At 43.9% G+C, this 533,287-nt stretch overlaps 4 protein-coding genes and 2 long non-coding RNA genes across 19 annotated transcripts; 2 read left to right on the top strand and 4 right to left on the bottom strand.

The window, feature by feature from the left end:
- Positions 1–34,001: 34,001 nt before the first annotated feature.
- Zfh2 (Zn finger homeodomain 2) lies at positions 34,002–360,805 on the bottom strand. 9 transcript variants are annotated; one of them, XM_070668244.1, is made up of 14 exons: positions 360,080–360,797; positions 334,533–334,657; positions 334,380–334,418; positions 307,722–307,848; positions 290,824–290,879; positions 280,800–280,953; positions 243,461–243,512; positions 200,607–200,642; positions 120,750–124,060; positions 115,369–118,229; positions 112,247–114,991; positions 111,650–112,115; positions 59,324–59,394; positions 38,657–38,722 (listed from the first exon to the last, which is right to left on the bottom strand). In XM_070668244.1, the coding sequence occupies exons 9-14, from the start codon at positions 123,868–123,870 to the stop codon at positions 38,720–38,722; spliced, it is 9,267 nt and encodes a 3,088-aa protein (XP_070524345.1). In that variant the 5' UTR covers positions 123,871–124,060; positions 200,607–200,642; positions 243,461–243,512; positions 280,800–280,953; positions 290,824–290,879; positions 307,722–307,848; positions 334,380–334,418; positions 334,533–334,657; positions 360,080–360,797; the 3' UTR covers positions 38,657–38,719. The 9 variants fall into 9 exon arrangements, with proteins under 9 accessions (XP_070524336.1, XP_070524337.1, XP_070524340.1 ...); XM_070668235.1 differs by lacking the exon at positions 59,324–59,394 and having other exon boundaries at positions 34,002–38,722; positions 360,080–360,805; XM_070668243.1 differs by lacking the exon at positions 38,657–38,722 and having other exon boundaries at positions 59,246–59,394.
- LOC139109300 (uncharacterized) lies at positions 164,194–166,950 on the top strand. The gene is made up of 3 exons (XR_011546818.1): positions 164,194–164,752; positions 164,853–164,980; positions 165,106–166,950. It is a non-coding gene; the product is annotated as an uncharacterized lncRNA (long non-coding RNA).
- Positions 360,806–422,462: 61,657 nt separating the features above from the next.
- LOC139109356 (CYFIP-related Rac1 interactor B) lies at positions 422,463–437,400 on the bottom strand. 3 transcript variants are annotated; one of them, XM_070668350.1, is made up of 7 exons: positions 437,180–437,400; positions 426,751–426,887; positions 426,389–426,613; positions 425,670–426,004; positions 424,800–424,879; positions 424,577–424,703; positions 422,463–424,469 (listed from the first exon to the last, which is right to left on the bottom strand). In XM_070668350.1, exons 2-7 carry the CDS (start codon positions 426,833–426,835, stop codon positions 424,332–424,334), a joined length of 990 nt encoding a protein of 329 aa, XP_070524451.1. In that variant the 5' UTR covers positions 426,836–426,887; positions 437,180–437,400; the 3' UTR covers positions 422,463–424,331. The 3 variants fall into 3 exon arrangements, with proteins under 3 accessions (XP_070524451.1, XP_070524450.1, XP_070524452.1); XM_070668349.1 differs by lacking the exon at positions 437,180–437,400 and adding an exon at positions 435,533–436,166; XM_070668351.1 differs by lacking the exon at positions 437,180–437,400 and adding an exon at positions 428,396–430,816.
- Positions 437,401–439,150: 1,750 nt separating this feature from the next.
- LOC139109355 (tRNA dimethylallyltransferase) lies at positions 439,151–501,823 on the bottom strand. 3 transcript variants are annotated; one of them, XM_070668348.1, is made up of 9 exons: positions 501,492–501,823; positions 486,014–486,151; positions 484,894–485,237; positions 468,572–468,707; positions 450,626–450,741; positions 440,811–440,907; positions 440,208–440,321; positions 439,790–439,978; positions 439,151–439,506 (listed from the first exon to the last, which is right to left on the bottom strand). In XM_070668348.1, exons 2-9 carry the CDS (start codon positions 486,080–486,082, stop codon positions 439,369–439,371), a joined length of 1,203 nt encoding a protein of 400 aa, XP_070524449.1. In that variant the 5' UTR covers positions 486,083–486,151; positions 501,492–501,823; the 3' UTR covers positions 439,151–439,368. The 3 variants fall into 3 exon arrangements, with proteins under 3 accessions (XP_070524449.1, XP_070524447.1, XP_070524448.1); XM_070668346.1 differs by lacking the exon at positions 501,492–501,823 and adding an exon at positions 499,580–499,766; XM_070668347.1 differs by lacking the exon at positions 501,492–501,823 and adding an exon at positions 499,526–499,645.
- A 1,670-nt stretch (positions 501,824–503,493) lies between these two features.
- Positions 503,494–531,621, bottom strand: Myc. Of its 2 annotated transcripts, none has more exons than XM_070668353.1 (4): positions 530,570–531,621; positions 524,841–525,953; positions 509,202–509,944; positions 503,494–508,083 (listed from the first exon to the last, which is right to left on the bottom strand). In XM_070668353.1, exons 1-3 carry the CDS (start codon positions 530,844–530,846, stop codon positions 509,226–509,228), a joined length of 2,109 nt encoding a protein of 702 aa, XP_070524454.1. In that variant the 5' UTR covers positions 530,847–531,621; the 3' UTR covers positions 503,494–508,083; positions 509,202–509,225. The 2 variants fall into 2 exon arrangements, with proteins under 2 accessions (XP_070524454.1, XP_070524453.1); XM_070668352.1 differs by having other exon boundaries at positions 509,196–509,944; positions 530,570–531,620.
- On the top strand, positions 522,694–526,477 carry LOC139109359 (uncharacterized). Its single transcript, XR_011546822.1, has 2 exons — positions 522,694–522,849; positions 523,394–526,477. It is a non-coding gene; the product is annotated as an uncharacterized lncRNA (long non-coding RNA).
- Positions 531,622–533,287: the final 1,666 nt, after the last annotated feature.

The raw sequence follows: 533,287 nt of genomic DNA on the forward strand, positions 1-533,287 counted from the left end.
GGAAGAAGCAGAAAGAGAGAAGGAGAAGCACAACCGCGAGAGCGACGAATGAAGGCGAAGACAAGGATGTAAGGCTCTTGAACGAGAAAGGATACCAGGTAGGACGAGAACGAAAGAGAAAAAGAGAGGGAAAGCATGAGGAGAGACGAGAGAGGACAGCCGCGAGTAGGAACAAGACGAGGGAGGCAAAGAGGAGTCGAAAGGACAAAGCGGCGCAAAACGTGCCCCTCAGGCGTCTAAAGTCTTTCTTCAGCGTTGAAAATTTATCGTTCTGCAAGCGCCGGCGAGCAGAAAAATAGCGGGGGAGGAGAATAGGAGGCGAGAGGTCGTAGGGAGGTAGAAAGAAGAGGCAGCCGCGAAAATAAAAATGCGTTTCGTTCCATTTACCCGGGCAAATCCGAGATTTTATCCGAAAACCGGTGTTTAAGATAATGAGGACGCTTTTTCTTTATTTTCACAAGCGCGGACGTAATTAACGGTATGCACGTACGGAAAACGCTAATTAATCTCGACGCGAAGGTGCAAGCCGTTATTAAGAGGCGTGCATGTGTGTGTCCGCGCGTGTACACGTTCGTTGAATTATCTCGCCTGTAATTACGCGGCCGAGGCTGTCGCGTTCCGTGCGTGTGTGAGCGCGCACACGTTTACGTCGAGATGATACTTCGAAAGCGATAAAACGAGCTAAATTCTAGCCTTCGAAAAATAATTTAATTATGCAAGTATAACGATGGCGGAGTGACGACGATAATTCGACGTTTAATGCGCCGCGTATTTCAGCCGCGGACGTTTCTCCCGGGATTACATATCCAGACTGAATCTTTTGATGGAGACGCGGCGACTTATCTTGTACGCGCTTGTACGTGGTGGCCGTTGATAACTGGCCGTGTGTAATTCGTGATAACAATCGTGGAATTACTCGGAAAAAGTTTACATCGCGCTTCTTATCTTGAAACGTGCCCAGATGGATGAACCTCTCTCGTCTCCCTCACATGCTCTTGCTCTCACAATATTATTTAAGGTATTCTCATCCGTTTAGAGTTAATTCTTGTACATTAGCGATATAAGAATTGTTACGAACGTGATTGCGTCCCGCTATTTCCATCGTTTCGTATCTCGTCGGTGCAACCCGTCTCCCGGAATCAATTGAACTCGCGCAAGTACTTCAGATCGAAAGCGCTCCTCCGAAGAGGTACAGCCTCTTTGTCTCTCCCTTCGCGAGCGAGCCTGGCGGCCCTTCATCCTTCGAGTTCGACGAGTCCGCGGGAAATGATTACAGGGAAAGGGGCACCGAAAAGAGCTCCGCTCGATCCCCGTTTCTTCTCTCGCCGCGCTTCACCGTGACTCGTTCTTCTTATCCCTCGTAATAATAATTACTGACGCACGTGTGCACGCGAACGCAATGAAGAGCGAAAGAGTAAGAGAGAATTGACCGACTCGAATGGCTCGACGGCGGCGGAGACGCATGTGAAGTTCACGACGCGTGTGGAGTGATGTATGCGGCGGGATGCGTAAGACGGGTAGCTTATACGTCTTACATGCCCGGAGGCTACCAAAGCCGAGTTCCTCGCTCCGTGCCGCGGCCGTACGCGCGTGTACGTTCGTGCGTGTATGCGCGACGGCGACACGAGTGTCCGCGGCCGTGTCCAAAGGCGGGACGAGTCCTGCCACGTTCGACGTAGCTACACGCCACCCCGCTACGAGCTCTTTTTCCCTTTTCGCAACACTCGGCCCGCTCCCGGGAGAGTACGCGCGTTAATTACGCCGCGGGACGCGCGTGTCGCGACAGTGTAAAGTCGCAGAGGGACATTAACGAGTCCGCCACAGGTAGTTCGATCGGACCGCTCGTCCGCGCGATGGGACGTGTGCCCTACGCTGCAAACGACGTCCCCGTAATTCGTACGCAGGTTTCTCATGCTAATGCACCGTCCCGGAACAAGTTTGAGCGATGTAAAACCACCTCTATACCTCGTTTCCCGTTGTATCAAGAATTAGCACTGATTTTTATAATGAGTAAGTTAATTAAGAGATATGATAATTGATTATTTCATAACGGTTATTGATACGGAGAGTATACTGTTGACTCGCGGAGTTAAAATTCGAGGTGAACGAATATCGGTTGCCGGGAGGAAAAGGTTCCACGATCCTTTTCCTTTTTATTTTTGCGGATATATTATGTATACGTGTGCGTAATACTTGAATCTGTGGCGGATAAATTACCATAATAACTGACCGTACCGAGTTAAGACTAGACATTGAACGTCGTTATAGCTCATTAAATTTATACAGTTATTAACGCCGTTTCTTCGACAGGATCAAAACGACTTTGAATATGACGGAAGCTCCCGGGTATCTTATATAGATCGGTGAATTAAAAGGGAGATATCCGGGTGACGTAAGCGATTCTCTCGTAAATCTACTCAGCGAATACAACGGGGCTGCATCGCGGTGACGTGCCGCTTTGTCTCGGTTAAAAAAAAAAAAAACTAAAAAAAAGAAAAATCGAACGCAGATGCGACCGAATGTAAATAACTTTGCGAAGAAAGAGCGCGCGTTGGTCCCGATGGCAGGTAGCACCGTTCGCGGGAAATGATTCCGCGTGGTTGACGATAATCTCAATATTCGTTACGAATAATATACGGGGCCCGCGATAAAGGGCCGCCGAGGAGTCGCGGCGCGTAGAAAGCGTGGCGTGCCGGCGCAAGAACGAAGTACGTCTTCGACGGAGCGCAGAAATCAGGGTCGTTAACACTGGTCCGCGCGCGGCGGGTGCGCCGCGCCGCGCCGACGCGGATCGGCCGGGGGTTGGCACCTTCCTTTTTGGATTATATACGCGCATATACGTGCCCCCGTGTACGCGAACGGACGGATATACACATTGATTGCATTTTTGCGCTCGCGCGCGGGGTAATAATGCTAATTTGGTAAGTAGAAATGGGCATCAGCGGGCGGTCGGGCGGACCGTGGAACACACGGTAGCACGGGCAGCGCTAATGCCTCGTTTTTGTCCTCCTCCTTCCTCGCTTTTGCCCTTCTCTTCCTCCACCTACTTCTCTTCCATACGCGTTCTCCATCTTCCCTCCCGGTCCGCCACCACCGCCCCCTCCTCGTTCTGGTAGCTCCTTCCACCGGTTTCCTCTCGCTGTTGCACCGTCGTCCTCTCTTTCTCGCCTTCTTTCGCCTCCTCTTCGTTGCACAAGGGCCGCCAGCTACGGCGGCAGGCGACATAATGACGGCCAGACCTCAAACCTCAAACTCTTAACTGAATCATGAGTCCTCTCCGCTCGTCCGCGCCCGGGACTAACTTCTACAGGCGCGGCTTCTCGATTTACCGCGTTGCGGCTCCCTCCTGGGTAAGAAAGGAGGGGTGCGCTACGTGCCGAGGTCGTTTTGTCTTTTTCGTTTCGGCGACTCTCTCAGGGCCGACTTTTGTGTCGTATTGAATCGCAAACGACCGGACGTACGGGGGGTGCTGCCGCGAGGAACAAGGACGCGTGCGGATTGCATTTTTTTACAACTCACGCGCCGTGATTGCGAAATATAGTCACATCGAGTTGCTTTTAACTTTGCAAATTGCCGTTCGAGATGGTAGGCCGCACGATAACGTAGGACACGACTTGAGAAATAACAGCGTATTAATCTAAAAAGTTCAGCCACCAAACCATGAAAAAGTATCGCTGAGTATTAAAATTTACATCTGTTATTATATATAAAATTATTAAAAGACGAGGTTTTAAGTTTTACGTCTTGAAAGAAAGATCGTTTGTGAAAATAATTTAAAAAGGAAAGAAAAAAAAAAATAAAATATTGTTTTATGTTGAGTGTAGCCGAAATATTAGTGTCGACATTAGAAGCTTGGCCTGTAACGTATTTCGCGGATGAGGCAAGGGGCGCGGCTCTGAGAACTTTTGGGAAACCTTTATAATGGGTTCAATAAAAAGCGCCCCTGTGGGACGCATGTGCTACAATGATCTTTCTTTCAAACCACAAGTCCGGTCGATCCCTCGTTTGATTCCTGCGACAGGTAATCAATAACTAAGGGAATGGCGTGCAGGAAATTCTTGGTTTGAGTGGAAGCCTCTGGTATAACGTTGAATCGGCATCAAATCTGATTTGTTTATCGTTTCCGGGGTGATTTGCGCATATCGTTACCTCTGGTGGTATCGCGCCTTATTAGCCTCCACTCCGAGTCGCTTTAAGCACGTTAATTGATTTTGTCGTTAGCCACAGGTATCCGATCACTTTGGTTCCGCAATTTGTAAGATATAAAAAAAAGCTGACGTTACAAAAAAAAAAAAAAAAAAAAAGAAATAGCTCGATTAAATTTACGGACTTCGTTCGGCTGTGATTATCGTATGTATTCTACGAACGTTCGATTAGTGGTAAAAGACACTTCGAAACGAGTAGTTTTTTTTCGTCACATGCTCGTCACGTACGTTCCTCTTTCTCGCGAAAGTATAGAGGCCGATGAGGCAGCAGAAGAAAGCCTCTTACCCGGTAACTGTTACTTCTTAGGGGTTTTAAAAGGGGTTGAAAGGACATTACACCGACGAGCGGGGGAAGATCGAGGTTGACATTTTACTGAAGTCACTGGCACGAAGTCGTTGTTGCTGCGACGAAAAGGTTTTATGCTTTTAATGTTTCAGAGCGTACGAGTGCGCCATTAGAGAGAGAGACATCTTGTAAAATAAAAGGGAATTGCATTATTACTTTGTGAACAATGGCTTTAAAAGTACGGGGTTGCGCGCAACGTTGTTACGTGGTACTATGTACAATCTTGTCGAGTTATTTATTTATTTTTATAAATTTGCAGTTATTTACATTTCCTTTAAATTGTATAAGGCGATGCAAGTGTATAAAAAAAAATCATTTAAAATGAATGAGACGACTAGAGGTTTTAATAAGACAAATAACGTAAAAAATTACATAGTTTAATTATTAATTATATCTAATTAGATTAGATTTTTTATATTTTGGTTAGAAAATATTTTTGGATCGTCATTAGGAAAGGAATCTAAAACAAATCGTTGAAAAGCAATTATATTTAATATTTTGTGGATGTTTAAATACTTGTTGTTAGGCTTAATGTTTCTTTTTTCTTTTTTTTTTTATTATTCACGGTTGTTTTGCGAAATCCGAAGTCGCGCAAGAAAGTGCGCAATAATTTATGTAGCGCTCTTGACGCGTTCAATCGATGGATCGACTTTTTCTTGCCGATCTGTCGTCAGCTGGCCGGCATTTCGCGCCCCTTATGCGCGCTTGAAGAAGTCCTTTGCGCGGACCATGACGAGGCGCATATCTTACTAGATATAGCGTTTATGAGAAAAGACGGATCTGGAAATACTCGTGCTAGCCGCCGGCACCGCGAAATGTATGTTTAAAGGATATAGAATAGTTTTTCTCATTCTCAGTGAACGGCGATTAAATTTTATAAAATGGTAATGCAAAATTATTAATTTTTTTTTAGCGCACTATACTCTTGAAAATTTGCGTCGCTTTATCAATTTTCTCGACATTGATTTTTGCATTTACGTATTTCCGTTTGGCAAACCCTTATTTTGAAATGTACGATTGTAAAAATAAGAGCAAAAATTTTAAGTCTCTCGCTGGCGTGCAACATGAAACAATTTCTCACAAATTGCAATAACGAAAATGTTAGGAGCTGCAACAACGTCAAAGTGCAAATAAAAGCAATACGAAATTCAGTGATCATAACGACCGACTCCGCGTGAACTAGCGGAGAATAGCGCGAGAGAAGCGTGAAGAAAACTGAAGCGGCGAGATCTTCGGTCACGGGGAAGACGGGGGAGGGAAAGGTGGTGGAGGAGGTAAGAGGGAAAAATATAATGGTGGTTCGTGAGGTGGGGTGGTGTACCATCGATGGATATCGAGTAGGCGAGTTGGTACGTGAGATAATAAGGCGTGCTCGGGCATGCCGATGGAAACCGCACGCGGCATTATTCAAATTGAATCCGGTAAGAATTATTATTGGCGGGCAACTCGGCCCGAGCCGGCTCATTCCGCGGGATCGCATTTGCGAATACGAGGAGGAAAAGAGGAGGGCAGGGGACGCGGGAGAAAAAGAGAGAGACACTAGAGACCGAGAAAGAAAGAATCAAGGGTGGTAGAAAAGAGAGAGATAGAGAGAGAGAGAGAGAGTGAGAGAGAGGGGGGAGGGGGGGAGGGAGGCAATGAGGGCGCGGGAGGGCGGTGAGAGAAGAAACGACCGGAGAGTGAGGAGGTGAGATGATGATGGAGGTGGTTCCTCTGGTAGAGGGAACGACCTCGTCATCACGACCTCGGCGAATGATCCGCTGCAGTATCGCCCGATGACCCTGGTGTCATTACGCCTCACTCTCTGGACGTCATTACGCTAATGTCCATCTGCTTTTCTTCTTTCCTTCCCTCGCATTTCTTCTCCACGTATGCGTCGCGTCGCGTCGCGTCGCGTCGCCTCGAATCGCCGTTCAACGCTTCTTCCTCTTCTTCTTCTTCGCTCTTTCTTTCGTCGTTTCTTCTTTTGCTTCTTCTGATCACTACACCTTCGTTACGAAGTATACTTGACACGGTTCGCTCTTTGACGCGTTCGAAGTAGCTCGCTCTGTGCGCTTCCAGTCTTCGGGGAAGTTAAGGAGGTCATTCTGATTGGTACTTAACTTTCAGGATGCGATCTCTTTTTTTTTTTTTTTTTATTGCGGTTGCTGATTGCAAGTGTTTTTACTGTTATCTACATTTTGCACGGTGAATTTTCTTTCGGGGAACATTTGTGACCGAAAGCATTAAACTCATGCATGTCTATAATGACGCGAATGCACGAGAATCAGGAAGTTATTAATCCAATCTATAAATGTCAGTTTGGATGCCGTAACATCGTAATGATATTGTCTCTAAGACTCGATTACTTTATGGCTCTCTTTATATCAACGCGTGATTTAGTCGTACTATTCGTAATTTTAATTCAGACTATAGATAAATACCCGTTTAAAACATTAAGAAATTATTTAAATTAAAAACTGCCTTTCAACTTTATAACCATTTTTATCTGAATGACGATTACTAAAGAACGTGCTGTCGTGCGCCCGAAGAATTAACTTAATGACACTGAATTAATGAACTCACGGCAATCGAGCTGATTAGCGGCACGCAATTTTTTTATTTTTATTTTTTTTTTTCTTTCTTTTTTTTTTTCTTTTTCCTTGACGCAGCACATGGTAAGGAAAATGCGGGGAAGGCGCGATGAAACTTTTAGCGAGCGGTCTTGTTGCACGAAGGGTTCGACAAGCGCGCGTCGTACATATACACGCGCGTACAGATGCACATTCGCTCATTTTGCTCTGTGGACAGAGTTCGCGGGGGTTGTCTGAGAAACGGCAGGTGTCCTTCCCTGGCCACGAAGGCAGGTGGACCTCTCTGCCGGAAACAGCGAAGGAAGCACGTGGACAGGAGCGTCCTTTTGATGTAGCATGAACAACAATGCTCGTGACAACGCGCGACCGTTTTACTGCTTCGGTATCGATGAATAATATATGACTATTGTCCGTACTAATTAAAGGTTACCACGAATGGACATTATTACTCTTTTCACTCGTGCGCAATGAGCCTCTTGCTAGTTCTCGTAAGGAATGATCGAAGGCGGTAAATTAAATTGTATATTAAAATAAGGCGTTATTAAATATTAAAAGTTACGAAATAAGAAAGTATTATAGATACGAATTGTACGACTAACAAGACTAGGTAACAGAACGTGATTAATTTATTATTAATATAAGATTCTACATGCTAATTACGATATATTTTTAATTATTAAAATAATACAGATTTATCGGTGCACGAAATTAAAATTATTTTAGCTCGAGATAATACTGATATTTACGTACATGTGAAAGTCTCCCGGCGGAGTACTCTCTCGCGGCAGAGGCGAGGAGGTTGATTTTCGAAACGAGGTAAGGGCATTAACGAGACGAGACGTGCGGCCGTCGTTTGAATCCGCGTGTACGAAGAAGGCCCCCGTCGTCGTGTATCACCGGCGCGCCAGCCTCCACCTCATTCCTTTCGCCTTTCGTTCCTTTTTCGCTCTCGCGCGAGGATTTCGCTTCGCAGGCATTCCGGCCGCGGTCCATTCGGGACCGCAGACCACACCGAGCAGCGCCGGACTCGCGCGCACCGGTAATAACCCTCTGCGAGGGTGAATACGGTTACCGGGGCCCCCGGGTTAAAGCCCCGGCGAGAGAGTCCCGTCGTTCGCCGCCACCGCCGTCCGTGCTTTTACGGTTCATAATTCAGCCGAGTGTATTTCAAACGCCTGCCAATGCGGGATCGTAACGCCGATGTGCGCGCCGCGCGTTCGAACGCTGGCCCGCCCCGATGTTTGGACCCACGCGGATGCGGCCGGCCGGCCTGGCAAACCCCGGTATTACGAGGCGTCACTTCGGAGCGCGAAGAGATTTAAGGTCGTCGTATGCGACGCGAAAACTCGTCACCCACGATTGCCCGGTTATTTATGCACTCTCCATCGGCCGGATGGATAAGGCCCGCGCTGCTAGAGTGCTCGGAGCCGCGTACGCGGGCGGCGACGCGCAATATGTGCGGTCAGATGCCCGTAAGTACGATAGTGTTTTACGGTCGTCTTAAAAATACCGTCGGAGATATATTTTCGAAGGACAATGTTGCTCTCCCTCGACGGGTGCTCGACGGACGCGACTCCGAGTCGGTTTGAGTATCCGCGACGGGAATCCAGTGAATACGCGCCCGTTATTTCACAAGCCCTTCGGGAGAATGCCGTAACAGAGCCCCGCATCCGTTTAACTCAGTTTTCTTTTTCTTTTTTTTTTTTTTTATATCTGAATTAATTAAGTTGACCGAGTTGTACAGAAGTCGAGATACGTCAATGTACGAGCCACAATTAATTTTCTTAATTATGTACTACAAAGAATTCTGATTTATAACTGAAGTACATTTACAAGCGCTCCTTTAACCACTTGCTACGTTGAAATTTATTAATTAATTAATTCTAGTACCTTTTTCCGTAGTTTACTCGAGAGCTTTTATTTTATTTTATTTTATTTTTTTTTTAATTTAACGTTTGCAATTCGCGACAGATTTTAAGTAAATCATTTACGGTATAAACGTATCACAAATGCCGACGTCTCTATAATGATCTTTCACGAAGTTACGTGAGAAATGTCGAGTATACTGAAAAAGTATCGTGTCGTTTGTCAACGTTAGCGTGAGATGGTGTCTTTCCAGCACTTTGTACCTTAAGATTATCGTTCGTGACAATGCGTTTGTCAATTTTCCTCCCCTACCCTATTTTTTTTTTCTTTTTGAAAATTTTATTTTATACATTTCTCGTGGACATTCAAATGGCCGTTTATACTACAACAGGATGTCATATTTTCTAACGTGCCTCTCTTTTCCACCGCTTCGTATCCCCTTAACGTGGATAAATTCGCAATGCCGGCTCGCGAGGGTTGAGGAGAAAGGTTTCTCGTGTCTCGAAGAGAATGTACTTCGAACGGTAACTATTGAAATGATCGGCAAGTCCTTGCCCCTTTATCCACCCTTCTCTATTTCTTCGTTCCTTTCCTTCTGCTTTCGCCACTCGTCGCGAATTGCACCGCCGCGATATTGCGCTCATAAATGTATCACAACGTATACAAAATTTTATGTATGTTCACATCAATCGCGAAAGTGCTCTGGCGCTTCGATAGTACATTGTAAAGAATGCGTGAGTTTTCCTCGACTGCGTTATAGACGCACGTTCAATTACGGTAACTTTACCCTTTTTGCATTAAAGAATCTATTTTTATTTTATATATATAATTATTTCCAGCCTATCTCGACGCATTGAATATATTTCCTTTCTTTAAATGACAAAAATTACGGCGTGTCTATCAGTCGCGAGATCTTGATACATTTAATATTATATTTAAGCTGATATATGAACGCTGATGCGTATTAATATTTCTGCGGTCAATCTTTACGCGGAGAGTATATTTAGGATGCGAATACTTTGCACGTAGAACTTGTAGTTATAACGCAACAGTTTTAATTCTGTATATTTCACCTGAAAGACAGATAAGGCGTCTCTGCGAGGACGGCGACTAGCGTACGTGACTTTCCACTCTATCCCCTCTCCTCAGCCGCCGAGTATGAGTGTGGTAGTGGGGAGCGTTCTCTCTCAGTCCTCGGTGATCGGCGCTCCACGCGACACATGGTACGACGCTTCGTATGTGATTTGGCCCACACCACGGTCTCTAAGGTCACCTACGCTAGCCGCCGTCGCCAAAGCACATGCCATACCTGCCTTTCCGTGTACACTTCTCTAGTGTGCCGATGCTACGATATTATAATAAAGTACGAAGTAGTTTGCCTTTGTTGGTACGATAACCTTGCGACGAGTCGACTCGGTATTGTAAAATCTAACGGAGGAATTCATGCTCTGTTTAGATGATGCATCGAAGATGAGACTACTGTGTCGCCGTAGATATGATGTAACCGAACCGCTATCGGTTCGTTGGACTTTTCGTCGGGTTTCTCGTTGGACTTTTCGTCGGGCCTTTCGTCGCGAGTGCCGTACGGTATCGCGCGGTTCGCAAGAGTAATTAATTGTACGAACCGCAGCCGGTTCGTCGGGCGTACGTTTTCGGGAATGCTGCTTAAGTAATCGGCGGATTTATAAAGGTCACTTACGCTAGCCGCCGTCGCCAAAACACATGCCATACCTACCTTTCCGTATACACTTCTCTAGTGTGCCGATGCTATGATATTATAATAAATTACGAAGTAGCTTGCCTTTGTTGGTACGATGACCTTGCGACGAGTCGACTCGGTATTGTAAAATCTAACGGAGGAATTCATGCTCTGTTTAGGTGATGCATCGAAGATGAGACTACTGTGTCGCCGTAGATATGATGTAACCGAACCGCTATCGGTTCGTTGGACTTTTCGTCGGACTTTTCGTCGGGTTTCTCGTCGGGTTTCTCGTCGGGCTTTTCGTCGGGCTTTTCGTCGGGAGCGCCGTACCGTGTCGCGCGGATTTAATTATCCGCGCGGGTCGCAAAAGTAATTAATTGTACGAACCGTAGCCGGTTCGTCGGGCGTACGTTTTCGGGAGTGCCGCAAGTGATCGGCGTCTTTATAAACGGGAGTGTCGTATTCGCGCGATCTTAGCTTATCCGGAAGTGTTTGCGAGTGTCCTGTACGAGAGGAGGGTGCTGCCTGACGTCGCGGATGTTCTGAGAGGAGGAGGAGGTCTAGGACAGACATCGGGCACCTGACGAGCAACGATAACGTAATTATTATTTTATATATTACGTAAAATTTAAGGAGAATTATTATTTCAAAGGCAAAAAAAAATTATTTTTTTCTTTTTATCTTTTTAATCCGCTTAACGGTAATCTCCTTTTAACGTGCATGATAATTTATTTGAAACTTGAATTATTTGAAAGCTCTAACAATTTGTATGTTTGTGTGTTACAGATGTAAGTAATGCAGAATTAAAGGCACAGTCGGTGTCTGCGTTATCGCGAAATTTCCGGGACGAGAATGCAGAAGCGGCGGGCGATGGCGCACACGCACGTGCGCTTGTACGCTAGTTCGCGATGCGAGTTGAACGTTCGCCATGCCGGGCGCACACAATACACACGCTGCACAGCGTGGAGGATGCCTCCGAGGTGTTACGGCATAACTCCGTGATTATCCGCCGCGCGCGCGGCCGCGATCGTTCCGGGGAAAATGATATTCAGATGAGAAGAAAATCAATTCCACGATGGAATCGGCTAGGCTTCGATTAGAGAACCGACAGTGGCAGGAGGGGTACGGAGGGGGAGGGCGAGAAAGGGCGAGATGCGCAGCGCGAGGCGGAAAGTGGATTAAATTCCGCCGGATGTTTCCTTTTTGGACGCGACGCGGAATCGATATGGCTCGCCTTTGAAACGGCTCTTTCGCGGCACGTTTATTTATTTCAGTAGCTGCTGCCTCGAGGATGCTCCGGGATCGGGGCAAGTCGCGATCGCGTCGCGAAATGCTATGTAAAATAAAACTGCTCCTCGCCCTCTCCCTCCCTCCCCACCGGGTGCCCGTGCCATCCGACGTCGATATCTGCAGGCGTGCCCATTGAATTCATGTAATATTACCGCGTGGCATGCTGTAATGGAACCCGTGCCTCGTATATCCCGATACACTTCCGCGTGCGCGCTCCGCATTTTATGCGTCCGTTTTAATCGAAAATGTAATATCGCGAACTGAAATTACAGAAATCCGAGTGAGGGATTTTTTTTTATACGCTCAGAAATAAAATCCACACGTTATTTAAAACCATTGCCATATTAGGAAGGAAAGTAATTAGACTCGACTTTAATATTTCTATTCATTTATCTCTCTATTCACTCAGTCTCTCTTTTTTTTTTCCATAAACTAAATAAACTCCATCGTTATTTTAAGTAACGTTAATATGTCTGTAAAACCAAAAAGCCGAAATTAATTCAAGATGTGTAGGAACGTATATCCGGCGTAATTTTATTTTATAAAACACTGAATATTTTGTGGAATAACAATACCGTTGGCACGGCTTTGGTATCTATTATTTTAACGTGCTTTCGCAGCGCGTAACCATTCGTGCACCACACTTCAGCTAACAGACAGAGGCGAGCCGGTCCATACACGATGCATTACTCATCGAAACGCGGCCGCGACAAGTGCTAGGAGAAAGCGCGATAATTTCTTACGAGCATTTCACGGCTATCGACGCGATTCGGTCGACGTTAAATTCCTTCGATCTTTACATTTTATATAGATGAAATTGTGCATTTAATATTAAATTCCGGACTATAGCGATTACAAATAATTTCGCCGACACGATGTGTGCTCTGCTAGCTTGACGTAACGTAGGCCTGTAATTAGGTGGTCTCATTTAGAGTTAAATGCGTGGCGAAAATAGGCTCTAATAAGGCAACTGAAATTATCCGAAGCGCCGAGTTTACGAGGGTAGCGTTTCCGTGCGCGTGAGAGGATGCATCTGTCTGTCCCTCTCGTCGCTCCTTACGTTTCCGTTTTTTCACTCTCATTCCGATATAGTTCTGACTCGCGCGTACCTCTTTTCCACCCCTTCTTCTCGTCCACTCCGCCTTTCTCTGATCTTCTCCGTGGTATACTTAATTGGCGATAAAACGAAACCCGCGGCCTCGTAAAAAAATCTCGCCTACCCTTACATTGTATTAATTAGAGCCCTTATAATGCCTTAAATAAGGCGCAGCTTAGTTATGGGTTGGCCGAGCAAAGTTGTGCTCTGTGTTATCTCGCTAGTTGCCTCCCCTCCTCCTCTTTCTTCCCCTTCGCCGCTCTTGTTTCTTCCTCCGCCATCCAGTTCTCGAGAGATCCCTGAACGACCAATTATCAGCCATAATATCATCGGGGCCCGCTGGGCCCGGATTAATCGTATCCGGTTTCCTACCTTATGGAAAAGGTGCCGTAAAAGAATTTTCTGACTGGCAGGAAATTCCTCAAAGTGGTAATAAAATGTCCAGGCACGATGCCTCCGCATTATTCCGAGATGTTCATTGATTTCGTAATGCCTCGCGGTGCAACTGTTTCAATGTTTAATCCGCCAATCGTGCAGTAACATTTTATTTTACTCGGACATTTGTAAAGCTCTGATATTACAAAGCGTAATATTTCTTGATTGTATTATTATTTTTTTTTTTTTTTTAACCGAGTACTTTTTGCAAACGGTTAATATTTAATTTTCGTTTCATCCTCTTTCGACAATAAAATTAAAAGCCATTTCTTTATACCGCTGAGTTCTCGGAAGCTGCAAATCTACAATTTAGTTAGACGCGCGAATAAGATTTCGATAGTTCTTCGCTACTATATTGGCTCTCGTGTTTCCCTTTTAATGACAGGCCGCTTAGTTAGAAAGATCGTAGAGCAGATTGCAGACAAACTGTACATCTATTCCAGAAACAAAGTTAGAAAAATAAATGCCGGGCTGTGCAATGGCGCCTTAAGACTATACGACTATAATTTGATATTCGATGCGAAATTAGATGCGCTGGAAATTCGTCGCCCGCGGCGCGGAATCGGATCGCTAAAATTCGACTTTATAGCATATCGCTCTTTTAACGACTATGCGCGTCCCAGTTTTAATTCTTAGAAATGCAAATTAATATTATTTTGTCGCATCTGCCAAAAACGGGGCATTTCATAAAAACCTGATGGCCATTCATTTACCAAATTCAATAAATACAGGGAGTTTTTCTGAATAACGCCAGGTATTCTTTAAAAATTCTTTAAGATAATTCACGGTTGATATTTCCGCAGCGATGATTCGACCGAGTGGCTTATTTCTCGTTTACTCTTTTTAAAATCTTCGATTCCAAATTCTTTACGAGAACAATCAAAGGTTATTCGAGAGATACGTATCGTATAAAAGCGCGCAGGTTAATCTCCCATAAAAGTTGTCGCATTAACGCGCCGTAGTGGCCCGAACCGCCGAGGTATCTGGGCGTCAACGGCACGCGTTTGGGTGGGACTAATATCCAAGACCCATTGGGTCTCACTTTTAACTTCGATACTTATCGCGCGTACTGGACCGCATATAATTACAATTAAAAGAGATCGCTGCCGATAACGAAGGCGACCTTCGTATTCGCCTCCCTTCCGATCCACCCCCTTTGGGAGATTCTTCTTTCTCGCTTTTCTCCCTTTGTCTCCCTCAACCGCCCCCCCCCCTTTTTCCTCTATCGATTCTTATGGTGCAGTCGATGCATCTAGCTATATGGTTAAGGGGGCCAGATTACGGGGAGGGAAGAATGGTGGCATAATATCCGCTTGAACTTAAGTTATATTCCTCCTCGTGCAGCCGAGATATCGGTGCGGAGGTGGAGTTCGGTTCGAGGGTATGCTAATTCCGGCCTCGGGCCACCACGCAGCCCTTAATAGCCAGCTGAGCAGCTCTTATGCCGGCAACTAGCGCTCGTATATACAGAGGAGAGCGAGGGCCGCTGAGTGTATCTCGTAGTTATAGAGGCATCCTCCTCTCGGAGTCTCGTCGGTACCGTCGGCGAGAATCACCGGTTTTTCGGAATGTTAATGCTTTGGCGCGGGGGCGCCCCTATATGGGCTCGCAACGGCGATTAGTGCTCGTACGTGTAATTGGGATAATGTCTCTCCTCTCTTTCTTTCCCTCGCACTCGTTTCTTTTTTCGAGGTATGATAGGTCGTGCTCGACAACGTCCGCTACGTGCAGGATTTTTATTTTATTAATTTTTTTTTTAATAATTTATAATGACCCGTTGCGTAAATACGAAGACATAAAATTTGTTTTATTTTTTATTTTAATTTTTTTTAAATAGAAAGAACGAAAAAGTTTTATAGATAATCAAGAGAGTATCTCAGCCGTAAAGTCATTGACTTCTTGCCACGTTTGACTTGATCAAAAATTGCGTCCTTCCACGAATTTTGCTCACGAAACACGAAAGGCCCTTTCAGGTCCATTTAAGAAAAGGATTACCGCGAAAGATCATCCGACACCTGTCGGCTCGAAATTTCCGTTCAAAACCGCGTACTTTTACGGGGAGTGTCGGCTCTCCCCCGCGCGCGCTCTCGTTCTCGCGGCGTCGCGGCCACGATCGGCCGATCGTTATTTATCGGCTCTAATTCGTCTCCATTTAGAAAAAACATCTGCCTCGGTATCGAGCGCTTTTGCACCGCCGGCAATGACGAGGCCCAACGGCGAGCGATTCTTAGAGAGCGAGCGAACCGACGCCGACCGACGATTCCTACCTCATAGGCAGATAATCGCCTTTGATTTCTCTCTTCGATTCCTCCCTCTCTCCCCCTTCGCTCTCTCGCCGGTGCGGTCCCCTCACTCTCACCCCCTTCGTGCCTTTCCCCTTACCGCCCCGCCAACCCTCGTCTCCTTCTTCTCGAGAGTCCGCGCGATCGGAGATCACTCCCTTCTTATATAATTACCTTATTTCCGAATAATTGGCCAATTTATACTTGAGTCCCAGCTGAAAACAATCCGCCTCTCTCGCTCTCCGTCTCCCGCTATCTCGGTCTTGCTCGTGCCCTCGCCACCCCGTTGCACGGCCACGGTGTGTGCCCCATAGGGCCCCGTAGAGCGGTTATTTTATGTATATGGGAGTGTGATTAGATCAGGCCCCGCTCCTCGCTTCGCTATGCATGTACGTATGTGTGGGTATGATAATTCTGCCCGTAGGGCCTCGTGGGGCAGTCTCCACCCACGCCACGCACACACCACATAACGCGGCTGTACTCTTTCTCTCACTTCGTCCTTCCTCTTCCTCGAGTCTCGCCTCGTCCCTGTTTCGCGCTCACCTCTTTTCTCTTTACCCCGCCGTCTCGTGATTCTGCAATTCCACATTCTACCGCGCGGTAACATTGTAATCTTTTCCCCTCCTGCGCGCCCGTTGCACTTTTTTTTTTTTCTTCGCCGGCGCCGCGCGCCCGTTTCGGCTCATTTGGATTTGCGCCCCGCGCGACCTCGAAATTAGGGATCACGCAGGACACGCCGCGGCTCGGACGGATGCGCTCTCGAGGATTTAGGTCGCGCCGAGTCTCCAGAATGCGCTCGTCGCAATTACAACCGATCGCGATTTGGTCTTTGCCCGGGCTGGTAATCGTACGCTAATGCGTTTCCGAAGTTTCGTAACGCGTTTACGTAACGCGTTTTATGTACGGTGCAATTTGCGACTCACGTCGCTAAGAACGTTTTATCTCAGGAGAGAAGGAAGGGATGTGATTTATCTCGAAAGTAATTTTGCCTCGCGATATTAATTTCGTTTGTTTATAATAATGCCAAAGTCAATTTAAACGCAAATTTGATACGACGTAAAAGTACTTAGTATTGACAAAAAAGGAAACAAAGAAGAAAGATTTATGTGCAGGAGAATAAAAAATTAGCGCATAAAATGCAGTAACTTTTATTATCTGGCTTTATACGTAGAATGGATTTGATATTGTGTCTGCGCGCATATAAAGACATTTTCAGAGAAAATACGTTCGCTATCTATATTTCTGAATTTCGTAAACATGATATGCGTAGGAACTATGTTGGCACTGAGCCAAAATTCGATTCCTTCTCTGAAACCATGCTGCCGCATATTAAAAAAAAAAAAAAAAAAAGAACAGGAATTGGACAGAAAGTAACTAAAACCGTGTGAGCAAATTGTTTTCCTATCCTCGATATACATAATTACGACACAATAATGACAACTAGATATATCAGCGGTTAAAATTAAAGTTTGCAGATATTTAAACTCATATAATCCTTTCAACATATAAAAGTAGGATCGTATAAGACGTACGTAATAAAAAAAATAAAAAAAAATAAAAAAAAAAACAATCAAAATACTTTTCGCGAAGAAGGCAAACGTTGGTTCTCGCGCGCGACGAAGATCCCCGGCTTCTGTTAAAACGAAACACGTAGGTCCCACGTTACATTTCTATAGTTCGCGCGGCGAGAAATCGTTGGAGCGCCCGTGTACGCGATAGAGCAGCGGAAACGCGAGGAGAGAGAGAGAGACGGGAAAGGCGAGATGAGCAGAGGGTTGAAAAAGCGGGACCAATCGAACAACCGCCGGGCGAGAGCGAGTGTAGCAATTAACTCGATGCTTACGACGATAATTAGCGAAGGATCGAATGAGGCAGCTGGCCGGCGGAGGAATCGGGTTCCTCGTCTCCTTCCTCTCCACCTCGCTCCGTCCGCAGCCGCATTTACCTACGTAATTATCGTTATGATGATTATGACCGTGCTTCGGCCACGGTCAGTAAAATACTCGTCACCGGCCGTGGCAACGGGATCGTTTTCTACGTCCTCTGTCCTCGTTCGCGGTCCGTTCTCCTTTTGTGCGCCGCCACTTGGTAGTTTAATTGTTTAAAATTCGCCACAATCGCGATTAGCCGCGTTAATCCGCCTGCACGCGCGCCGTAATCCGATGTTCTTCCGTTGCGTCAAGCACGCAACAAGTACATTTATCAAGCGCATTTATCCGTTGAGGCGGAAGGCGAGCGAGAGCCATTTATGCTTCTCATCCTTTATCTGTTCGCCCGTGTAATGCTTATGCAATTTGTTTATAAAGGAGAGGAGGGGGAGGGAGAAAAAAAAAGCGTATCGCGCACGTTTTCAGTTCTATTTCGCGCGAAATTTTATCGCGAAAGAAAACCACTTTGAAGATTGATTAATCGCGAATTAACCGTTCGCCTCACGACTTCCTGATCACGTTAGCGAGCTCTCTCCAATTAGTCAACATTACTATTTGCCGCGCGTTAGACATTAGCCCATAACTTTTGTGGATGCGGCGCGCAACGGGCGCTTGCACAACCGTCATGACCCTAATGAATACATATCCTTCTCATTAGCGAGAACTTATTGCCTGCTCCGCGATGATCCGCTTTTACGCGCGATAAATAGACGCTGGGCTACATCGCTGAAGAAATGATCGCTTCGTGTCTCCGTCTACGCGCGGAACGGAGCGGAGATGGACGAGAACTCGCGCGGGACTTTGAAAAACGGTATATCCGACGAGGCGAAGAAGCGCGCAGAAAGTGCACGGGTTGCGTCGTAATTGCTAGGAACCTCAGCCGCTGGACGATCGAGAGGGAGGGAACGGGGGGAGGAGAGGAGGGGGAGGAGGCCGGGTGAAAGTTCAGTTAATTCGATTAGAATCGCCCTGGTGTATATCCGCGGTCAGGATTCGCCGCGAGCGACCTTCTATCGCGGATGCCGCTGCGCGGATATCTACCGCTCAGCGTGCGGATTATGAGAGGTGGAACTTGGGGGGAGGGATGGGGGGGAATCGATGGTATCCCTCTTCCTGAGGTTGCGCTAGGTAGACTTCCTGGTTTCAACTGTTGGATAGGTCCGCTTGATAGTTGTGTCTCGCGCGCGCGCTACGTCAGTTTTCTAGGTCAGGCGAAATTAATTTAAACACGGCAGGATTGCTCTTTTAAATTTTGTTGGTTATTTTACAAAATTGCATTTAATTATTAATTATTAGGAGAGATGTATAATTTAAAATTCTGGACGAGTTCAATCTTTATTTTCTTTTACTTTTTTCTTTTTGGTAGAATTGAGGAAATTAATATTATTCTTTAATATTTTCGTTCATTTACGTTGCCGTAATTTTAAGAGAAGGATCGAACGATAAATGGCCGCGGTTTAATAATTTCTCGTACGGTAATAAAAGAAACGGTGGATTTTTCAATGTTAAGAGAAGCTATCGTCGAAAAACTATACAACGTGGCGGTTGCGAGCGAAATAGAAGCATCCACCGCGGATCGTTTTCACGCTCTCACGGCGTGATTTATACATCTATTTTCGAGAGAGCAGCAAAAGCAATTCAATAAAGAAGAATTTCTTGCCCAGGGCTGCCCGGGCTCACATGATCGAAGACTGTCTTGGTGGGACTACAATTACCGATTGTAACTAGAATCCTTGCATAATGTTTGCGTTAAATAATGTATGGCTTCGGTACAATTGTTGAGATATGAGTGCAATCTATCTTTGTAGCAAAGTTATTACGAGTTCATACGATGCGGATTTATCACTCGGCAAATGAACTACTACGATCTCGAGATTCTTGTTAAGAATAAGGTCTCATCTTCTTCATTCGGCACTGTGTATCTTAATAAATGGGCCTCTTTAAGCACAATGCCAAATCAGGCATTGCTTTAAACGCGCGTGTTTGATGATTTTGCATGAATAATTGATTTTTATTGGTAATAATATACAGTCATATTTTATGCGCCGTAATTGAGTATGAAGGCTATATTTGTCAGCGAAAACTTTCAACGAACGCGATAATTTTTTTTTTTCATACATTATAACTAAACCACTCTTAATTAAACGTCTTAATAAAAATATTAATGACAATTAATTAGCAATACAATTTTTTTTTGTATTGTAAATATATCAGAAAACAATTTATTGAGCTTGTAAAATAGTAAAAAAAATTAATGGCTGTAATAAGAAGATAATTAATTAACGACGTTATTGTTCCTCCGCTCGAATGCGAATCAAATTCTCACCCGCGATATTAACACCGCGTTACAAGCACGATTCAAAAAGTTTTAACTCGATCCCGATAAAGCGCAGGTGGTCTTTGGGCGGGGATGCATTCGATGGTTTAATTTGCACTTAAGAAAGATAGGAAGCTTCTCTCCTCCGAGGTGCATCGAACTTTAGGAAAGCCGGTGGTTTTAACGCCAACGACGACATAAACACTCGGCACGGCATTGCAGGCACGCAGAAAGTTGCCCGTGAAAAAGGGGAGGGGGAGGAGGTAAGGGAACAGGGATAGAGGAGCCAGAGTAAGGTGGTGGACGGGTGGCAGTAGCTCTGAGAGATGACGAAGGAGCCCTGGGCGCGGGGTGGTTTCCCGGATCGATGTGTGTGCCCCCGCCTTCTCTACACTCAGCTATCCCCCCTGACCCCTCTTACCCACCCACCGCCTCTGGCCGCCCCTGGGGGTAGTTATACAAATTTCCAAGAGTGTCTGCTTCCACCCTCCGTTCCCTCGAACCTCCTTCTCCTCTTCGCTCTACGTTCGCCGCTTCGACCTCTTCTCCCTTCGCCGGGCACCTCTCGCACCAGCTCCCGAGTTTCCATGGCAACTGGAGGCGGGTCTTTGCATATTATACTCTGTGTGTGACAAGCCGACTCGTTAGGTATGCTCGTGTTAGTGTGGGTTACCCACCCCCTCCCCCGCGAACGAGCACGTGAGTATACGTATAAATGTATGTATGTGTGTGTGCGTGTATACGTGGGCGCTCGCTTAGAGGGGGTTGCAAAGGAATCAGCCGGAGGTGTGAGTGGAGGCAGATGAGGAATTGTCACCTCCGACGACGAGGAATGACGAGAAGGGGTAAGGAGAGCGTGGTTGAGCTCGTGTAAAAAGTGGGAGCGAGAAGAAACGAAGCGGAGGGCGCGCGAGAAGAAACTCTGGGATAGTCGGAAGAGCGGAGGGAGGATAGGGCGGCGGAGGGCAGGGGGGGAGCCGCCTATGCTGCCTCTTTGTACTTTACAGGGTTGCTGCAATCTCCCATACCTCGTCGGCGGCCTCCGGCCTCGCGAGTGAACTCACCCTATCGTCATCGCCGACGAGCCCTGCCACCCACTAGGCGACCCATGCCACCCTCTCGGTGGAAATTCTACGAATCCTGGAATCTCGTATGGAAAAACGAACGAGTCTGAGTTAGAAAAAGAGAAACAGAGAATGAAAGAGAGAGAGAAAGAGAGAATGAGAGAGAGAGAGAGAGAGAGAGAAAGAGGGGTGGGAGGGTTCGTGAGGCTTGGCGTGCTGTGATTTCCAGCGGTCTCCTCTACCCTCTGTGGGATGCTGTGCTCACGAGTTTTACGGGGATTCCTTTGATTTTTTTGAAGGGAATCGGAAGTGACTGTTACACGAGCAGATAGGGTGCGCGTGTGTCTCGAAATACTTCGCGATTTTAGCTTGAAACGATTTGCCACGCAATAGTAATTTTTTTGTTTTATTTAAAAAATAAGAAATAAATTATTTCACGTTTTGGAAAAAATTTAATTTTGTTTTTTTAATTGTATTAGCATATTAATAATTACTTTCTAATAAAATAATTTTAGTCAGCTATATTAAAGTTTAAAAAAGTAAAGAAAAAAGAAACTGGAAATATTAATAAAACATTGTAAATTATAATATATACATATATCAAATTAATGCTGAAACATATTTAATTTAAAAAGTCGGAAATCGTATAGATCGAGGAGCAAAACTATACGTCGCCGTGGGCTCCGTGGAGATGCCCGAGATTGCAATTTCAATTTAATCCAATATACAGCGGGCTTATCTTTTTACGAAATTATTTATATGTTGCGTGAAAAGGATTTGCAACGTGTCGCGTTATTGATCTCCGTATAGAAAATAAATTTATTTAGATTAACAGAAAAAAAAAAGAAAAAAATTATAAAAATGTTTTAAAAGCGTGCAGCTTGTAATTTCGATACAAATGTGATACGTATGTGAGCATTTCGGTTCGTATACGGGCACGCTTGTGGACCACACAAGGGTGTCGCGGTAAAGAGGCGAGGTTCCGTAGCGAAGGCGCTTTGTAGGGTGACGTGTTTTTCTGGCAGCCAAGTGGGGTGCGAGCCCCTAATTATAAAATAAAAAAATCAATATCTTACCCCAGTTGGGCTAAAAAAAATAGGGTGACTACCCCCGTCGTCTTCCACTACCGTCGTTTCAGTCGCTGCTCCCTGACTGCTCTGGTCGCGAGGCTGATTTTTCCACTCTTCCTATTCCCCCTAGCCTCCCGTTGCCCTTCGCATCATCCATTCTCTCTTTCTCTCTCTCTCTCTCTCTCTCTTTCTGTCTGTTTCTCGCTTTCTCTGTTTCTATTAAGGGTGCAGAGTCTTCCTGGCACACTGTCGAGTAAAGCGAGGATGGGGTGGTTCGCTCGGGAGTGCCGCAACAGCGGGGACAGCGGTAAGGCGACGTATAACGGATAACGGAAGAAACTGCGCGACTTTATTTCGTTGCGCTTATTGCGTTTCCTGAATTTTTATACGCTGCATGCAGCCCATACTTATGGACTTTTAATGCCCCGCTGGCACGTGCGACACGCCCATGCTTTAAGGATCTGTTGCTTGCAGCCAGCGGGTGCCGTTACGCTCGCGAAAATCGAGACAGATATCGCGATTTTGTTTTAAAACTCGTAGTTATAGTCGTTCTGTAATAACAATGTTTAAATGATATATCTATACGATACGAGAGACAGCGAAAAAGTACAGTCATTTTCTTTTATCTGAAAATTATTGGCAAGGCTAGTGGGGATACTTGAAATCGAATTATTGAATTTTATGTTAATATAATTACGCCTCTTTCTCGCTCGCTCGACATCTTCGAATCCCTGAAAATAGAAACGGCTCCAGATAGTGCACGGTGCTGGCGCTCAATCAATAGACACATAAATATCCTTTTCGAAGGTGTTTACCGCCTCCGTCTTTTTCGCCCGCGCACACATATTCATGAATCTCCCCCGCGTGAGCCACACACGTGTCAATTTCCTCGCGACTTCGCCGAGTGTCGATGACGGCGTCGACGTCGAGTTAACGGCGGCGCTACGCCACATCGATTTTAGGGATTCGCCGTCGTTTTTGTCTCGCGCGACGACACATTCAAATAAGTAAGGTTCACCCCCGCCGTTCCCCGCGTCCGCCACGACCGAGGACGATCGGCCCCGCCGCCCCTTAGGTCCTTCTTTCGCCTTCGTTCGCTTCCCCCTACGTCGGCACGAGGGATGGGTCGCGACGAGATTAAAAGAAGAATCAATAGCGCCTCTCACCCCATCCACCCTCCCGCCCCCGTAGCACCGCGGAGGTGGGTGCCCCTTCTCGTCCCGTTTCCCTCCGGAACCCCGCAACCTCAAAGGCCCTCGCTATATATTGAAATGCTCTAAGAGAGGACTGCCTCGGAGCCATCCCACCTCCGGCCTCTTCTGCAACACAGTCACCACCTACGTGGGTGGTCGTCGGGTGAGAGGGGTGACCACCCTTTCGTTCGCCTCCCCCTTTCCCTTACGAACACACTCGCTACTCTTTCGGTTCCTCCTGGACAAACACTGTACGGGTGCTTCTTCTTCTTCTTCTTCTTCGTCTTCTTCTTCCCGGGTCTATCTCTTCGTCTTTTGGCTTCCGTACACATTTTTCCTTTGCTCCGGTGTAGCTTTCGCGAGTTCTCGCTCCTCTTCTATCTGCGCTAGGACACTCGTATTTCTCTCTCACCTCCGCTCTTGCTCTCTCGCGCTTCTCATCTTTTCAGACCTTTACGAACTCACCGGAGAAGGAGAGGGAAGGGGGGGGGAGAGGGAAACGAGTCGTAGGTTGAGACCAGAGGAATTGTCAATTTCTATCCCCTTCCTTCTTTCTTCTTGCATAGTGAGATAAGGAGATCCTTCACGAATGATTTTCGCGGAAATAGCGCCGGCAAGTCTTTGAATCCCAACCCTTTTGGATCTGCGACCGGCCGCGAGACTCTGCGGCAAAATGCACGTCACGTGAAATCACCCCGGAGATTGCTCGGCCGTTGTAGCAACGGACGACAAAACGTTATATTGCAAATTGTCAGCCGTCCTGATATACCGATCAATCGAATGAAAAACTTATTTAAACAGACTAAATTAACTATATTTATTCAATATATAAGTTTACGGATACAATTCACTTTTTGCTTTTTCTTTTTCTTTTTTTTTTTTTTTAATAAACAAAAATAATGAGAGGTAGATAAATGCACTAGGTTTAAAACGCAATGAGCACGTTAAATTAGTATGCATACCATTTGATATCCCGTTGTACACACATACACATCTATTTAAAAACGGTAGGAGCTGAGGGGCTGATAAGCTCAAGTTCACTCTCTTAACCAGGAGGAGATAGCTCAACCAGGGAATATTTTCTTGTCTTAAATTGTTAGTCGTAATGCATATTAGAGCGAAGATGCTTCTTACGAAGTCAGGCAAAGAGGCGCGGGGTTTCTCGAGAGAGTTCGTCCCTCCTTCTCATTCTCATTTCCCGGCACTTTGAATTTGGCACCGCGGAAATTGCCAGCCACATTTTGTGGGCTAGCTCTGACAAGGTGAATATTTTAGTGGCACCCTGTAGGTTGTTGGCTTCACATACATATGCGCGCACACGCGGACGGGTTGGAGATACGCCTCGGTCAACATCGTCGAAAAATGTATTAAAGGCAAACACATGCATCCTAAGGAGGTTGGGCTATCCACCTCCCTCGAACTCCCCCCCCTTCTACCCTTCTTTCCTTTCCGCGGCACACGTCTACATATTCAGGCACTCAGGAGAAGATACTTTTGCCAAGCCTCGTCGTTCTATGTTTTATTTCCTCCTATAGATACATCCGTCAGTTATCTCTACACGTATGTACCCTCGATCGTGAGAATCTATTTCGAAATTACCGGGAACGCTAATGATGACGTTAATATCCTTAAAATGTAGTAATAGCGAACGGGTGGGATGGGAACGGAAAATGTTGGAAGGAAATACGCCGGCGTTATTTTCGTAGAACTTTGCCGCAAATGGAATTATATGTAATATTGGTAATGCATGCATGGCGCATATGATTGGACGTGGATCGCTGAGTAATTGACGCTTTTTACTCCGAAAAGGTTTCGTCGGCTGTTTAACGTGGATTTTTTTTGTAAGTCTTCGCAATTTGAATGCACTTAATGTTATAATGTTTATTAGAAATAATATAGTTAAATTAAATCCGCGAATGCGTTTTAAATATACGTTACGTGTTATATTTAAGCGAGGCGATAGAAAGTGCAAAAAAAAAAGATTAATTAACGCTGAGTAAACTGCATTTTCTCCAGAAACACATGATTTGTTTCTTCGCATTATCTTGCCGTATAATGTTCTTTAATGAGCTGTCAATCAGTACCTGTCAAATAGCAAAAAGATAAGATAGCAGGCGTGAAATTTCCAGCACCGCCGCATCTAAATAAGAAATCCAGAAAGCTATTTTCTAATGAGTTAATTAATTACGTAAAGTGTATATAATTTATTATGCAAAACGGTAAAATAGCAATTTCAAAAGCCAAGATTTTTATATCTCGATTTACGTTGCTAATTGCGAATTCACGGCGTACTTACGTACGAATGATTCGCGATTATCGCGAATCGAATTACGCGACTGCGTTATACGAGGTGTTGTTATCGCCCGGGAATTCGGTATTAATTACATATAAAACGAAGAATAGTCTCGGACGCGAAGGGGAAATTCCAACGATTTTCTCTGGGTAATAGAAGTTATGTGGCGGAACAAGTTATTATTTACTTATTAGACGTCCGACGAGCGCTCTGCGCGGCTCTCGCGCTCTGTGGGGGTGTGAAAATGAACTAAGACCGGCCGGGTAGAAATTAAAAACGTGACTCCACCGAGCGGGTAGCTCATCGCGCGGCTAACGAGAAGATACGACCTCCTGGTAAGCGTGTATATAGGTATAGCCATCTCATGTGCTGCAGCGCGTGAAGATGTACGTTTCTCATATACCGGGTGGTATGATTCCAAATCGACGTCGGTAAGCACGAATTTAGACGGGCAGCTCCGTATACCGTTTAAAATATACGTCATTTAACTTTATTTTTACGAGATAAAAATATCTGTTAAAAAAAAAAAAAAATAAAAATCAAGGGTTCTTATTAAAAACATATTACTATTCAAAACTTGTCTCAGTCTTTATTTTTGCTGAAAAGCTCACTTTGAACGGCAACCGTATTGTAGTTTTTTTCTTTTTTTTTTTTAATACGCTGTATTCCGATTTAAAAGAATTATTATAAATAACGCTCGCGATTGGAGAACGAATCCAAGGCGAATAAGCTTCTCGTAAATAATTCGGTGGGTAACGCGGTATCGTCATTCGTACGTACGTAAAGAATTAAAAAATATAAAAAATAGATAAATAAATAAGAGCTTGCTGGATGAAAAAGATAAATCGACTAAAGTTATGTATCGTGGTAGTTCCAGGTAACGCGTCGTAATATCGCGGTGTGACGTAAGCTTTAGACACATAACGTGCTTTATCCGGACCAGCAGCGTTAACAAGTTTAGAGCTATCTATCGATTTATGACAATGCCGGTGTCATATAGCAAATGAAATAGAACGAGGACAAGATAAAAAATGGCAATAAAAATATAATACGCCTCTGGCGTAAAAATGACTGCATTGCTATCGATAATGCAAATATATATTTTACAGGATTACATAACACATCCTATTTACTTACACAAAACATAAATCCACCCTGTACAACGTTGTATTACAAACAACAATATTGCATCTGTTTATATCCACAAGAACCGTTTCATTTCTTTTTATATATCTCGCCTTGTATTTCATTTACTACGTTACGTCGGCATTACGTTAAATCGATACATCTTATTTATTACACACGTGCGTAATTATTTTTCTACTTCTTGTATTAGCAAAGTTTTAATTTTATATATATATAGTTTTTTTCTGTGCTTTTTTAATTTTAAATCAATATTAAATTTCTTAACAAATTTAATATATTTTTCTTTTTTTTAAAAATGGGACTGTACTTTTGACTTGTCGCGTTGTGTACAGAGATGTGCAAGTCCCTTCAGGAGAAAAACTATATGGAATAGAAACTATATCGAGTTCGATACAAATTGTTTCGTAGATACATACGGGTGCACGGGTAACCAGATACTCCGGTACGTAATGGCGAGGGAGTATTCGCGATGCGATTGAGTAGAAATGGGTAGGATGCGAGGAAACTGTATAGGTGAATTTATTTCTGCATTTCCCTCCGTCAGGGAGACTCCTTACGGCTTCTCTGTAATTCTGGTATCTCGAGTTTAATGGCGATCGAAACGTAATGCGCGTTGTCGTCGCAACGCCTTACCTCTCGTTTTGAATCGAGATTTAATTTTGAAGAGTTCGGACGTTGTCTCTCGAGCTACAAATAAAAAATCTGTAAAAAAAAAAAAGAAAAATTAGGCTTTGCAGTGGGCACGTTTTTTCTCAGAGCTACTCTCCTTCGGTATTCGAAGTACGAATAATAACTCGGTACCGTTGAACGGTTCAATTATTCATCGGTAGTTACTCGGCATCGTTGTCTACTAGCCTCCACCGTTTCCTCAACCAGCCGCGTGTTAAGTGAGATATCGCGGAGGATGTCTTTTTACGTTCGCGCAAATTATGCAGGGTACCGCCGGCTGTATCTCTCTCTCAGAATGCATAATGCGACAATGGCGCGATAACGCGCGCGCGGAATGAGTCGTCTAGCGTCTTATGCAAATCTTCGAGAGGAGCACTTTGTAATAGGCAATAACGTTAACACCTGCTACCTCGTAGACCGTATCCCCGTGTAATGGAGAAATGTTTTTATGCGCGGCGTGTCGTTAAATCTATATAGAGATACTCGTCACTCCCGGCAGGCCGCCATTACGACGGATCGGTCGGGTTAAACGCAATGCAACGAGGGTTCGACGAAATGGAAAAGTAACGCTGCGTCAAAACGACATTAATACCTTGAGGTTTTCGAAATTAGCATAATGCTCGTTGAGTCATTTCTGGCCGCTTGTACGGCACGCCGCCTTTCATGAATAACTTATTGCTAATTACACACTTGATGCAGCGCCGTTTAGTATTTATCTCATTTATTACGAGGCACATATTCATATCTCTTCTATAAATATGAATTATTCGTAAAATTTATGCGAGAGGGACGGACTTGGCCGAGGTTAAAGTTAAAAATTTAGCCGGACGTTGACTTGAAAATTGTGCCGCGCGTGCATCTCGGGATTATTTAAATAATAATATTGGACTCTCGAGATGATTACTAGAATATTAAAACGCCCGCCCTTATTTTCTTCTACGTTCAAATACATCGTTCGTTGCGCGGGTGGTACCGGGCGATACCGCAACGACGATCTACAATTTCGAGAAAAGACAGACGTACGAGAACCCCACGGTTAGCATACGAAACGACATTGCGAGCGGAGGCGTTTCGCTGCTCTTAAAGGTAGAGAAGAACTTGACAGCGTCTACGAGTTTAGACGAGTGTAGGTCCCGCGGCATCTCCCTTTCCGTCCTTCTCCCACCCACGAAAGGTTACGGGCGGCGTGGTAGCTGGGTGACGTGTATTTTACGTGCCGCCTTTATTTCGATACGACGGGGGCTTCGATCCCCGTCCAAACCTAATTTGCGTTCCATCTCGCGAGCAAACACTTCAAGAACGGGAGACGGGGCGAGTCGACTCTCCTCCACTTTCCTCTTTCTCTTCCAACTTCCGCCGTAATCCTTCTCTGACACAGGGTATCCGCGACGCCGTCGTTATGTCATATGCATACACATCGCGCATCGCGTACGCTGGGCGTGCCCTTTGAACTGGCTCGAATTTCCTACGAGGTGCGATCCGGCCTCGAGAGAATGAAATCGCCTTCAGCTCCAGAAGCTCAATCTGACGCGTACATTTGTACCAGCGATAGGCGACATTTTGATCTTGTTTATTAAGAAAAATATCAGTATATTTATATCTTTGGATTTAACGTAACGTCTACTCGTTATAAATGTTTAATTATATATATATATATTTTTTTGTGATTTTTGAGAAAATTTAATTTTACTTTTAACGCGGTGATAAAAAATAGTAGTTTCAAAAAGTTAGAAAAAAAAATCGACACTTTGATTCAAATACTGTATGACGGCGACAAGTTTCAAGTATACAAAGTGTAAATTCATTAAAACCGTGAAAATCTATACTTACCGTAATAGCTTCTATCGGGGAACGAATCTTCCGTCTCGCTTGAATGAGAAAGGGAACGAGAGCTTCGGTACAACCATTTCGAAAGAACTTAGAGTCGAACGTTATTGAAAAAAAAAAAAAAGAATAAAGAAACGTATTGAAACCAGCGTCGTCATCCATGAGGAACCCAAAAGAGAAACAATGAACACGCAGGATATCGATTTTCTGATAAACTAGTGTTTAATAGAATACGTCGTGCTTTAGTACAGTCTACCTTTTCGTCGTTGAAATTTCCACAAATCAAATGAGCTCGATGCGTTTCGATGAAAAGAGATGAGAGGGATGGAAAATGTCATAGGAGAGATATATCCGAAGATTCGTAGCGACGATGATTATTTCGATTGCAATTCTCGTTGCGTTTTCACTTCTTTCCGTATACGAAATCTTGGTTAATAAATAAAAATTTTTTACGGCCGTCAAGGCATCGTTTACGTAACGCGCGTAGGAATGTAAAATTTTAAAAGAATATGTAAAATCTTTTACGCGCCGATTTGAAGAAATGCCGAAGCCACGCTTGATATTACACGAGAGAAAGCGATTGAAAGAGAAAGAGAGAGAAGGAGTCTTTGTTCTAAAAATAGGCACCACGTGCAGCACTCTATCCTGTTTACTTTTTGTGCGGTGTGGTTTTGTTCGTGAGCGTATAAGGTGCACGGTGAACAGTGCATGAATCGTACACGATGTTATGAATGGCGTGAAGGCTTTAAAAGTGGTCGGCTATCAATAGGTCGACGATCCGCGTTCAGGCCGACCGTCAACGATGACAGCCGCCATAAACCCGCTTTAACATTTCATAAATTTCGAAGAATAATTTCCCGAGCTTGAAACAAAATTTAATGTCCGTAGAAATTGATCGCTTGAAGAAAATAAAATAAAAAAGAGAAAGAAAAGAAAAAAAGAAGAAAAAAAATTAAGAAACCGCGAACTTAATCTTAAGTGCTGGCAAACAAAATCCACGTTGCGTAAGAAGTCGATGTGACAGAGCGCTTCACGTGGCACCACTCTTTAAATAGAAATATACAGACTTTTCTGTCACGTAATGCCACCGCGTGGGCTTAACAAGCTCTTAAATTAGTGCGTGAATAAAGAAGTTCGCTAACATTTTGAACAAGCCTCGTACGGCACAACCGGGAGGAATTATTTACGGGCGCGAACGCGGCCCGGTCACGCGTCGTGTCGGGCGACGCGATTGCGAGCTCGTGATTGAAAATACGGCCAGTCAAGTCGCCGCTCTGGCATTGCCGATAAGCGAGTTTATCACGCGACATTGGTTCTTCAAGCGAGCGTGTTTCGTGTCTCTATGCAAATTGCGGGTGAACTAATACTCGCCGTCCGGAAATGGGGTGCCTCGCAAGCCGGAAATAAAATGAAATCCGGCGTAATAGAATGGCAGTTGCCGCTTGACAGCTCGCGCGTCCGCGACAATGTTCGCGGTCGGACGCTGATGATATTTTCGGCGGCATTGTCATGTAATTCCGCGAACTTTTTAAAGATAATTTGACAGGTTATCGTGGGCACGAATTCGCGAGTACGCGGTTATTATTTCTCGTTCCGTATATTTTCCCCCGAGACACACGTCGGAAACTTCTGCGCGAGCTGTGCCTACGATTTTTATGTTAAAGAAAAATAAGAAAAAAATTTACGAGCGTAACAAAATCTTGGAATCAAATCCGAACACCGGGCCGGTGAAGTTAAACTGCCACGTCGACTTTGCACGACGCGTTAGAAACAAAGTGGAATTATTTTCGCAATCATTTCTTCTTCCTTTATCTCTTCCATCACGTTATCCCTCGATTTCACCGCGCTTTCCATTGACACGAGGATAATGCCTCCGAGAGGATGCGTATAGCTTGTATATCGATCGGATCGGCTAGAAACGAAAGATGAGGAGTTTCAAAATGGTTTTATGGTGGCTAATCGATGTCAATGCTGGTCAGAGGCGGGTAGAATAGACACCAGATAGGAACAGGAAAAAAAAAAGAAAAAGAAAACAGTTTAGCTCGCTCGTTGGAAAATTGCGCGCCATGAATCGTACTGTCTATGCATACGCATGCACGTGCCTTCGGGAATAGATACGTGTGTATAGAGATTACGCGCGCCGTTTTGTCTCCGGTTTTGAAAGGAGAGATTAAGGAGGAGGGGTCCGGGGTAATTCGCAGACTACGCTATGACGTATATATAATAATGTATATCATCGTGTCCTTCATCATCATCATTATATTTACTGGTATAATTAATTACTCGCTTAGATATGAAACCTAATAGGAACATGATTGCACCGTGCCCGTTTTTTCCGCACGATGTTGGCGCCTCCGATTGCGGCTCTACCGCCACCTTCGTCTTCTCGTTTTTCTCGCTTTTTTTTCTTTCTTCTTTGTTTTTTTTTTTTTTTTTCCTTTTTTTTATCCGTCAAGAATCCGCGCGCGTTTCACGGGTGCATTTTCGTGAACGCACCAGCGTTTGCTTTCGTCATCTCTCACGCGCGTAAACACCGGGCTGCGACGCGCAACGCGTGCACGTCTCATCTTCGCCGTCGCAACAAAATCCGGAGCAGTTCGCGCGTACGAATGAGTAATAATGAGTCTGTAGATGCGACAGAATGTGCGTAAGTCTCGAGGTGGCGACCAGGCGAGAAACGCGAGCACACCTCGCTATCCCTCGCCTCTCGCTCGATCATCGATCGCGTGAAATCGTTACCCTCGCGGGATACCCATTGTACGGGCGCGATGAGCCAAGTCTCAGACGAAGGTTCAATGAAACGAGTCCGCGTGGAATCTCACGACTGGCTAGAACCGGAGATGCGATATGCCGATGTACGTGCATTTAACGAGGGTAACGGTGAAACGCAGCGAAACGTATCTTGCCGCGGAAAATCACGCCGCGTATCTTTCCGTCGTCTGCCTTTCATCGCGAAATAAAACACGCGTGTAATTATCATTTTTTTTTTTTTTCTTTTTTTCTTCTTCGAGCTGAAAAAAACCCCGTGGTGTTCCGGCGGTTACTTTTAAATGCGTTTACACGTCTCCGCGTCAACACTCTTGCCGATCTGTTTGCGCCCCCGCGTTTTACAAAAAGGACCCGGCGAGAGGCGCAAAGAGAGGCGCTTGTCCCGTCTGTCGATGGCGTTATTAAGATGGACTTCCGGATTTTGTTCGATCACACGCTCGCTTAGCCGATCGCGGACCGAGCCGATGCGCGGCGCCAACATCATCGAGGTTGCCCGGGCCGGCGTTTCGGGTGCTCCGCGCCATCGGTAGGTGTGCGGACCTACACCCGGCTGACGGTGCCCCGTCAGTGAGTACATATAGATATACACATGCCAATCTCTCACAAGAATTAGTCGCTATCGTTATCAATTAGTATCCATTATTAATTAATAGTCAATCAAGTACCGCACGAACAAATTCGCAAGTTAATCGGCAATAATAATAATAATCGCACTAATAATAATAATAGGGTGATAACGTAATAATAATAATGATAATAATAATTATGACAATAATAATCGCAATAGTGATAATAATTGCAATAATAGTCACAATAGCAATCAATAGAGTTAATAAATAGACACAGTTCAACATATTTTGTAGAAACTCAACGAGATTAGAAAAATGAAAATACTTTGGACGATTACCGCAGCCTTTTCCGTCGCCGAGACGGTTCCTGCCGACGAGATATTCCGATTATTCGCTCGTTCGAGCGGCGGCATACCACGGTTATTGTTACATCAAGTGCATAGAAAGTGTAGCGGGAGGTTCGCGGGACTGTTCCAATCGGTCGGCCTCTCTCTTTCGCGAGAATTTCTCTGTAAAAATGTTGCATTCTCGGTGGATCCTCGCGTTCCCGCTTCGTGTCCGCGCGCGCCGAAGACTCGCGCCCATTCGCGCCTTGCGAGTTAGAGAGAGAGAGAGAGGTTACGCCGATTGTTGAACCACGCGAGGGCGGCCGCGTGTCGACGGAAAACGGCTTCGGTGACGTCGGCCGCGCTTAAATCCTTCCGCAACGCAGTAATATATATATGTATATAGCATTCGTTTCCTCATATCGTTCTCGTATCGTTTAGCTCATCACTCCATTACATAATCCGCGCACTCTTATCACTCACTCATTGTTGATTTTTAGGAACAGCTAGCGAGGTTCGGTTACTCTATCACGCAATCTCCGTACTCGAAACTCAAAACGCCAAAACCGACGCGCCGGTTTTGCGTACACGCGCACGTACGTAGCCGCGTTTTGAGAGTCACGCTCGTATGCGATGTGTAGCTCCGAGTTTCATACGCAAAAATTCGGTTTCAGTGTACGTGTGTCCTTATGTTCGTATGCTCGTGTTTCTGTCTGTGTGTGCGTGTGGGCGTGGGCGTGTGTTGCGTGTCTGCACGCGCGAATGCGTGCTATCGATCTGTCTGCTACGTGTGTCTGTGTTAATAAATGTTACGGTCCTTACAACGCGTCGCTCTCCTCTGTCTCTCGCGAGCAAATTCGAAAAAGAATTAAGATCGCGATGGATACCGGCTGAAGCGCATCGTCTTGTGCGTTCAAGTGCATTTATCGCCTCTCTATGACTTTACTATACGTATGTAGGAAACGCGGCGAAGGGAAATAAATTTCGCTTCTCTCTCTCACAGTCTTAGCGCCGCGGCTTTGAAGTCCCGGGCGCTTTTTTTTTTTTTTTTTTAATTATTTATTTATTTATTTAATTATTTTTTTTTTGGAACATCTTGCCTCGTGCTAGTGGTAGTGATAGAGTTATCGTTTGCAATGATCCTGAAGACAATACGGTCGCCAAACACGCGCACGGGATTTCGCGACGATCGCCTTAATTAATTCTAGAACTTGATCACACCCGTTAATTGTCTTATTTTGCGAGGTATCGGTTCATATGAAGAGAGATTCCGCTCTGGGCTCTTTTTTTTTTTTTTCCCCGGTACGTCCTGTAAAGGTGGATCGTGCCGGTCGGAAAGACGATCGGCTGAATTCGATATTAGCGATTCGATTAGGTGTTCTCGGTAGTACGTGTTGGTTGTGTGTTGTGTGTAGGGGTTACGTGTGTAAATGCATATGTATGCGGGTGTATTGTGCAAAATGTATCTCACGTGTCACGTTTTGGAATGTGTGGGTGTGTTTTAAATGTACGCTAGTTCAACGCTGTAACGTTTATATAGATAATAATCAATACATGACCACATATATGTAAATATAATATCGTAATCTATAATCATAATAATAATAATAATTCAAATATAATATTAATAATCGTCGTTACCAACGTTACGTTAGAAAAGCATCTTTTGCAGACAGGAACCTCGAGAGTTGCTTAGTACCTTAGGAATAGTTATTACTTCGCGTTTCGTTTGATCTTTTAACGACCACGTTTTTTTTTTTCTTTAACATTCTAAAATCTCAAAACCCCTCACCGTGCTTTCTTCGAGAGACCCCCTTTACTCCCAGAGACGAACGCGCTGATTCGTCGGTGTATTTCTCTGTCCGGCATCTTCCACATCGTCCTTCCACGCGACACCTTTTCTTTTTTCTCCGGTATACCCTTTTTTCTTTTCTTTTTTTTTTTTAACCTAATGATTCGCGTAAATTCAAGACTGCAGCACAAAACACGCCGCGATATTTTTTTTTCTCTGCTTACTTTTTTTTTTGCACTTCCGGTGGCACTTCCGGCATTCTGTAGCTTCGCATACGCGCCGTATTGTATGCGCAAACTTTCGTTTCTTCTAGAGTGAGCTCCTAGAGCGAGGAACACGACGTACGTACGCGTGTAGACACGTCACCGTTCCGGATAGTAATCCGCGAGGATTCTAGTACGTCACAACATCATATATATATATATTTATATATGTATATATATATATATTTTTTTTTATCTACTTAAATATATATTTTTTTTCTTATTCATTCACTTCATTTTTCATTTATATATATATACATATATACTTCTCTTCTGTATACATACCTATATGCGTGAGTGTGTGTCTGTGTGTTATGTATCGTTTCTATCGACGCGCATGTACCTCCCTTCCCTCCCCCCCCTTCATTCCTTTCCCCTTATATTCTATAATTTAATCGTAAATTATCCGTAACTTATGGCTAATAGTGAATTTTTTGTCGTTCTCGATTTTACACCCTCTTGTTGCTGTTCGAAGCGACGCAGATCTCTCTTTTCCCTCTTTCCCAATCTACAATCTGGGACGACATACGTCTCGACAAATATTTCTTAAACCATTTTGCCTAAACGTGCGCGAGATTATCTTCCGAGACTTCCGTCCTTAACTGCCGTATCTAAATTTAAAATTTACTTGGTTCTGTTAAAAAATTCCAGATTATATCACTGTTCGCGTTTTGAATTTATCCGGTATAAAACTTTTAATTGATTATACCTGTAATCGAAATAATTACGTTACGTTACACGCGAACACGATTTCAACTTGATTCCCAGACGTTTATAATACCGTTTGATTTTTACACGTGTCTTTCTTTCTTTCTTTCTTTCATTTTTTTTTTTTTTTTTATTATTTGCTCGCGTGAGACTTCGGAAAAGAGGGAGAGAAAGGTTGGAGGACATAGAGCTAAGATTCTATCCCTTCAATGGCCGAGCCACCTCCTCTATTATCCCTCCATTTCGAGCGTCGATGTGTGTCAATCGGTTGTTCGATTACCGAGCTTTGCTGAGCGATAATCGTTATAGCCTACCGACAGCTCTCTAATGCCTATCGTTATTACTATCATTATTATTACTAGTTTCATTATTATTATTTTATTACTCTTATTATTATTAATAGTATTATTATCGTTAACGTTGTTACTAATCATTTCTTTAGCGTTAATAAATATAATTTATTAAATATAGGAACCATGTTTCTGGGTCTTGCTTGCTCGTTCGTGCACGCGAATCGTGTCGGTGACGGGCATACCGGGGGTTCATTATGCCGCCTTTATATACCGTCGTTTCTTCTTTTCATCTGCCGTCTAATTACATCTTTCTTTTTTCTTTTATCAAATTGTGAAAAATAAAGAATGTAAAAAAACGTGCCAAGCCCGTGTATACACGTGTGTACAGTGCGCGTCTGTCGGGTGTGTGTGTATGTATGCATGTATGTATGGATGCGTATTTTTGTAAATGACGGGGAAAATGGCAGAGAAAGAGTAACGTGTGGCGTGTCGTATCTTATGTCTGCGTGTGTGTATGTGGTTCTTGAATTTTTTCTCCGTCCTTCTGTCGCTTTCCCGAAAAGCGTTCCTCTTTTTATTACTTTTGTCCACGATCGCCGTCGAAGTCGCTGAACGATTCGCGACACACATACATACGTACGCATGCATCGCACGCACACGGGTTTACATGCACACAAATTCGTGGTAAAGCCACGTGCACACGCGCGTCAAACGAGAAAGAGAGTGATAGAGACAGTCAGGTATCTATATGTATATATATATATACATATATGTATATATGTATGTATATGTACATATATATATGCATATATAGATGTATATATATATGTATATTTATATATATATGAATATGTACGTACGTATTCGTAACGATGGCGGCGTTTTCAGTTTCGCGCGCCGCGCACCATCTACCCTACTTACGCCGCGCCTAATAGCGTCCGCTTGTATCTTCTTTCATTTTCATTTTTTTTTTTTCTTGTTTTTTTTTCTTAGTAACTCTGCTTTAAATCTTTATTATTACTTTACATAGGAACGTTTAAGTTAGCCCACCTCGACGCGCGTCGTTCCGCGTCGCACGACGCACTTTCCCTCCGGAACTTCCCGTACTCTTCTTGCCTGGAAACGTGCCGCGCACATCGTTCCAAGACGTGCGCCTTAAGATCGGCTCGATCCGATCGAGCCGCTGACTGATCGACCGACCGACCGACCGACCATTCGACCGACCGCGACCGGTTGTTGGCTGACCAGCAAAGAGGATTTCTCGATCGTGTTCGTTCGATCGTTCCTCAGTCGATTTCACCAGATTAGCTCGTCTTCGTCGAGTCTCTCTCTCTATCCTTTTGCCACCTTTCTTTTCGTTTTCATTTTTTATTATTTTTTTTTTTTTTTTCTTTTAATTATTATTCTTTTTTTTCTTTTTCACTTTTTTTTTTTCGTGCTACGAGAGGAACTTTGGAGAGCGCGCATCATCACGGCGCGCGCTGCGCGGGATTCGCGTTACAAAAATAATAGGCGAATCGGAGCTGCGGGGTCAGGGGGCAGGGAAGCGGTGGAGGATGGTTGTGTGCTGGCGGTGCATAAACGACGAAATTAAGAGAGAAAACCAATGACCGTCCGCCGTTCGTGCCTGAGTAATGTGCCTCCCTTTCCTGCCCCCTCTCCTACCGCCATGGGGGCGAGTACCCCCTACGGGTACTCCATCGAGATGTACACCCGTGTCTTTGCCCGTTCATCGCCGGTTAGGAACATTGGCTCGTTCACTGCGACGTCCTCGAGCCCGATCTGCTCCAAGCGACGTCCATAGGTTTTCGTCTCTCTCTCTCTTTCTCTCTCTTTCTCTTTTTGTCTTTTTTTTGCCCGTCTTCTGTCAGACCTTGCTCTTGCAATCGGTTTCTATTGTTACTTGGTACCATTTTCGCGTGCCACTTTCCCGTACTTCGAGAGAGATAGTAGATCAATCCCCGTGTGGTGTTTAACGTGCACCTGCGAGGGCGGTGACCTCTTGCACCAGCTTCTGCCGTTTGGCGTCCGGTCCATTGTTGTTATCCTGGCTGCCGGCCCTATCGCTGGTTTGTGACTGACCAGTCGTGCTCTCGGCGGCCGCGCGTGCCGCCAAAAGGGTGATCTGATTGACGACGTCCTCCATCTCGTCGGTAAGCGGATTCGTTTCCTCGCCGGATTGCGCGCCGCTGTCATATTGCTGTTGCTGCTGCTGCTGCTGCTGGTGGTGTTGCTGCTGGCGGTCTTGAACAGATTCGTGGCGCGCTCGATGCTGTAGCGTCTCGGCATGGCGACGCCACTCACTCACCGTGGCGTAGGTGCGCGTCGACATGTTGGGCTCGCACAACGAGCAGGCGTAACGCGCTTGAACGAGGCGCAGAGCGCCTCGACGCTGTTGATTACCCAGGTAGCAGGACCGCTGGTGCGCCAGCAGCGACGATTCTTGCGGGTACGCGCGGCCACAACGGCGACATACGAGGCACAGCTCGGTTTCGATCTCGCGACAATGTTGAGGGGGCCCGTTCTCGTCGGCGGACGGCGGAGCCGGTAAGCGGACCGTTTCTAGACCCGGATGATTCGGATCCTGCTGCAGGAACGCTTGCATCAGGGCCCGTGGCACCTGCACCTGTGAGCTTCCCTCCACGTGCAGCGGCATCATAGCGTTCCCGAGTAGACCGCCGCTCAAGCCCGCAGCCGCTACTGAAACCAAATTACAATCGGCTCTCGTTAGAATAGACGGGCGGCACTTTGTCCTAATAATAAATTAATTTTTAATTATTGCGTCGCATGTATCTAAATTATATATGAAAAATTCTTTGCGATTGCACGATTATTTCCGACGCTTATCGCGAGATTATTATCCTATCAATATAATTTTAATATTTAATTAATATGTCCCGCGCCTCCCCTGCGACCGCCAGTGATCGTAATCGAGTTAATCGGCGTCGAGGATGACAGAGAGATGATGATCGAGAACATAAATTTATACGAGTGATCGTTCGTTGCGCTTCTTAATTTTAATCGTAAAAACTGCTATAGGTGCGGGAAGCGTGGGGAGAAGGGGGGGACGATGCGCGGTACGATAAATAATACGCGCTAAATAAGACATCGAATAAAACAGAATATTAATTTCATTCTTTCTGTTTCAGATAATACTCTGCCATCGAAGGAGACATCCCGCAGTAGTTCATGCAGAATTGGTAAGTTGTTTTAATATCAATAAATTCGTGCGTTCGACGTTCAACTTAAAAAGAATATGGTATTCCACAAGCTGTTAGAGTTTCGTTAGGAACAGATAGCGAAGCTGACACATTCGCGCGTAATTGATTTGTGCCAACTTAGTTGTCATAATAGCATCTCCGCTTTAAACGGAGGAGAATTTATGCGGAACCTGTTTTCGCCCGAGCGAGACAGGTAAATTGGTAGTTATTAGCAGGCCCGCGGGCCGATGCACATTGACGGGATAATTCTTGCGGCTATCTCGAGGGACCGGGCGGATAGTCCGATAGTCCGAGATCCGTGGTATCGAGAGGCTCCCGAGGTATACGACGGATGATTAATTCTAATATCAGGATCACGTGCCGCGGGATATTGCTCTCTTTCTTTCTCTTGCAATTCTTTTTTTTTTTCTTTTTTTTCCCTCTTTTTTCTCTCTTTTATTGTCTGAAAATGTTAGCCAAGGAAGCGGACGGGACAGCGTGAAATACGCCGTCAAACTAGTTCAGCTATTTAATCGGATGTGTGATGCAACGTGTGCGCGATCGCGAGGACCGAGGGAAGGACGCGGCGCGTCGACGTCGATTAGACGGGTTGACAGGTTTACGCAGTGACGCGCGCGGCTATATCGCGCGTATCGTGTATCAGATGAGGAGTCGTTACGAGGCAGGAAGTGTTAATGATACCCCTGTTCATTCGCTGGACGCTCGGTTGTAATTATCAGAGCTGGTGGGAGGAGGACAAGGAAGACGAGGAGAGCGACGGGGACGAGATCACTCTCTCTCTTTCTCTCTTTCTCTATCTCCCTTGCTCTCCTTTTCTCTCTTATTCCTCCGTTTCGTCTCTCAACGTCAGCGTGGAATTGATAGTTATTAAACTACGGGACTGGATTACCAGGGCCCGGTTCCGTTTTCTCTTTGTCGCCTAATGAGAATCCCTGGCACACGCACGGCAATCCACTGTTTGACTAACACTCCTCTTTCTATCTGTCCGCCTCTCCCGGTTACCTCGTTCCTTCGCTCTCGCGTATCTCGCGCTCACGTGGATTATGGTTCACCTCGATCGGCCGAGCAAATAATCCGCGTTTTTATGTTCCGCCATCGAAAGAGCCCTTCTCGGAAAAGAGGAGGCACGGCCGCGCGCAGTAAAGAAGGGAGAAAAGTGTTACGGATAAATAGGGGATTAGCGCAACAACATTGGACACGGCGTATAGTTCTGGCCGGCCCCGTCTGCTCCCTTTACGGCCCCGCAGCGTTCACGGGAATGTGGCAAATTCATTACCGCCGGCCCACGGACTCCGCTTGTCCGCGGTCTCGGAGGCAGCACGGCTCTTCTTGCTTGATATAATCGGCTGAATAATGGTCATCGAGCGCTCACATCGCAAATAACGCGTAGACGGCGAACGACGGGCATTATTGTGGAATTAGAATATCGTTATGCGCGGAACGCAAAAATCACAAGCCATTGCTCAAGTTCAACTTAAGCCGCGCGGATTCTTACGAAATTATCATCTCTTATTTATTTTGTACACTCCGCTGGACGAGCATTTCTTTTTTAAATAATACACCGTCCGGAATGATGGCCGGATGACTTAGCTGCGGTTTATTAAAATTATTTTTCGTTGATTCGTACGAGTGCTCGATATAAATATATATGTACGTATATAAAGATTTTTATATATCCGGAAAAAAAAAACATTCTCGTTATCGATTAAAAGTAATCAAACTGATAAATTTGCGCCATCGCGTGGCACTCGGGAATTCTAAAAATATCCCCGATAAATCATCTTTCCCGCGATCGGGCATCCAGGGTCGATGAACAATGACGTTTTTTTTTTGTCATTTTTTCTTTTTTTCCTTCTTTCGTCCCGCTGCATCCCGCGCGGCATAACTCAGCTGTAGGAAACGGCGGTCGCTAAACGACGTGATTTCTTTAGTCGTTAGACTTCCTCCTTCGCCGTCGGCCCTTGCGTTGCGCGAGGGCATCCGACGAAGGTACATAATAAGGAAGATTGTTTTAAATATATAACGCGCGGCGGCGGCCGGACGATCTTCGTGCGACACCCTTGAAACAATCGAAACGATCGAGGAGAGGGATTATTACTCTTAATGAGCTCTGGTTATTTCTTTGAGTGGCTTTGATTCGTCCTCCCTTTTCCGTCCTCCGTCACCTTCTCCTCTTCGGCGGGTCGGAGCCTTCGCACGCGCGCGCGCGCGCGGAGAAGATACGCACACGCCCGCGCGTCCCTTGCACGCGCATCGCTTTCGTCTCGTCTTCTCGGATGGGGCTCATTTGCGTACGGATTGAGATAGTAGTACCTCGGTACCATCGCGATGTGTGTTTTGTTTAAATGTGTGACCAGCGCGCCCGCGCGAGATTCTGATTGCCGGCCGCTCCCAAGTCCCCAGTGATCGTCATTGCGTCGGGCTCTCATTATTTAATTTCAGCATGCCACTCTATGCTTTAATCCTTTGCGCTGGGAATTATTCTGACCGTGATACTAATAGAGCCCGCACGGTGCTCAATACGCACAGAGAGTTTTGATTTGAAACAAATTTCACTGGAGAACGTAGTAAAGCATAAAGCTGTCTGTCTTTTTTTTTTCGTTTGTAAATGGTAATGATCAACATTTGGAATATATGTGATTTAAATTATTACATTAATTATTTGTATGATGATACAAATTTTTATTATTTATTTTCGGTTTTTTTTTTAAGCTCCGCGATTGATAATTACAATATAATTTTCTAAAATAATTGCTGTTACAAATTTCGTAATGCGTAGTCTTATTAATTAAATTGCTCTTTTAATTAAATTTGAGAAGCCGAGCCCTTTAATAATTTCTCACGTGTGAGAACCGCTGGGGCTGAAGATTGCTACGACATATGCTGGAAATTTGTTCGGCGGGAATTTACGAGCGAGTTTCCGTGTCAGAGCCAATACCTGAATTCTGTTGGTAGATATGAGTCTGTATATCCTGACGGTCATAAACTCGCATTTGAGGACCGTCGAACAAGAATAATCGAGAATGTCATTAGTTAGCGCGTTCAGGAATTTTAACGGCCGTTCGGGAGGTGCGTGCGGAAAAACGCAATCCGTCATGTGCGTCACTGTCACCGTTTCGAAGTGGCATGTCGAGTGACAGCTATTTTCGCAGATCGACGATTGCAAAGAGAATCAAATTGACGCGCAAATTGGTTGAATCTTAGAGGTAATATTTTTATTAACGGCATTGAATCATATTTATTTCGCTCTCTCTTTTTCCCAACGTCGTCTACGCGAATAATGGCCGATAAATATAATGACATCGGTGGAGAGTATATTCTTATTATCGTTATCTCCTTCACGTTAAAGGAATGTGACGCAATAGAAAATAAGAGAAAGAGCCCGCGGTCGGAATGCATCTCGGGTCTCGGTATGGTATATTGGAGATATTTCGCATCGCTTGAGGTAATAAACGCGATCGGTTTTCCCATACGGCGAATATGCAAATCTCGACGTTCGCCACTTTGCGCGAGAATCCGCCCGGCACCGTTTAATCGCCGGTTAAACGGTGATCCAGATTAACGTGGAATCTTAAACGGAGCGCGACGCGCGCGCCCGCTCCGATCCGTCAGAGTGCATCGCGGGTGAAATCACGACTTTGCGGAGAGTGATCTCGCCGAAGGGGGGAAGCCGGTGCCGTAGGGAAGATCGGCGGTGAGTCCATAACTGCCCGTTACGCGAAGTATGCACAACGGTGCATTCCACGTGTGCACGCTAGCGCGTTCTCACATGGTGACCACCGCACACGTACATAGGAAAACACGTCGTGAACGTGGGCGTGCATTCCTGCCTTCGCATTATCTCCTCCTCGCCCGTTCTCTCTCTTTCTCTCTCTCTTTTTCTCTCTTTCTCTCTCATTTCGCCCGTCGCTTCTCCCGCGCTTTCTCTGCCGTGCCTTTCGCTCTCTCTTTCTCTTTCTCTCGTCTCTTCAGTTCTCCAGGGACTTTTTCTTTCTCGCGTCCGCCGTATACCGACCGACCACGTACGAGAAGGAATCCTCTTCTTTTTTTTATTCCTCATCCAGACCCGTTATCGTGGATACCATGGCCCGGAACGACTGTTTCACACCTCCGCTCGCGCGGGAATTAGGAAATAAATTAGCGGCCGGGCTAATTTCGTTATCTCTCCCGATGGCCGCCTCACCCCACGCTTAAGACGTCAAGGTCCAATGTCGGGGGAAGGGGGAGGGGAGGGGGAGGCCCAGGGTCCAATGTGGGACCCGAGGACACGGTCGAAATCGTGTCCCGGCACACCACAGGATCAATGGCTTTGCAGGCGCGGAGTGCGGCGAGCGAGGCTTCGTTAAAAACAGGTCAATCCCGATTAAAACGACGGCGAGGAGGTAAGCTACGGCGATGATACTTCGCCTCGGCCGTATTCGGAGAATTCGCGATAGCCATTCTTGTAATTAACCCACGGCGTGGAGACATTTCTAAGAAGTGTCACGAGAGATGTCATATAACTCACTCGAACATTTGGCAATCGTTATAGCACTTCGCTTATCTTACACCTCTGCGACTAGAAATTCACTGTGGACTAATAATAATTAATTCACGAAGTAACTTTCCCGTCACTCTTTAACTTTAATTTAACGTTACATTTTGTGTTCGATTTGATAATAATACAATTACAAGAATTAAGTATTTAAATTAAAAATTAAAGTATAAATTAGCGAATAATTAAAAAAATACTTTTGCTTAATTATCGTTTGAAATTCGCTGTGCGAAATAAATTTTCTCGGAGCGTAAACAAAGTGATACGCTCGTATGCTCAAAGACTGGACGAGCGTCCCAAAGTCACCTGCTCGTCCGATCGACTTTAATACCTGGGCGATGCTCGATGTAAGCGGGTTCCCCTCAGAAAATGTTGGATGTCGGGAATCACAAGGAAGTCGTAATTTCCACGCGAACGAGGCAGGCCCAAGTGAATTGACGGCGGCTTATCTCGCGGTGCGGCCACGAAATCGCTTCGTACGCATATCGGACAAGATAACGGCGCCGGCGTATCGATAAATTCCGTTAATTAATTATTGACGTGTCTCGAGGCTATTTTTGCACTCGCTCAGGCCCTCCACACGCGAAAGCGGATGTCCCTTTTTTTTTCCTGAAGGATTTTTTTTTTCTTTTTTTTTCTTCTTTGTGTTATTCTGAATCTTCCTCTCGATAAGATTACAGAGTTCCAATATTTTATTTATTTTTCTTTGACAAACTTTGCTAAGTAATTTGTATAAAAAATAAATTACGCATAATATCTTTATATTAGCATAATCGGTGTTTAGTTACAGCATCAACTTTACTTCTTTACGTTTTTTTACGCTTATAATTAGTGATCAGTCGCATATCACTGTCGAATCAGACACGTTAAATGATTATAGCGACGTCAATGTTGCTGGATAGCACTTAATCTCAGAGACGTACGCGCGAGATACGAGATTCGTGTGTGGCCGGAGGCAGGTGTTCCTTCGGCATTTGTGTCTGTCATATAATATAGTAGCGTGAAGCGGATACTTTTTACGAATGGTGATACAAATGCCCATAGATTTGTACGTGGCCACTTTTTGATAACTTGACTTTCACATCAAATCGTACATTATTTCCTGTAGATTTGACCCGTCTCCTTTAATTGATCTCGTTACTTTTTACTTTCACGGCTGTCGCATTTCGATCAAGTGCGCATTGTAACTCTAACAGATATCTAGATCAAGCGCATCAACGAGCCTTTTAAATCTCGAACTCCGGGTACAAGTGACGAATCACTCGCAGCATCGCGCCTCCGGACGCGACGAGGATGCACCGGGAGCCAGAAGGTGGAGTTCGCTGTCAGGTACTTGATTTCTCGGCATCTGACGAAGAGGTGGAGAGGTCTTCGACCGGTAGCCTAAGTCGAGAAGCCGTCCCTAAAGAGGCACCGGGGTCATTAGCGAACGGAACATTTATCCTTGTCCTTCGGTCTCTCTCTCTCGCTCTTACTCTCTTTCTCTCTCTCTCTCTCTCTTTCTCTCGTTGATTCTCGCTCTTTCTCTCTTAGTCGGGTGTTCGCACTTGATTCGCCGTCGGTATCAACGGGTGCCAGGCAGGAAGACCCGTATTATCGAGTCAATTGTCTCACACCCCCCCTCCCCCAGACAGTTCAGCTGACTATAAAATCATTATCACCCGTCCACCACCATCACCACCACCACCGATCTCTTTCCCTCCTTTCCTCTCATGCAAGTCGTTGCTTCTCGGTCGACGTTGAACGCTCGATTATCCCATTAATACGACGAGTCCATGCGTCCATCCGTCCCGGCGGATCTTTAATTATTTAAATGTAGAGCCGCGGCGGGCCCGGCACGAAGGGTTACCAGAGCCCCCTAAAGAGACAGGGGCGCATTTGTGGAGATGCGAAACTTCGTCAACACTTAAATTTATTTGCATGAATCTTGGATCGATTCACTCGTTCCCATCACTTTTATTGTCGAAAGAAAAAGACAGGCTTCAATCTTAAAATCTTATATCTGCCGATTATTTCTGTTCTTTTTTTTTTCAATTATTTAATGAGGCCCTTATTATCAACAGAAACATTAACAAATATCGAGCAACCATTTCTGACAAGTTTTATAATAAATAAATGAATAAATTCCGCGTCTAAAAAATCTCGATTAATTTATTGTTCGCGAGATTGCGATCTAACGCACTGTTCGATTGCGCGCTGTGAGAATCTGCTCGCCATCAAAGTTTATTCCCTCTAATGCGCCCCTGCCCAAAGCGTCGCAGGCTAGGCTCAGTGGGAACACGAGTAATCCTTAGTGACAAGTGGACTTGAGGCAGCGGTGTATATCCGGTAGCACTTTGGTATTTAGCTCTATAAATACGCATCGGCGTTGAGCATCGTTGACCCTGGCGCGATAATGTAACCCGCGGGTAGGATCCGTTCCGTGTGCTCGAACTGCCCGGGCGCGATTCTCGTTAGGATTTCGTTTATCTCGACGAGCGGAGATGCGGCGGCATTCAACAAACGAATCGCGCAGCTCGGATCCACGCCATTGCGGCTTGAACGTCTTCATTTCGCGCGATGCCGCGGCCGCGAATGAATACGGGTACGCGACTAATGGCGCGTCATTGGATTTCGCTTAACGCGGAAGAGCAGAAACCCCCGGCTTCTTCGGCGATAAATAACGAAACGGGATCAACTAATGCGGCGCCGAGTGTTATGACTACGCATTTTGCCGTGGCCGTACCGGGCAGGGACTGACCGATCGCGACTATCATTAAGCGACGACTTAATGAGCCAGGCGCGCCGGACGTGGGAAGTAGCCTATCGTGTGGTAATTACCTCACTTCAATTATTAGACGATTACCGTACGGTAATGGGGATCGAAAATGGGAGTGGACGCTCTCACGTGATCGCTGCCGCGATCAGCTAATAGACTTCTCCTGCTGTTTGCGTTAAGTTCAGGGTAATATACGTTTCCAACGATTTTGAGTAATTACGCTCTTCTTATGGGAAGCACCTTGATTTTTAAATCCATAACAAATCAAGGTCTGAAAATAATAGTCAGCGATGGAATTTAATTGCAAAATTGAGCTGACGATGCGTCATGACGCAAGCAATTAATTTGTATTTTTGTGCGAAAATTGAACGCTACTTTTTGATGTTATTTTTTTTTTTTTTTTACATGTAAACGTAATGCAATTATTTAGGATTTATTCCGACACGAGATTTAGTAGTTTATTTTTAAACACGATCGTACTTGAACTCTCGCTTAGATATTGTAAATTACGGGAAGAAAAAAGAAAAAGAGAAAAAAATTCCGAGATTCTCTTCGGCGTTCAAATAAGAGAAAACGACAATAGTGAATCTCAATTCGCCACGAGGATTATTATTATTCGCCCCTTAATTGCACGGCGCGGATCCGTGTCGCCGTTACAAAGTCAGCCGTAAGAAGAGCGGGGTCCTTCGGAATCTTTCCGGAGGGTAGACCACCGTCAAGAATGTTACGGCAGAGTAATAAGAGATTTCAGCAAGGGATTAAAAAGGAGCGGTAAGGAGACACCCCTTATGGCGCGTCTTCTCCGATCCTCTCTCCCCTCGGCTTCTTTCTTTTTAACGGACGCCACGTCGGCGGATTAGGTCTCGTTAAGATATCGCGAAGTCGTTAAAAATAATTGTCAGTCGGATAATTAAGGGAGGGCGAGACTCCTTCTTTTCGAAGACGACGGGGGGGAGGAAAACCGTCTTCATGACCGGCTACTCTCAGCTTCGCTCCGTCGTGTTTCGTCGTGCCTCGCGTATTTGTCTTCTCCCCCTGTCGTCCCCCTCTCTCCTCCCCCCCGGCCTCTTTTCCCTTCGGTTCCGTTTCTTCGCCGAAGCACCCTACCTTTTTATTCCGTCTTCGCGTGTAACGCTCGTCAGCTTTGCCCTCGATCTGCTTACGTTCCTCGTCTCTTTATCCGCGTTTTGTTGGCACATCGTTAGGTTAGTACGAGGGGGTTCGTTTTCTCCACCAGGAATTGTAGACGGGGTTGAGTTCGCCTAACGGTGCAGCGACGCGCGGCTTGTTACAACCGTCAGACGCGGCTAGAATCATGCCTCTTCGGCGGGCGAACGCGCCGCCTCACTTATGCATGCGCGCACCTCGTGAACCTAACTTATACGCGGACGTCGCAACGTGATGCAACTTTAATGCAATAGCCCCGGGTATATACCGCTCATGGAAAAGCCACTCGGCGATTCTCTTTCTGTCGCGGAAGGAGATTGACCTTGCGCGAAGCAGTTTCTTAGCTATCGAGTGACAAGATATAAACGCTTTAATTGATTTTACGTCAGTTTCGTAGAAGTGACTTAGGGTTAACTGCGAGAAACATAAGAAGAAAAGAAATTAAAAGAGTCAGAAGCGAAACTTTAAATTCTTAAAATTTATCGATTATTAATAAAGGCATCGTTTCCTACGTTCGTTTTTAATTTGTATGACAATTTCAATGATTTTATAATTAACGTTTAAATCTCTCTCTCTCTCAAAATGTCTCTCAACGTTCTAGTATCTATTTTTATTAAAACATGAAGTTATTAAGATAGTCCGGAGAAAATTATTTTGCAAAGACCGTGAAATTACTTATTTTATATTATTTCTATCTTTATTTTATTGATTCAATGCAATAAAAAGACGCGTCAAAATATATTTCAAATGCGATATTTTTTAATAAATATATCAGTTTTGGGACGTGAGATAAAAAGAAAAAAAAGTGAAAACGTCTGCTTGAACCGCGAACTCTTTTCTCGATCAGCAGCCCCGGCTAGAGGGTTGGCCGACGGGAAGGCATTGTAAATATTAATGCGGCGGGCACGGGCAAAGGAAAATATTTGAATAATAATTACTAAGGCACCCTCGGCCCTTGTTACGCCCTCGTATAATAAAAAGGTTCACCGGAGAAAGAAGGCGCACACGACGAGATCGCGACGAGAATTTTCTAATTAGGAGGATTCGAGCCGGCCCAGCAAACAATACCAGAAGTACCACTTCCACCCGTTCCCGAGGAGATACTTGAGGACTTTTGAGGAGAGAGATTTTAATATCCAAGACCTCGGCGTTTATTATCGCCCCTTATTATCGTCGCAAAATAAAAAAAAAAAAAAAAGATAACGAAATATGTAAGATCTTTTAGACGCGGATAATTTTAAAATTAGTTATTATTAAAAAAAAAAAAAATAGAATTAATATTATCAACTATATCACAGTGAGAACATATTGCTATATAAAATCATTGGTCTTTAGAATGATTCTTCATAGATTCTCGTAGCGTTTAAGTTAAAGCTAAAGTTTCTAATTGATTTAAATCATTTAAAGAATAAAAGATGCATGAAACTTTATAAAGAGTGAACTGAAGAACGAACAAAGCTCCGCGAATATTCAATATCTTTAAATGCCAGTATATACGAATGTGTGCAGGTATATACGGTGATATTTAAGCTTTCCGTATAATCCACACGAGTGTATCTGGGTGCTATAGTAATGCATTAATATTCGATGTATTAACCATCGACTCGCGTCGCTGCGATAATGGCACGGGGTGAAAGTAATTGCGGGCAACTCGAGGGCGCGAAAGTAGGGCATTAACGTCTCTCGCACAATTAAGAAACCTTATTGCGGCGACGATTGAAATAAGAATAAATTAAGCCAGCCGACATCGATCGAGCGCAAACGACAATCGTATTCTCGCTTCAAATAACTTAGATTTATATCAATAACGATTTATTTCTAAATAATTAAATTAACATTAATTTTTTTTTTTATGATATTTTAGATTATATACAGATTGTTTTAATAATGTTTTTATTTAGGACACACAAATTGAAATAATTATTATAGTTTGTGAGAAAACTATAAAGCATGCAAAGTTTCACGCGTAGTTTAATGTACACGAGTTTTGTTATATGAATTAGTTAAAGATGAGAGGGTTAAAACTAGAGCGTTATACTCGTCAGATTAAATTAAGAAACCTTACTATGATTGCTACGTGTCGTTTGTACAATTATTAGATTCAACAGAACTCGTTAGGCTTAATCCGAAAAGGATTTTATTATTGTATCTTTATTACAACGTGATTCAGCCTCAGATATTATTTAAGAAAGAAAAGAAAAAGAGAAAAAAAAATTATTATAACGAGATTTTAATTACGCCTCGATCACAAGACACATTTTTAACGTTTAAATTGAAAGTATTCGAAAAATATTGCGTAACCGGAGTAATTAGCAGTATTATTAGACGAGCTAATTGAAGGGACAAACAAGCATGTGGCGGCCAAAAATATTCTCAAGTGCAATTTCTAACAGTTAATAACACATGCCAATATTATACGAAGATTACGCAGTTGCCTCATCGGTTTCCTAACGGATCCAAATTGTTACAGCCAATACCACGAGCTCGGCATAACCGGGCCTTGAAATTAATTAGATGTCGCGCCGTGTATAAAAGTGCAGCTCGCCGGCAATTAATCTCGCAAATCGGTCGCGCGTTTTCTTGACAAGTTCGCGCAAGTCACATCGCGGTTGCGTGGCAATTATACAGCGAATTAAACCGAAGGCCGGGCCGAGCGTAAGAACGGCTTATCGATGGGGAACAATGATGATCGAGTAAACGTAACGCGTAACGAGAAGCCCGCGGCACGTTCAAAGGCCCCTGCGCGGAATAAATCAAGACGAGGCTCATGGCGCGCGCGTAGGTTTTGCTTCCTTCCCGCTGACTCCCTGACAGTCATTAGGATAATCAACGAATTAGCGTTTCCGCGCTAAGGACTGGATAAGGCATAAAGAGTTAGGAGGACAAAGTGCGTCTCGACACGCGATCCCACCGTGCCGCGCAGGTACAAAACACACTCGCTCGCTGGATGGAGATACACCTTTCGATCAAATCCGTCTGGAATTTGCGAGCTCGCGCGCTATTTACTTCGAGCCCGCTCGTTTCCGATTTTTGTTTCGGTATTACTACCTGCGATTTGCATTTGAAGTAAAAAAATATTAAAAAGAAAAAAAAATAAAAAAAATAAAAAACGTTGATTATAAATGTCGAACATCTCGAAGTATTTTGCTCGAAGATGTTTATTCGTGCGATTACAAATAAATTTATATCCCGTGCTAAAAGTACGTAAGAAAATATAACTCGGCGATCGATGCAGGAGATCGGATGTTAGCTTTGTAGTTAATTTTCATAAACTATGCGTGCTGTAAAGCGGTACGATTGCTGACCGTAAAACTCTTCGGAATCGTCCGTTGCATATTCGAGGCTCTTAAAGCTTGTTTACGGTGCCCGGACACTTGAACGTTAACATAAAATGGCAGCGTTGCTTACGTTTATTTCGGTTTCCCCCGGGGGCATAAATTTCGCGATGCACGTTCCCGATTGTTCGCAGGTGTGTGCACGCATCGCCTGGCACGCATCGCGTAACCACCGGAGGTGGAATTTGTTCGGCGTGTGTCCTGAGATCCATTTCGCAGATAAGGCTTACCCACGTGGTCAAGGAGCTTGACTATCTCATCGCTTTTCACGCCTTGAGACCGAATCGTTTGCCCCGTGGGGTGCGTTGGTGTGTGAAATTGGGCTGAACGGGCGCCTTCAACTTGCTCTAATTAAACGCTCCTTAACTCCGGTCGGAAGAGTCCGTCATTTTGATCACCGTCGCATAACCGTGCCGGCACGCACGTCCAAGTGCGTGCAATCTTTTCGTGTTGAATCATTTCTCTCACACGGCGCGAACTTATCGAAGTCAAACTTAATAAATAAGAGTGTATTATATTCGTTCATTTTTTTTTTGTTTAATCCATCGCTGTAGAAAAAGAATTCAATATATATCGATGTTATTTGCGAGTGTTTCTCGCGTAAATTTCGTATATCCAGGTGATGAGCGTCATTTAAGAGTTCGTCGGCTTTAAGCCTTTAAGCACCTGACCATAAAGTCACTTGTAATTGTCCCGGCGAATCTCGGCGTTCACCCTCGCCGTCAGACATGCAAATAACTCGGGGTTAGTTAGCTAATGGGGTTGGCAGGGTCGGTGGCTCGGCTCGAGCGAGTTCATTCATTAAGGGTTGATGGCTTAATTGCCAGCTCGCAGCATCACAGCCGCCCCCGAGTCGACCGGCATCAAGGCATCCTATATCCGAACCTTTTCACCCTCTCCTCTCTTCTTCCTCCTCCTCCTCTCTCTCTCTCTCTTTCTCTCTCTCTCGTTCTCCTCTTGCGACTCTTCTTTCGTCTCTCGTACCACAGCAACAGGTTGCACCAAGAGCAAAGAACTACCGGTATGCCCGGTAAGCCGAGGATCCAACTCGTTTGCACCCCGAATTAAGCGAGCGAGCCGGCATTAATTAATTGTCCCAGCTCGCGCGCCGTGGCGCGCTGGAAAGTCCTCCGCCTTTCCGGCCGGGGTTAATTGTCGAGCACGTCGTTAACGCGATCTTTTCTACTCCTTCGGCCGAGGAGAGATCCCGCAGTCCCCTTTGCGATAACTTTTAAAGAACCTGTCCCGTGAATTTCAATTTGCACGCGGCGCCGCGCGATTCGTCCCATTTGCAGGTCAAAGCCTGCGCTTGCGGATTTATAAATCTCGGAAACGTCATGTGGATTAATTTATTAAATTAAAATTATTGCCTTACAAAAGACGCATTATTATATCGGATCGAACTGAAATATTGTTGAATTTAATTAATGCTCGTTAATGATAAAATTCTAAGGCAAAGATTAAAAATTTAATCACGTTCCAGGATATTCATTCGCAATGGTATTCATTGCACACAAAGTTACCTCGTTCACTCTCCTCGCCTCTTTTTTTTTTTTTCGTCCGCGAGTCTGTGCTCGGCGTTCTTTTTTTCGTTCGTTTTGCACCGAGGTAACGACCGTACGAATTTTCGCCATTTGTATGCGACACGGCTCAACCATCAACGTGGGTCGACGTGAATTATCGTGAGTGTCAGGCCCTACGACCCGCCCGTACGGACGGTTTAATTTAAGGTCGCCAGTTTAATTCCTGGTAGAAAGCGCATTTGCAACAGTAGCCGGCACGGATGGGACCAAGAAGACAGAGGGCCCGAAAAAAAGAAACAGCGAGAGAGAGAGAGAGAGAGAGAAAGAGAGAGAAAGAGAGAAAGGGTGACGAGGGGGAGGGATAGAAGAAAAGACTCTTTCGATTCAAATGCGCCGCTCCTTTTTTGCCGTTCGCATTGCTGCGGCACGTCCGTCCGTCATGACTTTTCGGTGTATCATTCGCGTAAGAAAGACTTGAGTCACGATCAGGCGGAATCCAAAATTCTTAAGCGCTACGTGCGCGGTTTGTCTTAACGGCGAGGAAAAGGTGCGTCTCGCGCTCAACATTTAATAAGATTATGTAGAAAAAAAAAAAAAAAAAAAAAGAGAGAGAAAGACGAAAGTTCTATTTTTGTATAACGTACGCGTCGTAATAAATATATAACTTGCGCGCAAATCTTTATCTGGAAATTAGCTTTGTAGTGTCAGCGTATCAGCAAGGATACCATAACGTACGACAATTCGTTGCGAAATCTCGCGAGGGACTTAAGCTGCAAGTTCACCTCTGTCATTGACCTTATCGGGGCGGTAGTATAAAAGAGAGATGTGCCGCGGATGAAAATGGTCGTACTTAGGACCATATCCAGAAATTGCCGTCTGGTCTATTTACACGTGCTCTGTATACGAGCGCGGCCGCGCGTTCTCGTGTAGGCGCCCAGCCCGCGTATGCGTGTGTGTATGCGCGCGAAGAGAGAAGAATCTCGTGTAGGGACGAGGATGATTTAGTAATGAAGATATTAACGGACCGAAAGCGCGCCACAGAATACCGAGATTCAACTATCTAACTGCTGACATAACTCACGTTTATGACTCCGCGGCGGCCGTTTCTTTCCGCAGCCCTCGACGAACGACGCCTATCCCTGTTCTTTTCTGCGCTCCAGTTACACGCGCGTAATTAATGCCGGCGTCGCTTGGGAGAAGCCGAGAGCAAAGATATCGCGCTAAAATTATTTGTCAAAATTGAAAAAAAAAAAGTTTTAATTCTCACGCACCCGTCTTCGATCCGATAATGCTCTCGGGTGTGGGGAAAAAATTTATTTCGAAGCAAAGTCAAAGTACGCAATTAAAATTAAATATTATTTCGGTGCCTCTGATAATTATTTATGTCCGCAATTTAATTGCAGTAAAATTAATGTCGCCGTTTTTCGAATAACGCTGCATTAACTTTATCAAGCAGAATCAGCCGCAACGCGAATATATCTTGCGCAGATCGTGGGCGTTTCACGCGCGAGATAGCTCGCTGCGATCTGCGGAAAGTTCACGGATATCGCGCATCTTGCGGCGCGTAGATCTTAATGCGCGGAACAGCCCTCTTCGCTGCGTTAACAGCGTGATGGTCTAAGGGTCGGTGACAGCATCGGGAAACGAAGAGGGCAGGGGCGAAAAGTGCGCAGCGAAGAATAGGTTTCATAGCGTACATTAGCGGAGTTATGCCCCCGGAGGCACGGCCGGCTCCGCTGTATATCTTGGTTATTTTTTATTACTGCCCCTAGCAACGTACGCGAGTACGGAAAGGGATTTTTCTTTTCCCATCTTGGGTCTCTTACTCGCGCCGTGCGAAGAATTAAACTACTAATATTTTCCGCCGTCATTTTACACTTACAGGTCGCTCACCGACTTATAATTGTTTATAATTCTATTATGAGAATATTACGTATACATTTTTATTTATTTTTATTACGGCGTTAATGTTACGAGCCCACGGATTGGGCGAACGACGACAAAGCGAGCGTGTATAAAGTGTACATATAAAAACCCTCCAAAATATCGGGAATATTCGAATCGATCTCTGCACTAAAACAAGGCGACTAAAATAAGACGACGTTGCGCGACATTAACTACCTCAAAATCAATTTTTTTTTTTATTTTTTTTTTTCTTCCAACGGAGATTCGTCAATGCCATTGACCCAAGGGGACTCCATATGTCGGTTTCGAATCGTGTTTTTCACGCGCCACGTTTCGGGCAGGGATGATAGAGAGCATCTCAGGGGTGAGGGTAGCTTTTTATATTTATAACGCCGGGGTGGGGTGGTAATCGGGAGGGTAACGTTAATGCGCTCCCTTTTTTTACGTTAATAACCATGCGTGATAGGCGAGCGTAGTGAGAAAAGTTGGAATGAGGGGTAGGCGATAATTTTACGTAGGGTAGAAGCGGCATATTTTGGACAGACTGCTTCACACGCGGCGTGGAGTACAGTATTTCGTGTCGTAAAAACTTGACATGTACGGTTATCTGCTACAGATATTTTCAAACATTTATTTGTAGGTAGAATAAAACAGAAAAAAGAACATATTAGAAAAAGTATTTAATATAGAAAATTGTTGGTTATATTATTGTTGGCCTTTTCTTTTATTAATAAAGGAACTATTTTTATACCGCAACAAATATCTTAGCGCGATGGCAATCGGGTGGGGAAAGTTTCTTGACTAAATAATATAAATGTATTATTTTACGTTGCACGTGTTCTACGTAGGGATAAACTTGTGACTTCGTTATATATAATGGCGAAGGGACTAAGGGTTTCTATACCGCGAAGGTTGAATCGATGACAGGTCGTATCGAAAGCGAGGGCATTGAATGACGGTAGAAACTTTTCGCGTTATTTCTTTTCTCTCGACGAGCAATCGTCATTTCAGCAAATGACTACGTTGCGCACGTGGATCAATCATTAGAAAAGTAAAACTTTTATCGGTATCTTTTACTAACCGCTCGTTTTATCCGCACTTGCGTAATAGCGAATGCGAAGAATAGTAAACGTTAATATTTAAGAAACACCGATTTTCACAATAATTTTTCAATTTCCGTAATTTTTAGAAATTTACCTTTTTATAATTTTAACATTAGACTTATCAGCTTAATTAAACGATGATTAAAAAAAGAAAAAAAAATGTCTGTTCGCTGTATTAGTCTGGTTTTTTCTTTTTTTTTTTTTAATGGTAATGATCTTATTAATCTTTTTTTTCGCGCAATTGGAGAAAAAGAAAAGGGATCAGTACTCGCACGCTAGTATTTCAAGAGTTAGTATTACCGATACGTTGCGTGGAGGATCGAGGGGCGAGTTTCCTCCCGTGGTTGTACGTATACGCACTTCGATTACATGCCCCTTTTATTCTTTGCATCGCGGGGGCATGTCATTTGCGGGTGTAGGGTGAACGCGAGTGGGAGGCGACAAAAAAAATAGCTTTATATCACGAGGGATCATTACGGACTTTTTTTTTTTTTTTTTTCCAAAGGGGGTCGAAAAGTGGCAGGGTCAGGGATGACCCCTGACCTTGTGCACAGTTCGTGGTAGTTTGCCGTGACGATCGTGTGCCGTGAAACTCGTATCGAACTTGCCTATGCAAGGGAACAAATCGCATGCCTTCGTCATCATTTTTTTAAAAAACAAGAGAATCCCACGCGTACAAAAATAATGAAGAAAAAATTACTCCCTTGAAAGCGGAATATTTATTATGCATGTAAAAAGTTATGAACAATATATCTATAAATTATAGAACGCGTAGCACGTATCTACAATTTATCTATGAAGGGGATATCGATAATTTTAGAGCTGAGCGAAAGAAAAATTTCAATTGGCTTGAACTAGACGATTGAACTATTAACGTTTAATTCTGCTGAATTTGACGAAGTTAATGTTAAATATTATAAAAAAATATAAAATAACAAACCATCGGTATTACAAAGTAAAAAAAAAAATTAATAATAATAATATTCCTCGCCTTTGCAACGTAAATAATAAAAAAAAGTAAGTCTAGATCGCTTCGTGTAAAACAAGCCAGATTCAGGCCTGGCACAGAACGACGCAACGAAACGTAAGCAAAAAGTTTCGCTTCTCGACGCTTCCTTCCTTAAATTTCTTTTCTCCTCGTCGCGAGCGTGTTAACAATGTTTTCCGTTCAAAACGTTTATTCGGGACGATTTAATCCCGGGACGGGCGACGAACTCGGGGCCGGCGTGCCTCGCCGTGACATTTCGCTACACGTCGCAACCGAGACAACCGTCGCAACAGTCACGGAAGAGCATCCGTAAGGTCGAGCGGACGAGGCGACGAGGAAGAGGCGGAGAGTCATTTCGATCGGCATGTCGTTTTCACGCTCGGCACCGTGTCTTCTCGAACGTGGCACATTGTTTAGTCGATACGTCATTCCCGCGAGACGTCGTGTATCGCCGCGGCGAGATCCCGCGATCCTCCGGTGGGTGTAACTGCATCTCCTCGCGTACGTAACTTAACGCCGCGCGCGCATTTTTCACCCTCTCGCTTCGGCCATCGGGTTGTCCGCCCCGGGATCGCTGGCGCAGATTTCAAAGCGGGGGACGTCTCATTATTGGACTTTCCTTCTCCTTGACATTATCCTCCGTGCGACGGCCTCCCACTTTCCACCCAGTTCCTCCGGTTTGTCGAAGAGCTTACCTCTGCGACGGTATACCGTGACCGGGCGATAATGACGATTCCGGGTGTAATTGGATGCCCGTCAAGCGCGGAAACTATTTGAAATATCGTGCGAAATCTGAGCTCACGGTGAATCGTTTTCGTACAGCAATGCAGCCGTAGAGAATGTCATTATTGAATTTTCGTATCGCTATTATGGTGAGAAACATGGAGATATAATAATTTTTTTTTTTTTTTTTTTTAATTGCAGAGAAATTTATATTTTAGAAAAATTAGCGGTGTTTAAAAAATTTTTATGTTTTAAGTATAAATACATTTGAAAAGCGACGGTAAAAGATTTTATTGTCTAGATATATTTTTTTTAATTGATTATTAAATCTCCGTGAAATGTTGACAAGATGAAATTGTAAAGCGATAAATTGTACCTCGTTGAACGATGCGAAAACTAACCGAATATTTGCAAGATGAATGCGTAAAATTGTATAGGCGTAACTTATATCTGGAGAAATCGATGCGGTTCATAAGCAGAGATATAAATCATTGAGCAGTAGAACGATACAGTTCCGTATCCACAAAGGTGGTATATTTATAACTATTGATTTTTTAAGACTACCTTTATCCGATATAGTCAGGCGATGCTTCGGTATGACCATTTATCTATCGTTATGACCGTTTAAACTGCATTTTGTCACTGAGGAATCAAACATACAAAATATATTCCCATCACGTTCCGATTTATTACGTTAAAATATTTCTATACTTTCTAGGAAGGGAATTAAAATTCGATTCGATAACTTTGAAAATTCCACACAAGCTTCCGTACTTCAATTTAAGAATACCTAATTTGCTTTCTATCTTTTTACTTTATTTTTATGATTCGGCTCACGATTGTTGGATGCAAATAAATTATTCTTTGAATGCACGCCGTGACCTTTCGCTGAATAATCGCTGAAATATCGTAACTACGTGACTCTTACATATAATATGTATATGTCTATATATTATTATGAATAATATTAATTAATTATATTATTGTGAAATTTAGAAAGGTGTTCAATATGTCTCTATCTAGTTAACTATAGGATTTCCGCCGCTTTTAAGACTTTACGCCAGGGACATCTTTGCACAGATGCAAATTAAAAATCGCGATGCATCTATTTGCATAAGAGGGTAGGTCGCGGTCGGACGAGGAATCCGAGGGGTGACGAGCGGCCGGCTAGGGGGAAGAAATTTAAAACAAGCGTCAGCGCGGTTTCGAGTTACCGTGACAAAAAAATGATTCCGTGAAGTAGGCGGGGGCTTATTATAATTCGAGGGCTAATTTCGCAGGCGACAAAAAGTTGCGTGCGTGTAAAGCGGTCGAAGCGGGAAGGGGGAAAAAAAAAAAAAAGAAACGGGCTCGTGTTCAGAGGGTCACGGAAAAGTAATCAGGATGCTGAGACCAGTGTCGCGGGCGGAGGGTACGGGCCGGAAGCCCGTGAAAACGAATTACACCGATTTAAAGTTTCACCCCCTCACCGACCACCTTCTCCACCAATCAAGCACCCTCGTGCTGTCTTTTCCCTCGTGGGATATGACCATTCTCCGTGCTCATTCCGCGCGCGACTCTCCGCAGGTTGTTTCGAAGATGACAAGAGAAAAGGAAATAGTGTCACGCGGGGAGACAAATTCGCGTCGTTGTGGGTGGAAAAGTTTCTTTCAACCCCCGCGGCGCACCGAATGCCGTTCGTCGCAACGCGAAATATATCAAGGCACGCTGTAAACTCTCTCTCTTTCTCTTCGTTGGACGCTCGCAGCGTTTCGTACGTTCGTAAATTTATTACGTAATTGTTGATCGTCCCGACGAAACGCGGGCGTCCGATAGATCCACGCAGGCAACACGCAAGCGGTTAAGATGTGCGATCGTAAGATGTAATTGTTCAATTATTATTTGAATTATTTCGTCATATCTCGATATCTTTAACTATAAATTTATTATAAATTTGCCAAAAATTTTATTGTCAACCTCAGTCCATCTAAACCGCGTTACATCGTAGCTCTATCGGGCGAGATCGAACACACTAATAACTTTTAATAACATTTATCGTACTGACCTGTTGATGGCCAGGACGCGACTGAGGTTGGGAGAGAGCCTGGCCTGCATGGTCTACTTGCACCGCTGAAACTGTCACAAGCATTTGGCATTTTATTTCATTGCGCTAGGGTTTCATGGTCATTTTTTTTTTTTTTTTTTGACGGAAATGGGAGGCTCGCGGATGAAACGAGGTGGATAGGAATAGGTGGGCATCTCAGAATCACGCGTTGCCAAGGAACTCTACCTGGACTTGGAAGCAGGTCGAAAGGCTTCGCGAAATGTCGTCTTATTGCGACCGATGTTGCGCGTTATCTATTTATCTTTGGCTTTTTCTTTTTTTTTTTTTTTTGCTCTATTTATTCCGGAGAAACGACATTACAGGCCAAACTCTCTCTCCGCCTCGACGCCTCCAACATCAACGTGTAGAATTCTTTTACAACCTCGTTCTGATTGCCGTCATAGACAGCGGCCTCTACTTGGTCACTATTGTTACAACCGGTAGCAACGCTGACACGCGACTTTTATCTCCATATCTGAAAACCTTGAAAAATGTACACGAGGGCTGCGCAGGCGAAGTTGCATGAGGGGAAAAAAAATAAAATAAAATAAAATAAAATATTTGTATCTTATAGCTACATTATATGCAGTTATAAAAAGAAGTCACAAATATTTGTTAAAAAAAAAAATCATGAAACCGATTTGGAATTTGAGGCTCGATCTATTCTCGACAATGTACATTTACGTTGTTTTTTACTTAACCTTTCCTTGTCGTCGTCACAGCGTTGCTACATTGAAACAAACAATGTGAATATCGAACGCCGAGCGTCGTATCATGCATTAACATCGTATTCATTATCACATAAATATCAAGATAAACGTGGCGCTTCCAACAATGCAACGCTTGAATATCATCGTTGATAAAGAAATCTTATGTCAGTCTTGTTTCGAAATAGCTAATCTCAGAGCGGTTAGATTTGTTACAATGTTCCCGCATGGAATTGCTTCCAGTCGCCGGCAGATCGGTCCTTCTCTTCATGCAGGCATTTTTACCCTTCGACCTTCGACTCCGAAGCGAGAAACTCCGCTGCCTTGTTGGAATGGCAACGCTATAGTTAAGAGTATCTGCATGCAACAGCCTAACGTATAATTAAGACATATCACGAAGAGCGCATAAAGTCCGTTCGACGCGAATGGTATTAAATCAATCCTTTTCCTTCGCGCAGCGTCGACTTCTGTTTCTGATCGAACGCTTCGTTTATTCGATTCGTTATAAATTCTGCAACACGTTGAAACAGGTAGACACTATTTCGCCGCAGGTTGCGTTATTAAATTTTAAAACAAGGATCGAAACATAATTTTTTTTTTGTTTTTTTTTTAATATAATACTTGACTTTGTAACGTTGAACAGTAATTTATGTTTTTAAGCTTACATTCTTCTAGTTTCTTTTCTTTTTTCTTTTTCTTTTGTATCTTTCTTTTTTTAAACGGGAAGATTTGATGGTAACTAAACCGCGCGAGGAGAAAAGAAAAGACCGTTGGAACGAATCTTTGTAGGAGCACGGCGCGGCGGGATGATCTAGCGATGGAATTTGGTTAAACAGTCGTCGACGACGGTCGGGCTCGGGTGCTTAATAAAAATCGAAGTCGTTCGTTGCGGTCCCCTGGCCCCCTTTCCTCTCACACGTTCTGCGGTCAAGAGGCGAAGCCAACTTGGAGCACATTGTTCTCTCTCTTTCTCTCTCTCTTCCCGCCGCGTTCGTTTGCGTTCTCGCACACACGTTGTAAAATACGTGTCTCTCGATTTTGCACGTGTATCCCATCTACACAGGCGTGCTTGCACTCTCGTCTGCCCTCGTACGCTCACGTGCGTGCGCTTGGCGCGCGTGTACGTGTGGGCGCGCGCGAGCTGGCCACGAGTACGGTAGCGATACGTTTCTCCGACAAATAAATAAAACGAAACCGTAAGCGAGGGAATAAAATGTGATTTACAACGGTGGAAAGACAATGGCCGAGGCTCCGCACGATAATGTATGCGGATGGCGCGGACTGGTACCCGGGGATACTGACTTCTGATTGGTCGTGCCCCGACGCCACCGCTACAACGGAAAGCGATAAATAACTGCGAGCAGATAAAACCTTTCTTTCTGCCTTCGGGCTTAGCCTGGGCACTCTCGGCATCGGGCTTAGCACTTGCTCCGAGCTCTTCTGTCCCTTTTCTTCCTCCACCTTCCCGACTCCTTACCGCGGAACCCGTCCTCGCAAAACACCCTTTCGTCCCCCGGTACCTCCTCTCTCTCCTCCTGCCGGTTGTTTCCCGCGGCTCGCCTTCATCGAGCGATTTCGAATCGTGAGGGTTGTCTCGCACGACAGTCATCACTGTGTGCGGCGCACCTCGTTCTCTTTCTTTCTGTTTGTCCCACTTCCCCCTTGTTCTACTCCTGTTCTATTCAGAGTCCAGTTTTCAGACTGGTATGATCTTCATTTTGAAAGGTACGAGAATCACAAGAGCACTCCGTGCAAAATTTAAATTTAAATCCGGTTTATTAATCGAGCGATATTTATTATTATTAAAAAAAAAAAAAAAAGGAAGTTAATTGGCTTTGATGTTAGGATGAAAGTTAGACAATTGAAGTCTATATATCGCTACTTTCCTAGAACTCAAATTAGAAGTCAAACAAGTTTCATTATTCATCACGTAACACCTCGAGGTAATTTTGTAAGGTAACGATCTTCTCGAATCAGCTGTCGCTTTTAATGAGGTTTCATCCTTCGCTTTGTATCATCGGCGCTCTGAGTTTACCCTAAACTAAGAGGGTACTGTGCCGAAAATGGACGTGGATGTAAATTTTCTTTTTTTTTCTCGCCGTTGGCATCAGGGTGTCGGAAACAATGAAGGGCTACGTTACGAAGACGATCGATCGCTTACTGGGGTCGACGCGGTGACTGAAGTTCAAGGGGAAGTTTAGCCGAAGGGCTGACCGAGAGAGATGCCAGGCTTTACGGAAACATGATATTCTCCCCTCCCCCTGTGACAGCTTGTTAAAAAATGTCTAATGGCCGATTCGATCTCGTGTCGCGCATTCTGCTCCGGAAGACCCTCCCTGAAAAGCCCAGCTTCTAATTTATGAATTTTCGAATAATATCCGCCCGATTATTAATACGCGGAGCTTTTACAGACACATCGCTTTGATAAAGTTTAATCGTAAAATGTATGTATAAATACGTTCCATCTCTCTGTAAAAGTATCGTTCGGTGCTGCAAAAATATTGCCAATTGCGATCTCGCTGAATTAGCTGTTGGCAGAGCGTTGAAAGTGCTTGCCGATGAATGCCGGCGCGCATTTAATTAAAAATTGCGAATTGTCGGATGCTATAATTCGACGGCGTACGGAAATGGTGCACGGGAAAGGGTTCGACATCGAAATACATTGTACAAATGGCCCGGCGAGGGGAACGGTATAGAGGGATGCAATTATTTAAAATAGCAATCACGGAGATGAGAAAGCAGATTGGATAGGTCCGCCATCTCTCGTTCGAGAACGACGAATATTCGGGTGGGCCTGCCACGCGGAAAAATTCTCTAAAGGCTTTTCTTCCAGGCCGACAGGCACCAATGCTAGCTCAAAAATCAAACGCGCGAGCGCGAGGGTTTATTCGCCTTTCGTTTTTCCTGCTCGTGGATCGTAATCCCGTCGGTTTTATTTGCACGCATGCCTGATGGCTTTGTGGAGGAGTAAAATTTATTTTTTCCGACGCACGGGGAAATTAGCTTAACGAAGATATTGTGTTTGCGCACTCTTCTATATGATATACAAGAAAAATTAATATCTCGCGATTTGTAATATTAATTTATTTTTTTAATTTAATATTTTGTTCTTTATATTTTGCTGATTAAAACAAAATACTTTTTATCACTTTATATATTTTATTTTTTTTTTTCAGCATTTATTTATATTATTTCAGTTTTATTAGATTCCGTAATTTTATGTGAGTAAAAAAAGCAATATCATCGATCAATCGATTTTCAAAGATAAGAACTAGAAAATAGACACTCTATATGCTTGAGGGGAAAAAAAAATAAAAAGTAGGGAGTGCTGAGAATAACGCGAATTAATTTCAAAGGATCAAAGCTTTCGACCGTGTCACATAATTTAAAATTTACGAGTTCGTCGATATCCCCTTATCTTTGCCATTTATAAAATTTAACCATTTCGTCGTGGCGATTTATGAGTACAATCTGAAAAGTGTAATCGGTTTTACGTTACAAATTATTTATTAAAAGAATATTAAAAGAATTTTACTAAAATCATATATTTTATTAAAAAAAAAAATTCTGTCAGAGAATTATGTTATAAACGTACAAATTTTCATGCGTTTAATTGATCACATATAAATATGCTTTGCATGTGCACGGCATAATATCTCTCAATACTTAATCACCGAAGGATGCGTATAATTGAATATTCCAAGTACATATTTGTACATGTGTGCATTGTTAATAATTATTATTAACGGTAAACTCGTACGTACGATTAAGTCGCATTGTCATGAAAGCTAATGCGGCTAACGGATGAGTAACGGATCCCGCGTAGATACGGATAAACGTGCCGCATATAAATGGCAATTGGCGGCGAACGTTTGCCGCAACAATGGCACACGTGTACAATGTGTTTTCGAAATAATGGAACCGGCGGATAATCACGTGGACAGTCTCGAGCACGGTCAACTCCTCGTCTCCGGCCATATTGCTCCGCGCGGCTAAATCATATTAGGTTTATTGTCGCGACATGATCGATGAACAACGTCATCCGGCGATTACGCAGATTACGTCGAGGATCTCTATATTTGCTCACATGCGACCCCGCGCAGTCGTAGGCAAAATCTACGTGGCCCCACCCAATCCGAATCCGGTCCTCGCGAAGGTGAATCCCTGGACGATCCCTTCGGCGGACCCTCTTGAAAATTCGCCGGGCGTCTTTTGTTGTTTGGCCGCGACATCGAGAGAGAGAGCTACTTTCAACGGGGACATTTGTTATTGGCTCGGATGATCGATCGCCTCTCCTCGATAATAGTCCGTTTACGTTAAAAGCGAAAGGAAAATGGCTCCGCGGGGTCACGGCGAATTGGACATTGGACGTCGCCGGATTTAGCTCGTAAGGCCTCCCTTAATAAATTAATGCGATCGATTTGCGATAGTTACCTCAATAATAAATATCGAGTCAACGTAGTAATAATTCTGATATATTCATGAGCGGGATCTTAACTGCGCGTAAGGGGACAACTAATAAATAATAATGATAAATAATTTTTTGTGTCCCTTTGTTCTTCGGATCGGTGAACAGAAATAAAATGTACATTAATCAAAAGTTTTAATTTCTTCTTCTTTTTCTTTTTTTTAAGATGTAGTTATATAAAGTCTTTCGAGTACATTTTATTTTATTCGAGCTTGCTATTCCTCTCTACAAGCGAGAGTCAACGTCGGCTGTCAAGTCGGCGATTTTGAGATTTAATTCAATTTTAATATTTAATTAATATGTCCAGGCAAAGACGGTCTTGGTGATTTTCGAGATCGAGGACGATCTTGTGAAAGTACCGTCTTTGTCTGGACATACTAATTAAATATTACAATTAAATCGAACAAGAATAACGAATAGGTAGGCGCGGGGGGCGGTGGGGTGAGGCAGGGGGGACAGAGTGAGAGCGAGCGCGAGCCTACGTGCCGCGCGCTAGGTATATTCCCCCACTACTCCCACTCTCGCTTTGTCCTTCTCCAGCGGTCGCGCTCTTACACACGTACTACGCACGGCACAGCAAGCACGTGTCTCCGTACCGAAAGTAATTCGCACTTCCCTTTAACGAAAACCCTTCCGGCACTATAACTACGATTCAACTTGGTATTTCTTTTTGTTACAGATCGACGCCGTTGCATCCGGTGTCGTCAACGAGTGTCGTCAACGCCGATATTAATCATACGAACCGCGGTCGGTTCGTCGGTCGTTTCGCGAGATCCGCTGAGTATTCGGGCGTAGTTTTTCGACACACGACTTTCTTCTAATCGCGAGTGCCGAGTATGGAACGCGCGAGAGTGATCATAGAGTAATTCTCGCGGTTATAAAATCACGGTCGGGGTGTTCGCGAGTTACTTGTGCGCGGAAGGATGACTCGACACGTCCCATCTGAGAGGAGGAGCAGGCCCGGGACGGGCATCCTGCATCGGCGGAGCAACTTTTAAGTAAGTATAAATTAAAAAAGAATATATATTTTTTTTATTAATCTCATTAATTCATAGACATGTTTTTATTAATATTTCTTTTTTTATGTTACAGCCACCGCCAGAATTCGACAACTCCGCTGGCTCATGCAGATCGGTGAGTCGCAACATTTCTTTTTGTAATTTGAAATTGGGTGGGATTACTTAAAAAATAACACGCGCGTAGCGCACGCATAGTTTTTTCTATATATATTAAATATAGCAAGATGCAATAAAGTTGTAGGATTATCACATTGGGAAGTTTTAATTAAAAGAAATTCGTCGACTACTAATTTCGTTCAACGTAAATTAAATTTAACGAGCTCTGAGCGAGAGCTCGTGGTGCCCGTAAAAAGCAACATGTTTTCGGGAATTGCGAGTATCCATCTCGGCCGATCTCGAGCTAACTTTCCACCCTGTTAAGTGTCTCGTCTCCGAGACGCAATCTCTCCGTTTCTTATTCTCTTTTTCGTGGTTAGACGGTCGCGCGGGCGAGCGAGCTGTTATGCCCGAGGTAACGGAGGGGCCCTTCTTAAAAGAGGGGCAGCCGGTATCGGGAGTTTAATATTCTCGTGGAAGCGCGTCCTACCCCTCCTTCACGACGGGGTGGCTTTTCGTACTCCGGGTCTCTTCCGCTCTCCGCATACCCCGCGCCGCTGTGTTCCTCCGCGGCTGGCTTCGAATTTTAATAACTCTGGGAATGCTCAGAATCCAATAATGTCCTCTCTCCGTCGCCGTCTCTCCTTGTCTCGCTCTCTCCGTCCGCCTCTCTTTCTTTTTCTCGTTGTAGATACGTAGTGTCGCACACACGTGCGCCGGTTGTTCGTTTATGCGCCTTACATACGGAAAGAAGCGCAGCCCGTGCTGCTGTCCGCCTTATCCAACCCCTGAAATTCCGCGATCGCGATCCGGTGTCCTGCCCGGCCCGCTCCCAGGCACCTATCGGCAGCGCTTCTGGAAATCTCATATTCCGGAATGACGACGCGAATTTAACTTCCCCGTTCCCTTGCCCGGCACCAGGGGCGGTGTCCTGTCGGAATATTCCTATCTCCACCCTCGAAATATCCTGCATATACCCGTGGCAAGTCGATTATGAATACGTGCGCCTTCGTGCTCCGACGTACGTAACTGGAGACGTAAAGTTTTATGAAAAGTCGAGAAAGAGTCTCGAGAGTTGAAATTATAATGGAAATGGATGGTCGCTTAGCATTATTATAGTTCTCTTATCTTCCTTTATTTTTTTCCCCCCTTTTTTTTCTACCAAGGCAAAACAATGCAAGATATATTACAGCTACTCCAACTACGATGTTGGTAAAATGAATATTTAATTGAATTCAAGAATTTAATCCAGTTTAATATAACATGCGGCGAAATTGTGAATTGAAACAAAGCACATTTATCTTAGAGACTCGAGAAACATTTTTCCGAAGATATGAAAACTGATTATCTTCCGCAGAAACGATGTGTCGCGACTGAAAGAACGTAGAGACGAGGCAGAAATTTATTTCAAAAGCTGCTCGCATAATTCGTAATTATAAATATTAGGTTTACGATTTACTATGATTGAAACGGGAATGCGTACGACTTTCCAGCGGATAATCTTTAATTCCAATCTCTTTTCCTTTCATGAATTTCGTCGGCGCAGTTATTTACCCGATATATAGGTGAGATCCATCTGTGATTTCTGAGTATATTTGCGGCAATGGGTTTCCGCGACCGCGAGTCCGCGTCGGGGAAACGCGTATGGGGGAGATGCTTTTTCGATGTCTCGCGGAACGAGAACGGTGGAATCGAGATCGAGGGAAAGAAGCAAACTCCTAGCGCCGGGTAATGGTCGGGGAACGGCTTGAAGGGATGAGCTTCGAGGAATAAGGTAAGGATAATCGAAGCAATCGAACGGCGGTGCCGTTCGTGGGAGTCGAGGGCGTTGGGCCGCGAAATGAATTCCACCCCTCGAACGGAGGGTGGAAAAAAAAAAAGGGGGCACCCGTCGCGTCGGTCTCTCGCATACTCGCGCACTCCCTGCACGTACACGCGGGAGCACACACCCGCTATCGCTGCCGCTGCGAGACGGCCGGGGCTGCTGGGAGAATGATAACGCCGCGTTAGAACGAAGATTTGTGAATACATTAGAGAAAATGCGTCGGGGGGGCCCCCTCGGGGAGGGCGCGCGAAAGGGAGGACTCTGAGGAATGGCGGGACGGTTCGTTCCCGGAGGAAAACGCTCGGGAATCCTCCTCCGCTCCCGCTCGCGTATTTATCTTCCACCGATCGCGCTGGGGTCGCGTCCCTGGAAAGTCAACGAACTTCGTTCTCCATCTCTCTCTCCTCTTTTTCCTCTCGCCAACTCCAGAATTGCGAGCAATGTAATTTTTTTTGTCAACGACTTCTCGCTCTGAGGCTCCCCCGCGGGATTTTGCGCGCCTGCAGTCTCCTTGCCACTTCTATTGAATGCTTTTGTGATCTGACGGATCTTTGTGTTTTTTTTTGTCTCTCTTTCTCTCTCCGAGATGTAATCTCGACAACTCGAACGATTTATTTTGTCACATAGTAGTCTAGCGACGTCAATTGCGATGTTATTAATCTGATAAAATATCCGCGATGTATATCCAGTGACTGACAAAAATTATTTTGATTCGCTTAATTAATTATTCATCGATTGTTGAGTAATTTAATATTCTACACGGAGAATACGCAGGCTCCGCACCGCCGACGGCCTTTCTTTAGTTCTAACAATGTAAGATCCTCCGCGCCCGTCCGATAAGATGCCTCGATTAACCACGTTAGGGTTCCCCGTCCGCTCCGCGTGAATTATCGTTCGCGTAATCAACGATCGGTGCGCTTAAAGGGCGCCAAATCTCGCGACAGTGATAAAAAGAGCCGTCGGTATTACGAAGGTGGAGACACCGTTTCGGGCCGCGCGTGTACCTTCTCTCGTTCTTCGCTCCGATCCTCTTCCTCCCGGTACGTACACTCTCCCGGCGAGAGACTGATGGCGGTTTATATTACGCGGATTCATATTACCACCAATTAAACTCCTATACTACCTCGGGCCGTGGTGTTCATACGTTATGCCGGGGGATGCGAGACGTTGATACCTGGTGCACGGCTCTGTATGCAACCACGAGATCTTATATAGGGTGGCTGAGTTACAAGCCGGTGTGAATTGCAGACGTATAACAGTTATCGCTGCGGTCGTTGTAACTTTTTTACGATCTTTGTCGCGTCGGCGTGCATGCAGCTATTAATATTACTGTCACATTTTCGGGCAGTTGTCCGTTTCGGAGTGGATTATTCGTAAGAGAAAACAAGCCAAAAAAAAAAAAAAAAAAAAGAAAGAAAAGAATTGTTTCTTCCGTTACGTCGATCGAATGAACCCGAGTGTGGTGAGAAAGCGGTATTTATCATGATTACGTAGGAAGATCCCGATCGCGCGCGGGAGTTGAAATTCCTTTGTATATCGATTTCTCTCTTCTCGCGGAGTATCGGCTCTGATTAACAGCGTGCCAAGCGTTTCCACTTCATCATGACGGCCGTTATCGCGCCTAAAGGATAACATTTGCTCCTTCGTAAACGACTCGGTGACCTTTGCGTGCAATGGTCTGTCTTGCGAAAAGTCCCTGGGCGAGGTGACTCGCAATTAGAGGTAAAAGTCACGGATGCCCGGAACGGAGCGGAGAACGAGACTCTGGAGCGCGATCGGTTCGGGGAGGTAGGGAGGGCGGTTGTGGAATCACGTGGAATTAACGACAATTTCGATCCCCGGTATCGGAGGGCGATCCTCGACAATGGTGCAAGGATAAAAGACCGCGAAAGATCAAGGCCACGTCAAAGACCGATTTCATTTCGTTTTGGGTCAAGTGAGCTCGAAGGTTGACACGAGTCAAGCACTTGTCGCGCATCGACACATTAATGCGACGTAAATTACAACAGAATTATCATTTCATAATTATGCATTCATATGTCTCTATTATGAATACGTTCATAAACTCTTACTTAAAAGAAAAAAAAAAAAGATTCTTTTATGCGTTGAAAAAATAATTTTTTAAATAATAATTATTTAAATGGCACAGTTTGCATAGAATGTATTCAATTCAAAATAAAAATGAAAAAATAACAAGATAGCGTTTGTATTCAGGTTTTAATTGCCTCGTTTACTTCATAGTGCCGTCAAAAGTAAAGATTAAAAAAAAAAGAGAGAGAGAAAGAAAAAAGAAAGTTACTGCCCTTGCGTAATTTTAATAAATTACCGATAGGAATGAAATTGGCGCGGCATCGCCAATAATAAATTGCGACTCTTTGTCGGAGCACCCGGTATGCACAGATGCAGGGATACCTCCGCGAGAGAGGAGACATTAATATTAAGCGTCCCCACTCGAGCTGCGGGAAGATCGCCGATAAGGTTTTTATAGTACGGCCGGGTGGCAGACTCGTGCACTGCCAAATCACGCGTTCTCTCATATCGAAATTCAGCGACGTGCTTGGAACTATCACCAAGTTTTAAACAGAGAATATCACTTTTAAGCAACGCGCAGAAAAATATGTCGATGCTAAAAATGGAAATAGCTTAATATCGAGTATTTATAACAGGCGGCGTCGAGTTGATGAGGCTCGGGTCTCGATTTTTTTTACCGGGATATGAATACACCTTCGGAGTTAGATTCTTTAGTATCCGCTGTCTATCGCGGCATATGTTCAATCGTGTCCATTGGATAGTTATTAAAATCGCGACAATGCGAGGTAACAAGTAATATCAGAGGAGTCGTTATGTCGCACCGCGGTTCTTTATGCTGATTCAGCGAGACGCACGTGCAAGCGTGTCTTCCTTTTTGGATTTATTGTACGGCATTGCCTTAAACGCGAGATTGAAATGTATCGGGTTAAAAAAATTATGGTTTTAAAATGTGTACGCGCGCGGCTCGGTTCGTTGCGTCTTCGATGATCGAAGGATCGACGTTATCAATAATTCATGCTCGAATCGATAATGGTAATCTCGATAAAGAAATTACGTATAACGTATCGGCTTATTGAAGCTTGCAAATGTTTTTTTTTGCAATTTGTCATTTAAGTCTCGTTGTTCTCGTTTAACTTAAGAGGCTCGGGTTGACTCCGAAAGGTCGGCTAGACGAAGCTGTTCGTGAAAATCTCTGTGGATCCAGACGATATTCTTTGTAACGATCCCTGTCCGAAATTAGTAAATTAGACACAATGGACTGAGCTAGGACGAGTCATCAATTTCCAAGACGGCACCTAAGACAGTGAAATCCTCTACCCAGATTCTCGGAACTCATTTCAATGCCTTGGTATAATTCTCTGCCGACTGGCCGGCGATTTCTTTCACGTGGTGCATGCGAAATTTCCGAAATTAGGAGCTAAAATAACTGTAACTCCTAATTGCACTTTTACATATAATTACTAAAAAAAAAAAAACAATTCTTTAATTCTTTCGTATAAAAAAATATCGATAAATCAGATTAGAGTACAATTTAATAGAAAATTCGGCATTAAAACGATACAAAACAATTATTGCGATCACATTATAATAATATTAATAAAAAAAAAAGTTGAGCATCCCCGATTGATTGGTATTTTTCTTCGTAATCGTCGGGATACGCCCGTCTTAATTGGCCCATAAATATTCGTTCATTGGTGCGATCGTGACCCCGAATGCAAGCACAACGTTTTATCGGCGATGCGCCAGTTAGCGGGCGGATGGGCAATGACTGGATGATGGCGGGAATTCAGCGCCGGTTAGCCCGCAGCTCCTCCGGGATTGAAAGTTCACTGGCATTGGGATTATCGCGAGGGCAACGATACGTGCGAATCACGTCGCGAGTCACGGCCCCTTTCGTGACCGGCGCTCGTGAATGCCGATGGGCGTATTCGTGTGTACGTCAGAAAGGAAGGATCGATCCTGAGGATCGAGGAGCCCGGGGTCCGTCCGTACGGAGGCAGCGGTAGCGGTTTTCTCTCCTGCGGCGATTAACATGCCATTATGACGAAACCGCACATTAAATACCGGTTGCGAGGGAATTAAATAATGATTGAAAGGCGCGTTTATTATCGTCCCGCGAAAGTGAAGAATCACGGTCTAGAATTCTGTCAATCCACCGGTACTCCATCCTCCCCGTCGAGAAAAGAGAACGCAGGATTCCTCGCCGAATGGCATCGTTAAAATCGTTCGAGTCCCGTTGCACTCGCGAAACATAATGGGCCTTTGAATTTACGTAATTGTTTGCCCTCAATGAAATTTAAATGACAAAGGGTATTTAACTTAATGCGTCGGTGATTTTATGCGGTTTACAAAAATTATAAACCAAGCCCCGGAATAATTTTCGGGGAGGGCGGGGAGGGAACGCATCGGCGTCCTACACAGTTATCGCTTCAATATCTTATATTTTATTTAATGAACGTGCATATCTTGTGTAACGAGGGGTAAATTTATTCATTCGCTTTTTTTTCCCCTCCCCCCATTTTCGTAAGTGCATTCATTACGTATAAGTCACGAATCGATACTGCCATTTTGCTTCGGGGTGGGCGAGAGAAACTGTAACTTTTAATTCGTCTGCCAAGTTTCCTCGGCCGCAAGCTCCGACCGGCCGTGGCTTGTTTAGCTTTCGTGGGCGCGATAAATAAGAGGACGAAGTGTCGGCGAGAAGAGGAAAAAGAAAAAGAGGTGCAGGAAGGGGGTGGTCGTGGGGAAGAGCTGTCTAGAAAGGGAAGGGAATCGGGCGAGTGGCGGGCAAGTGCCCCCCTTTGTAGTCGGTGGGTGATAATTTTTAATCAGTGCGTCGTAGCTTTGCCATGAAGGAACCCGCTCCTTTGTGCTCCTTTCGCGAGGAACCAGGGCATGAAAGGGAAGATATTGACCGAGGATCGCAAGGCGGAAGGACAATAGTTTCGGGATAATTGGAAGAGGGCTGGGGGTTCTGGATCGGCGAGCACATAATCGCGTAACCCTGATTTTCAATAGGATCTTTTTGCGCGGGTCCGGGGACCGTGCCTCTTTCGCCGCATTATCGGCAGCGGGAGATTGTATCATAATGAAGAAGTGTTTCTTAAATGCATTCACGTTCGTCCCGACGTATATCGTTACAAGAATAGCTTTTATAAATTTTGTAGACGTCTGTTTGCATTGAAATTGAATTTTCTTTTTATCTTCCGCGGCGATTGCGTCCGCGACAGAACTCGCAAGAAAATATTAGATTTACAGAACTGCTGTAAAAGAAAGAAAACGAAAAAAAAAAAAAAATAGCGGAGGGGAAAAAAAAAACAAAATAAATTACTTGTATTAGGTAATCGCTCTAATAACGTCTTGATAGAGATATATTGTAGAATGAATGATATTACTTGTACACTGGCTGAATAACGCTTTTTATTCTCGCATGGCGTACACTGGGCGGTTAATGAAGTTAACAGAACGACCGACTCGCGTGCAGGAAATGGTTCTTCATTGAATTAATAAATCATGCCGGCGTATTCGCGGGCATAATCGTGGGCTCATGATTTTCAAAACCAGCCGCGGTCGACGCTCCGATTGTATTCTACAAAGTAATTTTCCCGAATTAGCGAAACTATTTCTTTGCGCGGCACTATTTCCGAACGTTAGAACGCCCGACGATCCGTGCAAACCGCGTAGACGGCCGATTATCGACGTTTTCCCGAAAACTGCCGGTGTTCATGTCTCGTTCGTATCCATCACTGGACGTAGAGTCCTATATATGGCGTGGGTGAGGAACCAGGTATACGTGTTTGCGTATAAAGGGAATACACCGGCGGTATGCTAGGGCGAGGAAGAGCCAGAGGGGGCGAGGGGGAAGAGAAAAGGGGGGACCAGCGGTGCATTCCAAGCCCATTCAGTCGGCTGTGCTCGACGTTGTCTGACATGCTCACAGACAGACGGTCAGACGCCCGAGCGAACCTTTTCTCAATCAGGCCAATGCATTTTAAGTTAATTGTCCCGCGCTTCGGGTATTCCGCCGTTATTCTTTGTCTCGTCTTGTTAAGGAAGGCATAGAACAACAATAATCACGGCAGGAAGAGGCAAGAAAATTTATTGTCAACCCATTTTCTTTTTTTCTATTTTTTTTTTTTTTTATTTATGAAAAAAAGATATCGTAGAAAAGAATTTACGTTTTAGAAAAAGAAAACGGGGTTTCTTAAGCTCGGGAAAAAAAAAAAGAAAAAAAAAGAAAGAAAACGAGAAGAAACTAAAGAGCGTGCATCGATGCTGTGGTACCTCCTGCCTTGAAGGTACAGGCACATTGTCATCAATTAACTCTTAAATTTGTCGTAACGGTTCCGCTGAATTTCTATTAAGGCGAGATTAGATTCCAATACGTTGGTCACGCTGTAATCGCGGAGGCTCGCGGATGCAATTCGCTCTCATCATGTAGACTATGCGGTAACTCACGACAACCTAATTGCAATAACGGCAATTATTGCGAATGAAACGTATGGTTCGTGATAGCTTCGTGATTGGTGGTACGCATTAAGCGTGGCGTCAGCAGGAATTTCAAACAAGTTTCGAGAGTTTCGGCTACGATGTCGCTCTCTTACGAGGCAAATAAATTTGAATTGAATATAGAAACTTCCTTTTTTCCATAGCTACAAATTCGCGCGATGCAATTGTACCGTTAACGAATAGCGCGAATGTAATTTAATTCGCGGCGTTTCCAACGGATTGACCCTCGTTGCACTGCGAAACCTTCGCGATATTAGATCCGACGACGACGGAAAGATTTAACAAGAAAGAAAGATGGGGAGGGAAAAGGGGGGAAAGGGAGGGACGGATCAGAGGTAGAGAGACGGAGGCGTCTCTCTCGCATGCCACCAATATCTCCGCACGAAGTCCTTAGTGGCTTGGACAGCCACGGCGATGACGCGACACTACCGGAGTTAAGTGGCGAAACGCGCGGGCAAAAAGCCGTATGAAAAACCGAGGGCGAAGCGGCTGAAACAAAGGAGGTGCGGAGGTGTGACGAAACGATGAGGGAGGAAGCCCGAGGAGGAGACCGGTGAGAGGAGGTGAGACAGCGCGATCTCAGGCCGCCGAGCAGGTCTCCCTTGCCCTCGGCCCTTCTACCTACCGCTCGTGAAAACGACGATCCTTCAAAAAATTCATTCCCGCCGCGCGATCGTCGCATCGAGCCCTTCTTTCTCCATCCGATGTGATTTCCTACCTAATGATCCCGAGGCACCCTCGAGACGACGACGACAGCGGCGGTAACGACGCGGGAAAAACAAGTTCACCGTGAGCGGAAAAGCGTACTCGCGCCGATCGCTCCTTTTCCTTTAAATTCGATTGCGACGAGAAGCATCGTCCGACGATCGGAGATGCCGTCTTCGATTTCCGATAGAACTAAAATATTTCCTAACGCTGCGGAACGTATTAGAGATTACCCGGTGGAGAGATATTGCATTGTCAAATTGAAAGTAAATCGACGTTAACTCGGAAATACGAAGGGAGGGCTTTTCGTTCTTTTTTTTTTTTTTTTGTTTGCGCAGCGTTTGATCGCGCCGGTGGCGTGTATTTAAAACAGTTACGCAACACGAAACACAGACGTAGAAGAAGAAAAGAATAGCCCCCGTACGTGTAATGTTCATCGATCGCGCGAGGGAGCTTGATCAGAGTTGGCGAAGATTATTGAAGCGGGCTGATGTGGGTCGGGATAAAAATTATTTTTCGCCTTGATTGAGATCTCCTGGGAGCGAGTCCGTGAGGTCGTGATACGTGCGTGTGCGCGGCGGTACAGCATCCCGCCCTATGAAATATCAATGGCTTATTACTAATGTAATCTTTCGCTCAATACACGATGATTGCTGGACACACAGATCCTGTTATATCCGTTAGACTCGCCACAACGTCGCTCTAGGTTCTCTATAAACGCTTCGCCTGCCCGCATACCTACAGTTCAGTTAATCAGAACTAAAGATTCTATCGCATTAGAGTAAAGAAGAGTAATGAAACGACCGTCGGAATGATTTAATTAAAACTACTTTCTTTTTCTTTCTTTTTAAATAAAAATAACTGCCGGAAACTTCGAGCAGAAAATTAATAAATATTAACACTTATTTGTAAAATGGAAAATTAAGAGTAAATTATTAATTGCCGAGTATTGAATGTCTATCAAAGACTCAAGTCCGCTGAAAGTCGAGTAGAACAGGAAATGTAAATCTGTATGAAAGAAGTGCAAGGAAAGTGTGACTAGATCTCGAGAGATGCGACCGTAGGAGAATCACAATTCTCAGGCACCGACGAGCGAATGTGTGTGAGCGGGCGATGTACGAACGGAGACGAGGAGAATGACACGGATGGCTTCGTGTACGAGGGTGAAAAAAAAAAAAAAAAAAAAAGTAATCGAAATAAATCCAGGAGACCAAGTCGCGAGCAGACTTGCATGCCAAGCGGCCATTTTTAAAACTCCGCCGGGAAAATAAGAAAAACTCATCAAGTAGGGATGATTGCCGTTCCATCCCACCCCCGACAGCGGGCCAGCCGACGGCCCTCTTCACCCTCGGGAACCACCGCCAGCCCTATAATACTACCACCACTACTTCCCGGTTATAATCTAGGCTCCCTTATAGATCTCGAGGAATTCGCCTACGGTTATTGTGCAAGTATCTGGCTACGTTCAATAATCGAAGTATACCGAGGATATTAAAGATATCCTCGACGTCGTTCTCCCACGTTACGATCCTTTCTAAACAAAGTTTGACGGATTGTTGCCGAAAAGTTCGTAACGAGCATTCTTCTTCGTTATAACTTGAAACAGTATTAGCTTCTTATCGTAATATAATAGCTTATACGAACGTAATACGCGACGTATACCACGTATGCAAATGTTTAAATTCTAAATTAGTTCCCGTGCTCCGCATTCGCTCTTATCATCCGTCTCCGACTTCGTTAGACTTTACAATGACACGTTATTAACAATGAACAATGAACTAACAGTACTAGGACCGTAGGTTTTTCCCAGTGCTCGTTTCAGTAAAATGCGGGGTCTTTATCCCTGTTAGTCTCGCATGCGCTTAGGGCGATGGCTCGTACCTACTTTCTGTAGAATCCGGAATTTTCTGCGACGATCAAGGAATATTTTTATGAGGACGCCGTCGGTATGTGTCCGCGCACATATATACGTATATAATACACACATACATTTATATATTTCTTCATGTAATACGATACGGCGGCGGTGCACGACCTCGATACGAGCTAATTTCGAATTCGAGCCCCTTCCCTCTGTGTCGTCCTACCTGAGTGGAGCGCCGTAGCTCGGTCTCGGAGAAAAATCTCATTTTCTTCGCCCTAAGGGCTCCCCCAAGAGCCACGGTCTCGCACGACTCTGCGCGAAGCGCCCGCGAGCCCGGCCAATATTTGCCTAAGGAAATTCAGAAAAGTTTACACACGAGCCCCGGAGCCGGCTGGCTTCCAAGCCAGGGTTTTTCTTCAAGTCAATTTTCTTTCTCCCTTACCTCCCCCCCTTCTGTCTCCCTCTTCTCCTCCTCTCTGGCGTCCTCCCTCGCGCGCCAACCTCCGAGAGCCGCCCTCCTTAATAATATCCTCGCGCGAAGAAGATAGCGAGGAGGCTACGCGAAACGCAAACGCGCGTAAGAAATTGATCGCGAGATACATTACCTTCCATTACGGCGAGTACACAGTATCTCGCGGGCGATACGGAGTATCGCCGTGAATCTGCCGGTGAATATTTTCAGGGCGAGCTCTCCCCGGTGCTTTCGAGACGTACGCGCGTTCCACGGGAACTTCCTGGGCGTGAAAAACCTCACCCGAATTAGAGAACCCGGTGACGCAGCTGAGGAGCGAGAGGCACTCGTCCCCTCCCGTCGATTTCCGCCCGAATTTAATTTCGTTCTCCTGAATATTACAGAATTTAATTAGACACGAAGTATCGCGCACCGCGCCGCCAATTTCTTTCCGCGCGTATATCTTCCCCCGCGTTTCGTGCAAGCCGAAACGATTTCAATCGCGTCCGCGATATTGGTCATATTTTCTGTATCTCTTCGATCGATATGTAGCCTTTAAACCCAATACGGGTCCGCGCAATAAAACGAAATCGTTAAAGGCAATAGTTCAAGAAACGCGGTACGTGTTGTCGTGTCGGGCGTCTTATCGCGTGAAGCGTCCTTCGTGTCCGCGCGGAACCGAGTGAGTCGTCCCTTTTTCGGAGGAGGCATCCTAGAGGATGCTCGTAAAAGCGGCACGTAAAAGCAACCACCGACCCCCGCCGTGGGTCCCTCTGACATTTACGGGATAATCGCACGCGACGAAAGTCGCCCGGTCCGCGTCCCGCCGCGAGTGCTTAACGCGGGCGTTCACGAGCACGGAGGGAAATTCTTTTTCTCGTCGTCGTCGTCATCGTTGTCGTCGACGGCAAAAAGCACAATTATTGGCGCATTACGTTTCTCGGGATCGTCGCCGTCGTCCTCGCCCTTTCTCTTTCTCGCGCGAGCAGCGCGTCGCCTCGCGCGCGTAAAAGCCACTTCGAAGCGTCGCCGAACGGACTCGAGAGTGACGATTGCGCGAGATAAACTCGCCTGTTTACGGCGTTTTACGGGTGTCCGTCTTACTTTGTGTATCTTACGCCCGGGATAGTAACGTTGAATCCTGTTTTATGCCGCTGGTACATCCGTGTCGTAATTGAAAAACAAGCTCGAGCGAACGGCGTGTCCTGTCGGCGATGCTTATCGCTCGAATTGCGAATTATCGTCCGTGTTGATCGGCGGAAATTTTACGCCGCGGTCTTTTCGCGACGAAAGATTCTAGAAAGGAAGTAAATTTAATCGATCAAAGGGGAGAAAACCAATCGGCGTCGCGAGAGCGAGAGGGAAAGAGAAAAAAAAAAAAACGTCATTAATTAAATCTCCACATCTCCTTTTTAAAATAAGATCGTCAACACGTCTTCCCCTTCGCCTAGAGGCAGCGCGAACAAGCTGGTGATAATTAACGAAGCATATTTTTTTTTCTTTTTTTTTTTCTTTTTTTTTCCAAATCGCACTCGAGCGTATCCTGATTTCCGATTAAGGAGATTTTCTCGGCTTGCCGGGACACGACAGTGTCATGAGCGATAGCATCGTACCAGATAAATCCCTTTTCTGGTCCACGATTCTTTATAGACTGGAAAAAGAAGTTTGCGTCAGTCCTCAGTTCCGAGGCAGGAACCTTGGGGGGATTTGAATACGATCGATTCCCAATAAATAAGGATTCTCGTGATAATGGCGCCTCGTTCCTCCATGTGGAAAGCCAGAACGAGGGCGGCGCGGCGGCGGGAGCGAAGGGGGTGGGCTTCCTATCTGTAAAAGATAACGAGACAGCCCTTGGCGGCGGTAGTTGGGTTGGGCTTCGTTAGACTCGGAGCTCCTCTCGGGGAGTTCTTCAACCTTGTTCCGTCGACTTGCATAAAAGCGTCGATAGAAAGGGGGACCTCTACGCTTACTAAAAGTTCTCAAATAATCGCTCTCTTCAAACGACATAGAAGTAATAGCATTACGTAGCACATCGATGTTAAACTCCGCGATCTTAAAAAATAAAGAAAGAAAGAAAGAAAGAGAGAAAGAGAGAGAATAAAAGAGGAGACGTAAAGAATTTTAATTTAATATTACTACGATGGGATTAATAATATGCTAATTTTAATTTAAAGAGATTCGTGAATTTATTATTCGCGAACATATCTCTCTCGTGAGAGAATTTTTAATCAGATACTGAATTTCTTTCAAAATTTATTTCTGCTTTCGATACAAATGCGCGCGTTTTAATAATGTACGTATAATACGCGACAAAGTCCCCCGATAATATTTGCAATTTTAAAGGTTTGCAAAGCGAACGATTGTCCCGTCGATGCGTTATCAAAATGAAATTGTATTCGCGATGACAGCGTTGGAACGTCCGCTTCTGGACGTCAGCGCGACGACCCGAAATCAGGAATTCTCGGACGGTCGTACGATCTGGCGCTGATTTATGACAAATAAGAGAACTCGGTTCAAGTACGCACGTTTCGAGCGGTATAACCAGGCGCGGTACCAATAATGAATACGTATAAGGATGGGGAGAAGGAGTCCCCCTGTCGACGAAGGGAAAAGAAACCTGGGTACGAGTGAGTCGACTTATTTGAAATGTAAAGACGCGTCTCCTCTCTTCTCTCCCTCTCTTTCTTTCTCTATCTCTCTCTCTCTTTACGTAATATCCCTTTTTCATTCTCTCTCTCTCACCGCGCCTCAGATATTCCGTTCGGCGACGATGTGTGCGCGTAGAGAATCGCGTGTCGCTAGCGCACGATGCAGCGTAAAATTATTTATACGTGCACCCGCCGCACGTCTCTGCGTGAGAGACGAATGTGTGCACGTAAATATGTATATATCGTGCACGTCATGTAGATGAGACGGGAGTTATTTGGCTCACTCGCTTCTGCGAACCGCGTCTCTTCCACCGCGACTTTTCGTCGCGCTATCCAGGATGCTCCCTTTTTCGCGTGTCCCTTTTTGGTTCTCGCACCGCCGCTCTTTACGTGCGTCAAAGGTGGGCGCATAGGTGCGCGTCGCTCAATTTATTTTATTCGAGATTTAATTTCGTGCGTGTCCGTACGGCAAATATTTCTCAAATTTAATCGACGGTTGACAACCGTCCTGGCCCCGGGCCGTTTTTCATCTCGCCCGAAACGTCCGAGGCTGGACGCTCGTAAGCGGCGAGCGCGAAGAAAGGAAAGACGAAAAGTAAGAACCGCGGTTGTTTCGGGCCGCACCGCCGCGGCCGTAGCTCGCACCTGTGTGCACCAACACGGACGTATCCGCGCGGGTATCCGTGAATCCCATCGGGGATGTACCTGGATGCATTCTTCACTCGGCGTGCACGCGGATTATCCGTAAAACGCCTCCTATTATGATTATCCGTACGTTGCACCGCGATCCAGATGTCTGTCCGTGGCACGTTCGATCGGCCGCATCTCCGTACGTGATCGGTAAGAGAGGGCCAGTTACTTTCCTACCCTTTGTGATCGCGTTCGCGTGCAGCGACGCCGACGATTTCGGACGGAGTCCGTCCGAGATCGAGCGCTATCGATTATTGCGGCAATAGACGTCCGTAAATCTCGAGTAAACGGAGTACGAACGAAAACCGGTGAGGATCTAACGAGCTACGACATCGCAATTTTTCCCCGAGACGCGCGACACTCTTTAATGCGACTTATTCTGTCGCTTATATTTTTTTTTTTTTTACAAAAATTCAATTAATTTTCGCATTTACGGACGTTTCTTGCAAAAATCGGACTCTCCTCGACAATACAACGCCGTTGCATCGATAAAATATTATTGATCGCGCGTCAGACGGTTCCCGTATATTAAACGTATTAAATATGCTAAACAAAATAAAGAGGACTGCGAAGACTTGTTATGAATACATGCATACCGATGCGTCTCTCATCCCGCGTGCAGTCGGATTATCCGTAAAATGCGTGCCATTACGATTATCTGTACGTGACACGTCCCGATCGAGCAGGTCGTCGTACGTGATCGGCAACGGAGGGGGGAAGAATTTTCATCCTTCGTGCACGATTGCGTACGGTCGTTAGCAATCGTTGCAGGATGACTATATGGATCAGCCTGCTCCGAGGCAAATTTCAAGGCAGATGAACTGGGATAAGTGAATACTTTAATATGAACATTATCCTCCTTTTGCTTTTCCCGGCTCGGTTCGAGCGAATTGATCATTACGAGCTGAAATTACTAAATGGACGCACCATCGTATTTTCTTATTACAATAGTGTAAAAATCGAACGACGCGAAAATTTACGATCGCAGAATCGATTTCTATATGACGTTCCCGCGAACGCTTTTTATTACGCGTTCATAAAATCGTCTTTTTCGCCGATAACGAATGAGTAAAGAATACGATAAATTAACGTTAGAGAAAAAAATTTTTTTTTTTTTCTTTGCTAATGGTTGAAATAATTAATTCTAATTGATGATCAGTTTGAACGCGAGCGGTGGATCCCGCGTTAAGATTGATTACCAAATGTCTCCTACCGGCAGTCGAGTATTTGCGAGATCGTCTAGATCCAGATGTTCGTGACGGTTTTGATCAAAGTGATCTTTGTGCGGCCGTGATCGGTAAGAGAGAGAGACTGTTTCTTTTGTGCCCCAGCGTACCCCGTGACATCAATGGTCGCAGGTCGATCACTCTGGACACGATTTTACGATCGTCATCGTGAGCGGCAGGCGGATTTTAAATTAAACAAACGCGCCGCCTAAGCGTCGTTGACATTAGTTGCAGAAAATGTTGTCCAAACCACACGGTTTATCGAAACAAAAAGAAAGTAATAATAATTTCTCTAATTATTTAATTTTCTATCCACGCTTTCATTAACACGTATTAAAAAATAAGTATTAAAAATGTATTAAAAAATTATTATTAAGCAAAGATCTAATGTTAGCAGAAATGTTAAAATTTTTTTTCTCTTTCTTTCTCTTTTTTTTTTTTTTTTTTTTTTTGGTCGCATCGTTTGTCAGGGTATTAAACCTCAACGTTATTGTTGCAATTTGTAAGCCTGCCCTCATATACAAGGATTAAAACATTCAAAACGAGAGTCGCATCGGGCGTCGCAGTTCGATTCTTTGGTTGTCTGAATTGATCGATGGTGCGTACTGCTGGGTATTGGGAAAAATGACGAAGGGTGAGCTTTGCCTCTCGAAGGACGGGAAGGAGGGAAGGGTTTCGCGTACGCGGGTACGTGATCGGCATTAACCCTCGTCAGTCTTCGTTTCTTTTTGGCTGAAAAAAGGGCACGTTTTAAATTTCCTCGGTTATTCCGAGGGTGGGCCTCCTTTGATCGGGCGAATGTCATTAGGGCTTCTGCTCTTACGAGCTGGTCCTTGCTGTCAGAACCCACGCCCGGGCTCGAATGCGAGGGACTACTCTTCGACAGATTCGCTAGGAAACTATATTATTCTTCCTGACCCTTTAAAACGTGCTAAATTTATTCGCGCGACATGTAGACTTTATTTCTTTTTATCTAACGTGCACTTAAATATATATTTTTGTGACATTATGTCTCGAAAGAATATGTTACGAAACACTTAACAAAATATATTTTAAATCGCAAATAATTAATTGATATTACGTCGATTGTTTGCTCAAAATCTATTCGCTTTGACATAGGCGCTTATTAAATTATATTTCTTTCGTGGGAACGACAACTCGTGGAAATCGTATAGCGCATTTGTTACATTAATACACACGGCTAAAATCCGGCGCAACTGCCAAATGGCAATAGCGGTCTTTCAGCTTCGTTAGCGTTAGGGGTAACACACATCGGGGTATCGTAGAAAAAACGTTAGGGGAGGTATCGTTCGAGGTATTGATTGCTGATCGTGTCGCGCACCCCTGACGTAAATTATCATCGACGGTACTAAAAAAAAAAAAACCCTGAGTCATCGAGCGTTCGATAGTCACCCTTCATCGAACGATACGAAGCATTTATTTCGTTCGCTCTGTATTCCGTCGACATCCGGTTTCGCATTTTTCTTCGTGCTTCATTACCGTAGAAATCGACAAAAGGACCGCGCGCGCGTGCGTCTCGGTTAATAAAACATATGCAAATTATATGGAAATTAATGTCTTTCAATAATTAAGCCATCCGCGCAATAAACGTCGCGGGGGGGAAAATCCTTTACGGCAGAACGCGGACGTAAACATCGAGTCATCACAAATCTGCAGCACTTAACGTTTTATTGCGTGGATTACGCAACGGTACAAATCAACGAAAATAATTTGATTCCGCGATCATTAAGCGGTCAATTTTCCGTATCTGCGTAGAGTTCTTGCGAACAAGTGATAAGTGATGCGGCGTAAAGTGCGAACAGGAAGCAATTAGCAGCCGCGCTTTCGCGGATTATGGCTCGGAGACGTTGCTTTCTCATCTTATTTTCTCGGTAATATAATTGCGGAGAAAATGACGCGCAATGATTTCCAAGCGCATCGCGGTTAGGCGTTCTCATGGAGAGGTTGTAAAAGCGAGGACAATTTTATATCAATTTGCATAATTTTGCCGTTTACTTAAATGCTCTGCCCGTTAATTTATTTCAATTATTTTTTCCTTTTCAATTCGCTTTATACGTGCGCAATGCTTCTGTATAAATTAATAAGTCATTTATAATTATACGTAAAAGTACATTGTTTCGTATAGAAAAAAGTAAATTTAGCTGACCATTTTCTACATTTTTATCTTACGCCGTGCGGATATTCGCATCTCGCTCGCCGCGGTCATCTGAGAATTCACATCCCGCTCGCCTGCATCCCTCCCAGTCTGTTCTTCATCTGCCTTATGAGCTCGTTTCCTATTCTAAGCCCGGAATTTTTCCCTATCACCGCCGCGTATCGGGCGCGGCGCGCGAACTGTTGGGTAGGCAGCATCCGATAAAGAATTCAGAAGGAACCACGAGAAGGTGGAGGTTCGAAGGTGGTGCGACGCTGCAGCCACACTTTTTTTCGCCGCTGCCGGTGTCTTACGGCACCCCAGAGGCACACGCTGGCCGACAGCGGGCATACCGAGCAGGCATTACCTGATTGTCTTGCCAGAAAGGGCTCTCTTTCGTTTCATCTCCCTCTGCCTCCCTCGTTCTTTCCGTGCGCTCTCTCGCGCTCCTCGCTTCTTATGGGCGCGATATCGCGGCGTACGTAAACGAGACGGTGGATATACCCAGACGTTCCTCTCACGAATGACGAGCCTCTCACTCGGAATACTCAAGTAACGATTTGTTCCCCTCCCGGCCCCCGCCACCTCTCACCCCCGTCGCGATGTCTTCACGTGAAAAAAAGGAAAAAAAAAAAAAAAAAAAAGTCCACGAAGGATCGTGCCGTTTCTCCATCTGCTCGTGTAGTACGTAGAATCACACGGCTGGGAATAGCGCGGAATAACTGATAAAATTGTCGAAGGACACGAGGGTGTAATGTCAGAAACGGGGACTCGACCCCTTGGACCCTTGTTGACCTAGACGAGGCCGGCTTAACTGCACCCCTCCCCTCCGGGCCGTATTTCTAGACGCGACGAACCACGAAGAAAGTTAATCGGCCGCCTATCGTTTCACGACAGTACGGCGATTATATTTCGATCGGCATACATTGACCCCCCGGAATATTTCATTTTCGATATACGTAATATGCGATTGGATATTAGCGTAACTCCGAGTGTCCGAGTGAGTTTATTACGGAGAGCCGGTATCTTTCGCGTAATATCCATGTGAATTAATGACGCATACGTTATTACTTACATTTGTTCCCATAGCGATCTGTCATATACGCATACTTAACGAATCGGCTTGTTCACAAAGTGGGAAGTGAATCATCTCGAGGAGACTTTGGAGGCGAGTAAGGCCACGCGAATGGGGGAATTATTTATCGGCGAGAAATCGGAAAAATAAGTAGCGGCGATCGTACTCCGATGCTGCCGGGACTCGCGCATTATCAATAGCAGGATCGGCCCGTAGTCTCGCGAAGTAACGACCAGCTGCAGCACGAACGCGGGAAGAAAGCGCGAAGCGTAAAGTACGCCCGGCGCGGACCACCGCGCGAGTCGGCACGTTAATCACAATATAATGCGGGCGGTTTGTAGGTGGGCACCTTAATCGAAGCCACGTCTCTTCGCCGAGAAGGCCGGATATCTTCGTACACGTTTGCTCGCGCTCATCTCGGCCAATTTTTCCCCCCCGCGTTTCCCCCTCTCGTCGCTCTCGTCGCGGCCAATTAGAACGGCTCGTTTACGTCGCGACAATTAGCACGGCTCGGCCACGAATGTGACTCCGGTCTGGAAGATTGCGGACGTCATTAGCCGCATGGCGCGCCGACGCGCGCGCGGGTCTATATAATTAAACAATTAACGCTCTCTCCCGATTAGTTAAACAAATTAAGCGGGGCTGACGCAAGAGAGGAGCACGGGCAAACGCCGCGCCGGACGGGTAATACTGGACACGGGTACTTACACACCCGGCCAGTCCACCAATCTTCCACCGTTCCCTCTTCCCTTCCCCCGGCCGTCGTTCCGCACCCGGTACCCGGTGGTAATTAGAGGCGTGCATAATTAAGCTGCCGGTGATTGTTGACACGGGGCGTTAGCGCAGCAGGACGACTGTCTTTCCGAGGGAGCGTCTCAATTAGTACCACCTGAGAACGAGAACTCAAGTGTTTGCACTCGCGTTTCACGTTCTGGTAATTTCATTGGCCGACCGGCTACTTTATTAATTACTACCGCTCGGTATAGGAAACGGCAAATGAGACCGACGGGTTACAACACGGTTGCATCACGTTGCAATCCGGGCCCCGGGGTGGAGCGTCGGCCGGGGGGAACGGCGACGTGAAATCAGGTCGCAGTTCCGGAATTAACGCCGTCTAATTGCTAGATAAATATTCATCAGCCGCGCCCGCCTATAGAAATCCGCGCGTATGCCGTCCATTATGCGAGGCATTCTAATGAACCCGTGGATCACACCGGGGTTCTGTTGTTCTAAGTACTTAACGGATCTCTCGCGTCGAGTCGTTGACGATGGACTTTTTTTTTTCTTTTTTTTTTTTTTTTTTTTTTTTGTGAGGCAAGTCGAACACTTGCGGTTATAGTTTCTAAAAATTATGCCATTTCTATTTGCAAGCCGGAGTCCGCGTTCGCTTCGATCGTATAATTAAATAATCTTTACGATCGCCTTTCGAGAAATGTTCGATTTACTGTATGAATTAATTAAGGAAAGATATTCGGGCTGTGCACGTCGAAAATAGACATTGTTTGTGGGCGGAGGAATCGGTTCCTTGATTCGCATTCAAGGTTAGACTTAACTATACTACGGGTACACCGGCTACGTGATTCGAATAACTGCTACGTCAAAATTTTTATTTGAGCGCAATGATCTTACGATGGACGTGAGATAATTAAGTCTTTTTTAGGAAGCAATGGCGCGTGACGTGAATTTCTGAAAGGCCCGACGGATTCTTTGGGTATTATTTTCAAACGTGATTAAAGAGACGAAAACATCGTTCATAAATCTCTGTCGAAAAGAGCTTTCGTATGATATCTCATTCAGACGATTCTCTCTCCAGCTAGACCCTTGGAATTAATTATTAATAAAACGCTCCGATATCGTTTCGTTATTTTAATTATACCGTGATTCGAGCTTTGAGCTTCGCCCATCGGCTGATAGGCTCCTTTTATCGGGATTGATAATGCCAGGCTATTATTCCGACGCTACGCGAAGGCTGTACGCTCGGGCACCTCCGCCGTAATGTATCGCGCTTCTACGTCAATAAAATGTAAACGATAAGGAAATATACGCGAGTTAGGAAATGTTAGTTACTTTAGGGAAATTTACCTCGCCCTTCGCTTTCTATCGTCCACGGATAGACTCAGTCGTTATCTTTATACTCGCGAATCGCGACGTGTAAGATGATAATTTACGACATTCCCTTTGCCGAGAGTTATGGACCCGTAATCCCGGGGATCCGTCTCGCGCGGGAGGGGTTACCGCGGCCGTGCCGCAATATGCACGCCCAGAGGATCCATCCCGGACTTTCTTTATGTCATCACCTTCAACCGGAACATCCACCGCTACGTGCGGATTTCCATCTGACGAGTGTGCCACCCACAAATGTGCGAGAGCGCGCGCAACACACGCACACGCGCCGGGGGTCGGGCGGGTCTACGAAACGCATTTCCGCTGGTGCGTCCGGTCGTCTCCGTCGTCCCCGTCCGCAGCAGCCCGCGCTGCCTCTATTTCTGTCCGGGCGGCCGTTTACTATCGGCAATCTGCATAAGCGTTTAACCGAAGCGAGGCTGAATCATACGCGAGAGCGCGAAGAAGAATAGAGACGGGGGGGAGAGGGAGGAGGGGGAGCGTCCGAGGTGTTTGTGCGTGGGGGAGCGAGGGTACCGCGTTTCTCGGCCCCGCAGCGGAGCGATGGAAGAGGCTGAGAGAGAGAAAAAAAAAAAAAGAACGAGAAGGCAGATCTCGCGAGGAGAAGCGGCGGCGAGGCTGACGCTGCCAGAGGAAGAAGAAGCGCCCGGAGGTGGGACGAGGAAGGCGCGAAGGTGCTCTCGCCGATGGAGGCGAAAGTTTACGACGCGTCGCCCGCCGGAGTTACCGACGCTACCACGGAGGCTCCGCGTTCTCTTCCAAGTCGGTTTCCTCGCCTCCCGTGCTCGCTCCCCTCTCCTCCCCCTTTCGTTGCCGACCCATCAGGTACACCTACGTAACAACACTTGGTACACGGTCCCGCGATCTCGGCGTATCCCGGTTACGCGCTATACACCGTCCGCCGTAACAATGTGAACGGTCGGACTGGTAGCGGATCGTTGCTCAACCTCATCGTTCATTTCTCCGTCACGTGTGCGCGAGGTTACGGATCCATAGATCTGTGAGCGCGACGTGAACGGGGTTATCGGGAAACACCTCTGCAGTGAAAATCATTAGGCTCGTCGATCGTTTACCGTAATAAATAGTCTTTAGCCGATAGCGCGATTTTTAAGCTCCTCAAACCAAGCAAATTTAAATATTATTTTAATCGCCACGTAAATTAAAATAATAAAAAATATATATATATATTAAAAAAAATTTATTTAGGCGCTAAAAAAAATTAATTAGATTGACACTCCGTGCCAGATCGGTTATTTTAATGACACAAATGTTGCACGATGAAAGTACTTTTCTTTCTTTTCGGAGGGCAACAGTCGCTGATTTCTAGAATTCATTGTAGTATCCGCGACGCCTTCCGTTATCCTATCCGACACCGAGAAAGCGGAGCAAGGGGCCGATTGAGGGGACAGGCAGAAAAATAAAAAAATAAAAAAATAAAGAATAAAAAAATTATAAAAAGGCAGATAGGAGAGAGGAGGCAAAGTTTGCAAACGAAGAGAAGTAAGCGTGATAGGAAGGGGATGCGGGCGAGTCGAGCATAAACTGGCCGACTAACAACCCACACGTACTCTTGAACGCGAAAGGAGCCAGGGGACGACGGGTAGAGACGAACGAACGAATGGACGGACAGACGGGCGCACAGACACCATTAAGCCGTGATGCTCGCCGGCTTGGGCACCGGAGTCTGCTTGCGCGCGCGATCATACGTAAGAGAGGCGGAAGGAAGGGCGACGCGGAACGCGAAGCGAGAAGAGACGGGACGGAGAAGGAAAGAAGGGACCGCGAATCGAAGAAAGAGATGCTGCGAGACCGAGGCAAGAGGGCTGTAAATTATAACTCCACCGCGAGGAGTCGAACCTAGAGACTAACCTCAACCAGACTCGTAAAAATGCCTTCCTATCTCCCTTTCGCGCTCTCCCTTTCTTTCGTTCTCTCTCTCGGACTCTTTCTCTCTCTTTCTCTCTCCTCAGCATCCAATGGTCCAGCGGAACTCATGACTCCCGACACAACCGTGAGCGCGAGCTCGTAGTCTTTTTCGACCATTACAGGCGATCGTTGCAGACAGCGTCGTGACGCTCTTCGTTTTCGCACGTGCGACGTGAGCCGTGAACCAGCCGTAGCACGGGGAGGTGTTTCTTTCTCGTCCACTTTACGCTCCGGCTTTCTAGTCGCAGGGCGAGGCGCGCCCGTCGAGTTTCGTATCCGCAGAGATACCGCATCTCTTACGTTCGATCAATCGGCGAGGGCATCGAGGTCTACATGAGCACTTGATCGCGAATGCGCTTCTCGCGGCCGAGAAATCGCTTTGAAACACTCGGAAAGAGGGGCCCTGGTCGGTGAAACCTCGCGAGGTCCTTGCTCTCCGGATAGGCAGTTTTTACTGGCGCGTAAATCAAAGTTGCTCCCACCGTCTCGACCTCCGTTTGGGGCCTCCTTCGCCTTCGCCCCCTTCTCGTCGCCGCCAGAGAGCCCCGGCCTAAGTAATAATTTCGTATTAAACGTTCGGGGTAACGTAATAAAGTCGTTCGGGGGGATAAATTTAGTGCGGGCCGCGTGACGGCGGCGGTGGCGGACGGCCGCGGCGGCGACGGCGGCGGAGGTGTTGGCGACGGTCGCGGTGTGTGGACCGGGTCAGCCGGACGGATACAGTTGTGCCGCGGCCATGTAGGTAGGTGTTGGACACCCAGCGGGGTATACCGGGAGTGGGCGGCCCGTTGCATACGTACGCTACAGAAGGGCCTTGACAGAGAACGTGGTAAAGGAGGCACGACTCCGCGCGCGCGAGAAAGACGACCGAGCATAGTGGTCTCTCGGTCCGAGCGACCGCGTTATAGTACCGGGTAAGAGAGAAAGAGAGAAGGCGCTCTCGGTATCTGTATTTGTAGATACCGAAGTGCTCCGGCGAAGAGAGTTGCGGGCGCGGGACAAGGCGGGCAAGGCAGAGGAGAGGCGAGAGAGCGAGAGAAGGAAAAAGAATCTGACCGAAGCGGAGGCCCCCTCTCGAGCCTCCCTTCCTCCCCTGACACCCACACACAACGAGGACGCCGTGCTGCAGGCGGCCATAACAATAAATAACTCTATCCTTCCATGTGTTACCGCGAGATTCCTCCTCGCGGTATAACCGCGCCCTCCCTCTTCTTCGAGGAAGTCGTCGTCGCGCACCACCGTTCTTGCCACCACCTCGGTCGAGGTGTCTTCGAGGAAACTCCGCTCCTCCGTGTTTCTCCTTTCCTTCTGCGTTCGCTCTTTTTCGCATATCGTAAAAGGTGGGAGAAAGAAAGGACGAAGTCTCCCTTAATCGAGTTACCTCCCGCGCGAAGGAATACCGGCTTATGACCGGATGCACTCTCGATTCAGACATCGCGCTGTTCCTCGCGATACCCTCCGCGATAAAACCTGGCTGTGCGATGTCTTCCGAAACGGGCGTCTCGTCACCCACCCTCTTCCCTCGCTCTCCTCCCGTCCCCTTCGAGCAGATTCGGTAACACGCTCGTAATTTACGCGATAAACGCGTCGGGACGAAATCTTGGCCCCAAGATTTAGCGCGAACCTCGGTCTCGGACATAATGCGTCGGACAATACGCGTGAACCGCCGCGCGGGTCTCTCTCTCTCTCTTTTTTCTTTTTTTTTTTTTTTATTACGCGTTTGTTTCGCGGAACGTTGTTGCGTTAAGGATCGCACGGGGTGCCCCGCGTCGAATAACCGCTCCGTTCGTCTTCATATTATATTCGGCCCTCTGATCACGGGGAGCCGATGAGGATCGCTCTCGAAAGAACTCGACCCCCTCCCCCCCTCGAAACTCGCCCGTTCCCGGTGAGTTTTAAGTAGATCGAACCCCGGCGGACACGCACCGCGCCGAGAACTAGGTAGCCCGAAGTTTTTACACGGCTGAGCTCCCGAGTCCCTTTTCTCTTCTGTCGCGTCCCTCTCGTTCTTCACGTTGAAACCTTGGCGGTGCCGCCAAGCGGCGAGAATCCGAGGACCCGCTGGAGAGAGAAAGAAAGAGAGAGAAAAAGAGAGAGGCAAGGGCTGCCCGGAAGGGAGAAAGGAAGACCAGCGAGAGAGAGCGAGACAAAGCGAGAGAAGGAAAAAAGAAGAAAGAAAAAAAAAAAAGGTTGAGCGGCAATAAAGCGAGAGGGGATACAGGCGATCCGAGGATTCACCAGGGAGCCCAGACAGCTTGGAGTCTGTATCACGGCGTGCTCATACACGACCAGCACACGAATGCACCTCTCCTCGCCCGAACGTTAATTCATCTCCATCGTCCTTAGAAAAACTGAATCGCAAGAATACACTTTGTAAAGGGGCGAAATAGAAATTCGGCTGCCCTCCCTCCGCGCGACGTCCGGCACCCTACGTAAACACCTTCCGCATATAAAATTTATTTTAAATATTAATTATTCGATTAACAATTTTTTATGATTAATAACGATCCACGGATAAAAGATTTATATTATTTATTCGTGCTTGTGAAATACTCAGGTGCTTGTTTTTTTCTCTCTCTCTTTTTTTTTTTTCTTTTTATTAACACGTAATAAATTATGGAATTATTATTGGTAATATTTAATTAATAATGACGATAGCATCGAAGCTCGTACGGCCTTACGCTCGCAAATTGTGCCGAGTAATTTTCTTCAACTGCGGCCTGAGCGAAATTACGATTAGAAAAAGAGATTAAGAAAGTAGTTATGTATTATAATCACTGCTCTTGAAAGGATTAAGCTCTTAAAGTGGCACTCGCGGAGTTCATTAGGGAAGATCGTCAGACCATTAATTTCTCTAATCAAAGTCCCTCTCTCTTGGCCGCGGCGTTCCGGGGGAGAGGTGCAACGCGAGGCTTAACTGCTTTGGAATGCCTAGGATGTGTCGGAATCCGCGCGCGCGGTGCCTGCCGGCGATGAGAAGGAGGCTACGGCGCTCTCTGAATACGCGTCTTCTCCCGTTCCTCTCCCCGCGGTTCTGTTTCTTTTTTTCTTTTTTCTTTTTTTCATTTTTCTTTTTTCTTTTTCTTTTTCTTCGGGACGAACGAGGTGTCGGAGGGCCCGCGTTTATACCCGAACCGATACGCGCCGGTACTTGTTGTATTTATTTTAACGCGCATGCACGCCTACGTCTATATGCATTTAAAATATAGCACAGTTGGGCCCTAGTTTATGAAGGGTCAGGTCATGGAGCGCGGTCAGCGCTGCGAGGCGAGAGGACACGGGAAAGAGGAGAGGAGGGAAGCGGGATGAGAAGCGCGGTGAAGGAAGGAAGAGAGATATAGAGTAGGAAAGAGAGAGAGAGGGAATAAGGGAGCGTGTGCTTTTGAAAGAAAGGGACGAAGGAAAGTCCATCGGAACGGAGGAAGGGAGCGCACCCGGCATCCAGAACCATAGAATCGTCGAACCGTTGGCCCCGGGGCCCTGTTTAACAAGAGTCAGTTAATGCGAGTCATAGATCATTGCGGTATGCACTAAACGTTCGAAATATAAATACGTATAAACACCGCGTAAATCAAGCCGAAATCGTGGGCCAGATTCGCATAACGAAGCCGCGCACGAATTCCGGCACGGCGGAACGGCCAATTCGAAATCGTAGATGCGCTCGCGAAACATTGTTTCTTACCCGTTAATAGCTCGCCTCGTGTTCCGCGTTAAATAAAAAAAAAAGAAAAAGTCTCGTGGATGCTCGAAAGACTCGTGTGGGCCGGCTTCAATCGCGGATCCTCATCTCGCGTCCCTGACCTCACCGCGAGCTCGGTTATAATTCCCGAAGAAAAACAATGAAGCTGCTGAGGCGATCAGATCGACCCTGAATTGCACTGCGTTCGACACAAACAAGCTGTATTTCTTGTTAAATACTCGGGGCTGCGAAATAAAAAGATTCGTGAAATACCTTTTTGTGCCGCGCGCGAGAGTTATTCGCGCTTGTATTAAATAAACGATTACTGTATTTTAATTAAAATGCAATTAGGGCTATTTAAAAGAAAAAAAAAAGAAAAAAAAAAGTTATTTCATGGATTAGCTTACCAGCGTCGAATCACGGTACGCAACATCTGTCCGACTTTAATTATACGTCGCTGCCTTGGAACAATAAGAAATTCAACCTTGTTGCGGGGAACAACACAAAGTGACCCTCCCTTCGTGCGTTGACAGCAAATTAACAGGTTTCTGATAGCGAGCGTCGTGGTACAAAACAAGGTGGATTAAAATTCGTGAACAAGAAGTTCACCCTCGTTCGTTGCCTACCATTACGTCGTCGTTTTTGCAAACCGGTTTAGCGAGCGCGGACCGCGCGATTTTTGTGCTCGCACTTTAAGAAAATATCGAGGCGCGAATCGATTTCGCACGTCCCTCTCGGCTGAGATACCGTCGCCAAAATTTCAAAAGTTGACGAGAGAGAAAGAGAAAGAGAAAGATACATGGAGGGAGAAACGTAATGGTTTACATCCGGCGGCATTATCAATTTTGCTCGCATTATCTCTTTTTTTTTTTTCTTTTTCTTTCTTTTTTTTTTCTTTCTTTCGTTATCCAGTTCCTTTCGCAACTTCTTTCTTTCTCTCTCTCTCTCTCTACCTCTCTTTTTCTTTTCTTTCTTTTTGGCGTGAAACATTACGTTTTGCTTCCTGCACCAGCCCGGAGCACAGATGGTACCGCATTAAACATTCCCGTAGACTCGCGAGTCATTTGTCATCTCGCTAAAATTGGGATCCAATTTACCTCGACTCGCAACCCCTCAAAGACAATCCGCGTACGATCATTAAACTCCTCTTGATCACTGGCGGTGAGCCTGTTACTTCGAGAATAATAGTGTCGTCGCCGTTACGAAGTGTCATTACGTTAATGCGAGGAACATTTGCCTTGAAAAATGAGAAGTAGAAAAATTTTTCGACCCGCGAATCACCATCTGGCAAAACGCTCGTAAATCTGAAATGGCACTAATACAATACGTTTTAGAATTTCAAATTAGTTAATCCGCGTAATATTACATTCTCGATCCGGTCGCTATTAATGCGTACGATAGATTTATTATCAAAATCTCCGAGTTTTTTTTACACAATTTGAGATACTGCTGCACCGTCGAGTGGAGTCCTCGATTATAATAATTATAATTTCTCGTATTCGAAATAGCGCTGCTGTAATGTAAATTTTGACGGCAATATTTCTTGTCGCGGGCCGAGATCGACGTACAATATATCCCGCGCGTCTTTCGATCCGTCGCTCTTTCACTTTGGGAAACTGGTGACCCCGGTCCTGACCTGGCTCATCCCGAAGACGGTGTGCAGGAGTGCGCGTCCCGGTCGGGAGACAAGGGGACCAGTAGGTCTGGGTCTTCGGGCAGTCTTCACTCGGTGGATTCCAAGGAGCTGGGTCTCGTAATGCGATATAAATGGAGGCAGGACCGGCCGAATGAAAAGCCAACGGGCAGGCTCGGGCAGAGGAGATACATCAAGATCGGGGCTGACGGTTGACTCCGCGCCCGACGGGGGGGCCGGTAAAAACTGGATCCCTCCCGCCATTCCCGGGCCCGCGCTCTTTTCGATCCTCCACACCGAGCATAATAAGGACAAACTTTTAATCTCGAACTCAATTATAATCCCCCCCTCCGCCCCCCGTCACCCTCTGCTCGCTAGATGACACGGAAGGAGACGCGTCTCTCCGGTCGATTCAACAGAATTCACGATCGAGAACGAGCTACCGTCTCGCCAGCCGTGGATCGTTGTAGCTTCTTATCGGGATAAATATCTTACATTTTGATGAATCGATTTTAATATTTTTCTACACCTGGGCGTTTGAGAGGCTTCACCTAATTTGCGCGAGAGATTCCGGCGACAATACATTTTTGCTGAGGTTGCTCCTAGGAGCCGCTAGAAAAATAGAGTCGGGCGTCGAGTAGGCGTGTCATCGCCGATTTCCGGCCGTAATCAATGCGCATAATCAGACGGTCTCAGCGGTCTCTTTCTCTCGCTTCTTCTGCTTTCAATTCTTGAAAAACATTCAGTGCGCGCGCGGCTATTCGACACCCGCGCGCGCATTAAGAAGACCGAGCTGGAACACGAGACCCTCGAGCGAGCATCGTACCCCGTCTCTGTCTTGCCCTTCTTTGGGAGCACCCTGGATAATCCCAGGAATCGGGAGGGCCCTTTGTGTCGCGTTTCGGGCGAGAAAATGCTTTGTCATCTACGCTTCCGTCGTATATCGGGGGTGTGCTTCGAAGGACCTTCTCTCTGTGGCCCGGCGGCATTATGCCCGCCGCACGATCGCGAGACAGTGCCACCCGACCAGGTGTTCTAGGATCCAAATTGTTACAGCATCCAGAAATCTTTTCCCGTTTCAGCCGGGGACCCCGCTGACGAACAATAGTCGTCCCATTCCGCGCTAGGTTTTCAACGGCCGCCGCCTCGCTGTCTCTAAACGAAGGTACTTTGTCGCCGACGGCGCAACGGGGAGACATAGATCGTAATCTAGCTCGTGAGGCCATCTTCGAGCAAGGGAGGACTGTCTTTGTGTTTAATAAAGTAGCAGGGAAGACATCGAGACTCCGTCAAACGTTTAGAAAAAAAAAAAAGAAAGAAAAAAAATTTATATATATGTATAAACTGAATTATCGCTCGTACCCACGAAGGGATAATATTTTCTAAACGTTCGTGACGCTCGCGGGCATCATCCCCGCATTAACGTCGAACATTTGTCGGGGTAATTGCGGAGAAAATTACAGGTAGTCGTAATTATCCGCCGCGAATGCTTACTTAGCATCGCCGACGTAATCTGATCAGCCAATCAGCGTGAAGGTGAGCTTTGATTATACATTCGCAGAAGAGATTGCGATCTGCGCGTCGAGGTAAGCCGATAATTCACATGTCAGCGAGTTTCATTAAAATTGTTTAATTGCAACGATCGGAAAGGGAAGAGAGAGAGAGAAAGAGAGAGAGAAAGAGTCGATGCTTTATTCCGGCCGGAGGTTCGTTCCGCAGCTTCACGTAGCGATTCCCACGAACCTCGATATAAACACGAGAAGGCAATATCTTCGATTTTCTATCGACGTATTACTTCCTACACGGCGAGCACGCCTGGAAACATCAGCGGATCCGAGTGAGCCTGCAGCGCGAGAGAGAAAGAGAGATGACTATCGACACCCTCGCGATTACCGCTGCGGCGTCGCCATTTTCCTTTCGTGTATGTGTATATAAGATCTCTCACCGATAATGCATCAACCGTTAGCAGCTGTCGAGAGTTACGTGAACTAATCAACTTCGTAACGCGAGTACCTCCGATTGCACCTTTGCGTTCTCATATCGGTGATGATGAACAAATTCAATTTTCGGTACCAATTTCTTCGTCGTTGCAAATAAAAACTTGCGGAACGTGTCTTCGTATCGGCTGCATCGGAGTCGGGTAAGGCTTCGCCGATTTTAATTCAGGCCGCGTTTCGTCGTCGGGAGACCTCCCTCTAAATATTTCAAACTACTAGAATCGCCGGATCTACATTCGGCTTTTAAACGGAATCGTTTATTCCAACCGGTTCCAAACCAAGACCAGCGGCGGGCTGACGAAGAACGATGAGGAGCGCCATTCAGCTATGAGACAGTTTAATCTACGATGATTAATACCGGCGCGGAAAGGGGTTGACGCGCGAGGGTTAAAGGGGTTAACGCGTCTCTCGGCGGGTCGATCTTGTTTTCTCCCGATTCCCCGAGTCCTTGAGACTTCTCCGTGCGGTAGGCGAGGAAACGAGCGTAAGTGGACAGAAATGTATAGCGCCCGACGCGCGGAGTTTCGTAGCCGCGCGAGGAGCGAATCTGTCCCCACCAAGGTGCGGCGGTTGCAGGAGGAGAAGGTAGATGAAGAGGCGGCTGCGGCGGAGGACGAGGGGTGATATCGGCGGAGGACAGCGACGACGGTGGCGGCAGCGCGGGAGGAGAAGGAGGACCCGGCAAGGTAGAGAAGGAGTCACGTCGCGGGCACTCTCCGAGCGTACCGAGACCCGGAGCTCTGTCTCGCGTACGCGAGAACCAATCCCAGTATTTGCGCTTCCTTCCTACCGCGGATGGCGACCACCTCTTTTCATGGGCGTAGCCGACAGCTTCCCCTTACACCCCGCCGCCCGTACCTGTTACCCCCCTCGTCGGCGTCTCACCTCGTCCCTCCCCGCGGCCGCGGATTTTTCGCGCGCGCCGAATTCCGCCCCGAGCGATGATGAGAGAGGCCGGTGCACGCTCCATCGGCATCCGCGATCGAAGAAGCCGGTGACTATACGTTTATCGCCGGCTAGGTGGCCTAGGTTCATTCAACTCCCGCGTACGACCTAATGTCTGACGTGTACCGACGACGGCGACGTTGACAGCGAGGATGACGACGAGGGAACGTGCCGCGATCAGCTGATCCATGACTAGCTCGACAACGATCGTAGAAGGAAGATCCGCGCCGATCGCGTCGCGGTAATCGGCCGCGGTTTTCGTCCCATCGATATCAGAGCTACGTTTGAATATAACGCAACAGTCATCTGCATTTATTAACGCGATCCCACCGTGGCGTTTTTCTTTTTCGACCGCGCGCTCGACGACGCGCTCGTATTTTCGCGCGCGAAACGTTGCAAGCGGATGGAAAGGCGGTCGAGAGCGGGCGGACAAAGCTGTAGACCCAGAAGTATTCAAGCCGGTGACGCCGGCAGATTTACGGGCGGTTCGCCACGCAGACGAGTGCCTCTTTACGAATTCCTGGGCTTCCATCGATATTATTAGCGATCGCGTCCTCTTTTTGATCGTGACTAGAGGGGAAGCTTTCTTTCAAGCCCCGAGCGTCGTCGTCTTTGCTCCTTTTTTCGCATATAATATCGTTGATAGACGATGGCTGTTCGAAATCCGTAGGAAACTTCCTTTTCTTCCCTTGTTAGATCCAACTGTGTTCGAGCGAGTATTTGCCCATAGAGGGAACAAGAGCTCCCTTTTCCTTTTTTTTTTTTTTTTTTCTCCCTTTTTTTTGGTACGGTCTTTTTTCCGTTTTATCATACAGAAAATCATCGCAAACGTACAATTTGATTATTATTATTATTAATATTATTAATATTATTATTACACCGCATTTAATTAAAAAATATTCCTAGACACGTCTAAGTAAAAAATTAATTTTTCTGTCTCTTATTTGAATTTAACATAAGAATTTATATTTCTCGTGACGTCGAACGCGAATTAAAATATCGTTATTCGCCAATAGGAAATCTACCTTTGCGAGCTAGTGCAGCGTGAAACGGAATCTTCTTTACATGCCATTTATCATTTAGTGCTCGCAATACCAGAAACGCATAATTACGAATAATTACATCAGTACTATGTACCGGAATAATTGTAGTCCCGCATACCACTATTCGCCATCGGCACTCGCTCAATTACTGCCTTCATACGTACGGGATCGTAGGAACGACGAGAACTCGAAGAGCTTTAGGCACTTTTCAAGTATTTTAATAACCGCGGTTTATCTAGCTGCATTTTACACGTAACTTTATTACTTATTTCTGTTTGCTCATTGTCTTGGTTTATCGCTCCGAGACATTTCGCGTTCCCACAACGTGCCGCAAATGTAATTGAGATAATACTTGAGGTTTTTTACTTTAAACAATCGCAGACGAGAAAAATTAAAGTTTAAACAACGTATACTAAAAAAAAAAATAAAACTTTAACTTAACTTTATCGCTCTATTTTTACGAGTTTTGCAAAAAATGCGGCGAGTCCGCTCTTAAAAAAACGAATCATGATCACCGTGTCTCGTTTTCGAATTCACACGACACTTCGCGGAAATCTCGCGTGTCCCGCGGAACCTTATTGCCGATTCACGCCGTGATACCTTAACTGCCCAGGATTCGATGTCTACGAGCCATAAAGCGTGGTGTACGGAGAGAGTGCGAGTTACCGGTGCCTATCGTGTCCCTTACGGTGGGTATTATCGAGATTGCAGACAAGGGTAAGGCCTTGTGCAGCCCGACGAAAGGAAGAAAAAAGGGCCGCGGATAAGGCGAAAGGGTATGAAAATGGCCGAGTAAATGACTCCCTCGTACCCCTTGATCTCTGCAGCCTCCCTCTAGATTCTCACTAACTCTCTCGCTAAATCTCTCTATTTTCATTCTTTCTATTTCTTCTTCTTTTTTTTATTTTTTTTTTTCTTTCTTTCTTTCGCGATAGATGTGTCCGTGTTTTATTCTATCTATTACATTATATATTTTTTTTTGTTACAGATTGACGCATCTACCGCAGTGAACAAAAGTTTCGTCACCGCCGACAGATACAACTCCGCTGAAACTCATGCAGATCGGTAAGTAGCATAATTTTTTTTTCGTAGTAATTAGAGTTACTTAAAAAATATGGTTTCTTCTAGTATTTATAAATTTTATATTTCTCCGTCTCGCGCGGTTACGTGTAATCTGTTAAAATATTTTCAATAAACGAATCCGACGTCAAGGGAAACTTGCTCTTCGTTCGCTATCCCGGTGCAAGGTATGCCGATAGAAATATTTTGATCCGCGAGTCTTCGCGAGGGTTCCCCGTGATTGCGGGGCCGCGCGTTGATACCCGCGCGAGATCCGCCTGGGCGTGGAGAATTGTACTTGGCTCTCGACGTTTCTGCAAATTGCGCTTTGAATGCTCTAGTTATACGTTAGGCGCGCTCTCCGGGGACTCGAGCATGCGAGGGACCGCGAGGGTATAACACACCTCCCACCAGAATTCTCTCGCCCTCGCCCTGATAATGCTAATAATTTACGGCGCGCCGCGCGTGGATAATGAAACGGCCGCTCGTTAATCCAGCGCGGTAAAGTATCGAAATTAGTGACATTAGGCGATTAGGCACACCTAGTCTTTCACGCGAGGCATTCGCGTCGAATAATGACGGAGCTGAACTGACGTCGTGATACTTTCGGCGAGATGCGCACTGCGGTGCGAATTTATCATTGGCAAATGAAAAGATTTTATTAGATAACATCGAGCAAAACGTATATGTTTAGCATTTGAATTTATCTATTTAAGAAAAAATAAAATAAGAAATAAATTTTCTCCCCCTTTCTCTCCCCCCTCCCCCTAGGGGAATGTATACCGGATTGCCGGTCATGTAAGTCGCTTCGGAACAGGGAAATTGGAAACCTGAAGCAGATAGATTCGAAGTAAGCAGAAAGGATTGATACGGGAATGTGTTTTCGATTTTCCTTAACAAGCCCCCGTACAATCCTACGCTCGTACATTTATATAGCGAATGTATTCCTCTACTCCTGAGGGTGGGTGCGCGAGATACGTATCTCCGAGTTATTAATGTATGTCTACAAGGCTCGTTTCGCTCTGATTTCGTTTATCTGGAAAATCCACGAGTTACGCGAAAAATATTTTAACGACGGTTCTCATATCTCTACGATCGAGCGTGACAATTCTGAGATCGGCTCGCGCTGAAATTTAATTCAATCGCGGTGAAATGGAAACGCGCACGAATTTTAATTATCTGGAACGAAACGAGGTAGAGTTGCGATTGAAATCAACCGATTGGAAAACCCGTTCACCGGCTAGCAAAGTGTCGTCGGTACGATTGATCGTTAAATAACAGTTATTAATACCGGCTGTAAAGCAATTTCAGGCTTCGTCGTTAGCGGGCAATAATTCGTTCGTTTGATAAGAGTGTCGCGGGCTTGCGAAGCTAATCTGTCAACCGCGAGAAGACTGTTTTACTCAGCTGGATCGCCGATCTTTGGTTTATTTGTCGAATAACACGCAACTTTCGTATCTGAAGCTCCCTTTTCTTTCTTACGGTTGAGTATCGCTGTTGGTAAGAATGAGTTCGTATTGATCACACTTGAGAAACCTCAACTTCTCCGTCCAACCACCCTTCCCCCGTCCCCCTTCAACCCCCAACGGAGATATGAATTCCTAATATACGGAGGCCCCCGCCCGCATTCCGCCTTCGAATCTCCTATCGACGGCAAGCTCGAAAAACTTAGTTACGTCTGGCGTTTCTGGCCGGCATCCAACGGCAATCACAGCCATCTTTAATTCCTTTCTTCTGTCTAGCGAATGACTTATGTCCAAAAAAAGATATTCCTTTCTGTGGTCCTGGCGTGAAAAGAAGCGCGGCTTCTGAGGCTCCCTTGTGTTTGGTCTCGCATGCATTTATAATGATTCATATTACCTCGCCGTAGCTGTTAATAACTGGCTGCCCGTGAAAGAAATTATAATCGCGCGTTCCAGAAATAATCAAAATTTTTTTTCTAGCTGTAGATTCGACTTTTAATTTATTCTAAAGATAATTAGTCTTTTTTTTTTTTCTTTCGTACAAGTAATTAATATTAATTATTTAACTGCTTCTTATAAATATCCAAGAAAAATATTTAAAAAATAAACTTTCTTTTTTTTTTCACATAAAGTATGCCGAAGTACCGCGTTATTATTATTTTTTTTTTTACATTTCGAGGGGTTGCAGTATATAATTATGGACTTATGTCACACTGGTATCGTAATAATGGCGGTGAATTATCCAAATAATTGTCAAGAGGAACGTGCGGGAAACCTGCCGTAGAAACAATAATGCGACGACCGGATCGTCATTACCGGCTCGTGGAGTTATTATAAGTGAGTTAGGACGACACGGCGGATCGTTAAGTTTCACGTCACACCGAGGGAAAAAGACACGGTCGACGGAAAAGCGGTTGAAAATTGTTGGCGCAGCTAGCGCGTGACAAAAAGAAGACAAATGGTCGCTCGGTTACTTGTAATTTGAAAATCACTTATATAATTTACTAATTGCTCCTATCAAATCGTATTTAATATCACAGCCGAAATAAATCGCGTATTAATAATTAATATTTTTTACGATTATCCTTCGTCGTCGTAACAAAATTCACGCACGTTTCATAATTGTTGAAGTATTGTACTTTCGACAACAAATTGCTCGGAGAATAACCGACGCTAAATCCGAGATCGTTACCTAGTACTTCATGCGGCAACATTCTCGAGCGAAACCGATCCGTTGAGGATCTTCCTCTGGCGGAAATGTCACGATTGCCTTTTTCGCTCCTCCTCGAAATGGTGCCGCCCTTTGCGTTAAGCGCAAGGACGGCTGTTTGAACTCGTCCGCGAAGTTATTTTGTAATTCACATCGCTCGGTCACGCGGCACCGAGGTTTGCCTGTAACTAACCGTATTTACGGTATAGACAGCTGCGGGCAATGGCAAACAACTATGTGCCGACGTCACGTACGGCCCGCGTCGACGAGGCTCGCCGTTCCTTCCGTGCCATAACTTGAAAATGGCATTTCCACGATTGTACGAGATAAGATAATGCTATAGTTTGTCGTAAGCAGCGTGTTCGAAATACCCGCCGAACTATATAGATTGCAATTTTTGCCAACACTTGCTGTTTCAAATAAACGTGCACTGGTCAGAGTCAATAATTAAAAAAAAAAAAAAATTGATTAAACGGCGATCAATATTTTTTATCGAGATCTCGCACGCACTCGAGCTGCAGTCAGATTGCAGTGATCAAACGTCACGAAATTAATTTCTGTTGCGACTCGGTCAAACTTCCCCTGTCATCCAATCAGGACTTTGCAATTGATCTTTTTTTTTTTTTTTCCTTTTTTTTTCGGCATTGAGACGACGGGAGATGAAACCTTTTTGTCTACCAACCTCTCGTTAGAACTCCCGCCACGAGGATCGTTTCGCGACGCGGCGGGACCAGCTTCGCCCGCCGTGAACGGCGGTGTGGAATGCGGTAAAGCAAATAGGCTCCTCTCGCGGGCGAATAGCTAATTACGCTTCTTGGCATTCCTGTTTCTGGTTAGGCGAGCCCCGGCCGCAGAGCTAGCCGGGCTCGGCGAGATAGTCAGCGGCGCGGCGCGCCGCGCGAGGAATTACAAGCTAATCCTCGACTCGTAGGAGGACACGAGCGGCCGCGGTCACCCGGGGAGGACGAGGGGGAGTCCCACTCGGCCGTGCCCTTTCTTCCACCCTCGCCCTTTTCCACCTTACTTCTCTCGTCGTCTACTACGGGCGTTTCGCGTCTCGTGCGCCTCGACTACTCACCGCCGCTCCTCTCTCCCCGGCGTAATGGCGTTGTTTAATGTTTAATCATACCCGCCGTGCGCTCGCAGTATAATCAGAGTATAATTCAGACAACAACATCAACCACCGTCGACCACCGCCGACAAGTTTGTCGGTGAGTCCCGAGGTTCGCGAGCTGCGGTCGTCAGCGAAGTGGTCTCGGGTATCAAGGCGGGCATCGACGCTATATCACCCGACCCTACGTGTGCCTCTTTACCTTGGCCTACCCAGGTCCTTCTTAGTCCTCGTGATGACGGATGATAGACCGCGAGTTACATGTGCGCTATAAGCCGAGGGAATTCAATTTTGCGTGAGTGGCACGGGATATGTTGACAATTTAAAGTTGACGAGCGACGACTCCCGAAAATGCATGCGATATTTTCCATATTGCGATATGTCTTTCAGGCACGGAATATCAGAGAAATGAAATGAAAGAGAAATTAGATCTCGGCTTCAATATGAGTGCGCTAATTTAGAAGATCGTGTTTTATTATTATTTTTATGACATTTTTCAATATTTCAATCGTAAAAAAATATTAAAAAAAAAAATTATATGTTTACATTATTCACTCCTTAAATTGGAAGGGAGAAGGCTAATCCAATTGGAAATGTAAATATGAGCAGCTATTCATTTTTGTGAACGCGCAAATATGTTTCGTCGTGTCATTTCCATGCTGATTCATTCTGAGGCCTCCGGTTACCGTTAACTTTCTGATTTACTAAGTATATTTGAGATCGTCTTTATATAATCGGCTTTCACATATCAAGGATCAGGACGGTTTCTAGTAATTAGCGATCGATCGTTTTTGCGAGGCATAGCCAGCGGTACGCATCGAAGAGGTACTAAACGACCGAGGGGAGACCCTCTTTTTCGACTTCGGGTCCCAAGGCCCGCGGATACTTGCCTCGTGCCGAGTCATGCGTGGAACTTCCAGCATCACTGCCATAACTCGTCGTGCCACGTTACCTTCGCGAAGTTTTATGGCAGCGTCGTTCTCGCGCACTCGGGGTCGTAACAATTTGGTCGCCGCTGCATCCCCGGCGCAGGATCACGTTTGCGTTTCGAACAAAAATCTCAAAAACCGCACGCGTGAAATTTCTCATGCCATAAACTTCAAAGTTAGAAAAAGAAAATTCATTAAAAAAAAAAAAAATAATGATATCATTAGCGAAGAATTAATTATTAAACAAATTTTATAACCGGATGAGATCTTTAAGATTTTTTTTTTACTCGGCCAACGTTTTCGGATTATATAAGTGACGTCAGCCTTACAAGATGCCCACGAAATTGAAACTTGAAAATCTGTCTGTGCGCCGCGCCGGACGTTTCTTTAGTCGTATCCGAAACGAGGTGATGATATGTGGGCCGAAGGTAGCGCGTCACGAGGATGCCTCTACAGGAGAGATCGACGTGGTCGGACGGTTGGAAATAACGTGGCACATTATAGCGAGGCATTAGAGTGGCCGGTAGCCGACCGGCGAGTTTTTTGCCGGATTCCAGTAGCGCCTTCGACAAACATCGGAGGCGGGAGGAGAGCACCGCTCCTCGCCGCTTTTACTAGATTATCCACGAGCGGTTATCTCGTGACTCGTTCCACGCCGGCTCCTCTCCTCGGCTCGGTCGTTCTCTCGGCGAAGTCTGCGGCGCGACAGACCCGAGGGGTCCAAAGAAACCTTCGGTGGCATCTTGCCTGCCCGTCGTAGCGCCCGTCCGCGGAGAAAGTGACGTGCTGATGGTCTCCGACCGCGCCGGGCTCACTTCTGCTGTGTATGAGAGCGAATCGATACTTTACGGCGTCTACGAACGATCCACCTCTTTCTCCCGATGACGCAACGTCGCGGCATACACGAGGAAAACGAAAGTCATGAACCTTTTTAGCGAGAGCCCGGCTCTCGTGTATTTGTCTGCAAACAACGTGTCGAGTAAACGGTTCCAAGTATGACTAGATATCGATATGTTGCAAAAACTTAATTAGAAATTAGCACACTGTTCGCGTTACCGCGATAAACATCTCGCGCGTTTTGCTCAGATATTCACCACCGCGAGTCGAAATGAAATAATTAATAATTTTAAAGACTCCGAAAACCGTTCTCTGCAGTTCCGCCACGATTCTTCGCCTAGGTAACGTTGTTTGAAAAAATTAAAATTATTCAGCCGAATTTGAACAGTGATTCCCGAAGGAATTTAACTAAACACGGAAGATCCGAAGTCTTTCCGGAACGACTTGAATAATCCGCTAACTGGAGCTTCACTGACGGTTAGGTACCCCTAGGATACGCGTCGCTACCCTTCAAAAATTTTTTTTTTCCCGTAATCCACGCTATCTCCTTTTCTCCTTCCCTTCCCTCCCCTCACTTCTCTGGTTCCCCAGGCATGAGTCACGTAATAGTTTCTCTGCATCGGCCCTAATGATTTATATCTTCGGTCGGGTTTTATGTATTTCTGCGCAACGCGTGAGGCTGCAGCTTTTTTAGGCTCTCACTTCGCCGTCGGAGCAGAATGGAAAAGAGAGAGAAAGAGAGAGAGAGAGAAAGAAAAAGAGTGCGAAGGGGGGTCAGTAAAGGGAGGAAGAGAACGACCATAAAGCGTCACCGGGCCTAACTCGCGCGCTGCCGTCGTTAAGTACGCGGAGCCTATATAGATCGATATAATTAATAGCTAGGCCGTGGATCGGGTAACATATGGCCTGGGACAGGACACCGAGGCGACAAGCGCGGGCGAAAGGTGAGAGGAAACCGATTTCGTGGTCTTCCCTCGTCTCGAAGTCAGCCGGAGGAGAGAAAGAGAAGCGGCCTCGCTCGCCGAATTCAAAGGGATTAAAGGCGAATACACGAAGGCCGCGAGGATACCTGACGTCGAGGAAAAAGGACGATTCGCATCGCGGCATGCTAATTCCTATCTGGTGGCCCCTGCTTCTTCGTCCGCTCACAAAAGGACACGTTTCATTCTCTCGAATTCTTTGGCCTATATAACGATCGCCTCGATTATTCCCTCCCGTGCATCTTCGAAGCGAACGTAGCGGGCGGAATATGTGTCACTTCGACGTAGGCGTAACGTGGCAGTGATTTAACGGCTTTAGCAGGAAAAGCAAATTGTAAGGAGCGTTAATGAATACGTGGAATGGCAGTAGTTAATGAATTTATACGAACGACATCGTTACACCTTGTTTATCGGATGATTGAATCGTCGATTAATCTTTCAACGTGCGCGCGGGCAGGCCGGTATATTAAATCAGTGCTTTCCTGCAGTTCTAGAATGCCTTCTATTAACGTAAAACTTTTATCGAGAATCATGAAGTCATTTAGCGAACGTGGCATCGGCTGCCGAGATAAAGCTGACATGATCCTGATCTACGAGGAGGCTAGGACATAATAATGAAGATAAAGTAATTCTAAGGCCGAGGCACGTTCAATACCGGATACATTTATAATTCCCGAGTCTTTTTACTTGCAGAAGGTCTCTTCGTCGCGCAAACATTTCCTTATTAATGTGATATCTTCACCGCGAATCAATTAAGCCACGCATTTTTCCACCGCGTTAAAAAGTATATGTGTACGCGTTTCTTTTTTAACGCATCTGGAACGGCATCTCAGCTTCTTTTCATTTATACTTTTGAAAAGTAGTCATAAAATTCTTACATTTTGCTGAATGTGTTTCTCGTACCTGTTCAATCGGTCAATATCTCATTAGATGCCTCTTATCCGCTCGCTGTATAATGCAACCGAATCGATAATCGGGCGACTCGGAGTCGCGTAACGTTTCTTACAACGCCTTCGTACTTCGAGTCGTTCTCTTCCCTCCGAGAGAAATGAGAGAAGAGAAAAGAAAGAAAGAAAAAAAAAAAATATAATAAAATAAAATAAAATAACGCGATTTTACGCAGATGCAAGTAGAAAAGGGGAGAATCTCGGATTGTTGGACGACTCAATATTCACCGCTGGTGCACGCAACGCGTCCTCCCGCCCGGGACAAAAGAGAGCCGCCGGTTCAACCCTACGAGAGAAGTTACCATTTGCATTTCCGCTGCAAACGCGGCGCCACGCACGTGCCTATCGTGCGCGTCGCTCGCGCACCCCTCGACGTTGGGCGAAGCACGCGAGCCACGACGAGGAGGAGCGGAGTTTCCTCGCCGCGCGCCGTGTACTTTGCATAATTTCACGAATCGCGCGTATAATCGTTCCGCCGCCGCGCCGCGCCGTGCTGCGAGAAACGTGTGCCGCGCGACGGTTCTTTCGTGCCGCGGGCGATCCCGCGAGTCGGCAGCTATTAACATAAGGTTTTGACGGAGCGACCGAGCGTGTGCCGCTCGCACCTCGCGCCTGCTGTCCTCCGAAAGCGACACGTGGTCCCGCCACGAGGATCGCGGTCGGAAGGGTTGAGGGCCCGACGAATTCTTTGCGTTAAAACCCTCCCTCCCCTTCTTTCTTTCATTCTCTTTTTCTTTTTTTTTTTTCTCCTTTCGCCTTCCTGGCGCACCGAAACTCGGATCGAGGAACTCGAGGGAATGTTTAGACATAGGTGTATATACGGAAGTGTCGATGTGACACGTGCCCCGACACGACGGGACGTTTGCTCACTCCGCTCGCTGTGTACTCAGCATTAGCATGGGATTTCAATGCCAGCTCGGCGTATAGATTTTCTTGCCTTTATTCTTCGGAGCGCTTTCGGATGTCGTGTGTGTAACTACAGAATGTATAAGAGATTCGGTCGGGCTCTTCACGCGGTGTATTCTACGGGACCGCGTGCATAAATAATGGAAATAGAAATCACTCGGAAACTGTTTTTGCTCCGCGCGACATTCTGTATATTAATGAATTAAATCCAGCGTCACGATAGACATAATTTGTTTGCCTACAGATAAGTATCTAAGCGAGCCTTCATTCGAGATACAAATTGTGAAATAATTAAGTAAAGTGTAAAGTCCCTCCCCTTTATTTTTTTTTTTTTTTTCACGTACTTTGCGGCGCAGCAATCTCGCAACGATCTTTAGAGTTCAACTGGATGTGCAGTCTTCGCGCAGCGAGACAATGCGTAACTCAAAAGCACCGACGACGTTTCGTCGCTAGAAAATCAATTTTCCCAGCGAATATTGTAGCCTATTGTTCTCTTTTTTTTTCTTTTTTTTTCCAGGTGTCTCGTTCTATTGAACGCGGCAATCGCGTCGTTTGGGGAATTTCATCGAAGCGACTGCGGTAACGTCGAGGTGGACTGTCGATGAACGACCATGACCACGCGCACAATGGCTCGCGCGATCCTTCGTCTCCTCGCTCGATGCGTGTATCCACGTCGCTTTTGTGTCGCGCCTAAGACGCTTGGAAAAAGCACCGTGACTAATTAATATCCAAGCTTTTTGTCGAGGCAACGCGGACGCGCGTGTTAAATTTGTAACCAATCACAAAGTTATCCGGTAATTTTAGCGGATGCCTCTCTACCACAATCCCTCCCTTCTTTATTATCGTTCACCGCAAGTTCCTTAGCCCTGTATCGGAGATTTGTAGATTTCCCAACTGACGCATCTTCGTGTAAATGTGTTAAACTGAAAGAAGAGCGAAATAAAAAAATTCGTGTTTCGAAAGAATAAAAATCTTCGACGAGGTTTCAATTTCATGCAAAATTTGAGTGATTTAAAACGTCTAGCAACGCTTTAAATTTAATTACAAAAAAAAAAAAAGAGTAGATTTTTATTGCCTTTTACATACATAAATAATAGATAGGATTTTGTAAACAAAAAAAAATTAATTTATAGGATATTAAAAACGTAATAAATGATGAGCACAAGTTTCGAGCCAGCACGTCACCTTAATGTTTCCTTGTCATTTCTAATTCATTAAGCGGATGTGAGTTAGTCTCCCAGAGTTTGTAGCTACTGACTTGACTTATGATCTCATCATGCGATCGAGGTTACAGGCTTGGTTAGTGGCTTTAGTGCCATGTATGTCGATCTAAGATAAAAATCCTCTAAGCCAATATTGTAACGAATTATGTGATGTAGGATCTTGCCGTAATTAAGCAACGCGCCGCGTTTGTAATACGCTTTATCTCAACTACGAAATTGTGAAATATTTCTACCGAGCACGAAACCGTGGTACCGACTTTACAAATATTTGCGATATGCATCAATTTTTTTCTTTCTTCTTTTTTTTTTTTTTTTCTTTATTTTTAATCGAGATGCTAATATGAAACTTATCTTTTTTTTTTGTGACTCCCATTATAAATAGTAAAAATTTCGCATAATCATTAATTTTGATTTATTAATTTTTATTTGCATACTAAATAAGATTCGCAACAATACGCGACTTACCGAAACGTATCTGATGCAACCGTCGTGATGGCTCCTTGTGATGGCGGGATAAGGAACATTCGGGATGGAACATAAAAATTGAAATAAGAAAGAAACAAAAAAAAGTAATGTCCAGTTTGTAATTTTTATTTTAGACTAGAACGGAAAAAAACGATATAATATTATTAACATAGTAATAATCAATACTAATAAAATGATGAATATGAAGTGTGTTAAATAATAATAATAATAATAAACTATATACATAAGAATGGTGACAAAATAATGTGATCGACATACATAACATTGTATGATGCATCTTATCAGTGGTACATAATACCGCATAAATGGGCGTAGGAAAGCGAGAAGCAAAGCCACACCCTCGTCAGCCATGGATACGAGTGTAAAATAAAATAAAATCAAAAAAAAAAAAAAAAATATATATATAAGAAATAAACGGACATTGTGTGTACTGCCAGCTGCTCAAACTCGAGACATCCGGTGCCAATCGGAGGAGAAAAAGAAAAAGAATAAAATAAAAAAAAAAAGAAACCGCGTGGGCAGACGAGAGCGTGACCATCACAAAGAAGATTCATAAATAACTAATATAAAAGAAAATAATAATTAATACTAATCCAAGTTGTATGTATAATAGTCTGCCGATGTTCTACCTATATTACGTTGTCGTTAATGGCAGATAAGGCATTACAGCGACGCGAGAACGCTGTCTTTGTGAGCTAAACACGTAGAATTAGTATCGTCACGTTTTACGTGTATTTGAATAGAGGCTAGTTGCGAGGAAGAACCCTATCCGGATTTCGGTTTCGATTTGCAGGCAGACTTGGCGACATATTTACAAATAAAAGCTAAAACGCGCGGCGAAATCCGTGACGGGCGTCAAAGATGTTGGAATGGCTTCGCAAATAATGACGATAACGAGGGCGATAGGAGAATTATCGATAACGAGGGCGATAGAGAATTATAATGTCAATTAGATACTTAGAAAAAATAATTAGTTAAACCGGATAAATATCACTAAAGCTTTAATATAAAATAGTAATAGAATTCTTATATTTCGGGGGTCTTTAATTGTACAGCGCGTTCAAATACAACTTATCTGTTACGTTATTTGCACCGCTATTTGCTTCGATCATTAAATGATTCATCGATACCGTTTTCAATAGCCTTATTAAACGCGTTTTATTATCACGTAGTTTGTCAAACGAAACTTTGTCAATTTATATACTGTAATATTTATACCGTTTTCTTGTGTTCTCCCATTCGTTCATTCGTTCTTTCACGCTCTTTTTCGTACCTTCAGTCACGCCGGTATCGAATATGATAGGAACTTTTAGAGAGTATTTCCTAGCTCTAGATATATTACTCGGCACATACATTCTAAATGTATAAATATATATACATATATATATATTTGCATATATATACATATATATATACATATACATATATGTATACACGTATACATACGTAAAGAAGTATATCTTTCGTAATTTTCTACGTTGCTATCGTATTAACACAGCTTCTAATATTCCTAATTAATTGGTCTAATTAAACCGCAATTATAATGTGTAATGCATCAATAGATATAATTCAAGTCATTGTATATATCACAAGTCTTATAATCCGTTCAACAGTTCCCCAAAAAAATTATTGAGTAAGTAAGACGAAAAATGCATTTCTTTATGTAAAAGATGCTTTCGTCAGCTACTTTTTTTTATCATTACTTTTTTAATTCATTGTGAATATATTTAATTGAATTTTGTTAAACTAAAATAATGTTATTTCGGTCAACACATTTCTTCGTGCATTATCGTAAGACGAAAAACGCGTTTATTTTATGCAAGATGCTTTTGGAAATTATCTCTCTTTTTGTTGCAAACTATAATTCACAACGAAAATTGTTTCAACGATATAAACTTAACGCCATGTACTGTATATTGAGAATCGATTTAACGCCGGTAAGTTAAAAATTCTTTACCATAACGTTCAATTTTATTGAACGCCAATATCGAAAAATTGATTCGCGACTAAAAATAAAAACATGGGAAACTAAAATATAATTCTTTTCAATGGCAATGCGTTAAGTAATCAAACAGATTGCCTTAAAAGTTTCACCATATAAATATACATATATATAGTTTTTATATATCAAATATAATAGTATACTGTATGCTATAATATTATTACATGTAATTACATGTAATATTTAATTTTACAAGTTTGTATGATTCATAATCTTAAATATATATTTACACTTATATGGCGTTCATAAAATCGAACGAATTTTGAATCAACGTTTACGATCGATTAGTTTAATCATTTAAGTCAGCCAGACACTCACCGGCCGTAGTACTAGCTGCGCTGGCCGTAGCTGCGGCGGGATGTTGTTGCTGCTGCTGTGACTGGAACATTGCCGTGGGGTGAAGAAACACGGATCCGTACATCATGTTTTCGTCCGACTGTTGCTGCTGCTGCTGTTGGTTGACTTGCTGACCAGCCGTGGTGATCACCGGCGAATTGCCGATACCGGGCACGCCGGCGGTATTGCTGCCAGTGGTTACGATTGGCGCCCCAGGAGTCGGGGGCACCAAACTGCCTTCCTCGACGGCGACGCGCACCGACTCGATGTGTCGCCGCGAGAAGACGTGCTCCTGCAGCGGTGTCTTGGCCGAGTAGCGTACAGAGCATAGTCTGCACTCGTCTGGTCCGGTCGGGCCGCGATGCGGTTGGACGGCCGAGCCTTCGGCCGGCAAACCAGCCGCTAGCCTGGCCTTCTTCTCCTTAGCACGGGCGTTCTGGAACCACACCTGCAACTCGTCTCCATTAGTCTCCGTAAGCTCGAATCGTAGGTACAAATTCACGCCAAAGAATCTTCTTGTGGATATTAATGGTTACTACGAGCTCGGGGTTGGCTCGCATGAGGATTATCGATGCTCACCTGGACCACCCGTTTTGGAAGGCCGATTTCACGGCCAAGCATCTCGCATTCGGCCATCGTCGGTGTTTTGTAGTCCGAGAAGAGCGACTTCATCACCTTCACCTGTGTAGCCGACATCTGCGTGCGATATCGCTTCCCGCCAGATTGGCCGGTATTGCTGCCGCCGGATTGTCCACCGGTTACCGGCGGTCCGGACGTATTCCCACCAGTATTTCCGCTGGCGGGTCCTTGTCTTGAACTCTGTGTGCTCGAAGCCGGACTTGCTGGCCCGCTTTCGTCATCCAGAAACTCTGTGGTTTCGCTCATGCTGTCGTCGTCGCAAACGCTGCGTTCGGATAAATCAGTCAGAGGTCCGCAGTCGCTGCCGCCACGGAAATGGGCGCTATGTTGTTCCTCGAGAAGGCTGCTGAAGTTGCTCAAACACAGTTTCATTGGCCGGCTGAGATCGACTGGTTTGCTTAGATCTAACGGTTTTGTCAGATCTAACAGCGACTCGCCGACTCCGCCGGCCTGATGATTTGCCGTTTCTTGTTTTCCGTTACTAGCATGCGCCTGTAACTCGCTGAAGTATCGCTTCATGTCCTCGTAATATTTCAAGGATTTCAAAGATGCTTCCATGTCGTTAGGCGGAATAATAGGCGGAAACAACGGTGGCATGTGGGAAGTGCTGGAATTGGAAGGAACGGATTCCATCGAGAGCTCTTCGTCCGGGATGTTGTCGATGTTCACTTCACCGCGAGCCACCTGGTCGGCGTGTTTGCTGCTGAGGTGAGATTCTAAAGCGGATTTAACTTTGAATAACGCCGGGCAGAATGGACAGCGCTTATTAATAACTTGGCTGTGGGCGCGGAATTGGCCCTTGCGCTCGCGGGCGCGCGTATTTTGAAACCACACTTGCACCACGCGTTTCTTTAAACCGACTTCACGCGCGATCGTTTCCAGCATCTTTCTCGACGGATTAGACTCGATCTGATATTTCTGGTAAAGATAATCTAATTGCTCCGGAAGTATTGTAGTTCGTAAACGTTTATCTTTAGGCTGCTCGTTATGTTCTGAATTCGAGCGATTGTCGCTGCCCGTTCCCTCCTCAGGATCCTCGAATTTTCTTTTCTGTATCATACTGATGAGCGTATGCTGACTATCCGACGCAACTGCAGAGCTTTGATTAGCGTTGAGTGCTTGCTGTTGTAAGATTCCGAAAGGCGAGTCTGGCGGATACGCGGAGGGGAATAGAGTCGGGTTCATGATATGTATTAGCTGATGCTCGCGCCAAAGTTCAAATCGGCTGAACATCAAGTTACATTTGTCGCATTGAAAGTTACCTTCCTTCGACTCGGTTTGCGACTGCGTCTGCTGTTGTTGTGACTGCTGCTGGGACTGTTGGTGCGTTTGAGATAAAGTTTGCTGTTGATGCTGATGAGGCGATGTAGCGCTGCTCAATGGCTGCTGCAATTGTTCGGTAAGCGCGGGCGCAGTTGACATATTGTTAGCTACCGTATTATTCGTCGTCGTCGTTGAGCTGCTATTGCTGTCTTCGGAGCTCAAAACCGCGGCGACTTGCGCTGCCGCAGCCTGTGCTTGCGCGCTTCTTTTAGCATCCTCTTCTTTGAAACAATGAGTTTTCTGATGGCGTATAAGTTCGTAATATCGTTGAAATACCAGCAGGCATTTTTTACATTGATAATTTAAGCCTGGTGTTCTTTGAAATCTACCGGATCCGTCGTCGTTTTCGCGTCCCCCTGTTGTCACGGGTTCGGCGGCGGGCTGATTCTCGTACACCTTACGTGCTTTTTGCCTAGCATTTTGAAACCATACTACGATTACACGCGGGCTCAAACCGAGAAGTTTGCTAAGATATTCTAAATCGTCGTCCTTCGGATATGCGTTGTTCTCGAAAAATTCCTGGAGGACTTTTATCTGGTAATCGGTGAATCTCGTACGATTGGCACGTTTGCCGGAACTACCGCCGGATGTGTTGCTGCCGTTACTATTACCACCAAAATAGTCGGCCGGTCCACGGCCCGGGCTTAAAGATCTCTGCGGTGTAAGCGCCATTGCGGCAATCGCGCTCGGCACGACGTTACCGGCTCCTGGAGTAGGATTGGCAAAGTTCTGAGAGGCCAATTTTGGCGGTAACATCGGAGTACTCGGGGCACTCGTAGTTGACGGAGGATGGGAAGAAATGTCGTGGTGAATAGCCGAGAATACGGAACTCATACTAAGCGCGGGCGAATGCGGTCGCGACTGCTGTCCGCCCGAGCTGCCAGGCGAATGATGCTGTTCATCTTGATGCTGTACAGTTTGTTGTTGCTGCTGACACTGCGACACTTGTTCTACTTCCTGTTTAATTTCAGTAGATTGAGATGTGCTGGTATTTTGCATAGACGGCGGGGGCGTAGCTTGCTTATTCGGACTTTTGTCGTCGGAGGAACTGCTACCGGATACGCTCGAATTCAATGGTGTTACTTTTGCCTCGCCAGTTTTTTCATATTCTTCAAGATTTAGAGTGGTACTTGGTGGATTATTGAAATTGTAAGGACTGTCTTTGTTACGCTGGCGTTCTTTGAATAACGTATTTCGGAACCAATGTTTTATAACTTTTGGTGGTAGACCACTCTGACCAGCCATATCTAAGATTTGCTCTTCACCAGGAGAATTATTAATATCAAAGTGTGCTCGTAGGATTTTCAGTTGTTCGTCGGTAATGCGCGTACGCGCTCGTTTCTGCGATGCAGCTGCATTTGCCTAAAAAATAAATATTAAAAATTGTTTTCTTTTTTCTCAATTCATTAATTCACTCATTAGTCAATGAAAAAAATAAAAAAAAAAATAGATATATAAGCATTAGTTAAAATAAATAAGTAAATAAAAAATAAGAAAAGGATAAAAGTAACTTTTTCGAAAAAAAGAAACAAGATTTGTTTCCATTATCGTGCATAAATTAATTTTCTTCTTTTTAATTTGTACGCTTGTAAATAATGGTGCACGTTGTAATTTTAATCTAACGTTTAATTAAACGTTTTAGTATCAAATAATTATCCATACCTAAAAGAAAATAGAGAAGTATAAGTATTAAATTATAAAAATTAATTTTGCAAAAATTATAAACGCATTTTATTTACCGCTGCTGCTGCCTGTTGTTGTTGAAGAGCAAGATGCTGCTTGGCGAGAAGATCTGCTTGATTAATCGGTGCATATGTGGTAGCCGCACCATCATACGGTGGCGGTGGCAACATCATTGGCACTAAAGGTGGCTGCAAGTTCATGGCAGCTAGAGCGGGTACGTTTAATCCCAAAGGTAATCCCATCATTCCCATCATCAGTCCTGGATATTGTTGTAATTGCTGCTGCAATTGAGACGCCGCCATCGCAGCGTTTAAAGCAGCTTGCATTTCAGTCATCTGTTGCGCGAACGAGAGCTGGGCATGCTGCTGCTGCTGTTGTTGTTGCTGCTGCTGCTGTTGGTGCTGCTGCTGCTGTAATTGTTGCTGCTGCTGCTGTGATTGTTGAGATATATGATGCTGCGAATTAGTAGGCAGCACAGTCGTCGTAGAATCCGTGCTCGAAACCGGCGTATTACTTAACGCCGGAGTGGTCGCTGGAGTGGTGGACGTAGCTTCCGGTGTCCGGCTAATACATTCTTTGTTGTCGGCGTTATCTTCCTTCTCTTTTTCACGAGATTCTTTATCAGAGCTGAGATCTTGAGGTTGCGCGGCGGCAGGCGTGGAACTTCTCGGCGCCGTAGTAGTTGACGAAGACGTCGCGACCGTCACTACGACACTTTTCTTTTCGTATTCGCACTTGAATTGCTGCGCGTACTTCTCAAGAAATTCGCGCGGTACGAGATCGCGATGAACCTCCTCGCAATGAGCCTTCAGAACCCAAACACTGCTGAATTCTTTGTTGCAATGCTGACAGGTGCTACGCGTAAGTTCTGGTATCACATCGTCGTCCATGTGAGCTTCTTCGGTTTCTTCTTCTTTCTCCTGCATGGCGGCGAGAGCTTGCTTCTGTTGTTCCTGCTTTTGCTGCTCTTGTTGAGCTTGAAGAGCGGCAGCCGCTTCTTCCTCTTTCCGTTGCCGTCTTTGGTGATTTTCGTTGAATTGCATGACGAGATCGAAGCCGAAACTCTCCAGCAAATGCTTGTACATTTGCGAGGTTTTATGCCGCGGCTGAGAAAGAATATCCTGCGTGGTTTGCGATGCATGCTGCGTGGTCGATTGCATGTGCTGCTGAGGTCCTGGCGTTGTAGATGTAGGCGGTGGTGTTTTAGCCGGCGCGGATGAAGCTAATTGTTGCGACGCGGCGAACTGTTGAAACAATGCCAATGCCGGATTATTTAAAATGTTACACAGCTGCTGATGCGCCGCGAGTTGGTCTTGATTTACGAATACGCTATTGCAGCGCGAGCAAGAAAGCATTCCACCTGTATTCCCCGCGTTCGCGTTGACAGGCGGACTGTTCGGACTTAGCGGCGGTTGTTCAATTAATGGTCGAGCGAGATCCAACTGGCCACTGGCCGCGAGATCCTGCAGCTTACTGGCACGCGTTTGATGAAGAACACTTCTCATATGAATATCTAAAGTGCTGCCCTGGCTGTAAGCGACCTTGCAGATATTACATTTGTACGGTTTCTTGTCTTGATCTTGCTGGGAGTCGGGCGATTCGGTCGGACTAGCGGGAGGCACCACCGAGATCAACGTGTTGTTATTACCTTGTTCCTGCATTGCCCGCTTCAATTTGTGCAAGTGACTCACACTGTTGTAATGCACCAGAAGAATATTTTTCTGCGTGAAGCTCTCTTTACAAACGTCGCATTTGTACGGTCGGTTAGGATCTAAATATTTCTCCATGGGATAAGACATCTTCTCACCCTTGCGATGCAACAGAGTTTTATTGTGGCCGGTCAAATAACTTTGACGCGTGAATGCCACCTTGCACCGGTGACACTTGAATTTTCGACTCGGATCTTGATACGAGTCCTCAGCGATCGTTTGGCTATTTAAATAATCTTCCAGTAGCCGCTGCTCCTTCTGCAACGGAGACGAATCGCTGGCGTCGCTTTCTTCCTCGTCGCCTCTACCAGCGTCGTCCTCCGCGTGAAGCTCGCCCGCCAGACCGGCCTGCCTCTTTAACGTTTCTTCCGTTATTGCTTGAAGAAGGGGGTGCGAATGGATTAAGCTCTGCTTGTACTGAGCCATCTCGTCCTCGTGGAGATCGTGGGCAGACTCCAAATGTCTCTGAAGCGCCTGCACCGAGCGAAAAGATCGCGCGCACAGGGCGCATTTCGTCGCGTCTCTGATGGCGTGATACTGCGAGTGCTGCTGAAGTTTCTCCAGAGTTTTGAACGCGAGGCTGCACTGCACGCATCGATACTTATAAACGTGCTTCTCGCTAACCGCCAAGGTAGGCGTGGTGGCCGGATGGGTTTCTCGACAGTGATGCTGCCGAAATTCCTCGACCGAACGCCAAACTCGGTCACACTTGTTACATCTGGGCAGCTCGATTTCGTCATTATCACCGCGCTCGCTCATCTCCTCCTCCTGATGAGTCTTCGTCGTCGTCGTGGGCGACGTCGGCGTTGTCGCGATCGTTACGGCCGGCGTTGAAGAATTCCGATTGTTGTTCAGCCAATGGCTCTGATCCACCAATAACAGTAGCCTCTGGAGACCGTCGGTATTAACGGAGTGAATTTGCATTACGTGTTTTTCCAGAGCGGGACGCTCCTTGAAACTATCTTGGCACAACGGGCATAACAATTCCGTCGTCGGCTCTTCTTTTACCGTTTCAGTTTTCTCCTCCGAATCTTGAACGTGAGCCACTTGCAAATGCTGTCGTAATTCTTCCCGCGACGTCGGTTGATACGTACAGTATAGGCACGTAATTTCTTCTTGGTCATTCTCAGGCTCGGCTTCCGGTTCTGGATCATTGTCCGGTTCTTGTTTCACTTCACTACCGCAATCACTACCTTCCTCTCGCCGTTCTAAAAGTGGGTAAAAGAAAAAAAGGGATGTTTTAAAATTTATATATGTCAACGGCATACTTACAAAACGCCGTCACATTAAGTAAGAATCAAAGAAACGGAAATTACTATCTAAGCAAAATTAATATATAACGGTAAGATATCATTGCGAAAAAAAAATCAATAAAGCAGTTATTAAAATCTATTTAATCATACGGGCTTTAAAATTTTAATTAGCGATACATGGCATTTCCTGAAAAAAAAATTAAAAAAAAAAAAAAAAGAAATTGATACATAAAATATTACTTAAAATAATTTTTACATAAATTAGTAAATTAAATTACAATTTGTCAGCCTTGTATGGTCATTGACATTTATTGAACGATATATTTAATTTTACGATCAAGACGTTTCGGTACGAAATTAAAGCAACACAGACAAAAAAAAAAAAAAAAAAAAAAAAAAGAGAAGTAAATTTATGATCCATTTATTAATAACGCTTGTGAACATCGACGGAGTTTTGATTTTGTAAAACCTGTTTCCCGCAAACCAATATCTCTCAATCGCGGCCTACGTTAAATCGCATAGCTCGATAAGCAATCAAATGACGATGAGCGACTAATTAAAGAACACAGTGCGAAATTAATGTACGATCGATAAGAACGCAGCGGCGAGTGGCGAGAAAAATCGTAGAACGTCTCCACGGCGTTTCCAGCTATCGCAGAGAATTTCGCGACTCCACCGGGGTAAACGATCTGCGAGAAAAATATTATTTACGTTCTGCCGATCGCCGGGACTTGTTCCTGCGAATCGACGATCTCCGCTGTCCGATCCGGGGCGTCGCTAAACTTGGGCGTTATGTATTCAGAGCCGGACGACCACGCGGGACAGCCGTCCACTTCGCAGCGATTCGTTCTCCGAGGCATTAAACTCGGAACGCCACACGGGAGAAAGTAAATTATAGATACTACCGGTAAACTACCGCGGTTGCCGCGCGACGAAAAAGTTTCGCGTTCGCCGTGCGAGCGGCCGGCTATCACATCGATCAGACTCGTTCGGGATCGCGTGCTTTTACCTCCCGCGCCCGCAGATCAATCCGCCGGAAGAGAGTCACCGCCGATCTGCGCGCCGGTTCTTCCCGACGAGTGAGAAACGGCAGGATTTTACGCAAGCGGGCCGCGCGCGTAACGCGGTAGCGTCACGAAGAGAGAAAGTTTTTTTTTTTCCGGGCGACGCGACGCGTCCGCGAGCGAGGAGGACACTGAATGCGGCTGCACGCGTCGCAGATGCTCTCGCGCGCCACCACCAGTCTTGCAACAATAACGCGCGAAATTACAGATTGGCGACATCGTACTATCGACGTGGCTTCCTACAAAGAAACAGAGAGAAGAAAAAAAAAAAGCAAAAAAAAAAAGAAAAAAAAATAGAAAAGAGGTAAATAGGGATAAGAAAAAAAAAAAAAAGAAGAAAAAAACGAAAGGAGGACAGCCACCATGCCATGTACGTATCGTGCGGTACGCATTGTCCGAAAGCACACTTGCAACGTGCGGCGTCAGTTGCGACGTCGCGGCGCGTACAGAGTAAAACGCGTGCTGCTGGTTTCACCTCGCGCGGCGCTCCTGCCTTCTTCTCCACTCGTATATTTATGTAAGTACAGCCCGTCGATATATAATAACATGCGGTATTGTGCGCGCCGCGCCGTGGTGGTGGCGGCGGCACACGCCACGGCCATATGCCACGCAAAATTACCGTCATCGCCGGCTAATTGTGAGTATAATAAAATAATGAGACCAGTGAATTCATTAAAGGCGCAGTCGTAAGCTTTCTTTGCTAATGCAGGGCGCAGGCGGGCATAAAAGAAAATTTTGCCGTAAAATGAAATTACGCTTATCGTCACGGAACCGAATTACTCTTTTCCGCGGTGTATCTCACGACGCTCTGACGCTTTGTTTTTTAAGGTTATCACTCCGGAGGCGGGATCGCGCGTAATAAATTCGTGAGTAATAATTTTGTTTTAGCTGTTATTCATGAAATGTATCGAATTGCGGGAAACAGAGAATAGTTCGCGAACGAATAACAAGCTCAAAGAAAAGATACCACAGTCGATTGATCGAGAAATACCACAATGTTCTCTTTCAGTACAGCGACAGCTGTCCCGCGCAGAAAAAAAAAAAAGAAAAAAAAATAAAGCGATTAAAGGAATTCACTTTTTGTGAATGACGAGGAAGTGAAAAACGCGACATATTCGTGATTACAGACCAAAGCCTTTTTCTTTTCTTTCTTTTTTTTTCAGAGAAACCGCGTTGTTCGAACGCTGACACACTTTGCACCGTTATGTAACTTTCTTAATATACGAGTCTCGGTTTCGTTACCGTTACTCATCGATTACTTTTTACGAATATTAATCGGCTTTTATAGTTTTAATATATCAATGTACGTCGCCGGTAATATTGAATGCATTGTAACAGGCGCTTTTCACGGGCAAAAACGATACGAAGTTTCTGTAACATGCAATGTAGAAATAATTTTCTTCATATTCACCATTGTTTGTACTCGTGGCGTTCGGCGTCGTCGGCGTGGTCGGGCTAGCTTGCTGCGTAGACGGCACGTCGGGATCGCTCGTCACTTGAAACATGACGCTGATATCCGCGTGCGGAGATTCGTTCCCCGAAAGACTGCTTCTCCTGTGAATGTGATGTATCTGTTCCATGTGGAGATGCCGCAATGATTTCACGTGCTGCAGAAGCGGCAGCCGGTGCCGGGCGCTGAATCCGCATATCACGCAGTGATACCATTTCCCGGGGGTTTGGATATTACTGCTCGCTTCAAGCAGATGACGTAGCAGAAGAGACGCGGCCTCGTGCCTCGGCAAAGCGGAGTGCAGGGCCAATTTGTGAGTACTATTGGTATAGTAATCGCACGCGTGGCAGCGCAATTGCGCGGCGCTCGTAGGTGACGCCAAGTACTTCAGCTTCCATTCGTTACGCGGGCCACCTTCCTTTACGTGGTTCATGTGCTGCAGCCGCTGCAAATGTTTGTCAGTCTTGCAATGTAACTGGAAATTTGCCTTCAGGTTGGTTTTGTAGGTACATAGTTTGCAGACGAAATGTGCGTTCGCTATTGTGAGTATGTCGCCCTCGCGGGTTCTCGTTCTGTCGACGGCTAAATGGTGATTCAGAGCTTCGAGCGAGTCGGTCGCGAAATTGTTGCAGATGCAACATTGATACAAGTGGCTGGGATCTTGATCCGCGGGTTCCGGCGGCGGCTCCATGCTGTCTGGCGAAAGTCCGACGTCACCGCCAAGATTGCTCATGGCAGCCGCGCTCGCTATGGAGCCTATGAGCTCTGGCGGAAACTGTGGCATTTGACCGCCGGTCATCATTGTCATCAAAACCGCTTGATTGTAAGCTAGGTCGGCTAACGCCGCTTCCGTGGGCTGCGGTTTATCCAAGCCGCCTAAATGGAGCAAATGCTCGAGCTGCTGCTGCTGCTGTTGTTGCTGATGGACATGCTGCTGCTGATGGTGAGACAACGCGGAAAGTGTTTGCATGTGTTTGATATTTTGATGCAATACCATCGAATTGTGCGTATGCTTTTCACTCGTCATATGTATCCTCAAATTGCGCGCGACGTTTGTCTCGTAGTTGCATATGTCACAGCGAAACGAAAGCTTCGGCTTGCTCTGATTACCTTGAACGGCGCGATGCGGGCTGTGATTCTGCTGGTGGTGAGGACTCCGCGTCGGCATCGGCGCGTCCTGAGACGACGACGGATTACTAGTACCGGAGCCGCCTCCGCCTCCCTGCTGCAGTTCCTGCATGTTGTTGAGATGCTTGTCGCTTTGCATGTGTATGCTGAGATTGCCTTTTGTCGTAGTAGAATAATTGCACACTTCGCACCTGTACGGTTTGTAGCCGCAGGTATACGTTTCACCGCGCGCTAACCTGGGATGAGGTTGACCTGCGTTACAATAGTAACACGACGTTTCACTTTCCGGATGTTTTTCTTTCATGTGTATCTCGAGAGTCTCTTGATATTTATAATGCCAATTGCATTTCGGACACTTGAGAGTTTTGCAAGAATTACGACTGTGTATGCCAGCGAGCGGGCCGCCAGGACCGGCGAGTCGACTAGTCGTCAATATCATCTCGCACTTTGGACATTCTACTCCGCTTGGTCTACCTTGCATGTGTTCCGGACAGACGCCTATCGTGGTGCCAGTAAGAAAATTCGGCGGAGCTTGAGTGAGGGCAGCGTACGAAGACGGAGATCCTTTGGTGGACGAGGTCGGTGGGGGCGGTGAGCTGTAATGCATAGCCTCGGGTGCCTTCGCCCAGGACGCGGCGCTCACCTGCGCGCCGGTCCACGGATGCTGCTGCTGCTGCTGATGATTGTACGTGAGAGGATGATTCGAATGTGACGTAGGCGTGGTAGGAGTATTTGGCGAGGGTCGCTGTTGTTGCGTCTGCTGCGATTGCTGCTGCGTCTGCTGTTGTTGAGGACTGCTGGGTACCCCAGGTGTGCTCGCCGGAGTGCTAGTTGTAGTTGGTGTCGTCTCGTGTTCGTTAGGTTCGCTGCGTTGCTGCTGCTGTTGTTGCTGAGTTTGTATCTGCGCGGGTGACGCTTGGGTGCAGGTCGAGCTCGTGACAGGTTCTAAGAAACTGACGAGCGGCTGCTTTCCTCTACCCACGGACTGTATAATGGCCGACGCCGTCGAGTGAGAGAGTATTTGTCGTTCGTCTTCCATGAGAGTAAGCTGGTGCTCGCCTTGGGCGTGCGCGACGAAACTTTTCGCGTACCCGAAACTGAGCTTGCATATGAAACACATTAGGATAGGTTTGACGGGTACTGACGCCGCAGGCGGTGGCGGTGCTGTGGGCGTCGGAGGAGGTTGTTTACTTCCTTCCGCGCTTCTATAACTTATCACCCGATAGCTGTGCATCACAGGAAGATCGGGATTATGCTGTTGGGTCGCCGAGCGTTGTTGCTGCTGCTGCTGCTGCTGCTGGTAGGCCTGATGCGCGTACAACCGCGATACATAATACGCACTCGCAATTTGTGGAAAAACTAAAGAGTGAGGAACCGATACACCGCGCCCATCTACGATACAACCGTCGGGCAAAGAGTCGTCCTCGCTGAGTTCGCTCTCGCCTTCGATGATATAGGCCGACCCGTCCGGATTATAGACGATTTTGCCGTCAAATTTCTCCACGTCGCCGCCCGTCGGGCTCGGGCTTGGGCTGGGACCCTGTTGTTGCTGCTGACTTTGCGACTGCATCGTCATAGTCGTGGTCGTGGTGGTGGTGTCAGCGATAGGTGTGGGTGTTGGTATCGCGTCGCGGGTGCAGGGTTCTGTGCCCGAAGGTGGACTAGCCGTGCGGGGATGATGGGGCTGATGAAGTGCAGCCCCAGCCGCAGGGGGGGACCCACCCACTCGGCCCCCCTCCTCCTCCGGGCTCATCTCCTGCTTCTGCTGCGTGTACGTGGAATTTTGGAAGGGTCCGCCGTGTTGCTGGTGTCGCTGTTGCTGTTGTTGATAATTCGCCGCCACCAGCTGCAAGAACTGATGCTCGATGGCGCTCGGCGTGTGCTGTTGTAGATGCGAGGGAGGAATGTTATGGTGCTGAAGGTGGTACGGGGGATGAGGCTCACTGGAGGGCATCACCCCAGACGTGAGGCGGGCGCCAGCCTCACATCACCTACGGCGTCTGCGCCTACGTTCTCCGGACTTCCTCCACGGACTCTTCTTCCGTGCGGATTCGCCCGCTTTCTCGCCGACTGCCTCCCCGTCTTATCCTTCTCGTCACGAAGAGACGGTTCACTAGCTACCCCGACGCAAGCCCAGGTCGTACCTACAAAAAATTAAAATCGATTACTTATACTGACATTTCGTATTAACAATTCGTATAAACGATTTACATAAAATAATTAATACAAATATTCGCATAAACGATTTAAATAAAATAATTAATACGAATATTCGCATAAACGATTTAAATAAAATAATGAATACGAATATTCGTATTAATTATTTTATGTAAATCGTTTATACGAATCGTTTACATAAAATAATTAATACGATTATTCGTATTAATCATTTTATGTAAAAATTCCCGTGCGTAAACGTAAGCTTCCGAGATAATTAAAAATTTCATATAATTTCAGTTTACAAAGTTCCTCCGCCGGACGAGACGAGCCGCCTCCGCTCGTCGGAGAATGAATTCGCAGACGGGAGATTTCGAAGCCGTTCGGTCGTCTAATTCGGTTAAGTAGAGTCAACATTTCCGAGGACGGTCGAAAGATAGCGAAATACGCAGAAGTGCAGCAAGCTGCGTGTGCAGAGGATCGCTCGGAAAGGACAGCGAGTTAGGTACACAAGCTACGGCGGAGAACCGACGCGGCAACACAACGGCTCGTTGTGTTCAGATTACCTGAGTGAACCCAGCTGTGTTTGCGATCGATCGGGTGAGCTTATCTATCGATGAAATATATCAATTCTTGTTCAAGCAATACGAAAAAGATGAAGAGCGCGGTGAGCTCAACGGCGAGTCGTTTTTATGAATGCTTATTTGTATGCCATTTCGTTTTTTTCCCTTTCTTTTTTTTTCTTTTTTTTTTTATCTCCCTATTTTATCAAAAGTAGACGTTTCATCGTACCGTACAAAGTGAAACTCTGTATACTTTAATCTGAAGAAATTTTATTGAATTATCTCTCTTTTACTCTTTTCTAACAAGAAATATTTTTAAAGTTGTGCCGCATTTTCGATTCAACATTTAGAACTGTAATAAAATTTTCGCGAATAAAAATATATTCGATGTAAGCGGTAACCGAGATTTCAAATCTCGTAAATCGGCGAGTTAACAATTGCGAAAGCAGGTAAAGAGCGTGCGCGCGCGTCGCAATTCCGCGAGAGTTAACGAGGGCTGTGTGAGAAAGATTAGACGCGTCGCCCAAAACGAGATACGTCGGTCGCTTTGATTACCGCGGAGGGGAATGGACACGCTCGTAACCCACGTTTCCAGCGAAACGTGCGCGATGATGCGAATTCCTCCCGCGGGCGGGAGGAGGGCGGGAGCGAGTGGAAGACTCTAATAATCTAATCCCAATTACGCGAAATCGCGGCCTCGAATCAGCGTCGTGAGGTGGAGGCCGGCCCGCAAGCATTCACGGAATCTAACGGATTAAAGATGAGCCGAGTGGGTGTAACGCGGGATTTATGCGCCGGCTCGCGTGCGTGTGCACGGGGGTGTGGAGCACCGTGACGATCCCGTCGACAGAGAACGAATAATCCCATCCCGCGGAAGAGGAGCCTGAAACCGACCCTCTTTTCCTCCTGGTTCTCTCTTTCTCTCTCTCCGTTTCTCTCGCGATCGTTCTCCTCACGCCCGCCGGCCGCGGGCGGTATCGTCGGACATTATGGTGCATAACGCTGCATGCACGGCTCCCTCCCGCCCTGACAATCTGCTCCTCTTTCTCTCTTTCTCTCCGAACCGCGCCATCGCCACAGTTATAATTCCGCGGTGCAAACGCCATAATCTAGTCACCGTATCCCCCGGCATCTCTTTCTCGAACGATACCGCTTTTATAATGCGTGAGGTACGCCAGCCGCGATCGTTCCCTCGGATTATCATCGATCGATACCGCCAATCCTAGGCGAATCCTCTTTTGCGCGGCGCCCAATCACGTGCACCGCGCGTTTCAAGAGACGTTCCGCGATCCGATAAAACGGGTGCCTCGTTCGACGGCGCTCATTAAGGCAAAATCGTACACGTCGAGGAATATAATTGCGTAGTCCGCTGGGATCGGTGCTAAACGAGGGAGAGCAAAATGCACCTTTACTGTATCCCGGTAAATATCTAGCGAAAACGCTTTGCTCGAAGATCACATAATTCATAGCATTAACGTCGATATATGATACCCTTTTGTGGCTAATAATTATAACTCGACGTCAGTTACAACGTGCCAATGATATCGAAATCTACAAATAACTATTTTAAATTTTATTCCCTTTATTAGATCCCGTTGAAACGCTCTCTGAACCCCCCGTTTCGAATTTTCTTAGAGTATCCGATCTATAAAAAAATTAATATTTAATATTTAATATTTAATTAGTATCCAGGGAAAAATGGTATTTCCAACAGGTCGTCTTTGATTTCAACACAAGAAAAAGAAGCTAGCTACGATTTAAAACGAGGTTCTTTTAATTCTTCGGTCGATCTGAAATATTAAAATTAAATCGAACGAGTAATAGATAGATAGATAGGCGTGGGAGGGGGAGGGGGACGGGGACGGGGACAGGGAGATAGGCGAACGCAAGCCTACGTGCCGCGCGCTAGGTATATTCCCCCACTACTCCCACTCTCGCTTTGTCCTTCTCCAGCGGTCGCGCTCTCACACACGTATTACACACTGCACAGCAAGCACGTTTCCGTGCCGAAATATACGTATTTGCGTTACATCGAAAACCTCCCGGCACGAAAATTATCTTCTCCTTCTTTTTTTACGTGCGAGGAGAGCACGTGTGATCACGTCTCCTTTCCTCAAAGTAAGTTATATCCTTACGCGTACATCTGCGAAATGATCTTTTAGTTTCAGAAGTGTTGCCGTGAACTCGCGCAGTTTTAATTAATTATCTGGGCTTTTTGTTTGCAGGTAACCAGCGCGAGGATCAAGTTTAAATGGACTGAGAGGAAGCTAGCCACACTCTGACGGGAGGTCCGATATTCTGAGAGGAGGAGGAGGCCTCGGAAAAGGCATCGTGCATCAACGGAGCAACTCCACGGGTAAGAATTACTCTTTCGAAACATAAAACTAGTAGCTTGTTGTAGTGGAAAGATTTATTTTTAATTATTTGTAGCATCTCTAAAATTAAATTATATATTTCTTTTTGTTACAGATCAACGCAGCTGCATTCACCGTCAATGAAAGTGTCGTTACCGCCGATATAACAATTATACGAACCGTAGCCGGTTCGTCGGTCGTTCCGGGAGTTTCGTATAGTATTCGGACGGATTTTTCTGAATTACGACTTTCTTTTAAACGCGAGTGCCGAACATGGAACGCGTACAAGTGATAAGAATTTTTCGCGATTGTAAAATCACGGTCGGGGTGTTCGCGAGTGACTTGTGCGCGGAAGGATGACTCGACACACAAACTGAGAGGAGGAGCAGGCCCGGGACGGGCATCCTGCATCGGCGGAGCAACTCTTAGGTGAGAAAAAATTTTTTTAATAAAATATTTATTAAATAAGAACTTTAACTTTTTTTTAATTAATTTTATGAACCAATTTACACGTCTACAATAATATATTTTATTTTATGTTACAGCCACCGGCAGAAATCTTCAACTCCGCTGAAGCTCATGCAGATTGGTGAGTCGCATGGTTTTTTTTTAATAATTTGGTGTTGGGTTTCTTGAACTGATAACATGTCGTCGACCATATTTTATTCAATTATTATAACGCGCACGAATCGGGACTGCGGGAATTGCGGTCTCTAAAAAAATAGCGCGCGCACGGTTTCTTCGAGTAAAAAAAAAAAAAAATGCTGGTATTTATTTAATGCGACAATCAGACGATTCAGTACGAAGTCATCTGTATAAACGGGACCGATACGTTATCGCATATTCGAAGTTGCGAGATACGGAGAAAAGAATAAGGGTAACAAAGGGCATTGGGACAAACGGGGAACATCTGCCAATCTGACATCACCTGCCTCGGACTCACCTATTTCTAGTCAATTTATCACGCATTTCGGTAACGCTAGGTAGAGCGGAAGGACGAATAGCGGCGTCGACGCGCCGACGTTAGAGGCGTATGGCGTCGAACGGCTTTGTTTTCGCAGGGTTCGGCCCTAATTAAACGATAGCATCTTAATTGTCTCCCGACCATTCTAACGCGGCGATTCATGGCCGCGATCGTTTCGAGGGTAGAGCGCCAAGTTTCGACCGCTTTCTTATATCGCAGCGTCACGATTTCTATTTGTACGTAAGCCAGAAATCTGCATGGCTGCTAAAGAAATTATTCACGTTTCCCTTCCGAGAGTTAACTGCATTAAATATGCGCTGGGTCCTTGCATCGTTTGAGATTATTTTTCTAAAATTATTTTCTGCATTTCATCAATATGCATTGAAAGTAACGTAACAATTTTATTCCGCTTAACGCGTTTATTTCGATAATTTATAAAATTGCAATAAAAGAAGTAGCGACATTTCGAAGTTCGGCAAATTTCTCGAGACGTAGGAACGGCGTAAAATTAATAAATATTTCACGAAGCAAAAGCGGGACGAACTAAAAGCGAACACCGACGGATCTACGAGCGTAACAGCGAAACGATACACCATGAAGCCCGACGTAATTATAACTTTGGAGAAAGTCGAGGACGATCACAGGTGGCTGATGAGTGTTCAATAGTGGAAAAGGGAAGCGCATGACATAACACAGCGGGAAGAAAGACGGTGGAGGGCACGCGGTGAGGTCGGGGGGGGGGAGACGCGAGGGAGGGAAGGGAGAGGGCAAGGAGACGATTCGGCAGAGGGAAGAAGTCTTCCGATGATGGGAGTTAAATGTTCGGCGAAGGAGCGACCGCGGAGTCGACGCACCGTGCCCTTTTGTTTGTCGCGGTTTTTCGCTCGAAGGTCCCTTTGTATCTCTCGAACGGAGGTAGGAGGCATCAGTGGTCCCTGCGGAACCCACATGGCGAGACCACGGACTCGCGTTTATTCGATACGAAATACGCAAGATGCGCGCAATTATGGCCTCTCAATTATCTCGTACGCGTCTCGTTATTTATTGAATACCGTGCCTGCTTATTTCTCAAGCGAGTTTGCGTGCGGCGGTAAAAGGGTGTCCTCCGAAGGGGCGGCCACGGGGGCAAGACGGCGGGAGCGGTTCCTTTTTTTATTTTATTTTATTTTATTTTTTCCTTTCCTCACGGGATTTCGACACGGCCCGACGTGCGGAGGCCGCATTGTTCCGTAGCTCTCCGATACCGAAAACCGGAAGTTGTCGAAATTCCGCGTCGCGCAAATCGAGACCGCAGACTTTCGCGTGCTCCAAAAACAACTGCGCGCTGAATAAACAGACGCATTACTAGAGCACATTACACGCCTCAACGCAACGCCCTTTCGGACCATTAATTCATGAGACGAATCCACGATCGGTCGATCGAAACGTAATATATATGTTACGTAATACGTAATATCGTACAGTGATTTATAGTAATTTTTTAAAAGTGTAGCTATCTCGTTAAAAAGAAAGGAAAAAAAAAAAAAGTTTATCGAGACACCACTATATATATGCCGCACGGTGCATTAGATTGCATCAATTGCCAAGTACAACGCACTGCGGCTTCGCAGTACAATTAACTGGGGCCGTATTTCTCTTATTATTGTTATTACGTGGCCGGACGGCTTTCTACTTAATATACGCGAACCGCGAGCCTGATAAGAACTATCCACGGACAACGACCATGTTCGGCTGACGCATACGAAGCCACGCGGAAACACATGCCGCGCCGAGAGTCGTACGCGCTCCGTGGCTTGTATGCAAATGCGAAATAATTACGGTTGCGGCGGTGTCTTCGATCGCGCCGCCAATCAAACCTAATCGTCGCGGGCAGGAAGGAGAAAAGAGACGCGTCGATTTACGATCGGAAATCCTGAAAAGCGATTCGATACGTTGCATCGCGGGGTTCAACAATTTATGTAAACCGCCCGGCGTATCTTGTCGCGATAGCGCGAATAGGTAGAAATGCGAATAACGGTTCTACTTTGCCAATCGCTCCTCCCGCGTTTTGTAATCGAGGTATCGATCGTTGTCTATAACGCGCAATCCTGTGGTCCGTAATGCCGATTGCACCGCTCGTCACGATGCAAAACGCACGTTTCCCTGTAAGCTCGCTCCGGCAACACGCGATCGATAATTATCTACGTTTTTAACGGCGATACGAACTAATACATTATGGAATTATAGAAATAACCACGGCGGCTGGATGACGTTAATGTCGAGAACTCGCGGGCTCTCCGTAACGCTCGGCGATGCATTTCCTCACATCGCTCGGAGGAGCAAATTTTCTCAATTAGGAATTCGCTGGAGAGCGATAATCACGTCGTCGGGTACCGGGGAAATTTGAAACGACTCGCATAACCGAATGACTCGCAATCCCGCGCGGTACAAGAGCCTCTCCTCTTCTCTTATCGACGTTCCGTGCCTCGTGTACGGTACACCCTACCCTGCCGGGGACCAAACACGTCTTCGCGGTATCTGATAAGCGCCGATTAATCGATATTATTTTGATTGCCCGGAGGAATCCGCTACGCCATACAATATTCGTTCGCGGATAGAATAGGGAGAGAGGATGGGAGGATGAGTTAAGGAAAAGGTAAGGAAGAATGTTGCGGAGGAGGCCGAGGGGCAACAGACGATCCGATGGATGGAAGAGAGCGGTGCGGGCCGACGTCTCTCGCTCGAAGACAACGGCAATAAGTGAAGGGCAGAGCGCACGAAGGCGAGCGAGCGAGCCGCGCGCGTAATTTACGTGCAACATGGATCCGAGCGGCGTTTAATCCGACGTTGGAGCTGGCGATTATGAAGTTAGGGTTGGGTTAGGTGCTGAACGCGATGAGGGCCCCTTTGTGATATCAATTAAGTATGATTTTCCTCCCTCCACTAGGGGCGAGAGCGCGCAGCCTCGTCTTCCTCGCGGCGTCCGCTTCGTCTCGGTCGCCCTTTTTCGCGCCGGGCTTCTTCTTCTTCTCTCGCTCCTCTCTCCTCACCCTCCACCTCGCCTCTCTCCCTCGCCCTCCCACCTGTTCCGACTCCCCTTCTCTCCGCGGGGGTAACCCAGGGCTTAACCCATTCCCTTATAATTTCCTCCCAATGCACCGTGAGAAACTCGCTCGTAACACGCACGCGCACGCACGTACACCCGAAGGATCCCCGCTTCCCCAGCCCGCCCTCTCGCCCTTTTCCATGCTCTCGCTCGCTTGCCCGCTCTCGTTGGCGGTCACCGATTATTAGATTTCATCGAATTTTCGTCGTCCGCGCGCAGGCATCCGGTCCAGACACGAATCCGCCAATTAACCCCGTTGGCGTGTAGAGGATCCGCAATTAAGCCAACCGTGAGAGAAGTCAGATTCACCGCGTGGCTGCTCACTTTTTTTCGGCGCAACGAGAGAATCCGGGATGCCGCATCGTCAAAATTTCGCTCGATAATCTCTCTCCCGATCGATCCAGGCCGCGTATCGCTATATCACGTTTTGTTTGTCGTACATTTTCCTTCGCATTTTACCGACGCGACAACAAGCATTGATTACTCTAACGAAAGTAACGTAGATATGGTCACTCCGCCGAGTCGTGCGTCACTCGTTTCATATTAATTCATATTAATCCTCTCTTATCCTTGAAGCATTGGTTGTTATAAATACGCGATTCAGTAATATACAATTAAAATGACTAATATAATTCTACTGATCGCAATCTTATTAAATCAGTTTTTTTTATAGAAATCGTGTTTGCACAATGCATTTAAGTCTCTTTTACGTAATCGATATCTTTAATTGTGTCAAGTTTTTTTTTTCCTTGTTGTGTATTTTATACCTTTATTTAATTGCAAATATTACTACTATTAGTAATACAAAAATAATTGTAATTCGTTAAATTACGTTTTTCCTTTTTTTTTCTTGAAACAATTTCTCGAAGACGAAGTAAAGAAGCGAGATACTCATTTCGTATGTAGGAAGTGAAATTGCAGGGATACGGCGCGAGACGACGCGAAATCTGCAACCGACTCGTTTGTTAACGTCGAGACAAGTTCCATAACGATCTCATTTAACTTCTCGGCGACATTTGACCCGTGTACGTCAGAGAGACGTCCACGCAGTGTTGTTGCGTGCTCTTCGGTAGCTTAAATAAGAGAATCGCGGATAGACCATCAAGGGAGATCCCCTTTCAGCGTTAAACGGAGACGCGAAACGTAACATAACATAACGCTAAGTGTGGCGAGTAATAATTTATCCGAAGAACGCGACATTCTACGCGAAAAAGACTTGACGCGATCGGCTCTCTGCCTTCAAATTGATACAATTGTGCCTTTTAAACACCAGATCTAACGTTATCGCGGCACGGAAATGTTTACCGTAATTCCTCGCGAGTGTCGGCGCGCAATTTTTTTTTTTTTTAATTTCGATTATTTTTGCGGATCTGAGATTTCGATTTTGCGACAGGATACCTCGTTCGTACGGGCGCCCGCGTTTCGAGATCGAAAAGAAGAACGCGACCTCGAAGCTCCGCTCGGGTATTGTAGGAAGTGCTTTTTGTTCCGACGTCGTGCTCGAGCAGTCGACGGTCGACGTGGGGTGGCTAATGACAAAATCAATGCGACATAATTAGACATGGCGGCTACCTACCTAGCGATCTATTGCGAACGCGTCCGTGTGTACCTACACTGATACGAGCCGTCGTTGCGCTGGGGAGGAATTATTGTAAAAACATCCCTTAATATGATCGATATGGCTTCGTCGTTAGTCCCGGAGTAGTGGTAGTAACGGTAGCAATAGTGATGAGGGTAAGAATCGTATTAGAAAATGCCTCGATTGTCTTAGACCACGAATTTCGTGGAGTTGAATAAAATTATTGAGCAACTCTATTTTTTTTTTTTTTTAAGTCAAGTGAACATTTAATTGCTGCTATTTTCCCGTAATGCCGCATAGGTTTTCATGCTTTAATCACTTTGTATCGTAAATGTAAATGTCATACATCATTATTTATAATCCAAAATATTAAATTTAAAATATACAAAGATTTTTTTAATTAATTAAAAAATATTTTAAATATGTTTAACGAAAAAAATTAAAATTGCCGTCGATAGGATTTTTTTTATTAGCTATCTTCCTCCCCCTCGCATGGCGCAACACCTAAAGCGAACGGGTGGCCCTCTGATTGGGTTTCGGGGCCGGTTCTAGGCGCGGTGCTAATGATCTCCGTAGCAGATGCCTCGCACGAAGAAAAGCGAGAGCTCCGCGTTGATTTATGGGTCGCTTAAGATTCCAACGAATTCGCGGCGCATACCGTTGCAGTACGAAATCATATAGGAAGTCCATCTAATGAAGCGCTCACGTCACAAATTTGATTGTCATTCAAGTGAAAACAGATCTCGTTCTCAAGTCTTCGATATGTTTTAATTAAAAAAAAAAAAAAAATCTAAGTAATAACTGGCGTGCTTTTGCAAGGAATTAAAAAACCGATGTTTAACATCCTTTTCCAGCTTTTATATAACGAAAGTAAATTAAACTACACGTTTAAAACTTGAAAAAAAAAAAAAAAAAAAAATTAAATTTCCAACCTAAAGACCGCCAGTTTCAGTACTACCATGTGCCAGAGTTAACATTATCGCGCGTTATGACGCAGCGAAATTACTTGGAGCTCCCATTTGACGCGAACAAAGCCACAACGAAGTCCGCCGGTTGCACAATGCGACTTCTTGCCTGGTGTAAAACTTTGTATAAAACCGAGCCGACACGGCGCGACACGATGCGACGCGGCGATGGCATGGCATGGCATGGCATGGCGTGACACGTGGCGTCGTGCGCGTTTCGATTCGAAGGAGATAGATGGAGAAAACCGCTTTTATGCACATAAGCTCGAGTGTAGCGTACGCCGGGCTAATTATACCCTGGACAAAGGGTTCACCCGCCGATGACGCACAAGTAAGCTCGGAAACATTGATGAGAGAGAAAGGGAACTGTCTATACAGCCGGCGACGCGTCGCGCAAGCCGGAACCGCACAGGTAACACCTCGTGCCGCGAGGTGTTTACAATTTATTGTCGTTGCACCGTCGGCGCGTGAGGTGAACGAGCGTCGATAAACGTTCGACAGGGGAACGGAGGAAGAGAGATATGACGTGTAGCGTAATGTGCGATGACGGCGACGTGATCGTTGTGCAGTATTATCTCGGCTAATTCTATCCTTCGTGCCGATTCGCGCGCCCCGCGTGACGACGTTTCTCACCGAGTCTCCGGCGTCCAGCGGAAGGCTGGAAACGCGGCTCGTCGTGGCGTTACTCGTGCATGTCGACAAATTGATTTAAACGGTCCGCACACCCACCTAACCCAAGAGAGCCCCGGCTCGACAGCATGGCACCGCGTTCCGACGCATTACGCGGCCAGACCGACCCACCTATCGCGAGCATGGCCGCGGATCGGATCGGGTCGGGGAACTATCCACGTCGCTTTCACGCCGGCTGCGAGAGCCGTAGATCAAAATCGCACAATAGCCGGGATTATCCGCCGCGCGATGAATCTTCCTTTTTCCTCGCCCGCGCGAGGCGGGAGAAACAAATGCATTTTTATATATCGGCGCTCTACAGTTATGCAAATGAGATTAATACGAGCCGCGTACGCGTTTAAAAAAAAAAAAAAAAAAAGAGAAAAAAATAGATAATTCATGTAAATCCGTATTAGTTTCATTGTACAGTTTCGTTTGGTAGATCCGCGCGGGCTGTATCAGCTGGTACCCAGCATCGAGTCGTTAAATCCTTAGCGCCGATCTTATTAGTACACCGGCGCGGGCAAACAATCGCTGGCATAATAGCGACTCGCGCGTTCTCGCGTTTAGTGCTTTTTCCCTCCTTCCCTCCCCCGGTTGCCGTTGTCACCACGCCCGATATACATCTCACCCTCTCGATCGTGCGTAACCCTTTATAGCGAACGCACGCGCACGGCGGAGGTAATCCCGGGTCCCCGTGCGATTATTTTATGGATACCGGTCCCCGCTTTCGTTCAGCGGCGACTCGTAAAAGGGAAGGAGTGAGGCTCGCGCCCGAAGATGGATAAAAGGTATCGCGCGAACGAGAACAAACGGTGCCTCGTTACCGTTGCAAACGCCCCGCATTTGGCTGATACATCGTCAGCGTGACGTCGGGACGAATAAAAAAAAAAATAAATAAGTATTTGATCGCTGCGAATGATAGAAAAGAACGTGCCGAGCTTGGTGTCCGCGACACTCGTTATTGCATCCTGTTTTTTCAAGACATATAGGAAGGTCACTTATGAAATTAATCCTTCCCCGGCCAGAGAGTACTTCGCGGGAAAGAAATTGCTTTGCATGTCACAAACGACATGTTCTGCAAATCCATTTAATAGGTCGCAAGCATTATATCCGAACGAATAAGTATATCTTATATAATTCGCGACGACTCGCGCATGAATAAAATTTCTTTAATTTTTTTCTTAATGACGAGCGCTAAGACTTTGATTAAAAGTTTGAGAGGAGAAAAAGAAAGGTCATGTCTTTTGTATCTAAAAACATCTTGCACAAGATTCTTCTGCGGTAATTATAACAGAGAAAGGGCAAACGTTAAGGCGATGCTCGTGCGACTTTGTTTTCTGGGCTTAATCGTCGTACTTAATCGCAGTTAATCAAGCGGCCATATGTCAGGGTTAATCGACCTCCGTTGCACGTCGAGCTAAGCGATCGGCTAGATTTCACCTTTCGATGATTACGTCCCCAATTACGACCGTCGTCCATATACATTACAAGCCACAAAATTTTTATTATTCCCGGTAACTTGTACACATTGTATCATTAATCCCGCTGGCGCTCGGCCAGCTAAAAATTCACGACAAAATCCAAAAGTAAACAAGCCGCAGAAATATTTTAAAGCAAAAGTTTAATCGCATTTCGCGGAAGAGATTTGCGACTAACAGCGCTTCAATTTTGATTTTATTACCTTCGCAGAATTGCGGACGGAATTTCACTGGTCTTTTATACGGTAATAGCTAATAAGAATATTTCCCTGAAATATCCGAGCACAAGTTACTTTCAAGAATGCGGTCTTTTACGTAAATCGATCAACGGAAAAAAAAAAAAGAAAAAAAAATCCGCGTTTATTTTTAATCGCAACGGAGATAATAGCAGTAAACATGTACGAAAATAATTTATTTTTAATCTACACTTTCTCTGAATTAATACCATTAACATATACTGACAATAACTTTAATATTTTAACAAATCTTACTTCGAAATATTGCTCAATGTGCTGGATTTTTTCTTTTTTTTTATTAGTACACTTGAAATCGATATGGTAAACACCGCGCGAGAAAGCTGTCTTTCCATAATATCGTTAAAATGTGCGCGCGAGTGAAAAAAGTCACGCCAGATTCTTTGAAAAACAGACCGCCGCTAGGCGAGGAATTATCAAATTCCTGTACGCGAACGAGATCATTAGAGAGCCTGTCGAGATGAACGGACAAGAAAGCCGTACGTGTCGGAGTCGCCGCATTCGTTTCCATCGATCAGAACGCGTTCGTTATTTGACGGTAAGCGCTCGCCGAGGAGTCCCACGGCGCGTCACGGCGAGCGCAAGTGGCGAAAGAAGAGTGAAGGAGGATGGACGGGAGGACGATCGCCGTTAACGAGCCGTCAATCTGGGGCCGCAGAAGTGTCGATGACACCTGTTAGGAGACGATCGGCAGATGCTGCGCCGCGTCGCGCATCGTCTCCCAAGCGAGAAAATCATTATAGCACGCGGTTCAGAGTGAAAATATAATTTTGCTTTTCTCGTAGCCGAGAGAGACGCGTCGGGAAAGTGAACGATCGCGAGGTGAATCCCATCGCATAGACTCTTACACGTTTTTATTTTATTTTATTTTATTTAAATACGAGAAGGCGGAAGGCGAACGGAGAGAAACGATCAGCCACGATACACGTTGAGGGACCGCTGCGTAGCTTCGTGAGAAAATAATTTCGAATCACGTCGATAGCGTTTACAGATCAATATGACTTGCTCTCGACACGCCAAACGAATCGAAAAGAGCCTTTTGTGCATCTGTGACGAGCCAATGGCGAGTACGCCATCATCGCGCGCCCATTAAGTGTCGCGTGTGCGCCTCTTTATTGTCCTGCTTGCGAATGAGATATGCGGGTGCATTGTCTGCTGGAATTATTACTAATTGCCAGTCGTCCTTCGACCGCTACGGCTGCGAGCGTTCTTGTTCGATGGACAGGCGCATTATTTCGAAAAACAATTATCGGAATCTTATCCTATTGGATGGAGAACAAAATGATTCATATAAAGAAATAAAATTTATAGCGAGCGAGCGAGAATAATGGAAAGGAGAAGAAAATAGAAAAAAAGAGAGAGAGGAGGAGAAAGAGAGAGTCACCGGCCATAATTTATTAATTTAACTTGAAGCAGTATGAATTATGGTAGTTAAACTGTTAGGACAAACTACGGTGGAGTATTACGGCATAATATTAGACGTATACTATATGCTCGAAACGAAACTGAAGGGCCGAGACACGCTATTCCGACAACCCGTGTGCTTGGGTTATATTTATCTGAAAGTTTTATTATAGTTGTGATCGGGAACTCGAACTTCTCTTTTATATTTAAATTAAAGGGAATAAATACAAAGGGAACGTTATTACATATTGATAATCGTACATTTGTGGCTAATTATTATTCGCAGTTGCTCATTTATAATATTATCGTACCGCTTTTTTTTTTTTATTCTTTTTTCCTCCAAGAAAGTAAAAAATATTGAATCGATCATTTTAAATCATTCTTTGCCGTATTCCGACGTGACACTTTCGAAGACGCCGCCGTACGAAAATACGCTTTCACGATTGTTACGAGTAACGGTACATCGCTAAGGTCCGAATTGGGGAACTGTCCCCCACGAGGATTATCCGGCGACACGCAATCATTGAGTCTCCAAATTACGTGGGCACGGCACGCGTTTATCTATGTCGCATCGATACCTAATCACTATACTTGGCGTGGATATGTCACGGCTACCTCTACGACGTACGAAAATAGCCAAGTGCCTTCTGTCCCTAGACAGACCGCATTCCTCTCTCGCATTGCAATTTATGAAATAAACGACCGTAACCCAGCAAAGTATCATTCCGCAACGCTGTATTCTCTAAATAATTTCGCGGTCCCCCCCTTTTGTTTTTCTCTCCCTCTCCGCCCCCTCGCTCGAGAAGAGTTTTGCGCGAAAAGATCACAGAGATCCTTTGAGATAGAGTAGAAACTTTCGAAGGTAGTTGAATCTCCCGAGGTAACGGCTAGGCCGTTCGAAAGCTAAGCGCTGCGGCGATATTTCATATTCGCGAGTCCGAGAAGCGATCTCGCGAATCGGATCTAACCGAGGAGAGAGAAAAGGGGTGTCTCGTTTTACGACACGAAATTGAGGACTAAAGCTTATCGAGTGCGACGACGGCCGGCTTTTCGCGATCGATCGGCCGATCTGGCCGTATCGCGGCCTCCACGGCGGAGTGTAAAAGGTATTATTTCACGGAGGGGGGAAAGATAAGGTGACGAGGAACGCCGGTTGCGTCTCTCGGCGTGGCTATCTGAATCGCTGCCGGACACCCGTTAGCCGTGCTCTAGCAGAACGATGTACTCACGCGGCTCGCAGATACGAGCTGGATAAGGCGGATATTCAATTATTCATATACCATTAGCCGACGCACGTATACCGGGTGTGCGCGACACGAAGGGATTCGCGCGCAACTCGTTTCATAAGTATTGGTGTAATTTCCTCGGCCAACAACGTGTCATTATTGAAGGGGTCAAAGGGGGGAGAGAGAGAGAGAAAGAGAGAGATAGAAGAGTCCGGCGCGAGAAGGGAGAGAGGGCGGAGGCGCGGGATGAGAAAGGAAATAGACATAAAGCAGGGTAAGAGAGAATCGAGAGAGAGAGAGATGGGATGGAGACGGAAAGGCGAAGGAAGGAAGAAAAGAGCGTAATGTGGCCGTCGATAAAGGTGTATCGATAGCGGGTCTCAGCGGCGTCGATGATCCGCGCCTTGTACAATGAGTCACGCGGTGAATGATTGATTGGATGACTAGTGAGTCAGTGCGCGGGTGCGCGTCAAGGAATCTTTACGTCATTCTGGACGATCATGCTGATTTTAATCGCCGGCGCGGAGGTCGTCAGGACTCGCCCGGCGGGATGAAGCACGCGTGAGAAGGAGAACGAAATTTCATTCCTGTCGATTATCGCGCGAAGATGTGCGGCTTCGCAAGAAATAATTGTTGCGCCAAACGTGATTACGTCGGGATCTGCAGCGAAATAGTCGTATCGATCTCCGCGATCGGATATAAGTATCTATTAACGCGGTTAATCGTGAGTAGCGAATTTTGAGAAAAATACAGAAGATTAAAGTATATATGTATATGAATATATATATATTTAATATTATACAACGGGATAAATGTACAGAAATAGAGAGATAGAAAATTACACAAGTCTTATATAAAAACGATTTAATAATATCGTAAGTACGGTTCTTTTTTTTTTTTTCTTTTAACGCGATATATATTTCCATTTGCCTTATCACGTCCCGGCTCGATTAGACCGCCACGAGGGAGACTGCGGCGGTAAATATCGAATTCAAGGAAATATTCGCGACTTTTTAAGAATTGAAGGCAACGAGAAGAGGCCAAGTCGATTCGTGACGCGAGGTACCGATCTCGACGCGAAGGAGAATCTCCCCGACATAATGCACGCCGCCCACATGACACGCTCTACGACTCTCGAAGGGATGAATGGAGCAAGGTAATCCTATTTCGAAGGCGGGACGTGAGGAATGTCCTTGTTTCCTGTGCCTCGTAAGGTTACGCTCTTCTAGTCGCGGAGTGCTCTTATCGGAAGGTAAGATCACATAGTTAGGGTCGCCCACGCCGACGAAGGAAACTTCCTGCTCGAGACGCGCTACATTCGAGCCCATTAATTTATTCGTACGATTAATTGTATTCTGTCGCGATAGGATCTAGCCCTTTTACATTTTTCCACCGTAACGAGAACGAGCAACCAATGTACCCTTCCCATTGTTTCGCATTGTATCGTCGCGCTGATAAAACGCTGTCGCGGATTTTCCTCATATCGGACCGTCGATTATTAATTCTTGTTGTTCCAGACGCGCAATTTTATTTTTTCTCCATATTCGTCGCTTGCGTCTCGAGCGAATTCTCGCAGATTCCCTGGCACTCAGAGGATTATTATAGAAATATTCTGCGGATAGATTTGCGAGATAACGAGTGGGAATTGTGGAATTATATATATTTCAACGTTACACGTCGCGGTTCGATCGCTCCGCAAACAAATTGACGATACAGCGCAACTTTGTCGCTGCATTACAGAGTTGCTCTTCTGATCTTTTTACATTTTCCAAGAGGCGCGCGGCGTATATCGTTAACGGTTAATTTGCCTGACGTGACGTACGAGCCCGTCTCACGCTTTGACACGCGTGTTATTTGTCCGCTAAGTCGGAAGCGCAGCGTTACTACTGAAAGATACGATTACAATAATGAAAGCAGGCACGGCGTCGTATTATACGTCGACAAAGAGGCACGCGTGTAAACCAATGTGAATAATCTCGGTGCATAATCGATCGAATATCTTGAAGATTCCGTCCGTCAAATGTAGCTGTCTACCGCACTGACGTAACCGCTCTATTAACTTCTTTTTCGACGAAAAAAAAAAAAATAAAAGCAAATTCAGATTTATGACCACGCAGCTACGGAAAGAATACGATTTAACGTGCAACCAGTCTCACGACGACAGTCACGTCGATATACATATATCAGTCGTCGTCTAGTCAACGTTTTGCATCTAATGGTGAATAAGTACGTTCGGCACGTTCGATCGATTATCGCGCGACTCCGGGCGTGAAAATCAACGGTAGCCGCGTTAATGATTGCACGCTGTCGCGGATTCGCCACAGCAAACTCCGCGACGTGTTTTTTTTTCTCTCTTTTTTTATTTTTTATTTTTTTTTCGACGTTTCTGTCCGCGGCTTGACGTGCGGGCTGACGGCGGTGGATCTTCGCGAACATCAGTATCGCTGGACCGGCTCGGGAGGTTTTGCTCGCGAGCACGTGTCCGCCCGGCAACGTCCGACAGATAAACGGACAGGCGGTGCCGGGCGAGGACGCAGAAGTGCGAATATCTCCCTGATCGGTTACAAACGGCGAGCGGGACAGATTTTACGCGTACCGTCGCAGTCGTTGACTCGTTGATTTGTATTCGCTTTGCGAGAGGAAGGTCGTATCGTGTACTAATCGCTCAAATTCTTTATGTTTCACCACCGCCACCGCCGCCGTGCGTCTGCACGCAGCAAGAAGTCATTCGTTTTCTCCGCGTCGATCTACCGACTATTGTAATTCTCCTCTGATTCCTCTTCCTATGCTTCGGTTACTTTGCCGACGTTTTCCTTTCTTTCGTTTTCTCTTCTTTTATTTTTTTTCCCCCCTTTTTCTTTTCGAACATCGCGTGTACTTCGTACGCGATTTGCACATAGTGGCGGGATAGCTGTGTCGCGTTCAAGAATAGATGAACAAGGTCCGCATACCGAGAACGACTCTGCGTTTTATTGCTTTCAATTAAAACTAAGCTAAAATTATAGACGCTGGTTTCTTACTTTTTTTTTTTCGGCCTAAGAGTCAAGACATGAAAAAGTGTTATACATATGTATATACGTATGATCGGTTGACATATGTATGTAATCTTGGACTTTTACTTATACGTATGAATAATACGTTAAGAAATATTTTTATTTGTACAATTTTTAATAATGCTGTTGACGATCGTCTACGAATTGCATCGTGGAAATTGTAAATATACATTATTAAATAGCCCGACGCGGTCAAGATTGCCTTATCGTCTATTAGTTCTGATTACAACTATGTTATCGTCACCTTCCAAGAAACTAGTCATCTCAGTTGATATCGAAAAGCGTAACGGAAGCATGAATGGTACCTGTTACGTTAATCATCGTCGTCTAATCTTCTAGTGATCAAACACTCATATTTTTAATGTTTCTTTTTTTCCGTTTAAATCGTCGATAAGCTCTCTCTCTCTCTTTCGCGAGCATCGACGTTTCGTTTTACGACTGGAATTGTAATCGTCATTTGATTGCTACGACTGCGTCGCGAATACATAAAACGTGAATTTATTATGACAAGAACATAATCTCCGCTTAGTCTTCAGATCTTTCTGCGAGAAGTAAAGTGGGTAAATTTACTAGATGCTTGTCAATAATGTGTCCAATTGCAGCAATACCAAAAAAAAAAAAAAAACTCTTGAACTATGTTGTCGCGATAAAATACATATTTCAAAAAACGTTTCGAAAGCTTCCTCCCTCCACGTCTTTTTTTTTATATTGAAATTAGACCTTTGTCGTTTCCTATAGATACTGGATGCTTTCATGAAAATACGTTATTTATTCTTAATTACACCGCTAACGGCGTACACGCTATTTTTATTGTCTCGACCTTCGTCAGGCACCAGAACCGGTTGAAATTTCGACTTGAATTAAACGGAATGACGTGGCGTTCCGGTTCCAGCCGAAGGTACTACTTAATTGGTACAAACAAATAATGACGGAGTGAAACAGCTTTAACTTCGCGCGTCGGCCGACGTGTCGACCATTAACGAGCGTCGCAACGACGATTGCTATTTAATTGTGTCGTTTGTTACTTCTCCCCGTTTGTCCGCGCATTCACGGCGCTTCATTCTAGTTACTTAATGAGTCGCCTAAAATTTACACGGAATTAAGTGGAATGACACGGCGTTTGGCGCCTATCGAAAGGACTCGATTGAAGAGGCGCGATCGGCAGAGTGATGCGCGCACTAGACGATACGTGGACGGGTAAATCTGCAAGCGCCGGTAACGAGGACATGATCACAGGACGAAGGAACGTGCGGGAGAGAGATTCGACGAGAAGGTCCTGCGGCAGCGCGGAAGGCCCTAAGTCCCGGCGGTATTCAAAGACACGATCCGACGACGATTAACTTTTCAATAGATGCAAGCGCGACGGCTTTATTACATGTGTCGAGGAAATGAAAATGGCTCAAAAGCACGTTCACTTATATCTGCTTCATAATAACAATTTTTTTTTTTTTTTTTTTTTTTTTGAAAATACGTTCTGCGACAATAATGCAATTTATAATAAATCTCTTATAAAGTTAACGAGTGAAACGTTAATCTATCATTTTGTATGAGCTATAGGAACGATGCCGGGATACTTAAAAAAAAAAAAAAAAGAATTGAGAGTTAACATATTCCATATCATGTAAAATAGGTGCTCGAACTTGTCTCGGCGCTGACCGAACCTGCTACATCGCGACACGTAATTCTAAAGAAGACATCTCAATGTTTTGACGTGAATACATTTCGTAGTGTGTACGCGGACACGAGGAATAGAGGCGGAAATTTCACGCTAAAAAGCCGATTCCGATGCCGCAGTAGCCGCGCGACCGTTTTTGAAATGCAAAATTTCTCACATGCCAATATCTGCCCGCGTGTTAGTACAGTTCTTTCGCGCTCGGCACTTGCACTACCGAAGACAGTAAAGCATGCACTTGGACAAGTAATTTATATGATAAACATCGCCAATGTGCTGTATCGCCGCGTATGTAACTATTATCGCAGCGAGTTACAATAGAGAAGCGCGACACGTCCTCGCGCAGGACGTGTGCCAAGAAACCGACTCCTACGGCAGTTGGAGGACTGGAGCGAGACAATGTTCAAAGTTGAAAATGTCACAAAAGAACGAACAGTAGAGAATTACCGTGAAATAAGTCTATGATTTACTCTCTCAAACAATGAGCGGCACTTAGGCGTTACGATTTACTACTTTATCATCCCAGGCGCTGCTATATCTCACGTACATTTTCCTCGATGTTATTTTATTTAGCCTGCACCGTATCGTGAATAATTACATATCGCGCATGCAGATTATACGTATACTGTAGAAAATATCTGTACTAAATTTTACGCCGCGCTAGGTGGCGAACGATTTAAATACCGTTCAGCCGACGACAATCGCGAGCCTTGTGAAAGAGTCTCTGAGACCGAGAGATCGTAACGCGACGATTCTTTTTCATTCTTTCTCCCACGGTATTCCGTAGATTTCTCTATCTTCTCCCTATCTCGGGCCTTCTCCGCTCGCGGGAGACTCCCCGCGCGGATCGTATCTCTCGTCAAACGCGAAGAGAAAGAAAGAATTCGGCCGCGAGGCGGTCGCGAGTTCGGCAAAATTGCAGGAAGCACAAGCTGGTCGTGGAAATTGAGGGAAATTCCAGCAATCTTTGGAAGGATGAAAATGAGAAAAGAATTTTATCGCCGATACATATGTATTAACATTTCGATGCCGTGATTCTATAATCGGGAGCTATAAGGAGGGGAAAAAAAAATTGCCGCGTTGCGAAAGCTCACTGATAGTCGCTATTAATGACGTAGAGAAGGACGTATAGTAAAGTAAGGTCAATGCTAACCGATATCGGAGGAATCAATTCGTACTTAAACGCGACGTGGCAAGGAGAATGTCGCCAGAATCGACCGCGTAACTACTTCGTCCAAGCCGAACGAACAAAATAATTAACGAGGTGAACCGGGGGGAGTTTCGTTTGAATCGATACAATTTCCGCGCGTGCATACACGCACGTCTGCACGGGTATGGGTACGGGCGGGGAGGCGCGCGCGTGTGTGTGAGTAATGAGACATGCATGCGCACTTACGTGCACGTGTTACGACCGAGCGATTGTCTGAAATCACCGGTGTTACGCAACACTAATTAAATCCTGTCGGTAATCACGGCCGCCAAATACCATTAGCCACGGCAAACATTGTCAAACGGCGTAACGAGGTATAAATAACGCTCATGTCGCCGGCGATACCTCGAGCCGAATATAATCGACGATGTAATGGTCATCGGTGCAATTTAGTCACGTCCTCGCCCTGCGATTGAGCCACCGATATTCGCTCGTAGACAATCGCAGCGGAGGCGTTTATCGCGGCATCGAGAACCGAAAACGTCATAAACTCAACGTGAAACTTATGGATTTCGTTAATTGCCCTCGATACATTCAGAACCGACGCGTTAATTAATTATGCACGTACGCGATAAAGTATTATTTGATTTATTACTTGAATATAAATAAAACCATTAATATTTACAATAACTTTGTGAATACTAGACAATAATAATTTATGCAGGGAATAAACGTATTTTATTTGTCAACGGAAGCTCGGTTTTATTTTCTACTAGTTGGATTTATTCCATTCGTTATTTTTACACAATTTATAAACCGGCGAGTTCTGAATTTATCAATGTACACGAGGCGACAATAAAAATGTTTTGCTCGCTTGAAATAAAAAAATATAAAAAAAAAAAAAAAATAAAGAAAAATAAACCCGCTCGGGTAATTTCATTAGTTGCCTTGATGGTCAAGGTGTTAAAGAAGAAAAGGAGAGGAGGAATGGAGGCAGGTGTATTAAATTTTGATCGAGGGAGTGCCTTGTATCGCTTCTCCCCCGGTGGAACGCGTGTTTATATGTAGCCGCTTTAAAAATTCTCGCTCGCCAGTCCTTTGAGCAGTCCGTTCACGATTCCGACCTTTACATTCGTACAGCATGTCGAACCAATCTGGTCGCGACATCACGCGCCAAATATGCGAGGTGTGGCGAAACAGAAAGACAAGAAGAGAAAGAGAGAGGGACGGCAAATCGGCGCCCACACCGAATTCGCGCCACGCCATTAAAACCACCCAGCGAGGATCACCGGCTTCGACGCAAGGTTGCGGAGTAACGTGCACGCAACCCGGCCGCGGTGTAGGGAACCGAATCTGAAATCGCTCCGAGCTCGCTTCAGGATCGTTCGCAGCTTTACATTTATTGCCGTTTAATTTATCCCGGCGGTGAACTAATTTGTAAGAAATAATTGACGATAACAATTTTATTTGCGCTACGAAGATCGGCGGGAAGATCTTCCGAGAGCGATCACGACGACAGCCCTTTTTTCTCGGCGTGAATTGCAGCGGTAGAGAAAAAAAGGAGAGAAAAAAAAAGGAAAGAAATAAAGGAATAAAAAAAAATAAAAAAAAAAAAAAGAAAGAAAGAAATCACGTAGCCTTAATCGTTGAAGGGATTGGTAGAGGGAACGGGCGCGGTGCAGAACGTGTACCAGACCAGTTGTGACACAAGAAGAGGGGACCAATGGCTATCTACTGCGGTCGGACACATCTTATCCGCGATCTCATCTCTCACCCGGATTACAAACTAACACGCCGGGCCACGACCCGCGAGATGTTCGCTTCGAAATTTTTATATTTACGCTATCGCGTGCCGGGACAACAAAGGCCCCCCGAGTGTTCCGCGGTTTTTTAGACGAGATGATGCAGTTCGGTGCAACGAACTGTTGGCGGCGTGGTACAAAAAAATTGCTGGCTGGAATATCGGGAGTGACTTGCGCGAATGAACCGTCGGCTTACGCGAAAACGCTCTTGGCACTGTCACGTAGCTCGTTAATATATTTTAATTCCTAACAGCTTAATTGCTTTATCAAAGAGGACTTATTTAATTAATAATGGCACGCTGCGCTTTCCATATTGCTTCATGCGAGAGCCGCTAACGCTCCTTTTGCGAGAAAGAGATCACGATATTTTAATATTAATTCAATATTCGCACGATAAAAAAGATCGTTACGAGCATAATTAATATTTACTTGCGTAATCACTCACGTACCGAATATCTCGCTGTCTTTCACTTTCACTATTGGCGACAGAAATTATTAGGCCGCGGCAAAAGACTAGCAGATAGACGATCGACGATATTAAAGTAACAGTAAAACGTTTTAATTAACAATTACGTGCCGAAGTAACCATACGTTTACGTCGCCTCGACATTGTGCGTGAAAAGATTTATAGGAAAAACCGAGGAAGTTTGTCAGCCTTTCCGTCGTACTGTCGCAACGCGCTAACGAATGAGAGTGCCGCGAGAGTCCGAGGTTAATCGAACCCGTTCTCATTTATTTGTCAAAGCCCCGTCTGATCTCAGGGCTTTGTCTCCTAATCCCTAATCCGCAATCAGGGCCCATTGTGTGGGCAACGGGCCCACGGACATACCGGTGCGCGCATGCTCGCGCAACCCGTCGTGAATGTTAAGACGGGAGGGATTATGAAAGATTAAAATCGTGAGACAGAGAGAGATTGAGAATCCGCGGGAGAGGGGAAACGCGGGGGAGGGGAAGGGAGGGAATGGACCGTGGCTGGCCCATACGAAATGAAGATGAGCGGGTGTGCAGGACAGGTAGAATTTGGACGCGGGAGCGAGACGAGGACGGCGGTGCTCGCTCACGAGACGAAGATGAGTCGCAACGTGGGTCCTGGCGAATAAGGGAAGAACGGATATTCAAATAAGTTGATTCGTTAGTCGGCCGGATTAATTTGCTACGACGGTATCGGATGTGCCGGCGCATTCATTAGGCGGACTGTTGGTAGTCCGACCCGTGGCTGTTCGTTCACGTGTGGAAGGATAGATAGTTGGTTCCTCGCCGGGTGTCCCAGGCTCGCTTCTATCTTACGGGCCGCAAAAACGGAACGCAACATTAAAATGTATAGGTAGCGAACGCTGTGCCGTGCAGAAAATGAGAGAACGAATGTAGTAAAAAAAATATAAAAAAATAGAAAGACAGCTTCAAAGACTGAAGTATATAATTAATCAGAATACTTCGGAAACGTGCGACTAAAATAAGTAGAGCAATAAAAATTCACCGAAAAAAAAAAAAAAAAAAAAAAAACTCGAATACAGAAATCATTGGCGCTTCGCTTTGCTCGTTCGACGAATGAACACGTGTCTGCAAGTCTGTATGTGTATGCTTGTCGCTGCACCGACGAGGTAAACTTGACGAAGTTTCTGCTCATGGCGAGAGAGACACCGACGCGGGAAACCTTATGTGAAAAAGAAGGACGTCGGGTAAAAGAAAAAAAAAAAAAAAAAAAAGAAAAACACCGGTGATAGCGAGCGCGAGCAGGAGAGAACGCGAGAGAGAAAGAGACGCGAAGAGATAGGAGGGAAAGGGAGAGATCGAGGAGGATGAAGAGAGGAAGGAAGAAATGAGACGGAGGAGCGGTCTGACCGGGCGACAACTATTGTCGTCGGCGTGAAATATTGTTTTCCATGTCAGGCACGGCGCGTATGCACGAATAATGACACGTCGATTAATGTCCGCATTGCCAACCGCATGGCCGTCTATTAATAGCGACGTCGACGCACGGAGATTTCTGGGTGGTGCGCGACTGATACCGTTGAAACAAAGCGGGACGAGAGGATTTGGAAATCACAATCCGCGCTAAGTTAATTAACGGCAAGAAATAATAAGAGCTGAGAAGTTGCGCAAAAAGGTGCGATTGTCTGAAAGTCAAGCGTTTCTCAATTGTCAGCCTTTCGCGCGTTTCAACGACTTCGGGGCGTTGCAAGCAGCGCTTCTTTCACCGTCGCTTTTTTTTTTTTTTCTCCTCCTTGTCGGCGGACATTCAATTTTCCAACGCGACTCGAATTATTCGCGACGTTTACGAGCCCTAAACGCGCGGCGACATCGTTTAATTCCATTTCGTTCGGCGCGCGACTCGCGAACGGTGAACTCGCGAATAACAGCCGTAACATCCCGCGGACAGCTAATGAGAGCGCCTCGCGTCTTCATTTAATACCGCAGAATTACACAGCGACGTGTCCACGGCGCGATGAATTCCGCTGGACGTTTAATTCCGATGTCCCGCGCGATAAACGCGTAAGGAAAGGTGCGGACACCCTCGCCGGGATTTAATCGGACGCCCATCGCAAACAGTCGCGACGGCGAAGTGTATTCGCCAATTAGCACGATAATTCGCGAAGCGCAACACAAACCCGCGCTTATTTACACTATGGCGGATCGCCATCGGCGGTAAACGACTTAGTAGCGATAAGTAATATCTGAATTATTCATTCCAATAAAACACGTGTCTTCGAAAACGAAACAAAAAGATCTACGGTAGATTTGTCAGATTGAAAAACAAATTATAATGCGATAATGGTAATATGAATAGCGTCATTGTGCAACGAAGGTATAAATATTCACATTGTGTAACTAACACCTGATATTCTTTGATCGTTTTTTTTTCTTCTTTTTTTCTTTAATATTTTACTACATTTCTTCTAGAATAAATCTTTTTGTTGCAAAGAGTTTAGTCACTCCTGCTTAATTCGCGCACTAATGTACGCGAATTATTAAGAGGCGCGTGCAAAGTAAGGTCGAGAAGTGATCGACGATTGAGATATGCTCGATTCGGCGGATATTCTGTCAATTGAGAACGCGCTCTTTTCCACTTTCGCTTCGATCTGTGCGATTAACGCAGCGGGTTCCGGTCAACGCCGGTCTCCGGCGATCATCCCGCGCGAGATCAGGTCGGTCAACTTCGTAAATCGTCCCTTGTGAGAATCCGGCGTTCTCAGGAATACGCACGTCGACGTGAGGACGGAAAAAAAGGGAAGGAAAGAAAAAAAAAAAAGGGAGACACTTTAAGTGCGTCGCAAATTGCAGTTTATGTATCACGAGGTGTCGGCTACGGGAATCTGTTAACCGATTCGCGTCGTCGAGGGTATCGATTGACGAACCGGATTCCACGAAATCGCTCGTAACGTTCGATTAATATAATTTTCGGGCGATGAAGCGGTGTTTTTTTTTTATTTATTTTTTTTTTTCTCCGTCCGTAGTGTCCAGTGGTTGACCTCCGGATTGATAAGACGCGACCGGACTTAACCAGCGTCGTCGTCCTTCGGTAATCCGCAAATCATTTGCGAGTCATGAAGCACGAAGACAATGGTCGTGCGAATAATAATGCGTGACTTATAGATATAGAAGCGTGAGAGAGCCAACGCGATCTCCGTGTGGCTCAGAATCTTTTCCCGCGGCAGTAAAAATATTGCTGTACTAACCATGTTATTTCTCAACAAATTAGTTCAACGTCTAATTTTATAGTACCGTCTTCGATAATCTCATTATTCACAGATTGGGAATCAATATTAGCGCTGTTCTTCAGTTGCTTTTATAATGGTTAAAAGAGATTGCACAAAACGACGAAGAAAGAGACGAGGATGCTCGCGTAGCCTTCGGGACGCTGCCGCTTCGTAGAGCTGCGCGCGATTCCACGTTACAGACCCGAGGATTAAATGTTAATTCACGTTATTCTCATTTACGTCAAAAGGGTAAGAGCCCAAGATCGCGGCCGCGCCGATCGAGCTGGCTATCGACGTCTGGTATTCACGGGACGCCGCGCGTCGGTCGCAATCGGATCTCCATCTAATTGACAGTGGCGGCGCAAAATCGTAATGCTGCGACAGGGCTTGTCAGATTTACGCGGTATATTCGACAATCGTTCCAATTAAGCACGCAGCGGAGCGGCGACTTCGCCGCTCCTACACGCGGACGCGACACGTAGAGCTAAATGTAAGTCGTTGTAATTGAGAAACTACAGTCGGGAGGTCGTGTATAATGGAGGCAATTAAAATCGTCGTGAAGGCTCTCTTTGTGATCGGACGAACGACACGAGGCACGATTGCGGCTCGCCTGAGATCATTATGATCTCAGCCGGCGAGTATCGATTTGTTTCATCGATGTCGTCTTAACTTTCATTCTTCACTCCGCGTTACGTCGCGCTGTATGATATTCAATATGTACGCTAACATTACAAAATCTGTAACATCGTGCGGCGTATTCTTTAAATTTTTCTTCCGGATAATTTTTTATTTAATTTTTTTTCCGATAAAAGGCACTAAGTACCGAGGTGCAATTTTCGTGTTTCGTGCTCGAGATAAAGGTCTGCTTTAGCGCCGTGAAATAATACGACAAAGATACGTTATGTGATTACGCTTGTCGCGTTAATTCTCCGATTGCGACTCGATTTTTGTTCGATCGATCGTCCCTCGGAGCTCCTCGTGAACTTCAGTGCTTGCGGATACTTCGGTCTACAATAGGTAGCTAATAATGCAACAAAAGGGCTCGGCGTAACCGGTTGAACCCGGAAAGCTCGTTTGGCCGCGTCTTAAGCCGCGTTAACAAATGCAAATCGCGACACGGCGACTTTTCCACGGGGATTAAACCGAAGTATCTGTCTTCTATTGTTTGGCTACTTCGATTCCTAACAAATGTCGTTTCTATTTTTGTCTTGTATCGTACCGCATAATTTGTCGGGCTGTAGATCGCGAGGTCAGATCATCATTGTCGGCGCAAATAATACAGTGCGCGACACGTCGAGATAAAATAAAAAAAAAATTTTTCTCAACTAAAAGAGAGCTCGAGTAAGAGAATGAGATATCGTTTAACGCGCGCATAAGTATTTTAAATGTAACTTCTTCGGGCATGCCATCACGCTACGTAGCAACATCCAACGAGGAGCCATCTGTGCTATCGTCCCGCGAGCGCATTTTGCGATTGCATTTAACCGCGATCGATGGCCTGAGACAAAAGCGTCGGCAATTAATCCGAGAAAGAGAAAAAGAGAGAGAGAACGGAGCGGCGGCGGTCGTGCTGGTAACGCAAAAAGGTCTTCCTTCCCCCGTCTCTACAGCCGGGAAGCCCGCCGAAACGCGATTACGGCGTAATCGGCGGGTAGAAGCGAAGCGTGGAATTATCAGGATTTAAGGAGGCAACAAAGTGCGTTTTTACGAGGGTCCGTCCAAGGATGGCCTTTATAGTCCACCAAGCTCGTATTCCCGCTCGGTCTTCGCGTACCCTCTCTTTCTCCGCGTCCGAACCCTTCTCGCCGTCGCTCCGGCGTGCATGAATTGTATACATGTATATAAGCAGAAATACCGGAATAATCATCGCCGAGATATAATTAAGCCACTAATGACCACCGTGGACCCGGCGATGGTGAAGCGGCCAGCATCACCAACGGGTCTCGGAGCCTCACGCGCGCCCGTTCGCGATAATTATCAAATAAAATAAACACCTCCGAGAAGGGACACGTAATGAATCAAATCGGGGGCACCCTCGGCGGCCGCGCCATCATCGAGCCTCCGAACCGCATTCACCTTCGCACGGAACGGATCGAAAATACCGCGAACGCGACGACGAGATTTCGGGGACGGCACTAATCGATATTATTACGCTAATAACGCGCTCCGCCGACGTAATGGCGACGCTCTCGCGCGGGCGACCCGAGGCGCGTAATGAGCGTAATTACGCGAGGAATGCTCAATCTGTTGGTAAACCGATGCCCGAGCCGGCCAATCTTCAGATAAGCAGCGCGCACCGAGATTTCACCGAAGGAAAATTGATCTGGTATCTCGATAAACCGCCATGCGCGCGCTTGCAGTAATAACGCGCGGAGTAATGGACAAGAATTGTGCTAATTGCGCGCGAATTTTCAGCGACGTAAAACACGTCGGAAATGTAATTTAAAAAAAAAAAAAAAAAAAAAAAATTGTAATAATTAGGCAATCAAATAACGTTCATAAATTAACAACGTTGCGCAAACTTTGTAAAACGAATTCTCGCGCTTATTGTAAAGGAAAACCTGCGGTGTGTCGTTTCATCGTGACGAACAAAATAAAAGGAGTCGGCGATAAGTGAAAAATTACATTAATCCTTTTCAAAGAAGATTTCGCGACGAGAAAAACTTGAGCTTTACCGCGTTGACGTATCTAATACTTTTATTACCATTAGCATGCTCGGATGCGCCTCTAGACAGGCATCCGAGAAGGTATGCGAGAAACGCACGGCGGTTCGAAAAATCGGCGTGCCGAGGACGTGCGAATATTTGTTAGCGTCGAGAATCGATCGCACGATACATCCGCGCGTGCACCACCTCCCGCTACGTATGTCACGCGTCGCTCTCTTGATGAATGCTCGCGCAAGAGATAAGAGAGCACATAATCGTGCGTGCGGGACAATCCGGAGAATGCTAAGCGGTATTTAATACCTGTACTTTTATTGTATATCTGCCGCGCGCCATTAGCGATCGAGGGAATAAGCGCGCGATTAATTTCTTTTTTTTTTCTCCTCCTTTTATATTTATCAAGCGGGCGCATCAGGTACGACAAACAAATTCAGAGAATCAGCGACTCTGCCTACCTGTTTCAAGAGACAAAAACTGATTCTCGAAGCTCCCTGCGAATAATCAAAGCGTTTAACGTTCCGCAAGAGTTTTAACGTCGATTTATTAATTATTTAGCGACTCGTGCGATTTTAATTTGAAGTAAAGGTATACGCGTTACGGTAAAATGGTTTAAGAGAAGCGGACGTGAAACGGAGTAATCATGAACAATCCCTGAAGGGCCGGGAGCGGATAAGCGAGCCTGGTAAGGATTTCTTGCTGCGTATTGCTAGGCCTGGCCGCTACACCCTGCCTTTGCGTTTAGTAATAGGGACGGCCGAGGTGCGTATAAGCCGCGATAATAGATTATGATAATAAATGGCATTGTGCCGGCGTGAAAGTGCCTAATACCGAGCCCGTGTTGTATTCATGATTCCCTGCGCGTCGCCCAATATCGCAACGACCGCTGGAGATGTATAAAAAAAAAAAAAAAGCTGCTTGAAAAATAGTTCTCGCGCAAGAGAGACAATTTTCTAATAATCTGGAATATTAAAGATCCGTTTTCTCCATTTATTCTCTACAACGCGTGCATCTAGTATTTTATTAATACTTTTTAATTCAATGCGCACGCCAAAATATATCTCCGCGATAAATTTTATTAGGTACACAAAATTACGCCTCACGTGCATTATGTATATTGTACGTTATCGTGTCATCTGAACTTTATTAGCAATATCAATATAATTCTTAGCATCGGATACATAAATAATTGCCAGTTTCTTCGGCAGAAATTACGGGAGCGTTTCCTCGAGATTACGAAAGTGCAATTTGCCTATTGTTGCGTCCGCGGTCGACTGTATTAGCGCGCTAATGAGGTGTAATTACGTCCCGGTGAAAAATATCGACCGATTGCCGGGGCTTGCACAGATTTTCGCCGCTCGTGACTAAAAATCGAGCACGACGGACGGTCGCTCGCGTTTACCTGATGCCCAAAGAGAGATCCGCAGGTCCGATTCATGGAAAGATCCGATTCTATTCAGCGTAGTTTTACGACGGCCGGGTCCCTACCAAAATCAATGCGCGCTCCACGTCGTAATAATTTACGGCCGCTTTTAATTTTTCCCTTCAACGGCGTGCACGGCGTCGACGTGCGGAACGTATTGATGGCATCTCGGCCCCGCTTTATCGGCCTCGGCACGATGATCTGGACCCCGCCTCGGTGAGCGATTCTTTTAGCGGCTGGCGGAAGGAAGAATTCATCTCGCCGGGTACGCAGCTTATGCCGACGAATTTCGACGCACGCCCGACACACGCTGCAACAATGCCCCCGACGACGGATGCACCGATCACGAGCCGAATTTATGCGCGCACCTTACGCGCGTGCTCCCGAACAGCATCCGCTTTCTGCCGCGCGGCAGAGGATCTCTCCTCTTCTTTTACAAGCGCCGTTGTCAAACCCTACGTCGAAGTTTCCACGAATTTTTTATGTAAATACCAGATGAGGTATCCCTCTCTGCTTTAGCGTGCACACGACGGTGAATACTCGCGACGACGCGCACGTGCCATGTGCTTAACCCTCTCGAACGTAGTTGCATATATTATGCAGATTACGCACGAAAAGCGATACAATAAAAAAAAAATCAGTTATACATTCTAGTTTGCTTCTAATAGGAACGATTTATTCTTGGTAAGTTATGAGGTCGTAGGAAAAAAAAATTTATGCCTGAAAAATTTACTCTAAATAGTAAATTAAACATTACCGTAGATAACGTTAAAAAAAAAATTAATTTCTGATAGACATACATTCCAGGTGCAAGATTATTCTTTGTTTGAACGTCAAGTTATACAACGCAGTATAATCACGTCACTATTAGAAAAAAGTATTTGAGATAAGAAATAGATTTCGTCTTAAATTCAAAATAATTTTGTTGAAATATTTTATCTCTGTGTTTATTGATTTTATAAAATATTCCCTTTAACGTTTCTTATCTACAAAAAAAAAAAGAAAAAGAAAGAGCATGGGAGGACTTCTTAAGATCTAACTTTGAAGTTCAACAAAGATGCGCAACAAATTGTCACTGCGATTATAGTTCAGAAACTTAGTAGCAAATTGGCTGATCAAAGAACCGCGAAAGGGGGAGCGAAGAAATTACGTTGTTTCATGTAACTTCAACAGAAGAGTAGACTTAATAATACAGAGGGAAGGTAAGACTTGCGTCTAACGTCGGTGGGTAGGAGGACCGAGGAAAAGCGGATGTTGTAGCTCAAAAAAAAAAAAAAAAGGAAAAAAAAATTATCAGCCGAGATGCGTTTACAGCCGGCGACGTAGATAGCGTACGATTCAGGCGGGTTTATTTCTGCGAATTTCATGCAAATCTGCCGTAAGAGGGGATGGCCTCTTCTTTATGAATACGAGATTAGCCACCGCGGCGCGGCGGCTCGAGAACTAGGATCGCAGCACGAAACGGGAATTCGTAATCGACGGACAGACGAGACAGACGGCGGCCTACGCCGCCCCGTTCATTATAAATTGTGCTTATTAGTAAAGCCGGTCGTTCGACGTTAAACACGGCCTGCTAAAACGCTAACGTCGCGAGGACAAGTCACGCTCTCCCCTTCCCCTTCTTTTTGTTTTTTGATTTTTTTGGGAGGGATTTTTTTTTTTACCGTCTATGTCGAATCCGACGGAATAATCGCTACGAAAAACCGAGCAATTCGAGCCGCAACGATACCGTCGCGTTCCGGTAACTAATTTTAGCATCACAGATAATATTGCCTGCGATATATTTACGCCCGTTAGCGGATTAGCGAGAGCCAATCTTATCACACGAGCGAAGATAACGTAATTACATCGATACAAAGTTGCGTTACTTCTCGCGATTTTCTCCGCGAGCGGCGTAATAATCGTGATTAATGCTAATAGAGTAAACGCGTGCAATTTATATCGCGTGGACGTTGAAGAAAGCCCGGGCGAAGGAGGCCCTGAAATTTATTCGCGCGGCGAACATTTGACGAAGATCCGTGACGCGGGCGCAGCGTGGACGATGAAATAGAATTGATCCGCGAGTGAATTTTAGCGATTGATTTGCCGGCCTTTGCATTAGCGTGCCACCATGTCGACTCGATTCCACGCAAGGTGCGTTTTATTTCCTCCGCTCGCGATTAGGCGCGCCGACGTAATGGCGGGCGTGCATACGTCGCATCGGCGTTCAATCAGCGACGTAAAATTTTACGGTCGCTTCGCGTCCTCGAATCAGTCAGTCACGTATTTTTTAGCGGAACGTGAAATATCGCGGATTCCAGGTCACCGGCTACGAGGAAGTTTTGCGTGCTCAGTCCTAATTTGCGCGTCGCAGAAAATTTCGCGATGCGGTCCCGCGATATACTCGAGATTAACGTAACAGGCGAATTTTCGATCGCGAATGTTAATTCACTGATTTTAGGCGTACGTCGAAATCGCGGTGGCGCAAGATAAAATTCGTCTCGTCGGCACGCGTTAACGACTAGTAATTTTAAGTTCTAATAACCGTTTCGAATCTCAACGACGGTAACGCGTATAAAGAGGACAAAAATCTATGAATTCTACGGACGCTCTGAATATGCAGGGGAATACTAGAAAACGGTAAGTTTTTCACGCGTAACGCTTTTGAAAAATAAATAAGATTTAAATACCGATTAAGCTCGGCGATATTATAGCCGGCGGTTCTTCGCGGAATGGTGAAACTGTGTTGTTACCGAAGTGCAAAAGTTATTTTCAAACGTAGACGTATCTAGATAGCGCTATCACGCAGACTAAAGTGGCGTTGTTTTCGCAGAGTTTGCGTAGACTGTATGTATGTCCATGCCACTCCATCAACAATTTAGCTATCCGTGGAGATCATGCAAAAACCATTGCGTTCATAAATCTATTATGCGAATAATTTGTTCCATGCGAATTTCTAAATTGCTCTATACGATAAACTTTCTTTATGAACTTACTCCTACGATGACGATAAATCCGGAACAACAAACTACAGTCGACGAAGAGAAAAAAAAAAAAAAAGAATAAAGAAAAAAAAAACGGCGTATTCCCTCTTAGCGAAGCGGTATACGTCAATTATCTCTCGCACGCCAAGTACACGTTTCGAGAATTTCGCCGAGAATGCGCGCAGTGACGAGTGATCACCATAATTCACGTCCTGCATTGTTAGCGTTAAGGACGAGGCGTATCGCCGCACGTAGGCATTTCCAGTTGCCGCGGACTCGATCGGACTCGGACGACTTTTTTCTTTTCTCTCTCCGCTTAATGCCGACGATCACGGCCGTCGTGTCAATTAACGCGGCTACGCGATAAACGCCGATTGCCGAAGAATGGACGCCCTCGTTTTTAATTGAATCAGCGCGAATCGAGAAACCGGCCCTCCTCTCCTCCTCCCTCCCTCCCTCCCTCTTCGCGGTATCCGCCGATCCGGAGTGTCCATTAAACGACCGATCGTTTCAGATAGAGAAAGTAGCTAGAGTCGTTTTAATGGAGCCTGATCGCGCGAGATAACAGGATTACGTTTCGAATCGTCGTCAAAAGCAACGGACGGTAGGTACGCGATCACGGTTAAATCCCGAATGAAGATTTTGACGGGCGAGTCTTTAGACTCGCGTCCCAGACAATCAAACGGCTCGTAAAATTAAAGATGGCCCAAAGAAATCTTTTACATCGAAATCGACAGACGTGAAATTTAAATGGGTAAAGGTTTACGACACTGGGAATCATGTTTGGGAGCTTCGAAGGAGGCATTGTGGAAACCGATGCGTCAGAAATGGCAAATTCTTCTTCGAGTGCGCGCTGTAAATCGATCGCGTTATACTTTAACGATTTCTTAAAGTAATACATAAAATTATTTGCGCCCGGCGTATTAAATTGTCTTTACGTTCGTTCAAAATGCGGCTATAACGCGCTGCGATAAAAAGCGTTGCGCATTTATTTTCCTTCATATTTATCTCTCTTTGAAACCACGGCTTAAAATAAATTATTGGTAAACGTAACGATAGAAAGAATTTTTTAAAAATACGTACACACATGCTAGGACGTTTACGCGTTCGCTCGCTATTTCCGACGAAGAGACTAATTTTGTGGTGATTTCAACGCACGGTGTCCGTCGGATTCGACGACTGGCGCCAGCCAGACGAACTTGTCGCTCGCTTGAGACCGAGAGAAACGATGGTTGACTAACAGCCGCGCGTGCGATTGGGTTTCCGTGCGATAAGGGCCGGTAGGGTGTAAAAAAAAAAAAAAAAAAAAAAAAAGAGAGAAAAATATTTTAACGCGCGTTTTAATTGTCGTGCGAGCTTCGCGCCTCCGCGGCCAGCCTCAGATAAGCAAGTTACACAAACGCGAGATAATGAATTATGGCTATTTTAATTGCCGTTCGCCCGGCCGCCTCTTCCTCGAGACGCTCGAAGTCGCGGTTCGCAAACCGCGGGTGATAACGGGCCCCCGCGCGATATATATTCCGTCCACCAATCGCTAATGATTTATCGTCGCAAGAACGGCCGACTGTTAAACGCCTTTCGCGAATTCGACTGCGAGACGGGCGCCGCTCTGGCGAAACGAGTCACTTAATCTCAATCAAAAAATTTCTTTTCGATCGCCTTGTGCTCGCTGACAATGAGATGCGCTTTAGGTTAACGTCGCGTTACAGATAATCGTGATCCTTACATCGCGAGGTCGAAAGTGGACAAATCACCGTTTCAGATATTTGTTCCAAGAATAATTGATCAAGTAATAAAGCATGAGATAACGCGAGTTATTTTGCGGCACGCTATTTATTTTTTTTTTATAAAGCTATTTCCATCGTCGGTCAACCGTCAGCGTCAACTATTTCGCGAGAGAGCGATGATTAATGTATTTGCGAAATAATCGACATCGCGAAACCGCAGATGAATAAAAAAAAAAAAAACCCTGGCATGCTCGTTTGGGCTCACTCGGTCTAATTAGAAATAGAGAAAGCGAGCGAGCTAGTACTCCCCACACGTCCGCGTTGTCGTAATTAATTAGCCCCGGGGGAACTATTTACCCCTTTCCCCTTCCTGCCCCTTCCTCAACCGGGTAAACAAATTGCAGCAATATTAGAAAACCGGACGCAAGGCGCTGCGAAATAAAAACCGACAGTGTTACACCTTTCTTTTAGGGAAAATTACTTTCCCCGATTAACCATTTCAAATTATTTATCTTTGGTTTTTTGAGCCGCACGAATTTATCAATTATAACACATTTATAGACGTATATAATTGTATTTAATAATTCTCGTTACGTCATCGATAGGAAACGTAACAGGTTCATTAAGCGTACCAGGTAATATTGAGATAAAATTAATTTTATATTTCAACCAGCACCGCGTTGCTTTACGGTGCATAACAGGTTGACTAATTTCGTTCAATTTAACCCACCGCCGTTAGTCGCGAACACGTTGCCGTCGATAGGCGAGACGAGACGGTCGCAATTAGGCAAACGTACGAGTCGCGGATGTTGCACCTCGCTATCCGAGTTGTCGCGGGATTAATTTTATAAGCGGAGCCTGTAATGCGCGATTGAACGCCGTCAAGAAATATCGTTCTTAATAGCGCGGGTACGTCGCGCCTCGCCGTAACTGTCGCCGATTAACGACGAATAATTTCGCCCGCGACTATTAATTACAATCAATAACCGCCGCCCGTCTTCCTCCCCCGCTCCAGCCGCGTAGCGATTTTCTCACGATCGTGGAATCATAATCGCCGGTGAACGGGAGAAAAAAAAAAAAGAAAAAAGCCGGCGATAAATCCCCCTTCTCTCCTCGCGCATTTCTTTGCCTTTCGTAATTTTCATTCCGCGCCTCCGGCAACGGCAATTACGCTTCCCAGCAACGCGAACTCCTCGTGTATATCAATCGCGTTTAATTAGTCGTCGGCAAGCCGTTGTATCCCGTGATAGCAGGCGCGGGAATAAATCGCGAACGTACCGCAGAAGTATCGGCAACGCGACACCGTTGACCCCGATGGTATGAATTCGCTTTCTCGCCTCCCTTCCCTCCGCCCGGCTTCTTTCTTCACGAAAAATCCCATGCTCGCGCGAGTCTCATTAATCGCCGGCGATAGGCCCGGAAAAGCACTCGTTCCCGCTGGTAGCAATTAATTTAAACTCGGTCCGTCCCGCGAGATAAATCTCGGACAGATATCGCGACATGCCCTTTTTTTTTTCTTTTTCTGCCCCTCGAGATCCGTTGATCTGTCGATGAGATATTTTACGGCTACCTCGAAAACAAGGAAACAGGTGAATTCGTAGAAGATTTTAATGACTTTTCCTAATTGCACGTAAATGCATACGCCCACTAAAATATATTTTGTATAAAAGGCAGCTGATGCCGTCGCGATACTTAAATTAACTTGGCACCGGGTGTAAAAAGAACGGAGCGAATAAAAATTGAATACGGTGTTGTCGAAATGTCTTGCATCCGCCGGCGTTTTCGGGCCGGCGTGTCAGAAGATACGTTTCCGAAAACAAAAGCAAACAAAAGCACGATATCTAAATAGTGGGCGGGTGTATAGCGCCAACAGACGTTCCCTGACACCGGTTTCTCTTATCTACGCAGGCATCGAAATCTGGCGTGTCGCACGCGTTTCCTCTCGCCACATAAATGCCGGCGCAAATCTCGTCGGTGCTTTTTATGTCTGGTACTTTTCGACAAGGAATCCCGATCTTTTCGTATACAAGCCGCGCGTTCTCGCAAGCGTTAAGCGTGAATCACACATTACGGTATAATGCAACGTGTCAAATATAAACAACAAATCATTGGTAATACATACTTTATACACTTAAAAAAAAAAAGAAAAAAGAAAAAGAGAAGAAAAAAGTCAGAGTTTGTAGTAGCGCCTGTGACGTTTTCGTTCTCGAGAGTTTCGACGGTATCTGTCGTGGTTAAATAATTTTTTTTCATTTATCTTCGCGAAGCAATCGATTTGCTGTCAATGATTGATATCCAAGATAAATCTTCCCGAGCGGAATATAATTGAGGTTTATTAACGCCGATGTCCAGCCGGCATAAAGAAATTGTAACACGCTCGACCGAAACGATGCGAAAGCCGGCGACATATTCCTGAATTTTTACCGAGAGCCTGCTACTTGCAACATACGGTAACTTCGTAACTACAGGGAATCCCAATTACGGCGGCTGAATTGGGATGGAGAAAAAGAAGAAGACGCTCTTCGCGCGTTGCTCAAATTTTCGCACGACACATACTAGCTGAATACGCCAAAGGAATCACAATCTATATCGTACACGATTTCAACGTGCGCTATGTTTCAGCGGAACTGTATCTCTTCATATCAGCCGCGGAAAAAGAGAAAGTTAACGTTATTATTTTCTTTAAACGCAATAACTAATCGCGCGCGGTTTTTTCTTTTTCTTCTTCTTTTTTTTTCTCTTCTGAACTCTTCTGAAACTACGCGAGCACGGCACTTTCTACGTTATAATCTAATTAGCGAGTGATCTCGAGAAACTTTTTCATGATGCAAATATGAGAAGAAGACGGTTTTTTTTTATTCACACGAATTCGTACCGAAAATAGCGCACTGTTTACTTCGCATCGATGTCGCCAGAACGTCGAAGTTGAAAACATGTTCGATACCGAGGACATTCGAACATTCGGAATATTTTCATTTTAAAGCCTGATCCAGTTTATTCGACCTAATTACTTCGGTTTTTGTTATGTTTCGATTCTCTGCCTGATATCGTAAGAAATTGCGTACGAAGGTAAGACCACTTCGCGTTTTGGGAGAGATGTACGATCACCAAGAAAGTTTGCGTGCAGAATTACGTTTCCCACGCGATTTCACTCGATCGGAATATTTAAACTATCACGCGAGAGAGAGAGAGAAAGAAAAAAAGAGAGATAAAAAAAACACCCCCAGCACTCGACACCTGGCCGCACCGATCGTGAAATCAACTCACTGAATTATTGCAAAAACGGGTAAAAGAAATTCTCGATCGTTATCGCGGCTACCACTGCGCTTCACTGCAACGATGATAACGCGAAGAGGCTACTTCACGTACCTGGGTTCATATCCCGGACTCTCGATTTTTCCTTAAGCCGGCAGTTGCACTGTGCACCCTTGGACTCTCACTGTACTCTCTCGAAGCACAAAGCGATTATTTGCCCCGGTTCTATCTAGCAAATTCGTTAAAGAAACAGCGTCCAGCACTTTTCACTTTCAATCGAGTTTCCACTAGGTATCCTGCGCGAGTCGAGGAACCACGGACGGAGGAAGCGCGATAGGAACGTAGAGAGGAACGATATTGAAGCACAACACACAGTCTTCGGGGCGGTAAACGAGCCGATGGGCGAGCTTACCATCCGAACATCCGTGGATCTCCGTGGCACGTTACGAGAATTGTGGATATACGCCGCGACATGTCTCACGTTGATCCTTCGACACTAGAATCGTACATCCCGCGCTAAATTCATGTGGCGTGCCCGACGTTGTTCCGAACACCGAGTGCCGACGAAATTTTTTTTAACAACTATTACCCAAACGTAGCGGATTCACTAAACGTTACCGTACTCGTGCTAGATTTATGTACCGTACTCGACGTTGTCCCGATCAGCAGACGTCGACGAACTTTTTTTTTTTTTTTTTATCGCGTTACGTTTGCAAATTATTACGAAAAGTAGCGATTCACTGAACGTTATCGTATACCCTGGCCAAGCTTATCTAGCGTGATGCTGTTCTAACTAGCGAAAGATGGTGAGAAAGAACGTTAAGATCTCCGGCAATAACATCTTATGATAACATTTCTCTCCACGAGATTCAACTCTGGAGATTCGTATTTTTATTTCATAGCTTGTTCGATTGCTTCGTAAACGTGTGGTCAATCTAGTCCTCCGATGGTCCACGATGTTAATACCTCAGTGTCTTCCGGCACTCGAGCCACCAAGTCGCTCGAATCGTACCAGTTTATATTCTCCATGCATCAGCCAATGATCAGTTCACATATGAGTAATCCTTCCTGCCCCCTTGCTCAGTATATCTAGATGTCGAAGATAATTCTTTTCTCTGCTCTTTCTTCTATAATGTGGCGAGTAATAGTCCGTGAACTGACTTGTATCTTTCGTAACAATGTCTTCTTTGTATTCCTCTTGCTTTTGTTCTTCTTAATGAAATTTCGTCTTTCTAACAGATGGTCCTCCAAGTATCTCCTCGGTTTCCTTATATCTTCACAATAATACCAGCCGACGAACGAACCAAAAAAAAAAAGACGCGTTACGTCCGCGCGAAGCAGCCCCTCTGAGAAGGTTTTAGACGAAGGGGCGGTAAAAGTGCGTTGTACGTGGCGCGATAACGGCGACAAAAGGGTTTCTCGCCGGGGCTCCGCGGCTCTCTCCTCTCTTCTACACGCACGAATATAATATTTTAATGAAGGAAAGGCCGGACAGAGCGAAGTGCCCACGTCGGCTCGCGCTGCCGAACTGTTCAGTTCCCCGCCCCTCCGACGGCTTCCACCCCTCCCCAGGAAGCGAGCATGCTCCCGCCACTAATGCAATATAGTCCCAACTTGCCGCGGGTTTCTCCCTCTCGATGCACGTCGTGCGAGTGCGCGCCAGAGGTTCCTACGTACGATAAAAGCGGCGTAACCAACCAGGAGTCGCGAATGGGCGTGCTCAACGCCCGGTGGAGTTGGATGCTGGACCCTGCTGCGACGATGGCGGGGGAACCAGCGTTACGTTTCCCGCAGCCCGGACTATATTGATATAATCGCGGGCACCACCACTCTTCCGATGCCTCTGCGCCTCCACCACCACCCAATACCCTCATCCCTACCTCGTTCGCGCTACCACCTCCATTCTGTATTACCTTCACTGTATCACAGTTCTCCAACACCAGTAAAACCGAGCGTTACTACGAGGTATCGCGTCTAGCTGGAGAACCCTGAAGACGGCACTCGGTTGCGACAGCGCAGAAGCCGCGAACGACGAGACGACGCTGGTGGCGTTTGATAGTGGAGGGGCGTTAAGGAAAGAGGCGCGAGTTGGCCGCGGTCGCGCGCGCGTCGGGGCTTCGCGCTCTCTCCTGCCGGCCTGCAACTTCCCGGATATCTTTCCGGTAAACTTTCCTCTCCTCGCCGGAGACGGCGGGAGAGCCCCCGACTTTTCCCATCTCGCTCGCACCGCCGGCCGTTTTCGCGCGCCCGGACGTATCGTCTGCCCGTACCGAGATCCAGGATTTCCGACCGGCGCGGGAGACGCCGACGACATCGCGAGCTGCGTCGCGAGACCGGAAGAATTCGCCGGGAGTTCTTTCTCCTTCTCGTCTCCTTCTCTCCTTCATTTCCTTCCGACGAGACGCCGGGTCCGGCGCGAACGTGAAAAGTGTTCCGCGCTCTCGCGGATAACGAAACCTGTGCTAATCGCGTGTTTCTTCTCTCGATTTTTTTTTATTAGTGCTACAGTACGAGATTGTCAAGTCTTTTGGAAGGAGGTAACGTGCGCACGAGATACTTTGGTACCAATCGAAGTACCACCGATAATCGAAATCTGTGAATAAATTAATCTTCTTAATAAGAAAACATAACTAAGATATCGGATGTTCTGGACAGCGCTGGCAAGTTCTCGCAAGGAAAGCATAATTGATTCATCCCACCCGTAATTGTCTTATATTAATACAACGAATCAAGTAAACTGATTTTAAAATTATTTAAATATATTAAATTATAATTATAAGGAATAAGTTTTTGTAAGTAAAACTATGAATAATGTACTATTATTTTTTTTAGGTAAAAAGGAGGAAAAAATAAATACAGCTGGTCAGTAGTTAATTTATGTATAGCACAAATGAACAACCATGGTCTATAAAATATTGTCCGTTAGAAAATAAAAATTTCATGAATAGACTTATTTTCCGGTAAATCTATATATTACTCAATATAATGATAAAGGACAATTCAATTGAAAACAATAAAAAGAAAAAAAAATGTAATTTTCCATTATTCGTTTTTTGACCATTCTTTTAACTATTTTTATTTTCAGGAACAAAAAAAAGTATCTTTGGAAACGAGGTTTTAAACGAAGGAACGAAAAGAATGAACTTGTATAAAGAAAAAAAAGAGATGGAGATGAATAGCAACATAGATGCAACACAAGAAAGTTGAAAGAGTCGCTAGTATAACAATGGTGAAAATTTCTGTACCACGCTATGCTTATTTTACAGATGTTGTAGTTGGAATTAGATAAAATAGCATAAGCTTTTACATTGCACTTACATTGCACTTACATTGTAATTACATTGTACTGATAAGATCTGAATATTTCATATTTCAAATCAATTTTAATATGGTAAGTTCATATTTTTTAAAACAAAACTCGAAAAAATAGAAACAACGGAACGTAGAACGTAGAAACATATGCATCTAAGAATTCGTATAATTTATGAGATCGTTTGCATTGTCCCCGAGTTTTTCTAATCCCTTACGAAATTTCGACGGACGAAACTGTGCAGGACTAATTGGCAGGTACATAACAAAAAACCGTGACAAAATTTTTTTTTCGTGACGCAGCAACCAAAAAATGTACACAAAAACTTGCTACGTGGTAGAAAGCTCTTTTCTTTTTTTATGGCTTTTGGATTTTATTTTATTTATACGAATATTACTTGCATCGTTTATGCAATTTTTTCGGTATCAAGAATTTATATGTGACGAGAAGTTAATTAGTTGCCGCCCTAAAATTTTTTTAATCAATTTTCATGAAACTTTGTAGTATGTCGAAAAACATAGGTAACTAGTTGGAATGTATTTTTGTTCGTTAATACTATCTATTATCCGTTGTAATATGTATATTTAAAAAATTAACATAATTCTATTGTGCTTCCACGCTCGCTTAGCAGACCGAAACCTGACCTCACCCTTACGGTGCCACCCCAAGGACAGATACGGTGGGAAATTGTCTGGTTCACGTGCGTGCACATTTCACCCCCGGCGGCACTTCGCGTGTGCATCGAGTGCACGCTTCAACGAAGGGCTGTTTGAGTCCCTCAAGAACTCAAAGAACGCATTCTCGGCTCGATCACTTGACAATTCTCGCGATGCACGCGACGGTTAGGGCATGCAGAATACACGATGCAAAAATTTAAGCAGATAGATAAGACGCGAAAATGTGTGATAAGAATTCTCATATCACAAACAGCCTACGTCTCATTCTGAGATAATAGCAGGATCGTATGTTGGTAAAAAAGGAATTATATCCGTAATATCTAACCTTAAGTTAAACAAACACGTGGGTCCGTTTCGTTCGTCTTCAAGTAACTCTTCGGATGTTTCTACAGGAATGAAGACCCTTCGGAGGTTTTCTAACGAAAGCTACATTGCGACTGAAAGAGGAAGGTGGAAGGGAAAAAGTAAATGGCAGAACGAAGAGAGGCATGCCCAGCGACTGGACACTCTCGTCCACGTCATAACTTTTGAATCGAGAGGGAAACCGGATCTACCAGACAGCCGGGCGCCGCGAATTGCAACCCTCTTCGATATCGACGACGAGGGGGGCTGCCGACCATTCTTCTTCGCGTAACACCGTGCTTTTCTTTAAGCATTCCAAAATATAACACTGCTATGGTAACCATTTTAACATTTTGATACATTCAAATAATATGTCTAATTCCTTTACATGTCTATTTAATATTTAAGGTTCTGCTAAAAAAAAAAAATTAATAAATAAATAAAATTAACAAAATTTAAATATAAAAAAAAATTAAATTAAAAAAAAATATTAGATAAAAAAAACTTCTACATTTTACTTATTTCTATCTCAAAATGAAAACTTTAAACGTGCTTCACATTTTCTTCAAATATTTTTTAAGTACTCGTTAACAGTCAATTAGAAAATAATAATAATAATAATCGAGATTATAAAACGAGGCCGTCGCTAATGCCTCCCTAAACATATACTAACTACAGAAACGGAAACGGTCTAATTCGTAGTCCAATTCGTGGGGAGATGCAAAAATGTTGGGGATGAGACGGGACCGTCTAATTGGTGGAGCCGTATAGGTGAAAGAACAGAAGAAGCCGACGATCCGATCTACGGGATCCGCGAATGTTGTTTAAGGTCTAGACACAATGTTGGACCCTCGAATTAGTGGTCTCCCTACGCGGTGCCTCTACGGTAATTAACGAAATTAGTCGCAATTAGAGAGTGGGCCCCGAGAGGACCGAGAATGGCTCCGGCGCGGCGTGTCTCTCCACCACGCGATAGTCGACCGTAAGTAAGGACCCCGAAGTCACGGAGGAAGAGACTCGTCCTCGTGTGCTGCGTTTACGCCAAGCCTTAATGACTAACCGCCTCGTTCGAAAAAGTGCCTAAGCACGAAACTATGGGAACAGGTCGACCGCGCGATTATGTGAAGACTAAAAAGGAGAAATGCCTCTTCCTGGTAAAATAACAGAATTGTATAATTCGAACGTAGAGACTGATTCCGTTAATTCACGACGAGAAGTTTGTTTTCATCCTTCGTGCATGTATGTCACGCGGTACACGAAATAAATTAATTTATCTTTCACGGATTTAAATAAGAAAAAAAAACTTTAATTTTTTTTTTTTTTTCCTCTTAAACTTGAGTACTTTTTCTAATATGATTTTTATAAATATTACATTAAATAATGCTCTTTAAATCATTTGCAAAATTTGGAATTATATGACAGGTTGAACCTGTTTGGTTATCAAGTGTGTGCGATCTGTTGTTAGTACTATACACATGTAGGGTGGTAAAAGCTGATAGGGCATCGGGATAGAATGGTCAGTTCTCGTTCAACAACAGAACCCTAAATACCTGTCCTTAGCTCAGGGAAACTTGGGAATCAGGACAATACAACAGTAACCACGGTCAGTTGACCGTTGTCCATTCACGAATGATTTGATGTGCGCCACACAATCGCACGTATCAAAATTCAATTTTTTTTTTTTTTTTTAAATTCTTAACGAATAGCGTAAGTGTTCAAAATTCAATATAAGGACCTTCACGTTAAATAAGTTGATCTCTCATTACCGACGAAATAAAATAATTTATAATCATATAAAGTATGTATTAAACGATAAAAGCGACACCGCACTTTTCTATTTCTCCGCTGAGATGCTTTTATTCTCGATATTAATGAGATTCTATCGCGAAGCGACGGTTCGATATTATTCCGTGAAGTTTAAGTAACTCGAACGAGTTTCCTGCGGGCACCCTTTCTCGTCAGAACAATATAAAGCATCGATCAGACGAACTGCGACATAGTGCATAAACGTGCGTCGACCGTAAGATAATAATAGTTTATAAGCGCACGGGTACAGTTACCGCGAGGGTGGTAATCCTGTTCGTGGATCGAAGATATAAACTACAATAGTCTATAGCCGCACATTCTCAAGTGAGTTTGTTCAATGTGGTCGAACGTACCGCGTTGCCTCTAATACGGACGAAGAATGCAGAATACACGTATTGCTGAGACTGTCATATACATAAAAACTATTCTGAGCGTCTTATCACTTTTAAAATACGTTTTAAAAAACACGTTGCCACTGTTAAACCGGCTTTCTTCCCCTTTCCTCTTTCCTTTTATTTTATTTTTTTTTTAAATAATTTTTCCTCCATACTAGTATATCAAATATTCCTAATAATATTCCTAATAATATTCCTAATAATAACCGGTCTATCGATTTTAGTATTGTTGAAAGTTTTGTTCATTCAATTTTACAAAAATCTTAAATACTTTTTTCTTCCTTTTTTTTCAAACTTTTTAATATTATATTTTATTTAATGCTTGTTGCACTACTGGTCCGGACAGTACGCTTCGCTTATCGCGATAAAAGATGTTACTTAATCTGTATCGGGTTTGTATCTACTACCACGTAGGCTTCATTTCGAGGAGGACATCCTTCCCGCGGCATACTCCGACGTTGTAAAAATCGCGCTTTTGACCGTGTCGCTGATTGCGTCACGCTGCCAGAAAGCCCGGCTGCGGAACAGAGCGCGCGGAACGCACATAAAGGCGGTAGATAAACGTAAGGGGGCATTGATCGTCCGTCGCTCCTCCATTCACGAAGTTGGCGGTTATGGCTATACTTATGTACTTAGGTGTATGTACACCACGTGCGCACACGGACAAGCTCGCGTCCCGTGAGCGTGCACACGCGCCGGCCTCTCGCGTGTATGGAGCCTCCGCGTAGTCACCACCGAGAGCTTGGATACGGCCATGCATGGTCACGGCACATACGTCGGCGGAATCGTTCGGGGGCCGACAGAGAAAAAGAGAAAGAGAGAAAGAAAGAGTAGCCCTGACCTTCCGCTAGCCCGCGACCGTAACTCGCGATAAAACGAAAGGGCGATGACGTCACTGGTACCCCGACCTGTCGATCGTGCTAGACAAGTAGGCCACGTTGAGAGGGATCTTTCAAGCGAGATCGATTCACTTTTCCCTCGAGTCTGCGAAAGCGCGGATAGTTCACGAAACGCGAGTGAAAAAGTTGTACCGGTATTAATTTGAAAGATTTTCCGGAAGTAATCTATTATGTTTTTCTCTTGTTGATTTTTTTTTTTTTTTTTTAGAACGAGTTGTCTTTATGTAACATTTTTATAAATTAAATTAATTGTTATAGGAAAATATTAAAATATTGCAGACGTAATACGTAATAAGCTTATGTAACAGCAATGAAGTACAGTAATGATCAATTATTTCTTTTAATAATATAAAACTTCAGCCAGAGAAATTGTTACTCTCGTATCACATCAATCACATTAGCAATAAAACCAAAAATAAAGAATTAACTCTAAAATAAAGCTTTTTTTAACATTAACTTTCCGAAATAGATTAAATCTCTCAAATAATACGAAACAGCTTTGCAACAAATCACATGTATACAGTTCTATTATCATCAAAATTCTCAGCACCAACGATTCCAAAAAAAAAAAAAAAAAATTGCATTCATAGATATCGCATTAAAGAAATATCGCAGCTGAATGTAGAAATCCCGAAGTGTCGCCGTCCTATTCACCGTCACGGTCTTTTATTGCTCCCCAGCGTTATTATTAACGATAAATATTTTACGAGCATCGAGTGCTAGTCTCTCAAAGACAGATCCTCCTCTTATACCTGAGGTAACTCCCAGCAAGACACACCGTTCCCACCCATGACGCAGCAAGATACCGTCCCAGACGCAAGGTGCGAAGATAATTTATTACGCGGAAAAAAAAAAGAAAAAAGGAAAAAAAAAAAAATCTTCCCCGTTCAGTAATCGCCACGAAATAAATACAAATACTTCTTCCCCCACACCTCCGCCGCGATATCGCAACGAATGCAGTCGTCGTTAATTTTACGCGCGACGCGACAAAGTACGGCGCGAGCATTAAGAGAGGTGAGTGAAATGAGGCAGGGGGTGGTCCCCTAGCTCTTTTCTTCTTGGCGAGGCAAACGGCCTTAATCTGCCGAGCTAAGGTGATCATAATCGTCCCCAGCTTCCAGATTACAGTAAATTCCGGCGAGCCGATTACGTTATACGCTGCCGTGGCAGGCGCGACGTTTCTGTCGTGTGGTCTCGAACCGGTCCGATGGTGGGTGTCTCCGAGTGTCAAGTACGCCATGCAGTAAAATGGAATTACTGAGAGTGCGCGCCGAGAAAAGCGGACACCATAGTGGCAAATAAGAGAGAAAGAAAGAAACGGAGGGAGAAAGAAAAAGAGACGGAACAGAGCGCCGAGTAGAATGTCATTCGCTTTTATGTGCTCGTTAACGGTACCGGATTTGCCTCTAGTCTCAATGCGGATGTTTAAAAAAAAAAAAAGAATAAATAAATAAAATAAAAAAAACTTGTGGAAGCTTACAATCCGATTATATTGAAGCTTGAAGATTAAGAGATTACGGGACGTACAAAATTTGTTTAAAAAATTAATACTTAATTTTCTTCCCTAATACGTTTATAGATTTTAAACTCGCAGCTTTGGTTGCGTTAACGCATGCTGAACCGTTCGATTGAATGCAGCGACAAGTACATTTCGTGTATGGCTCGCTGTTTACTAATTTCGAAGTAAAAACAGGGGTGACAAATCGTGCCGCTGATCACGGTGCATTCGTGATATACAGTGCGAGGCATCAATAATCGTTTGCGTGCGAATGAAGGCGCGGAGAACGTAACGGAGATACAAGCTCGATACGCCGCAGTACAGGCTGATCAATCGGATAAGGTAATGACTAAATGCTAATATAGAAAACGCCGCGCGTCCGTTCTTCGCGAACTCTATCTTGAGACTTTCTCGCTTCAATTTCGTTCTCGAACATCTCTCGTTTTTTTTTTCTCAAAACAGCACCGCGGTTCATGCATTTCTAATATAATGTCTATTATTACCAGAGTGACAAAATTATTTTTATATGTCAAATCGTTTTATTTCGAGGGGAGATATATATTTCAGCGTCGCTGAAATCCCGCCGCGTCCGAATGTGAATTCTAAAAGCGACGTGTTAAAAATACGTTGTCGATTTTTTTAATTCCGGAATCTGTATAATCGTGATTTCCACGGAGTCAGCACTAAAAGATAACCGCTTGACACGAGCATATACGCGAGAAACGCATAGCGTGGTTCCGAATTGAAGCCTCGACGGTGTGAACGTAACGCGGTAACAAAGACCGCGCGAAAGAAAACGCTCGGGGTTACGGCTAACCCCTCGCGTGGGTTCCAAGGTTAAATCGCCCGTACGTAAGGGTATCGCGCGAGACCTTTATGTATGCATTTTAGGAGACGAAACCTAAGAAGAGGTAACGCGTAGGTTACACGAACACCCTAACCGAGGCGCGCGTCTCGGGGAACTAACAGCGCGCCTGCGGTCCGAAACACGTCCCTTATCGTTCTAGTATCTCGCGCAATGCCGATGTTACATGTTCGTATCGAGTGTCATTAAGTGTGATTATATAGCTCCGCCCGTTCTCGTGTACGCCAGCCGCGCGGCACGAGGGGGTGGACGTTCTTTCGTGCCGTCTCGGAGGCGAAGGGCTGCCCGGCGGTGGCAGGGGTGAAAACCCGCTTCCAGGTCGATACGTAATTTATTGCCATATCCGATATTAGAGTATCGCGGATGAAGGGATTGGCCGGGATGATTTGCCCTGCGCGGCTTGCGCCCGCGAGGAAGACACGCGTGCGGTGATTCTACGTTTTTGTACGTTTTACTTTGCTGTTCCGCGTTCGATCGCAAGGCCTACGTAGCGCTCGTCTCTTTCTTTTAACATTGCGCGCTGCAATTTGTAATGTAATTTATAATTTTGATTAATAGATCAATAAACGATTAATCGAGCTCGCCCGGCATCGGTTGAGAAATCGATCTCTTGCGAAAAACATTTATCGCGCAAGCTAAATCCTCATTCTTTTTTTTCTTTTTTCTTTCTTTCTTTTTTTTTTATCACATACAAGTTTGACCCGGTTCTCTGATCAGCGGGAAATTTATTGACGGTTGAATCGCAGACGAGCGCTCACCTCTATTTGGATGTGCCCTCGATGCGATGAGTAATTTACGCGTACGCGAAACGTTACGATGCAGTTAGTAAATGATATACGATGCAAGTATTGCGGCAAAATGGCCGACGGCCATTTGATGTTGAGTGGCAAAAATCTTTCGATTTTTTTTACGGACATATAATTATTTATAAAATTTTAGGTGAATTTTAAATGCAAATTGAGATTAGATAGTTTACCGAAATGTGTAATTTTGAAACGGACGATAAGCTAAAAGGGACTTTGTAGCATCGCGTAGCTATTCGATTCTATGAATGAAACCAGGAACTCCCGTTTTCGCCCTCGGGATAGGACCGACAGTTCCTTCACCTCGGTTCTTTGATGGGGCATGAACCGTTGGGGCACACCAGCCCTGTAATTTTTTAATTACGTAAGCGGCTCTCGTAGTCACTCAGGCCGGGTGACTTGCAACCGACGCCTGCTCCCTAATTTTTAATAACACCCACGGCGGGAATATTCGAGAATAGGTTTGTGGGCGTTACAGGGACCATACTGCCCAGCAGGGAAAACAAAAGGCCAAAAAGTGAGAAAGCAGAAGGAACGGAATGGTAAAAAAATACAATGGTACGGTCAAATCAAGGTGTCGTTATGGCCGATAAAATTATAACTTCGATAAGCTAAAAAAATATCTTAGAAAAAAAGAAAAAAAAGAAAAAAAAAAAAAGAAAATTAGAATCCTTTTTTAATACACCGGATGTGATCAATCAGTTGTCTAAATGATAGATCTGAATTAAATAATAATAATTTATGATTTCAAATGCAAAGAGCAGTTTATCAAGCGTCGATATTAAAGGCTCTGTTTGAATCTTGATTTCTTTACCGTGTTATTTTTCTTCAAGTCAGGTTCCCGAAAGCAAGCTTTCGGAAGATCGAGAAGCGTCAGCCGGTCGGGCAATCCGCGAGCTTTATTATGCGCGCGATGCGCGCGTTCTAACCGGAGCTTATGAATAAATATCGCGATTTCCGTCGGCGAGATCGAAACCCGAACCCAGTATCGACGGCGCGGCAAACACAACGGATCGATAAAAATTCGTCCCGTATAGCCAGGCGCCATAAATATTCCAATAAAGGTCGACTGTGCGTCGTCGAGCCGCCTTCGAAGCGTTTCGTCTCGCATATGCACACAATCTGGCGTATACGACTTTCTGCTCGTCCGCATGTGTGAGTAGTGTAAAACGAAGAAGCTGACCAGCGTTGTCTCACAAAACGAAACGAGAATCATCGATCCTCTTTGCTCGCGTTTTTTATTTTATTTTATTATTATTTCTTTTTATTTCTTACAATGCTCGGCGAAGTGCTTCACGTATGGCGATTAAACATGGAACAGATTCCACTTTGCGTATGCGTGAAATTTTAGGACAAAACTATATCTTTCTCATATTTATCGCTCTTATTCTTTCTTACTAAATTTCCTTTTATTTAAATAACTAGATTGTAAAATGATGAAACTAAAGGAATGCAATATCGTTACGTTCTCAGCTTAAGTTTGAGCCAATTAAAAAAAAAGAAAAAAAATAAAAGAGAGAAAGAGAGAGGACTAAAATTATCTTAATAATGCTTTCACATGCTCGTTGTAGATATCGAGAAGCAATAAAGAATTATTATCATTTTTATCTGTATTTGTAGTGTAGTTTGGCGCGGGTTAATCCACGCACACGTCACGTCCGTTTTTCCCGGTAATCGTCGTACATCTTCATTTATTCGCGAATACATGAAAGCCGGTCGGATACAATGTAAATTGTACCAAGCCGCCGCGAATATTGCGGTATCGACGGCCATTGTTAATGTTACTATTTACTTATTGCTACCGTCACAATTGTCATCACGACACAGACAGTCCGCGGCACTAATTATCGTCACGGCAGCCTATTGTTCCACTTAAAGCCGATTGTTATCGTTACGCAAATTACAGCCAATATAGTTCGCGGGTAGTAATGATTTCGCGCCGATATCAATTCCGACGATCGTGCGATAAACGATAGACGTCAGTCCGATAATTGTAGGACACAGATCACAAATGATTTACGCGCCGGCAAGATAATTCCTTTCTAAATTAAGAAAGCCGGTGGTATGATTAAATAATGTAATTAAGAACAGCGAAAAGTAGTCGATATCGAAAGAAGAGAGAGAGTGAGAGAGAAAAGAAAGTAGATAATTATTATTTAACAAAGATGAGACAAATGTCATTACGAATAATGCAGACAAGTCTGGTTAAAATAAAGAATTATTTCATGAAAAATTCTGACCCGACATTTACACGATTGTTGAAAGCTCAGCGAGGTTTTTTTTAATGACACCCGGCGCATGAATCACAGATAAGAGTCGCAACGCGCAATCGATATTGGCTTTTCTTCCTAAGGAAATTAGATCAACGAGCTCGGTATAAAAATACGAACGAAACGGTCGACTTGGAGACGTGACGGATGTCAATGCGCGAATGGAATATTTCACTGCAGCGGTGCTAGTTGCGTAATCGGGGACTGTAATTAAGGAGACGAAGAAAATGGGAGTAAGAAAAAGAAGGAGAAAAGAGACATAAAAAAAAAAAGAAAGAAGTGCACAGCGTAGCGCACTTCGTCAAATATAAATCACCGCGATGGGAAAAATCACTTACCGCAAACATGTAAATTAACAGCGTAACGAAGAAACAGTGCCTCGTAAAAAGTGGACGAGCGCTCATTTAAAGCTCACTCTCGCTCTCTTTCTCTCGCGCGGATAAACGCTAAGTAGCGTTTGTTCGCATGATCGATGTTGGAGATCATTAAATCGCAATTGTGAATAAAGTCGTTCGGGAGCGGCAGGTAGAAGCCTTCGATCGTAATTATCTATTTCTGTTTATATAAATCACCGGGGATCAATTAATGCAGGGAGAAAAAAAATTGGGGGGGAGGCGGGAGGGGAATGCGGCGAAGATAGAGCGAGCGGACTAGCGAGAGAGCGACAGCATGCGTCGTTTTATAATACGAGTAGGGACGACCCGCGATCTTAAATCAACGTCCTTTTCCCTCAGCCGAAGATAAATCTTGCCGCAGCTTGGCACAGCTTAATAAATATATGATTGTGTGTAGAAACGAAGCATTTTGTCGATCGCCAGGGTTACATTTACGATCGGCGATCGCGTCATCGATATTAGCTGTTAAACGTTTCGATTTAATGCCAGTAAAAGAGAAATTAATAAACGACCACGAGCACAGGGCGATTTATGCCCCGGCCACCGATTCAGATTCTAATTGAACCGTATTTATAACACAATACACGCGAATAAAATCGAGAAAAAAAAAAATTGCCACAGTAATTGTATTATATTTAGTAACATTAAATTTTAAGAAAAAAGAACGGAAGTACTTGCGTATCCACAAAATCGAAACTGTTAAATATAAACTATAAAGACGGGTACTTGGCAATTTTTTATTTTTTATTAATTTTTTTCTTTTGCAAAGATATCTTTCTGCAATTATTTAGCTTACATTTGGGTTGCTTTATCGTCGTCCGATTTCTCCAAGCTGCCTTCTCCCTCTCAGCTGCCTTCCACTTCTCGAGCTCCATCGTTGTGCACGAACAAACACGCATCATTGCGCCGGCACACACACAGAGAGAGACACAGATGGACACACGAATACGCGGTTAACTACTCGTCGCGAAAATCGCGCAATCCTATCATCGACACGCCCGAAATTAACCGTACGCAATTCCTAATCCCGCAGAAATCGCCGGAAAGAATACTAGTAAGTCGCGCCGTGGTTTTCCGTAAACTTAAATAATTCGCGACCGGCGACGGTCAATCGCCACACGCCGGTTAAAACAAGTCGGGTCTTCAAGTCCAGCTCGAAGCGCGTCTTATCTGCGTCGCGTCGTTCCCTCAACCGTCGATGCAGTCGCGAAGCATTCGTCGACCGATTTATTGCGAGAAATAATTACCTCACCGTATGTATCACGACGCCGCACGGATTGAAGAACTCGTCGACCGTCGCCATACTGCGCTCGATCTAATGCACGACGCGTGAAGTTGCCGCGAAAAGTGACTGTCGAAAATGGTCGCTCGCGAGCACTGCTCGCGAGGCGACGCGCGGAGCAGTTCGGACAATTAAAGCAGAGCGATCCAAGCGACTCAACGGTCGTGGCGGTCCCATCTCGCGGAGAAGTGCGCGAAGCATCGCAGAAAAACAATTGCGCTCGTTGCTAGGGTCCGTCGAAAACAGCGAGTAGTGGTGGAGGAACCGTCCGATAGCTTTGCGCAACACGGGCAGTGACTTCGTGTTTACAATCTGGGTACGTAATACCGAGCGGCCGAGGTAAGATGAGTGTGGTGTTTCTCTGTGTCTCTCTCTCTCTCTCTCTCTTTTTCTCGTTCTCTTTCTTTCTTTTTCACTTGACGACTGAATACTTTAATATGAAATATAATTTCAGTGCGACGATTACGTATTTCGCGCTGACTCGAATATTCGTTCATGCTTCCTTCCGTGTTGTGTCCGAACGAGAGTAGTGTCGTGTGGCAGAAACGATGGAGATGGAGAAAAGACGGCAGGCGGCCTATACTAGGTTATCGGCCGATGGAGCAATCCTAGCAGGTTACTTATATGTTACGATTAAATATAAAATTTTTTCGAAAATAGAAAATTCATATCGAATGGTTATTTAATGCAATGATATTGGCAGGTTTTTTAAGAAAATTTTTCTCGCTGCGCAAATGAGGAAAAATGTATTTAATATACATTGAAATATATCGATCTATCTCTTTAAGATTGATCATGGCTGCATTCTTGCCATCTTCGGCAAGCGGAGATTCGTTCGCGAAATACAGAAAGCTTAAGGTAAAATGTGTATGGCACTATTCTCTCTTTCTCTCTTTCTTTTTTCTTCCCCCCCCCTCTCTCTCTCTCTCTCTCGCTCTTTTTTTCTCTCCCTTTCGCTCTTTTTCTTGGCGATTGAATACTTTAATATCGAATATAATTTCAGTGCAACGACTACGCGAACGAGAGTCGTGTCGTGCAGCAGAAACGATGGAGACGGATAGGAGAAGGCAGACGGCCCAGACTATCAGGCGACATAGAGCAATGCCAGGTTAATTACTACATGTTACAATTAAACTTAGAATTTTTTCGTAAGTAGAAAATTTATTTCGAAAGACTATTCAGTACAACAGTATTGTAGATTTTTTATTAAAATTATTTTCGTTTTGCAGGTGAGGAAAAATGTATTTAAATATACATGACTATGTATCGTGCAGTGATATATCTCTTTAAGCTTGAACATGACTGTATCTCGCCATCTCGCGCGAGCAAGGATCCGCTCGTAGCAAGCGTCGCGACGCAAGTGCAAGCGTCTCAGCGGTCTCGTCTCGGTCCGGTGGCGTCTCTTATTAGCCGCTAAGGCGTCGGCGTCGCGACGCCTTGGTTGCAGAAAAATCCGCGAGATGGGGACGCCCGTAAAGCTGCGGGGCTTCGAGAACGAAACGCGTGGGAAAAACATAGCCGGGCGACGACAGCGTTGCGACGCCAGGAAACTTTTGCGCCTGGGAAGTGTCATTATTGGCTCGCGAAAGCGGCGTTTTGCTCTTCGTTAAGATTTCTAATCCTCAAGCGACACGAAAGACGTTTAGAGGCTTACACTTGTTAATTTTTAAATTAATATCCTGCCACAGTAAGCAAAGACTGCACTTTATATAGATACGTGTCATTTAAGTATTAATTATATAGATATATTATATTAATTATATAGAATATCGCAGGCATGATTATACAAAATTACGACAATTGTATTTCGGTCTTTTAAGATATATGACTTAATAATTTAAAACGTTAGACACTTGGTAGACAGCAACTGCGACAATTAGCGTCTTCATAGCATTATCTCGCTCGAGTTAGTCGCCGAGGATACAAATTGACGAAATTTCTCTATCCCCTGGCATTATTCCATCCAAAATAATAATCGCCATCTATTCCCGTTAAAATTATTAATAGGCAGGGGATTATTTTGTTTCCGTATAGACCGCCCGTGATTTCTAAAGCCGTGCTTAGGAGAAGAAGCGCATACGTTCGGCGAAGACTCGCTCTCTCGCGAAACGTTGACCTGTGCATTATCGCGCATCCGCTTGCACTTGGAGTGCATCCACCCCGTTGTCATGGGAATACAAAGAGATTCGGTGCGATAGGCACCTAAGTGGAGAACGAAGCGAACGGCAGACGAAGGAGGAACGAGAAAGGAGGATGAACGAGAAGGAAGGGATGGTTCTCCGTTCGTAGACGAAATTGCCGGAGAGGAAAGTTGTCACCTACGTTTCTCTCCGCGGATTTCCACGCGCTTCTCTCCGCGCCCCTCCTGCTTTGCATCCCTTTTCTGCCCTCACCCCCCGCTCCCCAAGCTCCGCTCTCGCCCTCATCTCACCCAAGAATCTTCCCGCCTGCTGCTCACCGGCCACCCTCTCGCGAGATACCCGGAGGTCGCGGGAACGAGGGAGGGGAGAGAAGCAGGATGGAAGAGACGGTGGAGAAAAGGCCGAAGGTGGATGCCAGGCGGGGTAGGTGCCGACTCTGAGCATAGCTAACTAGCTGAATCTGAATCAATACTTACTTCCGCCCCCGAGCACTTCACCCTCCCCGATCTTCCTGCATTTCTCCCGCGTACGCCCGCCGCGTCTCCTCCTTTCATCCGCGCATCCCTCCGACTCGCGTCGGAAGGATCCGAGGGCACACTCTCTTGAGTTCCACCATCCCCGAGGTGTCCCGTCGTTCTCCCTCTCCCCCTCCCACCTCTACGCTTCCGCTTGACAAGAATTGCGTTCCCAATAGTTGCGATGGCGATGCCTGATCAGGTCTCGAATTCACGCTTCTACGATTCGCGTCGGTTCAATTTGCGAGTTGTTTAGATTGTCACACTTTGGAGTTCACCGTGAGACCAAATGTTGTCACTTTACTCTTGCAGTAGTGCTCTTTAAATTAGATCTTTTAATTGAGATTAATGTAAAATATTTATTATTCAAATAAGCAAACTCGCGCGATTATCTCAACGTTCACATTTATTCTGTGCTATCCAATTATCAATTTAAACTTGATGACAATTTTATTTTTTTTATTAATGAACATTTCGCAAGAAGATGTTTCAATGCTCTTACAAGCTTCTAACGGTATTCTAACTTTAAAATTGGTAACATTCACTGTCCGATGTGCTCGATGTCTCGATAGGGAGGCTATTTCGAGGGGATGTTTCCCCTACGGTTCCATAGCACTACTCTCCACAGTTTTACGACACTATCCTACTACGACACGTTTAAGATTCAAGTCTTACGTTTTGAGCAAAGCGTATAAAAGAATTCAGAAGTGTGTCTAGGTTTCGGTTTTATTTTTAAACTTGATGCACACATACATTAAACTGACAAAACTTGTCGGAAAATTATGATAAAAATTTTTTTATTTTATTTAACATTACTAAATGGAGATTAATTAAAAACTACGATGTTAAATTACATATTTCATCGCTCGGTACCTCCTTTAAATTTAGAGTATTATATAATGTGCGTAAAATATCAATTAGCGAGTTGAAACAAAGCAACGTTATGCGAGAAGCCAAACGTTAAACGAGAGAGCATGCCAAAGTAGCCCAAACCGACTTAGAGTATGACACAATACGATACGCGACTAAAATAATAGATTAAATCAATCTAGAAAACAGACGAAACGGACATTAAAATCCATCAATCTCCATCAAGATTTGGCTCGATTAAATCAGAATGTCATGGGATACTAAAAATAAGCCGGCGTGTAATTTAAGAGATTTCCAGTCAAGCCCTTCACATCAAAGAAGCAATTCATCAATTATCGTTTCTTTAAGTTGCGACTCAGCTTAATATTAGACAATTATTTAATAATTTTCTCAAACGTAAAACTCATTAGATAATTAAAAAAAATATATATACATCGTACGTTGAAATAGCTTCTTTAACTAAAAGAAAAAAAAAAGTTTCCTTCAGAAAAAGTATACTGATTAATCGTGCGTTTGTAAACATCTGAAAATTCACGATTGCAATTTGCGCCAGAAAAATCGGAGAGTTCTCGCAATCGCGAAACGATCGCGACGTTATGGGCTCTCGTGCGCGTTCATATTTGCGTCTCGAGGTCGTCGTCGGGGGTGCTCGGCGTACGGAGAAGGAAAGCGGTAAGAGGAACGGTGAATGCAGTAGAAACTTGGTATTCGCGCGACGCGCGGCACCAGGAGGGAAGGCGTAGGTGAGATTACGACGAAATCCGTGGCAGAGTCGCCGTCGCCAGTGGTGCCATGAGGAAAATTCAAAAATCTCTCTCCGCGACTTCTTATTTCCCTCTCAACATCCAGACGCAATTGTCTCAAAGAGGGAGGGAGGGAAAAGGTGGAAAAAGGAGACATCTGCGAAAAATACATAAGACAATTCCACGTTCAGCGTTACCCGATGTCGCTCTTACGACGGTCTATTGTAATGGCGAGGCACAACTTTTTTCCCCAGCGCTATAGTTATCGCGTCAATAATTGATATGCCACGGTACGCCACGGTGAAATATTATCATAGATGCTACCAACGAGACAATTATACCTCCGCTGGAGTACCTACAAAGCGCACTTCGAAGACGGAACGTTGTACCTTGTTTTTTTTTTCTTCTTTTTTTTTTTATTTTCCTTTATTCTTTTTTTACGTCACGATCATTGTTGAGGAATATATCGTTCGTTTCTATCCGCGGCTTTTGCGCGGCGGTCGAGAACGTCGCGCGCGGACTCGAGCGAGCGACCGGCGCGGTTCCGCGGATATTATAATTCCCCGGGTTGTGAGGCGCGGGCTAATTGTGTAGCGTGGGTGTGAATATGGTTTACAGTTCGGCAGAGAGGCTGGCCGCGGGCCAGGCGAACGGGCTCACGTGACGTCACGCGACGGAAATACTCGACCGGGCTAATTAGGCGAGCCACCTCTCCTATGCTCGAGCGCGAGCGGAACCCATGCGCGTCGCGCTACTCCGCTGCGTTCCGCGTCGCGCTGCGCCGCGTCGTTGCGGAATCGCGCGTTTATGCGAATGCACGCACGGGTCATAAGGCCGGCGTCGGACGAAGCGTTTCACTCCGCGCGCGTCTTCCGCGAGCAGATTGAATCGTCGAAGCTGCGCGATTATTAAGCAGGATGCTTTCGAAAAGGGTGACGACATCGTTCCGGAAACTCGCGGAGAAATAAAAGTCGAACTGGGCGAGGAGAGAGCTCTTGGTCCACGGCGATCGCGAATACGCGCGTTGCGACATCGATCCCGAGGCAGCTGCGAGCGAGAACCGACTTGTTAAGCGTACTTCAATTATCGCGAATAATTCCTCTCCGCCGGATCTACCTCTTCAGCATTTCCACGATCGTTAGACACCGGGGGAATATTGAGAAACGTTACCAGATACATTAGCGCGATGGTACAAAAGGCCGCAAATTTGTCGTGGAGGAAACTCCTTTCCAACGTTAATACGCTCGGAGAGTCGGGGCTAATTATATTATTAGATTACACGGGAATTACATTCTTGCGCGACTTCCGCGCTACGCTTGGACGTGAAAGTATCGGCGGCGGTCTTGATTAAAACTTACACAATCGGCCTGGCGTTATAACCGCGTGTACAGCCTCGTTCGATGCGTGTCACACGCCACGGCGGACGGAAATAAATCTTACGCGGCCATTACGCGCGCGTCCCGACGGACACTAATCACGTCCGCTAAACCACGGAGACCCTAATTAACCAACGCCCAATCGCTATTTCCTCGACAGCCAACAAAGTTCAATTCGCTGCTCGCGCAACTCTCCGGCGCGATTGGGAGCCCACGCATTTAATTTGCATCGGGAACGGCGCGCACTCTTTTCTCTGTCGGGCACGAGCTGTGTAATTAGCGTTGCATAGCAATTAACTGTGAATCGAGCGTGCGTGCGTGCATGCATACGCGAGGAAGCGCGGGACAGCAAAAGAGGGCGAAGAAGAAAGAAGGAGACGAAGGAGGATGACGACGGGTGGAAGTACGCACCTCTTTCCCTCTCGACATCTCTCTCTCTCTCTCTCTCTCTCTTTCTTTCTTCTCTCTGCTGGAACAATGTAAAACGCGTGTAAACGGCGCAAATATGAGGGGTGGGCAAGCGGGCGTGACTGCGTTAAGTCAAGTTAAGTCGAGGTTAACTCCCTTAATTACTCAGATTTAATCAGCGCCCCGGTGTGTGTACACACACCGGGGCTCAGGCATAACTAAACGGGCGCGGACGCGAGAAAGAGATACGACGGCTGAAAGAAATGAAGAGAAAGAGAGAGAGAAAGATTGAGAAGGAAAGAGGCGCAGGGAAGAGAAAGAAAGACGGTCAGAGAGGGATCGGACAAGATGCTTCGCTACTCATGGTGCACCATACGCGAGGTGTCGATGGTGTGCGCGTGTGTGCACGTGTGTGAGAGCGCGTATCTCGTATGCGAGGCGTTCGCACGGAATGGAAGTGGAAGGGCTCGCTTGCTTGCTTACTTAACGAAGATTAATCGCGCTTAAACCAACCGCGCACGGGCGCGCAGCACAGCGGCGCGCGGACCTCGTCGTCGAGCCGCATTCTCACGTGGCAATACGTGACCCCGCGAAATCTTGACCGTGATCACGAGAACGGGGTAGTTCCGCGGGGGACCACGATCCGCGAGGGGAATCGTGACAAAAGGAGAATTCTGGCAATCGCGACAATGACGCATGGGCGGAACGGTGTAATTTTCTTTTTGTTAATTAAAATCACAATGCGCTGCAAAATTTTTTTTTTTTTTGGTCAAACTAAAATCCTTGCGCGTCTGAGAATTCGTAATCTATCATAAATTTTTCCGCGTCGTTTCTTTAAGAATTTAGACAATTTTTATTTTTTTTTTTTTAAATACCTGCTCCTACCTGAGGTCGAAAATTGACATAGCAGACGCCGAAACGATACGTTCGATCAACCTGCGGGCGGACGGTAAGATACGGACGTATCGAGAGAGGAAGGAATGCTGATGCCATTGATGAAGATTAATGGCATGCGCGAGACTTGATGTATCGGCGCTAATTGTTAAGCGACACCGCGAAATTCGACCTAGCGTCAAGAATTAAAGTGATAAATACGCGCCGCGAGACCGACGAACCGATACGCGCGCTGTGTGGGAAAGTTAACTCGCTGCCCGTAGCGCAGATATGTTGCAAAACGATTCGCGCGTAATGATAATAGAAATGCGGCACGAAAAGTATGGAAAAAAAGTGAGGTAAAAGGTTTTTCATAACGGCTCGTTGAGCGAATGTGAAACGCGACGACGTTTATCCGTGAAGAGAGAATTAAACGCGGTGATTACGTTTCTCTCTAACCGCAGCGGCTCGGGGTTAAAGTAACCCGAGGAGTCATTATTCACGCGGTAATTTTTGCCAAACGTGGCAAATGCGAAAGGAAGAGACTCCCGGGTTCCTGGTTGCTCGTCAAGGGTGGCGGAACCGTCGCGTTTTATTTAGGTGCCACGTCTTAGGTGCCGTCTTCGTGATAACAATCGCGCGAGGGAGCGGATGCCGAAAAAAAAGAAGAAGAAAAAAAAAAAAAAACAAAAGGAACCAACCGGGAGTAGGTTCGTGGGGTCGTAGATTGAAAGCGGCTTTTAAGGAACTCGGAGGCTTCCTTTGTTGAACATATAATATCTTTCAAAATCCATCCACCGAGATTTTTCGTGAAAGAACAAAAATTAAAGTTCTTAAGGAAATAATTATGGAAAAACAGTTTTCCTTTAGGAAGAATGCCGTGATTTACGAAAAGACGTCCGTTATTCGGCTAAACTTTTCTTCTACTCGCGCGTTCTTTCTACTTCGTTATGCAGATTTACCGAGAAGAAAGATGCAGTAAAAGATCTTTCGGTAACGTCAACGCATTTATATTAATCTATTAAAATCTTTCCGACATTTTTGACATTTCGAACAATAAGCTTATCGTTGATCTGGGTTAAGCCTTTTCTAAAGAAATAGACGCCCAGAGCTCTCTTCTATTAATTCACAAGTTATCTCGCGTCACAAATATGTGCAGCATAAAAATTTTTAGAATATTCTTTCTTCACCGTATACACGATTTGTTATATCTCACCTAGATTAATTTCAATTTTTTTTTATTTATCGAGGAAAAGGTTTATGCAACGAAACGATCGAAATACAGTCTCTGCAAGTAATAAGTATCCCCTCGAATATCTTTTACCGCTTTTTCCACGTTTTTTTCCCGCTTCCGTTGACGTTACAAAAATTATTATACGCTGATTTACATTCATTTACCAAATGACCTGTAATTAAGTGTTTTTATTTGTTTGAAGTATCAGTAGGATGAACAGAACGGAAAAATATTCTACTTTGTTACCGGATATTACTTTGTCCCCTAATCAACGCAAACAGTGTTTCGAGTGGAATGAGCTAATAAGACCGAGGGAGATAATTATAGGAGAGCTAATTGCCGGACGACCCGGCTCGCCGCGAGACATAACGAAATAATCCCGATCCCTCACCCCTCCCCCAGCTACTTCTTACTCATTCTTCTTCTTTCTCGTCACCTTCCAGCGTCCAATTTTTTTTTTTTTAATTGTGCAGTCAATTCCCGCTAGGGGATTCCTTTCTACAGGCAAAATTAATTAGTTGAGCTTCCGGTCTTAGTATCGTGGAAGTTAAAAGCTTCACTGCTAAACCCCTCGTTAATCGTCGACTGCTTAAACGATTTTAATACATTGACGTTTAGCCGAATTAATTGATTTATGATTACCTCTTTGTACAGCGAAGCGTTTTTCTTTTAAAGTAAAACAAGGCTGCACTTTCGCGTATTTAATCCATGTGATTTCGCACAGTTACATTTATCTCTAATTACCTCGGATACAATAATAATACAGATGCTGATAAAAGAAATATCAGTCGTAAAATAAATCTTACGACTAGCGAGCTAACGAGATGCTTGCTAAATTCATTTCTTTTTTTGTTTTTTCCTCTTCTTTTTTTTTCTTTCCCCGAGACCCCTACGTTCCCTAATTATATTCCGAGAACGCGATCCTTGCGGAAACGTATTCGACAAAAGAGAGAAAAGGTCGGACGTCCGTCGGCCGACAGTGCCATTGGTGAAACGACGAGAGATTTGAAGTCCGCTACTCTCGGCGGGACTCTTCGCGCGCACGTAAAAAAGTCACCTCGTAAATTCGCGGCTCTCTAACACCTAATTTGCTGTGTCCTCAGTGCCGCGGCACGCAAGCCGAGCGTTCCCGTGCGCGCCGGGCTCCGTCCGGCAAAGCTTCGCCCGGCCACGCGTTGCGTTGCAAGGGTTTCACGTGCAGAAATGCGGAGAGCCGTAAGCAATTTCGCGAGAAACGATTCGCGTCCTCTCTACCTCTCGCTCGCACCATCGCCGCCGTGCCCGGGACTCGCATTCGACGCTGGTATTATAATTACAGGGTTCTCTCCGGGGCCCTCTTCTCGAAGACGAGGCGGTCGCCCCGGCGGCGGCGGCGGCGACGGCGATGGCGGCGGCAGGGAGGCGGTCGGTCCAGCGGGATGATTATCTTCACGGCGATAATTAGGCAGCGGGTCGCGAGTCGCTCGCACGGTGAAAAATAACGAGGAAATAATTGCGGCCGAACTGCGCCGGGGAAGAGAAAAAGATAGAGAGAGGATAGCTCGTCGGGAAGAGGGCACATACGACTCCCCGAGGATCGGTTTCGACGAGCCGCTCGAACGTGAGCGATGCTTAATACGTTTCCCGGCGTGATCTTTAATTATCGCTGTAGAATAATTTTATTATTTTCAATTATACGAGTAGGCTCGCGCGAAAATTGTCCCCATCACTCCCCCGCGTATCTTCGCTGCGCACCGAACGAGCATCACGCACGCGGTCGACAAGTCTACATCGAACGGCAGATATTCGCGTTTGGCGGATAAACGGCAGCAGTCGAGCACGGTAAAAATTCTACATGTCTCATTTTTAAATGTGGATTAATGCAACGTTAGCTATAACGTAGCGCATGGAAAAATTTCTATTAGGAAAAATTGCAAACGGGTTAAAAGAATTTATTGCGTAAAAGATGATGTCAAGGGAAACAGGAGACAGTTACGGGGAATGGTATGGGAGAGAGTGCGGGAAGAGCAACGGTTGTGTTGCGGCTAAAGAAGCGGTGACACGGGAGGAAAGAAAGTCGGGGTGGAAAGTTAATTAAGTAATAAAAAAGTCACCAGCCGCCGGGAGTACCAGGTCGGATAAGAGAGAAGACCGCGCTGTGGGAAACTGAAGTTAAAATAAACATCCCCTAAATGAGTCGCCGCGGCGTCGTCCGTCCCCTGTTTAACCGGAGTTGCTAATTAATTCCGAGTCCGTGAAACCGAGAGAAACGATGGCCGGGAGAGGGGGGAGGAGTGCGGGAAAAGGGCGGGAGGACGGCGGATGTCGCGGCCCGTGTCCCAACCCCGGCAAATAGAGAGAAAACGAGGAGAGGGATTGCGAAGCCGCCGCCGCTTGAAGGGTAGAAGGTGCCGGGTATTAAGCTGCCGCGAAACCAGCCACCGTCTGACTCTTTAATTAGCCACCCCCGTTGAAGCGCCAGCATCGGGAGTGTCGAGGGTTGTCGAGCAACAGGTGAGATGCAAAGCAAGGGTTATTCTTGGCTTCGGAGCTCCGCGAGGATCATAAAGAATGATTTTATAAAGCCGCGTGGGTGATACGAAGCGACGTTAACATAGTGTCTCGCGGAATTAAAAAAAAAAAAATATATATAACAAATACCAAAGTGATTCCCAATAAATTCTAGGTAATAAAATTAAAAAGATCGTATGCTTTATAAAGCTGTTACAAAATTAATACGTTACGCTTATTAATTCACGGTAATTTTAAGAGCGACTTTCAGTGCAGACTATTTTTCATCCATTTTTCCATTCGTATTGAATAAATTAACACTCTATTTCACTCAGCGAGCTTTGTATTCGTTATAATAAAATTTTCACGCGCGTGACCATAAAATATCGTGCAATATTTATAACGATGATTAAATAATTGTAGCCTCGCGAATATTAAAAATATTACGGACCGTTTTGCCAGGCTGGAAAAAAATTGAATTTCACCGTCGACCGTCGTTTGTAGTCGGTTTATCGATGAGGCGTCGATGGTAATTAAAACCTGTTGAGTCCGTGGGAATTACGGAGCGCGCGTGCTGAACTTTCTAAGGGAAAGGGTTGTGAGAGGCGATGAATATTCCAGGGTTGAATGTGCGCCGCGAAAGGGGTGCGGAGCTAATGAAAAGTACATTATGACTAGCGAAGCCGCCCTGAAATACCGTCGCTGTGGCGGACAACCGATGGGAGATCAGGACGAAAGAGAAAGGAGAGAGGTGGTTGGTTGACGAGGAGGGAGTTAAATGCGATAATTTGCGTGGGAGGGCGGCCGTGGTCGCAGACGGTAAACCCTCTGCCATTTAATTACGCTTAAAACATGCATTAAATATTGTCGGAGGGTGGAAACGTCGGAAGGGTTGAACCCTTAGGCTGGTTAAATGAGCAGAGATTTTCCCTTCTGTGGCCCGTCGGCTCGTGGATTTGCGAAATTTGTGTACTAAGTGCTCTTTTCACAACGGGAAATCTTGACAGTGATACTGTCAACGTTAAGACGCGTTTTGCCAAAAATAAAATATATTAATTAAATGTAATTTTTTTTTTTTAACATCTGAATTTAAACACCGTCGCAGACGGATAAGATTTATTTGCATAAAATTGAAAAATTTTACCAGAAAAGTATATTAATAAAATTTCAATAATTATTTAAATTTAAATCTTTATTTGCAGATAGCTCAGTCTGCTTCGGGTGTATACTTAGATTGGTATATATGTATATTCGCGGTAAATAATCAGTGCATTATCGTATGCAGATTGAATCGTGTTAAGAAATAGACCCTAACGTTTCCGACACCCCTCGGATGTGTGTGCCCAGTACGTATAGATAGATCTGTTGTTCGCCAACGGGGGTGGCGGCGTCCCGACGCTCTTCCAAGGCCGTTGCCGGGCTATTAATTGTCTCTGTTGATTCATTTGATCGTGCTCGGCGTTCCCAAGCGACTCCGCCAGTACGACGACACTTCGATACGGAGGTCTTTTACGAGCGGCAACTCTTTTCTCGCCTTTCCATCCCACGAACCTTCGCTTTTTCTTTTTCGCTCACTTACTCTCTCTTTCTCTCTGCCCCCCCTCTAATTCGCGAGAAAGCGTCTCACCTGATTAAAATTAACAGAGTGGACAGAGCTGCTAGGCAGGTGGCTTCGTTAGGGCGCCGTAAAGTGCCCTCGTCCTCGGAATTTCAAGTGCGTCGTCGTACACAGCGCGGATCTGATAAAAGCGCGCGATCGTAACCGTGTAAATTAATTAAAATCTAATTTAAAGCACCGCCGCTGGCAGGCTGGCCGGATAATTTACGCGCTCGTTATGATAATTAAGAGCCGAGCGTCGCGGTAAATTCGAAGGCTCGTAGGACCGCTTTGGCGGATTTCGGTAATATAATCGCGTGAAATATAAACATAGAAACGGGTTAACGTCAGACGTAATTTTTTTTTACTACCTCAAGGAGATTTTGGATAGGAAATAGTTAAGATAAAAGAGAAGCAGCCAGTATAGTAATTACGATAATCGAAAAATTAAAAGAGTAGGCAAACGTGAAACTGATATACAATATTTATTAATTAATGCATGACAAATTACATTATTAAAAGTGTAATATTGAATTATAACATCTTGAAAATTATCTTAAAAGAAAAAAAAGAAAGAAAAATTAACGTAAATTCTCGTAAATATTATCTCGAAATTTTAAGATGTTATTATTCCGTATGACAGTTCGCAAAGCACTTGACAAAAAAGTTAATTTCCGATAATCGATCGCGCGAGAAATGATTTTAAAGCGAAGACTTGTCTTGTCGATGCGCCGGTGATTCGATTCAAATATGATGTTACCTTATCGGACTGTCCCCGTAGTGGAAGGTTGCCGACAGTAATGATCGGCGGCACGGAAGCGCAGTGACTTAAATTTGTCTGTCAGGAGGAGGGCCGGATCAGAGGTTTCCAAATCAGGACAATTGAGTACACGCCGCGCGGCCGCTAATAACTCATTTCCGGCGCTTAAAAATGATACGTACGTCCCGTAGAGACGCGCGGCTACATCTCGTTACCACGCTCATCAAGAAGATCGTACCGTCAATATTAACGTCCTCGTTAACCGTTAAAGACTACTCCTTCGCCGGGGATATTTCAGGCGTACTTCGTAATAAGGATATCGGAAAAAATTTTACCGAGATGATGTACGATCGGCGCGAATCGGTATTTAATCGCCTTGCGAAATGCTAAATCGTTATGCGCTCGATTGATTGCAGAAGTACTAATCTCGAAATAGAAATAGTTATTATCTGGTGCAAATATGGCGTTCGGAGAAAATTGACTATACATTATCCATTAACGATTGATTGAAGAACCTTCAGTGCCAATTGATCAGTCGGCTGATGAAAGCACTTGTTATTTCGCGAATTACTTCTGTTAGCGGTATGACTATTATTACCGCGAAGGATTCATGTGTGTGGCGTTCCCGCTGTATGATACGAGTACGTTCGACTTGCACCTCTATAGCACGGTCCGAATCGCTTGTCGAAGACGAAGGCTCGGCCGTGACCTAAGTCTCTTCGTGACGTCTTCCGACGACGCCTACGAGGCCGAAGGAAAAAGTTAAGAAGCGTGTTTAGATTATTGAGAAAAATCCGATTGCATTTCCGTGACTTTGATAATTTGATCGAACGATTAGTTGTTCTGGCTTTTACCTTTCGAAGTAAAATTATAAGTCAATTAATATCTGGCTGACTCTTTATCGCAGCATTCTTGTTAGTGATTTATAAACTCAAGTAACATCATAATTTTAATTATAAAAAAAAATTTAATAATATTAAAAAAAAAAATAAAAAATAATAAAAAATAACATTAAAATCAGCTGGTAGTTCAGTACTTAAAGCACTTTAAGACTGCGCAGGTGATTGCCACAAGGCGAGACAGCTACGCTCGTCGTAAAAAAGCTAAGAGAATTTATAACAAACTACGTGATCGTGTCACCGTGTAACGCTTCTCACGCAATCAGTTGTAAAATGTCGACAGTGGCCCGTCGCGTCTTCAGAACGTTCCTGACGGAGTCGATGACCATACCCGTTTCAGTCCCTCCTTCCCTTAATTCGCGACCGTCATCCCTCTTTCCACCTTAGCTCGGACGAACGATCGGTCTGTCCAACCGCCGCGTGGTTGGCGGCTACGTAGCGTGGTAAAAATAAAGATAAACCCTGAGGAATTAATTAGGACCGGGTAATCAAGAAGATACCGCTGGCCGAGGCCCGAAGGTGCAAACGCGAGGTAGGCGACGACGACAACAACGGCAAAAAAGGTGCGAAGGCAGGATCCACGCGTATAAATATTCACTCCTGTTCAACACCGTTCGAACGACCCGCTTATCCACGGATTGACCAGATACAGGCGACCCGCCGGTCCCGCGACCCTCTCCGGATCTCGAGCCTGGAAATTCGAAATGCCTCGTACGCGAAGGCTCTTTTATTTCTTTCCACGGCGCTCGCCTTCGCCTCCTTCGCACCACCACCTCCGTCTCCTTCAGCTTTCGACTCCTCGTACGGCGCACTCTCGGCCGTTTCGTTTCGCCCCGGCAATATGGACCCGATCCTCGTCCGTGTGAGTAACGGCTATTCCGAGAAGTTGTTTCAGATAGAGGGCTAATTTGTTCGCGTGCTCCCCCCTTGCGCCCCACCGCGCTGCCAGCCGTTGGATATACGAGCGCGAGGTGCCCGGCGTGTCTCCTTCGAACGACAAATTCTCTTCCTTTACTCCGTATATGCACATCCCGCGTATCACGAGAATATCGTCAGTTCCTTTATCTGAGAGAAGAAATTTCTTTAGACTAAGAATAAATTTTACAATAAGCTCTATATATAAATTAGTTAAACAATTATGTAATATTAAAAAAAAAAAATAGTAATAACATTTACAAAGGCATATCATAAAAAATATCTTATCGTGAGTCTGCGTGAAAAGAAAAGAAAAAAAAAAAAAAAAAACTTTTCCTAACGTGTCTTTTCGAGTTTTATTTCGGGAAGTGGCCGAAGATTTCTGACGATGTCTCGTGCGTGTAATGAAGACTAACGCGAAAAGGTTTCCGCGGTCGGTGACGAAATATTCGCGCAAATACGAAAGGAATGTCCGGCTCTCGTGTTTACGCCACCCCTGCATGTTACTACGGCGTATTCTACCGCGGGCAACAGGGCGGAGGACGGGGGGGACGCTTGATAACGTAGGGGTGGTTGGATAACAGAACGCCGGGCGGGTGAGTGCCAGAGGATGGTATCGCATGAGTTATTAAGATTCCGGCGCGCATGCTCGTTCTTTCATCGATTCATAAGAATATCCTCTGCTCCGCCGGCTACCCTCCTCCGCCGCCACCTTCTTTTCCTCCTTCGTTTTCTTCGGGACTTCTTATACATACATATATGTATATACGTGTGTGCCGCTACTAATACCACCGGCACTTCTTTGATACAGGAACGTAGCCAACTGACATTTATTTCAATATTAATCAACTATTATTATCGCTCAGCGAGTTGAATATCTTTTTTCGGCTAAAAAATTATTTAGCCGGGAGAGGAGGACGGGGAGAGAAGCGAGCGCGAACAAATTAAGAGCTTTCAAAAAATAGCGCACGCGAAGACCTAGCTTTAACAATTTTCTCATAAATCTATCGAGAATTAATCAGAATAGTCGGTCGATTCTCTTTTACCTTGAAGCGTTGTCAAGCTTGATAAGCGGAGGCTTGTACGTATATGCATATATGTATATGTGAGGCATGCCATACTTATGCGATCAGTGGGTAACGAGGGGTGTTCGATCGATCGATCCAGCCGAAGAGGCGACGAATCGACGACTGAGATACGGGCATAAACGATAATGAGCGTGGACGGTAGTTTGAGGCCGAGGTTACGCCTTCTTGAGGAACCGGTATATACCGGAGGGCTTTCCCTCTTCTTCTTCGTTTACATCACGTGGGCGTGGAGAAGGAAGTTCATAGTGTGCGATCTCCTTCGCGAAATCACGTAAAAAGGGGCCCCGAGCGTAAACGTGCTTTCTTCACGGCGCAGTTCGGCAAACAAACCGTGCAACGAAGCGCGGATTCGAGGTTCGGTTAACGTAATTAATTGCGTAAAAAATAACAATTAAAGATCTCGCGCGCACGCTCTTTCTTTTTTTCTTCGTACATTGTCTCTCTCCGAAGTCCGCGCGTCGAAATTAAATAAACTTTCTGCAAACGTGCGAATAAAACAAACAGATTTGAAGGAAATTCTCTTGAAAAATTTCGCGAAATGCATTATCAAAGTTACGATCTCCGAATGATCAAAAGCATTCCCCCCTTCCCGCATACCGACACACGTAACCGTACTCACGAATAATCGTATATCCAGCAACCATATATGTGAAAAATTCGCCGAGAAATTTCTTTACGGTACCGTCGCTACAAAGGAGCCAGGCGCGCGCGCGGGCGCGCGCTTATAACGCGGAACAAGTGCGCGCGTGTTCGTGGGGTTGCTGAAGAAAGTCTGGCGTGGGTAGTCGGAGGGTGAGTCGACGGAGATTGCGAGAGAGGGGGTGATCTATGCGTTTAATTAACCATAGAGACGCTCCTACCGACTCTTAGCCGCTCTTAGTTCGTGCTGACCGAGGGTGGGACGAGGGTGCTGGAATAAAAGCCAGAGCGAACCGGGGTGGCGAGGATCGTAGGGGAGGGAAGGAAAGGATTTCGCTATCGCCGGCGAAATTAACCCCAGAGAAAAAACTTATAATGTGTCTTTGCGGAAAAGCAGCTCGATATGTGGCGTGCCCGGCATCGGACGTGCTTTCCGAGGGCAACCGGCACAATATTGCCGGTGCATTTGTCGCCGGTAATTAATTTCCGGGATAATTAACGTTGGCAAGCTGACGCTTTGCTTTCGCGAGAACGAGGTAACATCGATCACGGACCGAGGTTGTTTGATCTCAAAAAATTAACAAAATAAAGATAAAAGTGCGCCGAGCACACGCGTATTATATCCTTGACGGGCCAGTCGTTCATACTTTAGTCTGTTCAGATTTTAAAATAATCTTGAATTATTTGCAAACGTTTTTCTCCTTTCTACAGCGACTTTACCTCTTTTTTTTTTTTTTTTTTGACCGCGTTGTTAATTAATTATCGCGACGTCCAGTCGCTCCACGTTTACGCGAAAGCATTTCGGATTTCTCAACCAGAACGTATCTGTTGTCCGTCGGCTACTTCCCCTATTTCTACTTCGTTTTCCTGCCCCCGTTCTCTCTCGCTGTTTAGCTTTCGCGGATATTTCGAGATCAGTGACTCTATCTTCTTCGCATTTTGTTCCGGGAAGCGAGAGGTTAATGAGACGTTAGCAGACAGTTATAAATGAACGATAAGGTTCGGTAGACCCCTTTAATAGCCGGTGTAAATTTATAACTCCCAGCGAAACGCGTGTACAGATTATAGATTGATCGATTCCGTAGCAACGTTTGATCAATCGTTTTGATTCTCTGCTATACAAATAGCGCTCGCTCGAGTAATTAATTCCAACACGTGTATGCCCGAGCGTTTTCGTTCCAGGTCAAATGTCAATCCCCGTGCCTCAGCAGTCCGTGAATGCGCGTTATCCAGTCTGCGCGAGCGCCAGAATAAATTATACAAATTGCGTCGGACAGAAAAAGTAATTAAGTATGAGAAAAATAGTTCGCAAATTGCAGCGTATTAAAATTAAGTTTAGCAGGTTTACATATAATTTTGCTTCAAGTCTTATCTCATTGCGCGTTAATTGCCGGCTTATATTAAGTTTCAATGTGCACGGCAAGACCCGTATCACCGACGTGATGTATAAACACCAGTCTCCGCGCGTCCGGATGGTCAACGCGGGGCCGATCGTGGGGCGATTATACTCTCATTTCGGAAATTGCCGGGCGCAAAAGACGCGCACGAAAACCGGCATCGATATACGAGACGCGCAACGCGCCGTGGAGACAAAACGAGAAACGGAGTCTCGCCGGCTGTGCGACCACATCGCGAAATGACCGTGCCTATAGAGCGTACCGAGTCTCGATTCGGGCGTGACGGGGCCGCCGGGCAATTATGATAATTACCGGAATTCGTGGGGCGCAATTAGGCCAGCGAAGCGACAGAAACGCACTCGTGCACGCTCCGCGACATGGCGCGCCGCGCCGATTTTCTTCCACCACCAATTCCTCGTCGGTTGTAAAAATTAACGTGGTCACCTTGATTACGGGGGACGACGCCGCGGTTGCCACGCGGAAGATTGCGTGCCCCGCCGCACTCCCCGATCGCACGTAAATCGAAAGATCATTTCGAGCGTATTTCTTGCCCGACCGAAATGGAGAGCGAACGGTCCCCTCTATATTCAGATAAATCGCTGCTGACGTGAAACGTACGTTACGCAAGACGTCTTTGGTTTAATAATCTTTCAGCCACGGACTAATCTCTTGACGATTCCTAGACTCTATAATTATATCGCGCAAATGATGTAATAAAATAGCGTGACGTTAAGAAAAAAAAAAAAAAAAATTGCCCAAGTGAAATAATTACGCGTTGAAAATGAGATGTGGTAATTATCTTTCGGAGTATTCTGCCAGATACGAAAAAAAGGGGAAAAGTTACTAAGTAAAAACGTTTGTTAAGTAGAAAAAAGAAATTGCGTCGACCTGACAATCGTCGAGAGCGCTGGAGTTCACGGAAGCGTGCATTCACGCACGTGGTGCGTACATTTTGTAAACAGGGACGTCGACGTTGCCTCCCGCACGGCGCCGGAAGTGTCTCGTAATAAAAAGAGCGACTTCCGTCGGTGAAACAATACCGTGAGTCGGATTACCGCGCGCTGTCCATCTCGCTTCAGCTTCTTCGCTCTCCCGGTTGCTTCGCTTCCTCCTCGCTTCTGTCTCGTTGCGTTTCGCCCGCACGCAAGCGCGTTGCTTTATCCGCTCTCCGCCGGTTAATTTGCGTCAGAAATAATTTAACGCCGGCAGAGCTATGCCCGCCCTTGTCGCCACGTCACCTCTAGCGATTTCTACGGGCACCAGATTAATCGTCATGACGATCGTTATCGGGACGACTCTCGAGTGCGGGCTCGACACGTCTGCATTCCGGATATCGCGAATTACCATTCCCGATCTGCTGACTGCGTATTATAAATAATGTCGCGCATCCCGGTCGACACTCCGTAACGCTATAATTCTAATATTCCTGTACCTTTGTCCCCTTATTAATGTACGCGCGGCTGATAAGGTGACGTTAAAAATTTATATGAATTAAATGAACGGAGAATGCGTGAAATCTGTTCCCGCGTAATGCAGCTATTATATAAAACGATACGTGAAAAAAAAAAAAGAAGCATTTTCCGAACATTTAGAAAAAGAACAAAGTTATCGCAAAAAGAAACTTTTATCGCAACAATTCAACTTAACGTTCTTCGTCAAGATGTCTTCGAGACATCTCTTCAGGTGACGACGACTTCGAGCGATCCGAAACCGTTACACAGGACTTTATATCATGATTGTTTGTTTCCCGGCTGTAATCACACATCGATTTCCGCGCTTTAACTGAATTCGCGGCGGATACGCTTTGGGCGCTCGCGCGAGACCATCCGCGCGATTAATACGCACGCTCGCGCGCGCGAGCTTAAGCCTGCGTTAAAGCTAACGCCGTAATCGCTTAATACGTTGGCATCGTGACGCGATGTGAAACGCGCTTGGAATCGACCGAAGATGATAGAGAGGTACGCACGTGGCGGGCGAGCGAGACAGAGAAAGAGAAAAGTGCGGAAAAGGAAGAGAAAGAGAGAGAAAGAGAGAGAGAAAAGGGAAGATCTGCGAGGACGTTCCGCTTTATCAGTGCAAATGGGATGCCAGCGTGTTTCCATTAATTCAAATCGCCGAGTAAAATCGTGCCGTGGAATGTCCATTAAAGTCAAGCGGAGAAGTCGTTAGCCTGTCCACGATGACGTCGGGAGTACTTGGCGTTTTGTTAGCAACTACAATCTTACCGATTTAAGTCGTGAAAAACGCTCGGCAAGGTGCCGTTTTACGGTCTGGAAACGCTTTTCGACAGCGCTAAAGGTGTTCGCGCGCAAATTAAGTTGATGTAAGGCGCGGGGCGCACAAAGGAATTTTTTTTTTCTTTTTTTTCTTTTTTTTACCACGTCGCGAAGACAGACTTTGTCCGGTCAGCCTGCATTTTTATAAACGACGATAGAATTCGTTAAGAAATCGTAATGTCCCTTACAAAATGATAGCAGAAAGAATTTCCGAATAAAATCGTTTAATAATTCAACACGCGCAAAGTAATACATTATTTTCTCTTTACGTATCGCTTACTTAATAATAGCTCATGTTAGAATTATTAATAAATTATATACAAAGAATCGAGAAAAAAAAAAAAAAAAAAAATTTGAATATACAAATTTGTGACGAGCACAAGTCTTTGTTTTTTAATGTCGATTCGCTCGAGCGTCGGGATTAAATCGTTTGATGTGTGTAGAATGTGCTGAGGCAGTCATGTGAATAGAACGGTGCATTGAACGGATGTTCCGGTTTATCAGTGCATACGGCGTGCCGTCGTGTTTCCATTTATTCTGTCGCCGGGTGAACTCGTGCCATTGGAACGCTCATCGAAGCCGAGAGGCGAAGTCGTTAGGCAATTTGAGGTAAAGTTAACTCTTTACAAGACCGCGACGATGTCACTGCCATTGCCCGTGAGAGCAAATTTTTAAACCTGATTCGAGAAACGGCATTTACACCGAACGAACCACCGGCGACCGACGGGGCAATCACGGCTGCTGTAATCGTCCACCAGGCGACGAATTCTCATTCAATTCAATGAATTAACCGCCATCGCGATAACGACACAGAGCGGGTTTAATTTCAGTCATTCGAATCGGGTGTGCGACGTGATTTTTCAAGGTTCCCTTGGGAGCCTATATTCCGCGTAACTGCGGGAATATTTTTTTTAATTAAGAAACAGCTCCGATAATAATTTTAACATCCTCTCTTCCTTCAGTAAGACAATTAAAGTATAAAAATTTAGAATATAAACGTTAAGCGATACTTATTAATTATTATCTATTCGATCTGTCTTGAGATAGTTAAGAAATGTCAAGTGTCGCGAGGGGAATGTCTCAGAAATGCCGTGGATATATTTAACATCGTCGGCATTCGTGGCGAACAGGACGCGTTACAAATGTTAATGCGACATTAGGTGCCACGTCTCTATCCCTTTACACTTTTCCGCGCGCGAGAACACGAAATCGGTTAATCCAAACGCGCCGGAATCGCCGGGGCCGCGGTGCGGAAAGGGGGGACGGAGACGCGGATCGGCAAAACGTTCCGGTTTGTCAGAACGCGTACCGGCATGCCGCGGCTTGTTTCCATTAATTCGCGTTGCATGGCGAGCTCGTGCCGTTGGAATGCCCGTCGGAGTCGTCGGGTTATAAAAGGCAAGACGGAGCAACCTAATTTGCTACATTGTCACGAACATACGCGAGCGGCCCACTCGCGAAATATCGGCTGTAAATAAGTCCCCGGCTCGAATCTGATAAGCTAAATCCAATTAACCCTCATCACTTTAGGACGGCGTGGCTCGATTTTTACCCGAAATCGCGCGGAAATCCTTAAACCCGCGATCAAGCAAACGCGATGGCCTCTAAAGCAGATATTCGTCCGCGTGGGACTGCTATTTATGATTATTCGCGTGATAAAACTTTTGCACCTACTTCCCAGTGCATTTGCAATCTTGTCTCGGCTCTGTCCGATACAAATTATTCTTTATCGGCTAATTGGCACGTAGGGGATTTTCAATTACCGCGAGGTTCACAGTGTCCCGCGCTTGAATATGCATGCGATTTGTTTCCTGTTACCTTGATGCCGGGGAATCGGTTATTCTAATATGAAGTTATTGGTATAACGGGTTAATGTGCGTATGCATTACACGGGAAGGCGTCAGTTTATTTCATTAATGAGTGTACAAAGCTCTTGCCTCGAGTATTTATGGATGCTGAAAGGTTGTCCGATTCAGGAAGGAATATTTAGCCGCGAGGGGGAAGAAAAAGAAAAAAAAAAGACAGTTACGATCGATTACATCGTGCTCCCTCGCGTTTCGTCTTGCCTCATGTAATAACCGCGATCGAACTCGATGCACGGCGATCGCGCTCATGCGTGAATGCGGAATCGCTTAATTTCAAACGCACTGAAACACATCGCGATGAACGGCGGGGGGGCTGCGCAAGGAGGGACACGTTCGTCCGTTCCATCAGCGCGTAATAATCGCTCCTGACGGAGCATTCTATTAATGTACCTTAACAATTTTGTATCGCCGGAACGAGTCCACTTCCGAATGTTGCACCGGAGTTTTTCCGAGCGAGTTCGATCCGCGCGCCGTGCACATTGACCCGCGAGATGCATAAATAACACGCGGAAACGCGAGTTCCCTTTCGACGCAGAGCTATAACAGTTAATTCGACCGGAAATTTACTGTCGATGAAATACAGCGAATTAACTGATACATGCGACGTTATTACGTTAATGAAAATATCTATAAAACTCGAATTTAATATTTACCCTAGCACACTCAAAGCGAAAGAACACTAAATTTTCAAAAAAAGAAAAAAAAAATCTTTTTTTACGCTTCTCAATCGATGCCATTTAAAATCGTCTGACCCTTTCATAATTCTACGAATACTTTATTTCATCTATATATCTATGAAAATTAAATGAATCCGTTATAGTAATCACGTTACTTAAATTCCAATCGTGGAATTGCAATTTCACGAATCCTGATACTACGATTTATATATCTTTCGTCCGTGATTTCACGTACTTGCTGTTTTAGCGTGGGAGAGACATTTTTTTATTTTTTTTTCTTTCTAAGAAAGAATTTTATCGCAAATCGCTTAATACAAAACGCGACGGAACACGTCATGACGACGGCGGGATAGAGAGGCAGGTAAGAGGATGCGCGTTTCGCTTTATCAGCGCATACGCGCGCGCGGCATGCCGCGGCGTGTTTCCATTAATTCGCGTCGCGGGGCGAACTCGTGCCGTTGGAATGCCCGTTGAAGCCGAGGAGAGAAGTCGTTAGGCTGCGTGCCGTTCGTTCGACCGGCAACCGGTTTTCCCATCGGTGATTCGTCGTTAATTCGCCGGCGCGGAATAAGTAATCGCGCGCGTCCCAACGACCACCTCGGGTGTGTTATACGTCCGAGTTTACACCGTGCAAACCAGGGGGATCGGCTCGCTCCCTCCGTTGACTTTTCGCGATCGAGAGGAAACTTGGGGAAATAGTCAAAGAGACGCGAGAACATCGACGACGCCAGCGTGAGTGGCGAAGAAATTTCGAAAGTTCCGAATGCTCATTGCATTTTTACGAACGGCGATACTTAAAATAAAATATAAAAAAAAAAAGAAAAGAAAAGAATTAAAAAAAAAATTTCGGAATAGCAAAAATTCCTTTGGGGCAAATTCATCCATTCGTATGCTCGAATGCAGGATTAAAAATATTTCAAGGTTTGATTTATGCAAGGATTATACAGTTTTATGGCGGTATTTTGTCCAATTTTATTTTATGCTAAGTTTGTAAAAATGGGTTCTATATATAGCCTGATATCGGTAGACACAAACGACGTCGCTTGTTGGAAATTGCGTAAAAACTTATAAATTTAATTAGCCGGACGAAACGTTAGGCGACTGCGTGAAAGGCGAAACGTTAAAATGTAAAATAAACGATGTAACAAAAAAACATATAACAAAATGATAAGACAAACGGTCATCCGGAGAATCCCGATCAAAGGCGTTAAGGCTCCGTTACAAGGAAAGTCGCGCCAGCGTCTCTTTTTACATAAAAAGTACCATAGAAAGTTAACTCACCGAATAAGTTCGCCAGCATAGAACTGGAAACTCGTTCTGAAACAGATAAAAGATTATTCATAAAAATAAAAATTTAACACTTTCTCATAAATGTAATATATTTGTCACGGTGGCAAGATAAACGGTTTCTTTTTTCTGTATAAGTATATTATAAAATGTGAACAATTGTGCTCGAGTAATGCCCTCTTAGGCAGCTTCGAACAAGGGCGCAATGGTCGTGACAAATTCAATGTTACGTTTTACAAAACTCAGATCCGACAAAGATAGGGCACCGGGAAATGATCCAAGAGGTAAAAACAATTCAACACGACACGATTTCGTGAAACAGGCTGCCTGCACGCGACGCCATATCAAAGAATTAGATGAAATACAAGCTGATGATGAAAAAAAAAAACATCCAAAATGTTGAAAATGTTTAACGCTTCGCAATAAAATTAAATAGAAGTTATTTTAAGTCTCGTGCTTTATATAGTAATAAAATATTATGTCGCTGAACAGAAAACAATAAAAAAAAAAAAAAAAGAATTTGTTCCGATTATGTAGACGGTATAACATGCGATTGATGTTAGAGGTACAACCGTGAATAGGCTCAAGCTTCCTATGTCAGTCTCTCTACCGTCTAATCTTTCCCGGTGAATTCACGCATGAGAGCGCGAGTTATCGCGACGTGAGGGCTCGTTACTACCCCCCGGGAATTTTACGATAGCTCGGGGACTTGAATGCACGTTCGCACTTTGTGTTCCACGTTAGTGTCCAAGACATCTAGGCGTACTTACGTGTAAGCGCACGAAGCGGGCGCGAGTGCAAATCGTCCAGACGAGGCGAGAAAGACACTCGCATTACGTGCACGCACGCACGCACGGCACGCACGCGTGTGCGCGCGCGGTGCGACCGTGCCCCAGCCGTGTTATTATATTTTACTTTGGTCGACGCGGAAACCCCGGGATAATTTGCGCGAACGAGCCGCAATTATTTAAGGGTGTGCATACGTAAAGAGGGTGGCTCTCCTTCTTTCTCTCTCTCCCTGCCGATCTTTTTCCCCTTTCTTTCCCTCGGCCGTGGGGCCCCGCATTCTGCTCGAGTGTCGGACGCGCGGCCTCTATCGATTCGCGTCGCCGTGCACGTCGATGTCGACGGAGCCGCGAACTCGTAACTTCTTCCGAGAATTGCTACCTTTCTTTAAGTAATAGATATGCACGTCGACGCGAAACGACGCTCAGCCCAGTGTTTGCTCTTCGCCCCGAGGTAACCGCTCGCCATTTTACGAATCGCTAAGCTAGAAATTCAAGCGTAGCTTGCAATGCCGATTGCAATTCCGGGACGAGATCAAAGCGCGAGATTCGAGATCGCGTGTGAGAACACTTGGGCCAAAATTGAAGCGGGAGCGTTGCGGAGCTTCAAAAAGTAAGCGGATCGGTGGAGAAGCTTTAGCGATTGTTTATATGAATTAGCAAGGTTTTTAGCTTTAGTGGAATAGGTAACTTCAAGCTTCTTACAAAGCCTTATCAAGTAAGTAATGTTATCGAGAAAGGGGATGATAATGGCTGGGTTGCTTCCAAGGGTTAATTATGATTCCCCGTATCACTGCTATATCCCAGTTATTATGAAGGGTCACTTGCATTAAATTTTACTATAAAAAGAAGGAAAGCTATTAGGCTATTAAGGTAAAAACCGTGTTGTTTCTCTCTTCCTCCTCGCCTAGAAACATTTTTTTTTTATTTTAAGTGTCCCATTTTTATTTTTATAAAAAATGCAAAAGAAATTTACATACTTAAATAGGCATGGACATATTAGAAACATTCGACGATAAAATGGAAGAATCTATCTAAAATCTTGAAATTCCGTTCGTTCAATCTAACGAAAGAAATTAAGGTATGAATATTTATAAGCGAAAAATTGAAAGACTATTTGTGGAAAACGAGAAAGAGATAATATATTTTAGATAAGGGCATAACTTCCGCTTATAATAGCATTCAATTTCATTTTCTAGTTATTAGAAATGTTGATGCAATCATTTTTCATGTAGCCATCAAAGAATCAGAAGCACGTACGTGCCGTCGAATATGTCTAATGCTATCAATATAATATATTGCATTCGTGTCAAACTTCTTTTTTTAATATATTATTATTATATATATATATATATAATTGTAATAAATTTAATATCATTATTCAGACATGCAATCTCACGCGATACTTTTAAATCGCCGTACCTTTCGCGTCCTCTCTCTCTCTCTCGTACAAAAATATCAATTCCAACTTTATATTTTAGGCTCGACCGACATAAATTCAAACTCAAACTGTTAACTATTCGGGGCTAATGCTCGCATACGGCTCCTAATCGTCGCACGTACGACGGAGATCGGGTATCCGGTCCTGTCGGTGTCTTTAGCCCCGCGCGAACGCGTGTGCATATACATATATACACACACAGATCAACATAAATGCGAAACCCGTTACGTGTGTCGACGGGAGTGCAGCGAAGCACTAACACCGGGGTGGTGTTGAGGGTGGTTGGAGTGGCTCGGGGGGTGATTATGAGCGAGTAAGTGCCGCCGTCCAGTTTTTACTCCCCTGCCCTCCCCGCAGCTCCGGCTGACCGTTCCTCCACCATCGCTGCGGCGACCAGCAACCCCCCCTCTCTTCGTTTCCTACCCTTGTGCTTTAACCGCGGTGGTTCTCTTACTACCGACTCGACTAAACCCCCAACGGATCAATACGCTAAAACATTGCCACGTCGAGACGCCGCCGTGTAAAACCTGAAAGAAATACTATTGCGGGGGCGGTGTTTTCCTTTAGCCAGTGGCCACCGGCGTCTTCGTCGTTCGCGCGGCTAACGAACTTCCGGTTTTCGACCCTTTCACCATCCGACTGTCGTCATCGGCTTCCTCCGTTTCGCTTTCTTCCTTCCTTTCTCCTAACAATCGCAAACGGCTCGTTCTGTCTTGGCTTATGCCTTTGTTTGGACGCTATCCGAAATTTACCGTTCTCTCATTCGACAAAATATAAAAGGATTTTAACCGTGAATTTCTTGCGTTGTTCTTTTTTTCTTTTTTTTTTTCATGAAATTAAACCGATGAAAATTGATAGAATTAAAATCGAATTAAATCTTTTTAAAACATATTAATATTGAATGTATGATATTAAAAAAATTTAAATTATAATTTAATTAAAATAAAATAATTAAATTTAAAATTTTTGAATATGTTTTTGCAATACTATAATAAAATTCTTATTCACGTCGTGTATTAAAATCGTGTGTGAAAATTCCACCGAGATGATGATATGCATCTTCGAAATGAAGGAAGCGCGCTAAGGATAGGCTGAAAGCTCGGCGCATTCCGTACTACGCGTAGCACGATATTTCACCTTCGATGCGCAGTCATAGTTCGCTCACTCCCGTATAGGAAGAGCTCGCTATCGATGGCAAACCTTCGAAGGGCACGAAAGACGGATGAACGGACGTCCGTGGCCTACCGCAACCCACGTAAGGCAACGGATCCGTTCTATCCGCTTGGGTTCCCTTCTCTCTCCGCGCCGACATACGTACGTTCTTACTCTCACGTGTGCTCGACATAACATCGGGTTTCCGCGGTCGATATATCGATTGTTGCTGAACGACCGGCTGGTCGACAGCCACGAAAGTAGAAAAGAGAAAGAGAAAGGCAAGGGAGAGAGACACAAAGGGGAGTAAAAGCGCTCACGGCTGTTGTTCGTGTATGTCTGTTCTGTGGTCACTTGTTGCCTGCCACCCCCGAGGGTTGGCCTTGTCCCTCTGTGTTTGGGGAACGCTTGTCGTTCGACCGCCGACAAACCACCCGGCGACCAAAGCGTGCTCCTCCGAGATCTTTTCTCCGGTGGATTAGGTCGGCGACTCTGCCCCGATGGGCGAATTGCCGATCTCCCCCTTTTGTTTTTCCGTTTTCTTGTTCGCACGTTTCTCGTCGACACCACGAGCGCGCGAGTGAAAGCTTCTAAGCGTGGAAGCTGGGATTATCTAAACTTGGAAAACCCACTCGCGATTTTTCGACCGGGCGTCTGAAATCGAAGCGGTAATTGAATCCCAGTGAGATTATTATAATTCGGAAAGTTCGCCTTGCGAAACTTTTACTTTCGGATTTGTTGAAAAATATTAGAAATCCTTAGCGTAGCTTGACATTTAAACTTATTAATAATTTCATATAGGAATCTTGATATCTTGAAGATTTTTCAAGTTCTCGAAATAGCTGCGACATACTTGGTATCGTAAAGTGTACAATTGCGAAAACATGACAGGTGCAATCATTAGAAGAAGAAAAAAAAAAAAGAAAGAAAAAAAAATGAATACTCAATTTCTTTACTTGGCTAGACTTTGGTATATCCAATTATCTTCGCGGTATCGATGAGAAGTAAAGTCTAATAAGAACAGTTTGTTTTTGCGCAACGAAATTTGCATACGAAGTAGAACACTTGGCGAAACTGAATCGTAACCCAACAATAAAGTAAAGGAAAATTCTAACAACGGTCTCTAAGACGCGGCAATATTTTATGGTAATTTCTCAAAGTCAAGATTATTTGTCGAGATTAACGCACCGATATCTTACTTTGTTTAGTCGTAGTTGAGAACTTAGGTAGTAACTTTAATTCATGCGCTATATCCGAGCCATCATTTAAGTTTTCAATTACTTTCTGCAACATCCTCTTCATCCGATTTTTTTTTTTTTTTTTTTTACTAGTATGAAGAACGAGTTTCATATACAAACACGGGCCGCTACACGCGAGGTACGGCTTCTCTCCTTCGTTCTTCTTATCTATTTCGCCGTTCTTCTCGAGACACGCTACTTATTTAAACAGTCGCTTTGCGCGCTGGATCGCGATTGAAATTTTTCCGCGCAAAACGAATGGGGCACGCCGGCTCTGGTCCTTTCGTGAGACGTAGGCATTTCAGAGATTATCGTTATCGAAGGAATAATGCAAACAATCGATGGTGTTCCGAGCTTGTTCGTCGCGCCTTCATCAAAGTGAGTTCCCGATGGATGCACAAACGTGCCGTGGCAAACACAAATATACGCGCGGTTTACACGAAATTTTTTTTATCTGCTATTTAGGTAGAACCGTGTCTTGCTGCACTGGCATGATAATCGCGCCAACGATAGACCTAAGGAACCTTAAGTCCCTTGGATCTCGGGTCCCCGGAAACAGACAATACACGTGTTTGCCGAGCAGGCCTCTTTGTTAGCGTTGCGATCTTCGGAACAATTTTCACACGGTAATTTAATTATTACACGTCATATTTTTGCGAGTTGTAATTTTGTAAAATTATATCACTTCCCTATTTATAAAGAATTTCTTTTTCTGTCGTTTTTTAAACTCTAACAAAATTTGTGAAATCGAAAAATATTTAATAATATCGACACTTAATAATTTAAATTTAAAGGTAATTCTGACAAGCGGTTTTTAAAATAACGAAACGCGATATTTAAAGATAATTATATCGACTCAAAAAAAAAAGAAAAAAAAAATCCGTCCGCCGATTGGAACATTAGCGATACGAGGTGGTACGTGGAAATTTCTTATTTTTACCTTTCTTTAAACTCAACGATGTAGCAACGGTTGTAGCGATACTACATCTAATAAAACTTCTCTCGGAACAAAGATAAAACATTATAATTGACACGAAATACAGATTACCTACATTCTCCAAACTCAGTTGCGGCAATAATTTCCAATAATTAGTAACGATTCTGGAAGTCAATAACAGCGCGGGGAAGATACACATCACAAACTCGACAGAAACGCGACAAAGAAACGTCTTCTTGATGTCAATGTGATCAATTATTAGGAGCTATTATCTGTAACTCTCGCGGCGGGAGATACAACCTATTATTACGAATTGTATTTCACCGTGTTCGACGCTGCCCGTGGTAATTGTTTACGCTGAACTCTTGTGCAGTGGTCATCTTTATAACTGTAATTAACGTTCTGTAGGCATTAACGTTCCACATGTTTCTCCTATTACACGCGACTACTACTACCTTTGCCAGCGATTATCTCATTTTTCCATTTTTTTTTCTTTTTCTCTACTTTACGGTTGACCTGTTAACGATCTTTCACAATGTATCTTCAAGGAGGTTTAGCAAGAACAAATTTGTGAATATGTATTTCGATAATTTGACGCGACATAAACCCGGAGTGGCGCGTGGTTCTTTCGAAAGTAATTGTCGCACGTTTTATCAAAGTTATTTAACTTGCTTGATCTCCAATAAAAATTTTTGAAGAAGTAAATAATTATAATACGACTGATACTAAAAAGAAAAGACCTCCGTGCGCACCGGACATACGTATTGGTTCGACAATTTATATTTAACGATAAACAACTAATTCATTTAACGGCCGTAGCAGTTTGTGCATTTCTCGGATCGCTACACTGTCGCTGGCGTGCGTCACTTTCTATTAACGGCAACAGGTTTGCGGGATATTTGCGCGTGTCTGGGCGACAAAGGCTTTCCGCGTGGCGTTTTGCGGCGCAGAAAATCGCTCCCCGTAGAAGATCGTTAGTCTCGTTTTCCCCCGAGTCCCACACGCAGGCGGCCACGACCGCGGCCGTAGGTAGAAGTCGACGGCTAATGACTCGGGCCGTGCTCGCCGCGATATATACGTACGTGGGAAACGTGGCATGACTCCGTCCGAGCATTATATAATATTCAATTTTAGCATGCGTGCGACCCGTCTTAATCCAGCCATTATGTCTAATTGGTCGAGATTAGCTAATATCCCCCGTAGTGATTAGGCCATGTGTCCGCGGCTCGTTTCAGATTGAAACCAATTCCCCGGAGCGTACAGCGCACTACCCAGGATCAAACGTAGCAATCCTGGCGATCGACGGATCGATCGGATATAACGTCGCGGAGGGAAAGGGGAGAAGGGGGAGGGGAAACTTGAAAGGGCTTTCTGCCGGTGCAACATTGTCGTCCTGCTGTCGTTCGGGAATGTTAGGAATTTCTTCCGGCATCGAAATATGATACGATTGAGATAGGCGACAGAAAACTTTTTGTTTAAATGAGTAATCAGGTAGGTAAATTAGATATGACTTGTGACGCCCTTTGTGTTCAAATAGATAAGACAAGTAAAAAAAATATATATATTACATATTAAAATAAAAAAAACAATATTTGAAAAGGTCTCTAACATTTTCTCGATAGTTAAATATTTAAATTGTATTAAATGGATTTTTTTTTAATGTTTCTTACGTTACAATGTACGGAACAAAGCGCGATTAATTATGTTTATGCGTCACGCAATAGCGACTCGAAATCGATTAGCGATGTGGTCGCTTAATGGCCTGATTTTCGCATCTGAGACGCATTAACATTTGACTTCAATACGTCCGTTCACCACGCAGAAGCGAAGCGATTTTCTAATCTCGCAGGAAGATTCAAAATAATTACGCGAATGTTGCATACAAACTTTCTCTTTAATGCATTGCAGGCACGTGCGTTTGCTAAGTACATAGAATAACTGTATGAAAGTCGTATCGGGTCGCTCCTTCAAATTGCCATGCGGCACAGAAAGAAAAGACGGGAATATATTTGTTAATTATAAAACGAAATGCCGCCCTGCTCTTTCCGACGTTATTGTGATCGACGGTCTACGCCCGAAAACCGATCGCTGTTATTTTTCGTGTCTTAGAATCGCGCACTATTTTTCTCAAGGAAATATAACATAAAAGCCCGCCGCGCCATAACGCGTGCACGCACGTGTAAACTAGCCATTATGATGGACCATTCACACACGGCATCCAGGTGTGTAAACAAGAAGCGTCACCTTCTTTTTGACAGGAACCGGCCAGGTGAAGATTGTCACCCTCGTACCTTGGGATTTGACTCTATGGTGAGTAAGATTATAGCGAAGGAATCGACGGGGCATAATGGTTTCTCGTTTTTGTTCCGACGAACTAAAGAAATTTTCATGTATAAATCCAAGCATAGGTTTATAAAATAACAAATGACTCACGAAGACGGCAATATTTTAGAAATGAAACGTAGATAAATTGCAGGGAACGTCGAAATTAACGTTGCATCGTGAAACACAATAATGCGTACAATAAATATTAAACTTAAAAAAAACCATGATAATAAATTAATTAATAAAATATATAGTTAATTAAAATATTTTTACAAACACATTTGAGTCGCGCGGGGATATTTTCTTTTTAAGTTACATTTTTCTTTTCGTGAGGGAGGGATATCCGGGTTTAGTATTTTCGTGAATTTGATCCGCGACGTCGTTGTAAACGTGAAATGACATAATCGGTGAATAACGTCGACCGACGACCGCGGCAAGCGTGCAGTTATAAAATGACGGTTGGTAGCATAAAAGAAAGAAAGCGAGTCCCCCAAGCATCTGAATGGATTCGGCCAGGTATCCTCGGAAGGAGACCGCGCTGATGGAATGAGATACAGCAGGGATGGAAAGAGGAACGAAGTAGCGGTGGAAAATAAAGATCGGGTCGTAGGCAGACGCGTCAAAACGGGTCGGAGATGATCTCTCGTGGAGCAGCGAAACGGATTTACTGGTCCGGCGAAAAAGGGACGCTGACCGGGGTTCTCGGCGTGCTGACCCCGGTGACACCGGCCAGGTTCGGAATGCATTTCCATACATTAGCTACCACTCGTAGAAGCTCATATACGTGCCCGGTGGACGTGGAAGGGTGGGGAAGACTCGGTCCGGTTTTTCCGAGAATTAATGACAGACGAGAGGTATGCTCACGGGGTATAATGCCCCGCGCATCCGCGGGGGGCACCCGCACCCGGTGGCCGGTGGGATCCGAATTCAAGATTCCGGTAGGCCGATCGGAATTTATCGAGCGGACCTCGTAACAGAATTTTATAACACTGGACCCTGGGGGAATATGAATTCACCTTGCCCGCTTTTTGCACCGGGCGATTCTTTCAAAACTGATTTTTTTTTTTTTTCTCACCGAACTATTCTTGGAGAGCTCTCTTTTTCTCCTCGCGACAGACCACGAAACTCCGTCGCGCTTGATGACGAATATAAAAACGGTTTAGCCGAGGGAGGGACGCGGTTTATCGCCGCATATGTTTAAATGATCTTCTCTTAAGCATACGGAACTTAGGGGAAATCATAAATAAACGTAATCTACTGGGGAATGATAAATACTTCACGACACGTTTACCCTGTGTACCGCTCGTTCGAATCAGCGCCTATCTAGATTTTACGGCGTTTATAGAAGATCGCCTTTTATTTCGCGGCAGGTGTTTTCACACAGGTACGTTATGTACGGCGCGATTTTTATACTCGCCGCACAAAAATTTATTATCTCGTTTCGGACGCATTAGCGCCGGCTTGCCGGTTACTACGCGCGAACCTCAAGAGGAATGCAAAAGAATTTATTAACGACACGTCATTTCGCCGATCATTAAAAAGTATCATGCTGATTCGCGATCGTAAGATAATGTCGTCGCGCTCGCGAGCTTCGTCGCGTAAATTAACACTCGCGATAAATAATACATTTTATAAATAGGTACATTTCATCTCGTCTTACTGCAATTTGTCATGAAAATTTTTTCACGCCAGTGTCCACATTTCCTCGCATTGTTAAATGTTATGCGTAAGACCACGTATCTTAATAATTTTATAGATTTAAAGATCTGTACGCGAGATATCTAATACGCTGCACTTATTATCAATATTAAGATCGATCGAAAGAAGTCGGATGACAGAAATGATAAGATAATAATTAATCATAAAGACGTCTAGTCGTAGACCATTGCAAGTTGTTATCGCGCTAACACGCCGATCGTTTTTTTTTGTTTCTAGTCTTTTGACAAACGATAAGGCTATTTAGCGTAAGAAAATTAAATTAATTGAACAAATAAATGAACAAAATTGAATCTTGGAGAAAAAGGAAAAAAAGAATCTCGAATACAATAATAGAATAAAATTAATATTTATAATAGTAGGAAAAATCAAGAAAAGAGGACTGAATTTTCCAACAAAATGTATCTCTTATCTTATCTGCATTCTTTTTTATAATCTGTAATTAATAACACGTGCCGAAGTTCATTTATCTATTTCCGTCAGAAATACTGATGTAAGACAAATAATTTGTCGCCGATTAGAAAAAAAATTTTTTTTTTCTTTTATAGATGTTAATATATAAAAATAAGCGTATATACGTCACGACCAGTAATGACCGCGATACAAAATTCCGAGGTAACGCGTAATGCATTAGAAGCATTAAAAAAAAAATATTTTACTTAACATAATTATAAAAAGATTTCAGTAATAACGTATAAACTTATAAGTCCATACTTTTACCTTAATACAAAGTCCTTGTTATTCACTTTATTAACCGCGACATGTTTCTTGACGTTTATAATATTCGCATATTTAATTCATTTGTGCGACTCGGTAATAATCCCGTAACAAGCTCTGCGCGTTAAATTGTACTCGCATTCCTGGCGCATCGGCCGACTAATTTTGCCGCATTAAAAGTTGATGCTGATACGGATATAATTACAAGCAGCGCGTTATCTCAATGCCGTATCTTCGTCGTACGAAGAGATTACTATATCCTTTGGCTATTCTACATCTCGATAGACGTATATTGTGAGTATATAACGTAGCTGTGCGTGGCAAACGCAGGATATAGCGAGTAAATAAGGGTACAGGCCTTATTTGCTTGGGAACGTAGCCTAAAGGAAAGACGGATAACACGTACGCAGGTTACTCTCGCCACCGAAGTTCCCGACTTCTCGAAGAGAGATAGCTGGCCAGCCAATTAGAGTCTAGCTAGTCTGGACATTTTTACATTCCGAAATATCATTAAAGCAGCGGCGTTCTCGTATGAAAAGTATGCTGCACACGAGGCACTTAATTCGATTCTAACTGCTTGCCAGGTGGCGTTGGAAAGTTGGGCCTGAAATCGGTCGCGTTCCGCGGTCTCTATTATTATCCACCGTAATTATAAAAAATAAAAAAATAAAAAAGAAGAAGAAAGAAAAGTTTCGGCACCGTTAAATGCCACGAAAACGCTGGCTCGTGACCGTGTGAAATTGTCGGATTTCCAAAACGAGCAAGATCTATCATCTATTATCCATAATCCGCGCGTGACGCCGGCTATTGCCACGTTCGTTGTTTCGTACGAATCGTAACGCGCCGTTGTTAAAATCCGAGTATATCAACTGCAATCGGGATCGTTAAAGCGTCGTGCGCGGGCAGACTGTGCATCGTGTCGGAGAACGTCGCAGCGAAATAATATAAAGGCGAGTACGAAATAATAAATATCGTCGTCCAGGGAACGCACAAAGAGGACGGTGCCGTACGGAGGCTGGGGGAGGGGGAGGGGGATGGGTAGGCCAAGGGAACGAACGGCAAAAGAGAAGATCAGGAGGGAACGATAGACCAAGTGAGACGGACTTTATGTACACGAGACGGTGCACCGGATATACGGATATACGGCCCATATTACAGACTGCTAGTGCACACTTGCCGGGTTTTATAAGGCGCTTAAAATTTTATTCGTTATAAAATTGCCATCGTGCGTACCCCATCCCCTTTCCCTCCTCCTCCTTCATCTCGCTGTCGCGCCGGAACCGTATTCCTTTCCCCTTTCGAAAGATGCGCCCAGCAAAATTTCGCGGTGCCGAGGGTGGAGGAACGCTCGCCGCCCTTCAATCTCTGTAACGTTCATAATAGCGTCGCGACGTGCGCTCGTGCACGACGTAAGCTCCCTTTTTGCGCCATCTAATTTGGCGAAAAGACTTTCTAAATGTCGCGCAGACTTATCCAGGGACAAAAGAAACCGAGGGCTCTCCGTTTATTTATTTTTACTTACAGACTCCGATTGTTACGGCTTCAATCAGAGCCAGACGATCGTGAATTATAGTCGCAAAAAAAAAAAAAAAAAAAAAAAAGAAAAGAACTATCGCATCGTTATTAATAATTTTATTGGGAATTCTTGCATTTGTAACACCAGCGGAACCACATTTCAATTAATATGCGTGTCTAATTCAAAATGAAAAAGATACACCTCGCTGTGCGAGAAGATAGTTTGCATTCAAAAAATACGTTAGCAGGATGACGAGCGATGAGCGCAGCTAAAGAAGAATGGACAGACTCGGATTTCTCTTGGCCGAGAGGGTGGTTTTAAACCGAGGGGAACTGAAGGAGGAAAGGACGACTAGACCGTTCTCACCATTACGTATTGTTACTGAGTTATATTCGAGCGACTGCATCTGAATTCGACTTAATTTTCCTGAGAAAAGAGATTAAGCGAAAATAACGCAGCAAGAGTATCCTCCTGGAAAGTCCCTTCTCTCTTAAAATATTCGTCACTTCTGCGACAACTAATACGTTCAATAATACTCAAAGAACTTTTCATACGCGCTTAAATTGCTTTCAAAAGCATCGAAGAGAAAAAAAAAAAAAAAGAAATTTACAATAATATAAATAATTTAAGTAAAGATAGTTTAAGTCATTTCGAATAATGTTAAATAATTAATAAAATTCTGCTTGAGAGATAAATAGCAAGTCTCTTCGGATGCGTCGCTGAAGAAATAATATAATCACCCGGGACTCTCGAAAGCTACTTTGTAGACACGAGCACTAGCTTTACGACGTCGTTGCAATTCTAGCAAATAATCGTGAAAGCCATTGTTCAAGGAATGGACAGAACTCGTGAGTCGTAAGTTGCGCGGCCGCTTTAATTTCTGATAATAGAATTAATTATGGAGAAATACTTCCCCTGAAGGACTCGGTCTGATTTCGATCCTACGTTCGCTCGGGCTCGTTCCCGTTTCGCTATGCCTCTCGGTCTCGGGAGGGCGGCCGCGTCCCTCGGGCTGCAACCAGTTTCGAACAGTTCGACGGAAACCAGTCGAGCGAGAGGGAGAGAACGAAAAGCGAGGAGGAGCGAGCGCACTCGCGCTCGCAGGAGGGACTTACGGACACTTGGCCGCTCAATGGCGCGAATTTAAGAGCGCCAGCCGTTATGCTTCTCATTCGTTAGCATAAATTAATTATTTTTTCAGGGACGCGCAGCGGGGGGAGGGGAGATCGTAGCCAGGGGCGGTCTGACCTCGCTAAAGATCTCGGATCCCCGAACGTTCGTTACCCGATGGCTTGATGCTCGCACGCGGAAATCCAGACGCCGCAATGCGGACCTCGCGGTTGATAGTTGCTCGCTATGATGTTAAAGGCTCTGAATAAATCCGGGTATTAAAGCACTAAATAGAACGGAAAAAGCGTCTACAGACACTGAATTAATTAAATAAAAGCGTTGTTGAAATCAATTTCAAAATAAACCAGGAATAGGTAATTAGCTCAGACAATTTGAATAATATATATGATAATAATCATCGTATAATAATTATCGGCTTTTGCTACAACATCGTCGCGATATTGTCACGCCGCGCGGCGGAGCTTCGGAAAATTAACGTAATTCCGAATGTTGAATTCGAAACCTGCCCGGTGGCGTGCAAATTTCGATAACACTCCCGCTGAATTAACGATCGTTGGTGCTTCGTGTGATACAACGTTCGGGCCGAACTGTCGCATTAACGCGACCGCGAGGACGTATCGCTTTCGAAATCGCGGCGGTTGGGTTTTGAGGTCGCGGCTAGTTTGTGCGCGCACGAGCGCCGCACAATAAGCGAAGTGGGTTTAGATTGGGCTAATTAATTAATGCGCACGTCCTGTCCCGTCTAATTATCCCGCTTGTCAGCTCTACTGCCGTTCGCTACGCCGTTAATGCGCGTTATCTCTACCTCTCCCTCTCGCTTTGTGTACTTTCCGCTTTAGCGCGTGTCGCCTCTTCGTCTTTCTAATTATAATCGGGCTAATTGTGACGTCAGGCAGGAAGCTACACCTAGAAAAATTCCATTTGACGTGCGTACACGCTCGCGAGAAGCCCGAAGCGGTCACATCCTACGATCGCTCCGCCGCGATACCGATCTGACGTGCGGCAAATGCACGCCCGCGGTGAGAGGCCATTCGAATAATCAAAGCTTCGTTTGTACTTATTGAGAATTTGCGGTACTTTCCAGCGCGGATGCACCGCGCACCCGCGTGTCAGTGACTTTTTCCTCATTAATATACCGATCAACTGATTCAACTGTCCGCGCCACAGTTACGTAACAATAAAAATAACTTGCAATATTCGTTACTTCAGCCGGTATAAATTTCGAGCTCCCCCGTTCACTTTCGATTCGCGAGACATCGCAGAAGTGTTAGAAAATGCAGAAAGGGAATTAAAAGCGTTAGAATCTTTCGGCCTACGGTATCGAAGTACGATAGCTTAGAGTATTTTAATTATTTGTTTCCACACTCCGGCTTTTCGTTATCGTATCTCTGTATACGATAAGAGTAATGGAGCGGCCGCGAGAGAGATTTCTGCCGATCAAGCCGCGTGAAATATCCCGCCGATGAAGCAGAGCGCGTGATACTCGTGGAACATCGTACGGCATTCATTTTCGTTCGCCGCGATTTGCGAGAGACGGCCGCGTAACGAGTACGCGTTACCTTATACCTGGCGCGCAATAATGTATGCGACATTATCTCGCTCGCTCCTGCCGATCGAGAAGTTATTCGACGTCGTGGATATTCGCATTTTCCGCCACGTAGCTCAGCCGGGCAGATAATTAGCAGTTACCGCGGGCCCGATCGCTCAGGCTCGGATGCGCCTCTTTGCAAATAGCTTCGAATCTCGCGGCTCATTAATTTCGAAGAATCCACGTGCGAGCAGCCGCTCTCTCGCGTGGCTTGACGGAAGCGTTACGGGTCGCAGTAAAAAAAAAAAAAAATATATATATATTCATCTCTGTCAGTCTCCCTTTTTCTTTCGCTCTCTAGCCTCCGGTGATCGGCTCGAATTTGAATTGGCGATCGCGCCGATGATCGGCCACGATGGGAAAAAAGCAGCGATGCGTATCTAGTCGTTCACCGGCGATAGTTCCTATGCGTATCTATGCGCGTAACAACAGCTATATACAGGGTGTTGTTTTTGAATCTGAATTAAATCGCTGGGTGCAAAACTCGCGAGGCCGTGAGAAAAGACACGCTCAACGGAAAAAGAAATAGAAAAAAAAAGAAAAAAATTAAATGTAAAATATATCACGCGCTTTTTTTACGTTTCGAGATCTTCGGGCGTGTTTAAATATTTACACGACTGCCGTCACCTATCACCCTTCGCGTCGTTAGATTTTTTTCTTTATTGCGGCAGCCAAAAGCACTGTCTTGCGAGCACACCCTGTGCGCTCGTCCGCTATGCAGCTGATAACGCGAGTACGGATCGCGAGTTAAAATCTACGCCAGTTGCAAATTTTCACTTGAATTAGTATACACGCCGCGATCGAGGCGAATGGTCCGCGCGTAAAATTCCGGGATATGTTTAACGATTATTATAGCGAATTAAAGCGGGATAAGATAGTGGCGGTACGACGTGCCAATGTGTTATTTTAATTTAATATTACGCTCGCGATAATGCCACGCCCACGTGCACGGTGTCTCGACAACTGGTCGGCGCGTACGTACGTGTGCCTACGTGTAACGCACGAATGCGGATACGCGTTCAGGATTCGATACGGGAGAACACGTCGAATCTCAACCGTTCAGGCCGAGGTCCCTGCGCCGCGTCCCCGGATCCCGCGCGGAGACGCCTGGAATTCGGAATGAATGAGCATAGTTCGCAAGTGGGCGCAAAAGTTAAGAAAGGAATAGACGAGGCACGGGCGGCGAAGGGCGAAGATGAATTATGGAAGAATGCGGCGAAAAATGCTCCACGCCTGGATTTGCTCATGCGGTTTCCCACGGCCACTGTCGAAAGACAACTTCCGCCGTAGCTTCGTAACGATTGGCATGCAATTTTGAGAGAGAAAGAGAGAAAAAAAAAAGTAAAAATGTAAGTCGAGTGTTCAGCCGACCGCGATTCAGTACGCAATTGAGTTCTGTAACGTTCATTGCTGCATGAAGTGAGAAACCAGCTAATAAAAAAAAAAGAACTGATGAAAAATTTGAGTTACTAAGTAACGTAAAAATTTTACTGAAATAAACAATTAAAAAAAAATAACTAATGGAAAAAAAAAATTGGATACTTGTTAGAATTTGTCTGATAATAGGAAATGTCCGATACAATCGTGTCAACGTGACATTTTGATAACGATCTTTCTTATTTTAATACAATTTTTTTACTGCCATTAATTTGTCAAGCGTAGCGTTTCTTAGAGCATTTTTAGAATCGTGTCGTTTATTGTCATTAACAAGAAAAAAAAAGAAAAAAGTAGTTATTGTCCATATTTAATAATACATTCCCGCTTAAAATACTTTCCGATGAAAGCTTTAAAAAAAGGTTATCTGACAGGAAATTGCTAATACTCGATATATTAGCGACTACTGTAAATTAATTTTCCAGGCAAGAATGTGACGAATGCTGCGTGAAAAGTTCGCTATTAGTTGACACGGTATATGAAATCCAGCGGATAATAGGAGTGTATTCTGGTAAGAGCACGACAGCGATTAATGCGACAGGTGAACAGTCTTTGATAATTCCTAACGTTATTATCGGTTACTTTAACGAAATCGATCGCTTTTCCAAGAAAACTCGGTCCACAATTAGCGTCCTAATACCTATAATTACGTAACATAATTAGCACGTTGTAAGCACGGCTGATTACTCGGATCGACACCTGAATAAAAAATAACTTTCTACTCCCGACGTGTGTATAATTTTCGTCAACTGTCGCCCAATTTCTTTTTCTTATTTCATAGTTGTTCTCTCTGCCGAACCGTGCCTATAAATGTCGCACGCTGTTATTTATAACGAAAACGACGTGTGAATTTACAATCGTGCAGCGACTGCGATTGCTTAGATAAAAATAAAGAGTTATTATCGATTATCTACCAGATGTAACTGCACAGCGCAACAATATTTAGTTATCAATTAAATAATTTAACAGGTACTTTAAAGTACTGCTTACATCTGCGCCGGATGTAACATCTAAATAAGTACATCGATGCATAGATTACGTAGTGACTTAATTAATAATCGATATACAGGTCTTGTAACATTTTTTTTTCTTTTTTTTTTTTGTTAACGTAAATTGTAGGTTTCAATTTTAACGCAAACACAAAAGAAATTTGAATAAAATTAATAAAAAATTGTTAATATATTAAGTAATAAACAAATTGCTTCGCCGGCATTGTGGTAATAAATAATTTGAGAATGATTTTTATGAAAGAGGCGAACGGCCGAAAATCCCATGTTAATTTTCGACGGTTGAATCGTCATTATCGCAGGCGGTCGAAAATTTACAGCCTGCGAAGTACGAGCTCGTCTAATGTTGCTATTTGAGTGAGAGAGGCGACTTCCGGCCTGATGGGCTATACGCGTCCCTTTTAACAAAACCCATAGACTGTCGAGCGGGGGCCCCGCAATATCCAACAAATCAAAGAATCCGTGCACGGACCGAGCCCTTTCGATTCATCGGTTAGAGAGGGGCAAGGTGAGGGGAGAGAGTGCACCGAAGATTCGGAGCTATTATGATGGAAGAGAGGGTCCGATCCGATTGGGCACGGCATCCAGGTTTAGGAACCCGGAACAGGTAGAATTCACGACACTGTCCCAGATTTTCCTTTTCACCCTTTCGGGCCGTGTGCATAAATCGGCGGACAAACGGAGGTGCGGTGCGACCTTTTAAAGACCGCAACGTACTTTAATTGTATCAGCCGGGCGAAAAAGGTAGAGCGCGGAGATGAGAGCACACGGGAGAGAGGGGCTCGTCGTGTATCACGTATTTTAAGGTATTTGGGTCGCGAGGGGTGCGCGGGCACTGTTTCTATTATTGTCTCAAGGGGGGAGCGCCCCCCTTCTTCCTCCCCTTTTTTTTTTTACTTCCCGGGACCCCCTTATCCACCTTCTAATTCAGCACCGCGCGGAGGTACCGAGCCGCGCGTGCATTCACTCCGCGGGCCCCCACTAACGTCGAACGACACGAAGTGACAGAGTTTCGCTCCTGCGGGATATATCTGTCTGGGGCCAGGCAGGCATCGGCTATAACAATGCGCCGAATTAAGGGTGTCCGTGTGCCGTACGGGTGTGGGAACATCTCGGATGAAACACAGAGTGATGGTGCGCGCGCCCTGATCCTCGCAGGTATGCATGTTAATGCCGCCGAGGACTTTCACGGTTGTGTTATTTCGAGCGTGGACCAGGAACGAGGATACGAGCAGCAGGGACGGGTGGGAGACCTCGTGCGAGAATCCCGATCTTCCCATGGCTCGTGAAATCGATGCGTCGACGGTTAGCATTCACGGTCTGATTTTCGATTTCAAATTTCCCGATGGCGGTTTCCGCGGTTCGATACGGACTCCCTCCCGCCTCGAAATGGTCTGTTAAGCTTTTGTATCCTTTTATTCTTCTTTCTCTCTCTCTTTCTCCGTTTTTCTTTCGAAGAAAAACAGGTATCGTCACCGCCCGAAAGGGGTGACAAGTGTACGGGTCTCAGCGAGCGACGCGGAAAAGGTAACCTAGGCGCGAGGTACCCTCGCAGTGGGAAATTTGAATTTGAATCCCGATCGCGGTCGGTCGCGTGCGGTCACGGATCTCGGAATTTGCATACGGCCGAGCACGTGAAAGGGGATGACGAAGTGGAGCGCCCTTGTGAACGGCGACATGCTTCGGTGTACTGAATCTCGAGGACCTAGATCGCCGATGCAGAAGCTTTGTCTCGCGTGCACGACGGTTATTCTGATCGAGGAAGGATGTGACTTTTGTGCGCTCGCACCTTTGATAGGATTCACTCTCCAAAGATCGCGTTTTACTCGAAACCACTATTAAATGAAATAATTTCTCAAGGTAAATTTTTATTTTTTATCAAAAAAGTTGAAACGTCGGGAATTTCTCGGCGTTAGAAATTTAATTATCGCCAATAGAATCTGAAGCGAGAAGGCAGATAAGCCATGTTTCTTATGCAAAACGTTCGTCTAATCACCTCATATAAAGTTCACGCGCTCCCCGTGCATCGTAAATAAATCATTCGTATAAACGACAAAGGAGGCTCTCGTTATATCCGGCTCGTGTTGAAATTTGAATATTTTTTCCCCGTCCACGCGAGCCGCGCACCTTCCATCTCATTTCGGGCCGTGTAGCGATTTTCGATGCGCAGACACGTGTCCGACGAAACGTCGATTCTAATTCTAATCTCCGCATACGACGGGTTTGAATATTTTTTTTTTTTACCTCCCGACGCCGCACGATCCTGTGACGCGATCCTGTCGCGCGCGCCCGCTATAACCGAGGACACGCGACCGCATTTGAATCACATTCGAATTCCGCCATGGGCCCACCGGCGATTTGCATCGTTTCTGATTTCCACTCTTAGAATACAGCGCGCGCTACTTTGCATGATTCGCCCGCTTCTTAGAGGCACGAGTCTTTTCTATTCGAATCTCGAATCTGCCGCGCATACAGGGGGATGTTGCATAAGTACCTGCATCCCAAGCACGAAAAAAAAAAATGGAAATCTCTGTGATATATAGGGGTTGAAAGTACTAACACAAAGGACGGGATAAAAAATGTCACGTGAGGAAAAACATTCATTTAGAAAAATTGCTAATTGATCACGTCAAAACTAAAACGCTCTTCTCTTCCCCGAGAAAAAAAAAAAAAAAAAGAACGTTTACTGTTATATATTTATCCCGCTTACGTCTTACATTCTAGACGATAAGCTCTCTCGCATAATTTACCCATTTAACGTATACACGGCATTTATATTTCTGTAGTTCGAACGACGAGTTGAAATTATTTATTTATAACAAGGAGAAAAATATTAAATCGTTAATTACCAATCTTATTAAAAGTCACGTTAAAATATCTCCACGGATCTCCGATAAGGTCGTAAAACGTCTCGATTCAAATCCACGCTCGACGCTATCGGGAGAGAGTAGAAGATCGTAAACGGAACGTTCGGGCCCTTCTCTCCGATTTTAATCGCGTCCGTTGACATCCCTCGGGAATTCATTTCCGTGCGAATGGGAAAGAAGAAGAAAAAGAAAACGCGGCCAGCTCGCGAGGCACACAAACGCGTTGCAAAAATTTACCGCGATCAACGGGCCGGGTTACGAACAGTGAATATCACGACTTTCGCGCGCTCTCTCTCTCTCTCCACTTTTGTGGCGAGCACACCTTTTCGCGGGGGACTCATCGATAGCAATAACTGTCGATCGATCCCGCGATTTCGCGTCCCCCGCCCGTCACCCCGCTCGCCTTGGCTAGCCCGTTCTTTCCCCGGATCTTTTTTTTTTTCCCGCGGCGATTTTTATCGTGTTAACGAAGTTCCCGCGCCGTTTTACAACCAGCACGGAAGATCGCCGGATGACGATAGTAATAATTGTCGCGCGTATGGCCGATCGATCGACCGTTCGGCGTTCCTCCCGATAGGTCGCCTCCGCGATATTCCACCGGGGCCAGCTTAACGACCGCGCGGGCCCGAACCTGGACCGTCTCCTGACGAGTATGGAAACCCGTGGGTGACAATGATAATAATTGTACGGCCGTACCTGCATCCGAATGGAGTCGCTGAACGGGCTATTGAAGGCCCGCCGCGCCGGTTAGGTTCGCTGATTTTTTTTTTTTTCTTTTTTTCTTTTTCAAGAACGGGCCGTACGTCTGTTCCGCCGAGATTCGTGGGTGACTATAACGATTTTAGCTTTACAACGGGCGTGTCGACCCGCAACGTTCGTTGACACGTTGTACTTTATGGACAATACGACAGTTGCGCAGTAAATGAGAATATGCAGCGGGCCGATGCGTAAGCATCTTCTTCCGGGAAGAATAAAGAGAATGAGCGAATAGCGAAAGCAAAATTAGTATCAGATAATTAAATAATTTTTTTCTATTTTTTAATTTGTAATCAACATGTTCACATTAACGTGATTTTGACGTTACACTTGATTAAGCGTTCGGTGCCTTAAAAAAGTACAACGTGTCATTTGTATCTGTGCCGCACGCCGCGTCATCGTATAATGGACTGTTATGGTTTCATCTGCTCGAAAGTAGATTCGACCAGAGGGGCGCGAGCATATAGAGGATCATGCAAAACAGACCGGGAGTGAAAAATCAAAATGATGCAAATGCGATCGGCATGGCGCGACCCGGCACGAGAACTCGGGCGATATTCAAATTCCGAATGGTCGCGTGTCGTTGAAGACGGCCGCAGATTTATGCGGAAGGCAGGGGCTTTATGTCGCGCGAGATAATAAAATTAGGAATGACGCCGCGCCTCGATCGAGAATCATTCGATTATATCCTTAATAAAACGGAATGCTTTTCGAGGGGCATCCACGGTAAAAGGGAAAAGCACCACGTATGTACTTGGCGACACGTGGTTTCGACATCAACGAGAAGAACGACGGCGACGATGATGACGAGAGAACGGCGACGATGACGTTAGAAATCGATGCAAATGGTCCGCGCGTCCGTGACGAATTTCGAATTATGTTTCTAGTTTACGATCGTGCGCGGCGGCACGGCTCATAAATATTTATTAGAAAATATCTGTCCGTAAGTCCGTAAATCTGTTTTATCAAATATCCGTCAGCGAGCGCACAGTTCCATATCAATCAATAAAAAACGCTATTTTCGTCTATTCCCACTTTTTAAAAAAAGGACAAAACATTGAAACGGCAGTAGAAACTGATTCTTTCGATGACAATTTATAATACGGATATAAAATAAATGAGATAAAAAATAGTAAAACGTTATATCTCCTTTTTTTTTTTCTTTTTGCAAAATTATTGTAAAATATTAAAATATCTTCGATAGATAATGCACCGTTAGCGGGGTTAATAATTAATAAAATGCGGCATTTATTAGTGAATGTATTCAGTACGGTCTTTTCGTCGATATCGTCGCAGAAGGCGATCCCCCCTATTATTCGCCGCGAAGCACCTTATTTAGAATGAAAAAATATCGCGAAGAGTGGATACATTTACGAGAACATGTACCTTCGATAGGTACTTTTAGGTCTTCTTGCCCGACTTTAAAGGGAACGGGAGAAAGATGGCTCGGCGTAGGCGAAGGCCTACTTTATTGGCCGGACTACAATGCGACATTTGTAGCACCGAGTCTCGTAGAATCGGCAGTATAACACGGAACGTTCACGTGAAAAAGTTTTAGCGGATCCCGAAGCCCGAGCGAGGTGGACGGTATGGTTATATTATTTAACGGAGCGACGAGACAGCGTAGGTTTTACACTGCCAATTCCGTCCCGAAGCTTTATATATCGCGACGATCATATTTATTTCGATTCGACGACGATGATACTCCTCTCGTCCGGCATGATGCGCAATTCGATACGCGGCCTACGAAAATACCTTCTGCGCGCGAAACAAAATATCCGCTGCGAAACAATTTATAATAATAATTGAATCCGTAAAAAGGGTTTGTCCACCAAAGTTTCATTCACGCGGGCACGTCCGCGTGACCCCGGTGGCTCATGTAAAAATATAAAACTCGCGATATAAATCGAGTGCCCCGGCGAAGAGTGAGAAAAACACGTGGAATATTTTAATTTTCGAAGTGTGCCAGAGGATTGATTGATACTCCGATCCGTAGGTTCCGTATTCGGGTTTAGATATTCGTTTTCGAGATAGTCGCGGTTCAAGACCAGCGTTGACTGATTACGTCGCATTGCCGTCGCGTAGCGTGTCGCATTTGCATCGGGGCGATCGCTATCTGGATCCACTGGTGTATCCGAAATAACCGCCGGGCGCAGACCCGATTGCGAAATCCGGATCGGGGCGGGGGAGCGTCTCGGATCCGGGGCGATTCGTGTTCCGCGAATTAAAAGTTCGGTGGGGTGGAGGCGACGTGCGGCCGCGTACGGTGTCGGTGCTCTCTCGGGGAATAAGTAATTGTCTAACAACGGCGAGCCTCTCCACTCCCGCGATCGCCGTTTACAGTTTTGCACCATGCGAACGGCCTCTTGAAGCTTTACGGATAGCGAGCACGAGATTCTGTTGTTTCCCCGCGATATACCGCTCGTGACGCGGAGATATTTATCTGCCCGGATAAGTTTTGTCGCGTCGGCATAAAAATTACCGTTAAAAAAAAAGAAAAAGAAAAAAAAAATTCATATTCACAAACCCTCGTTCGTTTTATTTTGATTTTACAGCTGTATACATGCGCCAAGTGCTTCGTATCGATTCCCCGCTGCTTTTTGCCGACTTTTAATTATACATACGTACGTACGTGTGGCAAAGTAAATTCGTGTCTGTTCCGTGTCAAATTTGCGACGTAACGATTCACTAGCTAATTATACGTGTGTTTCTATTACGTCATTGCCGGACGCCGATGTTATCCCGACAAAACGGGAGGTTTCGCCGCTGTGTAGATAAAAAGAGCGCGACAACGGCGGGGCCCTTCAATCTTCTCCTCGACTTGGCGCGCGCGTACGCATGCGAAGAGACACACGCACGCGGCACGCACGTATAGTTAACCCGAGCGTCGGCCTCGACGTATCGTTCGCTGTTCATTTTTCCCAAGTTAAATCCGGCAATTAGGTAAATAAAGCTACCTGTCAGTGCATAACCCGCGACCGTTGCAAATAACTTTGTAGCCACGCATAATCACGCGCGGCCGCAGCTCGCGTAGATACGTGCACGGACGATGGGAACGACATTAGCGTAGACCGCACTCGTTTTCCCGTCCTTCTTCTTTTTTTCTTTTTTTTTTTTTTTTCCCCCGGTTGAAGTAAACGCGTCCCCGAGTCGTCGTCAGGCAATCGCACGTAACGCTTGGAGGTATCGATTGATGCGTGAAGGGACGTCCTCGAAGAAACAGCGAGAGAAAGAGAGATAAAAATTAAATGCGCGCGTATGCGAGGCGACAGCCTTCCCGGATTTATTTTACGTTTTCGTCGGTCCTTCCTTTATTCCTTTCCACGGCGGAGCTTAGGAATTCCGAGTCCACGGCTACCCACGCCGCTGGGTTCGAGTAAAAACGTTTTCAGTATTGTACAATTACCTAGACCGGGATTCCATGGTCCTGCCACACCTACACCTACGCCTGGAGAGTCGCCCTAGCAAAGCAGTACACGCGAATATACGCAGCTACGCGAGTCTCGTTTGTGCATCGCACACACGCGTACGTGAAGTGCATCGTGCGTTGCGGCTCGGGTCGAGATGCAGCATAATGCGCGATCGTGCGGCTTTCGGAACCCGGAGGCGCTAACATGAAAATCGTATGGTAATAGGGTACCGGCGTGGCTCCTCCAGGATGACCAGAAAGTCCACGGCGTAAGTCTAGGTTTCTTCCTGGTATTAGCGAACCGAGGGATTAGAATAGGAGAATCGGCCCGGCAGGGCAGTCGGAGAAGCGCGGAATAGACCGGGGATGAGGAGGAAGAGAGGACTCCGTCGAGGCCCTCTCGAGGAGAGTCCGTGGGCTCGCGTGCCTCCGATAATTATACGCTCGAACCGAGCCTTGGAAGAGGGGAAAGAAAGCGAGAGAGAGAAAGAAAGAGAGAAAGAGAGGTACGGCGAGACGAAAGCGAGGGCGAGAGGGACGGAGGACTATCGAGTCTGCGGTTCGACAGGGTCGGAGTTGACCGGCGTCTAATCGATTCGCCGCCTCGACATGGAAATTTCTTCGGGGAGCCCGCAGGGCTACCCTTCTTCTGCAACACCTACCATCTCACCAGAACGCGGTCTCCGTCTACCTTTTCCTCTTCCCCGCCTTTCTATCTAGCCCTCTTATCAGTTTGTTCCCGCGCTCGTCTCTCCCTATTTTCTCCAGCCCGCAAGTTCGATGATCCGACGATGACGTACTTGTTTTGTAAAGATTAGCCGTTCCTAACATTCCATCCGGACATTTCGTGATCTCGTACCCGCGCGTTGGATGTCAATCAGCCAGTCCGCTCCGTTAATTGACAGGTTGGCGATATTAACCGCTCCAGCGAGGCACTGATGTTTTCAGGAAGACGTAATTAAACTTCATTTGCGTGCTAACAACGCCCTATGTTGAACATATACCCGCAATTTTATCATCTTTCTCTTTGGCCTCCAAGTATTTCCACTTTTTAACCCTCGAGGCAGAATATTATATACAAGTAACTCACTTAACCTCGGGTAATGCCCATAATCTATATTATAAGCAAATACAATAAAACCATCGTGCGTAAAAATGCGAAACAAATTACGCTTACACAGTAATTCCCCTCTAATTAATAAACTGTTATTTGTTTAAACAAAAATGTGAGAAAAATTAAAATAATCAAAAACGTATTAAGTAGATTCTATTATATTATATATTATAATAATGTTGTAAAGTACTTTTTTCATTTTAAAAAATGTAATATTTCTGTAAATATGTAAAGCTTATGTTAACGCTGAATAATTATCGACATTCTTTGAAACATGGCTTTCAACTAATCGAAAAATGTTTAACGTCCCTTTTTATCAAGAGCAGCGGTATGATTACGAGAATAAACTAGCGCTTCACCGCTTAATCGATCCGTTTTCTTCGAATTCTCAGGCTTTAAATACCTCATTACGAGCTTTGCGGAGGTTTACGAGACGCGCTGTCCCCGATTAAAATGAGCGCAATGAAACAAACGCTTTTAAAGTCACGAATGCCGTTTACATTGTACATAACGAATTTCGTGACTTCGCAGGAAGCACGAAAGAATGAAGACAAGGCGGCGCGCAACCCTTAAAATTACACCAACGAAACTCCCCATAGAAGTTAAACGTGTTTTTCACGTAATAATATAACCGGCAATTAAAGCGTGAACTTGAAATAATTGTTGTAATAATTTTATATATCACATTTTTGCTAATAAAATATAACTTTTTTGTTTCAGTGAAAATCCAGAGAAAGACTTTCGCCGAAGAAGCATCAGACTGACATTCCCGTTGGAGTGACCAGTGCTGAGAGGAGGAGGAGAGCCTAGGAAAGGCATCGAGCACCGGCGGAGCAACTTACTGGTAAGGATATATTTTTTTTTCTTTGCCGTTTTTGAAACTTAATTTTGTGTTACTTAATTAAAAAATCAGAGACGCGTATAATCTTTTTTTTTCTAAATAATTATTGAGATTTTTACAGTTTAATTTTTTTCATTAATTTGTTACAGATCATTTTACCAACACTCCGCTGCTGCATATTCGTGAGTCGCATGATTTCTTTTTGTAAATTTTAATTATTAACATTTCGGGTAGAAAAACGTTTTTATATTACCCGCGGCACAACTAATTGTTTAATAAAATAAAATATTAATACATCGCGCCGGTGTTCTAAAATAATAAGAACTTAAAACCAATATAAGTAAATTAAAAAAATTTTTGATCAATTTATATATTTTGTCTTAATTTCAGTTTCACATATCAATGTAAATTGTATACATTTGTATGGAATTTACGTTGATATTATTACGGCTCAACACTTCTTTGGATTTTTATCTGAGCGAAACAAGAATTCTGCTTAGATAGAAATCCGAAGGAGAAAAGTGTCGCACGTCGAAACTATACTATTACGAACCGCAGCCGGTTCGTCGGTCGCTTCGGGAGTTCCGCAAAGTATTCCGGCGTCATTCTTTTATATAAAAATTTTGTAACGGGAGTGTCGTGGGCTATCGTGCGAAAGTGATCAATAAAAAATTGATTTTTGTGACAGTAATTTATCGAGCGCGTTCGCGAGTGTCCAGTGCGCGGAAAGATGACTCGACACGTCCAATATGAGAGGAGGAGCAGGCCCGGGACGAGTATCTTGCATCAGCGGAGCAACTTTTAGGTAAGCATAAACTTTTTTGAATAAAATCTTTATTAAAAAAAAACTTAAACTTTTTTTTTATTAATTTTATGAATTAATATAGTAGCACGTCTACATTAATATTTTCTATAACTCCGCTGAAGCTCATGCAGATTGGTAAGTCGCATGATTTTTTTTTTCGTAGTTTGTAATTGGGGTTTCTTAAAAAATAATGCGTGCGTAGCGCGCGCATGATTTCTTCTAATAAATAATTAAAATTATATATTGGTAAATAAAATAAAAAATTAGTGAAAGTACAATTGCTAAAAAAAAAGAGATAAAATCTTATAACGCTGAAATAAAATAACTAATTTTGGAAAAAAGAATTTTAATTTTCTAAAAAAAAATAAAAAAATAAAGTTGATAGAAGAAAACGATGAATCATTTGACGGCCAATAGGTTTAATTTCTCGAGGCATTAAAAATTCACGAGCGTCATTACGCCAGGCATATTTCCGTAGTAGATAAGGGAGGAATGTTTGGTCAAACTTCCCGACGGGACAAGACCCGTCTCGCGTGCCGGCCAATCGAGCGTGAAGTCAGAAAGACATTAGACGACGACACCGAGCAGTTTTGTCGATCCCACGCGTGGACGTTTGCGCGGAAATCGGAAACAAGGTTCCGGACAGTAGTGTCAACAGATTTGCCCCCGATAGGTCCCTCGTCCGGAGGAAGTAACGGAGCGGAGATCGATCGGACGCGGAGGGAAAGAGGGAAGAAAGAGAAAGAAAGAGAGAGAGAGAGAAAAACGCGGTAGGTGGGCAAGTGGAAGCGGGTTGACTCGGCGGTTGAGCCAAGGGTGGGCTCACGATCAAATATTAAGTCTTATCTGGCGCCGCTTTACCCAGAAGTCTCCTTTTTCTCTCCTTTTTCCTCCAGCTTTTCTCGACGTCTCTCTCTCGCTCTCGCCGCCTAATTATCCCCGCCGTCTCCTCGTCGATTTCACCGCACCCTTCCCATCGGTCTCCTCTCACCCCGGACACTCCCGCGTCGTGGCCGCGACCGATCGGTGAAACCACACACGTTGGGTATAGAATACATAAAAGTACCTAGCATCTCCTCTCGCTTCAACTTTATTACGCTTCTTTTCGCCTGTCTTTTTCTTTCTCTCCCTTTCTACCTTTCCGGCACGCTCTTACCTTCGATCGCCGGACGTTAATAGCCGCCACTAGCCTCGCCATTCTTTCGCCATCGCCCGGGTTGTAATTAAGTGCCGGGCAAAGATGGTGTGTACGAAGGACGAACGATATTAAGAAAGAGTTTTTCTTCCGAGGAGCACGATCGCGGAGAACGCCGGCGCGCACACCGAGCAAAATAATTCTAAAATATTCGTGTGCGCAGATACGAGAATACTTATAATTAGCGCTTCATATCGAGTACGCGTTTTAAAGGTTCATCGCACTAATACGTATTTATGCAGACTCATATTTTAGTCGCGCCGCGAGAACGTCATGTCCTATTAAAAATAAAAACTACGTGTGCAAGCGTGACAATCAGGCTGGTCAATGCACTCCGTGATACGTAGATTATTAACGGACGTTGTATCGGACTTCAGACGCGTTGCTCTAGTTTTTTTTTTTTTTTTTAAGCGATACTTACAACACATTTGTTACAATTTCGGGAATCAAGAGTGAGTTAACTCTTTTTAAACATAATAAAAATAAATGTATATAAAATATATGTATATTAAAAAGAAAAAAAAATGTAAAAATGTAAAAAAGAAAAAAAAAGCGAATGCATTATATCGCTGAAGGATATAAAAATAAAAAAATCGTACAACATGCAGCTGCATGGCGCAGGGCTTTGTCTAATCTAATTAAAGTCTCACACTTTTAGTGGATTGCGTTGTAGTTTCTCGATATACGTTCCTGGACTGGTTCGCATTTCATTTGCAACTGAAATCGCGCGTGCAGAGAGAGAGAAATATACGAGATAGCTCGGCGAGAGGGATTGCCGAAGGGAGACGAAATAGAGGGATGTTCGGTAGCGTCCTCGTTACGGAAACGAGGGCGAAAGCATTTCGTGGATAGCGATTCGATTGAAAATTCTTTCGGGGTCCCCGAGATCTTGGTGGATTGGGATTCGCCGGCACCACTGGAAAGAAAGTTTTTCCCTAATGACCGAGCCGAAGTGGTAACCGTTAATTTAGACCAGCCCGACCGTTCCCCGTGCAATCGTCTCCCTATCGTTTCCTCCTCTTTTCTCCTTTCATCACTTGCCCTGACCCCACCATCGTGTTTATAGGGTGACCCAGAAAAACAACGCCAGCTCGATCATCTTCGAAGAAGAATCGATAAATTGTTGGGGGATTTGCGGCATTTTATAATAAGTGATCGAGGACGAAAGCTACGTCGATAAATAATAAAATTATATGCAAACTATCTTCTTAAATACCTTTTAAAGTGCAGACTCTTCGTTACGATTAAAACTGCTAAAACTGATTCTTTACCATACGATGCAGTTCCGATGATAATCATCGAATATAAATAATACACGTATCCTTAATATTATCACTGTCGCTCCTATAACTTTAACGATCCGCTAAAGATAATGTTTCCTGTTATTACACCATGTTATACCCGCGAACAGATGTTACGCACTGAAATATACGCCGCCGCCTGATAAACATAGCGCCGCTACGTTTAAAGTGTTTTAAAGTGCATCCTCGTTTTGATCTTTTATTCCAAGCCGGTGGATGCACTTTAGTGCCGTGCTACGCCGGTGGAAACCGCGTGCACGACTTAATTCTTGTCTCCCGTGCCATAAATACGTCCGTGTAATCGATATCGAGCGAGTTTATACGCGACGGGAAAAGCACAATGGGTAAGCCGGACGGCCGGCCCGTCCGCAATTTACACGCGAGTGTCGGGGTGGCCAGCGGCAATCGCTTCCGACGCGATGTATTTATATACGCGGGCGTCTTAGTTGGCTGCATTATCATCGAAATCCCAATTGGCGAGCCCGGTGAGCGCACGTAGAGCATGGCGCGTAGCGGGGTAGTCACGAATTTACACTTCGCCCGACTATATTGTAGAACGAGATATGACACCAACGAGAAAACCACGACGCGCCTCTGTCTCCTTCCGAGACGTCGCCTCCATTACACGATTGTATCCGTCTTGCGCGGGGCTATTTATACGGGCGGCAGGACTCGGTGTCTCTCAGGCGAAATATTTAAACGCGGGGAATAATCGAGTCAACGATTGCGCGAGCGTTATGGACGCTTTGCATTTTCTGGCTCGATTAATTCAGACGCGTCGTTAATGGAAAACGAAAGCTCTCATTCACTTAAAGATAGAAGACGAATGTAAAGATAGCGTATACAGAAATAAATTTGCTCGCCTGATTCTAGGTTTTGTTTCGTCCAATAATAAAAGATTGCACTTAATGTTACTGTTTGCTTGATTATATATCTGGTACTAAAGATACGACGGAAATACGAGCGAGATTTGAAGAAGCGAGGTATTTAAATCTTCTGGACGAATTTTATTACGCAACCACGACGTGAATCATTTAATCGCGCTATAAGAATTGTCAAAAATGCTGACATTTGTGTGTTATTAAAAAAAATTTCAAGTATTTGTACGACAACGACTACATGACGGGACTCGAGGCAAACAAAGAATAAACTTAAAAAAAATATATATAAAAAAAGGGAAAAAAAAAGAAAGAAAAAAAGCAAACGAAGTGGCGGCTGAATCTTGAACCGCGATTCCCTCTTGAACCACCGAATATCGTCTTGTGGAGAGGTTAAGATAGTCCGGGTCGGGGGGTGATTTCTGGAACGGGATGGTGGCGATGGGGAAAGTTGAGGAAGCGGAGGAAGAAGCGCGATTCGTAGCTAGGAAAGTCAAAGAAGGAAAGAGGAAGGCAACCTCTCCAGGGCGGCCGAGGCGCTCTCGCATTCTTTTTACCGAGTGAAACGCCGCCGGCGGAGGCAGCGAGAGCGTCGCCTATCGATTTTTACTTCTAATGAATTCGAGCTAAAAACCACTCCTCCCCTCGCCCTCACTCCCCCCTGCTCTCACTCTCTCTCTCTTTCTCTCTCGGCCCCGTCCCGACCGCGACCGCCACCCTCGTGCTTAGACCACGCCGCCACCCTCTGTTCCACGAACCACGCCAATCACTGCGCGGCATAATTACACCGCCAAGCAACGCGTGCGACTCCGGTGAAGTCGTGTTTCTTAGTCTACGTGCACTGCAGTAAAAAAGAAAGGAGATAAACAAGGAAGAGGCCGGGTGAAACGGCGATGGTAAAGGGCAAGAAAAGGCGCCGTGCGCGCTAGGGGCGAATACCATGGGGTCAGGGGTAGGTCACTTAATTATTTCCCAGCGTCGATTTTAATGGGTCTAATACCGCTAGTTTGATCCGCTGACCGCAGCTTCGTTCGACAGGCAAGCTAATATTACGCTTAAACATTAAAAAATGCATTTTATAAAATAATATTTTAGTTACTTGATTCTGATACGAAATAAAAAAAAGGTAAAATAAAATAAAATAAAATAAAATAAAAACAATAGTTACATTAATGTAATTTATGTTAATTGACCATTTTAATATTTTTATTATTTTTAAAATGTTTTAAATATGTTTCACGTATTTCAAATTTATTTCAATATTAAACAGGCGTAAAAAAAAAGATGCAATTCTAAAAAAAAGATATTGACAAACTAAGCTCCAAAATATCTTTGTGCAGGTTTAAATCTTAGAGAGAATATTCATCTTGCTCCGAGATTATGAATGACGGACATCCGAGTAGTTCTCGTTTTTAGTCCGGCCGGCTAATGAGCGCACAGTCAATCACGCTCGCGCGGTGGATCGCGTAATAGTCGCGCCGGAACTCTGAATCACATTCAAGTTTCATATCGAGTAGCGGTCGGGAATGTGTGTTGGTTAAAAGTAAAAAACGAGCGTCGGAGGTTGTCGACTCGCGCAGCCGACGTGTGTGTCACATCCGGCGTTGCGGAATCGGGTCAGCGCGGATGAAAACGGCGCGAATAAATCACATTATCGGGAAGGAGAGACAGTCCGTTGATGAACGTATCTAAATCCGTGCCAGTCGGTTGATGCGATTCACACATTAGAAATAATTTCGAGTAACACGCGCGCCCCGTGCATGTGTGTGTGTGCCGTGAGAATCTGACTACGTACGTGGGGGAGTGGAACATATGCTTCGGTATGCATCGTCGTGGTTACCACGTTGATGCACCGGGCAGGAATAGATTGCAACTTGTTGCCAGATGTGCAGTTCAAATAATCGAAATCGTAACTTCCGCCGAGAGACTCGCAACTTCGATTGCCGCTCTGCGATCGGGAGATCATCTCCGCTGCGTTAACGTACCATTGTGTCTCCGGGGCCTAGATCGCATTCTTCCCCAACGCTTCGTTTCGAGACAATCGCAATCCGTCAAATAGATTTCGCGAGTACCCGCATAGATTAACAAAACGTCGTTGTCTGCAAATTATTGCAGATATAATTTTGTTATATTTAATTTATTCACATTCACGCGCAACTCTCCTCCAATCTTTCACTACATCGAAAGGTACTAAATATTTCCCTCGAAATTGATCATTTAATTTACTCCCAGTTAAAATTTCATAAAAGCCAATGCTTTACAGCATTCGCTGATAATTAGATAAGTTATTCAAGTTTCGTAAAATATTTATCTCAGTCCTCATTTTTACTAATTCGTCCTGTTTACTTAACTGGAACTTATTTTAATAATGCAAGACCGATTCCGGCGCGAAGAAAATAAGAGGTAATACAAAACCGGACGAGACACAACGAGGTTTCTAAATTGAATCGCGGCGCGGGTGCGATTTTCGGGAATCACGCAGTCACCGAGAATCGATCGTGGGGTCTTCAAAACCGCTTCCTCTCTACCCGCCCCCGCGGCGCGATTTCTTGCCCAAGGTTTTTACGAGTGCCTCGGGGTGAGAATCGCGCATAATGCGCAAAACCGGTTCGGAAATCCATCCCTTTAGGAGTCGCTAACTCGGCCGTGTTACCGCGGCGCAATTATCGGCGAGACATCGAGATAGGCTATATACATACATATATACTGACGACGGTGGCAACCCTCCTGGGACGAGGGAACGTTAATTGAAATGAAACCGTGCGAACGAAAAATTCTGTGGGGCGAGTTTTATGCCGGTCCGTTTCTTCCTTCGCTCTGGCCCTTCAGCCGCCCTTCTCATTCCCGTTCCTCAACCTCGCACTATTTCCGTGGAAACGGATGACCGCGATTTTTCCAAAATCAAATCGCAGCGTTAACCTGTCGTTTCGTCACTTTGTTTTTTTCCTCGCGCAGGAAAAGAGAGGAAAAAAAAAAAACCCCGCGCACCTTAATTATCGCACGCGAATCCTACACGAGAGGATATGATGACATAAGTTATTACAGTCTTTCGGAGGAGAGTTATGCGTGAGTGTCGCAGTCACTTAAGTCAAGCGTGATCTAAATTTAAACACCGTCGAAATGCATACGAGCAGGAAATAATATAAATGAGAAAAAGAAAAAAAAAAATACGTTTGCGAGTGTAAAAAATTTTAATTTACACGAAAAGACGATATTCTATCATTGCGCCACGGATAATTAAAAGCCGACTTTATCGCCTGAAACAAAGTTGACGCGCAAAACGGGACACAGCCAGCCTTTTTTTATTTCCGGTCATTAACCTGGTTAATCCCATGCTAATTAAAGGCGCAGGGGGAGGATTTATAAGCGAATTCCAAGGCGCGACGCCGATCGAAATCTTCAACGCCGCGCGGCCGCGGCGGACGAGATCGACGATTTTATCTCGGCTTGGTATCGATCGGGACGATCACGCGAACCCGCTCTCGATGACACGAAGCGAAATGCTGGCAACAAATTGCCGTTAACGTGCCGTGCCGCGACGAATGACGTCGGCGCCCGCGGCGGGCTACGCTCGCCAGTAATTATCGTAATTACCGCAATTAAACGTCGCGTCGCGCCAACTGTTAATTATTACGGCCGAGCTCAGTTTCCCGGAATGTTCTCGCTGTTTGTCGCATGAAACGAATTTATCGCCGCACAGTACACATTGTTTGCACGGGAGAAAACCGTTTTCACGACGCGTCGCGCGCACCGCTAATGGCACGCTATAAATATAAAACTTTCGGCGTTCGTGAGCGCGTATATATATATAAATATATTGTATAATACATATATGTATAATAAAAATACATATGGACATATGAATGTATAGATGTATACGTTACGAGTGAGCCGTGGCGTCCCCGTTGTTTCGACGCGCAGCAATTTATGCCGGCACGCCGACGCACGCCCGTTGCGACGGCCGAGCGCGTATTGATTGATATCGAAGGCTTTAATTATAACATCGGTGCCGCGCGAGGCGGAATTTACGACCGACGACGTGTCGCGAGGATTTCCAAACTCTATTAATACACGTCATTGCCTGACTAACGCGCTTGGCTAGCGTCGCTATAGTTAGGATTACGTACGATGATGTATATGCTGCGGGGCCACGTTGATAGACTCGTAAAAAATGATCGTGAGCAGATCGTAAAAGAGGTCTTCTCTACCGAGGGGGAAGGTAGGAGGCAGGTACCCGTTAAGAAAGGAAATTGGTTAGTTAGGTAGCTTTCTTTTTTTTTTTTTTTTCCGAATCTTGACCTACAGCGGAATACTTGCGAAGGAAATGTCAAAGACTTCTCAAACGTCGATTTTCAAAAGTTAAAAATTTTCAACTTATTACCGCGGCGAGGCTTTAAGCAGACGAACTTCCGGGGAGAATCTCATCATTAGCCGGAAGCATCGAGGAGAAGGTCATCGAGGCACTCGTCATCGATCGTCCGAGGACACGAACGTCACGAATCTTACAAATCCAGCTGAGTTTGGCCGTCTATATACGGGATTAAAATCGTAACGTTGCGACGAACGTGACTAATAGGATTTTCTGCGGCTCGGCCAGAATACAATGGCAGCGATAATGAAATTACCGAGGAGGAGAGGAAGGGTTCAGCATTTAATTACTGATGCGTATGTGCGCGCCTTGAAACTTTCAATTTTTTTTTTTTTATTCTTTTTCTTTTTTACCGCGAAACGAAATACCGTCGATTGAAAAATATTATACGCCCATCGCGCGGCGGTATCGTCCGGATGCCACCTAAGTCGATATCTTTTGCGACATCGAGCACGCATTACGCTGCGCCATTTCGCAGACATCTGCAAGCAAACGGCTCCGCCGTTGAAACCCTAAAACGGAACGCACGAGTAATGAGATCGACGTATTGGGCCATAATTTTACGACGAAGGAGAAAAGGGGGATGAAACGGGAAGACGGGGAGGAGCAAGGGGAGAGAGAGATCGAGGGGGTCGAGGTCTTCGTTAGGGCGCGTTTCCGACGGTTAACTTTTCGATTGCGGGCAGACCGCGACGCGAGACGATGCCGTGTCGAGTGGAGACTCCCCGATCGAAACCCAAGTCGAAATAACTCCATTTCAAGACGGACGACGACGGATTACACGGCGACCCTTACCTTCCGGGAATAACCGATCGATAGTCGCTCTTCGACTCGACCTGGGGCACGCCGATCGAATTCGCTAATCGCCCGGTCTCATTCTTCATTGACCATCTCCTTGTTGCGCGCGGCGGACACATCGGCAGGAATTTCTTCCCTCGACTCTCAGGCTCTTCAGGCCCGGCTTCTCTCGCAGCTAATTGATTCTCCCGAGATACCGCGGTAATTGATCAACCGGGAAAATTTATGGCCAAATAATCGCCGCAATTAAATCGACGGAATCAAAAATTCAAGTCGTTTATTTGGAGAGCTTCGTAGATCCCGAGTTAAAATTGTGAGACATTATCTCTGAATTATACAATAACGAAAGAATTATTTATTTCACTATGAAGCAAACATTATAGAACCAAAGACATTGCCATTTCTTTTAATGATGTTAAATTAAGAAAAAAAAAAAATTTTTTTATCTTTTTTAATTAAAAAAAAATAAACGATCAACTTCATTGTCTTATACAAACTGCGTATAGGTTCTCCAATTTAACCTGAAAGTCTTTCGGTAGAATCAGGCGCGAGAGGAGCCAATGCGTGCGCGTGTAATCACGCGTGATCGCGTAACCGTAGGATAATAACAGGCGGTGCCGGTTCGTTACAAATTAATGATCGACCCCGCGCAGGCCGAGAAGGAGAAAGGGGGGAGGGGGCCGCCACGGCAATGGGACCCCGTGATTTCGTAACTGATTTCACGGCGTGACTGCCAGCCTTCTCGCGCGCACACACGTATGCGCGCGCGTGAAAGTGCGCGGACACGCACGTACGAGTATGTGGGCCTCATTGTAACACGCGCACATCGATACGGAAGTACGTATCGAGCGGATTTTTCACGTAGAATTTGCGTCTCTTTGTCTGTGTGACGTGAGAAACATTGTGTAAGGGGGCAAGGGTCCCGGGGGCCCTGATCGAACCGATCGAACCGTTTCCAAGGACCCTTCCGAACTCGATATTCCCGCCCTTCAACGGAGACGAGGGATCTAAGATGAATCGAACAGTTGCCACCTGCCAACCGATTTCTGCGATTGTCTTCGAAATGGCAACGGACGCGAAGAAATCTAACGAAGCAACGTCTAATCGTGCTCTATTGTTCGAGTATCTTAAAGCATCGGTTACGTTTAAACGTTTACGTGGCTACGTGTCCAATTTTTATCTGCCAAGACAGATAGATCTGATCTTAATGTATTTTAAACAAATTTTATCTTTTCTCTTAAAGTATTTGTAGCCCTATGCGTATATTTATCTCTTGTTGATTATATGTAAAAAAGAAAAAAAAAATTTACATACTTAAGATATAACTATTTGAATTTACTCATACATTTTCTATTGTATAAACAATTTCGATAAATGTTAATGTGTAACAACCATCTATACGTATATTTTATTAGAGCGGTGTTATCCAAGCTTCATCGCGATAAAGAAAGAATCGTTCCTTTCTGTAGCCGCATACATTTCCATTGTTGATTAAAAACTAAAAAGCAAACCGTGGCCCGCTCCTAATCCCTAATCCAGGCCTAAAAACGGTATTGAAAACTTCGGGTGTATAGCCCACGTCGAATGGAATAAGCAAGAGAAGTTGGAGGCTCCGGATGGAAAGTGGAGAAAACAGAGTGAGGCAGCGGGGGAGAAGGGGGACGGGAGGGCAGGCGGGCTGGCTTGTCGTATAAAGAAAGGATCGAATGGAAAGAAAAGAGAGATAAAAGAGAAGCCCGTGCAGAGTGACGGGAGGGATGCCTTCTTGCGGATCAATCGATAGGGAAATATCGACATAGGGGTGAGTCGCGAAGAAGAGACACGCAGGACGAGAAGGAGGAGGTGGGGAGAGGAGGATGGTGAGCGAGACGAGGAAACGGGCACCTGAGAAAGATGAAGTATACGAGGGGAACACAAAGAAAAAAAAAAGAAGAAAAAAAAAGGAGAGAGATAGGGTAAAGAAAGACATCGGGCGACAACGGGCGTCGGGGGAGGGTTACGGATGCATAAGGGATGGCATTACTCGAGAAAAGACGAGCATGGCGGGGTGACCGCCCCTTCCTTTGTTTGAGACGTCTCCGTCGGCACGGAAGCTCCTCCGCATTTCCGTGGACGGAGACGAAAAATGTTCGCGTTACCTTTAGCCGCGCGAATTTGTGCGCACCGCGCGCGATTTACTTTATTCGAGGAGACAGTCGCGCAATTAGTAAGAGACGTTGCTGTTTCACGTTGCACGGCTTCTTGTTTGACGCCGAGAAGCGAGCGCGCGGGCTCTAACATCGCACGGTGAAATAAGCAAAACCGTAGCGTAACTGACCTCGATCGTTTCCCCGATGAGCGATACGGAATGAACGAAGAAGCTTCCGCTTGAGTTTTTCTCGCGGAGATACTCGCAGCTGAATCGTTTCCTCGCAACTAGATGTTTATCGTAATTAAAGACATTACAATGACGTTGAAGTCAATGGTAACAAAAAAATTGAATGTTTTAAAATGTAGAACAATTCATGCTTATTTTAATGTATAGATAGAAATGTTTTTACATATCCACGAGATCTCACACATTTTCCTTTTTACGGGGAAAAGGAAAGAACAATTTAAACGAGAGTGTGAGGTACGCTTGCAAAAGCAAAAGAGAATCAACGCGGGAATATACATGACTGATTGATATCGATGGAGAGATTCTCACTTCGGTGCGGCACGTCCGCGGGGAATATCGTCGTCGTATGAAAAGTTCTCGGGTCAGGAACCTCGAGTCGCGGATAGACGTAGCGAGCGTCCAAATGCAGCCGAACGACTCTCGATCTCGCGTGAATCTCACCGCGCGGCTTGCCGTTATCGTACCTATCCAGGTTCAGCGAAATCATCGCCGCGAACGCGGCACGGCGATCGGATGACCCGCGGGCACGTACACCGACGGATTTAAATTGCAAATTGATTTCGCTTCTTTGTAGTCAGCCACCTAGTGCGTACCACCTATCTTCGATACGTGACGCGGTAGCTCGACACGCATCTCGCCGCCCGCAAGCATAGGCGCGAACTCTTCCCGGAATTAGTTCTAATCTCAAACGTGCTGGAGTTCTGACAGGTGCGCCGGAGATCCGGGCGACATTTCATTCTCGGAGGGCACGCGTGAGAAGATCATCGATCATCGCGCGGCTTCGCATTGAATCACATCCGAAGGATTAATATTCGCATCTGAGAAACACGTGACTCGTAAATTTGCATAGAATCATGGAAATTAATTAATTCTGGAAAACTCAAGATATAAATCTATTTGCTATTAAAATGCAATTATCTAATGAAAAAAAAAGAATCTTATCCTTTAAAAATAAAATAATGCTGAAAAAGAGCCGTCTCTTCTTTATTTTTTTATATTATTATTATAATCGGTTGTCATATACAATGTAAAAGTATTTTTGAAGACAATGTTCTACGTTCATTAAATAATGATTTATAGACCAGTGGAGAGTTAATTGGAAAAATAATTTAACATGTCGTACGTTAAATAAACATGCAAATTTGTGCGACTTCACGTTAAATTACTGCAATGAGCGATAAATTTCCTATTTTTATAATATGCAGTAATGTGAATTTTACAGTTAATTATGAAAACACATTAAAGTTATTTGCAGACAAAAAAAAGTTACGAGATAAAAGATTACGCAGAATTTTTCCTTTAAAAATAATCAATTATTTGCGTGGTATAACATCTTTTAACATGATTTATATCAAAGCGTAGCGAATATATGCAAATATATGTGCGCGTGTTTTGTTTAATAATATTAATAATAGAAACTAGTAATTATAAATCACAATTACAATTGTAGCCTAGAACTTTATACTTTTTTAGAATAATTAAGATAATTCCTGTCGATATCTCTTCAAAACGTCTGCTTGATCAGCGGAGATAAAAAGATTAGATGCTAACAATAAGTGAGCCCGTTACACGCGCGGCTGGCTCTATTTCGAAGAATATCTTGCGAAATCAGAATCACCTTCGAAAAACCGGGTGGTCGATTCTTCCGACGCACACACGTATCCCTTTTCGCAACTCCGTCCCTATTTTTCTTTTTCTTTTTATTTTTTTTTTCTTTATTCGTGCTTTGATACGGCGACGCGATACGCTTGCATGTATCATCGTTACACGCGATCCCGCATTCTCTTTCTCGCCCGTGCCGCGAGGAAATCCTTAATGCGACGCTCAAAGGGAAGCAGTAAATTACAAAGTAACGAGGCCCGACAAAGGAAGACTCCTTAAGCGCCATTACGGGGTGTACCTCGTTTAACGCGCGGCGAGAAAAACAGTGCGCGAAGGTGCAACTAAATTATTCCCCGTTCTATTTATAAGGAAATCTTGGGAAGGATATTTATAGCGAAATCGCGCGACCGCGCGCGCGCGCTAGCGGTTCATATTTTATATCCCGTAGCTAAACGGAGCCGAGTCCTTATTTTAAGACGCCGCGGTGGTGTCTTCTCGTTGAACCCAGGCGATATGGCCGTGTTACGTAACCGCGTTTCAATTTGAATGCTTATCGCGGCGATGCAACGGCAATAAAACACGTCGCGTCAATCATCGGGATAATAACGGGCAATTATGTGGCAATTAAATCTTTTGCCCGGCTGCACCGCCGTAAGCAAACCACGTTGCAATTCGTCGGCTACATTGTCTGCAGGTAATATACCACAACTGATTTTAATTACAAATTTTAATCGCGTTTCTTATGCGGCGCGCAACGTCTCTACTCCGCCGAGGTAACGTGACGCCGTTGTTTCGGACTTTTTACCACGGACGCATCTACAGAAATAAATATGACGACGGTCTAGTAATTATCTACTAACGATTACGGCCGATCAACACCTTGAGCAAACCCGGATAATTACAAATATGCTAATGCTATACATTCGTATTTCTTTGTTCGTATGACCGATCATTAAACGCAACGTTTAAAATCACAACACATCAATTTATCGCAACTCATCTTCGATTCATTAATTATTACACTATTTTGTATTGCGTCGCACATTTAATTACATATCGCGACTGCGCGCGCGGAATCTAATTTTTCCTCCCCCTATTTTTTTTTTTTTTTTTTCCTCCCGAGATTAATTCGGAAAGCGTGTCTGTCGTTTTTCAATCGTTTTTGCAGCCGACAATTAATACCGTGAATCATGGACGTGTGTTAATACATTAATAATGATAAAAATATTCAATATTAATTATATTATAACAATAATGCATTACGCTTATATTATAGTAATTGTCCGCGACTAAAATAAAAAAATTGCGATTTCGTGTTGTAAATACATATATTCTATCGCGTTAAAATTTCTCGAATTCTTTCTCTCCATTCCGCGTAAGATCGCATGCTCGTTGCATTCAGCGTTCGGTGTGCGAAGAGGGGTCGAATAAAATATCATTTTTCTTAGGCGACGAAATAAAACTGGCAAGAGATCGATCTTCCAGCACGACCGGCACGCGCAGTCACCGTGTGATTATCCATCGTAAGTGTCTCCTTACCGCGTCTTCGAGCCTAATCTATACGGACGCTTCGCAGAAGTCCATCGCGGAATATCGCGGCGATCAGCCCGTTTACTGTCGCCTACGACGGATCGTGCCGGGGCCCTCCGCTCTGCCCGCGCGCGGGCTATCGGGATCCCACCTAACGCTGCCTAACAATGAAACCTCGAGAAAAACGATCTCCGGTCGGAGGAGATGCGCGGAGGAGGGGTGGCCGAGCCCCGATGGGTTTCTTCGCGCGACGCTTAACGACGATTTCGATCGTTTACGACTTTAATAATTTAGGCGCGGCTCTCCGCTCGCGAGACTCGACACGTTTTCGGTCGTAAACCGCGCGACTAAATCCGTATTTATGGGGAAGAGAAGGCAAGTCCGGCGTGGCCGCGGTCTCGTCTCCTTTCTACCACCACTCGCGCCTCCTCCGTTCGCCTCGCTCCTACGCCTTGTCGCGGCGCGAAACGAAGGGGAACCACCGACCGGCGAACCGATCGAAAAGGTCCGAGGAGGCTCTCGCGGCCGACCCTCTCGTGCCTTCAACGACTGATCGATCCGGGCATGTCGCGCGAGAAAAAAAAAAAAAAGAAAAAACGCCTCTGGTTTACATTTTTGCGCGCGTACATACTCGCGAAGGCGCGCTTAAGGAACCATTTACATTCATTAATCAGCGCGCGGTACATTAATCAAATTCCACGGGGCACGAGTTGCGCAACGCGTCAATCGGCCGGCCTCGATCGGCGTCGATGTTCGGGCGCGAGGGTTACGATCGGTCGTTCAATTAACTCATTGCTCGGTGCGATCTGCATTTAATCACGATCGGTATCGAGTGGTACACGCGATCGATTGACATTAGCCGCAGTCGTTATAATATCGTAAAGCGGAGTGGGTCGTCGACACGCAAAACGAGCACGTCGAGCCGCCCGATCGCTAATTACTTCTCAATCTGGTACTTTCTCCACGAATGCCGAGGCGGACGTGGTGGCGCAGTTTCAGTTTTAGAACCGCGAATGCAGATGCGGATTTAATAGCGGGGTAGGAGGGAGAGTAAGAAAAGAAAAAAAAAAAAAGGCGAGCGCGAACGAGTCCACCGGTAATCGTGCGTCCGGAATTTTATGATCTCGCCGAAGTTTACGAGAGCCAGGGTCATAAATTTATCAATTTAAATTCATCGAACGGATTATAGATACATAGTTCAGCGACTTTAATAATATTCGCGTTTTAATTAACAGGAAATTTAAATCGGGGCACTGCTAAATTACGAAGACTGAGGACGACGTAAATGTTTTTACGCCACGTACCAACTAGAGTCGTTAATAAAATTCTTAAATAATTATTTGCGGCAAAAAATTAATATCTGACACATAGTTGGCAAATATAAATGTAACAGTAATAAATTGCAAAACAAGGTACCCATACTTAATGCTATTTAAAAAAAAAAAAAAAAAAGAAAAAAATAAAACTAAGATTATTTCTGACATTATCATTTAAACCAAACTTAATTAAAAAGCTAATAATATAAGTCCAGAGTATATTTCTCTTAAACTTTGGAGTGGTTGTATCGCGATCAACATAAATATGATTTTCCCGATTGCAGGCGTTTTTAAGTCGATCAGCTGAAATTGACTCTTTCATCGGGCGAGAGATCTGTTCCGCTCCGCGGCGCATGCTGCCAAAGATAGAACCGGTTCTCCTAGAGCGAAGGATGCAAAACCGATAAAACGCCCGTGGCGCGAAATCCGAAGGCGCGGTCGTTAACGTTCGCGCGCGGGCGGCGAGTTGTTAAACATTTCGGTGACGCATCGCGGAGTCGCATCTGGAATTACGGGCGTTCGGGCTGCGTGTATAATTAGCCAGGGGGGGGGCCCGGTGAGAAAAGTGAGAAGGGAACGCGAACGGGAAGGACCCCCTGCGCTCGCGTCTGATTTTACGCAATTTTACGCCGACGGTCGCGCGATTCTGTCGGCGCGAGACGCGATCTCTATATTTGTACCGCTCGTATGTGTTACAACTTACCGAGGACGTGGACAGTATAACTCATCTACGCTTCTTCGCTCCCCCTTATGTCCTGAAATAAAAAAGTAAAGGCGAATTAAATTAGCGTAATGAACAAGTAATAAAGAGCGCGTGCATAATGAGTAACACGTTCGGCATTAATCACCTCGACATCGCCGTATCAATGTTCACCGATACGTAATTCAATATGCTAATTTTCACATTTGTTAATGACGTGCCTTGAACATTGGCTTATAACTTCTTGTTGTTATCTCCATTATTTCTTGTTATTTTGATCTCCGTTTCTTATTAATTTTTTTCTTTTTCTTTTTCTTTTCTTTTATTATATGAGATATGAATAAATAAAGTTTTAAGCTAGAGAAATAAAAACAGGATAAACTTTAAATTCGCTGCAGGACGTATACATGCGCGAATCCTAAAACGCCTAATTGCGAAACAATAATTAATCAAACTGACAATAGCGCTGCGCGTTGCGTAAAGGCGTCGCGCCTGAGATATCCACAACGCGTAGACAATAAGCGCAACACGAGCCCCGTTTCTAATCGTTCCCTTACGAGAGAAAGAGATATACGCGGGAAGAAAGAAATGCGGCAAGCCTCTTTAGCGGTTCTTTAAACACCTAAAGACACAACAATGAGAGATAGAAACAATGGGCCGTCTTAATCAGCATAATTTCCGTCTACCGAAAGCGTTGAGAAAGGAGGATCGACGGGCGCTGGAAAAGAAAGGTGGTGCGCGAAGCCCGCGGAGCGCGGAAGGGAGGGAGGAAGCGTGACGTGCTGTCGGCGCAATTAAAGCGACATTAATTAATTGTTAGCATAACAATGCGACTGGGTCGGGCCGTAGGGATGTGCGCGCGAATGCCGGCCGGCTGTAAGGCCCCGGGCCTTCATAAATTTACATGTCCTCCGCCGCGAGAATCATTTTTTACAGCCGTTAAGAGAACGCGCCGGTGAAAAAGGCGAGAAGAGGGACTCAGGGAGAGAAGAGTCGGAGTCCGAGGACCTACAGCAACGCTACGGCCATATCACGGGTCCCCACGGTGTTGTCCATAATAACCATCGATGTCTCTCCGCGGGCGCGGAAGGTGCCCCCGAGGTCCGACCTCGTTATCCGCCGCGTGCACGCGTCTCGATCGGGATATTTTTTTAAGCTTTACGACCCGGACCGTAATTCTCGCTCCTTTAGGACACAATCGCGAGTCACTCTTTCCATAAAGCAGGTGCCCACGTGTGCGCGCGAGTCCACCGGGATTTGTCAGCAAAGTCGAGGTTGAAATTAAAAATATCGATGCTTAGTCTCTTTGCGCTATTCGTATATAATAGAGTAAAATTAATTTAGACAATTTATGTACTTTATAAATAAAGTAGCAGCAAGTTTTATTTTATTTTATATTTTTTTTTAATAAAAATGTAAAGTACTATAATTTATTTAATTCAAGAAGATAATTAATATCGCCGTGTTATTGATGATAAGGGAAAAACGTATGGCGAAGAGCCAAAAAAAGTGGGAAAACAACATGCACGCTTTGTAACAACGCGAAGACATTTTTTTTTTAAACATAATTCGCAAGCTAGACAGGACATCTCGGTCTTAATTTTAGATGACGAAGAAATGCGATCTATTTTTCGTGTAATAAATGCGATTTGCTCGGCTGCCAGTTGTTTCGGTTACCATGGCGAACGGCTATTTCCGACGATATGGAACGTTTTTGAAATCCAAAAAAAAAAAAAAATTTTTGTATAATGACGTTCGAATATCGGCCTCGTTATTTCTTGCTCCGTTAAAAGAGATATGCGATCGTAACGTGAGACGGGTCGTGGATGGTTTAGCGCGCGGAGTGTCTTTAGACAGTTATTTTTAATGACCTCCACCGCTCGAAAAGAGGAATGCATAGCCGGGTACAGATGCCGCGGGAACTTCTTCATCCGCGAAATCGCGGCAACTCGCTTCATCGGTTTCGTAAAGGGGTTTAGTAGAGTATAGCTGTCCGAGTTAAGACGCAAGTGAATGAGTGACATATGTCTCTATACACCTTACCCTTTAAATGCGTTTTGCATTCGCGTCATGTTGGTGTTCTGGCAGGAATCCATTAACAAGTCTAAAAACACGATTTTGGGACACAAATGTAATTATAGCTTTACGGCAGTTATAAAAGTCAGGTACGGCAGCTAACAAATGCTACCGAGAGCTCTCTGGTGTTGTCACGCTCGCTATTTTTGCGAGTGATATAATGAACAGATTATTGGCCGTTACCAAATTGTATCTACGTGACTCCGTAGAATTAGCTTAGGAAAAATTTATAGCCGCCGCGGCACGACGATTAATGTACGTCGGATTTAATGCGTCCCGTGTATACGCGAGAGAGAATAAGTTTCTTAATTAGCGTCAACATACCACTCGCTAATGCAAACATGGCGCTTTCGAACTTTGTGACTAGCGCCTGAACACCGACGGCACTATCCTTCACAGTCGCGTAATACGTTCGGCAAAATTAATTTTCTACATTTACGGATGATATCACCGGATAATGTATGCGTCCACCAAACATCATTAATCGTGTTTTTTTTACGGGCGATAATTTACCTCACGCGGCAAAATCGTTGTTATTAACGATCTGGAATATCGTCGCACGATTAGTGGACAGATGCCTCATTACGGCTGTCGTCAATAAAGTAACATCGCGGGTACCCACACGTCTCTTTAAAAAAAAAAAAGTCGCGGTATTCTAGTAGCGACGCCTTTATCGTCGTCTTTACGACGCCCTATTTGCATGTTTCGTGCATCCCCCTGTGCCATTAAGCGTCTTTCAAAAATCTTCATTTGGTAATTTCGATCTCGCCTCTCTCTCTCTTCCTCTTACCGGACGTATTTTATTCGCGATGTCCTGCATTAGCGTCGCGCGCCCGAGCATGTATGCGTTCGCTAGCGTGTCGGATGGAAACACAGTGACGAGCGCGTGGGCGAAACGAGCAACCGAACCGCACAAAGTGGACGCATCTCGCCTCGCCTCGAATTAATAAACAGCAACGAATGACCGCCTACATCCGCCCCTTTCTCCTTGCGTTCCGCTGATTTTCAACGTGCTGGTAGTCGATCCAACGGTAAAGGACAGCTTCCTGCCTTTTTTTCCTCGACGGGGGATTTCACCCTCCCCCCCGCGCCCACCCTCGAATCGACGGGACGATCGTGGACCGCCCGTGGTGGCGATTCCCGCCAGAGGCTCCTGAATCCCCCCGCGAAATCAACAGGATGCCGATCGTTACCGATCTCTGCCTCGGTGATAGCCCTTCGATTTTGGCAAAACGTCGTAAACTCGCGGCGAGTCGTGGCGGGAAACGCGGGAACATTTCTTTCCGCGCACGGCGTAAAAAAATGCGAGCCAAGATGGATTTTATTACATGTCGCAATATTTCCTTCTTCCCCCTATTTTTTAAAAAGTGGAACAAACGCTGTAAAGTTGCAAGAAGCGGGTTTTCTTAAAATTGTGAATGAGAAATAATTTGGTTTCCTTCATCACTTCGCGGCAGCTCGTCGTTGTGACGACAAAAATAGAAAGTATGAATTTTTAATATGTCGTTATTGTAATTAATCGTAAATTTTTTTCATACACGTGGTTTTTGTTAAAAAAAAAAAAAAAAAAGAGATCAGCACTTTTTAAGCATGTAACGACGTAAGATATTATTGCAGATGAATGTAAATGCAATGCTAGCGCGTGTAAACTGCTATCTATCAAATTTCATATTTTGACTCTTGACATATTAAAAGTACGGACTCACTGCAAAATTAAAAAAATTAAAAAAAAAATTTAAAAAATAACGATTTACTGTGATACATAAAAAGTTTTACTGCAAAGTGAATAACGGCTGAACTTTTCATTTGTAGAGCAAATTCTACGACAGGCTCCGCTCGACCGAGATGGATCTCGGTGTCGGTTTTTATAAAACTCCGGTCGCGTTCTATCGTTCTCTATTAGTCGACGTGCATTTCATCGAAATTCCACCGTCGAAGGGCTATCGCCACGAGGCATTTCCCTTTGTGGAACACGACGTGGGCGCGCACGCGTGGCGTTGAATAATTAACTTCGATCAGAGCCGTCGTCGGTTTTATCGTAATTATCGCGCGACTCGTTCCCGCTAGGCAACGGCGCCGCGACCGATCGTAGATCACGGGAGATGATCGACGAACACGATCGAGAGAACGAAACGACGAAGGAATGGAAAATAGTGAGCTTTACATTCCCGCTGCGTTTGCTGTAAAGGTTTATCTACCATGTCCGCCGGGATTGATTTAGAAATGGTACACAAAATGTATACCAATTTAGAACGGCAGTAATAATTGTGACAATCGTTTAAATCTTGTCAATTTTTTTTTCCATTAATCAAGTCCGTCTTATTACGCGCGATAAAATAAAAAAAAAAGAAAAAAAAAAAAGAAAAAGAAAAGAAAAAAAGGGAAAAACATTTATGAAACCTAAAATAGAATTATGCACATACATTCTACAATCTACATCGATATTTCCGAGGCGCTAAAGTAATTAATAGACAAATAATTAACCGAAGAGAAAGAGAGAGCGCAAGATAAATCTGTTAGCACAAGATAAATCTGCGAGCTGTTTGCCGAAGTGATTACGACATTAAGGGGAGAATCTTGTTTCCAAAGGTCAAGCGCTAAATCGTAAGTCAACATTCGGTTTGTCGCCGGGCGATTCATCTAAAATTCAATCCCACTCGTCGTTATTTTTTCGTGGCAATCGGCCAGCGGGGTAAGGTCGTTTTTATCGAAATGCGGCGAACGCGAATAATCGCGTTAAGCGCGAGAACGGGGGGGAATGTGGGGGAGGAACAAAAGGCGCGGTCTTGAAATAAACGCGTCGGTGGATCTCCGGATACGAACGGACGCGATACGTCTCTTACCGCGGTCCCCCATCATCGCGCGTGTTTTTTGGCATTTCGCCAATAAGCGTAAGATGGATCCCGCCTCGAACCGTGCCGCAGTTTCGGCTCATCGAGTCGCACATTATTCAAGAAAGCGCGCGGCCTTAAATAATCCTGGGCAGGGAATAATTTCTCGCGAACGAGCGTCGCGTTCGCTCGCGTTAAGCGGCGAAGTCGTCGCGCGAAAGCGATTCGTTTCTCTCTCTCTATCTCTCTTTCTCTCCCCTATCGTGAAATTTCTGTTTAATTTATTCACCCTTTCCCCTCGGCCTCCCCCGTGGAAGATTCAGCAGTAAACATCGGAGGCTCCTTTGCCTCGCTAAAATATTAAATGCCGGGAAAAGAGAGATATACGCGCATTACCGTATATAGTTTACATAAGCGCGATAAAGAGACGCTCGTTGGGTTTTATCGACGCGCGTCTCACCTCGCGCACATTCTCGCGTCGTAAATAATTTCGCGAAATGTTCACCGAATTGTTCGCACGCGCTCGTTACGCCAGATGGCCCGGGAGATGCGAGAAGAGAAAATACGGAGAGAGAAAGAGAGACCGGCCGTCTCCTTTTCTCAAGTAGATATCTCCGGCGCTCGAATCCGCGGCTCCGACTCATTCGATCCGTCCCAAGACGATTCGTCTTTACCTCGACCTTCCACCTTCGCGCACTTTTTCACGACGCTGCGGCGGCGGTTTCTCGCGCGGAGTTGGGCGGCGAGGCGGGATAACGCGGACGCGCCGGCGGGATTGCGAAATCACCGTGGAAATAATGACGGGCGTAGATCGTAGACTGGCACCAATTTGCATCTGTAATTACCGCGGCGCGCCGTTAATAACTAATTAATGAGAGAGCCTTGCCGGGCTGTGCTGAGCCGGGTGACGTAACGCCGGCCGCCTCCGGGCCTCACGGGCTGTTAATTGATCGGCGATTAATCAGCCACGTCTCTACTACCTATTTTTAAACCTTCCCTCCTTTACCCGCGCGTGCCGTCGATTCACTCGGCTTCCACTCGTCCCTTAGATCCACCAGCGCAGGGATACTCGTTTCGGTATCCGCTGTCGTCAGCCGCCCAATTGCGAGGACCCCGGGACCGTCGATCATCAGAGATTCCGTGAAGACGATAATAGCGTCTTCGTGTAGGATTTACGAGCGCGGTCGAGCGTATTAATTACGTTGGGTGGCTAATTGCCCGTCGTGAACGACACGGCGATTCTATTTTTCTCTCTCGCGCCCGCGCGCTAGTGTGTGCGCACGAATGCTCGTGGTTTACGAGCAATTAAAAAAATGGAAATTGCGCGCGCCATAAAAAAAAAAAAAAAACTCGTGAGCCCGCTCGTGTTGCGCGTCGATCGTACTCTCACGATATTTTTCCACGTCGGCTCGATCGGCGAAATCCTCCGGCGATACCGCCGCGATACCAAACCAGTAATTCAGATCGCCGCTTTAGCGTAGTCATTTGCGTTATCGCTAATCTGAATATAGCGCCTCGCAATTCTCGCGATCGTAATTTCGTAGCTCTCTGCGTATGCAAAGCGTGTACGCTCGCGGAAACACATTACGGTAAATAACTTTTAGCTCCGCGAAGACAAGGTAAGCGCTGGCTTATAGACGCGCTACGTTATTGATTTCGGATCCAACTGATTTACGCGGATGAACTTGAAGCCAACCGAAGTAGCTCGCGAGCCACGGAAAAAAAATTCACGAGCGGATAAAAATTCGGCTCGGTTGCAAAACGAACGGGCTTCAAGGTTGACGATTCGCTCAGTTGTTCCGCATCACTTTAATTTTACCTCGTTCTCGCTCAGAGCCGATACTGCCAACGATTCCAGTAACTCATCCCTCGTCAAGGATGTCCCTTGGTTCGCGCACGTATCGCGAGATTTCTTTCCCGGTGTCACACGTTCACACTAGTCTTCACTCCAGACTTCGAAAACCGCGGACTCCGATCATTCCCGTGATTCAAAGAAAATCGACCGGTATACGAGGCCCACTGGGCGGTGCGGGGGGGAGAGGCGGAGGGGAGGGAAGGGAGAGGGATCTTCTCATCAAAAGGGGAGCAAACAGACCGGGGGTCCGAATGGACTTCCGGTCGGAAGTGGCGCTACCGTCGACGACGACGACATACGACGACGATCGGCGACGACGATGACGACGACGAGAAGCGTCTCGCGCGACACGCACACGTGGTGGGGGCGTCTGCGGCCGCTACTACGGCAGAACTAAGGGGTTGTTTGCCCCGTCGCACGGCTCCGGGGGGTCTCCAACGGCACCTCCACCCCACCAGCCCAGCTATTTTGCATAGGGCCTGCGCGTCGAAGGCGGCATACACACCGCCACCCACGCTATATCTCTCGCTCCCCTCTTTCTCTCTCTTATTTCATCCCGCACAGTCGTGTCTCCCGCGGACCCTCGTTTTGCCCCGCTGGTCGCCCATCTCCCTCGCTACCTCCCCGTCCGCGCACACTTCGAGGGGCACACACTTCGATTTGTCGAATCCGCGTTTCGCGGCTCTCTCCTGGCCTCTTCCGCGAAGGAAAAAGAGGTTCGATCCCTCCGCCGCCGGTACCGTCAACCTCCGCTTCAACCTTCTCCGCCTTCCCGCCCGCCCGCCCTCCGTTATCGCGTTTCCCTTTGTCTCTCTTTATCGCGCCGCGTGCCCGCGCGCATTCGCGCTCCTCGTCTTCACCCGCTTTTTATTTATCCTCTCGCTGCTCCGACATTGCCTCGTCTCGGTCATTTCCACCATGAAAACGAGAGGCAAGCTGGAGCAGGGAAATGTTCTATCTCGACAGCCCGCGCGCAATCGTAAATTGAACGTTACGCGATCGGTTACTTCGTTCGGAATGTCTATTAAAAATACTCCTAAAGAGCTGATAAATTTTGTATTAATTTTATCATTTTTTTTTTCTGTTTCGCTTTTAACTTTTTTTATGTCATAATTATAAACTACGTTTAACTCATTCAAATCGAGTACGCTTACGTCAGTTCCGAGTACCGACTTTACGAGTTTCTCTCGGATTCGTAGAAATTGCGGGAGCTCATTCGTGATCGAGAATTAGGTCGATGTGACGAGACAAACGTGACAAGAATTATGTAAACTAGTAGTTAAAATTATAATAAAAGCTACGCCCGTTTTTTCTAGACAAACTTCGTGAAACTGGTCGAGAAGGTAGCCAATTGGCAGGTAAATTTCAGATGCAAGACATTCGAGTACGATGGCGCATTTCAAATAGTAGCGACAATGACGATCCGCTATACGTAGTAAAATATGTTAATAACAATTACGAAAAAAAAAAAAAAACTTGTACCTTGTAAAATATACATTTTTATAATAAGAAATGTAAAAATAAGCGTGCCAAGCTCTGCGATATTCAAATCACCCTAGACTACAAGAGTCGCGGTAAATTACACAATTAACTATTCAGAACCCGAACATTTCTCCGATGAAATCAACGTTATCGGTGCACCAGGAGCCAATCAACGAACGGTTCCCTTTCCTGGGTGAGCAAAGGGTTGCAGAGCATGGGTGGGCGAAAGTTAGTTAACGCCTCCGTGTAATTAAGCAAAGTGAGGCTCATGGTAGACACCGAGAGCAGGTCCACGCTTTACCCAGCCTCCCTAGGCGGGGAGGACAAGAGCGGTTCAACCCTCTCTGCAGAGAGGGCGACAGGTCGGGCCTCATTGGAGGTGGGTTGGTTAGCGCATGTATAATTAGTGCAAGCAGAAGCGGGAGGGCTCCCAGGACGGAGTGAGAGGAAGACAGTGTCCCGACGGGGGACAGGGTGGAGCCACCTAGTCGGCGCATGTGCCAGCATCCCTTGGAGCCGGCGATATAATATATTCATAACGTGCCCGGTCGACGTTCTATCTCCGTTTCGGTGCATCGTTCCTCCGCGAGACTTATTCCCGATTCAATGCCAAGACTGGCCGTTGGTTAATCGATCGACGTCGAATTATTACGTTTCGCAACCCGGAGGAAAATTGGCCCCCATCGGCGCAATTTGCCGTCTAGATATAGAGAAACCATCGGTCAGTAACGTCGTCGAATTTAAAAACTCGTTCTTCTTATGTCCCGCGGCAAGGGAGAACGCGGGGCAGACGTTATTTCAGGTTACCGCGAAGTAATGAGCTGCAATGGAAATACGATGAAAGTAAAATTCACAAAGATATGGCGAATAACAATCTTGTTCCTTTGCTCGCGGTATATATTCTCGATTACGATTACTTTCTACCATGTCGCAAGCCTTTTACCTTCTTCTGTTCAAAGATAGTAGCGCTAAGAATGGTTGAATATACCTCTTCAATAATATTTCTCTTTGAAGACAATAATGATACCCGTCAGTCATTAAATGTAGCGTACGTTCGTCAAACAGAATTTTTTATTCGACATTTTGTATTTTTTTATTTATCCAGATCTTAAGTACTTATTGCATTTAATAACGTCGCGTTCGCTCGTAAATCGCCGAGTTTCGTATTAAAAAAATTAAGTACAACGCAAATTCAAGTCGATAAATTTTTTCAATATTACCGATTATTATAATTAACAATTAGACGAGTAAATTCTTGCATAAAAAACGTATATTAATTTCGTGATTTGTGTAATAGACGCGTACTCGGGCGGTAAAATCGTCGCGTTCGCGAATACATCGGTGACAAAGAAAGAGGAAAATAAAATAAAAGAAAAAAAAGAAACAAAAGAGAAGTGCGAGGAACCCTCCGCTGTGCGCCGTGTATTTTGGTCCGGATCCTAGATAACCCGGTGTGCTTTTCCGGATGCTTGAGCACGACACATGTCCCGGCCGAGCAGACTTTTCCCTGGTCGTGTCGTGGCGGAGGGTTCGTCGTTGGGTCAGCGTCGCCGGCGGTCGGGGAGAAAGGCATGGAGGGTGCTCTGCGGTTCCACCCCCTCGAGGACACGGTGTCATCAGGCGCAATTAGGGACGAGTCTCGGTCATCAACGCGTGTACCACGGCCTTCCCTCCGCGCGTCGGCGACTGTGTGCGTGCCAGCCGTCGTCGAGGCGAACCCCCGTGACGGGCACGGTCTCTCTCGGCGCACTATTTCTCTCCTTAATTCCGTTTCATTCCCCTACGAGATACGCGCTCTGCCTTGGCCTAACGTCTCTCCCGTCCCGCTATCAACGATTCGTCGCTCCTTCGTTTTCGCTCTACGTGAGGACTCGTTGCAGTCGACTACACTGACGTGCGATCGCTCCCGTTATACGCCTTTGACGCAATTATGCCCCGGCCCTTATGACGTCTCGTTAACTCTGCCAACCCCCCGCGGGGACGCGACATTATTGAAGGCGTTGTCACGACGGAAAGACGAACGTCGCCAAGCTCGTAGCTCCTCGAAAATTCAAGGGTTCTACTTATCGAAGCGGACCTCATACAATCGCATACGAACCGTAAAATTTTATAGATGTACAATGACTGAACTGGATTTTACTTCAAATTTTAATTCATTTAATTTTTCATAAGTCGAAATATTTAAAAGATCACGATCTGTAATAAAAAAAAAAAAAATACATAAAGTTGTTTTTCTGTAAATTCATGAATAATAAAGTATAATTTTTTTTTTTAGAGTTATAAGATATATAAAAAAACAATTTTTGTTGGTAAGTTCTACCTCTGTCTTTCTTCTGTGTCTTAAGCTTGTATCTTACTTGATTATATATCAGTCATAAAAAATTCTACCACGTATTACTAATAAACGTAGTTTTTTTTTCCTTTTTTTTTTACTGCTAATCATAAACGATATTTCAGAGAGCATTACTCGACCGTAGCTATCAAGTCTATACCGTTGCCGGTGCTGAAATCGGTACGAAACCGGACAATTATCAACTCGAACGGCACAATTACAGGTCCGCTGCAATTTTGCGTCTGCCACGTAATACCGGGAAGCCGATTGTTTGCGCTAGGCAGAAACGTCGTTGCGGACGAAGAAAGGGGCAAAAGTAATCTGCGAAATGGATGCGAGGGAGGCAATCGGTTAGAGGTTCGTTTCGTCGAACAAATTGATCTCAGTAGGCGCAAATTTACAGCGTGGTGCGTGATAAATAAGACCCCGCGGCCGCGTTTCTATTGTTCTGTGAAAAGCGCCGGTGCGGCGTACGTACGATTACAAACGCAGATAGCAGTAATTGCACCTGCAACCGTGACATGCTACACTGCAACAATTTCCTGCAGTACAGGTATTTACCGCAATGGAAGGGTAACTGCGCGACACATCAAACCCGACCCAGCGATCATTATAGCGATTTATCGCGCTTTCCCTTATCCCTTCCCCGTACCGAGAGACGCATAAGTATTAAACTGGCTGATTTATAACAGGTACCTTTAAAAATTACATGACTCCGATATCTATAACAGACTGAGTCTCGGCTCTAATTTAATATGGATTAAATTCGATTTTAAGTTAAAAACTACACGCTGTGCAATATTAAACAATTTTTTATTAAATTTCGAAGAACCGCGATATTAAAAAAAAAAAAAGAAAGAAAAAACCATGCTCGTGAAATATCCACGGAATATGTCAATGTGAAAGGCTCGGTTAAATATAAAAGTCATAACTCGTGGATTAACTCTACTCTCATAACTTCCAGTAAATACCGCCGGCGCGAGTCACGTGAGGCGTCGTACATACCCATATTAGCCCCGGCTGCGAAGATTGCACCGAGACGCAACAATTCCGCGGTGAAACCGCTCCGTGCAACGTCGGGCGGGAGGATCGTGCAAATTTAAATAGACAAGGATTGCGGGTCTACAATATCGGAGGCCCGTGCGTAAAATTGCGAAAGTTAATAATCCCCGTGCCTGGCTGCCAGAGACGTAATAAGCTGCGAGTTTAGCCCGTGTGCAAGGGCGAGTGGCGGTAACATTCTTTCGGGTTACAGTACACTTGCCCCGCGCGCGCGTATGTGTAGGTACGCGTCACGCCCGTGTCTGCGTGTAGCTCTCGCTCGCGATCGTTGAGCCCCGCGTATTGTGCCCTAAGGGTAGAAAGGGACGCGCTCGGCCGAGGCTCGATGTTTTTAATAAGCGGTCGACCTGTAGCACGTACTAGATATTACCGCGACACCCCCACCAGGGCGAAGCCCTTACAAGGGTTCTTCCGTTCCGCGCTCGGCCGAGAACTGTCGCGCTAGAAAAAGGCACTCCGGCAGGGTTGAGAGAGAAAGCGGGCACGACGTACACAGTGGCCTCTAATTAACTCACACCGACTTAGTCGAAGGTGCCACACTCCCTCGTGGACAGGAGACCGGGGGTATTACGAAGGTCGCACCCGCGACCGTTCTACGCACGGTCGATGCAGCGCGAGCCCCGCTAATAATCCCCTGGAAAATTTCACTGTGGCGTCGACAGCTTCAACGGAAGTTAATATCGCGGAGAAAAGTTAATCTTCCTCAAAGGAGACCCCGACGTATTGAACGTAATTATGTTAACTAGAGGTCATTCCGGCTCTATTTTCGCGTCTGCAGTTTCCGCCGGCCAATTTCGCCCCTCCGTTCGAAAGCGATTTTCTGCCGTTGAAAATCTAAATTACTCCGCATGATGAACTCTCGACTCTTCGCGAGCTGTTTAAGCACGGATTTAGAAAAAAAAAAGATTTTTAACGCGTCGTGACATTCTCTCATGATTATTCAACGGCGACACATATGTACTTCTTTTTATCTTTCGCTCCTCACATGTCGCCGCTTTTTCACTAAAGACGCAGCTATCGATCGACCGATTCTGAAGAGCATGCAAACCGTACTTGTGTCCTGTTATATGTATACCTAGCGGAATCTATCGCGACGGTCGCTCTAGGATGGAATACGAGATACGAGGATATGAGATACGTACGCTTGATTCGGGAAATAAAAATTGAGCCAGACGCGTGAACTGGTTCTGCAAGTAATCCGATAGCTTTGTAGCCAGGTCGAAATAATATAAAATTATTTTCCCAATTGAAAATATCAACGACGCACTATAATATATAACTAAATAATAAATATAACTGAAATAATATATCACTTTAAATTTAACAAAAATATAAAAAAAAAGCTTTTTTTCTAATTAATTAAAAAAAAAAATTATGTTTAATTTAATACATTTCATGAAAAGAAAATATATAAAGAGTATATAGAAAGTATTCTTCAAAAATGCCAATTCGATCGTTCAGGGAATGGAACATTGCCACATTGTATTATGCAGATGGTCTTTGCAGAGACCGCGCGAAAACCGAGTCGCGGTCGGAAGACGCGGGGGATAAAAATTGAAGAGAAAAAATTTACTTTCCTCCGATATTGATCAACGCGTGATCCCGCGTGCTTGCGAGAGGTGCTCGAGGCTGCACGACCCTGAACTTTAGCCGCGATTAGATCGCCGTAAATTGCAATGTGGTGCACGTCGGACATATCCATTGCCAATGCCCGAGCAATTCCATTGAATATTCTTTTCATGAATTACATACCTAAGAAACGTCCTCGCGCCTCCGTCACGATAAAGCGTGACGAGAACGCCAGATACGAGTGACCGCGCTAATATACATTTGCACTCTAATCACGAGCGGGGGTGAATGGAGCCATAAATAAAAACGGCACATCTGTATCATTATATATCATTAATAAAAGATAATTAATATTCCATATAAATCTACTCGAATCTTCGAAACATATATCGTTTATACGTCGTTTGTTCGACAAGTGATGAAAAATTGTGTTTCTTACATCTTTTTATTACTTTTCCTATCCGAAACTTAAAAAAAAAAATATATATATATATATTAATTATTTTATATAATTATTAGATTTGTTAAAATCTTACATATATTGTATTTAAAAGCGGCGCATTTAATCGCGTTTTCCTCGCACATGTATTTCCTACAAGCGCAATAGCACTTGAAATGAAGACTTTTGCGTAGGTCATTGACAACGTGGCTGTCATCGTGCCGTCGTGTTTTACATACGTTATGAGTATCAACATTAACCCGCCGCTAGCATACGCTCTCACCTGTAATCTGCACTCTAATCACGACCGTGATGAACAAAGCGCGTAGTTATCTAAAATCGAACTTTTTTGTCGGCCATTGACAACCGGCTTATCGGTGTGTCGAGCATTCGACACGGAATACGATTATGAATACTGAGTCACGGCTTAATCACAAAGCCGATTCGTTTATAAAATGTTGCAACCGAACGGAAAACAGATAGAGAGCGGCAATTACCGCAAGCGGTAATTATAGAGATTTAAATTAATAACTAGATCTATGCTTAATACACGTAAAAAATTGTATGCATGTTGCGAATAAATTATAATACGTTACACCGTAAAGTATTATAAGAAACAGTATTTTCGCTGTGCAAAATAATAACCTCTGTTACGTTTTATTAAATAAAATCGTAAGACAAAAAAAATACATTTAAGCGGGACTTTATTTCAGTCAAAATTTGAAATAATTTGAGCTACAAGCTAGTTGCACGAATCCCGAAAAAAAAAAAACGTGTCAATTATACTTTTAATAAAATATAATTAATTCCGTATGCAGTGTATTAAAAAAAAGCAAGATAGTAATATTCGTAAATTATCTTCGAACCGTGAGAGACGTGTACGACACATACTTATCGAATATCAAGAAGATTAAATATTACGGTTCCGTTAAAGATACCCGTTTCGCGACGGCCCCCGCCTACAAATTTTCGTGAATCCCCCGCGAAAAGCGCAGCACCCGTGGCAGTAAAACGTTACACCGGAAGTGGAACGCGGATCTCTGTCGATGCGCTCGATCGATGCCGCGGCTCCGATTAGGGAAGCGCCGTGGATTTTTCCGAACGGCGTAGTCGCGCCTTCATCAAGCACACTCTGCTGTATTACATTAATGATATTGATTCGGAGAAACACAATCAACCCCGAGCCCCTCTGCCTCCGCCGCTATAGACCCACCCCCGACCGACCGCTGTGGCCGCGTGTTACGGCGTACGTGTGCGCTATTTCGCGAGCACGCACGCACGCACACGCGCATCCTCTGCTCTACGTACCTTCATTAGACAGCAGAAACGAACGATTTCTTATTAATATCGGACGAAGGTTGTTTTTCGCTCAACCCTCCGCCTCCCCCTCGCTCTTCCTCTTCTCTCCCTTTCGTATAACCCCTCATTTACACACTAATGCGCCTTCTTATTTTCCACGATGCCTCGTAGATTCATCGTTTGATGCTTAGCCCCGGCGTGCTTGGATCAGCGATTTTGCAGTACAATGAAATAGAAAAACGACATATCGTGGCGTTGCAATTTACGGTAACGTTCCAAATATCCTTAATCTTTTTTTTTTTTTCGGCTCTTAATGTATGATAATGCCTGTGTTTACAGACCGAGGTTTAATGCCCTTACGCGAGGCAGGCGTTTTATCCGCGGAATGGGACTCATGACGGCTTCATGACCGCGCGGACATAACCGGATGCGGGATTGCACAAGTTGATAATTGAGGGGATAATACGATCGGCGCACGAAGATACTTCTTTGCGCGTCGCTAGTTATTCGGCGAAGTGCAGAGCCGCGACGTTATAAGAAATTAATACTATCGTTCGACCGCCGCGATTAATTAACCGGTGCGGTGGTATCAGATACTTTTCGCGTATCAGATTGCTGTAATTGATGTTCCTCCCATCGCCGTTATCGGTAATATATCCTCCGCATCGCGTAAGATGTCTTCCTATGCATATCTTTGCAAAATATCATTTTCATATTTGAAAAAAAAAAAATTCGTTTGCGCGAGGCAACTTTATCAACGACGACGTGCCAACTCCCACCCGCAGTACCTAGCGAATTTAATTGCCGTTCAATATCAATATTTTATGTAACGTTAATTTTAAGTCACGTTTATCTATTCCACGGCGGGAATAATTCACGATCGTCCTATAAAACACCGACGACGTAGCGAACAAATGCCCGGGACATGATATGTTATGCCATGAAAGAACTCGCGTCGCAGGAAACATCTCAATGCAATCTGTAAATGAATCTCTCAAAGTAAATAATAAAGTATCTGGAAGCATCGTAAATCTCGCGCGCCAGTTCGCGTCATAAAACGCGCGTCGTTGCTCCACCTCGTTGCACAAGTGGAGGAGAAAGTTCCCTAAATCAGAGACGCTTGTATATCCCGGCCGAAAAATCGGGCACTCGCCGCCCTCGAAGAATGCGACGTTAAATCGAGGAAGAAGACGCTGCGAAATCAATAGTGACGTAACGTTCGTATTATTGTCCGTTTGCGAAAAAGAAGAAAAAAAAAAAAGAACTGAGATATAATTCAAAATTAACATTTTAAATAAGAACGAGAGGAATATTTATTTTAATATAATATATTAAAAAATAGAAAACTGTGTAATTATTCACAATAAAAAAAAAATTAGCAAAAAAGTGAATAGACTTAAAGCTTTTAAAACTGCTAAATATCAGAATTTACAGTTAAGAGAATATTCATAGAGCTCAGCAGTTAAAGGTCACGGAATTTAATTAAAAAGTTTTATTAATTGCTAATTTAAGCAAAATTTTTGAAAAATTTTTTTGATTGTCCGACAATGTTTCGAAGGCCGCCTACCTCCATTTTTTCTTTCTTTTTTTTCCTTTTCTTTTCTTTTCCACGACGTTTCGAAAGTTGATATCATGGCACGGTCGAGAGAAGCCGGAGATCGCAATGGGCGATTTTAAATACAAATGCATGTGCCGAGGCAAGAGAGCCAGCGTCAGGGGCCAGAGCCCGACAATTCGCGGAACGATTAATCATATTAATTGCACGTAGCCAGGTCCAGCCGCCGTTCGGGGCCCAGCAAAGTTAAGCTGCTTAATTATAAATTGTAATTAGTGTTCGCGCGCGGCCACGTAGCCTCGATTAATTAAAGGAATGTCCCTCCCGTTCCCACCCCTCGACGCCATGGGCTATTAATTATTAATTGCCCAGACGAGCAGCGTGCGTCCAGCTGTCTCGAGCGACACTTCGTTTTCTTTTTCTCTCTTTTAAAGGGCCACGTACGCACGGACTTTTATTCTCAATTGTTCCGATCTCTTTCTTGGTATCTTTCTGCACGTTAAACCAGTTAGAATTTCTAAACTTTGCATTCTATAAATCGTAAGATTTCAATATTCTATCTTATGTAATTTATCGCGCAACACAGAACTTAATATTCTAAAATTTAAAAAGTCTTAAATCTAAAATGTTTAGGATAAAAAATTACAATAAAAAAAAACATCTAAATCTCATAAAGAATTTTCTACAAAAAGATGCAATTATTTTTACGCGCGGGAAGCAATTAACGATCACATTGACACCGTTCGAAATAAAAAAAAATTAACAGCGCTTAAGGGTCCGTCCGGCGAGTCACAATTTCTCGATACCAATTTTCCGAAACTTACGTTTCGAGGAGGGATCGCGAGGCGAAATGTAAAGCTGAGGAATCTCGTATCTCGGATTTCAGGATTGAGAGGGGTTTAATCTAAGTTGATAAACTTTCTCGCGAAAGCACTCCGTAATTTGCGGTGCACGTATTCCTTCGCGCGCTTCGCACACTGATACCGTATCCCCTTCGCACGTGATCTACGATGGCCGTAGCCATAATAATAGGAGGCCGGATCAAAAACGACCAATTAATGACGTACACTTGCCAGTTGAATCTGATGTTCAATTACTCTTGCCCCATTGCGCCGCGCTTCGGGGCCTCGGCGTTGGAACAATGAGGATAAGAACGTGTTCTTAGCTTGGTAATGTTTGACTCCTCCGCTCTCGAAGGTTAATGCGATCGGCTGATGACTTGTTCGAGACACGGTGTAGATTAAAAACCTATATAACTGCGGGCCGACCCGACCTATACAGAAAACGATCTCGAAAGTGATACTATAACGCGGTATCGCTAAGGAATAATTTATCGCAGCTATTGCCGTCTTATTCAACAGACAGGTATTCCGTAAGAATGCTCGATAAGGACGTGTCGAGTCTCACTCTCGCTCCCTTTCTTTCTCTATCATTAAAGAAAATTAAAGGACCAATTTGTAGAGTACCGACGTTGGTATTAGTGAGATAAAAAAGGTTCGTACAAAAGAAATTGTGATTTGGAATGTCAAGTAAAGCATGTTAGCATTAGTGTAATTAATAAAAAAAAGGTCGCATAAAAATATCTTGAGTGTTGCAATTGCAAACGTCGATATTATAAAAAAGAAAAAAAAAAAAAAAAAAAGAATCACAAAACGGCTGCTGGCGTTATCGTCATATTTTAAAACGAGAAATTTGCATATTTAGAGCTTTGTGATTCCCCCAGTATTAAATAATAAATATTATACGAGTCAACGTTTCACGAAACGACATTAAACGTACTTTTAGGCTGTTAACGTCGTTATTATCAAAAAGAAGGCGGACAGATTAACGGGTCGTTTACATCTCGATCGTTTTAGCCCATGTCGAATCGAGCCTCCTTTCTCCCATCAATTAGAAGGATCCGGCCTGGGCGCCGATATCTCGCGATCGCGGTATCCTCGCGCCTACGGCACACGGTGGGAGCCTTCCCGATCTACATTTTGCCGTAAGGACACCTTCGGCATATCGTAAAGACGCGCCGCGCGCGGGTTTAATTACCCGACTCGCGCATAATCGTCGCAAATTAAGGAATTTAAGGAGCGGAACGTCGGCCGGTCTCGACCGCCGATTAATTGGCCGGGTTGATTGCCCACTTGCCGTCGCTAAGCGCTAGATTGTAAACACTCGGCCCGTTAATTGTTCGAGTGTCGCGCAAGTTGTTGCGCTCTCCGAGCCGATAATTAACCCCACTCGTGCAACTATACCGGGTGATACGTGAGGATGCTGCAGCATTTCGGCATTTGACTTTCGAAAGGATTTAACGGAGCAAACGTGTTCCTATAAGCGCAAGCACGAGTGCGTATTAATCATTTTACAAAAAAAGAAATTTGCAAAATATGAAATACTCAATAAAATGTTCAATTACGCGAACTAATAAATTGATAACTTATAAATACTCACAACGTATTTTTTTTTCTTTTTTTTTTTTTAAATTATAAGCTGCAAATAGAGTATCGGATTAAAATTGCCCGCAAAAAGCAGAAATTAAACCGTCTATGACGAAATAAAAGATAAAAACTATCAGAGGCACCTGTAAAAATACATCTTGATGTAACGTTTTAAAATTATGTTTCGCGCATCATCGTTCGAGGTAAAAATAAAACTCGCGGATTCTACGTTAATACAACGGCTATTCTCACGTAAAGTTTATAATCTATGTAATACCAATGAGACGTGCAGGCTGATGTCAACGGTGACATATTTGCATTCACCGGTCGCAATTATAAATATCATTTCTTACGTTTATCGGTTGCATTTGTCGAAAAGCTGTAGTATAATATTTGTTCGCGTGTCAGATGTTTGAATAACTCAATAACGTCGACTAGCGGGACACAATGTAATATCGAAATAATGGGAACGTAAATTTTTTATTGTCATCGAAGTGTATTCGTTCACGTTTGAGCGACACGAAATGATCCGTCTATTCGTAGCGAACTTTTTCGCGTGGACACTATTACGATCCTATTATTTGTGGCCGCCATTTCCTAACCGGAGTCACATTTTTCATCTTTAACGGCGAATTGATAGTTTCGCCATTATCTCGTTTTGCCACGCATTCCGCATTTAATAGCTCTCTATTCGGTTGCGTAATGCATTCGGACTATTATTTGAAGTATTAATAGCGTTCAATTTTCGCTTGGCCAGTCGATGCGGCGCGCCGTTTCGCATTATAAAATCGACCATCGTTTACCCGCGGTTTCTAAGCACCCTCGCTATCACTCGGCCTCATCTCGTAACCGACAATTAAATTTTTTTTTTTATTAAAAAATCGCGCGATGCATTTCTCACCGGCTACGATCATTAAACACTTCCTACTTCCGTCTGTCTATCGCAAATCCACGTTGCCGTAATTTCATAGCACTTCAAGTAGTATCGCTCGCATCTACGTGTGCCCAAATGCCGCCGAATATCGATTCTTCTAGCGTTGAAAGAGAATATCCGCTAGAAATCTCCGGACAATGGGGAGGAAAGCTACGTGCATATCGAAAACACATTATTAAACTCGCGTACAGTATTAACTACGATAGTCCCATGCAGCCGTATCACGGAAAGACATGACGCGCTTTGCACTCTAAACGAGCACGCTCGCATAATCGTTGTACCGCGAAGCCTAGGATCCCGCAATTACGCGACCTCCGTACAGTAATTAAACGTCTCGCAATTGATTTCCTGGTGTACCGAACGAATCGATTATCTCCCCCGACTTCGTTCGCTCGACAATCGAGCCCGGCGTATTCCTGACGAACGATAGCGCCGATGGAAGTTAAAGATCGCCGAACGTTTCGAGGACTATCTGGATTATTTGGAGCGAGGCCGAGGCTGCGAGGCGGGCGAGCGATCCCAGAAAAAGTATTACTCAAACGACGGCGCGATATATCTTGCTCTCTCTCCCTCTCTTCCTTTCTCTCTCTTTCTCTCTTACCGCCTCGTGTTGCGCGCATTATTCATAACGGCGTTAATGAAGCCCGGCACGGGTTTGGCGCGGTGTTAATTGACGAGGAGACGATTACGGCATGTCGCGCGAATACGTCGCTTCGTCAGTCATAATCGTGCGTCATTAGGCTGCTGCATATCGCGAAGAACGGCGGTGGTCATCTCGCGGAGAGAAACGAGAGGCCGTGATACTCGCGCTGTAAATCCATACGAAAATCGTAAAAATCGTCCGGAACTAGAGCGGCAGTCTACAAGCGCATGACATCGCGAGTTCAAGGTTGCACGTCTTTTTTTTTCGTTTTTTTTTTTTTTTTCTTTTTTTAGCTTTGGCCTCCTAAACATTTTTACGTTCTCTGTCGACGACTCCCGCGTCTACGACTCGTGTTCCTGATTACTCGTAAAAGTCGCGACGGCCAATCGTCAGTAAGATCGAAGCCTACTTATCAAACGTTATCGTCGATGATTAAAGCAACGATTTCGACGAGCAGCCTGTTTTCCGAAACGTTAGTCGCCCGTTTTATTCGCGCGCGCGCTTTACTTCTGCCGGCGAGGAAGAAAGAGCGAAGGGGCGAGAAGGCAGAAGAGGAATCGCGAGGTAAAAATAGAAGGTCGGCGGTCACACCGCAAAGCGTCGATCCGTAGACCGCGATTAATTTCGATCGGGGGAAAGAGAAAAAGAAACGGCAAGTCGCGAGGACTGGAATATGAGATTCGCGGGGAAGGGAAGGAAAGGGAGGATATGCCGAGGATGCGGCCGATAATATTTAAAAATAGAGACGAAGCCGCGCACACACGAGGGATATAATAATTCCCGAAATTAAACCGAACCGCTGTACCGTGTAGAAAGTGCTGCTCGCTGGCAAATTCGAAACGTTTCGCAACAGGTGCGGCGGAAATTCGGTACGTCCGCGGCTGAAACTTAAGCCGCGCGTGCTGTATAACACGCCGAGACACTTGTTGCCAACAAGTTGGAAATTTACTGTGTTTTACTATGATAAAAATGATCCATAGCCGGCTTTGAACCGGCATCGGTCAATTAATCCCGAACAACGCGCGCAAGAAATTTGCCAGGGTCCTCTTTATCGTTCTAAAAGAAAAAAAAAACACTTCTAAGCTGTGCACGTGAAAGGTTCTCTATAGATCGAAAGAGATGTATCAAAAAAATGTAATTTATCATATTTAATTGATTGCGTTATCGTATCATTGAGAAAAGTCCCTACGTTTAGCACCGATCGGCATAATTCTTACATACAATCGAACTGAACCATGCAAGTATCCTGCGTAATGACAAAATCGTACGAACAAAACTCGCTGAAAGTGTTATTTAGCAATTCACCATCGGTAAAACGTTAATGAGAGACGTAATGAGAACGTGGGAACGGTTTATCAATCGCGCCGGTCGAGCAACACAAACCTGGCCATAGGAGTATAATTAGTTCTTACGCGATACAAAATAGTCCGTAAGAATGTAATTAGCGCTTTGCGTGCTACAAAGATCGTTCGCGTCGAACGCAAAACGATCTGAGTCGTGTTGCACGTATTGATTTCCATTGATTTCCACAATGTACATGGCGTGCAAATTTTCGAGATAAACCTTTACGTATTTGACACACAGGCTTATCTTATTAACTAAACGCGCCCAGTTTTTTGTTGTAATAAGCGGCTGCGCGTCGGAGATAATTAACGGTTGGAATGCTGGATAATATTCTTGAAAAAAAAAAAAAAAAAAAAAAAAAAAGTACATTTCATCCTGCAAAATACATGCAATTAACTTTCGCGAAAATTAAGAACTACACAACTTAAAGCCGAACCTATTACGTTATTAAATACGTTATTAAATAAACTTTTTCTTTTCTTTTTTAATCTATATATTATGGAAGAAGGTATGTACGTATATTCGATTACGAGTTGCGCGAAGGGAGCAGTAACCGGAGTCACAGAATTTTCTAAATTCACTGAAAGGGCGTCGTGTAATTGCCCTACCGCGACGTTGACCAGCGATCCGACAGCACTAATGGACAACAATTTCTACGAATCTGTTACATTGTAACGATCGCGAGGCGCGGTGCACTTCCGCGCGCGCCGTTCGCGCCTGCTTTCCCACAGGAATCGCTCGCGCATAAAAACCCAAACGACGGAATAATTGCTAGGTCGTTAATTCCCGCCGTAACGCACTTAGCAATAAAATCATTTGCACCCGACCGGGCCCGGCCTCGTCCGTTTATTATGATCCGTAGAAATCGCTTTCTCTCTCTCTCTCTCCTCCTCCGCCGTAACTTTCGGCTGCGCTGCGTTTATCGGTTTTTGCCGGATCACCTGGCATCACGTTTCTTCAAACAACGATCGCTCTCATGGCTTTCGATCGTTCGATTCTACGCCTCTCGCGTCGAGATCTTCCGAGTGCCGCCAGTAAAAAAAAAAAAAAAAAAGACGTCCCGAAGAAAATGAGGTCGCTATTTCGGGTCCCTGTCGGATTACGTATAAAGATGAATGACACATGTGTGTATGTTCGTTATTTCAAATTTTTAAACGTGCAAAAATATCTCTATCGAGACTTAGTTATAAGGAGGTATTTAATGAGTAGATGTCAAATGTATTAATTATATGAATCTTTCTCATTCATTTAATATGGGAAGACAGAATCTGGAAATAACCGCGTGAACTACATTTGAAATATCTTGTATAATCAATAGGCCAATTATTAAGTTAGTTATATACGCGCGCCTAATTATTGTAGGTAATTATAAGAAAGGACTTTCGTTTTCCATTCATCAACGTGTGTGACGTTTCGCGCGACTCGCTTAGCGCGAACGTCTGTTAATCCGAATTTACGAAGAAATCGCAGAAATCGCCATAAACTAATTGCTAATAATTTAAGCACGACTGGCATTCGCAGAAGTCATTAACGCTGTGAGTGATCGCTCATGTTTCGCTGCGTGTAAAAATTTGGTCCCGTTATTCACGGCGACGCGATCGAATTGAGAGTCGCGTTGGCAACGGCAATTAATTTTTCAGTAGTAAATTTACGTTGTACTTAGACGCGTTCGTCAACTGCGCGGTAATTCTAACTTCGCGTCGTTTCTAATTCCACGTTATTTCAAAGCGTGAATATTCATGAATCATAAAAGTCAAGCGTATTCAATTAACCTATGCGACATTTAACCGCGCAAAACAAATATTTTTTTAATGCAACGATTTGTCCCGTGCAGAAATTATTTTAATCCAGGAATAAAATATAATTAATATGAAGTTATATTAAGAGTAGCCTGGACCGATTTTTCGTCGTTGGGTCGAAACGGACGTAATTTTTCAGCTTTAGAATTATACATAATAGTATGTAACGATTATATCCTGCTTTGAGAGGCATCCGCGGCAATTATACTATTGTACAAATTAACGCGTGAGTGCACTATTAGCACCTATTACATAATCATTACAACAATGCCGCGATAGTTCGATGACGCATTCGATTCCGCGGTGCTTAGTTCGTTAAGTGGCGACATGCATTCGGAAACTCAGGTTTATCAGCGTGCACCGCGATAATTTATTGTTCTTCCCTTCGAAATTACGCAACCAGCCAGGCAAGCAACCGAGCCTCGTGAAAACGTCTCTGCCGGACGTGCGTACTTTAATTAAACGCCGCTTCCGGTCTGTCATTAACTCGCTCGCTTACCGGCCGACGACGATTAGAGCGCGACATTCGCGCGAGAACACGCAATGCTGCCAGATTCGAGTTTCGTATTTTTTTTTCTTTTTCTTTTTTTTTTCTTTTCGTTTTGTCTAATTGTCAGAACATAATAAACGTTATTAATTACGAAAGCTTGGAAAGTCAAGAGCCGCCTAGGAAACTTTTTGGCGGCGAAGAATGGCCTACTAATCACAATTTTTTTTACGTTTTCAATAGTAGCAACGAAATACTTTTATTTTTATTTTTTTTTCAATTTATATCTTTGAGAAGTTACGTCTTGTGTTTTATTAAAAAAACAACGATATGTTTCGCGCGTGAAAAGTGAAAAGGGAATAAGCTGCAGCGTGATTTTCTTATTGACCGATTTGCCGTTGTATAACGCGATACTTTTTGCGTTGTTTATTTCTACATTATGCACAAATTATTCTGGATGGTCTTTACCGCAGTTAATGCACTATGGACGTTTCTGGCAGCTACTGGTGACACTAATGCCAACGCCACGTTGGCACGAGAATGCATTCGCGCTGTTCATTCAAAGAGCGGATGATAAGCGGAATCGGCAGAAGTGAGAAAAAAAAAGATTCTCTGTGTTGTTCGAGTGGAGTCATGGTTTACACGATTTCGCGATAAAAATTGCGGTCTTTTTTGTTTTTCTTTTAGCGGAAAGGATAAAGCGGCAGAGATGCGTTTTACGATAATACTTTTATTTTGTTGTGGAAAAAGTTGTCTTTTATTGCCTGAAAATGTGAAATATTCTGTCCTTTTATCTACCGATTTATTTTCGTTTCAATTGTATAGTCACCGAGTTTATGAGTGCTGCACCCATCACTTTGCGAGTCATTAATAACCGTCGATGTAAACGCCAATTTCAGCGGCGTTTATCGTCGACGGAACTCCGTTGCGTCTTAAATTGTTTATTCCTTCGTTTCGAGGGAGGAATGGTGCATTGCGCGATATCGTCCTAATTATAGCGTTGCGATCGATAAAAAGTATCGGGCACTTTTTCGAGCGAAATATGTTTTTCGGTCATTCTCGCGGCTAGTTTTCGCGGTTTCCTTGGATTAGTCGGTTAAATTGGAGCGACCTCAATTTGTAATATACATTCAGCGCTATCTTGATCATTTTACGTCTTGATTTTTCTCATTCAATTAAAACGTCTCGAAAGAATGGAACGGAATTAGATTTGAAACTAAAATCGAATCCAACATTTAGTTCAATTTATTCGCCTCAAGGTTTACGCGATTTGTTTTTCTTTGCTGATATTTCTAAAAGTGGAAGAGTCGTATCTATGTGTGTGTGCATTCGTGCGGTATGTTTGATTTGTGTATTAATTATTGAGATTATTAAACGCTCTACAAAAGACAGAAATTTATAGAAACGTATTTATCTTGCTCACCTCAGAAGGAGTGTATCGCGAAAATATCGAAATCCCAAGAGGAAAGGGCGACATGCTAGAGACACGAATCCAACTTGATCCAAGTTCCGACAGTCTTTAAATGCCCGCTACGCCTTGCTCTCTTTCTCTCGTGGCCGGAGTTTCTCGTTACTTCCTCGAAGCACGCACCACCTTTTTACTTTTGTCCTACCTCTAATTGTCACCGACGAGTTCGTCGAGTCACTGACGCGCTCCTTGACGTACCATCGTCGCAATTAATTTCGGATAATGCGTATTTGCCAACGCGATTCTTCTTCTTCGCGAGAACTCCCTAACGTTCGCCAGACTTCGCGGATCTCAATTGTCACGTGGACCGGAACTTCGCGTCAACGTCCCGCGACGCCTGCGAGATCCTAACAAAGTGTTCGTTCCAGACACGTGCCCGGCGAAAAATCACTGGCGACCTTTAATCACCGGTACGAGCGTTCGTCGCATTTTTTAATTTCACCGTGAAAACTTGCGCGCGAATACGCGTTTAAAGCCGCGCAAAAACTCGCGATAGGTTTCTCGCGCACGTTTATTTCAGCACCGTGCGATTATATCGTCCCGAGTATCAATCGGCGATCACGAAACACGAATTAGACTCGAAGCGAACGGCACGTTCACGAGAATAGCACCGTGCCGACCCAGGTCTCATCCCGCGATCTTCGATTACCCTCGCCGAATCGATCTTCCATCTTCGCCGGAAACTCGTAGCGCGAGGTTCACTTCCGGTTGCGTCAAGCGCCGACGCCGGGCGCGCGTCTTCGTGCCCCGTTCGAAATGTCAAACACACACGGGGAACGTGCGTAACGTTACCCTAGGTTGCGATCAATCACTCACGTGGCGAGTGTTACGTCAACGTGTCGATCTTTTCGGACCGTGTCGAAATTCGATGGCAACTAAATAAATCGACGACGTTAAATTCGCGTCTGCACACTTCGTCTCGGCTTTAAACTTTCAGACTCGGTTAAAAAGCGCCGACTGGCAGAACCGGCCACTCGCTTAAATATCTGTACACGAATATCATATAAATATGCTAAAGTTTAGTATAGCAAAGCGGGTGGGAGCGCGAGAATAGTTCGACTCGGTCTCTCGGAACGCGCAAATGCTCGAGATTACTCTTAATAATCCTCAGGATTAACCGGCGTATCGAAGTCTCTAAAGACACAACTCCGCCTTTCTATCACGAACGTGACTCGGCAGGTAATCGGAGTCACGTGAGTTTAAACGATATGTTCGGTAAGTTCCTCTCGCGATCACACGGTCCGCTTCAACGGGAACGTCGCGAGGTCTTCATTAAACACGATTTCCCTCTTTCTCATCGTCAAGCGGAGGATCCGCGGTGCTTCGAAATAACGTGATCTTCCCGATCGAAATGGTGAACCGAGCTACGGCGTTATTCCTCATCTGAAAGTTTCTTCGAGCGATTTCATTGCGTTCTCCAAGTCCGCGCGCGTCTGGTGCCGCGCACTGGGACACTTCCGGATCACAGGTGCCTTCCGCGGCCCATGACGTCCCTCGGCAGGGAACGGCAACCGTAAAGATTCCGCACGATTCTGATAATGTTCCCGCGAGTTCTCCGAAAGATTGAGGATTTCGCGCGCGCTACTCTGCCTCGCGATGCTGCACCCGACTCACGTGGCGACCCGGTCTGAACCCTGTCGGCGGTGACCACTTCCTCGGACAGTCGGACCAATCGGCTGCGCGCCAGAACGCCGCGAGCTAGAATCGTGGGTCCTCGTCCGCGATCGGGCACGGTCGGTAGCCGCTTGTCTCCGTCGCACTCACGCGTTATCACGCGCGTGTACGTGCGTGCGTGTGCCGCGTGGTCGGCGGCGGCGGTGGCTGAGCACCAACGTCCGTAACCACTTTCCGAACTGGTCTCGGGGACAGCCGCGAGAACGGATCGCGGTGACGCCTACGACCAGGACGTCCAGGACTGACCGTAGTCCTGGTACCGCTTCTTTCGATCTCCGCACGCATGAAAGTACGCGCTGTCTCGCATCGAGCGTGCGCCTCGTCCAGCGTCCGACACGATACTACCTCTCTCCCCTTCCTCTGTCTTTCTCGCTCTCCCTACGCCCCCTCCACCGGCGCCTCCACTCGCTCCGTCTCCCTCTGGTCGCGATCACCCGCGCGCGGGTAGGGAGGAGACGTGGGGAGAGAACTACTCTCTGGTAGCCGCTCATTAAACGCCGCGGTGACGTCAGGAGCAATGATACTATCGAAATCCGCGAGAGAGAAAGAGAAGCGCGACGTCCGTTCGCGCCTCTCGCCGCGTAATTGATCCCAGCATGCGCGATCATGATTGATGAAAGATATAGCCGAGGCTTGGGCTTGAAAATTTCACGAAACCGCGTCGGGAGCGGCGCGAAGGCGGACGCAGACCTACCGCGGCATTCGAATAACGCTTCCACCCTGCTTTCAATTATTAAACGCGGTGGTATTATTAAATGTAGAGAGCGTTACGAAACAAGCTCAACGCGAGAGTGCAAAGAGTTAACGTAGTCATCTTCGCTGAAATTACACGCGTACTTGTCTCGATTTTATTTCACGGCGATTATTATTTTTGGCATGATCGTCTGGCTTGTTTCGAAGTAAAATTATATCGAATAAAGCGCCTCGTGACATAACGCTGTTCGCGCCGTTTCTAATAGAACCGCGAGGTGATGCTGGCTCACAATTAGTAGAAAGAAATCTTTGCAGACATGTTTTTATCTCCTCTTTCTCCCGTAATTGAACATTCACGTGTTTTTTTTTTTCGCACGTATCTTTTTACAATTATTAGCGTACAGTCTGTCAAAAATTTATCAGCAGACAATCTCGGCGTCGCATGCCGCTTGCAAAACAAACGCTTTAATGACGTCAGAAATCCCCGTTCTGTACGGCAATATTCACACAGGCAAACAATCTAATTGACATAGTTGCACAGCAGAACTTTGTAACAGTTAGCTATTGATCATCCATGAACGAGCGAAGTGGAGGGAAAGGTCATCGATTGCTTATGCGTCCCGAGATGAAGCGTAAAAGTTCGTAAAAGGAACAAAGTAGTTCGCACACAATTTCTAGAATCTCTCGTTAAACGGGAGAACTTTACCGCGCTGTGGAACATTAGTTGAATTTCCGAGGCAAGAACAGACTCTCGAAAAATATATGAAAGTGCAGTCGGTAAACATTCCCTGATAAAATTATCGCGGCCATTGTGTTTTGCCGAAATTTCAGTGACCCTCTTTCGTAACTTTTTTATCGAGTTAAATTAAAAAAAAAATATATATAGATATATAGATATACATATGTATTTATTCGAACTTGAAATAGTTGTTCGTCAATCACGATCGCACACGCCTGGGATCGATTGCGCAGCATCCAAAGGACGTTATCGTCGTGGCATTCTTCAGATAACCGTAAAGTACCTTTTAAGAAGTTCAGAAACATTCCGGGCGAGATAAAGACCAAAAAAAAAAAAATAAAAAAAAAAAAAAAAATAAAAAAAAGAATTGTGCAAAGAAATGAGAAAAATGCGAGGATAATTTTGACATTAACGTGCGGGAGGCCTGATACACGTCGCCGGTGGAATCACGTGGACGACATTAGCGATAGGAAGTGCAGTTTTAATTCGCGGAAGAAACGTCAGGGAAGCGCGCCGATTGCCGCGCGAGCGGAGAGCGAGCCGTGGAGAGGATGTCGCGGTGGGTGGTCCGTCTAAAACGTCCGTAGCTACTTGGAAATGGATTTTGCCGCGCTCGCGACGTCCACCGCTATTTAAAGATGAGGTGTACAAGCCGAGACTGTATTCTTTTCCCTCCTCGCCTGCGAACCGCGCAGCTTGTCCGTCTCCCTTCAGCACGTGACTGCGGCCAGTGGAAAACGCCGTGAGTGCAAAGACACCTTTCACGCGATACCATCGTCGGCGGTAATCACCGGGGCGAAAGGTCCCGGCACTTAAGGCTCGGGGTTTCGTCCGCGGGTTTTGTAATGAGAGGCGCGGCGGCGTTGTGTATTTATTTTCAATAAACGCACTGACGCGTCCGGCGCGGATCGAAACGAGTTAGGCCTCGCGAGCGCGTGAATGTAGATGTTAACGACGAGTATCCTCCTCTTTCTCTCCCGATTCACGATTACGGATAATATTATTATTGTCGAGCGTGGCACCGCGAAGAAGAATCGGCCGAGAGGAGACGCGGACTCGCCGCCAAGGGTCCACCCGACGCGGCGCCTTTTCTTTATTCGCTCAAATTTGTGAACTTGCACACAGATACCGCACGGCGCGCGCTCGTTGAGCCTATCCTGCTATCCGTTTGTAAGCGCCAAGTGCACTCACAACTGAAACCTCCGGGGCTTTGTTAGATGGTTTTCTTTACGGATCAAATTCGATTATTTGCGTCGATGCAATCCTCGTGCTTTATGCAACGGGATCGATTGTACCGAGAAAGATATCTTTTATGCGAGATAAGAGATTACTTCTATAGCGAGGTGTCATATGCCGCGATAGCAATAACATTTGTCCGCGATGAATTTTTTAGCTGGAGACACAGCGCGCGTTAATATTTAAACGCGCCAAGTATTACGCGTGACTGTCCGCGTAAATTATGAAGACATTTATTCCAGGAGAGCAATAATTCGTTATTTTCGAAAGGCAATTTGATATTTATTTTTGGCTCCGATCATCATCGGGGATCCTTCCGAACCGAAATAATGATATGTACGACGAATCGAATTTGGCAACGGACGACCCGGCATAAAGTCGACATTTATAGGAGCTTACGTTAACGTGACGTAAGTGCAGCCGGCGGTCCAGGCGGGCTGACACCGCGTTAAGTTATAATAACGCGTAACGGATACCGTAAGCGCGGCTTTCGCGGAGTCTCGTTAGGTGCAACGATACACACGTAGGCACGGCGCGCTTTCACCGGAAAGTATTATCAATGAGTTCACGTCTAAAGACGGAACGTGCGCGGCTTGAAATATCCGGCGCTCGCGGTGCTAAAGCTCGCGCGAGTCGACGCGATAATTATTGCGGATCACCCGCCTACCAGCCAAGCCGCAATCCGTATTTAATTGGCGGATAACCGTTTTAAATAAGCGAGGCATTCTCAGCGGGGACAAGTGGCCGGTAAGTTCGGATTAAAGTGGGTCGACCGGTGCGCAGCCGAGAATGCCGTGGATTAGGAAAGACGCGCTGAAATTATCCTTAACGTTTTCTCATCGGCACCGTCGCGCCGTGTCGTTCGCGATTCACGGCGAACCATATGCCACGACAGGAAATTATCTGCGAACCGGCCACCACGCGCGAGAGCAGTTCGCCATCCGAAAATAGCTGACGTTTTCCTCCGCGGATACGCTGAATTTCAGAAACAATCGTAAAGCCGCGAACGAACGTGATTCGAAATTGTCTCTTGATACCGGCGGGAAGTAGGATATTGAACAATTTATGAAAGAATGAATAGGAATAAGATCGCACGTGGAGTTTAACGTATTAATATACGGTATCGAATATACGACGGGTTCCCAGCCCGTATAGGTAATATTAAATTAATAATACTTATATTACATTAAGTGAAATATTAAGAAAGTCACTGATCCGCGGGAGTGACCCGTTTTCGGCGCTGCTTCTTTAGAACGCACACGCTTCCACGAAAAGCGTACAATCGATAAATCCAATCGCGGTGGGCTTTAATAAGTTGCAACACATGAATAGTGCAGCGCGATGCCCGGCTCGTAAAAGATCTCGCGAGAAATCGCTTCGCGCACCGACGCTTCCAAACATAGCAGGCCTACAGCTAGACCAAAGGTGAGCCTCGACACGCTGGCAAATGCTCGAAAGTTTAACAATCGCTTCTTGTCAATTAGCATCACGCGGCGCGGCGTGATTTATCGCGGAACCGGTTGGACTATCGGGCGCCTTACGTTGTGTCTTACGCGGTTATTTCAAACACACGGCGCCCGGCATTACAAAAGCGGCCGATTAATTAAAGTCGAAACATCCGCGCCTCGAAATAGAGAGCCCCCGACACACGGCGTCCCAAATACGCGCGCGCGCACGTTCCGGTATCGCCGCAGTAATTATTTTGGATAAATTGTGCACCACCTACGCCCAGCAGGCGCAACGGTCCGCGCAGCAGCTCGCCGCCGCAGTCGAAGCGCGGAGAAGCATTTGTGACCCCGAAATAGCACGCGGCCGCACACGTATTGCCCCGGTACACGCTACACTTCGCATTGTTTTTCTTAGACCGCAAGGTCGGTGGCGGCGTCCAGGACACGTTGTCACCGACGAACGCACGTTCTCGCTGAGCCGCTCCCGTAAAAAAAAAAAGAAAACGACCCCCGTATACTAAAATTAAATTGCAATTAATATTTTCGAGTGTCTCGCGTCGCGGTACTTCGAAAGAAGCCGAGGCCGCGGTTCGACGGGGACTCGCGCGGAGTGCGAATCCAAAAGTATCGAAGGCACGCTCTCCTCGATACTCCGCGAGTACGCTTCTCTTCCGCTGTTCCCCTCCACCCCACCTGATGTCATTAGCACACTCGAGTTCCCGCTAGAGACGCCTTGCCGCGGCACCAAGATAGCTCCAAGTCGCGAAGGGAAAACGGTAAAATGTGTTTACTCAAGTGTTCATTAGTACTCGCGGCATAGGCGACTATTTGGCGGGCTCAACTATAATTAGTTAACGACATCCACGGGCGATCTTGAAGCCGAGCTCCACTTTAGCCGGCGTCGATTCGGGCCGCGCAGCGCGCTCGCGCGATTCACGGCGGAAATGATTATCATATAGAATCGCGAGGGAGATATTACGCGAGACGGACGGATCGGGAGGTCCAAGAAGGACGATTAACGACGATCATTAGCCAGCGGAGAAGCGGAGGACGGAATGAAACTACGGAGGGAGAACGAAGCGGCGGAGGCTGAGGCTGTTTCGTCGACGAGTAATTTGATCGAACGGGTCGAATTAGCGACAGAGCGAAAACTCGTCTAAGGAGCGCGCGTAAGAGAAGAGAAGATGACCCTCCCACCACCTTCTTCTCCGGGCTCTCTCTCTGTCTCTCTTTCCACCCATACGCTATAAACGTACGGCTCAGAATTAGCGTGGCCGGCACATGCTAAACATTCAATAAAGCGCTCGAAAGCCGTCCGGGATAATCGTAATCATAAATAATCGGAGGGCCTAAATATACGTCGGAGCTCGCGGTAATGCGCTCTCGCGAGGCCTATTCCTCTCTTTCTCTCTTTCTTCCTTCTTCTTTCTCGAGTACCAACTGCCGTCCGCGAACCGTTAACGCGTATGGAAATCGGCCACTACCGGGCGATCGCTCGTTTCCTCTGCTTTTGCATTTCTTTTTTTTTCCCCTCGTCCATTCCTGCGTTTCTGTTTCCGCAAGGCTTTTCCCCGACGTCGCTCCCGCGCCGCGCCTCTCGCAAATAAAAAAAAAAAAAAAAAAGAAAAAAAAGGGAAGATAATGGTCCGCCGTGTGCGTTTTGCGTAATGAATCGGTCGTCATTAGCATATAGATGCCACGGCTGGGCCGGATAACCGGATGACGAAGAGACGACCGGGATGGAATTGTATCGGGTTACAAACGCGCATTACCGTCGCCGCGATCGACTCGAAATTAAGCTACGAGACGTAAGGCAGATGTCGGGACACCTGACTCTTTTTAAATCGCGTCCTCAAACACGACCAATCTCCGCAATCTGAATTAATTAATAGCGAATTAAAATTTGAATATCTTTCAATACCGCTCGATACAGTTTAATTCAAAAACTTTATCACGCGTGCGTTTGAGTTACAAAAATAAAAATTGAGATTGATATAATTTTGGTAAAAAAAAAAAAAAAAAAAAGAGGAGAAAGAAAAGCATTGACTCTTCATAAGTTTTCGGAAGAGATTAGGAAATGATCACGATTTGTGTCGGTTGCCTGTCGAGCAAGTACGTGCTAGTAGGTACAAACGGAGAAGATAAATGCAATGGACTACCGCAACAAATTCAATACCGAGCTCTCTTCAAAGAATGGCACTGCGCCCATGGTTAACGACGGCTTGTCGCATCGGCGCTTCAAGTTATTAAGAACAAAATGTACGATAAGTAAGCGTGTCTACGATCATCATTAGTGCGCAATAATGATTAATGGTTAAGTTTAACGTGTACTTCGCGAGTACAACACAACGTCGCGTCAGGGCTCCTCGTGCAAACGGACATATGGTCGACTGGCTCGACCGATTAGACACATTTGCATCACAATGCTGAAGTGTACCAACCGCACAGTCCACGGTCCGTTCATTCTGTTCTCTCTCTCTCTCTCTGTCTGTCTCTTTTTGTCGCCCGATCCGTACTTTTTTTCTCGTGTGCGTATATTCATTATAAAGCGAAAAGAAAAGCACGTAGATAGCTTTGGAAAACAGTTAACAAGTAATGTGGGAAAAAAAAGACTTGAATTTTTAACAATATCTTTCGTTCAGAACAAAAAGACGAAGAAAAAGGATTTAAATCGCCAAACACTTCTATTGTACAAACCTTCGTGAGATGACAAAAATTCAATTATTTTAATAAAGTTTTTTAAATTAACGTAAACATTTAAGATAATCCCGTGTCTGTTCGACTAATTAATTCGATTGTTAAAAAAGCAATTTGATTATTCGAAATGAGAAATCAAGAGTTATTATAACACCGGCAAATAAGTCGTCAATAATTTTTCAATAATTACGAATAAATTGATTGGAAATTATCGGGAACCCTTAAGCTAAGACTAAAACTTTAATTAAGGATTGCAACAAGATTACGAAACTGGCTCTATATTATTTGCAGCCCTGGAATTTCATGACGAGCGGCCACGCGCGCGCGAGAGAGCTGCAGTTTTTCAGAAATTACACGTCCGGTCACGCTATGGTTATTCTGATCGCCGAGCATTATCCAACGCGTGTCCGCATTGCGTCAATGACTCCATCATTCTAGCCAGCTGAAATTCTTATAATCACGTAAGTGAATGTGTTGCAGTTAATTACCAAGGCTGCGTTCCCTTTTTGCGCAAATGTATTGGGATAATGATCGCTTTGATGTATAAAGATAATTTTAAAAAGAGTGGAAATAATGACAAGTCCCCGCGAGCCATGATAACAATAAGGCCTAATCATGCGATTGGAACGTCGTGATATTTTGCGCGAACGTAACGCGAGAAATCGGTAATACTAATCATGGATGTACGCAAGTATTAAAATATGTTTTTTTTTTTAATTACATGCTTTTGTATTTAAACGATTAATTTTAGAAACACGTAAATATCGTATCTTCTATATTTAACGGTGCAGAATACGATAATAGTTAAATACCGTCATCATTTTTACAAGACTCGACGAGATTAAATCCAAAATAGCTAAAAAAAAAAAAAGAACAAGAAAAAAAAACAGCATCTAATCACGTACGTAACGAGTACAGCAGATATGCAAAAAATATCGCAATTTCTTCTATTTCGATGGTGCGATTTAACACGATTATATTCGTGCGCGGTTGATTCGATTTCGAATAAATGAGACACGACGAGACAATATCACGCGAACCAGAACCGGCGTAACTAATGAAGACGAGATAAGAATTACACGCAGCATCGACTATTCGTTTGTACCGCTTATTGAAAATCGATTCGACGAAACCTGCGATTTTCAAGTAACATACGTGTCTTCAGCTATCCGCTATTCATATATCCGATCTAACAATATCAAAATTAAACTTTCTTTTCGCGCGAGCCAGCTTTCTTGCGAAATTTTCCTTCGCGTTTTCTTATATCGCAATTAATCCAGGCTGAAACTCTCCTTCCGCGAGTTAGTCAAGTTGCCGTATAGGTCCGTCCGGATTACCCAGAAGTCGCTCCGCCGTCGTCGGCATCGATTACACCGCCTATAAAAGTGACGACGGAAACGTTCCATTCCCTCTTACCACGCGAGGAAGAAATCGCTGGGGGAGGAAGGGGGCAGATTGGGGGGAGGGAGGGAAGGGAGGAAGGCAGGCAGGCCGCGCCGGTCGGCCGGTCGACCGACCGATAGGGCTAACCTCGAGTTAGAAATTAATTAGAAAAGTGCGGAGCGAGAGAGAGCGAGAGAACGGGCAGGCCGCGGGGATGCGCGGGGTTCGTCAGGCAATCAACGAGCAGATGAATTAATGGCCGCGCCAACTACCCCTCCGAGATACCCTTCTGGATACGTTTCTACCCGAGAAGTAGATTCTTATAAGCATCGGCGGCCGCTGTACGGCGATCGACGTTTCCATCCCTTCGGTCTATCACGCGCACACAAACGCCGCGCTCACGTACATAGTTACGCACACGCGGGGGAGAGAGATGTACGGTTCACTCGCACGTATAGCCGCGCTGGCGTTATCAACTCACGGCTGGGTGCGAGGGGGAGGGAGTGCAACATCCCCGAATCTATCGGGCCGATTTTCCGCTCGGCAAGTTCTTCTTCTCGCCGGTGAAAACAATAGCGGGTTGCGAGAGCGGGACGAGCGCACTTGGCCAAGTACGAGATGATTAAAGTGCTACCGCGCGCTGAGGGAGAGAGGTGGGGGGGAAAAAAAAAACCCCGGGATACGTCGTCCGTGCCGCGTGTATGGCCACAACGGCACATTCGGTTATTTTCTTGATTATCCGTCAGTGGATAGCTTTGTGCCTCCACACGAAATGCTCTTCCGAGAAAAGACACGTTCCACGTCCGCGCATTAAGAAACTGAGGAAAGAATATCGTACCGCTCTTACATTACTAATGAGCTAACGTAATTACGTGGAAATGGTAATTATAATAAAAGAGGCAGATATTATTTAGTCAACGGTTTCGCGTACGTAAACTCATTCGGTATTCCGTTCGCGTAATTAACGTTTAGAACAGTTAATTTAATAATTAACGTTTGACCTGATTCGACTGAAGTGTATTCGATTAATTTTTTAGATGTAAACGCTTCTCGCGAGTCGCCAGAATTATAGAAATTAGCGGTTCGCCGGTGTCGCCGTTAAAAAGTTTAACCGGGAATATGTTACTCCAGCAGTTGTCGAATCGTTAATAAAATATAGAGCAGGCTCAAGCTGATAATAGAGGAGTAGACGTAGAATTCAAGGGTGAGACGGAGATTAGCACACCTGTACGAGCAACGTGAACGTTATAAGTGTCGGTTATGCGGCATACGCGATGCAATTGGATGGAGGGTTAATGCTCGCGAGGTCCGTCAATATTTCATGGGTAATTTCTCCCCTCGGGAGAGGCAGTGCCACGAGTCCGGAAACTATTGTGCGAAAGTAGGAGCAACCGAATCCTCGCATGTCCTGCGCCGGTCACCCTTCGTGTCGCACCGGCTCAGGGCGCTTAATACATTGTCAAGTAACGTCCGAATGCGTTTAATGTGATCCCATAGACAACGTTAGAGAACCTTGTCCTTCCGTTTCGACGCCTCAAAAAGTAGACAATGTACGCGTGAAGATTAAAAAAAAAAAAAACGCAAGAAACGGTTAACATTGCTTCCTCGCATTTAAGCATAACGAAGCAAGCGATTGTAATCGGTAGAGTACGATCAATTAATTAAACGATTAAATAAATTGTTAATTTTGTTTAGAATAATATTTTATATAATTTTTTAATATTTTAAAATTGATTTAAACACGGCTTTTTTTTTTTTAGAAAAAATCACGTACGCGCGTTGTTATATTTGGAGACATTGGTTAATTATAATTTTTTTTTAATTACAATTGAGAGATATACAATAAATGGCATGTTGTCGGTTTCACTTACCTTTATATTTTCCGGTTAGGATAGGGATAGATTAGATTATTTTTCATCCTTCCGTCCTTCCTTCCTTCTTTCTTTCTTTCTTTCTTTCTATCTTTCCTTCCTTCCTTCCTTCCTTCTTTCGGTGGCAGTGTTCTGGCTGGATTATCTTGAAACACTATAAATTATTTGACATTAGATTACACTGCTCTGCGTTAAAAAAATTTTTTTTATAATTATTATCACTAATTACTAACGCTCACTCGAGAGACCGAAATAACGACAGGGGATTCGCGGCGATTTTTTACAATTAAAATTACGAAGCGCGACGAACGATCGACTGTTGAGCGAATGTCCAGTACCGATATTCGTCGAGTTTACTTACTTTCGCCGGGTCTTTCTCGATCTCGACGCAAGAATCTGGCTGCGATGCAAAGCGAGATCACTTGTGATTCCTCGATCAACTCTCGGCACAGTGAACGACGCTAAGAATTCGCGCGAAGCGGCGAATGGGACCGGCCGCGATACGTTGAGCAGCATGTTTTGGACGAAATGTTCCCCGCGCACTTTGTCTTTCTCTAACACCTCAAGTTCTCTTGCTCGAAAACGGGACGAAAATCTCGGCCGCGACGAAGAAGATGGCTGAAGGCGCGAATCTGACGCACTGACGGTGGCAGTTACCGGAATCTGCCGATGAAAATTTTGATGGCTGCTCGGAAATGCCCGAGTAATACGCGGGGTAATTCACGTCGGACGCTCCGTGAGCGCTGCGCTCGCGACGTAACCGTTTCTCGTCAAAGTACTTTTTTCGAGGCGCGAGACGAAGCACAAAACGATGAGATGAATGGCACAAGAGTACGAAAAACGATCTACCGCTCCCGTGTCGACGATGTCGACACTTATCCGCATGCGGGACTGTCCTATTCGCGGTCAAGAAATACGCAAAATCGCGGAGCGATTAGCAATACGTCTTCGCGGTTGAGGCTCCGCAACTAGACTGAAATTCGGCCGTGCGAGGAAGAGAGAACCACGGAGGAAGTGAGAGAGCCGATAGTCGATCGTCAATTGACCGTTGTCCTTCTCGCGCTGAGTTCTCGCAACGCCGAGCTCGACTCCGAGCCCGTTTGTTTACGTTTTTTTCGACGCGTCCGAGAGCTCGATGCTTCCTCCCCCACAACAGACCCAAACGAGTTCGAACATGTTTTTATCGCTATTCCGAGCCCAGCTACTACTTTCGAGCTCCGAAATCGTCGCCGTTAAAAAACTCGTACTCGGTCAAGCCCCAAAAATAATCTGATAATCGTAACAATTTATTTCTTAAAAAAATCACACGCAGGAATATTAACTGTTCACATTTATTCTCGCTCGTGCACGAAGTGAGCCATGCGAGAAAACCAATTAGCGTCACAAAAAAAGCATTAATAATTAATAACTAATTAACGCGTAACTTCAAAATTTTTTTTTTTTTTTTTTACAGAAAGTAAAAGAAATTTTTTTTTAATAAAATTATCTTTTTGAATCGCAACGCTATTTGGTTTCACTCAATAAACTTATTTATTTAAAAGTGATTTTATTCAATTTTATTTTCGTGAGCTCGCAAATAAAAATGTGAACGTTTATTCGCAAAACTCTGAACGTCGCAACACGCATACGCGTTCACCCGATGAACTTTGTTCGTCAATTATCTCGATCGGGGCTCCGTGATTCGGTTCTCTTCGAAATTAATCGATTTCTGTCACGAAAACGCGTGGAAGTATACCCGCTGGCTCTTGGAAACGGACGGGGCACGTACCGCCAAGCGAAACCGAGATTATAAAGCGTTTATAGCGTAGCTTCCCACCTCAGGGCGCTTCGCTTCTGATCTGCATAAAAATAGGGGAGCACCGGGAGCGGGGAGTAGATCGAGCGGAGCGCAAGAACGGATCCTTAATACGAGATCAGATTATGATTTTGCGGGGGAGTCGACCGGCGAGATGGAGAGAAGCTGGTCTTTAAGAGTTTCGGAGTGTCGAGGGCTCGCCGTTCTCTCTCCGCCACTTTTCTCCTTCCTTGTGATTAGAGGGAGGGATATCGTGGTAACTCGTCGAATTTTTGCGGCATTCGAAGACCAAATTTCTTTTTTTTTGTACAGACGCTGTTACGGTCTCGATCAATAAAGATAAAATTAAACAACTTCTCGATTTAATTTTTTTATACCCTTTTTTTTTTATACGATAAGATTTTTTTTTAATACGACGAGCAAACTGTATTTTAATTATACACTTATGAAAGTCGCGTGAAATAACGTCACGGTTACGATTGTACGGACCTCGCACGTGAAAATAACGGCGACTAAAAGAAGTAAGTACCGAGGATGGACTATAATCTACGATTCCATCGGCCTACCAGTTTCGGTACTGAAATAACCGAGGAGACTGTGTTCCCGCCTTCGGACTCGGAGCTCGCATCGGTGGCGTATCGAGCGCGAATCGCATTATCGTTGCGCCGAAACTCCACGTGCATCGTAACACCCCGTGAAGCCGAATAAGAACGCGAATAAAAAGACAAGCGCGACGACGACGGCAACGACGACAGAGAAGAAGAAGGAGACGGAGGAAGAGAAGAAGAGGAAGGAGAGCCGAGCGTGCCGGTATAATGGCGCCGAGACGCGAAAGGGCGAAGCTAACGATATATCTTGGACTATTGTCTTGTGGGCCGCGACAGTCGCGGCCATTATATCAAGATTAACTCTCTTATTCCCTTGGCGAAGGTATGGCTTTCGTATAGAAGGGCATATAGAAGTACACAGGCTCCCGAGGGAGGATGGGAGGTGGAACGGCCAGGAGGTAGAGGTTGCAAGCAGGCCTTATGGCACGTACACACAAACCACCCACACTTGAACGACAACGACGAGAATGAGCGCGAAAGGGACGAGCGTAACAGAGCGAAAAGATAGAGAGGAAAGAATGAGAGAGGAGACACAAGAGGAGGGCCATTGGTGTGTTCACGGTGTTCCCGAGACGGCATACGGGAACGGGGGTGTATGCTAGGCATCCGCAGAAGAGGACATTATAAGGAGTTATGAGGTCCTGCCTCATACGTGAGCATCCTTGCCTCTGCCTCCTCGCCACCGTCACCCCTCTACCTCCCCCCCCTTCCCCGCTCACCGCGCTCTCACTCTGCCTTTTTTTTTTTTCTTATTTTTTTTTTATCTTTTTCCACCAACAGCATCCCCACCACCCTCTTCTCGCAACTGCGGATCCTTATACACAAGATCTGTAGCGGTTCTTAATGTCCTCTCCCTTTTAATGCCCCGCTCGGGTCTGCCCTCGAGGTCGAACCACGAACATTTCTGCCCACCGCCTTCTTTTTCGTGGCCCGATATTGAGTTATATGCCGCGCGTATTTATCGTTCAAAATCCTTCTGTAAAGGACCACGGGAGAGATGCAGGAGAAAAAGAGCGAAACACGAAGAAGGGCACAAAGCAGAAATCGGCCTGCGTTACATACAGGTTAAAGGCGAAGAAACATAAAAAGAAAAAAAAAAGAAAAAGAAATATTAAAGAAAAAAATTTAATCTTTATATAGATTAAGATTTAATTACCGAAGTAGATAAAATAAATCTTTTTTTTCCTATACCAGAATAAAATTATTTTTATTTCAGTTTAGCATATAATTAAAAAAAAAAGATTTAATAATAAAATATTTCCTATTGCATATATGTTCAATAAATGTAGAACGATCAACCGTGTCCAAATGTGACTGATATGAGTAGATAATTTCATCAGTGCAAGAATGAGCAACGAGACTGACTCAATCATATCGCTTACTTATTATAAAACTAAAGAAAAAAAAATTTACCTCAAAAGATCAACGAATGGAGATTGAACGAATTAATCCTAGTTAATTTTGTCAAAGTTGCAGTCTTAACGAGCTTGATATAAAATCGCAGCACGTGTATTAGCATAACGCCGATACTTGTCCACCTGGAAAGGATACCGAAATAGTGAAAATCTTTGCTCTCAGGTCAGTCACAAATTCGTTTGTGTTTCACGACTGTGTATTCAGGGAACGACTGACCACCGAGTCCTCGGTAGCCAATCGCACGATCTTAAGAAATACCGAAAGTTAAATGACACCATTAATATATGCCAGAGCAGAGTTTAAGCAATTAATCTTGAAATATCGTTCATTAGTGATCTGTCAAATTTATTTGTGATTCCCAATCGGTACCTGATCCGAATTTCCTTCCTAACCTATTATATCTCTTACAATATCGTTTTTAAAAGATCTTATTTGTTAAAACTGTACCTCAGAGGTAAAGAATTTTACGTTTTAAATGTTAAGAAAGAACTACTTAACAGAGATAATTTTTATACAGTTACTTAAAGAATAATAGAAAATCCAGGTATAGAAAAAAAATTCCATTGTCAAAATTCAGAGAATAAAAATAATTGAGTATTAATCTCGAAGATTAATTCCACCAATGGATATTCAATGACCCAAAGAAATATTAAAGTTTTTCCCTGATAGATTATTAATTTATTTTCGAACACGTCTTGTAATGTAAGTTTTAAAGATATTTATGTAACAAGTTGAAACAGATGAGTGCTTGCTAGTGAAATTGCAACCGCTTATTGTTACAACAGAAAAAAAGAGAGAGAGAGTTGCATAGCTAAATAGAAAGTTGTTTTCTAAACTATTCTTAAAATCACAAAAAAGATAAAACTTTTCTAAAAGAACCCCACGGAGTATTTCTTTCAAATTTAATTTAAAGAATACATAAAGTGTAAGCAACACTGGATGGCTCACGTAGACCTCTCGCCACCCACGAGTTTTTACGTGTCCATCTGCTTTATGCAAATAAAATGCAATTAATTAAATCAAATAATTAAATAAAAAGTTGTGAAAATATATAATTAATTCAGGTAAAATAATTCAATAAAGGAAATAAAAAAAAAATTATTATTAAAGAATTAGCTCATTATGCAGTAATTTCTAATGACAAATAATTCTTTAAACCTGCACGTGACATGAAAATGCACACCTTTCCGAGTTCAGGTAACAGATTTTATAAAATAAAAAGCCAGGTGCGAGAACGGCCGGACATTCCATTCATTTTCTTCTATTGTAACTATTCATTCTGACTCATAGTTGATTTAGGTCTATCTTTTCGATCTCGGAAACTATTTATTTACCATTAATAACTTTGTTGCTTCGTCAATAATTTAAAATCTTCCATGACGCTATAAAACCTGCTTTCTTAAAGTTTCTATTCAAATAAATTTTAAGGCTAACTATACCTTAAGATTACAAAAGACATATTGTAAGAAATCAACCTAAATCAACGTGGAAAGATTTTCGCATTCAATTGTTTCTTCGCCCTCAAAGGGAAGGGATAAAAAAAAAAGTCATCTATAGCGCCTTTGTTAAATGCGATGCAACGCCAGTTGACTTACGAAAGAACAAGCGAGAACATCATAACTCTTACCAGATCGCAGACCAGATAGTAATCTGCAGATAATAGTAGTAGTGATAATAATTTTTCCGAAAGTAAGTGTATTGCAAAATCAGAATGATTTTTTATCATTGTTAAAACTTCATATTTTTATTGGACTTAAATGTTTAATAGATATGTCTGTGTACGTTTTACGTTGCTTTAAAACATTCGTGAACGTGAAATGAAGAACATACTTAAATATGTTAATATTAGTTATTAAAGTTTAATGCTCGTTTTTATCGTCGTAGACATTACGGATCGCGCGTGTTATTTATTCTCACTTCTTCTACGTTAAAAAAAAAAAAAAAAAAAACTGTTTTACATTTAATAATTTGCAATAACAAACTTCGAGTCTAAGTATGTGTCTTGCATGAATGTACCCCTCGGTATTTTAAATGTAATTTAAATATATATTCAAACGTGAACTGTGTTCACTTCTTTAAAATAAAACTACAAATGGATTGATCTAATCAACGAGTATCGAGAGTTAATTAAAAAATACAAAGTTTCTTATGTACCGAGTGACTAGACAAAAAAAAAACGTCTGAAAAACGATTCTTGGCTGCTTTCGCGTGAGCTTACCTAAGGCAGGGAGGCACGAAGATCTAGTTGGGAGCCCCGAAATCCCCGGGTTAGTTGCGAATCGTCCAGTCAATCTAACCTAATTGGCCTCCATAGGTAATTACACGCAATTAGGAGTAGGCCGACCGCACCTCTTTCTCAAGCTTTCGTCCGTCGTGCTATTTACTTTTCTTTTTTTTTTCCTCGTTCTCTCTCTCTTCCTCACGCACGTGTAAATTTTACCGACCTCTCTCTTACATTGAATCCAGATGATGACTAAACTCTAAGACGATATAAACTGGTGGAAAAAACGACAACTGGGCCGCCCGGACGGAGGAGGTCGCGAAAGGGTAGAGACAAAGAGGAAGCGGGGACGACAGAGAAAAAGAATGGAGAGAAACAAAGAGATCGCCGCCAGGTACACAAATTATCTGGCGACGAAAAAACAACGGAAGAGCAATTAAATAATACTACGTCGCTACATAGTAGCGTTCCCTACCGCCCTTTGCTTCTATCGGGTGTCCCGAACATCTAGACAATGCAAGTATTCGGTAATCTATAAAGATAATACAGGTACGTAGAATTATATTTTAAACAACAGTCGCGTTAAATCACGCGGTACTTGATAAGAATAATGTTTAAAAATTAATTCATTTAAAATCAATTTTAATAGTTTCCATAAACTGTGCGGAAGAAAAAAAAAAAATTAGAAAACGCTGTGAATTTAATTACTTATGCACGCGTGCTTTAATGAATCGGTAGAGTCAAAGATAATTACTACAGCGCGAACTAATACGAATATATTGATTATCGTTAAAAAAATCACCCGTTATAGGATACGTGGTACCTCGAGATACTATGTGTGGTGGTTAGTTGGTCCCGATGCATTAGAGCAGCCCGACTCATTACCGCTGGCACAATTAAGGCCTAATTTTGTGGGCATAATGGCCGCCAATCTGACCGTACAAAAAGCCTATGGTGGCTTTCAAGACGAGCCGAAACCATGCCATCCCTGTCTAATAACCGACAAAATTCACCGGTTGGCCTTTCCAATCTTCACATCTAGCTTTCTTCTCCTAATATGAGAAAATCGTAGCGGCTGCGCTCGCAACGATTTACGACGACAAGGTGAGATCGGATCGCATGACAAAGTTTCTTGCAATTAGTAAGTCTTCCAATGGTATTAAAATCGAAATATAGAACGCAGACGTGCCGCGTTTTACGTTAGAATATTGATTTACTCTCTCCAAGCGAACGAGTTAAACATTTTCTTAAATTCAATTCCATCACGTCGTTATTAAAATACTTTTTAATTTTATTCCGCTGAGCGATAATCAATGAATTTCTTTTTTTTTCTTTTTTCTTTTTTTTTTTTGTTACAGCGTGAAAGCACTTTTAAAGCTTAACAGCCGTGTTTCCTGCGCTCGTGAACAGGCATACGTTCGAGAATCACTGTGCCCGTTGGAAAATTCCTTTTGCCGGCCCGCGTAAATCTATTGGCGGTATGGAATCGAGAGAATCGGCGACGAAATATTCGAAAACTGAGGCCACGCGGAGGAAGGGCGGGGGTGCAACGCGGCAACGGCTTGGATCGGACAATAGCTGACAATGGGATCGCATCCGATTTTTGCATGCCAATTTCGCGCCCGGCATTGTGCCGTAGACAATGCGCCAATAATTACGCTAAACGGCGACCATTCATACGCCCATTCGGGCGGATTCAAACCGGCCTTTCCGTATCCATTATAGTCGCGCAAATAATCGCTCCGATGCGCGCCGCATCCACTTTTTCGCGGTATGTCACACAGGTGGCAACTATAATCGATTTGATGTTGCAACTGGAGCACATTTGATTCCGAGTGCTTCGGGAAAACGCGAAGCAGTCGCGCGTATTAACGGTTGGAAAAAAAAGAGAGAGAGAGAGGAAAAAAAAAAAAAGAAAGAAAGAAATACCGCCGTATGTGCCGTGAAATATGCAATTATCAACGGAAAAGAGGATCGCGCGCGAATTCGAGGGGTTCGAGATATTAATAGGGTGTCACTTCTACTTTAGGCCCGAGACAAGCTGTACGACAATCCTTGAGAAGCTAAAAACATATCCCGAAGTGCATCCTCTCTGGAAACAACGTACCTCGCGCGAGACGCGTCATCTCGTGCATGCACGCGAGAATCGGACGCGGTTACGGAGGAGCGGGAGAGAGAAAGAGGTGCGCGCTGTGCAAATCGGATTTCCTTTCGTTAAACTTCGTTCGTAACGGCCTTCCTCCTCTCTCTTCTGAACGCTCACCCAGCCAGCCGTGGCCCGTCTCTCCTCGTCCGCATCGCGCGGCTTTTCTCTTTCCTCTCGCATCTCGTTAGATGCACCTCGCGGAGGAAGAAAGTCCACAAAGGAAGTCGGAGTGCATCCAGCTTACGGACGTTGAACGAGGAGAAGGCGAGAGAGATCGCCGGGGGACCCGAAGAGGGAGCGAAAAGGAGATGGCCCCTTTACCCCGCGCTTTCGCAGATCGCTGCGGAGAGGGGGCAGAGGTGTGAGCCGTGGTGCACAGGGCTAACCGGTCGTTTATTATGCATCGAAATGCCAGCAACGATGCCACGCGAGTGGACAGGACGTTGTAAACGCTCCGCAAAAATGAACTAACGGCCGGCGCTCTCTGAGTGATTCCGCGTCGCCTCGGGGCAACGCGCGTGTGGTGGGGCACCCGTCCTTCTCGCGCACGGTATTCCTTCCTCGTCCGGCGGGAAGAGCGGCAAGGACGACGGCGTTTCGAGTCCTTTTCTATTCGGCTGGAATTAGATATAATAGCCGCGCCGTTGAATCGCTTATTGTATTCGTTAAAACGGTCCTGAGAACGGCTCGGCGTCTCGAATCCGCTCGGCCCCGATCGAAGAATCGCACGTGTAATGATCTTTAATTAATGGCGATCTGGGGCGATAAGCGAAATCCAATATGATTGATAGCCGCGTTTGTTAGAGGAACCGGGTGAAATATCGGAGGCACTCGATTTTTTTTACAGTCTTGAGAATCTGCATCGGCGTCTCGAAAGCCGTTGTCTTCGACGGGAGTTGCCGGTGCGGAATATAATATATAAATTTCCAGCCGCTCGCGATAAATCATTTTGCCCGTGGATTAAATTACTTTAGGTTCGAGTGCAACGCGTGCGAAATCCAAATCGGACGTTTTACGTCGTGTGGATACAGGCGGTTCGTCGCCTCTACGATGAAGCGTGTTCTTCCCCGCGCGTGAAATTACGTTTAATAGACACGATACTACTTTAATGAGAGGACGGAGGTATATACTGCAGAGTATACTTGGCGGAGAGCGCACCCGCGCTCTTACGCTCCGCGCGTTTGCTCTCAATTTTTCTTTTGTTTCGACAATACGTATCCTTCTTGCTCGCGAGAGTATGCCGGGTAGTATTTTAAACGTTTCTACTGCCCCCGGAGCTGTAAACCCCGGGATCGCGATAATAAAAGCAAGCGTTAGCGCGCCTCGAAGAAATTCCTATAAAAATTCACCCTAAATTCACGCGAACGGACCGCTAATTGCCCGCGATCAATTTTCCCGGATTACGACGTAAGTGCAAAAACGACGTGAAATGGAAAACGATCAATGGCGTTCTTTTATAGACGCCTCCCAGCGTCCTAAATAAGGCATTCCGTTTTCCCTCGTTTCGACAGCGTGCTTTCGACTCGATGCACTATGAAACAATATATTGCGTTATTTAACGCGTTTCCGCGACCTTTTTTCGCAATCCGGCTCGGCACGTTATTTCGCTTAATAACGAGACCGGCTTGATTGGCAGCGACAGATACAGAGATAGTCATTCTAATCGCGCGAGTCGACCCACGGCAACCCGATGCGAAAGATAACTGCACGCGCGCGTACGTGCGCGCGCGAGATAGGATAGGTGTGTCAATACGCGCGGTAATTACTTCGATTGCCAAGTTAAATAATTATCGCCGGGCTGAGGGAGACCGCTTTGTGTTGATTAATCAGTGACTCACCTCTCTGCGACCTTCGTTCTGCGAGCTTCTGCTGACGTCACATCCTCCGCGCGAGTCTAAAACGCAAAAAAAATTTGCATTAAACGACGATGTTGAATTCAAAAGGAGACGAAGGCTGAATAAATTTGCACGTGCGAGACGTCTCGCACGCGCACCAGATCTTTTATCTATAAATTTAATCATGCAAGAGAAAATAAATATATAACGGCGTTCCGTGTGCACGCGAGAGAATTTTATAAAGAGGCAAACGAGAATGAAGCTCTCCCTCACCCCTTCCTTCCTTCACTTCCCAATTTTGACGTGGACAGTCGCGATATAGATATAAAAGAGAATTAAAAAAAAAAAGAAAAAATTGTAAAAACGTATTATCCCGTCAGAAATGAGTTACGCGCGCCTGTCAAATTTACATTTACCGAAATTAAATATGTATGCATTTATATCATACAGGTATATATCACAGTCTTAATTAAACGTCAATTAAAGGGAAAAATAATATTTAGATTAAATACAGAAACGTGATACACGTTGAAAATCTTTTTGTGGGTTTTCTATCATCTTCTTTGCCGCGAAGTTTATCTCGATGTGGGCAGAAACGAGACCACTTCGATCACGAGTCCGCGTTCTTGCGAAAGGCCCACCGCAGCTAATTACCTTACCGGCAGTAAAAACAATATTAATTTTCCGCGATTTATCGGCCCGTCGTTGGGCCTCGTACGGTATTACCGGTTGTCGCGAGAACCGCCAAAGAAAAATCCGGCCAGGCCGACGTAACCGTACGCGTATCGGCGATTTAAGCCAGCGGTTCGATGAGCGCATTCTATAATTAGTAGCGGAGCACGGGGAATTTTTATTTTCGTTTAAACTTGAACGTCCTTGCCTGGCGAACATCGTTCGTCGCCGGCACATTCGCGTCGTCGTTCTTCTCCTCTCTTCCACGACTGGGGTATCTGAGTCAACGTCGGTTCGATAATAATTATTGTCGGACTTATTTTTTCACCTAGCCCCGTCCTTGTCTCGTTCCGCCGGAATAAGATCGCCCGCGTCGCATTCGTGGACCCCTAATTCTTTCGCACGCGGCGGTCGGGCGGTCAAAAAAGCGAGGATTATAAATAAATTTTCCCTGACGCTGTGGCGCAGACACACGCTTGACGTCTGGCATCCTTGTTTTTAAATTTCTCGATTTAAGCGGAGATGAGACGTCACGAAGTACGCTGATAAGATGCTTATAAAAAAATTAAAGTAAAAGAACTGATCTTTGCAAACGACATCGATAAATAGGACGTTGTTAAATAACGTATATATAAGACAAAACAGCGTGTTATAAGGCTTTTTTTATCGTGCAAATTCGTCCTAGCTTAAAATTAGGAAATAAATGCCTTTTTCTGCATCATAGTTCAGTATATAAGGGAGAGAAGAGACGAAAGAAAAGCGAAGGAAGAATGGCGGACAATAACCTGGACGCGGTGTATTACTGAGTCTGCTTAAGTTAATTGGAAGTAAAATGAGAGAAAGGTCCGAGGAATCACAGATTCTTCTCCTGTCGCGTCCTTCGCTCTTTCCTTTGCCGTTCCGTCTTGGAGTCCCCTTTTCTTCGCTTTCCCTCGTCTTCGCCTTCTCGGCGTTTTCTCACTTATTTGCGCTTCTCTGTGTTTGTTTAATCAGACACAAGGCTCAGTCTTCATTACCCACACTAATTTATCTGGGTTGTGTCGTCAGACTCCTTCTGGTCTCTGCGTCTGGACGTTTTCGACCCTTGCGCGATACATACGTGAAAGACAACCGTAATGTAACAAAGAATCTACCCCGTTTTAATTTACGCGAGTAAATTCACAAACACGCTGTCGTGGCTCACTTTTAAAATGCTTGCAGACGCAGCGAGCTCACGTTGCTTTTTAAATAAAGATAAGAAAGCCATGCGATAATTAAATTTAGATTCTCAAAAAATCGCTCTCGCGCGTACGCGTAACATTAAATCGGCACCGTTGAAAAATCACAATCGGAAGACGCGACGTAAATTATTATTTAGATTTAATTCATTTTAAATCGATTATAAATTATTGCCTTCGAAAATCAGTTAATACCGCGCGGGAAAAATTAAATAAATCCATATTTCATTAGATATTATATAAAAAGTATAAAAGAGACGAGGATCCGGAATAAACTTGATAAGCTAAGAATTGACGAACGAAGATCCCGTGACGTATATCTATGCGAGGGATAAAGGACATTCGAAGAGAGGCGGTGGGTGTAGTGTCGAATTGGGGACTCCTGGATATCGACGGCAATATTCGTTAAGTCCTGCTAAGACCCTGTATGCGGTGTAGTCCGTTCATTCGGATTGCCGAGTCTCTGTCTCCCTCCTCACTTCTCGTCGTTCTCTACCTCACGGTCCTTCGTATCCGCCGAACGAGGGCTCCGCGGAGGTGGCGATCGTTTCTTTCTCTACCGTCTTTCTCTCGCCCTCGCGAATGAGCCGGGGGATGCCTCCTCGGCGGAGGATCAGCGCGTCAATAGGGTGTTTGTTTAATTTGCGGATTCGTCGGCTTGTGTCTCCGTAACTTCGCAAGGGAGCTGTCCGCTCAGTGCAACTCAACTTCCGCTCGAATAAGCGCATCATAACTCGTTGAATTTTTTTTCTCCCTCCCCCGCCTCGGCGTTTACGCAATATTTCTATTCCAGTGAAACGTGAAATAAAAATATCCTTGTTTACGTAAAGAACCGCTATTCGTACCGAACCGGAGTAAAGTGTCTAGGACAATATTACGTTCAAATAAATGACATTTAATTCCGCGGTGTATAAATCTTATATATATATAAAAAATAAAAATAAAATAAAATAAGGCGATTAAAGTAATGCCGACTATTGCATAGACATTATGAAGTAAGTCACAACGATTACGGGCGGACAAGTTAACATAATTTCCGTCAATTTCCATGCACATAAATAAGGCATACAAAATCAGATTTCTAAGCGACGAAAATCCTTCGGTTAGACGAAGGATTACGCAAGGGATGATACGGTATACGTCTTGCTAGCACAGTCGGAGAACCCTCGTGGTTTCGTATCATTAAGCTTCCGCCTCGCAAACGCACAGAAAGATATTTGAAGAATCTAGAGCGTACCTCGAAAATCCATTGTAAATATTGAATGAGATATTTTTAGAGAATTTTCGTTCGTTGCTTAAACAGGATTTTTGTCGGGGAAGAGTTACAAAGAAACAATAAAATATTTTCATTTGTACCTTCTCGCGAAACTGCAGATAACAGAAGACGTTTTCATTTATCGTCTCAATATCGTTATTGCAATATTTTTTAATGCTCTCTAAATAATATGTTTGAAGAAAATTTAAGAAACTACACATCTAAAATTTAGCATTAAATAATAATAATAAGTAAACGTAAATCTACAATTATAATTACACTCAGCGGGAGAAAAAAATCTTGTAAAAAAAAATATCCTTTATCAGCGGCAGTGAGAAAGGGAGACTAAAGGGGGGCGGAGGGGGGGAGGGGAAGTAAAAAGAATAGAGACCCTAGTTTCACAAGATCGCATCGCGTTATTTAAATTCATCATCCATCCGTCCTACTGCCGTTGGGATTCGTTGGATTAATTCTCAGCCCGTCCAGATCTCACTCTCATTGAGTTCGGGGTAATGGGGGTCGTTATTGCAGCGCGATGTAACGGCCCTAAAGGTCATTGTTCAACCGTTTTTGGGGTTCGAGCAATGACCAGTTCCGCCGCGCATGAGAACGGACTGAAACAAAAGCTGACAAACCTGTTGGAAACAATCGGCCACGGCTCCCCCAGGCTCGGGCCAGCTTATGGCTCACGGGAGGGATGAACAGTTGGGTGACTTTTTTTTTCGCCTCTAAGAAGAACACCTATTGTGCAACATTGGCAACATGTGTGCCTTCGTGTCGTCAGAACGAGATCGACTGATCATCGCCGCGTCGTGATTTAGGAGCAGTGGCTCGCGTCAATTTTTAAGGGAAATTATTTAACTTAACGAGATATCATAATAAAGAGACGTCAATGTTTCGTCGGAAAAATATAACATTAAATTACAAGTAACGTTGTAATAAATCTAATTAATTTTTTTTTAATTTCAAGTCTAAATTTGAAGTTTAATTTTTAATCTAATTAATTTTTTTTTTATTTCAAGTCTAATTTTTAAGTTTAATTTTTAATAAAATTAATTTTTTTTTTTTTTAATTACCTAATTTCGAAATTCTGTATGTATCGTGTATCCTTCTGATAAATTAGCAACGTGGACAGAGAACTTTCTACTATTGTAAGAATGTAACAGTACTACAGTCAATGCGGCATATTGCGGGGTCTTGGTTAATTTTCCTCGTGGTCATCTTTCTCTGCCACCTTCTATCTCGGTCGCTCGCCGTCTTCTTCCCCTTTGCCGAAGGAGACGTTTTACACGTCGGAACCCTTTCTTTTACGAAGAACGGTGAAGAGCAAAGACAGAACGTGAGAGAGAATGGATAAAATCATAACCGGGACCGGGAATAAAAGAGCGCGGAAGGCTAAAGAGCGGAGTGACGGTTGTCGAGGCGTGCGCGAAGCAGCGCCGATAAATTATACGACGATCTCTCTCTCTCCCTCGGCGAAATATCCTTTTGATACCATGCCATTTTCTAATCATCGCAACACGTATAAAGTCGCGTCCAATCTGTCTAATCCGACAACATTAAGAAACGTAAGTGCTTCTCCACTATCCTTTCTTTCTCTCATCCTTTTCTCCGTCCCTTTCCCGCCACCCTCTCACCCCTCACTTCCTTCAAGTTCCCTCACACCGGTCCTCTCGGTTTTTCCTCTCGCAGTGGGAGCCCGGGGAGGGTGCCGTGGCTAAGACGACCATGAAGGAATAGAGGAACGGCGGAAGGTGGCGGTCGAGGGAGAGCGCGGAGAAGGGCGGAGTGCGGGGTAGGGTTGGTCAGTGCTCCTTACTTAGAGGGTGGCGAGTCTGTTCTTAATTAACGCTCGCCTCTTTTGCTGCACACCCCCTCGCCACCGTGCTCCCGTAATGAGGCTCCTCGGGTGCGGGCGAGTGTGCGCCCACGACCGTGCACATATTGGCCGGTCCGCGACGGTGTAGGTGACCTAGATGAGACGCGCCCCCGTCTAGCTAATTCTTTTCTTCCGCGCTGACCACTAAAGTAAGTAGATGGCCACGTACAGGGAACCGGACGCGTTTGTGTGCGTGCGGAATACGCGCGCGAGCGCGGTTACGTGCGAGAGAAGCCCACGTACATGTTACGCGTATAAATGGATACGTACACACGTGTGGGTGTGGATGTATATGGTTATATACGAGCAAGCGCGCGTGTGGCCATATTCCGTTGCCGTGGTACCACGGCCGAGACTCTCGGCCGGCAAGAGTTACGCGAACGTAACTGCGGGTCTTAACCCCGCCGTGTATCGCCACATTGCCGCCGCCGTTGCTGCGAAGCTGAGGCAGCGATGACTTCGCCTGGTCACTTTCGCGATACCGCGCGAATTAACCGCGGGGTCTCCGGCGCGCGCTGCCGAGCCATAATTACGTCGGCAAAAATTATTTCGGCGCACGGTGCGACGCGCGGCGAGCGGCTAATGAGTCCGCCGGTCGATTCGTTCGCGATCGAATGAAAGTCACGCGCGCAATTGATGAGTCGTAAGGAAAAGTGGAAATGCCTCGAACAACTTTCGTGCGCGGGCGACGATATACGTCCGTGGAAGTCCCTCCGTTCAGAGGCGAGCGCGAAGTTACCGGCGCGAGGGGCATCCGTCGTCGTTGCGCACCGCCCGCGTAGTCTTTAACCGTGAAAACTTCGTCGTCGGTTTCGCACGGCGAAACGGTAGCCGGCTACCGTTCGAAGCACAGGGAAAAGACATCCGTACGGATCGACTGGCCCATTCTTCAGGTACATCCTGGGTCGGCCCTCGTCCACCAACCCCGCCCCCGCCGCGATGATTTTTCTCTCTCTCACTCTCCTAGCAGAGCGCCGTGCGGATAACAGCAATTAAGTCCTCCCGTTAATAGAGACGATTGTGATTAATTATCGGATTTAATGACCGGCTACTTGTACTTGTAAATATAGATGGCACGGGACGCGCATGTTAGTTACACCGTAAAAATTAGAGACCATGAATCCTCAGGGACCCTCCTCCCGCCTTCGCCCGTCCATCGCTGCTTCTTCGTCCTCGTGTGTCACCGGTACGCCTTGTGCGCCCGCCAGAGAGAAACGGCCCTGTCACAGTCCGCTGATCTTTTAACCGGCAATCAGGCAGGGCTGTGGGACCGGCCGGTTTCATATCGTAACGAACGTAACCTGCGTAGACGCTTGGTGCCTATCGTGCCGAAGGCAATCGGTTATCCGACGATCGATACGCATCTACGATTATCCCTAATCGCATCGATTGCTTTGTACACCGACAGAATACTGTCTTCAAATCTCTCGCATTCTTTTTTATTTTTTTTTTTTTTTTTTTTTTTTTTTTTTTAATATGTACATAACATTTTTTTTTAATTGACTCTAAGTAGATCTTTGAAGAAGCAACGATGACATAAGCTGCGTCCATCGTTAAAACGGAGACAATTAATTTCGCGTTTTAAATCTTACTCGAAAATCTTTAAATCAAATACGTTAAACGCGATTCTTAATTATAGTTCGGCAAATAAATATAAAAGGCTTTTGAGTTAGACGGGAGAAAAAATAAGCATAGTAATATTTCTCATTTCAATAACACACATCGCAGCATGCATATTGCATTGTGTATACCGCGAGACGCCGGTGTGGGAGTGCATGAGCTCACGTGCTGAAATTAACTCCGGCCTCACTGCTTTTAAAAATAATTGGTAATTATCGACATTATTAATAGTTTCTGCCTGGCTCCGCGCCGACACCATGTGCGCCAGCGTGTGCGACGTTAAAATGATTTCTTCGTTTCAATTACTCTAGCGATGCTAGTGCAAGTAAGTCAAACATTTATCTCAAGTGAGTAAATTGTATTACTAATGGCGCAAATTATTTCTCCCGGCTTATCGCTCTTGCTTCCATTTTATAACATAATTCATTAAAAAAAAAAAAAAAAAAAAAAATCTCATGTTACAAAGCCGTTCGTTAATCCTCCTATTACGGTTGAAATTTTTCGCAGTAATTATCGGCAATTATTAAATCAGTTTCGATAATTGCCGTTGCCGAAAGGCAGAACGAGCCGGGGAATTTGCTTACGCAATTACAAAATCCATACGTTCCGAGGCACGCAGACACGCACATACGTTGTAATACACGCGCGCGTGAGCTCTTTTGTGCCCATTGTAACAGGGGCAATGATTTATCGTCGTGCAACAACGTGCGTAGAAGTTTCCACGGAGAGAAACGAACGGTTGTTAACGACTCAGCCGTTCGAATACCGTCGACTTCGTCGAAGCGCGCCGCGCTTTTTTCCTCGGGGCTAGAAGGCGATTCGTTCATCGAAGTATCGATTGGTTCGTATAATAATTACCTCTCCCGCATTAGGGGCAGCTACCCCCTCCGTGGGGCAAACGAGCCCCGCTGTCTTTTCCTAGACTAGACTCTGCCACGAATAAAGGGGCGGGCGGAGGGTGGTGAAATCGAAGTAGAATCGCGCGACCGTTCGGAATAGCTCGCTCTCCGCCTCGCCGTCCAACCCTTCGCCGGCCGCGTTAATTAATTATTTATCCGAGTCGCGAATAAATATTTGCCGATTATGATGAGGCGGACCGGGCAGGTCCGGGGATTCCTGGGAATCGCGGCATCGATCGTACCGCGTAACCAATCGGCAGTTCCTAAGAAACGCTCGCAACCTTTACATGGGCGGAACTTTAACTCGCCGAGCGATGCTCTAACGACGCTCGGAGGCGCCGTAAATGAAAATACGCTTAGCCGGATTTTCGAAGCGCCGCGTTTAAAAAAAAAAATCGCTAATCCGAAACTAGACGCGCGATCCAAAAATATCACGCGTGATCGATCGATCAACGGGAACCGCTCGGCGCGAAATTGGTTCGCGTACGTGTGCGTCCAGTTCACCCGCGAGTGTGCGCGGCATTCCGCGTTGCGACACAAGTGCAATCCTCGTATTTCATAGAGACAGAAGCGGCATATTAGTAATTTCGCGTTGCGCCACCGAGCGTGTATTCGCGGCCTTAAAATTAGCTTTGCTCTTGATTCGCATTAGAATGTAGCCTGGCCAAACAATATTACGTATAAACTTGCCTGTCACGCACGGCGGTTTCCGCAATTTATTATAAAGCCTGCATAAACGCGCCACGGCGACGTATCCCGGTGCAGAAAAATTCATTCATCATGCAACTTAATAAAATGACACGCCAATGTCTACCGCGGATTATCCGTAGTTGCACTTAATTTAGCGTCCATACAATTTACGTATATGACAGACGTATAAGAAAATAAAAATAAAAAAATACATATATATAAATTATCTATTCACGTAAATTAAGTTTAACAAACTACAAGCACGCTCATAATTTCCACTATACGAAGAAACAAATTTTTCTTAACATTATTAAAAAAAAAAAAATAATATAGTTTAATATTTTGATTAATTAATTTGGAAAAATGCTTTCGTCGACGACGTCAAAATCCGCGCCTACTCCAAGACTTTCACCGGAGACCCGGTCTCGAGGAAAAAAATCTCACGGCTTCTCGAAGATACGTGCCGTTCAGAAGTGCTCTGTGGAAGTCGCTGGAGGAACAGACGTGGATGCGTAACGTCATCGTGACTGGCAACGAGCGCGAACGCGAGAATGGCGATACGACTCCGTGATTCGCGAGCGCTTTCGCCTCGGCCTGTCGGTCGGGATGGGTGGGTGGCTGATGGCGGCGGCGTTCGGGTATTTCTGTATCTAATTATAATCCTCGGGCGAGGGAGCGAGGCAATCGCCTAAAATTAGAGCATATAGTCTACGCGCACCGCCCGCTATTTTATATTTCATCGTCCCTTTCGCACGGAGCGGACGGCCGCGACTCTTCTCTCGCTCGCGCGCGGCTCATCGCTCTTCAGCCCCTGTGCTCTTTCCCCTCGCGTCGCGACTCGCTTCCCCTCGCCCTGACAGCCGTTTTATCGCCCACCCTCGTCCCCTTACGTCGAGAGCTGAATATCGCCAGTTCCTGGACCGCATTCCAGGTTCGCGTCTCTGATTCGACGCGTGTCGCGCGCAATTTACGAGACTGTCGAAAATGAACGTCATCCGGATTTAATATATTACGCGATACGGCAATGATTTCGTCACGTCACGCAGAAACTGCCATGTTATCCCGGCGTGCCGAAAATGCGGCGCAATAATTCCCGATACCGCGACCGAATTTGTTTAGCTCGCATTGATGTCTAATTAGCTGTTGGCACGGATTCAAGTCTGCGCGCAGAGGTTTCATTTACGTTTGACGGTTCCACGACGGCGGAGCAAAAAGAGAGGACTGGCCGAAGCTTTCGGTGAGATTCGACTTTCATCGGGCGATTTTCAGCCGAGCCAGAGACCGGCTCTCGAGCCTTCGCGCCAATGTCAGTCAACATTAACTCTGATTAACTAAATTCTCTTTCCTAGTCCATATCCCGGATATTTTAGATTCCTTTGCCTTTCATCTACGAGCTCTTTGATCAATCTAAAATCGAGCTTTTCTGAATAAAAATCTGATTCAACATCGCGGTTTTTTTTTTTTTTCAATATTCTATTAATATTTTATTTTAAATACTTGTGCATATATAAAGTAAATGCGAACATTTAACGTAATCAATACTTCTTAATTTAATACGCACCAACTTTTAGATTCTAAATATCATATTGATTAAATCATTGATTAAAATCAAGACAGCTGTAATCCAAATAGGATAGCAAATCGCTGAAACAGGATTAATTAATTCAGAGCGTCGGTGCGAGTCGGTCTTAAAATTGACGATCGTTTCACTTCGCGATATCGAGGCCGTGCCTCGGGCAGCTCGATCGAAACGATCGGGTAACGCGAATGCCCTTAAGCTCGTGCCGCGCATACACAGCGAGGCTTTAATTTCTTTCCTCTTAATGGGCTTTTTCGCCCGAGCTAAAGAGCGAATGCGTAGGATTAAACGGCGCGCAATAGATGGGCGGCCGTGGAAAGGGGCGAGAGAGCGGCGCCGGCAAAAAAGGAAGAAGAAAAAAAAAAGGAGAATCAAAAGAAAATGCAACGGGAATTCATCTCGCGAAATTATGAATTTCTATTTTGCCAAAGAAGCTTGGAACGCATTCGCTTGGGCTCTTCCGCGATAGGATAATTAGAAATTAAATTTAATAATTAGAACTTAACCGCGAAATTTATTTAGCTCGCGCATTCGAATGGCGTATGCATATTTCTATATTTAATTACTTTTTAATTCTATTTAGCCCTCCTGCGAAAGTAATTAAAAGGAACAAAGGATCAACGGAAATACGATCCTTTACAGAAAGAATTCACGTCAATCTTTCTTCATTCATCTGTTTTTAGAACAGACGTCGATAGGGAGAGTAGGGCCTACTCCCCCCCCGAGAAGGGAGGAGATAGGAAAAATAATGATTCGTAGTGAGGCAACGACACGAACGACAGCAGTGATTAGCCACCACGGAAGAATAATCGGAATAATGACAGGTTTGCACCGGCAACCCTCTCGAAAGACTCGAAAAGAGACGCGACGGGGCGAAATGGTGGAATGAAAACACGAGACCATGCCTGCCCGGTTAATTGTCGTCTGGCGTGTCGATGAATGTATCTCTAAATCGAGTAACACGCAAATGTTATCAGAAAAAAAAAAATTATCTTAAATATATATAAAAAAAAAAAGGAAAAAAAATTGTATCTTTTCTCTTAACGGTTTTAAAAATCAGAAATAATTTCTGATTATTTATCTCGCGATATTTAATTTCTTGCATATATAACATTAAATTTTTTTTTTGTTCTACGTATTTAATTACAAAGTAGGTATTTAATCTGTTTTACTCGCTGCTCGCGTGCGAGACGTATAAAATTGGCAGTTCAAAAAATTGGCCTGATCTAACGCGGTCGTGAAGATCTTAGATCGAGCCTGAGGAAGATCGCCAGGCATGCGGATAATAATCGCTGATTACCACCGATCGAAAGTTGTTCTGCGGGTTTTATGGGAAAATCGGCTGACACGTGACGATCGCTGGACGATCGACAGCCGACTCGTTGGTACGTGACTTCGATCCTTAATCGTGACGGACTTAGGAAAAGGGGGGAACGGGAAGAAACCACGGAGAAGACAGAACTGTAATCCGCCGAGACTTGGACGCGGACTTACGGCATCGATTTCGTATCTTTGTTTAAAGATGTAAATGTAAATTGACGTAACGTATAATCTCACGGGGAAATAGAATTAAATCTACTTCTAGCATACAGAAAGCATGAAACTTCTTCAGCTAATATCTCACATTTTGCAACCAAGTCTTATTTTCTTTCACAGAATTACATCTATTACAATATAATATCATTACAAATGAAGCAGATCATAGAGGCACGTGTAATAATTGCGTAAGAGCGTGGTGGACAAGGTGGCGGAAATGTTTATTAAAATCTACAAGATTCTACATAAACGCATTGCAAAATTAAAAATGTAAAAACGTAACAACATTCACAATCCAACATATCATTACTGAAATTGTACTCAAGCAGCATAAAAAAGACGTATCATTGTGTAACGAGTTTCACGTAGAAACTTATTCAACGTTTACTCAGTCAACGATATGCAATAATTTAATTACTACTTACATCGTATGTGAATTTATATAAAGTGCCAATTTCACCGAACGGTAGAGAGTATCCTTCGAATCGAACACTAAAGATATACGTGAAAAAAAAAAAACTGAAATAAAAAAAATTCATCGCATACTGCACCAGCACGCGACACGCATATGCGAGAGCGAAAATAGACGGCGTTTCGAGTTTTTTTTTTTTCGCGAGGACGCGATCGAGTCGCTGATCGAAATGGTGGGACAGATGATTTTCCCCGAGACCTCGCAGAATTTCGGATTTCACGCGAAGCCGCGCGCGCCCGCTCTAAGCCATAAGAGCCATCGTTAAGATTATATTTAGACATCGTAAAAGAAAATATGCGCCCGTTGGAGCCAAGTCGCTCATTACGCGAGACAGCATTAACGCGGTCGGTGCAGCCAGGGAGTTCTGAGCATCCATGCACTCGTGTCGAAATGTATGTATACGCGGCGAGCAATCTGCGCAGCGGAATCGACATCCCCGCGGCTGGCACTCGGGATCTCGTTTCCTTGCCCGAAAATCACCGCGAGTTTATTGGAAATAAATTGGGAATAATTGCGCCCCGGAATTTCCGGCGTTGCTTTTAGCGGGATTCTACTTGCGTGCGCGTTATATCGACGAAATAGCAAGCTATCTTCGAATTGTTGCGTAAAACGAGTGTTAGGTTACGTCTCGTGTTAAACGATTTTAAATACAAATATTGATTTAATTAATTATAAACTACATCTTCGTTATTAAAAAAAAAAAAAATTTTTTATACAGCACGGTGTAATTAAAAAAAAATTGTTAAGAAAAAGTTTAAGTGCACTTTGCTGGGGTTGAGTTTGAAATAAATAATGCAAACTTTGCGAAGCATCGCGATTCTTTACAAACGTACCGTATCACCGCGACGGACGTCTCGAAATTTTCTTGCATGTGGTCAGTTCACAGGCGGGGCCCTTGAAAACATTACGATTCCTCTTTCTATTTGCGAAATTTCTAGGTCAATGCTGCCTAGTATTGTCACGGCGCACGACTGAATCGCAGCCGCGTAACTGAAAAATTCGGTACCGTATGCGAATAAAATATTCGATCGCCGTATGAAAGCTACTCAGAACAGAGCGAAGATATATTTATTTTCACGGCGCATTTTCAGGCCTTCGGGTTAAGCGCGTTTAGGGAAACGTGCGATATCGATTACGTTTTCATAAACGATCGGGTATACGTATCGTCTCTCGTTCTCTCTCGTTCACTTAACGGCCTTCGCGAATCGATATATACATGACGACCTAGAGGGTTTATCGTCGTTCGAGAGAGTGGTCATTACGGAATTCTGCCTCGAAGCGTAATCAACGGTATCAATCGATCTGCTCGTGACGTAATCACGAGTCCGAGCATTTGAAGATCGTATCGGGAATAGAGTTCTCCATTAACAAATAACGCAAAAAGCACGCCGCAATTCCTCACACGGCTCCAAGGAATTCGTGGCAGACGAGAAAGAGAGAGAGAGAGAGAGACAAGCAGCTCGATCGGAGTAATAAATGCAGCAAGAGAGAAGAAGAATAAATAGCAAAACGTGTTTGTCGTAAACATCTAAAATAATTCCGCCGACATCATTTCAAAAATCATTTATCATAATAATTGAACTTTAATGCGACGGCAGGTAGCGTCGATGATTTTTTTATCCGTCGCGTTAATCGTACCGTTGATGCAACTCTTTTTAATAAGAACGAAAAAAAAACATAGATTTTAATTTTTTATTCTTTTTTCTTTTTTTTTTTTGGGACAAGTGTAAAATATATACGTATCGTTAATAACGGCAAGAAAACGTTCTTTGCCAGACAATATTATTTGAAGAAAAATTCGCGAGAACGCGAGCGGCCGCGAGAGACCGCCGCCGAAATCAGTCCTGAGTGCCTTCTAAGGGGGTTGGTCGTGGAAAATCGCGAAGGGCGGGTCGCGGATGAAACCGGGGAGAACGCGGGGGTGGAGGCGGACGGTCGGTGAAAACGCGGTATGCAAAGCAGGCGGCGAATTTGAACGGTCCTGCGCAGAACGTGTAGCTTCACCTCGTGCTATCCGAGTGCTTCGAGACTCCCTCTCTGTTTCACCCCTTGCTCTCTTCCTCTATCTATTCATCTCTCTATCTATCTATCTATCCGCTCCCTCCCTCCCCTCGCCGGCACGCGGATACACACGCAGGCAGAGCTGCACGCGCGCGTTACATTCATATTCGCAGATTTCTTTGATAGTGGATGCGCCGATGCACGCCCGCGCGCAACGCACACACATACACACCTATGTGCCCTCCTCGCAGCTCGCGGTGCGCGCGATAAGGACGAAAACACACATATACAACACAGTTGCGCTTTTCTCTCTCTCTCTCTTTCTCTGTCTGTCCCCTTCTCGCGATTCCTACTCCGTCTTAGCCGCGAGCGTGATACACGTGCACGCAACGGCGGCGGCGGCAACGACGACGACGGCGACGGTAGTGGCGACCGCGTATCCTCGCGAGAAAATGCCGTTGTTGATGATAATCCTCGGTTCGGTCAAGAGTTACCGGCGACGTTGCCCGCGCGTTGCGGTCTCGCGTCGCGACGCGATGCAGGACGTCGCCTATGACGGCGTCGACGTCGTGCGTCGTCGTCGTCGTGGTGACGACCGAGCGACACGTTTTCCACCCGGAATCGAGTAAAATGGCTGCTCTCGCCGCTCCGGCGCGCCCGAGCTTACTGGCTTGCCTCCCTTCGTTTGGGTCCCCACACAGAGGCTGCCACACGCGTGCTACCGCGTGTGTGGGTGTACATGGACGCCACGTACGAGCGAGGGAGCGTACACGCGCATGCACACACCGTGCCGCGTCGACGCCCGCCAGATAGGAAGCCGCCGGCGTGTATGTACGCTCTCCCGTCCGTATGTGAGCGGGCTGTTTGCTCGCGACACATGCGTGCGGTTACGCTCGACACGAGAAAGCGGCCGAGTGCACGCATATACGCGCAAGCCGCACTCTCGCCCCCGCCAATTTAACGCGCGCACGTGTCCACGCGCAGAACAGCTGAGCGTGAGGAAACTTCGAACCGTACGAATTGACGCGGCCGGGGGTCGAAAACTAACAGAGTCATTTAGTCAAAATTCTACGCAACGTCGACTATATTAAAATTTTTATTAAAAATTAATTCCCTATTAATTTTTTTGTTCTGTATTTAATACGCGCGCAATGAATACGATACATCGAATGATAACGAAAAATTCACGCGTTAAAAATTGACGAGAGGTAATAGAAATTGACGAGAAATAAGGGAAAAATAAAATAAAATAAAATAAAATAAAATAAAAAACGCACACTTTTACGTTTCACGGCCGGAGACCCGCGAAAGGCAGAAAGCGCGACCACAGTCCCCGGAGTCGCTTGTTTTTCTGCATTCTTACGGTATACCGTAGCGCGGGGAACTATGAATATGCAAATCGGCGAACGAGGATAACGAGTGCGTTGACCAGCGAGCGTTTAGTAGACGCCGGCTTTTCCGGCCCGACGTCACGAAGCGCGAATCGATCGGTGACGATTTTTATTTCGACGACGAGCAGCGCGAGAAAGAAGAGATTTTGGGCGCGTCGACGTCGATCGCGCGGAAATCGGTACGACCTCGGTAACACCTCGGCACGACTCGCGAAATTAATTGAGCGTGGTAAATCGTGCATCGCTGACCACGTTGCTCGTCATAAAGAAAAAAAATTTAAACAAAAAAAAAATACAAGAAATATTCTAAGAGCGTAAACTAGAAAAAGCAATTACAGTTACACCATCGCTTCGCCGTTGGAATGCGCCGTTCCGATTGAGTGGGCGATGGTCTCGACGATACGAATCTCAGAGCGTGACGCTTCAGAAACGCACACGGCGAATTTTATCGCGCGCTTACCACCGATAAATCGAATTATTGCTACAGTTTTAATAATGTCGGACTATCAGTGTATCAAAGTATACTCTCAATAACCGATGGGTAACATATGCGTGTACATCTGTCGAAGTATTATTAAAATCAGAAATATTCCGTTTCTGGTTAACATAAAAAAGTAGCGTTCTTAATAATAAAATAGATTATATCGCGCATGTATTTTTTTTTTGTATATCTTTGTTATATCTTTGAATGATGAATTGATAGGTTACTTTGTTTTTTTTTTACACCCTATAGCGGAAAATACGTGGGAATCGTGGTCATTTCACGCGCGTTCGATAGTCCGGACTTTTCCACTTTCAGTAAAACAAACTTGAATTGTTCGCCAACTCGCCACCGGCTCGTAAACATAATATTCAAAGATTAATTTTCCACTCGGGCGCGATAAAAAATTGCGCTCGGCCGAGGCTCTTCCTTCTCTACAATTTGATCGTTTATCACGATCAATTAAATTTCCTGCGCGGCAACGATAATTGACCGACGCCATCACCCTTGTACCACGGCGCGGAGATAATCTCCGTCGCAAGTGCCGATAAATGGCAGATTCGCGTGAATGCGAGCGCAGTCTCTGCACCGTGCTATCATTATTTTACGAGATACGTTTTAAGCGTAATAAATTTTATTGTGTCCTCTCTTTTTCACTTTCTTCCCGCCCCTTCTCTTTCCTTCTCTTTCTTTCTATCTGTACGCTCGCCGATTCTTTCCCACCCACGCAAACGCACGACCGGTACGTTTCCTCGAAAAGAAACCGATCCTAATCTGCAAACCGACTTTTACGATAAATACCACGAATAATAAATCCCGCCCGAACATGTGTACCGTAAAACAGGGCGCAAGTTAAATAAAATAGATTATAAATACTGAATTTGTAAAAAATAAAAAATAAAAAAAAAAAAAGAAAAAAAAACCTCGTTCTATTATCATTAAGAGAATATCTGAAAGATTGTTGGCAAGGAAAGATTCGATCTTATAATTACTTTCGTATAATCACTCAAACGTAATGTTATCTAACTGCATTATCATTGTGTGCAATCTTTAAATATATAAAAATAATGACAGAACATAAAGTTATTTTTACAATAATTAGAAATGACCATGCGCGCGCGTTTTTATATTCGAATATTAATTATAATAATTTCATTAAAACAATTACAATTGAGTGATCTGCCGACGGCGTGTTGCCGATTCACTTACATTTATATCTGCCAGTTAGGGTAAGTCAGGTTATTTTCCGTCCTTCCCTCCTTCCTTCCTTCCTTCCTTCCTTCCTTCCTTCCTTCTTTCGTGGCAGGATTCAGGATTATCTTGACGTGTTGTAGCTCTGCAAATCACTTGACACTATATTACACTGCTCTGCGTTTTTTAATATTTTTTTTGTATAATTATTATTACTAATTACTACCGCTCACTCGAGAGACGAACGATTGACAGAACGACGGGGGATTATCGCGACGATTTTTTACAATTAAAATTACGAAGCGCGACGAAAGATCGACTGTTTTACGAATGTCCAATCCCGATATTCGTCGAGTTTACTTACTTTCGCCGGGTCTTCCTCGATCTCGACGCGAGAATCTGGCTGCGATGCAAAGCGAGATCACTCGTGATTCCTCGATCAACTCTCAGCAGAGTGAACGACGCTAAGAATTCGCGCGAAGCGGCGAATGGGACCGGCCGAGATACGTCGAGCAGCATGTTTTGGACGAAATGTTCCTCGCGCACTTTGTCTTTCTCAAATACCTCAAAAGTTCGCTTGCTCGAAAACGGGACGAAAACCTCGGCCGCGGCGAAGAAGATGGCTGAAGGCGGGAATCTCACGCACTGACGGTAGCAGTTACCGGAACCTATCGAAGAAAATTTTGATGGCTGCTCGGAAATGCCCGAGTAATACGCGGGGTAATTCACGCCGGACGCTCCGTGAGCGCTGCGCTCGCGACGTAACCGTTTCTCGTCAAAGTACTTTTTTCGAGGCACGAGACTAAGCACAAAACGATGAGAGAAACGACACGGGAGTACGAAAAACGATCGTTCGCTCCCGTGTCGACGATGTCAACACTTATCCGCACGCGAGACTGTCCTATTCGCGGTCGAGAAATACGTGAAATCGCGGAGCGATTAGCAATACGTCTTCACGGTTGAGGCTCCGCAACTAGACTGAAATTCGGCCGTGCGAGGAAGAGAGAACCACGGAAGAAGTGAGACAGCCGATAGAGTCGATCGTCAATTGACCGTTGTCCTTCTCGCGCTGGGTTCTCGCAGCGCCGAGCTCGACTCCGACTCCGTTTGTTTACGTTTTTTTCGACGAACTCGCTCGAGCTCGAGCTCGAAGCTTCCTCCCCCAAAACCCAAGCGAGACCCAGCATGTTTTTATCCTTACTCCGAAGCTCAACCGTCACCTTCGAGCTCCTAAATCATCGCCGTTAGAAAACTCCTTTTCCACCGAGCCGTAAAAAAAATCTAATAACCGTGAAAATTTATTTCTTATAAAATTACACGCGTAACACTAATTTTTTTTTTTAATAGAACGCAACGAGAGAAACATAAATGTAGATGTGATTAGATAAATGTCAGTCTTACGGTGCATGAATAATATATTTCTTCATCACGTTGACAAGTTCGCTATCGTAATGATATCAATTTTACGGTAATAGAAATCAATATTTTCTACATGCCCCGTAAAGTTTTCCTTACCTACAAAAAGTCGAGAACTTCAATGCCGTTTTTGCACATTGTTTCAAATAAATCAGTCTCCCGTTTAGTTCTACTTTCCTTGGACTCCACTTACTTCGGATCACTTTAATTGATCTTGTATAACGTATAGAAATAAATTGTGTTTCAGGATGTTCACGTGGCTTTATCGATTTAAGTCGTCCGATTTAACAAAAAGTGCACGGTCACGCTGCGTGGAATCGACGGTTTATACGGGAACGCAATTTTATTTGCACAAGAGAGGGAGGTGTATCTGTTTAACTTTAAATAAATTAGAAAATTTGAGACATATGCGCAAGAACGCCGGTTATTAATCTTTCTAAATAGCATCTGTCACCGTTTACTCTGGACGGGTTTTCTTAAGAATATGTTTATATATTATTATGTGCCGTAGGATTTCTACGGTTAGAAACGTCGGTACACCAATTAGCCATAATGACGTGTTTCTACGATCGACGATTTCTACTCCTTCATGCCGATTTCTCACGTTAAGTATGCGCGTTAGGTACAAACTGGCGATGGCCTCCGATTAGGATCCTATAATTTCTCTTTCAATCTGCCTAGTACACAACGTCGTTACATATACATATATGTAATACACATATCAATGTAGAATATACCTTTTGTTACGCAACACTCGAAGGCATTTAAGCCTCGAAGGGACGAAATAAAAAAAAAAAATAAAAAAAAATAAAAGAATTCTTTTTAACGTCGGCGCACATAATTATATTTGCTCGCTATACACCCACTCGTGTAACGAGTAAAATCAATGTCCTTTCACGTTTCCGCGAGAAATTTATGATAATATAATTGCCCGATGTGCGCGCCGTCATTTCTATAATTCCTCACCTACTCACGAGAATTAATGACGAACAGATTAAAACGTATGAAGTTCGTTATACGCTTCCAGATTGTATTTGTAGATCTTGTAAGACCCTTTCAGAGAAGTTTGCGCAAGATTACTCCTATTGTGGCGGCCATTATCGCGATCATTACTTTAATCAGATTTTTCCGCAAAATGCTATCTCTTGAGAAATTGCAGACGCTCGTCCACGCGGCGAACGAGTTCGGAGGTATTATGAAATAAATCTCGTTATTGCTTGGCCGAGGAAGAAAAGCGGGCGGTCAGTTTTAATTAAAGAACTCGAGGCGTCAGCTGCTCCTTGCCAACGGCTCCCCGGTTTCCCTTCCATCTCCCCCCTTTTTTTTTTTCTATCTGTGCATCGCGACCGATATCGTCTACGTATACGTCATAAAACTTGCGAAGTTGATGAAAAAACATGGTGCCATCTAGGAAGTAACGATAATCCCACGTTTCCCATTGCCAGTTTCTTTGACTGTCAAATGTATTTGCTAGAAAATATATATTTAACATCGAGATAATTAAATGTAATAAATAAAAAAAAAAGTTTCGCTTGCCCGACTTTCTTTTTTTTTTTTTTTTTTGCCAAATTCAAGCGCGCATTATTAAGATCGTAATGTACACGCAAAATAAAATAATTATTTAAAAATGTTCCATGAATTTCAATGAAATACTACGTCGCTCGGCATCTATTTTTAAAGCTGAAAATCATAAAACACTCGACAGCGGAAATTCGACATTCGGAACGCGAGGCGGATATAAAGCCGAAGTAAAAGGGCCGCGCTGTTTATCAATTTAAATATCGGCGCAATTTTCAACGTTTGAAGTTTCCTTGCGTTAGTATCCCGTGTGGACACAGGGGGAAGAGCGCGATATGAATTTACAGGGAAAGATTTACTCGCGATTACACGCGCCCCCGAGGCCGGTGCCTTTATCATTCGAGCGAATGCACCGTATGCCGAAGCGTGTGTGCTACATCATAGATGCAACGTTTTATGGGTCGTGTAGGGTGACCTTACGAGGCGGGCACGATGAATTCTGCGAGACTCCCGCCGAGAAGATGATATAATCCGTTAAAGCGACTCCGAGTAACCAAACATCGGCGAAATCCAATAAAGTGCCGCTTGACGAAATAATGGTAGACCGCTGGCACGGCGAGCAGACGTAATTGACTCGGTAATGACGAGGTAAACGGACAGTTCTATTAAGCGCCCCGGCTATGTGCTCGCCCGCGTGTGCGATGCATACCGGCACGTAACTGATCGCGGACGCAGAACTAATCGCTTTCACATTTCGTAAATGCGACATCGCGCAAATGCCACCGCGACCACGATCAACGTACGACTTGTACTTCGATGACAATTAATAATTTCTTCTTCGTCACCGAATCCCGTCACGTATCGCACGCGAAACGCGAAGGCTCGTGAAACGCCGAAGTAGACCAAGACCCCCCCGTATGATTTTGCGGAAAATGTCTCGTAAGCGCGCGTTATTTATCGAACGGATATAACCAGCCGAAGCAACTTACATTTTTAGCCACGTGTTTGCATTCATATCTGCGACCGAATGGAGTATGTAAAATAATGCAGCTATTATTTTTATGAAATTGTAATATACGAATTAGCATGTGTGATATTTTATTTTGTTTGACAGATGCTTAAAATACGTAAAAATATTATTTGAGTTAATATATTATTTTAATGTACTTAGTAAAATTGCTGAATAGTTTTAATTAATAGACGCCGAGTTTCAATTCGTTTTGCTTTACAGTGATGCTACATTTTTCAATGCAATTCAGTAAAGTTACATAAAAATCATTTACATATATTAGCATAGAAAATGCTATTTGCATATTATCAAAGGAAATCATGTAGTCGTTAATCGCGGCTTATAATATCAGCAGCATGAGTGAACATATCTCGGAATAATTAACTTGCTTCTGCGTGGTAATTCGACTGTAGAATAAAACCACGATAAACGTAAAAAAAAAAAAAAGAAGTTAGCGTGTTAAGAGGATTGGCAGATGACATTTTAATTACATATTTGCCGTGTTCTACACCATGCGTCTTGAAATAGACAAAAACAATAATGATTACGTTGATTAATTTCTTCCTCTCATTCTCTCTTTACTTTAAAGCTGGCACGTTATAAAGAAGGATAAATCATCGAGGAAAAGGAAACGGAAAATTCGAAAAATTCGTATAATTGGCGGTAATTCAATTCCACGATGCATTAGACGCTGTAAAATTGCTATACTTCCGCGAGAAAATTTCAACGGCTAAATGCATTGCACGGAAGTACAACGCAAGCTATTAGACCGCGTAAAATTAACGGGACGGTGGAAAACTGAAGTTGCGTTCCCGAGACGGCGAGAAAATCCTAATGAACAACCGGCCCCGGCCAGCGCCAAGGAGCGCGCGCGGCTAGCATCTCCGTGCCTCATTAGCGATCTTTAATTTTCCAAAGCGAGTCTTCCCGGGCCACTCGGAAGCGGTTGCCACACGGCGTTGTCAGCGGTGAGAAGCAAGAAAGAAGAGCCGAGAAAAAAAGGGGAAAAAAGAACGAAATGAGAAAAGCGGTAAGTAAGGAACAACGAAAGAGAAGGAACGACGGGAGGGAGGAAGACGGAGGGCAAAGACAGCGGCGTCGGACAACAGCAAACAGCAACGGCAGCACGACTCGCGGTGGCTCGCGCGCCATTGTTCCCTCCCGGGTTCTTTATTTCTCTTCCACCTCATCCCACCTCCTCTTCCTCTTTTCTAGAAGCGCGAGCGAGAGGCGCGCACCGTGGGCTTTATTGTGTTTGAGCTCGACGCTTCGGTCTTTTGTTTTGTTTCGCGCGCCATTAGAGGGGCTAATTGCCGCTCATACGCGATCGCCTTTTGTTTCCTCCTTTTGCCACCTTTTCTTCACGACCCCTCTTCTTGCACCGTCGTCTCAGCCCTCCGGGTTCACCACCGTCGCCACCTCCTAGTCCTTTTGCCCGACGCACCCTGACCGACACCGCCGACCACGAAGGAAGGCTGAGTCACAGCCCGCTCTTTCTCTCATCTCGTGCATTCCTACACTCTTGAATATAGCCTTACCTATGCTCTTCCTCTCGTCGCACCCGACTTCCTCCGAGACGACGCGGAGAACCTGTCATTCCGTCCCCTTTCCTTTCCTCGTGGAGAGAAGCGATCGGTTTTTGTGTCGCGTCCTCTTCATCTTTCGCGCACTCGCCCCGACCGCGCGCCGCGGCTGGTTCTTTCGTCCCGTCCTCGGCGATGCGGGACCACGCGGGAAGAAGCGAGAAAAGGAGGACAAGGCTGTTACGGAGAAGAGAGCAAAGGGAGAGACGTTTTAACGCGTCAACGCCTCGATGACCTCCGGTTTTTCTTCGACTTCTTCCACCGGTCACGCGTGCGTGACAATCTCTCGTCGCTTCGGGGCTCGTCAAATTTTCGCTGCCGCGAAATCGATCGGATCGAAGAGGTTTATCGGCGGATTAAAGAAGGTAAGGGGAGTCGATCTCGAGATCTGGTATAGAGAATTGAAAATACCGGGTGATAAGTTGACAGGTCCAGAATGCGGATTGCCAGTCTAGCAGAACGCGATAATGACTAAAGGGGTAAATAACTTATCGAGCGCGAGATAACATCGATTAAATGTCATACTTTTTTATTTAATAGGCCAATTAATTACCGGTTCTAGTTCCTACTATGTTTAACTAAATGGAATTACGCCACAACTTTGTCGTAAGCTTATCGTTAGAAAGCTTATAGATTGATCGGTCGACTTATACGTTTTGTGCATACTTAAAGAAATAATAAGCGTCAATATTAAATTAACCGAGTCCTAAAATAGATCGCGTGACATTTATAAATTACAGTTATATAAGCTGCTCAATGAATTGCACGCTTTCTCTCGACGCAAAAAAGTAAAAAAAAAAAAAAGATATATCGTCCACTGGTTTCTTTTTGAGAGAAAAATTTACCAAAAATATTATCGTTTTTAGAGTCCGTTTACTTTCATTAATTATTATTATCCTGCTGTGACGTAGCATCGTCCACCGCATAATAGACCAAAGAAATAACGATAATAAAATATTATACGGCGAAGAGAAACGTCGAGATAGAAACGAAAAGCGGAACCAAGATTTTAGTGCTAAGAAGAAAAAGATCCGGCGATTTTAATTCGCCGGAAAGCTAATAATTCCGGCATTGTGCGATCCTTACCGCGGTTATTGTTTCCCTGACGAAGCTCGTATTTGCGACGAGAACTCCCCGCATTCACCTCCTATAGTATCTTTTTCATCCCAGGAAGGACAATGAATAAGAGAGATGTCGCTTTTCTTTTTCTCCTCGGCACATATATATATATATATATATTGCGGCTTAATTATTGGCTTTATTATGACTTTGTGTTTCATTTAAGAAAAGAGAGAGATACGCGTGTGGGTGTGTATGTGTGTGTAGAAAAGAAATAAACGAGAAAGATAGAAAGTCTCGTCGGTGACAATACTATCTGTGGATTCTTTCCTTTTTCTATTTTTGAAAGCACCGTAATAAAGTTTCAAGTATCACGACTATTTCGTTATTAATTTTGTTAGATAATTCCTTGCGATTGGTAATTTACGTTTGCCAAAGTCACGCATCGCCATGACGCGACGCTTAATCTTCCGTAGCATAAAAAAAAAAAAAAATTACTGCATATTAATTTGTCGATGCAGAGCCGCGGGACGAATTGGCGGGACTCTCGGATTTGTACGTGTCTCGTATTGCAAGCGCCGTCGTGACGCACCTATGCGAGAAACACGATGTAAAGGAGCGAGGAGGCTTCAAATAAAATTCACACGGAAGCAACCGAGCCCGTGCCACGAACTCGCGACTAACTCGCGTGATTGCAACATTGCGGGTCCGAGTAATTGCGGTGCCGGCGCGAGGCCGATTTTCTCGGAAGCGATTCGAGAAGGCGAAACGTCAGCTGACCGTATTGTAGTTCGCGCGGAAAGAGGAATAAGAGGGTGGGCACGAGGACCGGAGGGGCTGGGAGGTGCAAGAGAAGCAGCGAGGGATGAGACGGCGGGAAAAGAAACGCGCATATTCGCCTGTCCAGAACGCACGAGGGGGAGGGCAGCATGGCATGTCCCCCCTAATTATAGCAACAATAAAACAATTTTGATAATTATCTCAACTAGTGTATGGGAACACACGACATTACGGCGGGCACGTCGCATAGACAGAGAGGCGGAAAGAGAGGCAAACAATCGGCGAACGAGAGAGAAAGAGGGCGACAGGGTGGGGCGGGAGGAAGACGAAGAGGAGAGGACACGACGACCGGGGCAGAATAATGACAATAATTACCATTTATATGCAAGTGCCGTCATTACCTGCACACGAGCAGAGCACGCATTCAATTTCGTATCTAATTTGAATAATTCAAACAAATCTCTCCTTCCTGCCCTCCTTCCTCTGCACGCTTTATAATCCCAATAAACGCGATGAGACATCGACGGCGAGTTGCTCGCTTTTTCAGTACCGACGACTACGACGACGACGACGATGACGGCGGCGACGACGATTCGTCTCGTACTCCGATTTTACCCGCTCGCCCTGAATTGGACGGCGACAGACACTATCTTTTCCCTCGCCCCTCCGCTCCTTCATCCCCGATCATTCGTTCTTTTTATCGAGCTAACGAGGAACCGCGGAAATACACAGACAGCTCTCTCGCCGATCTCCCTGTACCGGGCATGAGCGATCGCGATTACGCTTCACCGCTGTCGGGGCAAGTCGAACTCACTTGCGACAAATTAGCATTTCTAATAAGAATCTTCGGAACGGAGCATCAACGTGACGTCGATTCGGCGGAATTTATGGAGGTTTCGCAGTCACGCTACGCGGCCCATCGCGACCTATTTGCTCGCGGACGTTCTCAAGCTCGATCTCATAATTTTGTCAACATCGCCGATGAGCTTTCCGGCAGTCATAAGCCACGCTGCAGTCGAAATGACCGATTATGCAAATAGAAGCGGCTCGAATCGGTACGAAGCATTCGAGTGCGATTACCTCCTCTCGATGCAGATCGTTGAATCGCACAGCTGTATCTTTTCGGCTCGCAATTTGTATACAATTCTGGCGATATCTGTATTAGGTGCAACGTAAAATCTGGTGCCGCCAACTATTATTCGAAGACGCACTCTACCCTTCGGAAAAAATTAACGCACTACGTCGTACGGCAGCGCATTATGCGAGGTGTAAAAATGACGGCTACTTTTTTTTTTTCCTCAAGCCCAACGGCGAGGCAGTGAGTCTGATTGACTTTTACATTTAGACGTTTAATTAATTTCGAACGACGGGATAGTTCCTTTCCTAGGATGTCACCTATCTGAAGTATCGTTCGACAACGGCGTGTGTTTTGCTCGCTCGCTCGGACGCAGCAGCAGCAGCAAAGTGGCCCTATCAATATTAATCGCGATATTTGCCCGGCTTGGTCCTTGTCGAGCTCTCTATTACCAATTAATCCGATCGTGCGAAGTATGCTGCGGCGGGCAGCTAGGCCACGGTGCGCGAAAGAGATAGGAATAAAAAAGGAAGAGCGACACAAGGTTGGACGGCAGGGAAGAAGAGAAAGACAAAGAGAGAAAGAGAGAAAAAGAGAGAGCGAGAGAGAGAAGGACGAGAGGGACGAGCCGTCAACGGGTTAGATATTGTGTCAGTCGAGTCGTCCAGCATTAAAAGTAATTACGACGTGATTGACCGAGGGCCTGTGGCCGAGGACGAGGCGACGCCGAGAGGGAGGCTAAATCATCGGAGTGACGCACGTAGCTCGTTGCTGCCTCCCAATTATACAATCAGCGAGAGCAAAGCGCGCGAGAGGCATCGAGGGGTGAAGGCGGCGAAAAAGATACCGAGAGATAGGGCGAGGAGAGCGACGCGGCGGCGGAGATGTCGGTCTCTTGCAACGAGATGCGATACGAGAAAGACGATAGAGAAAGAGAGAGAGAGAGCCAGTGGCGGAATTACGTCAGGAACGTAGTGGGTAGCCAACGAGATTGACGAAGATCGGTACCATCGCGATGATAATTACGCCACGAAACTGAGTTCCCTAATCAGGTCTAGCGGCAGCCCTCGAACCAATCTTCGCAAGCGGCTTTGAAACAGCGTTTGCCAAAGTCATTTTGAGACTCCGAAATTTTTTGGCGAAAAAGAAAAAGAAAAAAAAAAGAAAAAAAAGAAATTGGCAGAGTGATACCGGATGAGAATATATGCCACACGTGTTGGCAGATTAAAGCTCACATTAACACGCAATTTTTGTTGTCACATTCAAATATAATTCAAAGCTAATGATTTGCTTATTTCACGGTACTTGCGACAATTTGGAAGCTTGCCCAAGGAATTCATGCCTCGCGCGAAGACGACTAGCCGCAAGGGTAACTTGCGAAAGACTGACGCAGCGTCAAATATTCGATATCATCAACGCGAGAGCATTAGTGTCATCACTAGGCAAACCGTAGACGGTGCGAGAAGTAATCAAGAGCGGCGCGGAGCGACGGAACTTTATTCTTCTACGCGAGCTTCTTCTCTCGCCACTGCGACAGGTGCGACATACTAATCTCGGTTTTGCAATGTTTCACGAGCGGCCAGCTTCGTGCTAATTCTGTACCTTTCTTCGTACGTCGGGGAGACAAGAGAATTGCGACTCTGTTCTAAAAATGCGGCGCGACGGGCGTAATAAATTGACATAATATTTTACGAAATTATGAGAGACGATCATTACTGTTATTAATTCCGGAATAAAGGTCGCGGAGAGGCGAAATATAACTGGCGTTATGAATACTCGTCGGAATGAGCGTGGCTTGATTTAGTTACGTTCGCCGATTAATTACCAAGAACGTTGTCTAAAATATTTATTGCAAGATATTTAAATCCGTCCCTGGTCTCGAAGTGACTAACAATAAGAGAGACGTCGATGAAACGAGATGGCCCGATCGTGATCGTTATTGTCTATTATAAAGCAGAGTAACTTGGCTTGTTGCAGCTGCTTCGTAACTTCGTGCATCAACGATAATATAGCGCAATTCGCAATTTAGAAAATTACCAATCGCAATCGTAACAGTTCTAGATACGAGCTAAACGAAACGTAAAGCAAATACAAATAATAAATATATATAAAAAAGAGGCATTGAATGAAAATGTCGCGTTTCGCGTCGATATTATTTCGAAGGTTCCGAAGTTAATTCATAGAATTATTGCTCACTGTGTAACAAAATAATTATACATTTTAAATTTTATTTATATTCTATAGGGAATAAATACAAAAGTCTTTTGTATTTCGCTGCGCAGAAACCCTCTGCATCAGAATTACGTTTATTGGCCTAGCTCGTATTACTTGCGTCATATAATAGCGCGCTGAAAAAATTAACTACAATTATTGTTATTTCTATTGCGACAGATGCTCGCGCGGTACGTATTCCGTCCAAACGTGCGGACATATGCAACGGAAATGATGTCGCCATTGTACTTATAACTCGAACGATTCTCCTTCCTCCGTATTCATCGCGTCACAAAAGACACAGTCCGAATCACACGACAAGATTAATTGACGTCCATTGCGCTGCCGCGTGTTTATTTTCCCGAAATATCTGCCGTATTTCCCCCGCGATGTACATTTCTTAGCGCGTTAAAATAATATCTTCACGATGATACTCGATAGGCGTTTTCCGCGAAGGTTTAATGGAGTGGCCAGTAATCCATCAATCGTTGTTTATTTTACAATTTGTATGTGTGTGTGTTTACTTTCGAAACACCGATCTCGCGTGAAACATTCGAGTGGAGTCAATCGCGAAAAATATGACGGCGAAACGTCGAAGTGGCGACGAAAGTACCTGTCGCCGTTTGTAGCCGGTGCACAGAACGACCGACTTTAAAAGGGGGGATAAAAAAATAATGTTTTGACTGCATTGTCACACAACGTTGTTATACGTCGCGTGCGCCCTACGCTCTCGAATAGCCCGTTGCTGAAGCATTTAGCGTTATGGAGTGAGCGCCAATCCAGAGACAAAGAGACGCACGAGTTGGCAAGGGTGACTCTTGGTATGACGATCGTACAATGGTTTCTATGAAACCTTTTCTTCGTAGCTACGGCCATTAATGGCACTCTTTCCACCCTCCTCCCTTTCACCGCCCTCCCCCTCGGCACACCTCTCTCTCTCTCCTTTTTCCCTCCACGGGCCTCTCGATCGTTAGTTCCGTTATTTTCATGCACGGCCCGAGTCAACGACAGTGCCTTTTCATCGCTGCACTTGAATATTCTTATCGAATTAAATCGGTTTTCACGCCGCGTGAGCACAATTATGGAATATCATTGTCGTCAGACAGATACACGACTCGTCGTGCGTTACAACCGCATTATTCTCTCCTATCGATAATGTGCACGTGCCGATCGAAGGTTTATGTTAATCAATTTCTTTTTTTTTTTTTTTAATTCAGAATTAGTTAAAAATGGAAAACGGTGTGGACGGCGGCGGTGATGAAATGATTATTTCACGCGTACCACAGATACGATTGTACGTTTACGAATCAAAGCTTTAAAAAGAAATGTATTTCATTATGCATAGTTAGTGTGTATTTTTGTACTTTCCTACGGCGTACACAAAAGCGAGATTGCAAGATCAATTCATCGGGCTATCGTCAGCTGAGCAAACTGTCGTTCATTCGTTCGTGCTCAAGCTAACGTTAGCATTGCGTACAAGTGCTTCATAAATTCCTGTCTTTCAGCTTTGTCAATTGTGAGAACGCATAGAAAGAGAGGCAAATGACAAATTCTCAAGATACGTCATCCTATGACAATTCCTATTATACGATCTTTCAACATGATAATTTAATATGAACAAAAATTTACGGCCGAGAAATATTCCTGCGTACCTACAAATAATACATTTTATAACTTATGTATGTAATTAACATGCATATTTTTAAAATGCTCTCAATCGATTAATCTTTTATTTTTTTTTCTTAAAGCTGCTAATTAATCGCGCTACTACAAAATTATTATTACAAATTACAAAATACTGTTTAGTTTATTTGAGACCATTTTTATTTCCGCCGTACGTTTTACGCCGACATGCGGCATCGATATGATTAAGAACGGTGGGCAGTTATCTGATCTTAATATTTTTAGGATTAAGCGTTAGGATTAAGCCAGAAGATGCGATTCGCGAGACGGCCATCAACGGGACATGCTCCTGGGTGTAAAAGGTGGGCGCTCTGCGTGCGCCCGGTTGGAATTACAAGCCTGGGCGTTAAAATGTATCGAAAAGAGACAGCTGTATATGCGCGGAGCGTATTTATGGGCATGGACCCGGTCAGAAAGGCGAGGAAAGAGACAGAAGGAGGCGATCGGTATGGACGCGGCCAGCGGATCCGGGCTAGGTCGTTCAACCAACCGGCCAACCATCGAACCATCCGACCGACCAGTCTGCAACGGTCGGAGCACCTTACTCTTAACAGTCTGTACCAATAACGAGGGGGAGAGAGGAAGAGATACGAGAAGATAGCCGAGCAAGAAAGACAGCACGAGGGAAGCGATCGGGAACGAGAAAGAGCGGATGCTTAACACCATCGTCATCGAGTTCCACCAATGGCCTCCGTGTCCTCGCGCTAGTGCGAACCGAGTACAAGGGCCTAATCGTACAGAGAAATCGGCGTAAGCGAACGGCGAAGGATCGCGGCGCGAGGTGGGTCCATTCGAGCCGTAGAGATGCTCTTAAACGCTCACCGTTGTATCAATAACGTCGCCGGCGCGAACGATTTATCGCGATAGGAAACCCTCCTCGGGGACACGCCGAAGAAACTTGATATCTCATCCCTGTATGCAGCATGCACGCGCGTGGCTAATACTGCCGCGAATATTAACGAAAAGAAGAAACGATAATTCGAGCTTGATTGAGACGAATATATCCGACTCGCTTAAACAAATTTTTAAGAGGCCGACTCCGAACTGGGTCGGAGTTATTAAAAAAATCTGTCTACCGGGAGATATGTACGAGAAGTTCCAGAAATTCACCGAGAATTGCCGTTTACAATCGTCATTTTTTTTTTTCTCGATAGCGAGACTCGCAATTTGTGACGGTCTGCACGAAATACGACGCGACGGCACAATGAGACGTTCGCTCCTCTCGCAAGGGCAACGTTACGGAGGAAGGCGGATCTATGCCCTCGTGAAGATACTCTTAAACGTCCCACGGATTCCACCTCTGTCAAGCAGGCTCCTCCTATTTCGCGTGCATGTACGTACACACGTTCGTTTGTTTCCACTTAGGTTGACGGAATCTCCTTACGTAGCACGACAATCCTGCACGACTCCGGATCGTTAAAATGCACGTAAGTAGAAATTGGAATTCTCCGTCCGGTAGGAAAAGGGGGCACACACAACGTGAAGAAGGAAGCGGTAATACCGAAACAACTGATACCATTAAACGAAAGACGTTGAATACTAATGAATAGAAATCACCGTTCTTTGTCATTGCGGACGGAATAATGTCACGCGAGAACAAGTTACGAGAACGCAAATCATATCACCTTGAGCGATGCAGATATTTATTTATCCGTGCTGATTGTTAGCCCCGTGCAAGAATGAGAGAGACGCGAGTACGAGACGTAAAATTAAAAAAAAAGAAAATTTTACTTAAAAAGAATTAGTTTAAAAATTAGTTTAGTTTAAGAAATATAAATGCGCGAGAATTAGTTAGATAAGTACTGGTGCATTCGCTCAGTAGTAATAATTTTATATCTCTAAGAACGCGAGCTTTATTAAATAAAAGAAAAAAAAGGGGGGTTTACGACAAGATCTCTCGTTTATGTGTTACATCCGGTATCTTATCATTTTACGCTTGTCTTTTTACAACGTTCACATTGCAGTGACGCTTGCATCTTAGTGTAGGTTTTCGACGTTCCCCACAGCGAGGCTGATCTTAACACGTTCGTTTACCGAAGAGGCCAGCCGTCTGCGCATCAAATCGCGACGCACTAACGACCAAGACTTGGCGGCGGCAGCACGGACCGGAACCACCAGCAGTCGTTCCTTGGTCTCGGAAATAATATTCCTAAGTTTTTTTACGGGGCCACGCATCTTAAATAAAATAAAATAAAAAAAAAAGTAAAAAAAAAAAAGAAAACGAGAGAAAGAAAGAAATGGCAAAAGGTAGACGTTGCAGAGGGACAGGACGATGTCCAGGACGAGCAAAGAGAGAGAGAAGGTGGCGGAGGCGCTGCACCACGGAGAATTGAAAATGATGATTGGCGGTAAGCGGGCTGCCAGCGTTGATGGAGGAGCAGGAGGGCGGGGAAGGGAGACCGTAGAGAAGGCACGGCACGTAAAGGAGTACTAAATAAGAAAGCCACGAGGGAACGGGAACGGAGGCCCGGGGGGGAAATCGCGGGCAATGCTGAAGGAGGACATCGCAACGAGGCGAAGGGGAGAAAGAACGGCCGCTGGAAAAAGAGTCGGGCAGCGCGCGAATTAAGTCGATCGCGGTGCGTGGAACCACATCCTTCGCGCCCGCTGCCTCCTTCGGATATCGGGCCTCCTCTCGATGTCCCGGTCCTCGTCCCGCTTCCCGCACCGTCGGCCGCGCTCTTCGCTCCTACGGGGTACGCATCGACGCGCGTACCCCCCTTCTTTATTATCGGCATCGGCCATCGTCTTTTGTTTTATAATAACCGCTACGCGGCTGCGGTCGCGCCGTTCTTCGCGCATCGACGATCTCCTTTTGCAATGCCGGAGGAACTCACCGCTGCTTCGGAGGAACGCAAGGAGGAGCCCGGTCGAAGGGGGGTCCGTGAGGTTTATCGCGATAAATCGCCGATGGCCGGTGGTGACGTCGATTGTGCCCGCACACCCGTTCCTGGGCGCAAGCTTCGATTGTTACTCGGTTTCTCGCCCGGTTACGAACATTGCGAAATCGCGAAAAGATTTTGCGCCTGTCGGCCGGCCGGTCCCGCCGGTTGATTGTTTAGCGAAATCCGGTGGTAATTTTAACGTCGAGTAGTCGGTAGCTAGCGCGATAAGCGCGTATCACTACGTTAAATCGTTTCGCTACGCTAGACAATGGGGTAATAAACTGTCGGAAAATCTCTTCTCTTTATCTGAGCTCCGCGCGCGGAGAAACGGAATCGCGTTGGCAATCGTCGGCATTGCTGGATTAGAAAGATAAAATAAATAATCCCATTTTTGCACAGAACAGGTATTACCAATCCGTACGTAATACAGATTGGTAATCGATCGACAGGAATATCGGTCAAGAAGTGATATTGGCTAATTTCGTAGCACGTTTATTTTATTGACAGCTTGATTCGAGATAGAACCGAGCAAGACAGATCGAGGCGCACGTAACGCGTGCTAATATTAGTATATACATGTCGCGAGAGCCATCGAATTATAGCGATTTGAATCGCGAAAGCTCTCAGCAAAATCGTCTCCCGCTTGCCGATCCGCTTAAGAAAAAAGGTGCACGGGGGCCACTACTTTACGACGTGGCCTTTTATTAAATATTCTTGCATCGGATGATATGCAGGCTACATCTGGGCCTCTCCTCGCCGGAGACGGAGATGCGAGAGCGGATAAGGCCGCGACAACGGGGGGTTACGTCTCGACGGTGCGCCCTTAATTCGGTAATAAAAACGCCGGCTCACGTATATTATTTTATTTTTGGTACCCGGACCGCCGCGGCTTAAACGCATCCATAATTACCGGTGTCTACGTGAACCGCTTAACTTATCGCGCGCTCCCGCGCGTACGAGCCTAATTTATGCGTGCGTGGATTTCAACTCCCACGCTGAGCTCACGGAAGAGCCGCGCGCGCCGTTGAATCGTTCGTGCCCGCAAAACCCCGAGGTGCCGTTGCGTACAACCCATCCCCGGGGTCCACCGGCGAGAGTTATCCGCGTCGGGTTGCGACGAGCTCCGGCGATACGCCCCGACGCGGCGTATCCAGATCAGCCGCATCGGTTTTCGCGCGCCGACTGGAAAGCGAAATCGCACCGGCGCCCATAAATCGCGCGCCGGGCGCGCATTTCATCGAGCGGACTCGCATTCAATCGGTCCGTACGCCGTTATATTTTTACGTTGTATTCCTGCGATACGAGCGGCATGACGTGCCGCGAGATATCGCGGTTCCACGAATAATGCCGCACGGCAGTACATTTTCTTACGTCGGGAGAGAAAATATTCTCCGCACGATAATTCGACGCGACTACGGTGACGTTATCAATTAAAGGCCTTTAATTTAAAATTCGTCGGATGTCGCTCGTGGAACTTGGAGACTTAGCTCGTTAAAAAAATAAAAGAAAGCGTTAAAATGGTTTTAAAAAATATGAAGCGCAAAGGAGGCGATATTTATCTCTGTGAGAGACGCCGGAGTACCTGCGTAAAATTGTTCGCTCGTCATGTTGTTTGTACCAATTGTTCGACAAGTTCGAATCATAGTACCTATGGGAATGTGTAACGAGCGCGTCTTCGACGAGAGAGCATTATACGATACGTAGAGACCACAGGCGCAGAGGCAGAATAATGCGAAAAGCGCGGGTAAGCGTACGCCAAGGAGACGCGAAAAAAAAAATCGCACGAACGAAAGATAAGCGATGCTGCTCGCGCTCGCCTAAGGCAGACCCGGCAATTTTGTCGAATTGCGCGGCGATTACCGACGTACGGCGGCACGAATTTTCCGTTTGTTTGAGTTACAGGTTTGCGCAAGGCCGCTCAACAACCTGCGCCTCTCGTACGAAAGGACGAGCGATCGTCTGAGCGCGAAGGAGCCGTTCCGGATGGCAGGGATACGTAGGGATCTCGGCGAGAAGGGCGCGTTACGCGCGCGAACGGTCCCGAAGACCATCGAACAATGACCAGAAAAAAAAAAAAAAAAAAAAAAAAAAGAGAGGACCTACGCAGTTGCTCTCTGTGTACCGAGAGGGCCGGTAATTTGCCTGATGGCCGGCGATTAACACTCAAATGAACGGCGGGGGGGGAAACGCGCTGAACCTCATCCCGCTTTCTGTTCTCGGCGCTGCTGCCCCTATCGCAGCTCCTTTGTTCTCGCGGAGGTTCCTCGCTGGATCTTTCTCTCGCCCTCTGTCCACCGAACAATGGTAGCGGCGATTCCGCACCGCGATTTTTCCGGCAGCTGAATAAAGAAGAAGGAGGAGGAGGAGGTGGAGGCACAGTGAAAGATAAAGGGAAAAAGAGAAAAAGAATATACAACGTGAGCGGGCGCGCGCGCGCGCAGGCACCTTCCGTGGGTCTGCCAGAAGAAGGATAATTCCCTGTAAGTGGATAATGTCTTGACGGTGCTCCTTGCCTACGCAGTCGGGATCGTCGTCTTGGCCGGTCGCCTCCCCTCTCGCGGTCCCTTGCCTCCTATTTCGATTCTCCTACCCCGTCTGTCGTTTCGCATGGGAGATCGTAGTCGATGTGGCTGGACGCTTTGTAGTTCAGTCTACCGACCTGTCTGTCCTACCTCCTCCCGCCAACTATTTCTAGCTCTATCCTGAATCTCTCTGAAGGAGCTTATTGTACAACTCGCTTTCATAGTTCCACCCAGTGCTCCCGGACGCGCCTCCACTCGTGGAATTCGCGTTTTTCCCTCTCGGGGTACACCCTCCCCTTCCCCCCCCTCCTCCCCTCTTGTCCGCCCTGCTCCTCTTTGCGTCGGGCACTTCCCTTCCACCGCGAACTTTTATCGTGCGGAGATAAACCCGCGCTGCCGTTTGCGGCTCATCCTCCAATTATCCCTAATACAGAGAATACCGTGGAACGTTATTATTACTACCGTCTATTTGGAATTGTTGCTTTCCCTCTCGGCCTTGTGCACCGCGACACGTGGTGAACCGTGAGTGTCGAGCGTATCCAGAGAATTGCCAGGAATAGTCTTCAAAAGAAAGGGGTGTAATAACAGAAGCTGCACGGCGAAGTGAAGCACGATGCGCGATAAATTAAGCATAATGGTAGATGATTCCTCCAGTTCAACGATTACGTATGGAAGTCATAAAATGATATTAAAACTGTTCAACAATTGCCCGATATTTTTTTTTTATTTCTCATATCAGACGGTCACGAATATCTTTTGCACAATCGCGCCTTTTATTAATAGCGTCGAGAGAATCTTGGAATAGACAGCGTCGATTAAATAAATGAAGTAAAAGCGTGTCTTAGAAATTACAGATAATTCGACTTCTCGTGCATTTTACTTTTAAATTCGAGACGGGACGAACGCAACGAACGTCGATGAATCTGACGCGACGGGAGTTTAATCCGTTCGGTAATTGAGACTTAGGATTCTTTGTTCGCCACTGTCGCATCAGGGCGCATTCAAAATGGCAGGGGGACTCAAGAGAGAACGAAAGAGAGAAAGCGAAAGAAGCGACTACCGCAAGGCCGTTGTAATTATTGTACTTCGCGGCGATTGTTCGAGTACGTGCGAACTGTCGGTACGAATCTCAGCGGCACACCGAACGGTTGGAACGCGGCAATATTCCTCGTCGTTACATCTGCGCCGCACTTTAACTGCCGCGTGGCCGCGCGAAAGACCGGGGCGAGTGCAAGACGGTCAAACGATACACCGCCCTGAAATCTACATTCAGTCTTCTGAATTTTATAGGCCGCCGACGAAGAACGGCGATATCCTCATGCCGCGCGGCCATCGTCGTTTTTATGATGGGCATTCCCGTGACGGCTAAATGCAGCGCGATGCACCGCGGCCGGATCATCCGCCGAACAGCTTTTTGCCCATCGATCGCGATGACTTTTACGATAGTCAAGTCGCGGGCCGGCCCTCTCGCGATCATAAAGCCTCCGACAGCACTTGAGTTTCGGGACGGCAGTGCGCTGCGGCGGGGTAACGCAACGCAACGAAACGCAGCGCGAGCTTAACGCACGAATCTCAAAGGCACCACCTCTTCTACGCCCGTAAATGCCGTCATGGAGCGTACGCACGCGAGCGGTTACGCGAGAATTTGTATTCGTTATGCGCCGTCAGTTTAAGAACGATTTACATTCTCAGCCGATACCACGCTTTTTTTGGGACCGCTCAACGGTGAGATTCGCTATTTCGGATTATTCGCGGAGCGCTTCAAAAGAATTTTAGATCCCCGAGCCGAGCTTGTATTCAGGTCATCTAAACGTTCGAATTAAAGATCGCTCTAGTGCGTTGACAAACAATTTATGTTCCTCGTCGTGTATTTGCACGTTTTGGGATTGACCAATTTTAGCGAACGAAGAATGATATTTCGCGGCTACGGTATGACGCGCACGTTCGAGCGAAGATCGTGTACAAGTGCGCATACCGTTGAAAAGCATAGCTGGCAAGACAGTGAGAATAATTTATGGCGTGGGAAGACATTTGCATTCCGCGAGAGATGCTTCGGCATCGCAGAAGACGGCTAAGAAACGAACTAGTAAAGAACGGAAAAGAAAGCAGAAATATCGAAAGCCTTTCCCCTCCGCGTGCAATCTGGTGGAAACGACTTTACGACGGGAGACGGCCGCTGGCCACCTTCTCGCCGAGCGCGGCTCGAAAACGATCGAAAAATAGTATGCGACGTGAACCAAGGAAAAGAGAGCGACGCGCGTCGGTGAGAACGGCCTCACGAGCGGCGCATCACGAAGAGTTCCCATGGATGCCAGACTCGCCAAGTCGAAAAAAAATCCATAACGTCGGCCACTAGTAGGCAAAGCACAATTCCCATTGGCTCTCTTCCCGAGGCCCGGTCGAGGCTCGCGCGAACAACAACTCCGGCTAGAACACCCGACGACCGTAGACCACGTTTTCGAGGCGTATTTCGCGCTTCTCCGAGTGTCGGCTCGCGCCCGAGCGATGAGCAACGAGCGAGCGGGCCGAACGGTCAGCGATCAGCGGAGGCCTCGAGACGGGCACACTTTTGTTACGAGGATCATATAATATTCCAGTCAGCCCCGCGGTTGAACAACGGGCATCTACGCTCACGAGCTGAATGACAATTCGGAGAGGGGGAGGGGGAGGGGAGGACCCACGAGAGACGCTGGGTAATTGCCAGCTTCGCCGATCATTATTACGTATGTCGTTGGATATGCCGCGCCGTTGACGCGCGGGAGGGCACATAGATAAACGAGGCCCCGCGATCCGCGAACTAACGGCGGTTCGAACGCCTCGTGATTTACGCCGGTCACCTCGCGGGAATATATGTATATTCGATAGCGATCTAAATTCAACGTTACGCCGCCGTCACCTCGGCGAGTTTTCATCAAATTCTAAATGATTTCACGGAATAAATAGTTGAGACACTATCAGCGTGACATTTATGCGCGAGTCGATCTCTTAGATACCACGTTAAATTAATTGGTAATTTTCACGTTACGTAATTCCGATTCGGGCATGTTATGAATTTATGAGAGACGTGATGCGGCTATAATTAATAGATAATAACGTAATAGAAAATTATTGTCGCGCCCGTTAAAGCGTATGTGAAAGCGCAGCCGTACGATTTAAGCGAGCACGCTCCTAATAAATGTTGCCAATTATGCATAGAAGAGATATGCACGGTAATCTGATTGTATTTGATTTAGCGTGGGTTAATTAAAACGGTGTGCCCTGATCGATGTGCCGATTATTGTGATACTCGACATTGGTAACCGGATGCATAACGGCATTTCTCGATAAGGAAAGCCTAAATCAAGATCGACCGTAGTAATTAATTACCGGCGGCTATAATGTCTCTTCTACATATTGATTGGAAATATTTATAATCAGAGCAAAAGAAAAAAAAAATATATATTTTTTTTTTATTAACTTAAGAAATTCATCATGCAACTTCTTTTTTTTTTTAATTAATCGACTGTTAAATTATATATAGGTATTGATATTAAATTTTGTTAGAAATGTTTGAAATCATTAACTGCGAGATGTTACAGTAAATCAAATGTGACGACAGCATAAAAAGCGATTGACATTAATCGTAAGATGGAAAACGGAACAGAGCAATATACATCTATGTGGATCAGGATGCAATAAATTATTGCAAATAATAATGTCGTCGCGGGCTCCGGAGGGTGCTCGTTAAACAGAAGGCAACACAATCGCGTTGCTAATGACTGCCGGTGCAGTGGAGTTGTTTCTTACTACAAGAGCGTGGCGAGCATAGATACTTCGTCACGCGTAGAGGATGGTAAGTCCTAGCGAATCATTAGTAAGGTATCCCCTTGAAAGATAGTTGGTTTCCTTTTGCCACGAGGCAGATCTCGATCTGTACGTTTATTGTTTACTCGCGTAAGAGAGGCATTTAACTTTCGGGCCAAAAAAAAAAAAAAAAAAAAAAAAATGTTTCGTCTAAACAGAACTGTTAAACAGAACGTAACTTCTCGTCGCCCATTATGATAAATATTAAATGCATACTACTTTTTATTAACACGATTTTGAACGGAACAATATATCGTCGCGAGGATATTTTTATCAGACTGATACGCGCGGCGAAAGAGAAAAATAACCCGGAAAAAAAAACGATGCGTCCATAATTTAAAAGAATTGTCATAAAGTCGTTCGGCGAGAGACTGTCCTAATGAGTATTGATAAAGTCATCTAATTACAGCTGCAGCGAATATACCTGAGTGAAAGGCTCGTAGGCGTGGCAGGAAGCATACAATGGATGAGAAACCCGATAGTATACATAAAATATATATGCGATCACAAAAACCCGCGGCTAAGAAAGTTGCGATATCGCGAAAGGTTAATTACTACGCACAGTATTATACGCACGACTAGTAATGCATTTCGATGAGAGGCAATGATATTTCCTACAAGCGCGTAGCAATCATTTTCCTCGCTCGTTACGCTGGCTACCTCAATTTTTTTTTTTCATTTTTTTTCCCTACAGAGGTACACTTTGCTAATCGAGATAGTTATCGAGACAAAAGTATGGCATTTAGTAAGTAATTACTAATCCTTCGTCCACTGAACGACGCTTAATGTATCGACGCGTTTAAATAAAAATTGCGCAATTATAAAACAAGTTTCTTCCGTATAAAGATATATCTTATGGATCTCTGGAGTATAAATTAAAAATAAAATTAAATTAAATAACTTGCCGATAATAGAGAGAAAGAGAAAGAGCGAGTACGTATTATAAGAGAGAGGTTTCGAATCTCTATTTCAAGAACGGTAACAGGACTTCGTGGAACACAAGCGTTGGTAAGGACTTGTCGTGCAAGCATTACAGATCTGATGGCACTAATGACGGGCCCCGTGTGTCCACGTGTTGTGACACTAAGTGACCACGAAAGGGGGAGGAGGGGAGAGGGTACCACGAAGAAGTGACGATGATCAGTTTGTTAGGTTCCCTTGTCGGTTTGATAAATCGACGGTAACAAGTCGGGTCAGAGGGAAGAGGCCGGAAGTGTTCATTATTTTTACAACATATCTGCCGGCTTAAGAATAATTTGCCGTGGTTAATCGGAATAAAGCGCCAGTCACGCTACGCCGTTGCGTTCTATGAACTATAAGGCACCGTTGACGGTCCGAGGATGACTTCACGCTTGGCACAGGTTGGCGGTGCAGGCGTTAGGAATGTGATGACACTCGCAATGAAGCCCTATCTCCAATATGAAAATGAACCGAGCATGAGAAAATAAAAGAAACGCGGCAGCCCCTGGGAAGGTGTCTTAAAATTCTTTCGCGTTTGAATACTTTCATGATGACATCACTGATTTGTGTTTCTGTTGCTATCGTTAATAATACTCTCGTGTTCGATCGTTAAAGCCTGCGTGGAATAAATGGCGATAAATGCGACTAAAAATGATTTATTGCGCTTAGCCGTCGCGTCTGTATTATGAAAAGTACTCTATTTGTAATATTCTATTTAATATCTGCGTAATTCTTTAAAACAAGAGAAAGTTTCGAAAAATTAATTTTCTTTCGATCGAATCCTGCGGCTCGGCCCGGCGCGCTAAGGATTACTCGTGCAGACATCAGGGATCCGATGACGCTAATGACGAGGCTATGTGTCCGCATATTGACGCTAACTGGACTGACTACGAGGAAGACTCGATGGTACTAAAGATGCGGGGGACGCGGCGGGGTGGGCGAGAAGATGAGAGAGGCAGAAGTGGCGATGTCTGAGCAGAAAGTATCGTGCAGAAACGGCGTGCACGAGGTAACAAACGTCTCCTCGAGGCCTCGCGAGGCGAGGAGAGGAGGTCGCGGCGAGGTGAGGAGGCCGTTTTCGAGCCGCGGAGATGATTTACCTTACAACTAACAATATCCCTCCTTAAGGCCCTGGCGGATTTATTGGTTCTCTCTCTTTCCACCGGTGGATGTCCGGCGGGGGATAGGGCAGTGCCTCGCGAAGTATCCGGAGAGAAAGAGAAAGACCGAGACGGAGGGGAGACGAGAAGAAGGCCCCGGGCTCGAACCCGGCACCTCATTACCCGATAATTTACTACGCGAGTAATTAACTGGGCACACAAACGGTGCCACGTTATGTATACCCGGTGCGCGTATACACCGCCGACGACTCTTCCTTCCCAAGTACTTCTCGGATGCGTACGCTCGTATATTACCGCGCCGCGTCCTCCTGCCGATCTATTTATCCATTCGTTTTGGCGTGACGAGCCCTCGCGCTCCTCGGCCGACCCGGATGCGCGCGATAAACGGTTCGATAATGGCGGTCCCGAGAGCCCGGCGAGAAAAAGTATTTACGACGTCTGCGTATTACATTTTATTTCCCTCGTTGGTATTTTAGTACCACGATAATGGCGCGATAATTATGGTTTCTTATAGGTGTATTATAGCTAAGATAATAATAACGATATGCGCGCTAATGTATCACGGAGGAGAGTGTAAAATTTTCGAGTGCCCGCAGTCTCTGAAGAGCTACTTTCTACGCCGGTAATCTACGGTCAAATTGTCGCGGTACGTCTCTCCGTGTAAATAAATGTGGATTACATCTGTAAGCAGATCACAGCTGGTGAGAAGAGAGACGTCATTAAATCCTACGGTCAGCGGTGTAAAGACTCGCTTCCAAGTATCTGGTGTCGGCAAAAACAAAGGTCTCGCGAAAGACAGACGAGAACCGAAGAACCATTTATAGGCGTTGCCGAGGTGGCTATCGCTTGTTATTCGGCACGTTCCTGGATTTTTCATTTGATACGCATTTTACGATTTTTCGCGTGTGACTGTCACCGCCTCGGCGTCTCTCTATAGTCATCAGATCGAGGCTACCTGCATGCTAATCACGCCGCCGACCAGACAGAACTATGTGCAAGGAATAGATTTCAGTATTAGGGCTACAAATTCGACTACTCGATTTTTTTTTTCTCCCCGACAGACACAGAAGCCGGATCTCTTAAATGAAATATAGCCGTAAATTTTCGGGCAAATTTTTTGTACATGCGAAACACACAAAAAAAAAAATTTTTTAATTCACTAATTCCCGCATAATCAATCAATTATGCTCGATGTCGTGTGACATCACGTAACGCGATATCGTGCTATCGAAAAACGAGAAAAAAAAAAAGACTAAACTCAGTTCGTTACACGGGTAAATTATTTCTGCGCGACCGAGAGATAAATCCTTTGTAGACGGTAATAATTTAAAAAAGCTGCGAAATTAATTTAGCATCCGTGGGTGCCGCTGCCAAAACGGTGATAAATTCTCCACACCGATACGCCTGCGCGAATGTAAATTACCCTGGGCGCGTTTACCTTTCGCGACCGAAGGAGGTACAGTCTAAACGCGATTGCGGGCATTAAAAACACAACGCCGGGTCTGCTGATGAATAGCCCGCGAAAAGTGGACGTCCGAGATTGCGCGGGAAATTTTAGAAATCAGTGAGCACCACTGCCTATTGTCACGCGTTGGCGGTGTCGAGCACTGACGCCCGGCCAGAAGGATAAGAACGATGTGCGTCTTGCGTACCGCACGATTCTGCGGAGGAGTCGTTCGATACGACTCGAGAGGAAGGTACTAAAATAATAAGGGAAAAAGGAGGGTCCGTCCGGGCTGGGAGAGGCGCGAAGGAACGAAGGCTTAAGCCCGAAGAAAAGGCGGCGGAGCTGATTAGAATGAGAATAGACGCGGACGTGAACGCGCAAACGGATCTCCCGGGATTGGAGGGAGAAGTATCGCCGGTAGGGCGCGAGGAGATGAGAGACCGAAACAGGCAAACTAAATAATAAAGCCCACACTTGGCCCACTACCTCCCCGGGACCCCAAACGGACCACCCGGTGCAAGGGAACGAAGAGTCGCTCGTCGAGAGCGAACGCCTGGCCCCGGGTGGGCAGAGGTGAGCATTTGAAATGGTAATTACGAGAGCCGAAACCGCCGATCTCCGATAAAATCGTTTCCAGCGGTCATTCGGAATAATGAATTTTCACCGTGGTAGACCGTTTCCTCGCTAATAACGCGCGGCCGGCCCGTTTGCGGATTTTTTTTCGCCGGACGTAATCGGAGCGGTTCGACTTTAACGGCGAACGCGCGAACTCGATCGGCAGGTGCACAGGCTGCTTTTAAAAGGATTGTTAATATCGAGCCTAAACGTTCTATCCCGAGGTTGGCGAGCAATTAATAATTAATATTATCTTAAAGAAGCACGGGCGCGCGAGTCTCTCGACACGAATCGCGATAAGTGTAATGAGAGCGTCCGAAAAGATAAAAAAAAAAAAGAAAAAAAAGAATCTTGCGCAATTTTGAGAGATGACTCGATGCGATCGTTAATTATAATAATCGGCGTTAAAACCGCGCGTCGTTAAGCATACTTTCAACGTACCCTCGTTTGAAGGATGCGATTATCTCGAAGCACAATACCAGAATTTAATTACTCTTTCGCTCGCGTTGTTCATCTCGAGACTTGCGAACAGGCCACTCTCGCGCGTCCGTGCATTATGCATACGAGAACCGGAGAGATGCACTTATGAAGGATCTGATTGAGTTCTGAGTAAATGGCATCTGGTTAGCCGAGCTGCTAATTAAACAGCCGCGAGCACCATCGTTCGTCTTCTCGGTATATATAGCTGCGTGAAAACAACGCAACGGTACTCCTTAGATATATTCACTGCGCAATATATTTAGACCTGACTCCGTAAATTGCATTTTCTGCATGTTGATCGTGCAATTCTAATTTTTAAAATATTAATAATAATTAAAGGACTAAAAAAATGTACAATATATCTAATTCGAATTAAAACTAGAAGAAACCATGCACGAGCAACATGCGTTCTATTTTTTAAGAGACCCGATATAACAAACTACGAAAATAAAAAAATGTTGCGACTCACCAATCTGCTGACAGCGGAGTTGATGAGTTTTGCCGGTGACTGTAACATAAAATGAAATACATTAATGTAGACATTGTCAGTATATTAGTTAATAAAATTAATAAAAAAAGTAATTTTTTAATAAAGATTTTATTTAAAAAAATTCATGCTTACTTATAAGTTGCTCCGCTGGTGCCTGATGCCTTTCCTAGGCCCTCCTCCTCCTCTCAGTCCTGGCCACTTCAACGAGAATGTCAGTCTGGTGCTCCTTCGATGAAATTCTTCCTCTGGATTTTCATCTGAAACAAAAAAAAATTATATTTTATTAGCAAAAATCTAATCTCCAATTTTTTATATATAGAATTATATGTAGAATACACTTAAATTGTGTAAAATCAGCAATAACAATTTTAATAATTTTTTTTTCTTATTATATGTAATAAAAATAAAAATTAAAAATGCCGCAATATTTGTTAAGTATCTGTAAATAAAACTCGCAAAGCCATTCGTTTTAATTTCATTCTCAAAGTATCTTAAAATCGTAGCTACTGATGTACCTAACATACCACGAGGACAATTTTTAATTACTTTTACGAGCTTTTGTCACTCTGTTCCCTTCCCTCGGGACTCCGTCAGTTCGATACAAGGGACATCGGCCGCGCGCGTGGAACAGCCGCACGGCGGTACATTATGCATACGAGGGCCAAGCCGAGGTGCGCTTATGAAGGGATCTGATTGAGTTCTGAGTATATGGCGTCTGGTTTGCCGAGCCGCTAATTAAACACCCGCGAAGAGGTGCCCCGACACACGGACGTACGAGTCGCACACCGGTTCTACGTTACCACCAGGGCCGTCGTCTCCCCATCTCTCTCTTTCTTTCATATCCATCTCTTTTCCTAACCGCGTCGATTCTCCTCTCGCCATCGTTCGTCCTCGCCGTTCTCGCTCGCTCGCTGATTGATATTTAAACCCGGAGTTTAACCCACCCGCGGTCCCTCGCCCGCCCGCCTTCCGTCTTACCTTCGTGTTCCCCGGGGTCGTTAGCGAGCCGCTCCTACTCCCGACATCGGCCGTTGCTGGTACCGGCGATGCTGGTGCATACCGTGTCGTTGCTGCGGTGATTTCTGCACACCTGGCGAGGAGGTCCGCCTGGTACCAGCAAGCCCGACGCGGGAGTAATAGCGTACGCCTCGATTAAATCCGACTCGCCTCAGCGACGGCAACATCCTCATGACAATTTCGCTCGTTCCCCGTCTATTTTCTCTGTTTCTCTCCAGTCTCTCATCGCGACACGCTCCCGCTGCCGCATCAACGTGCCGGAAGTAGGGATACAGTCGAAACGCAGATTTATGGATAAAACGTCGTTAAAATAATCCGTGATTCGCACGCACAATGCTCTATCCGCGCAAATATTACATACGAATAAACCAGGAAGTAAAGTAACTTATTAAATATATTTTTTTTAACGTTTTTTTTTTTTTTAACGATTAAGACCGTTAGATTTATCTCTGAAATATTACTTAAAAATTTTTACATTAATAGCTGAATATATTTATATCATTTAAATAAAATTAATTCGAAAACGATTCTTCTGACTAATTATTATCGATATGAAGACACTAATAAACTGCATCAAACTCCTATTTTTTGACATTTGAATTGTCAGACTCTCCATACAGTCACGATGACTGCGTTCAAAGATATAATCCGTTACTTCTTGCCGGACTGTTTTGTCCAAGACGATTACGCCGGACAAACGTGGCGCTGCGGAAGACAAAAGGTGTTTCGCGTTCAATAAACGGCCGAAGACACGCGTGGATTCTCGCCGGTCGGCCGGTCATCGTGGTCGGGTCTGCGTGTCTACGCATACGCGCGAAGAGTGCGGAAAGGTGCTCACGTCACGCCGGGGACCCCGGGGACAATTCTCCTCGATCCTTCTTGCACGGACAGCCGCGTATAAAGCACCTGTTGGCCGGCCGAATCGCACGCGTTCCTCGCCGCGGACGACCGAGTGTGTTACGCGCGTCCCACCGGTCCCTTTTTGCCACCGGGAACAGAAATAGTTTCTCGGCTGACCGAACATCAGCCAGAGGGTACTTAGCACCTCATCGTCTGACGGACACGCCGTGTCGGGACCCTGCTATGCGAAATTCTTCGCCGTCTTCCAGACCTCTCAGCCTAGAGGTGCCCTTCTCCCGAGGCACCTTGAACCCGGTTTGTCGGTAGGGAAGGAGAGGCGAGTTGACGAATGCGCACGATCTGCCCGTCGACACGTCGATCGCGATATGACGTATGTTCTGACACTTCGTGATGCATTTCGGATAAACACGATGGGAAACTACGTAAAACCGAGAGAGAGCACACCGCGGTAGATTGCTATTTTAAAACGCTCCGGCTTTACAGACGTAGGAATAAACGTAATAATATATTTATGAAAGCGTAGCATTGATAGAGCGCGACTGTGTGCGTGGATAACGCGCAACATAAATAAGTATCGCCTCTCGCGCAAGGTCGGCGTATAATAGGAAAAAGGTTCACCAGTACGCGCGAATAAAAAAATAATTTTCACCCCCAGCGCTTTAGCATAAGCAGCGAGAATCCGTCGTAAAGATATCGTGAAGATTCCTATGGTTACGGTACAGCGCGATAGATATGTAATATATGCACGTTCGAGAGACGTGAAATAACGCCAAATTACACGGTGGGTGTCTGTCGTGTATCTCGGGCATGCCCGGCGTCCCGGGACGCAGACCATTAACGTGTTCATAATCGTCCCAGCGGCGGTTACCGCTTGTACGTTACACGAGGTAATTGATACCAGATTTCGAGGAAACGGCTTGCCAACGAGCAGCGCGCGAGCACCGGGGATCAAAAAGGTGAACAAGACCAGCGCATCTTGGCACCTTTTTGGCGCCCGGACCGAACCCGAATCAACGTCCGTGTAAGATAGGAGGATGCCCGCCGGAGGATCCAGCCCTCTGGAGGTGGCTGGTAATTTATACGTTTATCTCATTCCGTCAATATTTAAAGAAGAACGCAGGACGGACCGTAAGGAGTCCCCGCGTGGCCCGCCTCTTCCCGCGGGATCTCGTTTCAAGGACGAACGATCGCGGCCAGCGGTTTCATATTTTCTCTAATATAACACCCTTTGGTGCCGCGTCGGCAAACGGGCGCCACTCGATTTTGACGAGGCAGCGCGCGCTCGCCGCCAAACAAATCTTAGAGTAGAAATTTCACGGCCGATCGCGAGATTAATTAGAAATATAGCTTACAATTGAATTTGTTTCGGAGAAATAGCAAGCGTAAGAGAAAAGAAACAGATACCGCGTTACGTGCGAAGGGAGAAACAAGGGCATGAATTTAATCTCACCCCGATACGGGACAGAAGGGTGACGCGTTGCGCTGTTAGCAAACTAGGCATTAGCATTACAAAGACTGCATCTGCGGCTTTGCTTACATCCGCTGGCCGGGCGCACGCACCCCGTGTGTCCGACGCACACGCGATCGCGTACCTGCAGCCTCCTCGCCTCTCTTCTCTCGCCGAAATAAGCGCGCGTTCACGCGCATGAGGCCGGAGCGGTATGAGCGATGACGAGCGGTACAATGCACGCGGGCGAGCCAGTTCGTAATTATCTCTAAACACAGTAATTAATGCCGCCACGGCAATTACGGGGGTGTCGCGCGCAGCGGACGTTTTCGTCCTCCCTCAAGCCCTTCATCACGACGATTACCCGCTGGATTGCGATTAGTCTCCGGACGTATTATGGCATATTTTGTAATGCCCCGTTAACAACGCGCAAATTAATTTTGTACGAAATGATAGGCCGTCAACGGTGCAGGAAACAAAGCGTATGAAATTTAAGGGAACGATGAATACGTAGCAGAACAATGAACGTAACGGTGCTACATGTATTTGTATAAAATAATTTTGAAAAATGCAAAATGCTATAAAATAACGCGACAGCAAAGAAAAAAGCTGAATAGATTTTTTTTTCCTTCACAGATGCGTTTCGATAGTTACACACCATATTTTTTTTTTTTTTTTTTTACAACTTTCCGTTTAAAATATCAGGTTTGGCAGCACGTTTTTCGCTACACACAGTGTTTTGTCCAACATGTCGTTTTCTCTTCGTTTCGACTTTCGTCAAAAGAGAATTTCTGCTTTCAGGTGTGCATCGCGTGCAGCGTCTTCGCGAACCCTCGTGCGGCTACGTTTGAATGTGGCGGAAGAGAAAGGGCCGTGAGTCAATAGTGTTTCCAGCGTGCTGCCTAAATACCGGATTTAATCGACAGCGGGCACGCGGTTCGACAGTTGGCGGTAATCACGCGGGGACCGGGCGGCACATCGCGTAACAAAAAGATCGCGACATACGCGTCGGGGGTATAAGCGGCGGGTGGGCGGCGGAAGGGAGTCAAACGCGCACGGCATCGCGTATAATTAGCGTAATAAGTAGTTTTTTGGGGCGGGGTCTGTGCGGTGGGAAAACAAAGCGATGGCTGGGAGGCAGCTAATTTCCGATCCAGCGTCGGTGCACAAAAGGGACCGAGGAGATTCATACGCGGATGAAGTAGGGAAGTCCCCGGAGAAGCGAGGGGAGGACAGAAGTTCGGGGGATAGAGGTGAAGGTTGAAAAAAAAAGAAAAAAAAAATAAAAAAGAAAGAGAAAGCAGCTTCTAAACGTCCTCCCTCGTCCATTCATCCTCTTTCAGCAAGCTCTGGCTCGGTTTCGAATCAAAAGGCGGGAGCACCCTTTGGGCCCCGCGAGTGCGTGAGTTTTTTTTCCTCGCGCGCTCTTTTCCGCCCTCCTCTTTACCCCGAGGTCTCCCCCCCCTCCCTCCCTCCTCCGCCCCTCTTTCATATGTGCCGCATACCGACAAAAGATTCAGAGTACGCGCGTGCACGTGAAGACAGAAGCGACAAGGGGATGGGAAGGGACAACCCGACGAATCCCGACAATGAGCCGGACGGTGCGCGCCGCTATTCGGGAACGGATTAATTACAGCTTGCCTCCATAATTAGCCCCACAGGGATCGGCAGTCGCCGGGCACACCGGATTCGTTGTTATTCGTTGGTCCGGCGATTTCCGTAGAACACTCTTAGCCTCCCATTCTCCGAAACACATTGAGTAATTTATTCAATGGCGTAGAACATAATTTTATTTTCTATTCAACTTTAAATTTCCGGCCTCTGTTACGAGCAGTATGTTCACAGAATCATTATATCTTTGTGCATACTTACGCGACAGAAGAAAAAAAAAAAAAAAGTTAACGTAGAAAATTTTATTAATCTTTTTATTAGCGTCCATAAATATGTTTCCGCCGTTATTAAACTCGCATTGTGAATCGTCGAAGATATCACGATATTCAAAATCGGGCGTTTATCCGTGCGATTAAAATTGAATCGTCAATTTGCAAAATGTACACTTAAAACGTATTAAACATTTTATATGGTTATTCGACTTGTAACATCTTAATATTAACATCGCGGTGCCTCGTTACCGGTTCTGGTGACCATAAGGAAGCGTTGGACTTACGCTCGACGAAAAGAATCGAAGCGTGACGATTTCAGCAGAATGGATCCGTCGTCGTCGTCGTCGTGCGATACACGCGAGCATGCACGATGTCCAGACGAATTTACGAGTTGCGCTAAGGACGTCGCGACATAAACCCATAACGATTCCGAAGGCGCGCGCGGGGAGAAACGGGCAGAAGGAGAGAACGGATGAAGGGGAAGAACGATATGGTGCACGCGTGGATGCAAATTGCATAGGCAAAGACGCGTTCGCCTCGCGAACGGACATGAACGTGCGGCACACGGATTATTGGTATCAAGCTCGGGAACAGACGGGAAATGTCATAATGCGAGCAAATAGAGTGCCATCAGGCGCGCGCGCGGCCGACTCGACCACAATTTCTTGTTACATTAATGCCGTCGGCGAGCGCGGAACGGACACGTGAGAGGGCACGATGACCGAGGCGGGTTTTATGCCCGGGAATTAGCTTAGCTTCGAACCATTGATTTCCAGCCCGTGAAATATTCTCGTCATTAAGCAACATAGCCGACGCTGGTAACCGAGATGGAAATACGAGCGTATTATATGCGCTGTTCGATTCTTCTTCGTTCGCACCTAGCCGAGAGAGAGAATAAAAAAAAAAAGAAAAGAAAGAAAAAAGTCGCAATAAGTCTCGACCAATAGCGAATCTAAGAGTTGATTATCCAGCCTTCAAACCAGATGGTGCCCACAGGCGAGGCAATTAAGAAATTTGTATACCGAGGAAAAAAAAAAAAATCATGTTTTAGGTACAGCAGGTGTTGTAGCTCGATTTATCAAATTTATCAAGATTAATTATGCCGATTTTGGCACAGAGATATAAAACTTTTTTAATTATTACAGACTTGAAATAGCATAAACTGTGAATGGGGCCGCGCTTTTATATTATACAATAATCCACGCGCGAAATAAATTATGTGGCAAGTGGTCGGAAAGTAGAATTTGACTCCAGGGGCTGAAGCCCTGTTGTTGGCGGAGTACTTTTCGCGTTTATACGTGAAGAGCCACGCGGATTCCAACGCGCGCCGCCGTCTGCCTCGTTCCTCCACGTCAAACGTTGATTATCGGTAACAAGCTTGAAAATAGAGACTGTCACAATCTGGGAATGCGAGTGGAGTCTCATCAGAGCGACGTTGTAGGCGCGCCGATTGACTCGACCGCGATATCTCGTTACATTAATGCCGACGGCGAGCGCCTAGCCGTTCATGAGAGAGCACGACGCGGCCGGGCGGGCTCCATACCTGGAATTAGCATGCCTCCGAATCATCGATTTTCTACTTATCGGCTATCTCCGGCCAGTGCTCCCTCTGGCCCCCTCTGATCTCGCCGGGTATCCCTCATCGCGACCTCTTACCGGTCATTATACAACTCGGTTCCGTCGAACCGTGCTCGCACAGGCTCTAATGGTTGAGCCGCACTTAGGTTCTGTTCGCCGCATGTAACTATCCGCGCTCTCTACCTATCTCCGGCGCGCCGATGACGGGGAACGTTCCGCCGGAGGAACCTAAGTCGAACTCCCTTCCCTCCCTCCCTCCTCCCCCCTGGGTATCGCCGCTTTCGATCGTGCGCGCATCGCGTGCCCGGGTATAACGGTAACCGACCGGTAGCGGCAAACAAGCGCGTAGGCACATACGGCAACGAGTGATATCTGTAGCGTCGGGAGAGAACGCGAAGAGAAAAAGTCAACGGCTTGTCGAAGCTATCTCTCACTCCGCGTCTGCGTTAAACTCGGGATTTCCTGCGTTTCTTATTCGTAATTATACGCCGCGGCACCGCGTTATGATCTTGCGTGACAGATCGCCACGCTGTACTTTGATACAAGGAAGCTATTTAGTCATATCGAACGTTATCGCGGAATTAAAACTGTCACGGGTACTCGATAAATTAAATACGGCGTAACGTTTTTTAATAATTTTGGAACGACTCGAATAGCACCTTCGAGATCATTGTTTGCTATCTTATTACGTGGACGAGCGACAGCTTCCGTTGGCGCGATAAATCAAAGTTCGCCGGCATTAACCGCTTCCTATAGAAAAGCGTAATTAAGGAGATATCTTACGCGTGGTGAGAACTTTGCTAATAACCATGGATGAGGCGCCACCTCTCGAGGGGTTCCTCTCTCGTTGCGGTTCGCGTTCCTAAAGTTTGTTAACTCTCGTAAGTCCGCCGTAAGGAAGAGGAAGAGAAGGGCGAGTATATGGCGAACGAAATGAAGGGAGTTTCTCCGCACGCAGAGTGAGTTTTTGGCGATTAGATTAGACCCCGGTCTCACGATGGACCAGCTGTCCACTGGAATTCGCTCAAGAATCTGCCTAAGTGGATGGAACCGACGGCGACGTGCAAGATCGCTCAAACCATTCCGCTTCGTGCAACGAACCAACTGTACGAGTTCGCGGAACTTCTTTATTACTCAAGTTTCGACATAACGGTAATGATCGCTATTTAGCGATGGGATAGATTAAACATTTTTAGCGACGATCTTATTGGCACATATTATCGCCTGCAAGTTAATCCATATTTTTTAATTAATTAAAAAAAAAGCGACAACGATTAAATCTCTGTATTTTCTTTATAAAATACGAAATTATATGTCAAATAACATGTACTTGATTAATAAAAAAAAATTAAAAAATTAAAAAATTAAAAAAATAAAGAAATAAAAAAAAAAAAACTCGACAGTAATTCTGCAGAGTCCACAAGATGCGATTTTAAAAATATGATTCTATATTTTATTGGCGTTCAATTGAGATGCTCAATTCGGACGAAATCGAATCGCTGCGAGACTTTTTAACGGACCGTTCGGTAGTATGCAATCATGTAGGTAACGCACATTCCGAAATGAGATCGAAAGTTAAATTTACCCGAGGTATTTCTATCCTTCGGTGGAGTACACCGCAAGTCGTCACAATGTCGGTCGGGGGAAGGAGGAGAAAGAAAGCGAGTCCAGGAGAGGTGGAGGCATGGTAGAGAACGCCGATCGATAACAATAATAATGGAAAATGATCGCGACCGCAGTGGCACGTGATCCAATGACTATGCCCAGGAGGCGATGCCTCATTATTTCGATTTCCAAGCAACTAACCAACGACCTTAGCAGCCTCACGAAATACGAACGCCTCGTTCCCCTTCCTCCTCATCATCATCTTCATTCTTCGTGCGAACCCAATCATCCCTCTCGGCTGCGATCTGTACGCCCTGTTGCATTCGGCCGCGAATATCGTACGCTCCGTTGCTCGGACCTCGTAATCGCGCAATCCCCAAGGGATTAGAATATGGATTGGCCCGCATTAAACTTGGACTTTACGCGCGGCGAGGTCATTTTATTGAGCGAGTAAATCTCGTTGCAATTTGCACGTATTTCATTTTTAACGCGGTAACGTAAGTGATATATAAGAGTTTCACGCATACGTACATACTTTACGTAATAACGTTACCGATACAGATTGCATTCTGATTATCACGAAGCAGTATTCAAATCGCATTAAAATATTTAATAAAATAAAAAAAAAAAAAATTACTTAAATATCGCGAGTACTGTGACACGTTAAATATATTTTAATGCGTTATCGCGAGGTTGTTTCTGTAAAAAGAGATTGAGGGTGTTGACCTCGTAATGTACGACGCACTTCGAAGCGCCTTGCATATTTGTACGCGAGCTTATACAGTGAAATAACCTTGTACCGATGCTGTGCGATTGGGTGCCGGGTGAATTAGAATAGCAATTCAGATCTCTCATCATTGTTAAAGAAAAAGGGAGGAATATATAAAGCAGCCGGGAGATGAATCGGGTAGGTAGAGGGTCACGATTGCCACGTCTTGTCGGACAATTCAGAAGAAGTTGATACGAACGTACCATATGAGAGAGAATACTCCGAACATCCCTGCAGGGCGTACAACTCTGTTCTTGCTTTCAGTACGGATAAGGTGTGAGGTTCGAGGGAATACGAGGTAATTGTCTGAGATAATGATCGCACACGTTGCATAGATCCGCGATGCTTCACGCGCCTTCGCGCATTTGAATGCCGCCGATATTAATGCGGAATCGCATTCACACATCGCTGATAACGAGCTGAAGAATGAAAAGATCAAACGCAGAAACGAAAAGGAGAGAATTCGAAAAACGACGGCGGGGATCGTAATCCGCGAGTGGTTTTCACGCACGAACGATGAGATCCGAAAGCGGCTTCTCGCATAAAATTACTAAATCGCTACGATAATTATAGAGCGTCATTTCCCGTGCTCGATAATGTCCCGCGGGACAACGTTCGGGTTAATCGTTTCTCCACGGAGGAGCCCGCGGGTCATGGGTTAAACGGGCCGTTCTGCGACAGGACCTTCGGGATGTGGTTCCCCCGGCTGGATTGTGCGCCCGTACCGCGGGCCCATGGGTTCCCGTGATAAAGTGCTCATAATGTTTTTAACGAGTGAGCCGCGCGCGGGCGCGCTCGCGCGTAATCTTATAATTCGGCCATGGGCTCCGGCCCCGTGGTATTTCGAGAGTGGATATAATGATTCGATGATTATGCGGCCATATCTCACCCACGGCTCCGTCCCGGAGATACAGCCGGTGAGGAGATCGCCGCGCCGTTCGTACGGATGGAAACAATGTCGGCGGACCCTCCCACGCCGCGTACACGGACTGTACCACGGCGAGCCAGAGTAATTCCCCCAATTATAAAATTATTATCCTGCGGTTGGCACCCCCGGGCAACACGCGGGACCAGGCCAGACCTCCGCTCTCCTCTCGGCCTCATTCGCCATGTTCTCCATGCTCACCGCTCCTCTCTCCTTATTCTCCCTTTCCGCCGCTCGTTCCCGCCTGCCCGTCTTCCTATCTGTCCGGTTCTCGTCGATCCTCGTTGATTGTCCGACAAGACGAAGACGTGCGCACTCGCTTCGTGATGCGCTAGAACGCACGATTCGGAACAGCTCGCCGGAAGCGTTTCTCTCAATCTCGTGTTTTCTCAAAAAAGAATAAACTAACGTACCAAGTATCTCTCGATGCCGCGTAAGATTAATAATTTTAATCTTTCGTAATTTTTACAGCATAATTATATATTACACTTGAGAAACTGCCGAATAGATTTCGAATAAATTTAAGTAAATTTGAATAAATTTGAAATCTGAACAGCTATACAGATTATAAAAAGAAAATAAAAAAAAAATTATTTTTACATTTATATTATTAATTTTTTTTTTTTCCTTTAATAATATTCCGTACTTCCCGAGTATTTGGAAAGTGATCTTTTGCGGGTGCTACTTCCGTTGGACAGATCAGGATAGCGTTGTTAAAGAGCCATTTGCGGAAAAATTTATAACTGTCGTTAGAGAGAAGATCGAGCGTGGAGGAGTGAAAAATAAATAAATATAGCGAGAGCACAACCCTTGTGTACGGTCGGACCTTTCTTAAGTCGAGCTCGTTCATAATCTCACCAGCGGCTGCCGCTGACTTTAACCGAGCAGCGCCTCCGTTTGTGTTCTATCGTGTGTAACAGCGTGTGGATACGTGCGTGAAATTTCGACAGAAAAGCGGGATACTGGAAGCCGTGCGGTTTCTATTAAAGGGTGACGACTGCAGATGATATAAGTACTGTGAAGCCTCCACGAAATACTATCGGGCGATGTTGACACCATAAAATGGAATATACATTCTGTAGAACGTCGTTTCAATCTCAACAGTTTGAATCAAAGTACGCTTGGCTAACAAGATTAAAAAAAAATCGGCTTACGCTAATCTCGTTCAGCTATCTCGGTGATTTTTATCGAATTATTTAGATCAAAAAAAAGTAATTTTGCTGGGAAGTTAGAGAGCGTTGAAAAACTAACCATCAATTTTTCAAAGTGGCACAAGTGTGCCGAGTGCGCGTTTATTCCGCATATTAATAAAGAGTCATCAAAGATGATGTAAGTATAGCAATCGCGAGACGCGAGGAATCGATAAGATCGATAAAAGAACCACGATGAGGGAACACGAGTATCCGAATACCGAATCGAGAAGATTTTGGTGCCCGCAGCGGGATCCCGGAAATTAGCGATCTGTGCTCGTCGAGAGGGACCACGGTCCGTCACGTTCGTGAACCATTAGTCTCCTCTTGCCCGGACCTCTCTAGCGCGGATGGCGGAGAGACAGAGAGAGGAGCGCACCGGGGGAGGACCGGTGAAAAAGTCAAGAGGGAGGACGATCTCCGTGGGTGGGGTGGTCCCACCAGCAAGTTAAAAGGACAAGAATGTTTGACAGCCATTTTTCAGTAATCACGCTGAGTTAGTTATCGATCGCAAGGATCTCTCTCCGTCTCTCTCTCTCTTTCTCATCTCGGGCCACCATCCCTGACACCCCCCTTCCTCGTAGCGGTCCAATCTCAAGCGGTCATTCTTCGTTTTCTATTTCTCATCGCGCGCTCCCGATGAAGAGAGAAGTTATCTCTCATCTTCTCCTTCTCGCACGCATCTCCTCTCACCTCCGATATCGAAGATCTCGCGACGAGGTCTCTCTACCTCCTTCTTATTTCTTCTTTCTTTCTCAAACCTCTCACTTCACTTCTGGCATCCGTGGTCACCACGTCTGACAAACCTAATCCGAGCCTATCCTCTAATGCCGACGCATTGTGCGTCTAGTTAGCAGCGGGAATCACCCGGCGCGTCATCGTGATTCATTTTTTACCTCAACGAAAAGTTCCTTGATTGATCGGAAATTAGGGAGCTTAAGTGCCATCCTGAGTCCGCGACATGTTTCACAGAGGAGTGTAATCGATCACTAAAGAATGAGGTATCACTCTCGGCCCTTTGACTACATTGGCAAATGTACACGATGTCGTTGACCAATTGTACTCTCTTTTAACGACAGATATCAATATGATAACTAAAATGATGTTTGCAAGATGTTCGATATTCGCGAGAGTGTAGCGAGCACAACTGCTTTCAAGCGCAGAAGACTTATAGCTAATCATATGTGATATATGGCATTCAAAGATGCAACGTTATTTTCGTATTACTATCAAATGCACATTAAATATATCTATTGTATAAATTACATAACGCAACGCAATTAAATAATTAATTTTTTTTTTTTTTTTAATTTAAAACAAATATTAAGCTTATGATTTTCTTCTTTTTAACTCTACGTGAATCTTCAATTAAAAGAGAATACATTTAACGGTAGGGAGGAATTTCCGTGAGCGTATAAAACGTTTCTTCCACGCGTGCGCGTTGCTTTATTTTCAGATTCCTACGCAGGAATTTAAAAATAAACCAAATACGGTGCGCGAATTTTAACGGGAGTGCTAATCGGCGAGACGGATTTCCGACCCCCCTGGAGAAAAGTAAAACGAAACGATTAGACGATCGCGCCTGTGTGAGTCGCACCGTATAAATTTCTCTCCGTTTGCAATTTTCGGTTTTAGCGAGCGCTTCGATCCTGTCGGCCGATTGAAGAGCGAAACTCGGCACTCGTCGCGGATGATGGCCGCTTTTGCCGCTCGATTACCCATAAATCTGCGCTAAAGGTTTGAGGCCGGCGACTTAAATGACGGACTCGTCTTCCTTCCTTTCCTTCCTGCGGCTGATGCTCAACAACGGTATCGCCTTGAGCGACCGCGGGTGGAACGCAAAGTGGCCCGGCGGATCGCGCATTTTTGCGCTCCTCGCCTGTACGTAATTACTGAAATTTTTTAAACGCTGGTTATTTTCGGGAAGACCGTAGTAAATCGTTTCGGATCCAGCCCACCGATTTGTGATTTATCTCCATCTCCGCGTATAACGCACGTCCACTTGATGTCTGTGCTTTTGTTGCCCGCTGCTCCGATATCCGGAACTTTTATTGCCCCGTAAGTCTCGTACGCGCAATAGCGACGTCATGTCATACTAGGTATCATTAATGCGCAATGCACATAACGTTTATATCCGCGGTAAGTTATATGCCCTCTTTAAATTTTAAAGATGCAAAAGATAATGTACAAAAAATAAGTGATTAAAATAAAAGAAAAAAAAAAAAGAAAATTGTCGGTAATTATACAATAAATCTCGCTCGACATTAATATTCTCAACGAAAGATAGTTAAACTGAAAGTATATGTAAAACTGATAATTCTACGACGCGGTGTCTTCTAAGTCGTTTATTATACCTTTTCTTCCCCTCCCTCCCCGTTTGCTTTATCCACATATTTAAATTCCTGATCGCTCATTTTATCTATACTAAACGGACTTCTTTTTTTCGCAATTAATTTATCTCGTATTCGAGCGTATCGCAGGCCTAACCGCTCTCCAAGTAAATTTAAATAACGCAGTTTAAACAACGTTGTTAGTCGAAAGTATCGCCTCTGCTCCGCATTCGTTTCCTACACTCTCCGTTTCCCCGCATGAGCCAAGGAGAGTCGATCACACGCAAGGTCTCGCAATTAACGAATCAGATACGGCGCGACATCAAAAAGACAAATGATCCCGGCGAGATGGGAGCGGATAAATGCGTCCTTTTTTCTTCTGACCTCCCACTCTCCCTCGCCTCTTCGCAGCGTGCTCGCGCTTGACGAGTATGAATCGGGGATCTGATAACCGAAGAAACGGTTCGAGCGTCCGGAGCGAGGGCCACGCGAGGGGAGGTGACGGACGGAGAGAACCCGGAGAACGAAGTGAGGGATCGGCGGAGGGAAGGGAGACAAGCCGGAGATAGGGGAGGGAAAGGGGAGAGACGGGTCGGTGGATGAGTATGAAAATTATTCTCTGGATGCGCGTACGGGGCGCACACTTGTCAAGATGGCGCATGGAATTAATTAAATTAAGCCTGCGCCTCCCTCGGAGAAGGTAACCCGAGCGAGCCTGACCGAGACGACGAACGTCGGGCAGATCGACGGTGGAAGAGAGACGTGAACGCGCGGAGGAACGGGGAGAAACCGGGGAAGACCGAGAGGGATCTTCGGTTCGACATCGAGTGCAAGTCATTCCAGTCATTGGTCGCTCTATAGGAATCCTCGGCGCGTGTGTGCGAACGCGAGCGCATACGTCCGAGCGAGTACACGCTCGCTCGCGCGATCGTGTGGGTGGACGAGGTGTGTTTTGACGTTTGCCCTCACGCCAGGTATTCTCGTACCTCTGATGCCGTTGTGTCGGAATTCGAGACGCGCGAAACTCTCCCGCAACCGGGCTGCATTCGCGGATTTTAAAGCAGGCCGACGACGAACGCGGGGCGACCGATCGGCCGTTCGCGAATTAACTATACAGCTCTGCTTGCGTTGAAAATCAATTAAGCCGATCGCAGATATTTGTAAAAGTCTGCAAATCTCTTCGGGGAGTAATTTAAAAAAATGTCGCGGTGCTGTCGCCTACGAGATTCAATTTGAAAGTAGAGTATTTTTTAATCAATATCAAAGTAAGCTTCGGAAAATGTTGACCTTAGCGGCCGTTTCAGAGTAACTTTTGCAAATAAAACGAATAAAGAAGTAGACGCAAATGTGAAATATTTGTTGGCGTTTGTAACATATCTATTTTTAAGTACGTCTCCTGAGAGTGATTCCCGTCGATGTTTCTCTAAGATGAGCACACACCATTATGTCAGCGGGATGAAAAATTATTGATTCTCGTATGTCAATCACTTTCGATAATTTTCAACGATACCGAACGAAAGAGCGTAGCTCGCGGGCGCAAGCAAGACATGTCCACAAGCTGATACGTGTACGCCGGGCTTTGTCCGTCACAGAAGACAGAGTAATAAAAAGATGAGGGATTTAAAGAGCGGGCGAGAAGGGCAAGCGAAGGGCCGGCTGGTTCTGAAATATTGCAGTTAGGTGGTACGTATGTACCTGAGCAGTACGGGCTTGTTGACACTTGGCCCCTGGGCCGCTAAATCGCTTTGGAGTTAAGCATCCGCAGGCCTAAACGTCTCTCCCCTGCGGAGCCGAGGAATAACGCGAAAAAGAGAGAGCAACGCGGCGGTAGAACGCGCTCGAAGAACACTACGCGGCGTCTCTTTTTCTCTCGTCTCTCTCCCTCTTTTCTCCGTTTCGTTTCCAGTCCGACGAAGAGAGAACGGAGTGAGATAAGCGAGCGCGAGAGGAACGGCGAATCTGCAGGATAAAGGATGCAAATGCTCGCGCCGACCATCAAAATCTAATTAACCAACGAAAGAACGAGCCCGGACGAAAGCCAAAAAGATTCGACGAAGAAAAAGGCGCGACTGTGGGGCGCAAGCGGGAGGTTTAGCGGTTCGAAGGTGTCAGAGACCGGTAAGGTTCGTTTATGCATATGCCAGGTTTCCTCCACCTACCGCTCTCCCCTTCTTCCTCATCCCCCTTCACCCATCGCCTGCAACTCCTTCGTTCAGACTCGTGAATGAGGGTGAGAGGACCAGAGCAAGGAAATCTCTATAGCAAACGTCGTTACGAGCCAGGTTTATGTCGCTCGCCGCATATAACATTCGGCAGAACCAAAATTCGTCGGCGTATAGCGGGAGTCCTAAATTATCCGCGTTCATTTTTAGAGAAAACGCGTGGAATTGAATCGCGCGAATCCGGATCCTCGCGCATCTTTTTACTAGCGCTTTATCATCGCGTCAAGCACCGAAATTATTTGATTTTCGATTTCTTACGATCGATTACTCCCCGAGAGTTTATAAAATAAAATAAAAAAAAATAATTAAGGTACTACGTGTTAAAGATAAATAATTCGTAACGTGTGCAAAAGACAGCTGGCGCGTCGTTTCGATTAGCTAAAAAAAAAAAAAAAAAAAAAAGAAAAAGAAATTCAAAATACCACGGCAAATTTGTGCGAGCCGGAGATAATGATCAATCGTCGAGCGATTTGGTCGCGCATTTAGATTCGCTAACTCGCTCCGAGCTAAATTGAATTTGACCGTGGCAAAAAAGTACTAACTTCATCGATCTCGAGAGTGTCGAAGATGAGTTCGAGTGCGCGCGCGGCGCGTCCGAAGGTGGTTCGAAAAAGAGCTCCGGGGCCTTGGGTTAAATGCCAATCGAGCTGAAGCTTTGTAGGTAGAAGGCCCCGGAGCTAAAGGGCCCGGGAGAGGGACCACGTGATATCGCGTCTTCGTTGTGTGTTACACGTTAGCGTGAGTGGTTGTTGGTTTATTAAGGTTATTGATGCGAGATCAGATCTACAGTCGGATTAGTCAGGGCTGGGTTCTGATTCTTACTCGTCTGCTCGCCGTGCTCTTTTTCGCCCTCTCCCACCTCGCGCCTGTCTTATTACACGTGCCCTCATCTTGTATTTACCTTGCTCCTCTCACTCCCACGCGGAGATAAGTCTAGACATCAACCTCTCGTCAATAGACGCGTCTACATTGCGATCGGTAAGGATTCGAGGTATTTTATATCTCAGAAATTCATGTATCTTTCCATAAAAAAGAAAAAAAAAATTAATAAATTATTATAATATATAAAATAAATCGAATAATTATATTTTATTGTTCGTATTATATTTTTCCGAGATTATTTTTTAGAGAATTTATATAATATAAACGTCTAAAAGTTTTAAAAATAAAGAAGACGCTCTCTAACTTTTTCAAATGTACTTAAAGTATTTTTATATGTAATGCCCTTTTGATTTTATGCCGCTTAGAGAGACAACGGAATAATTTTTCGACGTGAAACACTGTAAAAAGCTAAAACGGCCTCAATTTATTTCTTCTTCATTTATGTTCCGATTATTCAGGCAGATCGATTAAATCGCAGAAGCAAAGAAGTTTGTTTCTTCAATAAAAAGGAATTTTTCGCGAGGGTCCGGTCCCTTTTCGGTGTCCGGATCTGGGACCGGGCGAACTGGCCAATCGAAGATCGAAGTAGTTTCCGATGTCAACGACTGCGACCTCCAACGTCTACCGCGGTCTGTTTTCAAGGATAATTCGCGATTCGTGTCGATCGTAATTCTTGTTTCTCTTTCATCGTCCTATCCGCCCCTCCGCTTGCGAAACCATCCGTGCTAGCGTCCCTGCCCGGAATTACAGGTGAATTTACAAGGAGCGGCGGATTTACAAGCCAACCAAGAGTGGCCTTTCCTGTTCGTCCCGCTTAGTCCTGAAATCGTCGGAAAGTACCGAAAAAGCGAATCGCGCATGGAGCGCAGGCGGAATGCTCGAAAGAAACAACCGCGATTATTTTGATACATCGCTGAGGATAATACAAAAAATGCACCGAGCACGACCAAGCCGACGGCGAATACTTAAGAGCTTATTAGTCAGTAGAAAGAGCGAACGAAAATGCAACCTTTGCAATTAATGAATCTTCCCATCGCAATTATTGTAATTAAATTATGAAAATGAATTAAATAAAACTCGTCAATCGAAAAATATATCATAACAAATCTGACTTAATCTGACTCATAGGAATGACAAACGTGAAAAAAAAAAATTATCCTGGACGTAATATGTATATAAAGATGCAATGAATGTACCTACTCCTTCGCACGGCCAATTCCGAGAGGAATTCGGTTCCAAGAGCCCGGAGTTCACCCTAGTGGACCGAGCATCGCGGAAGATCCGCCGGGGAGAGCCGAGTGACTCCCGGCATAAAGTAAAAATTCACTTTCGGCTGCAATAAAAGTTCGGGAGCGCGCGATACACGGTGTGTGCATCGCGCCGAGCGCAATCCTCCAGCAACGAAAAGACATTAAAGTGTCGAGACACGCCCTGGAATTTGGTCAATAACGTACCTCTTTCCTCTCCCGCGTTCTCTCTACCGGTCTCGCCCTCTTTCTCCCGTTCTCGCGCGAGATACGTCGACATTATCGCGGCGGAGACCCGGTACAGTCGCGGGCATCCTAAAACAACAATGGAGGCATTAAGATGATCTACGGCCGAGTCGCTTGACCCTCTGATTCAAAAAAGGTATTCGAATCCATTCGAGAAAGAGAGCGCCGACCGGTGACGTCAGGTGGGAGAAGGAGCGACCGAACGGGAGAAAAAGAACGAGGAGGGTCTCCTCGCGGCGTTCGTGTGGGTGTCAGCTTAATGTTCCCGGTCCGAGTGTGGGTGACCATCGTGTGTCGAGTGTGAGTCGAGGTTTTAAGTTCCTCCTCGTACAGCCGCGCGAGCGCACTTTCGAGCCTGATTAAATATATATTAGGAGCGAGAGGAAAGAGAGAGAGAGAGAGATAGAGAGAGAGAAGAGAGCGCGGGAGGAGGCGCGAGGGAAGTGAGGAACCGACTCGCGACGGGGGGTGTGGTATTTTTTCAAGAGGGCGAGCAAGTGGGGCCCCATGGTCAAAGGGTGCGGTCGGTACCAAATCCCTAAGCGAGAAATGCGATGACGTTCTCATCTCGTTACGATCCGCGAGTATTTTTTTCCGAATACGTTAATCACGAAACCGTAGATCTGAGATAGTATATTGTTAACGAAAGATATTTGATTTTACATATTCTATCTTTGTTGAATCAATTATCATAACTACGTTCCTCGTACATAACGCTGCTCCCTCGACCTCCATTTGATAATTTAATTCTTTAACATTAAATTTATACGACTTCGGCGATTCGAAAAAATTATCTTAAAACATGACGTTTTACATTACAATAACTTATTACTTCTCGAGTTGAATCTGGTTAAACTTTTCATGTTTGAGATCGTATTGCATGCTGGGGAGATTAAGAGATGTAAAATATGGCGGTGCATATTCTTTGCAACGTTCTATCAAGAGGTGAGGTAAATCTTGATTTCCCAACAATAGCGGCGAGACGAGCGAATATGAAGGAATCTCACGATCGGTTACGAAATCAGAAACTCCCGCGGGAATGTTTTAGACAGGTTGGTCGTCGCTACAAGGTCGAAACCAATCCGCCCTGCGGATGACGTCCAGACCAGATCCTGCCATTACGATCGGCTCATTAGGTAGCCAAACATTTTCACGGACACCCGGTAGCGCGTTAATGACTGATGACCGGAAAAGACGCGACTAGAAGGCCTAACTGAGAAACGAGACTACCTGAAGCAGCAGTAGCTTTCTTCCTGCTCCTTGTTTATTCGTCCTTTCGCCCTAGTCTACTGTCTACAGTTCTTAGTTCCATATCGATGCTTGTCGTCCCTTATTAATGAGCCGAAGATAAATTCGGAGACGCGATACAGCCGACGCTGCTTGGGGGAGCGCCTGTCTCATATTTCCAAGTAGGGATGAGACGAAAGTGCGGTGAAGGGTGATCTACATCATTAGAATTAACGAGAGCCCACCGATCTCTTAATGGATACGCACAAGTGGCAACGAATGTTTTATCCGGCTGACTTATTACTCTCGTAGGGTAAACGCATCGGTCCATCTGAGTCTTTCAACCTCTGGATACTCCTGATGTTCATGTTCAATCGAATGACTGACGTTAATCTAACGAGGTATAGAAATGTCTACGTGATATGACAAATAGAAATTTAATATTGCGTACATTGATTTTTATATTAACCAGTCACTATACGCATACAAAACAAATTTCATTGCAGTAAATGTGGAATAAAATAAATAAATCCCTTCATTAACGTCTATTATTATTTTAATTGTATTTTACACATAAATAAATTTAATTAAAAAAATAAAATAAAATAAAATAAAATATTCAATCAAGCTTCTAATTTATGAAAGTTGTGACTTACTTGTGAAAATTTATTTTAAAAATAAAAATTTCTAATTCTAATGCTTTTTTAACACGCGATATTGTATGACAATGTCACATTATGAGCAATTATTATCGGGTCGGAAATGGAGACGGCAGGGCGATGTGCAGGACAGCAGGGGAGGCATTGTAACGAGACGGGCAGAGATAAGTCATAATAGTGGCTCACTCGATGTTGTTAGGAGTCAACAGAGGATCGCGCTGAGATAGCGCGTTAATGCACGCATTTATTTGAAATATTAAACCTCGAGAGGAACGAAGAAAGACGGAGTGAGTGTGCCTGCCTTGCTCCCCGAGGTCGGCCCGTGTTAAGAGGGGAGACACGAGAAAGGACAATTATAAATGATGATAATTAGCAAAGATCTTAACCGGTCACTCCGTGACTTTACAGTTGTAATCGTGCGCATCGAGAGACTACGCTCTGGATTTCTCTACAGAGTGATTTCACGATAACTGCGGCAAGGAATTTAAAAATTATCTGATAATCCAGTAAATTATTATAAAGATAAAATCAAATTTTTTTTTTATAATTTACAAAAGATGTATTTTATCATTGGAAAAAAAAATGAAGGAAAAAGCTGTATAAGTATTCTGTAAAATATGTAATTCTCTTGCATACGAACGCATACAAAAATAAAAATTTTATTATAATAAAAAAAAATAAAATAAAATTATGCTAATGAGAGAAAAGAATTTTAATCTGAAATATTTCCGATTTCGATTAGCGAGAGGCCTGAAGAATTTGATCTCATCCTGCGGCAAGAATCGTTTCAACCGATGTGCAAAAGGAACAATCTCTATCTCTCAAAGACACACACTGATTATTTCTCTCTCGCCTATGTGCTACACCTACCCAAGAAGAAATCTCAGACAACCGTTGATCGAATCAACACCGACTAACAGAGTGATACCACAAACTCACTCTCTCCTTTTTCTTCTTCTCTTTCTCCTCCTAATTATTAATGTTCTCGAGCACGCGGAGATAAACCTCAGAATCATCGTCGAAGTATTCAAAGCCTTCTCGCTCGGCCTCTCGTTATTGAATATGAATGATTAATTAAGAACATCTCACAATCCGCCAGCTCGTCATTCGATCCCTCCTCTCACTAAAAACAAACTTTGAATACTATGTATTCGATAGCTCCGTAGGAAATGAATATTGCAAGATCATATGGAGAGATGTGCAAAAGATAAATACGAACACGAATATACATGAATAAAACATTGTTCGTTCTTTCATTTATAAAAAAAAAAATTATAATTTATAATATTTCAATTATTGTTGTAAAATAAAAAAAAAAAAAAGCAAATACAATTGCGTTTGTTTATTCTCTTAAAGCATTATCTGTTCTCACGGCTGACGTCTTAAATTAAAAGAAGTCCCTCTTAATTTGTCGTTAAATCTGTGTAATCAATAAATTTTATTTTAAAATTTCTGTGCAGCCATAAAAAAAAAAAAATTGTAAAACGATTGAAAATGAGATATTCCCGCGGCAAACAAATACTGTCAGGTGTCAGCTTTCAATTACAACAAACTGAATCTACCTCGACGAGGTGCTCGAGGTCAGAACCCGATTCCTCTCGGAGTGTTATCATCGATTTCAATTATACATATCGATCCGCGTGCATTCGACGTGCGCACAGGCCCCTTTGTTCATTTCCACACGTCGAAAGAGTTCATCTCCGTAGACCTTTGCTACAATGACTCGAGGAGAGAGGAAAAAAAAAAAAGAAAAAAGAAAAAAAAAGAAAGAAAGACCGGCAACACAACAGAGCCAACTGATACAATATTCATTTACTGCTGCGTGTGTCTATGCTTCATAATGTCACGGCGGGGGGATCGAGGGGCGAGATGAGGCAAAAAGAGACAGAGAAAGAGAGTTGCATTCAAATGAAGGAATGCCGGGGGCGGTGGGATGGGGTGGGGTAGGTGGGACTCCAGGATGACACTTCTCGTAGGTGATTTATACCCGCTGGTCGAATGACCATCATCTCGTGGAAAGATCTACAGGATCTCCGAGGCGCTTAGTTAGTCGCTGAACGAAGGATAGTTAGTCCCTACGATGGGTGCGCGGACAAACGTGGAGGCGAATGGGGGAGGGTGGTACGACAGGGACTTAACGTATAATAGGGGCCTTATGTAATCCGAAACATATAATTCCGCCGTACTCTCGTTACTCCCATCTAAAATCATCGTTTGTTTAATCACCGACGTTCATTGCATTGTTACGAAATCGGCCGGTCGGCCCGAAGATCCTACGGGGCCGCGGGACGAGAGAAATTACATCGGAACGCGAATATAATAATTACACCGCGTCTCTATGCTTTCGATATGAGAAAGTAAAAATCGGATGTATTCAGGGGGAACTATCGATTGTGCGGCATAAAATCACCTCCCGCAGACGGAGGTGCGAGGCACGAAGGAACAAAAGCCACGAGTGCACTCCGAAAAAGAATTAACACAATAGCTCTCGCCAACTTTGATTGGCCAGCCGACTCGCCAAGTTAAGTGCATATTCCCCGAGGCAAACAATGTTAAAATAGCACAGACGGCAATAGGTCGACCGTGGCGCGAAGTTATCCCCCTTTCTTTCTCCGGGGTAAGTATGCGTACAAGTACTCGCATTAACTGTGTAAATAGCTATTTGTCTTACGAGTGGTTGGATAAGAATTAGTGTTTTAACGCCGAAGAGACACGAAAAGAAAGAAGCGGAAATGGCGTCGCGGGTCTCAAGTGTCTCCGAGTGGATTTTTGCTACTTCTCTTACTCTCTATCCATTTCCACGGATTTTCTCATAAAAATCTTGAAAAATTGTTGCCGATGCTTTTTCGCCAAGTGCCTTTTAATAAAATCGCGTATGTTAATAACAATAACGGATCGCTTAATGCACTCGTGACGCGGCGTGATTTATTTATCGTTCAAGCGCGATGCAGCTTGAGAAATTAGCGAAAAATATCGAAACAACGAAATGTCGAAACAATGTTTAAAATGACGGAAGTTATTACGCACAATATTCTGCATTGTATCTGCGGCAATTTTACGCTAGTTCCACGCTTGCCTGACCAATCGTGGCAGTCAACAAATTACTGACGCTTTTTGCGAAAGAGGATTTCCAGGTGCAATAAAATAAACCGTTTACATTTATAAAATAGAAGCTAAATCGTTCGTTGTAATTTTTAAAATTAATTCCGCGTTTTCGGGATAAATTATAAATAATGCGCGAGAGCGATAAATTAAATAAAATTTACATTGCAACAAGCTTCTTTTATTTCATTGTATCGACGGTTATGAATTTATTTCATTCGTAAAGAAATTATCGAGATTTGATAGCCGTCTAATTAATTCAATGATTAATTCAAAGATAACTGTCTGCAAATAATGTGAATTTTTAATAGTCAGCCTACATATGATTATCTCCGTCTGTTTTATTAATCGACTTTTGTGACGCGACCATGTCGATCGTTAATTATATCAACCACTTTGAATATCTATCTCGTTTACTTAATGGACAGAAGAATGCAATATTTCACGGGTCAATAAAGAAAGAAAACGATCACGAAAGATCACAAGATAAATGCCCCATGTTGCAAACTATTTCTTATATAAACTTTACAAGCTAGTTCTTATATGCGAAGCGCCAGGTAATTTTAACTCTAAGTGCATAATTATCTTAATTAAACATCAAAGTCGCGTGTGGTGAGCGACAGAAATTATTTACGTGGGTGGTTACCGGCGGTAAAGTGCCTTATATTATAATAAATTTGCATAACGCGTATATATCGACGGTTCAACGGAATCGTTTTATTTTAATTTTATTTTATTATTGACACGAATTAACGCGGTCCTTCATCTACGCGCGTACGTTGACGAGGTTATAAAAAAAGAAAAAAAAAACTTTGTAATCGGTAGCGCGCGAGCAAACTAGCGGATCTCGTGTCAACAAGTGAGCTCCGGGAGTCGCGGCATCCTCGGCCGCGTAAGGACATAAGGATTCGAGGAACGTAAACGTGTCGCCGACGTGAAAAAAACGCGGGCTGCGGGCTAACGAAGCTGCAAGGGATACGTATACACAAAGTCAACGTCGTGAGTTCGTGAACCGTGAAGAAGTGGCAGAGGTGGAGGAAGAAGAGGAAGGCAACTAGCGCGACCAAGGAAACTCCGTCCGGAGGAGAAAAGAATAGAAGAGAGGGACCCGGCGCCACTCTTCGAAACGGGCCGTCCGGCCTCTCCGTGGTGTGCAAGGCTCGCGCGCCAACTCGCGCGGGGGTAAACAGACGAAATTATATCGAAGAAAAATTACCTCGAGATAATAGTGATTAATGATCGGGCGGGCGGGCGCGTGTGCGTGGAAACGGGGACGTGTGCGTGCACGTCGGTACGCCGATGCCCGGTAAAATATGATACTCGGTAAACCGCCCCTCTCCGCCCCGCGGCCGGCTTCTATCCCCCTCGCGCCCTCGAGGGCTCTCCTATATCGCGAGTCCGCTATGCGGTTCCAGCATCGACTTTGGCGACATGGAGGACCGTGGCGATGAAAGAAGAATGCGAGAGTCAGACGCAGCAATCTTCTCTAATTAACACATTGAGACTAATCAGAGGTAGTTGGGCTATTCCCGTGCGGGTCCAATCGTCTAGATTTAATGCCCCGACTAAATTAATTCTTATTATTTCTGCGGCTCGTGCTCCGCGACCGGCGGCATTTCGCACGACAGATTGCCAGAGCGTTATTTATTTAAGATAATAATAATTTCTTTTTATAATTAAGAGCAGAAAAATATATTCCTCTCGCTTCGCGTTATAATTTTCCCCGATAATACGTTCCGGTGCGCGAGCGACGTTAGATACGAGATCGATAGCGATCTTTTTTGTCTTACAAATTGATCGACAAGAGGTTAAACGTAAATTTGATTTTTTTTTCTTTCTTTCTTTCTTTCTTTCTCTTCTCCTCGACGAAGACGCTCCTCCGCGGAGTTGTCAATGACAATGACTAGCCCGCTCCCTCGGCCCTCCCAACTCACCCAGGAAGACGGCTGAAGAACTCGTGGTGGGGAAACTGGTTTAAATATTTTCTGGGCACGTGTTTTACATAGTCAGAGATACACACCCGCTCACCTCTCCGCGCACGCTCGAATGTATAAGACCCCGCGTCGTTATCTCGGGTCAGATCTCGGCGATGATCTTCAGCTCTCATTTTTTCGTACGGTCACTCCGCTATTATGCTCATCCGCGAGGGACCCTCGGGAACTCGTTTGTGTACAAAAGCCCCGCTCCCTTTCCCTCCCCTTTTCCTGCCCGCCTCGGCCGTTATTAATTATCGCGGTGCGGTATGCCCGCGAACGAAGGAAATTCGACATGGGCGAGATTTGAGCGCGCGAGACGTCCGCGTAACGTAACGCGGGTAAGATATTAGCGGACGGTCGAGATCTTAGCTTTCACTGCGGCTTTAAATCGAGATCCGGTACGAGTACGATCAGATGGCAATGTTTTGCAAAGCGATAGAGATCCGCTTTTTCGTCAGTCTTGTATTTTCGATAAAAAAGACAAAAAGAACAAAAAACAAAGAAGGTACTCACCGTGCTGATAAGACCTGCGGCTCCTTCCACCGGGGGCGGGGGGGAGACAAGTGAGGGGGGGTCGACGACGTCACGATCTCCGCCAGGCAGGATTCAATGACGTCACAGTCTCCGTCAGCCAAGCTCGTTCGACGCACTCACACAGTTGCACTAGAGTTAATTAGGTTAAATGTAGCTATCGTCACTTCGAGTCCCCGATAGAATTTAATCACTGATCGTCGCATTCAATATTCCGCAGGTAATTGATACAATATTCGTGTAGATTGCGTCGCAACCTACGTTCGTACGGAGCTCTCGCACTCGACCGACCTTCGCGACACACGTACGCGGAGGAGAATATGTCGCCCGTGGACGGCAACCACTTATGTCGTCGCGACGCACCGGCGTATTTTCGACGTGAAACGAGAGCAAAATCGACGAGCGAAACGACGATCGAACGCCGAACGATCTCGAGCTCATTACTCGACCTCTAAGTCCAGCTCGCGATAGAACTTGCTACGCACTCAGTGTTTACATCGACACACAACGGCACGAACGAGACGATGTTTATCGAGTCATTAATTGTCCTAGTCTCTCCGTGCACGCCAGCGAAACGCGAAAAGACAATACGAGAGGACGAGTTCATTCTTGGATCACGATTCGACACTCAGCACTTTTCGCCAAACGATCGAGAGCGTGTCGCGTCTCCTACTGTCCGGCCTTGAGCGACACGCGACGAACAACGAGAAACAATTCGCGACTGCTTTTGTTTTTCGTGCGGAGTGATGCTGCGGCGTTGCTCGCCGGGTATAACTTACGTACCGGTGACCCCCCCGCTCGTCCTCGGGTGCCCGTTCGTCACGTCGAGCGACAAGATCGCCGCACACGCCGACAGCCGTGTTGACTCTGTTGTACTCGGGGTCACGCGCGTCGTCGAACGTCGAACTGGTCGAACGCCGTCAAACACTGGCTGGTCCGCGGCAGAAAAAAAGACGCGAGATCGCAACGGACTCGCCATTAATCCGGCGACCGAGAGTCAAACTCGCCGGCAACTTCACGGAAGCAAGTACGTCGGCGGTCGTGTCGGCGTCAACGATGCCGGTGGCGCCATCTGACGGATCTGAGGAGAACTACGTACATCCACCATGTTGCGTCGAGGTACCGAGTTACTTCAAACGAATTCGTTGGACCGCGAGAGGTGTTCGTCCCGGAATTGATGTCGACGATTGATCCTCCCCCTCGCCTGGACCAGCACCCGAAGGCCGCCGCTCGCCGTTTACACCGATCGTGGTCAATTCTGTCTGTCGACTGGACGAGGCACAGCTGCGGTAAGTAGCGATTATCCTCTTACAATGTTAGATCGCGACCCGGTGCTCGTTCGACGACAACGGCTCGCTCAACGACAACGGCTCGTTCCCCGAGTCTATCTCGAGCTTTACTTATCGTCGCATAAATCATTGTCCGGGCACTTAGAACGTTGCCAGCGTCACTACAACCATAGTCTTGCTCACCTTTTAACTAAATTTTATCGAACAATATATTATATTTGATCGACTATTACAATTCATATATATAGCTCATACGATCAAGCGGGATGGCCAGCGTCTCGCGACAAGATTCCGTTAATTCTAACGAGAGTTCGAGGCCGTCGTTAATCCATATTGAGATTGGGGGCTTTCGTTGCATTTGACGAAGCGCGAGATATTCGGAGCGACAAAGGCGCTCCGCTTTGTGTCACAACCGCGCGCCTCGGGATTCTTCAAAATTATAACTTCGATAGTTCGATGGGCAACCGGGATAAATTTCTCGAACGACGATGAGTTGCCGGAGCTTTTTAAAACGCGGCCCTCGGAGGCAGCTGCGAGCGGCTTAACGTTTCCGAATAATGTCTTGGAGCCGATAGAAAATCGGCGGGCGGGTCATTAGGAGCCGAGGCGCGAACTACGTTTCTCCCGGATAAATATTTGAAGCGTCCGCCTGACGATCTTGAGAGGTTCATTACAGAGGATTACACGACTCATATCGGCGACTTAGAATTCACCTTTCGCGCCGGAAGACGCGATCACAGTCTTTGCAGACTGATTCAAATGCGGCAAATTAGTTCGCTCTCGTCCTGCCGCTTTCAATCCTCTCCCTTTCCCCCCCTAACCTTCCCTCCCTCGCTCTCCCGTTCTCGTAATCGTAGCCTTCTTCCGCGTCTTCCGACTTAATTTCCGGTTTTCCCCGCGATCATTTAAAGTTCCTCGCGTTTAAGCCGAATACTCAGAAGTTTCGCCGTAAATGACGCCGGTATTACGCGGAATAAATGATCGCATGCTAATAAGGAAAAAAAGTAGCGGACGTTAACTAAAAGAAGCGTGAATGGCGAACCGGGATCTCTCGAGTAAATAGCGAAAAATAAACAACGTCGTTATTTAGGAAGAAATAACGAGAGAATCGCGTTCTTTTCCACGCCGAGAATTGGCGACTCTTTTTTTTTTTTTTCTTTCTCTCTCTCTTTTTTTTTTCATTAATAACGCAAGACGCGAAGGAAATCGTGGAAAGCGGAGACGCGCTTTAGGAAGTATAGAGACGGCGTTATCGAGAACTTCCGCCGTCACGATATTGCGAGCAACCTTTCTCATTTGCCGAGACGTTGATGTCGCGCTCGACGTAGGAAATGCACGAACGTATTGTTGTATTGTGTGTACGTGGGCTCGAATTCGGCTCGGTTAAAATTAGCATCCCGGGACGCTATAGGACAACGCCGTCAGGGTAATGGGCGTTTAAGGCTTAATGTATGCATTGAAAACTATTAGGTATTCAAATACTCGGATTGCATTACGCTCCGCACTATAATACCTGACTTCCTCCGGTGGCCGCCGCCGGCGAAATTGCCACTATTATTCTTATTATATTTTATTTATTAGCCACGCCGGCCTTAATCCACCTTAATGGCATCGGCGCGAGTCGAGCTGCATCGTCCCACGAACAAAAGACGCGCCCTTTTACAGTTTATATGTATCCCTCTCTCCCATTTCTTTGGCTCCCTTTTTTTTTCTTTGGCACAGCGAGTTTGTCGCGAAATTGAAAATCGGTTGCTCGAGTACATTAATTAGTTTGATAAAAAAAAAAATATATATTATAAATAACACGTCCTTCTTTTATTGAATAATTTTTGCACTCGAAATAAATGTATTTGAATAAATTTGAAATCACGATCGTGAATCCGCGTGCTTGTTTTTCTTCGAGCCAACCGCGCGCGGGTATAATAATTCGAGATCCGATCCGCGAAAGGTGCAACGAAATCAATCCCGCAATTTCGCTGTAAATGCGTTCAATTAACGCGACCAGCGGGAGCACCGCGCTACCGTCAATACGAAGGTCTTCGATTTTTACGGTGCCCTTTGATGCGAGCAGGTTCAATTCGATTCGCCGTTACAAAACTCGTTACATGACGGCCGCTGTACCGAGACTTCTTACAAGACAGTGGCCGTGCTCGATGGCGAAGAAGGCGTTTCGCTTCATTAGCGATAAGCCCTTTTTCCTCTTCATCGCCGTTCCGACGAGTTTTTCTGTACCGCGCGTTTTTGACTCGCCCGCCTCATGACTTTATGGGCTTATATGCGCATTCCTTGTTGATCGCTCGAAACCAGGTGCGGTATTATCATTAAGGATAAATCACTCCCGCAGATGCAGCCTCGTACATGCTCAATGTATGCGATAAAGTTAACTTATTGGGCGTCAGAGTATTTTCGCCGTGTTGTATTAAGTCGCACACCTCGATTCGCCAAAAAATTGAATGTTTCTTTATTGTTAAATTACGTCGAGAAAGTAAGCTAGTTCTTTAAATTAATTCGAAATTGCTACACCTTAGCGTGAATTTCATACTTTAAATACTTTGTCTCGGCTTTTTGTTTTATTTTTTTTTATTAGCGAAAGCGTAGAATAATAATAGAAAAAAAAATGTGTAAAAATTAAATAATTCATGTACGATATTCTTTTGTACAAAATTTTGCCGCGATGACAATACTCAGTCCCTCGTGTTTCAAAAGACTTGCCTTCCACTTCGTCTCGTTTATTCAAAGCGCTTAAAGGAAACGCCGACTAGCATACCGAGAGATCTCGCAATCGAGAAAGTTTGTTTGTCCTCGAATTAATTACGCAAATCTTCGCGGAAGGGTACCATTCCAAAGAAATCTCGTGACATCGGGTCGGATCCTTTACCTTCGGCGTACCCTTGGCACTCGCCGCTGACTTAATTAATTGCAGACCTGGATATCTTAGCGGTTCTAATACTAAAAAAAAAATTTTTTTAAGCTAATGATAAACCAGTCGCGGTCTTAATATAATTACATAGTAGTAAACTGTTGAAATAGAAGCAAGTATCAATTACTACAGGAACGTTATTTATATGTATTAATTTGAAATATGATTAAGAGCACAGTTATTACTTTTATGGGTCTTATTTTCTAATTAGATTTGTCAAATCTTTTGCGTGTTAATGCTATTTTAACACAACGTCACTAATAAACTGTACCATTTACGATCGCGCTTGCAAACGCGTAGCAGCCGTGATTTGTAGACAAATCGTTCTGATCGGGGAACCACATCTAACAAAGGACCGCGACACAAGGACGAGGATCCCTTCACCCTTTCCTCCCATCTTCCGGAGAAACGTATCGAAAGGTTTAGTAACAAACGGGATCCCGGTCGGGTCGGCAATTAATTTCGCGCGAATTCGGCGAACGAGTTCTGCGGGATTCGTGTCTGGGAGGGATTCCCGAAACCGAGAGCCTCGGATACCGGACCCGGACGCTCTTTTCTGGGATAGCCGCTCTTTTCCGCCCGACGCCGCTCTAATTAATAACGGATCGGCGCCTCAACCCTCCCCCCGGCCGGATACGGCGCGGTCAGAAACGAGCGAACAAACGAACGATCGACCGACCGTTTGGGTCCGATTTAAATTGAACCGTTCGAAACAAAGGGGGCGGCCGAGAAAGCACGCGAAATTAAACAACCTGCAATATCTCAAGGGGAGGGGGGGAGGAGAAGGGGGGGACGCCCGCACGAGCCACCCCACAAAGGCACGTTCACACCCGATTAGGCGCACACCGTCCACACACCCGGCAGCGCGCGAGAGGGAGGACGCTTGTCGAATGTGCCGGTATAACGGAGGAATGTCTAATAACGAACGTGCCTCCTGCGCGTAGCCACTTGAAGTATCGAAAGACGGGGAGATACGGACGAAAGTACGAAAGCGAGCTGCAAATGCGCTCACGTCGTTTATGCCGAGGCCAACGTGTAATTGCAACAGTTATTCTTCGCGTCGTTCCGACTTTTTCAAATAATTACAGCTTCGCGGCGCATCCAAATGTAATATGAATACGTATTTTCTGTATTTTCCATAATGGACGCGACGTAATTCGCAATTAATTTCGTATCCCTTATCGCGATTTATCAATTAAATTACACAAGATTTTAGCCGCGCATTAATGATTTCACGATCTCACAAAGGTGCGAAAATGTGTAGCGCGAGAAATAAGCGGTTGTCGAATGCAATATTCATTGAGAAAAAAGAAAAAAATTTTAATAGGCGGTACCGTGTGAGAATTGACAAGAGATTTCTTTTATGTTGTCGACCCGAAACGATATCTAAGAAATGGAAGGATAACGGAAACGTATACAGGATGTAGGCAATTATACTGTTTAATGATAGTATCATGGCAAACATATCCGTTATGGTACACTCGTTATTTTGGTAATTACTACTTAATTCCATCTACTATTGTTCGGGATACCGTGGCTAGCCGCCTTTCACCGAAGCGTGCACAAGTTCATTGGACTTTAATATAATTGGTGGCTTAAAGATTCGTTGATTTTGATTGACAAATCACGGAATGGCTAGCACGCAGAACGAATGAAGTTCCACGCACCTCGTTACAATTACTTGAATTCTTTGTTTCGCCACAAAAATTGCGATATAAAATTTCTTTTTATAATAATTATAATAAATATGAATTTTGCGCGACCGGAATATTGATGTTAAAAATTAAATGCGCGCTTATCCTTCGAAAATAATCCATTGATCCAAGAGTTATGGTTAACTTGGTAATTAATCCGGAAATATAATTCCCTCCCTTTTCCCCTGTTGCTTTATACGAAGAAAGTTGCGTCGTCGAAAGTGAGGGTAAGGAAACGAGGGTTGACGGCTAAAAGGTAGCGGGGTATGATTCTGCGGGCGTGGAGTTTTTAATCCAGTGAGCTATCCCTCGTGTAATCGTTCCGTTTTTAAATTAAAGAAATAAAGGAAGGAAGGATCCTTTGGCGTTAAAAGCAGGACTCGGGGTAGTGGCGGAACTCATTTGCACTTAAAAAAATGACGAGCCATAAAACTAACGCCTGAACGTGAAGAATTAACGGCGAGGAGAGAAAAGGAGGAAACGGAAAGAGAGCGATGCGAAAGGGAACAAGGGAGGAGCGGCGGGATCTTAACAGTGAGAAAACCATTAACAAATGAACGCGTACTTTATCGGGCGGAAGTGATTTTGATTCGTTGACTCGCTACTCCATCTCGTTTAAATTTTAACATAGCGACCGGCAGTTTCTTTAATTGGATTTTTAATTGGGACGATTCGCGCTACATTAATCCTTCGCCCCCGCGAATCCACCCTGTGTTTATTGTTATTATTATTCCTTACAACCCCTCCGTTCTTTACCTCCTCCGTCTTCCTCTCGCGTAGGTTCTCATTAGACGCTGTATTTTTCACCGCTGATTACGTTTGCGGTTACCGCGGCTCTCTCGTCTTTCTCGCGGCCAATTCTCTTCCGCGGTTTACGGGCGCGCGTTAAACTGTTCAACATTTTTATTTTTTTTTTTCGCCGGAGCTTAATAACTTACAAGTTTCTCATTTCTTGCCATCCTCATCCCTCATAATGTATACACGGTTTCTTCGATAAATGTGCAATTGAAAATAGAAATTGATAAAAAAATAAAAAAAATAAAAAAAAAATTTTCTTTTAATGTAGAAGATAAATCTATTTAAAAAATAATGAACAAATTCTCTTTGATAGTTTATTCCGCGAAAGAGAGGAAAAGAGAGACGCGCCGTGTCTTCGTATCGCGATTGTGTCACGCAATTGCAGAACGGGACATCGTGTAGAGAATTGGAACGAAAGGATTAACGGCGTGACGAATATCACGGGCGTGTAACTCGAGTCCCTTCACCCCTTTCCGTAACATCGTCGGCGCATCGACGGTAGTAATAATCGCAATAATCACAATCGCGCCCGGGTCTCAGCCAATTTGAATATGAATCCGAGTGCGAACAATGTCATCGCGCGAAGTGCGGGGGTGGACCTGGTGGGCAGGGGGAGGTTTATACGTGCCGTATCTCCCCCACGGATCGGGTTCCTGCCCGGTACTTGCTAACTGTCCCGGACTGTTAGTTAGTTAACTGGCTCGCCAGGGTGACAGTCACGTACCGGCGAGGGCATTCGAATCCGGAACTCTCATCAAAATCAGCGTTCGCTACGTTTAACCCGATAATTAAACTCGCTGCGTCCCGCCGGTCCCGGCCGAAGTCCTGCCCTCCTTCCGTTCTAGCTGCTGCTTTTCCCCTTTGTCCGCCCGACACTTCTCGTTGAGGGAAATCGCGCGGTCTGAAATTTGCATTCGTGCATTTTATTCGCGCCACTGGGCGAGCCGGCTCTCTCACGCCTCTAATTCGGATTACACGTAAGACATTTGCGCATTGAATGTAATCTGTCATGCAGGGAAATAGGGTAGTAAAAGACTGGTATGAGAAATGCAGATGTGAACACGTTATTTAGTGCGTCAGGCAATTTAAGTTACTTCTTATTTTCGATGATAGATAGGAACGTGATTAAAGAAAATTCTGAATTAAAAAAATATATTACAAAAAATTGACTTTAAGAATAAATTTAATATTTGGAATTGCTGTTTAATTCAATAATTTAGATAAAATGTTAAACGTAGTTTTATTATTATTATTTTTTTTTTTACTGATATGAGAGCGTACAAGTATTTTGTCTCTTGCGTACGCGCGTTTTGGTATTAACTAACGAGAAATTTTGCACGTCGCGAATAAGCAGCGTGTCGTCTCGAAACGATTCGCGCCCGCTCTGCCGCTCGCGTGGTAACACGTATAGAGGATATCCTTTCGGTCGCAGGACGAAGCCCGTTATGGTAGGTAGTAAGACTAGATCCCATAAAAGGGTCGCGTGGCAGAGAAACATTCGCGAATTGGATGGTTAGGCATCGCTAGGCAATGGCGATAGTGGTGACTGGCCCCAACAATTACGTCGGAATAAAAGCAAATAAAATCCACCCCCCCCCCCCTCCCTTGCTCGTCCCGTTAAGGGAAGTCCTGGATGAAGGCAGTCTGGCGGGAAGGCGACGGCCCGATGAAGGGAGGGCGGGCTAAAAACAAGACTAGACCAAAATAATGGTTAGATCCGTCATCGGAGATAGTTGCCAGGGGTAATGGAAAAGGAACCGTTTAAAAATAGGACTTTAGGCGGCCGACTCGTTCGCGATTCCGTGACTGCCTCCGTTATGCCGGGATTTACGTGCTTTATATGCACGGTTCTTACGTGTGTACCCTTACGCGAAATTGAGCGAGGAATTCTCTATATCCCTGAGCCTCCTGCCCTGGTTCCCTATGCGCGTCTCCGTCCGACTCTTTTCAGCGGAATACGAGTAATTGCTCGCGGGATACGCGTCGTCCTTGTGCGCGATACGTCTACGATTTGTAAGTCTAATCAGACTTACGTTGGTCGCTCCCCGTATTTCCGCAAGGACATGTCAACGCCGGAGTCCCTGTGCCGCTGGCACGAGGAAAGACTCGCGATATATCTTCGTCGTTAGGAAACCGTCGCGAGAAGAGAGCGGGGGGGTACACCTCGCAATTACTTTGAAAGCTAATACTCCCTCTCAACAGAAAAAGAAAGATGTTTATATATCTTGCTTTTTTAAGATAACTTATGCACATTTATTCCGCGCTTGCATCTTTATACGAATTTAAAATGGAGCTGATATCTCGTATAAAACTAGTTGGAATTGAAAATTTGTTTGCAGGGATTCGTTTTGTTAAAGCATACTTTATTACGCGAAATAATAATCAGTTAATACGTATAAAAATAACAGTTGGCTATTAAACGATGTAAAATTTATTTGAAAATCGAGTTAAACTTATTATTTTTATGTATATTATATAATGCTGATAAGAATTTATCAATAATTAACGTTACTTAAATTCCTCGTCGTACTTGCAAGAAAACAATTCTGGAGAACGATAAAGATTGAAATCGCGGAGTAACACTCGGCTACATCTGTTGGAAAAAGCGAGAACTAGCTAGTGTCCAGCATCCCTTCGGTCCAGCTAATCGGGGGCTGTTCAATGTGGAATACCGCTCTTTTACGTTTCACCGTTTTTTTTTTTCTCTCGTTTTCGAAGAAATCGAGCGCCTCGCAATAGTACGCACAGAGGGATGTGATGGGGAAAGGAACGAGGCGTAGGCGAGGCAACAGGGGGAAAGGAGGGTTTAGATACAGAATATAGCTAACACAGCGAAGGCTAGTTAGTATGCATAGTGCGGGAGTTGGCCGGGAATGAAACGTCAACCCGAGACTCGTCATGCCAGCCTCGTGCTTTCGTCCTTTCCAACGACTTTCGTCTCCACGATTTCCCTCCCCTCCCGCCCACTCTGCTCGATCCCCGCCAACTCACTACCACTGCGGTCTTTACGTCCACGACGGTATTTGTGTTCTCCGGAAACATCAGAATTCATTCTGTTTTCCTGTTGGCATCGCGACAAAAAAAAGCGCGATGAGAAAAATCGTCGTAAAACACACTCTCAAACATGTAATTTAATTTTCATTGACATATTAATTTAATGAAGTATATATTGATTGTAAAAATTATATTTTTAAATTTAAATTTGAAGTAAAGTCTTTTTTAGTTCTTTGTTAAAATTATAAATAATATGAGAAAAAACGACTATGGAGTAAAAAAATCATATATACGTTAATTAATGTTATTTTACGCTATTAATATCGCACTTTAGGTATGAATATCAACTGTTGTTGAGATCGGGATCATGTATAAAAAGAGTAATCGAAGCAATTTCAAAAGAGATTCCCGTCAATCGCGAAAGGGTTGAAAGGCAGGAGAAGAGGGTTCTGTGATCACTTGGTAGGATCAGCATTACGTTAGTACGCCAATTAAGGGCGGGCGCGGAGTGAGAATGGCCTGCGGGCCCGAAAGGGTTGAGGAATATCATGATCTGGAATCCTGGGTCGAGTCTCACACATCAGAGGGTAGTATCGCTCGAGTTAGTTGGTTAACAATGCTAATAATATCCAAGTGAGACTGCCAGAAACGGAGAAGTGAGCCCTTTATACTCGATCTGTTGCAGTGCCGCTCAGCTTAGCGAACTTATCAGTATTAAAAGTTAATCTTGAACAGTAATATTTATTATTAAAAGTTATTTTTCATGCTTTAAGAGATTTCGCAAAAAATTAATTATTTGTTTAATCAAGTGCTTGAATATTTTATTTTTATTTTTCTGTATCTCTTTCTTTGCTATTTAAGTATTCATACCGATTAATTATCAAGTACTCCAACAAAGTGATATGAGCGTTGCTGACGCGGTTCTGCTTTTGATTGCCCTGTCTAGTTGAGTCAAAGGCCACGGTAACTTTAGGAGCTTCCGGCGAGACTTTCCGAGAGGGGCTGATTCTCTGGGGCCAATTAAACCTCATTCATACGAGGCTAATTATCATCCCCGCGGGTCATGCTCGACTACGCGAACGCGCATGTATCGCGCCTAATTCGGCCAATCGACGTCCAACGGCGGGTCGTTAGCCGCTTGTTTCGAATATAATGGTGCGTTACTATCGTACATGATTTCGCATAGTTCGAATCCATTGTGCAATCATGTGATTTCGTTACCCGTTTCGTTGGAAACCGAACATGTAGAATAATTTTCGGGAATAGTTCCATATAATTAAATCACACCGAACGAGATTTAAAAAAAAAAAAAAAAAAGAGAGAGAGAGAAAAAAAGAAATCTCTTTTAAACTTTTGAACGTGATATAATAGTAACGCGATAACGTTGGGCATTATAAATTATGGTATTAATTTATAATTCAGATCTCGGGCGTGTTGAATTTCACTGGCTTCTTCGATCTATTCTTTCCTTAGCCTCGGCTGAGCTGAACGCCGCGATAACGTCAGTCGTGAAAAATTCTAAAAGAAGGTCCGCAATTTTCGCGGGGAATGGGATAATCTGCATAGAGACGATAATCCTCGTCCGTGGCCTCCTTTATGAATCACCGTGTAAGCCCGCGCGAAAGTGTGCTGCTCTTAAACGAGATTTCGAAGTACATCCGAGTGTCCGGTCGGACAGTCGTGGCTTGATCCAGCGGGATGAGCAGCAGGGGATGGATGAATCGAGGGAGCAGGTTACGGGGGCGAGGCGGGATAAGATAAATTCAAATCCGGCACTCGGATGTCCCGAGTCGCAAATCACGTCCCACCGCTATATACATCGAGGATCATCCCTCTTCGACGCTGACCAACCCTCTTACACGGTTACACTCGCTACCTGTCATCCCTTTACTTATCCGATGTCCACCGCGACAGTGACGTGGCCGAGATTCGATTTCAAGAGACATACGCAATTCATCGTTCTATTACTTCGATCCGTAATACTGATTCGCGAAAAAATTATTTTCTGATTGTAGCTTATCCGCAACTTGAATATATATTTAATTGATTACTTCAATCATTTTGCATTGTTATAATTACGATAGCCGCCACGATAAATGCCATATCTGACTTTCAGTCTTGTGCACGTAAAGGCAGGTAAAGCGCTAGCAGCGGCGACGGCGGCTAGCGTACGTGAGTCTTCCTCTCTCCAACCCCTCCCTCGGCCACCGAGTATGGGAGTAGTAGTGGGGCGCGTATCCCCCTCAGTCCACGCCGACCGACGCTCCACGACACATCTACGCGCGTGCTTCATGTGAGATTCGACGCACACCACGCCAAGGTCATGTACACTAGCAGCCTTCGCCAAAGCACATGCCCATACCTGACTTTCCGTATACACTTCTCTAGTGTGCCGATGCTTTGATATTAAATTACGAAGTAGTTTGCCTTTGTTGATACGATGACCTTACGACGAGTCGACTCGGTATTGTAAAATTTAACGGAGACATTCATGCTCTGTTTAGGTGATGCATCGAAGATGAGACTACTGTGTCGCCGTAGATATGATATAACCGAACCGCTATCGGTTCGTTGGACTTTTCGTCGGGTTTCTCGTTGGACTTTTCGTCGGGCCTTTCGTCGCGAGTGCCGTACGGTATCGCGCGGGTCGCAAGAGTAATTAATTGTACGAACCGCAGCCGGTTCGTCGGGCGTACGTTTTCGGGAATGCTGCTTAAGTAATCGGCGGATTTATAAAGGTCATCTACGCTAGCCGCCGTCGCCAAAGCACATGCCATACCTGACTTTCTGTGTACACTTCTCTAGTGTGCCGATGCTGTGATATTATAATAAATTACGAAGTAGTTTGCCTTTGTTGGTACGATGACCTTACGACGAGTCGACTCAGTATTGTAAAATTTAACGGAGACATTCATGTTCTGTTTAGATGATGCATCGAAGATGAGACTACCGTGTCGCCGTCGATATGATATAACCGAACCGCTATCGGTTCGTTGGACTTTTCGTCGGACTTTTCGTCGGGTTTCTCGTCGGGCTTTTCGTCGGGCTTTTCGTCGGGAGCGCCGTACGGTATCGCGCGGATTTAATTATCCGCGCGGGTCGCAAAAGTAATTAATTGTACGAACCGCAGCCGGTTCGTCGGGCGTGCGTTTTCGGGAGTGCCGCAAGTGATCGGCGGATTTATAAACGGGAGTATCGTATTCGCGCGATTTAAACTTATCCGGGAGTGTTCGCGAGTTTCTTGTGCGAGAGGAGGGTGCTGCCTGACGTCGCGGATGTTCTGAGAGGAGGAGGAGGTCTAGGAAAGACATCGGGCTTCAGCGGAGCAACAGACGAGGTAATTAATTGTTTAAATATATTTCTTATTATATGCAATATCGTTTTGCTTTAGATTATTTAATGTATTCGAATAATAATTAAAATTAAATATCTTTTTAACGTGCGTAATAATAATTTATCTGAAACTTAAATTATTTGGACGATGTAACAATTTAAATATGTTTGTGTGTTACAGGTCAACGCAGTTCGTAACTCTGCTGCCGCGCATCGAAACGGTGAGTTAAATTATCCTTTATTCTACGTTACGGTAACAGATTTCTGAAAATTTTGTCAGGCTTGTAATCTGAATTTAAAATAAATGCAAATATATAGCGCATCGAGTTAATTGTAATATATTATAATAATTCCAGAAATAAGTATAACGTTTCATAAATCTGTTACTTAACAACGATCATACACTTGAGTGAAAAATGTAGAAGAAACATGAGCGCAATTTCGACGGCGTTTTGCACGTCGTTTACTTTTATTTCCGATATATTTAATTATTATGATAATCAAAATCAAGGGGAAAGCAATCAGCATTGCGTACAAACGGCCAAATCTTTTTTTCGTCGTCTTTTTAAATGCGATACCGATCTTTAAAACGAAACTAACGAGAAATATACACGTGTAAGCGAACTGTTGCAATAGCAGGATTCTGTTAAGGAAAAGTAGCTACGATAAGTTTGACTCTAAGGAATTTCTTCAACCCTTAACTGCGGAATTTCTTTTCTTTGACGTAAGATCGTTTCTGCTCCCGTAACAAGATCGTACAAAGTTGCATACGTACGTAATGCCAGCAGACGAGAAAGGAAAGCATATATAACATATCATAACATAAATGTTCGCATGTTCGTTCCTTTTTAAGCATAAATGTAAATTGCAATTTTAGAGATATCACATTCACGGGATAAGCTATTCCAATTATTTCATATTTTACAAATCAAACTTTATGCAATAAAATAAAATAACTTTTTTGTGATATTTAGTAAAATAAAATTCAATAATCAATAATCAATAAATCTTCCGTGAAATATAACGATTTTAATTACAAAAATTTTTTCTTGAAATATTCTAAGCATTGCCTTTGAGATTTTTTCTATCGTGACACAAAGTTATCCCCGCAGAGACAGAATAATCTTGTTAAACGGTATTTATTCGTTATTTTTCTCATAATGAGAAACCATCACGGTTCGCTTGGCATTCGCTGCATCGTTAAAAAAAAATATAAAAAAATGAAAAAAAAAAAAAAACGTTCAATAACCCGTCGCGGTAACGGCTGGCTTCATAGTCGCACATTCATAGATGCGTGCATATGGAAATGCGTGTACACCGTGGCATCGACGATGGCGTCTCGCGGCGCGCGAGGGGTCGCGGATGACGGGGATGTGGAATATTTAGAGGGCACAAGAATCGAACGCTCGCGTCGCACCATCAATATACATGATCTATATATCGTCTCGTCGCGAGCCGCGCGTGTGCGCGACTCTTTCGCACGGGGCTGCGTGTACATACGTGTGCATGTGCATGCATGCGCACGTCCGTTATCCGCGATTGCCGAAGCTCCAGCGATCCTCTACGCGGAAGCGAAGTCTCCTCTCCTTTTCCTTCTCCTCCTCTTCCTCTCGCTCTTTCCACATCCGTCCCCTTTTCAAACGGAACGGGGGGCGGGGGGGAGGGGAAACGGCGGAATTTGCATACATACGACGTCACACACTGTCCGCTTTAATATCTCCGGCCGCGGCTGGAAATTAAGTCCCGAAACCCAGGTCGATACGCGTAGAACTACCGGACCGGGCGAACGCTGCCATACTCACGATTATTTCCGCTGTTGCTCGATGTAAATGGCGCGAGTGCGTTCAAGTGCAACCGTAGCTGAAGACCAGTAATGGTTATACGCGAACATAATTTCTCTACCAATATGATTCTGAAATAACAGTATCCATTTCGAACTATAAACGCTTCCAATAAAATATGAAAGAACCATATTATCGAGTCCACTTTATTTGAAACGAGGGGGGGAGGGTTTTTTTTCCCCTGATAGCTACGCGATTTTCAATATTGTTATATTTGTTGAATTTTTATAAAACACATTCAGCGAAATCTTATACAACGATTAAGTTTGCTTAAATAACATAAATCTTCTCGTGCGCTCGTAGCGCCAGTATGCGAGCAATATTTTACGTTAATCAGTGATTCTTTCTTCAAGTTTCTTCATTATGTGTTACGCTATGGTCGGTAGAGTAAGAAGTTGTAGCGCACAATAACGATTTATGCCATGCCGTTCCATCGGCTGTCGCTTCTTGTGTAGAATCGAGAAATAGTTGCAATCGTCGTTAGTCTCTTCGTAATACAAATGAGTGATCCAGATTCAGGAATGCTTTGACACAGCCTTGGCATTTTTTTCTCGAAGCATTGCTATGCAATACAATCAGACGAATCATTAATCTCGGTACTATTATTTATGTCGGTCAATAGGTTACTTACGTATCACATTTTATTCATGTAACTGAGACATAAGTCATGACATAAGTCTATCGAATAATTTGTAAGTGATTAATGGATTAATAGATTAGGCGAATAATAATACATTTTTCAAATAAAAAATTATTACATACATCTCTGATACGTAGAAGAAGAAAAAAATATTCAAGAGAGCATTTATTTAAATAGCGCTGTATAATTTGTAGCTGCAATTAAAGTCGGATAGGCGGCGAGGATTTTTTTTTTCTAGATTTTATCGAACATTTTTATTTACTTGCATTGCGTTCTCTCTGTAAATCTTGTCAACACTTAACGCGTTTCGGCTTGCTTCTAAATACCAGAGCAGTGCGCGGGCAGGATCTCCAGCTGGGTCCTGGAAGGATCCTGCCGACCTGTTCCGCTCGTTGCACACACGCGTACCTGTAGGACACATAGCCGCGCATAGGGAACCGCGCGTCGTGGAAAAAAAAAAAAAAAAAAAAAAAAAAAAAGAGTCATTGGCTACCATCATTCGATTTATAATTCGCATATACTTCCTCTCTCTCTTCACGCGTTTATCTCGTATCGGGATCTCGAGTAGCCTCGAGAAAAGGCCCTACCTCTTCTCCGTTTACTTCCTCCAGCTTCCACCTTCGGGTCCGCTTCCCTCGGCCTCACCCCGTATCGACGCGTACGCGTCGTCGCGCAGGTCCCATCGTTTCTAATAGACGATTTAAATTTTCGAATATATTCCGGCTCCTGGCTTTGTTCGCTCGTCGTGTCCTCGCACAATCCGCTTTTCTCTCGCTCTTTCTCTCTTTCTTTCTGGCGTTTCTTTGGGGACCTTCCCGCCCGCGTTATTATCGAGGCTCTCCCGCGGGAGGCTGTCGCTCTCCTTTCTGCTCCGCCAAAATGGGGCGAGGGGAAGGAGCGCAAAGGGACGAAGGCGAAGGGGAGAGGGGAATGATTTTGAAATATTTGTCGCCGTGCATAAATTCGAAGGCGGTCGCGCATACTTAAATACGGGCCGAGTCTTCCCCGTGCTCGACTCTTACCTCTCGTGATCGTCTTATTCTTGTTAGTCTTCTTCCTTTCCATTGCCGCTCGTCCTCGGCTCGTGCTGCCGTTGCTGAATCTTACCTCATCTCTTTCATCCTTCCTCGTTTTTCTTCTTCATCTTTCTCTTCTTCTTTTCGGGTCTCGACCTCCATTGTCTCGCGAGCGCTAATAAACTATCCCGAGGGCCACCCTACGTAGATCCTATTGTTATTATTATTTCTACTTGCGCGGCCGCAGAAAACAGACGAAACTCACCCTGACTTTCCTTATCCTCGGATGAGCAATACCCGATATTATCCGAGATTTTTTTCTATCTTGTCGGAAATAATTAAAAAAAAAAAAAATATATATATATATATTTCTCTTCGATAATTTAAATTCAGTATTTTAGAAAATAAAACTTTTTTCTGAACGCTGTAAAGTAGAGATGATATTGAAATTATTTCCATTTCCAGTAATTTAATACACTCTAGTCTTTTTCCGCTCGAGCACGAGCAAAACGTTCAATGATCGCGCCGCTCGTTCTCGACTCTACAATCTCATCGTCTCTACTCCTAAGTATCCGGATAAGATTAAATCCCTCGACGACATTCTCGACGAGCTGGTCCGCTGTCCTAGCAGGAACGTTTGCAATCGAGTCACACTCGAGAAGACGCGCCGGTAACATTATATCTACCCGAGAACCCCGGCGGGGAACCCGGAAAATTAAGATTAGTAGATAAGGTCGTCGGGACAGGGTCCTTACGGTGGTACGGCTTCATTTCGAGTACGCGTCGCAGCTGCACGTGGTCATAATGATAATCACGCAATAATCATAATGATGATAATGATTAAGAAAGAAAGAAGAGACGAAAGAGAGAGCGAAATAGCTAACGCGGCGTTTAAAAAAAAAAGAACGTAGCAGGTAAACCGTAGAAGAAAAGAAGAAAAGAGAGAAATGGTAAAACGGGAGCCGACGCAGCAGCACGCAAACTCGAGTGTGTGCCCTGCTCCCAAATAAAACCGACATCGCGTGTAATATGAGAGACTTATATAGTAGTGGCTAAGATCTAATCTTGCCGTGTCTGTTCGCGAGGGAAACACTAGACACGCCGAACACATCGGCGCGACTCGGGCGGAACGGGTCCTAAGAAACAAAAATCTCGTGCTACCTTCTTGGAAGGTGGTGTCCCGCAGATTCTGCGAGGTCGGCATCCTCGAAATATCACAAATCTCGCTATATGCAACGTCGATAGAATACGCCGGCCGTCCGAACGATCACGAGGCGTGTCATTCGGGAAGCTTTCCGCGCGACTTGAAAATAGCTTTTGCAAGTAGAGACGCGATTTTCCCCGAGTAACAAATTTGCAAAACAACGTCTAAAAGGTTGAGAGTGTTCTCGGGTCTTTTTATGACAACTGCAGTTGGAATTGCGAGTTCCTCGGGAATTCTTGTTCGCTACTTTAAAGTGATCATTGACAATTCTCACGTAAACGAATTGACGTTTCATTTGGTGGCTCCCACGATTGTAAATTCGCTCGAAGGAACGCACGTCGCCCAAATGTCACGTTTTTGCGCCCAGCGGGAATAACTTCGTACGTACTTCCGTCACGCGGCAATTAGGCAACTGGTGACAACATACGTTTCCAACAGCAGGCAAACGTTTCTCGACTTTATCTTTGAATCGATAATCTCAAATAGTCCTAATTCTTATTCCCGACAAGGATTGAGCACCGTCGACTTTTAAGCGGATTAATTTATCACTCGAATAAGCGTCACCGAATAATAACGAACGGCGATCTTTTTAAATTAATAATAATTATAACCGTCTTATTGCGCGCCGATGCTTTATCGCTCTCGCATAGATAGGAAACAGGTCCACCGAGGAGGATCGAAAGTACGCGGTGTTTCGGTCAAGCGATTAAGTAAATGAGAATCGTTTCCCAGATTAGCATACCTCGCTGGCCGGCTGGCCGGCGGGATCGTGAAGAACGAGGGACGATATCTTGCCGAGGGTGCGCCCGTCGAGGTGCCAAAAGGGATGAATGGAAACAAAAGACCGATCGCTATCGTCGAGCACGCGATCGTCGTTGTCACGGGGTCCGGACCGATTTTCCAACGGCGAGGCAACGTGCGTGTCCTTTATGATCGTTATCTGCCATGTGGATTGCGACGAAATTTCGTTGAAACCCGAGCGCCGCTTTTGTCGTTGGGGGATTCATTATAGTAATTACTAAATGCCTGTTTCCGGTATGCGTCCCGCGTCCGGTGCACTTTATACGCGCCACCGCGGTTAAATGTCACACTTTGTATACCTCACGCAACGCGATAATAACACGGCATTATCATTGTCTATTTTGCATTTGTATTAAACGAATGATAATTATTGAGTTGTACATTAAGCGATTTTTAATAATAAATTGCAAAGATTGGTTGGTCGAATTAATATTAGATTCGGGAAAAGTAGTATGCAAATCGGAATGATAGAATCTCTGCATTTACAGCTAGTGTATTTACGGTGGCTCGTTTACGACGTTGCCTCTGCATGCGTAAAATAGCGCGTTGTCGGGGTTATACGCTCGCGACGTCGCGCGAGTAATCACGGACGCAACGCGTGTGCATGTGCACGCGTGCAGTCATTTCAGCATGCATCGCCGTCGCGGATGCACCAGCCGGCCGCGGCTATGTAAGCGGGAGTCGAATGGAATGCCGGCAGGAATGCACGGCTCTTCTTCCCCGCAGGGCGCATTATAGAGTTACGAACTCTTCGTTACAACGGGTGGGCCGTGGCGATTTCGTTGCTTCCTCCCCCTTTCGCTTCTCTCTTTCTCTTCTTTTTCTTTTTTTCTTTTACATTTGCATGGCCCTCTGCACACGCTGGCCTAGTATAGTCCGTGCAAGTAGAAACGAAAACGTACGTAATAAAATTCACGTTGATATTCTCGCGTAAGAACATTTCGTATAATTATCTGTAGCAAATCTCCGATAATGAAAGCCGATTGGAATTTCAAGCAAAACTTTGTCGCAATTTTCACGGCGATACGCGATCGCACGAGAACGCACGTTCTTGTGCCAGCGAATAATTATTAACGTAAGACTGATCAAGTAACGGTACAGTATTTTATATCGCGATTTTCTCGATGTTTCCCGCACGGAACAAAAATTCTCGCGCAACGATTGCTCCGAGAGAGCCGTCACCGTTGAATCGCATCGACTCGGAACACCCGTCGCGCCTCGGCGAGAATGATTTAAGTGCAGCCAGATATCTGTCCGCGGCATCATCGGGCCCGCGGAGCATTTAAAATTAATTTGGCCGAAACAAAGCGCGATCGATCAATAAGTATCGGCTCGGCAGAGCTCGAGTGGACGCGCGCTCAGCGAGAGTCGCGAAAGAGAGATAGAGACGAACGTAGACAGAGACGGGGTGTAGGTGTGGGGCGCCCCACGGGGTCTCGATTTTTGAATTTTCGGGTCATTAATCTCGCACGACACCGACAGCGCCGGAGTGTGCATCGGGGACGACTATTGTTCTAATTCAAATCAGCTCGATCCGATCTCTAACGCTTGGCTCTCGCCATCCCGCTCCGTTTTTCTCCATCTTGCACTCGATTTCTCCGCAAAGGGAGAGATGATCCCTCCCCTCGTATCACCGACGACACGTCCACGATCGGGTGGACGTTCAACCGGCTCGTGATGTATTGTAATAGATTCGTTGCCTCTCGGAATCATGCGTTTCGCTTCAAGAATCATTACGCAAGGCGCATATATTTGTAACGAAATCTCTATCTATTTCTATAGATATACATAACATGTACATTCTTCGTCTTTCTCTCCCTCTCCCCCCCTCTCTCTTTTATTTTTATTTGTATCCTAGAATCCGTTCTGATTCGCGTCGCGGTTGAGAAAATTTCCATAGGCGGCTATGGAAATTGACGAGAAACCTTGACATTCGAACGATCGCTAGTGGACGCCGGGCGACCACTCGTTAGAAATCGAGATCGATCGGCGATGGCGATCGACATGGCGAAAGGTCGGCCGAGAGGTACAATGTAACGAGTGTCTCTCGATCTTTTCATTGCCAATGGCGCATACGCGTTCCATATATGCACATGACGACTGCAACGTATTCCGAAACGTTTCGATACTACAGCGCGGCTAAAACATTATAATCTCGCTCATCTCGGTTTAGAAATTTCTCTAGAAAATTTTATTAGAACAATAAAGTTACCCTACTTAACCGATTTACATTTTAAACCCGAAAGTTACTTTACATTTAAACACTTTTTCTGAATAATAATCATTTCTCGACATTTTACATTTTTATTTAACGTGTTGAAAATTAACATAATGAGCGTCAGTACGATATGCAATTTGCGAGACAGCGCCTGCAGATTCGCCTTCTCTTCTGCAATATCCTCGAGGCAGGACCTTCGACACGCGTGACATGAAAGAGCGCTGGGAATAAGCATGACAATCCATCCTTTTACCAAGCGCTCTTTCGCACGAAATTACCCTAACAAGCTTAAAGATGCGTTCCCGGCGCGGGTAGGAGTCGCGGCTCAATGACCCTCCTGACGAGGAACCGCGTGTCCTTATCGAAATCCTTCCTGGAAAGAGTCCTCGCCGCGAAGTGGCACTTTCGGTTGGAAGGTGATCGCGAGACAAGAGAGCAGAAGGAGCATCGCGCGAGAGCGAAGAGGGCCTAGCTGACCACTCGAAATTAAACGGTTACTCATTCGTCTCAGCCGTGAGTTAAACGAGTAAGTCGGGACCCGCCGGCCGTGATATCTTATATCGTATTAGCAACGTTTCGCCGGTATCTTCAATTATCGCAGAGAGGTGACACTTAGGTTTTAAATGTCAGAACATTCATTCCGCCGCGTCACGACTACGTATATTATTCGCCGATTGCCGCAACGTTTTAAAGGATGCCAAATAGGATTGTTTATACACTAACCGCGGTCCGTCTTCAAATTACCCTCTGAAAGAGAAATTTCGAGACAGTCCGGCGAGCGAAACAGCCTTTCAAGTCGGCGAGTTCAAGCAGGACTTTAACGAGGGTTCCTTGCCGTTTCATCGCGCGCGTCGACCGTTTATCCGTAATATCATCTTAATTTCGGCCCGCGTGGTCCACGGTGCTCTGTCGCGCGCATTCGGGTTTATGAAATTCTCCGTGGTCATGACGGATGGTTCCGGCCTAAGTCCGTACGTGATTCCTCTCCTTTTAGGCGCAGCCTCGCCGGCCTCTTCGTCCCTCGTCACCGTTCGCATCGGGCTTTTTTCTTTTCTCGCTCCTGCTTTTTTTTTCTGATCTTACCGGCCGATTGCCGACGCCCTGGCCCCCGGCCTCCGATGAACGACGGTAGAGGTTCACCGTAGACCTCTGCGCGAGGTCCGGCCGTCTTCTAGTGCGGCGCCGCCATGAATGAGACCGCGGGCGCAACTCTTGTAATTCAAATATTTGAATTCATTAGAGGCGATTCTCGGCCTTCCTCGACCCTACCTCGCTTTTCGCTCGCGCTTCAACCGCCCTTGATTCGGAGACTGCTGGTCTCTCGCCCTTCGCTACTTTCCACCGTTCCGTGCTCTCGAGTTCTTCTCGCTCGCCGGCCGGATAACATACGAGATTCGATACGAGTATCTTTTGCTATTAGATAGGGCGTCTACTCATGTTTTGTCTGTAAGTGCGTTTACGTGCGTATTCCTCTTTCTCTCTTTTTGTCTCCGCGTTTCAGGAATAACAAGCACGCGCTTTCACGACTCGTTTCAAATCCTGAAATTTTCTGTTCAAGTAACTGTTAAACGACTCGATTTAATACATATATTTGGTAGAAAATAAAACGTGAATAAAAATTCGTTCACTTTTGTAACCTTTTTTTTAAAAATTAATTTAATTTCTCGATATTTTATATTATAAATAATATTAAGATAATACTATATGATATAATATATAATTTTTAATTACAAAAACAAAATCTACAATTTCTTTCGTGCCTCATAAAACAGCTCCGCTACTCGATCTTATCACCGGACTGTAGGATTACAGTTACAGCGCGTATCGTAATTGTTCATGCGGCGTTCTCCTCGCATATCATTTCCAATTTGCGTGATCTGCATCATCGACATCGAACATCCCGCACGGATTTTCTCGGCCGTTTTATAAATCGCGAAACACACACGGCATTCCGCGCGCAACGTCGGGCATTCTTCATTCGGCGAAGCGCAGGAGGTTAAATGCGCGGCGAAGACATTCGAGACTTTATGCAGCCGCATTATATCCTGTTATGCGTGCGTGCGTGCGTACGTCGAAGAGGTACCAGCAAATGCAATTGTACCGTTTTTTTATAGTCCCGGGCTGCATTCCAGATGCGCGCGAACGGTTCTCGAAAGTAGTCGGGGGTTTCTGTTCTGTTCGGCGAACGAACGTTCGCGCGAGCGAATGAACGAATAGGTATATCCCGCTTGAAATACTCTCATTTAAAACGGACGATTGCGTTCAGGGCGGCCGATCTCCATCGCGAAACGAGATCTCGCGACGGCTGATAAGGATCCACGCCTCAGAGAGAAAAAAAGAAACAGCTGTGGCTGGACGTGCGAAGTTAGTCCCCGCACATTCGAATTTCATATTGATTATAAATGCTCTCGCCTGTCTTATATTATATTTTTTCGATTCGGCACGTGGTTCCGATTGAAAATTGCTTGTGTGAACATCCTAGCAACGACTTTGAGAAAATTTAGTCTGGCAGTGGACCGTATTTACAAGTTATATGTTAGGTTATTGCATTTAGGTATACGATAATACATCAGATCGAACTGATATTTAAACAGTATTTAAACGAGCTGTAGGAAATGAATCTTTCATAAATATGAAATTATGATGTTTATTTTACGATAACGCCGGCGGGATAATGCATACGCAGAGGGAATATACGGAGACAGCTCGCGCGATTCAGACAGAAGTGTCACATTATCTTTTACTTTTACGTTTTGCACGTCATTTACATATGTGTTTCGGGAAACGGATAGGGAACATTCTGAGCCGCTGTTCTGGCAATAGTTTTTCGATTTTGTTCACACACGGTGACAGATACTTTATGAAGGATCAGAACGAACGGACTCGAGCTGCAATGCCGTCGCGAAACATCGATATGCATTATCGGAATAAACATCGAGTGATATGCACGAATATTAATGAAAAATTAAATTTTATATACGATTTACGTACGAGATAGATGATAGTTCTGCTCGAAAATGTTCTAATCTTCGATCTAGCATTTCAAACTATCGAGTTGATTTTGATACCGAGCCATTATCTCACGCAACAAAATATATTCTTGACGCGTAACTCACTGCCCCACCGTTCCAATGGCAATAAGATTAATATGTTCGACTGTGCGCTCGCGGCAGACCGGTATTCGTAATAATCGGCACGCTCGCTGTGCTGCGGCTTGTTGAAATCGGCGAAGACGCCGTTCAAAGCCGCGAGAACAATTCAAAATACGCGAGCGTGATCGCAGCGGCGATACACTTTTTATCGGTAAGCCCATCTTGCGGGTTATGGCAACGGGGAAGGACACGTCGCGTCAGTGCCAAGATGGTAACGATCGACACCGGAGATACTCTCGATCCGGGCACTGCCCGGAAAGAAGAGCGCCGACGAACGCCTCGCGCTAATAACACACTAGAGCGCCGGCAATATTCTCGCCCCCGTAATAATTGGTTGCCGCGCGCGATGGAACAGCGAGCGATGAAGATCTCCCGCGCGTTTCTTCCTCTCTCCCTGGTGTTAAGGCGATTTTACACAGTTCGTTTTCTGACGATTACCTCACGATTAATCATCCGACGCGGCAGATCAATCGCGGAGAAAATACTTTCGACGAAATAATTAATTATCACGGACGAGCGAAAAAAAAAAAAAAACGAAAAAGCGCGGCTGTTTCTACTTGTCGCCTGTTTATTTGGTTTAATGGATCGCGCAGATTACGGCCGAGCCGCGTGAATTCACCTTTAATAGCAGGACTGAGGCGCAACGAAGCCGCACAAGACGCGCGTTTCGCTTTGCAACGTGCTGCGCCGGTGCATCAATCGCGCATAAATTAATTGATACCGCTTGAACGCCATTTACGACGCGTGGTGGCGTATGGAGTCCATCATTTGCATTGCCGACGGGCACAAATGCACATCGCAACACAAATCTCGATTGAATTAAAATTCAAGATCCTTGCTATGCATCCTTGCTGTGCATTTATCTCAAGGAGATAATCTTGATTTATTACGACATCTAAATTAATTTAAAATTAATAGATAAAATTAATTTGAATAAAATGAATTAGATTTTACAATTACCTTTGTTTGCGAGAAATTTTTTATTTTTTTTATTATTTTTTTTTTAATATAATTGTGTAGTGAATTTACATATGATACTTTTATCTTGAAACATATGTTTCTATGAATGACGTACGAACACACGCGTGGCATTGCCTCCGATCGCTTCTAACCAAAGTCCGTGCGTGTACACGTGTAACGATACTGGCTGGTTTATAAGTCCCCTAAGAGAAACGTGTCCGAATACGTGCGCAAGATCTCCCTGCTAGACAACCGGCGCTCCATTTAAGAGGACGATTTAAATTCACACTGCGTCACGGTTACCCGGCATTCTCTCGGCCTGCTTGCATGCGTTTCCGTGCATTAATAAGAGTTTTGTAAATTAGTCCTTAAATGTTCCATGACCAACAATTTTGGTTAACATCAATAATCATGGGTGACTGTACAGGAGACTCTTTACTCACGTTGGTTTATCTTTTAAGTAGCTTGAATTAATTTTAAAATAAATTTCACAATTTATCACGAAAAAATCGTACTTTTAAGTGACTTCCGGCACTAGAACCGATAATGATTAACTTTGGAAATTTTATTACGTCGTTGCTCACGATATAGATTACGAAATAGAAATAATTTCAAAACTTATCAGTTAAGAATTCGATTATCTTCTTATTTATCGAAAACTGCAGGCATATGGATGTTCACCGTAACATTGAAGCAATATAAATAACGCGACATAACTTGAAAAACATCGAACCTCGCTGTTGACACTGTTGTTTAATATTCAACAGGCTTCTACTTTAAAGCGAGCAAAAGTTCGAGATGCAATGAATGATAACGCGCTGCCCCAGCGTGTCGCGTATATCTATATGGAGCCTTTCCGTCATATACCTCATGTAGGATCTCTTTTACTTGAGAGAAAATATCGGAGAGCGTCCTGTTCGATATCGATATGCCGAGAAAAGTGGCTTTGGCTATATATACTAGAATGATAAAAGTTTACCATTTATTTGCCCTCGATAAGGAGGAAAAGACGAGGAAAGGGCGAATATCTAATTGAAAAAAAAAAAGAAAAAAAAATTCTAAAACTTTTCAGTCCCTTACTTGAAATAGGAAAATAGAATAACAATGAATTATCAATTAGAAACATTTTTATTTATAAAAATTATATTTTTTATTTTAAAGAAAAAGCGAAATAAAAATTATGCTCGAGTATTTCTTACAACAGTCCTCGGTAATAGTCTGTAGCAATAGTCGTGGCTACACCATCAGCATAAATGTTTTCTGGTCGTCTAACTTCAGGCGTTAAGACAGATTTTCACACGACATTTCGCGCAGTAGTGATAATTTTAAAATTTAAGCGATATAAAAGTAATTATTATTTGTTAATTAATTGAGCGGAAAATTTATATATTTTTCAATTAACAATGTTATAAATTTTGGTTAATTCTTTTGCTTTTTCTTTATTTTCGAATCTTCTTTTTACAAAGTGATAAAGAATCGAGATTAAGATAAAATCGCGATAAAGCAGAAACTAACGTTGTAGATCTGAAACTGAGATATCAGATTGTCGGACTATTTTTTATGCGTTCGTTTTCGCGCCGCTCGATTACACGATTTTAAACGATCGCCGAAAAGAGGCTTCTGCACTTACGTCGATTCTCCGATACACGGTATCGGCTGTGGGGCGACACGTAAAAGAACAGAGCCGTCCTACGTTCTCGTCCGGATAGCCCGGGAAGCTGCTTAGCACACAAAGAAAGTTCGAAAAGTCCCTTCTTGCCAGCCCTTCTTTTTTTTTTTTTTTTTTTTTTTGCCCTTGTCCTCCTGCTTCTGCACCTCGTCTCCTCTCTTCCGTCCCTCTTTCCGCGTGCGTTCCTCTCGCTCCCCTTTTTCGTGTCTCTTCTTCTCTCGAGCGTCCCTTCTTCGCAGCCCTCTCGCATGCTAATGCACACACGAAGCGCAACTGTTCTCGCGGGCCCTCCGGTCCTCAGTCCGCGTGCCTCCCGGTTCTCTTCGTCTTTCTTTTCCTCCTCCTCCATCCCATAGTCTCTTCGTTTATTTGGCCAAATTTGATTCACCAACGAGATCCGATCTGACGTCCCGATCACTTCTTATCCCTCTCGCCTCTCGTTCCTCTCGTGCTCGCCCTCCTGTCACCGCAATTCCCTTCGCTACTATTTCGCTGCTTCCTTGTCCTCCTCGGTCTCCTCTCGGCAACGTGTCGCCTTCTTTATCCCACATCTCGCTTCCACCGGATCGCCATCGTCGTTGGGTTTTTCTCTCGACACCCCGTTCTGCTTCACCGCTCGTTGACTCAGCTAGCGGAATCGGCCCGGTGAATTAGGGGTTCGCTTTTTAGTGGTCGGCGAACTACCAAAAATTTTTTTTCTATCTTCTTTCGCCACCACCGTGCGTCGCCTGGTAATGAGACCGAGTTTTCGACATCAATCGTCGATTTGTGATAAAAATGGAAAGCAGGATACAGGCTGTGCTATAATAATATTTAAGGATCAATTGACAAAAAATTAGCAGATTAAAAAAAAATCGAGGTCGATAGATCTAACAGTCGTACGTGTGACTTGTATCGTGCAAGAAAAAAAAAAAAAAAAAAGGAAAAAATGTCGCGAAAATTATTTAAAGTCAGTATCGTTATTAGCGTTTGGAGTTCATTAATTTCGAACGTGCGAGTCTCGGTGGAAGTCGGCCGAAATCGGGATGCACATGTGGTGGTCAAGGTAAGGTCGAGGAATGCCGCGAACGCGCGTTCTTCAGGCCCATTGTCCGCCGCGTTTAAATTTGAATCGCGGCGAATCTGATCGTTTATTGTTTAAATTTGTAGACCCGCTCTTAATTTGAATTTAAGATTATTCGCTGGCGCGTTGCGAGACGATTTGACTTGGTGATGGTCGCCAGCTCGCCTTCCTACGTTAGACTTTTGCTCTTCCTCCCTCCTCATCCAGGTCGCTCTCTGCTCTCCGCTCGCCTTTCTTTCTCTCCCTTTACACCGTCGACTCCGTTTTAGTGTATGCACTCGCGTTCGAGTGTAAGTCGATTTGTGTACGTCTTTTGCCTTGTCAGTGCATTCGTCCGAACTATTATTACTCTTCCTCGCCTCGCGCGGTTTATTATTACTTGATACGCATTTTTTTTAAACGTACATTTCTTAATATGATTTAAAAAAAAGAAAAAGAAAAAAACAAGTTAATATTCTCGATCTATACTTATATAACTTACTGCTATTTCGTAAATAAATTAAATTCTTATTTACTTTTAATTTTTTTTTCGAAATTATGGTACATTATAAAGATAATTATAACGTCCGTATAAGGTAATGTCTTTTCCAACAAAGAATACTGTTTGAGAAGTGTACACAAGTATCTTAAGTATGCAAAACCAAGGAAGGCTTTTGCAAGAAGATAGAATCGTGCATAAAGTCACCAGAGAAGTTTTACGAAGTTAGGGTTGCGCAATGCACGACTACTGTCGTGAATCTTGGCATGGCACAACATTGAGCGTACATCGCTCGAAATCTCTTCAAGGACTGTACTTATCTACATGGCATACCAAATGGGGATTCACTGTGGCGAGTCTCAGGATCTCTCGGTGACTGACGTTAGTCAATCAAACCGAAAAAAAAAAAAGAAAAAAAAAATGCTCGTCTCGGCGAATGCTCGGCAGATTCCTGCCAGCGTTGCCTCGGCTGTGGCACTCTCGTAACGAGCGATGTCTGGATTCTGTTTTACGAGCTCGACGACAAAGGTGGCATCTTCGCTACCAACGTTTCGCATTAAATCACTATTTTATTTAATTTAATTTTGTATTAAGTCACTATCTGATTATAGAATAATAATTTTCTTTTGCGATGGCGTATGGAAAAATTTTTTTAATATAACGAGGGAAATAAACAACGTTACGACGAAGATGTAACTTTATGTTTAAGCTTCAGAAATTCTGTATATAAGTATGTAAAAGGCAGCTATATAAAATTTAATGCTTTTTTAAAAAGGAGATTCTTTAAGAGAACACAAAGAATAAATACTTGCAGCATAATGTAAATACTTGTTGCGAAATCGAGTTACTCTAAAGAATAACTAGCTACATGAAAAAGGGAAGAATGAGATCGAGGGTAACTAATCGAATTAACTATTTCTTTTTGTTATGCATATTATAATGCGAATTGATGAAGCGCGGGAGAGTGATTGCTCGAATCTCCACGGACAGCAGGTGACTCGAATAATCTCTTCTTTCCTTCGGAATAAATTAAAATCGTAGTTCGCGCAGCTGTCCCTTCTGTCCATGAGCGGATTAATTAGGATTAAATAAATAGGATTGGCTGATGTTGCACATATCATTGGCGTAATATTTACTCGGGAGACCGGTTAATATAAAAATACTAAAAATGAACAATCGAGGAAGTCACTTAATTATTTATTACGTTTATTAAAGTTTTAACTGTACAATAAGATTTTTCTATTTATCTATTTGTTGAACTGAAACTTATCGAAATACTTTTCGTTGTTAATTTGACAATTAACTGGAGAAATTATTTCTGTCGGAGAAAATTTCACGTGAATTGCGCAATTAATTATGCGAGTATTGTTATTAATGTGTGCAGAATTTTTGTTGCTCGTACGGGGAAAGGGCAATCAGGGATCGGTTTCGTTAGTTCTAATTCCCGTTTCACCCTCCACCTTTCTCGCTTTCGGGCAAGCGTATGGAATTAAGCGACTTTACATTCCGAATTATTCATAATTGGGACCGCCACTTTGTGCGGGCTTCGCGGGCGCGGGCTGACGAGATGGATCAAACGGTTCTTTTGTCGGCTAATTCGATTGCAATGAAATTTGAATTTGAAATCCGGCGAGCATTCGCGATGCCGATTGGGCAGAACAATTTTTCGGCGGATCAAATTCGGGCATTCCGAATTTGATAGTAAAATTTCACACGGAAAATATTATCGCGTTGAGTTGGTGAAAAAAATAAAAACGTCTTTTGGCGGATTGCAATAATGTTACGTAATGTAAATTTGGAGAATCAAATGATAGTTATCAGTTTAGCCTAGTTTTAAAAAGCGGCTAGAATTGGAAACTTTAAAGTTTTCTACGTCTACTGGCAGTACGGCAAACGATGTTACCGGTGAAATGTTTTTAAATTATATCAAATCGTAACAAGCTTCGCAAAAAAAAATAGGTAGTAAAAAAAAGAAGGTAAAAGATAAAAAATAAAAAAATAATTTTGACGCAAATAGTAATTAACATATCAAAATTAATTTTCTCGGTGCTCGCTTTACAAGCTGAGCAAAAGGATGAGGGAGAAAACGAAATTTTGTAAAGCCTTTAATGTCGGTCGTGCTTCCCTTCCGTTTCTATTAAGTTTCGCCACTTTTCAACGTCGCCGTTCCTCCGTGCCGCTGAAACGGCCTTAGCGCGGAGACAGAGCCTAGTTATTCACCTGTATAAATATGCAGAAGTAACTTGCGTCGTGGACGTGAAATACTGCGTAATAAAAAGTGCCGTAAGTATCTCGAGCAAGAGGCATCGTTCTGGGGCGGACGGATCGAGGGGGTGGGAGGGGTGTGAGGCGGCACGGGGGTGGAAGTAGTCGGGCGACGCGAGGGTGCGCTTGCTTTTAAAAATGAACTCGGTAACTTTATAACTTTTTAGAGGATTACATCATTAGCCAGGCGGTGGATAGGGGAGGAGACCTCCAGGGTTTTAATAAATTAAACAAAATTACCTTTCCGTTCCGGCGCTCGGTTAAATTAAGCTGCGGAGAAACAAGCGCGGACTCGTCCGCTTTTCCTCCCCAGTGAGCTTGCTCACCAAACTCGCGGAAAATCTCCGTTTCACCTTAAAATCACGACGATTTTATTGTCGTGATTTAATCACAAATAGCTACGATAAATTAAGTATGAATATCCGTGGTCGAGCTTTTACGAATGGAATTTCGGTGACGGTGCATTTTTATAAATGGTCTTTTTAATTTATGGCAAAGAATTGGTCAGTTTGTAAAATTCAAGGGGTGTCACCTTAACTTTAAATTGGACATGAGCGTAGTTCGATATACATATTATAATACACATGACACGAAATTCAAGTAAATAAGCTAGAACGCCTCTTTGGCATTCTTCCATTCGCCTTGCAGCGGATTGAAATATAAATTTTCAAATCCGGAGCTATAAATCAACGACAAACGAAGCCGTGAAATTGACAGGGCGGTTCTATGAAAATAAAAGTACGTCGCGCCGTTGTCGGGACGATTCACTCTGTAAACTTCGGTTTGTGCGCGAAAATCCGTTTTCGCTGAGCGTCCCCGAGGAGTTGCCTAGCTCCGGGCTTAGATCAGAAATTAATCTCGGCCCGAGTTTCGTGAAACACGTATATTTACAGGAACGGAGACAAGTGAACGAGGGGGATTCAAGGGAAGGGTAAAGATCGAGGGTGTTCGAAATATGAAATATGAAGGCCGCGACGACGGCCGGGGTTGAGTTTGTTCGGTTCCTTTCGTTTTGTAGCGAGCGATGGAAAGGGCGAACGTCAACAGGGTCGTTCGTCAACTGCCCTGTAGAACCCTAGCTGCTTGACAAGGGAGAAACGGATTATGCCAGTTATTAGAAAAAAAAACAAGACGACTGCGGATAAGATGTGACACATTATCAAATGAGTTTGCTTATAAAAAAAAATGTCACCTTTATTGATATTTTATTTGAAATTGTATGGCTTTTATTTTTTCCGTTTTTTTATCTTTTTTTTATAAAGTTATTAATTTTTATTATATAAATATATATATATATTTTTTTTTTAAAGTTATTAATACGTAAGATTTGGATAAAAAGATAATCACGTTACTAGTCGATCTTGCGCGTAATAAAATTCATCTGACTTATTACAGTCACTCCACGCTTGACTTTTTCGAAATTGCCAGCGCCGCGGGGACACTCGCGTCGCAGAAGTGCTTTGCCAATACACATTCATGTCGCGGAATTGGATTTAATTAAGGATAAAATTAAAGCCGTGCAGAGTAATTGCGTGATTAGCCGTTACGGTCGGCAATCCAATCTACGGACTTGCCGAGTGGCCAATCGAGCCCTCTCGAAGGCGCATTCGAGCAATTTGCATCGAATCTACATCCCGATTTGTCTGTGACAAAAGAGACGGAATCGAGATGTCGACGAAAAACGACAAATTTTTATTAAATTATTTTTTAATTTTTTCTACCCGTTCGCAAAGCGTTGATTAATTACCCGGAGTATATGGCAACACGTGAATGAAAATTGGCAGAGCAACTATCGAACCGAATTACTTTAAAATTAAATTCAGATTAATATAACGTACAAATATGTTCTCGTGTGATTTTCATTATCATTTAATCAACATTTCTAATTACCCCTTCTCTTGATTATTTTTAATTCAAACTTGATTTCTCATCAAGTTCTATTCATAAAATAACGGGAAACTAATGTATCTCGCTATACGGACGCAATTACATGGTAATTGGCTCGCAACAGACGGAGCAGAATTTCCAGATAGCCGGCGCGCTATCAGGAAATGACAAGGGCAATTTGCGGCGCGTAATGAGACGCGGCCATTCGTTGATTTCGCCAATCCTCGAGTAAAAACTTCCCTCGCGGGCGATTCCCTTAATTGGGTTTATAATTGTTCCGCGTGTCCCGCCCATGGAAACTGCATGGACCCGTCTCTATCGTCCACTCTCGGCTTTTCGCAGAGACGGCGAACGAACGAGCCAACCCCCGTCGCGCGATACCTCCAATCGGGCTGTTCTCCGCGTTCTCCGCTGTTCTAATTAACATTTCTCCCCGTTCGCGGAGAGAAAGAGACCGCGGCTCCCCGAAAGCTGCGTGATATCATTTGTTGGTGGGCGTCTTAATTAATCTCGTGGTATCCGCCTTTAGTGGCGCGAAAGGGGCAGGGCGTGGCTGCTCTCCAGCAGAAACAACTGTGCGAATGTGCAGTGTTGCTCCCTTTACCCCACTGATCCCGAGCCCAAACCCCAGCCCGAGCCAGAGCCCGATCCCGCGCCTCCACCGCTGCTGGGCTGCCGGCTTGTCCCTCTTCGCCCCCGACCGACCGACCGGCAACCCCCTTCTCTGACTCGACCCCCAGTCGTCCACTTGGGAGAGCGTACCGCCGTCGTGGATGTCACGTGACCGGCCAGCAGCCAATCGACGCCCGCTAATGAGCGGCCGTGCGCTGTGCCGACGTTTAATTAATCGCCCGGAGCTGCATCGACAGCGGCCGGTGCAGCTGCGCGGACCGCCGCATCCGGCAGGCTCGCGTAATGGTGCATTTCACCGGCCATCGTAGATACCCCGAGATCATTTTAAATGCCTGTAATTATATCTCAGCTTGCCTAAATTTTTACTAGCATTTTTTTACGATTTAAACTGTCAGCGACACCGTTTAGAGATTTAATTTCGTTCCTATCTTTAATTAGTTAAGACAATACCGCCTTATAAACGCGCTAAAGAAACGATCGTTAGAAATCATTATTTGCAATTGCGATAGACAATTTATACTTGACAATGCTTAATTTAACTGGCGAGGATGTATTATTACGCATTTGAAAGCAGGTGTATTAAGAAAATGAACAATTATGTCAATGTCTCGGTGCGCGCTTTAAACGAGAAGAAACGCGTTTCCTCTTACCTGTGGAGGCAATATATAAACATCACCCCGCGAAACATGATCGACATCTTATCGAATATAACTGCGTTCTCGTGGCGCAATCCTGTCTTAGCTTGTCGATGATCGGGACATTCACCCCCGTCGGTGACATCGATGCGATGATGACCGGCATCGATTACAATGTATCGCGGCGCGGCGCGGATAAATCGTTCGCGTTCCCATTTCGTTTCGGGAAATACGTCCTGGGAGATTCAGAGACGGGCGCCGATATACGATCGGCCGCATAACCACGTTTTGATGAATCACATTGTGTATGTATAATGCGCCCGCGCAACGTGACGCCCAGGACGTCGTCGTATATCGCCCCCAGCCCGGCGTCTTGTGATTCTCGCGAAAGAATTCTATCCGCGGTGAGAAATTCCAATTTGCCGGGTAAAGAGGAACGGCTATAGGGTACCGCGTCTCTTCTACGAGTGCACGTATCTACATCCCTCCATCCCTCCGTTGAAATGCGAGCAAACGAACAAGCGTGCGCGAACGCGGGCGCGCATGTATTCCGTTAGACGTATTTCTAAGTTGCGCGGGTGTGCGTTTCAGGTCGACGTGTATAAAGACGCACAGGACCGGTAAGAGCTACTCTCTCTCGTACTGGGCCGGCTGAAAATTGATCCACCGTACGTCTGGGACCGTTGACGGCGGTAAAGATAACGTACCGAGTTGTCATTTACGTCAACGCGTTTACGAATATCAATCTGATCGCGAAGTCGCACATATTTATAATCATAGGAATTTTGATAACGCGAACAGCCGGTGAATAAAATTCGCATCTCGAAAATAATTAATTTATAAGCGTTAGATCTTGAGCGACATGACAGAAATGTAAGATCTCGTGTAATTAAAAAAAAAAAAAAAAAAGAAAGAAAGAAAGAAAAAGAGATTGAGAAACATGTTAAGAAAGATTTCAAAGTCGCCTGATACGACGATATTAAAGACTATTAAATTGCATAAAATTACTTATGATTTTCAATCGATTCAGACGTCTGAAATATTCATGATTACTCGAAAAGCTTGTGATTAAGCCGCCGCAAGTGTCGAGTGTAACTCCGTGCTGTAATTTGGCCGGAGCTGCGCGCGGAGTCAATGCACTTTCGGGGTTGTTATCCGCATTGAATCTCGTCGCCTCGAGATATTTCGCTTTCGGTCGCTGTCGCCGGCCCTGTAACGCCCACATACGCGACCACCAACACCGACACATTACTACACAGCGACGGTATGCATCGAGTGTCCTTCTATTTCCTTAAAATTCCGATGGATCGTATGCCCCTGCCCCCAAGCGTCCTACGTACACACACGCACACCGGTGCCGCGCGCGTATGCACGCGCCGTCGAAAGCGTGCTCGTAGCACACATAACACCGAGAAGAAGAGAGGAGGAAAGGGAGGAGGAGGTGGAGGAAGCGAAGAAGAACGGCCTGGAAGGACGGCGGAGGAGCGAAGAAGGAAGAAGGCGCGGGAAGGGCGGCGGGAGGGTCGACGGAGGTGGAGAAGAAGACGAAGAAGTAGTAGAGGGTTGCGAGAAGATGGGGGTGGCGGAGGGTGACGCCGCTGCCGCCGGCGGTGGTAATGGTGATGGCGAATGGCGATGGTGGTGGCAGGACGCTTTGGCGTGCCGTCGTCTACGTGCGTGTATATGCACGGACACGCATACGCGCGCGCGAGTATAGGGATTCCAGTTTAAAAATACAAATGGAGTATCGAGCTTTTCGAGGTACGCGAGGTTCCGCGAGGGGTTCGGGGAGGCCTCCGGGATTCAGGAGGGGTTGAGGATGGCGGCAGGCGGTGGACGGGGAGGATAGCGTCGGGGATGAGGGAGATATTTCAAAAATCGAATATTGATCAGAGCTGCCAATCCTACCCTCTGTAATCCGTACGTGTGCGCTGGTTGGCTCTTACGTATCCCTTAGGTGCAGTGTATGCGTCCGCTCGTCCTCGAGCCTTCGGCTCGTACGTCTCTGTCGTTCTTATGCACTTATGCGCGCGGAAACGCGAGGAAGACTTTGCCGCGCGCTCAATGAGACTTTCGGAAGAACGGCCCGAGTATCCTCGAGCTCTCGAAATGTACATAGCTGTGATAATGAGCATGTGCAATTTATATGCAAAGAAATGTACGAATATGAAATTTGCACGAGATAATTAGGAACGTTAATTTATGATTGCGTATTTCGAATTACTGTAGAGTCACGTCGCGCCTCCGATGTCTCACTTACGCTTTCGAACTTGAATCCTGTGCGTCGATTCTTCATAAAGACATGAAAATTTGTATACGCTGAGGAACTAATACAAATCGTGCGCACATACTCATTCTCGCGTCTTATTTTTTTTTTTTTTTTTTTTTACGGCCACTACTTCTTTTTCACGCGAGAACGAATGCAAATGCGCGGAAAGCGAGAAAAGGGAGGACGTAAAATAAGAAAGGAGGGATGGCTCTCAGATTACTCACCCTTATATATGGGTGCCGCGGGCAAGCCGGATGGGGCAGGGTGAAACGGGGGCGGGGACGGAGAGGGTGGATGAAATCTTTTAATGGCAGCCATCCAACCGTCGTCTCTTCTGCCTCCTTCGTCGTGCGACCTTCCTCCGCCATCCACGTATTAGCTATTCTTATGTCCATCGACACACAGGCATCGCTCTCGTATAGAACATCCCCTCAGTAATCGCATTTTAAATTACTCATGTAGGTACATGGGTGTATGTACATACATACGCAGGTATGGATGGAGTCGGATAGGATGGAAACGAACGGAAGATCGAATGTCAGTTCTCGCGCGGATCGATAGGTAGGAAAAGGCGACATTGAGAGAACGATGATCCTTCGTGCGGAAATGAAAATGAGAATTGAAATAAATAAAACCAACCATCGTAGTCTTCTTGCATTCTCGCGACAAGATTTCAAGTAATTCTTGTATTTCTTTAAGACCGAGATTTACGTTTGTTTCGCTGACACTCGCATAAACTGCATTAATCTTTTCAATTTGGATCTAAAAAGTGAGAAATATATATATTCTAAATCGCGCGATTATTGTCACTTTTGAAAAATTCAAGAATATCTTGAATGACGTACGAAAATAAGTGCATATGAAAAGATAAAAAATAGTATGCATGCCTCGCGGCAACGATTTATTCTTCGCGAAGTGTCGCAAGAGCCAAATTGACGGAATCGTTTAAAGGCGCAAGAAAGCCCACCATTCCGGCTTCGCGCTTAACCGAAGCACATTTTCCGTTTTCTATCTTCGCCTTATTTCTCTCGCGCACCCTGGCCCACCCTCTTCGCCGCTTCTTTCCTCGCGAGGAGACAAAACACTGTCGTCTCGTGTGACGGTGCAAAGAAAACACTAACAAAACACCCCCTGGTTCTCCGAGCCCCGTCTAACAAACGAGCCATGACACCCCTCCCTGCGCGCCGCCTCTCTTTACCCTCCACCCCCATAATGGTGTTGGTAGGGCCGCATATGACGTCACACGCGCTCAGAAATACACGTACATGGAGATAGAGCCCGAAGGAAAAGCCGCGGCCCTGGAGGAGAAGTAAATCCATATTTTACACCACCACCACCGTCTCCGTCGCCACCACCATCCCCGTCGTTCTCATCTCGGTCCTACCACTACCAACAGACACCGTTAGGACGCCTCCGCTTGTTTCGCCGCTCTACGTCCCTTCGCGACGCCTTCGCCGTCCACAGCTTACATACATCCCCTTAAAGATCACGCGTTCGGCCGACGAGGGGTGAATCCGACAGCGCGAAGGGGGTGTCTTCGTTCGGACGGACACTCGTCACTGAATCGTTTCTTTTTTTTTCTCTCTCTCTTTCTCTCTCTTTCTCGCGGGCCAATAATAATGGCCACACGCGACGGTGAGCGAGGGGACGCGTAATTTATGGAATTTCATATACGAGGATTTATCTTGGAAATATTGTAAATGCGATTGGAGGACCGTCGACAGCATCGCTTGCGAACAATTGGAAATCGGGGGGGTGCTTTAGAGACAAAGCGACATACATTTTATATACCGTAGAACATTTTGCATCGCTTTGGTTATATATAATGTAAATTACATACAATTATGATTAATCAGCAATGAAAGTCGTTTCCTCGCAACGTCAGCGGTACCGCTGAAATGACATGTTTCTTAATCCTTTACGCTAACACTCCTATTATATCTCTGCCGACAGTTAGTTCGCTTTAATCCGCAGTTAAAATAGAACTGGACATTGACTGATTGTTGTCCGACAGGTCGGACATCTGGTTAGTCGGATCTCGCGATTTGCACGAAGCTAGATTAATTATTTGGTTTGCGCGTCTCTTGACCACCGGCGATAAATCGCAAACTAAGCCTTTCCTAACCCGTTAACAAAGCAAACTACAGCGGACAATATGCAATTTGAGAATCGTATTTTATTTTACTAAATATCATAAAGTACGCACGTCGCGCGCGTTAATTACTCTTATTTTTTTTTACGTTAAAGAAAGCTGTTTTATATTTAATGGCTTTCGTACGTATTTATGTAGCACTTTAAATTCTTCTCGTGCCTTTGAATAAATTTACACATACATTCGAACGTTAATTATGTTAATTTTTTTTGGTTAATTAAATTGATGGTCTTTTTTTTATAATAACTGGACATTACAAAGCGCGCGGTTCGTTATCGCGTTAAAGTGATTAATTCACAATAAAATATTACAACGTATCCACTAGTCATATGTTTATTACCGAGTTGAAATATGAACAAAGTCGGTGATCTTCGGTCGGACGCGCGCGGGGTAGGCTCACGCGATATTGTCCCCACCTTCGCCGCGCACCGAGCAGATAGTACGCACGTAACGGAGCTCCGCCGCACGTGGTCGACAAGTCGCTCTTAATGAATAAAGCTTTCGATGTAATTTGGCTTTTCCCCTTGGTAATTTATACACGGATATGTAAAGTTTAGAAAGGCAATAATATAATTTTGGATTTAATTATTTGATTAAAGAATTTATTAAAAGCGCGTAATTTTTTTTTTATGGTGAACATTCTGATCTCTCTATAATTTAATTATTTATTTTTTTGTTACAGAATCATCTCCGCTGCTGCGCATCTACCGGTGAGTCTTGAAATATTTTTTTACACTGCGTGTTAGGGAAAATTAAATATATTTCAACTGCGAAAAACTCGTAATTAAAATAATAAAAATTAACAAAATAATAAAAAGTAAGCTAACATTTATTTTCGCTGCTCACAAAGTGAGCCAAACGAAAGAATAAGATATCCGGGAAATGCGACAATGAATTTAATTCAATCAAACGCGGCTGTTTTAAGACAGAACAAAGACTTCCGTCGCGCGATAACACGTCGAACAGAAAATTCTTACATTGCAGGCCGCATATTTTTAACGACGTATTTATAAATATATCTTTGATGTGCCGCTTTTGAAATAGTTTTGGCTATATGCCAGCGGCGCTGACTTTGCTCCAGCCCGAAGGAAATAGAAGCGATACATTTTGGAGTTTGCAGTTCGTTAAAACCGTAAAATTGACACGTGGGGTCGAAGCAATCGGTCGCGCCGGCAAGGATCAATAATTCGATCTCGATATAAATTCGGTGGGGACAGGGGGATCGTTTCTCATCCGCTGGGGTCGCAAACATACCTCGTGGATGGGGTTGAAACCGATCGCCCCTTTTTTTTTTTTCATCGATCACCTTCCCCTCTCTTCGTCCCGATGCATCGCTTGCTACTCGCGTCTCCGGAATCTAATTTCATCGGTACGCTGGCACGTTGAAAGTATTATACCGAGGAAATGTGACGTAACGTCGATATTTCGCGTTTAGCCGTTTCTCGTTTCTGGAGGAACTCGACAGTTTGCGCGATTTTTAGATGGTTCTTAAGAAAGTTGACAAATTACATTTGTCTTTAATGACACGTTTTGTACATATAAAAGTATCGGGCGAAAGAGCAGAAGCAAAATCAATACGGCATTTGTACGCGCTTGGCAAAATTAAAACCCGAAGCTTGCGTTCGCGTATCGCTCGTATAGTAAACGGTATACTCGACTACGCCACTTCCATACTATTTTTCGTGCCGATTACAGCGGTAAGATCCCGTTGATTCAGCGATTCTGACGAGCCGGTTGCAGTTCGGCACTAAAGCCGATACTTTTTTCCACGCACGTCCACGCTTCGTGGCGTTTCGAAAGTTTTCATCGGGCTGTCGCGCGACGTCGCGACGGGAATACCGGGGAAAATCGGGGGGGTGGAAACGACGGGCATCCACATATTCCCGCGCGGCACAATGGCAGGTCGATAAAAATTGGCACGGCTTTATTATGCAACCCGGGCGTTAAGGCTAGGGTCGTCTGATGAGTTGACTCCGAGTTCCTCCTCTGGGAAATACTCATCGCCACCAACCCCGTCGCGCAGCCCCCGTGCTCTTATGGCGAGAGCATCTTTCGCACGAAATAACTTGCCGTTTTTCCTTACGCTTACTTGCTTTTTCCTTCGATCGAGAATTGACTGCGTTTACTATTCCGCGAATATACGACTAGAAAAGCACGGATGAGAAAAGACGGATTTATAAATTTGCCATAATTTGTCGATAAAGTTTGACACAATTTAAATGTTTATAAGCTCTTTATCGATTATTATTTTATTTAATAATAAATTGCAAAAGTAGGTGAATAATAAAATAAGAGCGGAGTTTCTGTAGGTTGAAAAGGTATTCGTCTGTCTGTACGCGTGCGATTACATCTGAAATTAATATCTCCTCGACTTGTAGTTCTGGAAGTGCAGTTTTGTATAATTAATCATTGCGAGACAGGTAGAAGATTATCTTTTATAAGGGCTGGTGGGAAAAAAAAAAGAGAAAGAGATTTTGTGGGAGGAATGAAGAGAAGACAGGAGGAGTAGCAAAACGTAGGCGAGACGTGCGTCGCTTACGTTATTTCTCAGCATAATTCTGTTAGTCTCTTATACTCGAGTATGACGTTTCATCTTACGAAACCTTTTTTCGTAGAAAGAATATATAAATATACCAATTTGTGGCTTTGTTTTCCAATGCTTTTCTTATCTTTAAAGTTGTTTTTCGAGCTAGGTCCATTTCTGACATGTAGCGTTTAATTTTAATTTTAGCGTAATTTAGTTTAATTTTTTATATCTTTTTTTTTTCCTACTTTAATAAATTGAAAAATTCGCGCGAGAACGATAAAAGCCTGCAGCTGAATGTGCAGTTGTTCGATATATTGTATGAATTAAACGCAGCAGCACAGAAACCATTTCGCGAAAAGTGTCGTCGTCGAGACACATAAGGGGACCATGGTCATCCATAAAATCCGAAGGGTACGAACGACTACCACCTCTTTTTCCCGTTTCCTGGCTCCGCCGTTAACCCCGAATAAACTCCCGGCACGAAGCTAATCATATTTTCTAATCCGAAACTGGAGGGAAAAGAGCAGAACAGAGGTAGAGAGGGGAGAAAGAAAAAGCTCGCGCGTTCCTAGCTATCATATAATTTTTCCGACAAAAAGCACTTACGCCACCCCGTCCCCTGCTGTAGCCCTATCCACCCTCTCATACGGAAACATGTTTTGCGCCGAACGAAGAAGGTGGGCACGAAAGTAGATTTATATCGAGTTTCGCAAGAAATTTCGTAAGTTTCACATAGAGAATTCATTTGTCCTTTACAAAAATTAAGTCCACAGTTCGCTAAGTTGCATAAATTAATTAGATACGATAGTTAACATATATTTTATATTTTGATTGCTTCGTCGCGTGATATCTCTTTCTTGATTACTAAATACGACACCGACAACTTGTTAGGAGAGTAGGATTTAAATCTTCGTCATATGTATAATTATTATTTTTAATTAACAAATGAAATTATGCTAATAAAATATCTTTAGGTAATGAAAGACTATATTATACAAAATAATACGAAAAAAAAATTAATTAAATGCAAAGTTAATGTTTTTATATGTATATTTAAATTATTTAGTAAAAAAAATACAGAATGACTAAATTTTATTAAATTTTTTTATATAAATATGGTATTTTACAATGAATTGCAAACTGCATAAAGCGAATAGTATACGAGTGCCGCCATCTGTGGTTGAGAATATCGCGTACGTTTTAGTTCTCCTGCTACATAATGATTCCTTTAGATATCATAATTTAAATTTTTTTTTGCATTTATTTGTCTAATCGCTGGACTAATATCTATGAATATGCATTATTTATTGTTATTTTGCTAAGCATATAATTATAATTATGATATTTTAATGAATTTAAATTAGCAAATCTAAAAATTAACAAAACAGTGGAAAAGAGTGTTGAAAAGAATTTACAATTTAAAGAACACCGTCTGCCCCTCGAAAATGCAATCGAATGTTTATAAAAGGCTCCACTAAAGCAAGTTGTGCGTTATCTTCCCTCCGGATCGAGTCGTGACGAAAAAGTTTGTAGGTCTCTCCTGCCGGAGACTCTCGCGATAAGAATTATATCGAGCAAAAACTTGCCTTCGAGGAGTCTTCGAAAAATCGGCACCGACGTTCCAACGAGAAAAGTTACACCGTGGTTCGAAGCGTGTAACGAGTGAACTCTTCGCGGCACGGCACGGCGGGGGCGCGAGGGGACGCACGAAGAGGCGAAACATGTTGGAAAAGGGGGTTGGTAGAAATTAAGTCGCTTCCCCAGTCCCGACGTTCCTCGAAACGACACCTCTTCTTTCACCGTCTTTCTCTCGCTGCACGTTAGATTCCGGAATAAGCACGGCCACCCCTACGTCGTGCCGAACCTCCACCGCAACCCCCTCTGTCTCCTCGCCTGCATTTTCCCCTACCGTGACTTCGAGCACCTTTCTGCGCGGCGGCGCGTGTATGCTTGTGTATGCACGGGTGCATATGTGTACGTTAGATCCCACCAGAAGGGTGGAGGGCCTGCGCGTGAGGGGTAGGTGGTACCAAAATGGCCGAAGCCGCACCCACGACGGGTGAAAGTGGGAGCGAATGAGGGGAATGAATGAACGGGTGGGAGGATTACACACGGCGGTGAATGTGTGTGGCGAATGCACGTGAGTGTAGCCGTTCGTTTGCGATACATACGTCTGGAATTCTCTGTAACTCTCGCCGGAGGGATGGCAAGGTACGCGGTTCTGGGCATACCTATGCGCTATTCGAAAGACATGGCTGGGTGCTCGAAGCAATTAAACTCGGTAATTAAAGTAATTAATTAATTAGTTTGCCTGTTAATTGTAATTAAGAAAATTGAGATTTAAGATCACCTTTTCTTTATTTGCTGAATGCGTGTTTTATTATTTTAAACATTATAATTTAAAGATTTTGTAAATAATTAATGAGATAATGAAATGATTGCGACAGTATTCATGTTTTTTATATGATAAATTCATAAATAATTCTGATATTGCTGAAGATGCAGAATTAGCTTTAATTCTGCAATGTAATTACTATCAAATTGGCAACAAATATTTAATAATTCAGTAGATTATAATTTTTCTCATATACATACAACTTAATTACACGAAGAATAGTAACACTTTTTTTCGAGAAAAACATGCAGATTCTATCGATCGAAAAAGAAATTCCTACGTGTTCTTGGGGCTTCCTGCGGGAGACAGAGTGTCCTTTTTTGTCCGCCCTAAATGTCCACCCTCTTGCTAGCAAAAAAAAAAAAGACACGGGAAACACGCACGGATCTCGATGCGTGTAGGGATACTTACGCACATATATATGTGTATGTGCGCGTGTGTTATTTTTTCCGAAGCATTAAGCTTGCTTTCCTGAGGGCAGGGATGCTTACTTGTCGATAGGGATGAGGTATAGTTTAGTTTAGGGATCCCACACGATACACAGTCGAAGATTCTGTCGTCCTAATGTATCTCGCTGGTTTGTTCGCAATTATAATCTTTATAAATTTTAAATAACATATAATTGTATCAACGTATCCGATATTGCAACTATAATTTTAGTAATTTATCAGCATTTAGTCATAAAAAAAATTAATAATTTTGTGTTAAACATGCCATTTTTACGCATATAAAATATTTGAAATTTCTTAAAGATCTTCATTAATTTTTTTTTTTCTTTTAATTTATTTACTTGTAATCGAAAGTTTATGATTATCGCTCAATCGCGTCCACCGCGCGGGGAGTCCTTTTTACAATTCGCGCGATCTGAATTTCAAAAGCGACGATAATCTTACGAACAGCCACGCACATAATGACTATAAATCTCCTGATCGCCGCTTCATATCAGCGACTTCGCTATCGTTACATTCTCCCAGAGGCGCGTCCGCAATAATGCAACAGAGTCGTCCCGGGGAACAGCGCGGAGGCTTTTTACAATCACAAATGTAACTCGAGTTAACTCAGCAATCCGTTCTTATTGCTCGTGCGGGCGACGTGGGACGATTCATCGGCTGCATCGTGCCGATGCTCGTTCACCGCTCCCCCGACTGTACCCGGGGCATCTCGCCATGGAAAAGACGGACTCGATTTCCATTCATTTATTTTCACTGCCATTTCACTGATTGCCAAGGCTCCTCCGACCCATCGCGTTCGGCTACCTTGGCGGACTCCGCAGTCTTCGCAATTCCACCTCGCTCTAAATTCTCGGCTCCACTTTAATCACCAGAAGTGCAACCTGTTCCTCACCCGGTACCTTCTAAGGGTCAAGCACCCTATAACCTGTCCTTGACGGCCTCGAACTCCAACCTTTCTGTTTCTTGTGTCGCTCGCGAAGTGACTGTTTGCGAAATGCTTTAGAATCCTCTCGATATCGGCAAATACGAGAACTCTCTCGCGTTTTGTCTTTAAATTTTGCCTCTTTCTTCTATTTTTTTCTGTATCGCGTTTGTATATTACATTTTATTAAATAAATGTACGCGTTCGGTGTTATCGGCTGATAGAATAATATCGCTATTCGATGCGAATTGCGCTCTACGCTATGATTTAAGACCCCAATATCATAATGACCAATCCATACGCCCCCGCCGATGCCGATTGCCAGCTACTTCTGAAACAGAAAAAAATGGATCTCGAAGGAGGAACAAGAAAGAGCGAATGTCGCGGGTATGGTCGTTCATTAATAACTGGCCGGGACGAAATGTGTTTTTGGCAACGAAAGTCACGTATCCTGGATAAATGGTCGTGGAATGAGAGGGAGGTGTAAGGGGAGTGGAATCGGGCTCGTGACATTAATGGCAGAAGTGGGACGCATAAAGCACAGGAAATCCACGGAAAAAAAGGGCAATTTATGAGCGCCGGCAAAAAATAATGGTATGATAATGAAACGAATCGTAGCGAGCACCGACCGAGCGTGCGCTAACATACTTCCTCGAAACTAGCGACGAAGGGAAAATAGGAAAAAATAAAGTAAAAGAGATAGAGGGGGGAGGGGGGGGGAGAAAATAGGCAGAGCGCGAGAAAGACAGTGACGCAACGAACAGCGAGATAAAATGAGAGAGAGAGAAAAGGTGGAAGGACTGAGACGCAACCTCCCCCCGCTTCGAGCGAGGAACGTGGGGAGTTGACTTCGGGGGGTGGTCGAGCGTGGACCGGAGAATGACGCGTGCGTAAGCGAGAGGGCAGATAAGAAATGGAAAGAGAAACGAAGAAGCTACGGTAAGGATAAGGGCAAATCCACGCTTATGAGGCGCGCCAAGACAAAAGCCTCCATTCCGAGAGAGCCAATATACGACCGAGCTGCAATTCGATATAAATGCATCTGCGCTACTCGTAACCCCTATGAGCTTCGCGGATTCGGGGAGACGGAAGGGAACCACGATGCGAGAGATAGGGCGGGATGGCCGGTCCGAGGATTAGGGAACAGGTCGATGGATGTCCCTGCTTGAGCGAAAAGGCCGTCTTATCCGTCGTGTGGATTAATTAGGAGATCGGGGGTTTTTTTTCCATGATCCCGTATAAACAATGGCGTCTTTCAGATAGAAACACGAGCCGCTCCGATAGCTACCGAGATAAATAAGATCCTTTGACGATGGAGATTAAAATCTGGAAGTTTTTGGTCTTAAAGTAGAAAAAGAGAAATGTAGATAAAAGCGCTTCAATCGAATACGAAAGATGTTACGTTGAAAAACGTACAAAGATTTCTTTATAATTTATATATAATTTTTTTTACATAATTTAGACATTACAAACACATTCTGTGAAACAGTATTAATTTTAAAAGTAATTTACAAATTAAAAACGTCATATGGATAAAATCTCATACAAGATAAAAATTCTGCAAGTTATTTATAAATGGGTGACGCAATATCGCGTTTAAGAATTATATTTTATTATTACATTAATTTTTTATTACATTTTTATTTTATTTATTATTTTATATTTTTAATTATACATTTTTTTTAATTTTAACTTACGTTACTTTTGTTTGTGATGATAATCGTTTATAGTATAATTTCGAACCAAAGATAATCGCGCTTATCAAGCAATCACGGAAATGAAATTATCTCGAAAACAATGTAGCGTGATGAATAAAATCTGGCTGTGATCAGTCGCGACATAAATAATCGGCGTAAATATCCCCGGAAATTGCACCTACATCCCGCCATAAATCCGCGACGTTTGCCGCGAGGGTGGTCGCGTTGGTGAAAAATTCCGGGCGATCTCGCGGCGCTTTTCGGTAGAAGAGCCATTTTTGTTTGCCGCTCATTCGACCCGCGGATATAAGCCTTTGAGCGAAGCCGCTGGAAGCTAATCTAATCCTCGAGTGTATAGCTGGCTCAGCAGTGGACACGCGCGCGCACCGTGCATACACCTACGTACGCGCGCGTAACGTACATACGCGGAGGAGAGAAAAAGTAGACAGAAAAAGAGAAAGAGAAAGAGAGTTTGTGTAATACCTGAAAGTAGCATTCGTATGTATGCGTATGTGTGTCACCGGCGTGTGTGCGATGAGGGCGGCGGAAAGAGAAGGCGCAAGGGGAGTCGGGTTAGAGGGTGGAGGAGCCAGCAATGGCGCTCCGCGTACGGGCGTTTATTATTATGATTATACTTGATATCCCCTGCCCGAAGCAGGGCCAGCGAGCCAGCCAGCCAGCCAGCCAGCCTGCGAAACTTTCCCTCCTTTCCTTTCCGATATTAATATTATTTTTGCCCGGGCGTAGCGGCCGCCATATATCTCGCTCTGGGCATAAAATCCATTCCCCGTTCCAGTCCCCCTTCCGCCCCCTAGACCGCCCAACCCCCTTGCCGTTCAAGGGAAGAGAGACGGAGATCGCGAAGAGAACTACCCTTGTTCGCGCGTCTCTCTTCATCTTCTCCGGTCTTCTATTTTCCATCTCGTTTTGTCCTCCCCTCGCGCCTCATCTCTCCCCCGCTGCCAGCCGGGAGCAACTCCGCTGGGTTCTATTATTAATTAATGGCGGACCGGCCATTTTCCTTCTCTGCGTTCTCAGGGTCCTTTGCTTCCACCGAGAATACGGCGAGTACCTTCGGCTGATTAACGTGTCTGCCGCACGCCTTCACGTAATGGCGAGTCACCGAGATCAGGTGCGCCGGGTAATGAAAAGAGGACGTTGATGAACACTGATTCGTGGTATGACCACTCGTAAATAAGCTTTTCGTCGTAGTTCTATCTCGACGATATCAGGAAGAGCTGTAATCGCAGCCGACGAAATTGAATGTGCGAAGTCTTGAAAATTGAATCGATAAAAAACTTGAAATAAAATCGTCGACTTTTTTTCTTAACGCTAAATACAGTATACGCGATCGTGGACTCGCGCGTTTCATGATTCATCTCCAAATGATTAAATTAAATCGCTTTTCGGAAAAATTTCTCGCAAACGACGATGTTATTTTAATACAGCGAAAGCGTAGTAATTTTGAAAATCAAATGTCTCTTCCGTAGCGTCAAAGTTTAACTTCGTGTCTCGATACTTCGTAACGAAACCCGCGGGCATCGCCGATATATTCATTGTGGTATAAAACATTCGTGAGCGACGCGATGCGTTTTTTTAAACTGCGTTTCTTTCCGCTGCGTCTATCCCAATTCCTAAAAGAACATCCAAACGCGCAGCTCTCACCGATGCATCAGCCGTGCCCGTATAATCGATGAGTTATAGCGCGATGCATCCGTGAATGTTGCAACGTCAATCTAATGCAACGCATCCACCGGCGAGATTGCGAGGCCGGAATTCGCGAAAAATAATTCGTCAGCATTCGTGGCAGCTGAGAGTCACGAGTGTTCGGCAGAACGTATGAGTAGATGGGTGATTGTCGTCGACGTAGGATTGGAAGGGGCTGAATGGAGGCAGGGTGAAGGGGGAGGAGAAGGAAGCGCGGGTGGTTTCCGAGCTCCGTGTGAGAAATTTTAAACTACGATCACCTCGGGGGTAGCCCCGACGTTAGTACATAGAAAGCGGAAGAAGATCGAAGACGGTGCGGCGGGGAGGTAGAGGGTTGGGGGAGAGGGGAACCTGTATGGCTCGAGATCGACCCAGAAGACGCCCATCGCCAGGTCCTACGTGCAGGACATCATAGGACACGGGGGTTGAGAGAATTGCTCATTTGTTCGCCGTAGTGACGGGGCCGGAGGATGCCCTGTAATGTCCTACAGCCTCCTACCCTCTCACTCCCCCATTCTCTCGTCCTCATCTCTCTTTTTCCCTCCGCACTGCCACTCTTCTGGTTCCCTCTCCTTCGCACTGCTGCCACCCCGCTTTAACCGCCCCTCTGGCTCTTTCTTTCTCTCTCTTTCTCTCTCTTACTCTCTCTCTCGTCGTGGCGGTGTTCGATCGAAATTCAATTTCCACCAACCCACCCCTCTCACCTACCTACCTTAAGCCCCTTCCTCCACTTTCTTCTCTACATCTTCTACGAAACCCCTCCACCATTCGGGAGACCCTCAGCACCCGGGAAAGGAAGCCACCGGCTGCATTCCGCGCGATAAATTACGCGGCTCAATTATTCACGGGAATCTCCTGTTTAAGCGACTACCGGCTCCGTTCGTCCGCCGCCAGTATTCCGCTAGACGTGATGTAAACACAAAAACAGGTGATCTCGACTGGTCAACGTGATACTGCAACTGCAATCGATGATATAACTACGACCGCGAAGTTGAGATGCGTGAATTTTTAAAAAACTTTACATGAAATTATTATTTCATTATACATACATCTTGTAATAATCAAAACGTTGCGATCGGGTATTCTTAAAATCGATATAAAATAAGAATTAAAATGAGATAGATTTGAAATAAAATTAAATATCTTTATTCTGACAAGAAGCATAATTACCAATTTTTTAATTAATAAAGTACGTTTTTAAAATATATTTAGAATTATTTTATTAGGTTGAAGATAGGTAAAAATATTTTTAACGTTATGCGACGTATTCAATATTAAAGAATCAGTATATATTGCATTGACTGTGTTTATAATTTTGTTTATGATATTTTCTCTTTCGAAGATTTTTCTTGTATCGCAGCCATGTTACGTATTCCTATGGCCGGTTACCTCTTGTCAGAATAAAGCAATGGAGAACCAACCTACCATCAAACCAACCCCACCTACTACGGTACGGATCGTACCTATTTAAATAGCTTTTTTCCAAGGGAAACTTGAACGAATCCCACCCCTTCATCCCTCAGTGCCACGCTAGTTACTGCGAATTCCGAGATCCTTTTCAGGACCTGAATAATTCAAAGCGAAGATATCGCCATTTTCGCTCTATTTACAATCGTAACATTATTAATATTTTTTTAACAAATTAATCTTTTTAACAACTAAATTTAAATGAATACAAAAAAAAATATACTACAATTAATTTAATTACTTATGAGATATTATCTATGATGATTAATAGCCTAATAAAATAATTCTTAAGATTAACAATAAACTGGGAAAAGATTGATTATGTCGTTCATGGTTTGTAGCATTCTTGTTACACAAATTTTTTACAACGTTATGCCGCTAACGTACATTATAAATTTCACATTCGATTCGTAAATCTGAAATTTTACTAGCTTCATAAAATGACAAACAATGGATCATTAAAAAATAATTAGATGCTATAAGTATTTCGTCCAGTTGATTGGTTTAACTACTTTTTTTTTTTTGTTCTAAAATGGCGAGTTTAAGTCGCGACCCAAGTTGAATCGTAGCGACATATAGAAGGACGCGATATAGGCGCATATACGCGCCTCGAAGAAACGACTAACGCGAAAGAACGGTAGGGTGAGAGCGGGTGGCGATGGAAGAAGAGAAGAAGGTATGGGAGGAGAAGGTGGTGGCGGAGGAAAGGGATGGAAACAGACGTCCTTTGCACACAAAAGCAATAACGCTGGGCTGATATTCTACGTGGAGCCAGGCCACGTCGTCTCGGCCATCCGCCTCACCGTGAGACCTCGCGAGAGCGGCGAGCCTTCTCTCGCCCAGGAGCATATGAGGGTAGCCGCAGAACAAATACATTAATTTCACCCTCTCCCTGCCCCCTCCGCCACTCACCGTCTCTTCGTATAAACACACGCCTGGTCTACGACACGCGCACGAATTCGCCCTCATCTTTCCGCTTTTTCTATCTCGCTTTCTCTTTACCCTCGCGCCGTTTTTCTTTCTTACTCTTCTCGCGGAAGATACACGCGCGCTCACGCTCGGAGACACGGCGCGCGAATACACATACATACACACACACACGTTGTCGCATACGTACACGCACAGAGACACTAGAACCTCCACCGTTAGCTAGTCGCGCGCGCATAGCATGCACACATGCGTATATGTGTGTGTGCGTGTGCCGATGCGCGTCCTCCGGCATATAAGTAAACGGGGTGCAGAGTGTATGAGGGGGTGTATATGGGTTGGGGAAAGGGGGAGAGGCCGTCGGGGGCGAAGGGGGTGAGAAGAGGGTGGTGTGTGGTTGCTATGGAAACGCCCAGTCCCTCTCTTATAATTATATGGGGAAAAATGGCTCGCGGACTTTTACCCCGCGTTACACCCCTACCGCCCTTTCTCCCGACTCCGCTTTCTCTCCCTTCCCTACCCTTGCCATCGCGGTGGCAGCTTCGGTTCTTCTTCTGCTTCCACCTTGCCTTCTTTCTACGTACTATACCTCGCTCTTCTCCTCCGCCACCTTCTGCCTCACCTCCTCCGACTGCTTCTTCTACGCCTTCTACTTCTCATCCGGCTTCACCTCGCCGTCTCATCGCACCGCGGCACCTACTTTGCCCGCCTCGGGAATATTATGCTTGCACCTTACCGGGGCGACTGTGTAACCATCCTTAACTCGCTTTAAGGCTGACTGCTCGACGCGTCTTGGATTTCACGTTACTTTTCTGACACCGCCGTAGTTCGTACAGTCGAATACAAAATCGCTCGTTGTAGACTTGGTTAAATGCAGCGTTCATTATGCTAATTACACCCTTCGACGCTACTGCACTTCCGTTCGTAAGAATACTCTAACTTCGGCGAACCTCGTATATTCTTTCTCGATCCTTGGCTTTTGTGGCTTGTTTTCCGCGCATTACCGTATGGATTGCATATTTATTTTATTTTATTATATTTTGTGTGTTATTCAAAGATTCTTGAATTTCGTATTCAGATCAGCGATCTACATTCAGACCTTTTTTTTATTACATCTACATGTAATATATCTTTTGGCAGTTGGCCCACAAATAAGAAACGCTACTTCCCTCGTTGTATTTCGAAACTATTGATAACGTAACTGAATCTCCACGGAGATGAAGAGAGCCTCTCTTTTACTATTTTTATAATATGCAACGAGCATCGCGCTTGTGACTTGCCAAGTCGGTTATGTGATCGTTCTTAAAATGCATCTTAATATTACTGTATGTTTCATGATCATGCTATGTAGCTTTTTGTGCTTCTATCGCTTATTTCAACACGCATATTTCGATTTTAATTTACGGACGGCGGATAAGACGAAAATTTGTTGACAGATAGCTGACAGTCTTTGGTCAATATTTATTGGGATGTTGCAATCTCCGCAGGAACGCAGCATCCGCAAATCCTCATTTCTCGCTGCTCAGTAACGCGATTGCGCTCAAAATATAAAATGTACATATATATTTGACTCCATAGATGCATATTGCGCTCAGAAACGTACCAATATCTTTTGTACATGTTTGAAATATGTTTCATAACATTTGCATAAAATTTGTAGGTACATTTAAGTTCGAAGTTAATTTTTAGCAAAATGCGAAATTTATAATAACAAAACTTTTTAAATTGAAAAAGAAGAAGGATTAATAACGCGAGAAAAATAAGACTTTAAATTACGATATTCCGTCGATCTTTATAATTCTCAAGCGAAAAACACGCACGCGTAGATTGCGCGGTGAATTATTATAATTTTTTTTTTTTTTAACGAGCAAACAAAAAAAAAGCACGGCAGTGATTTCTTTCTTCGGCATTTAGCGGCAAATCTAAGCGACCGGCTGGCGATTTCAGCGCGCACACACACGGCGAATTCTTATTTCAGGCTGCTTCCCCAGATAACGGCCATTGCCCGCGAGATAGGGTAGCACGTGTGTATATATTTCGCGTGCGGGGGTGTCTTCGGTAGGACGTGCGGGGCAGCGGGCAGGTCAAGAGTGGTGGAGAAAAAGAGGCAGCTGAAAGAGAGAGGGAGCATATTGCTCCGAAGTAATCCTACTTGATCGCGGTTTTCGGTTTCTCCGTCGTGTGCGTGCGCGTTACGCCGACGCAGGTGTGGGTGCGCGTGTACATGTATATGTTCATCTTATACAGGAGACTAATACCCGTACGTGAGAGCTCGAAGGATTACTGCCTTAGGAGCCGCCCCGACTTCGCCGCTTCTTTTCCTACCCCTTCCTCTTCTCTCCCGACTTTCGTCCCGTCGAACGACGGAGAGTCTTTAAATACCCTCGGGATGCGAGTGTCCTGGACACTGAGAACGTGTTCGGACGACAAAAAATATAATTTCGAATTGAACCTATCACCCTCCCCCTTCTCTCTCTCTCTTCATCGTCTGCGATTTTTACCGTGCTTTAAAAACGATCCTATAAATTGACGCGTTTCGGGATACTTGAAAATAAATTGCATAAGACATATTAAAAAAAAAAAAATTAAAGAATTCTATGGCATATATTTTCATTAAACTGTTAAAATGTTTTTTTTTTTTTATGTTCCTCATCAAGTTTTTAATTTCTAATTAATGACTACGACAATCATATTAAAAGGCGTATCGGATCAGCGTCAATTGTTAATATTACAAATGAAGTCACGAGTCGTTTCCTCGTTACAATTTATCAGAGACCGTTCGAACAAAGCGGGTGCATGATTAGTCGATTTAATGAAATAATCCCCTTTGATCGGCCTCCCACCCCGATTTCGCCGCTCCTCCCTGACCTTCCTTCGGGATTCCCTGGCATCCTCAAAGGGAAACACTTGAACCAGAACGTTTTAATTGCGAGGCCCGTAGCGATCTCATTGTTTCCGCTCGGTCTGCGAGTGTACTACCGCGACAGCGATCGTGGAAAAGGGGCAAAAAACATGTACTTCTTAAAAAGTCACCGAAAAATCTCAGGGAACGTGCTCTTTGAGTCCGAGAAAAGGACGGTCATGTGTACGCATACTACTCCAAAGTCTCCCTTTCTTTCCGATCTATTACGGTTTCTTTGTATCCCCGTCTTTTATCGTTGCTCCCCCGAATTCTCCGCGGCGACCAATTCGTTATAAACAACATATTTATTTAACGCGCTAGCGTTTTGAATTAAAAATTATCAAATGTAGGTTGTCGCAAAATGTTAATCCTGTCGAAAATTAAACCGTGCGACATTACGATGAAGTATACATACAAAAATCTGTATTCTCTTGAATTTAATATTTCTATACTTCATATTTATGCGATTGAAGCGTATTCTTTCTGCAAGATAGTTACGTAATGTATCCGCAAAAAATATACGCTGCAATGACGTAATCACAGGCGATCGTAAATGCGCGACAGGACTTAGTGTTGAAGGGAGATCGATAATGTCGGAGCACCAGCTTCTTTTCTCTCTTTCCCTCCACTTATCTCTTTTTTTTTCTTTGAGAAATCTCGGTAAACGCAAGGAAATCTTGGCGTACAATGACAGGGGAACAACGGATCATTGGCTAAGCCGCGGATCGTTAGGATTAATGAAACGTTTCAGCCACGCTGTGGTGACGAAACGGAGCGTAGAGGGGTGAGAAACAAGGAAAAATGGTAAAAAACGGAGGTGCAGATCGGTCGGTTAAGTCAAGAGAAAAAAAATTAAGATAAAAGCGAGTGGATGTTGACAGAACTCTGTGAAATTAATTTTACATTAATTAGCCTTTATTTCACGCTTGAAGTAACAAGTGGAGAGATACAGAATGAGATTAAAATAGATGAAAAATATGAATTAAAATTAAAAAATAAGATATTACGACTCGATAATAATATAATAATGTCATTAGTGTAAATATAGGGCAAATAATATTTCTACTTTTTGAAGAAATAATATTTAATCGACAAAAATTTTTTTTTATGAGCTCTTGAAAATACACTGTTGAGAATACTGTTTTAAAATAAGTTTAGATGGAAAGGTTTAGAAAAATAAAAATAATACAATTTTTAATTTCACGAGGAGCGGGCAATGTGCGAATAATGGCGGTAATGTCGCCTCGCTTAACGGCAAAGAAAGTCAAAGAGAAAACGGGATAGAAACTACGAAAATATTAATAATTATGTTAATGTCGTAATATAAGACTCGATGGAGGATCATGAGTAGGGAAAAAAAAAAGAGAGAAGTAAAGACAGAAGAAATAAAAAAAAAAAAAGTGGAGAAAGAGAGAGAAAGCGCGCAGGGGTGGCTCTCTCAACGTCAGAATATCTCCTTAGTTCCCTACGATGGGGCTGGTTCGTCGGGGGTGTGGGTGGGGGTGGACCTTATTTTTATCAATATCTCGCGAGCTGCGCACGCGCAACGCGCAGCATCCCTTCCGGCGAACCTTCGAGGTCCACACACGTAGAAACAGACTGAGGGAGCGAAAAAAGAAATGAGAGGAGAGAGGAGGAAGAGAGAGACGAGAAATGGGCGAGGAGAGACGAAAGGCGAAAGGCGCGTTGCTCGTGTGTGTATGCGTGTACGCTTCTAATGAGTGTGTGCATCGAATACAGGTGGTAGTAAGCAGGGAAAGAGAGAAAGAGAGAAAAGAGAGCTGGAAGGGGGCCGCCTAAGGACCCCCCTAGGACAAAATGGAGCCCGCTTATACTCCGCTGCTACTGCAAAGTGCATCCTTCTCCTGAACTCTCCTCCTCTCGTCCCGTTCCCGCCGTTTCTTTCTCATTCTATCTTTTTTGCGTTTATCTGTTTCTTTCCCTCTCTTTCAGCGATACTCTCTTTCTCTCTTCTTTCTCTTTTTACCTTGTCTCCTTCCACCGGTCCAGGTATTCCCTCATGCGGATGCAAAATCGACGGAGCTTCTCGGGATAATTGCTGCTCCGGGACTCGATTCCAGACGCGAGTACATCTCGAGTACACTTGGAGGAAAGCTTTGCCTATAGTCGAAGAGGTACGGAGGGACGGAAAGAGGGCGCGTAGCGATTTCTCGTTTGTGAAACGTTTCTTTGGACACGATACGGTTTGTTATCGTTCGGCAATATATAGCTTCGCGCGCTCATAGATACGGCCAGTCCTTTAGGAAATCTCGCGAATATGTCAGGAATGTTTCTCCCGACGGACTACAGATAGACGTTGGTCTGCTTTGCATACATTACAGCTTGTACGGATTCATGAGGTGCAACTTTGTTACACGTTATTTTATTTAACGGCAGAAAAAAGCAAATTTTCTAATTTTGAATTATTTATATATGACGCAAAGGGTTCCTAATGTCTGCAATAATTTTTTTTTTGTAATGAAATAAATTATATAATATAATTACAAAGTTAATTGTTTAATGCGTGCATAAATCGTAAGATTAACGTTTAAAATTAGAGTTACGATCGGCTTTATAACTTTTGTGCTCAACTATTTAAGCGTTGGCATTAAGAGATATCGCGATATATTGCTTTCTGGCGTGCAAAAGGGTCGTCCTTCTGCCTCTTCCTTTGTCACAATTTCTCCAACACATGCTAGGTCTTCTTTTTTCACTACCGGACAGTCGCGGCCGCCTTGTCGCGGCTCCGATCCCCGGCTCCTTAATTATGAATCACCACCGTCATTTACCTTTATTTATCGTTGTGCGACTCCACTTGATTTACCGCCGCGATTCTCGCGCCTATTATTCCTGTTTTTTGTTCCACCGCCTTCGAATTTATTATTCCGCCGCGAGATTCCGTTTCGTCTTTTATCGGCTGGCGTTCGTTCCGTTCCGTATCGTAAGCCGATCGATAAAATCCACATTGTTACATTATACTGAATCAAATCGCGTCTCTGTAAACTGCATATTGACCATCTCGGCGATGCGCATATCGTATACGTGTCGCAATGTCGAAAAAAAAAGGAAAAAAAAAATTTATTACCGTAGTATCGGCACCGTTTGTTTGTGTTAATTATCTCATTATGTGAAATAGTCGGACATTAGGGCTGTCTGGAAATTACGTTTCCTCCTGGATAGTATAATGCGGACATAGCCGCGATCTTCCTCTCTCGCTCTCTTTCTCTCTCTCTCTCTTTTCTCAATTCATTCTCCGTTCTCGTTCTCCTTTTTCTTCGCGAGAGATAGATATTATTTTCAGGCGGCATGGCGAGGATTACTAAAGGCGAGGAGGTAGGTGGGGACGTTGGCAGAGGGGGTGGATCGGGTGTTTTGCAGCGCGAAATACCCTCCATTACACCGTGGGCGTCGTATATAAAAGATTATTTTTCTTTTCTCCCGTTCCTCTCTCTTTTTTTCTGTCTCTGTCTTTTATTATATCCCACTTCTTCTCGCGGGCGCCGTCCTCTTCTGGCGCGCCTCTCGCTCTCTGACGACGTTAGGGGTGAGTTTTAAGAGGTGACGCGGGAGAGGTTTCGCCTCGGCGTCTCGTTCTTTTCTTTTTTGAGAAATTGCGGAAAATTAGCTGCACGACGCTCGCCGCTTCGTTACGTGACTCGTCGCGAGAAACGAGGAGAGAAAAAGGATCGTTTGTCGGTATGGATAGACAACAGGGTTGGGAGGGGGAGGGGGGAGGGAGGACGGAGGCGCACATAAACGACAAACGAGTTCACGAGTCGCTCGCGAATGTTTTAATCTCGGGGGAGCGTAGGGCGCGGAAGAAAGCGTTTTCTTTTTAATGGAAGGCCACGAAGGCGGAGGATAAAAAGGCGACCTGCTCGAATCTACGTCCCTCGTGTCTCGAATTTTTCATATCGCTTTTGTCCTCTCTTTATACATTGAAACATTCAATCGCGAATCATGATTGTTTCTATAAACTTTTTTTTTTTTTTTTAAGAATTTATATACGTGCGTGCAATATTTCTGCGCGACTAGGCGTACATCTAACATTTTGAAAGTACATTAGAAATTTAATTTACAATTTATATTATTTTACTTTCAATTATTTTGTGCCATACTTCACCTTGATAATTTTTTACGTTCGTATGCTCATACTTGATCATTCTTCTTCATACGACGCGTAAAGTGCACGGCATGTGTATATGTATCACGTATTCTCACTTTATACATTTATAGATCGCAAAGTCTGTCAAACTTTACGATATTAATGTACGCTTTTGTTGCGTTTAGTATAAATTAAGATATATCACTTTATAATCTTCACAATATAATTAATGGCTTTTTTCTTAATACACTTTTCTTGCGCGCCTTTGTTTATTTGCCGCGGACGGAGTTAAAACTTCACAAGTCGCACTCGTAGCGTACGAAATTCGTGATGTTAGACGGGATACGAAATTTTCCGGGTTTACCGTCCCGAAGTAGGCCAGGTGAGTGACTGGCTGGCTGAAAAATTTTTCTCTCCTAGCCACGAGGGTACAGATGCTGGTCTATAAAAAAAAGGACTCCACCCCAGGCACGGGTGCCCCTCAGAGTAAAAAAGTCTCCCCTCAGGAAAACCCTTGTATAAAAACCGAAGGGGGTCACTCACCTACCGGTAGCGAGGGGTAGAAAATGATCGCGAAGCGTTTGCACGCGGAACATTCAGGAAATCTATAATACATCGTTATTCAGAAAAATTAATTTTTTAATTAAACACTTATCGATAAAAAAAAATTCGTTATTATTATTTAGTATATGATTAGGGATTTTTTTTTTAATTAGAATAAAATAAGACGTGTTTAAGAATAACTAATTATATGTTATATTGATTTATTAATTACGAGAACAATGTCATCGATCGATTTAATGTAAAAGAAATAATTTGATTTTGGACAAACGAAAATCAATTAATCCGAAAGTAATAAGTCACTAAATGACAAGCTAATGGTAGTTTCTGAACGTCCCCATGACGCAAAGGCACAAAACATTATCCTGAAGAGAGATCGTGCCCTAGCTCTTTTTTTTTATTATTCTCACGTTGCCTAACTCTCTTACCTTCCTCCCTCATTTCGAACATTACCAACCACTGGGTGGTTTTGAAGCCCCCACGGTGCCCGTAATCAAACACTCGTTATTCCTGTCCATCCAGGATTACGGGGTTTCTAGAATTTTTTTCTTCGGGAAAAATCCCGAATCCGCGTGTATCACAACGGGATTACAGGGTCGCCGCCCCGGGAGATGACCAGCCGTTATAATCTTTGTAAAAAAAAAAAAGTTAACGGCCACCTAAGTTGCGTTTTGTGCGAAATTAATCAGACTTTTACTATTCGCTATAAATTAAATATCTATAACAAAGAAATCTTACAAAAGTTGGAAATAATAAAGACTTAATATTTTCACGTTTCATCTATTTTTATTTTCTTTTCTTTTTATTTCAAAATTGAATATTGTTTGATTGTTGCTCATTTGGATACGCGATACACGCAACGCGGTGACGTACAACTTTACTGAGACGAAGAAAACGATAAGCGATACGAGATCGATGCTTACGAGCTGTTCGACGAAACGTTTTCCGAACCCCTCGAAAGGGAACGATCGGTCGCCGAAACATCCGCTCGTGAAACGGGACATGATCATGTGTGTGCGGAAGCGGCCGATCGGTTTCGGGGTACTTTTTTGCGAAAATAACGGCGTTCCGTCGAAGAGAGGGAGTGTGAAAAAATGGGAAACATCTGTCGGTCCTCGATGTCTATCGAACGGATCGACTAGTACTCCGGGTACCAAGATAGAGCATTCTCAACGTGCGACCCTTATAATGATTGACAAACGTAATCGCGTACAATTAATCCAGCGAAGCAAATTTTTTTTAGTATTAAAATAGCCGTATACAGAGGAAATCAGATGAAACGTCACGCGGAGAGAAAACGTGCTCGATGTCAGAGTCTTAAAAATAAGACTTTATTATATAATTAACGCTATATTATATTTAGAAATATTTTTGATAGAAAGACATTTTTTACCATTATTAGAAGTAATCTTAATCTATCTTTTAATACAATGGCAAATTTTACGAGAGTCAGCACGAAAATCGCTGACGACCAGAACGATGCAATTCTGTCGGGCACCGCGGGGCATCGTGTGAAAAAAAACAGAGGAAAAACTATTAGTTCCGGTCGAAAAGGGGGGAGGGATGCGAGAAGGTCGCGGGGGTGAGGAACGTACTTGTAGATGGAGAACGGCAGGGAGAGACTGGACTTCCCTCGCGAGAGAGCTCACCCTCGAAGGACTCTCGTGCGCGCGTTGCCTTTCACGCTCATTTCATAAATTCTAATTTATCGCCCGCGGAAAATTGGATCCGGCTAATCCCCGTGATCGATGCCGGCCTACGTTCACATATCTTGTAACATGTCGATGCGCGTGATGCATTATCGTCGACAACACCTGGAGGAAAAATACTTACGCGGTTCTAATCGATTTCGCGGCTTAATTAAAAAGTGGTCTCTCTTCTTACGCTAACGATGAATATAATTTTGTTACGGGAAAAAAAAAAGAGAAAAAAAAATTGAATTGATGACATCGCGAAACAGTTTAGTAGTTATTTATTAATAACCAGAGATATATCTAGTGCAACACTTGTAACGCATAATGCAAATATAACGTCCGCAAAGTGCGTAAAATTTTACGGAACATTTAATCTCTACAGTTACAGTAGCATATAATACTTTATATCACAAGTGCGATATAGTTCTTAATATCACTGCGACATATCGTTTCACAATTGCATTTGAAAGGAAGTTATCTTTCAAATAAGCGCCGGCGTGACGGGGTTAAGGGTAGTTAGCATGTGTTCCCCGATTAGTCGTTTTCCCTTTCATGGTTTTTTTTGTTTTTTTTTTCTCTTTCCCAAGTAGTTTTTGTCTCATGCCGCGATAGTCGCCGTTTTTTTCTGCGTCGGCCAATTTTCGGGTGTGCAAACACGGCCTATTGTCGTGGCGCACGCGCCCTTGCCGTTCTCCGTCTCGCTCCATCGTCGCAAGGGTAGCTTGGCTCGAAACGCACCCTTTTTTCGCTCTGTCTTCTCGTCTCGCTCGCTCTTTACGCTTCGTCTCTCCCCGTTGATTTTACGAACGGGATTTAAATATGCAAAGCAACTTTTTTTCAACGCCGCGTCCGCTTCTTCCCTTGTTTGGTCCGCCGCGCCCACATAATTACCGGGTGGCGGGAAAATAACGGGCAAAAAATCGCGCGCGAGCATGCGGGGCGCAGCGATGAGTTGAAAAAAAACGATAAGAAAAAAGCCGATATCACAATTAAACCAGCCGCATTGGGGAGGAGGCTGCGTAATGTCCCGCATAGCGGATAGAAAGGGGTGGTATGGTTTAACCACGTGAGGGGCGCTCACCGGAACTGTAAACTCTAACATTATGCTCGCCCGCTGAGTAGACGTTTTTTATAGCGAATCGTAAATCGACGCACTTGTATCTTGTTACGTCAAGCTTGTTGAATATTTAGAAACGTACGAAAATATTTTACTTTTAATTTTCCACAAGAAGAATTACTCCAACAATGTTAGACAAGGTTTCTAATTTATCTGAAGAAGTTGTCATCTTTTGTACCGACAATTTGGCTGTTTTTATTCGTTTCTCAGAACCATTACCTTTTTGCTTTTTAAATTGTCCCTGTTAAATAAAGATCGCGATATGTACCACTGGGATTTTCAAGTGGTCGGTCTAGAAGAAATGCTTCGTGCAAGGAATTAATGTACAAGGTGTGTCGCGCGGATTAGTCTCATTATTATTCCCCCGAGCGAAGTGACGTCGCGCCTCAGGGTGGTAAAAAAGAAGAGAAGAAAAAAAAAACGTCTCGGAAGATTAACGAGCGAGCAGCCCTTATGAGCCATCTCGACGCCTCGAAAACCGCGAGCGGGAGAGACGAGAGACCGAGAAAGAGATCGGGGTGGGAAGCGAGAGGAATGAGAAAGAAAAGATGGATTGCGAGGAGGAGTTGGATATCGCAATTAAACAGTCCGCCAACCTTACAAATTGGAGGTTGAATTTTTTTTTCTACCTTAGAATTGCCGCTAGGCGTTGCTGCAGCCCTTAAAACATCGCGAATGGGAAGGGGCGCGGAGAGAGCGGGTGTTCTCGTGGTACGGAAAAAAAATCCATAGGGGTCCATCTGCGCTCGTCTCTCTCGCACCGCAGCATCCAGTCCGAAAAAAAAAAAATAAAAGGAGGGTGAAGCTAAAGCGAGTTGTGCGTGGCGTTAGGGAATGAGCGGAGGGGAAAACTTACAAGGGTGGTGCTGATGGTGGTGGCGGTCGTGCTAAAGGCAAAACAAAAGCTGGGCGACATTCTCGGACGCCTTCGGAAACATGGCCGCTCGAGAGAGAAAGAACGCAAAAAAGAATTGCGATTGTCACGTTATCGCTGATCAAGTCCGATAATTTTTAAAACACACGCGACACTAAGATTATGATAATTAGGCAGATAATTTTTTATTTACGGACGATAGAGCGGAAAAAATTAACGATATACAAAATTTAAACTGTATAAGTTTTATAAAAACCCTCTTAGATTCGCGTTCTTAATTTTTTATAATTAAAACACGTGTATGGTTGTAATTATATTTTACAAATTACATGTGTCACACAAACTATCGCAAGAAAGGATGACAAATATAATAATGAACATATAAAATAAATACAGATTACGCAGGTCGATAGTAATCAATCCAAAAATATCATTCTCCAAATCACATAAGAGTACCAAGCGGTTTAAGATTAGTAACTATCTTGATTGAACCTTTTTCGTAACAGGCCGATAATTAAAAATTTATCTTCACTACGGCGTGCATTTATAATGGCAAAAAAAAATCTATAGAGAGCGACCGCGCCCATCATATATAATAGATAGTCTCCCCTTCTCGGTCAACCTTCTCATCTCATTTCGCCGGTTCGACCAACCTCCACCCTTCGCTTTTATCCCGTCAGCCTCCCCCGAGCACCACCCACAGTCTTCAACCCGCTTTCAATCAATATTTAAAGAATTGCGCCTTAATAACCGCGGTGGCGTCACCATAATGGCGGGCTTTGGTTCAGACGCGTCACCTCTTAAAAGGGTCACGAATCTTTTTACCTGTTCTTTCCCAAAGCGTTACCTTTGTGAAGTACCGACAGACAGTTCCACAGAATATGATCTTATTATATGTTAGTAATACTTCATCAGTTATTGATATCATAATTTTCTTTCATAAAAACGTATATTGCATTTGGTAAAAAGAGAACAATATAAAGTTTAAAATAAAATACTTTTGATATTTAATTAGTATTTTATGGTATCCGACATCTGACTCTTTACAAAAAAGGAGAGCAGTGGAAATTAATTTATTGGGTTACGTAAAATAATTACGCACAGATATATATTTCAGGGAATTTTAATTTAATTCAAGTACAATTTGCGCACGTGCGCGCGTGTAATACGTGCGATAATAATATTCCTCGTGTTAATTGACATTGAATAACATTACGGAATAAAGCATACAATAAACGGCACTTAAAAATAACTAAATACTGTACTCGTTCGTTTTTCTCTTTCTCTCTCTCTCTCTCTCTCTCTCTTAAAAATTATCAAGGCAATAAGTCAGGACACTTGTCGATAGAGTGCCAATGTAACAGTAATACCTGTGTTGTCGATAATACGTCATAACAATCTGTATATACATGTATTTGAGTGTCAGAGGTTCGCTACTAATAAACGCTTCACGGTACTTTTTTTTACATAAACGTTATGTTCCTCGATTACGTGTACTTTCACACAAGATTTCACATTGTGGTCGGCAAGCAGTCTTCAAGGTATTAATCTCTAAAACGCGCAAGAAGATGTTTTGTGCTAAAGTCAGTTCGAAAACTCCTGTAAATTTCTTTACGATGATACTCACGTCATGTATATATAAAAAACCGCTTTAAAATGTGATTATCACGAATCTTTTTTGGTCAGTAATAATTTGCAATATCTGAAGGTTCCAATTCTTGACGAAACAAATTTTGCAAGTTCTGCACCGAAAAGAATCTTTCTACATTAATATATAATCAATGACGTAATACCGTTGAGATATATCGCTCCACATGTAAGTTCGCTAATTCCTAAGAATAAAATTCTTATAGCATCATTGTCTTAATGAGAGTATTAATAATAATGATACAATCACATAATATATAATCATAATAAATTACATCTCTGGCATTTTCATAGCATTACTATACACTAAAAGTACCTTTGGTTTTTTTTTTTTTTTTGTTCTTTAGTCGCGTAAAAAAAGAAAAAAAATACAAAATGCCTTTAAAATTTAACCCAGATGCGTAATAATTACTGATAAAATGAGATTATCAATTACATATACTTAATGATCCGGCAGTATTCGATTCTGCGATTCACAGTCTCACAATCCACCCTCTCGCCCGCCATTCAACAAAGAAAACAAGAGCTAAAAATCTCCATAATATCTATAACGTGATTAAAGCTCTCTGCGTAACATCTCCAAAAGTTTATAATCCGTGTTACCTTAAATACACTATGATATGCTCTAATTAACGTTTTATACCATCCGGCCGGAAATTATGTCAATAGACGACTTTGGTTGAAACGCTGCACCAAAGGAAGCATTGCTACGGGATACGGTTTTGTTTCTGTGGCTATACAAATTTAATGTAGCTTCTATTTCTTTTCGTCGTTGTAAAATTCTTCGAACTGAGCATTCGCAGGTTTCGTGATTGGGAAATATTAATGCCAATAAATATTTAATCAAAATTAGGAATAAATCGCGTAAGATTTACCGATTCGACGATGTCTCGTTGGTAACAATTGTTTCGCGATAATAATATTAATAATAATAATGGTAATAACAGTAATAATCGCACATATGTGTTCGTAGACGATCATTAAAAAAAAAAAAAAAAAGAAAAGAACGTTCGACCGTTCTGTCGAAATCGATAATTATTTTATCGTGTCATTTAACGATTAATGTTCGAAGACCTTAAATCGCTCGGTAGTTTTCGGGCAACTTCTGACATAAAGTTTTCCGAAAACGCGCGCGGCCCACCGTCCATCAGACGCGTGCAAGTAGGAAGCCTGTGGATTCGCATTTTATATGCGAACGAAAGATTCTTGGACCTATGCGTCAAGTTACAAACACGCTCGTTTTCGAAACGGTATCGCTCGAGTAATATTTGCAAAGAAGTGCGGCCAACAGTCTCAGCTTTTGATACAGCAGCCGCGTTGCTTCGGTAATCATGCGGCGAGTAAGTTTTTTATATTTTTCGGTGTGTTCTCCTCGTTCAAGTGCTTCGTGGTATAGCGCAGGGCATTCAGAAGACCCTCGCTTTTGCAAGGCGGCTGATCCTTTAACAGCTTCACACAACCTTTGACCTGTTAATTAGAATATTACATAAGAATCGAAGCTTACTGGCAAAAAAAAAAGTTAACAAATTTTTTAATATGATATTCTATTTAAGTTAATTTTTTTCTATACTCACATCCACATTTGAACCCTTTACGAAGGCACCTTGGGGATGTACGTGATCGTAAAGGATCACCAGACCCACCATGACCCTTAAGACAAAGAGCTGAGTCTCTTCTCGCTGGAATTGCGCCAGCAGATTCCTGGTAGAAGATATTTCCCAAATTAGATCCGCGAAGAAATTTCTACTTGAAGCAAAAGTTCTCTCTTTGCATACTGATAATAGAAATAGTACTTACGGATTTTCCAACATTCGGAGACACACTTTTGCCATTGTACCAAGCGTTTCAGTAATATTTTCCCTCGCTATATCTTCGTTCTAAAAATGATAACGTAGCGTTATTAACGATAATAAAATATAAAATGGCGTAATTTTATTAAATATATTTTAGATATTTTTAAAAGTAAATATTTTAATATTTGATACAATGTTCGCTTTTAAAGCTATTATATTGTCGTGACATACGTATTTGTACATGTTGAAAATGGCCTTTAAATATTGAATTATTACTTCGTTATCGATTTTAATTAAAACATGCATATACGTCGAGTCTGCATATGCATTCGCATTCATCCAGTTTCCCTGACTGATGTAGTCTACATAGCATATAGGTAATTTAAATCGCAGACGAGGATACCTATCAATTTTCCAGTTCAGTGGATCTATTATTCCCGTCGATAATTTTTTTCTCTCTCCTTCATCATTACATCGCATGTTGATCACGTAACGCGGTTATTTGTCATTGCAATCAATACAAACAATAGCTCACGATTCATTGTAACATTCATTGTTGAAAAATGCCTTCGCGCTGGAATAATTGCTAAATAAATGTCTTGCAAGAAACATTTAAACGAAATAAAAATTAATATAATATTATTATGCTTAATTTCTGCAAGGCGAATAGGTTTATTTAAAAAAATGAATTTTAAGAGACAGATTTAGTTCTTCAGTCGCGATCGAAATGATTTAGGGATAAACCGTAAAGCCGGGTGAATAGCCATAGACCTTCGTCTAATTGCCAGTTAGCATCTGGTCGGATCAATAATTGTCCGGGCAACAATAAGAGGTCGCGCGGGCGGGTACAGTGTAGAGAGGCAATACCACTTACGTCCATCAAGAAAGTAATGGTCGCGTGACTCAGAACTCGAAGCATGGGTGTCGCGTGGGCGTAAAACAAGGACATTCGGTTGGCAAGTTCGTTCCCGACAACTAGGTCCTTTTCGGCGTTGTCCTGATGCGCTAGCGACGCCCTCGTCAATGTCCTGCGATAGTAGCTGAAGTCGTTCTGAATTGCCGGCGTTTTCATTTTATGCTCGTCGAACTTCAATACAAATTCCAATATCTCCGCCAATTGCTTGACCAGCGCCTGCTGCGTCTCCAAATGTTGCGTCGGCGAAAGGTTTCCCGAGCAGAGTTGTCCCAGGATTTTCGGCACAACCCTTTCTGCATAAATGTAATGAGCAAAAATTAATTATTACGAGCCTGTTAAATTTTATTTTCTAATATTATACAGCTGTATGTTGCGCTGTTATTACGTTATTCACACGTTTTTTTTTAGTTTTAGTTAACATATTTATTTCAAAATAAATATCGCGAGATTAAATATCTCGAGATGAGTTCTGTTCTAAAATTCTCCACGTTTTCCGATAAACCACCCGTATCTAATATAATTAAAAGTTCACGCCACAAATATGGCTAAAAGCATTTCTCGGGTAGGTTGAAGTTTTTCCAATATTCACGTCGCTATCCAGGCTCCGGTAAGCAAAGCCCATCGTCGTTGTTTGTAAAAAAAGAACTTGTCGCTAATGTGATTAAGATTGAGCTTACCAAGTTCCAAAGAAAACTCATAAAATCGTTTGAGTTTCGCAACGAGAGGTGCCACGGTCAGATATGCTTTCCGCTGACATTCCTCCGTGGGTGCCGAAATTGCTTCTCTAATTTCTTTTCCAGCTCCTTTGTAACATTGTATCTCCTCTAGAATAGATTCTGAATTTTTCAATACTCTCTGCACCGCTTCGAATGTTTCACGTTCGATGTCTGACGGTTGTGCGTCTATGAAACAGACAAATAGACAATTAGAATTTTTTTTTTAATTAATTTTGAAAGCTATTAATACACGATTAAAAAAAAATATAAGAAACAGAATTAATCGAAACATGTTGAGAAAAAATTATTTATATATTACTCACTTTCGAAATCCAAAAAGACGTCATACTTCTGAGGGGTGCAACAGGTAGACTCATCTCGAGCCAAAAGACTCAAAAGCTTGCCCATCGTAAGTGTACAGCTTCTTTCGATGAGAGTCACTTTACAGCGTGAAAGGCATCTGTAAAGTAAAGCAATTTTGTTTACGACGAGAATTTTAACACGAATGTCTTAATACTTTTTTTTCTTTCAAAAGCAAAAAGGGATAGTTCACAAGTTTATATCTCGTAGACACCCGCTTCGCGAATGATTAATTCGCGACGGATGCGAACGGTTTAATACGATTGAGCGGCTGTCCGAACTTCCAATCGACGAAGTAGGAACTTGTCACTAGTCGGGGACTACAATGAAATTGAAATTTCAGACCGTAGGTTGAACGTATATATTCTCTCGATACATATACGTACGCCGAGCCATTAATTCCGGATAGGTGACACACGCGCACGCCTCGACGGCTCGGATTAACTGGTATCCGCGTCGATACCGCGAAACAAATGGATTCTGCGAATTTGTCGGTGGAGAGATAGATCTCGTTGATCAGTTCCAGCGAAACGGAACTGCCCTCCCTCACCTGAAGCGTCCGCGAAGCGGTTCCATTTGGCCGTCCGCGTCGGCGAGTACACCGAGATTCGAGGATGACTCACGTGGGAACGTCGCGATCGTTCTGTATAACGCGCGGACTCTCTATGAGAGAGCACCACGTCCGGGAGGGCCGAGCTCGCCCTTGTCACTCGGGGAGTCGGAGCACGAAGAGGACTCGCTGCGATCGGCTTTACGGTTTCTAAAATTGCGAACGGCGAGATGCCACCGTTGCGCCGTAGCCGGCCGCGTTATTTTCGGCCCGAAAGCACATTTCGAGCTCGTCATCTTCGGTCGCCGAGTCCCTCGGTTGCTCCCGGAGGGGAAAATAATTGCATACCCGCGGAAAGATCTGGGCCGTTAAAGTTTCCGGATTCGCATAAACACGCATGTCAGTTTTCACGATAAGCTCGCGAACGCGAATTTAATCGATACGATCCGATCTTGGCTGAGCTGAGCTTGTTTGAGAGAACATAGTTGTATAAAAAAAGAAAGCAAGAACTGGTTTTTCCACTCGGTAACAAACTTGATATCCTTTCATTAAAACTTTTATCTGGACGTCGATATTGAAATGCAAACTTCAAGAAAAGATATTTTCCGCCAAAATGATCAGTTAGCGGAAGTGTCAATACTTATTGGAAAGCTGGACATTTAATAAAAAAATGTTTTAACTTGTAATTAAAAAAAAATTAATATAATTAAAAAATAATACATTATTAATAAAATATTACGAATTTTATTAAATAATAACTATAATATCGTTTTGTATTGTATTGGTAATAATATTATCAGAAACCGCAGACTATCGATACGTAACGTAAATAGTCGCTAAACCGCAATGTAAAATAAACGTTTACGTTTCGACATTTTTCCGGTGCTCTCCAATAAACAATGTAAAAATCACTAGGACGTAACGTTGTCGCAATATTCGCTCGCGCATCGCGATTATTTTTAATTCCAGTTTAATTCAACCGTATTCGAAGTTATAACCAACATAAACAAAAGCGTTAGCACATTAACACGATTAATATCGCTGGATAGAATATTTACAGTGTCACAGACTGGTGAGATCATTGTGATGTTTGACATCTACTTTCGCACGAGTGGCAGGCTCGCTGTCAGGAACTCGGATCACAGGGGGAGGCGGGAGGGTGTCGAAACTTGGCAGCAGGCTCTTTTACGAGGATACGCCGGGAATTCCGAGTAACGTTAATCGCGTGACGTTTGACGGGCTCACCGTCGCGAAATCGCGGCGTAATCGGCGCCGACGGCGCGAACACATGACGGCGACAGGTGCACGCCGAACCTTGTCGCCGGTGGAAACGTCACGGGGTCAACGAGCACGCGAGACGGGTGCAACAACTGTCATCCGGTGGCCGGCCATGTTGCGGGTCGTGGGGGTTGATCGCGCTAGGAGCGCGAGTCCTTCCCTTATTTGGTAAAGCGGCGGCGGCGGCGGCACGCTCGCGCGCGCGGAAAATCGATGAGGGGTTGCTTCGCGGCTGGGGTAGCGAGATGGCGCTTGAACGAGGGGGTTGCCGAACGAGCGTCGAAAATATCACTCGTAGAAATGTCCTTGCGGACGAGACAAAGGGTAGCGGGGTGGAATTTATCGAGCGCAGGCAGACGACAATTCGATGAATGCACGAGAAGATCAGGATCGATACCGAGGGGGAGGGTAGGACCGAGGGAGAAATCACGATCCGGAAAGTTACGGACGGAACTCCGAGCAATTCCAATACCGATATCAAGATATATTTCAGAGGCTCGTGAGTCTGTCACGATAAATTGAAGAACTTATTTAGATAGCCACTTTACTTTAACTGCCGAGCCGAACGGTTGCGTTTAGATATTTCGATTAAACTTTTACAAAAGATCAATCTTCCGGTTTTAGAAACGCTTTTGCAATTCGACATTGAATTAGAAATTCGAGCAAAAGTTTCACGCGATGATAGAATAAGAAAATTTTTATTAAGTCTGCTTCATTCATATTAAATAATTACGCAATTTGTATTTGATAAGTTTTACAATCCAAAAATATTTTTCGAAGAATCACGCATAATCGGCGGACCAGAATACGTAATCTAACTTGAATTAACTTCTCGGATTAGTTCTGGGTACGCGGAGAGCATCGGTAGCATTTTTTTTTTTTTTTGTTATCGACTTCTATGGCGATTTCATGATGCATCGATTCGCCCGCCCCGTCTGAAAGAATTTGATATTCCTCGCGAGATTGTTATCTTAGATAATGAGACTGACACACGTGCGGGAGATAAATATAAATGCCGAGTGGTCGATACCACGTGCCTCGCACTGTCACTATCGGGACTAATACTATCGCGTACTCATTTCATGGACCAGCGGGATGACGTCAACGTCACGTAAGGGTGACCAACGTCGCTCGGGGTTGGACCGAGTCCATTCAGGCGGAAACTAATCAAATTAGCATTCGCGTCGTTCGCCATCTCGCTGACTTGCACCGGCGCCTTTGTGGGTCAACACTCGTGTATAAACAAACATCTTCGAACGATTTCGATTTTTCACGCCGCATGGAAATACCGCGACTCCTCCGCGGGTAGCCTCTGGACCGTTAACTTCCGTATTATAATTAATCGACGTTCGGTTAATTTTCTCACGCGACAATGGGAATTACAGAAAAAAAAGGGCTTTATAAATAGAAACTTAAGTACGTCTTCGCGCGTCAATCGAACGGGAGAGAGAAAGGAGAAAATTCGAAAAGGATTAGGATCTAATTAATGTACGTGTATAATGAATTAATTATACGTAATTCAACGTGGTATTAATTCTGCGCATATGTTTTCTTATTATGGATCATCTATTCTTCCTATGCGCGATTCGTCGGACATATTTACGATAAAATGTGTTTGCAATTGCAACGAGCGATTTAAATGTCGTTGCGGGGAGATTTTTGCACCTCTTTCAATATCGCGATTGGATAATCGTCGGAAACTGTGGGCGAGGATAATCGACGTCTATTAAAGGCCTTTTTGTGCATCAATTCCAGCAAATCAATTGAGATCTCCCCAATGCTATACAAACCCTCCGGGCATAACATCACTTCTTGCGTATCTACGCGATGCGACGCAATAATTTGACAAACTCTAAACCTCTTATTTATCAAGAGCTGTTGCGCAGTACAATACTCTTACGTCTTTGATAATATCAAATATAGCTTTTATTTTAGACAAGTAAAATAACTTGTAATAATAAGCACGCATTTTTATTTAAGAAATTAATTAAAGTAGATTCTAGGATTGTCGTAAATTATTTGATGCGTGCAGAAAATATAATAAATCTGTTGAGAGATTAAAAAAAGAAGGAGATAAAAACATCTTTTTTTTCTTTTTCTTTTTTTTTGAGTACGTCAAGACATAATGGATGATATAAATGTCATGAGACGCAGCTTGACAAAAAATATCGTTAGTACTTGTCTACAATATAGAGTATACATATATTTATGTGGAGGGAAAAAAAGCGGTCTGGCCACGTATGGTTTTAAAGAAGATATATCAAAGCTGAAGGTGTCGTTTTTCGCCTTTACCATTTTAATAAACAACGCGTAAATAAAAATTTTAATGTTAATTACGGTATAATGTATCTAGGAAAATTTAATATTCGCTTATTTAACAAAAAAAAATAAAAAAAGAAAATCGACCAACAATTATGCTTTCATTAAAATCGTCAATTAAAACATTTTAATTTATAGTCCCTTCTGAAATAGTTTATTGGTTCCCTTTTGATATGCGCAGTTTGACCCCTCTGCTCTTTCGACCATTATGTTTTTAGCCGCGAGGTCGCCGGACGAGGCATGATGCGGTTCTGACAAGCGTGTCCGAACACCGGCGCGCATTAGCGCGCGTGCTTAATATGGTAAACGTGTACGCGGCTGAAATGTCATCGAGGCACGCAAGAGGTAGTGCGCTTAGTGCGCGTCTCCGAGAACAGCTCGTTTAAATGGTACACGCGTATGACACGCGGAGAGACATCTTCGACTTAAGCGCGGCTTTCACAGCCTCCCTCGTGGTGTGTGACCCTGCCCTCTTTACCGATAAGAGCGGAGTAATTATCGGGGTTGATGAGCGGCAACGGAGAATTCGATGTCCGATAAATAGGGGAGACAGAGGGGGGTGCATTGCAATACCGTGTAGTTAAGCGGCTTTCCACAAGAGAGTCCGTAAAAGCAGTTCCAAGTCGATGAGAGAGAGAAAGAGAGAGAGAGAGAGAGAGAGATCTGGCGTGCTTTCGATTTGCTGAAAAGGCAAATTGCACGGTTCAAGATAGCGATTTGAATCCAATGAGACATCGTAACCCACTTACGGCAGTGATTTTAAGGATTATCTATAGTGCACGGTTGAGAGGGTACTATCCTCAAAGGAAACTCATTACGTTCATGTCGCTGATAAGCTTGAAACGTGAATAAATACGACAAAGTAAAGAGTAAAGAAAGGACTACAAGGAAAGACGATTACCTTCGTTTTCTCGTAAGTTTAGCGATCGAGAGACCAAAAGATTCATTTAACACTTTAAAGAATTTAGCAAAGCTCGTTACATTAATTTATTAATTTATTATCGCGCAAGATAACGTCTTTCTAGTCAGTAAAAAAATTCTTTTCACCCCTGTTATGTGAGAATCACGTAATACCATGACAATTACGCGGCGTTCCTTCTCTGGGACGGTTAAAAATAAACAATAATGGGAACCAGAAAAGTCACGAGAAGTCACCAAGGAAATATAGCTCCGAACCAGCGACTACTAATTAATTAGGGGGAGGGGACAGGGTGTTCCACTGGCGTATGAATTAATATTCACGTATAGATAGACGCGCTAGAAAATTTCGACACGTGAATTACACGTCATTGTCTCGCAGTAATTTTGAACTATGAATCGAAATAATTTTTTTGTTGCTCGGATAAAAAGGATGCATTGCTCTGCGAACGCGAGAAGTGAATCTTACGGCTTTTTTCTGAATGCTTACGCCACTGACCAAGCAGGGGGGATATCGTCATATCCCGGACGAAGACAGGAAACCTCCAAGTAAAATCCCCCTCCGGGTCGTATGCACGTATGCGTCAACGAGCATCGGCGTACGTTTGATTGTAAATGAAAGCGGGAAAAAGCGAAAGCGGAGCGATGAATAGCGAGAAACGTGCGATTAATGCGAATACTTTTAATTGATAACGAAGAACGAGTTTTCTTTTCAGACTGAGAGCTTGAAAACATTTTATTTAAATATTAAGATATGACAAAAATGTAGATTTAATTATATTAATTAAAAAAAAAGAAAAAAAAAAAAGAAAAAAAGAAACAATTCTTCTTCACGCGGAATATTATAAAATAACGCGCACCGTTGTTCGTGGAAACGTTATTAGAATCGTAAAATTGTAGATGCATATCACAATGAACGTTAACTGTCATTTTAATATTATCTAAAATCACATAAACGTCTTAGGCATGAAAGCAATAAGTCACAGACATGATTCCGGGATTGACCCAGAAAATCGAAAATTGCGGCACAAAGTGGATTCGTAATTGGAGCAAACAGCCCGCGTGGCATTATAAAACCTTAAAGCTCTGGCTGCACGCACGGTTGCTGCGGTCTAATTTCACATACATATATATATGGACGTATACCAAGTTGCATTTGAGATTCCAGGGACACGGTATCCGTTTCGGTTACCCTTAACATTTGGCGCGTGACGTAACACTGATAGTTGCCTTATCTTACACAGCTGTCAAGCAGATAGAATATCGTCCATTATACGTTTCACGCACAACGCATCAATGAAAGATATTATTTTTCACTGTGTATAGAAACGGAAGATTATTCACGTCAGTGTTATGTTGGAGCCGAGAATCTTTAATTTTTTTTATTTTTATTATTTATTTATTTATTATTTCTTTTGTTAGAAATAATATTAGAACACCGGTTATTTTCTTATTAAAATAAAATGCTCTAAGAATAGTCGTACAGTTCAGTTTGCGAAAATCGTGTGTCAGAAAATTCTATCGTAATACTTATCAAGCTTGTTCATATTTTACATAATTTCATATAAAATTATTTTCCAATTTCTCTTTGTGAGATAGACGATCTCAATTATCGAGCTTAATTGCTAAAAAAATTAACAAGCGGAGTGGCGCATTTAACGAATCGATTTTCGCCCGGCTTATGTACAGAAAATTTCGATGGTACCGTACACCCGTCCGATCGATGAAACATGCCGTCAGCAGTTGATGAATCTGCGCGCTTATGCTTTCCCCTTTACGTTCCTAACGAACGATCGAATGACCTACTTGCTAATTGTCGGTAGGTGCGCCTATGCTCTAATTAACGACAAAGACTGATGCTTTTAATTAAATAATTCACGATTGAGCTGCGATCAATAACAAATGTGTAAAGTGAAAGTATCAACTTGTAATTAATAAAGTGTTCTATGATTTGATCGATATCGTTTTGCGGAAGAGTATCTTAATTAACGAGTCAAGCTTCAGTCTTTAGTCACTTTGTGCGTTGACGCTTTAATTCGAGCGAAATGTAGCGGAATCAAAAAGACGGTTAAAGCGCCCGTAGGAAATAAATGTTGCGAGTTAGCGAGTATAACATCCGCTGTCGTTGCATCATGATTACATTTCCAACTGACGGACTTATGGGCAGTTATGCGTCAAATGCGGTTTCCAAGTTCAAACTCCCCCCGGTACAGGAAAGTGATATAACAAGAAAATCGTCGAGCTACGTTGCCGGTAATGTTAATCGCTTTAGCAGATGAGATCGTTACGACTTTACTCGTTTCGTGTTTCGCGATTTCCTTTGAAGCGCGATAAAAATCTGGATACACCTAGATTCAGCAAAAATATTTAAGTGATAATTTTCCTTTCGTTAAAAGATAGCATCTTCCATTTTTCGCTTGCAGTTGTAATCATTATTAAAGTTTTTATTAAACGGAACTGGCGATATCTGTTACAACATCTATGCACATTGAATATTAATCAGGTGAGAGTCGTACTCCGAGACCGCATGCATTCCAGGCATTGCGTTCGTGCGAACATTAATTCGCCGAGTGGACACCAATCGAGCTAACGCCGCAAGAATTAAATCATTGCGGGTAAATTTAGATTTAATTTTGTTTATCGAGGATAGATCTGTATTTTCAATTACTGCGAGATCGACACGTTTAGTTCCTGTTAAATTTTCCACGTAATTATGTTGACTTTCTAATTTATATTAGTAAAAAAAACTCCCAGCAACTTAGTGTATTTATAAAATATTAATTAAGAGTTTCTCTGTTTAATTTTTAAAGCGTAGGAGAAATTTTGAAAAGGTATGCTATTAAAACGAAATTTACAATTCCACGTGTAACACGACGACTCGTTTTGTTTTCGCGTCTTATCCTTCGCGTGTCCGGAACTAACGTGTGTATGTATTAGACATTTTTACCTCGGTGTGAAAATTAATTTCACGAAAGTCTGCTGTACGTAAAAAATACTGTAAATCATTGAGCATCGAGAACGAAAAAAATACCGTGGGACGAAATACGTCATCAAGTAGATCGTGTATAAATCATTCGAGCGAAAATTATACGATCGAGCCTGACTGCTACTTAGCGGTATAATTTCAAGTTCATGAATCACCTCGTGCATTTTATTATTTACGTTCTTTATGGCATTGGAAGATTTTTATCGCGACATACGGAAGTGGTTTTATGCAGCGTTTCTTACATTATATGAAAGTAACAGTAAGGATAGTTGTTGACTCAATGCTATCTATTAGCTAAAAACGTAAGTTATTTATCTAGAGATATTTGCTGCAAAATAAGTAAATTAATAAGACGTACTATCTGTAACTTCCTTAACAGCAAGGTTATGGGTTTGCTCAGAAATTACCGCGATAAAAAAAAAAAAAAGAGATAAAAGCATAATCCGCATTTTGCAACCTAGGCTAGTCGATTAAACGTACGGTCTTTTCAAGTTCGAGAACATTTTTAAGAGGTAGATGAAATAATTTAATTATATTATTATCTCTACACGTATAGTTAAAAATTTTTTTTTCCCCCCAAATATAAACCTTACATTTTCCGCACATTTACAAGTCCAAGCGTTTATCCCGAACAATAAATTCACAGTATTCGCATCGGGCGTGCACACGGAATACCAAGAATAAATTGCCTTACCTTCAGACGAAGCGAGATGAGTTGTAGCATTGTTACAATCGAGTTATTAAATCAGACACGATTAGATTCTTTCACGAGGAGTCGCCAAACGTATCGTCCTTCATCTAGCTAATTGTACTTCCGGTGCCAAGAGTCGTACAGGAAATTGCGCCAAGAAATCCCGAAAAGGATTGGCTCTCGCTTCGTGGAGCCTCGAAAAAAAAAAATGTTTCGTTCCGCAACAGATAATGTTTTATCACGTGCACGAACCACACACAACGTGGACTATCGCAGTAGTTGTTCCCTCGTAGTCAACTCTGCCTCGTCTTTAATATTTATTCGAACGTCCGCGAGCGTGTTTTAAAATCAACGGTCTCACTTCGTCGCGATAAAGCTTCGATCGAACTGATCTACCCGCCCGGCTGTGCGCTTCCGTCTCGCGCGGAGAAGAATTTAAAATACGCCTCCGCGACGTCTTGTCCCGGCGAAATTCTCGTAGGGAAAAACCTCGTCACCTCGATCACGACGTCTATAATTTAATTGGCGTCCGATAAGGCGGGATAAAAATTCAGGAAAGCGCAGAACGTTCAGCCTTCCGCGCAACAACGGGAGGACCGCAAACTCGGTCGCTCTCGCGCTAAGTAGATAAGTAAAAATTGATTTTTCGAAATTACCGCAGCGGTTAACTGTACTATTATTTTTTTTTTTTTCCTCAATCTGCTCACGGCACGGCGCAGGACACGGCACAGCTCTCACGAAGGTTGTTACACCACTGTCAAAGCGACGGCGTGCAAGCAAACGCCGAGACAGTTTCGCTCCGCGCGGCGAGTCCGCTAGACGCCCCCACTCTCAACATGTAACTGCCTCCTGCAGCGTGGATCTACAGCAGCATCATCGGCTGTTGTAGATTCTATTAAAAATTCGCGATCGCGCATAAAAATTAAGCGAAACCCAATCCTTATTCAGCGCAATAGGCAGCGCGCGCGATTTTATCTACATTTGACCAGCTTAACAGCTTCATGTTCTAAAAAACTGCATCAATTTCTTCGAACAATTATCACTCCTCCCTTGAAAACAATTCACTTAAAATTTTATAAAATCAACTAGCAACCTCTCTAAAAATATATAATTATCTGCGGTAGAAAAATATTCGATTACTGCTATCTGATGACTTATTTATTTTGGTCGACTCATATAACGAAGCATATCGCGCAACTATCGCATATTAGCGAATCAGCATCGCAGAAAAGTGCTCTAGCGATAAGAATCGCATGTCAGAAGGGCAATGACTCATGAAGCGGCGGGCAAACGTGAGGCTGGTTGTCCAGCTGGCACATAAATGCCCGCATATGTTCTCGTCAGGTGCACATGACAACGCAGGAATTCGTTCGTTGAAGGAAATATTTGAAGGCGGAAAATCTCGCAAGGCAAGATCTTTGAAATGTAGTATACGAGAAATTCTGCAATAAATTCATTGACACGCGGGTGGATCAGTTATTGTCCTTAAGGCTATTTAAAGAGCGCAATATATTATAATGGCTCGTAACGACGAGTGCGGGAGCGGCGTATCGTTCATTATGATTTATCATATTATTAGCGCAAGGAGGAACAAGATCAATTTAACGATTTATTGCAGAATTCCTTTAGTGCTGTAACTTTGTGACTCACGTATCGTGCGAGACTACAGGCGAGTCATTATTCTCTGCAACAGTGACCTTCCTGGTTCGTTCCTTTGTACAAAATCGAATTTACGGTGGCACTTCGACGTCCTGTCTCACGCAGTCTTTTTGCTCCAATTTGTCCAACTATGCAAGTGCTGCTGCCTTTCTCTCCCTTTTTCTTTCTCTCTCTCTCTCTCTCTCTGTCTTTCTCGAACTGAAAAATATTAAAGAGAAATATATAAAAATTAAACGTCGGTGCTCTATTTGCGTTAATTTAACGCAAAGTTGATCAGCTTCGCGAAAACAATTTTCCACTGCAATTATTTTTCTCGCGTACGCGATGCAGACGGATACTTCAGGAAGTTTTCGCTCCGCTCGTTCGTTAAGAAAATAATTTGGACGAACGGAAATCTACGATCGCTAACTTTCGCTATGTAAGATTCGCTTTCAAAGATTCGCTTCTATATGTGCGCAAAGGGAAGAAAGGAGCTAGTCGCTTCCTACTTGAAAGTACTTCACCGGCATGTATCAGCGACCTGCCTTAATGTAACGTGCATATGTAATAGCGATTAGTGCGTGCCGAGGTACAATGACTCGGTAAACGGCGAACTGCACGCAACTGATACATGCGTCTCCTGGAATATACATCGCGTGACAGCATATATTAAAATAAAAATATTACGCTGATGTGCGTACATATGTGCGCTCGTTCACATTCACAGTACGACACCAGTAAATCCGATGGAAATAAAAATCGCGGCGATAAATATCGCGTTACAAAGTAAAGATAGCCTGCACGAGTTGAGAATTTTTCGAGACATATGAAAGTTATTTATTAATAAAAAAAAAAGAAAGACTTTATAAGTATTTAATAGCTGATATCTAGTAATTTTATTTTATTTTATCTCTGAGATATTTCGTCTTATCGCGAATGGCGCTATTTACGCCGATAACTTCAATCGTTGCGATTCAATCGTTGTGAAACCGCTGCCTCGGATGTGTGAAATTTTATTAATATGCCAAGAAAAAAGAAAGGACTTTACGGAAATGCTTTGACATTTGCGATTTGTAATAGTTTTTTACCTTTCACGGTTATTGTTATTAGAAAAGCGGAAGAAAGTCATCCACGTGAATTAATTTCACTCCAGCAGTTGTAACAGCGTCCTTTCGCATTTCAACGTAGGACAATCGAGGCAGCATGTATGTGGGCCGTATTGTACTCCTGTCGCATTGTTCGTCTGATGCACAGATAACTAAATACAACGCACTATTCAATTACATTATGCACTTCTAACGTTATTCTCTGCATACATCCGAATCAATATAAACAATATACGGGACATTAATTTTATACGACGCTTATCTCACGTTGCTCAATTCTGATTTCTACTTTATCAACGATATAACGGAGCTATAAATATTTTACAATCTATAGTTATTTAAACGCTATTTTTAATATTTATACTGCAATCGATTATTTAATTTTTATGGTATTCAATTAATTTTTTTTTAACGATGATATATTGCTGACTGTTGCTCGGTGACTTACGAACTTATCTTTTACTGGTTAATATATTCTCGACTGTAGAGATGGATAAAAAGGTTTTTAATTCTTCCCATTATTTTCAAGTATTCACATTAAAAATATGCTTTATATCAAGATTATATATAAAAAGAAAGCATTTATTTAATAATACTAGCGTACATAATTTGCAAAATATTTTCACTTTAAAAAAAAAAAAAAAAGCTATTACATCATTAAACTACAAATAATTTAATTTTAAAACAAGTAAAAGTATTTAAATTGTCTTTACAAAATATTTTTCAAACGTTCTTTTAAAAAAAAATCTTTTGAACACATGTCTTGTACAAAGTAATGTCTTACAGTCGGTTTGGATATACCATTGAGAAGTAAACTACAGACTAGATATGCTGCAGGAATCTGTTATATCAGTAACGAGTAGGATAAATCAGCAGCTGTTAATAATAGCCATTTATTTACAGAGAGTGGAAGAATAAAGATTCATTATGTTAAAAAAAAAATAAAATAAAAACAAATTGTTTTTTAAAAATTTACATGATAATTATCAGTAAAATACAGTGCAGATAATCATCGGTCACTAATCACAGTTTTAATGGCTTGGTATGAACGCAAGAACGAATATTCGTATAGCGTCACAGCGAAACTGTTATTCATCACGAGTTAACCAGTTGACTCTTTTGGGATTGCGTTTCCTGAGCTATTTTTTCCTTCCTTTTTAACATTTTCGTATGCTTCGCACTTTTCAAGTGATCCTGCCATTGATGCTCCTCAACAAATACTCTCTCGCATACCTAATACGATAAAAAAAGCTCTTTTAACTTTAAGATAAAAATATCCGATGCTATTTCATTGAAAAATATATCAACTAATAAATCGCACATCAATCACAATCAAAATTAACTTTCGATTATTCAAAATTTAAATAATAATAAATATCTTCAAGTAATTTAAACAACGTAATATCAGATTATTACGTATGCCAAAATTATTGAGCATTAAACATATTTAATTATATATCGTGTATAGAATTTGATTATAAATCGAAATAATCGAGAGCCATTTCTTTATCATTACCTTGCAATAGTTATATACATTTGTACTACTATCGGTGCTTTTTTTATTCTCGAAACTTTCGTTGTTCATCGGTTGTTGTTCAGGCTTAGTACCGTTCAATATTGCGGAAATGATTGCTGCCGCTGGCTCTAAGACGCGACTGTCCCAATTTGTCACGTCGGTGCAATCTAAAGAATAAACAGGGGGAACCTTGAAAAAAGCAAAGCAGTCGTGTGATTTATACTTTACTTAGTTTTATCACTTATGTATTCTGCGAGGGGAAAAGAAAAAGATAGAGATAGAAAAAAAGAGATTTACCGCAGGAAGGATAAACTAAATTATTTCAATCGAATTACTAATAGTTACTAATAGTACAAATTGTTGTAGTACCAACAGACGTGGTGAACATATTAATAATTATTAAAAAAAAATTAATTACCTGTCGATCATCGCGCCGAATTAATCTGTTCATCACCCATTTGTCCTGTCTCTTTGCATATCTCCTGGTAACAAGTTTTAAGTCGTCGATTCCTTGTTGGAGCAATTTTTTCCCCTGCGCAAAATTAATCAGTCGTCAATTTGTCGCTTAATAATAATTCCACACATTTCAACCATATAATATAAATTTTACAACGACACGATTTTTTTCTCGTCTTCGAATTTTATTGCGCACGTTAATATCGTGTATAATTAATAATTTTACTACGTAAGCCGAATCGTTAGAATCGATACGCAGCTTTCTATAGCTCATGCAGATGCTTTTTCGTCGTGATATTAAAATCAGAGAAGCTCGTAAAGAGCCTCGCGACGTATAATCGTGAAAGTGCTGCGCATTGAAAGGAGTAAAAACCACGGAGGACCGCAGGCAGAGATATCGCGATACGGCCGCGAGGTACGACTAACGTTGCGCGGTGCATTTTAACGGTAGAAAAATGACCGAGGGAGACCCCAGCTGAAACCTCGGGCCGTCGAGGCAAACGGCAATCGCGGCTACGCGGACGTAGCCCGTATCGATGAGCCATCTCACGTTCGCTTGCTTTACCTTCTCGCTCGCGCGTTCCTCCTCGGACAGTATGAGGTAAGCGTGAAACTCCTTGAAGCCGATGGTCTGGAAGATGCCTTTCGTGTAATCAGGTGACCTGGAATGTAAACATTCTCTCTTGGATCGCACGCTCGCCAATCTTTCCTTCCCCGTCACCGACAGAGAGTTCTCGCACCCTCCGTCTCTCTCATTCGCTTTCCCGCTTATCCGTCTTGCTGGAAGTGTCCCTGATGATCGATTAACCGAGATCTTCCGGACCGGCAACCAGGATATTTGCACCTGGCACCGAATACGATCGTGTGTAATCAGGGAAATTGAGCCCGATGTTCTTTGCCGATCTTTAAACGCGGACGGGGGCCTTTTAAATTTCGGCCGCGCCCTGAACTCCGTAAATTATACTTACGGTTTGTTTCAGATCCTGTTTGAAATATATTATCCTACTAGTAATTAAGAAAAAAAAAAGGAAAGAGAGTAAATGTTAATTGTTAAGAAGGTTTTGAAACCCGGTATCGGTTTAATTTGCAATTAATATTGAGCATATAAAATTTTTTTATAACGCGTTAAATTGTGTAGAGGTGAGAGAGAGATAAAGACGGGCAGGTACCCGGGGGGTGAAGGGATGGGGTGAGCGGCGTATGTGCCGCGAGCAAGCAACGTTCCCCCACCACTCCCACTCTGTCCTCCAGTGGTCGAGCAAGACGTACGTACGCAGCACGTGCTCCGTACGTATTAAAGTTTTACGCATAATCGACGGACCAGGGGCACACAATCTGGCGCTAACTACCTTCCTAGGTTAATTGTACATACGAGCGATTACGTCTTTTTGATATAAGGTGAGCTAGAACCTCGTGTACGCGTACATTAATTTCGCGTCTCTTTGCCGTGAAAAAGCGTGGACGAGTACAGTCGGGCTCGAGGGAAGAGGGTTTTAATCGACGAATTCGCGATAGATTAAGGAGATATGTATTCATTCATGGTGTAGGAATGTGAGGCCTGCAAAATCTTTTCGTGGATGTATTTTTGTGACTACCTAATGACCGAGTGTAGAGGTCAGTCGCACGTGCGACTATGCATCTCGCTCGGTTATCACGTGAAGCGTAGATATGTATCGGCCAGCTAGCTACCATACGTAGTCAATTATATATTATATACGTCGAATAATACTTTTAGTGTAAGTTAAGATATTAGCTTCGTGTACGCGTAGCGTGTCTGTGAAGCGGATACTTCGCTCATAATAATTTTAATTACTTGTAACGCAGCACGTTTAATTTTCGTGAATGTTACTAATCAAATATAAATTTTTTGTTGCAGATAAAAATTCAGAGAAAGGCCATCGTCGAAGGAGCACCAGCCTGACATCCCCGTTGGCCAGTGCTGAGAGGAGGAGGAGGACCTAGGAAAGGCATCGGGCATCGGCGGAGCCACCCACTGGTAAGAATTAATTTTTTTTTTATCTTTGCTGTTTAAACTAAATTTTAAAAATTGAGATCTCTACAATTTAATTTTTTTCACTTATTTGTTACAGGTCATTTTACTAGTACTCCGCCGCCAACATATCTAGCTGTGAGTCGCATGTTTAATTTTTTAAAACTTATATAGAACTTAGCATTTCGGGTGGGAAACATTTTTATATTATCCGCGGCATCCTTATATTAGTAATAAATAAAATAATACACCGCGCCGGTAATCTAAAATAATAAAACTTTTAAAATGATATAGGGAAATTAAAAAAATGTTTAATTAATTATAAATTGTCATAATATCAATTTCAGATATCAATGTAAATTGCATACATTTGTATGGAATTTACGTTGATATTATTACAGCTCAGCACTTCTTTGGATTTTTATCTGAGCGAAACAAGAATTTTGCTTAGATAAAAATCCGAAGGAGAAAAGTATCGCACGCCGAAATTATAGAAATACGAACCCTAGTCGGTTCGTCGGTCGTTCGGAAATTCCGCAAAGTAAACGGGCGTCGTTCTTTTACATAAAAATCTTTTACCGGGAGTGTCTTGGACTATCGTGCGAAAGTGTTAAATTAAAATATTAATTTTGGTGACGGTAATTTATCGGGCGCGTTCGCGAGTGTCCAACGCGGAAGGATGACTCGACACGTCCCATCTGAGAGGATGAGCAGGCCTAGGAGGCATCCTGCATCGGCGGAGCAACTTATAGGTAAATATAAATTCTTTAAATTAAATAAAAAAAAAACTTTTCTTTTTTTTTTTTGTTAAATTTAATTCATAACTAGCATGTCTACATTAATTTTTTCTTTTTTATGTTACAGTCACCGGCAGAATTCTTCAACTCCGCTGAAGCTCATGCAGATTGGTGAGTCGCATGATTTATTTTTTCGTAGTTTGCAATGCGGATCCCTTAAAAAACAGCGCGCCTATAACGCGAGCAATGTTTCGTCTAGTTCTATTTAAAAAAGTATTAAATAGCTTCGTAAAACTTTAATAAAATCTATTTAAAATGCGGCGCTTACAAATTACAGATAAGAAAAATATGTAATCTGTCCGAGTCTAAAATTAATTGCAGAATTACTTGGCTTACCACGAGATAAAGTATATCGCTTCGATAACGTTACGCGGGAATTTTAAGCTTCTTAGGATTCGATAGCGTAACAAATTGCGTAACGTCACACGAGTCGCATATAGCAGAGGAAGTGCAAAGATAACGCTGATAACGCTTTTTATTTGCTGACACGGTCATCACATATTGCAATTATGTAGAATTCGACATGTGATATTATTCAAGGTTCGTCTGCGTAGCTATTTGCGTTTAGTGAAGTTTAATTAAAAATTTGGCATTATTATCGCCAAAGCAGTTCGTCGAAAGAACCAGGGTTAAGGCAAGATACGAATTAATTGGGCGAAGTCAAACTCTGAATGTCACTTGGCTGAAAAAAATTGACAGTAAAAGCACTTTGCGTCTAAAATTGTGACATAAATTCTTTTTACTTCATCCTTCTAGTCTCCCTTCTAATAATTTTAAAATCTTTATTGCTTAACATTAGAGTCATTAAAATAAAGTTTCGATTTAAAAAATAAAAAAAAAAAAAACGTCGATCTCACGCCGGTCAGGGTCATTATAAAAAATCTTGTCGTCAATTTACGTTGTTCACGTAAGATATCCGCTTTCAAGATGGCAAGTTACATTTGACGTTAATAATCATTGATTAATTTAGCATACGTTTTTCTTTTTTTTTTTTTTTCTCTCTCTCAAATCTATCTTTTGACCGTATCCTGGCCGAGGATCGGCAACAACGGGCGCGTACTTCGACTTGGCGCGAATCTTATCACACAGCGTCCCACGATTAGTAATCGCGAGACGACCTCGCTCGATGTAACCGCCGACTTACGACGGGAAAAAGCCGACGCTATCGTCGGCACGACTCACTGATTTCACACACGTGTCAATGCCAAATGCATGTTGGTGAGAAGGAATCGGACCCACGGCGCCGCGCGTTTCGTTCTAAAGCAAATTTCCAGGGATACCGCAAGACAGATCGCGAATAAAGGATTAAGTCAAGCTCGACGTAATTTATTCCTCTCGAACATTAAACACCGATATTTTGACTGTCTCCTGTTGACACAACGTATTAGCAACTTTTTACATATATTTTCTCGTCTTGTACTTTCTCGTGCTTTGTGTAATTAGCAACTCGGAACGCAAAACTTGCTTCGCGATAATAAGTTTAATATATTTCACTAATCTCGTATATAATAACGTAAGTAATGAATCCGTTAAAGGTATAAAAATAGAATAACGCGATTTTATAATTAATGGCACATCGAGTTCAACCAACATTTTTGTCGTAATATTATCAATTATCACTTTAATAAGCATATATTGACCTATTAAGTGTTTTCAGTCTTTCCGCGCGATATATCGGTACGCGAGCGTATTATCGGAGAAAGTAGAATTATTTATTTCAAGCCTGACCGTTATTTATATGATCTCGGTTCCAGCCGAGAAAAATAATGAGGCTCGCTTTCCTATTCGCAGCCGGCCGCCGGCATTTTTGCTCGAAAATACAATAATGATAATAATAAGGTGCTGATAATAGCTATGATGATATTTAACGACGGGGACCACGGTCCGCAAGTGGTAGCGGCACTTGTGCCAGTAACAGTACTAGAGCTTGTGATTAAGATAACGACAGAGTGTCAGCAATCAGCGTCGCGCGAATACGTAACAGCTCTAAAATATTTTTACAACCTGTTGCCAGGCAGCCTATACGCGCCGCACGTAGCGCGGTATTACATTTTCTTCACCGCAAAACGTAGAGTTTAACGCGGGTTACCGCCAGAAAGAGAGAGAAAGAGAGAAAGACAGAGATAATCGGCCGATATTGCCAGGATTTATGGTCTTCGTGAAACAGTAGCGTGTTATCTTTCTTCCTGCGCGCACCTTTCCGCTTATTTGACATCCATTGCGGCCAAAGCGGTCGATTGCGAACGATAATGTGACGCATTGACAAAAGACAAATCCATCATAAATAAAAAAAGAAAAAGAAAAAATAATAATTTCAGCAAATCTGTCGATTTACTTTTCACGATGAATTAACGCGAAGTACGCTCGTGAACGTGCATACGAAAGGCGCCGTAATTATAAAAATCCACCGATAAACTTTCACCGATAGATTTTTAATCGTAAAGTTCAACCCGGAAGAATTAAAAACATTGACGCGACTTACCAGCGGCGCCGTACTATTTTTCAACGTATCGTCATTCAATGTAATCGTTCATTCTTATTCTAATCACTCCCCTGGCGATTACAATTAATCGACTGTTTAAACAAATCGCGCTGCTTCTCGTTTGCTGAATCACGGGAATTAAAAAATCAAATCCGCTAATCTACGATCGCCGTTTATCCGTCGAGCGAGTATCTTTGCCGTGGCGAGTGAAATCAATTAGACATCTATGGCAAATTTATTCGCGATCACATCGCAGTTGTTCAAAGCCAGAGCTAGGATACCGTAAGAAGTATAGTTTTATAGAGCCGTTAAAGGAAAGATACACGTATCTTTGAGTAAATCTTCGCAGATTTATTGATCCTATGCCGCATGGATCGGTGGTGATTGATAGGATAATCGCTAGTAATATATCACAAGAAGTCCACGTGACATTTTTATCGAAATGTTATTTGCGCTGTCAAAAGTATATATGCTGCAATTGACAAGCGAATCTATAACAAGCGCGGATAACGTTTAATTTCCATTTAGATGGTAAATTTAGTTTCGATTGTTACAGCAGTCTATCGATAATCCAGCAAAAATGAATAATATCTGCGGGATACGATCTCTGCATGGATATATAAAGTGTCAATGTATACAGGATAAGTTATTCTCAAAAAAAAAAATTTGCTCTCGATAGAATATCCGTCAACCTCGGCCAGAGTAAATAGCATTTATCGCAAGTCTCTCGTTTTATCGAAGGTTTAAAATATATTTAAATTTCGAAAATTGTGGTGTAGCGTCGATAAAACGGGCGGAATGTTACTTTACATTCACATTTATTTTATATTTCGATGTAATCGATGTCGGTTAATAATTGTAATTAATTGTCGCAAAAAAAAGGCATAAATTTAAATCGATACTAATAAATTTTAAAAATTAGAAATTGATTACACCGATGAACTATACGATTATATTCGTAATTGAGCTCATTTCTATGGATATTCTATGGAATATTACCTATTGCGTTATCAAAGATTTATTTTATTCGTGAAGTTTATCTATTTTCTCTAGCGTACAATTTTACATTACTTATGAATGCTTCTAAACTAAATTTGTAGTGCACGAGCGTGATAAGGTGCGATAAGATGGTTGTCTAGTACTTTACAAAATTGTGTCGACAAGTCGTTTTATCGTGGAAATATTTCCATTACTATATTGCGACAAACATTGATACCCTATATATTCAGTAATTAAATGACTTGAACAGAAGCTATCGTAACAAAATGATTTTACAACAGACGCCGGTACATTAATCATCTGCAACTTAATTAATCATCTAACGCTTAAATTAACCCAATTATTCGAATCTACATAATAAAATTATTTAACGTCAGGGAAACAAAAAGTCTTAAACGTCACCCCCATCGTGATCGTTTACCATTTTCAATTTACTTAAAGAATTATTCCAGTCGGTTTAAGCAAATAATATTTTCGATATCTAGGGACGTCGTTTTAAAGTTCTTCTTTTCGCTTGGTTCAGCTACCTACGCCTAACCGTCCTATATCGCATGCGTTGCAACGGCAACGACTGCAAAGTGTGCACTGCCGGCGTCGATTTACATCGCCGTCGGAGCGGATGCACCGTCGCGGCCGCGTGCACGTGGGTACGCGGGCAGCCGGTTAATAATTAATGATAATGGTCTAGCGATATATTATAAACAGCGATCGCGGCGTGGCGCACCACCGCGATAAGACTTTATCCGCCAGGTGGGAAAATCGACCGATATCGAGTCGCAGGCCGGCAAACGGATGCGGAGAGAAATCGCGGAGGCACGACGAAACCGTACATCTGTGACGAGTCGGACGAGGAAGCGAGTCTCGCGGCTGAGACTAATAACCGATTGGACCTACCGATCCACGCCGTATCTCTCCCCCTTACCCCCCTCCCCGGTTCTATATCTACATCGGTTCTGTCCGCAATAAGAGGACCGATAAGAGGCACGGTCGCACACGCGATGCAACGAGCGCGATCGAACCGCGCCTTCCAGCGGGAAAAGATCGCGGAGTAATTCGTTCCGATACCCCGGCTTCGCACGACTCCCTTGCCGGTCATACCGGCTGAAAAGCCGCGGCTGACTTTATTAATAGTTAAAAATTTTTTTTTTTTAATCTAACATTTCTTTCGCGTCGATTTTCCTCGCAAGAACGGCGCGCGAACAATAAGCAAAATATTTCGCGACAGCCGTCGGATTTCGCGGAATTTGATGACGCGGTGTAAGTAGTCGGTCGGAATTCTTCTACTCTTTCTCTCTCTCTTTTTTTCTTTCTCGTGCCGTGAAAGACGGCAAATAAACCGAAGATCGCAGCTTACGACCGACCGCAGGGTTCCGGTGATTTAATGTGTTGCCTTGCTTGCGTGCGAGTAACTTTAAATTACTTGGGTGGATAATAAAATTTAACGAGCCTGTGTGTGTGTATGTAAATTACACAACGCCTCGATATTTTACATAATATTAATTAATGTTGCCATATAGCTAAAGCACGCGTGAGAATCTCTTCGTTGTCACATAACAATTCTATCGTTATAATTTGCAATCAGTATCGATCTAAATAAAGACCTTTCTCTTGTATTACGTAAATGCCATTACATCTCCTCGATAAAAGAAATAGAAAAGAAAATTATGAAACATTTAATTTGTACCGTGTACATTTAATAATCGTCTTATAAACGTACGATACGCCGCGCAGAAATGTGCAGTATACGTATAATGTGACACGATGCGCAAAGTGGGTAACGTTACACTGTCGCGCGATATGCATCACTTCTCATTCCTTTCTGAGAAAAGACAACGTCAGGTTTTATTCGCGGCTCGGGAATACGAGCTGTATCAAATAATCGCAACGAAAATCACTTGCTCGCTGAAAGAGTACACGTCGCCTCCTCGGGCCGGACCGAATCGGCGTAACGTCCTTTTCCGTTCAAACTTGGATATTCCCGTTCCGATTTCGCGTGTTACGGCGCTCATTTTTGTAGACGCCTGTGCAAACACAGAGCCCCGCAGACCCGCTGGACCATAAAAATACCGCGCGCGCAACCTTTTTTTGCGCGTTCCGCAAATAGTTACACGTAAAGTCGAAGTTAACTAATGTCTTCTCCGATCGCTCGCGATTTCTTGCGGAGTCGTCTTGGCTTGCGGTCAAGGAAGTTCGCCGATTCTTTCAGCCGCGGCTAAACTTCTGCTACGCTATTATTTATCACCCGTGGCGCACCGCTGCGCGAAAGATCGCGATGAAATAATTAGCTTCCAGAGCGGACTTTCCTTCCCGGCTCCTCCGGGACCGAAGCTGCCCGTCGAATCGAGACGCGCTTTGGTATCTCCTCCGCGCCGAACCCGTTATACTTTCTGTTATGATTCACCACCCGTCTCTCTCATTTCATCGATATTTTATTCGCAATAAAATAATTTACAATCACCATTTTCCATAAACGCTCTATCGCCCGCCGATGCCTATTTCCGTAAATAATTCCGTTCTCCGCCACTCAAATGTAAATCCATTACGCCTGCGACCGGCTCGAATCGTGTCGCTTGAATCGCTCGCTTCATAGACGGTATGATGTTTAATTTTGGTATTCTCGAGGTCCCTCTCGCTCGTCCCACGCGGATGAAACTGTAATTTTTCCGCCAAACACATTCGCCGCGAGTCGATCGTGAATATTTACCTTCGAGTTAGTCACGCGTTTGTACACGAGAATATGCGCGTCCTAACATCGGTGATATCGCTAATTGCGCCTTTCAATTACCACGGTTTGTCGAGCAATTAGCATTCGGCGTGTAGTCACTTTTCCGTGGTGGCGAAAACTCCGGGGCTCGGTTTCATGGGAAACCGCGGGCACGATCGTTTAACGCGCCGTTCTTCTTTGCGGGGGAGAACGGAGGGGGGGGGAAGGAGGGACGAGAGAAAGGAAGGCGGCAGCGACTCATTAGTCGGTGATTAATTTTTGGCTCGACGCTACGCGCACGTAATCGCGCGCCCATGCTATTCCTCGCGGCCGGCCACTTCCTTTATTTTCGCACCGACATCCGGCCGCATTACGCCCGCGACTTCCGGAAGCGAGGAAAGTAAGGTGGGACAGTCGAACGGGAGGGAAACCACTCACTGAACATGTCTGCATTAATGGCAACGCAAGTCATGTTTCTCGATAGCGTATACCCACGCGATTCGCAAAAACTCGATAACCACAATTCAATACATCCGCGTGATTAAAAAAAAAATTAACATTTTTTTTGTTGAATTACATTTTTGTTCCACAACTTAAAGTATTTTGCCGGGAGATTAATTTTCCCTTTTTCTTTCCCGTCCCTTCTTTTAAGAAAGGAAAAATTATTTGTGCACAAATCGCGGAAAAATTATATTTAGAGCGTTGCGAAAGAATTCTATCGATATCTCTAAAGCTGAGAAGAAATTCGAAATTATCTTGACGATAAACGGCGCGTTGAGGCGGACAAAAATGAGATATGCACCGAAAGATTTTATATATTACGAAGAATCGCGATAAGCATAACTTTGTATATTGATCCACTCGTTATCCTTGACGCATTCCCATTTACATTCTCCGCTTGCAATAAGGAAATTTTTATTACATCCGTACAGCTCCTTCAGAAAAAGACATGCTAATTGGGAATCCGATTGGAATCAGTGAAATCCCGCATCGACTAACGTGCTTCAAACGCAGCACTGACAACAATCGTTATTTAATTATCGACCGTAAGTGATTTACATCGCAAATTCGATACGCGTGTAATTAATATAATTTTGCATTTAAATCGAGAAACTCTCTTTCTCCCAGATATAATACACGTCCGTAATCAAATTTTGCTTATAAAACAATTATTTAGATTTCGCTATGTAAAATATTTGCCGTTTCAAATCAATATTTAATAACGCAAAATTGTCAAGTTAAATTATCAGCTAGGATAACGTTTCCCCAAATGCATTTTTTTTAATCGCGATCGAAAATTAAAAGAGTTTCGTGGCGATGAGGAAAAGAGAAAGGTGACGGAAAAAGAAATCCTTGAACTTGTACCGAATTCCGCGTGATGCAACAGTATGTTAAGAGGTGCACTCACATATTGGATTTAATCCGTTGCTCGTTGTACACGCGATGAAAGTCGAGTAGTTCCTGCACCAAACCGGACTCCATCATGCCGTCGACCCTGTCGTTCAGCCTCTTGTCGAGGACCTTCTGCAAAAAAAATTTCGGAGAAAGGAGAGCTCCCTTATTAATTAAGCATGACGACATCGACAGATATTGCCCGTTAAGAAACCGTTCGGCTCGACCGCGTTTCCTAGCCGTTCCGAGCGTAGCGGCTATCAAGACCGCTCCGGGCATTAAATATTCTATCGTACGACAGCGCGAGATTTTCTTTACAATCCGTCTGGATCGAATTTATAATAAACAGCCGTTTTAACGATCGGAGTTACCGCGCGAGGAGCAAACGGCGAAGAGCAGCGAATAACCGCGCATATCTGATATGAATACGATCGCTTTTTTTTCTATTTCTTTTTTCTTTTTTTTTTTTTGTAACGCTATGGATTAAACACTATGACGTAAATGAGCATCAAATATTGCAATTTGAAATAAACTGATAGAAATACTGCATCGTGAGTACATATCGTTGAAATACGAAAGCGCTGCCGGCATTCGTGTATAAAACGTCCGCCGTTCTACATCAGACCGAACGCAAATCGGAATCGTATCGATCACCTCGTTAAGCTCGCGATTCCGTGAAGAAAAAGAAAGCGTATCGACATGTAGGCTCAATACCAAGGACGGTCCTTGCTATCGATTAACTGTTCAACGACACCGCGGAATAATCACGGCTATGCCGTTAGAAGGAAAAATTCCGGTGGCCTTGGTAGCTATCCAAGGTGTTTTATAATTGTTCCTCTTCTGCATGACCTCGCTAATGGCGAAAGCACGTTAGAAGGTGACGTGTCCTCGAGCCTGTTAACGTGTGGGATTATCCGGACGGGCCGTGGCGTGTCGCTGGTTTTTCGAGCGGTTTCGAACGCGGGCGATACATACATCAATCCCGACGTACGCGATTCACGAAGTATAGACTTTGTACTCCCGTTCGTCAGCGATACGTGTATACATAATGCACGGCATATCGTTGAAAATGTTTCTGCGGGCGAAGACACCTGTGCCCGATAATAATGAGAAAGACCCTGGTAGGTAATATATGTATAATCGCAGTTTTATTTCGCGTACCGAGCAAATCGTTTTCGCGCGAGCCGAGATGCATAGATACGTAAATTAAAGGGCTCGCACGTGACTGTACGTAAAATTTAATACGTCAAGATGCGGTCGCCCGGTTCTACGTTTCAATTGTCTGACGTACCAAAAAAAAAGATTGCAGGACGAAAAGCGTGTAATATAAATCGAAGAGTGGTTTTAATCACGCGAGTACTGAGCTCCTCATTACGTCACAATCAACACGAGAACTTTAATATTGTAATATTAATAGAAATATTGTTTTCGATCTCGGCTTCCTGTTCCTGCAGATTTTCGCGGTGCGAAAGACCTTGGTCAATGCCCGAGCCGAGGTCGGAGAGCCCGAGTATCCTACAGAGCGTAAAGTTTAAATTAATTAAATTCCGTTTTTAACCCATTCTCGCGCTAATGATAAAGTAATACTGATAAAGGCTAATAAATAATAAATACTCGGGTGAGCACGATTAATGAAAACGACGGGAGCGTAGAACGACCCCGGCTTATACTCGTAGAAACGCCGGAGTCGAAACAGTCGCCGTCGCTGCTGACACATAATTACAAATTAAATGGACACTTGGCAGGCGGCTGCTCCGATCGCGGTATTGCGCCAGCCGTAAGTTCGAACTTTAATCGACCGTCCGAAATTAGAAACGTATAACGTATTAGAAAGTAACCGGATGGCGAAGGTTTGGTTAAGGATATCACCGACGACAAACAAAGAATAAAGAGCGTGCGTGTGTCTAAGACTTTACTTTGCGCCATCGTGCCCAAGACAAACAGGTACAATATTAGGAAGCGTTTCTCGCACGAGCCTCCTTCCAAGGGTATTCGACTTTTTCGGTGCCTGCCGGATGCGTCTTGCGCAACGAATATCCTAAAGAGAACTTAATGTCCTTTTAAGTGGTAAAAAAATTGTCGTCTTATTAGCATAATTAGAATATTGGAGTAACGCGCGATAAAATAGCAATTTCTAATATTAAAACTAACCGTTTATCAGGCAGCTCTATTAAATAGGTGTATCTTAATAAATAAAAATTATAATTGGGAAGTATTAAGTCCTACATAAAATGAAAGCGACGCTAATTATTATTATCACGAGCAATAAAAATAATTGCACACCTTTAGAGCTTCTTGTAACGCCGGATTTTAATTTACTGCCGACATCGCCAACGCGAAATCCGTGTTTTCTCACTTACGCTTAATTATTCGCGACGTATACGCGAATTACATAAAAAAAATTTAGAATAGTCTTGTTAACCGCGCCGAAAGGGAGACGTGCCGTTAATGCTAGAGTTGAATCGTCGTTCTCACGGTCGTTCACGGTTAAAACGCGACCTCCGCAACCCGTTTCGGCTGTGCGTTCACTTTAAATCCCATTTAAATGCCGGAGCCTCGCGCCCTACACGCACACCCACATACTTGGCGGGCACGTGTGCACGCATGTACGCAGCGCGCACGCACACGCGTGCATATACACGGTTCTCCTCTTCCCGTTTCATTCATGCGCGCCGTGACAGCGCTTGAACGCGGCCGTCGATGACGCAAGCTGATGGCCAAAGTCAGTATTTGATGACCACACGGTACATACGCCACTATGTGGCCAAACTACATTCCACGTGTGCCCGCGTGCGTGTCCCGCGTGTGCGCTCACGCTATGACAGATTTTACGATCGGCACGAGTGGCATTGAGACGAACATACATATGTGTGTGTATGTGTGTCGAATTTGGCATCTGTCTTCTTTTTTCCTTCTTTCTTTTTTTTTTTTTTTTTTTTTTTATATCGAGTGTGAGGTAAGAGGTACGATTGTCCGATATTTATAATCATTGACGGCACTTATAACACCGAATACCAAGCGGGAAAACTTGACGACAAATAAAAACTCTTTATTTCCTATTTAAATAAAATATTCCCCAAAATTATTCCCACGCACGAGCTTTAAAACAAAAACGTGATAATTCATAAGCCATAATTCACAAAGTTTCATTCCGGAGGCACATAGAGCCTTTTGTAAAATTAAAATTAATATTCCTCCGCGCGACGATGATAAGTTATGCGTAAAATTTAGCGACGTTCGTATAAAAAGAGAAAAAAAAAAGGAAGAAAAAAATAAGAAGTTTTTCTAAGCGTGCGAACATAACGTTTATACTGACGATCACGGGAACGAACGTTTGAGATAACGAGGTCTAGGTTCGATGTAGGGTCTTGTAGGCCAAGAAGGATGCAAACGAAAAAAATTGCTCAATAATCCAGGGAGGCGCGGGGACGTTCCGCAAATAGCACCGCGGTGCTCACTTGCGGCGCGGATCGCTTTTGCGTCGCGGCCTTCGCCGAAATCAATGATCCCGTCTGGAGGTGAAAAAGTCAAAGGCCCGGGCTCCCGCCGGCCGGATTCGGTAACCGCGTGCATACGGAACGCTGGCCCGGGCCGTCGCCGTGTGGGCGGTGCTACCGGGAATACGCGATTAGATCACGCGGATAAGACACGATTCGCCGTTTGCGGGCGAAAACGAAACGGCGACGCGAATTCCGCGACGTTGATGCAACGCCAATGCCGCGGCTGAAGAGCCCGCATCAATCGTCTCGAGCGATCTCCTTCAGGTGCCCCCGGACAAGGCGAAGGATAACGATATGCATTGTCATACCGTCGTGGTGTGCATCGATCATCTCGTCTCATGTATATTACAGCATCTTCATGTTTACCCATCGTCGACGTTACAGTCGTGCTTTATACGATTCGAGCCTACTTTTTTTTTTTTGGCGTAATCTGATCATTTCTTTTTATGATGCAAGCGATATTAATTTTTATTCGTATCTTCTTTCTCTCCCTTTTTTTTTTTTTTTTTTTTTTTTTTTGTAACGTGATTTACATGTCTTGGAGGAAAGTAGAAAGAGGATGATTAATACGAAATAGTGTTAAAGGTTATATATTATATTCTGATCAATTATATCCTTTGACATTTTAAGCAATATCATATATTTGGTTTTATATTATTCTGAAACAGAACAAGAGTATTTTATTATTTTACCACCAGCTTTTTATAATTAGTATCATAGCTTGCAAAGAATTTAAAATAATTTCCGACAGAAGCTATTGACCAGCTAGTCTCTCGTGATTTTTTACAATACTTAATACGTTTTCTGGAATCAGCAAAATCGTGTAACATGACACGCAAATGTGTTAAAATTCTTATTTTTATATTTTGTATAATATGTTACGAACTACAGAGGAAAATAAAACAAAATAAAAAAGGAGAGAAACTCGTTCTATAATTTGGACAAATAATTTTCGTGGAAAATCGCTCACGCCCACGGCATCGACCACGTTTTCGTGCAGATCTGGTCGTTTACGTTGATTTGTCGGATTCACAAGAAAGAACCGCTGCGAGAGGAAACGAAATAAAAAGTAATCGATACAAAAAGCGGCGCACATCGAGAACACGAGATCTGTTCATATATAATTCATCCATTTTTCTTGAAATTTAATAAATAGAAAATATGAACTTTTATGCCAAAAAGAAACAACGTGGATTCACTTACTACGCGTAGCATTGCTTTTTTCTTTTTTTGCCTCGCATAGTTTTAGTTTATATCTTTCGTTTTTTCGCCTAGTTCTCATCGAGACTTACATAAATTGCCTTATTTTTATTTGCGGCCACGATTCTTGATGTAGACCCGTTGGGCACAATTTCTCGATCGAAGGGGCGGTACGATATAGAAAGAAGGGACAGAGAGAAACCGCCGTATGCATATATATATGTGCGGCTGAATATATGTACATAATAACGCGTACGTGTGAGTGTGACCCAAGGCATTAACAAGACAAGGGCACAAACACGAAGAGGTTCTAAGCTACACCCGTCAAATCCGGATTCTAAGAACGCGAAAATTACTCCGTTATCAAGGGATATTGAGTATAATAATATTAAACGTATAAACCCGAGTGCCGTAATTTTAAATTTGCATAGAAAATTTATATCAAATTTTGCTAAAATTAATATAATTCGTTAATCACCCACTGTACCCACCCGCTTTCTCATAATTGTGTCTCTTACGTGAGCAGAGAAAGAAAGTTAATTACCCGCGAATGCCGGTAGCACATAAATGGACGGTGAGGTAGCCGATAATCAGAAGTAAATATATTGCAAAAACAATTTAATAAACTGCCGGTTCAGGCCTGCCGATAAGGACGACTGGACACGCTGGAAAATTTATGAGAGGGGTCGGTGGATAAAATATCTCTGGATCTTAGCGAAACGTGTACGATACGCCTTGCGGTGCTCGCGATTAAGTCGCGATTAGGCTCGCGACGTTCGGGTTCGTTTCCTCGGATTACGCCGCGGCCTTCTTAGATCATTTTCGCCGAGAGGCCGAGGAAGTAATGCAAGCGGGTGCGCGTCTGGCGAAGGCGTTATTGCGCGCACTCAATTACAGGGGAATCCTATCCTTATGCGATCCCATCCTCCGATAAGTGGTAAAATCCATTACGTGGTTGGGGCGCGCAAATCCGCGCGCGGCGGCGTCTCGTACGAATCGCACATAAATTCCCGACGTGATGTACGAGTTAATGACGCGACGTTAGTGACTTCATTCGTCCGTGGCATTCAGCTTGGACGAGACCCCAACGCCTTTACCCGTGCCGCGAGAGCTATTTAATTTTACCACGTTTCGCCATACTGGACGACGGGCAGAGGAACGTGGTCCACGCCCGTCTTTTACTCGGCGCTTTTATTTGCCGAATGCTTTCAACGCGCTGTTCTTCTACCTCCCAGATCGTAATTCCTTTGCTCCCTTTTAATACCGAATTCCAGATAAAACTTTTGTAACACGTTTATCTAATCGTTACGATATCACTTATTGATATTTGCTACGTATCTTTCGAGCTACGAATTTTGTCCTCTCGTTTTATTTGACTGTGATTTTAAGATAAAAAAAAAAGAAACGATCTATCAGCAGACACTTGATAAAATATATCAGCATTTTTCCATTTTTAATATAAATTCGTGCGTCAATCTAACTAACGTAAATTTAAAAAGACAAATTCAATCGTATAAACAATTATAAAATTGTTTTTCTCTTTTTTAATTATCAGTTTAAAATATTTCCAATATTTAGATAAAACATTTATTACTTCATATAAATATTTATTATCGTAAACTAAAAAAAAAAACTTATAAACTATAACTTATTAAATAAAACCGTCAAGCCATCAGTCGTTTAACACGTCGTGAAAAAAATTTAGAATCGATTAGTTAAGAAATTTTTTTTTCACGGAAATATCCTTAATCGAATGATAAGCCACGGATTAGAAGATTATCGTTTTAATTCCATTCGGAACATCCGGGGTCTCAGCGGACGAAACGAAAATAGTCGATGTTGAGACCGAAGGATAGCTTTCGGCGAGACTTTTAACGTACGTCTGGAAGGTAATATCCCTGTCACTGGGAGATAATCCTTCCCGCGGCTTCCGCCGGCTGTATCACCGCGAGTGCATACGGTTGTAATGGCGCGTCCGAACAAAAGGAACAACTGCCTCCCGATATTTTCGTTCTTCTTCCCTGTGCCATTCGCGACTGCATTCAACGTTGCGCTTCGGGTCGAGTTGCCGGAAATGCCGTGCGTGCCGCGGCGTCTAAAACCAACGTAGTCAGATCCGCATGCGAGACGCGAGGTCGATAGAAAAAAAGAAAAAAAAAAAAAAAAAGAAAAAAAAACAAGATGGGGAATAAGAGATCCACGACAGAAAAAGCTGACGCCGGTCCGAAATCGCACCCATGCCCCCTCGGGGAGTTTGGTTAGATTCCTCTCTCCCAGGGAGAGCAATTTTTGACCCCACGTATTCCTCGAGCCCGAAAGAAAGAGCACTAATTGATTCGCTGGTATCAAAACGATAGTTAATATTTATCGACTTATCTCGACTTAATAAAATTAAAATAAATATCACTCGCAGAAAAATATTATATCTTTGATATGAATGGTTTGTTAACCAAAAGAAAAAAAAAAAGACAAAAAATATACTGATAAAAATCTAATTCTACTACGAACTTACGTTATCTGTTTTTTAAAACAGTGGTACTACAGTTTATACATGTTTAAAAAAGTATAAATATATTATTTTTAAATATTTTATATAATTTATCAAAGATATTATTATAAAAATTAAAAAAACGTGATTCTAACGCTCGCGCGATATAAATATATAATTGATTAGGCAAATATTTAGCGAGTTTCAAAATTTGCAAAATTTTGCAGTGTCGCTTGAACTCTCTTGACACGTCCAAATTTTATGAGTCGGCTCCTAAGTAAGACGATAGCGGTCGTAGCCCTTATAATTGCTTTATTAATAGCATTCACTGTGAACTCGTGATGTTAAGAGCACATTCACACTGCGGTACCAACATCGTGGGAGGCTTGTCTAATTTTAAAAGACACTCCGCGCGTCGAAAAGTTCAGATGTCATTGCTCCAGAAATTGTCAGCAGATTCTATCCAGTTCTATCCGAAAGAAAAATCATTACAAATAATGCCGAACAAAGTATTTTTTTTTTTTTTGTGTTCCTCTTAAATGTTTGGAGAAGTAATCGAATATTTCGGAAAATACTTTAGACAAAGCAGAGAGATTATTTTTTTATTGTTAAACGTATTTGCTTTGCGCAAAAGACTTTAATTTCGCAACTAACTGATTTAACGGGCTTCCATATCGACGGCTTCCCGGATTCTGAGGTATAGATTGGAGGCACGAGTGGCGCGACTTCCGGGATGATTTTCACGAAACCGAGATAAGAGAAACGGACTTGATTCTGGTCCAAAGGGTCAAGGAATTAAGCATTCTGCAAGTTTCCTTTGAAGAGTCATTCAAAGAAACTCAGTTGTTAAAAAAAAAAAAAACTCTTTTTATAATTCGAGTCCTTCAATTTTACCAAACTAAAAAGAATTAAATGTGGCTGTGTTCTGACTCAACGCGTTCTTTAACGTAAGCGCCACGAAGGTCAGAAGTTACGACCGGAGTCTGCGAAATGGCGCACGCGGATGCGAGAAATAAATTCCTAAGGACTATCCCGCTGAGAGGAGCATTATGGCTAGCCATTGTGATTGCCGTTTATACCACTTTTCTTCGATTTTATTGCCGAAAGCCGAAAAATTACGATACCAGAAGCGTTTGCGCATCTGCCAAAACAAAACCGATAAATTTTTTTCAATAAAAGCCGTTGAAATATATTTTTTATACAGTTATATAATATAAATATGCGGATATACATTTTTCTTTCTTAAATACTTTTCTTTAAAGCGATAAAAATAATGTAAAAAAATAACTGCAATTATAATTAGCGTCGTTATTACAACCTTAGCTTATCATTATGACACCAATGCTAGAAGCGAAATATGACAAACAACCACGCGCCGTACGTGGAGGGGAAAAAAAAGCTACTTGCATAAAATGCAAGAAATAACGTTTTATTATATGACCTTCGCCTTTCTTTGTTACTGAAACGGGAATGAAGTCCCTGACTTTACCCATATTTTATAGTCGCTAATATAAAAAAATTAAACGATACTAGCCAACACGCGTGAATAGCTATCCTATTCGCACATTAAAAAAATAATAAGCTTTACTTATGAAAAGAATAAATAATATATTATTTAATTCGTTATAATAACGACTCCGAAAAATATAGCGGTAATTTTCCCGTTGTCAAACGTTGATAATTTTTAATTCTCATTCCTACATTTTTGAAAATAAAATCGGCAAAAATGTAAAGGCATTAAATCGTCCGCGTGAAGGCCAATCTTTCTTTTCGTCGCGATGTCGGCGGGGATTGGCTTCGTTTTTGCGAGACAGAGTCCGACTATCGAGTGTCATGCAGGAAGGCGCAAACTACGTATTCATCGCTGTACTCCGAAGCCGGCCGGCCGGCCGGAGTCGGTCGGTGGTCGGTCGGTCGGTGGCAGGAAATGACGACACATCCTCGGGTCGCATAGGCTCCTCGCACATAGACGACCTAGCAGCTGCCGTCCAAGTGACACTCCCGGCCAGGCGCTTTAAAAGTCACAGGCCGATCGCACGCATACGCTGCGTAAGAAGAAATTGCAATACGAAGGGTACAGGCCCAAGGCGGAGGAAAGGGCGAGGAGGGACGGTAGAAGGAGATGGGGGGGGGAGACGGAGGGGAGGAAAATGGAAGAAAGAAGCAGCACTCCGGCCAGATGCGCGGCACATTTTAATTAACGTCCAGACATCCTCCGAGACGGATGACCCCGAACTCAGGGCCATTCGATGACCCTTTTCCCATCGCGGCGTGTCCTCTCGATAACAGGAAGAGCGCGTCTTTCTTCTTATTCTCCTCGCCTGGACACGCGGAATGGGTCTTTCCCACAGAGACGGGATATGGATGAGGGGCACGTACGACATTTCTCGAAAAGATATAATTTAACGCGGGTCCGACAATTCGCATATAATGAATTCTTTATGGCGCAAACGTGTCGCATTGCACGAAATGCACGTTCAACAAATGTTTCGTGCGATTCGGTAGGGAGGCTATCAATAACAGTTTATGTCCTCGAATATCGAGATATAATGCAAATTCCGAAAGAAATTCGATATGAAAGGCTCGCTAGTCACAATGCCTCTAAAACTTAATTGATCGAGAGAAAATTGCATTAAATTCGAAATCGTAAAAATATCGCGATATACCAATATATTTAAATATAAATTTTATTCGTCGTTATTATTTTATTTTTATATTATTTAACGCATTATTACCGATCTTTTCAGTAGAAGACAACATTTTTCGTGTTATCGATATATATTTTGCGCTTATCGCACGATAGGTATTTCCGTTCTTTGAAAACCACAAGATTCCGGAAGCACGTGAGATATTACATTACATACCATGATGTAATGCAATGTAAACGAATTTTATCGTGTCTGTCTATATAAAGGAACAACAAACACCACGAACGGCTGGTTTTGCCAGTTGATAGGCCAGAGAATCGATCGTCTATCTTTTCTTGGAACAACATTCCGCCGAAATATACACTCGAGAACTTCGCTGCACCTAATTTTTATCGGTAAAATATTTTAAATATGATAAGCTCTACACAAATAACTTTTCCATGTTAATAATTATCAAAATTATAGCAAATGTTACTTTTCCACGGAGAGATTCTTTAAAATGCACTTAAAATCACTCATCGATACCTCTCGCAAATTTTATTTCTCAGGCGATATTCAGTCAAGCGCATATAAAAAAGTGTTATTATTAACGATATCAAATATAAGATTTTACGTTTAATTTATTCGAATCACTGAAACAGGCGGAAGGTAAAAGTTCTTAAAATATAAACCCGGGGAGATCCGTACGGATCAATATTCCGCGAAGCGTTATTTTCAGGCGATCTTTCGAGCTCTGGTGGGCACCGGGAACGGAATCGCTGAATGCGGTTGAGGTCGCGCGATTCATTCAACTTTCTATCGAGCGCCGGGGCGACGCGGATGCATCGGTGAGGCTGCACGCCGTCGTGGCTGCACGCGCGGCGGGATTACGTTGCCGGCGAGTCATTCATAAAAATAATACGGCCGGTACACGCTACTACGGCGAGACCGCCCTCGGCGTACAGGCGCACCGCGCGCGTAACGCGAGATCGGGGAATGCATGTGCACACGTACGCGCGCGAGGCTACGTACCGAGGCGGATAACTTCGCTACGAGGCGAGTGCGCTAGTAAGGGGCCGTAGAAAGTAGCTGTACGAACCCGATTCGAGTCGGACGAATTTTACGCTCGTCGCGCACGACGCCTTCGGCCATCTCGGATGTCATTTTTCAACGTACACTCGGCTCATATCGATCATATCTGGTTAAAGCGATTAATTATAAAAAGCTGATTTTCTTCTTTTTTTTTTCTCTCCAAGGTTTCGGAATGTTTTATAAATCGTGTATCTTTGACTTGTATTTCTTAATATCCCGTAAATTAATAACGATTTGCTAAACAACATTAGAAATTTGAAGAAAGCGATGGTCCCGATGCTAAGATCAAACAATGTCCGGTGTCTGTGTGTAACAGGCACTGCAATTGCCATGCTATTTTATGACGCCCCTATCTGGAAGATACAGTTTAGTTCTCCTTGGCATTTGCATAATTTACTCCCGTCTGCGTGGACGATAAGTCATAAAATACAGCTTGTAGAATCTAGAACGTAACTTGAAAACGAACGTACATTTCCATAATATTTTACGAAATGCAGAAGAGAGGCTTCTAAATTTTAAATGCACAACTCAAGTTTTTTAATTGCTAAAAGGAAGAATTTTTTAAAGTTTCTTAAATTATTTCATTAAGCGCTATTATGCTAATATTAGTATGCTAAACATAAGTGAGTTTTTAAATAAATTCACGTAACACGTATACATATAGTGAAAGTATAATAAATTTTTCTTGTCAGAATTACTTAAGTTTTTAATGTGACTCTGATAAATTATTATATTACCTCATAATATGTTATGCAAATAAAATGTTATTTTTAAATCATTATAATACCATGCAAGAACAAAATTATTACTTTGAATGCTCACTTAAACGAAATAAAGCCTCGTATAATTTGAATTAAAATTTATTCTGTAAAAAATTGCATTGGTAAAACAATTTACACAAGGTAATTTTGTATTTTTTTTATCTCGATAAAAAAAAATTCTACGTGCATTTACGTGAATTCAATGTAAAAGCTTTTATTGATTAAAAAAATAGAGGATGTTTTTCCTCTACGTGAGTGATTCAGTACTATTAAATGCAAAAAAACACGCGTATTTGCAACATTAAAGTATAATCTATCGCTACATTTATGCTTTGGTTACATATTTATAACGTTTAATTGTTGAATAAAGATTACGCATGACGTTTATTTAGTTTGAACGAACAGAAGAATGCGCGTGTTACAATATCACAAATAAACTTTTGAACTTTTCAGACGGAAAAAAAATCAAACGCGAATTGAATGTAACATCCAATGCAAAAATAATAATATGGAATAAATAACTCCACAAATAGCAGAGATGTATAATAAAATAGAACCAGCACGTTGCGAACAAATAGTATAAAAAATTTTGTTTTTTTTTTTAATCGTCAATAAGAATAACGTAATGTGCATTTAAAAAGTCAATCTCAATTTAGAATTTTCATAATATGTTTACGTTTCTTTAACAAACATATTTTTCTATCGTTAAAATAGCATAATGCAATGCAATAGTGATGCACAAATAAGCACATATCTTATTAAAATGATTCTATTGAAAGTCTTTAAGCTATTGTATTGCGCATATTGGCCTCAATTTATGCATAATTAAAATGACTCGAGATTGTGTGCGATTTGCTAAAACAATGACAATTAAAAAGCATTAAAGCAGAAAAGAAATAGATAAAGAGTATCTCTACTCGTCTCTTATTTTTCATAATTTTAGGAAAAGGTTGCGATTTAAAATTACATGTTATTTATTTGCGCGCAGCGATCGAATATATTTACGCGCTGCATAATAATTAGCATCGATGGAGTAATTGCGCCACGCCGTAAATAGCTCGTCAGGTATTTTCAACTGCCAACTGATTCATCTTCGTGCTCAGAAAAATCGTCTCGTATAAATTCCGCTCACGGCGATGTATATACTATAACCGCATCGACTTTCCCGGGGCAATTTTCACGATAGCCTCGTCTTGGCAGTCGGCAGAATTTAACACGGCCCGAGCGATCGTAAAGCATGCTTGTCGTCGCCGAGATTTTTCATGAACCCGCGCTTTCGCATCCGCAATGCGGACGAAATGCGGCATCTCGCCGCGTATCGCAGGTATCGCTCTTGACGAAAAATCACCGGGCCCTTCTCTCGTTAGCCTTAATGACTTGTAAAACGAAATCGTTGCGATAAAGATTCCGCGCCAGACCCATGTCTGAATTAACGCTTCGATTTAAAACAAATATCTTCAACGCACTCAAGCTACATAATATTAAATTATTAATAATTAGTATTATACATTATTTTATATTAAAACCTTCTTAAATTTTATTGCACGTGACAAGTTAAACTTATTTATTAATTCGATAGTATATATGTATAAAGTAATAATATTAAACAAAAATAACAATCGCACCAATAAATTATTAATAATGTTTAAAAGTGCAACGCGGTGCAACTTTCACGAATTAATTTTCTTCATCTAGATAGACGGCTATCGATTTCACAATAATTAATCGGTTTTTAATAAAGCTATTTATTATAATATAAAGCAAATATAATTTTATTTATCTAATTTGCATTTAATTTCACCTATTTTGCTGCCAGTCGGAATAACCAATTAGTTTCCTTTTTTTTTCGCGATATACACACACACACACATAAGCCAGCGTTATGTTACTGTCAATTATACTGACGGATGTGGACTTTTATCGATCAACGATCTATATACAAATGAAACGAGAGAGACGGCACGTGACAATTTCCTCATTGGCGTTTGTAAATTTTACACGGACTCTCAACGACGTACGTTATGCGAGCGAAATTAATCATATAGATTTCTTTTTTTTTTTTTTTAACTCAGTCTCGTAAAATGGTTATCCGTTAGAATCGCTTTTACATGCGGACGCGGAATTTATCGCGAAAGCAAAATGGGACACGTGAGACACGAGACATTTATTAATAAAACCGAAGACGACCATAATGATGGAAAGCGAGACATAATGACCGAGTCACATGACCACCGTTCTAAATTACAACCGGGGATTCACGATGCTGATAATTTTGGCCTAGAGCTATTTATACATCATAGATAAGGAATTCGTGAATGATTTGTGGGATGTTCCGACAACGTGCGGTTTTTAACCGCCGTCAACTTAGGGGCAAGGAAGTCTGCCAAGAATACTTATTTATTTCGGATCTATTTCAATGCGGATTTTTTTTTCAATGTTTCTCGCTTGTTTTTCTTTTTCTATTTTTTTTTATCTATTTCTCAAATCATTTCTCATTAGCTTTTATTCCTATTCTTCGAGGTTATTTCACGTTACATATCTTGAGATCTCTACAATTACCATCCGGAATCGCTCATTGTTTCGCAATTTCGTAAACTAGTTCGGGCACCGAGATCTTCGATCACGCGAGAGAACTTAATCGATCCACTCTATCAAAGGTGGCGGCTGCAGCCGATAACGGGAAAAGCAAATCGTATCGCCTCTCACTCTCCAGCGCCCAATAGAGAAGGGGCGGAAGTTCGTCCGCGCGATACCGTATGCATTCGTACGTACGCTCATATGTGTGCAAAGGATCGGTGGAAAGGTAGCAAGGAGGGAGGTATTTGCAATGCGGTAGAAAAATCTGGCATTCCAGTGCGGCTGCTCGCGAAACGCAGCCAGTGATCCATGCACAAAACGGTGACGTACGAGCTACACTAAGCCTTTCTTACATCATCTCTATCTGTATCTTTCACTTTTTTCTTTTTCCCTTTATAAATTTGGAAGATATATACCCCATCGTGCGAATTATATCGTCAACAATACAATTTAATACAATTTCGGTTTTTTCTTCTTTTTCAACTAATGTTCATTGTTTTAATTAATTTTAAATTGTTTTCTGTAAATAATGCCACGCTTGAGTAATTTCGAATGTTAGACTACTCTTAAAAAATGCTAATTCGTTAAAAATTAAATAAGTACGGCAGACAAAAATTGAGAAAGTTGCTGGATCGGGTCGATTTTACATTGCGCATTTTATCAAACGTAGATATCTATGCAGATATCTCCTGTTACTATCGTTCACGGTAAAACCATGATGAAATAGTATGAAATGGTTTCAAGTGACCAGAATACTGCGAAATATAGTATAACTCCATTCATTCCCGAGTGCGTTACAATACGGCACAGTCCACCTGATTGAGAATTATAGTGTGAACGGGACCTTACTTGAGAACGCGTCGTTACTTAACGCCGCCGTTCTCGGGGAAAGTCTTAGACCACAGATCTGCGGTAACGTGAGGCTAAAGAAATTCTCAAATGGCCATTAGCGCGGGCACCGGTACAGGCAAGGTTGCCGAGGGATCGACTTCCGATTTCGAAACCGTACTGGGTACCGCCGATCGTTTCGCGGTATTTAGGATACGGCGATTTCAAGCGGTATTTGTGTCAGGCGGCTTCGCGATTTTTGGTATCGCACTGAAATAGCCGCGTATACATTAGCATACCCCGGTTACGCAGTGCTTTTACTTTTACGACGGTGAGTTCCCTGTTCGCGCGTCAGACGAAGGTTAATCGATTCCGTGGATTAATTAAGGCCCGAACGTGGCGCGTAAATCTTCGTAAATTCGGCAGTTTAACTGCGGAACGACGTCGTATGCATCAGAAAATTTCTCGTGCCCTTTAGATTACGTAAGAAAAAAATAAAATTAAATTAAATTAATAAAAAGAAAAAAAAAACCGTCGAATTTGACCGTGAGAATAAATGTGCAATTACGTCAAGATTTTCTCGTTACGTAAGTCGAGAGAGACGTTTTAAAGGTATTTGATTAATCAGAGAAAGCGCTAATTGATAAAAATCTCGGTACATGCCGCATTCTGTATGCATTCGTATTCATATGCTTTTATGGGGCGTGAATTTCTATCAAGAACAACCTGATCGCAACGCGAAATAAACCACCTCGGCACAGTTGTAATCAGTTCTGAGGCCGATATTTGTTTTCAGAAAGTATTTCCTAATTTGCTTTCCTATTTACAAGCGAGTCGGCGTAGCAGAACCGCGGATAAATTAATAATGCGGAAAGTACTGCTGGAAAAATGACAGCTCTCGTGACAGTAGCTGTCGATCGGCGCTTCCGCTCTACCGCTTCATACCTCAGTAAACATTCCCGATGAAGTAACACCGTAGCCTAGAATCGGAGTTTCTATTTCGTTTTTACCCGAATTCGCCATTGATTACATATTATAGCTAATAAATTTGTACGCCGTGCAATCAGCATTATCGTCCAATTAGCTCGCATTTTCTCGAAATGCTGTTCATTCAAAGCACGCGTGATTTAACATTTTGTTACGAAACGGTGACACATTGACAAGACTGCAATTCCGAAAGGTAGTCCGAACAAACAGTGCGGTAAAAAAGATATATCGCGCGAAATCATAATTAATAGGAACACTCGCGTGTATAATCTACTTTCTACATAATTTCTATGATTTTTTCTTCTTTTTTTTTTTCCTTTTTATCTACAATTGCCGCGGCCGTATTATAAATAATTCTCGTAATTCACCGAGATTCTTATTTTAGGTACATTTGACTTAATACATTTTTCTCCTCGGGACGCGAAATTAGTTTAGCCGAGCGATATTTTTCTGTGATCTTTGTCACGAGGAGCCTTCGGATAGCGATTTCGTTCAAGAGAGTAGGCGGAACACGAAGTGTCTGCGGCGCTGAAAGCGGCACCATCGATTATTCCGACCTATCGGAGGCGACGATAAACCAGACCGGGCCGCGTTCGAAGGCGATAAACTTTATCGTTTATCAAAGAAAACGAGCAGCGCTGCCGAGAGCGCGATACAGTTATTCAGTCAAGATCGAAAACGTACGGGCAATATACCGTCCGGTCTCATCCGGAGTTAACCCGAAACGGCTCGCCGAGCCACATTGGCGGATCAGATAAAAATTCGTCACCTTCGATCCCTCAACAAATTAACACGCCGATGCTCCCGTACGTTTCCGCCATGTAAAACGGCGATAATCTTTGTCCTTCGGATTTTTCTATCAGGCTCGTAAAATAAAAACATTTATCATAGCGCGCTGAATATGGGCGCCGTCGATTAGCGTGACGCTTTTAGGACGTCGATAAAGCGAATCCCATGGATGTACCGAGTACAATAAACTTTAACTACTCACGAAGCGATAACCTTTATAGACAACAGTGATTACGCGAACGTCAGGTTATTTATTCTTTTTTTCCCTTTTTTTTTTTAACTTAAACCAGCGAGCAAATCGAAGACTATTTGTTCATTATATGTATTAACGCTTTTAACGCCTACATAAATCCCTAAAACCAAAAAATAAAAAGTTCTAGCGCAAACATATCAAATTTTCATCGAGTGATTCAATAGATTTTTAATCACAAAGATAATTTTAATCTAAAGATAGTAATATCTTGAGGATGTAATAACAAGATAATATTATTACATACAATATGTTACACACACGAAAACTATGCATCTACTTTTATTAGAATAATGATAGTTTTATAGTTTCCAATAAAAGTTCACGATAATACTTTGCGTAAAAGATCTATAAAAAAAAAGAAATTAAGCAAAGAAAGTTCTAATGAAAATGACATGCTAAAAGCTGCTTTAGGCCATAAATTATATAAGAGAACTTTATGAAAAAAATTAAATCAAATTTTATTCCCTTTAATCTATTTCATGAATCTATAAAAAGAAAAAAAAAAGTGATTAGACGTTTTATGTTACTTTAATATAAAATCACAGATAAAACGTCAGGGTTTGATCTTTCCCTGTCCTATTTAAGTTTTTCTACGGCTATTTTGTCTAAACGCCAATCACGAGATTATACTAAAAGAGAAGACGAATTGAGAAGCAATAAAATATACTGACAGAGACAAATTGCGAGAAGTAATCGTCTGAGAAACGCGATGGTGAGGCCCTCAAACGGGGAGCATAGTTCCGTCGTTATTTCGGTAATACATCATACGGCCTGTCTGTGACAGTAGTAGGGTGATATCGATCGTTGACGTATCAGAGTTTAATCTATCGAAAGAACGTGGCCACGCACGTCAAACTTACCTTATTGCAGCGCAGCCACAAGATAACGGAATCCGAGTATCTCAGAGGTCCCCCCAATCCACAACCACCAGCGTTTCGTTGTACTTTCAGAAGCTCAGAATGCTTTTTTCCATGTTGGTGGAAAACCTCCAGAGATCTATAAGAGATTCGAAAAAAATCATTGTCGTTTATCTTTATTAATACGGAAGTTACGCGTACTTCGGATTATATCTTTTTTAACGTTAAGCTAAATATACTATATATAAACTATTGTATTTAAATCGGGATAGGGGATAGATTATAAAAGCGCAAGTGGATGTCTTTTTTTTTTTAATTTTATTAAAAAAAGAAAATCTGTACCATTTCAAGCTATTGGAATTATTAAAAATACCAGCAATAGATTTATATCGCTGATTTATGTCAATTACTTAATACATATCAAACAGATATAAATTATATCTATTAGTTTATCACTATTATCACAATAAACTAATAATATACGATAGTTTTATCATTATCAAAATATTATATTAAATAATTCGTACCGAGACGAAAATTACGCTTAATCAAGTTAAAAATGTATTCGCTATCAGCGGACATAATAATTGAATCGTGAAAATTATAGAGGACGATATCACACGTACAGTGCAATATTGATGGATATAAATTATACATATATTCATGTGTTATGTGGATACAACGCGCTATTTATCGTGCACGCGGTCTCGTAAATTTGTCTCTCGTAGAAACGCGCGGCTAATCTATTTTATGTCTTCGGTAATATTAAACCCAGGCAATATTTAAGACTGACTTCCAGACGACAACACTTTCGTCACTGAAACGAGAGGGAACGGGGAAGCGGGAGTTTTTTTTTTTCGTAATTAGCGAGCGCCTCAGTATTTCTCGGCCAGATGCCTAAAGGTGATCGAACTCGCGTCCCGAAGATTTATGTTGAGCGACGAGTGACCGCACGGAAATATTTCGCAATTTAAAGAGAAAGATCGCGAGCAATCGCCGCCCTCGTGAAAGCGCGAACCGGATTATTAAAGGCTCGTTCGTCAAACGATCGGGGAGACTGGAATAGTGCTTGGTAATTAGCGCGCGTCGTCTCGCGCTCGTTAATTACACACAGCAGCATATTACGCGCTGTAACATCGCGATTCTTATCTTGAACGTTAAAATAAAACCCAACGTCAAATTAGTAATGAACGCCGGTCTAATACGCATTAAACAGTTCTCGGAGATCTCGATAGACGTTGCGGTCGCGTATGCGCGACATAAACTAATTACGAGCCCCAATCTTCGCTTGCGTTATCGCGCCGTGCATGTGATCGTGGCTGCAACGTCAGAAATACGGTTGTTTGCGCAAATATAATACGTTGCGCGATTACAATTTTTCATTCAAGCTGCGTCTGCGAAAAGAGCAAGAAAATATTGAATGGAAACGTACACGCGAAAGTACAGAACAAGTATGCGATTACTCCCGCCGTGCGCGCATAATTATAACACATGCATAGACCGCGTTACCGCGAGTTCGCCGGTAATAGAGGCAAGGACCGGTAATGCAAATCTGGCCAACGGTATCTCTAGAATAGACGGATCGTCCCCGACTTTCTCGATTGACAATGAGAATCGCCTAATTCTGTTGACTGGGTCCGTCGCCGCCGCCACCGTCGTCCCGGGAGAGGAATCTAAAAGCTAGGTTCAACACGGGCAAGCTTGTCGACGACACCGGGGTTTGAGCGTCGCTTTCTATTTCCGTGACGCTCGTCAGCGCCTCCTTCTACGAGAGTCCGACGAGAGGCGGGGACAAATGGGGGGGAAAAAAAAGAAAAAGAAAAAAAGGATGAAAATTAGACGCACGGTGCATCGTTCTCTTCGGAGGAAACGGCGCCGCGGCCGAGGTAAACGACCGAACGCGTCTCTGGCAATCGAGCGAAATTTATTGGCGTAGGTTAGGCTATAGGACAAAGACGTGGCGGCGGCAGACGCTCCGAAATTTTCACAGACTTTAGATCCATTTTTGTAAACCACTTTATCTGAGATTATCGGATTTCTAAGTGCGAAAGTTAGGATCGTCAGATAAATAAAATATTTCGCGATAAGATTAATAATATCATTAAAAACGTCATTTTTTTTTTTACGATGAAAAAAATATTTGTTTTATTTGATATTAATCGGTCTCTGTCCGTTACGTCGCTGCTCCGTAAAAACATAATTTACGTTAAATGAAAAGCATATTTGGAGCGTTTAATCTCAGAAAGCAAATTCTTATGATAAAAGTTTTTATCGGAAGATTTCTTCTTTTAACTATTCCGGATTCGGCATAATTTCCATTTTCTACGAAATCGTATTCAGAATTTTTCCGCTCGGGAATGGCATTTTTCTGATAAACATTCAAGTCCTCCAAAGAATCTCCGCAAAATGTACAGTTATAAGGAACTTCGCGTTCATGTAAAGAGCTGCACTACGCAACGTTAAAAATCTTGCAAAGTTCCTTCACGCAAGACAATTTAAAGTTTTCCAACCACTCCGCCGCTTCCACCTCACTGTTTGCATACCGTATACATGCCCGGCATTAGTACGCAGATCTCCTAAAGAATTTCAATGAAAGGAGTTAAGGCGTCGTGTTAAAGAGCCACACGTGAATCGCGGTTGTTTTCGCATCGCGTCGCCGTCCCTTCGCGACGTGGCGTGAAAACGCGGGACGCATCGAAGTTATGCAAGTTGCAATGTCGCAACTTCGTGTCGCGCGTTCCTGATAGTTTGGTAGGCGAAATTCGATCGCCCGCGAGAATCCGCCGTCGTTGAGGAAACTGAGATCGGAATTTCCTTCTCCCCTTTCCTCCGCCCCCCTTCGAGCTCTCAAAGCGCTGATAAAACAATCATCGGGAATAATGCATGTTCTCACTCGCGGTACGAAAGTAAAATGATAAATTCGAAGAAACGTTGCGAAACACAATAAATACGATAACGGGTATGTCAACTCGTTAGTTATGAATCTCGAGTGCGAATTGGCGCAATGTTAAACCTCTGCCGGGCACGTGAATCTGAAACGTGGACTATAATCCTATTCTTGGAATTTACATGAGAGCGAGCGAGCCAGTTCGCAATCGAAGCCCTAAGCGTTCAAACATCCGGCAGATATCACGGCGAAAATTAATCCGATGCTTTCATCAGCCCGTCGTGATTATTGGGTTAAAGCCCACACACCTACTTATCAGTCATGGACCATGTCACGTTTAACGGGTTTGCTTATAAAACAATTTCGTCGTAGCTTCTTCGAATCGAAAAAGCACGAATGAGCGATTCTCCCATGTTAATTGGCATTACGATGACTCTTTTTGGATTATATGAAAAGGTCGTAGATATATTCACCGACGTACGTCGGATGTGTAGTTACGATAAATAACTGAGATTGTGACTCAGAGTGCTCTTTCGTTATATAACGTATCGATAGCGCCATTTCATGCTGCATTTTAAAATCATTGAGTAACCATTGGCGGTTTTTCGCGTTCACTGAAAACGACACCGTTTATGCAAAATAGTCTCGTATAAACTTTATAAAGAATACCGTAGATAAATATAAAGTTGTCGTAATTTATAGAATAAAAATTAACAAGCTTCGTGCAAAGGCAGTCAGTTAAGAATTTACAATTAATTGTACAATGTTTTAAAAAAAATCGATTCCATTCGATGTGCATTAACTCAGAAAATGTTATTTTAATTATATAATAACAAATTGCATTGAATTTTTCGTGACTGACGCTATGATTCTGTATTCAATTATTTGGCGTGGCTCAAAAGTCGTTGGAGCGAAAAGCTATGGGGGTAGATCTCAGAAATCGTCTTGGCGATCGTGCGGAACACTTAGATGACTCCGGAGAATATCGTTGCCAAATATGAAATTCCGAATGCGACGTCGCGATGGAAACGTAGAAATTTTCGTTCGGTTCATCAGCCGTGTTATTGAGGCGAATTTCGTGTCTAATCTGTTGAATGTAAAGCCGCTCGGCTAAAGATAGACATTTGACGAGGCCCTCATTGAGTAATCTCCATTTTAATTAAACCGATTCATTACGAAACATCGGGCGCAGATACCGATATCGTGACTTTATCGTCAAGGTTCGCTCGATGTATCGCGCGGTTCGGACTCGTTCGAGAAAATTGCACGTCAAAGAGACGTTAAAGCACCAATATCTTGCTCGTAACGTTTCAAAAGTAACCGCATTTAGGTACGTTTTTCTTTTTAATGCCGGACCGGAGCTTTAAATTGGCACACGTCGAGACGTAAAAAAAAAAAAAAAAAAAAAAAAAAAATAAAAAGATAGCGCATTTAATTTCGGGTTAAACCTGTTGTACCTGCATATCTAATCTGTTAAGATATTTCGATGTCCCGACGTTAAGATACAAAGATGATCGCCTGGCTAAAAGATATTGGCGGACAAAACGGGAAAGAAAAAGAGAAACAGGTATCTGAACGATCCCGTTCCGATTCCGATCCGCATCGCAGCTTCGATTCGCCGTTTCTTATGCCTCCCTCTTTTCTCCGGGGGCCGCAAATCGTCCGATACCGATTGTGCAATTCTCAGCGGCGCGTAATCGACGGGAATTGGAAAAGACCGGCGAGCGGCGAATGGAAAAGGCGACTTTCTCCCGGGACAAGTCAATTTTAAAGACACCTTGTAACGCATAACTCCCACGACACGCGATTCCACATCTCGATGGTCGCTCTGTTGCTTCAAATAGAAATCACCGATCTGAATTGCGAGGCGAAACGACGAAGCTAAATCAAGTAGTTTAAAACAAAGCCATTGATTTTCGCCCGGGGGCGATTCTTGACGGTCTAATATTTTTCGTGCAAATTTTTTTTGTTTTTTTTTCCATTATTTACGTGCCGCTGACAATACGCCCGAGAACCGCTCGCTCGCTCGCGCTCGTCGCTCAGATTCCCGATCCGCGTCTAGCGTGTCTCGAGCGGTCTAATGCCTCGCGAACGCAGTCTCACTTTGCACAACGTATTTAGGACGGTGGAATGAGGTCAGCTGGGTAAATCCTAGCGATACCGAACGAGCGCGTGAACGACTCCGCAAGCAGTTCACCCGGCGCGCAATTCGTTATGTCGTACTTTCCCCTACGTTAGATTTCTCGACTCGCTACCATCGCTGCTCGCCGCCGCGCGAGGTATAATGCGGTTAACGCGAAATATGCAAGGAGAACGTACGCCGCCGAGAGATAATGCGAGATTAGAATTTTACGAGTCGTTCCGCGCGGCAAAAGACCACTTTCCACTCGCATTTTCGTTCGCAGGCAAGTCGAGCCGTTGCCATAAATCCTGTCGCGCGTAATGCCGGCCGAAAGGTATCTTATGGGGACATTACACACGCGTGGCAGATAGTAATATTCATACTATTTGCGATTTCACTTTGCGCTTCAATAATTAAACAAGTGAAAATTATTACAAAGATTATTACAAAACTTTTAATTCTCTTCTCGTTCCTCCTGTAATGCTAATGATTATATGTGCACATTGGTAGGTTGGAAGCTAGTTAAACGTTCGCATGAAAATTATAACGACGAGCAATAAAATTGGCATCTTTCTTTCCGTCTATGATTTGCAGCGATTAATATTTTCAAACGCTACGGGAAAAAGCATCGTTCTCGAGCACTTTGCACTTTATTGCAACTAACGTTCCAGTTATCGATAATTACACGATGCTGATATTATCCTGGCGGCGATGAAAATCACGTTGAAGCGCGATCGAAATCTCTGTTACAGCGTGTCCGCCAATTAACTATTCCGAAAGTTTTCGATGGATTAAAAATAGTACTTTTAATAGTATAGGCGTATGTACGTATAATTAGATACGTAAGCTAGGTTTCACGTTTTTCTGCCTTTTCAAAAGCACGAGAGAATTAAATCACAAGTCGAATATACATCTCGAAATGTTGCATTGATTCCAAGAACGAATGAGAATTGTGTCGACAGGCTATTTTATACTGAAAGAACCAATTCAGAAACGGACAAAATCAAGCGTTTCGTCTCCGATGGAGTATTCTGTCGAAAAAAAAAGAAAAAAAAAGAAAGATCCTCGTCGAGATAGCCCACTCCAAGTGGCAATGACAGCAGTACCTGCTTGGCCAAGGTTGTGCCAAGACTGGAGAGAAAGACGGAGAAGGACGGAGATAGAGATAGAGCAAGATAGGAAGAAAGAAAGGAACAGAGAAGTAGAGAGAGAGAGAGAGAGAGAAATATAAGGAAACAGAGAAAGAGATAAAAGGGGAGGTATGGGTAAAACCTATCTCTCGACGGAGAGTAGTCCTGGAACGATGCCAAAGAGAGCGGGCAGACTTTAGTCATCCCGAAGGAGTCTCACCTCTCGCGACGGACTGAAGTAGGAAGAAGCGCGCGAGAAGCGGCAAAGGCGAGGCTACGACCGTCGGCTAATAAAAGACAAGCGTAACGTAATTCCACCCGCGCTCCAATAATAGTACCATCGTTTAACGGTGCTTCCGTCGTCGGCGTGCCGGGAACCAGGACTATTCTCATCGTCGAACACGCGCGATTATTCGGGAATCCGGGTGAACTCCGGAGCGCGTCTTGTCCGCACAAGGAAACGAATAATTTTTAGGGAAAACAAAAATCAATAAAATTCAGATATAAGATGGCTTGCAATCAGTTGAAATTTATTCTATTTCTTGTAAGAGCTCAACGTTGGCATCAAATTTTTCTTTTTTTCTCTTTCTTTTTTTCTTTTTTATTTTTTAATACCAAAATTTTGAGCGAAGTTAATCGGTGAAATTTTGTATTAAAAACATTTTTACTCTGCCGTCATGAAACGTTACGAAATTCTCTAATTAGTGCAGACGGGCGTGCGCGCCCCGAGTTCGAGCCATTTTCAATTATTAACATCGACAACCGGCAATTCATGGGTAAACAAAGTATAGGCCACCTGTTCATATTTAGGCTTTGGCGCTAATAAACGTTCAAGTTAGTACTCGGGGGAACCCGTAAGCTCCGGTCTCTCGTTCTTCTCTCGAGGTAGGTCGATACGTCCACTTAGGAGGCACCATTGGTGTGAACACAGGTGTTTAGCGTTCTTCTCCCTGCGCTACGGCGCGAAGAGGCCTCGGTGTAAGTAAAGGTGGAAGAGAACCGAGGGAAGACTTATCGACCACGAAATGAACAACGTAAAACTCGACGGCGTGGCCGAGATAGCGAAATAATTGTTTTGTCCGCACGAAACACGAAAGTCGGCGTGCAAAATGATAAAATATATATATAATAAGGTGTATATCGCACCAGTAACGGTGCATTATCGCGGTGCGCGATAATCGAATTGATTTGGCATTCGGTTATAAACTCGTTAATTCCATTACAGTTAAGAGTAAAGGTAAAGGTAACAAAGATAAATTACACGATGTAACAAAGAACGATGCAAGACCGACGACAAGAACGTGATCGATAGATTTTTCGTGAATGGCTATAGCCACTCGATTCATCATTCGTCTTCTCGTTAAATGAGACACGGAAACTATGCTTTTTTTTTTTAATTTAAAAAATAATGAAAGTAAAACACTTGCTTGAAAACGTAAAGCTATATTTAAATCTCCCCTATTGTTTTCGAAAAGGAACGCTTTTATCGAAAACGTAACTCGAAAAAAATCAAGACGAATGAAAAATTATGCGCCGAATAAATTAAATAGACAGGTACTTTGTCACTTGATCGCAGAATTAAACGGAATATGTAAAACGGACAGATAAATTTTCTGGCCACATTATATGCCAAGTCTACTTAATAAGCAAATTTACTCGGTTGCTTTATAAATCGTGCCGAGTGGTATGTGGACAACGATTACCGTCATATAAAGGGACTGAGAGAAAAACGTGAATATATATATCATGTATTTCATCGAAACATATTTTCGAGGCAAACATATGATAATCATCTATAAGAAACTCCATTTAATTCTTAACATTTTAATTAATATTTTAAATAAAATAATAGTAAAAAACAAATTCTCTCATACCGCTGAATTTTTATATAAATATTTTTACATATTCAACTAAGTAAATTAATTTTATTCGTTAATTACTACTTGAAATATTTTCAAGATAAAAAAAAAAAAAAAAATTGATGACCACTAAAACGTCTAATTTCGCAACATATTTAATCTATGGCGTTTAGTAATTCAAAGCAAATTCATCCTTTCAAATGTTGAAAGATACCACTTTAAGCACGTTTCTTCTTCAAAATGCTTTACCCGTAGTAAGAATAACGTGTGCCATTTGCGTGGCATAATTACATAATTGATAGATCAGCGGAATAAGCATAACTAGATTGTCATGGTGAATTTAAATGGACCAGAAATAGAACGCATGTCGACCAACTGGAATTATTGGAATTATTTCACTGGAGACTTGAAAGTCCGGCTTTGTGGGTCAGTCGTGGAGTGCATGACTGTCACGCGTGCTTACTCACGTTAAACGGCTACCGAAAACTTTGGTTTTATTTAATAATGTGCTGACGCAACTTGTAATGAACAAGTGTATATACAGAATCTTAGATTTATGATCGAACCGCTTGCCATTTAAAACGCCATTTATTTTTAAATACCTTGAATATATAAGTCGAACTGCGGATTAATAGGACGAAAAATGCAGTTGAAAAACAAGATATCATTGAAAAAAAAAAAAAAAACAATATTCGTAATTTTTCCAAATAGTTTAATTTTATAGAAAGCAAAATTCCTGGCAGCAAAATATATTAAACTCATTTAATTACGCTTTTTCTTTCATGTGTTTATGATATTGCGAGCCGCTCAGAAATTTAATTACAAGATGCAATCGTGCATTATGTTACGCTCGAGACTCGCTATCGGCGCATGCGGATATCACGCAGGGATTTCATTTAAGAGGTCGATATAAAATTATCGATCCAACCGTATTTCTTAAATTAATGCGACTCGGTAACTCAACTTTTTTCTGCCGGATTCCGTTTTCTTTTTTTTTTTTCTTTTTCGTCCGCTTGAGCTTGATCGACGGAGTCGTTTCCCCGCGGTTGATCTTTCGATCACGAATCGTAATTATCGCATACTCGGATCGTTATGGAATTTATCAGTGAGAACACGCCCTACCAGAACGTTACGTAACGGTGCAGCACCGGGAGGCCCCATGGTGTGCGTTTCTTGCGGAACAGACGGTTTAAGTAGTCTGTTCGTTGTGCGTCATACGTGTACGCACGTGTCGCTTATTCCGCCACCCACCTATCTTATAATGTTACACTTTCTCGATGCCTTGTTACGATCATTCCAATAACGTATATCGACAATAACTTACGCTGCAATATTTCACCGTGCCCGTGCATAGGTTCTTTGTGGGCATAATGTCATATTTAATAGCTCCGTGCACTTCTCTCGTTTTACGTCTGCGAATTTTTTTATCCGCCTACAATCTCGAAAGTTTAGGAGAACACGTACAAGCTTTGGCAAGAGTTCAATATCGCTGATAATGAGATAACGTAACACGAACAAAGTATTACTGTTAAGTTAGATCGTTAAGACGAATGAATTCATATTGCAAGGCCAATACAGCTATTGTTATTGATGGAAAAGATATCGATGTACCGCGGCAATATGAATTGTTCTCAATAATCTCGCCATTTCGTAATATTACGTATTATTACTACGGCGTATAATTCGAGATTTCTTGTCTACTATTCAATGGAAAGTGCAGGTTGCACAAGGAAAGAAAGGTAAAACAATTTTCTTGAAATAGTCTTTTCCACGCAATCTTCCTTATTTCTAAATCGATTCATCGAAACAGAAATAATCTCATATTGGTTACTTAAATTTAAAATTGAATTGATACAAACTGACGTCTTTGCGTATTTTTATTCTCTCTTTTTACAAAAAAAAAAAAAGAATAAAGAAACAAGTCGTAGTAATTGGAGATCTCTAAAAAAAAAAAATTTTTTTATCTTTCTATTCGCCGAGAAAAGATATAAAATCGATTAACTGGATAAGATGTATGCCACAACCTTTATTATTTTTTTCACTTTTCAAAAGATCGAAGCTAAGCGGCAAACGATAGTTCGTGACCCAAAACGACGTGCGATTATGATTAGCAAATAGAATTCGATCGAGTACAGTACGAGGACTTTCGTGGATGTTTAACTAACTTGTCGTAATGACATGCGAGGCCATTAAGGCGCGCGATTATTAACAGCAGGTCGAAAAGGAAGAAGTTGTTGGGGTGGTTGGACCGAGAGGAGCCGTCAGGGGGTTCGAGTGGCGGCGACACTTGGCAAAGATTCAAACAGTGATTGCAGGCCCATGTCTCAGCGGAGCGCGCTTAGAATATTTCGTCCACGGTTTCCTCGAACGGTTCGGACCTACTATTCCTTCTTTAGACCGAGTCCGATCTCTCCCTTCTCACCCCCGTTTTTTGTTTACCACAATAGCTCGTAGTCCTGGCTCTAAGTGCACCTTTGACAGAACGGTGAAATATTCGATGCGATGGTCTGTATCGCGAAAAAGTGCAAGAGACATCGAAGAAATGTATTTCGGTATTGCTCATAAAAGTAGCAAAAGATCGGGAGGTATCAAAAACATTAAAGCACTTCGAACATTAGAGACAAATAGACGCAGACTTAAAAAAAAAAAAAAAAAAGAGAGAAAGAAAAAAGCAAAGTGATGAGCTCTATGTGCTCTCAAAAAAAATTTAAGTATTTACTTGTAGTTTAATAATAACCGAAATAATTACTTACACTCGTGTGTAGTATTAATTTGTTCGTGGTTATTTTTTTATTGCAATTGTATGTTTTAATAATGCGAGAGATACTCGACCCACCCAACTTCTGGCACGAATCGTCTCGGTCGATGAGTTTAAGGCGAAATGTATAATCTTTTTTTTTTTTTTATTATTTCTCTTTTTTTTTTTTTTTTTTTCTTTTTGCAAAGACGACCTAAACTATACCTGTTTAATTACTTCGGAACTGCGTGCGTTCCGGAGATCCCCGGCGGCTGTGTGGCGGTATCTTCTCCTGAACGAAGTAGAAGTATGATCGAAATTTGTTTCGCGCGCGCCGACCGGAGATCGAGGGAGAATGAAAAGGAGAAAGAGAAAGAAAAAGATAGACCAGTGGAGAGCAACGAGGAGATGGAAAAGGAGCGTGAAAGGATCACTGGGCGTGTCCAGACAGATCGAGTCGAAAACCCGCTGCTTTATTAAAGCGGCGGGGTCAATGCTGGTACACCGGCTACGATAAAGACACGACATTCCCTTTACTACTCGCTTTTAAAGCAACTATCGCGCGATGAACAATTACGTTCATTAAAACGACAAGTGAACCGAAGTATTCTACAATTCGGAAGTTATTCCTTACCCAGAAGTAGAATAGATTCTCAAGTATTTACATGAAACTTTCGTAATTAAAATTAAATATGCTCCAGGAACATTAAAGCTTTCTATAAAAATTCTTTTCACGTAAAACTTTTTTCAGAAATAGCTCAGGCATTAAACATAAAAAAAAAAAAAAATTAAATAATCCTCACATTAACTGTAGAAAATATATTTTATGGTAATTGACAATAATAGCCATTCTCAAATATTCCACGTTGCAGTTCGTGGTATAAGTTAGGAATGTGAAACTACATGCACGCAAGATAGCATCGATCGTGATGTCATTGTAGAAGAACACCAGGCGAAGTCGGGAGAAAGAGATAACCGCGCTAGGGGAATCCCTCCAAACAAAAGATTCAAATAAATTTTCGATGTTAGCGGGGCGAAGGCGTTGCTTTATCAGCGCCATGTACGCGAGGCCTGTGTGGAATCGCACTCCGCGTTCGCCACTAATCAAATATCGCGATCTACATAATTTGTTTAGGAGCAGCTATAAATCATTGCTCGCGCGAGTAGTTTATCTCGAGTGCTGATTCAGGGAAATTAGTTTTATCGGGCAACGCGGTCTTACTCTCTCCCGTTACTTAGCGTACGAATAAAAAAAAAGGAAGTTTTACATTCCGCTGACCCTTCCCCCCTCCCTTTTTTTATTTCATCGCGAAGTAGCCGGAAAGGCGAATTGCAAAATCGCCGCGGCTGAAAGCCATCCTCGAGACATTTTTCTTAAACGCCAATTATCGGAACGAGATATCTCTCGCGTACACTTGCGTTACATCGAGTACAAAGTGCCTAGCGATTTAAAGTTTCTTTTGAGTGCTACATGTTATAAATCTCACCGTTATTGAAGTAGCCAACATATAACATAAAGAGGCGTGTATCGTTATTCAATCATATTTATTCAATCATCTTGAATTTCTCCCGTCTCTCTCTCCCGAAGAAGTTCAAGAAGAAGGTAATAATGCTCGATATACGGAGCCTTGAATTTTATAAGAAGTCAACGCACGTATAAGAAGTTGAATTTACGAGGTACAATTACTTGAGAGAGAGAGAGAGAGAAAAAAAAATAAGTATGTTATAAAATCTTGTGTTTTCGCATTTTATCTCTCCGAATAAATCGACTTAATGTCTTAATAAAAAAAGGAGTTTCTAACGTGTAGAAAGAAGAAATAAAATATTGCGCGATTAATCTGAATATTATTCGCTTTTACAATCGTTTTGCGTAATTATGTAATACGAGGAGACGTTTATAATAAAAAACCATATACGTTGCGAGGCACTAAATTGCGTCACCGAGCTTATGAAAACTCTTTGGCGGCGGTTTCGTGGCTTGGTACGCGGATCAGAGAAACCATGCCCGACCGTACGCCTGCTAAATTAAGTCTGATTTACAGCCTTTACTTCGTGAAAATTCTCTTCCTATCTGTACTCGGTTAGTAACCGCAACTTCGCCCGACTATCCTGTGATTTATAAGGAAAGCCATCTGTGTCCTCGAAGTGCGTAACATTGAAATGCTTTCTACGATGTTACAAACAGAAGGGTACTGTTATCGATACTTCGTGAAAGGTGATGAATTTAAGGGAGAGAAATCGGGAGAATAGCGGACTAACTGAACGCTTAGGTACTATATTAAGAACGTTATATATAACTCTACGGATCGTTCCGTTAATTTAACTTCTTTCCCACTTACGGTAATAGCAATTAAAATTCATATAACAAAATTTCTCTTAAAGGGAAATATAAGTCTCTTTAAAATTTAAAGTGGCTTGAAAATTTATAGAAATAGTATGACTCGTATATTTTGGTACACGCGAAATTTCTGTCGCGTAATAAGTCAATAACCAAGCTCGCGAATTTCTTTCTCGGCAAAATAAGTGGTCGTATCTGAAGCTACTCTATATGAATCACGTGCGGTTTATGCAATGCGATGGAGAAGACAATATTATCGGCGTGACGCGTAAGTTAGAGGAAAAAAAAAAAAAAAAGAAATGAAAACACGATGTTTCACGTTATGCTCACGAGAAGGGCACGTTTTATCGACATCGGTAATGCGTGCCAAGCACGGGATGTACGATGACATACGCGTGCTATCTCAGCCCGACACCGTTTAAATCATTATCACGAGTACGGCTTTCTTCGAATCTTACTTAAAAATATACATAAATAATTGCAGATTTGCAAATACTAAAGCTTTGCATTGCTGACTAAAAAAAGAAAAAAAAAAACAACCTTCGGAAAAGATAAAATGTCATTAAAGATTGACGATGGAGTTTGTGCAAAGATCACATTACTCGACAATAAAATCCAACCATAAAATCATTATATAACGCGAATGATAGTGTAAAGAAATGACAGCTGAAAGAACACTTGTTATTCGACGCGCGGAAATCAAGGATGCGGCGAGTAAACACAATTTGAAACGTCTATGTCCAGCAAAGTGACTGGATAAAGAAAAGAAGGTTCGACAGCTGGCAACGCGTGGTCCTTGCCCGACCTAGTCCAACCCGATCAAAGATATTCTATAGAGTTCGACGTCTTTTCACGTATAAGACGAAAGTGCGCGGGATAACCATCGCGGAGGAAAAGGTGCTTTCGAGGCACAGCTGCCGCTGGTGGCCATATTGTGAAAGCGTAACAGTTGTCCAAAAAAAAAAAAAAAAAAAAAAAGAACGTGCCTGCTCTGCTCTGCTTTGCTCAGCACTGCTCTGCCCTACCCGGCCCTAATTGGCCATTGTCGATCGTTTTATACGGTGATGTCGCATTCACGTCGAGGAAATTCGACGATTGTGAACGACCTGAGGGACACGCAAATCTTACGGAAGCTAGAGTCAGGTCAGGAGGACCGCAGGAAAATGCATCACTCCACCGCCTCGACATTCATTGATGATGTTAGTCACGGCATGGTACGCGATAAACCGTTAATCATAATTAATCACAAACGGTAGGTACATAAAGTAGTTTCAATTATCGTGACGTGTTATATTATAGGAAAAAAAAATTTGAAAAAAGAAAAAAAAAAGAAACATTTTCACTTGATTAATGACAATTGCATCGAGACACGTAGGCACGCGAAAGCTTCAGGATTTAGAGCGCGTTGCATCCGTTGCGCTAACTGCGAATCGCTGAAATTGTGAACGTAGCTTTATGCATCTCCGCGATTCTGCGAAAAACTCAGGCGAAGTAACAGGTGGACCTACGGCGAATTCCGACGGGAATCGGAACTCTTGCCATCGACTTTATGTACGTCTCGAATAAGAAACTCGATCGCTACGAAGTTAATTCTGCATGTTAGATTGCATTTATAATTATTGCGATTACATCGCACTTCGTTTATGTCGAAGTTAAACCTACTTGATTCGGACTATATAAACTAATTATAAATTATATAATTAAAAAAAAAAAATTTACGATATAAATTGGTCGACGCTTGCTCCGAATATTTCTTTTCTTCGACACATGCAGTTCTATACTGCGCACGACAAACGTGATCGAAAAGAGATTTTACAAACTCTACCCTGACCTACGATTGCAGTTAAGACACATTTTGCTGATGTGTGCTATCAGCTGATTGCTTGAGCGAGATAATGTCCTAAACTCTCTGCTTAAAGATGGATGAAACGCTGAAGTCGGGACAATTTGATACATTATCCGCTTCATTTCTATGATTGACGTTATCTGATGATACCATACATAAACGAGAAGAAGTAAAAAAAAAATCCTGAGAAAAAGAGAAGGAAAGAGAGAAGAGAAAAGAAATCTGAATGATAAAATTATTCTATCGAATTAGGTTGATCGATTATCAATTAATTAGAATCTATCGAAGCAGCATATTGATAATTAAAGTAAAATTTTTTTAAATTTATATATAAATTTAAGTAAAAAAAATTAACAGCAAAAATTTAAATTTTTCACGCGTAATCATTAAAAATTTCTTCAACACGTGTTTAAACATAATCGAAATATAACTATTATTCACTTGCAAAATTTATTCGTTATCTGCAACGTCATGACATATAGCTGTCTAATTAATTATTCACGTATGAGAACAATAGCACGTGGCATTAACTAGTTCACAGTCTCTTATGTATATCAAGGCCATCTTCCATTCAATCCGGACTACTACATTTGGACAATCCAACACGGGAATTGCCAAAAGTAGAATAAAATTATTATTTAACATTCATAAAGTCAATGTTCTCATAAATTTTTTTTTCTTTTATATCAAATTAAATTTCGGATCTAAATCAAAGTCTAAACCAATCTACCCGACAACTTTTTCCTTGATTTTTTAAAAGTTTCATCCCATTTATTTTCTCGAAATATTTTAATAGAAAAATAAGAATAGAACACATATAAATATATATGTTATATATAAAAAATAATGTGATTAAAAATTAATTTTCTATATTAATTTTTTACCCAAATGTAAATCAGAATTTCACTGGCCGTAGTGAATAAACGGAGTTTCGTAAGATCGAAATATTTTTAAAACTGTACGATTACCTTGAAACTGATTTGCACGATAAACAAGTGAAAATGCTAATGAATTCAAAGAATTAAATTAACACCTATTACATGCCAGGGATACCGACCGCTTGATTAGTACCCGTTCCTTTTAATATTAAACGTAATACGACAAGTGACATTACGATTGTCGGATATCATACAACGCTGCCGAGGCTGATTCGCACGGTAAATTTCAATAAAACATTAACACGTTTGGTATCGTGAATACAAGTGAAATTTCGCATTTAGTCACATTACAATGACACGTAATATTGCAGATTGTATTTATAAAATATAACTCGTCGCGCGTCGCGCGGCTAGTAAATTAATTTGACGTCCGATGCAACAAAAAGCGTCGCGCTTCTAATGCTCGCTCATTTATTTAAACAACGCAGTCAATTATTCCAAATCAAAGATCGAAACTTAGTGCCTTACCTTATGATTTTCCGCCTGTTGTTGGGATGCAATCTGTTTGCCATCTCCGGATCGACCTCCATTAGTCTTTGGTGAAGCTCCTCGTTGCTGCCGTCGAACTTCAGCTTCTTCGGCGCCGTCTCATCATCGTCATCGTCGCCGTCATTCAGTCGATCAACTTGTACATTATATCGACCGTCCGATCTGTTCTCGATAGACGCGCTCGAATTGGTCGCGCTCGAATCGACTTCTACCAACGATTCTTTCGGATCAGTTATAAGGATCTTCCATAGCAGCGATTCTATGTAATAGTTCGTACCACCGACGACGATCGGCAGTTTCCTCCTGGTCAGCAGGTTGTCTATCTATATCGATAGGAAAAGGTGCAGTCGGAATAGAGCGTAGACGGGAACAGGACCGAGCGATCCGTGCGGGAGACCATGGCTAATGATCGTATCAAGGTCTCCGCGAGGATCGGGGGCGTTTCGATTGGCTTCGTCCAAGATCTTTATTTCACGAAGTCGATTTCGCGAGCCGAACTGTGAAACCCGTCGCGATGGTTTCACAGCACGCGAAAGATCCAATCGTCGTAATTATGAACCCTAACACTTAACAATACGCGTCCCGTGCCGACCAGAAAGAAACGGAAGAAAAAAGAAATTAAAAAAAAAAAAAAAATACAAGATATCATTTTCGACATCTGTGATTCATTAAGCATTGTTTTATACTTTTTTATTAACACCGCCTGAGAAGGATGACTCACCCTGACGATTTTATCTACTCGCGAAGCTCTCTCTCAGTCCGCGAATTCTTCAAACGTTCTTTTAATTATTAAATGAACGTTGTAATTAATCTGTTGCGAATCGATTCCCGTTTAATTAAATTCAACACGCGATGCAAAAATAGTTGATTGTATTCATAATTTCGTTATAATTAAATTACCGCAAATCGTCAGATTTTCCGCTAGTTTGCGAAAAGATACGAAGGTTATACGATACGTGATTTTTTTTTTTTTTTTTTAAAGATCATAATGATCATCGTTATTGCCGCGTAATTATAGCTGTCACGTTAAACGTCGGTCATCTCCGTTAGCGCGAGGGGAAAAAAAAAAAAAAAAAAGAGAACGAAATGTGTCGATTACTATCGGTAGGGCCATGTCCCTGAAGACGAGTACGGTAAAGTTGGTCAGTGGATCCACGACGTCCAGCATGTGATGCGGCGCCGCCTTTCTTTCCGCCGGAGTCACCTTTGCGGTAACGATGTCCAGGCCTTTGTACACCTGCGGGAAAGAGAATCGCCGTAATTAAAAGTAAAATAATGAGGGATCGGCGGGACAGCCTCGAGGAGAAAATAATGACTGATAAATAACGAATGAATAGAAATAATGCGATCTCGAATGGATCCGTTAATTGCACCGCTTGTTGCCAGAAATAAACGCGAAGAGTGACGCCGACGCGGCTGTATTCGGCGTGATTGTCAGCTTCGAAATTGCCCCCGGTCGAAAAGCTAAAAAGCCGTTTTGGTCATTAACAAAGAAATTATATATCAGCTTGCGTTCGCGAGTGCGGCTGGTACGATCTGTTTGATAGTCTCCGCTTTTTCAATTTCCTTTCTCGCCGACGTGCCCGCACTTCTGCAGGAAGTGTATCTGCGGCTGTGGCACTGATATATATCCGCCTTTCTTAATTCACGAAGAACCTTAGGTACGTATGAAGTACGTGCCTGGAGGTTCAATAGTGCCTTCAATCACTTTTCTGCTTCGTTAATCGCACGGTTACCAAACCAAGTTCCATCGGTGCTCCGTGATTCGCTTACATAATGGCGGGGCAAACGCGAAGAAACAGTTGTAGGATTCGTGTAATACTTAAAGTAGAAACGAAGTCAGACACGTGCTGGTAGATTCTATCGCGCTACCGAGCCACGCAAACAAAAATTCTACCGAGTCCCTTAAATTACTTAACGCAGTAAGCGAAATTTCTTTTTTCTTTTTTCTTCTTCTTTTTTTTTTCCCCCGGCCGGCAAAATTGTCGACTGGATTAATTATCTGCATCGGCTCCGTTTAGAAATCGTATAATTATCTGCCGATTCTATCGATTTTGCGATCGGAGAAAGACAGCTTTATACGCGTATCAATATTATCTTGTCAGTGACGCAAGCTATTTGAAATTTAAAGTCGCAAGTGGCAATCATATCGAGGCATTTAAATCGCTCGGAGATCGATAACTGTCATTATCGCGCGTATAGAGAAATTCACAACGTTTACGGCTAAATTATAGCGCGTTACCGTGCAAATACCGATCGAGCTTGGTAAGACGATAGCTAAATTTCTCGCATATGCGAAATCGCGGGGTATCGAATCGATATTGATGGAAATGAGATCTGTCAAGAGTAGCAAACAGCATGCCTGAATCCGTTAGACACACGATGCGCCGGATGGAACAGGTTTCCAAGGTTCTAGTTTACGTCCGAGATATCTTGAATGGTCACGTTCGCAACCTTCATTAGCTTTCATTCATCAAGCACGAATGTGTCGGACGAATTGTTTTATGTCCAGTAGATTAAGAAGTCAAGTATAATGTGTCGACAAACAAGCGATCGATGAGCCGTCCGGAGTAAAGATATCTATCAACGAATTACTCGCGTGAACAATAAATTAAAATTGATATAAATGTTTTATTAACGATTTAATAATCAATAAATAAATCGTCGGCAAATGAAACGTTGCGCTAATTACAATTCGATTTTTGCTCGATAGCTTAAAAATAATTTGCTGGCAGCACGCTTTGAAAATTTGCTTTTTCCTTCCTATCTTCGTTTAAAAATAAAGATTATTAATTAACTTAATAATGTTCTATTGACTCAAGATAATAATTTCTGACTTATAACAAAAGAATTAACTTTCTAAAGTATTCTTTGCTGATTGATATTCATTACATAATCGAGAATATGTCGCAAAACGAAAATGCTTATCGTTTATTTCATTTCGTCGCACCATGGTTCGAAAAATGATCTCAAACAAATCTATTCGCACAACCTTGTGTGCCACGAGTTAGCGCTGTCCGCCGTTTTTGCCAAACTTATTACTTTCAATTTAGCACTTCTCGAAGTGGCGTTCTCTCGCATGCGTTTGATCTAAAGAGATCATCGGGAAAAAAAATGTGAGGTATCCTACGTGATACACGGGCGAGCTATTAGCGAAGTTTAATAACAAGAAATCGGGCAATAATCGTCAACCGATGTAAAAAAAATTAACGTTTAAATATTAAAGGCCGTGAGAATCGTTAGTCGGCCAGTTCTAATTTCGTACTAGTCCAAACATCGGCATATTACATAATTAAGAACACTGTCAAAGCGACAGCTGGAAGGATTGATCGATAACTTAAATAGAGCAGGCGTCGACAACTCGTCGGGATTTAAAGAAGCGAGACACCATTTGTCTTTCTCGTTTTGTTCATCGCTTCGCAACCAGTTCGTCAGCGGGCAAGTGGCATTCCACGACGTGGCGTTGGCGGAAGTTGCGCTCTAGACGGATCTAATTCGAGACTTCAGAAATAGACGAGCGAAGGAGCGAAGCGAAACCTGAAGAGGGTGGTGTGCGAACGTTTCCTAGACTCAAGGTCGCGATGCTAAGGAGATCGGAGAAGAGGAAGCCACGTCGTTTCGACCAATCGAGTAATCGGAACGTTTCTAACGGTGCTTCGATACGGGAGGAAGTTTGCGGACTGGATACATTCTACGCCGTGATTTATCGATAACGCTAAAGAAGCCTCTCGCTCGACCTCCATCGCTCGCAACGGCAATTATCGAAGTCGCCGGCAAATCGTAGGGCAATTATGCGAGATTTACCGATCGACGCGTAAGTTATTCGAGCCTCAGAAAAATCTAGGCTGCGTTCATCTACATTCTGTGCTGAGTTTTGCAAAAAAAAAAAAAAAATATAAAACTAAAGAATTAGCGAACTTCTTGGTAATTTATATAAAAAATTACATCATAATGAGATAAAATACAACCTTACACATCGCCACGTTTGTATGTGAAAAGAAAAAGACGCATTGTAAAATATTATTAAAACGAACAAAGAAAAGTAGAATCTAAAAATTCGTTGTCAGACTTACGATCTATCGGATATGTAATAATTATTAAAAAATTACAGTCCTATTTAAAAAAGTAAAATAGTTCTCTCTCGCTTGGCTTGTTTCATGCCAAGCAAGAGTTAACGTCGGCTATCAAGTAGGAGATTTGAGGTTCGACAAATCGATTTATTAATTTATTAATATTTAATATTAATATTTTATATATTTATTTCTTTACTTTTTAATAATTTATTATTAATAATTTAATATCGGTTCAATCTGCAATTAATATTGAGCAAATAAAATTTTTTTATAACGCGTTAAATTGTGTAGAGGTGAGAGAGAGATAAAGACGGGGCAGGTACCCGGGGGGTGAAGGGATGGGGTGAGCGGAGTACGTGCCGCGTGCGAGCTACGTATCCCCACTACTCCCACTCGCGCTCTGTCCTCCAGCGGTCGAGCAAGACGTACGTACGCAGCACGTGCTCCGTACGTATTAAAGTTTTACGCATAATCGACGGACCAGGGGCACACAATCTGGCGCTAACTACCTTCCTAGGTTAATTGTACATACGAGCGATTACGTCTTTTTGATATAAGGTGAGCTAGAACCTCGTGTACGCGTACATTAATTTCGCGTCTCTTTGCCGTGAAAAAGCGTGGACGAGTACAGTCGGGCTCGAGGGAAGAGGGTTTTAATCGACGAATTCGCGATAGATTAAGGAGATATGTATTCATTCATGGTGTAGGAATGTGAGGCCTGCAAAATCTTTTCGTGGATGTATTTTTGTGACTACCTAATGACCGAGTGTAGAGGTCAGTCGCACGTGCGACTATGCATCTCGCTCGGTTATCACGTGAAGCGTAGATATGTATCGGCCAGCTAGCTACCATACGCAGTCAACTATATATTATATACGTCGAATAATACTTTTAGTGTAAGTTAAGATATTAGCTTCGTGTACGCGTAGCGTGTCTGTGAAGCGGATACTTCGCTCATAATAATTTTAATTACTTGTAACGCAGCACGTTTAATTTTCGTGAATGTTACTAATCAAATATAAATTTTTTGTTGCAGATAAAAATTCAGAGAAAGACCATCGTCGAAGGAGCATCAGCCTGACATCCCTGTTGGCCAGTGCTGAGAGGAGGAGGAGGACCTAGGAAAGGCATCGGGCATCGGCGGAGCCACCCACTGGTAAGAATTAATTTTTTTTTTTATCTTTGCTGTTTAAACTAAATTTTAAAAATTGAGATCTCTACAATTTAATTTTTTTCACTTATTTGTTACAGGTCATTTTACTAGTACTCCGCCGCCAACATATCTAGCTGTGAGTCGCATGTTTAATTTTTTTAAACTTATATAGAACTTAGCATTTCGGGTGGGAAACATTTTTATATTATCCGCGGCACCCTTATATTAGTAATAAATAAAATAATACACCGCGCCGGTAATCTAAAATAATAAAACTTTTAAAATGATATAGGGAAATTAAAAAATTGTTTAATTAATTATAAATTGTCATAATTTCAATTTCAGATATCAATGTAAATTGCATACATTTGTATGGAATTTACGTTGATATTATTACAGCTCAGCATTCTTTGGATTTTTATCTGAGCGAAACAAGAATTTTGCTTAGATAAAAATCCGAAGGAGAAAAGTATCGCACGCCGAAATTATAGAAATACGAACCCTAGTCGGTTCGTCGGTCGTTCGGAAATTCCGCAAAGTAAACGGGCGTCGTTCTTTTACATAAAAATCTTTTACCGGGAGTGTCTTGGACTATCGTGCGAAAGTGTTAAATTAAAATATTAATTTTGGTGACGGTAATTTATCGGGCGCGTTCGCGAGTGTCCAGCGCGGAAGGATGACTCGACACGTCCCATCTGAGAGGATGAGCAGGCCTAGGAGGCATCCTGCATCGGCGGAGCAACTTATAGGTAAATATCAATTCTTTAAATTAAATAAAAAAAAACTTTTTTTTTTTTTTTTGTTAAATTTAATTCATAACTAGCATGTCTACATTAATTTTTTCTTTTTTATGTTACAGTCACCGGCAGAATTCTTCAACTCCGCTGTATGCAGATTGGTAAGTCGCCAAATTTTTTTTTTTCTTTCGTAACTTGTAATTAGGGTCTCTCAAAAAACAGGGCGCGCGTATCGCGCGCATGGTTTCTCCCAGTTAGAATAAAAATCGGGAAGATTATTACGTAGGTTTCACTATGCTGAATATTTAATCAGTAGAAAGAGTAGATCGGTCGCGTAGCGGCACATTGGCGTTGTGACATTAGAATTGGTTAGGTGAATCCGAAATCGCATAAGCATGTAAGACACGACGCGTGAAGCCTGCAGGATGTCGGGTACCGGACAATGCTGCGACATAGTGACTTCCTGAAGTGGACACGAAGGCAAGTGGAAACTTCAATTTCGCCTCGGGCCACTCTCATATTAGGCACGTCAGTCGTTGTACGCCTATTTAATATTCATTGACGATTACGAGTCTGACTTCGTAACATCGACAGGCATTTTTGCAGATTAATACTTCAGTTTATGATCAGATCAAGTGTCGCGTTTAATTTCTTGTACGCGATTGTGGTAACGCGATTTGTAATCGTTTCGCAACAGGCCAAGTAAAACGTTGTATTAGCATGAACAAAACTCATGCTTATGCTAAGCTCGCGATTATGATTAAGTCACAAGTATGGTAAGATGAGAGATTTGAATAAAGCTATTTGAATAAAATTCGCGGAATAAGTAGGCCAGAAACAATTTATTCACGCGATTATCTGTAATAATTTGAAAGTGTCTTGCGTGAAGCACGAAAGAAAGGAGGAGAGGTCCTTCTTCTTCCTTCTAGGATGCATCCGGGGAATCTTAAGCGGCGTTCATATGCAAATGACCGCGTGCACTTAAGGATCCCCGGGTTCGTTTGCGTCGTGCCGTAAAAATCTTCGAAGACGCGGAATCTCTCTTTGTCGGCTTACTTTTTCACGACAGGTACTGCCCATCGGGCCGCAGACTTTGAGTCAAACTCAATGAAAGTTGGGCGAACGTCGACAATAATGAACCGTAAGTCCGCGACTATATGAGCACCCGTGACTCTAAAAGTAATTAAATAACGCCAACAATTAAATAAATGCGGTGTACCTCTGAGCAATCATTTACGTCGTACAGAAATTCATCGTGAATCGAAATTTCCGGTTAAAATAAAGATTATTTGACGAGTTTATTATACAACACCGTAAATGAATTAAATTCAAGCTTGTTTACTAAAAAAAAAATTGCAAGATAATATAAGATTAATAAACATGATATCCGCACAATTCGATATCTCGTAAAAATTAATATTTATATACCGAGGTATTTTTTAAAAAAATCATATAATAAGCTATAGCATATATACAATATATAATAAAGTATGTAACGTTTCACGTGCATATTAAGCTTCCTGATATAAAACCAAATTAACAATATACCCTATAATTACAGTCAATTATTCAGTCATACGTGATTCGCAATTAGGTTACGGAGTAAACATCAAGTCCCGGGACTACGAAAATACTCAATTTGGCGGTTTGTTTTTTAACTGGATTAATTTGAAAGTACGACGACGAGAACAAGTCCAAACTTGTAAGGCGCAGATGCCGACCCTTGAAGTATTCCGCGTGGACCGTATCGCTTTGGGGTACCTGTACGAAAACTGGTCCGATGGAGCGAAATGGCGCATACAAACGATCTCGTCTCCGCTCTCTCCCGGAGAGACGGACCGCTCTCCTTCTTCCCTACCCCCCTTCTCTCTTTTCCCCTTTCGTTCTCAGTCTATCCACGCTCTCGTCTCTCGATCGAATCGTCCGTCTTCGTTCGACCGCCGTCACAAAACAGCGTCCCCCGTGTGTTCTCGACTCAAGAGTTTCTCACGTCATCCTCTTATCAAGTTCAGAAACCGGTCCTCCCTCTTTCCCTTCCCGTTGTCCGCGATCACGCGCAAATCATCGACCGCGTAGGCGAAAGATGCCGATCTACTACCTCCGGTCTTTCCTTCCTCCCAGTCTTCAGCCGCGTTATTCGTCCGCATTTTTAACCCTCAACGATGAAGATAACTGTAAGATAAGTAATTCACGAATATCCTCAGAAGTCATCAGGCTCCCATTTTTTTTTCTCTCTCTCTCTTTTTCAATCAAAGTATCTCGAGTAATGTCAATTTACATTTTATAGAAGATTTCGTAGTAAAATTTAAGAGAAAGTTTTTTTTTTTTTTTTTTTTTAATCAAACATTTCCAAGAGATTTTAATTTTTCATACTTCGTGAAACTAAGTCTCGCACCGATCCGGCAATAAGTATGCTTTCACCGAAACTATTTCGATAAATGCGCGCGGCGGTTGACAGATAATTCTGAAAGCAGCCGTACCTCAACCGCTCGATGAAAGATCGTACAATAGCAATAAACTTTCGGTCTTTGCTGGCGCGACTTAAAAGCATACCACTTTCCACGGATCCCTTAGTTATCTCTATCAGAGTATGCGGCTCGTCGCGGCGAGCGGCGCGCAATAAATTCCGCTGAACTGTATTTAAGGGTGGCACTTTCGTGAACGAGACGGATTAAAGAGACGGAACGCTCGAGATCGTCTCGGAGGTGTCATTGCCGTACCCCGATTTCACGCGAGAGCGAGCTTAACAGAGACGGAATTACGAAGCGAGACGTGAATAGCTATCGCACGAGTGCGCGCGTCATCCAAGAAACCGCGAAACTGGCCGCATTAATACTCTGACGTGTTAGATCCGCGCAAATCCCCGGACGACCGGGTTTGTGTATTACCACGTCTACTTGGCATTTATGATAATTAGTAAGAATCCACGGCGCTAATGGACTAACTCGTCCGAGTCCACGTTCTATGCGCTGGTAAGAGCGCCTGCACGAAGCTCGAGCTTGTCCTTCTGCTTTTATTCACGTTATTACTTAACCAGTTAGTCGTTATTTACAATTATTACATTCGCTGTAATGGTTTCTTACGCGTTTACATCTCCTAAATACGTCAAAATAATTTGTCGCGCACAATTACGTATTTTCGTAACGAAATATTAAACTTCAAGTCTAATTATATACGTCTTCAAAATCCCTGATTGACGTTATTAATGATGCTTTAATAAAAAAAAAAAAATAGAGTTTATTAATATGCGGGGAAAAAAAATTTTTTTTTCCGAAAAAATTAATTTTATTCCGGTAAAAAGTCAACGGCTTCTAACTACCATTGTTATGGCATATTACGCGCGTTATGATTATCAATCGTAACGACGAACACTAGCATCACCGCGCGATTAAATAATTAACGAGCAAATAACGAGCACCTGACTCCCTTACTTCTCATCCTGCCAAACTGGACGTGTTCTTTAGAATTCTTTTACTTAAAGATTTTATGATGCTGTTTAAGAGCCGACGCTCGTGGCAAGTTAATTAGATACGCGAGAGAAAATCGAACCCGATGTAACGCGCGAATTGATAAAAAAAAATTATTTGATAATGAGTTTACTAACAGTTTGATCGTTTTATCGATCTAGAAAAGCGCATGACGATCGCGGGCCAATTGATTAGGTTAATTAAATTTTATGATGTTGTAACGCGACGATTTATCGATGGGCCTATTCACGGAGGAACTTTTTAACTCTTTTTCCCCGATAGAACCGGTAATACGACGTCTTGTTATCGGAAAGGTTACGCTCAATGGACAGGATATGAACCTGCTCTCTCGCGTCTTTGAGAAACGGAATGCTTCTTTTTCATGAAAACCCGTTTCGACTTGAATAAGTAAATTAAAATGTGACTGCGATATTTCTCAACTCAATTTTAATAGTGACTTATAAATCAATTGTAAGCCTTTTCTTTTTCTTTTTTTTTTTTTTTTCGTAAATAAAAATTATATCACGCGACAACAATTCACACTTACTATTTCCGAGATTATGAGTGGAAAAAAACCTATCGCGCCGCCCATGCAAACCTCAAATAATTTACTACGGGATTTCTCGATGTAGGAAATAATTTATAATCGGCTATGACTTAATTGGTAAATAGTGAAACATCCGTAGATTAATCGCGAAATCTATGATCGTTCCTCTCGACTCTTCTGCCCGCGACTTATGCGAATGAGTTTCCAAATTCTTACGAGTATTTTAAAACATCTAAGAACACCGACAGCAAACTGTACACTCTTACAAAAATTTCGTATAATGTATAATTAATAAGATGAAGAGAAACAGCGCCTTGGAAATAAAATTAGAAAACGTCTTTGCAAAAAAGGAATTCGCCGCGAACGCTCATTCGGACAATTGACCCGATTTCGATATGCGCAATTGTAAACGAGATTGGATTCCTGAAACGCGCTAAACAAGATTATCAATAATCGACTTTAGCCTGTTGCAATCTGGAACAGCTGCCGCTTTTAAATTGGCGTACTATTCGGCGGTACTGTATATAAAATTGAAATCAATAGCCTCGCACGAGTAAAGGCAAACGCTAAAAAATAAAAGAGAAAAAAAAAAAGCTGAGTACGATCCTTTAACGTCTCCCGTCAATGATGTTAATGTTGATTGCCAATTACGTCACTTCACCGTTCTACAGAGCTAAATACATTCATTAATCGTTCGTAATTGTTACAAGATTTCACTCGACATCTTGATAAAGGCTTGCACTTGCAACTCAGCCCCATAATAAAACAACGGCTGCGAGGATCCCGAGGCATCCACGTCGACAAAAGAGCCTCGTAAATCTCGCGTCATCGCGTCGCCGTGGATTTAAAACCGGTTGGGATTCAGTGTACAGCCGACTATAATTCACATGTTTTACCACGATTTTCGTCGATCATAACGCAGACTATCGCGGCTACGCAGCGTATTCCGCCGATCGTATTTCCGCGCGCACATAATCACCGTCGGAGATGATTATTGCGATAAAAGCACGACGCCGCGTGTCTCTCAAATTTACATTTAATTTTAACACGATATTCTCACTTTAAAAAAAATGACGAAGCTGTTCTAATTAACGTACTTTAATTTATAAAGTTATATCGCGTTACATAATTTTGATTTTGCATAAATCTTATTATTTCCATTGTTTTTCGTAATTACTTCTGACGTGCGTATCACGCTTCTTATTTCATTGCAGACACTTTACTTATACAACAGCTTAATTTAAATACTTTGCTCGCAAAAAAAAAGAAAAAAAAAAGATAAAAAGATCATGAGATAAAGATAAATCCCGTTTTCCAATTAATAACCGCGCAAAGCCTTTCGTAATTCCCATCTATGCAATAACGAAAGAAACATCCTCACGGCGAGCTCTATTGCTCTCGCAGGAGACTCTAGTCGCATGAATTAAAACGAAAGTTTCCATGCGTGGCACGCAGCCGGTTTGTCGGAGACGATGGAATACTATTTTGAATTCAAGGACCAAGGTACATTGCCTTCCGCGGATCAGTGCCGCGATAAAGTATCAACGAATTTCAGCTCCGAACGCCTCGTATTTGCGAACGCCGCGGCGCACATCCGTGAGAACACGTCACTTCGGCTCTATCCGTTTTAATCGCGGCCGTAACTAACCTCGCCCCGATCTCCGGAGTAATACTTGAACTTCACACGTCGGTGAAAAGGAATTTTATTGCTAATCGGCAACGTTGCGACGAAATTTTCTGCGATCGCCTTCTCGCAAAGGCGCGTCGCGAGACTAATCCTCGCGTTAAATTCGTAATCGCGCGCAATTACCCTTTCGACCGCGCAGTTCGTTACACAGAATTATAAACTAATTATACTTTCATGCCGCTTTCATATCGCCGTACGCCAACATATTTCTCCGGCGTGTTCTCCCTGATGAAAGGTCTCGCCTAAACGTTCACTTTCTCAAACCGTGTATCAAGTGTGCCGCTTGTAGCCTACATAACTCGCAGTTACATGTGCGGTATCAATGCGTGTAATATATACCCGCGACGATATATATACGGTAATAGAATGCACGGTGGTATCGACGTTGCCAAAAGGAATGAGAGCGTTCGCGCGCGAAATGAGATAATTACGCAGTTCTATGTGTAATTACGGCCCGTAATTAATCTTGCATACGTCCGCGGTGCGAAATTAGTCATGCGATTATCATATGATCCTGGCCTCAGAACAACTATTCTATATTTAAATTAGAAAATATCTCGGCCGTATCTATATTAAAAAAAAAAAAAAAAAAAAACATAAATCTCAAGCTAAGATGTTCTTTTCTTTAACGGGACGCTACATGGTTTTTTTTTTATTCTCTTTTAATTTATGTAATCTAATTATTATTTATAATTTTATATCGTCATCTACTTTCGTGATTTCCCTAGAAATATGAAAGACGGACTCAACTAAAATCTCGTAAAATTCTTACGAACTATCAGAAACTTCGCGGCTTTTCATTCGCTCATGAAAAATGCAGCGGATTATCTTAACGGATAAGAGAATTGCTCATAATCTTCCGGCGGAATTCCAGCACCTTCTTAACGGCAATATTAAAATTCTACACGCTGAATATTTCCGAAATCGAGTAGTTGCTGGGAAACCAGCTTTAGGCTCTTCTAACTAGTTTTTAGGCAAATTGAAATTCAAGTCGTTTTGATATTCCAAATAAATAAAATATTTACTTAAACGAGTTTGATTAAATATAAAGATATATTCATATTCTATTCGAATTACGAGCCAATTATATTCGCTCTTGCATTTGCGTATTAAAAAAAAAAAAATAAAAGCACAGAATTAAAAAAAAAAAAAAAAAAAAAAATCTCGATATAATTCTTTATAAATTTTATTTGAAATCCTTTTTACTCATCTCGGGCACAAGCGATTAAGACAACCTTCGTGCGACGTTTGGGCGGGCAAGATAAATCCCTAAAGAATTCGCTCAACGCGAAGACGAACAATCCTGGCACTGATCGCGATTGCTCGAGCAAGGCCGTTTAATGCTCGACACAGATCGACGGCTCGCGAGGGCGGAAATTCGCTAATATCTCTTTTTTTTTTTTTTTTCTCCGGCATGCACGCGTGGGCGTCGCGCCGTAACCTCCAGAGAGCGCGATTTATACGCGTGAGTGAAGTCACACATGGCCACGAGTGGGAAACGAAATTGGAGCCGATACGCTTCGTGTGAAAAAGCTACCGAAATAAACGGAACGTACCCGCACGAGGGTGAGAAATCGCCGGCTAGATCTCGTGATGAATGAGCTTCCTCGAAACTGTACAAAACTGCAGCGGGAGAGACGACGATAGCTGAAATTACTGCGAGGCTTAGAAACTAAAGATGCAGTCCGAGCTGCCAGTTCAATCCTCGAGTAATTTTTCATGTAACAACGAGATTCTATTTTCTATTTTTATTCCATAAAAAAAAAAAAAAAAATTCTCTCTGAGTAAGAACAAAAGAGAAAGTCAATTTGTTTAAAGATAATATAAGACAGACCCGCGATCGTTTGATAAACGCGTCACGATATTAATTCGCCGGAAGTACGTCTGACCGGAAGCTCGTTCAACGGGTTTTCTCCAGCAAACACAATAGAAAAGCAGAATTCGATTTGTGTCGCGACGCGCTGATCCCCGTGTCAAGGCCGCGCGATTAGATTACCGGACGCGCCTCCGACAATTAAAACGGCTAATTTATGGGCCGAGAGCGTATGCCTCGCGCGTAGCGGACCTGTGACCCGCGACCCATAAGAAACAAGAAAGACAGTCAGCCGCGAAGACGTTGAAGGCGGCCGACGCAATCAAGACGCTAGTAACAATAACAAGGATTATTATCGGTGATAACAATAACATATCGTTTAACGCTCTTGCAAGATTGATCGAGGGACGCTATAACTACCTTGAGAATAAACAAACTCCGCTCAATTCTCACATGCGTGCCTTATCATCGCTTTGCATAGCGCGTCATTGACATCGAACTACGACTTGCTCTTGCGACAGACGGAAAGGGAGAGCGAGAGAAAGCGAGACAAAGAGACGTTTTTTTCCTCGCGCCTAAAGTCGCCTTAACCAGGTGTCTCGCCAGACGGATCTAAAAGTCGACATTACGAGCAGGCTTTTTTTTTTTTTTTTTTCTAATCCTGCTGTTGCATACGCGAATGGATCTCACTTTCGGGCGTGGTGAAAATAATTCGAAACGGTATTTCCACTCGGTGTTACGCGTTGAAAAAATATTATTGAAACAGCAATCTCGCAACACGCACCGCCAACGTTCTTGGAATATCGCGCCCTTGTTGACGCCGTGCGTCTCCGCATCGACGCCGGAGATCATTGATCGCGTGATTCATTTTTCTCGAGATTACCGCGCGGCGCCTGCCCGTTCCTGTTGCCTGTTATATATCGTCGTACTTCCGCCACGCGGTCGTTCGCTGCGCACGATTACGTTCAATCGAGATCCACCCTCCCGTCCCGCCCCGCTGGCAAATCTAGCGCAAATCATTCGGATCAGTGACCCGCGAGGGGAAAAGAAAAAAAAAAAAAAAAAACAACAGTGCGCCTCTCACGAGTTTCCTCGCGGACGTCGTGCTAGTTTGAAAATCGTGCCGCGGCTCACCTAACCTCATCGTTGGGTCGTCGCGTCGTCTCTCGGGTCTGACGTGCCTCTCACCTGCATACTGTCGGCCGAGATAATCTCCCCGGAAAAGCGGCGTGCCAGCTCGATGCTCAGTCGGGATTTTCCGCACCCGGTAGCACCCAAGATCACCAAAATTGGCACACGCGACATCACCACCTCGTTGCGATCGACCATCGTAAGCGCGACACTGCACGCATGCGCGCGTTAGTCCGTTCGCGAGCGGTGCGAGCATCCGCACGGTCAGTTCGGTTCGTTCACTTCAACCGCGCGTGGTGAAGTGGCGGAACTTAGAACGCGCGCCAGATTTCAAAGCAACGAGAGGACAAAATAACGACAGAAACGACAGAAAATAACGACAGAAATAAAAAAAAAAAAAAAAAATTAATCCCTGACGGTCTCGGATTTATACTAATAATTTCATTCGTGATTTCGAGTATTAAATCGCGACTGTAATTAAAAATATATAATTACATATATGCAAAAAAAAATTTTTTTTTTTAAACTTTTATAATTAATTTCTTTCTGTCTTGAAATAACGCGTTCAAAGCTTCCGTAAACTATTTTTCACACGTCAGTTTACTCGAATTATTTATACATAACTCACGTTACGATGATGTAACGATTTCTGCAAATAGCCTCTGCCTATGACGCGATAAACAATTAAATCCCGAAGGCTTTCCGCGATATTTGATCTACATTGAACGACGTGTGTAACAATGAGCAGGTTTTGCAAAATTGTTGCGAGTCTGGATGTTAATAGCACAAATTCGGTCCGAAAGTTGACGCAATTTCGTCTATTTGCGATACCTCTAGGTGAACGTTCTAACATGCACACACAACTCGCCCGTTTAATTTTTAATAAACTAATTTAATATTCCGACTTCAAGTACCTACGAATAATAAATTCGCGGATATAACTTAAATTAATTATATGCTAAACACCGATATTAATCCTTTCTTCATTTATCTTTTGACGTGTGCTGCTTTAAGCTGCATCAACATTTACGAGATTAAATTAAACATTTATACTTTACACGAGATACACATCGCTGTAAAATATTAATTTTTATTTTTTTAATTTTCTTCAATAAACTATTTAATGTTAAAAAAAAAAAAAAGAAAACAAATTTATGATAAAGCATTTAATTAACGAATTATTTTTATTTTAAAACTTTTTGATAAAATTAATATCGTTGTTGGCGAAAATGTATCGTTTGCATTATGACATAAAAGTGGACCGTTTCATTTGCACAAACGTGAGAATTTTCCCCATTATCCGCAATAAAGTCTACGTTAAACAAAGTCGGGTTTATCGTGCTATATGCGTTCATATGATTACATTGAAAACCGGTAAAAGCAGAATCACGTGCCAAATGATGCAAACAACTGGATACGTATGTAACTGATGCAATGTGTGCGCGCATCTCTACACGTGTATCGCAATGCAACGAACGTCATTCACGAGTTAAAGGATTGCACCATTCAAAGCTTGTATTTCGCTAGATTCGCAAAAATATCAATAGCGCCGATAATATCCATTTGCATTAGCCGATGAATAGTGCAGTGGTTTAATGAGGTCATGATATACTAGCGTAAATAATGTCACTGTGTTATCGGTATTAATTTTCTTTTTTTTTCTTTTTTTTTTGTTTGTTAACACGATCCTCATATAATCCTCATTAACACGATGCAGCATTTGCAAATTTGCAATGATAAAGAAATTACCAGCACGCAAAAATATTTTTAACATGCAATTAATTTTGACCGTCTCATTATCGTTTTATTATAAATTACTGTAGATTTTTTAACAAATTTTTAATTTAATTCTCCGTATTGACGTTTCGACATATTTCCTTTTATAATTCGGTCATGAATTTTTCACGATTAATCTACAGGGTAAAAATAAATTATATGTACGTCGACGGCGTATAGTCGGTTCACTTACATTTGTATATTTTAATTAAGTTAGGTCAGATTATTTTGCATCCTTCCTTCCTTCCTTCCATCCTTCGTGGCAGTATTCCGAATGATCCTGACGTGTTGTAGCACGTTAAATCACTCGACGCTATTTTACACCAACACTATCGAGAGACGAACGACCGAAAGTATGACGGTGAATTATCGCGGCGATTATTTCCGATTAAAATTAAAAAGCGCGACGGACGATAAACTCTCATACAAATTTCCAGTCCCGATATTCGTAGAGCTTGCCTGCCCACCTCCGACCGCACAAAAGTTGATCGTTCGTTCCCGAGTCGACAGCGTCGACATTTGTTCGCCTGCGAAAACGTCTTACGCGCCGTCGAAAATACGCGACAATTGCGGAGCGTCCGGTGACACATCCTCGTACTCGACCTCCGCAACTCGACTGAATCTTCGGCCCTTGAAAAAAAAGAGAGAACCGTGGAGCAAGTGAGACAGCCGATAGAGTCGATCGTCGATTGACCGTTGTCCTTCTCTCGCTGAATTCTCGGAAGCGCCGAGCTGGCCGAGCTCGGCGCCGAGGTAGTCTGTTTACGTTTTTTTTTCGACGCGCTCGCTGAGCTCGAAGCTTTCTCTCCCGATACAAAAAAAAAATCAAGCTAGCTCGACGCTCGAGCGTGTTTTTTTTCCTGCTATTCCGAAGTCAATCGTCACTTTAGAGCTCCCAAAATCGTCGTTAGAAAACTCGTATTCGACCAGGCCCCAAAAATAATCCAACAGTCGTAAAAATTTATTACTTAAAAAATTCTCGTGCACAACACGTAATAATGCCCGCCGTGTAATGTTACGTGTAACACATAACGCATCCTCGTCATTATGCGAGAGATAAAATATTTAAATGCAAAGCGGTATTCGTTCCGCTTGACACAATTATTTCTAATCCATTAAACGGCTCATTTAATTCAGATAAGGCGGCAATTAACTTACCTTATCGATTCTTGCGGGTATCCCATTTTCTGCACGACGGATGTGACGTACGTGTAATTACGCGGTGCAAACAATTTTATAATTAGCAAAAATAAAACGTACGCGACGAGCGGGGTGTCGCTGGTGAAAAGATTAATGGGGTTCGCCGTGACATCGTTTAATGTACACTGAAAAGAAGATATGGCGTTTTCTGCGGCGACGGCAGCTAGCGAACGCGACTTTAGCGTCGTGTGCGTCGAGTTTCACACGTGCCGCATGTATTATATACCGCGCCGGCCGGTTTGCCGATGACTGATTTCTCTCCGTTTTCTCATCCCCTGCTTTTACCGTCTTTAAGATTACGTATGCTAGCCGCTGTCGCCGCAGAAAACGTCATATCTGTTCTCCCGTGTACGTCCAACGTAAGAAGTTGGCGTTCGATGCAGCCCTGCATTCACGTTAAATTACCGATTGATAAGAACGCGAATTAACGTCGGTGTAACGTGAATACAATCGCCGACAGCGTGTAATGCGACGCCGACGTAATCCAACGCGGGGGCATAAGCTCGGTGCCAGGCCGGAATGCCGACGTAATGCCGACGTAACGGAAAACGTGATGCGAATGCGACACGCGTGTAATGCAAACGCAACGCGAAGGCGAGCGCGCGGGGTGGACGGCCAGCGTCGGGGCTTCGATCTTTTTGCCGTTTAACGTAAGCGCTGGTGCCGACGCGAATCCCATGCAAATTCGTACGTAATGTAATGCAACGCGGCCCGCGCTGGATGCAACGCGAACGCGACGCAATATAGCACGGCACAAAGACCCGTGGCGCAGGTTGAATAGCAATTCGCCGCGTTTCAATACTTATTTTAATCTCGCTTGTATACGGCCGAAGTGCACGTAAGTTCTCTGGGTTATGCTCGACGCCGAAAGTAAATTAATTGTTTTTTGGTAATATTAGTTTTTAAATACGACTTGGGTCTTTGATAAATAAATGGTTCGAACGTAAGGAGAGAGGAAAAATTGTGGAGAGGAGAAGAAAAAAAAAAAACACGGAAGAATTAAATGATATATATTTTATTCATATAAGATAATTCAAAATATAAATGTCAAGGAACTTGTCTGACCCTTTTCTTACGAAAGAAAAATGAACATTATTCGATATATATTTATATATATATATATATTTCTAATAACAAAATTCGTAACGCAAATATCGTGCTCGTTACAAGTTTGCCGTTTAACTTACAACTTAGGTGTCATAAGATGCAATCGATGAATTTCGACGAGCCGTCGGTAAATCTTTTATTTTTGTTACAACAGAGAAGCTTTCACCCAATCTCGCTTACAATTATTCGCGATTCGATGGGCGAAACCACTTATTGAATATTTTTTTAAGTACAATACAAGAAGAATTACATTTTGTCCGTAATGTTTCTTTCGAAATCAACAGAAAAAGAAAAGAAAACGAAATATATTTTATTAAGAATACACAGACAAGTTCTTTTTATACATAATTCTCGTAAAAAAGAGACACATATACTATTTCTAAATCGCCTGTCTTAAGGCTAGTGTATATGTATGTATGTATATGTATATCTATACATACATATATATGTAATTAGTATAGAAGTATAAATATTATTCCTAAAGTAATTCTTTTTCTGCTATAATTTCTGATATAAATATTACTCTCTGCATTTCAACTATATATTGTATACAATATACAGTATGCAAAATAGAATATATATTGCATACAATATATACTCATAGTTTTTAAATGTGCCTTGACTCCGTTTGTGGTATATAAAGGTCTATACATATTATAGTGTAGTTGTACGACGTTAATTTCTAGGCTGCCGTAGCGATACGGTAACGATCCCATCCGATTACAAGGACTCGAATTAGGAAATCGCCATTGAGAAGCTCGTATCTGTTACCGATGGAATCGTTACCTTCATTTGTATAATTTAACAATCTTCGAGGTATAGGTACAATGAACTCGGAGCGCATCATTGCTTCGTCTCTGTGCTCGCACAATATTTCAAACTAATGCAAGCAATCGCGGAACGATATTTGCAAATAATATTTCATTAATAATACAGGGTCGACAGTTCCAACGTAGTATTTACAGTCATATATATATGTGGGCGTATATATATGCAATAGTCGAACTTAAAACGGATATAAAAAAAAAAAAAATCACTCAGAAAATTTTTCTTTTAACATTTCTTTTCTATTTTTTTTCACGAATTTCCGTTTCTAATAATAATAATTTATGGTCATCTAACCAAAATCACAAAAAGATCACCACATAAAAAAAGTTACTCTAAAATTATAAAATTTCTTTTGCGCGATGTTAGACATCTCCGTAAATTTTATGTCGCCGTCAAGTTTCGAAGTGTCAATTTTTTTTTTTGAGAGCATCGAGAACGAAGCTTAGACGAAGCAGATTCTCTTGTTAAAGCAGCTAAGTCTCTGTAATGCTTCGCGTTTATCGTCGCGACGAAAGAATACACAATGCCGCCACGAAGAAATACAAGAACGCGATATGAACAATGCGGAGCGTGACCGACATTGGGTCCTTCTTCGCCATAACGTGCGAACGATCGACGAACATCTTCGTGTCCTATTTTTTTTCCCCTTTTCTGAAATTGATTTTCTTGCAAAAATAAGAGATTCTATCTGTATATAATATATACGTATATCGCAGTTCAATGCTGTAAGATATCTCGTATGCCATTTTATGTAATTATATAATATATATATATAAAACACATATATAATTATGTATATATACAACACATATATAATTATATATGTATAATTCATATTAACGTCTATTCTAATTCTTTCTAATTCTTTCTAATTTCTTGCAAGCTTAGTTATATAATCGATACAATTCTTATTCATCCTTTTGCTAGTGTGCCATTATCGGCATGCATAACAGTATCTATTTTGATCGCCGTTAAATTTCTCGTCTGATTATCACAAGAAATGATATTTGGTAACGACGACGTATATATAAAAATAAAGAGGATAAATAAAAAATATCTTTCCTTGCTTTGAATAAAAAATCTAAGTTACATAAAATATACATTCATTTTATATCTCACTCTATCTCACTTCCATCAAGCCCCTCGTCACAATTTCTTTTGTCATTACCGTAGTGTCATCTTTTGAAACTTTATAAGGATATATTAACACAAATCTCAATTGCAAGATCTGTGAGTAATAATACGTATATATATAATATATATTCGATTCTTTTATTTTTTTTTCCTTTCATATATAAAACACTCCCGTATAAACGATCGTTAGGTACAGCATCGTATTATTTACACGTAACTGTAGAAATTAAATATTGGTCACGTCTCGAGAATCTACGTTTTTATCAATTTTTATTTATTTTTTTTATTCAATATAATTTCGCCGATTAAAACTCAGTGAAAACTGCGAATCGCTTGCGACGAATAACAGATATGGAGCTCGACGGAGTAAGCGATACATTGGTATACAGAACATTTTATTTCACATTTCGGAATATATTTTTGAAAATCTTAAAAAGAAAACAGAGAAATAATTCATTCAGCTAGTATCGATTTAACAATTATATCACAAAAATTATTAAACATGTGGTTATAAAAATTCAATACTCCCTCTCGTCATCTACGATACTTTCGAAAGCGACATTTAAATGAGAAATGAAACATCCTGTATACACTTACATTCACAGGAAATAGTAAGCCTCACTCCGATGCCGCGTAAAAAAACTAGGAATTCGACGAAAGTGAAGAAAGAAAATTAATTTTCTAAGCTCGCGAAAAGCTCACTTCCTTCTTGACAAGGAAATCTAGTAAGGAAAGTATGTGTATAGGTGAAAAAAGAGCGAGGCTCACGTGCCCATGCTTATTATTTAATATATTCATATATTTATAATATAATAATAATAATAATAGTTCCCCTTGTTTTAAGTTAAAGCTAGATCGACATAAGTCGTTTACAAAAGCTAATTTTTTTTCCTCTCACATAGCATCTATATAATTAAGCTACATGAAAAGGTCAACGGTCTCTCTATTATCTTATTAATTTTAAATTTCTAATATGTACTAGCAGGTACGTGTGTACTCTTTATAACGGACGCGAGGTGTTCGTTTCGAAATATTCAATTGCAAGCAATTGATATAGTTACATTAATTTGCAGTAAAAACAATTATGCCTCTGCCTTCAATAATTTTTTCTTATGTATACAGAGTAACAAACTTAACAAAAGAAGATGAAAAGTTTCGAGACTTCGTAAAGGAATAGGATATAAAAACGAAAACTACAGGCTACAAGTAATCTATTCGCGAGAGCGATTTTCATAATCCTCGACATTAGGTCAAAAATTAAATTCTGCTTTAAGTCTCCAAAACGGAGCTTAATTTTTGAGCTGTCGTTTCGAGCGTGTATAAGATTATGAAAATTCATCGAGATATCAGAATGGAAAAAAAAAACAACAAAACACCATCGCGACCGACAAATCAGCATGTATTATTTTTTTTTGTCTCTGTTTCGGCAGATTTCAATGAAGATCTTTGCCGAGAGAGGATTCAGAAAAATCTAGTCAATTAAAAAAGAACAATTTAAAGGAAAGTGTGAAAAAGGGTAGAAGAAATATTTCTTTTTTTTTTTTTTTTAACAATCTAAGACCGTCGACAATGCGATGTCGACTTCGTTTTGCTATTTGCACTAAATACAGCTATGCGGCTGAACAGCCGATTTCAGTCGGATAAACATATTAAATTCATATTATTTGGCACGATTCAGAGAACTCACAGGTCGGACACACGTGCAAGCAAAAGAAAAAAAATTAAAAAAAAGAAACAAAAAAAAAACAAAAAAAAATATACGACAAAGCAAGGGCTTACGCGAAAAGGCTTCCGTTTTTCGTCGAAAACGGAATCTGCTGCGAGGCAAATATGTATATATATTTTTCTATATCCTTCGATCTACGTTCTTCCCGACTGCCGTCAGAAAACTATTGTATGGTCGCCCGTGTTCCGAACTGCATTACTACGTTGCGTATATTACTATGTTTTGTGTGTGTACTTATAAATATATATATTAAACTTGGGTAGCGATTAAAAATATCCCCGTGTCGTTAAATTAATAATAATTCCTATTTAATTCAACTGTATTCGTTTGCGTGTCATGTGTGTTTCTCGCGTATACGCACGCGTGCTGGTGTGTATGTGTCATTAAAATGTCAGTACGTCTGATTCCTGCCTTATTACGAGTCTCCCGCTATCCTTCTTTTTCTTCGTTTCTTGTCTACGAGACTGTGCCGTTACATCTCACCGCCGCCCTAACTCGGCTACTTCTCTTTGACGCCATTGTAATTCTATTTATAATTTGAATTTAGACTACTTGCGACCGAAGCTGCGCACTTGTTACACGCGTTACGCGTGACACGGCTGTTGTACAATGTATTAAGTGAGTGTGTGAAGCGTCTGTGTATGATCTCTCGAAAGGTCTTCACTTTCGCATTTATCTTTCGTTTAATTTTTCTATAGTAAAAAATATGCATACAAACGAATACTGTTTCTCTATAAATGTAATGAACACATTATGTTGCTTTTCCTTCTTATTCTTGCCTTCTTTATATCTGTAACAATATAAAAAAAAAGGACTTTCTTACACCTGTGTAACAATATAAAAAAAAAAAAAAAAAAACTTCGCTCGAGGACACCACGCTTTCGCATCTTCGATCGATCGTCTGCATGTCAATCGTTTGTATGACATACATAATTATGCATATTTATATCTGCCGGTATTGTTAAGAAAAAAAAAAAAAACGCTAGTATAATCATGTACACGTATTTTATGGCATGATTATGTATGATATACGGTATCGTGTATGTGCGTAGTGTATGCAAACTAGATGCATGGTATCGATGCTTTGTACCGAATCTCATCGTCCTTTCGCAAATCGTACAAAAGCTAACACCGTGCAACATGCATTTCTTGACACAAGTGTCAACGCGGCGCACGTTGCTACAATAAACTAAAGCCGATATTACAAGAGTAAATATTATTATAATGGTAATAATGTTAATAAATGTTATTCACTCGCGATTAGAGCATTGGTACTCGTCAGATAAAATTTTAATCGCCAGCAACGAAACGTGAGAGAGCGATATATTAATGTAAAAATTTATACAACTGACGGATGAAAATTTCTCTACATGCATGCATGTATGTGTATATGTATAATATTACATGATATACGAAATGCATATATATTTGAACGGAACAAGTCAGAGTCAGAAATACCCCCAAAGACCGACGAACTGGTTGGAAACCGGTAGTCAGGTCGTTGAGCAATATCGTGATAAGACCTTTTCTGACGGCTCGCGCGATTCGCTTTATCTGAAAATTAAAATGCGTTTGCCGATGACTCGCCGATGTGCAACAAGTCAGGCAAGATCCTCGACAAAAAGCGGAAAGTGAATCACTGATTATAATGTTAAAAACGTGAAAAAGGGATATCTCGTAGCCAATTGGAAATAGGACTAAAAAATTATCGTTCCTTTTCCTTTCGACTTAGATTTCGCTATCTTAACAATAATCGTGATTTTTATCGACAGTTGTATCAATTTTTTGGTATTAATTTGTCAACTCGGTGCGCTTCGTTACCGACAACATAATTATATCGTCGCAGATAGACAAATAATCGATTTAAAAAAAAAAAAAGAATAATCATTCTTTTGTACGTACCCTTACATTTTTTTCCGTTTAATTCACGCATCAATCGTTTGCGAGGAATCGGAACGATGCGTGCTTCGTCACATAATTTTTAACTTTTATTTTCTTTACGGGAATACCTAACGATTCAGCGAGTTCTTCGAGTTCTTGCCTTCTCTTAATGAGCGCGTCAAAAGTCCTCTCGTTGCCTTTCGTGATCGGCTCCCACATGTCGATATAGTTTTTCGCGTGTTTCAATATCGATACCTTCGACACCTTTCTATTTTGCGCGATTTCCGGTATGCTTTTTCTTAATTTGTCGAAACTGGCCTTCATGTTTTCTCGCCGCAGTCGCTCCATACAATTGTGATTGTATCTCTTTTTCGCTTCGTCGTCTCCGCCGTCTTGCTGAGACAAATTTTGTAAACTGTCGGCTAGCTGATCGTTGCGAACGCGGGCGCGTTTTAGAACGGGGCCAGGTTGATCGTTCTCGCCTTCTGAGAATAGTTGTGCGGTTTGCGCGGTCCTTTTCCGTTTTGCGGAATTCGGTCCTGGCGGTCTACCACGAGGTCTACCTCGAAAAGTGGAGGGAACACTCACGTCCACTTCGTCTTCGTCCAATGCATTCGCATCCGTTGCATTCACATACGTTACGTCCGCATCCGTTGCGTTTGCAGATTCTGCTGTCTCTGCAATATTATTGCACGGGGTTAACTCGTCGTCGTCGTCGTCGTCGGTCTTTTGCCTCAAGTTGCCCAATGACACCACATCGATCTCCTCGTCTGCAACAAAAATGACGGATTTCGTCTGTTAAATAATATCTCGCGTATTGAAAGATAAAACTTCGCGCAAACAGCATAAATACGTAAACATCAGACACAGCGTGGTAAACAACTTAATAGAATTATGCATAATACTATTAGTAATTCTTACAGTAAACTGATCGGTATCGGTATCGATTATTCGAAGGAAAAAATAAATAAGCGTAGAGGATTAAGAAAAAAAAAAAAAAAAAAAATTAAAAAAAAAACAAGTCAGAAAGTTGCTAACATTGGAATGATTCAAATCGTAAAAGCAAAGGATAATTAAAAGTTTTTGGCAACGAGTCTTTTCGAGATTACGTGATCAAAGAGGCGTTCTGGATAACACATAAAACTGTGGGCGTTTCTGCAAACTATGCCACTCGCGATGCCTGGCACAATCGATGAAAATCCAGTTGGTCCGGATTCTTCTCGGACGCGACCCGCAAGCTCGACAAGGGCACTTCCGTAATATGATTCAACGATGTCGCATTCGCGCGCGCGAGAAAGATCGTCTCTCTTATTTCTTTTTTTTCTACCAGCTCTAACCTGTTAGCATCTCTAAATTGTTGTAGTATAATTCCATTGCGACGATGATTTCGCATTCGCCGAGCAGTTTATCTTATCTTTATTGAGTCAACTCTCTCGTTCGGTATTCGAAGTGATTCATACGTAATAAAGCGCAATAGGCTGCTATTAACTTATTATGTACTCGGTCTTTCTGTGTACTGGAGCCGCGATTACATAGAAGTCTCTCAATTCGTGTCTCTATTCATAAAGCCCGAATCTGGCAAATCGTCGTAACAATTTCTCTTTTGATCAAAATTTTATACGGAAAAACATTGACGCGACGCGCGCGTGCTTCATACTTTTTGCGTTTAATAAACTCTTCGTCGAGTCCCTCCGTGCCAAGTCTTATCGGTAATTTTGTACTACGGTCTCGCGTCCTTCATAAGTCGCAAGACAGTCGTGTGCGCACGCAAGGACGTCACGCAACTTCGTTTCTTGCGTTTATGGCGTTAATAATAAGAGTTTGACTGATGAGAGCGTTTGACGGCCTTCGAAATACTTGTCGAATAACATATACGTTTAATCGCGTTAAAATATAATTTTTTTTAATTAAAAAAAAAAAGAAAAAAAGAAATAATACGCTTGCTTCCGTTAGTAACAAAATGTAGAGCACGAGAAGAGCGGTTGGCACTGTACGGGAATACGCGTTAAATTGTGCCGCTTAAAGAGAAATTCAATCAGCGCTGTTCATTTAGGAGCTCCGATCTTCCAGCATGCATGCCCTTTTTGGCACCGCTCCATAGGTGCCGCAACATTTTAGCCCCCGAGCTCATAAACGAGGACAAGCGGAAGGAGACACTCGAGGCACGAGGAAGAAAAGCGAGACGTCTGTCAACCTCGCGCGCGCATCTATGCACGTGCACGAAAGCGGTCGCGCGTCAGGGCGCTTCCACGTGCTTGATGCATTCAGACGTACGGACCTCGGTCGGATCTGGCGCGAGGCCAGGGCGTCGTCGACCGTCGTGGAAAAGGCGCGAAACGTCTAAAATAGCGGCGCAACCGACCAAGTTAGTACGCGAGACTCTGATTTACTTGCACTAGACTCTATTCCGGCACCGCGGCGACTGCGATTCGGCTTTTCCCCGCGGTAAGACTCTAAATAACCACTCGATAATCACTCGGCGTATAACGTCCACTTGACGGCAGGTACTTAAGAGATAAACACTTGATAACAATTGACGGATAATCGCTATTGCAAATATTGAAAATTACTGCCTCTCTCAGTATTATTCAATCGCACCCAAATTCCTAAGCACACACCTTTTTCGCGCGCCACGTAATCTTCCGTTTCTCTTTTATTTTTTTTAGAATTCATAAGTATATAAAATAAATCGAGCTCTTCAACAAAAGTTTCTCGGCCCTCTTTTCCCTCGCTCTCCGAAAAAGAAAAAGAAAAAAAAAAAAAAATCATTGTGTAAATATCCTGGCCGAAGGAGCGTCTCGAACTTCTCGCGATGCTCCGCAATGTTTGCGATACGTATTTAATTAGTGCAACGCGTACGTATGTGTGCGCGAGGCAAGCGAGGAGAACGGGGCTCGAGCTAGAGAGCTCTGCCTCGTGTGTGACGGGAACGCGGAAGTCAGCCGACGTGCAATTGAGCGTCGGAATATATGCTAATAATCGGACGACAACTCTAGGCGCAGCGGAATTTATTTGTATTAGTGCCTGCACGGCGTTCGCACGTATGTATGTGCGCCGTGACGCACGCACGCACGCGATAAAACGCCGGCAATACGGGATTACATAGCGAAATGTGTTCGCTCTCGGTGCTGGAACGATGATCCGAGTTACGTTGCGCGTAACGACTAATTCATTAACCGGTAATCACCAACTGGATCTTCTCCGCAATAAATGCTAAGACTAATTGTAGATTTCCCGAGGATATCGCGATAAATAACCGAAGACCGGAGCGAGCGTTAGCTCGATCCTTCCGGCGATCTGCGAGGCGAAGATCACTATGATACTTAACGCTCCGACTTGAATCACGACGATAATTCTTTCCGCAAATTGCGGACGCGCGGTCATTCTTATTCGTCTCATATTACAGCCATCCGTTGCATATTACAGCCTCGCTCGCGCGTATAACGTGACGCGTCAAGTTCCGACGTTACGTGAAAGATCGGCATCGTTTTATTAAAAAAAAAAAAAAAAAAAAAACGGAACACCACGTGCTAAAGGAATTCACCTGACTCCGGCAAAAGTTATACTTCATCTCGCGTTCTTTTTAAATCCTATTTCGTCTCACTCCTCTTTGACCCTTGTTCATCTCGTTTTACAAATATCGGTATCTTGCGGATGAATAATGTCACACGTGCCGCTATAAAGAGGCCGCAGAAGTGGTCGGCGGTCCGTCGCGATGTAAGCGCGCGGCATGCACCGCGGCGGCGGGGGTTAGGAGGGATCGGAGGACGGCGGATCAAGTACTCCGCGAGGCCAGAAAGGGGGAAAGGGGACGATCGACGTCGGAGAGGGGCAACGTCAATTCGCGGCAGCACGTGCAGCGTAAGAACGACCTTGGGGGTCAGTGCTCTCCGCGTAAGCAGGCCATAGTAGTACGTCGACGCAAATCGATCGCCTCTCCTCTCTCTCTCTCTCTCCCCCTCATTGAGATAAGCGACGCGACGTCGAAGAGGCCCGAGGGGAAGAACGGGATGAGAGGACAGGCAGGAGGACGAGGGACGAAAGGGGAAAATTCCTCCGCGCCGTATCGAACGCAAACGCCACCGTTCAGGGGATGTTTGGGCGTGGATCCTACGCTTCGTTTTTCAGGTGGTATCTCCCGTTCTCGGCTCCATCTCTCGGTTGCTGACGCTTCTCCGTCTCTCTCTCTCTCTCTCCTTTCTCCCCTTTCGCGAGCAACGCGCGAACGCGAAATACGAGGACGAATAGATACGGCGAGATAACGTGCTTAGAATACTGTTCGACTACTCAAAGAATATATGAACGGTCAAAGTGACAATTGATATAATCAAAGATTGTTAACATGATTAAAAAAGAACTTTTATTCATGCTAGGCGACGAGAAAAAAATTCTTCAATAGAAATAAGGACGTTTGGTTTTCGTTTTTTTTTTTAATTTTATTCCAGTTTCTTCACCGATTATTTTAAAGTCCACCTGTTCGAGCTGTCGAGCAAAACTTACGTTCCCATTAGAACCGTACTAGACCTATGTAAAATTATGGACGTATATTCTTCGAAGATAACAGATAATGAATAGTGTACGTAATAAAACTAGTTCAAGGGAACGCGTGTACTATTTTTTTTATTAACGATAAGATTAATCTGTCACTCTAATTTAAAGTGTCGCATCTTTACGAATTAAAAACCGATCAGTTAAAAAAGATTTAAAAAAAAAAAAAAAAAAGAAGATAAATATAGATACTTTTTGATAAAGGGAGGAGCTAATCTAATCGGAATGACGTGTAGCAATTAAGGGCCGAACAGCACGTTATGTCAATTGGACCGTCGAAAACGATAGATGATACTCGAGCTTAGTGTTTCGTGCGATAAATATGTAAGTCCCCCCGGTACGACCCGCGGCGGCCCGTCCACTGATAACACCGACTGATAACGGAAGATAAATCGTATCTTCATGACCCGCGCGAACTTCCCTTCAAGAAGCTTTACATAAAAGTTCCACGAATCGTTGTCATTCATGGATTATCACTTTCTCCAGCGCCGCATACGGCGCTCGGAGATCTAGGCGAGGTCCAGAGGAGATCTTCCTCTAGCGATGATCTACTTCTGCCGACCCCGCGTGAACTCTCTTTCTATTTCGCTCATAAAATTGCCGTTTTCCTTGCGTCGTCAGATCTTTCGCGCCTCTGCGTCTTATAAATTAATATTCCTCGTCCTCTTTCGATTTCGACCGTATCTCGTCATTTGAGATTCGTGATATTCGTTACAAGACTTTAAAAATAATTAACTTCATTAAAAATAAAGATAATTACTTTCCAATCATTTATAAAACTTTTCGACAGCCGAATTTTGTCTCCCCAAATGTCTCTTTGACTCGAAGTACGAAAAAAAAAAGGAAAAAAAATTTGCAAAATTTTCCACAAAAATCGCGGAATTATCTTGGCATTCAGGCAAAGTACGTCAAGATTGCCGCTTGTATTTTAAATGAGGCTCGAATGACGATCCTTTTCCTCGTCCCACATATGCGAACGTGATGGCACGTTTCTCTTCCTGGTCAATCGTATATAAGACGAAGCCATAAATCGCTTCATGCCCGAGCCTCGTGATGTCTTGTAACCAACAAGCTTCCAATCCAGTTACGAAAGCGAGCACCGCGAAGGGATTCGTCTGATTCGGTGTACTCGTCGGTGCCGAAATAAGGAATGGTAATGAGGAACACGTACAAATACCTTATAAAGACCAACGAATGCGGCACTGTGCGTCGATACGCCCACGTTGTCTGTGAATCGAGTCGCCGGGTCGGGATTGCGCAAGCGGAAAAAAAAAGGAAAAAAAAAGGAAAAAAAAAAAAAAAAAAAGAATTTTGTGACGACTCTGTCAATCGCGCCGTTTTGTTTATTCATACGCGGGTGATACGATTAGCTAGTGATACCAGAGATAGGTAGGGAGAGGTATCTTTACGAGGTACAATCGGCTGGAGGTGTCTGGAGGGAATAGTATCGCGGTCGACGTCCGTCCCGGTGACCAGCCGTAATCAGAGCACACCCCCGCACGCCAATAACCGGCACGTCGCATTAACGAGGAGCATCGGGATAATTCCATCCCGTTCCCTCGCGAGAAAGTGCGGCCGAATGAATCACTCCGTGCCTTCTACATGCGAAAGTAGGCGTCACGAGTATCACATCGGTACGCGAATTGCTTTGAAACGAGACTCCAGTCTCGCCGATACGATCGCCATGCTTTCGTAAAATGTACTGACGGGGACGGTGCTAAAGTTTCCGCGAGTCGCGCGAAATCACTTGCCGGCGAGGCTCGCGCGACGACTCGTCGATAAATTTAGCCGATCTCGTGGAATATTTCGCAATGTTCAGTCAACGCATTCAGGTGATACTAGAGGAAGACGGAGGAGCGCGGCATCTCTCCGCACGGGCCGCTTACGGAAAATGTCAATTTACTTTCGCTGCCATTTCACATCTTTCTCTTTCTCTATCCTTTTCACCTTCCTATATCTTTCCCGCTCCTTTTCTTTCCTTCTCTTGTCTCTTTCTCTCTCTCTCTCTTTGCCTCTTGGCATTCCTTCCTCGTACCTTTCTACCGCGCTATCGTTTCGAGAATAGACGAGCGACTGGCATACCTCAGATGAGAAATGCAATAAGAACGAAAGGACGACGAGACAGCAAGCCGATCGAAAAGAGAGAAAGAACCCTTAATGAAGGACAAAATAATCGTGAACGTGAAACGTAAGCGTTGCCATATTTTCTACATTTTATCAGTCTTTAGGAAACAATGCATATAATTAAAGATTAAATTAATAAAACATTTAACCACCGGGTTCAATTCCTGTTAGCAACATTATTGAATTAATTGACGGCCGAGCCAATTAAATCGAAAGATATCTAAAAACGAATACATTTCTATTTGATTAAAAATTTTTTTGCTTTCTAAAAATATTCGAGACGGAAAAAAAAACGGGGAGAATCAATTGGTTAACCAAAAAAGTCGAGATGTTATCAACGATGCTGAGAGCCGGCATTTTCAAATCAGATGTTGTCAGTCTGACATTTCGAGCATTCGACCCGTTCTCTTAATTGCCGGTGCAAGAGTCAAGGCGTCCTGGTTAGTCGACTAGACGATTTTTTTTTTTTTTCCTTACCCCCCTTTCCCTCCCTTTCGTTATCTCTTTCTCTTTCGTTTCCACAACGGCAACCGGAAATGGTTGTGCAAAATCGAAATGCGTCGTGTCTATGTGGGAATAACCGATAAATCTGTTCAACTGAAAATGATAATTACGGTGTTATCTAAGCCTTCGGAATACCATTTAAATAACTAGATGGATTTAAAATTATAATGACGACCGCTACGCGTAGGGGTATTACTTTAAGCAATGCAAAGCAGGCATTAACTCGTATCGCGATTCTAAACTTAGCTCACGCCGGCACATGCGTGATATTTTCGCGCGTAATAGGCAAAATTTAACGCTTTCTTCAATTATACGCACGGAAATTAGCGACGATATCAACACGAGGAAATCAGCTTCGCGATACCGAGGCCTTTCGCGGTGAACACTTTTGCGGGATTTATAGGCCAACGGTGACGTTTGAACGAAGAATTCGACTGTACCGTTTTATTACTCCGGAAAAAAAAAATGCGACTCGCAGTTAGAAAGTCCCGAGAGCGACTTCAGTGGGCGCTCTTGCTACGGCGGTTATCCCGGAGTCTCTCCCACGCGGCCGCAGTTAATGAATGAATGAATTGCGTCATCTTACGGAGATGCGCTTTTATGTACAGTCCCTGCACAAAAATAGACACCCACTTGTTCCACCGAAGGAAAGGCGTAATTGTACTTTGTGGGAGGAGGAAGTGAGAAAAAGAGGAAAATGAAAACGGTGAAAGTGAGAAAGTACTTTATTGTATTTAATTAAAAAAAAAAAAAATTTAAATAAGTGATAGTATTATTTACAGATTTAAGATCTCTTTAAAAGTAATTAAGAAACTGCCGAAATTGCAAAAGATACAAAAATTGAAAGCAAGTTTCTCTCACAGGAATCGTTTCATTTAATATTAAAGTCGCAGCAATCGAGAGACTATGGAATATTTCAAACTCCTAAAAATAAACTATTAAAGATAAAAATAGTCACGGTGGCGACGCGGATGGTTTGACATACAGACGGGAGAGAATGAAGGAACAGTTGGTTTCTAGGTTTCCGCTTAGAATAGAATGTTAACTAATACCTTCGCAAGATGCCGAACCCGTCTGCGCGCAGAACCGATACTGCAAAATTGTTTTGCAATAACCAGAAGGCGCGTTACATTCGCGGTGAAACTGCATTTCAATGATATTAGAATACAACCCACGTCAACCGCCCGTATTATATACGTATTTTAATAATGGACTGCCTGACATTTTCCTCACTTTCGTGCGATGGCTTTCGTAATGCTACGTTAGTCAAGATAAATTCAGCACCGTGTAATTATTCTACCTATTAACGTACCAATTTTTCTTCTCGCGATCAACCGGAGACTTTGCGAGCAGTCATTTTTTTTTTTTTTTTTTTTTTACAGCAAAAGAATGTCGGAATATATCAATTCTGAGCGCAGTATTTGGAATAAAGATAATATCAAGAATGTTACGAGGTGTCGAAATGTAGATTAGCGACATTTATCATTATTTTTACACAAGTCAGAAAGCAATAAAGAAAAATAAAAAATTAAAAAAGAAAAAGAAAAGGGATAAAAGATAAAGTTTAGTCATTGTGGCGGGTTTAAAAATCGCGGAATTAAATTTTTTTTTTGCGATAGATACTATGATCGAAGTTCGACGAATAGGTGGAAAGTCGCGCGTTTTACCTGTTTCTCCGAAATCGAAATTGACTTTCAGACGTGCATAGCAGCACGCGCTTGACTGCCGCCTGTATTTGCGAAATGCGTGCGAACCCTGATTCCAATGCGACGCGCGCAAGCAACGACGTTCCAACGCGTGACTGACTTTCCTGGAAGCTTTAAGCGAGGAATTTGCATGACGAACGGAACCCGCGGTACGGCCTATACCATCGATGGAAAACGAACCTGGACGGGATTGCGAATACCACGAAAGGTAGCTTTCAAACGTAAGACGACTTCCTTGAAGCGCGACGGTGTGTAAATTGACACGGACTTATATCTCATTAAGGCGCGTGAGAAAAATTGTCGCCAATTTGTTGTTAATTATTTTCGTAAAATATATATTTTTTTTTAATTTTTTTAACAACTTCTTAAAATGCGTCTAGAGGCGGCGAAGAACCCGCCGTTGAAAACTGATCCACTGGCCAACGTTAATCACGAGATTCCGAGATACGATCTCGATACAACGAGCAAAATGCACTGATTTTTTGCTGGCCCGCTCGGCTATCCCGGTCCTCACCTGGTGATTAATCTTGCAAGACGCGAGATCGAGCGGCCAGGGTTCGAGTTCGTGGAATTTTACGATCGTCTTTCTAACCGGGAATTTCCTGGCTCCCACTAACGTTCCGTCGGCTTCGTCACTATCGTTGTCGACTGCACATATCGTCGCGTTTGTAAGGCCTTCAGTGATTACCGGCGCTATACTTGGCGCCATGAGCGTGTGCACACTTCCAACTTGGCGCGATTTACGTAAGAGGAAAATTCACAGAAAAGTGATTACTCACTCAGGGAATTGAATTACCGCGCTCTTAAATGTTTATGCTCGAATTGATTTGCTTAATCGTCGAACGAATATTTAACAATCGCTCTGTTCGTGCGAGTGTCCATTTAATTTTATTAAAATCGTATCGAAGACATTTATTAAACAAATGCGAGAGAGAAAGAGAGAGAAAGAGAGGTCACCGTATCGCGAGAAACGTAGAAGGACGTCATTCGTACTATGAAGAACCGTCGGTGCGAGCGGGAAGTTATTACGGGCAATTGACCGATCGTGAATGAGACACGCTCGCTTTGACGCGCGCCAGGATTCAATTCTCAGCGATGAATCATCTCGCTGTAGATCGGCACGTTGAATCACGTAGAGACGTTCGCTTTTCCGAGGAAAATTCAATTTTTAGTTTCGCCGTTTCTCTTGGAGTGCCTCCAACTTTGTAACGTTAGAACGTCATACGTAGAGCTTGCTCGCCAATGGCTCTTCAAGGAAATGGCAATCGAATGATCTACGAAATGCAGATAAACTAAATTCCAATAAGCACTTCTGGCGACACCGTCATTTATTATTGCGGACGCTGTTTTATTAAATAACCGGAAATAGCGCTGACGTGAAGTAACCCCTGTCAGGCGCGATATCGCGCATAAGAAAATTAATTCCAAATTTCTTTAAACAGCGATAACGATTTATGAAAAATCACGATTGACGGCTGTTTTGTAAAAAAAAAAAAAAAATTGCTGTTTATTTGCTTTTAGTTTTTTTGCCCCGATAAGAGTGTTTTGAGTAAAGCAACGCGAAAGGCAGATGCCTTAGGGGCTACGTGGCCGCGCGATACGCCGTTGAATATTCCCCGTCACACGATGCACGACTGCGGCACGAATGGCAAAAAGGCTTAACCGCATTCCGGCGACCATTTAAACCACCGCGGCGGGGTCCCACGCTTGACCGCAAGCGGCGATCGAGCCGGCAAGACCGGCCGGCCGGCCGGCCGGCTATCGGTTGACGTCACTTGGTACCGCGCGACCTTCGAGTTCCCGCGCGATCGAACACGCATGCTCCATCGATCCTCTTTGGCCGGGCGAGAGGAAGACCGCGCTCGAAGAAGCTCTCGGCATCGTTTAGAAAGCCGCTCGACAGACGCCGCCCGATTTATAACCGACAGACGTCCATCTCGAGCAAATATGGATAAAAATGATGAAAGTATTCTCTCAGGAGATTTTTTCTTTTTTTTTATTATCTTAATTGCGTTAAAATAATGTAAATACTATTGTATAATTTGTTAGAGTTTTGTAAATTTTTTTGAACCCGATATGTATACATTAGATTAAGCGATCACCTGTTTGAAACATTTTACGAGTGGAACAAGCGCGTGTAATCCGGCAAGATAGCTACTTATCCTTTCATCGAGACATATGTATGCGCATTTTCGTTTAAGAATCTGTCTTCGTAAATTGCTTACTTAATATATATGTTGCCGTTCGCGCAAGAAATGCTCATTGGAATTTTTTATGGCGGAGCGCACATTAATTATGCACACTCTCAATTAAGATGCTGGAAATAAACGCAGAATTCGCGCGGAGGTGCCGGCGATTTAATATCTTAACCGCAAGACGCACGAAGATGAGATCAACGGCGGTACTCGCCCTAAAATTCAGATAATGAATCCGTTAGTTCTTATTTCTTTGTACAAGAGTACGGTCGAACACATGATGGGATCATGAAAACTGTTCGTGAGTATAAAAAAAAAAAAGAAAAAAAAAGGGCACCATACGGGCTCAGTTTATCTGCCGGATGTCGGGCGGCGTCGTATCTTCTACGTAAGAGAGTAACCCACTGCGAGAAAAACAAAAAAGTAATCAATGTGACCCTCTCCCGGATGAATGGAAGACAAGAAGGCCGTCGGTGCAGAGGTCCGCGAAGATATGAAAAAATAGCAGTGTTCGGTTTCCCCTCCTTCCCGTCCAAAAAAAAAAAAAAAAAAAGGTCAATCGATGGCAATTAATCAGATCCCGATAAGGGAATAAATCGGTCCGCTCCTCGCAAAAGTCATTTTTATATAGCTCGCGGGATGGGCGGTGATGATTACGAGCGCAGGGCCAAAAAACGGTTCTCATGACGGGCACACGCACACACATCGAGCGTCGAGCTAATTTACGAGCGCGATTACGTCTTCGTGAATCGGTACGTAAGCGGCACGGGAGAGAGAAATGTACATCTCGCGCTAAGTGTGGCCATGATTCTTGGCCCGCGATAACGGCAAACGCAAGTTTCATCATGAGAGCCGATTAAAAAAAAAAAAGAAGAAAAAAAAAAGAAGAGAGAAAAAAAAGGAGAGAAAAATCAGGCGGTCACGCTTACCGCTAAAGACAGGCATAAGACAAAGTTATCGGCGGTAAAGTATTGAAAAGTGGTAATTTGTAATTTCTTGTTCTGATCCGACAACCACCTGTGCGCGTCCCATCGACTCGGCCGGATCAAAACCGTCGACTTACGCGTCAGTGAATCGGCCAATTACCAATTACAATCGGACAACGTCAAGGTTGGAACCTGCGACGTGTCCGGTCACATGCCACCATCGTCGTCCCATCGCCTTGGTTAGGCCCATTGGGATCCAACGCTGTGGGTCCATTAACGAGCTGCGGGTAGAGAGAGGAAACGCGGCACTTTTGAAGGAGGACCCGCGCCGAACGTCCCGCTGCCTTTGCCGTTTGTGAAGCGCCGTTCGGCGCTTCGCACTTCTCGAGACCTCCGCAATGACTGCTATTTAAGCAATTCGTGACAATGTTGCGAGATTGCGACATCCGACACTAGAGGCGTCATTCAGATCCGCCGCATCTGACGATTCTAAACGGCACGCTTCCGTCAAGATGCATTTGTTCTCCAACGACAGGCCCGGCTGTCACTCATCGGCAAATTTAATCGAACCCGAATTAAATTAATTCAGCAAGTGTCATTTATATATATATATATATATACTTTTCGTATGCGGTTACTCGAAATGTTTAAAAGCTCTCTAAACGCAAAGCGAGAAAGAAAGAGGAAAAAAGGCAGCGGATAAGCGCTGTGCTAAAAACAACCTATGTCGATCGATCAAAGGCCAGGCGCACTTGTCGACGACCCTTGGTCTTGCGTTCCCGCCAAAAGCGACGCATCAGCGGCCACGTTGCAGCGCAAACAAGACGCGAGAGACGGAGGACGGCGATCGTTCTAATCGGTGAAGTGCCGCCGCGAGCGAGAGGCGCGTTCGTGGTATGCAATCATCTTATATGACGTACGTTACGTGTCTGGGTCACGAGCGCGCGTATGCCGTCGCGTGAGGGCACACATTCTCACACGCGCTTATATTGTATATGTGTGTGTGTCCGATAGCGAACGATGTCGCCATGTGGTGCAATACACTCCTCAGGTGGCGAACGCGCGTGATTTTGCTGCCGAGCGATGTCGCCGCCGCCGTTGGATTCCAACGCCGGTGGCGATTACGCGCGCGGAATACCCTTTCGCGACATGGTTTAGGCATGTTTCGATCTCTCAGAGAGATTGCGGATACCTGCCTGAAGACGTAATCGTACGAAGACGTAGCAACGCCGCCGTTAACGCCACGATCGCGACATTCAAAGCCGCAATTACGTCTAACGGCGCAATTTTTGATGCGAATCCCCTTATAATATAATGATAATAATTATAAAACATTAGGCGACAATTTTCAACGGGAATAACTCGTCAATTTTTCAAACGGTTACTTTTTCCCGACGATAACAATACAACAGCCCGCGTGCGAAATATTTCCCTACTTCAGCGAAACGAAACATCCGCGAGCCTGCACAAGGGCGAACGGTGTGTTTTCTATAATATAATTTTTGCCACGCCGTGCTCCGTGCGCGAGAGAAAGTCCGCTCAGTTTAGCAAAAGTTCGAGGGCTGTCGGAGGTTACCGGAAAGTCCTTCTCGTAAATAGAACACGTTAATTTTTGCGGACGACAATTGCATTTCGTTGCCCTCCTTCTGCGGGACCAAGACCGCTTGAACAAGTAAGAACATTTATCATAGCTCGTGGCTTATTCGCGTTATGCAAGTCGCGTCTACCTTCTCGGTAGAAATTACAGTACACTCAGATACGGCATCGCGACACGTGAAGGAATGGGCGCCTACCACGAGGAAAAACGTCTTCCCGCTTGCGCGAGCAGTCGTGAAAATAAAATTGAAATTGTCGCGTGACGCGATATGCGCGAATAACGATAATAACGCCGCATGACATTATCGGAATTCGTTGTGCAATCATTTAAAAATCGTTCGGCCGACGTTCCGTTTATCGCGCGGTAGTTAATCGATAGCGGGGGCCGCTTTTAATTCTCAACTTGCGTCCCATTGTGCAACCGGCCAAGATTTTTACAATCGACGATTTATTAGACTAAAATAAAATTTTTTTTTTTTAACGCGCGAGACAAATGAAACGACGCTAAGATCTTTTTATCGTGCAATATAAATTGTTCTTTGTATTATTAATTTTTTTTTTTTTTTTTTTTTTTCTCGTCGTAATTTCTTATTGTTTTTACTTTACGCTTGCCCGCTTAGGTTTCGAGAGACCAAGCAATCGTGATAGTTCGCAGAAACCCAGCATCTTCGGCGATCTTAATTCGCGATGTGCAAACCGATAAATAACTTTTCCTGACCTCGACACAATTTTGCCGATGCGCGCGAAGATATGACACGAGAGGCTTTTCAACGGCCAGGTCGCGGCGATCGATGTTACGGCGATCTATCAACCGGCTCCTTCGTCGATGGTAATCATTGGTGTCATTGAAGGAGAGAAACATCGCCGAGAGAGACCGGCAATTAAGTAACACTTATACAACGCCGCGAGCGCGCTCGCAGCATCCTTCGCAATATTGATTCAGAAACGGCGGTGCAGCGCGAATCCGACGCATTGTGGCATTGTGAGAGACGAGTGCGCTCGATATTTTCCGTCCTGTACATCGCAGACGGCTATACAAGCGGGACAAGAAAAGGATCTACCATCTCCGTGAAGGACCGCTGACGCTGTGCGCGGAAACGCAATGCGGATCGTGCATTTAATGGTTGTTTAGCGAGACGATAACCGTTTTCGCTGAAACACACCTCGAGAGGATACACTGCAAATATATCCACCGAGTCTTAGAAATACCATCGAACGCCTGCAGCATGGAAATCCATAGGCGATCCACACGGTGGTTAGCATAGCATTTACAAGTTAAACAGATTTTAAGATGGGGACGAGAATAAACTTCGGCGAATTTTTTTTTTTTTTTCTGCGCGCGTCCGAGTAAACAGGTTGCATTTATCCGAAACAATGTTTCCACAGAAATTTACATAATATCCGGAGAATCGATCGAGAGAAAAAAAAATTCACGTAATGCAACGGTCGCGTAATCACCGGCGGCGCGGCGGCGATAGGCATTACTGCAGTTGTAATGGGAAATATTCGAGCGTTAACCAGCGTGAAATCCGGCGTGCCCGATTCGTTACTTCGAGACGCACGTGTCTCCCGTTTTATCGGACATGGTCACACCGGCCGGAACTCGACCCGTTTCCTCGTGTCTTCTCTTATCTTTCCTCTTGTCTTTTATTTTATTTTTTTATTTTTTATTTTTTTTTTATCGCACCTTTCCTTTCCTTCCGACGTGCTGACGAATCAATTCCGCGGTGACATGAAATTCTCACGAGATCTCTCTCGCAATAAATTACTGCCCGAGGACGTTAGTCTGCCGACCTCGCTCGCGCACGAAAACGAGTTTCTCAATCGTCGTCGCGCGAGCCGCGATGACAAGTAACCGAGACTCCGCGATTAGCATACTCATGCGGGTAGCCGAATTCGAATGCACTTCAAGCGGCGTACCGCTGATTATACGATCCCCGACGTCCGAAATATCGAGCTCGAAATATTGCGACAGTTATTACATCTCGTTTTAACATATTTAATCATATTATTAAGAAAAAAAGAAAAAGAAAGAGAAAGAGAAAGAAAAAAAAATTTTTGACTCACCGGAAGACGACTCGGAAGACGTATCGGACTGTTCCGAGCTTTCGGGCTGGTTCAGGTGATAGGAATGGTCGCTGTGGGCATTCCTGATGTCGTTCTGCAGCCTCATTTGGTCTCTTGTCCTCTGACTTCGTCTCCGACGCCGTAATCGCTGAGTAGTATCCAACGAGCATCTGCTTGTCAATGCCTGCTCGTTGGTTTGATCGTGAACGATGGGTCGCGCATCGACCGTATCACCGTGCGGAGCCATCATCGTGATGAGACAATCGAACAGTTTCATCACGTCGGGATCTCGGTCTTCTTCATTTTTTGCCAAGTTTATTATTATTTGTTGGTATAACTTGGCAATGATTTCTCGGTATTTTGGCCGATTTGGATTTTTCTCTTCATTACCGAGAAGAAGCTGCCGATAATAGTCTCCATACTGCGGCCACGAGTTCGTATAGAGGGGCGTGCTGTTGACATTCTGCTGCTGCGATTTCAGCAGACTTCTGGTCGCCGAGTTCGTTGCCATCATTCCTACGATACGCTGGAAATCGTTTTGAATGATGTCCTTGTACGTCAGCGTGGTGTACAGCATGCGTTTGGACGCCTCCTCGCTTATAAAACACTCCTTTAGGCGGAGGTCCGCGCATCTTATCGGGGCGTTGCTTGACTCTAGGGAGTCCATCTCGCCGTCGATGATCGAGTCGTACAAGCCGGTGTATATTTTGCACATTTCACCGGTTGTCATCATCGCGTAGTCCGGGTCGTATTCGTTCCATACTTCTGATATGGAGTACGGCTCGGATTCCCTTTCGAGCTCTTGCTTCCATTCGATCTCCGCTAATATGCTCGATCTTAGGTCCTCTGGCACCCATTGCAGATCTAGCTCCGAATCGTGCCTTGCGTGTGCCTCTGATTTCGATGCTAGCTCTGTCTTTAGCGCCAAACTCGACTCGAGCTCAATTTCCGGTTTCGATACCAGTACCGGATGCAATTCGGACTCTCCGGCCGGTTTCGATTCTTGCACCGGCTTCGACTCTGGCTCTGGCTTCGTCCGCAGTAGTTGCGGCAACTGCTTCCTGCTCTTTGCCCCATTTGCGAGTGTTGCAGAACGGTTATTAGGCCAGTCTTCTAGAATTAGAAATTATTTTTTAATTTATTTTTATCGAAGCCTTTACGTAAAGATACACAATGTATTAACAGGATACATTGATACATAATTAATAAAATAATATTTATTATTAATTGAATTTATAAAAACTCGGAATAATTTTATATTTATATTATATGTATGTTACGTGGAATTAAATCAAAAATTGTAGAAAAGTATAAACTCTTACTTAAATGTCAAAAATAAATTTCAGAACTTTCTTTTTCTTTTTTATTTTTTTAATTTAGTTATTTAGTGATTGCGAATTTCTTTACTTTTTAATATTCTCTACTGTGAATTGCAATATATTGCGTCACTGCAATAGAAGAGCGGCAAATTCCAACATATAACGTAATACCGGTATTATCGTGTGTCTCAATAAAATAACATGTAATTAATGATGTCGAAAATAAAAATAAAGGTTGCGCTAACTATGTACACGTCCCGCGCGTATACGTAAAGAAATAAAATAGATAAAAAAAAAAAAAAAAAAAAAAATACTAAATTGGTATAAAACCATGTACAACTCGCATAAATATTCGCAGATAAAGAACGCAAAATAGAACCGAATAGATAACGTAATGTTGCAAACTAACAAATTATTAATATTGTTCGCGAAACTGTTTTGACCGTTAATCAATCATCGACGCTCGGCTGTCATCAGAATAGCCTCTTATCTGTACAGACGGCTGTCGTATACAACGTGCGTTATTTATACCCCTTCGGGATGCGTTTCGTTACTGGTTTGCTAACATTAAGATACGCGATTCTTAATGTAACTTTCTAATACGTGTAGTCAGCCCAGCATCTAGCGTTACTTTCAGACAGATCTAATTCGATCAGCTGCAGCATTTCGTAACAGAGAAATGTGACTTCTCGTGACTTCTCGATATAAACGTGTCGCTATAAGTTTTACACGCGAAACACATGTAGCTTACACCGTATATATATATATTTTTTTTTTTATATATAAATTAAATCCACGACAAAGAGAAAAATAAGTATAAAGATAAGAAATGAATAATAAATTAGATAAGAGTTAGCTCTTTAGGTCAGTTACGTTCTCAGAAACGAATACGAAAACAATTGCGTCGACTGAAAATGCACGGAATCGTCAGTTATGTCGCGTGATGATTCACCGTTTATTCCAGTGAGAGATGCGCTAAGATTCAAGACTGCAGCTTTGCCTAAAGCAGATGGGAAACTGTATATGAATGACGCTTGCGGATACGGGTGATCTGTATGAATCACGATTACAAAAAGATTAAGTCCACCGATATTATTGTGCCCAATCAACCTTTCTCCTCCCCCTGCATTTATGTGTTTATTATATGACAAATTTCGAATCGGACGTTTGCTAATGATTATTTATGTAGAATAATTTATATTACATGTATGTCTCAATAATTATTTTCAAGCGCCACAAGATAATATCTTTATGTTAAAATGACGATAATTAGTTTACTTGTTTGCATTACGTAATTAGTTTTTTAACACGTGCGAGACCAGACATAATAAGCGAAAATCGTGACAGCACAAGGACAATGTGTAAAATCAGTAGAATTATAATATCAATTAATTTAATTTTATAGAACGAAAGGAAAGGCCAAGAAAGTAAAAACCTATTAACAAAATTAAATAAAAGAAAATGTTACAACAATTAAATTACAAGTCGTGCAACTCAATTAATCAGTATTTTTATTAAAAGAAAAAAATAAATACACAGTTAATAAATTATTATAATATGTATTGAAAAACTCGCATGTCTCAGGTATATATGTATACCTTATAGCGATCGTCACATCTTAATTTCGTCCAGTTCCGACAATATTGACAACTTCGCGAAGAAAAAGTTTAAAGCCAACCGATGTGGGAGACAAACTATAATAGCCTTGAAGGACCAAAGAAAGATCGCTCCGACTCGCCGAGAAAAAAAAAGAACCAAAAAAAAAAAAATACAAACCGCTTCGTGCCATGCAGACAACAAATGATAGCCATGCAAACAGACGTGTATTGACACACGGAACACGGACTCAATTATAATCGGCCACTGTCACTCGCATAAGAATATTATAAAGTTTTAATTTTCTCAACGATTATTCAAAAGGAATATGCGGCGTCTCAATTAAAACTTGTGCGAAAAAAAAGAAAAAAAAAAAAAAAATGGGCAATCGTAATCTACATTACCGCGTATTCATATTTATTGAATAATTTGCACAGTAACTCGGCTGTAGTTTTTGCGCTCGAAAGCTGATATTCAAAGCTTTTTTATATACATATTTGTTATCTTCTTGGTTGTTCATTTATGTTAGTTTAATATACATGATTGCGCTAAATAGATAGGTCAGGAATAAGCCAGTATCGTAACGTCATAGACATAGGTCAGGACGATAGCATTATGGAGGCAAATCAACATCACAGCGTACAATGTTAAATACAACCTCTCGAGTTTTTATTTAAAGATTAATTTTTCGATGTTGTCTCTTTTGCCTCTTTGTAAAAATAATTGGAAAAAAATTATTCACGTGTCAATCACGCTCTCAAAGTTAATCATTTAATTAATTCAATTCGTATAAGATTTCTTTCTTTTTTTTTTTTATATAATGCACGTCCTACGACTTTGAATCGAGCTCGAGCTGAAGGGCGCAACGCCGCAGTCTTTCCCCTTTAGGATAAGCAATTTCACGTTGACGCAAAATCGTCAGAATCGTATCGCGCGTCACGACGAGAGAAATTATTCAAGCGGGATCTGATAAGGAGCAAGAAAGCCGCTTTCGTTTGGACTTTCGAAAACGCACGATACGCGCGTGACGTGTGACGCGCGACACGATCACGGACAGGCGTCGCGATCGAAGCCCCCTTTGCTGCCTATACAAGTCGCGAGAAACGGGAAACCGGTCCAGGCGGGTACGCCCGGCTTCCGCCGAACATTATCGCTCGAGCGTGTAACGAGCCGACAACTTTTCCATCGGATGCTAATTAAGGGCGAGCCGGTACGAAAAGTTGCGCCTGAAACGGCGAAAAATCATCCCAGCCGGCTGGCTTGGCGATTTAATCGGAGCGTCGAGTTTTCCGTTAATGACGGATGAAAGCATAACGCGCGCCAAGTACACGAGTCGTTTTTTCCTTTTCTTTCTTTCTTTCGTTTGCGTCAAACAGCTTTATCAGCCAATGTGTCGAGCGAAAAACGGACGCGCCGAAACTGCAGTTGGAAAAACAAATTAAAAGTAGTCGGAAAATAAATCGGGAAATCCTTTACAAAGATAGACGCGCTAAAACACCTTTTGGCGAGGTGTCAGAAAAAAAAAAAAATCGTGCATTTATAGTACTTCGAGGAAAAAGAAAACGCGCAAGCAAATATGCTAATATTTTTTTCCCCGTATGACTAGACGAAAAATGCGAAGGAGTAAATAAAATTGACGTTCATACACAGGTTTCCCGCTTAGAACGAACGGGAGAAAAAAGAAAAAAAAAAGCAAATTTGCGTTATGTGCTATCTCCGAGGTAAATCTCCCTTTCGTCGCGCCGTAAGCATAGAATCCGCGTGGCGCGTTAAATCGAGAGCTCGTCCGCGCATTTCCGCTCGCGTGCGGCCGCGGCCTCGTCACGCCTTCGCAAAGAGCCTTTTAAAAAGCGCAACACGCGCAAAATCGGAATCCCGTGAGCGAGCGCACGCGTCATACTCATTCCCATCGATTCCCGATAAACTCGATGCTCTCGCCCGAGCCGCGGCTCTCGTGGCAGGTGGGAAAGTTCGATGAACCGGCCGCCCGCGAAACCGCGCGCAAGTACACGGCCGCCTGCTAATTATAGAAGTTACACGTTAATCTTGTTACTCGTATTTATATCCTGCGCTTCAGCACGCGTGAATTCTTCGCGATAGTTTCCCCGAGGGGGGAGGAGAGGGAGGGGTCACGAGGCATTAAGGCCCCGGGCGCGCCGATGTCGCTGAAATCGAAGAACGCGAGACGAAACAAAGAAAAGAACTAGTTGAGCGAAACTTACGCGTAAGGAAAAAAAAGCGATCGCTATAGCGATCGGGTTCTAGTTTTTTTTTTTTTTCTTTGCTTTCAACCCGGGCTTGCGATCTATCGCGCGAACGCCGCTTCGGTGAGGACAGACTGTCGATCTGATTGAATCTCGCGAGAAGAAAAAAGCGAGCTCTTCCTCTCTCCTTTGACCCCTCGTGACGGAAGTCGCGAGATTTTTCGATAAGACTCGCGCAACAGTCAAAGATAACGTTACAACAGATTGCCGCCGATTGCGAAAGCGTCGTCGTAGCCGGCTTTGGCGTCATCGCGCGCGTGGGAGGCGAATGCTCGGGGTGAACGCGTTGGGGGAGGTATGCCCCTCGTGGCACGTTGCCCCGCGTAGGAGCGACCTTCCCGCGGTCGATCAGCCTCCCGGAATCGATATCCGAGAAGCGCACGAGGGATCCCCGTGGCCGCACGTGCGATTTCGCAAGGGTTCGAAACTGATTGAAATTAAGGCTCGCGGGAGCGGGAATTTCGCAGAGCATCTCCGAGTACCGCGGGATAGAGTCCTCGCCCTGTAGGGACGTAGAAGATAAGTTAGAATAAATAAAGGAAGTATGAACCTTCGTCTGTAGAAGGACACGCGACTCGCTGCGACTCGTAATTCGGCGCCAAGCTCGTAGTCTTGAGAAGTTGCCGGCAGTTCTCTCGCACAACCTTGTATATGCTGCTCTCCCGCTTTTTCCTCTCGAGCTGTTCTCGCAGCAGCTTCGACAGCAGCAGGCGCTTCTGGATATTCTTGTAATTCTTCAAATCAGGGTAGAAGATGTACTTCTCGCTCCTGTGAATCTTCGCCATCGACGGCACGGCGGTGGGCAGCAACATTTTCGTCATTTCCATTTGTAACCCGCAAGGGTTATTCGATCCCGATCGAATAATCGACACAACAACGTGCACCACTCACTCCACTGAAGGGTTATTTGGCAGATTCTTTTCTTTTTTCTCGCGATATCGGCACACCGCGCTTACTCTACTCGAAATTATTTACAGCCGACCGAAGGAAGCATTCCGATCGCGTGCGAACTTGGTCGCCGTGTTCTCTCTTTTTCCCCTCTCTCTCTCTTTCTCTCTTTCTCCCTCGCACTCTGAATCGCGCTGTCCCCGTTACAACACACCACGGCTTGATACGTGAACACCGTCGCGGACGCGAAGCTGCGTGGCCCGCACGCGTGCGCGCGTGCGCGCGCGTGTCAGATCTCCGAAAGAGTTTGCCGGTACGGTCTGCGTACGTGTGCGTTGCCCACGTACGCGCGCGCTCGTGGGAGGGAAAAGGGGGAAAGAAAATCGTTTATTATAGTATCCGGTGGTCCTGCCGTATGTACGTCCTGCTCGTTTCACTGTCACCGCTGGCGTCGCCGCACCGAAACGATATGCTGCCGTGACCACTACTTTTACTACTACTACAGTTATTACTGACGTCGCGGTCGCTGCCTCTACTGCCACTGTCGTGCTGCGTCGAACGAGAGATGAATTTCATTCTCGGCGCGCGACTACGGCGGGACTTCAGGCACCCAAGCGGCTCTTTACCCGATCTCTCCTGGCACTGTCACGCAACACTGTCACCGACCGGCAGCGGATGTGTACCTCACCGTACGGCAGGTCAGACGCGACTGGGTGCTCGCGTCCACGAACTCCACGTATCTTCCATCTTAGGGAGACGTACCCCCTCTACCGGCGATGCTCGATCCGTTCACCAGGGACGGCGCTGACTCTCAATGTGCCTGCTCGGCGGGTGGCGAGCGTCGCCTCCGCGTGACGAGAATCCCTCGGCGCTCCAGGATAACGCGAGACTTTTCCTAACACCGGCATTGTCCGCATCCGAGGATGGATCGATAAATTAACGAGGTACTCTCGCGCTTCGCGGAACGCTCTCGTAGACTACCACTCGATCGCTGCTTTGCCAACTCCCCCGCTTTGTCTCTTTCTTTCTCCTCGACGGCATCGACGTTTCTTCGACGATATTTGTTGAATAATATTGCGCACGAGAAAGTAATATTTTTTTCACGCGTAAGGACTGATCGTGAATGCGTTTCAATTGTTTTTTATTTGTTACGTAAATTTTTGGGTAATTTATGCCTCTGACGATGACTCCGTTGTAGTCATGATATTTTTAATGTTTTAGTTAATTAAAAAAAAATTTAGCTAGAAGGTTGTAATTTTTAAGCACGTACTTGTATTATTTTACGATTGAAGATAAGAAAATTTCTACAAAGACGATGAAATTTTATGATAAAACGATCTTCTGGGTTTAATTTTTTACGTTTGTACCATGAAAAATGAAAGACCCGGCGTATCTTATCTTGATTTTCTTCTGCTGCATATGCGACATGTCTATTTTTTGTTTTATACATATGTATAAATATGTATAAGTCGAAGATTTGAGATTCGGTTTAATTTGCAACTAAAACCTTTTAAAAAATACGTAAAAAAATGTGAAGCGTGCGCAAGGTTTGTTCTAGTAATTAAAAAAAAAAAAGAACGATAGTAAAAATTAATTGTCAAGGTTTTGAAATTCAATATCGGTTCAATTTGCAATTAATATTCAGCATATAAAATTTTTTATAACGTGTTGAATTGTGTAGAGATGAGAGAAAGAGAGAGATAGAGAGACGGACAGGTAGCCGCGGAGATGAGGTGAGGGGTGAGCGGCGTACGCGTGAGCTACGCTCCCTCTCTACCCCCCTTCTCACTCTGTCCTTCTCTAGCGGTCGAGCGAGACGCACGTACGCAGCAGCCGCTCCGTACCGTATCAAGAATCACGCACTATCGGCGGGCCAGGGCACAAAATCTGGCAAAATCTACCTTCTCTGATTAATTCTGCGTATCAGCGACTACGTTTTTTTATATAAAGTGAGTTAAAATTTCGTGTACGCGTACATTAAATTCCCGTCTCTTTGCCATGAAGCGTCGACGAGCACAGTCGGGTTCGAGGGAAGAAAGTTTTAATCGACGAGCCCGCGATAAATTCGGGAGACATTCATTCGTAGTGTAGAAATGCGAGGCCTGAAAATCTGAGCATGAAAAATCTTTTTGTGAATGTATTTTTATGATTGCGTAATGACCGAGAGTAGAGGTCGGTCGCGCGTACACATCTCGCGCGGCGGAACGTAGGTGTGCCGGCCGGTCGGCTACCGTGCGTAAGTCAATTATATATTATATGCGTTGAATAATACTTTTAGTGTAAGTCAAGATATTAGCTGACGCGAACTAATCTTCGTGATCGATAACGCGTAAGGTGACTGTGAAGCAGATACTTCGCAAATAATAATTGTAATTATTTG

The sequence above is a fragment of the Cardiocondyla obscurior genome, linkage group LG17, assembly GCF_019399895.1.
Source record: "Cardiocondyla obscurior isolate alpha-2009 linkage group LG17, Cobs3.1, whole genome shotgun sequence".
Lineage (NCBI taxonomy): Eukaryota > Metazoa > Arthropoda > Insecta > Hymenoptera > Formicidae > Cardiocondyla > Cardiocondyla obscurior.

Coding starts and splice junctions, on each gene's coding strand:
- Zfh2 (XM_070668235.1), bottom strand. CDS start 123,870: ATGCCCTCCAGTGAGCCTCATCCCCCGTACCACCTTCAGCACCATAAC. Junction 114,992..115,368: donor AACAACAGGCAGCAGCAGCG/GTAAATAAAATG, acceptor TTTATTTTTTAG/GCAAATGCAGCTGCATCGCA. Junction 38,723..111,649: donor CGCAGCTAGTACTACGGCCG/GTGAGTGTCTGG, acceptor ATTTGGTTTCAG/TAGCGGCTGCGGGCTTGAGC.
- LOC139109356 (XM_070668350.1), bottom strand. CDS start 426,835: ATGGGCAAGCTTTTGAGTCTTTTGGCTCGAGATGAGTCTACCTGTTGC. Junction 426,614..426,750: donor CGTCTTTTTGGATTTCGAAA/GTGAGTAATATA, acceptor TCTGTTTCATAG/ACGCACAACCGTCAGACATC. Junction 424,704..424,799: donor CTCCGAATGTTGGAAAATCC/GTAAGTACTATT, acceptor ATCTTCTACCAG/GAATCTGCTGGCGCAATTCC.
- LOC139109355 (XM_070668346.1), bottom strand. CDS start 499,720: ATGGTCGATCGCAACGAGGTGGTGATGTCGCGTGTGCCAATTTTGGTG. Junction 468,708..484,893: donor AACAGGCGGAAAATCATAAG/GTAAGGCACTAA, acceptor AATCTCTTATAG/ATCTCTGGAGGTTTTCCACC. Junction 440,322..440,810: donor AGGAACGCGCGAGCGAGAAG/GTAAAGCAAGCG, acceptor AATTTTGCGCAG/GGGAAAAAATTGCTCCAACA.
- Myc (XM_070668353.1), bottom strand. CDS start 530,846: ATGGAAATGACGAAAATGTTGCTGCCCACCGCCGTGCCGTCGATGGCG. Junction 525,954..530,569: donor GTGTCCTTCTACAGACGAAG/GTTCATACTTCC, acceptor TTCTAATTCTAG/AAGACTGGCCTAATAACCGT. Junction 509,945..524,840: donor GTCTTCCGAGTCGTCTTCCG/GTGAGTCAAAAA, acceptor TTTTTGTTGCAG/ACGAGGAGATCGATGTGGTG.